This window comes from Saimiri boliviensis, chromosome 10 (assembly GCF_048565385.1).
Source record: "Saimiri boliviensis isolate mSaiBol1 chromosome 10, mSaiBol1.pri, whole genome shotgun sequence".
In the NCBI taxonomy this organism is placed as follows: domain Eukaryota; kingdom Metazoa; phylum Chordata; class Mammalia; order Primates; family Cebidae; genus Saimiri; species Saimiri boliviensis.
Genome location: NC_133458.1, coordinates 15,372,972 through 15,879,668, shown reverse-complemented (window position 1 = coordinate 15,879,668; position 506,697 = coordinate 15,372,972). Strand labels below are relative to the sequence as shown.

At 39.9% G+C, this 506,697-nt stretch overlaps 15 protein-coding genes, 2 pseudogenes and 2 gene segments (V, D, J or C); 15 read left to right on the top strand and 4 right to left on the bottom strand.

Moving 5' to 3' along the window:
* Positions 1-10,144: 10,144 nt before the first annotated feature.
* On the bottom strand, positions 10,145-11,305 carry LOC101053745 (heterogeneous nuclear ribonucleoprotein A1-like; annotated as a pseudogene).
* A 593-nt stretch (positions 11,306-11,898) lies between these two features.
* TAS2R3 (taste 2 receptor member 3) lies at positions 11,899-16,735 on the top strand. Its single transcript, XM_074378990.1, has one exon. The coding sequence runs from the start codon at positions 11,910-11,912 to the stop codon at positions 12,858-12,860; it is 951 nt and encodes a 316-aa protein (XP_074235091.1). The 5' UTR covers positions 11,899-11,909; the 3' UTR covers positions 12,861-16,735.
* A 1,312-nt stretch (positions 16,736-18,047) lies between these two features.
* TAS2R4 (taste 2 receptor member 4) lies at positions 18,048-24,161 on the top strand. Its single transcript, XM_074378989.1, has one exon. It carries the CDS (start codon positions 18,543-18,545, stop codon positions 19,440-19,442), a length of 900 nt encoding a protein of 299 aa, XP_074235090.1. The 5' UTR covers positions 18,048-18,542; the 3' UTR covers positions 19,443-24,161.
* A 7,349-nt stretch (positions 24,162-31,510) lies between these two features.
* On the top strand, positions 31,511-134,471 carry TAS2R5 (taste 2 receptor member 5). Its single transcript, XM_074378987.1, has 2 exons — positions 31,511-41,839; positions 134,400-134,471. The coding sequence occupies exon 1, from the start codon at positions 32,385-32,387 to the stop codon at positions 33,282-33,284; it is 900 nt and encodes a 299-aa protein (XP_074235088.1). The 5' UTR covers positions 31,511-32,384; the 3' UTR covers positions 33,285-41,839; positions 134,400-134,471.
* Positions 44,295-50,839, bottom strand: PRSS37 (serine protease 37). Its single transcript, XM_074378820.1, has 5 exons — positions 50,821-50,839; positions 47,638-47,779; positions 46,190-46,443; positions 45,448-45,584; positions 44,295-44,552 (listed from the first exon to the last, which is right to left on the bottom strand). Exons 1-5 carry the CDS (start codon positions 50,837-50,839, stop codon positions 44,412-44,414), a joined length of 693 nt encoding a protein of 230 aa, XP_074234921.1. The 3' UTR covers positions 44,295-44,411.
* On the top strand, positions 56,161-61,983 carry LOC101030950 (olfactory receptor 9A1). The gene has a single exon (XM_074378985.1). The coding sequence runs from the start codon at positions 58,951-58,953 to the stop codon at positions 59,893-59,895; it is 945 nt and encodes a 314-aa protein (XP_074235086.1). The 5' UTR covers positions 56,161-58,950; the 3' UTR covers positions 59,896-61,983.
* Positions 71,957-75,443, top strand: LOC101031260 (glycerol kinase pseudogene; annotated as a pseudogene).
* On the bottom strand, positions 75,640-103,850 carry CLEC5A (C-type lectin domain containing 5A). Of its 2 annotated transcripts, XM_003929782.3 has the most exons (7): positions 103,630-103,850; positions 102,814-102,912; positions 101,932-101,994; positions 100,532-100,600; positions 92,725-92,861; positions 88,503-88,609; positions 75,640-86,689 (listed from the first exon to the last, which is right to left on the bottom strand). In XM_003929782.3, the coding sequence occupies exons 2-7, from the start codon at positions 102,890-102,892 to the stop codon at positions 86,575-86,577; spliced, it is 570 nt and encodes a 189-aa protein (XP_003929831.1). In that variant the 5' UTR covers positions 102,893-102,912; positions 103,630-103,850; the 3' UTR covers positions 75,640-86,574. The 2 variants fall into 2 exon arrangements, with proteins under 2 accessions (XP_003929831.1, XP_074235089.1); XM_074378988.1 differs by lacking the exon at positions 101,932-101,994 and having other exon boundaries at positions 103,630-103,848.
* OR9A4 (olfactory receptor family 9 subfamily A member 4) lies at positions 80,720-82,716 on the top strand. Its single transcript, XM_010340402.2, has one exon. The coding sequence runs from the start codon at positions 81,752-81,754 to the stop codon at positions 82,652-82,654; it is 903 nt and encodes a 300-aa protein (XP_010338704.1). The 5' UTR covers positions 80,720-81,751; the 3' UTR covers positions 82,655-82,716.
* TAS2R38 (taste 2 receptor member 38) lies at positions 122,351-123,500 on the bottom strand. Its single transcript, XM_003929784.3, has one exon. The coding sequence runs from the start codon at positions 123,407-123,409 to the stop codon at positions 122,408-122,410; it is 1,002 nt and encodes a 333-aa protein (XP_003929833.1). The 5' UTR covers positions 123,410-123,500; the 3' UTR covers positions 122,351-122,407.
* Positions 134,472-140,089: 5,618 nt separating the features above from the next.
* Positions 140,090-361,881, top strand: MGAM (maltase-glucoamylase). 2 transcript variants are annotated; one of them, XM_074378986.1, is made up of 114 exons: positions 140,090-140,180; positions 149,407-149,535; positions 152,372-152,547; positions 170,161-170,281; positions 172,336-172,445; positions 172,981-173,132; positions 173,670-173,841; positions 176,199-176,298; positions 178,169-178,281; positions 178,661-178,786; positions 181,477-181,608; positions 181,759-181,875; positions 184,786-184,899; positions 186,231-186,315; positions 187,562-187,679; positions 188,022-188,193; positions 190,176-190,292; positions 190,829-190,983; positions 192,561-192,645; positions 194,074-194,130; positions 194,991-195,115; positions 197,497-197,585; positions 199,690-199,739; positions 200,146-200,313; positions 201,791-201,943; positions 202,281-202,481; positions 204,264-204,418; positions 205,526-205,694; positions 205,959-206,055; positions 206,773-206,885; positions 208,189-208,314; positions 209,279-209,407; positions 209,651-209,761; positions 210,085-210,147; positions 215,547-215,681; positions 216,457-216,544; positions 217,352-217,490; positions 218,295-218,428; positions 218,548-218,582; positions 218,675-218,791; positions 219,501-219,649; positions 220,258-220,342; positions 221,200-221,256; positions 223,226-223,350; positions 226,680-226,768; positions 228,820-228,869; positions 229,269-229,436; positions 230,640-230,792; positions 231,427-231,627; positions 233,381-233,535; positions 234,638-234,806; positions 235,070-235,166; positions 235,879-235,991; positions 237,731-237,856; positions 239,052-239,180; positions 239,424-239,534; positions 239,859-239,921; positions 245,177-245,311; positions 246,096-246,183; positions 247,303-247,441; positions 248,249-248,382; positions 248,502-248,536; positions 248,629-248,745; positions 249,459-249,607; positions 252,270-252,354; positions 253,213-253,269; positions 255,532-255,656; positions 256,696-256,784; positions 258,166-258,215; positions 258,802-258,972; positions 272,181-272,286; positions 275,551-275,630; positions 286,486-286,609; positions 287,044-287,153; positions 287,457-287,611; positions 288,832-289,003; positions 291,386-291,485; positions 292,618-292,730; positions 293,915-294,040; positions 296,193-296,324; positions 296,411-296,509; positions 299,645-299,758; positions 301,057-301,138; positions 304,233-304,350; positions 311,022-311,193; positions 311,731-311,847; positions 315,301-315,455; positions 315,611-315,695; positions 316,638-316,694; positions 317,474-317,598; positions 318,430-318,518; positions 319,258-319,307; positions 322,329-322,496; positions 323,569-323,724; positions 324,792-325,094; positions 327,911-328,065; positions 329,100-329,268; positions 330,231-330,327; positions 330,788-330,900; positions 331,376-331,501; positions 334,129-334,257; positions 343,978-344,085; positions 345,810-345,872; positions 346,700-346,834; positions 348,456-348,540; positions 350,022-350,160; positions 357,013-357,146; positions 357,428-357,462; positions 357,551-357,667; positions 358,246-358,394; positions 358,489-358,573; positions 358,999-359,055; positions 359,482-359,606; positions 361,096-361,881. In XM_074378986.1, exons 2-114 carry the CDS (start codon positions 149,409-149,411, stop codon positions 361,238-361,240), a joined length of 13,434 nt encoding a protein of 4,477 aa, XP_074235087.1. In that variant the 5' UTR covers positions 140,090-140,180; positions 149,407-149,408; the 3' UTR covers positions 361,241-361,881. The 2 variants fall into 2 exon arrangements, with proteins under 2 accessions (XP_074235087.1, XP_039328976.1); XM_039473042.2 differs by lacking the exons at positions 272,181-272,286; positions 275,551-275,630; positions 286,486-286,609; ... (39 more) ...; positions 359,482-359,606; positions 361,096-361,881 and adding an exon at positions 261,005-261,937.
* Positions 361,882-367,453: 5,572 nt separating this feature from the next.
* LOC141579984 (uncharacterized) lies at positions 367,454-388,480 on the top strand. Its single transcript, XM_074378819.1, has 3 exons — positions 367,454-368,272; positions 378,992-379,168; positions 380,492-388,480. Exons 1-3 carry the CDS (start codon positions 368,192-368,194, stop codon positions 386,795-386,797), a joined length of 6,564 nt encoding a protein of 2,187 aa, XP_074234920.1. The 5' UTR covers positions 367,454-368,191; the 3' UTR covers positions 386,798-388,480.
* An 8,847-nt stretch (positions 388,481-397,327) lies between these two features.
* Positions 397,328-403,610, top strand: LOC101034010 (trypsin). The gene is made up of 5 exons (XM_003929788.1): positions 397,328-397,367; positions 400,044-400,209; positions 400,997-401,250; positions 401,817-401,953; positions 403,461-403,610. The coding sequence occupies exons 1-5, from the start codon at positions 397,328-397,330 to the stop codon at positions 403,608-403,610; spliced, it is 747 nt and encodes a 248-aa protein (XP_003929837.1).
* A 12,784-nt stretch (positions 403,611-416,394) lies between these two features.
* On the top strand, positions 416,395-420,332 carry LOC101027561 (serine protease 58-like). The gene is made up of 3 exons (XM_010340403.2): positions 416,395-416,701; positions 417,282-417,435; positions 418,719-420,332. The coding sequence occupies exons 1-3, from the start codon at positions 416,662-416,664 to the stop codon at positions 418,999-419,001; spliced, it is 477 nt and encodes a 158-aa protein (XP_010338705.2). The 5' UTR covers positions 416,395-416,661; the 3' UTR covers positions 419,002-420,332.
* Positions 420,333-433,321: 12,989 nt separating this feature from the next.
* LOC101034324 (serine protease 58) lies at positions 433,322-438,826 on the top strand. Its single transcript, XM_003929789.3, has 5 exons — positions 433,322-433,361; positions 435,331-435,469; positions 435,691-435,947; positions 438,427-438,566; positions 438,677-438,826. Exons 1-5 carry the CDS (start codon positions 433,322-433,324, stop codon positions 438,824-438,826), a joined length of 726 nt encoding a protein of 241 aa, XP_003929838.1.
* A 20,416-nt stretch (positions 438,827-459,242) lies between these two features.
* On the top strand, positions 459,243-467,139 carry LOC101033162 (putative DBH-like monooxygenase protein 2). Its single transcript, XM_074379894.1, has 14 exons — positions 459,243-459,530; positions 460,247-460,393; positions 460,935-461,096; positions 461,342-461,425; positions 462,253-462,420; positions 462,612-462,714; positions 462,908-463,074; positions 463,418-463,509; positions 463,794-463,890; positions 464,025-464,084; positions 465,561-465,691; positions 465,883-465,885; positions 466,480-466,594; positions 466,897-467,139. Exons 1-14 carry the CDS (start codon positions 459,243-459,245, stop codon positions 467,137-467,139), a joined length of 1,860 nt encoding a protein of 619 aa, XP_074235995.1.
* A 17,286-nt stretch (positions 467,140-484,425) lies between these two features.
* LOC101028189 (T cell receptor beta variable 3-1-like) lies at positions 484,426-487,172 on the top strand. The segment is given in 2 exon segments: positions 484,426-484,634; positions 484,747-487,172. Coding segments are annotated over 2 exon segments (594 nt in total).
* A 134-nt stretch (positions 487,173-487,306) lies between these two features.
* LOC101028516 (uncharacterized) lies at positions 487,307-489,234 on the top strand. The gene is made up of 2 exons (XM_074378984.1): positions 487,307-488,283; positions 488,394-489,234. The coding sequence occupies exons 1-2, from the start codon at positions 487,935-487,937 to the stop codon at positions 488,867-488,869; spliced, it is 825 nt and encodes a 274-aa protein (XP_074235085.1). The 5' UTR covers positions 487,307-487,934; the 3' UTR covers positions 488,870-489,234.
* A 5,686-nt stretch (positions 489,235-494,920) lies between these two features.
* LOC141580019 (T cell receptor beta variable 5-1-like) lies at positions 494,921-499,871 on the top strand. The segment is given in 2 exon segments: positions 494,921-497,619; positions 497,752-499,871. Coding segments are annotated over 2 exon segments (459 nt in total).
* The last annotated feature ends 6,826 nt before the right edge of the window (positions 499,872-506,697 follow it).

The following is a 506,697-nucleotide window of genomic DNA, read 5'->3' as shown; positions in this document are numbered from 1 at the left end:
AGGCCACTCTGTCTCCAGTTTGACCTCTGGCTCAGCCTATATATTTGCTCCCCAGCCTACATGTTCTGTCCTCTCTGCCTGAGGGTACGAGTACAGTGCTAACTGCAGCTTAGGTCATATTGGACTTCATCAGGTTCAGAATTCACAAGCTTATATGCCTGTGACTTTTTTGTTTTTTGTTTTAAGGTATTTTCTGCACATTTGAGTAACTTTTTTTATACTTACAGTGCATTTTGGTTAAGGAAAGATGAAATTCTTTAGCTTTATCCTTTCCTTGCCCACAGCAGTAGAAAATTCATTGCTGTTTTTCCCTGTCAGTCATCTTTTTTTTTTTTTTTTTTTTTTTTTTTCCCTGCAGCTGGGACAATTAATCAGCATATTAACTCTGCTCTCTAAGTTCACACATTAAAACTGCCTGGTGGTATAGTCTTTATTCCTTTATGCCACATTTCTTAAGCAAAACTGTGTAGTGGATATAATTTTTCTTTTGAGGAACTCTTGTTTCCATCAGCACAGCAGCTTTTATACGCCTTAAATATTGTGAAAAATTATGCAGATTAATAGTCTGTTTAAGCAGGGTGATGAATCTCTGCTTTGGGAAAATGACGTGGTGAACAGAAGAGCTAAATTACCAACCCAGAGCAGTTTCTGAGTCCGGAATACAGGGGCAGAAGAGGATGACTGTGAGCCAAGGGGCTCTGCTTTAAACTCTCCCCTGGAGGTTGCCTCTTCTCTCCATGCCTCTGAAAGGCAGTGGTGCTTTATCAGACTTAGGTATATGGCGTGCAGTCTTTAGCATGCGTATGATTCTGGCAGACTCATTCTTGCCTCAAGTCAGTTAGGCTTGCTAGGTAAACTTTGCCTACCACCCGGGAAGCCCCATCTGCTGAGAATCTCTCCTGCTCCCTATCTGGTCTAGGCAGAGCAGTTTCATGAGATATGATAGCAGTAAAAGTCTAGGGATCTTCTAACTCAAGTGTTGGGTCTTGAATTTCCCTTTTTGATGTTGTGATAGTGTTAGGTAATAAACCTGCAGAAAACTGCACTATGACTTCGATTTGGAGGTTTCATGTTAAATGGTAAGATGAATATTATATATACAAGAGTGGGAGAAAAATATCAAACAGTATGTCTGGGGTATCCCGTTTTTTAAAAAGAAGTAATATAAGATATGCTTAAAGTCTGAAAGGAGAAACATGAGAATTTATTATCTCTAGAGAGGGTGATTATGTGTGATTTTCCTTGTTTACAGTTTTTTATGTTCTCCCACCCCCACTCCGCCCCCGCTTTTTTTTTTTTTTTAGCATTGAACATACAGTACTTTTGTTTGTTTGTTTGTTTGTTTGTTTGTTTGTTTTTGAGGTGGAGTTTCGCTCTTGTTACCCAGGCTGGAGTGCAATGGCGGGATCTCGGCTCACCGCAACCTCTGCCTCCTGGGTTCAGGCAATTCTGCCTCAGCCTCCTGAGTAGCTGGGATTACAGGCACGCACCACCATGCCCAGCTAATTTTTTGAATTTTTAGTAGAGACGGGGTTTCACCATGTTGACCAGGATGGTCTCGATCTCTTGACCTCGTGATCCACCTGCCTCGGCCTCCCAAAGTGCTGGGATTATAGGCGTGAGCCACTGCTCCCGGCCTCATATAGTACTTTTGTAATGAGAAAAAATAAAACTTTTATTTTGGGAAAAAAAATCTTTCCACTATTTCTGAGACAGACAGACTTTACTCATTCACTTTTAGTGAGTACCACTTCACTAGATACGAACAAGAAAATCTTTTACTATTTTCCCCCACCATCTGCATTTTAACATCTCATGCTTTTATCATTCATTCATCTGTTAATACGTGTACACAACCCAAAATGATTTACTTTAAACTTCAACCTATGTGAGATCCACATTTTGCTGCCTTTACAGTTCTCAGTCACTCATTTCTTAAAAAGCACTGGACATTTAGCCGGGTGTGGTGGCTGAAACCTGTAATCCCAGCACTTTGGGAGGCCGAGGTGGTTGGATCGTAAGGTCAAGAGATCGAGACCATACTGGTCAACATGGTGAAATCCGGTCTCTACTAAAAATACAAAAAATTAGCTGGGCATGGTGGTGCATGCCTGTAATCCCAGCTACTCAGGAGGCTGAGGCAGGAGAATTGCCTGAACCCAGGAGACAGAGGTTGCGGTGAGCTGAGATCGCGCCATTGCACTCCAGCCTGGGTAACGAGCGAAACTCCATCTCAAAAAAAAAAAAAAAAGCACTGGACATTTAATTCAAAGACATCTAAAAACACCAAAGATATGTTTCCGTGGCAGTTTTGGCAATGGAGTATACATTTCTTTGGGAATTACTTGTCATTGCAATGTGGATTACAGCCTAACTTTTGCAGCTCAGTTAGGAGAAATTAGTGCTGTTTTCTCTTTGTTCCCAAACGAGATGATGCAGTTCTTGAAGGCAGGGTTTTCTTTTACTCATAATACCCTTTGCTCCCATCTAACTCTTACCTGGAACAGTGACATGGAGATTTATAAATGCTTGTCATTCCATTAGGTGGGACTTGAAAATGAGGGCAGGATCATTTTGCTATTTTTCTGTCAGAGTTTGCATAATATTCTGTGAAGGTTGGTGGGAGTAACAGAAAGAAAATCGTCAGGAAAATGAGAGACAATTCCATGGTTAATGAATTACAGGGAAATCTGTTAAGATGTAACAATCATATTAATGACTGACATTTCTCTTCTGGTTACTGTGTACTGAGCACTAAGCTAAGTACTTTTTGTCATTGTGTAATTTAATTGTTATCCTAAGAGGAAGGCACAATAACCCCATTTTACAGGTGAGAAAACCCCAAACAGAGAGGTTAAATAACTTGTCAAGTCACGCATCTTCTAAAATGCACACCTGGAATTCAAACTTAGGTATGTGAAGTTTGCATTTTGCCTTCTGCCCACTGCCTGCTTCCACTTGCATTCATTCTCCACTAGTCCTCCATATCCACAAATTCACAAAGACAACTGAGACTGGGTAATTTATTTTATTTTTTTATTATTTTTGAGGCGGAGTTTTGCTCTTGTTTCTCAGGCTGGATTACAATGGCATTATCTCAGCTCACCACAACCTCTGCCTCCCGAGTTCAAGTGATTCTCCTGCCTCAGCCTCCTCAGTAGCTGGGATTGCAGGCATGTGCCACCATGCCCCAGCTAATTTTGTCTTTTTAGTACAGACAGGGTTTCTCCATGTTGGTCAGGCTGGTCTCGAACTCCTGACCTCCTGATCCGCCCGCCTCAGCCTCCCAAAGTGCTGGGATTACAGGTATGAGCCACCACGCCTGGCTGAGACTGGCGTGACTGGCTGAATTGCTTCCATATTTTCAAGGTATTGTTATAGCAGTGCCCTACTCCCAGTACCAGTTCTTTGTATTAGTCCATTTTCACACTGCTGTAAAGATACTACCTGAGACTGCGTAATTTATAAACAAAAGAGGTTTAATTGACTCACAGTTCCACCTGGCTGGGAGGCCTCAGGAAACTTACAATCATGGTGGAAGGCAAAGAGCGAGCAAGGCTCGTCTTACATGGCAGCAGGAGAGAGAGAGCAAGCAGGGGAAACTACCTCTTTTAAACCCATCAGATCTTGTGAGAACTCCCTAACTATCCCAAGAATAGCAGGGGAAACCACTTCCATTATCTAATCACCTCCCATTAGGTCGGTCCCTCCTTTGATATGTGGGGATTACAATTTGAGATGAGCTTTAGGTGCAGATACAGAGCCAAACTGTATCACCAACCTTTTTTCCCTTCAAATGTTGACACATTTATGGTATAATATTAATCACATTTATTGATATTACCACTGAAATCAAAACATATAGAAATTTGTCAAGTTCATTATGGACAATGTAGATTTTCTAAACTTTTATGTTCAGGGGTACATGTGCAGGTTTGTTATATAGATAAACTCCTGTCATGGGGGTTTGTTGTACAGATTATTTTGTCACTCAGGTTTTAAGCCTAGTGCTCAATAGTTATTTTTCCTGATCCTCACACTCACACCCTCCACCCTCTAGTAGGCCCCAGTGCCTGTTTTTTCCCTCTGTGTGTCCATATGTTCTCATTATTTACATCACACTTACATATGAGAACATTTAAGTATTTGGCTTTCTGTTCCTGCATTAGTTTGCTAAGGATAGTGGTCTCCAGCTCCATCCATGTTCCTGCAAAGACATGATCTCATTCTTTTTTATGACTGCATAGTATTATATGGTATATATGTACCATATTTTCTCCAACCAGTCTACCATTGATGGATTTAGGTTGATTCCATGTCTTTGCTGTTGTGAATAGTGCTGCATTGAACAAACCACAGCCAACCTTTCAAGAGTGACCCATTTCAAGAGTGACCCAACCTTTCAAGAGTGACCCATGCAGCGTGCATCTAAATCACACTGGGAGTTTAATAGGTTTTGGTTGGAGGGAGAGTTATGAGTGAAGAATACCTCTACCTCTATTCTCTCTGATTTTCAGTTTAATGATCTTATAAGAAATGAGGTTCTCTACCATGCTATCTTAACATATTCCTTTTTATCATGCACTGTCTCTTTACTGGTTAGAATTAAGTTCAGAGTGTCTGTTCCTCTCATTGTTTCTTTTTGACAGTTGAAATAGTCAAGGTTAAGAACTGGTCAGGTCCACTTTTTAGAGAATGAGACTTTTGGCAGGCATTGGCAGCGTTGAAGTCTTCCCTCACTATTATTAACTTGCCTCTGTGCCAGTCCCACAGTCTCTTACTAGGATAGTGTAGCTTTTTAGGTTGTCAGTATCATGCAACCACAATAATTAAATTATTTATTTATTTTTGAGATGGAGTCTTGCTCTGTTGCCCAGGCTGGAGTGCAGTGGTGGGATCACAGCTCACTGCAACCTCTGCCTCCCAGGTTCAAGCTATTCTTCTGTCTCAACCTCCAAAGTAGCTGAGATTACAGGGGTATGCCACACCAACTGCTAATTTTTGTATTTTTGGTATCGGGTGTCACCAAGTTGGCCAGGCTGGTCTTGAACTCCTGACCTCAAGTGGATCCACTTACCTCAGTCTCCCAAAGTGCTGGAATTATAGGCGTGATGAAATTCTTTTTTTGTCTCTTTTATTCTTCATCATTTTCTCTTTGCCATGTGAGGGACTTGTTTTGCTATACATGTGCACACCTTGACATTTAGTTACTCTGCCTTACCTGTCATTTGAAAAAAATGGTAGTCTATAATAATAGTTCAGAATTAAGGCTGTGCAGTCAGCCTGGATTTGAATTCCTGCTTCTCCACTCACCAGTTTAATTATCTCTTGTGAGTTACTTAACTTTATTTGCCTCAGATCTTTGTTGTTTTGTTTTCCTGTAAGTAAAACAAGGGTAATAATAGTACCTCTTCTATAGGCATGCTGTGAAAAGCACAATAAATAACACAGTGCATATAACCTGTATAATGCATAGTAATTGAAACAAGTGTTCAACACTTCTTGACTATTACTATTATTTTAAACAAGGCATATCATTCTTTTTTCTTTGAGATGGAGTAGTCTTCTGTCATCAGGCTGTAGTGGTGCAGTGGCACGATCTTGGCTCACTGCAACCTCTACCTCCTGGGTTCAAGTGATTCTCCTGCCTCAGCTTCCCGAGTAGCTGGCACTACAGGTATGCACTACCATGTCCAACTAATTTTTGTATTTTTAGTAGAGACAAGGTTTCACTGTGTTGGCCAGGATGGTCTCGATCTCCTGATCTCATGATCTGCCAGCCTCGGCCTCCCAAAGTGCTGGGATTACAGGCGTGAGCCAAAGCACCCGGCCATATCATTCTTTTAAGTCACTATGTCCATCTTGCCAAGCCTCATGTGATATTTACAAGAGCATATTAACCTTAATTTATTATACTTGACTCTTTGTTATTAACTTTAATGGGTCACTAAACAGCTTATTCCATGTTAGTGATTTTTTTAATGCTTTTAATCTTGCATGGCTATTTACGATCTATCTGTGTATCTTTTTAAACTCTGAAGTCAGTTGGGCATCTGCTATATGTCATGCACCCATATAGGACCTGGATGTAGGGATGAATACAACAGGACTCCTGCACTGAAGGAATTCACAATTAAGCTTATGGGGTTTAGGGAGGGTAAACAGAAGTCTTTGTAGCTAAGTGTGGTAGGGTGTGAGGGGTAGCATAGAAGATAATAGATAGGTTAGCTTTCAGCAGAGGAGACGACATGAATGAAGATACAGAAACAAAAATTTATGAAACAAAGGTGAGGCATGGAAAGTGGGTTGGGGCTAGATAGTAAAGGGCCTTGAAAGCTTTCAGAGAACTTTGGCAATTGGGAACAATAGAAGGTTTAAAAACAGGGCCATTTCTTTCTTTTTTTTAAAATATATTTTATTGCATTTTAGGTTTTGGGGTACATGTGAAGAACATGCAAGATTGTTGCATAAGGTACATACATGGCAATGTGGTTTGCTGCCTTCTTCCCCATCACCTATATCTGGCATTTCTCCCCATGTTATCCCTCTCCAACTCCCCGCCCCCCCGTTGTTCCTCCCCTAGTTCCCCCCAGCAGACCCCAGTGTGTGATGCTCCCCTCCTTGTGTCCATGTGTTCTCATTGTTCAATACCCACCTATGAGTGAGAACATGCAGTGTTTGATTTTCTGTTCTGGTGTCAGTTTGCTGAGAATGATGGTTTCCAGGTTCATCCATGTCCCTACAAAGGACATGAACTCATTGTTTTTTATGGCTACATAGTATTCCATGGTGTCTATGTGCCACATTTTCCCTGTTTAGTCTATCATCGATGGGCATTTGGGTTGGTTCCAAGTCTCTGCTATTGTAAACAGTGCTGCAATGAACATTCGTATGCAAGTGTCCTTATAATAGAACGATTTTTAATCCTTTGGATATACCCAGTAATGGGATATATATATCTCCAGCAATTCTTGAGAAATTTCTATTTCTAGGTCCTTGAGGAATTGCCACACTATCTTCCACATTGGTTGAACTAATTTACACTCCCAACAGTGTAAAAGTGTTCCTATTTCTCCACATCCTCTCTAGCATCTGTTGTCTCCAGATTTTTAAATGATCGCCATTCTAACTGGCATGAGATGGTATCTCAATATAGTTTTGATTTGCATTTCTCTAATGACCAGTGATGATGAGCATTTTTTCATATGTTTGTTGGCCTCATATATATATTTTATAAAGTGTCTGTTCACATCATTTGCCCACTTTTGAATGGGCTTGTTTGTTTTTTTTCTTGTAAATCTGCTTTAGTTCTTTGTAGATTCTGGATATTAGCCCCTTGTCAGATGGATAGATTGCAAAAATTTTTTCCCATTCTGTTGGTTGCTGATTCACTCTATTGACTGTTTCTTTTGCTGTGCAGAAGTTGTGGAGTTTGATTAGGTCCCATTTGTCTATTTTGGCTTTTGTTGCCAATGCTCTTGGTGTTTTGGTCATGAAGTCCTTGCCTATGCCTATGTTCTGAATGGTTTTGCCTAGGTTTTCTTCTAGGGGAAAACAGGGACATTTCTTATCAGAGTTGTGCTTTAGAAGGAGAACAGCAACGGCAGAGTGAAGGGCTAGAAGGAGAAAGCCTAGAGGCAGTTAAGAAGCTCTGTAATAAGCCTAGAAAGGTTAGTAAGTGGGGATGAGAGGTGACTGGAAGGGCGTTTGGGATTCAAGTTGATTTGACAGATATTAATTGTGTACCAATGTTGTGCCAGATCCTGTGCTAGGCTGTGTGTTAGAGATGCTGAGGAGGATCGTGTATAGCTTCTGCCCAAGATCTAGTGGGGACACAACCACTATTGCCAAGAGGAATTGCCATTCAGAGGTGGTTCTGAGGTTCCTGCATGGAGATGTGTGGATGGTAGCACTTCATTTCTGAGTTTATGGAACATGGATATGGGAGGAGAGTTGAGAGGGGGAGAGATAATGAGCTTAGTTTTGAATATGGTTTATCTGTAGACTTTCTGACTCATACTTGGCAGGGTATTGATTATATTAGTCTGGGGCTCAGAAGAGAAGTTGACACAAGAGTGATTATTATTTTTCTTCTGCCAAACACATTATAAACGGGTTTATGAGATAGCTTATTTTCTTTATTTTTAATTTTTAAATTTATTTATCCTTTATTTATAACATATGTATGTATGATGGAGTCTCACTCTGTTGCCCAGGCTGGGGTGCAGTAGTGCGATCATAGCTCACTGCAGCCTCAAACTCATGGTTGGAAGTGATCCTATCACCTTGGCCTCCTGTGTCAGTGAGATGATAAACATGAGCCACCATGCCTGGCTGTGAGACAACTTTAAAATGTTCTAGATTTCTCTTGTAGATTCCAGCTTTCTGTTTTAGAAAACCACATTTTAGAAAAGATTTCCAGTTGCCCACCTGTTTTAAGATGTAGCTGGGACTTGCTTTAATCATGTATGGTAAGATGATAGACACAGAGACAACAGCTTTGAAAGAAGAGTCTTTTATTTCACAGTTCCCAATAGGAGGTGACATGCTGTGCCCTGCGGGCTGCTCAGGGAAACACTGGAGTGGTCAGGAGGAAGAAGGAGGGGGAAAGCATGAGACAGAGCCTTCGTTGTATTTTTCATAGAGAAGCACTGAGTAAGGCACTGGTGAGCAAGTTTAGGATTTGGTAGTTTGAATAATTTCAGCAGGCTCCAGGCTCTTGAGATGGTCCCTAGATAACCTGGTTATCAGGTGCCTGGCCCTGGAGTGATTGAAGGCGAGTCATAGTTTCCTGGACTCCTTTTCTGTTTCCTAAGCAAAGCAGGTAGATGGGGAGGGGCAGTATGGATTCAGGATTGGCTGGTTTGCTTGTCAAAGGTGTTTTCTCAGGCAAGTTGTTTGTTAACTCTAGGAATTAGCTAACCTTGGAGGGCAAGTCTTCTCTGAATCTGCAAGGCCTGAAAGTGTCAGAGCATAAAATACAGAATATAAACATGATCAGTGCACTACCCAGTATCCATTGTCCTTTCCGTATGTATAGAACTCATATGTGACAGGATAAACAGCTCATGTACTGCATTCCTGTTCCTTTCAGCTAGGGGTTGCCAAGGGGCTATAGGCAGAAGTCATTTGGCGATGCTCTCAGGGAAGTTTTTCTATGAGCTGACTCTTGGGAGGCATATCCTGTGTACTTCCTCAGATTCTCATCTCACAACTTTTTCTTTTTTGTCTGAAATGTGGACATTTTATGGCTGGATCTCCAGTTGCCATGTTGGACCATAAGGTAATCTTCAGAATGGAAGATAGAAGAAGCTGGGATCGGTGATCACCATGGAACCACCATACCAGCCTGGACAGTTTGCCTCTGGACTGCTTTGGGAGACACAAATATACCTCTACTCTAAGCCACTTATTTGTGTTTTGTACTTAAACCTAATTCTTCCTTATTCACACATTGTTGACTTTATCGCCATCTATATGATCAGCTCTTTACTCTCACCTTTCCTCTTACATGACCTTCCACGGCAATTAGAAGTAAAATCTTATCTTTGCTCCCACAGTCTTTCAGGTTTTAAACTGATGTCTCATTAAATTTAGGGAAGGGAGTAGGGCATAAAAAATACACAAACATTAGCAATTAGTTTTAAAAAGAGTGAACATAAGCATGGTTTAACATAAAATAAGTACTGTTTAACTCTGCATATAGTCCTGAATGAAGATCCTTAATAGCTCCGTGTTAAATAGAGGAGTGCTTAGGTTAAGAACAGAAGTGTTGTTCTTTTTGTTTTTTTTTTTTTGTTTTTTAAAAAAGACACTCATTCAGCATCACGATCAGACTATTACATTTAGCAATCAACAGCATGGGTGCCAAAAAAAGAAAAAAAAAAAAATCTACATGAAAACCCTTTATTGGAATGCTTTACACTTTCCACAGAACAGAAACTAAAATAACCTGTTATACAATTAGTCACAAATACAGTCCTCGAGTTTTTTGCCCATACACATGAGTATTTGTCTAAATCATGTCTTTGTAGCAGCTAGGCCCTGCCACCACTGTGCTTGGCTGAGTTCACAAATCTGTTGTGACCTATAGCTTCCCTGTCACTTCTCTGGCCCTCCTCTTCTGCCAAGCTTTGTTTCCTAATTAAAATCTTCTGCCACTGCCATAGCCACCTTGGTTTCGTGGTTTGGCAAAGTATTGGCCGCCACCACCACAGGGGCCAGAGCTTCTGCCTCCAAAGTTTCCTCCCTTCATGGGTCCAAAATTTGAAGACTGATTGTTTTAACTGCCAAAATCATTGTAACTTCCACCACCTCCAAAACTGCCTCCAACATTACCAAATCCATTATCGCCATCCCCACTGCCACCATATCCACCACCATGATGGCTGCCACCAAAGCCACCATGACCACTGAAGTTTCCTCCATGACCAAAGTCGTCATTCCCACCGAAACCACCTCCACGACCACCACCAAAGTTTCCAGAAGCACTCTGACCTCTTTGGCTGGATGAAGCACTAACCATTTCTTGCTTTGACAGGGCTTTCCTGACTTCACAGCTGTTGCCATTCACAGTATGGTATTTCTGAATGACAATCTTATCCACGGAGTCATGGTCGTCAAAGGTCACAAAGGCAAAGCCCCTTTTCTTGCCACTGCCTTGGTCAGTCATGATGTCAGTCACTTCAATTTCTCCATACTGTTCGAAGTAATCTCTTAGGTGATGTTCTTTGGTGTCTAATGCCACCAACAAATATTTTTTTTCACAGTTAAGTGGGCACCTGGTCTTTGAGAATCTTCTCTTGAGACAGGTCTCTCTGGTTCCACAACTCTTCCATCCACTTTGTGTGGCCTTGCATTCATGGCTGCATCCACCTCCTCGACAGCTGCATACGTGACGAACCCAAAGCCCCTGGAGCTTGGTGTTTGGATCTCTCATTACCACACAGTCTGTCAGCGTTCCCTGTTGCTCAAAATGGCTCCTGAGGCTCTCATCGGTTGTTTCAAAGCTTAGCCCTCCAATGAAGAGCTTCCTCAGCTGTTCCAGCTCTTTAGGAGACTCTGACTTAGATGCGATCTCAGGGAGAAATGAGATTTTAACGATGCTTCTTCGGCGGCGTCCACGAGCAGAAAGGAGCAAAGTGACGAACGTATCTCAGAAGTGTTGTTCTTACGCTTGCTTGGCAGTATTATAGCAGACTAGAAATACAGAGTGGGAGACTTTCCACTGTAAGTCCAAGATCAGGGTGTAAGCTTGGCCACTTTCTGGTGAGGCTTCTCTTTCTGGCTTGTAGCTTACTGCCATCTCTCTGGATGTAAGCCAGGCTCCAAGGAGCATGCCTTTCCATTCTAATCCAGGATCAATGGCACTGAACTTTCAAAATTTTATGCACTTAAACCTCACTCCAGGTGGATAGTGGCTCCTAGTGGAATTCCTTTTCTGTATCTCTGAGCTTTCCGTCCTGAGGAGTGAGACTTTTCACTCTTCTGGGTAATTCTGAGCCTCCTCCATTTGGTGCCGCTCATTTTTCTGTTTTGGGTGGCTCAGAGCCCTACACTCTTTGAAATTGAGTCCAAGTCCTCCATCATCTTTGTGATCTAGATCTCTTCCTTCTCTACGTGACACTGGATACTACTCATTTGCATTTTAACAAAGAGCTGCTAAGTTTAGGATCATAGATGGAACGTGACAATTCATATATCATCTGTGAAGAGGACAGGCTAACCTGAAAGAGCCAGAGAGGATTCCCTAAATTGTGCTCTACGACAGACTAAATTGGGCAGAGATAAGAGACAGGTACAGTGAAGCAACAGGTAGGGGGGCAGATTTATGAGAAAAATATCAAATCAGTGAGGAGAATCTACGTATCAACAGAAAGAACAAAGGTCAGGACTGCCTAATTGCTGACATGATGCGACTCACCGAGGGGGTGTTTCTGTTTCTGTGTGGCATTCAGTTTACCCTGGGAATTCTAGTTAATGGTTTCATTGGGTTAGTCAATGGTAGGAGCTGGTTCAAGACCAAGAAAATGTCTTTGTCTGACTTCATCATCACCAACCTGGCACTCTCGAGGATCATTCTGCTATGGATTCTCTTGACTGATGGTTTTTTAATGGTATTCTTTCCCAACGCACATGATTCAGGGATACCAATGCAAATTATTGATGTTTTCTGGACGTTTATGAACCATCTGAACATTTGGCTTGCCACCTGTCTTGGTGTCTTCTACTGCCTGAAAATCGCCAGTTTCTCTCACCCCACATTCCTCTGGCTCAAGTGGAGAGTTTCTAGGGTGATTGTATGGATGCTGTTGGGTGCACTGCTCTTATCCTGTGGTAGTACTGTATCTCTGACCAATGAGTTTAAGTTCTATTCTGTCCTTAGGGGAATTGAGGGCACCAGGAATATGACTGAACATTTCAGAAAGAAGATGAGTGAGTACTATCTGATCCATGTTCTTGGGACTTTGTGGAACCTGCCTCCCTTAATTGTGTCCTTGGCCACCTACTCTCTGCTCGTCTTCTCCCTGGGGAGGCACAGACGGCAGATGCTGCAAAATGGTACGAGCTCCAGAGATCCAAGCACAGAAGCCCACAAGAGGGCCATGAGAATCATCCTTTCCTTCTTTTTTCTCATCTTACTTTACTTTCTTGCCTTTTTAGTTGCATCGTCTAGTCGTTTCCTACCAAAACCCAAGGTGGCTGTGATGATTGGCGAAGTAATTACGATGTTTTGTCCTGCTGTCCATTCATGTATTCTCATTCTGGGGAACAACAAGCTGAAGCAGACATTTGTAGAGATGCTCCGGTGTGAGTCTGGTCATCTGAAGCCCAGAGCCAAGGGACTCATTTTCTCTTAGAGTAACAAAAGGCATGCAGTGGAGCCTGTGAGCCTTGTGGCCTGGCTCAAGACTACAGGACTTTTCCAGACCCTCCTATGGTACCAGTTCCATAACATCACTAGGAGAGAAACACTGATTGCTTTGCCTCTGGTCCCTGGGGACCTGTTTCAAGGCAAAAGCCATGCTTCTCACGGCCTCTCTCTGTATGGTGGTTGTGGAGTGGGGAGGGTGCAGGAGTATAGTAGTGTTTTGGAAATGACAATGTTGTGAGAGCACTCTCACTAAACACATGGTGCAGTGTTTTAAAAATCATCAGCTCAACGTAGTGACTCTGATTACTAGTTTCAACTTAAATTAGATACTAACAGTGATAAACATAAAATTACATAGCAGACTTGAAGGAAAGAGCAAAAGTTTTGCAGTCCTTTAGATGTGGGTTTGAATTCTGCTTCTGGTCAAGATTTTTGGCCTCAGATGAGTTACTTTAATTATCTGTCTGATCCCCTGTTCTGATCTCTACTGGCCATTTTAGCATAGTGTGTTGTGTAAAGTACTCAGTAAGTGAAGGCTATTATTGTAGCTAATATTGGATTGTGCAACAACAGCAATTTCTAAATGATTCCAGTTTCTAAAAACTCATCGTGTGATGATGAAAACGTTGGAAAGAAGATCAAGACCTTTGGATTCTAGATTCCAATTCAGTCTTGCATTTCATGATCATTCTGCTAAAGTACGTTTTCAAGTAATTATTTTGTAGATTGGGCAAAAGACCAAGTAGTTTTATTTTTATTTTTTGTTTTTGACCAAGATACCTACCCAGTTTTAAAATTCCAGTTTTATCAAATGTAATAGAAGCACATTTTATAAGTTTAATCAATTATATTTAGGCCTTGATTTACTTCCTGTTAACAATTTTGACATGTCAATGAAAAGATATTGCTTAATATCCTGAAGACTTCTCAAATACGTAAACATCTTCATTTAGGATACATGGCATTATTCAGAAATGTGGATTTCTAGCACTAATGGGGCTCTCAGAAGTGGAGTGTTTGTGGCTAAGAATGTGGACCCTGAAACCACACAACTTGTGTTTAAATCTGGCTTTGGCCCTTTTGAACTGGCTGACCTTGGGGAAACTTCTTAACCAGTCTCTAACTTTCTTCACTTGTGAAATAGAAATAGTAATTGTGTCTGTGTGTGAGTGTGTGTGTTGGGATAAGGTTGCTGGAAGGAATGAGTGAATTAACACATGGAAAGTGCTTAGAGTGCTACACGGAGTAAATATACAATAAAACTGCTATCGTTGTTGCTGTTGTTATTTGGTGAAAAGGAGCATATTTTGACATAATAAGGAGGAGTATTACATTACGTGATTGGACATTTGGTCAGACGTAACCAGAAGTTAATTTTAGGGTTGTTCTGGGATTTACATCTTCATTTCTAAAATGACAGGAATAAAACACCCTTTGGTCTGCACAGTGTGCATTATCCCATTGGCAAACACCTCCCCGGGCAGCAGGTGGGGGCTCAGGAGAAAAATCACATTACTGCTAGATAAAATAAAGAACTGACTTGTTCACAATACATTTGAGCTTGCAGAGTGAGTACATTTTGTTGGCCCCACTATAAATTGTCATTGTGACTTGGTGGAGCTGGGCCAGTGGTCTAGGCAACATTTCCAGGTTAACTCTGAAATACATAATTTCAGGAGTTCTTGAGTGGAGTTTCCTGGCCGTGTTCTGTCTAGCCTCAGTTTCCATTTGTGGCCAGACGGTGTTCATAGCCAGAGAGGAAAGATTTCTGAATTGTCCTTGGCTTTTCAGGCTTCTCCTCTTATTGCCCAGTTTGCAGATCCCCTTGAGAAACGGATGAGTTCTGGCAAGTGTCTGGATGTTGCTGTAATATTCCAGGAATGAATACATTTATTGCTTCATTTTGATTCTGGCTAACCTTGATTCCAGTTCATTCCTTCCTCTCACAAACATTTATTTCATACTTACTGTGCACGAAGCATTGTGTGAGACACTGTCTGAGACCAAGCACTGTATGAGATGCTTGTTCCTTGAACATTGTTCCTGTTCTCAAAAACATTACATTTAGTGGGTAATAAAGACATAGAAGCAAGTGTTTAATTTCTGCATCACTGGAACAGATGCTTCAGGTAAAACAAAGGAATCATCCTGTCTTGAGGGTCCTGATGATGCAGGTGATCTTTCTCTTTAGATCCCTTTTGTGGCAGCCATGAAAATGTGTGCTCAGAACTCTGCTGTGGAGGCACAATTGGCTGACGGTGCTAGCTTTGGAGATCCACTACCATGAGGCCACATTTCCTCCCAGCCAGTGGTGGAGCACTGTGGAGCACTAAGGCAGTTCTATTTTGCTGATATACATGGGAATCCTCCACCAGGTAATTTTGGCCTTATCGGGTTGATTAAAAAAAAAAACAGCTAGAAAGTTTACTTGTAGGTCAAATTCTCATTCAGAGGAAGAAAGGGTTCTGTTAATACTTTTTCTATATCGATGCTTGTGGAAATAATTTCTAACGGAATGAGTTCATTCATTGATCGTGCTAGCTAACCTTACACATCTTAATTATAGCACTTCCTCCTACAAAGAACCCAACAGTTTGGTATATCACATTCTGGATAGAGACTGTTACTATCAATTCTAGGATTCCTGCTCTTTCAGCCACATTTATTTCTTGTGGCTTACTCTATATTATTTATTCTATTCAAATGTGATGTTAGTAATATTTCACCATCATTACTTTAATGCAGCCATCTATTTTATGGATAATTAATTGGAACTCTGTGCTATAATTTTCCTTTTAGTCATAGTCTCAGTGCTTATTAGTTCTGAATAGAAAGCTTCTGTAAGCACCTGGGCACCAGGTCAGAAAATTTTTCCAGGCTTGCCTTCCTGTCATCTGTCTTAAAGGGCCTCAAGAATTTATTCCCCTCTTCTGGACCTGATTATCATTTTATCTTAGCTCCTTTTTCTTGCCTATTTCTGTTTGGACTTGGCAGTAGGACTTTGTGCTGTACTTTGATGCTAGTTTGGTAACATATGTGGCTGCATCCAGGATTATACCTTGGTTTCATTCAACTGCTAGAGTAGGTAAGAGATGCCATATTCTTGCATTCACCTATGGCCCTCCATAATATCCTTTGCCAGGGATATTGTGCCATATCCCATCTGAGCAAGTACAGAGAAATCCAGCAATGAGATGCCTAGCTATTTGACTCATAAAATTACAATTAATGCATTACTGTGTATCTCATTTCAGGGTACCTGGATTGACAGTTAAGTGCCTAAGAGAAAACAGCTGCATGTGATCTAAATATAAATCCAGATTTATAAAGGGAACACCCACAAGGGCTGACTTGATTTTTTCTAAGAAAAACTAGAACACAGCAAATGGTTATGGCACAAATCTATATATGTAGCTAGAGAATGCAAAACAAAGGAACCATCATGAAAGGATGGGATTAATTGAGAAAGATTTCCTCAAGAAGGTATTGGGTCTTTGATCTTGATCTATGAGATCACTGTAAATCACTAGAGGTGCCAAAGTGAAAGAGTGGCATAGGCATGGCCAGAATTACAGTTGGAGAAACTGGTTGTGGCAGCAGCAGATTAGATGGGAGAGAGAAATTAGGTTCTGGTCATCCATGAATATGTGGATAGGAGGTGGGTGGTTAGGAGTGAGGAATGAGGATTTCCACCATATTCTGGCATATTTAGGAAGAAACACTTTACTGTGAAGCAGTGACAGAAACATGGTTGGACTAGAGGTCTCTGATTTGGATTCTCAGTTTTTGGAGCCTGCTGTGACTCCTCCCTCTTGCCCTCCTGCTCTTGGAGTGACGCCTGGGATCACCTAGGCTTGTTGTAATTAGACATTTCTTTTTTTTTTTTTTTTTTTTTTTTTTTTTTTTTTTTCTTTTTCTTTTTTTTTTTTTATTGCATTTTAGGTTTTGGGGTACATGTGATGAACATGCAAGATTGTTGCATAGGTACACACATGGCAGTGTGCTTTGCTGCCTTCCGTCCCCTCACCTGTATCTGTCATTTCTCCCCATGCTATCTCTTCCCACCTCCCCACCCCCCACCCCTCCCCCATTTCCCCCCAACAGACCCCAGTGTGTAGTGCTCCCCTCCCTGTGTCCATGTGTTCTCATTGTTCAACACCCGCCTATGAGCGAGAATATACGGTGTTTGATTTTCTGCTCTTGTGTCAGTTTGCTGAGAATGATGGTTTCCAGGTTCATCCATGTCCCTATAAAGGACGTGAACTCATCGTTTTTGATGGCTGCATAATATTCCATGGTGTATATGTACCACATTTTCCCTATCCAGTCTATCATCGTTGGGCATTTGGGTTGGTTCCCGGTCTTTGCTATTGTAAACAGTGCTGCAATGAACATTCGTGTGCACGTGTCCTTGTAGTAGAATGATTTATAATCCTTTGGATATATACCCAGTAATGGGATTGCTGGGTCAAATGGGATTTCTATTTTTAGGTCCTTGAGGAATCGCCACACTGTCTTCCACAATGGTTGAATTAATTTACATTCCCACCAACAGTGTAAAAGTGTTCCTATTTCTCCACATCCTCTCCAGCATCTGTTGTTTCCCGATTTTTTAATGATCGCCATTCTAACTGGAAAAAAACACCTTAAACTTCATATGGAACCAAAAGAGAGCCCGCATAGCCAAGTCAATTCTAAGCAAAAAGAACAAAGCGGGAGGCATCACACTACCGGACTTCAAACTATACTACAAGGCTACAGTAATCAAAACAGCATGGTACTGGTACCAAAACAGAGATATAGACCAATGGAACAGAACAGAGGCCTCACAGGAAATACAACATACCCACAACCATCTGATCTTCGACAAACCTGACAAAAACAAGCAATGGGGAAAGGACTCCCTGTTTAATAAATGGTGTTGGGAAAACTGGCTAGCCATGTGCAGAAAGCAGAAACAGGACCCCTTCCTGACACCTTACACCAAAATTAACTCCAGATGGATTAAAGACTTAAACATCAGACCTAATACCATAAAAACCTTAGAAGAAAATCTAGGCAAAACCATTCAGGACATAGGTGTAGGCAAGGACTTCATGACCAAAACGCCAAAAGCAATGGCAACAAAAGCCAAAATAGACAAATGGGACCTAATCAAACTCCACAGCTTCTGCACGGCAAAAGAAACAGTCAGTAGAGTGAATCGGCAACCAACAGAATGGGAAAAAATTTTTGCAGTCTACCCATCTGACAAGGGGCTGATATCCAGAATTTACAAAGAACTAAAGCAGATCTACAAGAAAAAAACAAACATGCCCATTCAAAAATGGGCAAAGGATATGAACAGATACTTTACAAAAGAAGACATACAGGAGGCCAACAAACATATGAAAAAATGCTCATCATCACTGGTCATCAGAGAAATGTAATTAGACATTTCTAAGGAGAATAGGATACAAAGGAAGAAATAGTAATGCAATCCTCGGAAGATTTGCATCTCAGTAAAAGCAGCTGGCCCTTAGATCATGGATGGCTCATTTGCCACTCTGGGGAAAAATTAAAAAAGAGATGTCTTTTCTGGCTGGATATCGGCGTCTGCTTATACATTTCGGTATTTCTCCTGCCTCCACTATCAGCACCGTAACTGCTGACTCCTCAATGCGTAAAGATGCAGGAGTTACTTTATTTATCTGCTACTATTGCCTCACTTATTTTAAATTTTGTAGGAATCATTATGAGTCTGTTTATTACAGTGGTCAGTTGCAAAACTTGGGTCAAAAGCCACAGAATCTCCTCTTCTGATAGGATCCTGTTCAGCTTGGGCATCACCAGGTTTCTTCTGCTGGGACTACTTCTGCTGAACACCATCTACGTCATGTCTTCAAATACTGGAAGGTCAGTCTACCTGTCTGCTTTTTTTATGTTGTGTTGGATGTTTTTGGACTCGACCAGTGTCTGGTTTGTGACCTTGCTCAACAGCTTGTACTGTGTGAAGATTACTAACTTCCAACACTCAGTGTTTTTCCTGCTGAAGCGGACTATCTCCCCAAAGACTCCCAGGCTGCTGCTGGCCTCTGTGCTGATTTCTGCTTTCACCACTTTCCTGTACATCATACTTAGCCAGACATCACCTGTTCCTCAACTTGTGACTAAGAGAAATGACACATCATTTAATGTCAATGATGACATCTTGTCTTTAGTGGTCTCTTTATTCTTGAGCTCATTTCCCCAGTTCATCATTAATGTGACTTCGGCTTCCTTGCTAATATACTCCTTGAGGAGGCATACACAGAAGATGCAGAGAAATGCCACTGGTTTCTGGAATCCCCAGATGGAAGCTCATGTAGGTGCTATGAAGCTGATGATCTATTTCCTCATCCTCTACATACCGTATTCAGTTGCCACAGTGCTCCATTATCTCCCCTTTTATGTAGGGATGAGTATGGGGGCCAAATTCATTTGTATGGTTTTTGCAACCCTTTACTCTCCAGGACATTCTGTTCTCATTATTATCACACATCCTAAACTGAAAACAACAGCTAAGAAGATTTTTTGTTTCAAAAAATAGTGCAATTTCAGTAAACAATGCCTAGATTCACCTGATGGTTTACGGGCAAGATTTTCTGTTGGCAGTTTTCCCAGTAGTCTGAGGAATTCAGTTTTGTGATTGCTCATCTGATAGCCTAGGCTTTTCAGTGCCTGTATTTCAGTTCATTCTGTAATTTTTTTTTGATATGTAGATATTTTAAAATAAGACACATTCTCTAATAAACTTTTTTGAGGCATTATTTATCATGCATTTTGCATGGCCATTGCATCCGCAGATAATGGAAATCACCACATTGTTTTATTGTCTATTAAAGTATAATGGGAAATTCTTCTGAATTAGAGAATATATTGGGGTGCACATGAGTTAATGCTTGTGGTTTAGTTGAGGAGCCCCGAGTAAGGGCTCAGCAGTGGATAGGTGGCCACTGGGAGCCACTAGACTGACTGAAAGCAAAGGAAGGGGGTGCAGTGCAAAGAGAAAAAGAAAAAAGGAAGGTTTCAGAGAGAAAAGAAGAAAGAGAAAGGTGAGAAGAAATAGGTGTACACTGTGGGACAAGACAGAAAAAGTGTCCTCGCACTTGCTGGATAACAGTAACTGAGCTATTCCTACCAAGAAACTCTAAGTTTCTAGACTTGTTCTGGAAAGGAGGATAGTGCCAGAGTTGGCAAGTAGAGGGAAATGATTAGTATTCAAGAAACTGAATCCAGAATAGTTCCAAAGATCTTAAAATCCAGGGGAGGCAGCCTAAGGTCAAAGGCAAGTACCAAATAGTGAAATTAACACCATATGAGTAGAAATTTACAAAATACTGTACCTCACCATAGGATATGGAATTCAGTGGAAAGCCAGAGAAGCACTGGACAGGTAATGGGAGTGCTTGACTTGGGGTGAATTTATTTCATCTGCTTCTACATTTGTGCACAGCACAGTTCTTCTCCAGAATGTTGTTTCTCGAGTTGGGACAAGAGTGTGGTTCCAGAAGAAAGAGGGTCTGAAGATGGGATGTTGACAGGTTTTGGAATGTGAATTGGGGAATCATGATTTGTATCTATTTAGGATTTTTTTGTGTCCATAAAATGCTTATGTAATATTTATACATGTCTAAATAAATCTTAAAGTTTTATAAATTACCAGACTTTTCTTATTCTAGCCACCAGAATTTTGACTGCAATATTCAGTAAAAACTACCAAAGCCAGTATTTTGTGCTATGACACCCAGAGGTATTCATCCTGTTAAATCTTAAGAGTAAGAGATTAAAGGATTACTGAGAGTGATTAAAAGCACACTGTGTCTTAAGAACTCTAAATGGGTGGCAGAAACCCTCGTTGGTCCCTCAGTATCTGCTCTCTGTCCTCTCTTCCATAGTAATCAAATTGTTGGCTATTCAGAATTTTGGCAGCAAATTACATTATTGCCATGTCTGTGAGCAGAAAAGATGTATATAGTTTCTAGGTAATGCTTCAGAACAGTCCTGGCTTCCCTTCTTTTCTCTTTTCTTCTTTACCCTCTCCATGAACTGGAATCTGATGTCAGGATTTTCTATCTTGGACAGTGCAGATGAGGTGAATGCTTAGGATAGTGGAGTAATTCTCCATCCCAGAGCTGGCTCCATGGTTCTAGACACTGTGGACTTGTCACACCAGCTCTGGACTGCTCCAGCCTGAACTCCAGGACTGTTTATGAGAAATCAGTGTCTCCATTCTTTCGGGTGCTGGGTTTTTGGTCTCTGTTACCTTAGTCAAACAACCTATGCTATACTCTAAATATACACAATAATATGTATATAAAGAATATATAATAATTATTATATATTATGTGTATAAATATAATATATATTTTGTGGTGAAATAGTATGTATTTACCATCTTACAGTCAAAGAACATTTTTTTTTTTTTTGAGATGGAGTCTTGCTCTCTCCCTCAGGCTAGAGTGCAGTGGCATGATCTTGGCTCACTGCAACCTCTGCCTCCCAGGTTCAAGCAATTCTCCAGCCTCAGCCTCCTGAGTAGCTGGGACTACAGGTGCCTGCCACTGTGCCTGGCTAATTGTTTTATTTTTAGTAGAGACAGGGTTTCACCATGTCAGTCAGGCTGTTCTCAAACTCCTGACCTCGTGATCCACCCACCTCAGCCTCCCAAATTCTAGGATTAGAGGCCTGAGCCACAGCACCTGGCCCAAAGAATGTTTTTATATGACCTACTAAGTGAAATTGAAATAAAATCTGTGCATGTGGTATAGTATCATTTTTTGGGTAAAAATGACTATATACGAAGAAAAATCTAAAAGGAAACGCATCAAAATGTAAACAATAATTATTTTAGGTGGTAGGAATTGAATAAGTTTTTTGTATATTTTAAGCTTTCTGTGATGAGCATTTTTATATAATCAAAAAACATTTTAAAATATATGAAGTATAGACAGTCTATCTATCTGTCTGTCTGTCTGTCTGTCTGTCTGTCTGTCTATCTACCTACCTACCTACCTACTTACCTACCTAACTACCTATCTATCTCATACCTAAAAGACAGAGAAGGAGTCCTGAGGTCCAAATCTAGTTTGTCCTCACTAAGAAAGGTAAGTGAATTGTCTTCTTGCTTTGTCTGGATTCTTTTCCTTGTATTGGCAAAGTTCTGCCAGTTTGCTGGTTTGTCCTATACTGTCTTCAGTTTTCCCCTCTCTGGTTTGCATGTGTTGTCTTTGTGTTAGGACTATTTTTGCTGTTTGAAGAAAGTTTTCAGTCTTTGCTTAGGCACTTGCCCAAAGTCCCCCCTGGGCACAGTTTTTAAGACTGCTGTGTGTTTAGAGTTTTCCTTGTTCTAATATGCTCTGTTAAATACCCACCACTAACTACTTATTAGCCAGGGACTTAAAAAATTTGGCTTTTGGTTTGATTTTTTTCAAGACACAGTAACGTACAGGCTCTCTAATAAAAATAACATCCTGTCTACCCTTCCCTTTCCTGCAGTAGGTAGAGAATAGAGGGAGACTAAACACGCTTTGTTAAGAAGTCACTTTCTGAAGTGAAGGGCAGGTGTCATAACAGTGTAGAACCTCATGAAACACTCATTGTGGTAACTATAACTCATAGTCATTGCCATTTAACTTTTTTTTTTGAGACAGAGTTTCACTCTTGTTACCCAGGCTGGAGTGCAATGGCGTGATCTCGGCTCACTGCAACCTCCACCTCCTGGGTTCAGGCAATTCTCCTGCCTCAGCCTCCTGAGTAGCTGGGATTACAGGCACACGCAACCATGCCCAGCTAATTTTTTGTATTTTTAGAGAGATGGGGTTTCACCATGTTGCCCAGGATGGTCTCAATCTCTTGACCTCGTGATCCACCCGCCTTGGCCTCCCAAAGTGCCGGGATTACAGGCTTGAGCCACCGCGCCTGGTCTGCCATTTAACTTTTAACTGCTACACGCCCAATACTGTATGAGCTACATTTCCACATGTGACTTTTTAAAGCTGGTCCTAACCTCTTTAGTATGGTAGTTATTGTTTCCATTGAGAAAATTAAGGCACAAATAAGCCATATGAATGGTTCATAATAGCAGAACTAGGAAGGAATAGATTCAGAGCTTCAAGTATAGTCTCTGAAAGCATGAAATTATTGTGCGTGCTTGGTTTCCTTAGCTGAAATGAATGTTATGGTGTCACAAGACTCTGGACTTTTAGGCCTTGAGATTTATATGAGATGTGTTTTTAAGTGAAAAAGTAGTAACATTAAGAAAAAATTATTAGATTTATTTTGAATGTTGCTACTTGGGAAGGAATAGGCCAATAGAAATATGATGAGAAGGTAGATACAATTTCTGTAAGAACTAAATGAAATTCTTAAAAATTTCAAAGACTTTTAAGATTTCTTTATATCACTTAAATTTCACTTAAACAATTCTAAAGATGTCTGGCTTTGGGTTTCTCTGATCATTGTTACTAGCATTCTGTTGATAAACCATTTTCAATTGTTAAAAAAAGAGAAAAGATAATTAGAAAGGAGTCTTTTAAAGCATGAACAGAATGTAACTTTCAAGGTAGTCTCAAAAAGCCACAGTCTTTAGGTGAAATTGAAGCTTACTGAAGGCATTTTAAATAAATTTTTCAATAATTTAATTTTTTTTACAAGTTAAAGCTGGAGATGGATCATCTAGTCTAGTTCACTGGTTCTCAAAGAGGGCTGGGAGGGTGAGAAGTACGTCAGAGTCCACTGGGAATCCTTATTTTTCAAATGTTATATACTCTGCCTTCATTCCTTCTGGGTATGGAGTGGAAGGGGGAAGCGGAACTTGACAAAACTCCCTAGGGAATTGGATATTTGGTCTAAGAAAAGGCACAGATACACATTTATTTCCCCCTCTAAGAGAAGAGCACAAGGCCAGTTTTGCTCCACAAGGAAAAAATTGTGAAAAAAAAATTCCATGTTGGTATAAGAATTTGCCTGGCATACAAGTCAATTCTAAGCAAAAAGAACAAAGCAGGAGGCATCACATTACCGGACTTCAAACTATACTACAAGGCTACAGTAATCAAAGCAGCATGGTACTGGTACCAAAACAGAGATATAGACCAATGGAACAGAACAGAGGCCTCAGAGGAAACACAACATATCTACAACCATCCGATCTTTGACAAACCTAAAAAAAAACAAGCAATGGTGAAAGGATTCCCTGTTTAATAAATGGTGTTGGGAAAACTGGCTAGCCATGTGCAGAAAGCAGAAACTGGACCCCTTCCTGACACCTTACACTACAATTAACTCCAGATGGATTAAAGACTTAAACATCAGACCTAACACCATAAAAACCCTAGAAGAAAATCTAGGCAAAACCATTCAGGACATAGGCGTAGGCAAGGACTTCATGACCAAAACACCAAAAGCATTGGCAACAAAAGCCAAAATAGACAAATGGGACCTAATCAAACTCCACAGCTTCTGCACAGCAAAAGAAACGTCATTAGAGTGAATCAGCAACCAACAGAATGGGAAAAATTTTTGCAGTCTACCCATCTGACAAGGGGCTGATATCCAGAATTTACAAATAACTAAAACAGATCTACAAGAAAAAAACAAGCCCATTCAAAAGTGGGTGAAGGATATGAACAGATACCTTACAAAAGAAGACATACAGGAGGCCAACAAACGTGAAAAAATGCTCATCATCACTGGTCATTAGAGAAATGCAAATCAAAACTACATTGAGATACCATCTCACACCAGTTAGAATGGTGATCATCAAAAAATCTGGAGACAACAGATGCTGGAGAGGGTGTGGAGAAATAGGAACACTTTTACACTGTTGGTGGGAGTGTAAATTAGTTCAACCATTGTGGAAGACAGTGTGGCGATTCCTCAGTGACCTAAAAATAGAAATCCTATTTGACCCAGCAATTCCATTACTGGGTATATATCCAAAGGATTATAGATCATTCTACTATAAGGACATGTGCACACGAATGTTCATTGCAGCACTGTTTACAATAGCAAAGACCTGGAACCAACCCAAATGCCAATCGATGATAGACTGGACAGGGAAAATGTGGTACATATACACAATGGGATATTACACAGCCATCAAAAAAGGTGAGTTCGTGTCCTTTGTAGGGACATGGATGAACCTGGAAACCGTCATTCTCAGCAAACTGACACAAAAGCAGAAAATGAAACACCACATGTTCTCACTCATAGGCGGGTGTTGAACAATGAGAACACATGGACACAGGGAGGGGAGCACTACACACTGGGGTCCGTTGGGGGGAAATGGGGGAGGGACGGGGGGGTGGGGAGGTGGGTAGAGATAGCATGGGGAGAAATGATAGATATAGGTGAGGGGAAGGAAGGCAGCAAATCACACTGCCATGTGTATACCTATGCAACAATCTTGCATGTTCTTCGCATGTACCCCAAAACCTAAAATGCAATTTAAAAATAAATAAATAAAAGACTTTCCATGGGGGAAAAAAAAGAATTTGCCTGGCATAGAAATTAACAAGAGAGTGATATGTGTTAATGGGGGTGGGAGAAGAGGAGAGGAAAGGGAAGACGTGAGGATAAGGGCAACGGCAGGAGGAGGTGTGCAGTCTGTACACCCTCCTCCCCATGCCTGGCAGAGGTGTGAGGTCAACATCACTTCACTACGGTGTGATTGTTATCTGGATTATGTCTATGTGGATATATGGGGTCTGAGAAATGGGGTGACTGTAACTCTACCTTGGGTTAGCAGGAAGGAGCCAGGAGCCCTGGAAAAATGACTGGGTGTGTGCACAGCTAGCTTGCAAATGAGATATCTAAATACAGATACGTACTTGATTGGTCTGATAACATTTCTGACCTATTTTAAATATGGAAAAATCATTTCTTTCAATTTTGCTGCTTTCACAGATGGGACAATGGCTGTGGTTATAATGATCTGAAATCCAGGTATCTCAAGAGAAGAAATAGCTAGACATTGATATTACTCAGAAAAGATATCTCCTAACTCCCACCTGCCCCTTTACATCTTTGGCTTCTATGTGTCTTAAAGGCCTGGGTTAATTAGTCTCTCATCTTTATTCATGCTTTCCAGAGATCCTGGAATTGTGCAGAACTGGACACCCGTGTCTAGAATTAGTAGCTCAGTTCATCTTGGATTTGCATACTGTGAACAACAGACTTCAGGTGCTATCTGACTTTATTGAAATTAGTACTTAGGGAGAGAAATCGCCAAGGAAGGAGAGAAAAATAACACTAATTAGACTATTTGGGGAGCATCAGGCTAGGTAATTTTTTTATCATCACAATAGCCCTGTGAGGTAAACATTATCATCATCATTTTTACAGAGGGGGAACTGAAGCTCAGAGGAGTTAATTAACTTCTTTAAGGACCTAGCTGCTAACTGGTTGAGTTGAGAGCACCCTCAAATCTGTTTGACTTCAAAACACATTGCTTTTCTCCTGAAGGCCACGAGTGCCCCATTGATTAATACATCTAACAGAAATCTAGTCGTGAGGCCTGTGTCCCATTGAGTGCTGGTACTAGCATGAACCTGAGAACTCTTTGCTTTGGATGGGCAGACACCCAGAAAGCCCTGTCTGTAGTCTGTGCTGCTTGACCCTTTCCTTAGCGTGATCTTGCAATGTTATGGGAACACCTCAGTGTTCTCTGTATACGCACAATTCTCATTGCTAATGGTAAAAATGTAATTCTCAATGCTAAAAAATGTAATTATTAGATCTGAGTTTCATTTAAATTTTTAAAATAATGTTTTTATTTCATTTTAATAATATTTTATAGAAGAGTTGCAGAGTGAGTACAGAGTTCAAATATCATCCTCACCCAGTTTCTGCTAATATTTATATCTTACCATAACCATGGTACAGTTGGACTTAGTATCTCTAGTCTGTGTCGGTTTCTCAGCTCTTTTTAAAATTACCTTGACAGTCTTAAAGATTACTATTCAGGCATTTTGTAGAACGTCCCTCAGTTTGGGCTTGTCTGATGTTTTTCTCAGTTAGACTAACGTAAAGTGCCCTAGTCATCACGTTAGGAGTTACGTGATATCAACATGACTGGTCACTGGTGACGTTAACCTTGATCACTTGGTGAAGGTGGTTTCTGCCAGGAACATTGCAGTTACTATTTTTTCCCCCATTTCCATGCTCGGTTCTTTGGGAGCAAGTCATTAAGTCCAGTCCAAACTCAGTGGGAGGGAAATTAAGCTGCACCTCCTGGAGAGTTCCCCACATTTTGCCTGCTGTAGTTAAAAATTCTCAGCCCTCCAAACTTCATATTCATAAAAGCATACAACGAACTCCCCCTCCCTTCATCTGCAGTCCCCTCACTAGCCCGCTTTTACTCTATTCACTTCCCTTCCCTGAGCAACGCTGCCGATGCAGCTCATCTTCTTCCTTGGGGTTGTGATCTTTGCTGCAAACAGCACCTTCCATGGTGTAGTTTGTGCTTCCTCCTCTCTCCCAGCACCTAAATTGCAGCTCCAAAGAGGCGGCAATGACTAGTGAGCAAAACTCGTCTTCTTCATACCGTTGTGAGGCAGGAAGCGGGCAAGACTATGAATTTGTGTACATTCGTAAGTTGTGTTCCTGGTACACGTGCTTATGAAAAACATGCTTGATCTGTTCAGTTTCTGAATATCTGAACTATTTCAGCTCATTAAGGGAATTTATTTGCTTAGGGCAACCGCTTTTACAGGGGAGTTGTCTTGACGCCATCTAGTGGCAAAATAGGCACAATTCTGAGAAGCATTTAAAAAAGTCCTAGTACATGAAGAAGGTTTGCAAGTGAGATGTACAAGAGGAGATAGAAGATGAAACTGTACTGGGTCTGGTAGCAGGAGCGGCAGTTTTTTTTTTGTTTTTGTTTTTTCTTTGGGTGAAAGTGCCAAGTTTTCAAAACCAATGCTTGTTCTTTGTTTCATTCTTTTTAATATTCTTATTATAGACTGCTCTGTTGATGCTGAGTGTGAAGACATAACTTGCCCCTAGGAGGGTCTCTTCTGATGCTAGCTTCCCACTTGCTCTTTCATCAGCTTTCTTTTCTTGGTTTAGGCACTGCAGAAGTAGCTGAGGGCTCAGAGCAGTGGGGAATAGGAGCTTGAATAGAAGGGACTTTGGTAGAAAGAGGTATGGTAGTATCATGGCAGACACATTTTGGTCATGTCAAAAGTAAAAACCAATACTGTTGCTCTGTTAAACTGAATGGCACTGAGGCCATTATTCTCCACATACACCCCTGCAATGCTCTTGGCGTGGGTGCCAATAAGCTGGACAGTTCTGTGTGGAGATTTAAGTAGCAGCCATGGGTCACAGATTTCTCTCCTGCCTGACCTCTCCTAGAATGTATTATTCAGCACTTGATGTTTATCCCGTATTCTTGTTTTTGCTTGTTTGCTCACCCTATCCTTCCCTGTGTTTTCATTGTCATTGCAGTAAGCCTTTGCACAGGTGTAAATATAGCTCTCATGTTTATGTATTCAAATTGCAAACATATTAAAACCATCAGTTACTTGCCTGGCACACCAGAACATAAGCTCCATGAGAGCAGCAACTTTGTTTCTTTACACTGTGTCCCAAGACCTTGGAACAGAGGCCTGGCACATAGTAGTCATTCATAAATGTTTGCTAAATAATTGATAAATTTCATGCTTTCCTTTTTATAACATGAGGTGCCTTGCATTTGCCACTGTTTAAATTCTCACAGTGTCTTATTTAGGTTTTGTGGAGTTAGTTTGGGTGAAAGAAGGATTTCAGGAAACTGTGCTCTAGGCTGTTTGGATTTTAGCTCTTTTCTTCAGAAGGCCATTCCATAACTGTGGCTCTGTACTTAATCTCAGATCCCAGGCCAGCGTCATGTAGATGTGAATGAAGGTGGGACTGCTACCTTCAAGAATGGTTCTTCTGTTCACAGCTGTAATATCTTTGCCAGAGAATGGATTTCAGACTAGCAAAATCTGAGTTGTGAGAGATGAAATGTTCTATCGTAATACTGACAGCATCTTCAGGGATTCTGACAGAGCCAGGAGCAGGACATACTCACCAGCACTGAAGCAGGGCACCTTCTGATTCAGCAGTGAGACATTCCCCTTCTCAGCCACGTTGACTGCTGCCCAAGGACTGCTGATGCTGGTTGCAGTGGCTGAATTTCTTATTGGCCTGGTTGGAAATGGAGTCCCTGTAGTCTGGAGTTTTAGAGAATGGGTCAAAAAATGTAAGGAGTTTCTATAAATCTGCATTAAGCCACTTTCCCCTACTCAGGCTGATCCTGTTGGACTTAATCTGTTTCCACTTTCCCAGAGCAGTAGTTGGCTTTACTGTCTTAATGTCTTCTGAGTCCTGGTAAGCCAGGCCACCATGTGGTTTGCTACTTTCTTCAGTGGCTTCTGCTGCATGAAGATCATGAACTCTGCCTCCCTGACTTCTTATAGCTGAAGAAGAGGGCCTGGAGGCTGGGTTTTTGGTTTTTGCTAGTGTCTTTCAAGATCACTTTTTATTTCTCAGCTCTTGTTGGCTGGACGCTTTAAAAACCATTAACAGGAAACAGCAGCATCCTCCATCCCATTTTAAACCTGTTATTTTTATAGATTGCAGTCTAGTGCAGAAAACTGATTGCTATTTGTGGTGTTCCTGTTCTACTTGTCTTTTTGTATAGACATCACAGGAAGATGGAGGACTGCATCTCCATCTTGGAGATGGTTCAAGCTGTAAGGAGGAGGATTCAACCACGGTGCATGTTGCTCTGGCTCTGAATTTCCCCCTTTACATGGTTTCTGCGTTGGCCAGCCACTTTTCCATAACCTTCTAATCTTCCTCTGATCTCACCATTCTTGCCATCTCTGCAGCACTCATGGCTGCCTCTGCTTCACTTCCCTCTATTGTAATGGTTATGAGGAATCAGACTTGTCAGAGAGTTCCGTGGGAGATAATATGTGCTTGGAAATCCCAGAGGCCACAATGTGGGAGAAGGATCTAATCAGGCCCTTAATTGTATCATTGACAATAGTAAAAATAACTGTAGGTTTTTAGTAAAATAAAATTTTTATTCTCAATTCTCCTTCTCATTTCTTCTTTGATTTTGAAACAAAATGAAAAACACGATAGAAATTGGAGCTTATTGCACTCTAAGCGATGCAAATCACATTATTTTAATAAACTACAGAAGTCAAAACTGAGTTTTCATATTTTGCATGGAAAGTATCACATTTAAAAAAAATTACTGCAGATAATCCAATTTCCTTTGCCAATACACTATGTTTTTGATAAAAGGAAGTATAAAATAGCTATAGTTTGAAAATAGTGTATTTTAAAAAGAAGTGAACCTGTATGTTAATTGCTGGATATTTTTTAGGCAAGCACTTTTCTTAGTGGAATTAGCTACAATAGTATCTCAATTTTCTGTGTGGTTTAGCCCCTCAACACTGGTAGTAAAGTAGGCTGCCAAAAATCCTATCTTTATCCTTTTTTAAAAAAATTATATATATATATATTTTTCAAGTTTTTTTAAATTGCATTTTAGGTTTGGGGTACATGTGAAGAACATGCAAGATTGTTGCATAGGTACACACATGGCAGTGGGATTTGCTGCCTTCCTCCCCATCACCTATATCTGGCATTTCTCCCCATGCTGTCTCTCCCCGACTCCCTACCCCCCACTGTCCCTCCCCTATTTCCCCCCGACAGACCCCAGTGTATAATTTTCCCATCCCTGCATCCACGTGTTCTCATTGTTCAAAACCCGCCTATGAGTGAGAACATGCAGTGTTTGATTTTCTGTTCTTGTGTCAGTTTGCTGAGAATGATGGTTTCCAGGTTCATCCATGTCCCTACAAAGGACACGAACTCATCGTTTTTGATGGCTGCATAATATTCCATGGAATATTTCTAGATATTTTGTTTTTTTGATGCCAGGCTAGGTTTCTGGTAATATGTCAGTTGGCTACCAGGATCTGTGGCAGATTCCTCTGCAAGGTTAGATTGAGGCAGGTGGGGAGAGAGAGTCACTATAACTCTATTAGAAAGTTGCCAAAGAAACACTGCTTTTGGATAGTTTCAAGCCTCCCCTAGATTTTCTGGCCAGTAGAAGATCATGACCTTCTCTGCCCCTCCATAGCCTACAGCCAGAGTTTTAGAATGCTAGCTCTTGCAGCTGGGTGGAGATGATATACAACGAATACTATCTGGAGGCAGGGACTGTGTATTATAATGGTGTCATCCCCTGCGCCTAGTACACTGTAGCTTGACACAAAATAAGCACTCTGTAAATCTACTCAAGAAATGAACTGGACAGGGAAAATGTGGCACATATGCACCATGGAATATTATGCAGCCACCAAAAATGATGAGTTCATGTCCTTTGTAGGGACATGGATGAACCTGAAAACCATCATTCTCAGCAAACTGACACCAGAACAGAAAATCAAACACTGCACGTTCTCACTCATAGGTGGGTGTTGAACAATGAGAACACATGGACACAGGGAGGGGAGCATCACACACTGGGGTCTGTTGGGGGGAAATAGGGGAGGAACAGCAGGGGGTGGGGAGTTGGGGAGAGAGATAGCATGGGGAGAAATGCCAGATATAGGTGATGGGAAGGAAGGCAGCAAATCCCACTGCCATGTGTGTACCTATGCAACAATCTTGCATGTTCTTCACATGTACCCCAAAACCTAAAATGCAATAAAAAAAAAAGAAATGGAAATCTAGCCCTACATCCATTCAGTTATTAGTAGAGCAACTGAGGCCTAGAGAGGGGCAGTGGCCTACCTGCCTAACAGCTTCATAGATAGTTCTCATCATGCTTACATTTTTTTTTTTTTTTTTTGGTGGGGGGATGGAGTCTTGCCCTGTCGCCCAGGCTGGAGTGCGGTGGTGCAATTTCGGCTCACTGCAGCCTGGGTTCAAGTGATTCTCCTGCCTCAGCCTCCTGAGTAGTTGGGACTACAGATACCTGCCACCACACCTGGATAATTTTTGTATTTTTTGTAGATATAGGGTTTCACCATGTTGGCCAGTGTTGGGATTATAGGCATTAGCCACTGTGCCAAGCCCAATGTTCTTTTTATGAAAATAAAATTTTAAAAAAATATATAGCATATGCTCTTATAACTGGCAATGTATAGAGCATGAGCATGCTTTGATTTGGTCTTTCTTGTTGAGGGGTCTTGTTACATTGTATCCTGGTGTCTAGACTTTGGCCACAACCTTTGAGATGGAGATCCAGTGTCTGTAGTACTGTTTGCCATCTCTGGGTCTATGCACAAGGTTCCTTCATGTAGATGCAAATACAGAGGGTATCATAATTTCCAACCTCTCTGTTCCTCGTCACAGCTATTCCGTCTTGCTTGAAGATAGATTACAGAAGGACAAAGTCAAATCCAGATTTTGTGGTGTGAAAATTTACCCTGGTGTGTTATCACTACCAGGGAATCTGACTTCAGCCAGGAGCAGTGAGAGCCTCCCCTCCCCAGCCATGCTGACTACTGCCCTAGGACTGCTGATGCTGGTAGCAGTGGTTGAATTTCTCATCAGTTTAATTGGAAATGGAGTCCTCGTGGTCTGGAGTTTTAGGGAATGGATCAGAAAATTCAGCTGGTCCTCATATAACCTCATTATCCTGGGCCTGGCTGGCTGCCGATTTCTCCTGCAGTGGCTGATCATTTTGGACTTAAGCTTGTTTCCACTTTTCCAGAGCAGCCTCTGGCTTCGCTATCTTAATATCTTCTGGGTCCTGGTAAGCCAAGCCAGCTTGTGGTTTGCCGCCTTCCTCGGTGTCTTCTATTGCAAGAAGATCACAACCTGTGATCATCCTGCCTACTTGTGGTTGAAGCGGAGGGCCTATAACATGAGTCTTTTGTGCCTTCTGTGGTGCTTTATAATCAATTTGTTACTGACAGTCCGAATTGGCTTAATGCTCTATCGTCCTCCCGAAGGAAACAGCACCATCCTGTATCCCTTTGCAAGTTGGCAGTACTTGTATGTACTTCAGCTCAATTCAGGAAGTTGGTTGCCTTTCATAGTGTTCCTTGTTTCCTCTGGGATGCTGATTGTCTCTTTGTATACACACCACAGGAAGATGAAGGTCCATTCAGCTGGTAGGAGGGATGCCCGAGCCAAGGCTCACATCACTGCCCTGAAGTCCTTGGGCTGCTTCCTCTTACTTCACCTGGTTTATTTCATAGCCAGCCCCTACTCCATCACCTCCAAGACTTATCCTCCTAATCTCACCAATGTCTTCATCTCTGAGACACTCATGGCTGCCTATCCTTCTCTTCATTCCCTCATACTGATTATGGGGATTCCTAGGGTGAAGCAGACTTGTCAGAAGATCCTGCAGAAGACAGTGTGTGCTCGGAGATGCTGGGGCCCATGATCTGGGGAGAAGCTTGTGGTCAGGGCACTCTTGGGATGCTCTGTTGATAGCTCTCTATAAGGGAGCTGCCTTTCATGTCTTTTAAGATTTTCCTTCTTTTACTCCAATTTAATGAATGGGCAACAGAAAATATGGATCAAAACCCAAGACTATTTCTCCTTTGACAATACAAAATACATTTTTTTAATGTACTACAGAAATCAAGGTTAGGGCTTCATGTTTGGTGAAAGAGGTATTATATTCTGTCTACATATAGCAAATAATTAATATATAAATTGTGTTTTCTTATAGAAAACAGATTAGGAACAATTATAGTGATTGTTAAATTTTATGAAATTACATTAATGTTAGTCATTTTAGATAGGCTTTTTAGAAAAGCATCAAATAATTTCCCCATTTCTCTGCTGTAATGACTCTAATTATCTAACTAAAAAACAAAACAAAACATTTTATATTTCTGAAATTTTCTTGGAGCCCCAGTCATGGCTTTCAGGGTAAAAGTCAGTTGAATGCCACCATCTGTTTTAAGCTCCAAGGCTCAGGACCTGAAATCGGGCAACATGAGAGTGAGGGGCACTTGCTTCTGCTTAAAAAAAAAAAAAAAAAAAAAAAAAAGACTGCTTTTGAAGAGGTCATGCTGTCTCCTCTTCAATCATTTAGCCATTTTGTCTGTCCACTGTGGCCGCACCACAGCCTACAGTCAGAGATCTAGTGTCAGGCCTTTGATTTGGAGGGAGATCATTGAGAATGCCAGATCCATGGCAGCAGGAGCTGTGTCTGCTTTTATTTTCTCCTATGTCTCTGGAGACTAGAACAACTGCCTATCCCATAATAAGCAATAAATAGTTTGTGAAAGATTGATTAGCTGTATTAACTACTCTTACAACACCTCCTTTGTATTATAGGTAAAGAAACTGAGGCCTGAGAGGGGCAGTGTCCTGCCCAGGGTTTCATAGAGAGCTTGTGGCAGTGCTGGGACTAGAGCTGTTTCTTGACTCCTGGTCCAGGGCCCTTTGCTTTACAACATGCTACTTTCTTTTTTTTTTTTTTTTTTTTTGAGACGGAGTTTCGCTCTTGTTACCCAGGCTGGAGTGCAATGACGCGATCTCGGCTCACCGCAACCTCCGCCTCCTGGGTTCAGGCAATTCTCCTGCCTCAGCCTCCTGAGTAGCTGGGATTACAGGCACATGCCACCATGCCCAGCTAATTTTTTGTATTTTTAGTAGAGACGGGGTTTCACCTTGTTGACCAGGATGGTCTCGATCTCTCGACCTCGTGATCCACCCGTCTCGGCCTCCCAAAGTGCTGGGATTACAGGCTTGAGACACCGCGCCCGGCCTAACATGCTACTTTCCTAATGAGCTAACTTTGCCCTTCCCTCCTTTGAATCCCATCCCTCTTGATACAGACTTTTCTATGCACCTCTTTCTCTGCCTTCTTTGTTTCAGTTCTGGGGGATCTGAAATTTAAATGGTAACACTTGATGTTCTTAAACATTCTTTTCTGCTTCCTATTGACCATACGAATCTACTTTCATTAATCTCTTCTCTCAAACATATCTTTTTCTTACCTGAAGCTGAGAATTGAGGTACATGCTAGGCACATGTGGGTATCAGTCATCACAGAGGGGAAGACTAGTTCCCATTGCCACTGTGAGTTGTGTGAGGTCAAGTACCATATTTTGTGTCCTGGGATGGATCATATTCATTCTTTTTAAATAGAAAGGTGCTGCTTCTTGGTTATATATTTGTTAGTAGGATTAATTTTCATTATGCCATTTCTATTTTTTTTTACAGATGTCCTTTGTGATCAGTTGCTGTAATAATGATAATAGTATTTAATATTTATATTTGGCTTTACATTTTACCAATCTCACATATAGTCCATTATCTCATTTTATTTTAATAGCAACTCTATGCAGTCAGCAGTTTTATCCCCAATTTACAGGTGACAAGGCTGGAGTGATGATTTGCCCAAGATCATCAACTTGTAAATAATGTAGATGGTGTAGTCCCAGATTTTTTGACTCCAAGTCTTGTGCTCTTTCCAGTAAATTCTAAGTAGCTCATTGTTCATACTTGTAAGAATTCAAAATGGGATTAGCCTGTTGGTTTCCTTCTTTTTCTGTACACAATTTAGCTTATGATGAGTATGAGACTGCTTTGTGTTTTAGCAAAGAAAACAAATCCAAAGGCAAATATATACTCTTGAATTAATTCCTATGTAATTGAATCTTTTATAATTTGCATTTTTAGAGTTGCAGCTGGATCCATGTGCGTGTGTGTGTGTGCATGTGTGTGTGTGTGTGTGTGTGTGTGTGTGTGTGTATTAATGGCCTTACATTTAATTATGTGATATGCTCTGTGGTGGTGTAGCCTAGAGGAGGTGTGAAATGTTAAAAATGTGATATATGAGCATGGCTAAAAATGAATTGAACAGCACAGAAAGGTAGAAAATAAACAGCAACATTTTCCCATTCTGCCTTCCATTATCAGTCCTACCACCTGGATAGAATTTTGTCTTATCACTTGTGTTAGTTCTTTTAGTGGTTATTTTTTACAATTCTAAATAGTAAGATTTTGGCTCTCTTGTCTTATCAGCTTTAAACTGTAGCTTTTGAGTTCCATTCATCAAGGTTTGGGAATTATCTCATTTTACCCCTAATCAGATTTCCTCTCCTAAATTTGATAAGTTTTATTTTGTCATTCGGACAGTCATTACTTTTACAATTATAGGTAATATATTTTCAACCCTGCTTTTTGAACCATGCCTTATGACAATATCCATAGAGTCCTAATTATGTAGGAGGAAGAAATTAGTGCTTTACCTGTTCTGCACTTCTCCCATATCTCAACTTCTGTCACCTGTGCTATCAGTTATGAATGACATAGTCCAGCTTCGTATGACTTAAGGAGAAAATACACTTATTGAAAGGAAATTGACTACATTTTAGAACCAAGGAGAAGGCTGGAGAATCAACCTCAGAATGGGAACCAAGACGGGCTAAATAGACAAGAACACAATCAAGTCATGCTCCAGGGACTGATGCTGGCACCACCTCTCCCATTTCAGCTGTCAGCACTGTGTTGTTGACACTGCCACTGCATCTGAGAATGTGTCTCTTTGAGCCATCCTGGGTGGGATTCTTGGCTGGCTGGTTCTCGATCACATGCCTGCTCTAGCTGACAGGCCCTAGGGTGAGAAAAAGTCAGATTTCCCTTTGACTTCTGAAATACACATTTTTAAATTAGGTGAAATGAATTATTTCACCATTGATTTAAGCAGCAGAATGGGTACAGCTGCTAATGTGGAATTAATGCACTGGAAGGCCAGCTCTAGAAACTCGCAGGAGATGTGATGAAGTAATAAAGAGATGAAAAATTTAAAAGCAAAGCAATATGGCAAATAGAAATAAAAGGACAATCATAGGAATGGTTGGAGCCCCAGAAGGAAATGAAGAAAATGAGCACAAGGAATGAAATATTTGAAGAATTAATGATCAAGAATTGCATTACGTTAATGATGAAAAAAGACAGACTAAAAGGGCTCAAGGGGTGTTGAAGACAGATAAAGTGGAAGGAATTCTTCTCACTTAAACACATTGTAGAGATTTAAGAATATCAAAGACAAAGGAAATTTTGCAAAACTTAGAAAGAACAGATCAAGAATCAGATTGACATTTCTCAGGAGAATATAGCAAAAGATTTCTAAATGACATTTTATTCTCATAAATATTTTGTTCTTATTTTCAAGTAACACTAAGAAGAAAAGTTTAGAAATATTTTTTTTCTGACTAGGAACATATTTTATATGAATTATAAATGGGGAGTTAACTCTAAAAATGTCAGTGAAGGCTCAGTGGGTTGATTGTCATAAGGTTAGTGAGAAAATTCTGAAATATTTGAACAATCAAAGAAAATCTTAAAACTAAAGGATTTGGAGAGATTGTGATGTCACATTTACAAATGAATTAAAGAAGTCAATGTGGCATAGAATTGGAGATGATTCTGGAGGGAAAAAAATAGCACAGATAATTGCCTGTGCATCAGAATTTGTTAGGTGCAGCAAAAGAAACAGTAAAAATTAAACATTTCAACTGAAGACAAAGAAACAAGCGGGTCAACTTTCTTCCGATTAAAGGGAAAGCCTTAGCAATATATGAGCATCTTAAGAAAGAAGCTGAAAACTTTGCTGCAGTGATCTCCTTTAGTGGAAGCTGTGGAGTGGCTTCAAGGACTTCCACATTCTTTAATTCCCTCAAAGATCTATCTATACTTTGAAAGAAACGTAAGCCCCAGTATAAAGGCTGAGAATAAATGACTGACAGATGTTGAGTGCAAAGGCTATAGAGATAGATCATTCTAGGATTTTTATTAGGGTTGCTTTTATTTCAGTTGGTATTCTCTGGGTACACAGTAACATGGGTTTTCAATAGTCTTCTCCAACCTTATTCTGTCCCACCCCCAAATAAACTCATATTTTGTGCTTGATTTTGCAGAATTTAAAGTTTTATAAGAATATATATATCACTTTATGAAGGAAGGCCTGTATATACCTCATAGGTTGTCATGAAGATTAAATGAATTAATAGATGTAAAGGGCTTAAAAGAGTACCTGGTATATAATAATGGATATAATTTTTTATCTTTAATATTATTGTCATACTGCTATTTAGGAAAAATAATTTATTTACACTTTGACAAGTAATAATGTAAATTATGGGGTACACAGTGATAGTGATGTTATATATATACAGTATGGAATGATTAAATCAAGTTAATTAATATATTTATCACCTTAAAAACTTGTTTATTCCACTTGTGTAACTTAACTGTAACATTTTACTCTTTGACTAACATTTCCTGATTCCCTCCACCACCCAGCCTCTGGTAACTATCATCCTACACCCTGCTTCTATGAGTTTGATTGTTTTAGATTCCACATATAAGTGAGATCATGAGGTGTTTGTCTTTCTGTGCCTGGCTTATTTCATTTAGCATAAGGTCCTTGGATTTATTCATATTGTCAGAAATGACAGGATTTAGAAGAAATAATTTTAAATATTTGTACTTGCAAAGAATAATAAAGAGATAAAGAAAATAGAATAGAAACACCAGGTAAATATGTAAATTTAACAGATGATAAATGTGGTCTTCTTTTCAAAAAGGATTATTCAGCCACCTGCTGAAACAAGTGGCTAAGCATTTAGGATATAGTAATTTTAGATTTTTATTTCACATTATCTTTACTAAATTTGAGTTAAAGAATAAAGTGTAAGAAATGAAACCATAAAAAGCTCAAAGAAAATACAGATGAATGAATTATTGGAATATGGAAGAAGAAATTTCTAATTATGCTATCAAGGACAAAAATCATCAAAAAATTATTAACATATGTGATCACATAAAAAATTAAAACTTCTTCATGTCATAAACAGGATGCATTTAACTGTAAATAGCAATGGATAAACAGAGGACAAAATCACAGCTAAGCATATATAGCTAGAAGAATGAGTTATTATTATTGTTACAAAACCATTAAAAAAGAACCATAACAGGCTAGGCACAGTGGCTCATGCCTGTAATGTCAGCACTTTGGGAGGCTGAGCTGGGAGGATCACAAGGTCAGGAGTTTGAGATCAGCCTGGCCAGCGTAGTGAAACCCCATATCTACTAAAAGTACAAAAAATTAGCTGGGCATGGTGGCAGGTGCCCGTAATCCTAGCTACTTGGGAGGCGTAGGCGAGAGAATCACTTGAGCTCAGGAGGCAGAGGTTGCAGTGAGCTGAGATCGCGCCACTGCACTCCAGCCCAGGCAACAGAGCACTCCGTCTCAAAGAAAGAAAGAAAAAAAGAACCATGTCATTCCAAACATTCCAATAGAAAAATGAAAAAGGCTTTGGAGGCAATTAAAAAAATAAATCAATATACATGGTTTATAAACATTGTTATTTCTCACTAGTCATAAAAAAGTGACATTTTGTAATACCATTTTGTGTTTATCCAGTTAGCAAAGATTAAAAAAAGAAAGATAATGGTTTTGTTGAGAATACAGGGAAAGGATGTTCTCATACACTGAGAAAAGATGCACTAATTGGTATAATATTCTGAGGGACAATTTGACAGTATATTTTAACACATAGGTATATATCCTCATATAGCAATTATACTTTGTAAATATATCTCTATTAAAGATCTATGTAAAGTTGCTTTTACGAAGATGTTCATCACAGTTATTTATAAAACTGAAAAATTGGAAGCATTCTAAATGCTAAACTGAATAGGATTGATAAATTGTGGGTTCAGGGCAGAACATGGGTGATATGCAAAAATTGGAAGCATTCTAAATGCTAAACTGAATAGGATTGATAAATTGTGGGTTCAGGGCAGAACATGGGTGATATGCAAAATTTCTAACTAACTGAAAAGTTAGTTTTCAATGACCTTGGACTAAGGACTACAGGGAAAGAGATAATAAAGATATGGAAGAAATCAACGGAAAATATAAATAAAATTTCAAATGATCACGATTCCTTTAATCTTTCCCAAGCACTCACAAATTATTAAATTTTCTTCATTTATTTCTTCAAATGTGTTGTTTTTCTGACTGATATATGTGAAAAAAAAACCCAAAAGTTCATTCTTTGAAAAGAGTAACAAGGTAGAAAAGTCATTTGGTATAGACTGAATGTTTGTGTCCCTCCAAAATTTGTATATTGAAAACTAATCCTCAGTGTGATGGTATTTGGAGGTGGGATTTTGAGGGTGCTGTCAGGTACTGAGTGTAGAACCTTAATGAATGGGATTAGTGCCTGATATGGTTTAGCTGAGTTCCTACCCAAATCTCATCTTGAATTCCCACGTGTTATGAGAGGGAACCAGTGGGAGGTAATTGAATCATGGGGGCAGGTTTTTCCCATGCTGTTCTTGTGATAGTGAATAAGTCTGATGAGATCTGATGGCTATAAAAGGGAGTTCCACTACACAAGCGCTTCTCTCTTTCCCTGCTGTCATCAAGGCAAGATGTCACTTGCTCCTCCTTTCCTTCCATGTTGATTGTGAGGCTTCCCCAGCCACGTTTAACTGTAAGTTCAATTAAACCTCTTTCTTTTGTAAATTGTCCAGTAGGTATATCTTTATCAGCAGCGTAAAAACAGACTAATACTGTACCCTTATAAAAGAGGTCCTAGAGCGCTCATTTGCCCTTATACCATGTAAGGATCCAGGGAAAAGATGGCTGTATATCCACAAGGAAGTGGGCCCTCATCAGACACTGAATCTGCCAGTGCCTAGATCTTGGATTTTGCAGCTTCTAAAACTGTGAGAAATGTATTTATATACCATAAGCTACCCAGTTTATGGTATTTTGTTATGGCGTCCTGAGCAGACTAAGAAACCACCAATGAGATAAATTAGGAACAAAAGAGAGAAGCTAAATAGTATGAATGCAGAATGGTCCTTAGCTACAGATACAGAAAATATTAAAAAAGAATAAAGATACTATAAATAAATTTGCTTCAGGAAATTTGAAAACTTAGATGAAATTGTAAATTTCTAGAAAAATACAATTTACCAAAACTGATTTAGGAATAAGAATCTGGCTACTTATTTAATACATTGAAACAGTAATAGTTAAAATATTTTCACGTAGAAAACAAGCTAAACAAGAGTTCAAGACCAGCCTGGCCAACATAGTGAAACCCCATCTCTACTAAAAATACAAAAACAACAACAACAAAAACTGGATGTGGTGGTGGGTGCCTGTAATCCCAGCTACTTGGGAGGCTGAGGCAGGAGAATAGCTTGAACCTGGGAGGCGAAGGTTAAAGAGGCAACTTGCCTTTCTGTCAAAGGTGGAATAAAATCTCAAAGCCTTTTGAGAGGTTAGGCATTGAGATGAGTAAAATAACATCAGTGAAGGTCAGCTGACACCTCCCTGAAGGAAAGAGCACAGTACAACCTCAGATGAAGGAGCCAGGAGTGAAAGGAGTAGAGGGCAAGAGATCTTAGGGGAGTATCCCCCACAGTCAGGCAAAGTATCCTCTTGATAATTCAGCCTCGAAGCCCATGTTGCTGGTCACTATGCCTGGAGAATAGCACTCTCACTGGGGAGAGAAAACAAACTAGAGGAGTTAATTGAATAGTAATTGGTATGATTTGCTTTTCCCTAAATTACAGGCAATTGGGAAAAGAGGAAATAGTTCCCATTGCCTGGGACATGGTTTCAACACTTGAAGATTTAATTTCAGCTGAAAAATGGTGGTGGTCGTTGTTGTTTTTGAGGCAGGGTCTCACTCTGTCACCGAGCCTGGAGTACAGTGGTGTGATCACGGCTCACTGCAGCCTTGACCTACTGGGTTCAGGTGATCCTCCCACCTCAGCCTCCCGAGTAGCTGGGACCACAGACAGACACCACCACATCTGGCTAATTAAATTTTTTTTTTTTTTTTTTTTTTTTTGTAGAGACAGGGTTTCATCACGTTGTCCTGGCTGGTCTCAAACTCCCGAGCTCAAGCAATCCACCTGCCTCCACATCCCAAATTGCTGGGATTACAGGTGTGTGCCATTGTGTCTAGCCTGTTGTTTTTTAAATGGATCTGGCTGTGTTATGTTTGGGTCTTGACCAGGTTACCAACTTAAAGAGAGGGTATTGGGCTCTTATATTTTTCTCTGACATTCTTTTGTACCCAAATTTGCATTTCATGGGGTCAGAAAACAATTCCAAGTGGCAGACTATTTATTGAAAAATACTTTTTTTGGAGGGGGGAGTAATGGGAAGGGGTGTATGGGAAGTCTCGAGAAAGTCTAGATACCATTATAAGTTTAGAGTTCTAAGTTTACCATTCTAAGCCTAGAATTTCGAATTTATTCTCAGGAAAACTGGGAGCCATTGAAGGTTTTAACATTTCATTATAAAAAGTACTAATAGCTATTTTTGGATATGTGTATTTAAAAGTGTGTTTTCTATGGCTGCTGTAACAAATTACTACAGGTAGCCTAAAGCAACACAGATGTATTATCTTAGAGTACTGTAGGTCAGAAGTTTGATAAAGATTTTACTGAACTAAAATCAAGGTGTCAACAGAGTTATGCACCTTTCTGGAGAGTCTATTTCCAACCTGCTCATGCAGATTGGTTGTAGAATTCTGTACAGCTGTGATCCACCATTTCCTTGCCAGTTGTCAGGTGAGGGCCCTTCCCAGCTTCTGGGGTCTGCTCACATTCTTTGCCTTGTAGGTTCCCTTTCTGTTTGTTTCAAAGCCTGCAATAGCTGGTCAGTGTCTTCTCATGATTTGAATCTCTCCTGCCTCTTGTTCTGTTGTTACATCTCCCCAACAACATCTTCTGCTTTCCTTTTTCACTTTTTTTTTTTTTTTTTTTTTGAGACAGAGTTTCACTCTGTTGCCCAGGCTGGAGTGCAATGGTGCGATCTTGGCTTGCTGCAACCTCTGCCTCCCGGATTCAAACGATTCTCTTACCTCAGCCTCCTGAGTAGCTGGGATTACAGGCATGTGCCAACACCTGGCTAATTTTTTTTTTTTTTTTGTATTTTTAGTAGAGATGGGTTTTACCATATTGGCCAGGCTGGTCTCGAACTCCTGACCTTGTGATCTGCCTGCCTCTATTTGGTGACATTGGATTCACCAGAAAATCTGGGTTAATCTGCTAATTTTGACGTTCAGAACCATAGTTAAATCCGATTATATTATATTCATGAGCTTAGAATGTGGACCCTTTGCAGGGCCATTATTCTACCTACTACAAAATTCATTAAAGTATAGATTATATTTTAAACCGTAAGAGTAGAAAATATGACTCCAAGGATAATGTGCAATTTTTTCTCGAATCTTCACCTGCGGGGAGGCTGCTTTACCCATTCTTGTCCTACATGTCTCTGTCTTTTGGATATCTGGAATTACTCTATCACCTATAACAATAGTGTTGACTGTGTGAAGCTTATAAACAACAAAAATTTATTTCTCATGGTTCTAGAGCCTGTGAATTCAGGATCAAGGCACCAGCAGATTTGGTGTATGATGAAGTTCACTTCCTGGTTCATAGACTACTGTCTTGCTGTAACCTCACATGGCAAAAGGGGGACGTGAGACCTCTGGCTCTCTTTTATGAGGGCATTAATCCCATTTGTGAGGGTTCTGCCTTCATGAACTCATCACCTCTCAAAGGCCCCACCTCCAAATACCGTTACTTTGGGGATTAGGTTTCAACTTACAAATTTAGTGGGGACATGAACATTCAGACTATAGCAGAGCTTTGCGAGTTTCTCAAGCATAGGACTGGCGCCTGCTTTCCTGGCTATTTCAGGACCATGGTCTGGGGCTAAGCCCAGTTTCTGTCCTTTACCTCACCTCAGTTGTCTCTGCCTTTCAAGCTCCACTACTGCCTGGGACTATATCTTCTTTGGATCTAGATGACATCTTCACCTTTTACCAAGCTGCCAAACTCCCTTTTGGACTTGATTTATGATTGTGGACCTTGTTCTGAAGTTGACCTTGTTCTGAAGTTTTGTTTTACTTTCTACTCTTCCACTAACTCTCTCTCTAAACGTACTGCAATTTATGTAGCACTGAGATAAGGCATGACTTTTCTTAGGGAAGCTTATCCCAGTATCCAAGATCTTAGCCACAAGTGAGAGCTTCAAGCCCTTTGAGTGGAAAGAGAGGGAGGCAAATACATAGCCAACATCTACTGTGATGCCGTAGACTCCCCCATAACACTGAGACTAATAGCAAGGGATTTAGAATATGGCAATTTTGGGTTCCATTTCAGGCTCTGATGTCTAAAGCTATAGGCAATGTTAAGTAACCTCTTTCAGCCTTCATTTTCTCATGTGTAAAGTTGGAACAAAAGATAACCTCAAAGGTTTATTATGAGCATTAAATGAGATAATGAATGCAATCCAGGACAGTGTAGTAAATGCTCATTTCATGATTTGATCTTGGTTCTTCTCATCATTGTAGGATACAGAGACACAAACAAGAAAACATGGGCTACTTGTATGCTACATTCCCAAATTTTTATTTGGATATTTTATTTTGAATTGAGGGAAAATTATCTGCTTGTACAGTCCATGGCAGAGCCAGTGGAATGCAGAGGAAGAAGTAGGGTCTCACTTGTCCTTAGCAGTGTTCTCAATCCAGGATACATATTTGTAAACATTGGTGTAGATGCCGACGTCCCCGCCCATGAAGTTCCCGACCTCGATCCCCTGGAGCTTGTCTTTGCAGATGACAGTAGCAACGGCCACCTCCTACCAGAGATCATGCAGAGATGAAGAGTGTGAGAGAGTGAGTGTGTCAGATTGTCTCACAGGAACCTTGATGTCCCACCTGGCTGAGCCCTGTCTGCAGGCATATGCTGGACTCACAACAAGAGCACTGAATCAAGGGACAGAAAGCTTGAGACCTTTTTTTTTTTCCACTTTGCTATAATTAGCTTTGTGTGACCTTGAGAAAGTCAGAGAACAGCCTCTCTAGAAGTCACATGTAAAACGGATCAAACTCCATTTTTTTGAAGTGGTGAAGGCATTTTCTATTTGTGAAAAATCTGATTTTTTTTTTAATTGCTGTTTTCACAATTTTACTTGTAGTTATGAGAATACCTAGCAAATGGTGTGTTTAACTGGATGTACTTTACTATACCCTTTAATGAATAAAGACACTTTCAGTGAAGTCCATTACTGAAGAAACAGTACTGACTTTGCAGCAGCTTTATAAAATTCTCAAAAAATTATTTAGAAATCAAAAAAAATTGTTACATCAAGAGTAAATAGTTGGCTGGGCACAGTAGCTCACGCCTGTAATCCCAGCAATTTGGGAGGCTGAAGCAGATGGATCATGAGGTCAAGAGATGGAGACCATCCTGGCCAACATGGTGAAACCCTGTCTCTACTAAACATATAAAACTTAGCTGGGCGTCATGGCACATGCCTGTAGTCCCAGCTACTCAGGAGGCTGGGGCAGGAGAATCACTTGAACCCAGGAGGCAGAGGTTGCAGTGAGCCAAGATCATGCCATTGCACTCCAGCCTGGGCAACAGAGTGAGACTCCATCTCAAAAAAAAAAAAAAAAAAAAAAAAAGTAAATAGTTAACTGAGCATATGCAAATAAATGAAAGCTGAAAGCTGAATATAGAGAGGAGATTACCCCAAAAATTCGGCTGAATACTTTCACAAATTTCACACACAAGGAGTTCCTGTGGCTTTTTCCTTGTTCTGTTTTCTGGCATTCTTTATCAGACAACACAGGGGCCTCCAGGTTCTGCCGCAGGTCAGGGTGTCGGCCTGAGAGAGATGGGGATAAAATAAAACATCCTGCTGACAGTTGTGATTTAGTCCTAACCATCAGCCTCTATTTCAACTTGTGTCTTTTTGTGCGTGTGTTTAAAGAAAATAAGCAATGAGGAAAAGGGGAGACCTCATCAAGACCGTGGTTATGAGCTAATCTCGAGGATTTTGAAATAGGCTTTACGTCTCTTCGACGTAGTTTATTTTTTATCGGTGGCCTATCTTGGAGGACTAAATGACCTGAGTCAATTCTCAGAGGGGTCCTTCACATGTGAAATGAGCAAGTATGAGAAGTAGGACCACGCCTTTGTCATGTGAATTGTGCCTCTGACAATCAGGAATGGCTGGGCCTCTGTGCAGAGCCAGATGGCCTGGTGGATTCAGCTGCCAAAGCCCTGCAGAGGCCGTGCGGTGTTAGACACCTGGGAAAGGAGGAGCTTTGCTCCTCTGGGCAGGTCTCTGATTGCCAGGCCACTTGTGTAGCATCTCCATTAGGTCTCCTCTCATTCTCCTTTCCTCCTGTCTTCTCATAGCTATGAGGACATGGATCTTCCTCTTAAAGGACAACTGATGACCTGACTTGCTGTGGAAGGCACACTTACCGCTGTTGTCTTGGCTCCAGTCCAAACCTGAGAGTAGACAGACAGTGCCTGGCCGGACATTGGTGGTGGCGAGGGGAAGGGGCTGGACTTTGGGGTTGAGCGTTGCAGGCTTAGCCAGCTTGATGAGCATGAGGTCATCCTGTGGGGCGCTATGACTGTAGTTCCAGTAGCGGATGATCTGGATGGGGTTAATTGTCTGCTCAGTACCGTCTCTGACTCTGCTCTTGAAATTTCCCAGCATCGCTTTCAGATTTCTGGAGGGAGAAGGGGTTGGAAGTAATCACTATCATCGTCATCATGGCTAAGATACTGAATGTTACAAAGTGCCAGGAACTGTGTCCAGTGCTTTTTCTGGATTATCTCAACTCACAAGTCTATGCAGTGGATTCTATTTTTATCCTCATTTAGCCCATGAATTAATGGAGCACATAGGAGTAATCCACTCACGGTGATATAGTAAGTGGTGGAGCCCTTCACCACTAATGTATTCTTTAATGTACAGGAGAGGAGGATGATGCAATTCAAGGAAATGTAATTTTCTCACCTATCTAACTGGACAACTTCCATGTCGGTGAAGACCAGAGAATGAGATGACCTAGTTCTGGGTGTCTCCTCTTTGGTTCACTAGCTGATGCACTAACAATCCTATTCTATTCTGCTCTGCACCTTTGGAAGGGGACATATATGGATTTAATCAATGGGCTTTCTTGTCCTCTGGCTTCCTTGTATTGACCACTAGGAAGCACCAGAAAGTAATTGGAGGGAGAGGAGTGAGATTGGAGTACTTACCCTCCCAGGTCCCTCCCTGTGGTTTTGTCACAGAGTGGCTGTGTTCCTTGACTAGGGGTTACAATTCCAATCAGGTTGTCTCTTTACACAGGTCTCGCCTTGTCTCTATCTGTCCCTGCCTCCTTTGAAATTGTTTTCTTCTCTTGCCTTTTTAGGCCTAGGAGTGGTAACTGCATTTTCTCAATACAAACCCTGGTGGTATGGAACTATTCTTAGTATCACCCCTTTAATGTCTCCATACCTTTGCGATTAGTTTCTTTTTAAAACACACCCCAGTTGACCCAATTTGAGTGCATCATCAGTTACCTGCTAGACCTTTAATTGATAAAATGCATTCAAATTGCCAGTAAAAAAAAAACTTGAAAAAAACTTATGAGAGACTGAAGAGGCATATCATGAAGCACAGGGTTCCTATGCTATTCTGGGCTGGACAAGTCTTTATTATGAGGATTGTGCTGTGCATTGTAGGATGTGGAACAGAATCTTTGCTCTAGCCTCTCCCCATTAGATGCCAGTAGCACTGTCCCCTGGTTGTGACAACCAAACATATCTTCAGACATTGCCAAATGTACCCTGGGGAGAAGTTACCCTTATCTGAGAGCCACTCATCTAGAATGACCAGTAGCTGTTTTGGGGATGGAGATGCCCAAATACTCAACGGTAAGTAGCAGTGAGCTGGGGCCAGTACCCAGCTGGGTTTGATGAGAACGCCCACACAGGGGTTGAAGTGAGACTTGAGGTATACCAAATAGGGAGCAGGGTCTTCTTTCTGAACAGATGCATCAGCAAAGAAAAAGGTTCCTGAGAAAATAATGAACATTCTTAATACATAAATATTAAAAAAATAAGATAATAGTCTCCTAGTCGAAAAGGAATATGGATGATTCTTAAACAGTTATCAATTGGCCAGGAAATGTTAATGTATTTGACATGTCTTTCTAATAAAAAATGTGAATTAAAATGATAGGCCATTTTATCACATATTTGTAATAATTTTAATATTGATAATATTCAGTCTAAGAGAGTATAATGAGAGACTCTCATCACTGCTAGTAAATTGATTCCATCTTCTTGAAAAGCAATTTAGAAATAGGCATCAAGAATAATAAATTGTTTATAACCTGTGACTTAATCATTCCAACCCCAAGAATCCATTCTAAAGAAAAAAATCAGATATAGACAAGGATTACAAGTAAGTGTGCTCATATTAGCACTATTTATAATAGCTGAACATTGGAAACATATATATGTGATATGGTAATGTTGGGCATTGAAATGAAGCACATGAAAAAGTGGAACATATATATTAAAAATTAAATTATAATATTAAACAAAAAATATTAATGCTTATTAAATTAAAAAGGAAAAGAACAATGTATATATAATCCATTTGTCTAAAAACAAATAAAAAACCATTTAAACACAAAAAATAGAGAGTCTGGGAGTAAACGCAAAGTGTTAACGTGTTGATGAAGAGGTGGGATTATGAATGATGCTTATTTTTCTACTTTGACAATATCTAAATTTTGTAATATGAACATGTATTGTTTTTATGAATGAATTATTTACAACATACCCTAGAGAATAAAGGGGAGGAAGACTGATTCTAGTATCAGAAATAAAGCCCTGTTCTTGTCTTGGCTGCTTTTGGTACTCCTGTTAATCTTCCCCAAGCCTGGGCCTGTACCTCACCACACCCTGCTGTGTGATCACACAGTGAGAAGCCCCAAAGAGAAAAGGGTAGACTATCAACAAGGGCAAGAGACATTGAGCTCTCTATAGCAGGCACTGTGCTAAGTGCTTTACACAGATTTGTTTAATCTTCACAATAACTCTATAATATAGGTAGTCATACCCCCATTTTGAAGACACTGAAGCACAGAAGGATTAATTAACCTGCCTAATCTCAGACAGCTAATGTGTGATACAACCTCGGCAGTCAGAGTGGTGGGAAATGCCTCACCTGCAAATTCTGCCATCAGAAGAACTCCGTATGGGGCAGGGACTATAGAAGGTAGGGCCCTAGTATTTGATCTTTTGTTTCTACCTTCTCTGTCTCCTGCATTCTGAGTCTTTAAAGTTTTGGAAATAGATGAATATCAGAGGTGAAAATGAGTTCTCTGTCCGTGTGACCACATTGGGGCTTAGCCAGATGGTGATAAGGCTCACCTTTTTGAATAATCAGGGTCGTTGGGAGTCCCTCTTCAAGGCATGTGTGTGCCTTAACCCACCCTATAGCTTAACACCAGAAAAGTAGGCTCAGCCTATTCAGAGAGCCTTTTGATGGTGTCTAAAAGGCAGGCCCCCTAATTCTGCTGTCGACACTATTTTTGACTTTTTCTGTACCCTTTACACATCCTGCCTCTGTCTCACCACATCCATTTACTTGTAGAACAGAGTACAAGGGCTGAATACATACCAGCAAGGACACCCAAATAGAAGACAAATTTCATGGTGATCCAGCTGTTCTCCCCTGTGAGGCAGAGAAAATCAGAAGAGTGTGGAGCGATTGGCTTTGTTGTCTCCTCAGGAACACCTGGTAGACTCAGTGTCTATAGTTAGGTACAGGGGCACTCCATGGGGTTGGAAAGCAGTTCTGGGCATAAACAGGAGAGGAGATGGCTCCAGATAGACAGATGAAAGCCCTTCTGTTCCAGGGAAGGTGGAGGACTGTGCCTCTATTGGGGCATTTCAGGGAAGGAAACTCCTGGATTCAGCTCCTTCTGTCTGCTGTCCGTAAAAGCACATCTGTATGAGGTAGTTCAGTTGTCTCTGGAAAAGGCAGCTCTAGGCTCAGGACTTAACTTTCCTGCAACGTTTTGGAGACCAGGGTTATGAGGGACAATATTGTTTACCTTAGCTCAGGAAGAAAAGGTCCTGAGGTTTGCTGTTAACCTCCTGACAGTTACTTATACTCTCCCCAGCCCCTCCCATCTTTATTACACTAGCTTCACATGTCCCTTTGGTCACTATTTCATCACTCAGTCATCGTCACCAACTTGGTCTTTGTAGTCCTGACCAACAGCATTGAGCCAAGAAAATATGGAAATGAAAAGCATTCATAGAACAGTTATCTTAATAGTTAGGGGATTGTTTACAGTCTAGATGACATTAGGCCTGGTGACAATTCAGAAGGTAGTACCTCTAATGTTTAAAGATTTAGGCTAATAATAGACTACCAATGGAAATGAAAAGCATTCATAGAACAGTTATCTTAATAGTTAGGGGATTGTTTACAGTCTCGATGACATTAGGCCCGGTGACAATTCAGAAGGTAGTACCTCTAATGTTTAAAGATTTAGGCTAATAATAGACTACCAGATTAATCGTTGGATGATTAGGAACACAGTGTAACAAGAAAAAGAGTGGTAACACTAATAGCTAATACCCGCTAAGCATTTACTGAATCCTAGGCACTGTGCTAAGGTCTTCACAGACTTGTCAGTAGAGATTTTATATCAGGTTAGTCTGAGGTGTATTCCTTACATTTTGTATCACTCTAACCCTTTAAAGTTTCTTAAACCCATAATCTCATTCTAAATGTCACAACAACCCCAGAAAGAAGAGATAGGGCTGGGCCTGGTATCATTATTTCTGGTTTGTGGGTGACAGAACCGAACCAGAAAGAATATAAGTAATTTTCCCAAAGTCACATGTGATGGGCGAGGAGAAGTAGGCCTTGTTACTGGAGTAGGGTTGCAGGTCCCCCACCAGTCTACTTAAGGGTATATACCCACTGCTTGAAACTTAATGGCCAAATAGTAAGCCAATGCCATGGTGCCCAGCCAAGGAGCAGGTGTCCTTGAGAACCCAAACATCCCAGAGAATATCTGAGAACTTACCAAGGAAAGTTCCCATCATGCACGCACAGTAGGCAAAGGGCCAGAAAATTAGCTTAAAAGCAGCTTAGAGATGGAGAGCAGGACAGGTCTCTGAATTTGTCCTCTGCTATCTAGAAGTGTCTCATATATAAGACCTAGTAAACTTACTCACTGGCCAAGCTGGACTTGTCTGAGTCATTCTTTGGTCTCTTGGCTCCCTCCCAGTTTGGGGGAAGGTTTTTTTTAAAGACACGATTCTGGATTTTTGTAGTTACAATTGGCATCACAAACGGGGTCAGAGAGACCAAGCAAAGCATCAGGAATGGGTGTCTATGGTGGGGAATCCCTGGGTGGTTGGCTCCATGTGGAGTGGAGCTGCCCAACTCCAGAACCTTTGCTGGCCACTATATGAGTAGAGGGATGCTTGGAAAACACTGGCAAGAACTGAAGACCTATTGCAAGAAGCTAAGATATTAAAGTATGATAATGGTAGTAAATGTGATGTTATTTTAATAAGGCTGGCTAATGACAAATCATTAGAGTGGGAAAGGGAAAAAGGGTAGAAACTCTTGCAGAAGTTCAAAGGCATGGTTTTCTAATCCTCTGGCTGGTAACGTATTATGACCCTTGTGCACATTTTAAAACTGATGGGCAAATTACAAGAAAAAGTCAGAGCTCAAATGGTTAATCTACAGCTATAGAGTTAAGTAGAGTCTTCTAAAGCTCTTTATTTTTCTTTCCTTGTCTGCCTGCTTTGAATCTACTGTTATTAAGCTACTGGTATTGAGATAAAATTCGTTAATTCAAGGCCACTTGGAGATTTTGTTTTCCTTATACAGTTCAGCCAGTTTTAGCTAAAATGTAAAGAATTAAACTCATTTGGAACTGAAAAAAATGGATAAAGGAGATTTTAAAAAATCAAACTGCTGTTAGAAATTGTTTTACCAAATTATTGATCCACTGCTTTCCTTGGATTACCTGTTGGGGCAAATAAAGTTTAGCCATGTGAACAGTTCTCAATTTTATCAAAAATAATTTGGATCCATCTGTCTTTTACATAATTATGAGTTTGTGAAGCCACAAGGATGCCATGGGGGTGATTTGGGATTTGTGATAAAAAGCAACCAATGTGAATGGTACCTGTAGGATTTTGGTCTCAATTATGAAAGAGTGCAGAACCCATTATACAGTTCTAGAGCAACAGTTATTGGCCATGTATAGGGCATTGCAAGAAGTGGAGGCCATCACCAGAAAGAAGACCATCACACTAAACACTGCCTATCCCATAAAAAGATGAATGGAAGGCCCTGGCATCATTCCCTGTGAAGTTGGGAAGCCCTGTGAAATAGGTCCCACAAACTCTCAGGGATGCCTCTGCAACTCTGAGAAATGCTCCTGAAGAAAATGGACATACTGTGCTTCTGAGAACACCAGTGGATCTGCCAAGAGGTGACAGCTATGTGGACCCGAAGTTGAGCTGGATTGGTTTTATGGGACTGGAGGGTACCATGAAGACTGCTGGAGGGGAGGTCATCTCAGCTGTGTTCCTTGATGGAAGTCTGAGAGCCTTACAATATCAACACAGGGCAGCATCAATACCTCTGGAGCAGGCACAGTGCAGATAGAATGGGCAAAACCAGAAGCTTAGCAATTAATTGGATGCTTACCCACTCCTAGGGAGAGAAGCTATGTGTGGTACTGTTTTCTAGGCCTGAAGCCCGTAGTAGCCTCCCTGATAAAACCAATGGGAGAATATACAGTGCTAATAATGTTGTAAGGAGAGGATCCACCCATGAAGGATCCTACTAAACATCTGTGTCTATGTCCATAGGCTCTTGTTACTGCTACCCACAGCATCTGGACTGGGCTGTGACTAGAGCAGCAATCAGCAACCAGTCTGTTGGGATTATGGATACCTTTCCCTATCAAATGATAATAATATGCCTTGGCTTGGATTAGTCTGCCTTTAACCCTGCAGAATTGGAGTGACTGGTTCAGCAGCACTAATAATGCAACTCGGGTTCACTGGGGATTGCCTTCACTTGGAAGCTCAATCACCAACCTGATGGTCATCCAACTACATGTTCCATTGTAGGCACCATCTGTTATGCCTATATCCCTGATAAAGAGAATATTGTTACAGATACTTTTAAGTCATTTGTCAACTCAGATATATGACATAAGACAATCAGGTTTCTTTGACCCATTTTCCGATTGGTTACACATCTTACCTAGTCACTGGAGTTACCTTTTGCTAAAAGGCATTATAATTGTAGTTAGTATCTGCTTTGTATGCTCTTGTGTGCACTGTGGATGAGGCCTGTATGCACAAGCCATGGCTATACATTATTGGCCCATATAGTTCTTCCCCTTGTGCTCAGCTCATGGACACTCATGCAAGATTGGCAGAAAGAATGTATGAGCTTATGGACAGGGTGGATTTTAGCGTGATGGGTCCCCTACCATGTTACTTAAAGGGTGAATGTCCACTGCTTGAACCATAAAGGTTGGATAGTGAGCCAATACCATAGTGCCCCGCTGAGGTGTAGGTGTCCCTAAGAATCCAAACATCCCAGAGAATATCTGAGAACCTACCAAGGAAAACAGTCCCATCACACATACACACAGTAGGCAAAGAGCCAAAAAATTAACTTAAAAGTAGCTTAGAGATTGGAAGCAGGGAAGATCTCCAAAGCTGTCCTCTGCATCCAGGAATGCCTCTTATGTGAGTCCTAATAAACTCATTTATTCACCAAACTGGGCTTGTCTGAGTCATATTTTGATCTCTCAGTTCCTGCCCAGATTAGGAGAAGGTTATTTATTTAATATTGAGTTCTCCAACTTTGTTCTTTTTCAGTATCTTGTTGGCTATTCTGGGTATTTAGCCTTTCTATTCTAAACTTTACAATCAATTTTTAGTATTCATAAAATAACTTGATGGAATTTAATTGGGATTGCATTGAATCTATAAATCAAGTGAAGAACTAACATCTTAACAGTATTGAATCTTGCTACCTATCTTTACATTTATTTTGATTTCCTCACATGAATTTTCTATGTTAGATTTTTATCTAAGTATTTCTTTTTTGGTGCTAATGTAAATGGTATTGTGTTTTTAATTTCAAATTCAAATTGTTCATTTTGGTATATAGGAAAGTAAGTGACTTTTACACATTAACTTTATATCCTGCTACATTTCTATAATTGCCTATTCATTCCAGGAGAATTTTTCCACCAATTTTTTGAGATTATTTATGTGAACAATCATGTCATCTGTGAACAAAGACAGTTTATGACTTCCTTTCCAACCTAAGTACCTTTTCTTGTCTTATGACATTAGCTGAGATTTCCAGTACAGTGTTGAATGGGAGTGTTCAGTGGGGCACTAGTTATTTCCCATTAAATATGACGTTAGCTGTAGGCTTTTTGTGGATATGCTTTATTAAGGTTGAGGAAGTTCCTCTCCATTCCTAGTTTGCTGAGAGTTTTTAAAAGCATCAATGAATGTTGGATTTTGTCAAATGCTTCTCCTACAACTATTAATATGAGTATATGATCTTTCCTTTTTGTTGTTGATGTGATGAATTATATTAATTGGTTTTCTAATGTGAAACCAGCCTTGCATATCAGAGATAAATCCTACTTGGTTTTGGTATATAATTCTTCTTATACTTGTTAGATTTGATTTTCTAATAATTATTTCAGTTTTATTTGAGAATTTTTGCGTCTATTTTCAGGAGAAACTTGGTCTGTAATTTTTCTTTCTTGTGCTATCCTCGTTTGCTTTTGGTATTAGTGTGATGCTGGCCATATAGAATAAATAGGAAGTGTTTCCTCTGCTTATATTTTCTGGAAGAGATTGCAGAGAATAAGTAATCATTTCTTCTTTAAGTCTTTAGTAATATTCACCAGTGAAAATATCTGGGCTGGGTGCTTTTTCTTTTGGAAGGTTATTAATTGCTTACTCAATTTCTTTAATAGATATAGGCCTATTTAGTTCATCCTTGTCTGAGTTTTGGTAGATTGTGCTTAGAAACAAAAAATTGTTTGTTTATACAAATTATCAAATTTGTTGGTGTAGAGTTTTTCACAGTATTCTTTTACCATCCTTTTAATGTCCATGGTACCAATGATAATGGCCTTTCTTTTGTCTCTTACACTAGTAATTTTTGTCTTCTTTCTTTTTTCTTGGTTAGCCTGGTGAGAGAGGTTTATCAATGTTATTAGTCTTTTCAAAGAGCCTGCTTTTGGCTTTCTTGATTTCTCTCTTTCCTATTTTCAACTGCTTTGATTTCAGCACTAATTTTATTATTTATTTTCTTCTGCTTTCTTTGGATTTAATTTTCCGCTATTTTTCAAGTTTTCTGAGGTTGAAGCTTACATGGTCTGCTTTATGTTTCAATAGTAATCTTTTACCGTAGGAGACTGCAGAATTTTTGTTAGTCTTAACAATATTCTTACTCAATGGCTGGAACTTTTTACCATGAGTAGAATCTGTGTTAAGTGAAACAAAGATTAGTACCTTGGGCCAGTCCTTCAGGTAGTCCAGACAGATTAGAACAGACATACATAGTACTTTGTGAATGAGGTTTGCTCTGCACTGTCTGGAACCAGAGACTGGATCTCACATTGAGGATACAGGCTGTCATTTTCAAGACTGCTGGCGAGGTGGGGAGAGGGTAGGCAAAGGTAATTAAAAACACCACAGAGCTTTCCTAATATTTTTAAGTTTTTTTTTCTTGTATCAGTGTTTGCTTGGTTGCTGAAACACTGAGTATTTTCTAAAGCTCTAATAAAGTTGATTTTGGCAGTTTCAGGCTGTTTTTGTCTTTTCAGTGGAGAGTCAGGAGCCTATACCACTATTTTCTCATGTTACTCACTCATCCCTGGCCTCTGGGTTTTTGATGTATATTAGTCATGTTTCTCTAGAGGGAGAGAGCCAATAGTATATGTGTATACACACGTGTTCATGTACAGACACACACACACACACACACACACATACACACACACACACTCTTTCATATATATATATATGAAAGGAAATTTATTAGGGAGAATTGGTTCACATGATTACAAAGGTGAAGCCTCCAAGTAGGTTTTCTCCAAGGTGGGAAATGAGAAAAGCTGATAGTGTAGCTCAGTCCCAGCTCAAAAGCCTCAAGACCAAGGAAGCTGACAGTGTAGCTTCCAGTCTGAGGCAGGATGCCGGTGCAAGTCCTAGAGTCCAAAGTCCAAAGGCTGGGATTTGATGTCCCAGAGCAGGAGAAGAAAAGACACTCACTTTAGGAGGGAGGGAGGGAGGGAGGGAGGGAGGGAGAGAGAGAGAGAGAGAGAGAGAGAGAGAGAGAGAGAGAGGAATCTAAGCCAGAGAGAGAGAGAGAGAGAGGAATCTAAGCCAGAGAGAGAGAGAGAGAGAGAGAGAGAGAGAGAGAGAGGAATCTAAGCCAGAGAGAGAGAGAGAGGAATCTAAGCGAGAGAGAGAGAGAGAGAGAGAGAGAGAGAGGAATCTAAGCGAGAGAGAGAGGAATCTAAGCAAGCTGAATGTCCCCCTTCTGAAAACTTTGTTCTAGCCTCACCCACAGCCCATTGGATGGGCCTCCTCTCCCAGTCCACTGACCCACATGTCAATTTCCCCTGGAAACACCCTCATAGACAGCCCTAGGACCAATGATTCACTGTCCATCTAGGCATCTCTCAAGCCAGTGAAGTTGACACCTGTGTTAACCAACACAGGCAGTGTAGTCTCTATAGGGTTAAATAGAATTAGACAGATGCACATGAGAGAATGCAGGACTGACTTGAGCTGTTTATAACCAGGACTGAGAGCCTAGAGTAAAACAGCCTGGGTTTCGAGAAACTCTTGATGAGGGAGATTTCAAGTTTTCCCATTACACAAACTTTTAAGAGTTCTCAAACCTGATTAGTCACAGGAGAGAAAAGCTGAACGTTTCTTTGGTGTTTCTTTCACTGCATCCCTAGGGCTTCTCTGAACTAACTTAACTTAGTGAGTAATATTCCTTAGGGATGCATTGCAGAGTGAAAGAAGGAGGGAAAGAGAAAGAGAGAAACAGTGGGACATCCCATGGCGTTATGATTTCTAGACTTCACTGAGAGTAAAGAAGCAGTAGCTTCCTCTGGGCTACAAAGCAATCTCGGCACTAATCAGTCAGGAGGCACCCTGGGTCCAGTCCTAAGGAACCATTCAACTTTTCACTCCAGGATATTTCTCTGGAGGTGAGTATTTTCCAGGAGTTGTGCTCTGTGAAGGAGAAACTAGGAGAGGCTCAGGATGGGAAGTTCTGGGCTTGCTTGTCCTCTAGGATGAGGACATCCATATTCTAAAGAGTAATAGGCTCATCTTCAAATCCTTCTTGCATAGCAGAAATCACTTTCAACCATTCTGACTCAGTGCTTGAGGTAGGCTTAGTTCCTTGCTATTGCCAGAACTATCATCTCTCCTTTCTTTTCATCTGGTCCCATGTAAGCAGAGATTGTGAAGACCAGACTGACTTCTTTCATCAAGTTGGTCCTTCCCAAATATCATTTCACAAGAGGTCTCAGACAGAGGCCTGAATGAACTCGGACTGGGCACTGCCTCGGTGAGGACAGAAGGGAGAGAAGGCAGCTGCCTTCAGCATTGGTATTCATTGGCTCTGATCATAGATTCAGCCTTTAATTGACAAATTCATTTAATTCATTCAAAAATAGTACTAGATCCTGAGACATAATGAATAAGAATGACAATCTTCTTGCTTTAACGGTGCTTACAGTGTAACATGAGTGACATAATTTCAAGTGATGAAGGCCAAAAAGATAAGTAGATTATCTTACAGCGAGGAGATAGAGAGTGAATGGTAGTATGTGCTTTTTCTTAGACAGAATAATGAGGACAATTTCCCTGAACTTGGACACTTAAGCAAAGACCTGAAGGAAACAAAAGATAAAGCTCAGAAATTCTAAGGTACTCAGGAAATTCGGTCTATTTTGTGTTAGTGACAGCTAGCTCTTTAATTTCTGGTATGATTTTGGGAGAAAAAATGTGATGTATAAGGAACATTGACTTTAAGGAGATATCCCAAACTTTATAATAGAATGAGAGCATACCCTCTGTATTTAGAACCTGGGCTGGACCTGGAGGTCACACGTGGTGGCTTTGGGCTCTCCTAGAGGCAAGGCATGTAGACCTAAAGACTTGGTTTGTCAGTCTCAGTATGAGACTGACAGACAGAGGCTGTCTGCGGAACAGACAGAGGCTGAGGATAAAAGTTCCTCCTATGCTTCATTCTGAATCTGACTTCTGTCACACTCTGGTGACCAGAGTTGTCCGAGTCTTAGAAAGAGATGGCCAGGCTCAACTCAGCCCAGGTGCTGGTGTGTCAGCCTTCTGTGAGAAGACACATTCACTGAGGACAAATGTAAGGGAGGGTCTCATTCCCAAGATAGGGAGGAAGAAAGGAGTCATCCATGCAGGGAACCAGCTGACCAGCAGATTGAGAGATACTCAATCCTTGCCCTTGAGAATTTATAGGAACTCCTCAGGAGACTTCCCTCACTCTCACCAACACACAACAATGATGATGAAGGTAAAGCAGGAGTTTTAAAATAAACATTCTATAAATGGAACCTACATTCAGATGAAACAAAGAAACCAAGTAACCAGCTCGGGGGTGTTGGCAGGAAAATTTTTGTATAGAACATGATACTGGAGCAGGAATTTACAGGATAGGAAATACTTGGCAGAAGGAGTAGCTTAGGACCTTCCAGATGGAAGGGAGTTAGTGGTGGAAAGGAACCCATTGTGGTCATGGAGGCTGACTGATGACTGTTTAGAGCAGAGTGGGAGGCAGGTGAACTGAGCATTGAGGGTGCCTGCTGGGTGGGAGACAGGCTCTAATGTTTGTGATGTAGCCCTGGGGACGGATCATCTTCTTGGCCAACTCAACTTTTCTCACACATTGTGCATATTTAGAAAAATTACCACTGACCATATACAGGAATAGTAGAAGATGAATGCTTACTATTCCGGTGATGTGAAGTCTGTGGACAGGAGGGGAATTTCAGAACGGTTTCTACTTCTGTTGGGATGGGAAACCATATTAGCTTTCTTTTGTTTTCTAGATTTCAGAAGGGAAAATCACTCAGAAGTAAATGTTGGGAAATTCCTCCAGTGCCACCGAATTTTTTCTCTTAGGATTCCCTGGCTCCCAAGAAGTACGTCGTATCTTTTTTGTGACTTTCTTCTTTTTGTACTCAGTGACAGTGATGGGAAACACAGTCATCATTATCACTGTCTGTGTCAGTAAACATCTGCAATCCCCCATGTATTTCTTCCTTGGCCACCTCTCTGTCCTGGAGGTCCTGATCACATCCACCGCTGTTCCTTTTATGCTCTGGGGGTTGCTGCTTCCAAACACTCAGATCATATCTTTGGCTGCATGTGCTGCACAGCTGTATTTATACCTTTCTTTGAGTACCTCGGAGTTGGCATTACTTGGAGCAATGGCTGTAGACCATTACATGGCTGTGTGTAACCCTTTGAGGTACAACATCATTATGAACAGCAGCACCTGCATTTGGGTGGTAATTGTGTCATGGGTTTTTGGGTTTCTTTCTGAAATCTGGCCGGTCTATGCCACTTTTCAGCTTACTTTCTGCAAATCAAATGTGTTAGATCATTTTTACTGTGATAGAGGGCAATTGCTCAAGGTGTCCTGTGAGGATACTCTTTTCACAGAGTTTATTCTTTTTCTAATGGCCGTTTTCATTATCATTGGTCCTTTGATCCCTACAATTGTCTCCTACACCTACATCATCTCCACCATCCTCAAGATCCCATCAGCCTCTGGCCGGAGGAAATCCTTCTCCACCTGTGCCTCCCACTTCACTTATGTTGTGATCGGCTTTGGCAGCTGCTTTTTTCTCTATGTGAAACCCAAGCAAACACAGGCAGCTGAGTATAATAAGGTAGCATCACTGCTGGTTTTAGTGGTGACCCCTTTTCTGAACCCTTTTATCTTCACCCTGTGGAATGACAAATTCATACAGGCCTTTGGAGATGTCTTGAAACGCTGCTATCAACTCGTCAAAAGTTAAGTCCGTCCTGAGTTAAATCCATCCTCATGATGGATTTGAGGAATCTGATAGTACTAATTGAATCCAAAACGATCATTCTCAAAATCAAACAGCTCATGGTCTACAATGGGTATTTAAGCTATGACACAGCTTCAATTTATATTGAATTGTTTTTCCATGGAAGATCACTTCATTATTTTTAAATAGATGTATAAATTTATTAGCCCTCTGTAGTTGTAATGCATGTTGCAAAATGAATGTGAGAAGTGTAAATACCTGAAAGATGTTAAATGTTTTAAACCCTTGGACCTGATAATGAGAAAAACAAAAGAAGCATGATATATTTTCTTACATCTGACATACATGTTTGATCTTATGTACCGAGATTATCTTCCTCTATATTGCCATGTGGTTTCAAGGTTTCTGCTCATTGTATAAACTCACTAGTACTTCTCTGAGTAATCTTAGGGCCAGCACAAGCTTCAAACTTTCCTTGTTGATTCCTGCTTGCAGTGTCCAATAGCAATAGTGCCTTTCTGTGGGTTTTCTGACTGGCATTTGTGACAGTGAACTCACTCCCTGACCCTAACTGCTTAGCAATCTTAAGGCTGAATGTGTGCTCATTCAGGTCCATCTCAAACTGGTGGACCTTCTCAGGTGTGGATGGAAGATCTTAGAAAGAGGCATTTTATCTAATGTCACTTACGTCATTATGCCAGCCTCAAATGAGGGAGAGAAATGGAGCTGTGTTTTGGGAGGTGATGTGATAAGGGATAGCTGGGCTTTCTGTGTCTTTGGGCTGAGGGTGGAGTGGAGAGAGGGCAGAGGGAGTGGGAGCCTACAGCCCCCTTTCCTGTATCTCATGTATTCTTCAATCCTGAAATGGCACATTCATCCTCAGGGCTCCCTTTGCTTTCCCACTTCTTGCTCAGTTTCTTTCTTAATTCCTTTTTGTGTCTCTCTTTCTGTGACTAGCAAACTCATTTCTTTGTTTCTTTTCCCCCTTATTTTCTCATAAAATCCAAGTTTATCAAGCTGCCTTCTAGCTCTACACTGAACTCCCTTAATTATTGTATCTCAGTTCCTGTATTGCCCCATCCTCTCCCTAGTTCCTGTCATACCCACTAGTTGCAATTAATATTTCTGTATTGCTTAACACACATTTTTCTCTGCATCATTACACAAGTGATTACACAAGTCTGGTGGCAACCCAAATGGACATCAAAAGATGACTACTTATATATTTTATGGGACTTTCATTCAGTTGCTATTATATGAGGGTTGGAAACACGAGGATGTTTTCTGTATCAGTAAAAATAAGGTGTATCTCCAAGATACACTGTTGGATAAGAAAAAGAACAGGCCGGGCACGGTGGCTCATGCCTGTAATCCCAGAACTTTGGGAGGCCGAGGCGGGTGCATCATGAGATCGAGAGATCGAGACCATCCTGGTCAACATGGTGAAACCCCGTCTCTGCTAAAAATACAAAAAATTAGCTGGGCATGGTGGCACGTGCCTGTAGTCCCAGCTACTCAGGAGGTTGAGGCAGGAGAATTGCTTGAACCCAGGAGGCAGAGGTTGCGGTGAACTGAGATTGCACCATTGCACTCCAGCCTGGGTAACAAGAGTGAAACTCCGTCTCAAAAAAAAAAAAAAAAAAAAAAAAAAGAAAAGAAAAGAAAAACGAAGAACAGAAAATGTTTATTTGTTACCTTTTTCTTAATAAGAACAGGGTACAACTTAGTTTATATGCATATTTATATGTAGTTGCATAAAGAAACATCTGGGAGGGAAACCAGGAAATGGGTTACCTTGGGGATGTGTTTTTGGAAACGGCATTTACGGGAATGGTCTGTGAAGGACACTGTTTATGGTACAGCTGTGCATGTTGCTTTCTCTTCTACATCATAATAATGTTGTACCATCTCAAAAATAAAAGATTTCATTCTGTTTCTAATTGCCAAGGAAAGTTCGCTTGTTTATTCACATAATTGATTGTAACAAAGGAGATATTTTGGCAGAAGAGTCTTTATGAACTCAGAATCTTTTGTAAAGTTTCTCTGGAGCTAAGTAGGGAAAGTGGAAGAATAATAAGGGAGCATAGATGGAGCTTCATATTTTTCTTATCCTGAGGCCTTCATTACTTTTATAATAACATAGAGATATTCTTTAGACATTTTGAGTATTGCTTTATCTTATCTATGTTGAAAATACCTTTTTTCAATCTGTTTTTTGACTTTTTAGTTTTTAATGAAATCTTGTCATGTGAAAGTATTAACTTTCCTTTTGTCAACTTAATAATTTCTTTTGTGATTTGTATATGCATACATTGTAAACAATTTTTTTTATTCAAAAAATTCAAAAATTGTCTTTTGAAATATCTAGGCCCAGCCGCAGTGGCTCACACCTGTAACCCCAGCACTTTCGGAGGCCGAGATAGGCAGATCACTTGAGGTCAGGAGTTTGAGACCAGTGTGGCCAACATGGTGAAATCCTGTCTCTATTAAAAATTTTAAAAACTTAGCTGGGCCTGGTGGCATGTGGCTATAATCCCAGCTGCTCAGGTGGCTGAGGCATGAGAATCATTTGAGCCAAGATCACACCACTGCACTCCAGCCTGAGTGACAGAGTTAGACTCTGTCTTTTAAAAAAATCTCTATAGTTTGACAAAGTAGATATAGTAGAACATTTTTTTTTTAAAGAGAAGAATGAGGAGAGTATATGCAAATATTTTAAAGACATTTTTGGTAATTATATTCATGGATATAGTATTTAGTGTTTTATAATTGTTACATGTGTAATGTGAGATAAAGCAAATGATTACTTATTGAATATCCCAATTTCAAATGTAATATAGAGGAGGTTAGGGAAAGTCATTAGAGTCTTCTATTTAAATTATATATATATATGATGGGCTCATGATCTATCTATCTATCTCCTATTTATCTATTTACCTGCTGACTATGTCCACTCAAAATTCTAATGACATTGAACATTCAAATAAATATGATCATTCCTAGGTTCAGATTGTGTTATTGCAATAATTTTTATTGATGTGAGAATCTAGGGCTTCTTGGAGAAATGACTGATTCAAGGTTTAGTACAGGAAACCTATAAGGTGAACTTGAAACAGATGAATATGTTTAATTGCACCATGTGGATGAAATTAGCAAAACCCACATTATGGACAACTCTACAGTCAAAATACCTGAATTCTTCAACAAGTATACTGGAAGTAAGTGAATGGGCTATACGGAGAGTCTACAGGTTAAAATAGACTTAAAACATACAGAATTACAAAATGCACAAGATTGGCTATAATGTGTAACAATTCAAACTGGGATGATTAAACCATTCAGAAAGCAAGGCAGTGATTATTTAAAGTTTGAGATTGTAGTTTTTGCTGATAATGTGAGCATTGCAATTGTAATGGAACACACAAATGGTTTTATGTGGCTGCTGTAAAAATTCTTTTTCCTGATCTTGGTAGTGGTTGCAATTATTATGATGTGGTTTGCCTTGTGATAGTTATACATATTTTTATGTGGTGTTTCTATCTTGACATTTGATATTAAAATCAAATAATTAAAATTTATTTTGAGGTAGGTAAGAGGTTGCTGACAGTCTGCACTCTCTAGAAATCAGAGCCTTAGGCAAAGATTAAGTGGTAAAGGTTTATTTGGGGAAGGATGAAATTCTAGTATAGCAAAAGTAAATGAAGTGAGACAGGAAGCATGGTAAACAAGGCATTGTGATCAATTACCATGCTGACCATTGTCTATATAAAAAGTCCCTAAAATTCTACAAAAAAGAAAAACACACACAAAAAAAACTTTCCTGGAAATAATAAGAGATTTAGCAAGGCTGAAAGATATAAGGTCAATATACAAAAGTCAATTGCTTTTTTATATACCTTCAATGAACAATTATAATCGAAATGCATAAACTAATATAATTTTTTACAGCACCCAAATAAGTGAAGTACTTTGGTATTAATCTAACAAAATAAGTTCAGGATATTATTAGAAATGTACAAATTACTGGTGAAATAAATCAAAGAAGCTCCAAATAGTTGGAGAGATGTACCGTACTCATGGATTGAAAGATTCAAAATTGTTAAGATGTTAATTCTTTACAGTTTTGTTCTATAGATTTAGTGCAATTTGAACTAAATTCTAGCAAGCTTTTATATAGATACTGACAAAATAATTCTAAGATTTATAGAGAGGCAAAGGTAATAGAAAAGCCAAGATAATTTTGAAAACAAACAAACAAACAAGAAAAAACAAAGTCAGAAGACACATAATGTTACAATGATCAAGTCAGTGTGGTATTAGAGAAATGATAGATACATAAATTAAAACAAGAGAATAGAGAGCCCAGAAATAGACCTAAGCAACTGTCATTATTTTTGACAACATTGGAAAGGAAATTCAATTAAAAAAGTTAACCTTTCTAAAAGAGCAGTGCTGAAAGAGTTCAATGTTTTTATGCAATCAAATGATTGCCAATATTTCACTTGTATCTTACATAAAAATTAAATAAAATGACTTAAACATGAATGCAAAATTATGAAATGTCTAGGAGAAAATCTATGTGACCTTGAGTTTGGTGGTTAGTTTTTACATAAAACACCAAAAGCACAATGAATGAAAGAAAAAAAAGAAAAATTGATCTCTATCAAAACTGAAAACTTTTGCTCTACACAAGTCACTGTGAAGGCAAATAATCTGTACAACAAACCCTCATTTCACAAGTTTATGTAACAAACCTGAACTTCTACCCCAAACTAAAAATAAAAGTTTTGTTTGTTTATTTATTTATTTATTTTTTAAATTGCATTTTAGGTTTGGGGGTACATGTGAAGAACATGCAAGATTGTTGCATAGGTACACACATGGCAGTGTGGTTTGCTGCCTTCCTTCCCCTCACCTGTATCCGTCATTTCTCCGCATGCTATCTCAAAGATAAGGTACTGATTGAAAGAAAATATTTGAATATTTCATGTCTGATGAAAAACTTGTATACAGAATAAACTGAATAAAAATGTCTCTAGAAACTCAGTAATAAGAAAAGAAACAGCTCAATAAAAAACCGTGGAAAAGATCTGAATGGATACATCCTAAGGAAAATACAAGGATGGCAAATTGACTTTTAAAAAGATGCTCAACATAAATTGTCATTAGGAAACTACAACAAAATGTCACTATAATCCTATTTTAACAGCTAAAAAAAAAAAAAAATTCTGAAGCTCCAAATGCTGAAAAAAATGTGGTGCATGAAGTAGTCTCATTTTGTCCTAGAAAAACGTTAGGACAACTTGGGAAGGCACTTCAGATGTTTCTTATAAAGTTAGACACAGACTTCCCATACAGCCTAGCCATTGTACTTGTTAGGTATTTACCCAAGTGAAGTAAAAAGTTAAATCCACACAAAAACCCACGTATGAATATTTATAGAAGATATATTTATAATTATCAGCAATTAGAAGCAATCAAAATGTACTTCAGTAGGTAAATTGATAACAAATTGTGATCCATTGAGCTAATAATTCACATAACAAAATGCATGAATCACAAATGTGTTTTGCTAAGTGAAAGAAGCTATAGCAAAAGACTCTGATATATGATTCAATTCTAATGACATTCTGTAACAAAGAAGAAACAAATAGAGATAGAAAAAAGATAAGTGGATACTTATATCTTTGTGATAAGCAAGAAGGCAGCATTTTCCTAGGAAAGTACAGGGCGATTTTTGGGTGATGGAACTAATTTGTATGATATTGTCAGATCCATTATGCTTTTGTCAAACTCATAGCACTTTACAGCATAGAAAGTGAACTTTAACATACGCAAATTAAAAAATACCCAGAAAGAGCTTGGTGACTCCTAAGGTGGAATGCAGACTGTGACAAAAAATCTGTGTATGGTATAAGTTCACTGAAGAGGGTGGGGAATATGAACTGCCTCATACAACTTTGGAAAACAATGTTTTGACAGACAACGATAATACTAAAAGAAAAATAGGCCAGGTGCAGTGGCTCAAGCCTGTAATCCCAGCACTTTGGGAGGCCGAGGCGGGTGGATCACGAGGTCAAGAGATCTAGACCATCCTGGTCAACATGGTGAAACCCCGTCTCTACTAAAAATACAAAAAATTAGCTGGGCATGGTGGTGCTTGCCTGTAATCCCAGCTACTCAGGAGGCTGAGGCAGGAGAATTGCCTGAACCCGGGAGGTGGAGGTTGCGGTGAGCCGAGATCGCGCCATTGCACTCCAGCCTGGGTAACAAGAGCGAAACTCCGTCTCAAAAAAAAAAAAAAAAAAAAAAAAAAAAAAAAGAAAAAGAAAAAAGAAAAATAACTACATAATCTCTGCACTGTAATTGTTCAAATTGTTTCTTGTGGAAGAAAGGGTTACAAACAACCCTGAAGTTGCTGTACATGTATACTGGAGTTCAATAAGTAAAAAAAGGATAGTGGATGGTGAGAGCCTGGTTTCTTAGAAGAGCTACAGAGATACAGGGGAAGAAGAATAGAATGTATCATGTCGTATTGGATTAGAATCAAAGACATCAGCTTGAGCTCATGTTTAGCTTAATATAGATTCAGACAATATGGAAATTATTATGGGTATCTGTATATATGTGCTAATGTATAAACATGTATTCCCTATCTCTGTCTGTAATTACCTCTATACCCCTGTTGGGATCTTATTCTGTAGTAACATTGTTGAAAAAAATCAACCAGTGCTCCTTGAAGACATGGGTGATTCAGAGTCTGAGCAAGAAAGACTAAGATAAGGCTGAAGCATCTTGTAATGTTAAAAAGTATAGAAATGCTCTTAAAAGCAAAAGGATGGGGCATATCAAAGGGATACAGGACCCAACCTGAAGGAGTTCCTGTCTTAATCCCTGTGGGATGCTGTAAAAGAATGCCATAGACTGCGTGGCTGATAAACAACATAAATTTACTTTTCACAGCTCTTAAGGATGGGAAGTTTAAAATCAAGGCACTAACAAATTTGGTATCTGGTGATGGCAGAAGATGCAAGCGAGGTCTCTGGGGTCTTTTGGTCTTTTAAACAGGGGCACTAATCATATTTATGAGGGCTCCCTGCCATTACCTAATCACCTTGCATAAGTCCCGCCTCCAAATATCGTTGTGTTGGGCATTATGTTTCAACATCTGAATTTTTGGAGGAATATAAGCATTCAGTTTACAGCAGCTGTTAACAGCCAAATCTAGAATTATTTGAGTAATAAATTTAATAATATAGTTTGGATTATAACCTATAGTATAAAATACTGATATTTTATAAATATGATATAAAGGATTGAATAGATAAATGATAAACATTATTTTGTTTTTCTTTTTCAGAACTGTTTTGGCTATTTTCTTACCACTACCTTTCCATATAAATATTATAATTAATTTGTAAATCATTACAAAACATCTTGCTGGGATTTTAATTGAGACCATTTTTGAAACATCAAAATGTCTTACAACCTGAAAGAACAGGGCTCTTTAAATTCATGTATCATTTTAAATGTTTAGCTTGACCACATGGTTGAGCGGCAATCCTTTGGTAGTAAGCGGTCAATACCTCATCCTTCATGTCTCACTGACACATACTCAATGTCTTATTTTTAGTTTAGGCACATTTGTCTCTCCTGTGTATCAGGCTTGCTTGTGAGCCTTCCATCAGTGTGCACCAGTGACCTAACTTTTATACTTTGTGTATTTGTATTGTCATGAAACCATTGTACAAAACTGCCCAACAGACTTTACAACTCCTCAGAAGCCACATACATCGATCAGACCATTATTTAAGAGTCTTCATTCACCTTTAGGCCTCCTACATACAATCCAAAGAGCCAACATTGCTTTTGAATATTACATCTGTATCACTCAGCTGCACCACTAGCTGCTAGCAACTGTGACCAGCTTATTATAGGCTCTATATCAGAGACATCACTCTGGCCTTGGGGTCTCCACATGCACAAGTAACTGCCAGGATATTTTTATACTCAAATACTATATAATTTTTAATTTCAACCCTTGTAATTCAAAGTAAAAGTAAACAGCTTAAATAAAAGACACTAGAAGGCATGTATATAGCTTATGTATAGTGAATCTGCCTTCTACATGGTTCACCATTAAATATTTTTAGACATTTCCTTCTTCATTTTCTGTTTAGGTCATAATCCTCTATGCCCTATGTCAAATGCTTTTATGTAAGCTAACAAGCAGGCAAAAGTTCTCAACTTCTGTGATCCACAATGCGGACCCACATGGACAGAAAATAGTCCATGTAGGCCTAACATATATGAATCTTTTAAGTGCATGCTAATGCTATGACAAAAATTCATGGAAAAATGACAATGAATTTGTCGTAGTTTTTGCCAAAAACTATATATTTTTTTCAAGAGTACTTCTATCATTGCCTGGGATATTTTTGCTATATTTGCATTTTTAATTTAAATATTTTAAAAATCAAAGTCATACATGCATATTTTTTAAATTGTCAAATAATTGTAAGCAACTTATATAGAAAGGTGACAGACTGTTGCCCTTTTTACTCATACGGTGTTACTCTTCAGAGTATTCAGCTATTTCTTTTGGTACATATTTAGTAGTAATCTGCTTGTGTAAACATTTCTTAATTCTCAAATGTACTTTTCCTATAGTTAATAGGTGTCTGTAAAAATTTTTGTTTAAAAAATCTCATTTATATTTGCAAACTTTTCACCTAAGATGATTCTACATAAATCTGAAACCTCGTGGTATTTTTTTCCAAATGCTCTAGCTGTGTCCTCTGTTGGCCTGGGACAGAATCCTTGTCCAGGGATATCCCTTCACAGTTCTGCTGTGCTGGATTTCTTCTTTCCAAATTATCTGTCCTCTTCTTTTTTTGTTTACTTCCAAGTTTTGATGGAGAAGATCTTCCAGCATCTTTCTAAGGGAAAACTCATATGAGTTGTGTTTTTGAATACTTGGATGCTTTCTTTCAGCATTATACTTGCCAGGTTGTAAAGGCTAGAATGAACCCTTTCCCCCCATAATTTTAAGAGCAGGCTATTTATTTCTTATTTTCCTACAAAGTTAACTTGCATCATGGAGAAGAGTCAGCTATCTGTTTTTTAGGACTCTTGAGTCTCTCTGATGCTTGATGCACTGTCTTCTGGTTCTGGACTTATTAGGTTATCTGGGAGTTACTAGGCCACTTAGAGTGAATGTGGTTTAATTTTGACCAGTGGGAGAGAATGAATTAGACCTGCATGTTGGTGGGAAGAGATAGGTAACGGAGGAAGAAAGGGCAGATTTTGAAATGCCTCCTCTGAGATTCTGGTACATAGGGAGTCATAGGCAGAGGATGCATGTATGAATAGCTCAGATCACATAGCTCTGGGAAATTCACTGTTTTCTTGGACTACATTGAGCCTGGCAAAAGGGTCAGGATTAGGAAAGTAGAAAAAGAATAGATACAAATAGGCCCTAAATAGCACAAGGAACCAGGTAAGTCACTCCAGAAGTGGGACAGAGTCCTTGGCCAGGGACATCCCTTCACAGGTTTCCTGTGTTAGATTCCTTCTTTCCAAATTATCTGTTCTCTTCCTTCTTTGTGTACCTCCAAGTTTTGATGGAGCAGATCTTCCAGCATCTTTGGCCTTGATGTCAGTGCCATTGACACTATTACCAGAGGAGCAGCATCCTTATCATTGCAGCATGAATATCTGCAGTGCAGGGCACCCACTGATCCAAGGCTGCTGGTGCTGGGATGGAAAATGGAGAGGTCGGGCAGATGCAGGTATTTGTGGACATGCTTTGCATGCATGTACACACTTAGTGTATCAGAGGAATACAAGCTGTAGATATTAAACTCTAGTTAATAGAAAGCTGTTAAATCCTTAATTAAAGATCAACTCCAAATGCCACCAGAATGTAAGTGGAAATCTCTCCATCTTTGAGTATCTGTAAATGTTGGGAAGCATCTCTAAATCAGGAAGTCATTTTTTTTTTCAACCTGAAAGTTTCTCTGCATTGACTCACTCACAAGGGACTAATTATTTCACCACCTTGAAAACTTTGTAAGGAATTAAAGCAATTTTCTCCTTTTCAGAGGGCCCACACCTTCACTAGGTTTCTGCTTACACATTGGGGCACAAAATCATTCAGATTTTTCTCGACAGACTCTTCTGCAACTCTTCCAACCTCTTAATCATACCCCTCTGTCAGAAATCAAGCAACAACAAAAAAAAATCTTTTCTTTTTTGCTCTCCCTTTCTGAAGTAATAAAGTATTAACTTCTGGGTTTTGGGAACTTGGTTTAGGATAAACATTTGGTCCGTTATCACCTGCATTACATAGGAAAAACTCTATCTCATAGATAAAATAAAATATATTAGGGAACTAACAGGCAGACATTTTTCTATTCTTAGGGCATAAAGGAATATTTTATGAATTTTCCATTAATTTTCTAAAGACCTTTTTCTTGGTCACTCTTTTTAGAAGTCTTATTTCTGGAGATAAGGGCTAAGAATTACCCCCTAAGATTCTTAACCTGAGCTTTATTTTAACTAGCTAGGTAAGCCAGACCAAGAGGTTCAGCTTTCAGTAAGCAGTTCAATCCCTGAACAGATCAATACGTTCTGAAATTGAGTCAGTAATAAAAAGCCTGCCAACCAAGAAAAAATCCCAGGGCCAGATGGATTCACAGTCAAATTCTACCAAACGTATAAAGAAGGGCTGGTGCCACTCCTACTGAAACTATTGTAAAAAATTGAGGAGGAGGGACTTTTTCCAAACTCATTCTGTGAGGCCAGCATCATCCTGATACAAATGGTTCAGCTTCTATAATCTCATTAGACCTGTAAAGGAGGATATGTTGGAGGCTGGGAGAACATCTGTTCTGGTGAGACTGATTCTTAGATTCTTCGAGCCCCTTAAATTTCTCTTCATTGGTCACAGACCATGAGTGTATTTAGTCATTTGAGAAACTCTGGGGTGGTGTTTGCATAATAGCTCAAATGTGAAATCTGGCTTGCTAGATGGATTCCTTGGATTATATGGCACAATAGCATCTAAGAATCACAATCCCAAATAAGAGAGTGATGCAACTGAGTCTGAGATCCACAGATTAGAAAGCACTGAGGAGGGCATTCAAATCCATCTGCCACTAGGTGCAGGAATCCTTCTTTATAACATTATAACTTGGTGGACATTGAAACACGACCATCTCTAGGAACGGTGAAAAAACAACTTTAGGAATTCAACTGTTTAAATTTAATCAACTAATCCACCTAAATGTAACTTCCTCCCGTTGTCCAATTCTGCCCTTTTGAGTTACATGGACTGGCTTTTAAGTGTCTTCCCGCTTAGATCTTAAAATTTCTGTACAAAATATTTCAATCTCAATAATTAATATGGAACCTTGACCTTTTAACATCAGACTGCCCATCTCTAGATGCACATTAATTTTATAGTGTCTCTTTTAAAATCCAAAGATCAGAGTTGACTTAAATTTCTTATATGACTCATTGATAGTGAACACAGCTGGAGACTGCTTATGTAGGCTACTCCTCTGCCTACATAGTCTAAGATGGCATGTAGAGATGTAGTCTGGTGAATCACTGTCCTTCCCATGTTCTTAATTCATTTGCATCATGATTTGCAAAGGAATGTCATGTATTAAGTATCTATTATATTTCTGACACTGAGAAGACACTAAATTCTCCAAATGATAATATTATTGTCATCCCACATGAGAAAATTAACAAATTCAATAATAAGGTATACTTTATATTTCAATTTCCAAATATTTTCCCAAATACATTTATAGTTTTTTTAAAAATCAAGGATCCTATCAAAGTTCATGTATTATATTTGATTATTTTGTGTTTTAAGTTTGTTTTAATTGATCAAGTTCCCTCTACACACTTCCTATCTTTTAATTTAATTTAATTTTTTGGCTTTGCTCATTCCTCTTCTCAATGCCATTTACTATATTTCACTCAAATATAGTCCTCTTTGGGCACCTTGTAATTTAATATTTACTTCTGAAATATTTTTGACAGATTTTAAAATTTCTTCTTCAAATTTACTTGACTTTTTTTCATCTGTTGCTATTTTTGTGTACTTCTAAGTTTTTAAAAAATTCTGATTTCCAGTGTTGTTTCCTATTCGTAAATGCCTTTCAGTTGTGGCTAATTCATGTTGGGGACTTATTTTATAGTCTTCCTCAATTTTGTAAATATTTGGATAATATTTTTTTCAGCTGAAAATTTTATTTCACCCTTTCATTTTGTTGTTTTAGAAGTGTTATATGTATGTTCATTATTTTCTGTTGCTTCAACGTTTTTGGAGGTTTCCTGATACAGCAAGAAAACTTGTTTGTATGAAGGGAGTCATCTTGTGTGACTGGTTTACTATGTTTCATCCTATAGTTGTTAATGCTTTCTGTTACTAGACATGTTGTACATTTTCTTTAGTGAGTGGTGTTATTTTGGGATTGGATGAGTTGGTACTTGTTTTTGATACTCATGTTTTTGTTAAGACTCTAATTTTTGCCTCTTGCTTCCCCTTCATCCTCAAGGCTCTAAGATTTGGCTCCCACTTCAAATTGTCTCCCACCTCCAAAGAGTATGCTTTTAATAGATGGATAACTGTGAAAAGATTTTTAATTCTAAATGCCCAATTTCAGTAGGGTCATACATGTATGAATGTCTGTGCATCGTGTAACAATTACCTTCATAAAATAGAAACTACATGAGGTGAAAGGAGAAATAAATACATAAAAAACATTGAGAGACTTTAATACTATTCTCAGTCCTTAGGACAAGTGGGCAAAAAGTAAGAATAAAAAGATTGAACATAATAAAGCAGACCTTACTTATATATAGTAAGTATATATATATTGATATATAGTAGATTCTTACACACCAGTAGTAAAAAATATTTTTTCTTATAATTCTTTTAAGACACATGAATCTTTAAAGAAAAGGTTATAATCCTATATTCTTGGGGCTACAGCATCTATAGATTTAATATGTATGATAATGGTCTAATGGACAGGAGCACAAATATAAGTGTACTTTTTCAAGGCTCTTACATTTTATATAGAGTGTTGCAGTATCAACTCTAATAGACTATGATAATTTAATGGTGCATATTATAATCCCAATAACAAACACTATAATAAAAAAGATACAGCTAATGTGTCAATGAAGAGATTAAAATAAAAGTAATCTAGAAGGTGATAGGAAAGGAAAAATAGAAGAAAAAATATAGATAGGACAAATTTAAAGAGATATGAAATGTGGTGTACCTAAATAAAAATATCAAGAGCTAATATTCTGTGTAAATTGACTTAATACTACAATTAAAAATCAGACACTGTCAGTCCAATTCTATGATGTCTACATGTGATACACTTTAAAGATAGACTGAAATTACAATGATGAAAAAAGTTATTCAAACAGTAAGCTTAAGAAACCTGGAGGTGTTATGCAATATTAGAAAGAGAAGACTTTAAGGCAAGAAGTACTACCAGATGTAGAGAGGCCATCAGTGTATTCCAAGATAATCTTCCCATATCAAAAGCCTTAATGTAATCATATTTTCAAATCTTTTTTTGACATACAAGGTATAAATGCCTTTTGAGTGCCGTATATTCAGTTTCTGAAGATGAGGATCTGGATATCATTTGGTGAGAAGCATTATTCAGCCTACCACAGCCTGTAACTGAAAGCTTCTCTATACTTCCAAGCACTTGGGAGTTGACTTAAAAATTTAAAAAAAGGCATTCAGCGGACACGCAGGCCTCCCTCTCAGAACTCGCCCCTCCCCCGCCCGCCGCCGTCACCCGGGAGACCCGGCCGCAATCACCCGCAGACCTGAAGCTGGTTTCATGGCAGCCTCAAATAAGGCAGTTGTGGGGCCATTGGTGGGGGCAGTGGACCAGGGCACCAGTTCGACACGCTTTTTGGTTTTCAATTCAAAAACAGCTGAACTGCTCAGTCATCATCAAGTGGAAATAAAACAAGAGTTTCCCAGAGAAGGATGGGTGGAACAAGACCCTAAGGAAATCCTGCTTTCTGTCTATGAGTGTATAGAGAAAACATGTGAGAAACTCGGACAGCTCAATATTGATATTTCCAACATCAAAGCTATTGGCGTCAGCAACCAGAGAGAAACCACTGTAGTCTGGGACAAGTTAACTGGAGAGCCCCTCTACAATGCTGTAGTGTGGCTTGATCTAAGAACACAGTCTACTGTTGAGAGTCTTGGTAAAAGGATTCCAAGAAGTAATAACTTTGTCAAGTCCAAGACAGGCCTTCCCCTTAGCACTTACTTCAGCGCCGTGAAACTTCGTTGGCTCCTTGACAATGTGAGAAAAGTTCAAAAGGCTGTTAAAGAAAAACGAGCGCTTTTTGGGACTATTGATTCATGGCTTATCTGGAGTTTGACGGGAGGAGTCAATGGAGGCGTCCACCATACGGATGTAACAAACGCAAGTAGGACTATGCTTTTCAATATTCATTCTTTGGAATGGGATAAACAGCTCTGTGAATTTTTTGGAATTCCAATGGAAATTCTTCCAAATGTCCGGAGTTCTTCTGAGATCTATGGTCTAATGAAAGCTGGGGCCCTGGAAGGTGTGCCAATATCTGGGTGTTTAGGGGACCAGTCTGCTGCCTTGGTGGGACAAATGTGCTTCCAGAATGGACAAGCCAAAAATACGTATGGAACAGGATGTTTCTTACTATGTAATACAGGCCATACGTGTGTATTTTCTGATCATGGCCTTCTCACCACAGTGGCTTACAAACTTGGCAGAGACAAACCAGTATACTATGCATTGGAAGGTTCTGTAGCTATAGCTGGTGCTGTTATTCGCTGGCTAAGAGACAATCTTGGAATCATAAAGACCTCAGAAGAAATTGAAAAACTTGCTAAAGAAGTAGGCACTTCTTATGGGTGCTACTTCGTCCCAGCATTTTCGGGGTTATATGCACCTTATTGGGAGCCCAGTGCAAGAGGGATAATCTGCGGACTCACTCAGTTCACCAATAAATGCCATATTGCTTTTGCTGCCTTAGAAGCTGTTTGTTTCCAAACTCGAGAGATTTTGGATGCCATGAATCGAGACTGTGGAGTTCCACTCAGCCATTTGCAGGTAGATGGAGGAATGACCAGCAACAAAATTCTTATGCAGTTACAAGCAGACATTCTCTACATTCCGGTAGTGAAGTCCCTGATGCCTGAAACCACTGCACTGGGTGCCGCCATGGCAGCAGGGGCTGCGGAAGGAGTCGGCGTGTGGAGTCTTGAACCTGAGGATTTGGCCACCGTCACGATGGAACGGTTTGAACCTCAGATTAATGCTGAGGAAAGTGAAATTCGTTATTCTACATGGAAGAAAGCGGTGACGAAGTCAATGGGTTGGGTTACAACTCAAACTCCAGAAAGTGGTGACCCTTGTATCTTCTGCAGTCTGCCCTTGGGCTTTTTTATAGTGAGTAGCATGGTAATGTTAATTGGAGCAAGGTACATCTCAGGTATCCCATAAATATTACCAACTCACGGATCCCCAAGATGTGAGCTTCTTACATAATGAAAGGATCCAGCATTTCTGTCTCTTAATGTGATGACACTGTTCATAGACTTTGAGTTTATTTATAAGCCGCTTGCTGCATGACCCTCCAAGTAGACCTGTGGCTTAAAATAAAGAAAAAACAGCAAAAACAATACCATGGAAACATCTGTGGTTTCTTTCTTTTTTTTTTTCTTTTTTCTTTTTTGACATCTACAGTGAAGGTTAGGCCAGATATCTTTGGGACTGACCCCCTCCATTGCCACAATATCTTACTCCATTCCCTCTAAGATCTAGGAATAATTCGGATCCTCACTATTGAAATCTTACATCAAACATACTCAAACACTATTGGACGAGGCTCTGAGTCTCTGCATGACATATACTTGATTAAAATATTATTACTAACCTATCAAAAATGAGCAGCTCTTTGCTTTCACTTTTCTATATAGTAGAAGACTGCAGCATCTTCACTGAATGTTTGAATAGAAACATTTACTAAATTATTAAAATAGACATTTAGTGTTCTCACAGCTTGGATATTTTCCTGAAAAGTATTTGTCAAAACTGAAATCCTTCAGATATTTTCCATGGTCCCACTAATTATAATGACTTTCTGTCTGGATCGTATAGGGAAGTACACTTTCTTTTTTCTTACATCTTTCCTTTTTATATTTTTTACTTTGTCTGTATAACATACATGCCTATATATTTTATATGCTGAGGGTAGCCCATTTATAAATTAAGAGCACATTATATACAGAAGGTTCTAACAGAACTGGTCTTAAGTGAACCACTATGTATATAAGTATGTTAGAAAACAGCTGTATACATTTTCAGGCAATCGTTACGCATAATATTTACGGGGAGAATTTTTTTCTTAAAGAGCCAACATTTAAAATTGATGTTTTAAGTCAATAAAAGAAAATATACTTAAAACAATGAAAAATAAAGGCTTTTCTATAAAGGCAATTACTGGCCTAAATTTTCTCACTGATTAACACTTCTTAGCAATGTAGGAAGAAATAATATTTTTCCATAAAATAAAAGACATACTTCCCAGTTTGTTTGATGATAACCAAAATTACCTTGATACCAAAACCTGACAAAGACCTTACAAGAAAGCAAAACTCCAGGCCAGTATCTCTCATAACCATAAACATCCTGAATAAAAAGTTAGCAAATAGAATATGGCAATATATACAAGGGAGAATATATTCCACCATTTCCTCATAATCTTTCTAAGTTGATTCTCTCAGGAACAAAGCAATCACTGTTGAGATTTCTTTAAACATGGATAATAATGATTTTTGCCTAATCTAGAGCATTATGTGATGGAGTCATAGTATGCGTTCTTTGGTGTCTGGCTTCTCTCATTCAGTGTTATGTATCTGCGATTCTTCCATCTTGTGTGTATCAGTAGTTTGTTATTTTTCATTGCTAAATATCATTTTCTCATGAATATATAGTTGGTTCTCATTATTTGTGGTAGTTACAAGTCCTAGTCTCCAGGAATACTGGAGGACAGACCCCAGCAGGTGGTAATCCCAATGTGACCAATGTCACAGATGGTGCCTCACATGGGGCACAAACCTATGACTTTGGGATTAAGAGTCTTATGCTCTACTGACTGAGCTAGCTGGGCCACTTACAATATTTATGGGCTGAGTAGAAATATTTTCCAGTGCCAGAATCAGGGCTCCAATCTCAGTTCTCTGAATACTGGTAAATCTAGATTGAGCAATTGAATTATGTGGACTCCACCAGAAAATGGGAAATTGCTGTTCAATAGGTATAAAGTTTTAATGATACAAGATGAGAAGGTTCTAGAGATCTGATGTATAACATTGTGTGTATAGTTAACAATACTACTACATAAATATTTACAGCAGCTCTATTCGTAATTATCCCAAGTTAGTGGCAATCAAGATGTCTATTATGGTTGGATTTTGTGCCTCCAAATTCATGCCTTGTAGACTTAACCCCCAGTACCTTAGAATGTGAACTTATTTGGAGATAAGGTTGTTGCAGGTGTTATTAGGTAATATGAGGTCATAATAGAGTAGGGTGGACTCCTGAGTATGTGACTGATGTTCTTATGAAAAGCCACTTGAAACCATACACAGGAAAAACTGCCTTGTGAACTTAAAATATAAATCAGAAAAGAAATAGAAAAAAATCAATAAAGCCCAGGTAATGTCTCTGAAAAAAATAATGAATAAATTCCTAGCAAGAATAATCAAGGAAACAAACGCACACAAAGTACCAATATCAGAAATAAAAACAAGGGGTATCATGATGGAGACAGTGAACCTTGAAAGCGTGAAAGTGAATATGAGCAACTTTATGCCAATAAATCCAACGGTTTAGATGAACTAAGCAATTCACTTGAACACAATTTTTCAAAATGGACACAAACTGAAGTAGAAATTCTGAATAGTCACATAGCTATTAAATACATTCAACCTGTAATTAAAAACTTTCTCACAAATAAAACTCCTTGCCTAAGTGTACTCGATGACTTTTGCCAAACAATTTAGGGGAAAATAATACAAATATTTTTTTCCTATAAAATAGAAAAAGAGGGCTTATTTTTTCATTAATTTATGATAACTTAAACCTGACAAGGACCTTACAGGAAAGGCAAACCATAGACCAATATCTCTCATTAACATAGAGACCTAATATATTTATTAGGCCAAATATATTTCAGCAATTTAAAAAGGATAATATAGCCAAGAATCGTCTCATAATCTTTCACAGTCAGTTTCCTCCCAGAACAAAGGCAATCCGTGTGGGGTTTCTTTTACAGATTTTGTTCATTCTAGAGCATGTTACATTAGGATCATACAGTAAGCATATTTTGATCTCAGATCATTTTATGTAGTGTAATATATTTGAAATTTGTTTATGTTGTATACGTCAGTATTCTGTTACTTTTTTCCCTGACCATTATTCCCTTATATAAACATGTAGTTGACTCTTATTATTTGGATTAGTTATGTCTTATAAAGTCTCTGGGATCACTGAATTAGCAAGTAGTGAATCATTGCTGAATAGTATTTCCTCATATGAACATAGAATTATCTTGTTGATGGGTATTTATTTTTGTTATTATTAGCTATAATAAATATATAATGAATATCATAACAAATATTTGTGAGAACATGTTTTCATTTGTATTATGTAACTACCTAGAAATAGAATTGCTGGGTCACAGAGTAGGTGTATATTTAAGTTAAGAAGCGAACATTTTCCCATGGGGTTTTATTATTTTACATTCCTTCCTACTGTTCCATTTTCTACTCTGCCAATATGTAGTTAATAACCCTGGAAATATGTCTGAAGAAACTGAACCATTTCTTGACTTAGGGAATTTGGTTCTGTAATTTGCTGTCTCAGACAGAAGTTCCATCCTCCTTGGACTTCCTCATTTCTCAGCACCCTTCCTTCACATTTCTCTACCTGTCATAACGTGACTCAGTACAGCCACCTAGGCAGTTTTCAGCACAGTTCCCATGACCAAGAAGCCACAGTTGGAATGCCTGCATGTTGCACACATTGGAATGGGCTGTAGCATTAACAGTCCATGAGGTTGGAGGAGGTGGCAGATCCTGTCTATTACTTACCATGGTTCCCATAGACAGATGGTTTCTGATAGAAGGAATGCAGAGATCATCTGGAAAGATGTGCTTCATAATACTTGGAAATCAAGAGAAAATGTTTGATAAAATTCCATTTGGTGGCCTCTAGGATTTTGCTATGTGCTTTGGAGTCACTAGTGGGGCCATCACGGCAAGTAGGGAGCTTAGGCTCCATAGGGCCACGTGGAATCAGGGAGAGGCACAGAGCAGCTCAGGGGCCTAACCATTCACAGCCTGGGTTGTATGGTGATAACTTAGAGCCTGAAGAGTGTTGAGAGGTTCCTGATGAGGGAGATTTCAAGTTTGCCCATTAGACAACTTTTCGGTGTTCTAAAACTTGATTAACCTCAGGAGGGAAGGGTGAATGTTTTTGGCAGCTTTTCCTTGACAGCATCCCTGGTGTGTCTCTGAACTTACATAAATTGTTCCTCAGTGAATAATTATCCTTGGAGACAGACAAGGGAGTGAGAGAAGGAATCAAAGAGAAGGAGAGAGATAGAGACTGCTGGACTCTTTCCTCAGCACTCGTATTTCTGGACTTTTGCCTAAGCTTCTGTGCAAGGACAGACTCTGAACAGAGACAGAAGCGGCTGTCCCTGTCTCCTGAGCATAGCTCAGCACTAGCTGGGAGGGAGGTAGCCTGGGCTTGTCCCTGGGGAGCAGTAGAACTTTCCAGTCCGGGCTGCTTCTCCATAGGTGAGTGTCTTCCAGAGGAGGCTCCTCTCTGTGAAGTAGAGAGTAGGAGAGCATCATGATGGGAGGACCAGGGCTTCGCTGCCTCCTAGAACAAGGATACCTAGAGCCTGAAGCCTGGACAGGGGGTTGCACAGAGGATGAGCGCTACAGCAAAGCCTCTCTCCAGAGCAGAGCGCAGAATCATTTCTTCTCTGCCCTGTACTGGTGAGAGGCACAATGCTTTGCCACTGCCCAAGTCCCTGCTCTCTCATTTCTTCCCATTCCTTCCATGTATCTACCTGCCACATTGGTGGGGAGCTCCAGGGAGAGGGATTGCAGGTTGACTTTATGTTGCTTCAGAGAAGAATGAATGGAGAGAAGGAGAGTCAGGCTTATAGTCCTTGTTCATTCACTGATTTTTTTTTAAATCTGTTCACTGATATATTCATTTAAAATATAGAGTACATATTCTGTACTAGTGTCAGACTCTGTTCTTGGCACTGGTAATATAAGAGAGATAAAATGAACAAGAAAGAGAAATGATCCACCTATGAAGTATTAAATATAGGATTTTGATGATAAATTCATATAAAGAAGTAATAGTATAATGTGATTGGAAATATTGGTGAGGACAATTAGTAAGAAAAATATAGCCTAACAACAGGTTTGAGAGGAAAGCTATTCTTATATTGTTTTAGAGAAGCTGAGTGGGAAGGGGCCCATGAAGAGGAAGCATTTGAGCAAATAACTGAATGTAACAAGAGAAGGAGTCCAGACATTCTAAGGAGTTCAGAGTGATCCATTTTGGTGTCTTCTGACACTTTTCATTACCCCAGGACTCTGGAGAAAATAGGCAGTCACAGAGGAGCAGATCTTCGTGGAACTTCCAAGCTGCTCTAACAGACTGAGACCATGGTAAGTTGGATGCAGGCACAGACTTCCCATTGGGAGGTCTTGTCTCCCTGTTGAAACAGCTGCTGAGAACTGCAACACAGGATATGTTACCTCTACCCCATAGCTGTTTTCTTGTGTCCCGGCCCTAGGAGGAGGCTGTGTTGGGAGTTGGGGATTAAAGTTCCAGCCTCTTCACTCCTGGACTTTTCCTCCATCTCTTTGCCATCTGGTGGCAAGAGGAATCAAAATCTGAGAGCTAGAAATTGTTAACTGGGAATTGGCCAGACTCTTCCTGTGTGTGGGAGACACATTCACTTAGATAAGAGGTGGGGATGGTTTTCATTATAAAAAGAAGGAAGAAGAAGTAGGTAATCCACTTAAGGGAGCCAATACCCCAGAAGTCAGGGAAAGATTCAATACTTTGTCTTAAAATGGCTCTTGCCTTGTGACAATGTCCTGGATGGACCTTGCTTTCCAACATCACCCCCCTAAATGGTAAATGTAACTCAGGTGAAAACTTTTAAATGAACATAATGAAAATAGAGCCTATGTTTAGAGGATACAGAAGACAAAAGTAACCATGCCTGTGTGAGATTGGCTATAAATGCTTTCTTATAATTGTTTAGATGCATTAGGATTTGCAAGATGGAGACATAATAGGCAGAAAAGACAATTTAGCTCCATCCAAGATGATAGAAGCATTGGTGTAAGTGAACAGGTTGTGATTGTGGCAGTAGACAAGTGGCCGATGAGAGCAGAGTTGGAGGCAGGATGTCCAGTGTACTGAGAAAGAGTGCATGCCAGGGTGGGCGGGTTTTCATGTTTATCACTTGGTGTTCATGACTGGATTTCATCTTCTTGAACACATACAATTTATCTTCAGAAGATATATATTCATAAAGCATTTGATATCGACCTTGTGTAGAAAATAGTAAAGTCAGGTTATGGAGTTGAGGAGCAGGAGAGGAATGTCTTTTCAACCTGAAATGTCTTTAATCATTTTAGGATGAGAAGCAGACTTCCCTCTCTTTTGCTCTCTGGATTTCACAAGGAGCAAGGGCTTAGAACTAAATGTTGATGAATTACTCTAGTGCCAATGAATTTTATCTCCTTGGCTTCTCTGGCTCTGAAGAATCACATCATATCCTTTTTGCTATATTCTTTTTCTACTTGGTGACATTAATGGGAAACATGGTCATCATCGTGATTGTCTGTATGGATCAACGTCTGCAGTCCCCCATGTATTTCTTCCTTGGCCACCTCTCTGTCCTGGAGATTCTGGTCACAACCATAATCATTCCTGTGATGCTTTGGGGATTGCTGCTGCCTGGAATGCAGCCAATATCTTTGTCTGCCTGTGTTGTCCAGCTCTTCCTGTACCTTGCTGTGGGGACAACGGAGTTTGCATTACTTGGAGCAATGGCCGTGGACCGCTATGTGGCTGTGTGTAACCCTTTGAGGTACAACATCATTGTGAACAGACACACCTGCAACATTGTGGTTCTTGTGTCATGGGTTTTTGGGTTCCTTTTTCAAATCTGGCCAGTCTATGCCACGTTTCAGCTTACTTACTGCAAATCAAATGTGGTGAACAACTTTTTCTGTGACCGAGGGCAGTTGCTTAAACTATCCTGCAATAATACTCTTTTCACAGAGTTTATCCTCTTCTTAATGGCTGTTTTTGTTCTCTTTGGTTCTTTGATCCCTACAATTGTCTCCTACACCTACATCATCTCCACCATCCTCAAGATCCCATCAGCCTCTGGCCAGAGGAAAGCCTTCTCCACCTGTGCCTCCCACTTCACCTGTGTTGTGATCGGCTACAGCAGCTGCTTGTTTCTCTGTGTGAAACCCAAGCAAACGCAGGCAGCTGATTACAATTGGGTCGTTTCCTTGATGGTTTCAGTAGAAACTCCTTTCCTCAATCCTTTTATCTTCACCCTCCGGAATGATAAAGTCAGAGGTCCTTCGTGATAGGGTGAAACACTGCTGTCAACTATTCAGGAATTAGCCCTGCTCTGAGGCATTTTACATGGTAAAGCATTTAGTATGGATTCTAGAATAATCTGAAAAAAAAAAAAACTTGCTATTCTTTGAACTGCATCATAATTATTAGCATTATCAAATAATTTGGGTGCAATGAAAGACTTAAATTACAGCTTCAGTTTTTAAATATAGTTAGTTGTTACTTGAAGTTCACTTTATTATTTTTAAGACATGTCTGGCTATCTATCTGTCATCTGCCTTTCTTCAGATATGATGATTTCACAATTAAACTTTGAAAAAAAATGAATGTCAGAGATAGAGTATCTACCTAGGCTAGAAAGGAGACTAGTGGTTGCTTAGGGCTGAGGGGAATGCAGACATGGGATGGTGATAGCTAAGGGGTGCAGGCTTTCTTTGAGATGATGGTTGTAAATACGAATATACCAAAAACCACTGAACTGTACATTTTCAATGAATTAATTTTATGGGATGTGAATTATGTTTCAATAAAGCTATTGAAAATAGTATATTAGATGTTGAAGAAGTGTTATGAAGAAAAGTGAAGTAGGAATGAAAGGGAATAGATCTTGGGGGAGTGCTGAAATTTCAAATAAGGTTTTCAGGGAGGGACTGAGAGAGGTAAGGTGGTGATACATTTGGAAACCTGTTAAAGAACATTCCAGGCATAGTGAGTAATAAGTGAGAGATCCTAGGGAAGGCATAGCGAAGATGCTGAGATGGAGCGTGCAAGGGAGAAAGTGCCGGCAAGCGCACTCAGAGCGGCCATTGGCAAGTAGACCATGTAGAGCCTGTGAGCCTTTGAAAGATGTTTGCTCTTTCCAGAAGCACACTGGAAAACCATCACAGGGGGGCTGAAGAAGAGTGACAGAGATCATCCTGGTTGCTGGATGGACAATACGCTAAAGGACAATAAAGGGAGTTGGAGGGAGGCCGGATGGCGATTGCATCAGTTAGATTTTGCTATACAGGAGATAACCAGAAAACTCCAGTGGTGCATAGCTATAAGCTCTTATTTTCATGTTTTTCTTTCTTTTTTTTTTTCTTTCTTTTTTTGAGACGGAGTTTCGCTCTTGTTACCCAGGCTGGAGTGCAATGGTGCGATCTCGGCTCACCACAACCTCCGCCTCCTGGGTTCAAGCAATTCTCCTGCCTTAGCCTCCCGAGTGTATTTTCATGCTTCAAGTTTTAGCTGATAGAGGGTGGATCCGCTGATCTCAGGTGGATTTGTTCATGAGTCTAAGGGTTGGATGGGGGTTGGCTGACCTAGGCTGGGCCACATTTGAAGTCATGAAAAATGTGCCTTTCATCTCCATGTGGCTTGGCCACAACATTTTTAAAGCACCCTTCTCTGACTTGAACATATTTTTATTCCCATATTATAAATAAGTAAACAAGTTCTGAAAAATTAAGTGGCTTGCCTACATTAAGCTTAGCAAATTGAAAAGCTACTTCTTGGATGAAGATCTCAACTTCAAATCCTCCACAAAATGTTTCTCCTGTCTAATGTCATTGAGATACATAGAGGAATGTTATTTAATATGCACAAGAATTTTTTGAGACAGGCATTACTACTATATCAGTAAGGAAACTAAGACAAAGAAAGGGTAAGAACACTGTAAGGATTCACACAGCATATTAGAAGCAAAGTCAAAACTCAAATTCAATGGTTTGCTAAATTTTCATTGCTTTTTTTTTTTTTTTTAAAGCAGGCCACTGCTAGCTAATAAAAATCACATTTAACTAAGCTTCCAAGGATCCAGCAACTCCCCCAGTGATGAACTTAAACCGAAGCCCACATATTTCCTATCTACTCCCCACTCCCACCCCAGGGCGCTGGGCTCCTTTTAGAACCTTCAAAGAAATATCTCCTTATCTTGGGGGAAATTTAAGCTGTCCACTAAAGACATCACTAGATGTCCACATTTCCTGATCTTAAAAGTTTGCAGTTATTCTGTCATGAAATAGGAAGTGAAGCAACTATAGTTCTCTCTTCTCAAAACAGAAGGATTAGGATTTCCTTTCTGTTGTCTGAGTTCTAGGGCTTGCCTTTGGCTAGAGTGCTATTGGTTCTTTTCTCCACCTGGACTCAGCCTTTCTTCCCTTCTCATTGTAGCATTTCTTCTTCTTCTTCTTTTTTTATTAATGTACTTTAGGTTCTGGGGGACAGGTGCAGATCATGCAGGATTTTTGCATAGGTACAAACATGGCAATGTGGTTTGCTGCCTCCATCCCCCCATCACCTGTATTGGCATTTCTCCTCATTTCTCCTCTCCAACTGCAGCACTTATTCTTTACCAACACAGTCAGAGAACTTGTATCTCCACCAGCTACTAATATAATTACAATATCCACCCCATTTCAAACACAAATTATTCCTGGTAACTCCCTTCAAGCAAGTTCTGACACCTGGTGCGTTATTTAAAAAAAAAATTGTAAGTGGCCATGCTAAGGAGCCAAAAATGATGAAACCTAGGAATGCAGAAACAGAACTTAGTGTTGTAATAAAAAACATAATTTACAACAATTTAGTTTGGTATGCATATAATGATATGTACAATAATTCCTGTGGTTCATTGTTATTAGACACAAAATGGTAAGCAGTATATTTAGGTGACTATTATTTCCTTCAGTTTTATACATGGTCTTCCTTATGGTTTAATTATTGTTACTCAGAACACACAAGGCATCTCTTTTCTCTTTCTCATGCACCGAGCAGGGTATGTAGCTCATGTCTTGTGAATGTAGAGGACAGCCAGGGTACTACATACAATACTTTTCTTCCTCTTGCTTGCCTTTCTCCCTGTGTTGCCAAATGAATGCCCGTTTCTTGTCTCCGGTGATTTCTATTTGACCCTGATGTTCCCTTTCTACTAAGTGCTTACTCCTTGCCCCCAGCCAATGTTTCTTGAGCCTCTTTTTCTGCTGCTTTGTCAGTTGGACCATTTCTAGATCAATATGATGCCAACAAGTGCCAGGCTTCTTGGGTCAGTTAGGCTGTGCCTGGTATCAGGCTCTCTCTAGAACTGAAGGCACAAATACATTGAGATTATTATGCCCAAGAGTCTATCCAAAATTCTTAAAACATACTCAACAATTATAGCCAGGTACTCAAATACTTCAGAGCAAATGATGTCTGCTTACCTAAATTTTGGCTGCAAAGGAATTACATATGTTATGATGGGATTTCAGAAATACAACAAGGAAATTTTTAGCTTGAGTGTCTCTTTAGGGCTTTGCTGAAGAACAGAAATCTAGTGTGTTTGGTTTCCTTGGCTGTCTGGATTTCTTCAAAGGGGTCCCCAAGAAGGTTCCTATCCTGCCCAGACCTCTCTCCATTCCCATAAACAGTGCTGCTGTCCATGCTCCAAGCTCAGCACTAGGAGCCCTCCCCAAGGCATAGTCTTAGTTCAGACTGAGGAGAGCTACTACTCCAGCTTGTGGAGTTGAAAGGGGCATGTGAATGGGATTCCCTTGAGAACAGAGATGAGGTAGCAGGAGCTACGTTTATCCCTCTTCCACCATGCTACTCACTAAATAATGTTTACAATTCCCCAGTCTACAGTTGCTCCCTGGTAGTGTGGTATGTACTCTGAGACCAGAATAAAACAAACTCTGCCAATAGACTAGGCCCTTTTGATCAGTCAGAAATGCTCAGTGCTACAGAAGCAGATCTCATCTTTATACCAACTGAGTTGCCTCCATAAAACTGATCCTGTCTCCTGGAGATGGCTAGCATCCAGTCCCCTGGTGCAGAAGAAAGAAGCTTGGTTTCCCAAACAGTCAAGGACCACTATTGGTAGACAGATAGGTAAAAGAATCATTGGCCAGATGACCTGCATGGATTCAGAAAGAGTTGCAAGTATGATTCTTGTCACAGGGAACTGTGATCATTTGGCATTCTTCTCACAGATCCTGCGGTAGCTGATGTCACATGATGCAGCATCAAGTGTCTTGGTGAGCCCAATGGTCACACAGTTGAAATTCTGATTCTGATTGGTAACACTAAATGAGAAAAAAAATTAAAGGATGATGATGGCCCATCTTTTTAGCCCAGCCTCTTCCTGATTCCAGAGTGAGAGTCTTGCAGTTTTGCCTGGAAGGGCAGCAGACTATGGGGCCCACGCACGCCTCTACTTGGGCGGCCTCCTTTATAGCTCAAATCCCTCTCCTAATCCAGTTCCCCAGATGCAGCTCTAAACTGACCCTTTCCTGTCAGCTCTCCCGTGAGCTTGTATGGCTTGACAACGTCTTGGATCAACTCACTCTGGTGTTTGGTTAGAAGCATCTGATGGGCAGTCTCTTCTTCCAAAAATATTGTTGAGGGCAGTATGTGTGTTCACAGTGGGAGGACAGAAAGAAAAAGGAGAGACGTTGTGCATCGCTTTCCAGACCATAGTGGCTTCAGAAAAACTTGGTGGAGTATGTGTTGATTCTCCCACCTCTTTTTCTGTCATTCAGTTTGTTTCGGTCTGACTGAAAAGACTCTGGTTTCACAGAAAGGTCATGAGTTTTGGACTAGCTTTGTGTTTTTTATATATATATATATATATATATATATATAATTTATTTATTTTTTATACCAAGTCTCTCTCTGTCACCCAGGCTGGAGTGCCGTGGCGCAATCTCGGCTCGTTGCAACCTCCAACTCCAGGGTTCAAGCAATTCTTCTGCCTCAGCCTCCCAAGTAGCTGGGACTACAGGCATGTGCCACTGTGCCCAGCTAATTTTTTTGTATTTTTAGTAGAGATGAAGTTTCACCATATTGGTTGGGCTGGTCTCGAACTCCTGACCTCATGATCCACCTGGCTTGGCCTCCGAAAGTGCTGGGATTACAGGCGTGAGCCACCACGTCTGGCCCCTGCTTTGTGATATTTAACAGATTTCTAAGCTTTTCTTGTCCTCAATTCAACTGTCTGTGAAATGGGGAGTGATAAAAACTTTTCATGTAGCATCATGGGGAATATTTCAGGAAACAACATATGCAAAGTGTTTAGCATACTGCCGGCATTAGCGGACACTGAATAAATATTAATTTCCTCCTTTCTGTCGGGAAGATCAGTTACAAGCTAGGGGACTGACCTGACTCTGTCTGAATCACTCCTTTCATATAAACACTGGGAAAATTATTGGTGTTCTCACCAATGCTTATCTCCATGGAACAAGTCACAGGAGATAGATAGCCCTTGAGAATCAGAAGTTCATAGCTTTAAGTTGCTTATAATAACCTTTCTTTAGATAAAGAAGGCACATCTGGGGAAACTTGTAGGTACTTTGCAATAAAATCTAGAATATAATTTCCATGGGTTAAAAGACTAAGCTCTTTTGATCAATGAGAAATGCTAGGTATTATAGAAAGAGATCTCATCTCTATACCAACTGAGTTGCCTCCATAAACCTGACCCTGTCTCTTGGAGATAGCTAGCATCCAGTCTAGACTAATATCTAGTCTGTTTAAAGTCAACACATTAAGCCCCTTTGATCAGTCAGAAATGCTCAGTGCTATAGAAACTAGCATCTATAGAGAGCTACAGATAAATAAAACAAATGCTACGTATGTAGATTTGTTTGGATCTTGATTTGAACAAAATAATTTGCTATATGAATACTTTTCTCTCTCCTTATGAAAATTTGATCTCTCTCATAATAAAAAGTTTATAAAAATGTGTCTCAGGGAATAAATGGGTTGGGAGAAAGGAGAGGAGCAGAACAGAGTCAAGTGTCAGCATTTGAGCTATTCCAGCGTGAACCCATCAATCTCAGGTTTGGTCTTTTGAGGCAAACTAAGATTCCCCAGGAAACTGGGATGTTCACGTACTTGCCATTGAACACAGAGTTGTTGATCCAACGCCACTTTTTCTCTTCACGATGGTACATTAAGCCAATAAAATACTTCTCAGCCTCAGTTAGGTCCTGAAGAAACCTCTAGAAATTAAAAAGAAATTTCAACAGTGAGTGTTTTAATGATGCCTCTCTTGAGCCTATGTGCCCATGATTATATCTGATCCTGGAAATAAAGAAGGCTGGTAGGGAACTCTGAGACCGGCTGTAGCTGGGACTCACCATTAACCCTAAAGAGGTTGTTGTCAAGCTTCACAGGGAATCTGGAAAACCTGAGGTCTTGTTGAAACACAGACTGCTGGGCTCCTGGTTAAGTAAGTCCAGTCAAGGGAACCAGTAATTTACTTTTCTATCAAATGCCCAAGTGATACTGATGTTGCTGTCCAGGGACCACACTGTGAGAATGAAGGGGAAAGGGTACTGTGCAATCTAAAGCAGGGTCATTTAAGAAAATGTGTCATGCTTCTATCCACAGGATTGTTTTTGTTGCCAGAAATTTTGTATGCTAAATAAGGCTAAATCGAGTGCTAACAAAATGGGTTTCTATTTCTTGAGTACTTAGCAGAGGAAAACAGCAAGATTTAAAAGTGTATTGCTAAAACAGATAATCCAAGAAGAAATAAGCAAGTGCTTGTTGAATATCTGCTAATTTGACACTAGTCCTAGACATCTTTGTTCTGTAATTAATTGATAAATTATAAATCATTTCAGCCAGAAGTGTTTCCTATACTCGTCACATACCTCCCATAGTCAGTGGGTATCCGAGTCTCATTCTTTCCATCCCCATGGCAATTGCCTTAGTTTCTCCTTTTTTGAAACATCTTATTTCATCACTTTTTAATGGATTATTGAATTTTCAGTGTTCTCTTTTTCTGAAACATTTCAATGTTCTCCTTTTCTGAAACATCTTATTTCATTACTTTTTAATGAATTACTGAATTTTCTCATTTACCAAACATCTTTTGAGTGTCCATTATGTGCCATGCATTGTACTAGGCTGAGGATATGGAAACAAGTATATTTCTCCTCAAAGAAATTATGATCAAGAGGGTTGGCAAACTACAGCCAGTGGGTCAAATCCAGCCTGCATCCTGATTCGGTAAATGTTTTATTGAAATGCACCCATGCCCATTGTTCACATACTGTCTATGGCTGCTTTCAAGCTACAACAGCAGAGTTGAATAGTTGTAATAGAGATCAATGCCCTGAAAAGCTTCAAATGTATATATCTGGCCCTTTTTAAAGAAAGTTCTCTGACCCATGGTCTAAAACAAGAGTCCTTAATTCTGAATTCTCATGCTGGAAGGCATTGATAGTTTCCCAGGAAAACTGTGAAGTCACTGGAATTTTATGAAAAAATATTTTGCTTATGTAATGTTTCTGGGAAGAGGTACATAGATTTTATCACCATTATTAAAAAGTCAGCGGTCCGCACAAGTTTAATGAGGGAAGACAACCAACTTAACTAGCATAATGAGGTATCTCAGGTGTAGTACTAGGAAATTGTATACTAGATCTGGAAGGGGCAGAAAGGAGGAAGTGATTATTCTACATAGATCTGAAGCTTTTCTAGAATGATTGATGAGGTGATACCTGAGATGAATTTTAGGCTAAGTTTGCCAGGCAAACTGTAAGGGAGGGTATGGACTTCCTGGAAGAGAGAGCATGGACTACAGGCAGGCGAGGAAGCAGCCTGGAGCATTTGAGGAACACAGGATGCTCAGCGTCACTAATGCAGAGGTGGCAGGGAGGTGGTTTGAGAGATGAGGCTGGAGGGAAGGCACAAAGGTTGCACTGTGCAAGGCCTGCATGCTGTAAGGTACGTGGATGTGCTTTGGTCAAGGAATAGGTCAAGGCGGACATCCAGGCCAAAGTGACTCAGCGAGTTTAGGGCATAGGCCTATATAGCAAGTGCATATACAATTGTTCTATAACCTGTTTGTGTAAACTCATGCTTGGCTTGGAGCCATTATTGCTTGAAAAAGGTATAACTGACCTGCCGATGGCTGTGCATGCAGCTCGGCTTGGCTAAACACGTCTTGACATGGTACAGGCACTTGTGCAGGCACTGGTGGTGCCCAGAGGGAGAGAGAACTGAACCTGTCCATCTGCAAGATCTTGCAGAGGGCCAGAGGGGAGCCAGGACAGGGCTCAGCATGCACTCATGCCCAGAGAGAGAAAGAATTAAGCTGCTGACCCTGAAGGCAAGGGACAGCTGGCTGCGCGGCTGTGTGTGGGAGTGGCAGGAGCAAGCAGCTGAGACAGACACAGTGTGAGAAGGCTGCTTATGAGAGAGCTGCTGAAAACGACAAACTACATGCCACCTGCTTATGGCCCCCTAAGTGTTCTTTCAGCTATCTGCCACCCACCCACTCTCCTCGGACCTCAGCTTGGAGCCTGACCCTGAGTGTGACATTTGGTGTAGTCATCAACCTGACATATGCCATGCTAGGAGAACTGGGGTTTAAGCCACTTTAATTTGGAAAATGGCACAGACAGTTTAGAGCCTTAAAGGTATCATGATGTCAGTTCTGCGGAGGTTACCTAGAAAGAGGGCAAAACTGGAGGCAAGGAGAATAATTAGAAGAATGCTGAAGAATCCAGGTGAGAGCTGAACTATTTGTTGTGGGCATAGAGAGAACAGGACTTGGTTAACAAATAATTGAGGAGGAAAAGAGAAGGTAAAGTTCGAGAAAACTCTTAGCCTTCAATCTTGGGTAAGATGACTACTCGCCAGTATTTGGAATGCAGAAGGAGGAGTGGTGGGGTCAAATGTAATTCATTCAGTTTTGAATATAGTTTGTGAGGCTCTTGAAACAAAGTGGAATTTGGTATACTTGTTTGGAGGAGAAGGATGAGCTGGAGATACAGACTTGAGAATCACCAGCAAACCATTGGCATGATGACCTCTGTCTTTTTCTTTTCCTTTTTTTTTTTTTTTTTCTTTTGAGACAGTCTTGCTCTGTCACTTAGGCTGGAGTGTAGTGGCACAATCATGGCTCACTGAAGCCTCTGCCTCCTGGATTCAAGCAATTCTTGTGCCTCAGCTACTTAAATAGCTGGGATTTCAGGTGTGCACCATCTCACCTGGCTAATTTTTAGCAGAGACGTAGTTTCACCATGTTGGTCAGGCTGGTCATGATGACCTTGTTCATCACCCAGGATGCAAATTGAAATCCACAAAACGTAATGGGTGTGGCAGACTTGCCACATTTGTCTCTTCCTTTTGCTTTCCCTCCTTTCCTCTTTTAATTCCCGTCTTGCTCCTGGTTTTCTATCTGAGGACGTTTTCCATTGCTACGTGGGTACCTATCCCTAGAAGGTCTGTAGCATCAAGATCCCTTGGTCATCTATTGCCAAGATTCAGAGAAAAGGATCCTCTTACAAATTCTTCTGAATCACAGGAGAACTTTTTAGAGGAGGAATAAAGGGATAGAAGCAAGATAAGCAGGCGTACAGTGTATGTAGCACAGTGTCAAAGCATTTAGACATAATTTATTTTAGTCTATAGTTGCCTCTCCTTTGCTATATGCTTAGCAGTCAAAGGAGAGGCAACTATAGACTAAAATAAATTATAGTCAATAATTGATTAGAGTATGGGTTTTGGAGTCAGTGAGATCTAAATTCAACTCCATATTCTGTTGTTCGACTTTGGGCAAATTACTTTTCTGTGCCCTAGTTTCCATTTATAAAATGTGAATAATAATACATCCTTATGATTATTATGATCAACTGCAAATTCAGTCCTATGACCTGATTATTTGTTTTTCATATTACGAATGTTGTCAGTCCACATCTTCCTTGTTTACTATGCAGACCGGGATGGTACATTGACATTTCACATCTGTGAAGTATTCTTTTAGTTGTTAAACAACTTTACACACATCAGCTCATTTGGTCATTTGCTGCACTTTAAATGTCTTGGCCCATCCCCAGGATACCAGCTCATTGCTGTGCCCTGTAGAAAAGACCACAGGTGTGGATTTCTGTGGTTAAATAAAACTGAAAAACATGCTGCTTCACTGCTACTGAAAACAGTCTCCTAACCCCTAGTCCAGAACAAACAGCTTCAGTTTTTCAGCCACCTCTCCATTCCTTACTCCATTCCATCCCCACTCCCTAAATTTCCACCCCATACCACCTGTTCACTGAGGCTGTGTGGAGTATATGGCTTTACTGTACCATTCCAGTGTCCTCACCAGTTTCTCTAGCGTGTTGACAATTGCCAGTGTGGATCCTTTTCTTTCGCAAAACTCTCTGCTTTCATTCCAAGGTGATTCAGAAGTGGATAAGAAAAAACATCTTCCTTGATGAAATTCCCACTCTTTCGGGCAGCCTGAAGAGGTTTAAGAAAGGAGAGTATGAGATTACTGGTTTGGGGTATAAATCCTGAAACTAAGTCATGAAATAGCGATACATGTTTTTTGTTTTTTGTTTTTTTTTTTTTTTTAACAAACATATTGGTACAAATTATTCTCCATCCAGGAACAAATTCCACCCAGTCTAGTCCGGTTCCCTAACAGTAATATAAAAGGACAATAAGGAGGAGCAGAGCACAATGGCCAAATAGAAGGTTCCATGAGTCATCCCCTACAGGAACACCAAATTTGAACACTATCTGCACACAAAAAAGCACAAACATGTACATGAGAAAAAAAAATTAGATGAACACTCAGTACCTGGGTTTAATTTCCCATAACCAAAGAGATATTGCAGAGGGTAGGAAAGACAGTCTTGAATTGCTGACACCACCCTTCCTCTATCCTTGCTGCAGTGACAGCTGGCACGGTAAAATCTATGTGCATGGGAGAGGGAGTGTGCAGGGATTTTGAGACTTTACATTGGACTCAGTGCTTCCCTGTCATTGTGGAGGGCAAAACGGGCTGAACTCAGCTGATGCCCAACCACGAAGGGAGCATGTAGATGACTGCATGCCAGTGGTTGAAACTTGAGTTCTGGCAAGCCTTGCCACTGTGAGCTGAATTGCTTTTGGGCCCTAAATAAACTTGAAAGGTAGTCTAGGCCACAAGGACTGCAACTCCTAGGCAAGTCCTTGTGCTAAGCTGGGCTTTGAGCTGGTAGAATTAGGGGTTACCTACTGAGATACCAGCCAGGGTGGCCAATGGAATGCTTGTGCCATTGCACTCAAAACCCCAAGAAGCACGACTTGCAGCATTGAAAGAGGCCCTTTCTTTCTACTTGAGGAGAGGAGAGGGAAGAATAAAGAGTGCTTTGTCTTGGATACCAGCTCAGCCACAGTAGAGTAGGGCACTAGGCAGAGTTGTGAGGTCCCCATTTCAAAGCCTAGTTTCTGAAAGATATTTCTAGACACACCTAGACATACCCTGGGCCAAAAGGGAATCCTCTGTCTTGAAGATAAGGACACTGTCCTGACAGGATCCCTCACCTGCTGATGAAAGAGTTCTTAGGCCCTGAATAACCAGCAGCAATACCTAGGTAGTATGTTATTGGCCTTGGGTGATACTGAGATGTCTCAGAGGTGAGACCCAGCACATTCTTCTGCTTGAGAAAAGAAGAGAGAAAAGTAAAGGAGGCTTTGTCTTGCATGTTATATAGCAGCCTGGTCAAAGAGAGGTAAAGGAAAGCTTTTGAGGTCCAAGATTCCAGGCCTTGACTTTTGGATCGCATTTCTGGACCTGCCCTGGATCAGATAGGAGCCCAGAGATATAAAGGGTGTGTTCTAGGCATTCATGACAAGCTGACCAAAGGGCCATTGAGCCTTCAACAAAAATCGGTGGTAGTCTGGCACTGACCCTGTAGGCCTTGGGTGGTGGTGGTCACAGGGTGAGCTCCTCTGTCTGTGGGAAGTGGAGGGAGAGTGGAAAGGACTGTGTCTCATGATTTGAGTTTCAGCTCAGCCACAGGAGGATAGAAGACCAGGTAGATTTATAAGGTTTCGACTCCAGTTCCTGGTTCTAAGATAGCATCTCTGGACCTATTTGAGGCCTGGGGGAACTCACTTCCCTAAGGGAAGGTCACAGGCATGGCTGGCTTCACCATGTGCTGATTACAGAGCCTTAGGACCTTGATAAAACATAAGTAGTAGCCAAGTAGTGGTTACAGTGGGCTTTGGGTGAGACTCAGTGCTGTGCTGGCTTCAGGTCTGACCCAATGCAGTCCCAGTGGTGGTGGCCACAGGAATGCTTGTGTCATCACATTCTCAGCTCTAGGCAGCTCAGCAGAGAGAAACAGACTCTGTTTGGGAGAAAGTAAGGAAAAAGAATAAGCGTCTCTGTCTGGTAATCCCGATAATTCTTTCAGATCTTATTCAAGAACAGCAAGGTGGGTACCTCTAGGAGTCTGCAAGACCCACAGTGTTACTGAAGTTGGGATGTCCCCCATGCAGATAGAGCTTAGATCACAACACCCAAGTCCTTTTGAATACCTGGAAAGCCTTCCCAAGAAGGACAGGTATAAACAAACCCGGACTGTGAAGACTACGATAAATACCTAACTCTTTAATGCACAGACACTGATGAACATCCACAAATATTAAGACCATTCAGGAAAACATGACCTCACTAATTGAGGTAAGTGAGACACCAGGGATCAATCCTGGAGAAACAGAAATATGTGAATTTTTGTACAGAAAATTCAAAATAGCTGGGTTGAGGAAACTCAAAGAAATTCAAGATAACACAGAGAAGAAATTCAGAATTCTATCAGTTAAACAAGAGATTAAATAATTAAAAAGGATAAATCAGAAATTCTGGAGTTAAAAAATGAAATTCGCATACTGAGGAATGCATCAGAATATCTTAATAACAGAATCAGAGGGATCACAAAAGTCAGAAGAGACAAAAGAAAAAAGAATAAGAAACAATGAAACACACCTGTGAGATCTAAAAAACAGCCTCAAAAGGGCAAGTGTAAGAGTTACTGGCCTTAAAGAGGAGGTAGAGAAAGAGATGGAGGTAGAAAGTTTATTCAAAGGGATAATAACGAGAACTTCCCAAACCTAGAGAAGGATATCAATATCCAAGTACAAGAAGCTTAGAGAACACCAAGCAGATTTAACCCAAAGACCACCACCTTAAGGCACTTAATAATCAAACTCCCAAAGGGCAAGGATAATGAAAGGATCCTAAAAACAGCAAGAGAAAAGAAACAAATAATGTATAATGGAGCTCCAATATGTCTGGCAGCAGACTCTTCAGTGGAAATCTTACAGTCCAGGAGAGAATGGCATGTCATATTTAAGTTGCACAAGGAAAAAACCCTTTACCCTAGAATAGCACATCTGATGAAAATATCTTTCAAACATGAAGGAGAAATAAAGACTTTTCCAGAAAAATAAAAACTGAGGGATTTAATCAACAACAGAACAGTCCTATAAGAAATGCTAAAAGTAGCTCTTTAATCTGAAAGCAAAGGACGTTAATGAGCAATAAGAAATCATCTGAATATATGAAACTCGATTATAGTAGGTACATAGAAAAACACAATGTCGTAACAGTGTAACTGTGGTATGTAAAGTAGTCTTAAGTAGAAAGACTAAAAGATGAACCAATAAAAATGATAACTACAACTTTTCAAGACATAGTAAAAACAAAGTTATAAATGGAAACAACAAAAAGTTAAAAACTGGGAAACAAAGTGTAGAGTTTTATTTTCTTTTTTTTTTGCTAGCTTTGTTTGTTTATGCAAGAAGAGGTAAGTTGTTAACACTTTACAATAATGGGTTATAAGATAGTATTTGCAAGCCTCATAGTAACCTTGAATCAAAAAACATGCAATAGATACACAAAAAGCAGGAAATTAAATCATACCACCAGAGAAAATCACCTTCATTAAAAGGGAGACAGGAAGTAAAGAAGGGAAAAGAAGACCGAAAAACGACAAGAAAACAACGAAATGGCAGAAGTGCGTGCTTACTTATTAATAATAATATTGAATGTAAATGGATTAAACTTTCCAATCAAACTATGTAGAGTGGCCAAATGGATGAAAAAACAAGACCCTAATGATCTATTTTCCGCAAGAAACACACTCCAACTATAAAGACACAAACTGACTGAAAATAAAGGGATAAAAGGGATATTCCATGCCAGTGAAAACCAAAAGGGAGCAACAGCAGCCATACTTATATTAGGCAGAATAGACAAAACTATAAGAAGACACAAAGGTCACTATATAATGATAAAAGGGCCATTTCAGCAAGAGGAGAATTTAACATTCTGCTTTCAGCATTTGACCAGTCTTTCAGATGGAAAAATCAACAAAGTAACATTGGACTTCATCTATACTATAGATCAAATGGACATAATAGATATTTATAGCACATTCTATTCATCAGCTACAGAATACACATTCTTTTCCTCAGCATATGGATTATTCCCAAGGACAGACCATATGTTAGGTAACAAAACAAGTCTTAAAACATTCAAAAAATTGAAATAATATTAAGCATCTTCTCTGACCACAATGGAATTAAACTAGAAGTCAGTAACAAGAGAAAATTTGGAAACTGTATAAATACATGGAAATTAAACAATATGCTCCTGGATGACCAGTCAGTTAACAAAGACATTAAGAAGGGAATTGAAAAATTTCCTGAAACAAATGATAATGAAAACACAACATATCAAAACCTATTGGATATTAAGATAGAAGTTTATACCCATAAATGTCTACATTAAAAAAAAAAAAGGAAAACTTCAAACAAAAACCTGATGATAAATCTTAAAGACCTAAAAAGCAAGCACAAATCAAAGCCAAAATTAGTAGAACAAAAGAAATAATAAAATCAAAGCTGAAATAAATGGAAATGAAGAAAACAACACAAAACATCAATGCAACAAAAGTTGGCTTTTTGAAAAGATAAGCAAAATCAATAAACCTTTAGCCAGACCAAGAAAAAAAATGAGAGAAGGCTGAAATTAATAAAAACAGAGATGAAAAATGAGACATTACAATGGATGGCACAAAAATTCAGAGGATCATTAGTGACTATTCTGAGCAACTATATGCCAATATATTGGAAAATCTTGAAGAAATGAACAAATTCCTAGACACATACAATCTACTAATATTGAACCACAAAGAAATCCAAAACCTGAACAGATCAATAACAAGTAATGAGATCAAAGCCATGATAAAAACTCTCCCAATAAAGAAAAGCCCAGGACCCAATGGCTTTACTGCTGAAGTATTAAAGAAGAATTATTACCAATTCTAGTCAAACTGTTCTGAAAAATAGAGGAGGAGGGAAGAGTTCCAAACTTATTCTATAAAGCCTACATTACCCTGATACCAAAACCAGATTGAGACACACCAAAAACAGAAAACTACAGGCAAATGTAGTGATCAGTATTGATGCAAAATACCTCAACAAAATATTAGCAAGCTGAATTCAACAACATATTAAAAAGATCATTCATCATGACCAAGTGGGATTTAACCCAGGAATGCAAGAATGGTTCAACATATGCAAATTAATCAATGTAATACATTATATCAATGGAATGAAGGACAAAAACCATATGATCATTTTAATGCTGAAAAATTATTTGATAAAAGTCAACATCCCTTCATGATAAAAACTCTCAAAAAACAGAGTATTGAAGAAACATCCCTCAACAAAATAAAAGCCATATGTGACAGACCCACAGCTAGCATCATATTGAATGGGGAAAAAATGAAAGCCTATCCTGTAAGATCTGGAACATGGCAAGGCTGCACCCACTTTTATCACTGGTTTTCAGTATAGTACTTGAAGGCTTAGCTAGAGCAGTCAGACGAGAAAGAAATAAAAGACATCCAAGTTGGAAAGGAAGAAGTCAAATTATCCTTCTTTGCAGATAATATGATCTTATGTTTGTAAAAACCTAAAGATTCCACCAAAATGCTATTAAAACTGATAAACAAATTCAGTAAAGTTTCAGGATACAAAATCAACAGACAAAAATTAGTAGCATTTCTATATGCCAACAGTGAACACTCTGAAAAGAAATTAAAAGACTAATCCCATTTATAATAGCTACAAATATAATAAAATATCTATGAATTAACTAATGAAATGAAAGATCTGACCAATGAAAACTATAAAACTCTGGTGAAAGAAATTGACAAGGGCACCAAAAAATTGAAAAATATTCCATGTTCATGGATTGGAAGAATCAATATTGTTAAAATGTTCACACTACCCAAAGCAATCTGCAGATTTAATGCAATCTTTGTCAAAAACCCAGTGACATTCTTCACATAATTTTTAAGAAAAAAGTATCCTAAAATGTACATGAAGCCATAGAAGACTCAGACTGCCCAAAGCTATCCCAAGCAAAAAAGTAACAAAACTGGAGGAGTCACGTCACTTGACTTCTAATTATACTACAGAGTTTTAGTAACCAAAATGCCATGGTACTGGCATAACAACAGACGTGTAACTGGAACAGAAGAGAGAACCCAGAAATAATCCCATATATCTACAGTGAACTCATTTTTGACAAAGGTACCAAGAACATGCATTGAGGAAGGGACAGTGTCTTCAATAAATGGTGTTGGGAAATTGGATATTCATATGCAGAAGAATAAAACGAGACCCCCTATCTCTTGACATATACAAAACCCAAATCAAAGTGGATAAAAGACATAAGTCGAAAATCTCAAGTTATGAAAATGCAAGAAAACTTTGGGGAAACTCTATAGGACATTGAAGTGAGCAAAGATTTCTTGACTAGTATACCACAAGCACAGGCAACCAAAGGAGAAATAGATAAATGAGATCATATCAAGTTAAAAAGCTTCTGCTTAGCAAAGGAAACAATCAACAACGTGAATAGACAACCCACAGAATGGAAGAAAATGTTTGAAAACTACCCATTTGTCAAGAGATTAATAACCAGAATATGTAAGGAACCTAAAAAACTGTATAGGAAAAAAAGAATCTAATGATCAGTTAAAAATTGGGCAAAATATCTAAATAGACATTTCTCTAAAGAAGTCATACAAATGGCAGATATAAACATGGAAAGGTGCTCAACACCATTCCTCAGTATAGAATTTCAAATCAAAACTACAATGAGATATCATCTCAACCCAGTTAAAATGGCTTTTATCCAAAAGCCTGGCAATAACCAATGCAGGAGAGGATCCGGAGAAAAGGGAACCCTCATACACTGTTGCTGGGAATGTAAACTAGTACAGCAACGGTGGAGAAGAGTTTGGAGGCTCCTCAAACAACTATAAATAGAGCTAACACATGACCCAGTGATCCTACTTCTAAGTACAGTTTCAAAAGAAAGGAAATCAGTATATTGAAGAGATATCTGCACTCCTGTTTTTATTGCAACATGGTTCACAATAGCCAAGATTTGGAAATAACCTAAGTGTCTATCAACAGATGAATGGATGAAGAAATGTGGTACATATACACAATGGAGTACTGTTCATCCATAAAAAAATCAGATCCTGTCATTTGCAACAACATGAATCGAACTGGAGGTTATTATGTTACATGAAATAAGCCAGGCAGAGAAAGACAAACTTTGCATGTTTTCACTTATTTACAGGAGCTAAAATTTAAAACAATTAAACTCATGGAGATAGAGCATAGATGGATGGTGACCGGAGGCTGGGAAGGGTAGTTGGTGGGGAGGTATGGGGGAGAAGTGGGGCTTGTTAATGGGTACTGAAAAATAGAAAGAATAAATAAGACCTAGTATTTGCTGGCACAACAAGTGACTATAGCAAAACATAGTGTAATTGCAGATTTAAACATAACTAAGAGTTTGTAATTCTTTAGTTTGTTTGTAACACAAAAGATAAATGCTTGAGGCAATACTCAGAAACTTAGAAAATACGATATACTCAGAAAATTAAAAAATAAAAGCCAAAATAATAGATGTAAAGAGAATGAACTGGAAGATCTTTATGGTCCCTTTGAGCAAAAAAGTTCCATAAGAAAAAGACAATGGGCGAAGTCGCTAAGAATGCAGTGCGTAAGAGCCTAGGGGATAGAGAGTAGGTTGTAACCATGCACTTTACCTGTTCCAGAGCTCCTTGTCGCGGGGAAGCTGTTGGGACTTGGAGAACTGCTCCCAAAAATCTGTGAGACTGAAGTGAAAAGAAAACCTGAACGTTACTGTATGATGAATACAACACAGAAACAGAAACATCAGAGTATGGGCTGTGTGACTATCTCTGAATCATGGAGATGACAAGAAGCTCTTGGCCACTCTGATCTAGAACATTTCAGAAAATTTCTTTGAGCCTTCCATCTAACTACTACCATTACTTGTCATGCTTGACACCCAAATCCTATTTCCTGTCTCCCTTTTTTTTTTTTTTTTTTTGATGTAGCAGTAGGCATCAAATCCTGAGAAAAAGAACAAGAGAAAGGAAAATAATGGAGGAATTTAGTATCAGAGGGAAACTCTCATATTCTTATCTTACAGAAACCTTTGACAGTGTTTTCTCCAAACAACTGTTTGGAGTACTTCTCCCCAAGTCTCCACATAGCATCTTTGCTGTTCTTTCTATTTCTGGTGTCCCAAACTCAATATGAAAACTCATAATCCCAGGCAGCTCTGGGACTGTTTTCTCATCGGCACTGTATTAGCTCTAAGGACTGAGGCTAATTTTAACAAAATTTCAGGGCCAAAGGGGTTTTGGCAGACAAGGAAGCAGGTGAACCTTATGGAGATTTTCTAAAAGCAGAGAAGGGTCCATTCATTTCTAGAAACCCATATGGGGGCCTCATTTTCCTGGGAACACTGGCTGTCTGAGCAGGCAGCTGCAATGGCTTCAGAGGCTGGTCAAACATCACATCAGGGGTGCCAGTTATTTGTCCATTGTGGTTGAAGACAACTGTACTCTGACATCAAATTACTTACATTTATCTCAAATGAAACAAATTGGCATTCACTTTTTATTTCAGTACCCAGTTCATAGACTCTAAGATGTATTAGCCTGGTTTTCATCAGAAACGACTTTGAGATTATAACTGAGAGGATTCAATAAATATTTTCGAAATGGTCTTTCTCCTAACGATCTCAGTAGTAATAGGTGTCTTAAGAGGAAGTGAGAGGGAGGGAGGATGTTCTTGGGTAAGACTACAAGAGGAAGCTGGTTTAATAGGGAGAGGAAAACCATGCCCCACTCATCTCTCAATCTCCCATAGTTACTAGCTATTAAGCACTTTTGCATTCTATTACAATGATTAGATATAAATTACCCTCGTATCCATGAGGAAAACTGATGATCAGGAATTTGCCTCAATCTGCTCTTGGTTTTCACATATATAAAAGAAAGGGAATTCATTAGAAGATCTTTATGGAACATTTGTCCAAAAGAATTTCTTGGGAAAGGAGGCTGTGTGGAAGGTCTCTAATAATTCAGCATGGAAGTAGCAGGAGGATGGGGAGATGTACCACCGTGCAGATTACCTGTTCCATAGCTCCCGGTGGTGGTGGTGAAACCATCGTCACTTTTGTTAAAAATCTGTGGGACTGCAAAGAAAGTCAGCTGTTGGCTCAGCCCCAAATGTGACTGCAGGATGAATATAGCAAACAAACCTCAGCACAGGGGCTGCCAGAGTACTGTGACTGTTAGTGGGAAATACTGAACTCTCTGACTCAGTGAAGATGCGTAAATGTGGTTTGTGACTACATTCACTTATTCGTATTTCTTTCCTGCTGTCTGACTTGATAGGAATTTCACCTTCAGATTGCATCATGAGGAAGACACTTCTTTGTTAACTACTGCCTCTTACTCACATTTCCTTCCTCATTTGTTTTCCCTCCTGGCTTCTGGGGCTGGAGAAGTTTCAAGTTTCTGATTGCAGTGAAATCCTTTGATAGGATAGCGAAGTCCTTCTTTTACTAGGCATTTGGATGAATTAATTTATATGTACACAGACAGAAATTTCTTTCTCAGTTAAATCCTGTTACATTATAATTCATCTCTTATCATGGCCTTATCATCACGTTGAACTGGAGCTGTATTTTTAGATTTTGGCAACAATAACAAGCACTGCTAAGTACTTCAGCTGAGATCACCCAACTAATACTCCACAAGCAAAAGCTTTGCATGGGGTTCTAACCAGCAGAAACTTGTGAGTTCTATATCTCCAAGGTAGACCAAGGAGCCCGGCCCAGTGTGTGCTTGGGAGTGAGAAAGGCATTGCTAATTGACCTCAGTTTGGGTCAGTTGCTCTCAGGTGTAAAGACTTGGGTACCTGACCTTTACACTCAACCTTGCATTCTGACAGAGGAGTCAATGAGCAAGACAACACAGAGGTTAGGGCAAGAGGTTGCCCAAATACTCACAATAAAGCAGAAAGAAGGTTGTTCCAACAACTTTAATCACCACCACAATCAGCCCAGAGATGATCATGTGCCAGTTCATGATGAAGGAGCTGCAGGGGCCTGTGAAGATTAGATTATAACAGGATCAGAATTCAGGAACAAGGCTGCTTTTCACCAGGACATATCCCAGCCTTTCGCTCAGCAGGCGTCCCCAAACTTTTTACACAGGGGGCCAGTTCACTGTCCCTCAGACTGTTGGAGGGCCGCCACATACTGTGCTCCTCTCACTGACCACCAATGAAAGAGGTGCCCCTTCCTGAAGTGCAGTGGGGGGCCGGATAAATGGCCTCAGGGGGCTGCATGCGGCCCGCGGGCCATAGTTTGGGGACGCCTGGCTCAGAGAACCCAGAGCAAGGGAGGCTTGGAAGACAGGCAAGGCATTAACAGGTACCAGGAGGCGAGCCATCATGGGCCCAGAACACAGAAAGAACCATGTATTGATTGGAGCCTTTGAACTTGGAACGCTGCCTCTCCTTCACTCATTCACTGGTCTAGGCCTCAGTCTGGCCCCATTTGTGACCTCCTAAATTCTGTCCAACAAGTAAACCCTCTCCTGTATTTTGAGAACCCTTATCCTTGAAATGACCCCTGTTTCCAAGGACCTTAGTTTGTAGTCTTCACCATAGTTTGTAGTCTTCACCATACTGACTTAAGTTGTCAGAAGCCTTACCCTCCCAAACACCAGGGGTAGGTGACTATAGACAGGGCAGGCATCCCTGAAGATCTTGGCATTGGGGAAGAGTCAATAGTCTGTGCAGCCAGGACAGACAGACTCACCTCTTTCTCTCTGGAAGGCTGGGCTGGCTTGCAAATGGGGGTCTTCCTGGTGGTCTAATACTTGGTGTGGCTGTCAGGGGCCCCGTCTCCTGAGAATATGTTCCTTCTGCTCAGGCAAAGTTCTTCCTTCTTCACAGTCTCTGCCTTGGCAGCAATCCCAAGAAATACTTCTTCCTGTTCAGTGTTCTTGGCAAAGGGAGCAGGCGGGGCAAAGAAGGGAAGAGAGTCTCTAGCCCTAGTGGTGACAAGGAGTTCCTGCCAGGGGAGTTCTAACAGAGGAACAGTTTAAGGAGAATTTGGAAAGCAAAATACCTCAACACACACTTGTGCTTCCTCCGTGTCTAAATCTCCTTGATATACGGGGGGAAGAGAAATGTAGTAAAGTTTTAGCAAGTGTTGAATCTGAATAAAAGGTAGCTGGAAGTTATTTGTAATTTCCTTACAATATTTCCACAAGTCTGAAATTATGTCAAGTTAAAAATGTTAAGAAAAGATGAGCAGGTCCTTGCTATTCTATTTGTTCCATTTGCTGGAGCTCTGCTCATTCCCCTTGATATGGACGACTCTCTGGCACCACCTGCTCACCTTTCAGACCTCATGGTGACTCTTCATTGATTCTTGAGCATGGCACTCTGCTGGATACAGCAGTGGACTGTGGTGAACAATACGCAAGTCCTATTATCAAAGAGTTTTTAATTGCATATTAAATTTGAAAATTTGCTTTTATTTTCCCTACTATAAAAGCTACATGTGCTCATGACAAAAGATGGCTGGAAAATATTAACAAGGAAAATTGAGAAAACAAAAGACATTTATAACCTTGTACATTTAGCTATAGTCATTGTTAGCACCTCAGGATGTATTCTTTCAAGATGAGTAGGTAGGTAGATAGATGGATAGATGGGTGGATAGATGATAGACAAACACTGGTTCACATAGAACAATAGGAACATATTATACATGTTATTTTGTAGCCTATATGCTCAAGATTAAGGTAACACTATGTTATATATATGTTTTCATGTCAAAATGTAGATTTTGATAATATATTATTTAATATGTACATAGCATTCAGGTGAAAGAGTGAGTGTATGATTTATTTATTCAGCTATAAAAGTATATGATTTCTTTAACAATTGCATAACCACAAATCTTCTCGTGAAGTGTGGTGGACAAGAATAAAGTTTTTCAAATCAGTCCTGGTTTTGATTCCTGGATCTGGCCTTTACTAGCTGAACATCCTTGATTAAGTTACCAAGTCTCTTTAACTTCCATTTCTTAATCTATAAATTATAGTTATAGAGTAATTATAGTAAATATCACATAGAATTATTCTGAGAAATGAGCAAGATAATGTTTATAATTAAATAGCATGATACCCAGCATCTTTTTATTTTTTCAGAAGAACGTAGTTTGATATTTATTTAGTATAAAATGTGCACAGTGTTAACAAATACAACTTTTACAAATCTGTTTTGAAAATGTGGTAACTATTTATTTGGGTTTCATACTTTTAACTGCTTCATCCATCAGTTTTTTTTAAACTTCTTTGTGTCTTGTAACTGCTCAGCTCATATAGTCGTGGAGTTTAGCTCCAGTTAGCCCACTTCCACGTGGTTTGAGACAGCAGAGCCTGCCTTCCTCATGATTACTATTGTTAAGGTTCCTGTTGTCAGCTGTTCCTCCTCTCCAGTAGGGTCAACTATAAGCAGTGTCATCAAACACAGCAGATGAAGTTACAACTGGATGAGTTCTAATATTCAAATAACATTTCTTCTTTAAATTAACTTTGGTTAGTATTCTATTTCCTAAAACACCCAATGCACAGTGAACAGCTGAGTGCATGCATCCTTAGTGTAAAAGGATGGGCAATCACTTGAACCCAGTGAAACCAGGTGGAAGTGGGCTAACTGGAGCTAAACTTCATGACTATATGAGCTGAGCAGTTACAAGACACAAAGAAGTTAAAAAAAATTGATGGATGAAGTAATTAAAAGTATGAAACCCAAATAAATAGCCACCACATTTTCAAAACAGATTTGTAAAAGTTGTATTTGTTATAATTTTCTTAGGCTAAGATATCAGAAATGTAACTGCTGAATCAAAAGACGTGTACCTTTGGAGGGCTTTGAATTATTATAGTTGTGTTTTGTTTTACTTGGATAATCCTCCTCAGTTCATGCCAATCTGAGTTCCACTATGACCATATCACTAAGTGATGACTCCTACTTGAATTAAATGGGCTCCTTTCAGTCTTTATGCCACTTGATCTTGTGGCAGGGGCCCACATCAGCTTACATTATATAATCTTTTTCTTTATCTCCGTAATTTTATGTTCTTCCAGATTTTCTCCCTTCTCCCTGGCCTCTGAAAGTATTATTTTCTCCTCTGCCTATTCCTCAAATTATGTACTTATTACTCCTTTCTTCATATCAAGGTTTTAATCACCATGTTCATGAAGCTGATTCCTATGCCAGAGAGCTAGTCCTATATCAGATTACTTTATCAGAGAGCTTCAGATCTATATATCTTTGACTAGTTATATTTTTCACTGAGATGCTTCACAGACACCCCAAAGTCACCATGCCCTAAAATGTATTAATTGCTGTACCATGGCTAAAACATGTTTATTCTCTTATGTTCCATGTCTCTGAATGCAAAGACCATTTTTTCAGTTGCCTGAATCATGAAGTGTGGCTATTATCCTTGGCTTCTCTCTTTCCATCCTTTGTTAATATTGAGTATCAACTTGATTGGATTGAAGGATGCAAAGTATTGTTCCTGCATGTGTCTGTGAGGGTGTTGCCAAAGGAGATTAACATTTGAGTTGGGGAACTGGGAGAGGCAGACCCACCCTCAATTTGGGTGTGCACCATCTAATCAGCTGCCATCTAGGATAAAAGCAGGCAGAGGAACATGGAAGGACTGGCTGAGTCTTCTGGCCTCCATCTTTCTCCTGAGACTTATTCATTACCATGAGAACAGTATGGGGAAACTGCTCCACGATTCAGTTATTTTCACCTGGCCCCAACCTTGAGACACAGGGATTATTACAATTCAAGGTGAGATTTGGGTGGGGACACAGCCAAACCATATCACTGGTATAAATGGTGAATTGACTTTTATGAAGGTACACCAAGCTAAAGGTTCATCATTGTGTTTGGTGATGGATATTGCATATAATTTTGCCACAGCAACATCTCTTTACATGTTTTTATAGTGTTGTGGCCTATAAACTAGTGATTTTTAAACTCAAATACCTGTAAGGACCTGAAAATTAGTATAATATGTAAAGACAACCAGGAATAAGAAAAACGTCTGTCAGAACTATACAACTTTATTTTATTGAATGAAGCACATAACACAAATATGCATAATATTGGAGACAATATATTAAATGCATTGAAAAAATACAGTTGGAGCAGGTGTGGCAGCTCATGCCTGTAATCCCAGCACTTTGGGAGGCTGAGGCAGGTGGACCACTTAAGGTCAGGAGTTGGAGACTAGCCTGGCCAATATGGTGAAACCCTGTCTCTACTAAAAATGCAAAAATTAGCCAGGAATGGTGGCATATGCCTGTAATCCCAGTTACTCAGGAGCCTAGGGCAGGAGAATCACTTGAACCCAGTAGGTGGAGGTTGCGTGAGCCCAGATTGTGCCACAGCACTCCAGCATGGGCAACAGAGTTAGTCTCCATCTCAGAAAACAAACAAACAAAGCAAAACAAAGAGAGAAAAGAAAAAAATACAAATTGATAATTGGAAAGTTTTCATTATTAAATTATATTTTCATAATCCGATATACCTTTTATTTGGAAGTAGAAACCTAGTACTTTTTCTTTTGTAGATTATAATTTCAGGTTAATTCATTCATAATAATGTGATTTACAAAATATTGTCTTTAATCTCCTAACTAGGAACTATATTTAATTGCATTCTAACTCAGAATGGAAAATGGTTGTTTCCAGTATATATTTTTCTAAACATAGATAGAATATTTGTCCAATAATTTTAAAGGTAGAGAACATATGCTAGAAATTAATCTTTCATTTTATAATCTTAGAATTTTTGTGTCATGTTCTGTTTCTAAAGATTATTTTTGCCCTAGGAAGTCGACTAGATTGTTTATTGTTAATATACCTTCCAAAAAAATACTTTCTAAGAATGAGAGAAACTCATTATACTATTGTGTATCTACGTGTAAATGTCCTGACGGAGAAATATTTAAAGTGTTTATGTAATGTCAACAAAAACAGCTGAATCTATGATGTAATCATGAAAAATATATTACATAATATTTCAGGTATACAAAAAATAAATGATACTATAATAATAATAAACACCTATCTCCTAACCTAACAACTGAACCATTACAAAATAATGGAATCTCTTTTTTCTTTGAGGTGGAGTTTTGCTCATGTTGCCCAGGCTGTAGTGCCGTGGCACTATCTTGGCTCACCACACCTTCACCTTCCAGGTTCAAGCGATTCTCCTGCCTCAGCCTCTTGAGTAGCTGAGATTACACATATGTGCCACCATTCCTGGCTAATTTTGTATTTTTAGCAGAGACGGGGTTTCATCGTGTTGGTTAAGCTGGTCTTGAACTCCTGACCTCAGGTGATCCTCCCATCTCGACCACCCAAAGTGCTGGGATTACAGGTATAAGTCACCATGCCCATCCCAGAATCTCTTTTTATACTACTCTTCCATCAGCAGTAACCACACTCCTGAATGAGGTGTTTATAATTCTCACGTGTTTCTTTCTGCTTTCTCACCCACTTATGGAACCCTGTATAGTATGTGGTGGTGTTTTGTAGATATTTAAGAACTGAAGTAATGATATCATAGTATACAAATTGCCCTAAAACTTGCTTTGTTCATTCAACAATTTATTTGTGAGGCAATCCATGTTCATTTCATGGCTGTGTAGCACACCATTGCATGAATATATCACAATGTGTTTATCCATTTATTAATAGATATTTTCATGTTTCTAATTTGGTCAATGATGGAGCTGAGATTTGCAATTATTGGCCATTATGACTCCAGAACCTCCAGGCTTAACAATTGACTATACTACTTTCAATTGGATTGTCCCTGAAAGTTCATATCCTAAAAGCAAAAATTAGTGGAAAAACCTCTGTACATGATGTTCACAGGTATTGCTTAAAGATCTAAATGGAAAATAAAAGATACAAAGTAGTGCAGTAGGAACCCCCAGGTTTATACTAAACTAAACCATATGTAAAAACAATTGCTTAATCCCACCAGCTGTTTAAACAAATCAGAAGGCACTCAAGTATCACCTTCTCCAGGCTCTTACTAATTATTTCCATAATTAATCTGATGCTGGAATGTCTGGGACTAACTCTGGAAATCCTTAAAGTTCATAGATGGGTGATTAGGTCTGTCATGTTTCCCTCAGGCTATGTGTATCTGTGTTCACACTTCCACATGTCAAGGGTCCCACTGCCTTTCTGCTCCAACTAGAAGATGCCTGAGGACCTGAACTGTGTCTGCAACTTGGGAGTTGCTAGCCCTCAGCAAAACAGTGAAGTCAATATATTTTGTCTTCACCAGTTCTTTTTCCAGTTTCCCCTACTTCCACTTTGGTGATGAATGCCCCTCAAATGCACACAGTATGTTTGCTGAATGATTAGGAGAAGAGATGATATGGATTGAGAGGGACTTGGAGCATTCCTCCAATAAAATCACAAACTATTAAATAACTGTATATTTAGGGCCTCTTTTGCACAGAAAATCTCAGGGTTGATGCCTGTGTCATCATTTCATCTCCCAACCTTATTTACAAGCACAACATCTGCTCAGGCAGTATTTAAATGAATAGCACTTTTAAATAAATAAACCTTTACTTAAATTTAATCATAACCTGTCAAATGAAATATACCTTGCAAACAAAGTGGATCAAGTAGACTAAAACAAACCATATAAGATGCGCTACCAATAACCCATTTCTTAGATTTTCTTTGACAGTTCATCTTTTTTTCTGTACTGAAATTTAATCTTCCCATTGAGTCTGAGCCAGGCCATTCTAAGAATAATGCTTTTTATTTTCCCGATCCATAACAAACTTATGTGTTTGTCCCTTCTCTATGTGTCTGCTCGTGGACTTAATTGTTCCATTTATGTGATTTTGTACCACTCAGGGCAGCATACATCTTTTGGTTGAAAGGCTCAGAAATTTAATTCAAACAGATTTAGGCAAAAGTGGTATGTATTGGTTCATGGAATATGATAAAGGGTTGTACAATGAAACCCAAACAGGGCAAGGATATAGCTGGACCTCTGGAACACTGGGAACTGCATAAAACCAGGTTTTAGCCATATTCACCTCTTTGTCTCTGTTCATTTTTGCATGTAGTAGGCTATCGGGTAGAGAACATAGCTATGAGAAGCTGCTGGATTTCATGTTTTACAAAAGTTTTCTTTGATCAATTTAGAAAATTACCAAAAATAGACTTTGATGGGCTTACAGTGAATCCATCAAATATGGTAAAGGGCAGGATCATGGAGAGTACTTAGCGGCAGCACAGAGAAGCAATTGCCTCTAGGTGGAGGTGATTGTTCTCAGAAGAAAGGAGGGTCTGAGAAGACAAAAAAAAAAAAAAAAAAAAAAAAAAAAAAAAAGGGCCTTTTCCAACCATCCTCACTACCTCTTGCCCACCTGTTCCTCCCAGAATTTCACAGCCTCTAACCTTGCTAACATTTTCCCTCTACCTTTATAACCCAAATCAAGTCTTATATTTTTCATGTGTGCTCTCTTTTGATGACTACAAGTCTATTTCTAGTTTCAACCTCTAATCTTAATTTCAGTTCTTCATTTTTAAAAGACTGCTGGTGTTTTCGAAGTAGAAAACATGATGTCTACCCAGTTGTGATACAATCCAAATTCTACAATTTATTCCAAATTCAAACCAACTTCCTCTCTCAACTTCTTTAATTTTTCTTAAGTGATTACATCATGTTGCAACCCCACAATGAAATCCTCCCTGATTCTTCCTTCCCTATCAACTACTATATTAAGACACGAGTTGATGATGTTTTTCCAAAGGTTTCTCAATCTATTCCTTATTCATTATTTCTACTACCTCCACCCCAGACCAAATTTCCTTTTATTGTGACTGAAGTATACATGGTTCAAATCCTTTGTCTCCTCCCCTTCAAATCAATCCTGCACATAAAATAAATGCTGTCATTATGTCACTTCCTTATTTAAGATTCTGTTATAGCTACTAACATGAAAAAGCCACAACTCTTGATCTTGGCTCCATAATCTGACCTCTACCTACTGTAGAGAACTTGCTCTGCTCACTCCCACTTCTAAACCTCCGTCTATAACATTCACTTGAATTCCGATCCAAAGCCTGGTTACACAGTTTGTTTATGCCAATAATGTTGACACCTAATTAGATGCAAACTCTTATTACTCTTTAAATATTTCCTATATGTTTGTATGTAGCCATCAACTAAATTGAGGGTTCTATGCTAAACAGATCATATCTTATTACTCTGCATCACCCTTTGAGCCTACCTGCAAGGTACTAGAAATGGCTAGTATGTGGGCAAATATAAACATCTTTTCTCTTCTCTTAGTTTCTTGAAAATGTGACTGACAATTTCAAGAAAAAAATCATATGTGGAATCTAAAAAAGTTGAACTAAGAGAAGTACTGTACAACGTAGTGACTGTAGTTAATAAACATGTATTGTATTCTGGAAAATTGCTAAGAGAGCAGGTTTTAAGTGTTTTCACCACAAAAATATGGTATGTATGTGAGGTAATGCCTATGTTAATCAGCTTGATTGAGCTGTTCCACAACATGTGGATATTTCAAAACAACGTGTTGTGTATGATAAATATACAATTTTTATCTTTCAGTTAAAAAATAAAGCAAAAATCATAACGTTTTATTGTGGGATTTACAATAGATGTGTATGTAAAATATATGACAACAAGGGTACAAAGGATGAGGATTGGTGACAATGAAACTATACTTTTGCAAGATCATTGTGTATAATGTTAACTCTAAGTAGACTGTGATAAGAATTGATTCTGTAATCCTTAGAGCAACCACCAAAAATTTCATAAAAATAGTTATATCTAAGGTGCAATAGAGAATGTTTAAAAAGATTTTTCTTTTTTTTTCCTTTAATAAAACATTTTTTATTATAGCTATTGAATAACACATCTGCTACAAGGGTGTTATAAAAGCAGGAAAGAAGGAACAGAAAACAAAAGCAGATAGGACACATAAATGACAAATACCAACACTGTACACCAAAATCCAACCAAGTCGAAATTGCCTTGATTATAAATGACCTATAATCACAGGGCAGCAATTTAAAGACTGGATAAAAATAATATCCAACAATGTTCTTCTCTAACAAACATAGTTTTAATTTCTGAGATAGCGGACATTTTTATTTTCAAGGGGAGTTGTCTCTTTGTAGTCCAGAGGTCTGTGGGCCTGTCTGGAGTGACATGGTGCCTAAGGTCAGAATGCAAAGTCAACACACGTCACTAGGAGCTGTGCTTTCTCCAATGTGCTGGTCTACTTGTTTTACTTTTGTTTTTTAAAAATATTTTTTCTTCATTTTTTTCTGTTGTAGTAAAATATGGAAAACAAAATTTACCAACTTAACCTTTTTTAAGTGTACAACTTAAAAAGGTATTATGTACATTCATAACATGGTATTAAATACATTCATAATATTTAACCATCACCACTGTGTAACTCTATAATTCTTTTCATCTTATAAAATCAAAACTCTATACCTATTAAACAATAACTCCTAATTCCCCCTTGCTCAGGCCCCTTGCAGCCACCATTCTACTTTCTGCCTCCATGATTTTAATTACTTTGGTATCTCATATAAGTGGAATCATATAATATCTCTTTTTGTGAATGGCTTGTTACACTTAGCATAATTTTTTTTTTTTTTGCTCTGTCACCAGGCTGGGTGCAGTGGCAATCTCGGCTTGCTGCAACCTCTGCCTCCCAGGTTCAAACAATTCTCCTGCCTCAGCCTCCTGGGTAGCTGGGACTACAGGTGCATGCCACCACGCCCAGCTAATTTTTTTTTTTTTAAATTTTTAGTAGAGATGGGGTTTCACCATGTTGGCCAGGATGGTCTCAATCTCTTGACCTCGTGATCTGCCCGCCGTGGCCTCCCAAAGTGCTGGGATTACAGGCTTGAATCACTGCACCCGGCCAGCATAGTGTTCTTAAGTTTCAACCATGTTTTAGCATAATGCAGACTCTTTCCTTTTTAAGGCTGAATACTATTCCATTATATAAATAAGACCACATTTTTCTTATCCATTCATTGTTGATTGATACTTTGGTTGCTTCCACATTTTGGTTATTGTTGATAATGCTACTATAAATACAGGTGTACAAATAATCTTTTTGAGATTCTCCTTTTAATTCTTTTGTATTGTACACAGAAGTGGAATCACAGGGTTATATAGTAATTTTATTTTTAACTCTTTGGGGAACTACCATACTGTTTTCCACCGCGTGGTAAGTCTTTGCTTAAGCCAATATTTAGAAGGATTTTTTCCTATGTTATTATTATCTTCTAGAGTCTTTATGGTTTCAGGTCTTAGACTTAAGTCTTTGATCCATCTTGAGTTGATTTTTGTATAAGATGAGAGACGAGGATCCAGTTTCATTCTCCTACACGTGGTTTGCCAATTATCCCAGTGCCATTTGTTGAATAGGGTGTCATTTCCCCACTTCATGTTTTTGTTTGCTTTGTCAAAGATCACTTAGCTGTAAGTACTTGGCTTTATTTCTGGGTTCTCTATTCTGTTCCATTGACCTAGCCTATTTTTATACCAGTACCATGCTGTTTTTTTTTTTATACCAGTACCATTTTTCATATCAATATCATGAAGTTGGGTAATGTGATGCCTCCAGATTTATTCTTTTTGCTTAATCTTGCTTTGGCTATTAGGAGTCTATTGTTTTTTCTAATTCTTTGAAGAATGGTGGTGTCATTTTGATGGGAATTGCATTGAATCTGTAGATTGCTCTGGCAGTATGGTCATTTTCACAATATTGATTCTACCCATCCATGAGCATGGGATGTGTTACCATTGGTTTATGTTGTCTACGATTTATTTCAGCAGTATTTTGTAGTTTTCCTTGTTGAGGTCTTTCACATCCTTGGTTAGGTATATTTCTAATTTTTTTTTTTTTTGCAGCCATTGTGAAAAGGGTTGAGTTCGTGATTTGATTCTCAGCTTGGTCACTGTTGGTATATAGCAGAGCTACTGATTTGTATACATTAATTTTGCATCCTGAAACTTTTCTGAATTCATTTGCTAGTTCTAGGAGCTTTTTAGATGAGTCTTTAGGGTTTTGTAGGTATATGGTCATATCATCAGCAAACAGTGACAGTTTGACTTCCTCTTTGCCAATCTGGATGCCCCTATTTCTTTCTCTTTGCTGATTTCCCTGGCTAGAACTTCCAGTACCATGTTGAATAGAAGTGGTGAAAGTGGGCATCCTTGTCTTGTTCCAGTTCTCAGGGAAAATCCTTTCAATGTTTCCCCATTTAGTACGATGTTGACTGTGGGTTTGTCATAGATGGCTTTTATTACCTTAAGGTATGTCCCTTCTATGCTGATTTTGCTGAGGGGTTTACTCATTATAATTTTGATTTGCCTTTTCCCAGTGATTAATGATGTCGAACATCTTTTCATGTGTTTATTGGCCATTTGTGTGTCTTCTTTGGGGAAATGTCCATGCAAGTCCTTTGCTCCCCACTTTTTTTGAATGAAGCAACAAAAGCAAACATTTAATGAAAGTGAAAGTACACTCCACAATGTGGGAGCAGGCCCAGCAGTGGGCTCAAGGACCTGATACAGAATCTTCTCAGGTCCAAATACCCCCTAGAGGCTGGTGTTGCCCCCTTCAGAGTCGCAAGTTACCTCAGGCCCTGGGTAGGTCCACAGATGATATCTGGGAGCCAGGGATTGAAGTAAAAACCTTAGAAATTGGGCTGATGAGCCCAAAAGGAAATCTCATCAGCCCAAAAGGAAATCTTTTAGCCATTACTTAATTGCTTCCTATTCTCTCCTGCCCTCAGCCTCTGGCAACCACCAATCTTCATTCTCTTTGGATTTTCCTACTGTGAATATTTCATATCAATGGAACCCTGCAATAGATGACCTTTTGTGTCTGGCTCCTTTCATTTAGCTTAATGTTTTCAAGGGTCATCCGCATAGGTACTTCATTTCTCTTCATGGCTGAATAACGTTCCATTGTATGGATATGCCACAATTTGTTTATCCATTCATCCATTGATGGATATTTGGGCTGTTTCTGCCTTTCAGCCATTGTAAAAAGCCTGGGAGGTCAAGGCTACCAAGATTATGCCACTGCATTCCAGCCTGAGCAACAGAGTGAGACCCTGTCTAAAAAGAAAAAAAAAAAAAGCAGCCAGACCTGGTCCAGCTGGTCTTTCCCATATTCCTGACTAACACAATACTACTTTCCGGTGTATGTTCTTATTCTTTATTACTGCATTTCCAGTACTTTTTATTTTTGTAAGTAGTGAGGCTCCAAAAAAAAAAAAAAAAAGAAATTTACCTGGTGTCCCATCTGCAGCTGAGCTGGCACTCAAACCACAAGACAAAGTTCTTCCCATTCTTCTCTGCCCTTGCCACAGGCAGAGGAACCACTCTCTGTGGTCACCACCACCACGGTTCTATGGGGAGTTCTGCCAGGATTCCGCTGATGTTCACTTAAAGATCAAGGGTTCTTCAGTCAGTTTGTGATGAATGCTGCCAGGCCTAGAATTCATTCTTTAGGGCAGTGGATTTCCCTCTGGCCCAGGACAGGCTCAGAAATACTGACCAAGCGCCTAGGCCTGGATTCAGGGATCTCAAGGTCCTGCTTGGTGGTCTAACCTACTGTGGCTAAATTGGGACATAAGGTGCAAGACAAATCCCATTTACTTTTCCTTTTGCTTTTCTCAAAACAAAAGGAGTCTTTCACCATAACCACCAGAGCTGGAGATGTGCTGGATCACACCTGAAGCCAGCATGTCTCAGAGCCCAAACTGCAGCATAGTACCTGGATATCACTGTTGGGTATTCAGGGACCAGGGTCTCTTTAGTCAGTAGGTGATGCATCCTGCCAGGTCTCCACTTGGACAGGGCAGCACTGAGTTCAATGTAAAGTCCCTCAATCCCTGCACTCTCCCTCTTTCAAGGGAATGGATTTCTCCACATTGTGTGGCCACTTCTGGGGTGTGTGGGCAGGGTGGCACAAACACTCTCTTAGCCACTCTGATGTAGGTCATGTGCCTCCCAAGTCCACTGGCTCTGAGGCTAGTCTAGCACTAAACTTTGCCTGGGAATTGCAGTTCTTCTGGCCCAATCTGCCCCTCGGGTTTACTAGAGCCCCAGAGCACTCCATCTTGCAGTGGCAAGGCTGGCCAGAACTTAAGTTCTGGCGTCTGGGATAGGCAATTGCCTTCTGGCTAGGGCCAATTCAAATGCTTCTTCCATGGACAGACATCAGCCGAGTTTCACCTGGTTCTGCTTTCCGCTGTGACAGGGCAGCACTGAGTTCAATGCAAAGCCTCACACTTGCTGTGCCCTCCCTCAAGTACACAGATTCTCTATGCCATGTGGCTGTTGCCAAGGGATGAGGAAGGCTACAGGCTTTTATTCAGCCACCCTGCTCCATCCCTTCCTCTCTCCTTTTCTAAGCTAATTCTCTACATAAATTAGTCTTTTTTTTTTTTTTTTTTCTGACTCCGAGCAAGACAGTCTTGCTCTGTCACCCAGGCTGGAGTTCAGTGATGTCATCTTGGCTTACTGCAACCTCCACCTCCCAGGTTCAAGCGATTCTCCTGCCTCAGCCTCCTGAGTAGCTGGGATTACAGGCGCATGCCATGACGCCCAGCTAATTTTGGTAATTTTAGTAGACACGGGGTTTCACCATGTTGGCCAAGCTGGTCTCAAACTCCTGACCTCAAGTGATCCACCCGCCTCTGCCTCCCAAAGTGCTGGGATTATAGGCTCTTGAGTCACCATGCCTGGCCTAAATTAGTCTTTTAAATTTGTACAAAACAAAATGTGGAGCTACAAACTAAATTTACAATGATACTAGATTTTTAGACTCATATTTTTTAAAGTGTATTAGTCCCTTTAATCATGTAGAGAACAAAAAGCGGAGTTATAATCTTGTTACAAACTTACACTAGTTTTTATCACTGCCCATGTAGCTTTATTAAGGTCTTTTATTTTTTTCATACAGCTTTGAATTACTATCTAGTGTTCTTTTGTTTCACCTTGCAGGGCTCCCTTAAGCATTTCTTGCAGAGCAGATATGGTCTCAAACTCCTGACCATACGGTGGTAACAAATTCTATCAGCTTTTCTTTGTCTGAAAATGTCTTAATTTTTCCCTCACATTTGAAGGACAGTTTACTGAATATAGGATGATTGACAGTATTGTTTTTAGCACTTTGAATATATTGGTCCAGTGCCTTTCTCTTAACAGACATATTTGAAAAATAAAGAGATATTTGAAAGTAATAGGATAGAAATATTAACCAAGTGATACAGTTTTTATATCACTTGGTGGTGTTCTCTCTCAATTTCATGTTGAAACATAATCCTTAATGTTGGAGGTGGGGCCTGCTGGACTGTGTTTAAACTGTGAGAGCAGATCTCTCATGGCTTTGTGCTTTCCTTACGATAGTGAGTGAGTTCCCATGAGACCTGGATGTTTAAAAGTATAGCACACCTCCCCTCCCCTCTCTCTCTTGCTCCTGCTTTTGCCATGGGAGATGTCTGCTCCCCCTTCACCTTCCGTCATGATTGTAAACTTCCTGAGGTCTCACCAGAAGCAGATGCTCTCTCTGTGCTTCCTGTACAGCTTGCAGAACCATGAGCCAATTAAACCTCTTTTCTTATAAATTATCCAGCCTCAGGTATTTATTTATAGCAATACAAGGATGATATATCAAGAAAACTAAAAGCGTATGAAAGCTAGAGTGATTATTTTAATATCAATCCAGGTGGACTTCAAAGCAAGTATTATGAGAAATAAAAGTAATTTTAAATTATTTTATAATTCTAAAATTATAAAAGGGTAAATAAATCAGATAGGCATAGCAATTATAAACATGTAAGAATTTAATATTAGAGCTTCAAAAAGGATAGTTCTGTCTCTGACAGGTCTACAGAGAGAAATAGACAAATCCCCAATTGTGTTGAAAGATGTTTAAACTTCTCTCTCATTATTTGAGATTAAAGTGACACAAAAAGTTAGAAAAATGTAGAAGATCTAACTAACGGTATCAAACAGCTTGACCTAATTGATAGTTATGGAGCACTACATTCAACAATAGCATATCTTTTTCAAATACACATGAATTATTCACAAAGACAATATGCTGAGCCATAAAGTAAGTCTCAATAAATTTAAAAATATTAAAATGTTATAGAATATGTGTTCTGATGGCAATGGCATTAAATTAGAAATTAGTATCAATAAGACATCTAGTGAAGTCCCAAATTCTTGGAAATTAAACAATGCAATTCTAAGTAAAACATGGGTCAAACAACAAATATAAAGTGTAATTAGATAAAAGTTGAAATTGAATAAAAATGAAAATGCAGCATATTAAAATTTGTGTGATACAGTCAAGATGTGTTGAGCAGGAAACTTAAAGCTTAAATGTTTACATTAGAACAAAAAAAAATTTTAATTGTTGATCAAATTCTCTGCCTTAAGCTAAAGCAGGAAGAGAAATTAAAACAAAGAAAGAAGAAATAAAATAATAAATAATAGAACATAAATAGGAGGAAATAAAAGAAGTAGAGAAAATCAACTGAAAACAAATATTGATTGCTTGTAAACATTCAACAAGTTGATGAATCACTAGCTAAAACAATAAAAAAGAGACAACAAAGTAATCAAAATTGAGAATAAGGGAATAGGGAAATATACTACGACATTAAAATGTCAATAAAGGCACATTCTGATCAAACTTATGGCAAAAAGTTAAAAACTTAGATAAAATGGACAAACTTCTTGAAAAATGAAACCAAAATAGACACAAGAAGAAATAAAAAATCTTAATAGTACTATAGCTATTAACTAGGTTGTAATTATTAAAGAAATACAAACATTTATGAATAAAAAACTTCAGGTCCAAATCGTTTCTCTGGTGAATCATATCAAATATTTAGAGAAGAAATAATACTAATCTTAACACAAAGTTTAAAGAAAATAAAGATAGAGAAAATGTTTTCTAACTTGTTTTGTTAGGCCAGAATAACCTTGTCACCACATCTTGACAGATATGCAATTAACAAAAAAAAGAAAAGAAAAATAGAGGTTAGTATTCCACATAAATATATATGCAAAGATCCTTAACAACATATTAGCAAATAAAGTAGAGCAACGTATAAAGAGAATAATACACTATAACTAAGTGAGGCTTATACCAGAAATGTGAGGTTTATTTAACATTCAAAGATTAGTCACTGTAATTCACCATGTTAACAAAATAGAGGAAAGAGACTGTATCTCAACAAATACAAAAAATTTTTAAATAAAATTCAATACTCGTTAATGGTAAAAATTTTTAGCAAAGTAGAAATAAAAATGGGTCTTTTAAATCTGATAAAGGGAATCTACAAATGACCTACAGTTAACGTTATATCCAATGATGAAATAGTGAATATTTTTTTCCTACAAACAGGAACAAGGCCAGAATGTATGTTCATATTAAATCTAATCAGTACTACACTGGAGATCCTAGCCAGTGAAATAAATTTTTTTTAAAAAAGGGCATACATATGAAGAAAGAAGAAATAAAATTGTCTTTATTTGCTGATCACGTTATTAAGTATAAAATTTCAAAGAATCTTTAAACAGCTACTAGAATCAATATATTAATTTAGAATAGTTTTTTTGTAAGATAACAGTTAACATACAAAAATAAATTGTATTTTTATATACTGGAAGCAAATAAATAAAAATTTAAACCACTCTATATACAATAACATTATAAAATATTAAATAAATATAATTTAATCAAAAGACCTCTACACTAAAAATTACAAAACATTGGTGAGATAAACTGAAGACAAAAAATAAAGAGATATGTTTGTAGGTTTTCAGACTGAATATTTTTGAATATTTTAAAACTTACCAGTAATCTACCATAATCAAAAAGTGAAGTATTGGTTAAAGGCTGAACAAATAGATCAATGGAACACAATATAGAAACCAGAAAAAGATGCATGCATATATAGTCATATGATTTTCGACAAGAGTTCAAGTCAATTAAATTAGAAAATAAAAGTCTTCAATAAATGATATTGGGATACTTAGATAGACATATGAAAACAGCAAAGTTCAGCCCTACTTAATACTACACATAAAAATTTAAGATGAATTATATTCCCAAACATAAAAGTAAAAACTATGAAAATTCTAGAGAAAATCATAGAGACTATTTTTTGCATGTCAGAGGCAGGCAGATATTCTTTAGAGCAGACAGAAAAAGCACAAGCATTGTAGAAAAAAAAGACACTAGCTTTTATTAAAAGTCATAATTTCTGCTTATGAGCATACTATTTAAAAAGGAAAACCACAGTCTAGGTCAAAATATTCACAATACATATATCAGACAAAGGGCTTGTATACAGAGTGTATATGTTATATGTATATATATTTTCACATACATATGTACATATATGTGCATGTATATATACACACACGAAACAAATTATTACAAATCAATAAAAAGACAACAATATGAAACAGTTAGTTGTGTATATATGAGTTGTATAAGAATACATATATATATGATCACACATACACAAATGTTACAAATCAATAAACTCTTACAAATAAATAATAAAAAGATAACTCAGTATAAAATGGGCAAACAGTTACTTTATAATAAAAGAAATACAAATAGCTAAGAAGCACTTAGTTAGAAGACAAATGCAAATGGAAACCACAATGAGATACCATTTCATTCTCACTAGAATGGCCAAAATTAAAAAGACTGACAACACCAGACATTGATGAGAATGTGGAACAGCTCTCCTACTTATTGAGGGGAGAATAACATGTTAGAATCACTTTGGAAAACTCTTGAACAGTTTTTATAAAGTTAAATAAATATAAACTTTATGACACAGTAATTTCACTCCTAGGTATTTACCTGGGAAATGAAACTGCCTACAGAGAAATGGATTCTTCAAGAATGTGTATAGAAACTTTATTCACAGTATCCCCACACTGTAGGCAATGCAAATGTTCAGCAGTAGTGAGTAGATGAGCAAGCAGTGACTCATAATATTATGGGCAAACCTCAAAAATGTAATGTTAAAAATAAAGCCATACAAATAAGCATATGAAAAGATGCTCCACCTCTACACCAACAGGGCATCTAGAACAGTGGATCTCAACATTGGCTGCACCCTGAAATCACCTGAGGACCATTAAAGAAAAAGAAACCTCATTTCGTCTCGAGAGACTTGATTTTATTGGCTATATTTGGCCTGGACATTGAGATTTTTAAAAAGCCTCTTAATTTCAATGTGCAAGCCAAGAGCGAGGACCTATGTCCTTGAGAGAAGCCTAAGACAATTTCAGTGTCCACAAAGGAAAGGAAGCCAAATGAATTTGCACATTTTGTAGCCACTGGAGGTGAAGAAATGGCTAAATTTTGGAGGAAAACTGAGGTGAAGTATTAGATTTATTAAGACCAAGTGCCTGAGAGGAGAAAGCAGTTCTCTGGCCTCACAGCTGACAGAACTAAGAGTCTTGGTGGTGAGCTCTTGCAGCTGTGAAGCCTATCAAGATTTAAATGTCTGGCATATCTTGTTTTCTCCTGAGTCTTTTAGTACCTGATTTGAGGAAAGGCTTCCTGGCTGAGTTTCTGTGCAAAGAAACAGAGAAGGCTCAATCTCTACAAACGTATCTTTCAGCTAGGCGATTTTAGTAGGGTACCCAACTGGAGAGATCAATATTTGGTATTAGGCAAAGCATCATCTTCAAAGGCAAAGTGGGCATAGTCAGAAAGCCCACACAGGCACCTACTGGCATCCAGGTCACCTACTGAGCAGGTCTGCTTCTCTTCCATCATTATAAAGTAGGTCAAAGTGCATTTTCTGAATCAGTGTATTTTTAGACAAAATGACTCCTATCTTCTTGTAGCTGAAGGTATGTGGTACCTCTTGAATCTGAAATTATGACATAATTATTTTTCCAAGTTTGTCTTTGTTTCCATGAAAATTGTGGGGTTTCAAGAGGATTATATACTTCTTGTAGTAGTGAATATTTCCAGATATGATGCTAGCATCAGTCCTGAGAAAAAGGTTTAGCAGTCATGTTAAAAGCCAAATATTATCTTGGGATTTAGATATTATTTCAGAAGAGGTGATTTCTCATGGTTTGGTTCACACCAATAATAAGCTATAGTATATAAAGGATTTACACTGAATATCTCACCTAAATATTTTGTTCATTTTAACAAAATAAACCTAGGATACCAACAACATTATTCTTGCCTAGGTCATGTATAGTGCATAATTATTTTATTCATCTATCAGTGAGTTCATTGATACAAACTAGAGAAACTTTCAGTTATGTTTTACGGAAAAATCGGGAGGCTTAGTGAGGAATCAGAGTTGTATTTCTGAGGAATCAGAGGCATGTTCATGAAGACTCACAGGCGTATGAATGAAGAGCTCATTTCATGTCTGTTCTCAGCACAGTGTCCTGGGATCTGCCTTGTGGTCAGCCCTTACCTTCAGGTTGCTCTGAGCCCAGAGCAGAACGGTTGTCACAGCTCTCCTCAACTTGGCATTGCTTGAGATCAGGATGGCTGCATGGCCAGAGGGACAAGCTGCCATTATCCCAACACAAACCATCACACCTATTTTGTTGCGCCTTAGAAAAAGTAGGGGCACTGAGATGAGGGCAGCACAGAATGACATTACAAAAAAGCAGAAAAAGGAGGCCAGAGATTTGAGGGCTTTAATGTGGGCCTCCAGGCTGGGGTCACGAGAGTCTCTGATATGGACCTTCATTGTCCTCATGTGCCTTCCCAGGGAGACAGTCAGCATCCAAGAAGTAACCAGAAATAATAGGAAAGGAGGGATAGACCACATATAGCAGACAAGAAAGGAATAAAATAAGTTGAGATCTGTAATCTGCCAGTTGAGTCTTGTATTGTTATTCATGAATAGCACAGTTGTGACTGTGAAGTGAAGTCTGCTAAAGAAGTCCCAAACACAGATGATGGTGCAGATGCAGGAGCAAAGGATAATACCCAGGAGCATGTGGGAGATCTTCCTGGAGACCCATCTTGCCAAGCAGATCAGGAAGGTGTGAGAGAAACGGATGAGCTTAGAGCAGTAAAGGAGGCTGAGGCAGGTGGCGAACCAGAGGTTGGCTTGGTTTGCAATCATCCACAGCATGATGATGGCTTGGTAGCTGTGGTTCAGTGGTTCTTTCATCTTCTGGAAGTGGGTAAGCTGGAGGGCATTCAGGAACAGCAGTCCATGCAGGAAAAGCCGGCTGATGCTGAGACACAGCAGCACACGATCACAGTTGTTCAGTGGCTGCCTCTTCACTATGTCCCAAAAATTCACCAAGAAAATGAAGGCATTGGTCAGAAACCCTACTGCAAACTCCAGGACTGAAATGAACAGAAATGTACTCCTGACTTCATAGGACACAGTGGAGATAGAAGTTTGAGTCAACATGATGTCTCTTCTCTATCTGGCTAATCTCTACTTGGCTAATGTTCTCTAGTTGGCTAATCTAAAGGCCTAGATGCCACCCAGTGCAGAAAGGTAAATGTACATTCCAAGCCAGAACCCTTTCCTTCACAAAGCATCCAGCTCTTTCCCTAGATCTATCCTGAAGTGAGTGCATAAAAGTTCTGGCAGGAATATTAGAGGGAAGTTGTTTCTCTAGAACATCTCTTGGATACATATAAGAGCTCATCATAGGGTGGAAGATTAATGGTTCTATCTTTTGCGTGATGCAGGATTAATCCAGGTGTTCCTGTTCAATGGCCTTCCCAGAGAGTCACAGCACAGCACCAGGGGTGCAAACAAAACATAGCTTCAGTTTCCCAAATCCAGTTTTGCATGCCCATCTGGACCTGTGTGGGTGGAGAAGAGAACAGGATTTACTTACGGGTTTTACGGAAACCTGCAGCAGGCAAAGCAGATATTCTGGTGATCTCAGGTTTGAAATAGAGTCTCTTTCCATTTGCATTCCTTCTTTCACCTGTGAAGCAATGACTTATCACAGACTGTGTTTTTAATATAGACAAACGCATGGTTCCTTTCAAAGTGTCAGTGAATGACTGTAGTTTATTTGCTATTGCCACAGGTTTCATGCAACCATCATTATTATGCCAGGCACTCTGCTCGATAGGGAGAATATTAACACAAACAAGACTAGCACTCTGCCATGAAGGGAGAGGAAAGGGGGCATAGTTGGCTTGGATTATTACAGAAGGCTTTTTATTTGCTCTCTGTGCTTCCCAACTCCCTTACTCAATTTTTCACAAAGCAACAGTAGCAATCTTGATAAGATATAATATAGAGCCTGTCATTCTCCTATTTAAACCTTTCAGGGCCTCTGAACTCGCTCACTATTGTTAAAAGAAAAACCTTATCCAAATTAAGTTTAACAGAGTTTAATTGAGCAAAGAACAATTCATGAATTGGACAGCCTCCAGAGCCAGAGTAGGCTCAGAGACTCCAGTGCAGCCATGTGGTGGAAGATTTGGGGACAGAAAAGGAAAGTGATATACAGAAAACGGATGTAAGGTACAGAAACAGCAGGACTGATTACAGCTTGGCATTTGCCATAGTGGAACACAGTTTGAACAGTTGGCCACCATTGATTGGCCAAAATTTGATGACTGGCACAAGAGTAGGCTATGGTCTGTCTACAACTCCATTTAGGTTATAGTTCATAATGTACAGAGAAACCTTCAGGCCGAACTTAAAATATGTAATGAGGTAGCTTCAGGCTAAGCTTGATTTAACACTAAAAAAAGCTAAGTTCCTGCAGTGGCCTACAGGTCCCACATAATCAGAGCCTCTGTTCTGCTCAGATGCCATCTTCCTCTCTGTCTCCACGCCAGCCACATGGACCTCATTCCTGTTCTGTGAATTCACCAAGCACCCTCCTACCACAGAACCAATGAACTTGCACTTTCCACTCCGTGAATTATTTTTCCTCTATGTCCTCCCATGTCCCACTCTTTCTAAAAGATCTCCTCTCAAAAGTCATCTTGTTAGAGAGACTTTCCCTACGAATTGTATCCCTTGCCCTATGAATTGTATCCCATCTAATATTGTTAAATATTAGATGCATACTGTAATATTTAACCTGTTTTACACTTCTGCATATATTCAATTATTTATTACCTATACCCGCCATCCCCCACTAAAAAATTTAAGTTTCATGGGGGTGTTACTTAACACATATTTTTGAATGAATAAAATTTTCATAAATGAAACATTTAGTAGTCTATAGCACCCCCACAGGTTATATTTATAACAATGTTGTATTATATTTTTAACATTCCCAGAATTTTTTATATATATATATATATATATATGCACTTTTTTTTTTTTTTTTGAGACAGAGTTTCGCTCCTGTTACCCAGGCTGGAGTGCAATGGTGTGATCTCGGCTCACCATTAACCTTCGCCTCCTGGATTCAGGCAATTCTCCTGCCTCAGCCTCCTGAGTAGCTGGGATTACAGGCGCGTGCCACCATGTCCAGCTAATTTTTTGTATCTTTAGTAGAGACAGGGTTTCACCATGTTGACCAGGATGGTCTCAATCTCTTGACCTTGTGATCCACCCGCCTCGGCCTCCCAAAGTGCTGGGATTACAGGCTTGAGCCACCGCACCCAGCCCCCAGAATTATATTCTAACATACATGTTTATAATTTCTGAAGTCTAACTTTCTCCCCTTTTAAACATTTTCAAATATTTGTTGAGCTCTGGCCTTCCAATATTTCCAATTCTCCTTTATTTCTAAAGGAATTGGATGGATTTCATGATCCCATCTATAAGCTTTGGAAAAATTCAGGCTAGTTAATCAGTAGAGATTGGAGAACTGATTATTTAGAGACTTGGTGTTATTTTCCAACACTTCCTCCCACTCTGGTGCTTCCTTCCCACTCTTACAAATGCGGTGACTTTATCAGTCCTTTTCCAGTTGTTTTATGATTGCTCTTTATGTGTCACTCACTCATGTTGGGGAATGAGTGTAGATGGAAGGAGAGGAGCAGTTGAGTGGCTCTGCTTTTGGCTTGCTATCTGTTGTGTGATAACATCTTCTTAAGAAGTGGAGCTTGCTCTGCCTAGTGCTTTGCCAGACCTCTCAACTAACTCTTCACAGCCACACTTTGGGCATTTCTCTAAGTGTGCTCTCAGCTTAGAGGCAAAGGCTTGTGTTGAGAGTGTGGGCTCTGAATCCAGGCTACCTTAAGTTAAGATCTGGCTCTCCTGTTTACACTGTGTGATCCTGACAAGTGATTCAACTCTTTCCATTCATCTCAGATGAAATGGAGATGATGTTCAAAATAGTACCTACCTAAGAGGGTGGCAAGGATTACCTAACTTAACACGCAAGATGTGCTTGGAATTGTGACTGGTACATGATGGCCCAGTCGATAAATGTTAGTTAGTATTACCACTGTTCTTATGTGTTGTCCTTGATGTCCCTCACCCAGTTCTCTTTTTTTGCGTATTCATTAAAAATACTCCTTCAATCCTTTAAGAGTTATTGGTGCTGCCCCATTGGTGTTTTTACTTTATCTTTGTATTTTTTATGTTTTCTTTTGACTAAAGCTCCTTATTATTAGTAATGACATAAGTCAGTGATTACTAAAGATGTTTGCTCTTGTTTTATTCTGAACTGTTCATATGCAGATATTTACATAGTCTTTATTTGTGCATCATGATGTAGCAGTTGTATTTAATTCATTGTGTTTGTGATCACTTCATTTGGGTCATTCATGCTTACAGAATGTCAAACACAGGCAGTTCTGCACTTTCAACTGAAGCTAATTTCCTCCTTGCCTTCACCACACCAGGTGGCGGTATTGCACTAAAGGTGTTTAGAAAAGATGTTTGCTTCCCTAAAAAGTCTATGTAGAAACTTGCTCCACTGCACAAGCAGAGATATATAACTGTACAGTTAGAGCCATTTATATCAAGATTATAACCTTTTATATAAAAACAAAGTTCTTTATGTTATTTTTTGGAACACCAAATCCCAACTTAATCTTTCAATAATAAGGGCTCTTTTAGAGAAAGGTAACACAAACTTTCATCAATACTCCCCCTCTGTTTGACTTAGGTACACACAGTGTTTGGGGTTCTCTAAACAATCTTCTTTGTAGATAGTCCTTAGCAATTGGCTATTTTTTGAAAAATGGTTTACTCAGGAAACTAAAAACAATAAAGTCCACTGCAATGCTAATAAGAGCAGTGGTAGGAATACAAAATTAATCAGATGTAATAAAAAGACTTAGTCTCTGGATTTTGCAACTAAACATGTTAAAAATTCTTAACCTACGTAAACTGTGGTTAGACTTTTGCGGCCACTTATTTTTGGAGACTGGAATTACATTCTTTGGATTGATTTTTAAAAATTGCTCTTCATCAGCTTGACCGAAGAACACTATTACTAGTAATATCAAACCTCATTCCCTTAAAATACCTTGCTTAGATGTTTCCAATGACTAGAGAAATGGACATACCAATATATGTTTATTAAGAAGAAAATATATTCCAGCTGTTGTAATGGGCACTGAGGACACACTGGTAAACAAAGGGGTATTAGAGGAACTGAAAGAGCAGGGCCTTAAAGTAAAACCATAAGCTTAAAGTAAGCCATACCTTACTTTAGGGGAAAAACACCACTAGATGACTTCAGATTGCAGAGTTAACTGAAAGAAACAATGTTGGGGGAGAAACAATGGACAGGAAACAGACGATTGGGGTAGTGTCATTCGGAAATACAGGCAGTGACCATAATCAACAGAACTCAAAACATGAAATGGCACCCAGAAAGGTGATGAGGCAGGAAGGAGCTCGGTGCTTTCACGGGGAGAGGGGAGGCCCTCGTGGCTGGCTTGTAGCCACAGGTGAGACTGCAGGTGAGATTGCAGGTGAGGCTGGGCTCAGGGCCAGGGCAACTGCTTCCACTATTGCGTGATTACAATATAAAGTGACCCGTGATTGGCTAGCTACCATTTCCCCGCCCCTGTGATTGGCTATCTCCCGTTCTTCCCCCTCCTCCCCGCCCGTGATTGGCTATCTCCCGTCGTCCCCCGTGATTGGCTATCTCCCGTTCCCTATGATTGGCGCTCTCCCGTTCTCCCGCTGCCGGAATTCCGAGGACAGCGAGACAGGTGAGAAAGAACGGACAGCTTGCCCCCAGGACCCAGCGGAGACCTAGAAGGAGTCTCTGCACCTCCAGTCTCCCCAAATAATCAGGCCAAGCAATGGACGTCAGTTTTTTACAGGACGTTCCAGCTTCCCCAGGACCTAGTCTTCCGATCGCTATTTAACAGCTCCCACCAGGTGGCGCCAGACCACTGAGAGGCCCGGAATTCCGGTCAGGCTCGCGGTTCACCCTCCCCTCGGCCACTTAAACAGTAACGTGGTCTCATACCTTACACAATTGAAATTTTAGACTCCATTTACTGCGTTATGATAGGTTGAATTTCCTTGATTCTCACAGTTGCCCTGCGAAGAATGTAATGATATTTCCACTGTGATGAGAAAGTGGTTTCGGGAAGGTTAAGTAGTTAAATATCTTGGCCAAGGGAAATTAGTGAGGAGCTGGGATTCCGACCACAGGTATTTTGATTTCACCTTTGACGCTCCTTTCTCTTAAGCCTAACTCCTAATCTAGGTTTCAGGCTGGAGCAGATACCCTTCCTTTGATAAGATGCCTTGTAACATTTTTTTCCATTCTCAGCCCTATTTGAGCTTTCTTCTTTTCTTTTCTTTCTTCTTCTTCTTTTTTTTTTTTCCCCTCGTGGGCAAGGGGAGTGCATTTGCTCTTGTGAAGCGGTTAATAGCTCATTCCATTCCCAGGAGAGAGAAAAATTCAGTTTGGATAGGTTTCCACCTCAGGAGGCCACTGTTCTGGTGAGGGAAAGGAGTGGGGCAAAATCTCGCTAGGTTCGTTGAAAGAACATGTAGATCTTCGCAACAGGTTAACATAGCTGTTAGTAAAGTTAGAGCCCTGGAGCGTAAAAGGAAATTCCTCAGAATTTTTTCAGGTGGATCTGGGATGACGTCTTCCATTACTCCCTTCCTACAGGCTTCCTGTATCCCGTTTGCTTCCATTATACTTCGTCCTAGCACTATTGCAGCACTTACTATACGTGTTAAAATATGTGTTTGTTTACATGTGTATCCTCAGTTATACTGAGCAGAGATTATGTGTTGTTCTTTTTTCACTCTGCATTGTATATGACAAATAATTAGATTTTTGTTCATTCATTTGGCCATTCACTTTAAATGCAAAGTAATGGTTTGACCAACCTTGCTTTCTTATGAATGTAGGTATGTTGGCCCTGCTTAAATCTAGGTGAATTCACTCCTGGGATTCTTTTTATATTCATTTATTTATTTATTTTTATGAGACAGGGTCTCACTCTACTGCTCAGGCTAGAGTGCAGTGGTGTGATCTCAGCTCACTACAACTTTTGTCTCGAGCTATCTTCCCACCTCAGCCTCCAAAGTACCTGGGACTACAGGCACATGCCTCTATATCCAGCTAATTTTTGTATTTTTTGTAGAGACAGGGTTTCATCATGTTGCCCAGGGTGATCTCAAACTCCTGAGCTCAAGCTATCTGCCCGCCTCAGCCTTCCAAAGTGCTGGGATAACAGATGTGAGCCACCACGTCTGGCCTCCTGGGAGTGTAACATGTTTTCTGCACTGAAGATCAAAGTCTGCATTGTGTAACCATTCTGGAGAGCACCCATCCTAAGAGAAGAAAAAATTAGGTAGTGAAATGATCCAGTAACAAAACTGTAGGCACCAAAGTGTAGGCAGTCTCTTGTTCTAGGGAACATGGTGTTTGCCATGAGGCCTTGACCTCTGTTCCAGTCCTGGGACTTCTGTCGGAATCCAAAGAACAGTTTATGAAGTAGGCCCTTTTGGCTGCAAGCAGTCAAGATTCATTCAGGTGAGCTCCAGTAATAATGGATTTTTATAAGCTGCATCAATAGTTCTCGAGGTTTAAGGTACCCCACACTAGGGAGATCAGGATCACCGGGGAACTTGTTAGAAATGCAAGGCCTCTGACCTATTGAATAAACACCTCTGAAGGTGTTCATGACTCTGTGTTCTAACAAGCCATTCAGGTGATTCTGATGAACACTCATGTTTGACAACTACTGGGATATACAGAGAAAGAGGTTTTCCAGGACTTCAGCAATGATCCACACTTCACAGAGATTAAGCATCACTTGGGTGGTGAAACTTTATTCAGGATCCATGTTTTTTTTTTTTTTTTTTTTTTTTTTTAAGCAGTAGGAGGTAATTGCCATTCACTTGAATGTTCCACTGTAAGTGAGATTCAGACTCTTGTTAGAAATTGAAGAAGGGCTTTGATGCTTTTAGCCGATATAGTGCCAAGAGTCCCAGGAATTCCCAAATCTGGCTCTGCCTGTTATTCCTGTGACATCAGAAGAACAGCAATGAAAGGGCATGTAACATGGGTATTTCTCTTTTAAATGTGACGGCAGCATCCAACAGCGCTCGCTGCAAAGCCCTGGTACCAGTTGGGTTGAAGCAAGCAGTAGGTCTAGGTAGAATCCAGATATCCAACTTGCCGTTCTTTCCAGGGTAGATAGTACCAATTAATTGCCCATGCAGTAGTCTCTCCATTATCAATGGAACTTCTGTGTTTCTTAGGCAGGTCAGTATTTCTAACTTAAAAAACTACACATCTCATCCTTCTTTCAAATAGGAATGTCCAAATGACACAAGAAAAAGTAATTGGATGGAATTTCTTAGAAAGCCCTTGTTGCCTTTCCCTTTTTCTGTGTCTGAACTTGAATGTATTGTTGGACTCTAACCATAAGGGAAAAGCCAAGATAATCTCAAAGATTTCACTCTGAAATCCTTGATGGCTGAAACTATACCAGCAACTACTCTCTTCCAGCCTTATCATTACTTGATAATGGAAAACTCTTATGTCCTTAAGCCACAATGCTTGGAACATTATTATTGGAAGCTGAATGCAATTACTAACTTATCCAATGTGAAACCTATACCTTGGGACCAGAATGTGCAAGAGTAGAGAGAGGGAGAGGAGAAGTAAGGGGGGGGAGAGAGAGAGAGAGAGAGAGAGAGAGAGAGAGAGAGAGAGATTGATTACTTACTTATTTGGAGAAAGAGAGAAAGAAGAGAAAGAAGAGCAAACTTGCCTGAAAGAAGGCTCTTGGATCTAATTGCCCATCTAAGCATGTGAAGCCAAGAGTGGAATGGAGAGAAGGGCAGCCTGCTTCTTGTCTATGTTTGCTTGTCAAGAAGAGGTAGGAAACAAGAAGTGCAATAGAGGAAACCAAAGAAAAGCTGTCTTTACTTCCTACCTTTGAAGGCATATTGTTTTTGTCCACACGTATTTGTTACAGGGTGGTTGGCAGAGTGGTAATGGTATGAGGACATGTGGTTAAAGATTCTCTCACACAATTTTTGTTCCTGTTTTTCTATTTTTTCATTTTGTTCTTGCTACTAATTGATCCTGCTAGTAATTCTCTCTGTGTCTTACACTGAAAAAGAGAATCTGAGTGGCTGATTGGGTCACCCAGTAGGGTACTTCCTGAGCTGTAGGCCAATTTCAGGGTTGGCCATCTTTGGGTTAGGTGTCCATCCCTGGTCCCTATATATATATATATGTGTGTGTGTGTGTGTGTGTATATATATATATATATATATATTTTTTTTTTTTTTTTTTTGGGAGGGAGTCTCGCTCTGTCACCCAGGCTGGAGTGCCGTGGTGCAATCTCAGCTCACTGCAACTGCCATCTCCTTAGTTCAAGTGATTCTTCTGCCTCAGCCTCCCAAGTAGCTGGGATTACAGGCATGTAACACCATGCCTGGCTAATTTTTTGTATTTTTAGTGGAGATGGGGTTTCACCGTGTTAGCCAGGATGGTCTTAATCTTCTGACCTTGTGATCCACCTTCCTTGGCCTCCCACAGTGCTGAGATTCCAGGCAGGAGCCACTGTGCGCGGCCTGTCCCGGCATCTTTAATGCCAGCATGGAACCTTGTGATTAGGGACATAAGATCAGTTTTCTCAGCAGGGATCTGTGGGTGGGGACTCCTTTTGAGGGACCTTTGGACCCCTCTTTAAGTTTTGTTTGGTTCACAAACATGAGCTAAGGGTAAGGAGGTTTTAGGTGAAAGCTGACAGAGTTGTAAGCCATTGGATGACAGCCTTTTTGTGCTTCTTCCTGGCAGATTTCCTATAACAGAACATGTATAGCACTGGCACTTAGACGCTTCTTCCTCTTTCTGCAGACATGGGTGCTCAGGCCATACCCAGAGACAGTGGGGACATGGTGATTCCCAGAGAGCAGGGTAGGAGAGGGGAGGTACCTGGAGGAAGGATGCTGAACCAGAGAAGACAGCAAACATGACAGAGACTATACCTGGCCATAAGACATTGTTTGTGAATTTAAGACATTTCCTATGGCATTCTTTTCACATTTTTCCCTTGGGGTAGGGGACTGAAGGGAAACATACCTACCAGTAGCTCATTATAGGGGAAAATTTCTATAGAATTTAGTGTTTGATGTTGTGAAACAATTGTGTATGCATTTTCATACTATTACATTATACTGCCACAATTTTAGCAATTCAAAATATTGATTGAAGTGACTTACTACTTTCCAATGATCTTGAACTAAAATGGAACTTCCAAGAAAATGCATTACGAACCTCTCAGTATGCCACCACATACCTCCTAGGGTACGTGCACCCTCATCTAAAGAACAAAATTCAGTGGGGATGCCAATCAATTGGGAGGGACTTTGTGGAGATTTGGAGGTTCCACACTTGCAGGTGGTTGTAAAAGCTGGAAAAATGCAGATAACAGGAGGATAACTTTTTGCTTGTTGGTTAGACTATGATTAGACATTTTTGGTGGAGATATTTATTTATACTGGTCAATGGAAGACAACCTGAGCCTGTCATAGCAGGGCTAGCAGGGACCATTTTGTGACCCTCCCAAAAATGTGTCTCAAATCCACATTTTTGGAAGGGTGAATCCGTCTGGACGAGGTTGAGTCATCTGTTCAGTACTGGTTCACTTGGCTATGATCAGAGGATTGGGGTGATGTTAAGCTTCCTTCACAAAAGTGAACCATGCAGGTGTCTGTGAGGCACAGGGAAGGTGGCCAGGGAGGAAATGATGGGGGTTTCTAGAACAAGATTTGAGTTTAAAGAGAAATAGCCATTGCTGAGGTAAGGATGGTAGAATTTGACAACTGATAGGATTTGAGGGATTCCCATGTGGGAGACTTGGTGGGAAATGCTCTTTGAATTTGTTGAATGAATGAACAAACATTAACTCTGGAAAAACCATTTTCCGTATTTACTGATTTTAAACCCTATGAACATTGAATTCCTGAATTGAAATTAAATTAGTGTGAGTTCAACTTCATCACTATATGAGTGACCTTTAGCAACTCATTCCTCTTAGTATCTGTTTCCTCATTTATACATGGGCATTAAAAATGCCTGCCCTATCTTAAAAGATTGTTGTAATCAATGAGATAGTACAGATTAAAGTACTCTGGGGCTGGGCGCAGTGGCTCACACCTTTCTTTAGTTTCTGTACTTTGGAAGGTCAAGGTGGGTGGATGACCTGAGGAGGAGTTCGAAACCAGCCTGTCTCTACTAAAAATACAAAAATTAGCTGGGTGTGGTGGTGCATGCCTGTAATCCCAGCTACTCAGGAGGCTGAGGTGGGAGAATTGCTCAAACCCAGGAGGTGGAGGGTGCGGTGAGCTGAGATCACACCACTGCACTTTAGCTTGGGCAGCAGAGCAGGATTGTCTAAAAACATAAAATAAATTAAAAAAAGGTATTCTGAAAACTGTAAAGTATCACACAATGTAAAGTTTTATTTATTTATTTTTAGACAAAGGCTTGCTCTGTTGCCCAGGCTAGAGTGCAGTGGCGCGATCTCGGCTCACTGCAATCTCTGCCTCCCGAGTTCAAGGGATTCTCCTGCCTCAGCCTCCTGAGTAGCAGGGATTACAGGTACCAGCCACCATGCCCAGCTAATTTTTGTATATTTAGTAGAGATGGGGTTTCACCGTGTTGGCCAGGCTGGTCTTGAATTCCTGACCTCGCGATCCACCACCTCACCCTCCCAAAGTGCTGGGATTACAGGCATGAGCCACCTCGCCGACCAAGTGTAAAGTTTTATGTGAATACTAGGTATTGTGCTATTCCTAAAATTCTCTCTGTACTCCTACCTGTGTGTGCATCTGTTCTGTGGTGGTGGAGAGGAAAGGAATAGAAGACAGTGTAAAGCTGCTAAGTAATAGACATTTCACAAGACAAGGAAATGCTGTAATGTCCTTTGTAAGATGTTTCTGCTCTCACCTTCCTCTGAACATTTCTGGGCAGATACATTACTCCTGCTCCAACCAATTCATTTTCTTCCCTTTGCAGGTGGCATGTGATGTTAAGGGCTTTTATATAGGACAAAAGAAGGAAAACAACTTGGCTGCAATAAAAACAGAGGTAAAATTTAAAGTTTGTAGGCTATGGAGACTGTCAGAAATCATTTTGATAGGGACGGGGTGTAAATGCCATGTGCTTGTGAGTGTGTGTGTATGTGTGTGAGTATATGAGAGAGAGAGAGAGAGAGAGAGAGCGAGAGAGAGAGAGACAGAGAGAGAGAGACAGAGACAGAGACAGAGACAGAGAATGAGTGTGTGTGTGTCTTGTAGTAGTGGTTTTTCTCCACTGGCCTGTGGAATCAGTTCAGTGTATGATGTGTTAACGGTTTACTGTGGCTATTCCTAAGGGTTGAGGCATTGGAGGAATAGTTCTTAATAGAATTTAAGCTAATGATACTGCTTGCTGGATATTATTTCATTTTCAGAAAAGACTGGTTGAGGAGGAGTTGGGAAACTGACATTGGATGTCAGGTGTACTTATGTCAGTGTAGGCTCAAAATAACACCATGAAGTATACATGATCATTCCCAATTTCCAGATAAGGCAATTGAGCTTCAGAATATTTAAATGACTGTCCAAGTTCTGCAGAAAGTAAGTAGAGGACTTCATATTTAAGCCCAGGCTAGTTTGATTTGAAACTCCATGTTCTTCCTTCCTTTTTCTTTTCTTTTTTTTTTAAATTTTTTTTTATATTATTATTATTAGAGACAGGGTCTTGCTGTGTTGCCCAACTGGAGTGCAGTGGTGCTATTAGAGCTCCCTGCAGCCTCAAACTCTTGGGCTCAAGTGACCCTCCTGCCGCTGGATTGGGGCTGTGAATCCCTAAAGTGCATTCTCCAAATTTTCCAAAATTCCTCAGTTTTTATGAAAAATTCCCCCAATTTTTATATTAAATCATCTGAAGATTTAAAATGAAAATACTCTCCAAAAAATGATTTATCTTGAATGAAATCTTATATTTGACAATTTCAAACTAAAGGGATACTTTTTAAGGACTTTTAAGGACTTTTAAGGACACCTAAGCCTGGGTGTGTGATGTTCCACTCCCTGTGTCCATGTGTTCTCATTGTTCAACACCCATTTATGAGTGAGAGCATGCAGTGTTTGGTTTTCTGTTCTTGTGTCAGTTTGCTGAGAATGATGGTTTCCAGCTTCATCCATGTCCCTGCAAAGGACATGAATGCATCCTTTTTTTATGGTTGCATAGTATTCTGTAGTACATACGTACCACATTTTCTTTATCCAGTCTGTTATTGATGGGCATTTGGGTTGCTTCCAAGTCTTTGCTATTGTGAATAGTGCTGCAATAAACATACATGTGTATGTGTCTTTATAATAGAATGATTTATAATACTTTGGGTATATACCCAGTAATGGGATTGCTGGGTCAAATGGTTTTTCTATTTCTAGATCCTGGAGGAATCACCACGCTGTTTTCCACAATGGTTGAACTAATTTACACTCACACCAACAGTGTAAAAGCATTCCTGTTTCTCCACAGCCTCTCCAGCATTCAGATAAACTCCCACATTCCCTAGTTATTTGCTTTTCTTTATCAACTAAAGGTAAAGGGGATTAGGCTGCCTTCAGCCAAAACTTCTACTGAAACTATGCAAACTTCTTGGCCTTCTAAGAAGGTTTGTGATTATATTCTATGCTTTTACAATCTTTCCATCCATCCTGACTGAAGCCTCACAAATGACTACCTGCTGTGTTCAGAATTCTGATTGAGGGTGGAGAGACTGGCATGTTTGAATGGGCCTTGGATTGAGGATTCAGGGTTTGAGCTCTTGTCACAACTGTGGCAAATGCATAATAATCATAATAATTGTAACTGACACTAATTGAGTATTTACTAAGTAACATCAAGTTTTTAAACTCACATTATTTTGTCTAGTTTATAAATTTATTGGATAGGTAACTTAATCTTCATTTAAGTTAAAGGATCAGAAACTTAGTTGTTTAAGCTCCCCCAGCTAACAAGCAGACCTGGGCTTCGCATTCAGTCTGGCCCGTTCGGATCTGAAACTCTGAGTCACCACTCACACAAACCTCATATTCCTGGGTCTCAGCTTCCTCTTCCGTAAACAAGGAGGCTGTGCTTAGTGATTTTTAAAGTTCTTTAAGGGCAATACCAAACAATTCAACTCACATGTCCTAGGAGCTTGGTGGATGTACATTTGGATTAGACACTGGCTGCCTTGGGACCATTGTGAACATCAGTGAGCTCATTTAGTGAGCTCATTTAGGCAAAGGTCTTGTTTTATTTGTTTTATTGAGGTAGGCTCTCCCTCTGTTACCCTGCAGTGGCATGATCATAACTCACTGTAGCCTTGTCCTCCAAGCTCAGGTGATCCTTCCCCTTCAGCCTCTCAAGTAGCTGGGACTACAGGTGTGGGCCACCACACCCAGCTGATTTTTTATTTTTTGTAGAGATAGGTTCTCCTTGTGTTGCCCAGGCTGGCCTTGAACTCCTGGGCTCAAGTAATCTTCTTGTCTTGGCTTCCCAAAGTGTTAGGATTATAGGTATGAGCCCCTGCTCCAGACCCAAGGTCTTGGCACTCAGCCAACCTTCATGCATGTCAGTCTTCCTTTCTTTCCTCTTTTAGCTCTAAATTATTTGATTCCATGATGCCAAAGAAACACAGTAAGTCAATGTTTCCATGGTGGTCAGTGTTCACTGATGGTTGGTGAAGTAAGAAAAGTAAGGATAAGGAAGTAAACTTTTCAAAAGAGATACATTGATTCAATTTTGATTGTCTATAGCTACTGTGAAATGACTGTGATAAGAGATAGTAACTTTTGTTCATATTTTTCAGGTGACATATATGGTTTATAAGTTTAGGTCTCTTGGACCAGTTTCATTTTTTCCAAATTTTTGCTAGTCCATAAAGACAAACGTCTAGAAAGAGCAGTAGTTGAGCAGGACTTTTTAAATTACGTGTGGTAAAACAGCAATTGTTTAAAAAATTTCTGATATATCACAGACTGAGGCTTTTGTAAAATTAAAACTAAGTTACTAAAAAAAAAACATAAAGCATATACAGATATAAGTTCCATTTTTAAATTATCAGGATCAATGACATGAAATAATTCTGTCAAATTGTAATGCAAGCCTCTCAACACGTATTCTCAATTTCTGTGCTTATTTTTTTGGAAGCTGGCAACCACAGGCTCACAGGTAACACTTTGAATATCACAGAGCAGAGAACTCTGCCCTACTTGGAGGAAGGTCCTCTTAGTAATATCTGGGGTTTGTAGCGATAATTCTGAGAGCCTGTGAACTTGGAAGGGGAAAATATTTACATATCTTCGATTTGAATTGAAATTTAAAGTTAGGTTGCAAACTACAGTGGTGTTAGTAGTACCTATGACTTTTTGGTTTCAAGAGAGGTCACAGTTACTTTCACATCATGTATTTAAAACAATCTAAAAATATTTTTATGCTTATCTTGTTTTTGAAATTGCAATCGCTGTTAGACATGTTGCTTTATTGTTAGTATATCATTAAAGAAGCACAAACTGTAATTTAAAAAATATTATAGTAACTGTATTTCAGTGCAATTGATTTTCTTTGTATCTTGGCTTACTGCAACCTCTGCCTCCCAGGTTCAAGCAATTCTCCTGCCTCAGCTTCCTGAGTAGCTGGGCTTACAGGCACGTACCACCACAACCAACTGATTTTTGCATTTTTAGTAGAGATGCAGTTTCACCATGTTGGCCAGGCTGGTCTTGAACTCCTGGCCTCAAGTGATCTACCCACCTCAGCCTCCCAAAGTGTTGGGATTACAGGCATGAGCACTGTGCCTGGCCTAAAAATTAATTCTAAGAGAGAATAATTATATTTAATTATATTTAATAATTATTTAATTATTAAATAATTTAATATAATTATTTAATAATTAAATATTTAATTAAATTAAATATTTAAATATTTAATTAAATTAATTAAATTAAATATTTAAATAATTAAATTAAATAATTTAATATAATTATTAAATATAATTATTTAATAATTACATTTGATTATATTATATAATTATTATAATTATAATAATTCTAATTATAAGCGTGTCTCAGCTCAATGGGTTCTTCTTGCCCACTTCCCCCCAAAAAGATCAGTGGAACAGCGGGCAGTACAGCAAATGAAGAGTTTAATAATCACAGGGCTGGCCAAACAAGACAGGGAGAAATTTCTCAAACCCATCTCCCCCAGGATTCAAAGACTAAGGTTTTTAAAGGGTACTTTGTTGGGCACGGGGTTGGGGAACTGGTACAATCGATTGGTGGGGGATGAAGTGACAGGAGCACCTAAAACTGTCTTTGTGCAGTTGAGTCAGTTCCCAGGCAGGGTGTATGTGTGGAGAGGGTCTCAAGACCAGGTGGTAACCCTTGGTCTACTGAAATGCTGACAAATATCTAAAAGACCAGCTATTTAAGTTTCACTATAGTGATTGATATGGTTAGGCTTTGTGTCCAAACCCAAATCTCATCTTGAATTGTAATCCCCATAATCCCCACGTGTCGAGGGAAGGACCAGGTGGGAGGTGATTGGATCGTGGGGGCAGTTGTTCTCATGATAGTGAGTGAGTTCTCATGAGATCTCATGGTTTCATAAAGCAGTTTTCCCTGCACTTTGCTTGCTCTCTCTCACCTGCCGCCATATAGGACATGCCTGCTTCCCCTTCCACCATGATTGTTTCCAGAGGCCTCTCTGGCCTTGTGGGAACTGTGAGCCAACTAATCCTCTCTCCGGTATACCTTTATAGCAGTGTGAAAACAGACCAAGGCAGTGACGCTATCTTTGGTTGCTGGGGAAGTTAAAAATTTTGTGACACTGGTTATGTGACTCTGGAGCAGTAAGCAACTTATAGAAAAACAAACTAAGCCATGGCAGAGCATTGTTTAACTATGCTTATTCTTTAGCAAAGTCCAAGCCCCTACTGTAATTCCAACCTTGCCTCACGAATGTGGCTTTAAGCTCCAGGCAAAAGGGAGATCATTTTCCCTTGATTCCAAGTTTAACTATAAACTAAATCCCTCTCATAGTTATCTTTGCCTTTGTACTAGAATAAGCAAAAAGCCAACCACAAAACCCCCCCACCCCCCAGAAAACCCAATTTAGTCTTGGAGGCTAGAAGCAAGATGGAGTCAGTCATGTTAGATTTATCTTATTTATAATTCTGCAGAGGCAGCTGAAGAGTCACCAGACTGTTGAAGGATTTCCATACTGCAAACAAGCTTAAGGACACTTTTTTTAGTGGCGAGAAAGAAGAAAACTATTTTAAAAACAATTTCCTTTCATCACAATCATCAGATTGTGCTACTAAATGTCAGTGGGTTTCTGAGAAATTAGGAGTCACTGCAAGAGACCCGGGCACTTTTACTGGTCTTTTTTTACTTTTTGCTTTTATCATCTACAAGTATACAAATTGTGTCTGTGTTCTCTTACCAGGCATACTGAGTATCCCCACCACATAATAAACATTCAGTACCTGGAGGGGATGGAGTGGGTCCTGAGGGGTGGCTTTTCCTTCCAAAGTCTTAGGGATGTCCTTCTTAGAGCAAGACCATGATTACTAATTAACTAAAAATTCTAATCCTGTAAATAAATCTGGACATTCATTTGCATTTGAAAGATATTAACATTTTCTCGATAGGTCAGTAGGCAGTTACCAGGACTTTGGTTGCTTTGGTGGACTGTGCTCCTCTGCTTTTATTGCTGAGCCATCCTTCAGACAGAGAGGGAGCGGCTGCAGGAGGTAATGAGGTATGTTTGTGAACCTTGGGTTCATTTATGTGTGTCTACAAGTGTGTGTAAATTTGTGTGGATCTCTTTTAGTCAAAATACCCTTGTTAATTTGTTAAACACAGACAAAGATAAACAATACCAACAATAAATCAAAAATTATGCACATGCACACATATGGAACAAAATTCTTCTCATTTATCTTTTTTTCTTAGTGTGTGTATATTCCTCTGAACTAAGGCTGGATCTATAAGCCTGATTGTAGAAAAACTTGTGTGTTTCTGTGTGAGGTGTGATGAATTATTTAACAGGTTGAGGTAGCAGGCAGAAATCCAGATTCTGGAAATGAGGTAAGGGAAATGAATAAAAGGAGTTTGAATTTGGGAGTGAGATTAGAGCATTTTGAGAGATTCCTTCTGAAAGGATATGGAGTTGTGATTGAGAAAAAGCCATTGGAGAACCAATTATAGTCAGAAAACTGAGAACTCTATCACTATGCTTATGAGTTTGGTGCCTCTGTTGATCAATTGCCGAATAATTTTAGGGAATGGTCTGAGGGCGTGTGTGTGTAAAATATTGGGATGCATTTATGAGGTGGTGTGCATTGAGGGTAGGGGAGACTTCCTGCAGAATCTGGAAGGAGGTCATAAAGAGAAAGGTAGGGCATTTGTCCTGGCAGTCATGTGTGGAGTAGAATGGAAGTGCCCATGGGAAGAGGAGGTGGTGATGGATTATTGTTGGCCCTCACTGATAAAACTTAAAATTAAAAAAAACCCAAACAGTTGGATCCTTACTAGTTCCTAGAGTCTGGCTAGACACATGTCGTCATTTCTCTTCTGACTGGTTACAGAGGTGGGAAGGGAGAGTTACTCTTGGGGAAAGAGAGAGAAGTTGAGACTAATTCCCATGGGTCTCTCTGACAAAGGATATCAGTAGGTTCTTGACGCAGGATCTGATCAGTGGCTTTGCTGGGCGAGGAGGACCTCCCAATGTCCAAACTGTCTCCAGTCTGTGGGCTGGTGTGGGACAGTAAGTGTATGTCTGTAGGTGTGCAAAGAGGGGCTGAGATGGAGGAAGTCTTTGGTTTGTTGTACCGGGTAGGTCCTTGTGCTACCAGGGACCAAATGAAGTGGTGTACTAAATTTAAGACAGTTAATTGCTATTTCACTCACACTTTCACAAGATGTCAATGATTATTTTTTTATTATCAGGCATTCTCTGATAATAAAACAAATAAGTTTTAATGAGCTAATAAAATTACTATAAAAATTGTTCTATAAGCATGGAATAGAAGTAGAAGAAGAAGTTTTCCGTTTAAAATTGGTTCAGGTGGGAGCTGTGGAATGTCATGAGAAATAGAAGCCTTTGTACACCTTGGTGCTGGGCTAAAGGAGAAGTTAGCTGTCTCCTGGAGATGATCCCTTTGCAGATCAGATGGGGAAACTAGTCCCAAAGGGCTTAAGCGGTTTTTCCAAGGTTACACAGCTGGTTAGGGTCAGAGCTGACTCTTAGATCTCTCACTTTGGATGTGATCAGACTTGCAAGAAAAAAGACATTTATTAGCTACCTTTTTTCTTTACAAGCAGCTAGGACATGATAGACCAACCCACTAAATATTGCCCAGCAATTTTTTTTTTTTTTGAGACGCAGTCTCACTCTGTTGTCAGGCTGAAGTGCAGTGGCACGATCTCGGCTCACTGAAACTTCTGCCTCCTGGGTTCAAGCGATTCTTCTGCATCAGCCTCCTGAGTAGCTGGGACTATAGGCACGCTCTACCACATCCAGCTAATTTTTGTATTTTTAGTAGAGATGAGGTTTCACCATGTTGGCCAGGATTGTCTCGATCTCTGGACCTTGTGATCCACCTGCCTTGGCTTCTGAAAGTGCTAGGAATACAGGTGTGAGCCACTGTGCACAGCCTGCCCAGCATTTTTGGTGAATGGCCATGGCTTGCTGGGGTCTTCTTTGCAAGTTGTTCTTGGTCTATCTACAATGAATCTTCTTTTCCACTAGATCTCATGCTTTGTGTTAGCAAAGGATTTTAAAAGAATGGCTTAGACCTCCATATACAAATCAAACAATGGCTATAATACCGCAAAGAGGACAAATAACCAGTTTTTCCAAATTAATTTAGATAGCCATTTAAATAATTTGGGCCCCTATGTGGTTTATCTGTCTACTTTGCCTAAAGAACTATAACAGTACCAGGACAATGGGCTTTGACAATTATTCATATATGAAATAATTCAAGAAGAAAAAAATTTCTATTGATTTTGCATGATATATATATAGCAATAATTCTTTCTTGTTTTTTGTTTTTGTTTTTGTTTGCGATGGAGTTTTGCTCTTGTTGCCCAGGCTGGAGTGCAATGGTGTGATCTTGGCTCACTGCAACCTCTGCCTCCTGGGTTCAAGCGATTCTCCTGCCTCAGCCTCTGGAGTAGCTGGGATTACAGGTGCCTGCCACCATGCCCAGCTAATTTTTTTGTATTTTTAGTAGAGACAGGGTTTCACTATGTAGTAGAGACTGCCTACTATGTTGGGCAGGCTGGTCTTGAACTCCTTACCTCAGGTGATCCACCCACCTTGGCTTCCCAAAGTGCTGGGATTATAGGTGTGAGCCACTGTGCCCAACCTCTTTTTTAAAATTTTACTTTAAGTTCTGGGATACATGTGCAGAATAGGCAGGTTTCTTACATGCCTGGTATACATGTGCCATGGTGGTTTACTGGACCTATCAACCCATCATCTAGGTTTTAAGTCCTATATGCATTAGGTCTTTGTCCTAATCCTCTCCCTCCTTTTGCCTTTCATCCCCTGACAGGCCCTGGTGTGTGACGTTCCCCTCTCTGTGTCCGTATGTTGTCACTGTTCAACTCCCACTTATGAGTAATAACATGTGGTGTTTGGTTTTCTGTTCCTGTGTTAGTTTGCTGAGAAGGATGGCTTCCAGCTTCATCCATGTCCCTGAAAAGGACATGAACTCAATCTTTTTTATGGCTACATAGTATGCCATGGTGTATATGTGTCACGTTTTCTTTATTCAGTCTATCATTGATGGACATTTGCATTGGTTCCAAGTCTTTGCTATTGTAAATAGTGCTAAAATAAACATATATGTGCCTGTGTCTTTATAATAGAATGATTTATAATTTTGGGGTTATATACCCAATAAGGAGATTGTTGGGTCAAATTGTATTTCTGGTTCTAGATCCTTGAGGAATCACCACACTGTCTTCCACAATGGTTGAACTAATTTACACTACCACCAACAGTGTAAAAGCATTCCTATATATATAGTAATAATTCTTACATTTCAGGAAGATTTTTTTTCTGACCAACCTAATTAAAATTGCAACCCTTACCCCAACATTCCTCATTCCCCCCTGCCCAACTTTTTCTCCATAGTTCTTATACAGTATAACCTTGTGTGTGTGTGTGTGTGTTTGTGTGTGTGTGTGTGTGTGTGTGTGTGTGTGTGTATTATTGTCTCTTTTTTCTACCCACAATAACGTAAGTTTCACGAAGGTGGGGATTTTTATCTGTTTTGTTCATGGTTGTATAGACAGTTTTTGAAAGGATGCTTGGCACTGTAGGGACTTAATAAATAATTCATGAATGAATAAATAAACTGCAAGCAGATTTCTTTCTTCCAGAGATATAGCTTGGGTAACTTGATGAATAAATGTGACAAATAAGACACATCAGTAGCTTTTCCTGGGTCTCCCAGATAATTTATAACAGTGGAGTGGGTCATAAACTTAATGTGATTTTATTTGATAAAACTACAATCTCACAGAAAGGCCAAGCTCATGTATACTGTGGGGCATTATAACATAGAATATAGAGTAATGAATGGTTAAAAGCCCTGGCTGTGGAGTCCAAAGTGCAGCGTTCAAATTATGGCTTTGTTCCTTATCAGCTGTATGACATCAGGCAAGTTATTTGACATTCCTGAAGCTTAATTTTTTCATCTGAAAGTGAGGATAGTAGCCATAATTAACTTGCAGTTGTTTTAAAAATTGTATTTGACAAATTATGGAAACCTCTTAGGAAATCAGCTCAATTACTGTTAACCATTATTATCATTAACATTAAAATTGCACAATTAGATATTTGTCCTATACAAAAATAATAGTCAAAGATGAAGGACAGATTGCCAAGTAGCAGCTTTTTAAAAAACATTTTTAAGAGCACTTAACTCTTTTAAAAGCACTTAACCCTGTTTAAATTATTTCCTTTTTTATTTGCCTCTTGCCATTTTTCTTGATCTTAGTTTTCCTTCAATTGCATTCCTGAGATAGGAGGCTTCACCATCAAGGGTTCTATAATGTGGGAAGTAAGGTCAATCTGATGATTCTGGAGATTTTTTTTAAGGTTTAAGGAAATCTTTCTCTTGTATATCTAGAAAACAGATATTGTTCCATAGAGGAAATAACCATATTTGAATATATGGAGCAAAAGGACTATTGATAAACAGCAAGGAAGTTTTTTAAAAAATGCTAATGGTATTTTATTTAAAAGTCATATTTATCTATGCATATTAGTTACCTATTTCAGGGTAACAAATTACCTTACAATTTTATAGTTTGAAACAACAAACATCTATTATCTCTTAATTTATATAGGTCAGAAATATGGGAGTGAGTTAGCTGAGTGGTCCTGATTCAGGGTCTCTCATGAATCGGGACAAGATGTCAGCCAGGACTGCCGTTAAGTGAAGGCTTGAATGGGGATGGAGGGTTGCTTTCAAGGGAACTCACTCAGATGGCTCTTAGCAGAAGACTTCAGTTCTTTGCTAGAAATTTCCAAAGTCCTGCTTGAGTGTTATGATGGCATGGTAACTGGTTTCTTCAGGAAATGATCTAAGAGAAAGAGCAAGGAGGAAGCTGTAATGTGGAGTCTTGGAAGTTAGATGCCATCCCTTCTCCATATTCTATCTGTTGAAAGTGAATCACAAAATCTGGCTCGTCCTCAAAGGGTGGGGTGGTGAAAACTACAATCTCACAGAAAGGCCAAGCTCATGTATACTGTGGGGCATTATAGCATAGAATATAGAGTAATGAATGGTTAAAAGCCCTGGTTGTGGAGTCCAAAGGGCAGTGTTCAAATTATGGCTTTGTTCCTTATCAGTTGTATGACATCAGGCAAGCTTACCCCTTGAAGAGAGGAGTATTAAATAATTTGTGAAATTAAAAACACCTGCCATCTCATGATTTTAAATAACATAGAATTATATTTTACTTCACATATTTACTGAGTGCTGTCTCTATGAATATTTACACTGTCCTCAATCTTTTGCTATTACATGTAATGCTGTGATGAAAAACCTTTATTGTGTGTGTGTGTGTGTGTGTGTGTGTGTGTATATATATATATATATATATATATATATATATATATTCCCAAATGTGTAAATGTATTTATGGGATGAATTCTGTAAATTCAATTGCTGGGTAATGGGTATAAATAATTTTTATAGTTGTTGCCAAGTCTTCATTGAGCATCGGGTGTTTATAGTTTGACCAGCAATTTGTTGTTACATTCTTTATAGTGTCTAACATAGTGTGTTAATAAACACTTGGAAAAAAATTAAATATTACTATAGAGAGCAATCTGACATCTCACAACTATTTGCATCCACCAAAGAGGAGATATCATAACTTGGATAGGCATTCTAACTCCTTATCAGCGACCATAACATAACCCTTTGGTTTATTAGTTAATTTAATTATATCAGGCGTGAGAGGTTATTAATCTTTATGGAATTTAACAAGCAATTTTAATTTTATAGGATTTCTTATGATGCTCTTTGGAATGTGAGATAGTGGAGACAGTCTTGGCAAGAAAGCCTAGAATTGGAGTAATTTATTCTAGAAAACACAAGGCAGTCCTCCAAGTATTTGATAAAATTCAGCATTGCTTCATGAAAAAACTCTTAACAAACTTGGCATAGGAGGACTAAACCTCAAAATAATGAAAGCCATATATGACAAACTCATAGCCAAAATCATACTGAACAGGGAAAAGTTCAGTACAATTGAAAGCATTCCCCCTAATAACAGGAACAAGACAAGGATGCCCATTGTTGCCACTCGTAGTCAACATAGTACTGGAAGTCCTAGCTACAGCAATCAGGCAATAGAAGAAAATAGCAGGCATCCAAATTAGAAAAGAGGAAGTCAAATTATCTCTGTTCACTGATGATATAATCTTATGCCTAGAAAACTCTAAACCCTCCAAAAGACTCCTAGATTTAATAAATGACTTAAGTATTAAGTTTCAGGATACAAAAATCAATGTACAAAAATTAGTAGCATTTCCATACACCAGTAACAAGCTGAGAACCAAATCAAGAACTCAATCCCATTTACAATAAAAATAAAATAAAATATCTAATAACACATTTGACCAAGGAGGTGAAAGATCTCTATAGACAACTATAAAACACGATGAAATAAGTTGCAGATGACACAAATTGGAAAACATACCATGCTCAAGGATTGGAGGAATCAGTATCATCAAAATGACCATACTGCCCAAAGTAATCTACAGATTCAGTGCAATTATTATCAAATTACCAATAATATTCTTCACAGGTTTAGAAAAAAAATTCTAAAATTCATATGGAACCCCAAAAGAGCCTATGTAGCCCAAGTAATCCTAAGGAAAGGGAATAAAGCTTGAGGTATCACATTACCTGACTTCAAATTGCACTAAAAGACTATAGTGACCCAACAGCACAGTACTGGTATAGAAACAGACATATAGAGCAGTAGAAAAAAGTAGAGAACTCAGAAATAAAGCCACATACTGATAATCAACTAATTGTTCACAAAAATATACACTGGGGAAAGGACTCCCTATTCAATAAATGGTACTGGGAAAATTGGAATGTCATATGCAGAAGAATGAGATTGGACCCCTATCTCTCACCATGTACAAAAATTAAGATGAATTAAAGCCTTAAATGTAACAGCTGAAACTATAAAATTCCTAGAAGAAAATCTAGGGAAATCTCTTCTGGACATTGGCCTAGGCAAAGAACTTATGACTAAGTCCTCAAATGAAACCATAACAGAAACAAAATTAGACAAATGGGACTTAATGAAACTAAAAAGCTTCTGTACAGTAAAAAATAAACAGACAACTTACAGAATTGGATAAAATATTTGCAAACAATGCATCTGACAAAGGGCTAATACCCAGAATCTGTAAGGAACTCAAACAACTCAACAGGAAAAAAACACATAACCCCGTTAAAAAGGGGGCAAAGGACAGGAACAGGTATTTTTTTTTTTTGATTTTTTTTTTAAATTGTACTCTAGGTTCTGGGGTACAGGTGAAGATCATGCAGGATTGTTGTGTAGGTACATACATGGCAATGTGGTTAGCTGCCTCTATCCTCCCGTCACCTGTATCTGGCATTTCTCCCCATTTTATCTCTCCCCAACCTCCCTGCACCCCACTGCCCCTCCCCTGGCCCCCTCCAGCAGATCCCAGTGCAGGTATTTTTTTTTTAAGGCATAAAAGTGGCCAAAAAACCCATGAAAAAGTGCTCAACATTACTAATCATCAGAGAAATGCAAATTAAAACCACAAATGAGATGTCATCTTACAGTGGTCAGAATGGCTATATGCAACAATCTTGCATGTTCTTCACATGTACCCTAAAACCTAAAACTCAATTAAAAAACACACACACATATATATATCTATATATATCTATATATATATCTATATATATATATCTATATATATATAGATATATGGCAAAAACAAAAACAACAACAAAAACCCAACACATACTGGGAGGATGCAGAAAAACAGGAATGCTTATACAATTTTAGTGGGGATGTAAAATAGTACAACCTCTATAGAAAATGGTATGGCGATTTCTCAAAGAACTAAGATTAGAACTGCCCTTCAATCCAGCAATTCCACTGCTATCTACATGCACAAAAAAGTAAATTATTTTATCAAGAAGACTTCTGCATTGTGTATTTATTACAACACTATTCACAGTAGCAAAGTTATAAAATCATCTCAAGTGTTCATCAGATGATTGGATTAACAGTATAGCATACATATATACCACTGACTACTACTCATTCATAAGAATGAAATCATATCTTTATAGCAACATGGATGGACCTGAGGCTATTTTTCTGAATGAAATGACCCAGAAACAGAAAGTAAAAAATTGCGTGTTCTCACGTATATATGAGAACTAAACAGTGAGTATATGTGGACATACAGACACTGGAAACTCCAAAAGGTGGAAGGGTGGGAGGGGGGTGAAATACTACCTATTGGGTACAATGTATACTATTTGGGTGATGGGCACACTAAAAGCCCAGTCTTCACCACTATGCAGTATAAATCCATGCAACACAATTGCACTTGTTTTCCTAAGTCTATAAAAATTAAAATCAGTACAAAATATTTTTAAAAAGTGAAAAAAATGCTAATAGGGATATCACAGATCTTCTAGTTCAATTTCTTTCCTTTGTAAATGAGGAAACTGAGAATGAGAAAGCTTCAGTAATTTTTCCAAGGTAATCTAGCTATTTTCAGAATGAAGATTGCAATAAAGATAATTTAAGGTCTCCTGAAGATGCTGTATGATTTATGTACCATTCTTACTACTTAAATCTGATAAAAACTCTAAAGCTAATAATTAATTTACAGGAACTTTAAGAAGAGAAGAAACATGTTAGCATGCATAGAGATATAATCAACAAAATTCAGATTGCAGGAAAAATCTACAGAACAAATTGTTAATTAAAAATTCATAAAAGATATAGGCCAATTATAATATATAACTCTTATATCCTCAGGAGAGTAGAACAAATTATAAAAGTTTATCAGATAATGAGAGGAATTCCAAAATTGACTAGATATTTGACAATAGTAAAGAATTATTGTAAACATATTTTAAGTGTGACAGTATTTTTGTCTTTTGCAAAATTTCTTATCTTTTAAAGAAATATACTGAGCATTTTCAGATTAAAGGATATGAGACCTGAGATTTGCTTCAAAATAATTCAGGGGTAGGGAGAAAAGTGGGCAAGAATAAAGACAAAATGAATCAGCCATGAGTTGATAATTTTTAAATTTAGATAATAGGTGCTTGGGAAGTTTGTTATAGTATTGATTCTATACATTTCAGCTTTTCCATTGAAGATCTTGGTAGTCATATAGTAAATAAAATTCAAATCTAAAATTTTTTTCTCTTATTTTTTAGAGATGGCAAGAAAAAAGCTGAAAAAATTTACTACTTTGGAGCTTGTACTCAGTGTTCTTCTGCTTGTGTTGTTTATCATCAGTGTTGTTCTAATCGTGCTTTTAGCCAAAGAGTCACTGAAATCAACAGGTAAGGAGTAACTCTGGGGCTCTTGCCATATATTATTCTTTTTAGAGCAAACCTTCATCAATGGCAGGAAAGTAATGCTTTCATGCTCATGTGTGTGTGTGTTTGTTGGGGGGCTGTTATATGTGTATGTTCTATGTGTTTTGGGCAGCTCTGTAGGTATTCCTTGTAGGTTTAAGTTCTGATACTTTGATTTCTCAATTAATGCATTGCAGGATTTCATAATTAACATTTTAAATATATTTTTCAAATTTCATTAAATGACTCTAATTCCTCTTAGAATAGTAATTAACAACACCTTCCTGTGAAAGGCAAGCAAGTGAGTATATAAGAGACTTCAAAAAATTTGTGGAAAAATATAAAGATAGATAAAAATAAAAAAATAAACTTTATTTCTCAATGTGAGCTCCATCAAGTTCAGGACACTTTGTAAAAGATGATACCATCCATTTAGTTTATTCATAAAGAACTGAGGGTCCTAGGAATTTAACCTTCTTACTGAAGTACTTTTTACATTATTAACTGAAAAAAAATGAGTATCTTTTATAGATTTTTTTAAGATTAGGAAACTAAAATAAGTCAAAAGAAGCCAAATAGGAATCATAAGATGGATGCCTAAAGATTTCCCACTCAAACTCTTGGAAAATTGCCCTTGTTTGATGATGAAATGAACAGGATCTTTGTGGTGGTGGTGAAGGACTCTCTGTGAAACTTTCCTGGGCATTTTTCTGCTTAAGCTTTGACTAACTTTCTCAAAACAGTCCCATAATAAGCATATGTTACTGCTCTTTGGCCCTCCAGAAAGTCAACAAGTAAAATGCCTTGAGCATCCCAAAAAACTGTTGTATGACCTTTGTTCTTGACTGGTCTGCTTTTGCTGTGACTGGGCCACTTTCCCCTCTTGGGAACCATTGCTTTGTCTTCAGGCTCATACTGGTAAAGCCATGTTCCATCTCCTGTTACAACTCTTAGAAGAAATACCTCAGGATCTTGATCCTCACTTGTTTAAAATTTCCATTTAAAGTTCTGCTCTTGTTTGCAGTTGATTTGGGTGCAACAATTTTGGCACCCATAGAGTAGAAAGTGTGCTCAACTTTAATTTTTCAGTCAGAATTGTGTAAACTGAACCAATTGAGACGTCTATGGTTTTGACTATTGTTTCTGCTGTTATTTGTCAGTCATCTACATTAGGGCACGACAAAATTAATTTTTTTCTTCACAAATGGATGTGGATGGTCTGCTTCTGTGGGCTTCATCTTCAATATTATATTGGCCCTTCTTAAAATGAGTTATTCCTTTGTAAACTGCTGATTTCTTTGGGGGCATTGTCCCCATAAACTTTTTGTAAGTATCAGTGATTTCACCATTTTTCCACCCAAGCTTCTCCATGAGTTTGATGTTTGTTCTTGCTTCAATTTTAGCAGAATTTATGTTGCTCTGATAGGTGCTCTTTTCAAATTGATGTCTTACCTTTTCTAATGCCTCAAGCTAGGTCCTCTTCAGACATGTTGTAACAATTTACTGTGAGTTTATTTTAGTACCAAATATATTTGAGATTTATACATAGTTTTTTCATAATACATTTTTTTCATGGACTTATGAAGACCCTCATATAACCAAAGGTTTTTGGTTTATTGAATTTTTATATCCCCAAAAGGAACTGGATTATGCTGAGTTATCCATGATTTCTTATCTGATTCATCTAGGTGCAACTTCCTAGGAGAACCAGGCAATCAAGGGTCAACCTGTGGCTTCTGTGCCCCTCCCGCCCCATCCCTGGTCACAACAATTTCTACTTCTTGTAGAAAAAATCCCAAAGATTGCTCAACTCTTAAAATTATGTGATTCTGAGGATGTAACCGAAACCATTATGCAGACATTGGCACAATTTGAATTTGAACCCCCCAATGAAAAGAAACCCAATCAAAAGCCTAACTGTTTTGTCTTAATGTCATTATTAATTTATTGCAGAGTACCTTTAAGAATGCTCACCTCTTATTTTATGATACAATTAAAATACCTTTTCTAATTTAGTGGTTTTTAAATCTGAAATCAAAGTTCTCCAGCCCTTAGGTAAGTCCTAGCTGTCAGTTTTTAGACTGGTGGGCTCCCTTTATATCTTTTGTTGTATAGGACTTTGTATTTACAGAAAAATGGCATTGCTCAGAAGCATTCTTTGTTTCGGGGATTGGCTGTTGACTTGGCAAGCAGAGTTGAAGTTACTGTGACTAGGCTGGCACTTAGACTGCACAGGTTCTGTGTGCCCTTGCTGCTAAGGTTGGAAGTAAAGGATCAGATCAGAGGTCTGCAGACTTTACTGTAAAGGACCAGATAGTAAATATTTTTGATTTTGTGGGCCATACAAACTCTGCCATAATGACTTAATTTCGCCATTGCAGCACAAAGCAGCTAAAAACAAATGAGTATGTAATGTGTATAATCTGTAATGTGCATATTTGTAATGTTCCAGTAATACTTTGTTTATAAAACAGGATTCAACTTAATTTGGCCTGAAGGCCATAGTTTACTGACTTCTAGAGTTAAGGAAGGGTGGTTCCCACCTTCATGAGCTTCTAGTCTAAAAGTGGAGTCCTTGCTCTTGTACATACTATCTTGTACGGGAGGGAGTTGGGAGTAGAAGGACATGATATAGAGATATACCAGAGGTAAATACAGTCTGTAGGAACAAAGTGACGTTTTATAAAGTGAATGTACAAATTTAGAGGTCATCAGAGTGACACCCACTCAGTAGTGGAGTTAATTGGAGGTGTTGAGAACTATTGAATATATGTGAAATTAAATTTGTCTGATGGTCATTTTATGTTTGCTTTTGGTATAGCCCCAGATCCTGGGACAACTGGTACTCCAGTTGGGAGTACAATTGGTTCCACACATCCTGAAACAACTGGCACCCCAGATCGTGGAACATCTGGTACCACTCCTGTTTCTGCTGAATGTCCAGTGGTAAATGAATTGGAACGAATTAATTGCATCCCTGACCAGCCACCAACAAAGGTTTGAGTTATGAATTTTGTTTTCATTTAAGAATTTATGCAACTTGATAGTTTATTTTTTGGCTTTTGTTTTGTTTTGTTTTGGTTTTCTTCATTAGTAACTCTTAAGAGAGTTGTTTATGTTGCAGCCAATAGTGGCTTGGGCAAACTAACGGGTATCCATGTTTGTATGACAGTGCAGCTTCAGGAAACGAAGACCTGGAAAATTCCGTTGGGTTGCCAGATTCAGCAAATAAAAGTGCAGTTTCCCATCTAAATTCAAATTTCAGAAAAACAATGAATAAACTTTTAGTATAAGTGTGTCCCATGAAAGATTTTGGGCTTACTTGCTAAAAATGTTATTTGTCTTTTATATGGCAACACTGCATGATTACTAGTTCCATCTCTGTTCTTGCCCTGTACGTCTTTCCTTCTCCTTTCAGAATTTCCAAAGCTCATCTAAGAGTTACAGTAAAAATGCATACACATTCACAAAACATTATGTTAAATAAGGGCAAAGTTTCAAGAGCTATGTTTTTGAAGGAAGAAGGTAATTAATCTCAGGTTAAAGATAGTGCAGATATCTGGGCTTTTACTTTAGGCCAGTGTTTCTAGATTATCGGCTCTAAGTCCAGCTGATTATGATGATATAAAGTGTTTTGCACTTCCCTATGTTTGATATGCCAAATTTACAGAAAGTTGATGCACACGCATTTACTTTCCCTGTCGTATGTGCTAGTTACTTAATAGCTCAGTTGAGCTGTACTCAATAGCTCACTAATTACTTGGAAGCTCACTTAGATTGTCACACCTTCTGTACTTGTCACGTTCCTGCAGCACTCCATCTTGTGATTGGATATTGGTGAACTTCAGATACTGCCACAGTAATGTTTCTTTGGTGCTTTATTAAGACCTTTCAATAAAAACTGTGGTATCAAAATTGCAGTTCAATAAATGATCTTTGGCTTTTTTACATGTCATACCCAACTGAATTACTCTATAATCTTGGCATTTGCTAATTGGCATGCTCTTTTGCTCAGCCAAAGAGAAATAATGGCACTTTCAATGATCCATTTTCTTGTAGAAGGTATAACTTAGGCATTTTGTTGCATGTTTTATGAATCCTGAGAGCTGTATGCTGATCCAGATTGTTGTTGAGAGCTGAGATGATGCATAATGATATGTTTGTATGATGCCATACTAAAAAGAATATAGCTGGAAGAGAATGGTGGGAATAAGTTATAAGCACAGCAGACAGGCTAGGCAGAATGTTCTTTTGTTGAAGCCATTGCCATGTAATTTTATCATTCTTATCATCTGTCCTCGAAGATTACATGTAAAAGAACTAAAAGAATAAATTTCTCTGCAGATGATTCTTGGTTGTAAATAACATTGTTTAATTCTCCCAATTATGGGAGGGAGTCCTTTTCTAGTACAGAAGGAAGTAATGTATAAAACCACTCTGACACTCTGAGTACCCTTGGAAGACTTTTTTGGAGAGAATGGACTCTAGGAGTCCCCTTCATGGATCACTCAATTACCTAACTCTAGTTCTGATCTTTAGTTCTGGGCTTGCAGCGGTTAGAGGGCATCTTCACTGAATGCCTTCCTATCACATCAGCTGAACTCATTACCTCCTCACCAAGTCTGCTTTTCCTTCCCAGCTACCAGATTTCTGTTAGCAGTTCTATTAAGCTTCTTTTTCTTGAGGCAGAAACACCAGAACTTTTGGTTGGCTCATCCCTTCAATCTCTTTGGCCAGTATTTAATGTATTTTTCTTTAACAATATTGTCCAGAAGAGGCATTTCATTTCCCTTCTCATTGCCACCCCTAGATCATCACTTCCTCATGTTGGGTTGCTCTATGTGCCTCCTGGCATCCCTTCTGAATTCCACTTCTCCCATTCATTTCATTCCACGCAGGATTGGAATTGCCTTTCTTTCTTTCTTTCTTTCTTTTTTTTTTTTTGCTACAGAGTCTTACTCTGTCGCCCAGGCTGGAGTGATGCAATGGCACAATCTCAGCTCACTGCAACCTCTGCCTCCCAGGTTCAAGTAATTCTCCTGCCTCAGTTTCCTGAGTAGCTGGGATTATAGGTGCACATCACCATGCCCAGCTAATTTTTTGTATTTTTAGTGGAGATGGGGTTTTGCCATGTTGGTGAGGCTGGTCTTGAACTGCTGACCTCAAGTACTCCACCTGCTTCGGCCTCCCAAAGTGCTGGGATTACAGACCCGAGCCACCGTGCCCAGCCAGAAATGCTTTTTTGCATCTAACTTTTGTTATTATTTCTACCCAACTCCAGTACATGTAGTGGGTTATTACTGCATGTTGAGTCAAGTTCAAACACTGTCTTGTATCAGACCCTAGTTAACCTCCGTGCCTCTATAGTTTCATTTAGGCTATACTTCTATGCAGATTTTAAAGACAACTCTCTACATTTATTACTAATCTTTGAATTCTAAAATCCTTTCCACTTCTTTGATGAAGTCTTTTATCCTCAATTTCAGAACTCAGAGTTGATAGATCCCACTGATGGCAGGAAGCAGGAATATTTAATCAAATTCCAGATATCCAGCTTAGGAAAGAAATGATAGTTAATACTTTAAATGCTTTGATTTTTCAGGGCTTTAAAGTACTTTGTAAACATGGGAGAGCAGTTTACATGCTTAAAGATAAACCCACATGCCTTAGGTAAACATTGCAGAGTGGTTAAGCTGAGAGAAATTCACAATGAAGTGTTTTCCAAAGATAACAATAACATTAATGGTAATCTGAATAATTTGAGAGGCTACCATATTTCTTATTCAGAAGTTTTGTCATCTTTTACAGCAAACACATTTGATAATTATCTATGTATTACTTATTTATTTTGCTTATAATATCCTTTTCCAAATTCCAGTTTGTTATTAATGTGTTTAATGGATCATGTTTTATGATATAGCAGGAAAGATACTGCATTTTGCCAAGATCATTGTGAGTCTTCACCCTTAAAATTACTCTGTTTACACAACATCAGTTAAGAGCCATGTATCCCAGAACTTAAAGTAAAATAAAAACATATTTAAAAAAATAGATTATACTCCTTCACTATTGAAGCTTAAAAGAAAAAAAAAAAGCCATTAAATGGTGCTAGGAAGAGCGGTGAGCTCAGATAAAAGCTTAAAAGTCTTAGAAGCCTTAAGTTTATGTTTGGCACCTTGAAATGATGGTGTAGCCATTGGACAAGTAGGGGGATGTAACGGGAGCCAGGTTGTTGGGTTACTCAGTCCAGGCTTTGCTTCTGGAAAGGTCTTTGACTTGATCATTAAATCACATTTTCTGATAAACTGTTAAATCCTTCTAAATAAAATGAGACAGTGTGTGCTCAGCTAAACGTACTCATTAAACAAATGGCTATTGAAAACTATACTAGTCTCAAAATATTTTAGAATAGTGATCTCAAAGATTCTGGCAAATGTTTCTCTGAAAATTCACCACAGTCTGATTTGAGGGACTAGAAAGACTGGATCAAAGGAATGGCAAAGGTAGCAGATTTGTTTTAAAAAGTCTTTGCTGTTAGACCTACCTTGAGGTTAAATGAAGTGGCCAACCTAACAAACTAAATTTGAAAACCTAACTCAAGATGCACATATTATAAAATAGCCTACAATTAAGATTTTTCACTGAGTTAAGACTAATTTTATTCATTCATTTGTTCAAACTTAATGCATATAAAAGGAGCTAGGGAACATTTTGATGAATAGAGGGTGATCTGAAATTCCTTTGTCATCAAATGCTTTCAACTTCTAAAATTCCTGCTCTATTTGAAGATGGGATACTTCGTCTCCTCCTGCTCATTTTCTTCATGTGGAGACTTTCTGGTTCCACCTTGGTTGTTCACGACATCAGGTTCTTTTGAGCTGGTATAACATAATGCCCGAGACTGGGTAATTTATCTATCTATCTATCTATCAATTTTTTGAGACAGAGTCTCACTCTGTCCCCAGGCTTGAGTGCAGTGGTGTGATCCTGGCTCACTACAACCTCCAACTCCCTGGTTCAAGTGATTCTCCTGCCTCAGCCTCCCAAGTAGCTGGGATGCACCACTGCACCCAGCTTATTTTTTATTTATTTATTTATTTATTTATTTATTTTTTAGTAGTGATGAGGTTTCCTGTTGGCCAGGATGGTCTTAATCTCCTGACCTTGTGATCCAACCATCTCAGCTTCCCAAAATGCTGGGATTACCAGGCGTAAGCCACCGTGCCTGGCCTTGCACTAGATAATTTATCAAACACAGAAATTTACTTCTCACAGTTATGAATGGAGACTGGAAAGAACAAGGTACTAGCATCTTGTGAGACCCTTCTTGCTGCATTCTCACATGGTGGCAGGCAGATGGCAAGAAACAGCCCACTCTCTCCATCTTTCTAGCCCCTTTAGAAGGGCGCCTAATTCCCTTTGTCTGGGAGGAGCCCTCAGGGCCTAATCACTTCTCAAAGGCCCTACTTGTCAATACTGTCATATTGGCAACACCTGAATTGAGGGGCCACTGCAACCATAGCACCAGCCTAACTAAAATTACTTGAAGTCTTCTATTTTCTTAGACTTCTGTTTTCTTAGAGCACAACTTCTCCATTTGTCTACTGAATTACAAACTACCCAAACTTGGTGGTTTGCAACAATTGTTTTATTTTATCTAGTGATTTTATAAGTTAGAGAGTCTGGCAGGGTTTGGATGAATGGTTTTTCTTTCCACATAGCAATTACTGGGATTAAATAGTGTGGTGGTATTTAGTTGGTGGCCGATCTGGTCTGTAGATTTCAAAGTGACTCTACTTACATGCATGGTACCTTGGTGAAAATGGCTGTAAGGCTGATGGCACCTTCTTCTCCTCCATATAGTCTCAGAGTCTCTCTTGCTACTCTCTCTAGTAGGGTAGCTGAATTTCTTACATGGTGGGTCAGTGCTGCAAGAGAGAGAGGTGAAAGCTTCCAGTTCTCTTAAATACCACACCTAAACTGGCATAGCATCACTTTTGCTTCATTTTGTTGATCAAGTCAGTTTCAGGCTGGCCCAGATTCAAAGGGAACAGCAGCAGACTCCACCTGTTGATGCAAAGTGTGTTCGTGACGGCCATTTTAAACAACTGCAGGGAAATGCTTATTTTTTTTCTAGAGTAGCATAAAGGTTGCTATTAATGGTGAAGGCTGTGGTGAGCTGGACAGAACAGAACAGGATAGGGTGGCACAGGTTAGAGGAGTCAGCACTGGGAATAGGGTAGGTAGCAGAGCTAAGTTATAAGGTCTAATGCGAATTGGAAGGAGCTCCTTCTGTTCCCCCCCAGTGACAAGAAAATGGTTGATGCCACTGACTCACTCAGGCTGACTCTCCCTCAGTCTGGGATCGTGTCCTTTTAAGCGATTTGCATTTGTCCTTGTAACTTTGCTTTGCTTTTTTTTTTTTTTTCTTTCTGAGTGCTGCAGTTGCTGAGGTTTTGATTTTCTTTTTTTAAAATCTTGGATCTGTTTCTTCCTAATGACCTAATGGTTTATGCATTTCAAGGCACCTGTACTCTTATCAGTCAATTATTTTCACCCCCCATTGTGGAAAGGCATAGGGAATTACTTCTGAGAAAGTTTCTGGTTGATAACTGATTTCACCTTTAGAATAGGGTAGCAATTTCTCTTTTTTATATAAAAATATGTGAGAAAATATTTTTAAAACTAAAAGGCCCACATGCTTACGGAAAATGTGTTAGGAGAGAAAGTCTGTGGCAGATCCCTTTAGGTTTCTTCTGGTTCTTTGCTCTACCCATTACGCTGATCAGCACAGCAAGGAACTAGGCCTTTTCTGTTTTTCTGTAACAGTAGGAATCATGGATTATCATTTAGTGGTTTTCATTTTACTACATTTTGTTTGCTTCTCTTTTTATTTATTTCCCAGACTCTGTCCCAGAAATTCTGATTTAATTTGTAAGGAGTGGATCCCAGGCCTGCTTATTTTTGTAACTTGCCAGGTGATCCAAATGTGCAGCTAATATTAATAACCAATGGTCGAGGGCAGTGGTTTTCAAACATGGTTCTGTATTAGCATCACCTAGAGAGCTAATAAAAACCTCAGCCCTCCAGGTTCAATGATGGAGGATAGAGCCTGGGCTTTTATACTTTTACTGAATTTTCAAGGTGATTCTGATAGGGACATAGTTTGAGAATACAGTAAAATGTGTTTGACACAATGTGCAGAGTTGTACATTTTCCAGCAGTTCTGTAGATTGTCATGTTGGAAGGGATTTTGGCAAAATATGGAATGTTTTTAGTCTGTTTGTTTATGTTGTTAGACATGATGATTATAGTCTTCTTGGTAATCCAGTGTATGAAAGCTTGAAATTAATGACACATTTGGGATTTGATGAAAAATAGGGAGTAGAGAAAACAGGCAGTTCTATATTATTTTCTATTATTTATTTTCAACTTGGTTTGGCTTTTTTTCTATATAAGATTAACTTCTTTGAGATAATAAATCTTTAAGATGTACAAAAATATATATAACCTTTATCTAGCTTAAGAAGTAAATTATCAGCAGAGATGAAGTCCCCTGCATACTCGTGTTGTATCATTACCTTTTCCTTCATCCTCTTTAGAGGTAACCACACTCGTGAAATTGATATTTACCATGCATTCCTTTCAACCTTTACTACTTCCATGTATACTTGTAAATAATAGATATGTGTGGCCTATAAGCAAAACGCATTTTTGTTTATGCACTTAACATTGTGAGATTTAACTATGTTGATAGATATCTCTAGATCATTTATTTTTGCTGTAAAATTGGTACACAACTGTATAAAATTGTATATCAATTTTACAGCAAAAATAAATCAAAATCGCTCTTTCCACAGTTAGAAAAATTAGTTTTCCTCCAGTATCTTGAGGGTCCCATTGTGAATATCTTAGTAAGTTTTTTTTTACTGGCATCTGTGTGATTTTAGATATATCTTCAAGTTTACTAGATTTATCAAATTGATCTCCAAGGTGGATGCGCTAATTTACCATCTCACTATCATTCTCTGCATCTTCAGTAACATTTGGAATTAACAGTCTTTTAAAGTTTTGCCATTTGGGGATTATAAAATAGTATTTTGTTGCGATTTCAGTGCTAACTTTTCTAAATACTAATGCTGGTGAAAATCTCTCATTTAGTTCTTTTCTATGAATTTCTTTTCTGTCTTGCCTAATTTTATATGGAGATGTTTATTTTCTTGATGTGTATAAGTTTCTTGGTTGTTCATTCATGTGATTCTAGATTCTAATTCTTATATATATTGCAAATATTTACTGTTACGAGGCTTTGCTCATCTTTTTTATATTGCCTTCATGAAGAAAAGCTTTACATTTTAAGAGTCAAGCCTATCAACATTTGTGTCTTGTGTTTTGGTAACTATATATTCCCATATTACATTGTATCTCAAAAACCATTCCAGGAAGACCAAAGGCCTGAAGGCAAAAAACAAAAAGTTACAGATTTCATAAGAAAAAAGAATCTAATATAATAATAATTGAGTTATTTATTCTATAAATTTTCTTGAATTTCTATGTAGACAATATTTTGTCTGAAAGTAATGATTATTTGGCCCTATTGTTTTCAGTCTTGTACATTTTCCATCTTTTCTTGTCCTCTTGAATTGTTAGGACCTCCAATATATATTTAAATTATAAGCAGTCATAGTCATTCGTTACTTAGGGCTTTTTTTTTTTTCCTTCTGATTTTAAAGAGAATCCTTTTAATATGTTATTTAGTAAGATACTCGTTGTACGGTTTTGGTGGATATCCATTATCAAACTAAGGAATTTGTTTTTCATTCTATGTTGACTAAGAATTTTATTATAATAGCTGATTAATTCAAATCATTATATGGTATACTTTCTTTAATAAGTTTTTATTATGAATTACACAAATAGATTTGCTATTAAAGGATCTCCTTATTTCCGGAGAAAACACCACTTGTTCATTATTCGTTTAATGTGTTAATTATTTCTGTTGTTAATGCTTTCTGTGCTTTTTCTTATAGGCATTTGCATTTATGTTCGTGAATAAGACTGGGCTCTGGTTATCCTTTTTGTTTCATGTTTGCTTTTGACATAAAGTACTTTCTTTATTTCTCCTCTTCGCTCTCTTTTAAGTGTTAAGAAACATTGGGAATTGGAGGAGGAAAGGATTAGGGTAGAGCAGAGGTTGATTGACTCTTAAGCAGTGTCTTGAGGATCTGGCTTCTCTCTATCTCAGAATTTTATTCACTCTTCCTCTTCGTGTTGGTGAAAGAACCTGTATAGCCATTACATAAAAAGTGACATATCTCTCCATTTCTATGTAAATTATCCATCAATTACTGAGGGTGCTCTTAAAATATTCTGTTATGTACTATCTCCTTTAATTTTACCTTGTGATTCTTTAAACGTTTTTGGTATGTATTTTGAGTCTTTATTATTAGGTATACATCGTGTTCGAGCTGTAATATCTTGAAACTCTGATCATCATGTACTGACTCCATGTCTTTCTAATAATGAATTTTTACTTCAAGTCTATTTGCCTGATATATATATATATATATATATATATATATATATATATATATATATTTTTTTTTTTTTTTTGAGATGGAGTCTTACTCTCTTATTCTATCACCCAGCCTAGGGTGCAGTGGTTCACTACAACCTCCACCTCCCGGTTCAAGGGATTCTCCTGCCTCAGCCTGCCGAGTATCTGGGGCTATAGCCACAAGCCACCATGCCCGGTTAATTTTTGTATATTTAGTAGAGATGGGGTTTCACTATGTTAGCCAGGCTGGTCTCAAACTCTTGACCTCTAGTGATCCACCCACCTCCCAAAGTGCTGGGACTATAGGCATGAGCCATCGTGCCTGGCTGGCATTCTTTTTACATATTTGCTTTCCCCCTTTACTTTTAGTGCTTTTGTGAGCTTAAGTTGAGGATGTGGAAACTGTAAGCAACATTTAGTTGAATTTATTTCTTTAAATGTAATCTGACTATCTATGTCATTTAAATATTTAAGCCATGTGATAGTTGATGTGACACATTCTTTCTATGGTCTCATTTTGTGCCTGTTTATTCTGTTTATGTGCTAGTCCCCACCCCCACTCTTCCATAAACATGTCTTTTTTCTTAATTTTTTTGGGTTGAGGATTTCCACACTCCCCCCAACTCCCAACAATTTTCCTTCAGTACTGTTTTGGTAGTTACATGTTCTCTATTATTTTGACAGTTTATCTTAAATTTTTAGTTGTCATAGCCAACTTAAAGGGTCATTTTGTGTCCTGGGTCTAATTATTTTTGTGTGCCCTAATTCTATTCATACCATCATTTTCCATAGTATCTTTCTAAATCGGTTTTCCTAGGTTTTACATACTTTGTGTTCTCTTATTATATGGGTCGTGTTCCATGTCTCCTCTCACTTCTTGCAGTGGCTCGGCTCTACTGTAGCAGCTGGCATCTTTGACTTGGCCAACAATGACTGCTGTGTACATTCCTTGCTCTTTTGGCCACTCTGATCTTTGTCCTTTCCAGTTTAATGGAAAAATTATTAAACTCTTGTCTGTGTACAAAACCATTACACTTAACACCCTTTTCAACACTTTTTTCTTTTTATGCTGAGGTTTCATCTGAGTGCGTTTTGCAAAAACAAAGACAAAACTGTGGATTGAAGTTGCGTTCGCAGTGAAACCTGATCTACAACAGTATAAACCACATATGGACATCATTTTTTTATTCCTCATATTGGCTATTAGTGTAAAAAACAGCATTTGATTAAATTTCATTGTTCATATAAATAAGTAGTTTTTTTTCTTATCATTTGCAAGGCTGTATACCCCTGAAAATGTGCTTGGAGATGCTCAAACCAGAGTGTATATAAAAAAAAAACGATAATGAGAGAACTAAGTTTTGGTCTTATCTTCTCAATAGCTGAGTAACCTTTGGCAGGTCACTTTACCTTGGTGAAGCTTTACCACTCTGGGCCTCAGGTAATTAATCTGTAAAATAATCTGGCAGGAAGTATTAGTTATCTATTACTGTGTAATAAATTATTCAAAAATTTAATGACTTAACATGACAAGTATTTTTTAATACTTTAATACTTGACAGCTTCTTGACCTTGGCTTAGCTAGGTGTCTCTGATTTAGTGTCTCTTGGAAGGATGTAATCAAGGTGCCTGCCAGGACTGTGGGATGATCGTTTTCAAGCTCACTCATGCAATTGTTGTCAGGGTTCAGCTCTTCAAGTGTTGTTGGACTGAGAACCCCAGTTTCTTGCTGGCTACTAGCTGGAGACCTCCCTCTGTTCCTTGCCACATGAGCCCCTCCGCAGTATGACAACTCACCTCTCCTAGAGCGAGGACTCAAATAGAGAAAGTGAAAGAGAGCAAGCAAGACAGAAACCTCAATCTTTCTGTAATCTGATCTTGAAAGCAGCATTCCATTATTTTCTCTGGTTTCTATTACTTGCATGTCACTTGATTCAGCCCACACTCAAGAGGAGAGAGTTCTTTGTCCTTTTCTGTATTTAACCTGGTTGCTTCTCCCAAATTAGTTGGTGTGAGAAAGAAGTTATCTTCCTTTTGGTCTCCACTTGATTCAGTCATTAATTATGTTAGAAGGCACACACCTTTCTTAGGTAAGAGTTAGAATCTATTTGGGTGTCAAGGAAGACTACTTTCTGCCTCTGGAGGAGTTGAGAGACTGTATACATGTCATATATCTCACATATCTATAATCCACATACATGTAATGCATATATTTAAAAGTCAAAACAGCATTAGAAAGTTTCAGAATAAAGTTGATTGCAAAGTATTATTATTATTATTTTTTTAATTGCATTTTAGGTTTTGGGGTACATGTGATGAACATGCAAGATTGTTGCATAGGTACACATTTGGCAGTGTGGTTTGCTGCCTTCCGTCCCCTCACCTGTATCTGTCATTTCTCCCCATGCTATCTCTTCCCACCTCCCCACCCCCCCACCCCTCCCCCATTTCCCCCCAACGGACCCCAGTGTGTAGTGCTCCCCTCCCTGTGTCCATGTGTTCTCATTGTTCAACACCCACCTATGAGTGAGAATATACAGTGTTTGATTTTCTGTTCTTGTGTCAGTTTGCTGAGAATTATGGTTTCCAGGTTCATCCATGTCCCTACAAAGGACGTGAACTCATCCTTTTTGATGGCTGCGTAATATTCCATGGTGTATATGTACCACATTTTCCCTATCCAGTCTATCATCGTTGGGCATTTGGGTTGGTTCCAGGTCTTTGCTATTGTAAACAGTGCTGCAATGAACATTCGTGTGCACGTGTCCTTGTAGTAGAATGATTTATAATCCTTTGGATATATACCCAGTAATGGGATTGCTGGGTCAAATGGGATTTCTATTTTTAGGTCCTTGAGGAATCGCCACACTATCTTCCACAATGGTTGAATTAATTTACATTCCCATCAACAGTGTAAAAGTGTTCCTATTTCTCCACATCCTCTCCAGCATCTGTTGTTTCCCGATTTTTTAATGATCGCCATTCTAATTAGTGTGAGATGGTATCTCAATGTGGTTTTGATTTGCATTTCTCTGATGACCAGTGATGATGAGCATTTTTTCATATGTTTGTTGGCCTCCTGTATGTCTTCTTTTGTAAAGTATCTGTTCATATCCTTTGCCCATTTTTGAATAGGCTTGTTTGTTTTTTTCTTGTCGATCTGCTTTAGTTCTTTGTAAATTCTGGATATCAGCCCCTTGTCAGATGGGTAGGCTGCAAAAATTTTTTCCCATTCTGTTGGTTGCCGATTCACTCTACTGACTGTTTCTTTTGCCGTGCAGAAGCTGTGGAGTTTGATTAGGTCCCATTTGTCTATTTTGGCTTTTGTTGCCATTGCTTTTGGCGTTTTGGTCATGAAGTCCTTGCCTACACCTATGTCCTGAATGGTTTTGCCTAGATTTTCTTCTAAGGTTTTTATGGTATTAGGTCTGATGTTTAAGTCTTTAATCCATCTGGAGTTAATTTTGGTGTAAGGTGTCAGGAAGGGGTCCTGTTTCTGCTTTCTGCACATGGCTAGCCAGTTTTCCCAACACCATTTATTAAACAGGGAGTCCTTTCCCCATTGCTTGTTTTTGTCAGGTTTGTCGAAGATCAGATGGTTGTGGGTATGTTGTATTTCCTCTGGGGCCTCTGTTCTGTTCCATTGGTCTATATCTCTGTTTTGGTACCAGTACCATGCTGTTTTGATTACTGTAGCCTTGTAGTATAGTTTGAAGTCCGGTAGTGTGATGCCTCCTGCTTTGTTCTTTTTGCTTAGAATTGACTTGGCTATGTGGGCTCTCTTTTGGTTCCATATGAAGTTTAAGGTGTTTTTTTCCAGTTCTGTGAAGAAGGTCATTGGTAGCTTGATGGGAATAGCGTTGAATCTGTAAATTACTTTGGGCAGTATGGCCATTTTCACGATGTTGATTCTTCCTAACCATGAACATGGAATGTTTCTCCATCTGTTTGTGTCCTGTCTTATTTCGTTGAGCAATGGCTTGTAGTTCTCCTTGAAGAGGTCCTTTACGTTCCTCGTTAGTTGTATTCCTAGGTATTTTATTCTCTTCGTAGCAATTGTGAATGGCAGTTCGTTCTTGATTTGGCTCTCTTGAAGTCTATTACTGGTGTATAGGAATGCTTGTGATTTTTGCACGTTGATTTTGTATCTTGAGACTTTGCTGAAGTTGTTTATCAGTTTCAGGAGATTTTGGGCTGAGATGATGGGGTCTTCCAGATACACAATCATGTCATCTACAAATAGAGACAATTTGATTTCCTCCTTTCCAATTTGGATACCCTTTATTTCTTTTTCTTGCCTGATTGCTCTGGCTAGAACTTCCAGTACTATATTGAATAGGAGTGGTGAGAGAGGGCACCCTTGTCTAGTGCCAGATTTCAAAGGGAATGCTTCCAGTTTTTGCCCATTCAGTATGATATTGGCTGTTGGTTTGTCGTAAATAGCTTTTATTGTTTTGAGATACGTTCCATCAATACCTAGTTTATTGAGGGTTTTTAGCATAAAGGGTTGTTGAATTTTGTCAAAAGCCTTCTCTGCATCAATTGAGATAATCATGTGGTTTTTGTCTTTGGTTCTGTTTATGTGGTGAATTACGTTTATGGACTTGCGTATGTTGAACCAGCCTTGCATCCCCGGGATGAATCCTACTTGATCATGGTGGATGAGCTTTTTGATATGCTGTTGCAATCGGTTTGCCAGTATTTTATTGAAGATTTTTGCATCTATGTTCATCATGGATATTGGCCTGAAATTTTCTTTTCTTGTTGGGTCTCTGCCGGGTTTTGGTATCAGGATGATATTTGTCTCGTAAAATGATTTGGGAAGAATTCCCTCTTTTTGGATTGTCTGGAATAGTTTCAGAAGGAATGGTATCAGCTCTTGTTTGTATGTCTGGTAGAATTCAGCTGTGAACCCATCTGGACCTGGTCTTTTTTTGGGTGGTAGGCTCTTTATTGCTGCCTCGACTTCAGACCATGTTATTGGTCTATTCAGGGTTTTGGCTTCTTCCAGGTTTAGGCTTGGGAGGATGCAGGTGTCCAGGAATTTATCCATTTCTTCCAGGTTTACTAGTTTATGTGCATAGAGTTGTTTGTAATAATCTCTGATGATGGTTTGGATTTCTGTGGAATCTGTGGTGATATCCCCTTTATCGTTTTTTATTGCCTCAATTTGGTTATTCTCTCTTTTCTTTTTTATTAATCTGGCTAGTGGTCTGTCTATTTTGTTGATCTTTTCAAAAAACCAGCTCCTGGATTTATTGATTTTTTGAAGAGTTTTTTGTGTCTCTATTTCCTTCAGTTCTGCTCTGATCTTAGTTATTTCCTGTCTTCTGCTAGGTTTTGAGTTTTTTTGATCTTGCTCCTCTAGCTCTTTCAATTTTGATGATAGGGTGTCAATTTTAGATCTCTCCTTTCTTCTCATGTGGGCACTCATTGCTATATATTTTCCTCTAGAGACTGCTTTAAATGTGTCCCAGAGATTCTGGTATGTTGTGTCTTCGTTCTCATTGGTTTCGAAGAACATCTTTATTTCTGCCTTCATTTCATTGTTTATCCAGTCAACATTCAAGAGCAAGTTGTTCAGTTTCCATGAAGCTGTGCGGTTCTGAGTTAGTTTCTGCATTCTGAGTTCTAACTCGATTTCACTGTGGTCTGAGAGACTGTTTGTTATGATTTCTGTTCTTTTGCATTTGCTGAGGAGTGATTTATTGCCAATTATGTGGTCAATTTTAGAGTAGGTGTGATGTGGTGCTGAGAAGAATGTATATTCTGTGGATTTGGGGTGGAGAGTTCTGTAAATGTCTATTAGGTTTGCTTGTTCCAGGTCTGTATTCAGGTCCTGGATATCCTTGTTGATTTTCTGTCTGGATGATCTGTCTAATATTGACAGTGGGGTGTTAAAGTCTCCCACTATTATTGTGTGGGAGTCTAAGTCTCTTTGTAAGTCATTAAGAACTTGCCTTATGTATCTGGGTGCTCCTGTATTGGGTGCGTATATATTTAGGATCGTTAGCTCTTCTTGTTGCAGTGATACTTTTACCATTATGTAATGTCCTTCTTTGTCTCTTTTGATCTTTGTTGCTTTAAAGTCTATTTTAGCAGAGATGAGAATTGCAACTCCTGCCTTTTTTTGCTCTCCATTTGCTTGGTAGATCTTCCTCCATCCCTTTATTTTGAGCCTTTGTGTATCCTTGCATGTAAGATGGGTTTCCTGGATAAAGCACACTGATGGGTTTTGGCTTTTTATCCAATTTGCCAGTCTGTGTCTTTTGATTGGGGCATTTAGTCCATTGACCTTTAGGGATAGTATTGTTATGTGTGAATTTGATATTGTCATTTTGATGCTACCTGGCGTTTTGTTGGTTAGTTGATGCAGATTCTTGATTGTGTTGATGCTCTTTTACCATTTGGTGTGTTTTTGCAGTGGCTGGTACTGGTTGTTCCTTTATATGTGTAGAGCCTCTTTCAGGAGTTCTTGTAGAGCAGGTTTGGTGGTGATGAAATCTCTGAGTGCTTGCTTGTTCACAAAGGATTTTATTTTTCCTTCACTTATGAAGCTTAGTTTGGCTGGATAGGAGATTCTGGGTTGAAAGTTCTTTTCTTTAAGGATGTTGAATATTGGCCCCCAATCTCTTCTGGCTTGTAGGGTTTCTGCTGAGAGATCTGCTGTGAGTCTAATGGGCTTCCCTTTGTGGGTAACCCGACCTTTCTCTCTGGCTGCCCTTAACATTTTCTCTTTCATTTCAACCCTGGTGAATCTGACGATTATGTGCCTTGGGGTTGCTCTTCTTGAGGAATATCTTTGTGGTGTTCTCTGTATTTCCTGGATTTGAATATTGGTCTGCCTTGCTAGGTTGGGGAAGTTTTCCTGGATAATATCCTGAAGAGTATTTTCCAGCTTGGATTCATTCTCTTCATCATATTCAGGTACACCTATCAGACGTAGATTAGGTCTTTTCACATAGTCCCACATTTCTTGAAGATTTTGTTCATTCCTTTTTGTGCTTTTTTCTCTGTTCTTGCCTTCTCTTTTTATTTCATTGAGTTGATCTTCGACCTCTGATATCCTTTCTTCTGCTTGGTCAATTCGGCTGTTGAAGCTTGTGCATGCTTCACGAAGTTCTCGTGTTGCGTTTTTCAGCTCCATCAATTCACTTATACTCCTCTCTATGCTGTCCATTCTCGTCAGCAGTTCGTCCAATCTTTTTTCAAGGTTCCTATTTTCTCTGCGTTGGGTTAGAACATGTTCTTTTAGCTCATTGTAGTTTCTTACTACCCACCTTCTGAAGTCTGATTCTGTCATTTCATCACCCTCCTTCTCCATCCGGTCTGGTTCCCTTGCTGGTGAGGAGTTGTGATCCCTTTTAGGAGGAGAGGTGTTCTGGTTTCGGGAGTTTTCATCCTTTTTGCGCTGGTTTCTTCCCATTTTTGTGGGTTTATCCACCTGTCGTCTGTCTCTATCCCAGGGAGTTGGAGCTTTATGAGTTTCCGTTGCACTACTGCCTTTTTTGATTTTTCTTTCAGGTCTGACCTGCCCAGCTAGCAGCACGCCTAGCCACTGCCTGCCCGCAGGGGCTTTGCTGAGCTGCTGTGGGCTCCGCCCAGCTGCCCTGAGCTCTTCCCTGTAGTCCTTTTTATATTTGCGTAGTTAGAACTGTCTTGGCAACGGTGGCCCCACCTCTGTTATGGCGGATTCTCTCTGTTGTGGCAGGTTGCCTCGGCAACAGCGGCCTGCCTCCGTAGCGGTGGAGAGTCTCAGTAATGGCGGAAGCCCCTCCCCCACGGAGCCGGACCGTCCCGCTTCAGCTGTGCTTGGTTTGAAGGGCTCAACCCAGAGGGTTTCCAATTACTGTTTTTGTTTTCGTTGTTGTTGGGGGTGGAGGGGTGGGACCAACTGAGCCTGATCACCTGGCTCCCTGACTCAGAGTCTTTTCTTTTAAGTTGAACGACCCCGCGTTCCAGTCGCTTGTTGAAAAGGCGCCGGGATCTCCCGTGCTGCGACTCACGGAGTCGGCTCCAACTGCGGCGCTGGCTCCTGGCGGATTTTTTGCCTAGGAATCTCTGGCCTGACTCGCTATTTCAGATGAATGGGCAACTCTGCTGTCTCAGGGCTCTGCTCGCCAGCTGAGAGGGCTCCCAGACCAGTGGCTTTTGTACAGAGAACCGCAGCAACAGGGCATTGTCACAGCAGCCGCGCCGGCGGAATCAGCCCCGCTGGGGCCAAAACAGCCGCACCGGCTGGGACTGCGACGCTGGCGACCCCTCTGCCTGGGTATCTCCTGGTCTGTGGGCAATAAGAGTTCGTCTGGAAATGCGGAGTCCACTCACCCTCTGCACTTTCACTGGGAGCTGAAGTCCTGAGCTGTTCTTAGGCGGCCATCTTCCCCTATTTTTATTTTATTTATTTATTTTTTGAATTGTACTTTAGGTTCTGGGGTACATGTGCAGATCATGCAGGATTGTTGCATAGGTACATACGTGGCAAGGTGGCTTGCTGCCTTCCTCCCCCCATCACCTATATCTGGTTTTTCTCCCCATGTTATCCCTTCCCACCCTCCCCACCTGCCGCTGTTCCTCCCCTAGTCCTCCCCAACTGACTGCAGTGTGCAATGCTCCCCTCCGTGTCCACATGTTCTAATTGTTCAACACCTACCTATGAGTGATCCCATGTGGTTTTTGATTTTCTGTTCCTGTGTCAGTTTACTGAGAATGATGGTCAAAGCCAGTATGAATAAAGTTCCATTTGTAATTGTGGATTACTGGTGATATAACTATATTATTGTTTAGACTATTTAAATATAAGGTTTTTTGTGATAAAAGATATAGAATGCATTTTGCTTCCCATACTGTTACATAGGAAGGACACTGGCCAGAAAATTGGTTGTGGGGAGAAGCTCTGCCATGGGTTGGTACATGGCACAACTTCTCTAAATACCAGTTTCCTTACTTGTAAAATGAGGTTATTGATACCACAGTCTCAAATTAGATGTTTTGTGCTTTATAAATGATAGTGTTCTACAACTAAATGGACTTTCTTTAACCTCTTGTTTCAGGCCACATGTGATCAACGTGGCTGCTGCTGGAGTCTCCAGGGAGCAGGAAGTATTCCCTCGTGTTACTATTCCGAGAATCATGGCTACCACATGGAGGGTGACCTTGTAAACACAAATGCAGGTAAGCCAGAGTCTGCCGTGATGCAGGAGGTCCAGACCCTCTGGAGACTGGCTTTGTATCCCCCAGAGGAGAGCTGGGGCAGCCTGCAGAGTTCTGCTCTGTGGGGCCACATAACCACGTATGACAGAAGGTGGGCTCTGCTCTTAATCAAGGACTAGAACCTATGTGGGCACCAAGGAAAAATTACTTTCTGTCTTGGGAGTTGAGAGACCATGTTTTCTTTCCAGCTTCCCCTTTATGAATCTTCATGATTGTGCAATAATCATTAATCACTTTGATTTTCAAATTTGTCCCTTTTAAAGTGGGGAATTTGAAATCAGTAACCTCTCAGACTACTTCCAACTCTAATTTTATGTTATTTTTATGAAATGGAAATATTTCAATTTTATAAACATGTTATGAAAGTTATTATTCAATATAAGCGTTCATGGAATAAATGGCCCCTCTTCTTCCTCCTACTCTAAAACGCAGAGCATAGGCTGGGCATGGTGGCTCATGCCTATAATCCCAGCACTTTGGGAGGCCGGGGAGGGCAAGGTGAGTGGATCACCTGAGGTTAAGAGTTTGAGACCAGCCTGGCCAACATGGTGAAACCTGGTCTCTACTAAAATTACAAAAATTAGCCGGGTGTGGTGACATGCGCCTGTAGTTGCAACTACTTGGGAGGCTAATGAAGGAGAATAGCTTGAACCCGGGAGGCAGAGGTTGCAGTGGACTGAGATTGCACCACTGCACTCCAGCCTGGGTGACAGGGTAAGACTCTGTCTCAAAAAAAAAAAAAAAAAAAAAAGCAAAGCATAATGATGACCATTCTGGAGGATTGCAGAAGGTGACACTTTAGGGAGGCTCTCAGTATAAAGGAAGAGTCATGTTCCCCTTTCAGATGCTCTTGGCCTGTTCAGATGCAGATGGACTGTTGTAATAAGGTCTCAACTCTCACTTCGTTTACCATTTAATTAGGGAGATGGCATCAATGGATATAATCACCTGTAATGTGATATGAAAATAACTGGGAAGGAATTATGTGTATGTATGTCAGGTCTGAGAATGTAAAGGATGTTTGATTAACACTGAATGACTGATGGGCTGGTGGAATGAGTGTTAGGCTTATTAGAGGAGGTTTTCAATCAGATTTCGTAGAAGAGAGACAGATTTTTATATAATGTAATGATGACATCTAGCTCCAGAATCTGCCATAAATAGTATGTGCATATCATAGGATATGTATCTGTCTCTTCCTTTCTTTTGAGAAATAAAGGTGTTTTTTTTTTTTTCATCAATCACTTTGACATGTATCCTATTTTTTTTTATTGCATTTTAGGTTTTGGGGTACATGTGAAAAACATGCATGATTGTTGCATAGGTACACACATGGCAGTGTGGTTTGCTGCCTTCCGTCCCCTCACCTGTATCTGTCATTTCTCCCCATGCTATCTCTTCCCACCTCCCCACCTCCCCACCCCTCCCCCATTTCCCCCCAACGGACCCCAGTGTGTAGTGCTCCCCTCCCTGTGTCCATGTGTTCTCATTGTTCAACACCCGCCTATGAGTGAGAATATGCAGTGTTTGATTTTCTGCTCTTGTGTCAGTTTGCTGAGAATGATGGTTTCCAGGTTCATCCATGTCCCTACAAAGGATGTGAACTCATCGTTTTTGATGGCTGCGTATTATTCCATGGTGTATATGTACCACGTTTTCCCTATCCAGTCTATCATCGTTGGGCATTTGGGTTGGTTCCAGGTCTTTGCTATTGTAAACAGTGCTGCAATGAACATTCGTGTGCATGTGTCCTTATAGTAGAATGATTTATAATCCTTTGGATATATACCCAGTAATGGGATTGCTGGGTTAAATGGGATTTCTATTTTTAGGTCCTTGAGGAATCACCACACTGTCTTCCACAATGGTTGAATTAATTTACATTCCCACCAACAGTGTAAAAGTGTTCCTGGCAGGGGAGATACCATGATCATGTATCCTGTTTTTTATGTAGCTATTATTTGAGAATTTGCAGAGTCAACTATGAAAACCCTTTTCTTTTCCTCCTGTATTAGGATTCACAGCCCGGTTGAAAAATCTGCCTTCTTCACCCCTGTTCGGAAGCAGTGTTGACAATGTTCTTCTCACAGCAGAATATCAGACATCGAACCGTTTCCACTTTAAGGTTGTAATTTGTTTACATTTCTTTGAAAATTTTTTTTTATCATTATACTTTAAGTTCTGGGGTACATGTGCTGAGAGGCTTTTGTTCCCTACCCGATGACTGCAGTTACTACAAAATAGAAAATATTGCTACTGAAGGTATTTTTCTCTACTGTCATTATTAATTAGCACCTGCACGTTAAAGACATACACAGAATAGCCTTCTTTTAGTGTGATGACTTCCCCAATACGTACTACAGCTTACTAGTGAATTTGGCTTTCATTTATTTACTCTAGATAACATGTGGAATGTGGTAGGAAGATAAAATAGGGAAGTATCACAGCTGTCAATCCATCTCTGCAGATGTGCTGTGCATATTTCTACCTAAAGACTAATTTATGCCCAAAGGTGAACCATTTGCATTTGGTAACTTATTAAGTACCTCTACCTTAGACATGAAGTCAGTTTGATCAGTGCCTGATTTCAGTACTGTAAGTATGGATATTGGGAAGCTCCGACAAATTTTTATCTTGGCTTTCCTTCTATCTCTGTACAGTTGACTGACCAAACTAAAAGCAGGTATGAAGTGCCCCATGAACACGTGCAGCCCTTCAGTGGAAATGCTGCTGCTGCTTTGACCTACCAAGTTGAAATCTCCAGAGAGCCGTTTAGCATCAAAGTGACCAGAAGAAGCAACAATCGTGTTTTGTAAGTTTTGGAAACCTATCTAAGCATCAGAGTAGGAAGGTTACAGAAAAGGGAGGTCTGTAAGCCTGAGGAAGGGGGTGTTTCAACAATATTCCTGAAGGTTGTGAGTCCACTATTAGTGACCAGACCCTTTACCTCCTGAAGTGTATATATATATATTTCTGGCTTTCTTCCTCTTTCTTCTGTTGGCGTAATCATTGCTTCTCTTTAGTTTTTCCTTTCCTCCCCTCCATCTGTAATACATAACCACCTGTCCACCAGTAAATATTTACTGAACATCTCCCATTATAAGTATAGTGTTTTGGTCATGTGGTAGAGTGTCTGGTTAGGTAGATGAATGTAAGAAATTTGCACATGGTCCCTTTCTTCAAGGAGTCCTGATCTCTTGTTGTCCACAGAAAAATGTCACAGGAAGGCAAATGGGACTGAATAAATGGGGGCTGTTGAGGCATTGAGATACAAAGAATGCTTTTCTAAGCAGTTATGCTCTCTCCACCCTGCTTGCTCACCCATTCTTGTGTTCTCCACCTGGTCTAGGTTTGACTCGAGCATTGGGCCCCTCCTGTTTGCCGACCAGTTCTTGCAGCTCTCGTCCCGACTGCCTAGTGCTAACGTGTATGGCCTGGGAGAGCATGTGCACCAGCAGTACCGGCATGATTTGAATTGGAAGACCTGGCCCATATTTAACAGGGACACAACTCCCAACGGTGTAAGCTTTCAGATGGGTCCCTTTCCACTGAATATCATAGTCTCATTCTTGAAGGTCACCTCTAGTATTACAGTGTGGTGTTTAAGAGTAAGAGTTTAGAGTGAGACTACCTGGCTTTGAATTCTAGTCTTGCTACTTACCAGTTACATGGTTCTGGGTGTTACTTATCTCTCTGTCTTCAGTTTCTTATCTATAAAATGGAAGTAATATCTCACTAGGGTTCTGGTGAGGATTAAATAAACTGATACATGTAAAGTATCTAGAAGAATGTCTGCTGCAAAGAAAGTGCTCAATAAATGCCAACTAATTCATATTTTCCTAACTAGATATGGAGAAGGTATTATTAATATGTGTACTCTGAACAACAGTTGATTGTGATCTCCATACTTTTAGGTTCACCTTTAATCACTGACTCAGCAGGTTTATTATCAAAATAGGATAAAGTCCCAGCCCAAACAGTCATTCTGTTTGTAAAGAATGATTGTGGTAGTGAAAGAATAGACAGAGTTTTGTTGGCATTATTGTTTTATTGTATTTCCGCTGTTGTTTATTTTGACTGCTAAACCTTGAAGCAACATTGTTTTTTAGACTTAGCAATACTCCATGTTCAGGGCCTTTCTCTTTCATTTCTTCTTCTTCTTCATTTTTTTTTTTTTTGAAATGGGGTCTCACTGTCACTCAGGCTGAAGTACAGTGGTGCAATCACCACTCATTTTAGCCTCAACCTTCCTGGGCTCAGGTGATCCTCCCACCTCAGTGTCTGGAATAGCTGAGACTAAAGGTATGTACCACCATGCCTGGATAATTTTTGTGTGTGTGTGTGTGTGTGTGTTTTTTTTTTTTTTTTTTTTTTTTTTTTTTTTTTTTGGTAGAGACTGGGTTTCACCATGTTGTTCAGGCTGGTCTTGAACTCCTGGGCTCAAGTGATCCTCCTGCCTTGGTCTCCCATAAATGCTGGGATTACAAGTGTGAGCCACTGTACCAGCTTGGCTTTCTTGACTAAGCAGAATTAATGGCTGGATGAAAGGAAATTACAGCAATAATTTATTAGTCAACTATTTATATATATACATACATATATGTATATATCTATATTTCTATTTCACTATAGAGTCCAGAAAATATAATAATTTCTTGTTAGAGAAAACCAAGGCCCAGAGAAGTCAAATTAATAGCTCATGGTAAAATAGTTTGTAAGAACAGAGGAAGAATCGAATCCCTACTCTGTCTAATTTAAAGCCCAGGCTTTCTATACATACACCTATCTATCAGACAAGCAGAAAAGCTGTTGAGTCAGAGCAGCTTACCTAGGAACACTTGGTGATGATTGTTTCATTAGGGAGCCTCAGATCCTTGCTACTCAAAGAGTGTATGTAGCAGGGCAACCACCATGTGAGAGGTGGCCCTTCAGTCCCTTCTTTTATCTATTGAATTAAAATCTGAATTTAGAGCTGGATGCAGTGGCTCACGCCTGTAATCCCAGCACTTTGGGAGGCTGAGGTGGGTGGGTGGATCATTTGAGGTCAGGAGTTCAAGACCAGCTTGGCCAACATGGGGAAACCCCATCTCTACTAAAAATACAAAAATTAGCTGGGCTGTAGTGGCATGTGCCGGTAATCCCAGCTAATCGGGAGGCTGCACTAGGAGAATCACTTGAGCCTGGTAGGTGGAGGTTTTGATGAGCCAAGGTTGCATCACTGCATTCCAGTCTGGGCGACCAAAAAAAAAAAAAAACAACACATTTAACTAAAATGCCCATGTAATTTGTGTATATACCAAATTTTGAGAAATACTTTTTCAGAACAATGGTTTTCAAAAGTGACTTCTTGTTGGAATTATCTGTAGAAATTAAAAAATGATAGCGATGTCTGCTTCTGTCTCCAAGGATGCTGTTTTAATTGGTTTGGGTTGCAGTCTAGGTTGAGAACTCCTGTTCTGGAGTCTCAAAGACAAGCCTGGACTAGAGCTCCATCTAGTTGCCTGATTGATGTTAAGGCATATTGATGGAGCTTTTGCTGATGAGGTTAAGTCAGATTAAGACAGGCCTCTTTGAGAGGGGAGCTCTTTTAAATTACAATATTAAAATTTCTATCCTCCTACCTTCTGAAAAAATTACAGTCTTCAGATTCCTTCTAGATGAATGATCATAACAGGCTCATTCTTTAAGAAAACACGAGTTCACTTGGTTAACATCAACTAGATATAGATCCCACCTTTTAAAAATGTATTGTGCCTTTATGTCCATGAATTTCCTGTCAGTTACTTGCATAATTAAGACTGATTTCCTAAACCAACCCTGCAGTGTGGTTCTGAGACCTCTTGGTTGTAAATTTTGGTTTTTAATTATCTTTCTACAGAATGGAACTAATTTGTATGGTGCGCAGACATTCTTCCTGTGCCTTGAAGACGCTAGTGGATTGTCCTTTGGGGTGTTTCTGATGAACAGCAATGCCATGGGTAAAGGAATATTCATGAAAAAAAAAAAAACAAGCACAAGAGTGATTTTCAGTCCCTTTCTTATGGCACTATGATAAAAGGAATGGATCCCTTTAAGAGTGACTGAGCCATAGTGTAGGGAGGGCCTTATATGTTCTTTAATTGTGCCATCCCTACTTCATTACCTGTTGATCCATGGTGGTAGCCATGAGTAGGGGATTTTTCTCCTAGCTTATGATTTTCCTGAATCTGGTGGCTTCTGTTGGAATATTTTCTATTATAAAGTTGAGGGAGCTAATCCTTCTCTATAATCTACTCTGAAATAGTTTCCACCAATGTGTTCTTCTCCAGCTTTAGCCTTTTACTCAGTAGATCCCAGTAGCAATGAGTTGCCACAGGGAAAGAGAAGATGGATCAGAATCTCCTAGGACTGATGGTGGGAGCAGGGTATTGATCCATACCTCTTCTCAATTGAGAGTCATCTATTCAATCAGTACGCCTCAAAGTGTGGTCCATGAATGGGTCACAGACTATTTCAGGTCTATAGTAAGATAAGTATTGAAATGGTGAGTAAGCAGTGCTGTAGCCTCCACATGCACACATGAACCTTTTTCTAGTAATTCATTTTCGTGTTATTTTATGAAAATATCAGCTTACAGTGAAATGGGAATTAAAAAAACGAAAAAAAAGATCTGATTCTCCACCACAGAGATTTGAGAAGCACACCAAATGATCTAAGATGATTCTAGGACATCTAAGAGATGAATCTAAGATGATTTTAATAGAATCTTAGACGGTCCTAAAGTACTTAAAATACCAAATAACCTAAGAATAGAGTGAGATAATATAATACACGGACTGTATAGTTTTAGGTAGGTGAAAGTAAGATGAGTCACACTTAAAGGGAAAGACCACAAGATCCTAGATACTGTGTGGAGTTTTGAATTTATGATAGAATCTCTGACTTTTTTTTAGTTTGGCTCTTGTTTGATGTGACATTCAGTGAGGATAGTTACCTCCATGTCTAGTTGAATTATATTCTCACAATAATGATGGGGTATGTGGTGGGACATGTTCTGTGGTTGGGAAAGTCAGAGAGGAAAAACTTTTCTTCTAACCTCTTAGAGTTAATTCTAGGGAGCCTGCAAATTAAACTGGCAAGAAGATAGATTAGCAATAGAAAAGGCAGAATTTATTCACACATGCAGTGCACATACACACAGGAGTTCTCTTTTATGTTATATGTGATGAGTAACTCAAAGTGGAGATTAGAACTTAGGGCTTCTACACCATCTTAATTAATAGGTAAAAGGGAAGGAGAGAAAGACACTTACTAGAGAACAAGTGACTTTTTGGAAAGATAAATGGGCCCTTAGGAGAATAGGTGGGAGAACATTATTGTCTTATGACACCGTCTGTCTGGAAATGGTGCTTGTTGTCTCAGAGAAGATTAGAGGTACTCCTTGGAGTGGATTTGTGACAATTGCATTTTATTGAGTTCTTTTAGGAGGCTCTGCTTTTAAGCACATCAGGGATTTCAGTAACTTAAATGCCTTCAGCCCGAAATAATTTTTTAATGTCACAGTGGCTTATTCTGGACCCTCTCATAAACCTGGCTGCTTTTTCCCCAGAGCCTGGAGCCTGGCACAAGGCACTAAGACACTCCAGTCACCTTATTAAAAACTGTCACAGAAAAAATGCCTTGGCTGCCAGGCGCCGTGAGGGTGAACTTGGATGGTCAGGATTTGTCCCTCAGTATTCAAAATGTGAGGCAGTAGCATCACTTTGTTAATGTTCACATGGCTAGTGATCCTGTGTTATTTTAAAACTTGGTAGTTACTATTCAAGAATCAATTCTGATTTTTATTTTCTTCATTTTTAATTTTTCAAGAGGTTGTCCTTCAGCCCGCGCCAGCCATCACTTACCGCACCACTGGGGGCATTCTCGACTTCTATGTGTTCCTGGGAAACACTCCAGAGCAAGTTGTTCAAGAATATCTAGAGGTAAACTTAGAATGTCATGAAAATGACTGAGGAAATCCTAAACAGCAAATATTTTTAAAAAGTAAATTTCATATGCAAGTGTGACTCCCAAAAATCTGCTTTTACAAATTTGAGATATTAAAAAACAGATTTCATATATGCAATGGAAACTTGCTGTATAGCATTTTTATGTTATAAAAAGGCGAGAGAATATAAAGATTCCCCAAATGGCCCTACCCTCACAGATTTATGAAGGGGCTGGAAAAACAGACTAACATTCTAACATTAATGAATCAGCGCACTGGGAAATGGAGTATGTTTGGTGCATTGAAACCAATGCTTCGAAAAATTTTTATTAAAAACAGAATTTGCTAATTTTTATGTCACATATTTCTTTCAGCTCATTGGGCGGCCAGCCCTTCCCTCCTACTGGGCACTTGGATTTCACCTCAGTCGTTACGAATATGGAACCTTAGACCACATGAGAGAAGTCGTGGAGAGAAATCGCGCAGCACAACTCCCTTATGTAAGAAAGGCTTCCAACAATTCTCCAAAAGTAAAGAAATTCCCTTGAAGAAAAAGAACAACTGTGTGTATTTTCTCTCCCTGAGTTTAATGATCTATTTGGTAATGAAAGGATTTTTAGATACTCAGAATACTAGACATTTGTTTTGTTGGACCAATCATTTTTTTCAAGGTACCAGTTCTTTATAGTATGAAATAGACTGGGAGACCACAGTTATGTGTGGGAAGGCAATCTGTTTTTGTCTCTATTTTTCTTATTGTGTATTTATCAGTAAACATTTTTGTGCTTACTGTATTGACTACATTTAACAGGTGTTTTTATTTGAGTTTTCAAGGCATTTGTCTCTTTAGCTTGAATTGTATCATTTTAATCCTCCTCGGTAGGGATTTTCTTGCCTTACACATGTTTTTGGTTTGTTTTGACTCAAAAATGTCATGGCAGGGATTGACCATAAAAGTCGTATCATATTTTTAGGAATTCCTTTAAGATTCTGGCATAAGATTTTGTGTCTAATTCTTAAGTCTTAGGTTTAGTGTCAGGTAATGAACGAAGCAAATCTCCAGTCTCCCTACCCATGTATTAACAGATGTTTTGAAGAGAAATTGAGGAAGTGGAATAGTTCTAGACCCTATGAATTTAGTTCGGAATAATCATATTACTGGAACAACCATGAGCCATCCAGGTTAGCATCATTTTTTTTGCACAGATAGTAAACTGAGGCTGTCAGGGGAAATAACATGACCAAGACCATATAGATAGTTGATGACAGAACTAATACTGCATGACTACATGGATGTGAAAAATAATACAACAAGTTTTAGGTCCATGTGTTCTGACATTTGTATTTCATTACTACTGAATTGGCAATAAGCAGAATTTGCCTTTCTCTGTAGAGTTGTCATTTTGCAAGTGAAGCAGAGCTTCAGTAGACATTTTGTAATTTGGTGGAAACATAGTACATAAATATGAAGTGTAAAAGAAAGTACTTAATGGAATTGAGATTCAAAAGGCCTAGGAACACTGAGGAGATGGGGAAAACAGAAAGTCAGAGTACATGAAGGCGTTTGGGTGGATGAATTCAATCTCAGGTTGGCTGCAGAAAGTCAGGGTAGATAAAGACGTTTGGGTGCATGAATCCACTCTCAGGTTGACTGTAGATCCCACTACTCATTCTCCAGCACGACATGGCTTTGCACATGTAGGGGTTGGTTGGTAGAGGGATAACAGAAAAAGTGGTAAAAGCAAGATGGAGTGAAAGGATAATCAACACAGCTACCATAATAATGAGCACCACAATGTGGTGAACCCTCGTGGCAGGCAGTGTGCTAGATGCCTTGTTTAGTTATCTCAGTGACTCCGTTTTACTCTTAGAACTCCATTTAAGATTAGAAATCCTAGCCGGGCGTGGTAGTTCAAGCCTGTAATCTGTGCACTTTGGGAGGCTGAGGTGGGCAGATCACAAACTTAGGAGTTCAAGACCAGCCTGGCCAGAATGGGAAAACCCTGTCTTTACAAAAAATACAAAAAATTAGCTGGGCATAGTGACACATGCCTGCAGTCCCAGCTATGTGGGAGGCTGAGGCAGGAGAATTGCTTGAACCAGGCAGATGGAGGTTGCAGTGAACTGAGATCGCACCACTGCACTCCAACCTGGGTGACAGAATGAGACTCTGTCCAGGAAAAAAAAAAAAAAAAAAGATTAGAAATCCCATTTAATTTTAGAAAACCAGAGGGACTAGTTTTCAAGCCCAAATCTCTAGCAACATAGTGGCCATCTCTTTTTTTAATGTCATTTTCCCTTTCATATAGCTAGACATTTCCTTTTTAAGTGATCCAGATAATGAAAGAATTGAACGATTAATGGTGCTTAGTGGCATGAGATGTGAAAGGGAGTATTATGACAGGGAATTGAACACTATTAACAGAGTTCAGTATACATGTCAAAATCTGCTTCATTTAAGTGAATAAAAGGATATAGTATGGATATATAATAAAATATTTTTGTACTTTGAATGGCTAAATTTCATTTTATCTATTATATTGGGTATTACTGAGAATGAAGTTTAACACGAGATGCAAAAGGAAAAGCTCAGTAGTCTCTAGAATAATCCTTTTCTCTCTAATACCGTATTCCCTTTGAGAAGACACCTAGGTTGTAGAGAAGGTACATTTTATCCTGGGCTTCACTATGTTTGTGCAGGTAACATTAGGATGGCATTAACAACAAAGATGTGAGGTAGAAGCGAAGTAACCAAATAAAACATGGGGTAGTAAAATGTGGGAGATGTGGGAGACAGACAGTCTCTTCCCTTCTTTATCTTGTGAATAGGGTGAAATTTAGGTAATTTCTTAGGTGGATATGTCTGATTGTCTTAGGGATCTGTCATAATTAGTGTTGTTTTTTAGATTGGTAGATTGGTTTTTAATGCCAGAGTGTCAGGCAAGGACTGGATGATTGATGCAGTTAACCTGCTGGCAGGGATGCAGCCAAGCCTTAGGGAACCAACCGGTCATGTGTTTTTGAAATCACCATTGGAAAAGAAGTGCTCAGATGCCAGGAACTGACTCAGGACTCTGTTTAGAGCTCAGCACAGACTTGCTGTGTATCCTGAATAATAACAATGAAAATTTGATTCATTTTACCATGGAAATTCCTAGGTGCTGATTGTGGACTTTCTGTATTCTTTCAGGATGTTCAGCATGCTGATATTGATTATATGGATGAGAGAAGGGACTTCACTTATGATCCAGTGGATTTTAAAGGTTTCCCTGAGTTTGTCAAGGAGTTACACAATAATGGACAGAAGCTGGTCATCATTGTGGTATGTACTGCGCTCTTTCCCCGAAATTAGGTATTTGCTCCTCTGTATCACACACCCGTCACCTCTGCTTTCTTCCCCAGTTCCCAGTCTCCTTTCAGTGCCTCCAGCTTCTAGCTAATTTCTCCATCATATTTTTTTTTCTCTTTTTAGGATCCAGCCATCTCTAACAACTCTTCCTCAAGTAAACCCTATGGCCCATATGACAGGGGTTCAGATATGAAGATATGGGTGAATGGTTCAGATGGAGTCACTCCACTTATTGGGGAGGTAACTTAATGTGGAGGCTAGGGGCTGGTAGAGGGGCTGCGTAGGGGTGTGTGAATGTGTGTGTGTGTGTGTGTGTGTGTGTGTGTGTGCATGTCATTGTTTTGTTGTACATTTTCAGTGTATTTATATATGTTGGGGATAAATTCTCCTCTGCCTTTTCATGCCCAAGTGCATACTAGCCATCGGGCTTTTTGATTCTCTTCATAGCCAAGTCCCTTTAAACAACAGCTCACACACTGAGTGTCCACTTCCTCACCTCCCACACACTCTGCAGCCGACTGTGGTCTCCTTTCTTTCCCCATCACTTCTCTGACACTGCTCTGGCAAAAGGCACCTGTTACTTTCTCACTGGTAAGTGCAGCGGAACTGTTTCATGCCTCTTCTTACTCAATTTTCCTGCAGTATTTGACAAATGTGCCCACTTCTTTCTCAAATGTTTGTTTATCTTTTTTTTTTTTTTTATTTCAGGAAGGGATTATCTGCTTGTTCACTTCTAAGACCTCTGATGACCTTTCAAAGTATAGTGTCTGAGGGAAATTGGATAGGAAAGAGAGAAAAGTAAATGATGTTAGGATCTACAGCTTATAATGGACTCGCTGAAATTTACACAGTTCTCTTCCCTCATTTCCTATTCCCAGAATTAAGAACAAAGAAAGTGATAGAGAGTTGAAGATGAGTAAGTTAGACAATTCCTTTGAAGAGGAAAAATTAATAAAAATAAAACTAATGCAGGAAAGAGAAGCATGTGCTTAAAAAAGAAAAAATAAATTTTGTTTATAAAAGAAAAAATAGCAAAATTCCCTGAGTCCTTCCCCTACCCATGGGATTGTATCCTGCATTGCAAGTTTTATAAGTTTAAAAATTCTTGTATTCTTGTTCTCTGTTGCTGATACCATAAGTTTCTGTAGCACAGTGAAGGTCATAAGAAATGCTCAAGGAGGCAGGACTGCAGCCTTCTGGGCACTGTAGCAGAAGGCAATAGATAAAGCCAGTGCTAGAATTCTTGACCTCTACAGATAGTGAACATCTGGATTGCATAGAAACAGTCATATGTCAGCCTATGTTAGGTGCTTATCATTGCTTAATCAATTGCCTTTGCTCTACACCTGCAAACTTGTTCTGTGCCACTGTGTACTTCATGTATAAAAATTCAAGCTTTTGCTTTTGACGTTTTGGTCATGAAGTCCTTGCCTACGCCTATGTCCTGAATGGTTTTGCCTAGATTTTCTTCTAGGGTTTTTATGGTGTTAGGTCTGATGTTTAAGTCTTTAATCCATCTGGAGTTAATTTTGGTGTAAGGTGTCAGAAAGGGGTCCAGTTTCTGCTTTCTGCACGTGGCTAGCCAGTTTTCCCAACACCATTTACTAAACAGGGAATCCTTTCCCCATTGCTTGTTTTTGTCAGGTTTGTTGAAGATCGGATGGTTGTAGATATGTTGTATTTCCTCTGAGGCTTCTGTTCTGTTCCATTGGTCTATTATCTCTGTTTTGGTACCAGTACCATGCTGTTTTGATTACTGTAGCCTTGTAGTATAGTTTGAAGTCCGGTAGTGTGATACCTCCTGCTTTGTTCTTTTTGCTTAGAATTGACTTAGCTATGTGGGCTCTCTTTTGGTTCCATATGAAGTTTAAGGTGTTTTTTTCCAGTTCTGTGAAGAAGGTCATTGGTAGCTTGATGGGAATAGCGTTGAATTTGTAAATTACTTTGGGTAGTATGGCCATTTTCAAGATGTTGATTCTTCCTAACCATGAACATGGAATGTTTCTCCATCTGTTTGTGTCCTGTCTTATTTCGTTGAGCAGTGGCTTGTAGTTCTCCTTGAAGAGGTCCTTTACGTTCCTCGTTAGTTGTATTCCTAGGTATTTTATTGTCTTTGTAGCAATTGTGAATGGCAGTTCGTTCTGGATTTGGCTCTCTTTAAGTCTGTTACTGGTGTATAGGAATGCTTGTGATTTTTGCACATTGATTTTGTATGCTGAGACTTTGCTGAAGTTGTTTATCAGTTTCAGGAGATTTTGGGCTGAGACGATGGGGTCTTCTAGATATACAATCATGTCATCTGCAAATAGAGACAGTTTGATTTCCTCCTTTCCAATTTGGATACCCTTTATTTCTTTTTCTTGCCTGATTGCTCTGGCTAGAACTTCCAGTACTATATTGAATAGGAGTGGTGAGAGAGGGCACCCTTGTCTAGTGCCAGAGTTCGTGTCCTTTGTAGGGACATGGATGAACCTGGAAACCATCATTCTCAGCAAACTGACACAAGAACAGAAAATCAAAACACTGCATATTCTCACTCATAGGCGGGTGTTGAACAATGAGAACACATGGACACAGGGAAGGGAGCACTACACACTGGGGTCCGTTTGGGGGAATTGGGGGAGGGATGGGGGGGTGGGGAGATGGGAAGAGATAGCATGGGGAGAAATGACAGATACAGGTGAGGGGAAGGAAGGCAGCAAACCACACTGCCATGTGTGTACCTATGCAACAATCTTGCATGTCCTTCACATGTACCCCAAAACCTAAAATGCAATTAAAAAAAAAAGTCAAGACCTGCTTTTGTTAAGGGCTCAACCATTTTGTTCCCAGTCAGGGAACCAGCTGGGCCAGTGCACACCTAAAATAAACTCCTTCTGTAACCTCAATGGTCTCTCCAGTCTCTGAAATCCTGCAACACCTTTAACCACGAATTTATTCATTAAGGACTTAAACGTCTTTTAAAGTGCATTTTTCTTCAAGTGACCCTGACATTTAAGTATTCTGAGCACTACACCTTCCTAACTAAATAGGATGTAAACACAACACCTTGGTTGCTGTGATCATATTGGGAATGTTTTGCAAAGTACTTTACTTTATTCTATATTTGTTTAATTTACTCTTAATCATGTTTTTCTTTTTCTCCTGAAGGTCTGGCCTGGACACACTGTGTTTCCTGATTATACCAATCCCAACTGTGCTGTTTGGTGGGCAAAGGAATTTGAGCTTTTTCACAATCAAGTAGAGTTTGATGGAATCTGGATTGTGAGTTGTTTACACTTGGATTATTAGGTGACAAATATTCAGATTGTGTACATCTCTATCTGTATCTTTGAGTCACGGAGAGGAGGAGGACAAGAAAGGAAGTATGGCGATAACATTTTCAATATTCACTGTCTTATTATTCCAATAATCTTACTAAAACACATAGCTTAGAATAAAAATCAGAATGTTAGAGCTGAAAGGACACTCAGAAGTGTTTTCCCAAATCTAGTTCTTTTCTTCTTCTTCTTCTTCTTTTGTTCTTTTACAAATGAATGAGCTGAAGTGAAGATAGGTCATATATTCCTTACATTGTTGCAAAGTATACAAATTATTCAATTGCTAGTTCAGGACTCTTCTATTTGGACATGTTAAACAAATTGATCAGAGCCAAAGTACTCAGATGCATGAACAAACTGTGTCTGTGATAAAGAAAAATGTCTCATATGATGTCAGATGAAAGCAAATGTAACCTAGCCGAGGGTTAGCAAAATTTAGAGAGCCTGAGTTGAACCTTTTTCTTTTTCTAAGAGAACTATAAGGCTAGGCACAGTGGCTCACACTTGTAATCCCAGTACTTTAGGAGGCTGAGGTGGGCAGATCACAAGTTCGAGACCAGCCTGGCCAATATAGTGAAACCCCGTCTCTACTAAAAATACAAAAATTAGCTGGACGTGGTGGTGCATGCCTATAGTCCCAGCTACTCAGGGCTGAGGTAGGAAAATTGCTTGAATTTGGGAGGCAGAGGTTATGGTGAGCTGAGATCACACCACTGCACTCCAGCCTGGACAACAGAGTGAGACTCCATCACCAAAAAAAAAAAAAAAAGAAAAAAAAAAGAAAACTAAAAAATTCAAACAATACAGACAGCTAAAAAGATAAAAGCAAAAATCCTCTGAAATTATAGCAACCAAAGCCATTAATTATCAGTATATTAGAATGTATCTTTCTAGATCTTTCACGTGTGCTCTCTTTCTCCTTCTTTCTCCATATGTATGTTTATATGTATATATATTTACAGTTATATTTACATATACGGAAAATGTATAAGTTGAAACATGGCAACATATAAACTGATTTTTTTTCACTTGATATGTTTGGGAATTGTTCATTTTTAGTGATTATGCACATATTATTTGAAGAGGTGTTAAAAGCCTTCTTCATGAAGCCTTCAGTGGGTAGACAAGACACAAACACCCACTCTATTCCATATACATAAATACCCCCTTAAAATATCTGGAATAATTTATCTGATTCATTAAAAAAGACCATATTAATACCTCATAAGAGACCATGTTACCTTTTCTTAATAGTTTTTGGTCTTTGTCTTGTAGGATATGAATGAAGTCTCCAACTTTGTCGATGGCTCGGTCTCAGGATGTTCTGCAAACAACCTAAATTATCCAGCATTCATTCCCAGTAAGTCTTGGTGGTCAGCAGATTAAAGGAGAAATATGTATTTCATATTTTAAATTCATAAGGACAGATCTGAAAAATCTGGCAAGGAAGTTTGTTAATATGTGTGCACAAAAAAAGAAGAATGTGGGGGAATATAAGGAAAGCTAGGAAGGAAAATAAAAACACTCTATGCTTCCCTAAAAGAGGCACAAATTCAAAAGGGCTGTCTAGTACTTCTACTTAAAGTCAAAGCGATTTCTACATAAAGAGCTAGAGAAGATATGGCGTAGAGGCCAGAGGCTAGTGGTAAGTTTATGTTATTCTCAGGTATGCACCCACAGACCAGGGTTTACCAGAGAGACACCAGATAACGAACCTCCATCTTCAGGTGAGGGTTATGTCTGACGTGTCCACAGAGTGAAGAACTGAGCCACAGGATGAGAAGAAGACAGAACTCATGACCTTGGAGGTCGAAGTGAACGTGGTGATACCCAGCTTTGACTGAACGTTGGACAACACTACCTCTCAGGGTGTGGCCTTGGAATTATAGCATTGGCCATAGTTTGAAGGATGCTAGAGGTTCACGGTCAGATTATATCTTGACTGAGAAAGGAAAAAACTGCAAGTTTGATAATTTATGAAGGCTTCAGTCTGGTGGAAAGAGAGGAAATTGGGGCAGGTAGATTAGAATCAAATGCTGAGGGACTTGGATGAGAGGCTAAACAGTTCATATTTTATTCTTTTGGTAATAGAAACTACTTATCTTTTAATAAGAGAGAAGCATAGTTGTCAGATGGTAATGTGGATCTCAACCAGAGTGGTGCAATAGGAGGAGCAGAGAGGAATGGATGAATACAAGAGAGATTGGAAATCGTTCTCTACAATATGTTAACCGGCCAGACAAGGAGTCAGAAGTTAATTTACACTTTCATTCAATATCTCTGTTTTTGGACCACTTAACTTAGCTTTGTTTGAAGAATTCAGAGTGATCCTCAGGTCTGACTGAATCTTCTTGCTTCGATGTGTCTGCCTCTAATCACATGAGAGCTCGGGTGGGAGGATGTATGGGGGTCAGAAGAATTCATTTATCTATCAGAGAAACTACTCCAAATGGATAGTGTTCTAAGAGTAAGGGAACAGTGTGACTGTTCACAGGATGTCTGCAAAAGTGCCTCCCCAGGGGGCTGTCATTTCGGTTTGTGTGATAGTTAAGGAGCAGGAAACGTGCAACTTAGGCTCTCACTGATAGATCCCTCTTTTGTTTTAGGAATCCTAGATGGGTGCCTGTTCTGCAAGACTCTCTGTATGGATGCAGTGCAGCACTGGGGCAAGCAGTATGATGTTCACAATCTGTATGGCTACTCCATGGCAGTCGCCACAGCAGAGTAAGACCACTATGGCAAGGACCTGCTAATTATTGAATATAAAGAATATGTGTGTGTGTGTGTGTGTGTGTGTGTGTGTGTGTGTGTGTGTGTGAGATATGTGTTTTTAACTTTTGTAGATTATGGGGTTAATGAATAAAATTTCTTAATACAAAACAAAGCAAAACAAAACATATTTAATGGTGCAGAATGCTCCTAGCAGGGACTCTAATTCTACCGAAAGAGAGCTGGAAGAGAAGAATGGGTTATTCATTTTTAATGTCTTTGGCATTGTTGCTGTATTCCTGGGCTGAGATAAGCAAAGATCCCGCACTGACTCCTTAAATCTCTCTCCCTTTCTAGAGCTGCCAAGACTGTGTTCCCCAATAAAAGAAGCTTCATTCTGACCCGTTCTACCTTTGCGGGGTCTGGCAAGTTTGCAGCACATTGGTTAGGAGACAACACAGCCACCTGGGACGACCTTCGATGGTCCATTCCTGGCATGCTTGAGTTCAACCTTTTTGGTATCCCAATGGTGAGTTGCTACCTCAAGCTCGCCTATGAACCTGAATTCCCAGAAAGCTTCATTTTAGAAAGTTTTCAAGCCACAGAACTCCCCTCTCCTGCCTGCCATGGCTGGGGATTTAATGTCTTGAGAACGTGTACTTCATCTCTATCAACAGGGCTTTGATACCATGACATTCTTTCCTGTACTACTGTAGGAAGACAGAAGGTGCACCTTTGATATTTGCTGGAATATATCTTTTCATTAAAGTATAACATACTTTATACAGAAAAGTGTATGTATCCTTAAGAATACAGCTGATGGCCGGGCATGGTGGCTCAAGCCTGTAATCCCAGCACTTTGGGAGGCCGAGGCGGGTGGATCACAAGGTCGAGAGATCGAGACCATCCTGGTCAACATGGTGAAACCCCGTCTCTACTAAAAATACAAAAAATTAGCTGGGCATGGTGGCACATGCCTGTAATCCCAGCTACTCAGGAGGCTGAGGCAGGAGAATTGCTTGAACCCAGGAGGCGGAGGTTGCGGTGAGCCGAGATCGCGCCATTGCACTCCAGCCTGGGTAACAAGAGTGAAACTCCGTCTCAAAAAAAAAAAAAAAAAAAAAAAAAAAAGAATACAGCTGATGAATTTCACCAACTGAACACATCTGTGTATCTAGTACCAAGGTAGTACCAAGAATTGTAACATTGCCAGCACCCTAGGGGCTTTGGCATTTTTAAGTTAAATCCAACATATTTATGAATTGAGATCCTAGAATGTCCAAGGTCTTGAGCAGAGTAGGCGTGGTGAGAGGGAAGGAAAGTGTAAATATAGTAAAGATGCACCTTCTCTTTGCCCAGAGGGTTTACAGTTTAGTAAGAGGAGACATATGTGTAAATAAATAATTATGACAAACTAGGGTAAAAAGACCAACAGGGACATATGAGTTGAATGTTATGGGAGATCCCAGGAAAGGGATTCATCTGACAAAATTATGAAGGACAAAAGGAATCAAGGCAGGGAGTTAAGAGACACTTCATGGAAAGGATAACATTTGAAATTAAACTCAAAAAGTGAGTATTTTTCATCTGGCTAATGAGAGGAGAAGTTCATTTTAATACTGAGAAATAAAGGTGAGCAAAAGCAGTATAAGGGGGATTATTTGATGTATCTATAAGGATTGGTGTGTGGGACTGGAATGAGAAATGACGCTAAAAATGTGGGTTCAAACCAGGTTTTAAAGAGTGAAAAGGATGAACACCAAGGAAGTACTGGAGATTTTTTAATAGGTGAATGACATGATCAGAGTTAGGCTTTAGAAAAATAATGCTGAGCCGGGCGCGGTGGCTCAAGCCTGTAATCCCAGCACTTTGGGAGGCCGAGGCGGGTGGATCACGAGGTCAAGAGATCGAGACCATCCTGGTCAACATGGTGAGACCCCGTCTCTGCTAAAAATACAAAAAATTAGCTGGGCATGGTGGCGCGTGCCTGTAATCCCAGCTACTCGGGAGGCTGAGGCAGGAGAATTGCCTGAACCCAGGAGGCGGAGGTTGCGGTGAGCCGAGATCGCGCCATTGCACTCCAGCCTGGGTAACAAGAGCGAAACTCCGTCTCAAAACAAAACAAAACAAAACAAAACAAAACAAAACAAAAATGCTGATAGTGGTGAGGTCAAAATAATAATATCAACAGTATTACTAGGTACTATGCATCCAAAAGCGCTTGTACGTAAAGTGTACGACTTTAATTATCTCACTCATTTACTAAATACCTGTGTAGTTATTTAGTACTAACTAACAACATGAGCAAAGTGGGGCACAGAAGGGTTGAGTAACGTACTCAAAGTCTTCCAGCATTCAAGAGTGAACACAGGCTGTGACTCAATTCTGACCACCCTCCTAGCCTTCTAGGTCAGAGGTTTAAGCAAGGTTCAGCTGGGAGGTCCCTGGTGGAAAGCAAAGAAGAGTGGCAGAAGGAAGTGAGGTATACCTGTTGTCTGTGTGTCCTTCCAGGTGGGTGCTGACATATGTGGCTTTGCCTTGGATGCCCCTGAGGAGCTCTGTAGGCGGTGGATGCAGCTGGGCGCATTTTATCCATTTTCTAGGAATCACAATGGCCAAGGCTACAAGGTAAGGGTCCTAGGAAACAGCGTCAGAATACATTTGGCGTACTTTAGGACTAGATCTGTTTACATCCTCGCCAAGAATCCCCTGAGCCAACCTGTTACCTGGTCTTCACTTACACTAATTTGCACCGTCATGTGCAATTAACCAGAACATGAGCTGTATCGTCAAAATGCCCAACTGCCTCAGCCTGTTATTTGCTGCTGCATTCAAGGAAATGGTGAGTCTGTGAAGGTCTTTAGTCAAATTTCTGTCTACTTTATCTACATTGCTTACTTTTAAATAAGAAGCAAACAAGGAAATACTTCAAAATTAAATTGCAGTCTCCCAAGAGAGGAGTCTTAAAGAGTGAGGGAGGCAGGATGAATAGAAACCCCAAGGAGAGACATTTACTTGGTACTACTCAGAAGTGAGGTTTGCAGCCTAGGCCCCTGTCATTCAGGAGGGAAATTCCTGGTTGTAATGAATGAGGTCTGGAATTCTGCAGATGCTTCTGCCATCCTGCAGCCAAACCACAACTGCAAACTCCTATTTCCTTGCAGGACCAGGATCCTGCCTCCTTTGGAGCTGACTCCCTGCTGTTGAATTCCTCCAGGCACTATCTTAACATCCGCTATACTCTATTGCCCTACCTGTATACCCTCTTCTTCCGTGCTCACAGCCGAGGGGATACGGTGGCCAGGCCCCTTTTGCATGAGTAAGTTCATCTAACCTCCTCAAATTTTATTAATGTATCTGGAATGACACTGACTATATCATCAAATATCAGAGTGAAAATTGAAACAATTCAAGCAGTTATTCAGATATATCTATATATCTATCATCTATCTCAATTTATCTATCACTCTATCTAACTGGAATACCTAATTGGTATTTGTAAGCCTCACGTGTTCCCTTTTGGTGAGAGAATTAGACTAAAAGTCATGGGACTTCGGGTCTTTTCTTTGTTATGCCACTCACTAACTCTGTATCGTGGAAAAATCATATTTTTCTTAGTTTCTTTAGTCTTAATTTAAAGGATTTGAAATCTTGTCTGTGATGGTCTCTTCTGTAATGCACTAGAATGCCAGAAGTATGTTCAAGCTGAAGCTGTAGGAATGAGCCTATAATATAAATACAAATGAGGATATTTTAAAGGATTTGTAGAATTTCAGAATTCTTATTTCTCAGGCAATGAACATCTCTAACTTAATTCTAAAACAGGGCACCTAAAGGCATTTTCTTGTCAAAGTACAGTCAATTCCCTTATATGGGTGACATATGAGGCCCTCAGGCACATATCAAACTATTACATATTCATTATTTTGGGAAGCTTTTGCCTGCTCCTGAAATTTCTTGTCAAAATGCAGATATCCTGAAAGAGAAAAAAGTAAAATATTAAATTACCTGGTATTTTGGATAACCAGATCTACTTTCTTGATACTCAGCTGAAGTTCTGAAATGTATTGATTATTTAACTTATTTTTTTATTTTAAATTTTTGTGGGTCCATAGTAGCTGCATGTATTTATGGGGTATATGAGATGTTTTGATACAGGTATGCAATGTGAAATATTTACATTATGGGAATGGGGTATCCATCCCCTCGAGCATTTATCCTTTGAGTTATAAACAATCCAATTACATTATTTAAGTTACTTTTAAATGTACAATTAACTTATTATTTACTATAGTCACCCTATTGTGCTATCAAATAGTAGATTTTATTCATTCCTTCTATTTTTTTGTACCTGTTAACCATCTTCACTTCCCTCTCAGGCCCCTACTACCCTTCCCTCCCAGCCCCCCACTACCCTTCTCAGCCTCTGGTAACCATCCTTCCAGTCTCTATGTCATGAGTTTTGGTTTTTAGATCCCACAAATAGGTGAGAGCATGTGATGTATGTCTTTATATGCCTGGCTTATTTCATATAACATAATGATCTCCAGTTCCATTCATGTGGATGCAAATGTCTGGATCTCAGATAACTTACTTTTTTTTTTTTTTTTTTTTTTTAAAGAGGGATATGGAAAATAGAATTACAGCCTGGGACCTGCCTAGTGTAGATACTGGAATGGAAACATCTGTTCATCCTGAGGGAAGGATAGGAGACGTGGGCAAGGGGAAAGGGGAACCTGTCTAGGAGTGCATAGGGGATTGAGTAGGTGTCAAGAATAATTTTGGAGGTTTGCCCAGGCTGCCAGCCTGCATGCTTTCAACAGGTTGTGAGTAGAGCTACAATAAATCTCATTGGCAGTGACCCAGATCTCAGTGAACTGTCTCTCTTGCCACTAGGTTCTATGGGGACAGCAACACTTGGGATGTGCACCAACAGTTCTTATGGGGGCCTGGCCTCCTCATCACTCCAGTTCTGGATGAAGTAAGTGTTCCCACAGAGATACACTAGGGATCTCTGCTTCTGTTCCTGCTGCCCTGCAAACTCCTCTCTCCTTATTCGAAACTCACGACATCTCTGACTGAGTCAGCCTCAAAGAAAGTATGCTAGGTTTTGAGAAGGTAGACATCTGGTAATTACACATTTTCTGTTCTAGAATTTTTTTTCTTGATCAAGTTTCCAACCAGTTTAGAAGCATTTACTGGAAACTCTATATTACAAGTTAGGTTAGATTGTTCTTGCATTGCTATAAATTCCCGACACAGTAATTTACAAAGAAAAAAGATTTAATTGGCTCATGGTTCTGCAAGCTTTATAAGAAGCATGATCTGCGCAGCTTCTAGGGAGGACTCAGGAAGCTTATAGTGATGGGGGAAAGGGGAGCAGGGATGTCACATAGCAAAAGCAGGAACAAGACAGAGTCAGGAGAGGTGACACACTCTTTTTTTTTTTTTTGAGAGTCTCACATTGTTACCCAGGCTGGAGTGCAGTGGCACAATCCTGGCTCACTGCAACCTCCACCTCCCAGGTTCTTGCAATTCTTCTGCCTCAGCCTCCCGAGTAGCTGGGATTATAGGCGCCCCCACCATGCCAGCTAATTTTGTATCTTTTGTAGTGGTGGGGTTTCACCATGTTAGCTAGGCTGGTCTCAAACTCCGGACCTCAGGTGATCCACCTGCCTTGGCCTCCAAAGTGCTGGGATTACACATGAACCACCATGCCTGGCCACCACACACTTTTAAACAACCAAATCTTATGAGAATTCACTCACTCTCATGAGGACAGAACCAAGGGAATGGTGCAAACTGTTCATAAGAAATTCTCCCTTGTGATCCAGTCACCTGCCTCCAGGCCCCACCTCCAACACTGGGGATTACGTTTCAGCATGAGATTTGGACATAGACAAACAGCAGGAGTGGTCCTATTTGTTGTCAGATTCTTGTAGCAGATCCTGACTTGCCGCATGACCTAGAAGCAGGATGGAGCAGTGACCCAGCACTCACTCTGAAGTCAGGCTGACCAGGATGTGATTGTTTTCTCTGCCACTTTGAGCCTGTGTGATCTGGGGTGATTATTGTGCTGGCTTCTCATCTGTAGAGGTGTAACAATAATAATAATAATAGTACCCATCATTTGGGAATGTTGGGAAAATTAAATGAGGTAATCATGTAAAGCTGGAACGTTTGTCACCACACATGTTTTATTATTATTATTATTTCTAATGTGGTTACATTTGGGATTTCTCTCTGAGTTGCTAAGTTATAGCTTCTATTATTTGTATTAGAGGAGAGGCAGAAGAAAGGATTAATAACAGAGAAAGGAAAAGGCATTCCCACCCTCTTTGTATATGATTAAGAAGTTCCCTAGAGAATAAAATGAAATCTATTTGACACTATATTGTTTTAATTTCAGGGTGTGGAAAAAGTGATGGCATATGTGCCTGATGCTGTCTGGTATGACTATGAAACTGTAAGTAGCTTTGACTTTTCTTCTACTGTTTAAGACTGCAGCATAGACAAGCGACCTATCTGGAGAGAGAGAAATCCATCCACGGGCTGAGGAGTATTTTTGTAGTGTTTTCTGTAATTTCATAGCAGAACCTGGATGTAAAGTTAACCTAAACCCCTAACATCCGTCATGATGAAATGTGAAAAAAATACCTTCATATACTTTATTCTACAATAAGTTAGAGACTGACATAGTATCTCTTTTTATGTTGTCTGTTTGAGATAAAGTTTCGCTCTTTTTGCCCAGGCTGGAGTGCAATGGTGCAATCTCGACTCACCGCAACCTCTGCCTTCCTGGTTCAAGCAATTCTCCTGCCTTAGCCTCCCGAGTAGCTAGGACTACAGGCATGCACCACCAAGCCAGGCTAATTTTGTATTTTTAGTAGAGACAGGGTTTCTCCATGTTGGTCAGGCTGGTCTTGAATTCTTGACCTCAGGTGATCTGTCCGCCTTGGCCTCCCAAGGTGCTGGGATTACAGGTGTGAGCCACTGCACCTAGCCCATAGTATCTCTTAAATGAATATTGGAGGAACTGATGGACAATGTGAGCTTCATCAGGAATCACATTACTTGTTTAGAACTATCGGTTTATGTCACATATGGCAAATAGCATCAGCACGGCATAAATGTTCTCTCAAACCCCCAACTGATGGCAGAACATGTCATTCCTGATTTTTTTACTTCTCTTATTTGATCAACTGGCTAGACAGTAATTCAGCTAATTGGAAAGAGGAGAGAGCTGTGGATCACTTGGCATGTAGATAATCAGTGAAGGACTATGTGCTGTCATGCCAATGTGTTTGATTTGTCTGCATGCATCAGGGGGGCCAAGTGGGATGGAGGAAGCAAAAAGTCGAGATGGAACTTGCTGGAGACAAAATTGGACTTCACCTTCGAGGAGGCTACATCTTCCCCACACAGCAGCCAAATACAACCACTCTGGCCAGGTACAGCATAGCTGGAGTGTCCTTTAAGGAGGATGCTGACAAAACCAGTCATTTCTGTGCCCATGTGTTGACCAGGCACCATGATGCTGAAACACCATGTGGAGTTTGGGGAGGAAGGGTATTGGGGTATGTGTGAAGGAAGAGGAGTGGGGTGTCCTCAAAATCTATTCTTGAATTTCCCTCAACCTCTGTTCAAGAAGCTGTTGATTTAGAGCTGTATCCAGATGGGTTTTGAAAGACTGTAGTTTATTTACTTCCTTAAACCCTTTGAATTTCTTTTTGAAACACGCTAACAGCCAGGTGACCAGCCTCCTTGGTTTACCCAGGACTGTTGCAGTTTTAGCACCAAAAGTCTCCCCTCTTGGGATACTTCTCAAATCTGGGCAAACCACGTCAGTTGATCCCTTTATCTGCATTGGCCACATAGCCTATCCATGTTTCTCTGCCCTTGACTCGTTCTTTCTGATTTCTAGAGGGTCAGGATTCATTTTCCACCCTCCCAGAAATCTCAGCTTTCTATTTCTTTTCTCCCACTAAGATTTCTTTCTTGTGATTCAAAATTTGATTCAAAAATTACCTCCTGCAAACCTCAAATCTCCATGTCACTGAATTTTCCTTTATACTCAGTTGATTCCAACATTCTAGATTCCATCTGTACTGAAGAGGTGCGCATTTATATCTTCATGCCTTTAAGAGTATTAGCCTATTTGTCTTTAATAGACTAGGAGTTCTTTGGAAGCCAGACGCCTGTCTTTTCTTTTGAACCTCTCTTACTGCTTTAATTTTCCAAATTGTAGACTTTTTACAATACTAATGGAAAATATTCCTAAATCCAATACTATTTGGCTTCCTTTTTCTAATTGTTCCCCTCAAGCTGTTCTCCACACTAATACCAAATTTATTTTTTCCAAAATGAAAATCCCAACTGGTTGCTCCCAGGTTTGAAGTCCAAACTCTTTCAGTAATAGGGTATTCAAAACCAATCACAACCTGGTTCCACATTACCTTGACAACTCTATTTCCTGCCATACCTTCATGTACGTACATATCAGCCATGCCAAAAAACTTGCTATTTCCCAAACATACCTATGTATTTTACTGCATTTGAGCTTTTGCACTTTTTCTTTCCGACATTCTTTGCCTGGTGCAGTATTAATGATCCAAATCAAACATACATTTTATCAGCAGGAAATCTTTCTTTAATCTTCCAGCAGAGGAAGCACCACCACTTCCAAGTTTCTAGTCATTTTTTATATATATGTATTTATTTTTCAGGCAGATAATATATGTATATGTGTGTGTGTGTGTATATGTGTGTGTATATATGTGTATATATTTGTGTATATGTGTGTGTGTGTGTATATATATATATATATATATATATATATATATATATATTTGCTCCTTAGGTGATTTTCTCTTTCTTCTTTAATACTATTAGCATTTCAATCATAGTTATATATTCTGTGCTTTAAAATTGTATTATCTGAAGTGTTTAGGTAAATCTAAGTCTATTGTTAGTCGTCTTTGCTGACTTACTTTTATGTTGACTTATTACCTTGTGTGCTTGGTGATATTTTGTTTTTAAACTGTGATACCTTATAAACGTGGGTCTCATTCCTCCAGAGATGATTTACCTTCTTCTCTGTTTGCAAGCAAGGAATTACTTCCAACTGGCATCATGTTAGTTTCCTTCAAGGGTCCAGGAAACTGGGAGGCTGCCTAGAGGATTGACGGAGTGAGAAGAGATTCCAAATGAAAATTGCTGTCTCCCTCCCCTTCTTCCTCTCTGTCCATCTATTTTACCATGACTTTGAGGAATGTTTTGTGTTTCCTATTCTAAATTATAAAGTAGATAATTAGAATGATTTTTCTTTTAAAACAAACTAATAACCAATAATCAGATAAGTTACCATTAAATAGATGGATCTTATTGTATATTGTTGTTTTCTGAATATGAAAACATCATACTCCTTAGGCAGGTGAAGACGTATCTTCCTCACAGCACTGGACACTTCTCCTGAGGGCATCATTGCTAAAGTGATCTGACTGAACCAGTTATTGCCTAAGATTTCTTTCTTTTCTCATCTAAATAGTAGTTGCAGAAGCAGCTTTCATTTGCACTATTTGAGTGACTCTGGTACTTGAATTCTTGCCTCCAACATAGATGTTATTGGTATTGTTTGGGATATTTCTATCTCCTGCGACACTGTTGATATTAAAGATAGATGCGCTTGTCAATTTTGTGTTTGTAACTGAAGAAAACAGAACCATCTGCTGCTAGTAACTTTTCCAATTTGAAATTTGATGGAGACATTCTTAGCTCAGTTGGCAAAATTATCTGACTCCTGTCTTTGTCTCTTGAATCTTCTTTCCCACAGTCGAAAGAACCCCCTTGGTCTTATCATTGCCCTAGATGAGAACAAAGAAGCAAAAGGAGAACTTTTCTGGGATGATGGGGAAATGAAGGGTGAGCACAGTTATGATAATGTTGCATTTTTAAAGCCTGCACCTGTGACTTAATGGTCCTTCACTCCTGTTGGTCATTCAGCTTTGGGAGAAATCTCACCAGACCCAGTAGCAGGAGTCACTTAAGTATTTCGTTTCTGGTTGCATGGTTCAGAGGTAGCGGTAGATGAACTCCAAAAGAAAGAAAAATACATTTCTATTTGTGTTAATTCTCCCATTGGCCAGTGATATCTATAATAGGTTCTTACTTTATTGTCAGTGGGTACTCAGAAGAGATGGTTTCAAGACTGTTCCTGTAAGTCAATGTTAATGTCTTCCTCTCCAAATTCTTACGAACAAATGCTGATGTTGTAAAAATCATAGACCTGCCATAGAGGCAGTGAGAATATGCTGTTCTAGTGTGTGCTCATCTAGCTATACTTTTCAGCCTATTCATGGCTCCAGTATACTAACAATACCTGTACTTCAAGTTTAGACTCCCTTGAGACATATGCCTGGAAAGCTCTTGGAAGGGAAACTTTGCAATGCTCCAGTAGGAAAGAGAAGGAAAAACAATGACTTGGCCTTGGAGACTCTTGTCCATCTAATACAATCTGTAGATCTAAAAATTTATTTATTTATTTAATTGGAAAATAAAGATGAAATTTATTCAAAGTGAACAAAGTGAAGATTTAATATATATAGTCATAGTATAATGATTACCACAGCTATTTTAATGAACACATCCATCACCACCCATACTGTAGACTGGATCCCCAGAACTTATTCATCTAATAGCTAAAGGTTTGTACCCTTGACCATCATTTCCCGATTTTCCCCACCCTCAGGCTCTAAGAACCACTGTTATACTGCCTGCTTCTATGAACTCAACTTTTTTAGATTCCACATATAAGTGAGACCATGCAGTATTTGACTTTCTGTCTCTGGCTTATTTCACTTAGTATAGTATCCTCCAGATTCATCCATGCTGTTGCAAATGGCCAAATTTTCTTTCTTTTTTTTTCATGGCTGAATAATACTTCATTGTATATATGTATTATAATTTCTTTTTTCATCCATTGATGTAAAGTTAGGTTGTTTTCATATCTTGGCTACTGTGAAAAATAAAATTAAAAACTTAAATGTAAGGGCTGAAATTGTAAAGCTTCTAAAAGAAATCAGGAAAAAACCTCCTTGACATTTTAGTCTTGGCAGTGACACTTTTTGGATATGATACCAAAAGCAAAGAGAAAATACCAAAAAATAAACAAGCATGACTACATCAAACCAAAAGACTTCTGCATAGCAAAATAAACAATCAACAAAGTGAAAAGGCAAACTACAGAATGAATAATAAAGTTTGCAAACCACCTATCTGAGAAGAGATTAATATAAAAAATATATAAGGAACTCATGTAACTCAGTAGCAAAAGATCAAGTGACCCAATTAAAAACAGGGAGAAGGAATTGAACAGATATTTTCTCAAGGAAAACATTCAATTGGCTAAATGGTATGTGAAAAGATGCTCAGCGTCAGTGAATGACAGAGAATTGCAAACCAAAAATCACAGTGAGATATCACCTCACACCTTTTAGCATGAAAATTATTTAAAAAAGACAAGAGATAAGTGCTGGTGAGGATGTGGAGATAATGGAATTTTTGTAGATTGTTGGTGGGAATGTAAATTGGTACAACCATTATGGAAAGTAGTATAGAGGTTCCTCAAAAAATGAAAAATAGAACTTTCTTACAGTCCACGAAATCCCACTTCTGTGTTTGTATCCAGAGGACACGGAATCAGTATCTTTAAAAAATATACTAACTTCCATGTTTATTACAGCATTATTCACAACATTATTACAGCATTTTTTATTACAGCATTATTCACAACATTATTACAGCATTATTCACAACATTATTACAGCATTATTCACAACAGTCTAAGTGTACATTGATGAATGAATAAAGAATTGTGATACACATATATAATGTGATATTATTAATCCATAAGGAAAAGGAAGTACTGCCATTTGCGACATCAAGATGTAGCTGAAAGGAGTGGCAGGGTGAAATTTTTTCTGTGGTGGGCAGACCAGAATCTGACTTGTCTTTCTCTCACTTTCAGATACTGTGGCCAATAAAGTGTATCTTTTTTGTGAGTTTTCTGTCACTCAGGTGAGTAGCATGTTTTTATGAATCTTAGGTGTGTGCTTTTGTCTGACCATTAGCTCATCTGTGCTTGTGTATATGCGTGATTATATTTGTAACTTTTTATGCATTATTGGCTATAGGTGACCATATTTGTATGTATGAATTCATGGATGTTTTTAAAAGGAGGCATTAATATAACAACTAGTAATTCTAAATACAGTTTTTAAATGTCTATGTGTTTTCGTGATTTTTTTTTTAAAATTAGAGGATTATTAATATGTTTTACTTATGAGAACACACTAGTAGAGAAAGCAAAGAGAAATGCAGGGTGATGGGGTGTATCAGGTCTGGAATGAAATGTTGGAGTGACTTGAGAATCTGTGTATTACACGCATATCTTTGTACATACTTAGACTTATTTGTTTTGCAGAATCGCTTGGAGGTGACTATTTCACAATCAACCTACAAGGACCCCAACAATTTAGCATTTAATGAGATTAAAATTCTTGGGACACAGGAACCTAGCAATGTTACAGTGAAACACAATGGTGTCCCAAGTCAGACTTCTCCTACAGTCACTTATGATTCCAACCTGAAGGTAAAAACCATTTTGTTGAGATGGTATATTGAGAATTCTCCATAGCATCATGGTGTTCCTTCTTGCCAAGGTTGCACGAGTTCCTGAAGGACCAGAGCACCTTTGAGGCTTGTTTTGGGAAGTTAGAGGGCTGGGAAAAAAAATAAGGTACCCAGAGCTAGAATGAGTTGGGTGTTTTCCTTCTTATTCCCTTCTCTGCCTCTCAGTGTTCTGCTGTCTCTAACTGGTTTCACTTCCTTTTCCCAAAAATAGAATAATAATTATGATAAGACACAAGAAGAGCAAAGTTAGGAAAGTGTGAAACAGCCTTACATTATTAAACTGTTTATTTTGTATGACTAGAATAGATAAGATTCAGTTTTCAGAAAACAACTAGTTTGGATAGGAAACTTATGGTCAGATTTTGGAGGGTCTTAGGTACCAACTTGATTTAATTCTTAAAAGGTATCATATTGATCCTTGAATGAAGGCTGTGCTGCTGTTTGTGAGCATTGTTGGGAGTGGGAGTGGGGGTTAGAGACTGGTAGAACAGGGAAGAACAAGATGGTTTAGACTGGTAGGAGACTGGGAGAAGGATGATAATCTTTAGATTGTGATTTTAGAGTGTGATTTTATTACTCCAGACAAGTGATAACTTTAAATTGAGAAGTACTGTTTAAAGATGCAGCAATGATAATAGAAAAATATTAAATATTTGAATTATTGGGATTCAAAGATGTTTTCAAATTTGGAGCCTTTGGGCTCAGAGAAATCAGGAGCCTGGGATGTTAGAAATAGAAAAAAAATAATGATTTTTTTTAACTTACCAATTTTGTTGTTGTTAAAATTGAAACCCAAAGAAATGAAATAGAATACCCAATTTACCCTGATATGATTATTATGCATTGTATACCTGAATCAAAATATTTCATATACCCTATAAATATATATACCTACTATATACCCATTAATATTAAAAATAAAAAAGAAATTATTTGTTCACCATTTTACAGAAATGTGGGCCTGATAACCAGGTCATGTGATTCTTCTTGCTGTGTTCGTTCTACCACTCCAGGCTAATGGGGGATACTGGTTTGGGGGTTGAAGATCAAGAGAATCAACTCACTTTGGGATGACACCATATGTCATGCTAAAGAGGAAGTGCAAAAGAGAGCCTTCCTGACAGGATACAGAGGGCTAAGAGGAGTCAGGGTAGAAAAGAACAAGGAACGATCATGACAGTTTCCATTTGACTTAATTGTTTTCATTATGCTGTGTATAAGATTCTGCTAGAGTGGAGACGTTTGCCCTTTTGCTGCTAAATAGATCCCCACACTGTAAAGTTCCCTTCTTGTAAGCTAAAGTCATGTGTTGCTTGGATGTTTGAAAGTCTGATCTAATTTCTATTTTTTTTTTGTTTGCTTAAAATAAAAGTCTCAGATCTTGCAAGGCCTTTCTCCTAAAGATGAATTTCCTTGTGATTCCCACATTCCTACAGGTTGCCATTATCACAGACATCAATCTTGTCCTGGGAGAAGCATACACAGTGGAGTGGGACATAAAAATAAGGGACGAAGAAAAAATAGACTGTTACCCTGATGAAAATGGTGCTTCTGCAGAAAACTGTGCTGCCCGTGGCTGCATCTGGGAGGTAACCTTGCTGATGGGGTTCATGCATATGAAAATCTCCACACCTAATCTGTAGTTTCATAAGCATAGCACTGTTACTTACATAATTACTTAAAATTCACAGAAAGAAAGGACTTCCAAAGGGACCTGCTCTGAATGTGACAAGTAGGTGGAGATATGTTTAAGACTTAAAAAAAAAATTTGCTTAGAGACCAGGAATTTAAATTTATGCTATTGCCAAATTGCAAGTGGCAGGGTGTCTTTATTGCCCTATAAAATGACTTTTGTAATGCTTTTTAGGTTAGAGAACTTTCAGACCACATGCTGTGCTGATCTATGACTATGTCCTTACTTTTCAGGCATCCAATTCTTCTGGAGTCCCTTTTTGCTATTTTGTCAATGATCTATATTCTGTCAGTGATGTTCAATATACTTCACATGGGGCCACAGCTGACATCTCCTTAAAGTCTTCTGTTTATGCCACTGCCTTCCCTTCCACACCCGTGAACCCCCTTCGCTTGGATGTAACTTACCATAAGAATGATATGCTGCAGTTCAAGGTAAACACAGTACACGAATCAGGGACTCATTAGACCTTTTTCAGTTCCATTACCTTTTGCTAGCCAAGGTCACAGAACCCTAAAATAAATTAATCATGCTGCAGTACACTAGAGTATTATCCAAAAAGCATTGAGCAATCATTGAGGGAACAATGAGATCTGCCCTAATTTTTGTTTGGAAAAGATTACTGTGGCTACTGTTAGGAAAATGGTTGGGAGAGCAAGAGTGGGTAGGGAGAGACAAGTTGGGAGGCTCCCAGTTGAGTAGGTCAGATAAGGGATTCGGTTTGGGTTAGACACTGGAATGAAGGTGGAGAACAGTGGACCTGTGTGAGGTTGAGAAAGTTGGGTTACAGTGTCTGGTGCTTGACTGCAAGCAGGTGACAAGGGAGAGGGAAGCATCAAGATTGATGACTGTGTTGTAGCTTGCATCTTAATATGGATGGTGCTGACATCAACCAGAATGGGAATACTGAAAAGGGTTGTGCTTGATCAACATAAGATGATGTGTTCGATTTGGGATACTGAATTTGAGATATCTGTAAAGTAGCAACAATGTGCATGGATTTAATTCCTTTCCAGGATTTAATTACATTTAAGGACTAGGGATGGAGTGGCTGTTATGTCTATTTCTTTGTTAAACTAAGCTTCTCAAGGACAGAAACGTGCCCTTTCCTCTTTGTGTTTCTGGAGTGTGAGACAGAGCCTGACAGACAGTTAGCACTGTCATGTGATTGACAGAGTCAGTGAAAGTGATCAGGACATTGTCGCATGGCCTGAAAGGTTCTTTACAATCTGACATCAGCCCGAAGTCTGAGTACTTGTACGTCCTCTAACGCAGGGATGACGCTATTGTATATTTATATCCTCATCATAGCACTAGTATGTTGTAGGCACCTAATGGGTTTGAAGCAAATGAACGTCCTTGGGGTTCTAGCCTTAACCATTGCCTGCTCTACCTCTTGAGCATAGAGTAGCTCTTTCCAAAACATTTTCCTATTTCTGACCCACTTTAATACTCTCTGTTTGTGGTTGTTATTCTTTACCAGAATGACTTGATCTACTTTCTTTGCTTGGTTCATGACTGCCATGCTTCTAAGACTCAGCCTGTGTTTCTCCTGTGACACCATCGATGTCTCCCAGAAAAAATAGGCATTTCCTTCCCTAGAATCTCATAGCACTTCTACAAATCCCTTCCTTAGCACACATCACCCAAGTGTTGTGTGCTGATCTCTTTCACTTCTCATTAGCATGTGAATTTTGTAAAACCATAATATTGCAGTATTCACCTCATATCCCTCTTGTCTAGTAGTGTCAGGCAGGGATGTAGCAGGTACTCATGAATCAGTTTAGATACCACTTTCAGGAAGAACATTATGATTACTTTAATCAAATAGATTTTATTTTGGGGAGACAGGTTTTTTTTTTTAAATTCAGAAAAGTTTTCAGGTATTTATATGTACTTATATACCCACACAGAGTAACAAGTAACATATTCTTAAATACTACACTGATTCCAGAATGATTTTCCACGTTAGGACCAGTGTCCCATTGAGTACATTATGGTAATAGAGGCCTTACTAATGAGATATGACAGACTCAGAGAAAAATGTTAAGTCTGAAATTATTTCTTGACATATTAGTTACATCTCAGGTATCATGAGCTTAAAGAAGACAGAAACATAGCATCTGAACTTTTTGTCCAAAAATAAAAAATGTTCTGCTAAGGGTATAGGTTTCAAGAGTACTGTATTTCCCTAACATCTATTTCATGTGACCTAGATTTATGATCCCAATAACAATCGGTATGAAGTCCCAGTCCCTCTGAACATACCCAGAGTTCCATCCAGCAGCCCTGATGGTCAACTCTATGATGTCCTCATCAAGAAGAATCCATTTGGGATTGAAATTCGCCGGAAGAGTACGGGCACTCTAATGTGAGTGGCTTCTAGTGTGACTCAGGGTTGATGGCTACCTGTACATTCACTGCCAGGTCCATTGTCTTTGAAGGTGTCCTGTTTCAAAGCATCACATTGTCCACTTCCAGATCCATGAATGAGTTGTTTCCTTGAGAGCTGTTCTTATGGGAAATCTTTAGCATTCTGGAAATAATTACTAAGGCAGTTGAGTGTGCCTGAGGATTCATCCCAACAGATGTTTATGGGGTGCCTTCTCTAGGTTAGGGGCTGTTCCTTATAGACAGCTGAGGTTTATTTTCTCATGATATAAACATAAGAAGTAAATAACAAAGGTAATTTAAGTTACAGTGTAGAAAGCAGGTTGGGAGAATGATAACTGCTGTGTAGGCGAAAGACCAGGGTAATTGAGAATTATGATGTGGTTACTGCTTCTGATATTGTAATCAGAGTAGATCTTGCTGAGAGGGTGATGTTGTAATAGGACCTGGATGAGAAGGAGCCACCCATGTAAGTCAGGGAGAAGGGAAAGAGTACCTTTAGACAGAGGGACTAAGAAGTGGATAGGCCATGAGATGAGCATGCTGGCATTCTAAGGAATAGAAGAAGTCTTGTGTGGATGGAGAAGTGAACAAGTAAGCAGGTGAGTGCTGGGAGATGAAGCTGTGATGCAAGGTAGTTTTCAGATCAGGGGAAGCCTGGAAGACTTCATAAGATGTTTTCAAGTGAAAACATGGAAGAAGTGAAAACAGGGGAGACATGAGGTGAGATCCTTGTAGGAATATCACTTTGAGTGCTATGAACAAAATGCAGTAAGGGGTGCAAGAGTGGAAGGCGGTGTTGGTGTGGAGTGGTCGCGGCTGAGATTTTGAGGAGTGCCTGGATTTGTATCATGGAGAACCACTGAAAGGAGGCAGTAACAGAGGGAAACAGAAGAATGAAGAATAACTTCCGGGCTTTTAGTGAGGATAGATATGATATTTTAATCAAATTGAGTTTATATTTTGTTTTGGAGATGAAACAGGTTTTGGGTAGGAATCAAGCATTCTGCTGTCCTTGAAAAGTCAGCTGCTGGAAGCAGAGAGAAAAGCCCATTTTCTTTTTCAAATCTGCCTTTTTGTGTTGCAGTTGGGACTCTCAGCTCCTTGGCTTCACCTTCAATGACATGTTTATCCGCATCTCCACCCGCCTTCCCTCCAAGTACCTCTATGGCTTTGGGGAAAATGAGCACAGGTCCTACAGGAGAGACTTGAATTGGCACACGTGGGGGATGTTCTCCCGAGACCAGCCCCCAGGGGTAAGGACAGAGCGTTTGGGTTCTGTGTCTCTGCTTCTCCCCACCTCCACTGCGCATGCTTTGGGCTTCATCTTCCCAAACTCCACTTGGTCGTCACATTCCGCCTTTAGACGAGTGGGCCAATTCTCAGGCTCCTTTGTTTCCCATGTTTAAGTTATTTTCTGGAGAAAACTAGACCCATCTTAGCAAGCACATTTTTGTTGAGTTTCATTCTCAGGCATAATGTCTTTTAAACTCCTACTGCTTCTCCCCATGACTCCCCAGTACAAGAAGAATTCCTATGGTGTCCACCCCTACTACATGGGGCTGGAGGAGGACGGCAGTGCCCATGGAGTGCTCCTGCTGAACAGCAATGCCATGGGTAAGGCCATCTAGCACTTTTCTTATTTTGAGAGGTAAAAGTCATTCTTGAGTCAATTTAGAAGGTGTTTGGCCTAACAGATTTTTGAAGTGAAAATTTTCATTTTATGGGCATTGTTTTTTATTTTTTGTGTGTTTAACCTTTCTGTTTATTTCAGTCTAATGTCATGTGATAAGAAGATTTAACACAGCTTTCATTTTGGCAAACATTACATAAGAAGGGACAGTAGCACCAAGTGGGTCCCAAAATATCTTGGAGTGGGAGCCAGTTACATAATTTGAATGAGGGTACAACTGTGGGTCAGAGAAGTTAGTCTGGGGGTATAAGAGTGTACGGTTTGTTGAAAAATTACCTATCAGATAATATGGTCACTGTCTGTGTGATGGGATCCCTACCTCAAACTTTAGCATCATGCAGTATTCCCATGTAACAAACCTGCACTTGTATCTCCTTATCTAAAATAAAAGTTGAAATGTAAGAATAATAAATTTAGAAGTAGAAAGACAAATATAAAGTACACCAAAGGGAAACAAACCCAAGAATGGGACCTGTAGACTTCCACTTAACTTCTTCAGTTCTGTGTGTGTATGATGAAAAATACCTGCTCTTACCACTCTATGATAGGCAGGTACAGGAAAATGGAGAAGGTGTAGATTTCAGGTATAATTCCTAACCTGGAAGGTTTCCAGCTGTGTTAGCATTTTTCTTCATTTTCAGATGTGACATTCCAGCCCCTGCCTGCCTTGACATATCGTACCACAGGGGGAGTTCTGGACTTTTATGTGTTCTTGGGGCCAACTCCAGAGCTTGTCACCCAGCAGTACACTGAGGTAGGGGGAAATCCAATTGTTTATCAAGTACTTATATAGCACAGTCTGTGTACCAGAGCCCACATTCATTCCTATAACTCTCAGACGATAACTGGTCTTTCTTGGAGAGAGATTATAGAATAAGGAAAAATAGATACATTCTAATGACCATTAAATTGATAGCCTCTGTAAGCATTGCAGAATAGCAGAAGTAATAGTGGTACTAGTAGTGGTGATGGTAGCTATAGTACTGTGGCGGTAGTATTTGTGGTTATGGTGGTGGTAATGGCAATGGCAGTAGGGGGTGACGGTGGTGATGGTGATAGTGATGGTGGCAGTAGTGGTAGTGGTGGTGATGGTGGTGGTGGTTGTGGTGGTAGTCGAGGGGATGAGTGTGTTGTGATGGAGATAGTGGTGATGATGGTGGGAGTGGTGATGGTTGGTGTTAGTGGTGATGGTGGTGGTTATAGTGGTGGTAGTGTTGGTGACTGGGTTGGTGTGAGGGGTGTGGTGTTGGTGGTAGTGTTTGTGATGATAGTGGTGATGGTTAGGGTGGATATGGTTGGTGTTTATGGTTGTGATGGTGATGATGGTGGTAGTGGTTATGGTGGTGGTAGTGGTGGTTACTGTGGGTTGGTGTGAGGAGTGTGGTGTTGGTTGTAGTATTTGTGATGATAGTGGTGATGGGGGGGATGGTGGTGGGGGTGGTGGTGATGATAGTGAAGGGTGATGATAATGGTAATGCCGGTGGGGGTGTATGATGGTAGTACTCGTGGTGCTGGTGAAAATTGTGATGATGGTGGTGGTGACTGAGGTGGTAGCAGCAGCAGCAAATGCTATGTACTACCTATTGTACATCACTGATTGATTACTTGCTGCATGTTAGAACAGTTTACCCATGATAACTCATTCAGTCCCCATAAAAAAACTACGAGGCAGATACTATTACTTTCCCTTATTTAGAGATGAAGAAACTGAAGCACTAAAATGTTACTGAACCTTTGCCTAAGGTCACACAACTAGCAGGACTGGAGCCTATACGCTAAGCCACGGATTTTTCCTCAGATTTTGACCTTCTTAACCAGTTACCTACAGTGACTTTAGGAATGGAGTAAAATCAGCTCTTCTTTTAAAGAAGGAGCTCAAGTCTAGCAGAAAGCTTTCTCCAAGAATCCCAGCAGCTATGTGTCCTGTCAGATTTGGTCTAGATTTGAGTTTGTTAGTTGTCCAGCTTGGGACATGGAAAAATATTCTTATTACTTCATGAAAAACTACAATCTGGTGTCTCTGTTCTGAGGACTAATGTTTCCTGTCTATTTTCTAGCTGATTGGCCGGCCTGTGATGGTTCCTTACTGGTCTTTGGGCTTCCAGCTGTGTCGCTATGGATACCAGAACGACTCTGAGATCGCCAGCTTGTATGATGAGATGGTGGCCGCCCAGATCCCTTATGTACGTTCTCAGTCATGGCTCTGGAGTTTCAAAACTAAGCCAGTGCCTCTGTGTCTGGGTTCGCTTGACTAATGTTTGTGGGATTCTATAAAGACATAACATTCTTTTTCAGACAATATCACAGTTATCCTCACCCCAGCATGATAATACAGGTAAGGGCCCGTGTTTCCATCTTCTAGAGATCATAGCTCAAGACTCACTGTGATTTGCCAAAGGAAGGGGACATAGGCTGGCCCCAGGCTCTTTCTGCCACCTCATGCTTCCTTCCATTTCTTTCCTATGACTTCCAAACATTTAGTCAAAACGTAAAGGAAATGAACCTTATCCTTCACTGGAAGATGGGAGGGGACCCAGTCATCAAAGAATTAATCCCATGAACCATCTCATATCTAATTGTATTCTACTTTTCTATTGTTTACAATAGTTCCATTAGTGGTACATAGTGTTTCCATTAGTGGATAGTGAAATGCAATGTTTCATTCTCCAGAATAACATCTGATTACCCTCAAGATTGGGTATTCCAAAGCTACTATACATTGTTACTTTGTTTTGCAATAGATTTACCATCCACGTTGTATTAGCCCTGGATAGTTAACAGAATTTTTTGTAAACATGAACCACTGATACCAGGGGCAGCCTTTTGAAGGAGGTCATCACAATCATGCCGGATAGTGGCCGTTTACAAAGCACTTTCCAATCCTTGTTATTTTATTTATCCACAGACTAGCCATGTTAGAGAGGCATTCTCATTTGGTGCAGATTTAGATTTTTTTCCATTTTATCACTGAACGTTTAAAAAATAAGTCAATTTCCCAGCAGCTATACCTAACACATAGCAGAGCTGGGATTTGAAAACATAAACAAGAAGCTGTCTGAAATTCCACCATGGACAATGGAGGGTTGCTCCTCTAGAAAGCTTGGGCTTGTGCGACACAAGCCACTCACTTCCCGTGTCTTCCCGCAGGACGTGCAGTACTCAGACATCGACTACATGGAGCGGCAGCTGGACTTCACCCTCAACCCCAAGTTTGCTGGGTTTCCAGCTCTGATCAATCGCATGAAGGCTGACGGGATGCGGGTCATCCTCATTCTGGTTAGTCCTAATGTGAATGTGTGCAGTCTGTTTGGGAGCAGGTATGGTCTTTGGTGGAGAAAGCATTGTTTCCATGTTACAAGTAGATAAATTGAAGTTCAAGAAGAAATCTGTATTTCCCAGGACTCACAGAAACTCTACAGTTCAGGTAGAAGCTAGGGAGTTCCCTGGAGGAGTTCTTTATTCCGTTTCTCCTCATTCTCTGGCTTTGGTTTTCCCAGCTGACTTATGCTTTGATTTCAGGATCCAGCCATTTCTGGCAATGAGACACAGCCCTATCCTGCCTTCACTCGGGGCGTGGAGGATGACGTCTTCATCAAATACCCAAATGATGGAGACATTGTCTGGGGAAAGGTATGCTCTGAGCGATAATCCACTGATCCCTAGCCTGAGGGTGGATCGCTGCTAGTGGGTCATACACCTGTGTATGTCATTTTTGCCTTTTTCTATTTGGGCGCTGAGGTCAGAAGCTCTCATTTTCTCAATCAATATTTGTTGATACAGTTAATGACTTTTAAAGCAATGTGATGCATTGTGGAATTCACTTTTATGTCAATCTTCTGTGATAATCAAAGTATTATTGCTGCTAGGAACATGGTTTATATAATAATTTCTTAGGAAATACTCTGTAAGGGAACTGCCTAGTGCGTTGCTGCTGAACGTGTTTCTCTCCACAGGTCTGGCCTGATTTTCCTGATGTTGTTGTGAATGGGTCTCTAGACTGGGACAGTCAAGTGGAGGTAAAAGGGTCTTTGCAGATTTGGGTGGAGTCCGGGTTTCTAGGAAGGGGCAGCCGTACCCGTGATTCCGGACATGCCTGTAGCATGGACATTAGCTTGGCAAGGGGGAAACGCTTAGGGGATGTTTCTCGGGTGTTAGTCTGTGTGCCCATTACTTTATATGTAGTAATATTTTACCGCCCACTGGGATGTAGATATGTATTATTATCCTTGGTATTTAAGACCAGAGAGCTCAAAATACTTGTCCACAGTTTTAGGTGACAGAGTGATGATTTCAGTTCCAAGGCTGTCAGATTCCAAAGGTCCAAGAAATTTCCACTGGGCTATACCTCTGAGAAGTGCCATCTTTTCTCTGAACTAGTGTACTTATTGTTGTGCTTGGGGATCGCTTCTAAGCAGCCTTCAGCCCTTGAAGACTGATGAAGTCTTTTCCTTTGTACATCTTTTATTCCCCCATGAACAGGTTTCTCCATCTTCACACTTACAAGTCCTCCCCTGAGCCCAGTCCTTCCTTGGGTTTCTCAACTTTGCTTTTACCTCACAGTTTCCAGCCTCATTGTAAAACTTGCTCTTTCCTGGGAACAGTTTTTTGCTTGCAAAGGATCCAGGCAGTCCATGCTTCTGGACCTGATTTTTTTCCAGATTAAGCGTTTCTTGCCTGAAAGAATACATGGCTCCTTACTGGTCTAGGAAGCCTACAGTTCCATCCTCTGGCCAAGATGTGTGTCTCCTGATCTGATGCAGCCTGTGTGCTCTACTCTCAATTGTTGTGACAGTACCCACAGGCAGGGTTCTCAGGGTGGGGCTGAGGAGCTCCTGGAGAGCAAGTATCTGCCTGACCTCTTGAGCTGTTCTTCAATAATGGTTACTCTTTCTGGGTGGGAATTGTTGCAGGGCGTGTGTAGCCTACATGACCTCCACAGGATAGCTGAGGAGACAAGGAAAAGGCTTATTTCCAGGACATCTTCCAGGAATTGAAGGGATGAAGAAACTGGCCTGTGCAGTCAGCAATGCGGTTTATGTTGTAGTGTCTAGATACTCTGTCAAGATCAAGTATTGATAAGACAAATATTCGTATTATGGAAACAAATCCCCGCAGTTGTAAATTCAGGTAGCAGCCACTCAGAAGCCCAGGGTGAAGCCTTCTTTTGGGAGTTCTTTCTGTGTAATGTAAGATCGTAGTCAGTGGACAGAGGTGCAGGAGAAACATTCCAGTCACCAGGAATGTGACTGGCAGGAGTCAGGCCAAATATTCCTACCTTATCCGGATAAGTTGGTTTTCAGGTCAAGTGGTGAGTCCTAAAGGGAAAGCCTGATATTGGACAGAAGCTCCCAATCTGGAGTCTGAGGCTGAGGCCTGGTACAGCTCCAGTGGGGTAGTGAGAACAGACGGCACGGCAAGCCAGTGATGTGTAGTTCTCTGGTGTCAGCCTCTGACCTCCTGGATCCCAGGGGGAGTTGGCAGCAGTAGCACTCTCTATTTAAAATACGACACACTTGGAAACAGGCTGCTTGGCTATTGGACTGTATGCTTTTATTCACTATCAGTAGATTCAGTAAGATGAAACAAATAGAAGCTGGGGCAGATTTTGAAGACTTGTAAGAATGATTCAAACTCAGTTTAAGGCTGTTTTCCATTTGCGTATTATGGAACAGGTATCCTCTATCTATCTGTCTGTCTCTCTCTCGGTATCCATCTCTCTATGTATCTCTCCTCTATCTACCTATTATCTATCTGTATCTATCTATCTATCTATCTATCTGTCTGTCTATCTATCTATCTATCTATCTATCTATCTGGTTAATTAGCTAGCTAAGGTAGCTAGCTAATCTTACCATCTATCTACATTTGTATCTATCTATCTATCTATCTATCTATCTATCTATCTATCTATCTACCTACCTACCTACCTACCTACATACCTGTCTGTCTGTCTATCTATCTATCTATCTATCTAATTTATATTCATCTTCCCACCCTATCTATCCAATCCATCCTATCTATCTATCTGGCTAGCTAGATTAGCTAGCTAGCAAATATTACTATCTATCTACATTTCTCTCTACTCACCCACTCATCTATCCATCCATCCATCAACTCTATCTATCTATCTATCTATCTATCTATCTATCTATCTATCTCCATCCATCCATCCATGTATCTACGTATCTATCTACCTATCTACCCACCCACCCTACCTATCTATGCACCCTATCTTTTTATCTAGTGACACACTCTACACTCTAACACTCTACCTACCTATATATATTATTTATATTCATCTGTCCACCCTATCTATCTAATTTATCCTATTTATCATTTATCCATCCAGCCACCCTGTATATTTATATCTATCTATCATTAACTATCATATCATCTATATCTATCTATCTATTTACCTCTATCTATGCACTCTGTTTATCTATCTATCTGTCTGTCTGTCCACCCACCCACCCATCCATCCATCCATCCATCCACTGTGTATATTTGTCTCTTTATCCATCCAGATACCTCCCCCATCCATCCATCTATTGTATCTATCATTTATCCATCCACTCTATCTGTCTGTCAATCTGTCTATCCATCCATCCTGTCCATCTGTCTGTCTCTCTCTAATATATATTTATAATATATATATTATATATATATTATATATTCATCCACCCACCCTATCTATCCAATTCCATCCTCCATCCATCTGTCTCTATCTATATCCATCCTATGTGTCTATCTATCTATCTCCATCCATCCTATCATCTATCTCTAATCATCTACCCACCCTATCTAAATCTATCTACCCAAAATCTATCTTTATCTTTCCATCCATCCACCCACCCTATCTATCTATCTACATACCCACTCTGTATCTATCTATCTATCTATCTATCTACCTACTCTGTTTATCTTCTGTCTATCCATCCATCCATCCATCCACCCACTCTATGTTCTAACACTGTCTATCCATCCATCCATCCATTTACTCCTCCTATCCATCCACCCCATCTACCTATCCACCCTATCTATCTCTCTACCCACCCACTCTACACTCTAACACTTATCTACCTTATTTATGTTCATCTACCCACCATATCAATCTAATCCATCCAATCCATTCTATCTATCTACCTACCTACCTACCTACCTACCTACCTATAGTGCCCAAGGGAGAAGACCTAGCTTCCTGTCCTCTAGTCATTTCTAACAGAAAATCACTCGAAGCTTAGTGGTAAAGCACCCCACATGGACACAGGAACCTGCCCAGCTCGAGAAGTTCAGGGTCATGGGCTTCCTGACTTTTATCAACCCCACAGTTCATCAGCCAGTAGGGCCAACACTGCCATCCTGAGGCCATTTGGAAATCGGAGGGCAGTGTTGTTTATCACAGTGATAACAAGTGGCATTCAGTGGGCAATGGGGAGGGATGCCCATAACCCTGATTCCAGGGAATTCTCCACAAAAAAATCTCACGTCATATGCCAGTTGTACCCTTAATGAGAAACACTTCATTAAGAGGGTCATAGAATCTGTGAGTTAGCTCATAAGAGATTCTTGGTAGATAGAAAAGTTATAAGTTTTTTGTTGGTGCAAAGGCAATTGCAGTGTTTGCCATTGAAAGTTATTAAAAGTGATGACAAAAACTGCAGTTACCTTTGCACCAACCTAATATTTATATTCTTAATAGTGAGACCTACACAATGAAGCTGGTGAGGATGGAGCAACTCATGTCCAGGTCTGCTTCACTGAATATAAAACAAACAGCCAAGAAGCCTATGAAAAGCAGATTTCTGAGTCCAAAGCTCCAGCGATTTGATTCAATAAGCCTGTGGGGGGAATCTAGGAATTGCATTTTGTAGCATGCAGTGTGCTACAAAAAGAGTGCTAAGTGGTCCCAAGGCCAGTGGGTGGGTGGATACATCACTGTGTGAAGACTGGAGAAAGTGAAGGCAGAAGCCACAAAGGCAAGACTTGAATATGGACAGGTGTAAGGCGAGCCAGCACCTTGGAGAATGGCAGAACATTTTTATTGATTGGTAGGGGTCATCTGAGCAGTGCTTAGGGAAGTTCATACATCACTGCTGGCCAGGCTCCCCATGTGCATCCCATATGGGATACAATTCTGACTCAGATGTGGCTGGTACTCTGTTTACTCTAACTCTCCATCTACCACCCATCTTGTTATTTCTAACCCTGTGTGATCTGGAGCTCTCTGTTTCTGGTGAAAGGTTCTCTTTGTCAGGTTTCATGGTTTCTATCTCCATTTCCTAACAAAGGGCACCCGTGGCATGGCCCCTTAAGATTTTCCATGATGTAACCCACTATCTTCTCATATCCCTGACAGCCAGACCCATGTAGGCTGATCCGTTTCTGTTTTCTAATGTTCCCTTTTGGCCTCTTATCTAGACATATGGATTCCTAATTGCCTTTTGTCTGTTGTGTGTACGAACTGGAGTTCCCCTAGACCTCCCCTACCCTTCTCAAATAATTACTTAGCTGTTTAACTCTTACAATGCTATGATTAGCATAGAGGAGGCTATTTACTGAGACATACAAAGGACCATAATGTTCCATAACAAGCAACATGAATATATAAAAATGTATGGATATTTATTTACTGCTGCTAAGTGGTGTGAACCTATTGTTAAACACTGGTTATATATTTTGTGTCAGGTTCTAAGCTAAATATAAATGACACTCAGAAGAATATCAGACTAACTTCTTACTCTCAAAAATCTGCAATATAGTTAAGAAGTTGTATCTTGAATCCGACTTCCATGTTAAAATGAAAACACTGCTTTTATTATCTGAGGGAAGATGAAAATGAGAGGAAGTTGAAAGCCCTCTTTAAGTCCTTTCAATTTATGTTACACACAGCTGTAGTTTTCATGTGATTCTGAAACCGTAGAGAACACAGATGCATACTGGGTAGTCCAATATCCTGAAATGTAATCTTATGCCTTTCTCCCCTCTCTCAATGGGAGTGACATAGGAAGGACTCCTTGGTGTTTCTTCCCAGCCTATTACCATGCATCTGATGTCTGCAGTCTCTCCCTGGCTTTGTTTCTTTGAGGAGTGCTTAGGAAATGTCAGGACTGACATTGAGGGTTGGGCATCTAATGCACTAGGTCATGAGTTCCGGGCATTGATTGTTATCATCTAGGTCAATATGAAGAGAAGAGTTTTTGGATGTCTTCCAAATGCTGGGAAGGTGTGCAAATAGCACTAATTTCTCTTTTCATTCTACATTTCTCTAATAAGCCAGTAACATTATTTAGGCCCTGTTCAGGCCATCCATCACCATGTAATTCAAGTCTTTGTGTAGAGTTGCATTCTCAGTAAGTGCCTGTTTGCTGTCGAATATATTTGTGTGGGACAAACTAATTATATTTACTTTTCATAGCTATATCGAGCTTATGTGGCTTTCCCAGACTTTTTCCGTAATTCAACTGCCAAGTGGTGGAAGAGGGAAATAGAAGAACTATACAACAATCCACAGAATCCAGAGAGGAGCTTGAAGTTTGATGGCATGTGGATTGTAAGTGTGTGTGTGTGTCTGTGTACCTGTGGCACTTGTGTATCTTTGTGTGCCTAAGTCTATGTACCACTGACCTTCATTCAAGAGGATCATCATCATCCAAGGAAGACTTTGGACATGTCAGACACTTCCTCCTCTCAGAGTGGACCAGCCCTGATAGCCTACACACCTTGTACAGGCCCTGAAGTTCCTATCAAACCTCTGAGACAATTTACTAGGAATTTCTTGGAACTTTGATTGCCTCACACCCACCCTGAGAGAGGTTTTTGTTGTTGTTTTTTCAGATAGAGTCTTGTTCTGTCACCCAGGCTAGAGTGTGGTGGCAGGATCTTGGCTTACTGCAACCTCTGCCTCCTGGGTTAGAGCAGTTCTCCTGCTTTGGCTGCCTGAGTAGCTTGAATTACAGGTACCCACCACCGTGCCCAGCTAATTTTTGTATTTTTAATAGAGACAGGGTTTCACTATCTTGGCCAGGTTGCTCTCAAACTCTTGAACTTGTGATCTACCCTCCTCGACCTCCTAAAGTGCTGGGATTACTGGCGTGAGCCGCTGCACCTGGCAGAGAGATTTTTCTTTTTAATCCTCTAGCCAGTTGTTCTGTAGGGGTGAATTAATCTCCCTAGCCAGTTCTTACCAGGATTTGATGAACATCCCAGGGCTAGCATCTACAGGGATTACTGGATGTTGAACAATTAATTCACTGCTTCCCTGTTTCAGAATTGGCAGGATGTAATTTTCTTAAAAAGTGAGGTATATCTGTCTTTGGCATTTCTAGGATATGAATGAACCATCAAGCTTTGTGAATGGGGCAGTTCATCCAGGCTGCAGGGATGCCTCTCTGAACCACCCTCCCTACATGCCACGTAAGAACCCTTGGCCTCCTTGATTGGCTGAGCCACAACTGAAAGGATGACCCCTGCAGGAGCCCAGAGGCCACAAGTGTGCCCTGACAGGGCACAACCTCATGGCTTCTGTGGTTTACCAGGAACCAGAGACAAAAGTTCTGCACGTGCTTTAGCCAGCTGGGAATGTGCAAGTGACTAGACTCATTGAGCAAATTTCTCGAATCTGTCCAGAAAGTACCAACCAGTGCTCATGCCACCAAAGGGTTCTCACAGCTGGGTTTCTCAGTTTTTTAGGCTTATGTGAATCTATCACAGGAATTTCTTGTGTCATCAATGGGTGGAAATTATTGGCGTGGTCTTATTGTGGAGCTGGTGGACTTTGAAATTATACTTGGGTTCATATCTTGGCTCCAGAAGTGGGTTTTTTTCAGTTTTTCAGTGAAGTGTATGACTGTTCACAGATTATGAGATATTTCCAGATCTCAGTTTGATGAACTGTAAATTACAGATATCATAGAATTATGATAAGAATTACATGAAATAATTGATACGTCGAAACCCTAAATCAGAGCCTGTCATGTGGTGTTTGACCACTGTACGCTCTTCCTGACACCTCTGTTTTCTTCAATGAAATTGATGTTGAAAACACCGCAGGTGCCATTGGGGCTCAGAGCTGGGGTCCCTGTGCTGGTGTCTCTGAGAAGATGGAGAGTGACACATGCAGGGCTCAAGTTAGTCTTAAGATCCAGGGCCCAGTCACTTGAAGAGAGGTCAGGGATAAACAGAATCAGGGCTGATTTCACCTCACCAGGTCTTCCTCCTCAGATTTGGAGTCCAGGGACAGGGGCCTGAGCAGCAAGACCCTGTGCATGGAGAGTCAGCAGATCCTCCCAGACGGCTCCCCAGTGCAGCACTACAACGTGCACAGCCTGTACGGGTGGTCCCAGACCAGACCCACATATGAGTGAGTGTCTGTCTCCCTTCTCCAGCTTCACAACCTGTAGGCATGGCTAGGACTGACATAGCTACCCTACTTTTCCTTTCCTTTCCACTGTAAGGGTTAAGAAGATTCTCATGACAACTGTGTCATCATTCTTATTGATTAAACAAATGCTCCTTGACACAGAGCCAGGCCTTGTGATTAACAGTAGTAGGACAGGTTTAAATAAAGCATGGTCCCAGCAGTGAGAAATGAATGATCCTAGTGGGAAAGACACGGAACACCGTAATGCTCACACAGGGCAGCAGGTGCTGAAATACCTTTAGCTGCAGGAGGCAAAGGGAACACGGAGGACTGGGCATCTCCCTTTTATTTCAAAAGTGAATCATCTTTTGAGATATTTGTTCTTTGGCCATTCTTGGTGGAGGGTAACTGGTATTGTACTGAATTAGTACAGTCCTGCTTTACAAGCGTAATAAATATTATGAATTCTTCTTAGAACAAATTTATAATCTTCACTGTGTTCCTCCTCAAATACAGAAAACTAAGTACTGAGCAAACCAACAGCAAGATTTAGTAACTACTTATTATTTTTGGGAATGCCAGTGAGTACACTACTGTGAAGTTCTTTAGAAAGCACTGTGAGAACACATAAATCGTTATCTCCACCATCTGGGGTCACTGGATCCCCATGACAGCTCAGATTCCCATGTTCCCTCCAATCATGCAGCAAACACTCACTAGGCTCAAGGGCTCTGGGAGGAGAAGCTCTATGGCCTGTGCTCCCTGGCTGTACCCTCAATTTGCCTCCTTTTCCCCTCCAACCAGAGCTGTGCAGGAGGTGACGGGACAGCGAGGGATTGTCATCACCCGCTCCACATTTCCGTCTTCTGGCCGCTGGGCAGGACATTGGCTGGGAGACAACACAGCTGCATGGGATCAGCTGAAGAAATCTATCATTGGTGCGTGGGTTCCTACCTAGGGCCTGTGCTGGCAGGTCAGGGAATTGGGATCCTTGGTCAAGAAGGGAGGCGGCAGGTGGTGAGAGCCTGGTCTGACACAGCTGTGGTTCTCATTGCAGGCATGATGGAGTTCAGCCTCTTTGGCATATCCTACGTGAGTGTCCTTGGGAGCCTCCTAAGCACCAAGAAGATGGGGACATCCTTCATAAGTCATCAGCAGGCTCATTTAATTTCCTCTTGTTACAGACAGGAGCAGATATCTGTGGGTTCTTTCAAGACGCCGAATATGAGATGTGTGTTCGCTGGATGCAGCTGGGGGCCTTTTACCCCTTCTCAAGAAACCACAACACCATTGGGACCAGGGTAGGACAGTGGCTCCTAGCTCCAGAGTTTCTGTTGAAACACAACCTCCTTTTCTCAGTTAAATTCATGTAGTCTGTATTTACTGAGTATCTTTGAAAACTTTTTTCTTTTGAGAACAGGGGTCACTCTCTGTGCCAGGCTGGAATACAGTGGCACAATTATGGCTCACTGCAGCTTTGACCTCTAGGATTGAGCGATTCTCCCACATCAGCCACCCAAATAGCTGGGACTACAGGCACATACCAACCTGCCCAGCTTATTTTTGGACTTTTTGTAAACAAAGGATCTTGGCATGTTGCCCCAGTTGGTCTCGAAGTCCTGGACTCAAGTGATCCGCTCACCTCAGCCTCCCAAAGTGCTGAGATTACAGGTGTGAGCCACTGCACCCCCTTTAAAAATTGTTAAGCCTGGTGTCTCAATGAAACATATTTCTCAGCGTTCTTTAGATGATGATGATTATTTTTCTTTTTTTAGGCAGAATTGTACCAAATATACCAAAAAGAATGACTTACAATGACATTTTATCAGCTGTTATAGCAGAGCTTCAGTGACCTTTTCTAGTCTATTAAGAATATTCTCTGGGCCTCATCAATAGTTATCTTTTGTTTAGCTCTGAGTGATCTTGATTTGGAATATGCTTTCAGTGACCTTCTTAAGTTCTCTAGGTCTTCCTTGGTGAGCTCCAAACCCTGTTCTTTTTCTCCTTTAGAGACAAGACCCTGTATCCTGGGATGCTGCTTTCGTGAATATTTCCAGAAATGTCCTGCAGACCAGATACACCCTGTTGCCATATCTCTATACCTTGATGCATAAGGCCCACACGGAGGGTGTCACTGTTGTTCGGCCTCTGCTCCATGAGTGAGTGTCTAGCAGGGATCCTGATGACAAATGGATAACTTGCTGTTTTTTATATGGTAGCAGCTGATAGACAGAATTCTTCCAAATTAAACACATGATTGCCTTTGACATGAGCCCTTCAGGCACAGACCATACTTTGTAACTCTTTAGTGTGATACATGTCATAGGTCATTAATAAAAGGCTATTTACTGAATGAAGAAATTGAAATGATGCAGTACAGCATAGAATAATCTCTGTCTAATTTGGCCGTGCTAAGGCCTATCTATGTTTTGTAGCAGTTTGGTTATATGGATGTGGGTCACAAAAGAAGGATTTCAGGAAGAGATTTGAGAGACAAGGACCATTCTTGCATTTAAAATATCCCATGGTTAAGAAATGTGTAAGTACTTGACAGAACAGAATACACCTATATCTGAGCATTTTATAAGTTTGAGGCATATCACGTGGGAAAAGCAGAGGCTGGATCAACTGAGGCTTAGGATAAAGGCAAGGATGGCTCAGGGGCAGCTTGATTTCCAACGTGGATCTGAAGTTGAGGAGCCTCTTCAGGGTCTTGGGCTGGGTCTCTGTTGAGCTCTGATTGTGGCACCTTTATTTCCCTTTCCAGGTTTGTGTCAGACCAGGTGACATGGGACATAGACAGTCAGTTCCTTCTGGGCCCAGCCTTCCTGGTCAGCCCTGTCCTGGAGCTTGTGAGTATGGAGGCCTCGACTAGGGGAGGATCCCAGCTGTGAGGCTTGGGGAAATGAATGAGGAGAAGAGGCCTGAGCTGTGGGGTCCTACACATGGTTTTTTATTCCACCTCTGTCTCTTCTTCTCTTTCTGAGCTGAAGTCCATCACTTAGGTGTTCTGGGCCTCAGCTCCTTCATCTTTAAAATCAGCCTAACAGTTCTGGTTCATAGGATAATGAGGAAGAAAACACCTCATGGTATATTCAATGATACAGTCATTTCTTTGTTAACTAAGGAATAGAAGGACAGATGGGGGCAGTAGTGTAAAGAATAATAAAATCCACTGGCACTATTAAAACTTCTCAGAAGGATTACTTGGCAGTGTGTGTACTCGTATTGCTGCTGGCTAACCCCTCCCTTCCTCCTGCAGTAGGTCCTCCCAGCCGTAGGAGCCATTTCTTGACTTCTGTTGTTGATTAGGCTTCTGAATACCAGTGGATTAGTCTTAAAATATCAGTTCATTGCACCTTCACAAAACCTTATTGTACCCACAAAATTTTTTTTCTGCTCCACACACAAACCTCAGTTGTTTGTCTCTTTAAGGCTGTATTGGGTAAGTCAGTGTCTATAAGCAAACAGTAATTATTTTTCCCGAAGTCACGGATACCAAAGTCCTTTATGGTAGTTTTGGGTAGATGAATATCCCCTGTTTGAAACAAAAAGGGAAGGAAGGTTTCCCCAACATTGTTAGCCTCCCGAGAGATGAGGCAAGTGGGCCCAAGGCCATCACTATGACTTTAACCTCTTTCCTCAGCCGTTTGGTTCCTCTGTCCTGGATAATGGTGCCCACTGCCACCTTGTTTGTGTTCAATTTTAGAATGCCAGAAATGTCACCGCATATTTCCCTAGAGCCCGCTGGTACGATTACTACACGGTAAGTTTTTCTGAATGTCTGTACAACCTGGGAAAATGATCGAGAGTCCAAAGGCTTTAGATATGATAGACCTTAGGTCAAATGCTGGCTCTGTAACCACCTGCTGTGTGGTCTTAGAGATGTCACTTTAACCCGTGTAATGTCAGTTTTCTCACCTCCAAGTGGGGTAAGACCACTTCCCTCATAGAACCGTTGTGAAATAACGCATAAAGCATCTTACTCAGGATCTTTTTTATTTTTTGTGGGTGTTCTCTTTATGTTAGTTTTTAATATTTCCTTATATCACTGCTTTTTACTATGTTGTGTAAAGGCAGATACTAGCAAACCTTTGAGATTGTGTTGCAAGCTATAGTTTTTGTTTTTATTGTTTGTATCTTTGCCTGTTTGTAAGTATAGAGGCCTTTTTGTCTCTGGCTTTTATTAACTATCTCCCTCCATAGCATAGATGCTCAAAGAAGGGTACTGCACAGAATTACCTAAGGGAGGCAGGTGGTTAGGCAATGTGCAACACACACACAGAGGTATGGGGCCCAACCCTTGTGAGTCTAAGCAGTGCAAATACATTTAGAAATGAGGAAGCAAGAAAGAGCTCCTTGCTGCATGGTTTCTGTGTTAGTATGATCCCCGCAGACTTAGCCAGGAAGTCAGGGTCTTCCAGGGCAGCTCTGGGGTGGTGGTCTCTTGCCAGGACCCTGAGAAGACAGACCTTGATTCTTGGGGAAGAATCAAAGGAGGTATTTCCTTGGTTTCTACCTGGGCCTCTTTTTCTGACTTTCTGAGGGGAGCAAAGTTGAGGGCTAGAAATACAGCAAAGGAGTACAAGCAGGGAAACAAGACGCAGAGCATGTGCTGGCCGTTTTCATCCCTGGAGTCTGCAGTGCGATTAGGTGAAAACTGGGGAAGGATGTGCAATTTCGTTCCTTCTCTTCTCAGTCAGTGGAGACCAAGTCCACCCCGCGGCCCCAGCCTCCACTTCCTGCTGCTAGTCTGGATCTGCCCTTCGGGTGGTAACATGTTAAGGTTCTGCTGTGTGCTTCCTAGCCAGGCCTTTCCTAGGAATGCGTGACCAGCTCTCCTTCAGTGAGACTGGCCTTTGGCCTGAGGGTGCATGTTGACTCCCATTCATAGACGGAAGATATCTTTGATTGAAGAGGGAAAGACAAAATAAATCATGGAGCAGGCTATTTAGAAAAAGATGAAATTTTGATGTTGAATTAAAATGAAGATGAATTTTATAGTTAGGATTAATGAAGAAATGTCACCTTAATTAACCTTACCATGTTTGTGTACGTATTACTTATTCTAGAACACAGGCTGGCAAACTATGGCCCACAGCCAAATCTGGATGTTGCCTGATTTGCAAATAAAGTTTTATTGGAACATAGCCATGCCTATTTGCTTGTTGTCAACAATAACTGCTTCTTACCTCTAAAGTAGCAGCCCTCAAATGAGAGGATTTTGCCTACCAGGGGACACTTGGCGATGCCTGGAGATATTTTGAGTTGTCACATGAGGGTGGGGGTGAGGAGGGTATGCTGCTGACATCTGAGGATTCTGCTAAATATCAAAAGGCACAGGATAGCCCCACAACCAACGAATTGTCTGGACCAAAATCTCAATGGTGCTGAGACTGAAAAGCCCTGCTCTAGAGAACATGTAGGCTGGAAGGATGGTTTCTTAACGTTAGGTTTCTGAATCAGGTGAGAGTTGCACCTCTTCCTGTCACACATCAGGCAAATGTAGTTTGTACTGTGAAAGCAAAGGCAAAAGACCCTAACAAGGTATTGTAGCAGCCTTGTGAGAGTTCATGTAGTGCTGTGTGAATGCAGAATGTGTAATAGCAGGTATGTGGCGAGGGTAATGAACAGGCATCATTTCAGAGGGTAGGATGAGATGTCTGGCAGAATGCATCATTCAGGGAGGGGCATGTCTTCTACTTCATCATCTCTGACCTTCTTCTGGCCCACAGGGTGTGGATATTAATGCAAGAGGCGAGTGGAAGACCTTGCCTGCCCCTCTTGACCACATTAATCTTCATGTCCGTGGGGGCTATATCCTGCCCTGGCAAGAGCCTGCACTGAACACCCACTTAAGGTAAATGATGGAACTCAGGTTTTCCTTTACATGCCAGTTATCTCACTAATTTGTGTTGAAGTCCACCAAAACGTAAGCATCACTCTCAAGTGACATTTTGATGTTTAATTAAAATAAAGATGAATTTTATAGTTAGCATTAATGAAGAAGTGTCACCTTAATAAATCTTCCCTAGCCCTAATCCTAACCCCTAACCCTTAATGCTTAACCCTTAACCCTAACCTCCACCCCCTAATTTTAGTAAACACTTGTGTTTTCTTTGTTTGCTTGTTTGTATTTTAACATTTTTCAAACTCTATACTTACTGAAGTATTATTAGCAACTCTTTTAACTCTAAGGGAGTGAAATGATAGGTCTAAGAATTTCACTTTGTAATCTCACATCTGAGATGGAAGTCAAAATAGGAGCAACCATAGGCACAACAACAGCTTTTAGAAGCTGTTGTTACAGAACTATATCCAGAAGAGTTTTGAAAGACCATCATGCATTTACTTCCTTAAACCCTTTGAATTTCTTTTCAAAACATGCTAACACGTCAGGTGGTCAAACTTTCTGGTTTTCTCAGGAGTGTTGCAGTTTTAGCACCAAATGTCTCCCTTCTTGGGTTGCTTCTTAATTTTGGGCAAACCTGATCAGTAGATCCCTCTGTCTGTCATGGTCACTCTGTCCATTCGTGTTTCTCTACTCTTGACTCATTCATTCTCATTTCTAAAGAGTCAGGATCCACTTTCCACCCTCCTAGAATCTCAACTTCCTACTTCTTTTCTCCTGCTAAAAGATTTTTTTCTTTTTCTTTTCTATTCTTTTTCTTTTCTTTCTTTTTTTGAGTTGGAGTCTTGCTCTATCGCCCAGGCTAGAGTACAGTGGCAAAATATTGGCTCACTGCCTCCTGAGCTATTCTTGGCCAGGCTGGTCTTGAACTTCTGACCTCATGATCCACCCACCTCGGCCTCCCAAAGTGTTGATATTGTAGCTGTTAGCCACTATGCCCAGCCAGACTTTTTTTTCTTGTGATTCAAAATTTGATTGAAAAATTACCTCCTGCAAACCTCAAAATTCACTGAATTTTCCTTTATGCTTAATTGATTCCAGAATTCTAGATTGCATCTGTACTAAACAGACACACATTTATGTGTGCATGCCTTTGAAAGTATTAGCTTACTTGCCCTTAACAGACTAGAAGTTCTTCGAAAGCCAGACAACTTTCTTTTCTTTTGAACCTCTCTTACTACTTTAATTTTTGAAATTGCAGACTTCTTATGATACTAATGGAAAATACTCCTAAATCCAATACCAACTAGCTTCTTTTTTTCTAATTGTCCACCTTCAGGCAGTTCTGCACACCGATACCAAATTTATTTTTCCAAAGTCAAAATCTCAACTGGTTGCTCCCAGACTTGAAGTCCAAACTCTTTCGTTAATGTGATGTGCAAAACCAGTCACAACCTGGTTCCATGTTACCTTAACAATTCTATCTCCTGCCATACCTTCATGTATGTACAGACTAGCTATACCAAAAAACTTGCTATTTCCCAAACATACCTATGTATTTTACTGCCTTTGGGCTTTGGGATTTATCGTTTCCAACATCTTTGCCTGGTGTTTTCTTAACGATCCAAATTAAACTTACATTTTATCAGCAGGAAATCTTTCCCTGAATCTTCCAGCAAAGGTAGCACTGCCACTTCCAAGTTTCTGGTATATATCTACATATCTTTGCTCCTTAGATGATTTTGTCTTTCCTCTTTAATAGTGTTAGCATTTCAATAGAAGTGGTATACTCTGTGCCTGAAAATCGTATTATCTAAACTGTTTATGGGAGTCTAAATCTACTGTTAATTATTTCTTTGCAGACTTTCTTTTATGTTGACTTATGTTGACTTGTATGCCTGGTGATTTTTTGTTTTTAAACTGTGATCACCTTAAGCATCTAAATGTAGGTCTCATTCCACCAGAGGTGATTGACCTTCTCCTCTGTTTGCAAGCCAGGAATTGCTTCCAACTGGCATCATGTTAGCTTCCTTCAAGGATTCTGGCCTCATGTGGGAAATCAGAGGTTCATCTTCTCTACCTTGGATTATGGGGCTTAGTAGCCCAATTTTAGCCTTGCTGTGGGAATTGGCCCTACAGAGATTCTAGGTTTTGCCTACTAAGCACCCTTTTGGTTTCAGCTTAGTGTTTTGTTTTCCTGTTATTGTTTTGGTCTCTTGGATATATTTCTTACTTTCTTGCAAATCCAACAATATTTTAATAAGGATATGTGTTGTAATTTACCTAGGGTCAGGTAATATTTTACTGTGTAAGTCTCCAGAAGAATATTGAGTCCATCATATTTCTGGAACTGTCATTCTGGACTCCTAGAATATCTTAACTTTAGTGTTGTTTGCACTTTCCACCTTTATTTTTTAATGAATGTACCTAATTTTCCTATAATATTTAAGGTATTCCGGTTAGGAGTTGGGATTTATTAATTTTTCTATCTCATTGACTTCCTAGAAATGACTGCTACTCAACACATGAGTATTTAATGAAAGAAGATGATTTTGTTGATAATGGAAACTAACTTTCTTGCGTAGTGAGAGGCTGAATTGTGGAGAATGCAATGGAGAATGTGAGGCCACTAACAGACAGAGGAGGAACAGGAAGAGCAGGACTCTGGGGGGTTGCCTAGAGGAGTGACAGTGTGAGGAATGATTCCAAATGAAATTGCTCTCTTTCTCCCTGACTTCTTCTATTTCCATCTATTTTACCATGTCTTTGAGTAATGTTTTGTGTTTCCTATTCTAAATTATGAAGTAGATAATTAGAATGATTTTTTTTTCTTTCAAAACAAACTAGTAACCCATAATCAGATAAGTTACCATTAAATAGATGGATCTTACTGTATGTTGTTGTTTTCTGAGTATGAATGGTCCTTAGGCAGGGGAAAATGTATCTTTCTCACAGCACTGGACACTTCTCCCGAGGGCATCATTGCTAAAGTGATCTGACTGAACCAATTGCCTAAGATTTCTTTCTCTTCTTGTACTCTGTGTTCTAAATAGTAGTAGAATAAACATCTTTCATTTGAGCTATTGCAGTGACTCTGGTGCTTGAATTCTTGCCTCCAACATAGATGTTATTGCTACTGTTTGGGGTATTTCAATCTCCTGTGACACCATTGATATTAAAGATAGATGCACCGGTTAATTTTGTGTTTGCACCTGAAGAAAACAGAACCATCTGCTGCTAGTAACTTTTCCAATTTGAAATTTGATGGAAGCGTCCTCAGCTTAGTTGGCAAAATTCTCTGACTCCTGTCTTTGTCTCATAAATCTTGTTTCCCACAGTCGAAAGAACGCTCTTGGTCTTATCATTGCCCTAGATGAGAACAAAGAAGCAAAAGGAGAACTTTTCTGGGATGATGGGCAAACGAAGGGTAAGCGGTGTTATGATAATGTTGCTGTTTCCAAACCTGCACCTATGTATTATGGTCCTTCACTCCTGCTGGTCATTCAGCTTTGGGAGAAATCTCACCAGACACAGTGGCAAGAATCACTTAAGTATGTTGTTTCTGGTTGCACCATTCAGAGATAGTGGTAGATGAACTACCAAGGAAAGAAAAGTACATTTCTATTTGTGACAATTCTCCCATTGGCCAGTGATATCTGTAATACACTCTCGTTTTATTGTCAATGGGTTATTAGAAAATATGGTTTCAAGACTGATCTGTAACTCAATGTTAATATCTTCCTCCCAACATTCTTATGAGGAAATGTTGACGATGTAGAAATAATGCCCTGCCATTCAGGCAGTGAGAATATACTATTCTAGTGTGTACTCATCTCACCATATTTTTAAGCATATTTGTGTTTCTAGTATGCCAACAATTCCTGTGCTTTATGCTTAGGAAATAGATTCCTTTGAGGCATATGCCTTGGGAGCCTTTGGAAGGGAAGCTTTGCAATGTTCCAGTAGGAAAGAGAAGGAAAAACAATGGCTTGGCCTTGGAGATTCTTGTTAATCTAATCCAATACATAGATTTAAAGTTTTATTTATTTATTTAATTGTAAAATATTTAGTTGGCAAATAAAGATGAAATGTATTTAAAGTGGACAATATGAAGTTTAATATACATGGGCATAGTATAATGGTTACCACAGCTATTTTAATGAATACATCCATAACCACCCATAGTATAGACTGGATCCCCAGAACGTATTCGTCTAATAGCTAAAGGTTTGTACCCTTGACCATCAGTTCTCCATTCTCCCCACTCTCAGGCTCTAAGAACCACTGTTATACTGTCTGCATCTATGAGCTCAACTTTTTTAGATTCCACATATAAGTGAGACCATGCAGTATCTGACTTTCTGTCTCTGGCTTATTTCGCTTAGTATAATGTCCTCCAGATTCATCCATGCTGTTGCAAATGGCCGAATTTTCTTTCTTTTTTTTTCATGGCTGAATAATGCTTTGTTGTATATGTGTATCATAATTTCTTTATTCATTCATTGATGGAAAGATAGGTTGTTTTCATATCTTGGCTACTGTGAAAAATAAAATTAAACACTTAAATGTAAGGGCTGAAATTGTAAAGCTTCTAAAATAAAACAGGAAAAAACCTCCTTAACATTTTAGTCTTGGCGATGACTTTTTGAATATGATACCAAAAGCAAAGGCAAAATACCAAAAAATAAACAAGCATGACTACATCAAACCAAAGTACTTCTGCATAGCAAAATAAACAATCAACAAAGTGAAAAGGCAAACTACAGAGTGAATAATAATGTTTGCAAACAACCTATCTGAGAAGAGATTAACATAAAAAATGTATAAGGAACTCATGCAACTCAGTAGCAAAAGATCAAGTGACCCAATTAAAAACAGGGAGAAGGAATTGAACAGATATTTTTCCAAGGAAGACATTCAAGTGGCTAAATGGTGTGTGAAAAGATGCTCAACATCAGTAAATGACAGAGAATTGCAAATCAAAAATCACAGTGAGATATCACCTCATACCTGTTAGCATGGAAATTATAAAAACAAGATAAGTCCTGGTGAGGAAGTGGAGATAATGGAATTTTTTGTAGATTGTTGGTGGGAATGTAAATTGGTACAACCATTATGGAAAGTAGTATAGAGGTTCCTCAAAAAATTAAAAATAGAACTTCTTTATAGTCCATGAAATCCCACTTCTGTGTTTATATCCAGAGGACACGGAATCAGTATCTTTAAGAGATATACTAACTTCCATGTTTATTACAGCGTTATTCACAACATCTGAGATACAGAAACAGTCTAAGTGTACATTGATGAATGAATGAATAAAGAATTGTGATACACATATATAATGTGATATTATTAATCCATAAGGAAAAGGAAGTACTGCCATTTGCAACATCAAGATGTAGCTGAAAGGAGTGGCAGGGTGAAATTTTTTCTGTGGTGGGCAGACCAGAATCTGACTTGTCTTTCTCTCACTTTCAGATACTGTGGCCAATAAAGTGTATCTTTTTTGTGAGTTTTCTGTCACTCAGGTGAGTAGCATGTTTTTATGAATCTTAGGTGTGTGCTTTTGTCTGACCATTAGCTCATCTGTGCTTGTGTATATGCGTGATTATATTTGTAACTTTTTATGCATTATTGGCTATAGGTGACCATATTTGTATGTATGAATTCATGGATGTTTTCAAAAGGAGGCATTAATATAGCAGCTAGTAATTCTAAATACAGTTTTTAAATGTCTGTTTTCATGATTTTTTTTAAATTAGAGGATTATTAATATGTTTTACTTATGAGAACACACTAGTAGAGAAAGCAAAGAGGAATGCAGGGCGATGGGGTGTATCAGGTCTGGAATGAAATGTTGGAGTGACTTGAGAATCTGTGTATTACACGCATATCTTTGTACATACTTAGACTTACTTGTTTTGCAGAATCGCTTGGAGGTGACTATTTCACAATCAACCTACAAGGACCCCAACAATTTAGCATTTAATGAGATTAAAATTCTTGGGACACAGGAACCTAGCAATGTTACAGTGAAACACAATGGTGTCCCAAGTCAGACTTCTCCTACAGTCACTTATGATTCCAACCTGAAGGTAAAAACCATTTTGTTGAGATGGTATATTGAGAATTCTCCATAGCATCATGGTGTTTCTTCTTGCCAGGGTTGCATGGGTTCCTGAAGAACCAGAGCACCTTTGAGGCTCGTTTTGGGGAAGTTAGAGGGCTGGGAAAAAAATAAGGTACCTAGAGCTAGAATGAGTTGGGTGTTTTCCTTCTTATTCCCTTCTCTGCCTCTCAGTGTTCTGCTGTCTCTAACTGGTTTCACTTCCTTTTCCCAAAAGTAGAATAGTAATTATGATAAGACACAAGAAGAGCAAAGTTAGGAAAGTGTGGAACAGCCTTACATTATTGAACTGTTTATTTTGTATGACTAGCATAAATAAGATTCAGTTTTCAAAAACGACTAGTTTGAATAGGAAACTTGTGGTTAGATTTTGGAGGGTCTTAGGTACCAACTTGATTTAATTCTTAAAAGATATCATATTGATCCTTGAATGAAGGCTGTGCTGCTGTTTGTGAGCACTGTTGGGAGTGGGAGTGGGGGTTGGGGACTAGTAGAACAGGGAAGAACAAGATGGATTATACTGGGAGGAGATTGGGAGGAGAATGATAATCTTTAGGATGTGATTTCATTACTCCAGACAAATATGACCTTTAGTTTGGGAAGTGCAAAATATTTCATTTGGCCCATAAATAGGCATTAACTACTATATACCAATTAAAATAAAAAATAAATAATTTGTCAGACATTAATATGGGCATGATAAGCAAGTCATATGATTTTTATTGGTGTGTTCTTTCTACCCCTCCACACCAATGGGGGATACTTGTGTGGGGACTGGAGAGCTAGAGGATCAGCTCACTTTGGGAAGACATCATATATCATGCTAAAAAGGAGCTGCAGAAGAGAGCCTTCAGACAAAACACAGAGGGCTAAGAGGAGTCAGGGCAGAAAAGAATAAGGAATGATCATGACAGGTTTTATTTGACCAAATTGTTTTCATTATGCTGTGTACAAGATTCTGCTAAGGAGGAGACGTTTGCCCTCTTTCTGCTAAATAGATTCCCCCACTGTACAGCTCTATTCTTATAAGCTAAAGTCATATATTGGTTGGATAGTTGAAAGTCTGATCTAATTTCTGTTTTTTTTTTTGTTTACTCAAAATAAAAGTCTCAGATCTTGCAAGGCCTTTCTCCTAAAGATGAATTTCCTTGTGATTCCCGCATTCCTACAGGTTGCCATTATCACAGACGTCAATCTTGTCCTGGGAGAAGCATACACAGTGGAGTGGGACATAAAAGTAAGGGACGAAGAAAAAGTAGACTGTTACCCTGATGAGAATGGTGCTTCTGCAGAAAACTGCGCTGCCCGTGGCTGCATCTGGGAGGTAACCTTGCCGATGGGGTTCATGCACATGAAAATCTCCACACCTAATCTGTCCTTTCTTGAGCATAGCCCTGGTACTTACCTAACTACTTAAAATTCACAGAAAGAAAGGACTTCCAAAGGGATCTGATCTGGATGTGAAGGCTAGGTGGGGACATGTGTGAAACTTTTTTTTTGGAGGGAGTCTCCCTCTGTCACAGAGGCTGGAGCACAGTGGTGCAATCTCAGCTCACTGCAACCTCTGCCTCCCGGGTTCAAGGGATTCACCTGACTCAGCCTCCAGAGTAGCTAGGACTACAAGTGTGTGGCACCACTCCCAGCTAATTTGTTGTGTTTTTAGTAGAGATGGAGTTTCTCCATGTTAGCCACGATGGTCTTGGTCTCCTGACCTTGCAATCTGCCCGCCTGGGTGCCCAAAGTGCTGGGATTACAGATGTGAGCCACCACAGCTGGCTGAAACTTTTTAAAATATATATTTTGCTTGGAGTCCAGGAATTTAAATGTATGTTATTGCCAAATAGTAAGTGTTGGGCTGGTTTTATCGCCCTATAAAATGACTTTTGTAACACTGTTTAGATTAGAGAACTTTAAGACCACATGCTGTGCTGATCTATGACTTTGGCCTTACTTTTCAGGCATCCAATTCTTCTGGAGTCCCTTTTTGCTATTTTGTCAACGATCTATACTCTGTTAGTGATGTTCAGTATAATTCACATGGGGCCACAGCTGACATCTCCCTAAAGTCTTCTGTTTATGCCACTGCCTTCCCTTCCACACCTGTGAACCCCCTTCGCCTGGATGTAACTTACCATAAGAATGACATGCTGCAGTTCAAGGTAAACACAGTACACGAATCAGGGACTGATTAGACCCTTTTCAGTTCCATTACCTTTTGCTAGCCAAGGTCACAGAACCCTAAAAAAAATTAATCATGCTGCAATACACTAGACTATTATCCAAAAAGCATTGAGAAATCATTGAGGGAACAATGAGACCTGCCCTAATTTTTGTTTGGAAAAGATTACTGTGGCTACTGTTAGGAAAATGGTTGGGAGAGCAAGAGTGGGTAGGGAGAGACAAGTTGGGAGGCTCCCAGTTGAGTAGGTCAGATAAGGGATTCGGTTTGGGTTAGACACTGGAATGAAGGTGGAGAACAGTGGACCTGTGTGAGGTTGAGAAAGTTGGGTTACAGTGTCTGGTGCTTGACTGCAAGCAGGTGACAAGGGAGAGGGAAGCATCAAGATTGATGACTGTGTTGTAGCTTGCATCTTAATATGGATGGTGCTGACATCAACCAGAATGGGAATACTGAAAAGGGTTGTGCTTGATCAATGTAAGATGATGTGTTCAATTTGGGATACTGAATGTGAGATATCTGTAAAATAGCCACCAATGTGCAGAGATTTCATTCCTTTCCAGGATATAGTTACATTTAAGGACTAGGGATGGACTGGCTGTTTTGTCTGTTTCTCTGTTAAATTAAGCTTCTCAAGGACAGGAATGTGCCCTTTCCTCTTTGTGTTTCTGGAGTGTGAGACAGAGCCTGGTAGACAGTTAGCACTGTAATGTTATTGGCAGAGTCAGTGAAAGTGATCAGGACATTGTCGCATGGCCTGAAAGGTTCTTTACAATCTGACATCAGCCCGAATTCTGAGTACTTGTACGTCCTCTAATGCAGGGATGATGCTATTATATATTTATATCCTCATCATAGCACTAGTATGTTGTAGGCACCTAATGGGTTTGAAGTGAATGAATTTCTTTGGGGTTCTAGCCTTAAATGTTACATTCTCTAGCTCTTTCTAAAATATTTGCCTCTTTCTGGCCCACCTTAATACTCTCTGCCTGTGCGGTTGTTATTCTTCAGCAGAATGACTTGATCTCCTTTATTTGTTTGGTTAATGACTGCCATGCTTTTAAGTCTCAGCCTGTATTTCTCCAGTGACACCATCTCAGTCTCCCAGAAACAATGTTGGGCATTTCCTTTCCTAGAATCTCAGAGCAGTTCTACATAGCCCTCCCTTAGCACACATCACCCAGGGGTTGTGAGCTGCTCTTCCACTTCTCATTAGCATGTAAGTTTTGTAAAATCATAACACTGCCTTACTCAGCTCACAACCCTGGTGTCTTGTACAGTGCTAGGCAAGGATGTGGCCGGTACTCATGAATCAGTTTAGATACCACTTTCAGCAAGGACATTATGATCACTTTCATCAAATACATTTCATTTTTGGAGACAGGTTTTTTTTTTTTTCAATTCATGAAAGTTTTCAGGGGTACACTTACACTCATCTAGCCACACAGCGTAACAAGTAACATATTCATAAATACCACACTGATTCCAGAATGATTTTCCAAGTTAGCACCAGTGTCCGTTTGAGTATATTAGTGTAATCGAGATCTTAATAATGAGATATGACAGAATCAGAGAAAAATGTGAAGTCTGAAATTGTTGTTTGATATAGTAATTAAATCTCAGATGTCATGAACTTAAAGAAAAAAGCATGGCATTTGAACTTATATTCTAAAAAAAAGGGTATAGATTTCAAGAGTACTATATTTGCCTAACATCTATTTCATCTGGCCCAGATTTATGATCCCAACAACAATCGGTATGAAGTCCCAGTCCCTCTGAACATATCCAGGGTTCCATCCAGCAGCCCTGATGGCCAACTCTATGATGTCCTCATTAAGAAGAATCCATTTGGGATTGAAATTCGCCGGAAGAGTACGGGCACTATAATGTGAGTGGCTTCTAGTGTGACTCAGCGTTGATGGCTACCTGTACATTCACTGCCAGGTTCATTGTCTTTGGAGATGTCCTGATTCAAAGTGTCACATTGTCCTCTTCCAGATTCATGAATGAGTTGTTTGCTTGAGAGCTGTTCTTATGGGAAATCTTTAGCATTCTGGAAATAATTACTAAGGCAGTCGAGTGTGCCTGAGGATTCATCCAACAAATGTTTATGGGGTGCCTTCTCTAGGTTAGGGGCTGCTCCTTATAGATAGCTGAGGGTCTCATCTCATGACAAAAATGAGTAAATAACAAAGGTAATTTAAATTACAGTATAAAAAGGAGGTTGAGAGAGTGATTGCTGTGTAGGCAAAAGAGCAGGGTAATTGAGAGTTATGGGGAAGTTACTGCTTGTGATACTGTGGTCAGAGTAGATCTCGCTGAGAAGGTGACATTGTAATAGGACCTACATGAGAAGGGACCACCCATGTGAAGACAGGAAGGAAAAGAGCATTTCAGACAGAGGGAATAGGAAGTGGATAGGCCATGAGATGAGCAAGCTGGCATGCTAAAGAATAGAAGTCTAGTGTGGATGGAGCAGTGGAGGAAGTAGGCAGGTAAGTGCTGGGAGATGAAGCTGGGAAGCAGGTTGGGCTGCAGAGCCCTTTCAATCAGGGGCAGGCTTGAAGACTTTATAAGATGTTTCCATGTGAAGCCATGGAAAAAGAGCAAACAGGGAGGGACATCAGGTGAGATCCTTGTAGGAATATCGCATTGAATGTTATGTAGAAAATGCGCTGAGTGGTGCAAGAGTGGAAGGAGGTGCTGGTGTGGCATGGTTCCAGCTGAGATGGTGAGGAGTGCCTGGATTTGTATTGTGGGGAACCACTGAAAGGAGACAGTGACAGACGGAAACAGAATAATGAAGAAGGACTCCTGGGCTTTTTGCGAGGATATATGTGATGTTTTAATCAAATTGAGTTCATGTTTTGCTTTGGAGATGAACAGGTTCTGGGTAGCAATCAAGTGTTCTAGTGTCCTTGAAAAGTCAGCTGCTGGAAGCAGAGAGAAAAGCCCATTTTCTTTTTCAAATCTGCCTTTTTGTGTTGCAGTTGGGACTCTCAGCTCCTTGGCTTCACCTTCAATGACATGTTTATCCGCATCTCCACCCGCCTTCCCTCCAAGTACCTCTATGGCTTTGGGGAAAATGAGCACAGGTCCTACAGGAGAGACTTGAATTGGCACACGTGGGGGATGTTCTCCCGAGACCAGCCCCCAGGGGTAAGGACAGAGCGTTTGGGTTCTGTGTCTCTGCTTCTCCCCACCTCCACTGCGCATGTTTGGGCTTCATCTTCCCAAACTCCACTTGGTCATCACATTCTGCTTTTAGACGAGTGGGCCAATTCTCAGGCTCCTTTGTTTCCCATGTTTAATTTATTTCCTGGAGAAAACTAGACCCATCTTAGCAAGCACATTTTTGTTGAGTTTTATTCTCAGGCATAATGTCTTTTAAACTCCTACTGCTTCTCCCCATGACTCCCCAGTACAAGAAGAATTCCTATGGTGTCCACCCCTACTACATGGGGCTGGAGGAGGACGGCAGTGCCCATGGAGTGCTCCTGCTGAACAGCAATGCCATGGGTAAGGCCATCTAGCAATTTTCTTATTTTTTGGGGTAAAAGTCATTCTTGAGTCAATTTAGAAGGTGTTTGGCCTAACAGATTTTTGAAGTGAAAATTTTCACTTTACGGGCATTGTTTTTTATTTTTTTTGTGTTTAACTTTTCCGTTTATTTCAGTCTAATGTCATGTGATAAGAAGATTTATCATTCATTTTGGGAAACATTACATAAGAAGGGATAGTAACACCAAGTGGGTCCCAAATATCTTGGAGGTGGGAGCCAGTTACATAATTTGAATGAGGGTACAACTGTGGGTCAGAGAAGTTAGTCTGGGGGTATAAGAGTGTATGGTTTGTTGAAAAATTACCTATCAGATACTGTGCTCATTATCTGGGTAATGGGATCCCTACCCTAATTTTAGCCTTGTGCAATATTCCCATGTAACAAACCTGCACTTGTATCTCCTTATCTAAAATAAAAGTTGAAATGTAAGAATAATAAATTTAGAAGTAGAAAGACAAATATAAAGGACACCGAAGGGAAACAGACCCAGGAATGAGACCTGTAGACTTCCACTTAACTTCTTCAGTTCTGTGTGCATATGATGAAAAATGCCTGCTCTTACTACTCTGTGATAGGGAGGGTGCAGGAAGATGGAGAAGGTGTAGCTTTCAGGTAGAACTCCTAACCTGGAAGGTTTCCAGCTGTGTTAGCATTTTTCTTCATTTTCAGATGTGACGTTCCAGCCCCTGCCTGCCTTGACATATCGTACCACAGGGGGAGTTCTGGACTTTTATGTGTTCTTGGGGCCAACTCCAGAGCTTGTCACCCAGCAGTACACTGAGGTAGGGGGGAAGTCCAATTGTTCATCAAGTATTTGTACAGCACATTCTGTGTGCAAGAGCCCACATTCATTCATATAAATCTTAGATGATAACTGGAATTATTGGTCTTTTTTGGAGAGAGATTATAGAGTAAGGAAAAATAGATACATTCTAATGACCATCAAATTGATAGCCTCTGTAAGCACTGCAGAATAGCAGAAGTAATAGTGGTACTAGTAGTGGTGATGGTAGCCATAGTAGTGTGGTGGTAGTAATTGTGGTTATGGTGGTGATGGCAGTAGGGGGTGACAGTGGTGACAGTGATGTGAGAATGGTGATAGTGACGGTGGTCATAGTGGTAGTGGTGGTGATGGTGATGATAGTGGTGAGTGTGGTGATGATGGTGGTGGTTATGGTGGTGGTAGTGGTGGTGGTGGAGATGGGTGTGTTGGTGATGATGATGATGGTGGGGTTGGTGATGGTTGGTATTTGATGGTGATGATGATGGTGGTGATGGATATGATGGTGGTAGTGGTGGTGACAGTGGGGTGGTATGAGGAGTGTGGTGTTGGTCATAGTGGTTGTGATAGCAGTGATGGTGGGGGTGGTGATGATTGGCATTTGTTGTAGTGATGATGATGGTGGTGGTGGAAATGGTGGTGGTAGTGGTGTCAGTAGGGTGGTGCAAGAAGTATGGTGTTAGTGGTAGTGGTTGTGGTGATGGTGGGGGTGGTGATGGTTGCTGTTTGTGGTAGTGGTGGTGATCATGGTGTTGGTGGAGATAGTGATGGTAGTGGTGGTGACTGTGGGGTGGTATGAGAAATGTGGTGTTGGTGGTAGTGGTTGGGATGATAGTGGTGATGGTTGGGGTGGTTATGGTTGGTGTTTGTGGTAGTGATGATGATAATGTTGGTGGTGGTTATGGTGGTGGTAGTGATGTGACTGCGTTGGTATGAGGAGTGTGGTGTTGGTGGTAGTGGTATGGTAATGGTGGGAGTGGTGATGGCTGGTATTTGTGGTATCAATGGTGATGATGGTGGTGGTTATGGCGGTGGTAGTGATGTGACTGTGGGTTGATATGAGGAGTATGGTGTTGGTTGTAGTATTTGTGATGATAGCGGTAATGGTGGGGATGCTGGTGGAGTGGTAGTGGGGTGGTGGTGATGATAGTGAAGGATGATGATAATGGTAATGATGATAGGGGTGTATGATGGTGGTACTGGTGGTGATGGTGAATATCATGATGATGGTGGTGGTGACTGAGGTTGTGGTGGCAGCAGCAGCAAACACTATGTACTACCTACTGTACATCACTGATTGATTACTTGCTGCATATTAGAGCACTTCATACATAATAACTCATTCAGTCCTCACAAAAGCACTCTGAGGCTGATACTATTATTTTCCCTTACAGTTGAAGAAACTGAAGCACTAAAAAGTTACTTAATTTTTACCTAAGGTCACACAGCTAGCAGGACTGGAGCCAGGCATTTTGCCTCTGATTCTGGACTTCTTAACAAGTTACCTACAGTACTTCTATGAATAAATTTGGCTTTTCCAGAGTTTTTAAGAAGGCACTCAAGTCTAGCAGAAAGCTTTCTCCAAGAATCCCAGTGGCCCTATATCCTGTCAGATTTGGTCTAGATTTGAGTTTGTTAGTTGTCTAGCTTGGGGCATGGAAAAATATTCTTATTACTTCATGAAAAACTTCAATCTGGTGTCTCTGTTCTGAGGACTAATGTTTCCTGTCTATTTTCTAGTTGATTGGCCGGCCTGTGATGGTTCCTTACTGGTCTTTGGGCTTCCAGCTGTGTCGCTATGGATACCAGAACGACTCTGAGATCGCCAGCTTGTATGATGAGATGGTGGCCGCCCAGATCCCTTATGTACGTTCTCAGTCATGGCTCTGGAGTTTCAAAACTAAGCCAGTGCCTCTGTGTCTGGGTTCACTTGTCTAATGTTTGTGGGATTCTGTAAAGACATAGCATTCTTTTTCAGACAATATCACAGTTATCCTCACCCCAGCATGATAATACAGGTAAGGGCCTTTGTTTCCATCTTCTAGAGGTGGTAGCTTAAGACTCCCCATGATTTGCCAAAGGAAGGGGACATAGGCTGGCCCCAGGCTCTTTCTGCCACCTCATGCTTCCTTCTATTTCTTTGACATGACTTCCAAATCTTAGTCAAAACGTCCTTGGTTCCATAAGAATAAATGATATGCCTCAGTTCTTTTACTTAACTCTTGAAAAAAAAAAAAAAAAACTAACTGCTAACAGTCAGACCATTGTATATGTGGATATGACCACAGTTCCTGCAGCCCTGGTGCTGTAACTCTGTCCCATCAGCTCTGAGCTAATCACTGATGGATTACACGGATCCTGGGATGGGTTTTCAGAGGAAGGACATATAGAAATAAACCTTATTCTTCACTGGCGGTTGGGAGGGGAACCAGCTATCAAAGAATTGATCCCATGAACCATAGCATATTTAATTTCATTCTACTTTTCTACTGTTTACAATAGTTCCATTAGTGGAACATAGTGTTTCCATTAGTGGATAGTGAAATGCAGTATTTCATTCTCCAGAATAAAGTATGTCTGATTACTCTCTGAAGATTGGGAATCCCAAAGCTACTATACACTGTTGCTTTGTTTGGTTTTGCAGTGGATTTGCCATCCATGTTGTATTAGCCCTGGGTAGTTAACAGGATTTTTTCTAAAGATGAACCACTGATACCAGGGGCAGCCTTTTGAAGGAGGTCATCACAATCATGCCGGATAGTCGCAGTTTACAAAGCACTTTCCAATCCTTGTTATTTTATTTATCCACAGACTAGCCATGCTAGAGAGGCATTCTCATCCTATTTGGTGCAGAATTAGAATTTTTTTTCTATTTTATCACTGAAAATTTGAAAAATTGAGTGACTTTCCCAAAAGCTCTACCTAACACATGGCAGAGCTGGGATTTGAAAGCATCAACAAGAAGCTGTCTGAAATTCCACCATGGACAATGGAGGGTTGCTCCTCTAGAAAGCTTGGGCTTGTGCGACACAAGCCACTCACTTCCCGTGTCTTCCCTCAGGACGTGCAGTACTCAGACATCGACTACATGGAGCGGCAGCTGGACTTCACCCTCAACCCCAAGTTTGCTGGGTTTCCAGCTCTGATCAATCGCATGAAGGCTGACGGGATGCGGGTCATCCTCATTCTGGTTAGTCCTGATGTGAATGTGTACAGTCTGTTTGGGAGCAGGTATGGTCTTTGGTGGAGAAAGCTTTGTTTCCATGTTACAAGTAGATACATTGAAGTTCAAGAAGAAATGTGTATTTCCCAGGACTCACAGAAACTCTACAGTTCAGGTAGAAGCTAGGGAGTTCCCTGGAGGAGTTCTTTATTCTGTTTCTCCTCATTCTCTGGCTTTGGTTTTCCCAACTGACTTATGCTTTGATTTCAGGATCCAGCCATTTCTGGCAATGAGACACAGCCCTATCCTGCCTTCACTCGGGGTGTGGAGGATGACGTCTTCATCAAATACCCAAATGATGGAGACATTGTCTGGGGAAAGGTATGCTCTGAGCGATAATCCACTGATCCCTAGCCTGAGGGTGGATCGCTGCTAGTGGGTCATACACCTGTGTATGTCATTTTTGGCTTTTTCTATTTGGGCGCTGAGGTCAGAAGCTCTCATTTTCTCAATCAATATTTGTTGATACAGTTAATGACTTTTAAAGCAATGTGATGCATTGTGGAATTCACTTTTCTTTTATGTCAGTCTTCCATGATAAAGTATTATTGCTGCTAGGAACATGGTTTATATAATAATTTCTTAGGAAATACTCTGTAAGGGAACTGTCTAGTGCGTTGCTGCTGAACGTGTTTCTCTCCACAGGTCTGGCCTGATTTTCCTGATGTTGTTGTGAATGGGTCTCTAGACTGGGACAGTCAAGTGGAGGTAAAAGGGTCTTTGCAGATTTGGGTGGAGTCCGGGTTTCTAGGAAGGGGCAGCCGTACCCGTGATTCCGGACATGCCTGTAGCATGGACATTAGCTTGGCAAGGGGGAAACGCTTAGGGGATGTTTCTTGGGTGTCAGTCTGTGTGACCATTACTTTATATGTAGTAATATTTTACTGCCCACTGGGATGAAGATATGTAGATATGTATTATTATCCTTGGTATTTAAGACCAGAGAGCTCAAATTACTTGTCCACAGTTTTAGGTGACAGAGTGGTGATTTCAGTTCCAAGGCCGTCAAATTCCAAATACCCAAGAAATTTCGACTGGGCTATACGTCCGAGAAGTGCCTCTCTTTTCTCTGAACTAGTATACTTATTGTTGCTGCACTGGGTATCCCTTCTAAGCAGCCTTCAACCCTTGAAGACTGAATAGGTCTTTTTCCTTGTACATCTTCCCCCCCACCCTCCTTGAACAGGTTTCTCCATCTTCACACTTACAATCCTCCCCTGAACCCTGTCCTTCCTTAGGTTTCTCAACTTTGCTTTTACCTGTCAGTTTCTAGCCTTACTATAAAACTTGCTCTTTCCTGTGAACAGTTTGTAGCTTTTAATGGTTTCAGGTAGCTCATGCTTCTGGACCTGAATTATTTTCCAGATTCATTAAGCATTTCTTGCTTGAATAAATACAGGGCTCCTTACTGGTCTAGGAAGCCTATAGCCCCATCCTCTGGCCAAGATGTGTGTCTCCTGATCTGATGCAGCCTGTATGGTTTACCATACATGGTTGTGACAGTACCCACAGGCAGGGTTCTCAGGGTGGGACCGAGGAGCTCCTGGAGAGCAAGTATCTGCCTGACCTCTTGAGCTGTTCTTCAATAATGGTTACTCTTTCTGGGTGGGAATTGTTGCAGGGCGTGTGTAGCCTACATGACCTCCACAGGATAGCTGAGGAGACAAGGAAAAGGCCTATTTCCAGGACATCTTCCAGGAATTGAAGGGACAAAGAAGCTGGCCTGTGCAGTCAGCAATGTGGTATATGTTGTAGTGTCTAGATCTACTCTGTCAAGATCAAGTATTGATCAGACAAATATCCGTATTGTATAAAGAAATTCCAGCAGTTGTAAATTCAGGTAGCAGCCACTCAGAAGCCCAGGGTGAAGCCCTCTTTTGGGAGTTCTTTCTATGTAATATAAGATCGTAGTCAGTGGACAGAGGTGCAGGAGAAACATTCCAGTCACCAGGAATGTGACTGGCAGGAGTCAGGCCAAATATTCCTACCTTACCCGGATAAGTTGGTTTTCAGGTCAAGTGGTGAGTCCTAAAGGGAAAGCCTGATATTGGACAGAAGCTCCCAATCTGGAGTCTGAGGCTGAGGCCTGGTACAGCTCCAGTGGGGTAGTGAGAACAGACGGCACGGCAAGCCAGTGATGCGTAGTTCTCTGGTGTCAGCCTCTGACCTCCGGGATCCCAGAGGGAGTTGGCAGCAGTAGCACTCGATTTAAAATGCAACACACTTGGGACCAGGCTGCTTGGCTGTTGAACTGTATGTCTTTATTTTCTGTCAGTAGATGCAGTAAAACAAAAGGAACAAAGCAGAAGCTGGGGCACGTTTTGAAGATTGGGAAGAATTATTCAAACTCAGTTCAAGGCTGTTTTCCATTTGTCTACTACTGAACAAGTATCTGTCTATCTATCTATCTATCTATCTATCTATCTATCTATCTGTCTGTCTGTCTGTCTGTCTGTCTGTCTGTCTATATATGTATCTAGGTATCAGTCAGTCAGTCTGTCTCTCTGCCTATCTGCCTATCTTTTCTTTCTTTCCTTCCTTTCTTTTTCTTTTCTTTTTTCGTTCTTTCTTCTTTCTTTTCTTTCTTGCTCTCTTTGTTTTTCTTTTTCTTGCTTGCTTTCTTTCTATTTACCTTTTTTCTTTTTATATATCTGCCGATCTATCTTCTATTAATCTATCTATCTATATCTGTGTATCTATATATCTATGTATGTATGTATCTCTCTATCTGTTATGTATCATCTTTCAGTATCTCTATCAATCATCTGTCTATCTAATCTATCATCTAAATATCCATCCACTCACCCACTCTGTCTATCCATCTATCGTCTATGTATTAACTCTATCTATCTATCTATCTATCTATCTATCTATCTATTATCTATTATCTATCTGTGTATCTATTATCTGTTTTTATATCATCTTTCTGCATCTCTATTTCTCTGTCATCTCTCTAGCTAATCTATCATCTGTCTATACATTCATCTACTCTATTCCTCTATCCCTCTATCTATGCATTCATTCTATCTATCGTCTATTTATCTATTATCTGTCTACTTTCTGTATCTCTATTATATATCTATCCATTCATCATTCATCTATATCTATCAATTCATCATCTCACCCTGTCTATCCATATATCCATTCTATCTATCTATCTATCTATCTATCTATCTATCTATCATCTATCTATCTATCTCTATCAATCATCTGTCTTATCTATTTGTCTCTCCATCTACCTCTTCTGTCTATCTATCTATCTATCTATATATCTATCTATTGTATTCTATCTATCCATCTGTCCAGTCTATCTATCTATCTGTCATCTATCAGATAAGTATTCAAAGGAGAAGACTTAGCTTCCTGTCCTCTCGTCACTTCTCACAGAAAATCACTTTTAAGCTTAGTCATCAAGCCGCCCACATGGACACAGGAACCTGCCCAGCTAGAGAAGTTCTGGGCCATGGGCTTCCTGAGTTTTATCAAGTAGTTAGTTACTACATTATGAACCCCATAGCTCATCAGCCATTAGGGGCAACACTGCCATCCTGAGGCCATGTGGAAATCTGAAGGCAGTGTTGGTTATCACAGGGATGCCAAGTGGCATTTAATGGGCAGGGATGCCCATAGCTCTAATTGCAGAGAATTCACCACAAAAAATCTCTTGCCTCAAATGCCAGTTGGGCCTCTGATAAGAAACACTTCATTAGGGGATGTCACAGAATCTTTTAGGTAGCTCATAAGAGACTCTTGGTAGATAGAATAATTATAACTATTAGGTTGGTGTGCCCAGGTAGTTTTTGCCATTACTTTTAATGGTAAAACTGCAATTACCTTTGTACCAACCTAAGATTTATATTATTAATAGTAAGACCCACTTGACAAGACTGGTGAGGATGAAGCCACTGTTGTCCAGGTCTGGCCTCACTGAGCATAAAACAGCCAAGAAGCCTATGAAAAGCAGATTTCTGAGTCCAAAGCTCCAGCGATTCGATTCAATAAGCCTGTGGGGGGATCTAGGAATTGCATTTTGTAGCATGCAGTGTGCTACAAAAAGAGTGCTAAGTGGTCCCGGGGCCAGTGTGTGGGTGGATACATCACTGTGTGAAGACTGGAGAAAGTGAAGGCAGAAGCCACAAAGGCAAGACTTGAATATGGACAGGTGTAAGGCGAGCCAGCACCTTGGAGAATGGCAGAACATTTTTATTGATTGGTAGGGATCATCTGAGCAGTGCTTAGGGAAGTTCATACATCACTGCTGGCCAGGCTCCCCATGTGTATCCCATATGGGATACAATTCTGACTCAGATGTGGCTGGTACTCTGTTTACTCTAACTCTCCATCTACCACCCATCCCATTGTTTCTAACCCTACATGATCTGGAGCTCTCTGTTTCTGGTGAAAGGTTCTCTTTGTCAGGTTTCATGGTTTCTACCTCAATTTCCTAACAAAGGGCATCCCTGGCACGGCCCCTTCTCTCAAGATTCTCTGTGATGTGACCCACTATCTTCTCGTATCCTTGACAGCCAGACCCATGTAGGCTGATCTGCTTCTGTTTTCTTATGTTCCTTTTTTTTTTTTTTGCTCTTTATCTACACATATGGGTTCCTAATTGCCTTTTGTCTGTTGTGTGTAAGAACTGGAGTTCCCCTAGACCAAGTTCGCTTTGTGTTGATTCCCCCACCTTCCTCACCAGCATTATTTAGCTCTTTAACTCTTACAATGCCATGATTAGCATAGAGGAGGCTATTTACTGAGACATACAAAGGACCATAATGTTCCATAACAAGCAACATGAGTATATAAAAATGTATGGTTATTTATTTACTGCTTCTAAGTGGTGTAAACCCATTGTTAAACACTGTTTATATATTTTATGTTAGGTTCTAAGCTAAGCATTGTGAAAAATGTAAATATCTTTCAGAAGAATATAAAACAATGTTCTTGTTCTCAAAAATCTACAATGTAGTTGAGAAGTTGTACCTGACTGGGCACGGTGGCTCATGCCTGTAATCCCATTGCTTTGGTAGGCCAAGATGGGTGGATCACTTGAGGTCAGGAGTTTGAATCAGCCTAGTCAACATGGTGAAATCACGTCTCTAATAGAAATACAAAAATTAGTTGGGCATGGTGGTGCACGTGTGTAATCCCAGCTACTCAGGAGGCTGAGGCAAAAGAATCGCTTGAACCTAGAAGGCAGAGGTTTCAGTGAGCTGAGGAAGCACACTACCGTACTCCAGCCTAGGTGACAGAGTGAGACTCTGTCTCAAAAAGTATATATATATATATATATATATATATATATATATATATATATATCTTGCATCCATCTTTCAGGTTAACATAAAAACACTGCTTTTATTATTCAAAGAAAGATGAAAGTAAGGGGAAGTTTAAACCCCCTCATTAAGTCCTCTCAATTTATGTTACACACAGCTGTAGTTTTCATGTGATTCTGAAACCACAGAGAACACAAATGCGTACTGGGTAGTCCAATATCCTGAAATATAATCTTAGGCCTTCCTCTCCTCTCTCAGTGAGAATGACATAGGAAGGACTCCTTGGGTGTTTCTTCCCAGCCTATTACCATGCATCTGATGTCTGCAGTCTCTCCCTGGCTTTGTTTCTTTGAGGAGTGCTTAGGAAATGTCAGGACTGACGTTGAGGGTTGGGCGTCTAATGCACTAGGTCATGAGTTCCGGGCATTGATTGTTATCATCTAGGTCAATATGAAGAGAAGAGTTTTTGGATGTCTTCCAAATGCTGGGAAGGTGTACAAATAGCACTAATTTCTCTTTTCATTCTACATTTCTCTAATAAGCCAGTAACATTATTTAGGCCCTGTTCAGGCCATCCATCACCATGTAATTCAAGTCTTTGTGTAGAGTTGCATTCTCAGTAAGTGCCTGTTTGCTGTCGAATATATTTGTGTGGGACAAACTAATTATATTTACTTTTCATAGCTATATCGAGCTTATGTGGCTTTCCCAGACTTTTTCCGTAATTCAACTGCCAAGTGGTGGAAGAGGGAAATAGAAGAACTATACAACAATCCACAGAATCCAGAGAGGAGCTTGAAGTTTGATGGCATGTGGATTGTAAGTGTGTGTGTGTGTCTGTGTACCTGTGGCACTTGTGTATCTTTGTGTGCCTAAGTCTATGTACCACTGACCTTCATTCAAGAGGATCATCATCATCCAAGGAAGACTTTGGACATGTCAGACACTTCCTCCTCTCAGAGTGGACCAGCCCTGATAGCCTACACACCTTGTACAGGCCCTGAAGTTCCTATCAAACCTCTGAGACAATTTACTAGGAATTTCTTGGAACTTTGATTGCCTCACACCCACCCTGAGAAAGGTGGTTTGTTGTTGTTGTTGTTGTTTTGTTATGGTGTCTTGTTCTGTCACCCTGGCTACAGTGCAGTGGTATGATCTCGGCTCACTGCAACCTCTGCCTCCTGGGTTCATGCAATTTGCCTGCCTCAGCCTCGTGAGTAGTTGGGATTACAACCTCCCGCCACTGTGCCTGGCTAATTTTTGTATATTTAATAAAGATGGAGTATCACCAACTTGGCCAGGCTGGTCTCAAACTCTTGAGCTTGTAATCCACCTGCCTCAGCCTCCTAAAGTGCTGGGATTACAGGTGTGAGCCACTGCACCTGGAGGAGAGATTTTTTTTTTTAATCTTCTAGCCAGTTGTTCTGTAGGCATGAATTAATCTTTCTAGCCAGTTCTCACCAGAATTTGATGAAACCTCCCAAGGCTGGCATCTACAGGGATTACTGGATGTTGAACAATTAGTTCATTGCTTCCCTGTCTCAGAATTGGCAGGTTGTAATTTTCATAAAAAGTAAGGTATGTCTGTCTTTGGCATTTCTAGGATATGAATGAACCATCAAGCTTCGTGAATGGGGCAGTTCATCCAGGCTGCAGGGATGCCTCTCTGAACCACCCTCCCTACATGCCTTGTAAGAACCCTTGGCCTCCTTGATTGGCAGAGCCATGACTGGAAGGATGACCCCTGCAGGAGCCCAGAGGCCATGGGTGTGCCCTGACAGCTCAGGGCACATCCTCATGGCTGCCATGTTTTACCGGGAACCAGACAAAAGCTCTGCACGTGCTTTAGCGAGCTGGGCATGTGCAAGTGACTAGACTCATTGAGCAAATTTTCTGAATTTGTCCAGAAAGCACTAACCAGTGCTCATGCCACCAAAGGGTTCTCACAACTGGGTTTCTTAGTTTTTTAGGCTTATGTGAATCCATCACAGGAATTTCTTGTGTCATCAGTATGTGAAAATTATTGACTAGCCTTTATTCTGGAGCTGATGGGCTTTGAATTTATACTTGGTTCATATCTTGGCTCCAGAAATTGTTTTTTTCAGTGAATTGTGTGACTTTTCACAGATTATGTGATATTTTCAAATCTTGGTTTGCTAAACTATAAAAGACAGATCATGATGTCTTCTTCATACCAGTATGATAAGAATTACATGAAATAATTGACATGTCAAAACCCTAAATCAGAGCCTGTCATGTGGTGTTTGACCACTGTACACTCTTTCTGACACCTCTGCTTTCTTCAGTGAAACTGATGTTGAAAACACCGTAGATGCTATTGGGGCTTAGGGCTGGGGTCCCTGTGCTGGTGTCTCTGGGAAGATGGAGAGTGACACATGCAGGGCTCAAGTTAGTCTTTTTTTTTTTTTTGAGAAGGAGTTTCGCTCTTGTTACCCAGGCTGGAGTGCAATGGCACGATCTCGGCTCACCGCAACCTCCGCCTCCTGGGTTCAGGCAATTCTCCTGCCTCAGCCTCCTGAGTAGCTGGGAATACAGGCACGCGCCACCATGCCCAGCTGATTTTTTCTATTTTTAGTAGAGACGGGGTTTCACCATGTTGACCAGGATGGTTTCGATCTCTTGACCTCGTGATCCACCCGCCTCGGCCTCCCAAAGTGCTGGGATTACAGGCTTGAACCACCGCGCCCAGCTTCAAGTTAGTCTTAAGATCCAGGGCCCAATCCCTTGCAGAGAGGTCAGGGATAAACAGAATCAGGGCTGATTTCACCTCACCAGATCTTCCTCCTCAGATTTGGAGTCCAGGGACAGGGGCCTGAGCAGCAAGACCCTGTGCATGGAGAGTCAGCAGATCCTCCCAGACGGTTCCCCAGTGCAGCACTACAACGTGCACAGCCTGTACGGGTGGTCCCAGACGAGACCCACATATGAGTGAGTGTCTGTCTCCCTTCTCCAGCTTCACAACCTGTAGGCATGGCCAGGACTGACGTAGCTACCCTGCTTTTCCTTTCCTTCCCATTCTAAGAGTTAAGAAGATTCTCATGACAACTGTGTCATCATTCTTACTGATTAAACAAATGCTCCTTGACACAGAGCCAGGCCTTGTGATTAAAAATAGTAGGACAGGTTTAAATAAAGCATGGTCCCAGCAGTAAGAAATGAATGATCCTAGTGGGAAAGACACATGGGAACACCGTAATGCTCACACAGGGCAGCAGGTGCTGAAATACCTTTAGTTGCAGGAGGCAAAGGGAACACGGAGGACTGGGCATCTCCCTTTTATTTCAAAAGTGAATCAACTTTTGAGATATTTGTTCTTTGGCCATTCTTGGTGGAGGGTAACTGGTATTGTACTGAATTAGTACAGTCCTGCTTTACAAGCGTAATAAATATTATGAATTCTTCTTAGAACAATCTTATAATCTTCACTGTGTTCCTCCTCAAATACAGAAAACTAACTATTGAGCAAACCAACAGCAAGAGTTAGTAATTACTTACTATTTTTGGGAATGCCAGTGAGTACACTACTGTGAAGTTCTTTAGAAAGCACTGTGAGAACACATAAATCGTTATCTCCACCATCTGGGGTCACTGGATCCCCATGACAGCTCAGATTCCCATGTTCCCTCCAGTCATGCAGCACTCACTCACTAGGCTCAAGGGCTCTGGGAGGAGAAGCTCTATGGCCTGTGCTCCCTGGCTGTACCCTCAATTCACCTCCTTTTCCCCTCCAACCAGAGCCGTGCAGGAGGTGACGGGACAGCGAGGGATTGTCATCACCCGCTCCACATTTCCGTCTTCTGGCCGCTGGGCAGGACATTGGCTGGGAGACAACACGGCTGCATGGGATCAGCTGAAGAAATCTATCATTGGTGCGTGGGTTCCTACCTAGGGCCTGTGCTGGCAGGTCAGGGAATTGGGATCCTTGGTCAAGAAGGGAGGAGGCAGGTGGTGAGAGCCTGGTCTGACACAGCTGTGGTTCTCATTGCAGGCATGATGGAGTTCAGCCTCTTTGGCATATCCTACGTGAGTGTCCCTGGGATCCTCCTAAGCACCAAGAAGATGGGGACATCCTTCATAAATCATCAGCAGGCTCATTTAATTTCCTCTTGTTACAGACAGGAGCAGATATCTGTGGGTTCTTTCAAGACGCCGAATATGAGATGTGTGTTCGCTGGATGCAGCTGGGGGCCTTTTACCCCTTCTCAAGAAACCACAACACCATTGGGACCAGGGTAGGACAGTGGCTCCTAGCTCCAGAGTTTCACTTGAAGCAAAACCTCCATTTCTGAGCTAAAATTAATGCATTCTGTATTTACTGGGATATCTTCGAAAAAAATTTTTCTTATGAGACAGGAGTCACTCTTTGAGCCAGGCTGGAGTGCAGTTGCACAATTATGGCTCACTGTAGCCTTGACCTACAGGACTCAAGTGATTCTCCCACATCAGCCACCCAAATAGCTGGGGCTACAGGCACATACCAACAAGCCCAGCTAATTTTTGAACTTTTTGTAAACACAGAGTCTTGGCATGTTGCCCAGGTTGGTCTCAAAGTTCTTGGCTCAAGTGATCCGCTCACCTCAGCCTCCGAAACTGCTGAGATTACAGGCATGAGTCACTGCACCCAGCCCTTAAAAATTGTTAAGCCCTGGTGTCTCAGTGAATATTTCTCAGTGTTCTTTAGATTATTATTATTATTTTTTCTTTGTTTAGGCAGAATGGTAGCATATGTACCAAAAAGAATGTCTTACAGTGACATTTTATCAGCTGTTTTAGCAGAGCTTCAGTGACCTTTTCTAGTCTATTAAGAATATTCTCTGGGCCTCATCAATAGTTATCTTTTGTTTAGCTCTGAGTGATCTTGATTTGGAATATGCTTTCAGTGACCTTCTTAAGTTCTCTAGGTCTTCCTTGGTGAGCTCCAAACCCTGTTCTTTTTCTCCTTTAGAGACAAGACCCTGTATCCTGGGATGCTGCTTTCGTGAATATTTCCAGAAATGTCCTGCAGACCAGATACACCCTGTTGCCATATCTCTATACCTTGATGCATAAGGCCCACACGGAGGGTGTCACTGTTGTTCGGCCTCTGCTCCATGAGTGAGTGTCTAGCAGGGGTCCTGATGACAAATGGATAACTTGCTGTATTCTATATGGTGGCAGCTGATAGACACCATTCTTCCAAATTAAACACGTGATTGCCTTTGACATGACCTCTTCTGGCATAGACCATACTTTGACTCTCTTTAGCACGGTGTGATACATGCTATAGGTCATTAATAAAAGGCTATTTATTTAATGAGGAAATTGAAATGATGCAGTACAGCATAGAACAATCTCTGTCTAATTTGGCCGTGCTAAGGCCTATCTATGTTTTGTAGCAGTTTGGTTATATGGACCTGGGTCACAAAAGAAGGATTTCAGGAAGAGATTTGAGAGACAAGGGCCATTTAAAATGTTTCATCGTTTCTAGATTCATTCATATCTCTACAAAGGACATGAGTTCGTTGTTTTTTATGGCTGTATAGTATTCCATGGTATATATGTGCCACATTTTCTTTGTCCAGTCTAACATTAATGGGCATTTGGGTTGGTTCCCAGTCTTTGTTATTGTAAACAGCACTGCAACAAACATATATGTGCATGTGTCTTTATAGTAGAATGATTTTTAATCCTTTGGGTATATACCCAGTAATGGGATTGCTGGGTCTAATGAAATTTCTATTTCTAGGTTCTTGAGGAATCGCCACACTGTCTTCCACAATAGTTGAACTAATTTACACTCCCACCAACAGTGTAAAAGTGTTCCTATTTCTCCACATTCTCTCAAGCATCTGTTGTCTCCAGATTTTTAAATCAATGCCATTCTAACTGGCGGGAGATGATATCTCAATGTGGTTTTGATTTGCATGTCCCTAATGACCAGTGATGATAAGCATTTTTTCATAAGTTTGTTGCCTGCATAAATGTCTTCTTTTGAAAAGTGTCTGTTCATATCCTTCACCCACTTCTGAATGGGTTTTTTTTTTTTTTTCTTGTAAATCTGTTTTAGTTCTTTGTAGATTCTGGATATTAGCCCTTTGTTAGATGGGTAGATTGCAAAACTTTTTTCCCATTCTGTTGGGAATAACAGTCTAATGATTGTTTCTTTTGCTGTGCAGAAGCTCTTAAGTTTAATTAGATTCCATTTGTCTACTTTGGCTTTTGTTGCCATTGCTTTTGATGTTTTGGTCATGAAGTCCTTGCCTATGCCAATGACCTGAATGGTGTTGCCTAAGATTTCTTCTAAGATTTTTATGGTGTTAGTTCTCAGGATTAAATCTTTAATCTATCTGGAGTTAATTTTTATATAAAGTGTAAGGAAGGGGTCCAGTTTTAGCTTCCTGCTAAAACTATGGCTAGCTAGTTTTCCCAACATTTTTTATTAAACAGGGAATCCTTTCCCCATTGCTTGTTTTTGTCCATTTTGCCAATGACCAGATGGTTCTAGATGTGTGGCATTGCTTTGGAGGCCTCTGTTCCATTCCATTGGTCTATATCTCTGTTTTGGTACCAGTGCCATGCTGTTTTTCATACTGTAGCCTTGTAATATAGTTTGAAGTCAGGTAGCATGATGTCTCCAGCTTTGTTCTTTTTGCTTAGGATTGTCTTGCCTATGTGGGCTCTCTTTTGGTTTCATATGAAGTTTAAAGTGATTTTTTCCAGTTCTGTAAAGAAGGTCAGTGGTAGCTTGATGGGGATAGCATTGAATCTATAAATTACTTTGGGCAGTATGGTCATTTTCACAATATTGATTCTTCCTAACCGTGAACATAGAATGTTTTTCCATCTGTTTGTGTCCTCTCTTATTTCATTGAGCAGTGGTTTATAGTTCTCCTTTATTTTACATCCTTTGTTAGTTGTATTCCTAGGTATTTAATTCTCTTAGTAGCAGCTGCAAATGGGAGTTCACTCATGATTTGGCTTTCTGTCTGTGGTTGATGACTAGGAATGCTTGTGATTTCTGCACATTGATTTTGTATTCTGAGACTTTGCTGAAGTTCCTTGTCAGCTTAAGGAGGTTTTGGTCTGAGACAACAGGGTATTCTAAATATATGATCATGTTGTCTGCAAATAGGAACAATTTGACTTCTTATTTTCCTAATTGAATGCCCTTTATTTCATTTTCTTGCCTAATTGCTCTGGCTCTGACACAAGAACAGAAAACCAAACACTGCATACTTTCACTCATAGGCAGGTGATGAACAATGAGTACACTTGGGCACAGGGAAGGGAACAACACTCACTGGGGTAGGTGAGGGGTTGGAGGAGGGGAGGGGAAGGACAGAGGAAGGCGGGGAGGTTGGGGAGGAATAACACAAGGAGAAATGCCTGAGGTAGGCGACAGTGGGGATGGAGACAGCAAACCACCATGGCATGTATGTGCCTCTGCAACAATCCTGCAGGACACAGCATGTGCACATGTACCCCAGAGCCCAAAGTAAAAAAAAAAAAAAAAAAAAAAAAGTGCCATGGTTAAGAAATGTAATAAGTACTTGACAGGACAGAATACACCTATATCCGTGCATTTCATAAGTTTGAGGCACATCATATGGGGAAAGCAGAGGCTGGATGCTCTGGATCAAGCCAGGCTTAGGAAAAAGGCAAGGATGGCTCAGGGGCAGCTGGATTTCCAACGTGGGACCAGAAGTAGAGCTTCTTCAGGGTCTTGGGCTGGGTCTCCGTTGAGCTCTGATTGTGACACCTTCATTTCCCTTTCCAGGTTTGTGTCAGATCAGGTGACATGGGATATAGACAATCAGTTCCTTCTGGGCCCAGCCTTCCTGGTCAGCCCTGTCCTGGAGCTCGTGAGTATGGAGGCCTCAGATCGGGGGAGGATCCCAGCTGTAAGGCTCAGGGAAAAGAATGAGAAGAGGCCTGAGCTGTGGGGTCCTGCACATGGTTTCCTATTCTACCTGTCTTTTCTTCTCTTTCTGAGCTGAAGTTCATCACTTAGGCGTTCTGGGCCTCAGCTCCTTCATCTTTAAAATCGGCCTAACAGTTCTGGTTCTTAGGATGATGAGGAAGAAAACACCTCATGGTATATTCACTGATATAGTCATTTCTTTGTTAACTAAGGAATAGAAGATCAGATGAGGGCAGTAGTGTAAAGAATAATAAAATCCACTGGCACTATTTAAACTTCTCAGAAGGATTACTTGGCAGTGTGTGTACTCGTATTGCTGCTGGCTAACCCCTCCCTTCCTCCTGCAGTAGGTCCTCCCAGCCGTAGAAGCCATTTCTTGACTTCTGTTGTTGATTAGGCTTCTGAATAATACCAGTGGATTAGTCTTAAAATATCAGTTCATTGCACCTTCACAAAATCTTATTGTACCCACAAATTTTTTTTCTGCTCCACACACAAACCTCAGTTGTTTGTCTCTTTAAGGGTGTATTGGGTAAGTCAGTGTCTATAAACAAACAGTAAATTTTTTCCCAAAGTCCTGGATACCAAAGTGCTTTATGGTAGTTTTGGGTAGACAAATATCCCCTGTTTGAGAAACAAAAAGCAAAGGAAGTTTTCCTCAACATTGTTAGCCTCCCGAGAGATGAGGCAACAGGGCCCAAGGCCATTACTATGACTTTAACCTCTTTCCTAAGCCGTTTGGTTCCTCTGTCCTGGATAATGGTGCCCACTGCCACTCCTTGTTTGTGTTCAATTTTAGAATGCCAGAAATGTCACCGCATATTTCCCTAGAGCCCGCTGGTACGATTACTACACGGTAAGTTTTTCTGAATGTCTGTACAACCTGGGAAAATGATAGAGAGTCCAAAGGCTTTAGATGTGATAGACCTTAGGTCAAATGCTGGCCCTGTAACCACCTGCTGTGTGGTCTTAGAGATGTCACTTTAACCCTTGTAATGTCAGTTTTCTCACCTCCTAGTGGGATAAGACCACTTCTCTCATAGAACCGTTATGAAATAACACATAAAGTATGTCATTCAGTATCTGTTTTGTTTGTTTGATTTTGAGACGGAGTTTCATCCTTGTTACCAAGGCTGGAGTGCAGTGGCACGATCTCAGCTCACTGCAACCTCTGCCTCCTGGGTTCAAGCAATTCTCCTGCCTCAGTCTCCTGAGTAGCTGGGACTACAGGTGTGCACCACTATGCCCAGCTAATTTTTGTATTTTTAGTAGAGATGGGTTGCAGTATGTTGACCAAGATGGTCTTGATCTCTTGACCTCGTGATCCACCCACCTCAGCCTCCCAAAGTGCTGGGATTATAGGCGTGAGCCACCGCGCCCGACCAGGATCTGTTTTTTTGTGGGTGTTCTCTTTGTGTTAGATTTTAATATTTCCTTATATCACTGCTATTTACAATGTTGTGTAAAGGCAGATGCTAGCAAACATTTGAGATTGTGTTGCAAACTGTAGTTTTTGTTTTTATTGTTTCTATCTTTGCCTGCTATAAGTTTGTAAGCTTAGAGGCCTTTTTGTCTCTGCCTTTTATTATCTCCCTCCATAGCATAGATGCTCAAAGAAGGGTACTGCACATAATTACCTAAGGGAGGCAGGTGGTTAGGCAATGTGCAACACACACACACAGGTATGGGGCCCAACCCTTGTGAGTCCAAGCAGTGCAAGTACATTTAGAAATGAGGAAGCAAGAAAGAGCTCCTTGCCACGCCATTTCTGTGCTATTATGATCCCCAGAGACTTAGCCGGGAAGTCAGGGTCTTCTGGGGCAGCTCTGGGATGGTGGGGACCCTGAGAAGACAGACCCTGATTTTTGGGGAAGAATCAAAGGAGGTATTTCCTTGGTCTCTAACCAGGCCTCTTTTTCTGACTTTCTGAGGAGAACAAAGTTGAGGGCTGGAAATAGAGCAAAGGGGTACAAGCAGGGAAACAAGATGCAAGGAACGTACTGGCCCCTTACATCCCAGAGGATTGCAGTGCAATTAGGTGAAAACTGGAGAAGGATGTGCAATTTCGTTCCCTCTCTTCTAAGTCAGTGGAGACCAAGTCCACCCCGTGGCCCCAGCCTCCCACTCCTGCTGCTAGTCTGGATCTGCCCTTCGGGTGGTAACATGTTAGGGTTCTGCTGTGTGCTTCCCAGCCAGGCCTTTTCTAGGAACGGGTGACCAGCTCTCCTTCAGTGAGACTGGCCTTTGGCCTGAGGGTGCATGTTGACTCCCATTCATAGACAGAAGATATCTTTGATTGAAGAGGGAAAGATGAAATAAATCACGGAGCAGGCTATTTAGAAAAAGATGAAATTTTGATGTTGAATTAAAATGAAGATGAATTTTATAGTTAGGATTAATGAAGAAATGTCACCTTAATTAACCTTACCATGTTTGTGTACGTATTACTTATTCTAGAACACAGGCTGGCAAACTATGGCCCACAGCCAAATCTGGATGTTGCCTGATTTGCAAATAAAGTTTTATTGGAACATAGCCATGCCTATTTGCTTGTTGTCAGCAATAACTGCTTACCTCTAAAGTAGCAGCCCTCAAATGAGAGGATTTTGCCTACCAGGGGACACTTGGCAATGCCTGGAGATATTTTGGGTTGTCACATGAGGGTGGGGGTGAGGAGGAGTTGCTGCTGACATCTGAAGATTCTGCTAAATAAGAAAAGGCACAGGATAGCCCCACAACCAACGAATTGTCTGGACCAAAATCTCAATGGTGCTGAGACTGAAAAGCCCTGCTCTAGAGAACATGTAGGCTGGAAGGATGGTTTCTTACGTTAGGTTTCTGAATCAGGTGAGAGAGTAGCACCTCTTCCTGTCACACATCAGGAAATTGTAGTTTGTACTGTGGAAGCAAAAGCAAGAGACCCTAACAAGATATTATAGCAGCCTTGTGAGATTTCATGTAGCACTGTGTGAATGCAGAATGTGTAGTAGCTGGTATGTGGTGAGGGTAATGAACAGGCATCATTTCAGAGGGTAGGATGAGATGTCTGGCAGAATGCATCATTCAGGGAGGGGCATGTCTTCTACTTCATCATCTCTAACCTTCTTCTGGCCCACAGGGTGTGGATATTAATGCAAGAGGCGAGTGGAAGACCTTGCCTGCCCCTCTTGACCACATTAATCTTCATGTCCGTGGGGGCTACATCCTGCCCTGGCAAGAGCCTGCACTGAACACCCACTTAAGGTGAATGACAGGACTGAGGTTTTCCTTTATATTTCAGTTAGCTCACCAATTTGTAGTGAAGCCCTCCAGATTGTAAGCATCACTCTCAAGCCCACATGCAATTTTACTAAACACTTGTTTTTTTCTATATTTGCGTGTTTGTATTTTAACCTTTATTCAGACGCTACACTCTGACTGATTATTAATAGCTGTTTTATGTTTAAATGGGTGAGATGATAGGTCTAAGAGTGTTATCTTTCAATCTCATGATTGAAATTGAAGTCAAAATAGGAGGAACCATGATTTATAGTAGTTTTAGGATACTTTTGGGTCTAATTGAATCTTTTCTAATAAAACTATTGCTGAAAAATTATTTATTCCTCTGCAAGATTTTAAACTTTTAGTTCAAAGTCTATATAAATTAATAATAACTATTATCCAGAACTATGTTAATATGTGTATTTCTACTTGGAAATTGTCTATTTTTGCTTAATGAAAGGAATACGTAAATTCTGTGAAGTTAGTACTGTTATCACCATTTCACAGATGAGTAAAAAGACTAAGCAATTTACTCAGAGTCACACAGTAAGTAGATGAGCAGGGACTAAAAATCACACCTCTCTGGTATCAATACTAAAATTCTTAGACCCCTTATTCATTTGATTCCAAACATTCAAATAAAAATGAAGAACTTAGGACATTTGAAAGTAGACCTCACTCTACATGTTTAGGATATTAGGTCCCTAAAGCAGAAAGATTTCAGCGTTGAGATTTTCCTTTCAAAAGGAAAAGAAAGAACCCAGTTAGTTTGGTTGTCATTACTTTAAGAGCCTTAAAGGAGAATCCTTTTGATCTACTCACTCATTCATTTGTTCATGATATGAAGTCATATGGCCAGATGGAGACAGAATTAGAACTAAGTCACAAGTCTCTTGAACTCTAGTATGCAGTCTTTATCCCACAAAGCACTTCCCTTTGCTCCTTTATGTTTGTATGTAAACTCGTGGTTTGTGGCTGTGGATTTGCTTTTAGCTAATGCCTCTCTTCCACTTCACTGCAGCCGCCAGAAATTCATGGGCTTCAAAATTGCCTTGGATGATGAGGGAACTGCTGAGGGTTGGCTCTTCTGGGATGATGGGCAAAGCATTGGTGAGTAGGAGTTGCCTGGGATTCATGCTCATGGCATTAACTGTATTCCTGGGTATCGTACAGGCCTGCTTTTACCTTTTCCCTGTTAAAACAATTTTGCATTTTAAAATACAACCATTTATTAATTCAAGGGTATAATCCATATTGCACATGATCTTTATGCCTCATATAAATGAAGCTTAGTTCCAAATCCCTCGCATTACTCAACCATTCTAATCCACTATAGAAGGAAGCTATATGGGAGCCACAGGGAAAGTTTATTTGTAGCCAGCTGAGATAAACTTTCATAGGATTAATGGTCAAGGACATATTCCCTGACTACATGGTTCTTAATGTCCCAGTAAGAGGGGCAATACCTCTATCAGTTGTATTATTTATGGGATATTTTCTATTAGGAGTCTGTAGGAACTGGCAAACTCTTAGGAGGATTTCTCAAGAAATCATTAACTATTTCTAGACAAGTGCTGTCCAATAGAACTTTCTGCAGTGATGGAAATGTTCTATATCTTCTGCTGTTCAATATTGTATCTACTTGACATATGTGGCTATCAAGCACTTGAAATGTGACACGTGCATCTGAATAATTGAATTTTTGATAGTATTCAATCTTAATAAGCTTAAATTTAAACAGTTAAATTTTACTAGTGACTACTGTCTTAGCACAGTTCTAAGGATAGCCAGTGGCTACTGAGTGGTGAGTCATTTAGAAAGGGCCTAGCACACAGGGAAGAGTGTGACAGCCATGAGGGCAGGGTGCAGGATGGGAATTCTTGAAACAAAGCTGTTGACTAGTTCACCTTCACTGGCTGTGCTAAAATTCATCTTCTTCCTGGGCCTGTGGCACACATTTAGGATAAAGGACAAAGAAGCCTTTTCTTTGATCATCTTTGTTATCTGAAGATCACATTTTAAAAATTGTGTGATACCCTAAGATAAACCCACCAAGAGAGCAGTCTTGCTGTTTGTGTATGTATGTGCATATGAATGTATGTGCGGAGATGTGTACATATAGCAAAAGGAACACGGAAATTCTGAGCCGATTAGGAAGATGTTGGGAATGATAAATCACAAGGAAGAGAAGTGACTTAAAAATCGTGTCAGGAAACTGTGCTATATGACATGTCTCTGTCAGACAGATGCGTCTATACGCATTCATTTCAAACATTTTGTATAAACTGAGTGTGGGTGCCCAGTTTGAGTAGTCTCCGTAAAGAGGACTTACATTTAAAAATGGAACACTCAAAAGACAAAATAAAAACAAAGATAAGCCTTACTCTCTCAACCAAGACAAGTAGGCAATTCAAAGAGTATTTATATATTCCGTAGCATAGACTTCTCTAGCACAGGTCCAGGCCATGTTTATCTTGTTGTTTGTTTGCAGATACCTATGGGAAAGGACTCTATTACTTGGCCAAGTTTTCTGCCAGCCAGGTGAGTGTGACTGATATGAAGAGAGAATAGGGTTCCACTGGCTTAGGAGGATGCTGAATGTTGTAAGGGCATAAAATACCACCTAGAATTTCTTCTCATCTTGCTAATTCACATTCTTCTACTTCTCTAGACTTCCACTGGAAATTTACTATGCTCCCAGGAGGGCTTTCTGTAATTCAGCCTATCAACGTCTCATCAGTAATGATCATTATTCCAGTTTACCATGTTACAGATGGACGGGCTGTTTCTGCTACCTAGCCCTTTGTTCCTAAGTTGCCTTGGAATGGCCTGCACATTTTGTGATTTTTCCACCTATAGAATATAAGTATCTTGACAGTTGAGACTTTTGTCTCCTATAGAGTTCAGGGCAATGTGAAAAACCCTGCAGCTGCTTGTCAATGCAAAGTGGATGGCAGTTGGCCATAGGAGATAGAGTGATGAGATCATGGTTTCCATAATCTAAAGACACAAGATAGTGACTCTGAAGTCGTCTTACTTTATGATCTACATTTGTGCCTAAAAAGAGGTTGGAAAACATTTGAACTAATTCTACTATTATCTTTTCCTGTTATCTCCAATTCAACAGAATACAGTACAGAGTCATATAATTTTCAACAATTACATCACTGGTACAAACCCTTTGAAACTGGGCTACATTGAAATCTGGGGAGTGGGCAGTGTCCCCATTACCAGTGTCAGCATGTCTGTGAGCGGCATGGTCATAACACCCTCCTTCAACAGTGACGGCACGGCACAGGTTTGTGACTAGCGAAACTGCAAATGCCATTTCCCAACCTTAATATGCCTAGTGCAGTGCCTTACTGCTTCCCTTCCAAATGATGCCCTCTCCTGCCAGGCCCTCCAGGAATTTCTGTTTTCAGTGTGTTAGGAATGGACAGCATGGAGATGAATGAAAAGTCGTGGTTTATCGTCATTTGGAATCCATGGCCTGGATTCTTACTTTCCATGTTTGTCTTCTTGTCTATATATCTATGTAAAACTTTGTCTTGACTCTCCTACCTCTGCCTCAGAGATCAACTTCCAAAACAGCTTGAACTATTATGTTTTATCAAATATGATGCCATCAGTGAAAAGTTGCTCTATTATTTCATGTACCACAAAGAAAAAAGGATGACAAAATTATGATAGAATTTCCTTATCACTCAAATTTTTTTTACAATAAACTTACAGAAAGTTTTCAAAAATTCTTTAGATATAAATTTTTATCTATATATTTCAATATTGTAAGTGATAATATGGAGGAAAATGTTGAGTGGAGACACAGTGATGATTCTGCCTCAAAGTAATTTAGAAGAGGTAGACCCTGAATGTGAAGAAGCACTAGAAATATCTTAACTTATATAATTCCTTGTATTATTTCAATTTGTATTCGTCTTTTATTATTTAAATTTTTTTATTATTTAAATAGTTTTTTTATTACTATTTAAAAGAAAAATACGTGTCACAAATTGGTTATTTCCTCTGTACTGCAGAAGGTGTTGGTGATTCAGCATTTCATAAAAATTCTTCGACTCCTGTCTATGAATTTTTTTTCTGAGCCACTAACATACTTTATATACATTTTCATCCTAGTACTTTCTTGATCTTACAAATTATTCCTTCCTGTAATAATCCTTAAATGGTTTTCAGTCCATCTATTCCTAACACAGTATTAGCAATAAAGTTTACACAGGCACAGACAACAATTATGTCATGAGCACTGTCTGGCTCACAGTGATTCTATGGTTGTTGATTACAAGATACACTCTGGTCTCATGAATGTTAAATATGTGAAAAATCTATACCTTGGGATTAATGCAGTGTAGTGGTGCTGACATGTATCATCCTGATGGTAAATGAAACTTTCTTCCTTAGGTGCTTACTTACCGTTTTTGTCTGAACTTTTTTTCTTTCATAATCCTTCCTTATGACTAGGCCTGAAACAAAAGTTTTCTTTCACTTTCGCATTTTTTAGATTTATTTCCTCATACTTGTGATTTTCATGTCAACAACTTCCCCAACTTTACCGTAAAGTACTTTGCCCAATCCTTATGGACAGACATACAAGCTGATGAGGGCACGTGAGGTGAAACCTTTTTGACAGCATCTGCCTAGGAAGAAACGAATAAGGGACTCTTGCTGGGCAATCTTTGGGGTGCTATGGGGGAACAGGAGGAGGAGGAAACAGAAGGATGGCGCCAAGGAAAATCACCTCAGTAGAATGAAAAAGAGGGTGTTCTCTCCAGTTTGTGCAGTTGTTTCTCTTCGGTGGTTGCATATTAATTTTTTTTTTCTTTTGAGACTGAGTCTCACTGTATTGCCTCAGCTGGAGTGCCGTGGCATAATCTTGGCTCACTGCAATCTCTGCCTCCTGAGTTCACCCAATTGTCCTGCCTCAGCCTCCCAAGAAGCTGGGATTACAGGCACCCACCACCATGCCTAGCTAATTTTTGTACTTTCAGAGGTGACGGGGTTTCACTGTGTTGGCCAGGTTGATCTTGAACTCCTGACCTCAAATGATCCACCTATCTCGGCCTCCCAAAGTACTATTACAGGCTTTAGCCATCACACGTGGCCCATGTTGAATTATTTCAAGGCTCATCTCTACCGTTGAATAATCTTTGTACTCTAAAACATTAGAAAATACCCTTCTCATCTGAAAAGCTTAGGGCAGTCTTTTAAGTAGACAATACAATGCAGAAGTCTTAGGAGGTTCTTTGGATTGTATTTATTTGCATGCAGGAAATTTCAACACAGGATGCCCAATTCTTTCCTTTGGTTCTTAACAGGTGTTAAGCATCGATGTGACCGACAGAAACATCAGCCTACATAATTTCACTTCATTGACATGGAGAAGCACTCTGTGAATTTTTAGAGCAAGATCCTAACTATGAATGACTTTGAAACTAATACTTATACTTCATACTCATAAAATTATTGTGTGTTGCTAATTAGTTCATTCCCACTACTGGTGAAATATTTTTGTTAATTTTGTTATGTTTTGTGTGTGAACCCTAAAGGTTAAATCTTACCCCTGTGGGATAAGCAGTAGGGTGGTGTGGAAAATCTGTGTATTACCTTAATGTCTCTATGTGGTTAGAATGGTAGCGATTGTTCATCACATGACATTTACTGAAGATGAACTGGGTCCATGATGAAGTGTGTGTCCATATGTGTAATCATGGAATGGACCCCATTCTCTTGCTAAATACACAAGAAAAAGCTTTCTGTGGCAGTTCCAGGTCTTGAAGCTAATCATCACCTCAAGGAAGTATCTAGAAAGAACATTTGCTAGTTGATTATAGGCCCGGTAGGAGTGGGGAACAATACACCTAATTGATTATAGGTGGGGAGGGGGTGGGGGATCATGATATGGGAAGAAAAGGCAAACACAAAGATCAGAGGAAACAGAAGATGATAGTAAAAGTGATCACAAGTAAGAACATAATGTAAAATTATCAGCAGCCTCATGGGGAGGAAAAAGGAAGAGTCAACTCACCTGAGAGAAGAGGGTGTTGAGAAATCCTTAGCATATGGGGATAGTGGCGAGAATGAGATCTGAGCAGGCAAAACTGAAGAGAAAGTTTAGAGGTTAAAAACAATTTGTCTTCACAGCAATTTGCTTTGAAATGCGTAAATCCTATTTCTAATGTATATAACCACATTTCACACAAAATACACAATTTCTATGCCAGATAAAAATAAAACAAGTGAATTTACAAGAGATTTTGAATTTTGTGACATTTTCACCGTAAGTAATCTGTTTGGGGTTAACGTTCTTGTTTAGCAAACTTTTATGAGTTTGTCTTTCTGGCTGTCTTCAGCATCACAGAACCTGCAGCCAAATCCACCAATGGGTTGATAAAATTTATAATTATCCATCCTTTTTCTTTTTTTCTTTTTCAATTTTTCAGCTTTTATTTAACTTGAACTTTAATACATTATCTATTACAATGATTATTTATCTATTAGAATGAGGCCAGCGGGGTTTTGGAGCATGTGAAGTGTCAGGGACCGCACTGGCAGCCCAATGAAACCTACGAAATTCCTCCTCACAACATTGTTTGCAAATGCATCAAGCAAAATCCATGCTATTTCAAAGAAAACTTATATTAAAATACATTTATCCCAATATTAAAGAAAAATAGATATAATAACCCATGAGGTGTGTTTTTTATAAGATGTAGGTTTGTGGAAGGGTCTATTGATTATTATTTTAATCATCATAGCAGTTGCTGTATTTAGTAAAATATCAACTCTGGTAAAAAAGGAGTTGCAACCCTCTTGCTTAAAATTCTAGAGGGTTAAAATTTGAGATGAAGAAATTATATATTAATGTTTAACAGGAATATTAACTTTTGACCTTATCTGAAAATGAGTTGAAAGTGAAAGTGTTTGGAATGAATGAGTCTACTTCCCTGTGTTTTCTTCTTTTCTTATAACCAGGAAGTCATTAATTCTCCTGCACTCTCATGAGTCAGCACCTTCATAAGGCTAGAGACAAACATATTGTTAAATTAACTTAATCATCTAATTATCACAATAAGGGGCATTTGGATGAGGGCCTGAGCTAACGAGGAAACTAGTGAAACATGGAAAACCAGCCATAGGAATCCTTTGATCAAAAAGATGGGAAATTTGTCAACTCTCCTCTAACAAACTTAGGAAGGCTGCAATGATGGAAACATTATTTACTTGATACTTAAAAAATATGTAATGTTGCCGTCAAGGATATATTGGTAGAATTTGGCTCCAGTTGCCACAGAGTGCTTAAGGGGAAGCATTCTGATTATATAATTCTGATTGCCAAGGCCCTAGTGAAGCCAGCGGGGTTTTGGAGCATGTGAAGTGTCAGGGACCCCACTGGCAGCCCAGTGAAACCTACAAAATTCCTCCTCACAACATTGTTTGCAAATACATCAAGCAAAATCCATGCTATTTTAAAGAACACATATTAAAATACATTTATCCAAATATTAAAGAAAAATGGATATAGTAACCCATGAGGTGTGTTTTTCTCGTCATATTAAAAGATCCAACAGTGGAAGTAACAATGCCACAATTTCAAGGTAATGATCAACATGAACAATATTTTGATCAACATGAACAATATTTTGAGATATCCGCTGCAATTTCATAATGTAATGTGGAAAGATCTGTGATTCCATTTTTGACAAACTCATGTGCTGGGAAAAACTGTGCTCTGTTGTCGACATTCATAACCTAACAAAATGCTAAATTTCAGCCACAGATGTATGAGAAATAGACATTTTTTTCTATTTATGTTTACAGAGTAAGTTATGCCCATGTCCTCTTTGGAGGTCTAGGGACTCAGGAACCCCTAGATGTAGGTGTACAAGCATCCCAGACTCCAGCAGCTCCAAGCCTGTGTTGCTGTCACTGTTCTGAGAGCTACCAAGCGTCAGTCTGTTTCCTGTCTCCTGAATTCACTTTGGCTTATTTTTAAAAATTAACTTAATAATTAAATGTTTAATTAACAATTAAAACTGTTAATTTTATAAAATCATATAACTATAGTTAATATATGTAAAATATATTTTACATTATAATTTAGAATTTTATAAAATTACATTAACAAATTTTATGTTAATATGTAGTAGGCATATAGTATAAATACATATTTTTATATGTAGTTACGGTAAATAACAGGTATATATAGTAGATATATAGTATAAATATATATTTGTGTATATTGTTATGGTATATAACAGGTATTTATATGTAAATAATAGAATGGCTAAATCAAGCTAATTAACATACCTATTACCTCACATACTTATCATTTTTTTGTGGTGACAACACTTTACATCAACTTTCTTAGCAATTTTCGAGTGTATAATACACATTTGGCTTCAAAGAAGCTGGATCCACAAGGCCATGCAGACCTTCAGTCTAGAATGATGAAGAGTCTTAGCAGCAGCTCTGGGAAGGGTCATGGGGGAGCCTGGACTGTGGCTCCCTTAGCTTCTCTCCCTGCAGCAGCGCTGTCCACCTCTAAGGATAATGCAGTATCCTTCCCCTCCCATCACAGGGGTTAGGTCCACTGGTGGGAACATTTTATGTTGCTTTCATTTGAAGGAGAAAAACTCAGAAGCAATCTCTAACATTCAGGAGATTTGGTCAAGTCATTTTGTCTCTCTCAGCTCAGATTTCCTCATCTGCAATATTCTGGTGTCAAACTAAAACTATGATTTCCAAATTGTGGAGCTGTGCAGAGCCCCAGGGCCTTTCATTCCTCCCCAGGGGGAGGAAAAAGGCAGACCGGCAGGGTTCTGGCTTCAGTCCATCACTTATATGTACTGGAATCCTATTTGAAGAAGGAATTAAAATATACATATATGTGTGTATATGTGTGTGTGTGTGTGTGTGTGTCTGTGTGTATATATGTATATAACATATATAGTATTTATATAATATATATATTTATAGGAATATAAATAATATCTGCAGTACCTTGCTACCAGTAGACAACTGGAGGATGTAGGGTCACGTCCTTGGCTTTACCCTTCAAAATGACTCTGTTATTTTCTCATTGGTCAACACCAGCATGATCCAATATCTTCCAGTTGCTAGTTAGCAAGAAGGCATGGTGAAGGTAACTGTTTTCTGCACTTTAGGAAACAGGTTGTAGATTCCCTGGGACTGATCGTTTACCACTATAACATAAACAAAGTCACAAATGTGCACAGCATGTGGGGAGTTAACGGTAAAGTATCACACAAAGAATAGAAAGTTCTTGTGTAACAATAAATCTCCCTTCTTGATCTTTTGCCAGGATATCTTCCCAATTTGAAAGGAGATCTAGGAACATTTCCTGTCTAACAAAGGCCACCTTGTGCCAGGGCAAGTGAAAAGCTGAATATGTCTTTCCAGGAGTTCATAAATGCAGAAATCTAGTCTCTCTCTCTGTCTCTCTCTCTCTGTCTTTCTCTGTGTGTGTGTGTTTTTCCATAGACTGAGCATTTGAAGCAAACACAGAGGATTGACTACTATGAACACTGTTATTTACAGTTCTTAGGTGCCACCAAAAGAGCCCTCTCCTCATATGTTACTAGTGGGAATGCAGATGTGAAATTGTGCTGCCGCTTTAGAAAGCAGTTTTGCGGTTCTTCAAAAAGTGAAACAAAGACTTATCACATGACGCACGATTCCACTCCTAGGTATATTCCAAGCAGAATTTTTTTAAAAAAAGCATCAGGTCGTAGCAGCATTGTTCGTAGGAGGCAAAAGTATAAACAACCTAGATGTATATCAACAGATACATGGATAAATAAAATGTGATCTATCCATGCAGTGGATACTATTCAGACATGGAAAGGAGCAAACACTGATACCTGAAAATGCATTGGATGGACTTTGAAAATATGACGAGGACAAGAAGCCAGACGCAGATGGCCACATATTGTGTGAATGCATTTATACGAAATGCTTATAATAGACAAATCCATAAAGACAAAGTAGATTAGTGGCTACAGAAACAGGGGAAGATGGAAATGGGGAGTGACCACTAATTTTTTTTAGGGAGGGTGATAAAAATGTTCTGGAATTAAATAGTGGTGATAGTTTCACAATTTTATAAATAATAAATAAAAGCCACTAAATGGTACACATTAAAAAGTGAATCTTGGCCAGGCTCAGTGGCTCATACCTGTAATCCCAGAATTTTGGGAGACTGAGGCAGGTGGATCACCTGAGGTTGGGAGTTCAAGACCAGTTTGATCAACATGGAGAAACCCTGTCTCTACTAAAAATACAAAATTAGCCGGGCGTGGTGGCACATGCCTGTAATCCTAGCTCCTTAGAGGGCTGAGGTAAGAGAACTTGAACCCAGGAGACAGAGGTTGCAGTGAATCGAGATTGTGCCACTGTACTCCAGCCTGGGCAACAAGAGTGAAACTCCATCTCAAAAAAATAATAATAATAGTGAATCTTATGGTTTGGAAATTATATATCAATTAAAAAATCCACTTTAGCTAGCTTAAGAAAAATTTTAAAAAAATATTGGTGACTTATTGAAACTCCAATAGGAATAGAGAGAGAGCCAGGTTTACAGGCCATGTGGCTAGGCACAAGCCCCAGGTTACCCCATAGGGGTTTCTCCTGCCACTGCCCTGAACACATATCTGGCAGCTTGCAACACTAAATACTGAGCATAGGATGCTGCTAGTTCTCTTGTCCCTGGTGCCTCTGAAACAAGCTATCTTCCCAACAGCCTGGATTTTACCTGTTACCTCCTTATCTATACCTTCTTCTGGATCTAAGTCACAGGAATCTCTCCTTCACAAAGCTCCAGCCACTTACCTCTCTACCTTGGCTGAAAGGGAGGCTGTGAAAGAGAATTTCTAGCTGTTTCTTTGGGGAGGCAGAATTTGGAAAGAAATTCCTTAATTTAAGTAGGAGTATTTTTTTTTCTTTTTAAAGATCCTCTGTTTTTAATTTTTTTTTTCAACTGATATTTTAGATTCAGGGTCGAAGATTCAGGGTACATATACAGGTTTGTTTCAAGGTTATATTGTGTGATGCTGAGGTTTGGGGTGTGATTGAACCAGTCACCTAGTAGTGAGTATAGTACCCAATAGGTAGGTTTTTGACCCTTCTCTCCCTCCCCACCTCTCCCTTCTTAGCAAGAGGTTTTGAAAGATGCTGAGCCATTAAAGAACGTGACAAATATCCACTAGAGGTGTCTTCACATTTAAGGTTTGTGTAATTTCTATTTTAATGGTACTTCACTTATTTAAAATAATTGGTGGAAAGGATCATTTGAATTAATAAAAAGCCGAGTTGTGCCAAGAGATCTCTGGACAATGAAAATGGAGAAAAGAACAAAATGATAAACCGAGAGCTAATCCTTCTATTGCTTACTTATTAAACAAGTTACTATATATTGAAAAAGAACTACGGATATTAGGCAGAGTGCTAAGTACAGGAGATACAGCAATGAAGAAGATAGACAAGACCCTAGCTCTTGATCCCTTTAGGCTACATGGACAGACAAGGAAGCATAATGTGACAAGCAAAGTAATCAGATATGAATAGGGACACAGAGGAGGGACAACAATTGAAAAAAAAAAAACACCTTCCCTTTTTATTAACAAGTGGAGCTTTCATTCTGTGTCACATGGAGAGCCAGGATGCCTTTATGATCCCTTGAAATATGCACTCCCCTCCACCATTTGCTGTCAACTTTATAGGGCAATAAATTAATTGTGGCAGAAGCTGGCTACCTCGGCCCAGTTACCTTTGCTCAGTGCTCCCTATGAATCACTGAGGGAGAAACACGAAGGAAACGAGGTGATGAGGTGAGTACGCTTTTTCATGCAAGCAGTGCTTCCAGCGGGGGCGAGGGGTCCCTTTCTGTTTATGCGATTTTCTGTCTGCTGCTCCGTTAAGTGATCTGGATGCCCATACTTTTCTTCTGGACCTAATACTTTCTTCCTTTTCCATACAAGATGAGGAGTGAAGATGAGAGAGTTAATGGAGAGGAGAGAACTGTGTGTGTGTGTGTGTGGTGTCAGGGTTTGGGGGACAGGTAGGGGGAGGTCTAGTGTGAGATGCTCCTCTCTCATTGGGAGAAATTAAAGACAGGAAACAGATGGGATCCTTCTGGAAATGATCTCAAGATGGCATGGATTTGGAGGAAGGTGAATGCTTCCCAGATTTGTGCAGGAAGGGTTTCTAAGTAGGGAAGAATTTCTACCTTCAGAAATTCCCATCCTGCCCTCTGACTGAATGACAATAGCTTCTATGCTGGGAAAATGCCTGGGGTTATTCCTAGAATGTTCTTGAACTTCCTGAGCTAAGGTGCTGAACCTGCTCCCTCAGGAGGATTGAGGACTGTGGGAGTAGGTGCTCGCTGCTGATTTTTAGAGGCTGGAAGGGAAAGTCTCCATGTGGAGGGAAGCAATACTTGGAGAAAGAGACTAATTGATGAATAATATGTTTGCTGTGGTATTGAGTTGCGGGCTGTATGTATAAGAAATGAAGTTTGAAACTATACCACACCAGGGTGGATCCTTCATACTTCTTTCACTACGGAAATTCCACCACTGGAGACAGGTCCTATAGGTCTTTAAACTCTGAAGCCTAGGATACATTGTGGAGGGAGTATTTTATTTTTAAATGTAGTGGCTGTTTGCGTTTGTCTCAGTTCCACCACTAAGCGTGACCAGACAAAATGCCTTAATATTCATTATAAAATGGAAATAATATCTATCTGATCAACTTCAATGCAGGGATTTTATGAGAATACAGTAATATGATATATATTTTATGTGGATTAGAGTATATCATTTAAATAATTTAGACTAAAAGACACCTGATTAATTTAGGTAACTAGTAAAGAATAGTTAAAAAAAAAAAAACCAAACAATTTTAATCCCAAACCCCAGTGTCTCCAAGGGCTAAGGTTCTTCCTAAATGCCTATTGGCAAATTACATGTAGGTCCTGGTTCCTTACCTCTATTTCAATATTAAAGTGCTTCTTTTATTGAATGATAACACATGAACCTAAAGGCTACTGTAATTAAAAATTGAAGCTATATACATATATAAAAATATTTATACAAGCAGTCGTGGCATTGGGGAGGAGTCGGGAAGAGCAGGGATGCAGGGAAATGTGAAGTAAGAGGAGATGCAAAATAAAAACAACAGAGAGAAGATTATTTGTCCACGTTGCCTTATATTTAATAGTTTGTTGCTGCATAAGTGCTGGTTTAGTATGGTGGGAATAAGGAGAGAGGAGAGGCTGAGCAGCTGGGCTTAGGAGGTGTCACAAAGACCTTTGATCACAAAACTAAAGGGGTTTTGGTTTATTCAGAGATCCATGAAAGGCTTGAATGTAGGAGATCCAAATGACCTTGTTTGTGCCGGTCACTTGGTAAATGACCCAAAGATATGGGGAAAGTAGTCCGATTGAACTGGTAACTGACTGTGAGAACTAACGGAAAGAGAGGAATTTTTAAAGGATTCCTAGGTGGTGGTGGTGGTTTTTAATGTGATTCTTTTCCTCAAGTTATTAATTATTTGAGGAACAGACAATTTGGCCAAATTGGCAGGAATTCGAACTGAGGTTTGGGGAGAGATGATTTCATGTTTATACATGTTACATTTGGTTGAATCTGTGGGACATCCAATAGGCAGTTGAGTATACAAATCTAAATATCTGGGCTAGAAATACAGGTTGTATTGCTATCACATGTTACATAAAGTCACAGGAGTGGTGGAGATTACTCAAGGGGTGTATGTTATTTAAAAAAGAAACATATGAGAATTTGGGAAATATCAACATTTAATCAAAAAGGAATGGGCATGGTGGCTCACACCTGTAATCCCAGCACTTTGGGAGGGCTAGGTGGGTGCATCACCCGAGGTTAGGAGTTCAACACCAGCCTGGTCAACATGGTGAAATCCTGTGTCTACAGAAATACAAAAATTAGTCGGGCATGATGGCGGGTGTCTGTAATTCCAGCTACTCAAGGGACTCAAGCGAGTCCCTTCATTGAGTAGCCTGTAATTCCAGCTACTCAGGCAAGTTGCAAGAATCGCTCAAACCTGGAAAGGGGAGATTGTAGTGAGCTGAGATGGTGCCATTGCACTCCAGCCTAGGGGACCGAGCAAGACTCCGTCTCAAAAAAAAAAAAAAAAAAAAGAAAAGAAAAGAAAAAGCCAGAAATGCAGGGGAAAACCAAGATTCCTATCAAGGAATCCATAGGTGGAAAGTTTGATAGAGGAGGAAGTGTTTGATAGCGCTAGAAGATTAAGACAGCACCCATTGTATTCAGCCACTTATGTCATTGGTAACGGTGGGAGCATTTCCAGTGGAAAGCGGAAAATACAGCCAAGCCAGTAATACCATGAGGAAGGGAATTATCATTTTGGAAGATTAGCTATGAAAGGAAAAATAAAGTTATTATGCTACCTGGAGAAGCCCACAGTCATTAACAGAGTTTGGGGTGATTTGGGATACTTTTATGAGGGAAAAATATTCAGAGAGTGAAGCTGATAATGCAAGAAAAGAAGAGATAATTGGTGGAATAAGATTTTTGAGAAATTCAACAGCTGTGAGATCTAGATAATAGATGCAAGGATTATACTTAAGCAAGAAGAGGAAAAACTGTTTCATTGAGAATAGAGGGGGAAAAATAAGAATTTACCCAGATGTGTATAACCTTTGTGGAAAAGCTTGTGTTGAGAAGCAGAGAGAGGGACTAGTTTCTGCAAAATAGTTACTTTCTATGTGATATTGGAGATGGTATTGCATTAGAATAAGAATGTAGGTAACAGAGGTCAGGCCTGAAAAGAAGGATACGAGGACCAATTTTTAAAAGTACTGCTGTGAGGCCAGGCACAGTGGCTCATGCCTGTAACCCCAGCACTGTGGGAGGCTGAGGCAGGTGGATCACTTGAGGTCAGGAGTCCGAGCCCACCATGGTCAACATGGTGAAACCCTATCTCTAATAAAAATACAAAAATATTAGCCAGAGATAGTGGCATGCAACTGTAATCCCAGCTACAAAGGAAGCTGAGGCAGGAGAATCCCTTGAACCTGGGAGGTGGCCAAGATCTCACCACTGCACTCCAGGGTGAGACTCCATCTCAAAAAAAGAAATAGAATAAAAATAAAAATAAAAATACTGCTATGAAAAGTGAGAGACACTATCAAGACCATCAGTCGGCTTGCAGGCCCAGTTTATTTAGGAGATTATGAGCCTCAGTGGTATCTCCCTTGAGCTAGGTATGTCAGCACAGAAGGTGGATGTTTGGATGGATAGTTTCATCCTGCAGATTCTGTTAGCAGATAGGGAGCAAGGAAGATGAGAGCAATGACACGTTAAACATTCAATACTGGGGCTAGGTCAAACGGTTAACAGCTGGGAAGGGCTAAGAGATTTAAAGGAAATGGAAAGAAAGCAGCAGCCTTGATATGACAAATTACTTTTTAAAAATAAAGTAAGGCAATGAGATAGTAAAAGGACATATCCTCATTTACATATGGATTTATAATTTCAAAAGTGGAACAGTTCTGAGGATAAATTCCAGGAGCTAGCTAACATATGGGATGACGGAGATGGAATGGTGATGAAGTCATTGCAGCTGAGGGCTGTCGTGGATCTGTGAGACATACAATAATGTTAGATTTACTATAATTAGATCAGAAAAATGGGAACACATCAAGTGTCTGATCAAATTTTTGTAGATGTAGAAATACAGATCCAAATAAGTAAATAGCCCATCTATTAGTAAGAAAATCAGGTTAAGCATTCAAGCTCTTTGATTCCCAGTTCAGTACATCCTCCAATATAGAAAATATTTTAAATCTTGGATCGATGAATGATCTTTAGAATACTGGGAGCCACCAAGTTTATGTGAGTTGTGTGCTATGACCATATCAGCAAACTTTATGTTGGGCATCAGGATCATTTTTGCTACCAGATTCTTGAGAGTGTCAGTGACTTTTAAACAGTCTAAACAGTGACCTCAGCATCATGCCCAGAGTAGTTGAAAGAAGAAGACTTGGATTTAAGTTTTCCTACTTTCTCTCTCCCTAAGCATACCTTCCTGTCTACTACATTAGGTGGATGTGAAGATCCAAGCGACATCTAAAGGGTTTTGTAACCTACCTGATCCCCTCATCTCTCTTCTGTGTGTCATTCCACAACCTTTTCCCCTTCAGATCTTCATGTCTGATATACTTTTCCTTGGACAATCCTCAATTCCTCTGCATGCAAAAAAGGCAAGAGCTCTACAGGTGTTGGATGTAAAGCTAGAGTGACTTAGGGACACTGTGATAAGTGGAAAGAAATATTCGTTAGATTATATAAAAGGGATGCTGATAATCAAGGTCATCATGCAAACAAATCCACATTTGGCTATAATGATTACGTATCCTCTTAGACTGGTGGGGCCTTGCGATTTGTTTTAATCCAATTATCTGTGTCTATCTAGATGGCGAGGAAGCTCAGTGTATTGGAAGTCCTTCTGATCGTCTTCTGCCTAATTGTGGTGGCCGTAGATATCCTCTTGTTGCTTCTTGTATTGGAGGAACCTTCAGGTAAAGGAGATGCTGATGGCTTCTGGGTTAGAAGGTTGGGTAAAGGAAGTCCCCTCTGGATGCCAAAGAGATTATTTTATTTTGCTTTTTCAGTATGCCACTACATTGCAGTATTCAAAATTCATGTCCCCAGTTAGTTTAAGTGAATCTCCAAAAGATAAGTGCTCTTTGCACTGAAACCCTGGATGTTAGTGATATTTAGGGTCTCCCAAGCCCCGTTTGGTGCAGTTTTAAAATTAGGCTTACCAGATGCCTGCCCTTGAACCCAGAGTCATGAAGTCAGATGGCCTTCAATGAGAAATGACTGTTAAGGTAACAGTGGAAAAGGAAGCTAAGGGAGATGGAGGGCTGACTGGCCTAATTATACCAAAAACATGGCTGACAGAGCTATGGTTTCTTCATAGTGCCTTTGAAACTGTTCTCTCTCTCTCTCTCTCTCTCTTTCTTTCTCTCTCTTTCTCTTTCTCTCTCTCAGACATGCAGAAGCATCAAACAGAATGCCTTCTCTTTCATGCACATATTATTCTCTAAATAATAAAATGTATGTAATTCAAAAATGTATTTTCATTTAAAGCTGAATTTGGGGTTTGTTCTGCTTGACAAGCTCACTTTATAGATGTGAATTAAGCCTTTAGTGAAAAGAAGCTGTCCTAATAGTAGAACCCTACCTGCTCCATCTCTTTCGCTTCTCTCCACAGCAAACGTTAAGACACTTTCTAGGAACTATTATAACTTTGAAAGATGATCTGAAAACCACTGATGTAAGCCATTTTGAGCCTATTCCTACTTCTTCCCTCGAAAACATTTTTTTTGGATAAGATATCTCATGAGATTCGGATCCAGTGTATATAAATAATTGGTTTCTTTAATTTGACATAAAGCTAGATCTTCACACCTGGATTCACCCTAAACCACATTCTGATTCATGCAGAGTAGTTCTACTTTTAACTGTCTTATATACTGAACTTATCTCTGTTTTTTTTTTTTTGTAAGATATGTTTCCAGGGGTTGAAAAGGGGGCTTTAATATCAATTTGTTTTCATTGTGGTGAGAACAGGTAATATGACATCTACCCTCTTACTGATTTTTAAGTGTACAGTACAGTATTGTTATCTATTGAAACAATGTTGTACATCAGATTTCTGAAGTTTATTCACCTTGCATAACTGAAATATTGTATATATGGATTAGCAACTCTGCATTCCCAGTTCCGCTAACTCTTAACCACTCTTCTCTTCTTTGCTTCTGTGAGTTTGACTATTTTACACAATTTATATAAATGGAATCCCAGAGGATTTATCTTTTTGTGACTGGCTTAATTCACTTTGCATAATGTCCTCAAGGTTCATCCATATGGTTGTCTATTTCAGGAATCCAGTTTTAAGACAAATTTTTATTGACATATATACATATATACACAAACAAATGTAGAGTCATAAAGATAGGGAAGATATTTGGCGGCTTTGTTTTGAATCAAAACAAAAGCATTAAAGGGTACCTGTTAATGCCCACAGTAACTATTTCCTCTAAATGAAGATGAAATTCTGGATTTCAGATGGCTCATGGGGTCCATGAACCCATCCTGCTTCAGCTGTTGTTATGAGGGGCGATGCCACAAAGTTGCTAAAGGCAAAAGTAATAATAGCCAATGTTGAGTGAAGGTGTATATTTCCAGTGGGACCAATAATATCTTCCAGTTATGTAGCCAGAGCCATGTGGTGTCTTTAAGCAGCTGTGCCTCTAAATAAAAGACTAAAGAAAAACAGTAAGAAAAAGAACTTTCCAAGCTATTTTAACAGGGCTTCCCTGGTAACAAAATAAATAATGTTGGATCCCTACCTGACAACGTATATAAACATTAACTAAGAATTGATTAAAGACCTAAATGTAAGAGCCGAAACTCTCATACTCTGAATACTCAAAGCACAACAGCAAAAAAATAAAAAATAAAAAAATAAAAAAATAAAGAAATGGCAAATTGGACTTCATAAAATTGAAAACAACTTTGTGCTTTGAAGAAAACTATCAAGAATGTGAAAAACAATCCACAGATTCAGGGAACATAGTTGCAGACGAAGTATCTGATGTTAGACCCTTATCAGATACATCATTTGCAAATATATTTCTTTATATATCCTAAGATAATACATTAGGATATAAGAGAACATATTCTCTTAGGACGTACAAAGAAATATAACAAATCCAAATTTTTTTTTTAAAAGATTTTTAAATAAGTAAAACATTTAAATAGACATTTCTCCCAAGGAAATCTATAAATGGCCACTAAACTCTTAAAAGTATATTCAACATCATCGGTTATTTGGAAAGTGCAAGTCAAAATGATATCGCTTCACACCCACTAGGATGACTATAATTAAAAACAGATAAAAACAAGTGTTGTTGAGGTCACAGAGAAATTAGAATTCTTATACATGGCTAATGGGAATGTAAAATGGTGCAGTCACTTTGGAAAATTTTGTCAGTTCCTCACAAAACTAAAGATAGAGTTAACCACATGCCCTAACAATTCCACTTCTAGGTATATAACCAAGATAACTGAAAACATAGGTCACAGAAAAACTTGTCTGTGAATGCTCATAGCGGAATTACCTATAACAGTAAAAAAGCAGAAACAACCTGAATGTACGTCCACCGATGAACAGATAAACAAAATGTGTATATCCACACAAAGGAATGTGATTCAGCCATTAAAAGCAAGAAGTATTAATACATACTACAATGGATAAACCTGGAAAATGTTACGCCAACTTGGCATAAGTAAAAGAAGCCAGGCACAAAGGGCCACATATTTTATGATTCTTTTTATAGACAATGTTCAGAATGGGGAAATCCATAGTGATAGAAAATAGATTCATGTTTACGAGGGACTGAGAGAACAGGGAAATAGTAAATAACTGCTAATGGGTATGTTATTTCTTTTTGGGGTGATGGAATTGTTCTGGAATTAGATAGTGGTCATAGGTTATGTAACTTCACAACTAAAAACCATTGACATGTACACTTGAAGAGGGTGAATTTTATGCTATATAAACTGTGTCTGTTTAAAAAGCAGACAAACTAGAAATAACTGTGTTTAATTAACCTTGGAGAAGTGTTAAACATTGTATGCAAATGTAGTTACCAGCTACTGCTGATCTGTTGTGTGGAGAATTGGCTGAAAGTCTGTAACTTTGCTAGCTTCCTTCCTGGAACTGTGATGATTACACTACACATTTTCAATGTTATCCTTTGATTCCTATGCAGATACTTCATTTACTCCAGAGTGTCCAGAGATTGACCAATCGGACAGGATAGACTGCACACCTGGCCAGGCGGTGACAGAGGTCAGAGAAACAAGGTCCTTTTGGTGGCCTACTGGATGTTATTGAAAAGCAATGAATATGTGAAGTGGGGGAAAGGGTGGGGTGGCATGGCTTCTGGGCCTCTGATTTGTTTGGAATTATCTGTTTCTTACCTTACTGAAATAACAATATTAAGAATGTGAGGGAAGCAGGGTTGAGAAAAAGGAAGAGTAGGAAAAGCTCACAAGAATGTTAATCTGTGGACTGTAAAGTCTAAAGTCGAGGGTGATTACAGGTGTTAGAAATGTACCTTAGGTGTGATTTCAAGGATTGTGGTAGAAAGGTTAAATGTTTGTGGGCTAGACTGTGTGTTCTTTGAGAATAGAAGTCATTAAGCACATGCAAATAGGCAAATCAGTAGTGGTAGAAAATAGATTCACATTTACCTGAGTCACTGGCTGAGTCACTTGCAGAACTCAGGCAACTTGTTACAACAAGAACCTTCTGGAATTATGTTATTGGCAATAGAGGTCCCAATAAATATGTGGTGAAGAACACACGTTTTCTCCCTGAGCAGCTTCTGTAGAATATCGGCTACCTGAACCTTGCTTCGTTGTGACTTACGACTTTATCATAAAAATTGTATATATTTATATATTTAAACTTTATTTCTTTACCCTATATTCTACATTCTATATCTTCTTATTTTTTATTTTTTATTTATTTATTTATTTTTATTGCATTTTAGGTTTTGGGGAGATATTAATTAGGTTAATTGAATTTTAGGTTAAATTTTAAACAATATTGACATTTTGATAATTTTGAATCTTCTCATTATAAAAACATAGAAATTATCTATTTCAGCTTTTTTCATATATATATACATATATATATATATATATATTTTTTTTTTCCTCTCTTTCTTTCTTTTCTTTTTCTTTCTTATTTCTTTTTTTGAGACAGAATTTTGCTCTTGTTGCCCAGGCTGGAGTGCAATGGTGCAATCTCAGCTCACTGTAACCTGCGCCTTCTGGGTTCAAGCAATTCTCCTGCCTTGGCCTCCCGGGTTGCTGGGATTACAGGCATATGCCACCACGCCCAGCTCATTTTGTATCTTTAGTAGAGACGGGGTTTCTCCACATTGGTAAGGCTGGTCTTGAATTCCCAACCTCAGGTGATCTGCCCATCTTGGCCTCCCAAAGGGCTGGAATTATTATTATTATTATTATTTGAGACAGAGTTTCACTGTGTTGCCCAGGCTGGAGTGCAATGGCAAAATCTCAGTTCACTGCAACCTCTGCCTCCTGGGTTCAAGAGATTCTTGTGCCTCAGCCTCCCGAGTAGCTGGGATTACAGGTGCACACCACCATGCCCTGCTAATTTTTGTATATTTAGTAGAGACAGGGCTTCACTGTGTTGGCCAGGCTGGTCTCGAACTCCTGATCCCAAGTGAGGCCTCAGCCTCCCAAAGTGCTGGGATTACAGGTATAATCGTGCTGCTCTAAACAGCAGGATTCAAAAAAAATTTGCATCAAATTTACGTGTCTTTGGGTGAACACTCGGAAGAATTTTTATTGGCTCTCTACCTAAGGATGGAACTTCTGGTCCATAGGATATGTACATGTTTAACTTTGGCCGACACTACAAAATCGTTTTTCAAAGTATTCGTATCAATTTGCATTTCTTTTAGTGGTATGTAAGCGTTCATTTGCTCTACATCTTAACGCTTGGTGTTCACTCCTTTTTCAATTTAACCATTCTATGGTTTTAATTTTTGTGTCTCTCATGACTAATGAGGTTAAACATCTTTAGAAATGCTTATTGGCTAGTTGGATAATCATATTTATAAAATGTCTTTTTAATTTTTTGCCTTTTTTTCTACTGAACTGTTGCATCTTTTTTATTGCTTTGTGGTAGTTATTTATGTATTCTGGGTACAAATAATTTGTTTGATATATATCTTAGTCTATGGTTTGTCCATTAACTCTCTTAATGGTGACTGTTGATGACAAATAGTTCATAATTTTAAAACAGTTCACTTTATCACTTTTTCAATGGTTAGTTCATTTCATATTCTGTTTAGGATTCTTGCCTACTCCAAGATCGTAAAAATATATTACTATTTTTCCCTTAAAAGCATTATTGTTCTATCTTTCAAATTTAGACCTTTAACAAGTATAGTACTGATTTTTATATATGGTAACAAGTAGGAGTCCAGAAACATTTTTTCTTTCTTTTTTGAGACGGAGTCTTGCTCTGTCACCCAGGCTGGAGTGCAGTTGCGTGATGTCACCTCACTGCAACCTCTGCCTCCCAGGTTCAAGCAATTCTCTTGCCTCAGCCTCTTGAGTAGCTGGTATTACAGGTGTGTGCCACCATGCCTGGCTAACTTTTTATATTTTTAGTAGAGGTGGGGTTTCACTATGTTGGTCAGGCTGGTCTTGAACTCTGACCTCTTGATCTGGCCGCCTCCACCTCCCAGAGTGCTGGGATTACAGGTGTAAGCCACCACACCCAGCCCAGAAACATTTACTTTTCTTGAATTTTTAATAGATCTATCACCACTTATTGAGTTGACCATCTTTTTCTCTCTGCATTTTAGTGACACCTCTACTGCAAATCATGTCTTTATAGGTATGGATCTGCTTCTGGAATCTATTTGTTCAATTATTAGTTTGTTCTTTTGCCAATACCATATTGCCTTAATTACTATTGCTTTATGATAGGTCTTAATGTGTGGTTGTAGAAGTCCTCCAAATCATTCTTGCTTTTCTACAAGATTGCCTAACTTACTCTTTGCCCTTTAGGTCTCTGAATACATTTTAATTTTCATGTCTGTCATAACAGCCTGACAGTTTTGTCACAAAACCTGCTAGAAATTTTATTGTGATTGCATAAAATCTACAGGTTAAATTTGGGAAAATTACCATCTTTATAAGGGTGAATACTTCAATCCCTAAACATAATCTATCCTTCTATGTACTGAGATTTTAGTAAATTTTTGATATAGAGCTGTTGCATATGTCTTTGCTACATTTTATTCTATTTGATTCTCTTCAAGTTTTATTCTTAAATTTTAATTTTCTGTTTCTCTGTTGTTGATATGTAGATTTAAAATTGATTTTTGAATACTGATACTGTAACCAGAAATCTTAAATTTACTTATATTAATTATCCTAGTTTGTAGATGCTTGTTGTTTTCTGATATGATAATGTTATTTGCAATTAATAACAATTGGAAGTTTTTTCCAATGTGCATTCCATTTTCTTCCATGTCTTTTAATTCATAGGTTACAAGATTCTCTTTTCTTTCAAAATTGTCAATATAGTTTGAGACAGTTTATCTCAAAGTCTATATGCAGCTATAGTAGGTTTTAGAAAATAAAACTTTTTGGAGACTGATTTGAACTAATCCTAATAAATAACATTGCAATAAAATACTAATTATAGAAGTGGAATTTCCTGGTTTTGGAAGAAGTTGGTTACATATAATTTACGGATTTTTTTTTTTTTTTTTTTTTTTTTGAGACAGAGTTTCACTCTTGTTGCCCAGGCTGGAGTGCAATGGCTCGATATCGGCTCACTGCAGCCTTCACCGGGTTCAAGTGATTCTTCTGCCTCAGCCTCTCAATTAGCTGGGATTATAGGCTTGCACCACCATGCCAGGCTAATTTTTTGTATTTTTAGTAGAGATGGGATTTCTCCATGTTGGTCTGTCCGGTCTTGAACTCCCGACCTCAGATGATCCTTCTGCTTGGCCTCCCAAAGTGCTGAGATTACAGGCATGAGCCACTGCGCTGGCCTCATTTACAGATTTTAAGCATCTATCAGAGACTGTATTGAAGAAATCCCTGCATCAAATGGAAGTTGTACTAAACAATCTCCAAGTTAATTTTTAATTTTTAAATTATATTAATAATTTCTGATTAAAAATGACATAAAATCTATTTGGCAGATAACTGGAGAATGCTCAAGTTTGGTGTGATGGAAAGAATAGAGAGCGGGAGACTTGCTGTGAGTCAACTGCTATATCCCAGGCATGAGTTCATGAGAGTCTGTGTTACCGTAACTCATGCCTGGACTATAGTAGTGTCTCATAGATCTCCCTTCTCCATTCTAAATCCACAAGGAAGAGATGTGGGGACTGAAATGTTGGATAGTAATTGCCTCTGGGGTTTGACCTTCGGTATCTGGGATATTGGTAATGGTTGAAAACTGAAGTAGGAATGTTAGGGAAGACTGCTTACCTAAATGTTTATTGCTTTTTATAGAGGTCTCTGAACTTTGAAACAATTTATGACAATGAAACTGATCTTTTGAATTATGCTGACCCCAGTTTCAGAGGGAGCAGAGGTACTTAATGTCTGACTTAGGAAAAGAAGTTATCCGCAGGCCATCCAGACCTTCAAATTCTTTCTTCACTGATCCCTTCCAGCCTTTTTTGTTACCGGAAGAGAATGAGACAGGAATGTTAATTAGATCTATGGAGAATTAAAAAGTACTTTTAAAAAGATTGTATGGTTATAATGTGATTGTTTATTTTATTTTATTTTGAGATGGAGTCTCACACTATTGCTCAGGCTGGAGTGCAATGGCGTGATCATGGCTCACTGCAACTTCCACCTCCGAGGTTCACACAATTCTCTTGCCTCAGCCTCCACAGTAGCTGGGATTACAGGAGCACACTGCCACATCTGGCTCATTTTTTGTAGTTTTAGTAGAAACGGTATTTCAGTATGTTAGCCAGACTGGTCTGGAACTCCTGACCTAGTGATCTGCCTGCCTCACTCTCTCCCAAAGTGCTGGGATTACAGCCATGAGCCACTATGCCTGGCCTGTTTTGTTTATCATAGGTATGCAGAACTGACGTAGTTACAATCACTTCGTGGCTTTTCAGGAAAATGACATCAGATGTTAGCATCTAAAATACTTGTCAGTACTATGTCTTTTTCAAATGAGTAATGTTGTGATATATTCTTGTTTTTGGTGTCAAAATCTACACTGAACACAGTTCTTTAGCAGGAAAGATTGAGATATTATAGTTGTGTACAGAATAAAATGAGAAAGTATTAATGTTTCCTGTCTATCTCAAAATCCCCTCCCCCAGAATCATCAGAATCAAATAAATAGCTTAGTGTATATCCTTCTTCTAATCTTTCTAAACTTTTGCATCTATATATTTGTTTATTTTGTCTTTAAAAAATTGTATCATAGGATATATTTTTTCCAACTTGCTTTTTAAATTTAAGGCATTTAAATTTACTACATTATTATATTTTAAATAGGTTGCTTCTGTTGAAGTTATCATATGATTTTCTTTTGTCAGCATTGTGAATTACATTAAAATATTTCTTAATTTAGAACCATTCTAACTTTTGCTTGATGAGACCTATTCATATATTATGTAATAATTATTTTAATACATGAATGAATTCAAATTGAACATATTTTATTGAAATTTTGCACATCTATGTTTTTCTTTATTTTAATTGCATTTTAGGTTTTGGGGTACATGTAAAGAACATGCAAGATTGTTGCATAGGTACACACATGGCAGTGTGATTTGCTGCCTTCCTCCCCTTCACCTGTATCTGGCATTCTCCCCATGCTATTTCTCCCCACCTCCCACCTCCCTGTCCCTCTCCCATTTTTCCCCAATGGACCCCAGTGTGTAGTGCTCCCCTACCTGTGTCTATGTGTTCTCATTGTTCAACACCCGCCTATGAGTGAGAACATGCGGTGTTTGATTTTCTGCTCTTGTGTCAGTTTGCTGAGAATGATAGCTTCCAGGTTCATCCATGTCCCTACAAAGGACATGAACTCATCATTTTTGATGGCTGCATAGTATTCCATGATGTATATGTGCTACATTTTCCCTATCCAGTCTATCATTGATGGGCATTTGGGTTGATTCCAGGTCTTTGCTGTTGTAAACAATGCTGCAGTGAACATTCTTGTGCATGTGTCCTTATAGTAGAATGATTTATAATCCTTTGGATATATACCCAGTAATGAGATTGCTGGGTCAAATGGAATTTCTATTTCTAGTCCTTGAGGAATCGCCCCACTGTCTTCCACAATGGTTGAACTAATTTACATTCCCACCAACAGTGTAAAAGTGTTCCTATTTCTCCACATCCTCTCCAGCATCTGTCGTCTCCAGATTTTGTAATGATCGCCATTTGAATTGGCATGAAAGTGGGCGAAGGATATGACCAGACACTTTACGAAAGAAGACATACAGGAAGCCAACAAACATATGAAAAAATGCTCATCATCACTGGTCATTAGAGAAATGCAAATCAAAACTACACATCTATGTTTTTCTAAGTGAAATGGGCCTATATATTGTTGTTTGCTTGTTTATCTGGACTGTCCTTATTAGTTTGCTACCAGAATTATTCTAGTTTCATAACATAAATTAGTAAATTTTCCACCTTTTTCTATATTCTAAAAAGGTAATGTATATAATATGAGGACATTTTATTCTTCAATTCATTTGGGAAAGATTTTTTTTTTTTTTTTTTTTTAGGGAAAGGTTCTTAACTATCACAGTTTTTCATGATTACTTGTCATTTCAGGTTTTCCATATCTTCTTATACAATTTTGATTATTTAAACTTTTACTATGTAAAGATTTATTTAATTTAGAGTTTCACATTCATTGGCTAACATTTGTCACAAATCAGTTTTCTCATGATTCTTATTCTTCATATCTGTTGTCATTTTTCATTTTTGTTTTAAATCTTGTTTTTTTTCCCTTTTTTAATCAAAATAAGACTTGATAAGGAATTTCTATTTCCTCAATGTTTCCAAAGAAACTCTTAGATTGATAACAAAACATATCCTCACACTATAGTAATATCAGTGTGGAATTACAACAGGAATGACATCTAAGCCATTAGTATATAATAGGCAGTCCTAAAATGCATATTCACATGCTCATATGTGTTCACTTAAATTTAGTTTGCAATAAAAATGATGCTGCAAATCAGTGGTAGAAACAAGCTTGATTTGATTAATGGTGGTATCTGTCCCCCTGTCCTTGCTGACAACCCTGTGCCCCTGAAATCTGGATGAATTCCTTAACAGAACAGGCACTCAATGGATGTTTTGAATTGATGAATGTAGTTACTTGCTTCTTTATAGTTACTGCTTTTGTTTTTATTCTATCACATACTTTTTGTGGGTTTGTTTTCTACTCTTCTACTGTCTTGGGTTGTAGACTGAGTTTTTCGTGATCCGTGACGTTTTCCTTGTTTTTCTCTCCCTCATCTGTCTTCTTTTCCTTCTGGAGTCTTCTTAGTTGAGTGCTGCTATCTGAGTCTGTCACTTCACCTACTCTTTCTTTTATATTTTCCATTGCTTTATCTTTTTGTATTATTTTCTGGGATAATCTGGAACTTGATTTTTAAAGTTTTTTTTTCATAACACTTCTCTTTCATTGTTTTCTTTTGTAATTCAGTTGAAATATTAAAGAGTTTTAAATCTTGTTCAAAATCTTAAAATTACACATTCCTCATTTTTTTTTTAATGCAAGTGATATGGTTTGACTCTGTCCCCACCCAAATCTCACCTTGAATTGTAATACTTCCAGTGTGTCAAGGGTGGGCCAGGTGGAGATAATTCAATCATGGAGTCAGTTTCCCCCATACTGTTCTTATGATGGTGAATATGTCTCATGAGATCTGATGGTTTTGTAAAGGGGAGTTCCCCTGCACAAGCTCTCTTGCCTGCTGCCATGTAAGATGTCCCTTTGCACTTCCTTCATCTTCCACAATAATTGTGAGGCCTCCCCAGCCATGTGGAACTGTGAGTCCATTAAATGTCTTTCCTTTATAAATTACACAGTCTTGGGTATGTTTTTATTAGCAGCATGAGAACTGACGAATACAGAAAATTGGTACCGTGTAGTGGGGTGTTGCTGTAAAGATACCTGAAAATGTGGAAGTAACTTTGGAACTGGGTAACAGGCTGAGATAGAAGCAGTTTGAAGGGCTCAGAAGAGGACAGGAAGATGTGGGAAAGTTGGAACTTCCTAGAGACTTGTTGAGTGGCTTTGACCAACTGCTGCTTGTCTCAGATGTAGATGAGAAACTTATTGGGAACTGGAATAAAGGTGACTCTTGCTATGTTATAGTAAAGAGACTGGTGGCATTTTGCCCCTGCCATAGAGATCTGTGAAACTTTGAACTTGAGAGAGATGATTTAGGTTACTGGCAGAAGAAATTTCTAAGCAGCAAAATGTTCAAGAGGTGAATTGCATGCTGTTAAAGGAATTCAGCTTATATATTCACAAATATATGGTTTGGAATTGGAACTTAGGTTTAAAAGGGAAGCAGAGAATAAAAGTTCAGAAGATTTGCAGCCAGATCATGTAATAGACAAGAAAAACCAATTTTCTGATGAGAAATTCAAGCCAGCTACAGAAATTTGCATAAATAATAAGGAGCCAAATGTTAATTACAAGACAATGGGGAAAATGTCTCCACAGCATGTCAGGGATCTTCACAGCGGTCCCTTCCATTACAGGCCAGAAGGTCTAGGAGGAAAAAACGGTTTCATGGGCCTGACCCAGGGTTCCTCTGCTTTGTGCAGCCTAGGGGCTTGGTATCCTGTGTCACAGCAGCTCCAACCATGGCTAAAAGGGGCCAAGGTATGGTGGCTTCAGAGTGTGTAAGCCCCAAGTCTTTGCTGCTTCTACATAGTGTTGAGCCTGTGGGTACACAGAAGTCAAGAATCAAGGTATAGGAACCTCTACCTAGATTTCAAAGGACACATGGAAATGCCTGGATCTCTAGGCAGAAGTTTTCTGCATGGGTGGAGTACTTATAGAGATCTTCTGCTACGGCAGTGCGGAAGAGAAATGTGGGGTCAGAGCCCCCATACAGAGTCACCACTGGGCACAGCCTAGTGAAGTCATGAGAAGAGGGCCACTGTCCTCCAGCCCACAGAAAGGTAGATCCACTGGCAGCTTGCACTGTATGCGACAGACACTCAATGCCAGCCCATGAAGGCAGCCAGGAGGGTGGCTGTACCTGCAGATCCACAGGGGCAGAGCTGCCCAAGGCTGTGGGAGCCTACTTTCAGCATCAGTATGACCTGGATGTGAGACATGGAGTCAAAGGAGATTATTTCAGGGTGTTAGGATTTTACTGCCTTGTTGGATTTCAGACTTGCATGGGGCCTGTAGCCCCTTCATTTGGAAACAATTTCTCCCATTTGGAATGGGTATATTTACCCAGTACCTGTACCCTCATTGTATCTAGGAAGTAACTAACTTGCTTTTGATTTTACAGGCTCATAGGCGGAGGGGCCTTGCCTTGTTTTAGATAAGACTTTGGTCTTGTACTTTTGGATTAATGCTGGAATGAGTTAAGATTTTAAAGGACTGTTGGAAGGGCATGATTGTGTTTTAAAATGTGAGGACATGAGATTTGAGAGGGGCCAGGTGCAGAAGGACATGGTTTGGCTCTGTGTTCCCACCTAAATCTCACCTTGAATTGTAATTGAATTTCATTTGTAGGTGTAACTGTAATTGAAATTCAATTGTAGGCTGGGCACAGTGTAATTCCACCACTTTGGGAGGTTGAGGTGGGCAGATCACCTGAGGTCAGGAGTTCGAGGCCAGCCTGACTAACATGGTGAAACCCTGTCTCTTCTAAAATACAAAAATTAGCTAGGAGTGGTGGTGGGAGTTTGTAATCCAAGGTATTTGGGAGGCTGAGGCAGCAGAATCACTTGAACCTGGGAGGCAGAGGTTGCAGTGAGCCAAGACGGTACCATTGCACTCCAGACGGCAACAAGAATGAAACTCTATCTCAAAAAAAAAAAAAAAAATTCAATTGTAATTGAATTTCTGCCCTGCCATATTGCATTTTATTTTGCTATTTTATAAAAAGATTTGTAACTTTTTTCTTAAAATATTTCTGTCATTTCATGTAAATTTAGTTAGATGAGGAAGGTGAATGCTTGTGTTTATTCTAACACATTGGTCCCAGTTTCTATTTGTTTTATTTATCATAACAAAATAATTTTATGTAAATTAATCTGAAAATTATAAGATCTTTACAAAATAAATCTTGCTAAATAACAACAAAAGAATATTCATAATCAAACCACTCTGAGAAAAATCCACGTGATTTGTTTTTGCCTTGGACATAGTATAGACGTTGCGAATTTTTGTGTTACACTCTGTCCTAGTTTTAATTGTCTCTAGTTTTCTTAGCTTCACTTTGCTTACTTTTTGGAAATGCTTTTCTTTTTCGCTGTATTGTTAGCCACTTGCATGACTCTTCCTCATGGGAAAGTCCAAACTGCTTGGACTGGCTTCCAGCCCACTCATGGTTAAAAACACTATGTGATTTCCAGCTTCATTCTCATACTCAGTGTTCTTGGCACAAGAAATGTGTGGTTTTCCTGAGTTTGTCATGCATTGCTGCTTTCTCTGCTGGGAATACTGTTCTTCTGTCTAACTTCCCTTGGTGCTTTATGACGGGACTTACCTTTCATTTACCTGGAAGTGATCCCCACCCCACTCCAAGCCTACTAGGCTGGGTCCAGTGACTGTGTGTTCCCTCAGCTCCCGGGCACACTTTGTGGAGCCCTCATATCTTCATACTGTAATTGCTTTCCTAGTTGTATAGATTTGCCACTAGATAGTATGTTTGCAGAAGGCACAAGCTATGTCTTATTTATCTGTATTATAATTCCATGTCTGGTAGATAATACATATTGCACAGTTGGATAGATGCATGAGTAAAGAAAGAATAAATTAATGAATGTAATTATAACCTATCTTAAATTCTCCTTGAAATAAAATGGGTTATAAATAAGTAGACAGATAATACTTTCCTTCCCTCATTTTGTATGCTGCTAACTCTGTGTCATTGTTACAGGATACCTGCAGATGGAAATATAAGTGCTGCTGGTCGCCTGTGGCAGATGCCAATGTCCCTGCCTGCTTCTTCCCCAGGAACTGGGGCTATGAAGCCAGCAATGGCCACACAAATACAAGCACAGGTCAGCACTGCCCTGATGTAGCTCCCTGGGTACAGCTCCTAGTGTATATTAGAACTGTCTTTCTGACTGTCTTTGTTAACTGCAAAATAAAATAAAAGCTAAAAGTTGGCTGGGTGCGGTGGCTCACACCTGTAATCCCAGCATTTTGGGAGGCCGAGGCGGGCAGATTAAGAGGTCAGGAGTTTGCGACCAGCCTGGCCAATGTGGTGAAACCCTCTCTCTACTAAAAATACAAAAATTAGCTGGGTGTGACGGTGGGTACCTGTAATCCCAACCACTTGGTAAGGTGAAGTAGGAGAATCGTTTGAACCCGGGAGGCAGAGGTTGCAGTGAGCCTTGCACTCCTGGGTGACAGGGCGAGACTCCATCTCAAAGAAAAAAAAATGCTAAAAGTCAGTCTCTTTCTCTTTCTCCCCATACTTTGTCACCCCTAGGATTTACTGCTCAGTTGAAAAGGTTGCCAACCCCATCTCTGTTTGGAAATGATGTCGCCACCACCCTTTTCACAGCTGAATATCAGACATCCAATCGGTTTCATTTTAAGGTTAGTTTGGGAGTGACTGCTAAATATATTTCTGAAGAAATCAGTGTGCCCCAATTGGGCTTGAAGTGTGGAGGCAGAAAGTACCTCTCTCCCACTCTGCAGAAATCTCTGGATGGGATGGGCAGGCTAATTTTTATTTGATGAGGCACACATAATTGGGTGATTTCAAAAATCAGAAACTACAGTGTCAAGAACTCGAAGCTATTCTCAGGGGACACTATTTGAGATGGAAGATCTTGTATAGCTCTATCTACAAGGAACTGATCTTATCTTCAGTTGTTCCTTCTGTTTTTCTTTTGACAGATCACTGACTTTAATAACATGCGCTATGAAGTTTCCCATGAAAATATTGAGACAATTAATAGCACTCCTAATGTCACCAATTTGAGCTATTACATGGAGGCTACTGATAAACCTTTCAGCATCAAAATAATGAGGACAAGCAACGGAAGAGTCTTGTGAGCACCTCGACCCTCTTTGTGCATCTTTGAAAACACAGTTCCAATATTACTCATTCTGATTTACCGTGGGTGGGCAGTGAAATAAGTACAACTAGAGAAAATGTTTGAATATCAGGAAAATGTCAAAGCTTTTGCTGTAAAATAACAGTGTTAGTCTATCATGCTCATAAAACAAAGAATACTAAACTGTAATACTAAAATGTTTGCTAAGTTATATAAGTATATATAATATACTTAAATATAGTATTAAATATATTAATATAGATCATATTAAATATGTCTTAATTTATAAATATGTCATATTAACTATATTTACATATAATATATAGATTATATAGCTATATAATATATTCATATGCATTTATATTAAATATACATTTTAATATATATTTAATATACATTAATATATCAAATATAGAAAATATATTTTACATAATATTTTAATTTATATAACATTTATTTAAAATTTAATAATATATTTATATATTACATGTATAATATATGTAGTATATTTATATATTACATGTATAATATATGTAATATATTTATTTGTATAAGATATAGTTATATATACACATAAATATACTTGTGGTTTACATATGTTGTAAAATAGAGGGTTTTATTGTTTTAAATTATTATTCATACTGGAACCCAAACTTCTTTGTCTATCATTTTAAATTATTTACTGTGAATCTTACTATCAAGCAATGATCAACAGTTTAAGCTTAATTCACATACTGGGGAAAATAGAAGTATTAGTGTTAGTAAAACCAGTGTTCACATCCTGGCACCAGCAGATAACAATCAGCTCAGCTGTGTTATGTATCAGGCAAAATATCTCTCCTCAACAGCATCAGTTTCCTTTTCCAAAAAAGGAGAATCAAAATATCCACTTTTGCTAGGGGCAATGTGATGTTGTTTATAAAGCACCCAGAGTGGTGCCTGGAATGTAGTAGATGCACATTAAATGTGAAGTCAACTCTGCTGTCTTTCCCCAATTGTCCAGTCTGAGCTTCTGGCCTTCTGCCTCTAAGGCTATCTTCCTCTAGAATCAAAGAACCAGAGGTGCCCTAGAAAGGCCTTCTAAGGTAGCATGAAAATTGATGATAATGCCTGAAACAACAGATGTCTAAGTGTATGTGGAAAGGAGAAGGTAGCTTTCTGGCAGAGGAAAGAGTGTTTTCAGTGATTCTTGCTCTACCTACCCCATGGCCCAGGTTGGACACGAGCATTGGGCCCCTCCAGTTTGCCCAGCAGTACCTGCAACTGTCTTTCCGACTGCCCAGTGACAATGTGTATGGGCTGGGAGAGCATGTGCACCAGCAGTACCTTCACAACATGACCTGGAAGACCTGGCCCATCTTCACCCGGGATGCCACCCCCACTGAGGTGAGGTGCCTTTCCTCCTGAGTATTGCCCACAGGAAGGGATACCCTCCTTCCTTTCCTAAAAGTAGCCTGCAGGAATACATCTGTATCTTACTTTGCTCATTTTAGATATGTTAGTGTTGAGGAATATTTGTTGTTGAGGCCCATAAAGTCAGGAATATATCAATATTAGAAATAAAAAAATTTAAGTCAGAAAATTTCTAGCAATTAGAAATGTAGCATTTAAACAACTCTCACTTTTAATGGGATATATAATTTCATGATTATATTAGAATCTAGCGTATATTAGAAAATACTTCTGCCAAATTACTATGTCTTGGTTTAATAACTGAAGGGAGGAGGGCTTCAGCAGGAGCCATGCTCAGCAGAACTTGGTGGACTAAACATGTCTCTTTTGACAGCTCTCATGCTGTTCTAGGTGTCTGCTTGTGAAAGTATGTTTCAGAGATGTCAGCGTTGGCATCACTTGGGAGATTGTTACAAATGCAGAATCCCAGGCCATAGCCCAGGCCTACTGGATCCAAATATGCATTTTAACAAGATCCCCAGGTGACTCACATTCATATTGAAGTATGAGGACTGCTTTAGATTAGTGCCTCTCAGCTTATCTGGAGTGAAGGACAAGTTTCTTTCTCTTAAAAAGAAAAAAAAATCCATCATGGGCAATAATTTTGTAAAACACAATTAAAATATATTACTGGGAAAATGAAATAAAATAAAGCGCAAAGACATACCAAAAAGGCCTGCATTTTCAGTTGAATAGACTAAAATTGCCCTTTTCAATTCCTATAGAAGAATTTCTAAACTGACTTTTGGTTTTCATACTTGTCTTGTGGGCTGACTGATAGCAAAGGGTTTGGGGCGGTATCATGGACAACGCTTTGAGTCACATAGGTTTGTAGAGGATGTCTTGAAACCTCCATCGTGCTGATCATATTTCTTGGATTTGTGCAAGAGCTGCGGGTTGAAGTATGGTACAAGGGAGAGAGCGAGCTGACATTTTGCAGTTCATATTCGGCAGGAGACGAACAAAGCGAGTAGCACATTAACCTGTAGCCCAGCTACCAGCATCTGGTGCAATGGAGGGGGTGAACTTGCTGAGCAGAGCAAAGACAGAAAAGCAATGACCAACACATTCAATAAATTTTTGGTCAAGGGCCCTGGCAAATATTGAATACTAAGAATCGTACTACATTTGACTTTCTATAGCTGACATTTCTAAATTGTATAGTCACAAATTAGATGTAATGCCTTCCATCCTTCCTGTTTTTCTTTTTTCTTTCCTTTCTCTCCTGCTTTTTTCTTTCTTAATTTTTTTAAAAAATTGTCTGTATGCTACCGTGTGATGCTGTAAGTTTTCCTGGCTATAATTTTACATCTAGCCAAGGCTTATTGGTCTTCTCAATTTTGCAAATTATGTTGATTCTCTTTTTCCCCTTCCTGGTAATTATCATTATCAGAGTTACTGCCTTATGCTGCGGCTAAGGTCATGACATTGTCACACAGGGAATTTGTAAAATGTTCTCCATATTCTAATCTCAACATCTTTTGTTCTTAGAGCACTTAGAGTTATACACACACGTTATCTCTTTTTATGTCAGTGTTCATCACAGCTTTGTCACAGATTCAATATTTTTTTTTCTTTTTTAAATTGGTTTTAATTTAATAGTTTAAGGCTTTTTTCACTACTTAAGTATTATATGCTAACTATAGAAACATTAGAAAATAAAGTTAGGCATAAAAAATTCAAAATTACATATTACCATAACTTTCTGCTAATATTTTGGCATATATCATAGCAAATATGTTTCAATGTTTACAAAATAAGTTGATTGAGTTATAATTTATTGGCCATACATTTTTTTTAAGTGTGCAATGCAATGACTTTGAGCACATTTGCTGAGTTGTGCCAGCATCATCATAATCCAGTTCTATAACTTTGGCGTCACCCCAATAGGATCCCTTCTGAGCTTTGAGACTTAAACTCCAGAACTCACTTCAGCCCTAGCCAATTACTAATCTACTTTCTGTCCCTATAGATTTGACTTTTCTAGATATTTCATATAAATGAAATCATACAATATATGGTTGTTAGTGTCTGTTTCTTTCCTTTAGCATAACACTTTTAAAGGTTTATTCATGTTGTAGTGTGTATAATTATTTTATTTATTATTGTTGAATGGAATTCTATTGTATAGCTTTATCATATTTCGTTTATTTATTTTCCACTTGATAATATCATTTCAATGCCTTTTTGATACAATGTTAAACTGCATGAAGTGTTGACTAAGTATATGTTATAGATGGCTTTGAATTTATTTTAGGGTGAATGGAAACTTTCTTAACACATAACACTATTACTTTTCTTCTGTTTTGCTGATAGGGCATGATTAATCTGTACGGAGCTCATACATTCTTCTTATGCCTTGAAGACACCAGTGGCTCCTCTTTCGGAGTGTTTCTGATGAACAGTAATGCCATGGGTAGGAAGCATCTTTTTGTCTTCTGTAGATAGGGATATGTTTTAGGATTCTGCTTTTATAAAAAATTACTTTTATGGTGAGATCACCGTTGAACAGAAGGCATATTGAGCCTACAATACTTTTGTTGAAACTGGAACCTGAAAGTAGGCTAACTGTCTACAAATCCAGGTTATTATTTTTACTGAAAACCATTTCGGGGATCTTCTTTGATATAATCTTTTCCCTCATGGTCTGTAGAAAATAGGATCCACTGATAGACACATTCCAAAATTTCCTGTAGATTTCAACATGTAAAGTGTGCTTTCTGTCTGTAGGCAACAAGGCTGTGTTTTGTAGCCTACTTCTCATAGCCCATAGCCCACCAGAGGCTATGAGAAGATTCTTTCCCCCTCCAGAATCTTCATCCTCCAGCTTCTGGATTAATAGCACTCTAAAAAACATTTTTATTTATTTTTAAATATTTAATTATAGTCAAACTCATCTAATAAAGTTTTTAAAACTTTTTTTGGGGGGCGAAGCCACTCATGAAACCCAGAAGTTTGTATTTTTATGTGGCCAGGTTAAAATGATATTTGTTCTTCTTCTGGTTTTTTTTTTTTTTTTTTTTTTGAGATGGAGTCTTGCTCTGTCACCCAGGCTAGAGTGCAGTGATGCAATCTCATCTCCCTGCAACCTCCACCATGCAGGTTCAAGCAATTCTCCTGCCTTAGCCTCCTGAGTAGCTGGGATTACAGACACGTGCCACCACACTGGCCAAATTTTTGTGTTTTTTTTTTTAGTAGAAATGGGGTTTCACCATGTTGGTCAGAGTGGTCTCAAACTTCTGACCTTGTGATCTGCCCACCTTGGCCTCCCAAAGTGCTGGGATTCCAGGCATGAGCCACTGTACCCAGCCTCTTCTTTCTCTTAAAAAACAAACAAACAAAAAAATCCCTCAATTCTTCATTGGTTTCTTACACATTCAGTATTTGTATAATCTCCAACAACAACCCTCTGATAAAAAGAACAGTGTGATTTTCATCCCTTTCAAAATGAGACTGAGATTCTTTTAGATGGCTCAGCTATTCATACTCTAGAGAAGACTCTATTTCCAACCACAAAATTCTAATAAATCTCATTTTAATCTTTTCAGAGGTTACCCTTCAGCCAGCTCCTGCGATCACTTACCGCACAATTGGGGGCGTTCTTGATTTTTATGTATTCCTAGGAAACACTCCAGAACAAGTGGTTCAGGAATACTTGGAGGTTTGTCTTTGCATTTAGATAGTCATTATTTACTGCTATTATCTCATATGCTCATTATAAATTAATAAGAGAAAAATAAAAGTTATTAGTAAACTGTATGGATTATAAATGCTGGGATAGTGAGTCTTTCATCCATTGTTTATTTATTTTGATGACCTTTATTGGGGGCTTTCTGCATGCCAAAGAGACTCTGTGTAAAGCCTGAGAAATGCAAAAAGAAGTCAGACACCATCCTATTTTCAAGTAACTGGTAGTCCATTCATGTATTCCACAAATCAGCAAAGCTTATTCATTCGATAAATTAAAATTCAGTGAAAAGGAACTACCTGAATAAACTTTGCTATTTATATTTGACTCAAATTATAGAAAAGGAAGAAACTTGAGGTTGGGATCGGTGACTCACATCTGTAATCCCAGCACTTTGGGAGGCTGAGGTGGGCAGATCACAAGGTCAGGAGTTCAAGACCAGCCTGGCTAACGTGGTGAAACCCCATCTCTACTAAAAATACAAAAATTAGCCAGGCATGGTGGCATGTACCTGTAGTACCAGCTACTCGGAAGACTGAGGCAGAAGAATCACTTGAACCCAGGAGGTGGAGGTTGAGGTGAACCAAGATCACACCACTGCCCTCCAGCATGGGCAACAGCGAGACTCCATCTCAAAAAAAAAAAAAAAAAAAAAAAAATAGCTGGGTGTGATGTGCACCTGTAATCCTAATGCTAATCTCATCAGTTCTTATTCCTTTACCCTTTGCACACACCACTATCCGAAGTTATATTAGACATTTATTTATTTCCTCTGAGTTCTCCGATGGCTGGAGCTGTGTTTGCTCCATGCCACTTTATTCCAAATGCCCTTGTTAGCCCTTGCCACACTGTGAACAAATACTCAGAAAAACACTTACAGAATAATGAATGTTACCAGGTTTCCTGTAAGATGACACCATTATTGAAACATTTTCTGCAAATTTTATTAGTGTCTGATGTTGGGAATACATTTATGTACTTAGTAAAGAAGGATGTGATTGTGGGATTTCACAAATTATTCTAGAAGATTACTCTTAACTCTGGCATTTTCAGCACTGGAAACCTCACAGAAAATGAAAGGGAGCTAATGTTTTCAGTGTTAGGCCTGGGCAGTGTTTATGCTAAAAGCCTGGACACTTACTTACTTATCTTTTCAGCTTGTTGGACGGCCATTCTTGCCTTCCTATTGGAGTCTGGGGTTCCAGCTTAGTCGCAGGGATTATGGTGGCATCAATAACTTGAAAGAAGTTGTAAGCCGAAATCGTTTAGCTGAGATACCATATGTAAGTCGGAACTTCTTTTACCATGCATTTGACACCGTTTCCCAGTTTAATTTTTTTCACTGAATTCAACTTATTAGGAGAAATGTAGGTAAATCTATTGATTGATAGACAGGCACACTTGCTGTCAGAAATTTGCATGTTAAGTTATATATCTGATGATGAAAAGTATACGGCTAATAAAGTCAGATAGATATAGCTTTGAATTTTAGCTTTACCTCTTCATAGCAATGTTGGCTAATTAATTAACATTCTGAGTCTTAGTTTCCACTTTTATAGAATAAGAATGTAAGGCTAACTTTGGTGCTCTTGTAGTAAGAAATGCCTTATACCGTGCATGTAAAGCATCTAGCACAGAAGGTGAACATCTTCTAATAGCTGTTGTGTTATTAGAGAAAGCAACACTGGAGGTGACATGAGTAGCAAGAGCTGATGATTATAATGACTTACAGTAAATGACTTTCTCATGGTGACCTCATATACTCCTCCCAGATCTAACAAACTCTAATTTTAAAACTTCATGGTTATATCAGTATTTATGATGTTCACTGTCCACCAGTAAGTCAAGATAATTATTAAATGTGTAATACTTGATCATTTTCTCCAGGTGGTGCAAAACATGTGGCTAATGAATTTATCAAAACAACTTACTTGTGGTAGCTTTTGGGATTTTGAAACTTTGATGCAAGAATATAGTGTTGACTGGGCATGGTGGCTCATACCTGTAATCCCAGCATTTTGGGAGGCTGAGGTGGGCAAATCACTTGAGATCAGGAGTTCAACACCAGCGTGACTAACATGGTGAAACCCCGTCTCCATTAAAAATGCAAAAAAATTAGCCATCTGTGGTGGCACATGCCAGTAATCCCAGCTACTCATTAGGCTGAGGCACGAGAATCACTTGAACCAGAGGCAGAGGTTATAGTGACCTGAGATTGCACCACTGCACTCCAGCCTGGGTTACAGAGTCTCAAAATATAAATATGTGTGTGTGTGTGTGTGTGTGTGTGTGTGTGTGTGTGTGTGTGTGTGTATATATATATATATATATATATATATATGTATGTATAATGTTAACATCTGAAGGAAGATTGTACAGGTGGAAATGAAATGATTTGGACCTTCTTTCAGGGTTCTTCAATCCCCTCTCTGAATAGTGATGAGGGCAGGCAGGGGGATCAATTTTTCCTGTAAGAAAACAGATGGTCAGCATGTTTTGGTGTTAAAGGGGCATTGATTGTGTTTAATTTTACTTCTCCCATATCTGCTATCTGCAAACACCCAATTCCAGGAAGAAATGTCTTCCACAAATAAAATCTTTCCCCGTATGTGTTTGTGGAGGACACCTGGGTCCCACATGACTGTCCAGTATTAGAACAGTGGATGCTACGTTGGGCAACAGGCCCCAAGCCACATATTCCTCCAGGCCTGTAAGGTGGAGACTCCTACTGTATGATACATGAGGAATACTTAGAAGAACACTTCTTTTGTCTTTGAGGAAGGTGGTAGATTGGGGAAAAAAGCATGTGAAGCCAAAGGGCCTGTCCCCAAAGCCCTCATCAGCCCCTTGCACCTCTCAGTGCACATACTCCTTCACATTTCGATTTACTCACTAATAATAACACCTGCTCCTCATAGGCTGGCATGCAAACACAAGGAAAAATGTGTACATGAGAATTTAGCTGAGTAAGGCTTCATCTTTTTGTCGTTGATCATTCTTAATCATTACTCTAGCACTTTCATAGGGTAAAAGATCATTTTCTCCTGGTATGATATATTCTGGCTTGATGCTTGGGTTAAGTTGGTACACGGTTGTAACATTAATAATATAATTCATTCAAACAATCATTTAAAGAACACTTGCTGTATGTCAAGCATTCAAGCTCTCAAGTTACAGAAATGAACAAGATGCAATTCCTGCCCTCAAATCCTCCCAATACTTTATGACATAGGACAAGGAGGTAAAACTGCAACCAAAAAACAATCATGTCTTTCAAAGACAGCTTATTTACTTCTAAGACGTAGCCAACCCCTGGTAGTTCCCGGATATTAGGAAATATGGCTTCATTTTTAATGGTCAGGATCCACAGCTGTAATACTTTCCATCAGTAGAGTGCTTTTTCCTAGGTCCTAATTGGCCAGAGCTCTCTTTCAGGATGTCCAGTACTCTGACATAGACTACATGGATGGAAAGAAGGATTTCACTGTTGATGAAGATGCTTACTCTGGTCTCTCAGATTTTGTCAAGGAGTTACATGACAATGGTCAGAAATATCTAATTATTATGGTATGTTCAAACACTTGTTACCTTATTTTTTCTTTCACAGTGCAAAAAAATATAAAAATAATATTTATATCATATTTATTTATTAGAATCCTGGCATCGCCAAAGACTCTAGCTACGAGCCTTATAATAACGGAAGCATAAAAAGAGTGTGGATCATGGGGAACAATGGCGCTGCTGTTGGGGAGGTAATCTGTTAAGAAAATCAAAGGAAATTATTATTGTTTTGTGAAGTTTGTACTTTTGGTATGAAGATGGGTGAAAGGAAGGTTGCAATATTGTTTCTGTTTTTTCATGGCTTTAGAGGTTTCCTTTATTACTATTTTAAGCCAGTTGATATAATAATAGAATGATTACAATTCTGAAGGATTTAAAAAGCTAGCCCTTGATCCTCTAATACCATAGATAATTGAGAAGCAATATGTAATTAGAAGAAAAATTAGTTACCTAAAGCCCTCCCACCTTGAAATTTCTCTTTCCTAAGACAATAAATTCAACCAAAAAAAATATAACAAGATACTCATAGATTAATGTGGAACTGATCTCAACGAATGTATTTTATTTTTTTATTTTTATTTTTTTGAGATGGAGTTTCACTCTTGTCATCTAGGCTGGAGTGCAATGATGTGATTTTGGCTCACTTCAATCTATGCCTCCCAGGTTCAAGCAATTCTCCTGCCTCAGCCTCCTGAGTAACTGGGATTATAGGCACATGCCACCATACCCCACTAATTTTTGTATTTTTAGTAGAGACTGGGTTTCACCATGTTGGCCAGGTTCATCTTGAACTCCTGACCTGGGGTGAGCTGCCTGCCTTGGCTTCCCAAAGTGCTGGGATTACGGGTGTAAGCCACTGTGCCCCACCTATATTTTAAATTTACACAAGACTTACAGATAGAGCACAGTTTTAATTCTAAGGTAGCAGTCTCAGGCATTGGAATAGACTGAGCAGTAACCTATATTCAGGATAACTAAACTTCTGAGAGTACTTTAAATAGGCGATTTCAATTATATGTACGGTCAGCACTAGATGATCGGATTCTGTAAGATTTACTCAAATTAGTGCTTCATCTAATGAGTTCATGAGGCAGGGCAGGGTGACTCATGCCTGTAATCCTAGCACTCAGGGAGGTCGAGGCAGGAGAATCATCTGAGGTCGGGAGTTCAAGGCAGCCTGGCCAACATGGAGAAAAACCATCTCTACTAAAAATACAAAATTAGCCGGGCATGGTGGCACATGCCTGTAGTCACAGTTACTAGGGAGGCTGAGGCAGTAGAATCACTTGAACTCAGGAGGTGGAGGTTGCAGTGAGCTGAGATTGTGCCATTGCATTGCACTCTAGCCTGGGCAATAGGAGTGAAACTCCGTCTCAAGAAAAAAGGAAAGAGTTCACGTGACTGCAGATCTTGTTGCTCCTGAGTAGTTTATTTTGTAAAGCTGTCTTTTCTTCTTTTTTTAGAGTTCCATAGAAAATTTTATTTATTTATTTATTCTGTTAGCAAGAGTAAATTTATGAATTAACTAAGAATCTACTTATAGTTTTTTATATTGATAGCTAAAATCATATTATTTATAATTATCAAAGCAAACATCACTGAATTATCATCTACCGTAACATTTTGATATTTTATTTTTCCTTTTCCTTTTATTTATTTATTTTGAAAATTATTGTTAGTATACTTTAAATTCTGGGGTACATGTGCAGAACATGCAGTTTTGTTACACAGGTATACATGTGCCATGGTGGTTTGCTGCATCCATCCCCCCTGCACCCCATCATCTACATTAGGTATTTCTTCTAGTGCTCTTCCTCCTCTATCCCCCCACCGCCTACTATCCCTTGCCTAGTCCCCCACCCACCGACAGGACCTGGTGTGTCATGTCCACCTCCCTGTGTCCATGTGTTCTCACTGTTCAACACCCAGTTGTAAGTGAGAACATTTGATGGCAAAACTGTCTTTTCAGGGTTGTGGATGATCTTTTACCAAACTCTGCTCACTTAATTCCTTTCGTTGACTTTTTTGATGCTTAATTCTATTTACTTTTTTTTTCATTGATTCTAACTTTTCTTGAAGCAGTAGGAAAGTTTTCTTCCTTCTGCACAAGAAGTCTTTGCTTTTACTGTTTCGTTAGAAGCTAATTTCTAAAATATTAGATAAGCCTATATGTATATACTGTATTTAGAGTCCATAGTCAAATAAAAATTATCTTGCTCACCTAAAATTTTATCCACACTTGAGTCATTTCAATAGTACTCGTATTTGAGTGATATGTAGTCAAGAACTTGCAAATAATTACAAGGATCTAATTAGATGGTTGACTTCATTGGCCAATGAATGGCATGATCATTTAATAAGATAGTGGCAGAGATAGCAGTAGTGGAGGTGCAAGTGGTTTGCTTTAAATGCACTTGGTTGAATAAAGTTTGCTGGCCTGCTCTAGGTTGAATGTTGCTGTAGGTGACTGTTTTATGATACCACCTGTTTCCTGGGGTGCAAAGTTACATCTAATTTTTAATTGGTGCTCATCACCTAAAACAAAGAGCCAGGAGCTCAATCCATTACCATGGGTATTTCAAGCTCTCATCTTGAGTTTTGAAAATTATTCACATTTTTAAATACATATTCATTATATTCAAGAGTGTAAAGTTGTCCCTAAATTACAACCTATAAATTTACCGGGAAAATGAGCAAAAATGTTTAACAAAAACTAGTATCCTTTTATTTCAGAATTTTTAAAAATTTGGCTGTCGTTATATCTTGGTTGTGGAAAATAGTTACATCTACTCTTTGATAGGCATAGACAGAAAAGGGAAATAGAATAAAAACAATTGACGTGAGTGAAAAGCACGAACTTCATTTAATCATTTACAAAATGTAGTTTGTATGCCAAAAATATCAACACATTATTTATATCATAATTATTCAAAGTAGACTTTATGTAAACCTTAATTAACAACGCTTGAAAAAAGCTCATTCTTTTTAAAAATGTTATATAGACTTTCTAATAATTTAAACAATTTGTCTCCCAACTGTCCTGAAATAATGAAATTGTGCTTTTTTACTTTTCTTTTGCATAGAAAAGGGCATATGGTGGCTTTTCATTGATTTACTCAGTTGTTTTTATTGTTTCTTCCTCTTGTTCCTTGTAGGTATTTTATTACTTAGTTTAGTTTTTTTATTGTTTAGTTTTGAGGGAGTCACAAATTTTATTTCTGAAATGGCAAGTAAAATGGGGCACCTAGTGGAAGAAATCACCACTGGTAAAAGTAAAAAAACCTTCAGCCAAACTGATCGTCACTGCCTTCCGCTTTGTGTCCTAGGGATATCCGGGACCCACAGTCTTTCCCGATTACAGCAATCCAGAGTGCACCGAGTGGTGGACAGATCAGGTCCTTAACTTTCATAATCGTCTGGAGTTTGATGGAGTGTGGATTGTAAGTTATTATTGCAGAATCAAATTTCCTTTGGAAACAGATATGCCAAATTTTCAGATTAATTTTGATCTTGATGTGTAATAAAAATAGTTTGCTTTACATATTGGTACTAAAAATTATCTTACTGAATTTTATATTGATAGCTGAGTCTATATCCAGTGAATTAGGCTCCTAAGAGCCTTAGGTTCTTATCCTGTATCTTTCATCAACAGTTATTTCATTCTGATAAAGTCTTTTGCTTCTCATGGTCATGGTTTTCTTTTTCTCCATTAACTGTCTGTCAGCTTAAAAATGCTGTTTTATTAAAAGTTATAATTGTCATTTTTTGTAGCATGGATTAATAAAAATTTAAATTAACATTAGAGAATAATTTAATAAGGATCTTGTATTTTTCATGGAAGAACAATAGTTCTTCCATATTCTCTAAGTGCCAATGTTCAAGGCATTGAACCAGTCATTTTCGGAAGGACTCTGATGAATAAGACGTGCAATGATAAAAAAAATTGTTACCAAGATTAGACATCACTTATTTTTAATTCATTTTTTAAAAATAGATTTGATCTTAATTATATTCCCTTATTGTTCCTCACTCAGAGAAATAAAGGATAGGGACAGTTATAAATGAACTATAGAAATTTTAGTATATCTTATATCCTTTTTTAAATTTTTGAGACAAAGTCTCACTCTTGTCCCCCAGGCTGGAGTGCAATGGTGTAATCTTGGCTCACTGCACCCTCCACCTCCTGGGTTCAATCGATTCTTCTGCCACAGCCTCCTGATTAGTTGGGATTACAGGCACCTGCCACCACACCCAGCTAATTTTTGTATTTTCAGTAGAGATGGTGTTTCACCATGTTGACCAGGCTGGTCTGGAACTCCTGACCTCAGGTGATCTGCCCACCTCGGACTCCCAAAGTGCTGGGATTATAGGTGTGAGCCATGGCGCCCGGTCTAACATTCTTAACAACAACAATAAAATCTTCACAATTTGTAAGGCAAGGATCAACCTTTGAAATGGTATTTCTGAAGTAACTGATTGAATTAAATTTATAAAAGGTAAAAATGTGCCCACTGTCATTTAGAAGTGGAACATACCTTACAAATATATAACCTAATACAGTGACTTAATTTTGTAAAAGATAAAACAGAGGGCAGGAAAAGTTAGAGTTATTATTTAAAATCCAGAAAGCGATTAATAAGAGACCCAGATATCCTGGCTCATAGTTCAGTAAGCATTTCTCAACAGCTAAATGTAAATCAATAGCATTTTATACTTTGTGTGTTTTCTGTCTTTGAAGGAAATGAATGAAGTATCTAGCCTGCGTCAAGCTTCTGATCAGTGTGAATCAAACACCTTGAACTTTCCTCCTTTTACTCCTAGTAAGTTTTCACCTGTTTGCTAATGAGGTAGGCATAAACCATGCTTCTAACCCCCTCAATAATCCTCAGTGTGGTCAGGAGCAATTTCACTTCCCAGTCTAAGGGGTCTCCTAAACATCCTGAACACTCCTCTACTGAAGTCTCTGCAGCAGTGTTGGGTCTGAGATTACCCTTCTGCTGTCATAACTTGAGGGCCACGTGACAGAGTCCGAGCCTGGCTACCTCCCCTGGCTGCCCATCCTCTTCTTTTTCCCCAAGTCCTGCAGGTGTCAGTATTAAAATCTATGAGAATTTCAGGACACTTTAAGATACATATTACCTTAAACTAAAATAAATCTGTAATTTTCTTGTTTTCTTTATTCTTTCATTCCTTCCTTCCTTTCTCCTTATTCTCCCTTCCTTCCTTCTTCCCTTATTCTTTCTTCTCCTCCCCTCCTCCCTCTCTCTGATCATTAGCAACAGTTTAAAGCATCAGTGGTTCCTTCAGTGTCCTATTTATAGGTCCCATTTCTAGTCAAGGTTAATTTTCCAGTCTCTGCTTTTGAAAGAATATGTGTGGAGTGGGGGCACAGTGTAGAATAGACTATGCTGTGGCAACAAATAAACCTCAGTATCTCAGTGGATTAACACAATAACCATGTACTTTTTGCTCACGTCATACTCTGTTGATGGATGGGTGACTAGAAACCAAGTGGTGATTCAGATCTATTTCTGGTTCTCCCATCTCCTCAGAGACCTTTGTTTCCGGCTCCCTGGGTGAGGGAGAGAGAGGGTGGAGAAGGTTTTATGGGCAGGCCTGGAAGGGAGGTTTTCTCAATTTGCCCACATTCCTTTGAGAGTCTGGTCACCTAGGTTGAGCTTAACCTCAAAGAAAGGTATAGTTTCTTTTTTGTTTTTTTTTTGAGACAGAGTCTTGCGCTGTTGTCTGAGCAATGGCATGATCTCGGCTCACTGCAACCTCTGCCTCTGGGATTCAAGCTATTCTCTTGCCTCAGCCTCCCGAGTAACTGGGACTACAGTGCACACCGCTATGCCCAGCTAATTGTTGTATTTTTTTTTTTTTTTTTTGAGACGGAGTTTCGCTCTTGTTACCCAGGCTGGAGTGCAATGGCGCGATCTCGGCTCACCGCAACCTCCGCCTCCTGGGTTCAGGCAATTCTCCTGCCTCAGCCTCCTGAGTAGCTGGGATTACAGGCACGTGCCACCATGCCCAGCTAATTTTTGGTATTTTTAGTAGAGACGGGGTTTCACCATGTTGACCAGGATGGTCTCGATCTCTCGACCTCGTGATCCACCCGCCTCAGCCTCCCAAAGTGCTGGGATTACAGGCTTGAGCCACCGCGCCCGGCCTTAATTGTTGTATTTTTTAGTAGAGATGGAGTGTCACCATGTTGGACAGGATGGTCTCAAACTCCTGACCTCAGGTGATCCACCTGCTTTGGCTTCCCAAAGTGCTGGGATTATATGTGTGAGCCACCACACCAGGCCAAAATCTCCTTAAACTTCCAGGAAGAGAATGTGGCTTGTTGGGCATCTGAACAGCCTCTGCCAGTGTATTCTGGTTTGCCCACTTTACTTATACCCCTGAGACCAAGGTATAGCTGTTTCTCTAACTCCTTTAGGTCACTTAAGGAGTAAATAATTTTTTGGAGGAAGTGTTGACCTCTTGCAAAATCTGTTTGCTTTTTCAACTTATCCTTTGTTCTTCTCTTCTCTGTCTGTATTCTCCCACTTTTTTCCACTCTGGATTTGTTTATCATGTTTTTTTTCCTCTTAATCTCTAAATTCTATTTTTGGCCAAAAGTACATTTTGTTTTTGATTTTTTTTTCCTATAGAAAACCTCAGTCCTATCAGTTTCTACTTCTTGTGGTGGGCACCCCACTCCCTGCCCCCAGCATTTTGTCTACTCACATATGACCGGCTACTTTTGCCCATAGCCAGGCAGCCCCATCCTTTTCCAGGATTGTATAGTGCACGATAATTAGCATGAGAAAGAGCATTGAAGTGGTTGTGAATCTCATGCCACACATTTAGCTGTGCGAGAAATGTAATTTTCTTCCCATCTTCCATTTCAACTTCATTTCTGACTCCAAACCTTGATTCTGTTGTACTGGGTAAGAAAAAACCTCAGTTTTTCCTGGTTCCACCACTTTCTGGAATTGTGCCTCACACTCAGGTCCTAGGTATGGGCAAGACTTTGTGAAGGAAGGCAGATATGGCCCCAGTGAAGAGTTCACAAGGAGACGAAGTGGCAGAGAAGACTTGCCATTTTAGGCTTGAGGAAGAGAAAATGCAAACAATGAGAATTCTCAGATGCAGAATTTGAGTATTTACACATCAAGTTTCCCAAATGCCACATCTTCTTTTTCTTTTTCCTTTTTTTTTTTTGAGATGGACTGTGCCAGGCTGGAGCGCAGGGTCATGATCTCGGCTCACTGCAATCTCTGCTTCCTGGGTTCAAGTTATTCTCCTGCCTCAGCCTCCTGAGTAGCTGGGACTACAGGTGCATGCCACCAAGCCCAGTTAATTTCTTTGTTTTTAGTAGAGATGAGGTTTCACCATATTGGTCAGGCTGGTCTCAAACACTTGACCTCAGGTGATCCACCCACCTTGACCTCCCAAAGTGCTGGGATTACAGGTGTAAACCACCATGCCCAGCCCCTATTTTTCTTTTAAGTGTGACTGAGGTTTGTATTACAAAAAAGAAAAAATTCCCTTTCTCTACCTTCATACCTATACATTGTACACTCAATTTCTGTTGATGAAATATCTGTAGATAAACATTATGCCTTATACTTAGACTCAAATCCACTGCCTTTGCTCGGAGCAAGTTTCTCAGTTGCCTCCACTCACCACGATTCTTTGTGAGCTTGAGGGAATGCAGATTAATTTTAATGATCCATCTCCTTGGAGGGCTCAATGTGAATCCCAGGCAGGAAATAGCATTTAGGATAGAATTTAAAATCTGGAACAGATTTGGTCAGGTGGAGATTGGTGAGGAAAGAACAGTAATCAGGAAGAAAATAATTGGGTGGCTCTTTTGTTAAAGATGGTTGATGAGGAAGTGCCTCACTGATGAGTATTTCCCTCCAGGAGTTCTGGACCACTTACTATTTGCAAGAACCCTCTGCATGGACACGGAATTTAACGGGGGCCTTCACTATGACTTCCACAGCTTGTATGGCTACTCCATGGCCAGAGCCACAGACTCGTAAGGACTTGGTTTTCCCCTAATTTCAGATATGGGGAGATGGGAGGTGGAGGGTTTTTCTTCTGTTCTACAAGTAGCATTGTTCAAATATTTTTTTGCATTTATAGAAATGTCAAAACTCTGTTCTTCAGAGTATTTAAGAGGTCCTCTCGTATAAACCAAAGTCCTCTCCTATAAACTCTTGGTTTATAGGAGAGGACCTCTTAAATACTCTGTAAGAGTATTTGTATGGTTTCTGTACAGGATTATTTTTGACTGGCTTATGGCTAAGGAGCTTATTTCAAGGATACTAGCAGGCAATATTATATAAGGCATTTAGAGTCCTCAGCTAGGAGTCAGCTGTCTCAGATCCTTTTACCAAATGCACTTGGATTGCTTGGTTTTAGCAAGTAAAAATATTGGACACCAAATTAAATTTGTATGGGACATTCTCATACTGAAAATTACTTGTATTTTTTTGAAATTCAAATTTACCTGTATTTCCTTTTGTTACATGTAAATTTTTGGTGCCACAAAAGAAATAGCACTCAAATATAAATTTTCTCAGCAAAGCACTTTTTACTTCTATATAAGGGTGCATCTCATGGATGGAGCAATGGCGAGTGCACACCCAAACAGGGGAGAGGAAGGGGTTCTTATCCCTGACACAGGTAGCCCCTACTGCTGTGTTGTTCCCCTATTGGCTACAGTTGGACCACACAGTCTACTCTAATTTCGATTGGCTATTTTAAAGGGAGCAGGGGTATGAGCCAGAGTGGTGGGGTGAGCAGTTTGACAGGAAGGATGGTTACAGAACAGGTAACTAGAGGAGACTCAGGTCAAAACAGGAGATGAGGGGAACAGATGTGAACTACTGATTAGGACTGACAGGAAAGTTGTTTACTGAGACTAGGGTAAGGGGCAAAGAAAACCAGGAAGTTATATTTTAAAATGGAGAACAAAGAACAGGGGAGCTGAACATACCGATACATTGGTTCTTTGTAGAGGATCTCAGAACTCATTGTACTTAACAATTTACAGGCTAAACCCTTTGAAGAGGAATTTATTATATCCTACACCTTTATTTATCTGGAAATGCACACCATACTCTTCTAATTTCCTTCCCAATGTCCTGCTTATCTACCTCATAATTCTCCCTTCTGCCCCAAGACACACACAGACACATGCATGCACACACAACTACCATCACCACCACCACTGCCACCACCACCACCACCATCATCAATACTCAACACCATCACCATCATCTAACCATTGCCACCACTACCACCATTATTGTGATCACCACCACTATCACTACCACTACTATCACCATCACCACCACCACAGTTATCACCACCATCTCAACCACCACCACCCATTATGAAAGTCTTCCAAGGAGACAGATGTGTTCTGCAAACCATTACATCCTTTATATCTTGTCATGTGGATTGTTTACTTGTGACTTTGTAAATTGAGAAATAGCTCCCCTTCTCACAGTTTCTTCTGTGGAAAATGGTAAAATACAATCATTATACCTAAGAGAGCAAGAAAATTTGGAGCCAGGTTTAAGAAGATTTTAAGTTGAATTTGCAGCACAGATTGGAAAACTAAAGTTTTGGAAGAGCTGCACAGTCTAAGCTGATTCCAGTTGGTGGATCCTCCAGTGGTTTAGGAAAGAGCATCTTTGGGTTTCTCAGCTTCTCTTTTCTTGTTTTGGTGTTCTAGAGCACTGTTGTGGGGATGGGGGCAGGGAGACTTTGATGGACTTATGGGACCTGTCTCAGTCATTTTTTTACTTGACTTCTCTTTCTCTCTGGTACTTGAGGTCATGAACACTCCTTTAAACTCGGCTCCTTCAGTTCTTAAGATATTGCTCTGCTGGCTGGGTGCCGTGGCTAACATCTGTAATCCTAGCACTTTGGGAGGCTGAGGTGGGCAGATCACCTGAGGTCAGGAGTTCGAGACCAGCCAGGCCAACATGGTGAAACCTCATCTCTACCAAAAATACAAAAATTAGCCAGGTGTGGTGGCAGATATCTGTAATCCCAGCTACTTGGGAGGCTGAGGTAGGAGGATCGCTAGGCACCTGGGAGGTGGAGGTTGCAATGAGCCGAGATCATGCCATTATACTCTAGCCTGGGTAACAAGAGTGAAATTTTGTCTTAAAAAAAAAATACTGTTCTGCCTGGTACCTCTGCTCTCTTTCTAGCTGTCCCCTCTCATCTATGTGGCTGGATCTTTTCATTAGCTCTTTCACTGTTGATGATTCTTAGAAATCCATCGTCTGGCCTCTTCTCTTTATAGTCTATGTCAATACATAGGTAATTTGTAGGTAATTTATTTCTTTTCATGGTTTTTACTGGAATTAATTCTAATGATTTTAAAATCTGTAATTCTACCTGGGGTCTTTCCCCAATTTTTAGATACAAATATCCAAAACCAACCTCTGACATTGTCTACTTGGATATTTTGTAGTACCTTGAACACCATTTACCTGGCTCTGTTACCTGTTTTCACCTCATCTTTCCACTATAGCTGATCTTGTTTGAAACTCTTAAATTCTGTATCTTGGTCGGTAGCAACAGCATCCCTATATCCCAGACTCCCAAGTGAGAAGCTTGGCACCATTCTTTAATAAGGCTTTTGTGCCCTCACATCCAATCAGTCCTTGATCATTTTGATGTTACTTTTAAACATTTCTGTAACCACCTCCCTGTTTCCTCATTGATACTTCTTAATTAGGTTATCATCTTCCCTCACATAAATCATTACACTAGCCCCAGAACTAATCTCCCTGACTTTAGCCTTATCTCCCAATAACATGTCCTCTACCCTTTCTACTTGAAGCAGAGTCCAAGGAACAGCTGCATCAGCATCACCAGAAAATATTAGCATCTTGGACCTCAACCCCGAACTTAGGAATCAAAATCTGCATTTTATCAAGATACCTGGGTGTACTGAGCATATGTTAAAATTTAGAAAGTGCTACTACCCATTCCTGACAAAGTGATCTTTCTAAAGCACAGTTTGCTCATTTCTCTTTTTAGTGTAAAGTTATCTGTGGCTTGCTATTTTTTATACAGTAAAATGCTTAGCATAATCTATAAGATACTTTATAATCTAACCCTTTCTTACGATTTTTCTCTCATCTCTGCTGCTTCTTGCTGTTCCCAAATCCAAGCGCTATTCATTATTTCATGCCTTTCATATGCTACTTGCCCTGCACGAGATGTCCTTCCTTACCCTGTCCATTTTGCAAAATATACTTTTCTAAAAAACCTCACCTCAGATATAAATTCTGGAAACTTTACTGGCAGTTCTAGAAAATGGAAGTATCATTCTAGGAAAAGATTGTTTTCCATTTTTTTTGGTGCTACGTTTGTTCATATTCCTATATGCTTAGTATGCAAAAAAACATGGTTTCAATTTTTAGATGCTCATTTTCTTTCTGCTGGACTGTAAGTTTTTTGAGGGCAAAGTCACCCCTTATCCTTAGCCTGTTCAATAGTGAGTGTGCTGAAGACACTTTGTTGGATAAATGCCTGGCCTGAGAGAAAGAGGAAGGGCAGGACCCAGCACCCATGGGACCTGATAACTTAGAGGCAGAGACTGAGTCTGTGTTATTTTCCAGCACTATTTTGTCCTCATGACTTTGTATTATGTTAGATGGTCCAGATGAGAGTTCTTGTCCAGAAAATGTATAAGTTTGTATTTTGTTTAAAAAAAAAAAAGCTCTAGAAAGAAGGACATATGTTTCTGATATCATCATCTTCTCTTTCTTTGGCTTTTCTCTCTCATTCTGTTTTTCCTGAGAAATCAACTAGAGAAATAAGACTCAGTTTCCTCATCTCCGAAATGAGAGACTTGGATTGCTGTTCCCATAGTCTCCTGTTTTGATATGTTTTTATTCTTAGGTGCGTCTATCTAAGAATGAGAAGTGGGAAACAGAGTGAAGAAATAGTGAGGTTAAGAAAGAAAATGAAAGGGTTGGAGGAGGGGAAGAAAATTTCAAATTGCTTTGTTGCCAGTGACTCCTTGTGGTAAAAGTGCTATAAAATCAAGAATGGTCTGGTTAATATATTCTAATAGTTATGGTTAATAGTTAAAAGGTAATTATGATTGAGTAAGTAATAGGTGTCTTTCCGAGTTCTCTGGCCTGGCATAATGGCCTATGCTTCCAGAGGATAGTGGAGTTAAGTAGAACTTGGTCTTTGGCATGAGGCAGAATTGGATCAAAAAACGGATAAGATTTTCATTCAATGGAATCTGGACATCAGGATAACTGAAGTCATAGGTCTGATAAATATGTGGGTCAACCTTAAATGGAAGTATAGTTTGGGGACAGTGGGCCAACCAGTAATAAAATTACCCTCACCTCTAAGCTGAAAGCCAAAAGACACTAGATTCTTGTTTTTTTTTTGAGAAGAGTTTCACTCTTGTCACCTAGGCTGTAGTACAATGGTGGGATCTCAGCTCACTGCAACCTCTGCCTCCCAGGTTCAAGTGATTCTCCTGCCTCAGCCTCTTGAGTAGCTGGAATTCTAGGCATGCGCCACCATGCCCAGATAATTTTTTGTATTTTTAGTAGAGATGAGGTTTCTCCATGTTGGTCTGGCTAGTCTCGAAATCCTGACCTCAAGTGATCTGCCTGCTTAGGCCTCCCAAAGTGTTGGGATTACAGGCGTGAGCCGTCTTGCCTGGCTGAGACTAGATTCTTTCAGTGATCACAACCTGGTTATAAATTGGCTAGACTTGGGGAATAGAAGAAGAAAACTAAAAGTTAGAAAAGAGAATGCCTCTGAATAACACTGTTCCTTTAAGCTGTAAAAAAATCAACCAAAAAAAAAAAAAAAAAAAAACCCCAACAGTTATCTAATCTGTTTTACCGTAGTAACAGCTTGCCTCTAAATAAACTGTATCCACAGATATCTTCAACCCTGTTTCAGTTTCACTCTGTGTAAGCTGAATGTGTTTCTTTCATGACTGATGATTGCAGAGTACAATAAACCTGCAGCCAGTGGTAATAAAAGCCAAGTGTCTGCTAGTTTCTATTAAAGTAGGAGTGGGGATAGGAGTTGAGTGAGTCCTCTCTCCTCCAACCTACCTCTATTTTTGACAGTAAATTGTCAGAATGAAGCACTTCACTTTCTTAAAGCAATTTTTCATTTCAGAACATTCTCCCTTTTGCCATAAGCCATTAAGTATTTATAGATTCTCCAAACATCCCTAGGAAAATGAAGTGTGGAGGCTTTGGTGACTGTGATAGCATCTTGAGGAATTGCCTATTGCCTAGTGATAAAAATTTGCAGAGAGAGGTTTTAGGAAAGCTACACTTATCTCAGACCATGTATTAGAAAAAAAAAAAAAGAAGAAGAGCTTGCCTGGGAAGAGCTAGCAGCAATTGTGGCTCAGGTCTTACTATCCTCTAATTGTATTACTGTTCAATTTTAGAACTCTAATGGAAGATGTGGGCTTTATACCATAGAAAAACAAAAGAGGAAGAATCATTTTAGTAAAATACCTATTTGAAAGGTGTCCAGAATAAAAGCTAGGCAAACAGCCTGCATCTAACCATGGGTCATCCCACTGTATGTTCATCCCCTCTCCTGAAATAATTACCATTCTGATACTGTGCTTTTAACTTCTTTGCTTTCATTTCTTTTCTTTCTTTCTTTCTTTTTTTTTTTTTTTTTTTGAGATGGAGTCTCACTCCATCACCCAGGCTGGAGTACAGTGGTGCGATCTAGGCTCACTGCAACCTCTGCCTCCGGGTTCAAGTGATTCTCCTGCCTCAGCCTCCTGAGTAGCTGGGATTACAGGTGCATGCCACCACACCCGGCTAATTTTTGAATTTTTAGTAGAGACAGGTTTCACCATGTTGGCCAGGATGGGCTCAATCTCCTGACCTGTGTTCCATCCGCCTTGGCCTCCCAAAGTGCTGGAATTACAGGTGTGAGCCACTGCATCCAGCCTTCTTTCATTTCTGTATTGTTCTACTTAATATCTAATATTTTATATATAATAAAATGAAAATAATATTTTCTATGTTAGCTGTTTTAACTCTACAGAAAATATCAGATACCATATTTTGAGACTTACTCATTTCAATGACTTTTATTTTGCATAGATTAAAATTTGGTAACATTGAGAATTGCTAAGAATAAGTCTGAGGTTTCAGAGGAACATAGAGATAAGTTCTGAAGCTTCAGGTGTACCAGCTGGTGCGTGAACTCTTCTCGTAGTCCAGCAGAGGGCGCAGTGCTCCCACCTGAGCAGGTGCTGTGCTGTACAGGATTATGCATGGCATAAATTCATGGAGCCAAGGGACATTAGAAAGAAGATGGGGCAAAGAACCCAAATCATGGTTCCAATATACTGTCGACCAAAAAGACCAGACCACAGCCAGATCCAACCAGATAGAGAAAACAAAATCGGAGACAGAAGCACAGAGAAATTGCTATGGGGCCTAGAATATAGAGGCTTGTACTGTCTTATATGAGATCTGAATCCTTACCTAAGAGTGGGAAAAAAGCTTTTAAATAGTGCTAAACCTGCTTATACACCTGTTTTTTGACACCCTGATGTGATTTTCTCAGTTTGGTTGGAAGGTCCATTGCTGCCTTTGTTGTAAGCTGAGTCCTAGACATTGACAGCCCCCCTCACACTCCACTGGCTGTATTCCTTTCCAGAGCCCTGAAAAAAATCTTCAAGGATAAAAGGAGCTTCATCTTATCCCGTTCTACTTTTGCTGGATCTGGCAAATTTGCTGCTCACTGGCTGGGGGACAATGCAGCCACATGGGATGACCTCCGATGGTCTATACCCAGTATCCTTGAGTTCAACCTGTTTGGCATCCCCATGGTGAGCCTTATTTCCAACCAGGGAATTTTAACCCTTTGTCTTTTGACATTCTTTTAATTAGCAGTCTTAGAGATTATCTGAAAAACCAAGAAGCATGTTCCAAGGTGGTATGTATTGGAAAAATCAATTTTTATGTGTTACGTGAGGTGGCTTCTAAAGATAGAATGGTAGTACTTTATCATTGAGTTGTCATCTGTGGAATCTCTGAAGATAGGAAGGAGACACTATGAATAAAATGCGTTAGTATGACAGGAAAATTCCATCAAGAGAACATTAGTAAATAAGAAAGTATGAAACTGGGAACTGAATATTAAGGAACAGCCTCAACACAAAGACCATTGTTTGTTTTCAATGAGTCCATGATGCGTTCTATCTTGTTCTTCTCATTTGGCTGGGAGCGTGCCCCGTGACTCTGGGATCTCCTTAAGCATGGAACGATGTGACTGAGAGGTTCTCCTTTTCCTTATCATATAAGTACTCAGTACATGCTTTCACCTCTCCTTGACCAGTGTGCTGGTATGTGTGTTCATTCTCCAGGTAGGTGCCAACATCTGTGGTTATTACAACAGTGTCACAGAGGAGCTCTGCAGAAGGTGGATGCAGCTTGGAGCGTTTTATCCACTATCAAGGAATCACAATGGACCTGGGTTCAGGGTAAGGTCACCAAGAGGAGTGATGGAAACTTTTTGGATTAGCTAATCTACTTGCTCTTAAAGAGGATTTGAGGAAAATATTACTACAGGTTTGCCCTAACTGCAGAATAAGGATAAAAAAGTCTTGTGTGATAGCCGTAAAAAGAAGGCTATCAATCAAGTTGAGCGTGCATTGAAGGGGATATGTATATGCTGAATGATTTTATTCTTGGAAACTCATCAACAAAGTGAGATTTATTAAAATTTCTATGTTGCTGCCATCACTTCTGTTACTACTTTATATATGATAGGACAATTGGAATTAGTTGGTATTCTATTTCAATTAATACAAGGGAAATCCCTCATAGGTAGGGAGGAGGAAAGAGAAAGAATTTAAAGAGGCTTAGGCCAGTAATCTCACAATTGCTTTCACCTTTTACATCATTTTACCTTTCTGTGAATAGTTTGGAAGACTTCCCAACTATTTCTCATGACTCATCCCAACTTTATCTTCATCCACCCAAAACAGTATTTTTGATGGGGCAAAATAGTATTTTAAAAAAAAATATATATATATATATATATATATATATATATATATATATATATATTTAATTGCATTTTAGGTTTTGGGGTACATGTGAAGAACATGCAAGATTGTTGCATAGGTACACACATGGCAGTGTGGTTCTCTGCCTTCCGTCCCCTTGCCTGTATCCAAGGACCTAAAAATAGAAATCACATTTGACCCAGCAAAATAGTATTTTTGATGGGCATATGGAAGTGGGTTCAAAGTCCCCCATTAGGAGGTATTTATGATGATGGCAGAAGCAAGTAGGGTGAGATGTCCTTTATTTTAATAAAATAATCTTATGTTGAAATATTTCCAATTGAGTGGTTTAGCTCCTAATAAGTTCATTAGAATAACTTCCTAATGATCATTTTAGCTCAAGCTCTTGACTTTGTCTTTAACTCAGGAATGATTAACAGTCAAACCTTCCAAGTATTTTATCCCTGGGCTTTTCTGGCCACTTGTGATCTAGAGAGAGATGAACTATTTCTAAATGTCTAAGCAGGTAGTTGGGAGCAGTTGGGTGGGTGCTCTTCATGAAGCTGTGTCCTGGAAGACTTACATAGAGAAGAGCACTCAGATTACCCAGGAAGCTAGGTTTAAGCACATGTTTTCTTTTGACTAAACTAGTTCTATTCAATAAAATTATAAGGAGAGCCAAAAAGAAACTTTTTATTTATTTATTTGTTTGTTTGTTTGTTTATTTATTTATTTTTTGATGGAGTCTAGCTCTGTCACCCAGGCTGGAGTGCAGTGGCACAATCTTGGCTCACTGCAACCTCTGCCTCCTGGGTTAAGCGATTCTCCTCCTGAAGTAGCTGGGATTACATGCACTCGCCACCATGCCCCATTAATTTTTGTATTTTAAGTAGAGGTGGGGTTTCACTGTGTTGGCCAGGCTGGTTTCGAACTCCTGACCTTGTGATCCACCCACCTCGGCCTCCCAAAGTGCTGGGACTACAAGTGTGAGCCACCATGCCTGGCCACAGGGACATTATTTTAAAAATACTTTATATAGCTCAATGTATATATATGTGTGTGTATATTACATAGCATTATCATTTCAACCTGTGTTTAACACAAGATATTATTAATGAGCTATATTAAGTCCTTTTCGTTCTACCAAGTCTTCACTATTTGGTATGCATTTTACACTTGTAGCATATTTCAATGTTAAGATTTTCTGTAAGCAGTTGAAGTAAAATGCAATTCTACCAAAGCAATAAAGTTGGTTTCATTTACACTGATTCAGTTTTAAGATTTATATTTAAATTAACTATCATCAAATAAAATGGAAAGTTTACTCCCTCAGTCTCAGTAAACACAGTTCAAGCATTTAACAGCTTCCTGTGGTTCGTGGCCACCATAGCAGACAGCACAGCTCTGGACTTTCTCAGTTGATAACCAGGGTGATGGAGGCTGTGCAGTGTTATTCTCTTTAATGTCTGGCTTCAGAGTTTTTATGAGCCTTACACTGGGAGCATAGAGTGGTCTCATGGGATCATTTTGTTTAGAAGGTGAGAAATGGGTCTCTTAGGGAATAAAAGAAAAAAAAGTTTAGGTGACTTTATCCAAAACTCAATATAGGATGACACGTTAAAAGATGACGTGTATGTCTTTCACATCTTCCAAATTACATGGAAAATGAACAAAATAAATGCTGACCATTGATGGAAATTTTCCATTTCTGGATCCTAGGAAAATTAGATTTCTCTTCTAAAGGGTTATTTTTTTTTACTCTTGAATAAAATCTGCTAAAAACCATCTTTATAATTTATTTGCACAATGTATGTGAAAGAACAAATAGAGGTCACTAATCTTTGGGTTAGGGAAAATAAAACAAATGCTGATGGTAGAAATGTTACAGATAAAACTGGACATAAAAATTTAAAATTAACATTCATATAAGCATATGGAAAGAAAATAATGGATTACAGACCATGGTGGCAGGTAATGTGGCTTATAAGGCAATGGATTTATTTTTTTTTTTTAGTAGTTGTACAACTTGTATTATTTTCCAAATAAAATATTATGAGAAACTTCAATAGGGAAGAGAACAACACTCACTGGGCTACGTGGGAGGGGTGGAGGGGGAGGAGGGGAGGGACAGTGGGGCAGGGGGCAGGGAGGATCGGGAGGGATAACACCGAGAGAAATGCCTGATGTAGGCATTAATAAAATAAAATAATAATAATAGTAATAATTGGGCTGAGCACGATGGCTCATGCCTGTAATCCCAGTACTTTGGGAGGCCAAGGTGAGTGGATCACCTGAGGTTGGGAGTTTAAGACCAGCCTGACCAACATGGAGAAACACCACCTCTACTAAAAATACAAAATTAGCCAGCTATGGTGGTGCATGCCTGTAATCCCAGCTACTCGGGAGGCTGAGGCAGGAGAATTGCTTGAACCTGGAGGGTAGAGGCTGCAGTGAGCCAAGATTGCACCATTGCACTCCAGCCTGGACAACAGGAGCGAAACTTTGCCTCAAAAAATAAAATAAATAAATAAATAAATAAATAAATAAATAAATAAATAAATAAAATAGGAGATAAATAAATTGGAGCAGCCCTGGAGGAAGCAGTTCCCACTTTATATCCGTGGCAACCCGTGTGGGACTTCCATTTCCCTCTGGGGCTGCTACAAGCTGCCCTCAGAAGACAGAAACCAAATTTAAACTCTGCCACCTGCTTGCAATTCTACGTTGGGAAACTCATATAATTCTTGGTATTCTCATGTATAAAATGAACGAGTAGGACCAATATCTTTTCAGTTTTAGAAATGCTTTGGTGTTTCATAAGTTGGAGAAAGTGGTTACTTTCAAATGGGAAAGGTTCTTATTGTAAGAGAACTTCTAAACCAGGATGGAAAGGAATATTCAGCCATTGCTTCCGTTTCCTCCTAGGACCAGGATCCTGCTGCCTTTGGTGCTGACTCCCTGCTGCTGAATTCCTCCAGACATTATCTGAACATCCGCTACACCTTACTGCCCTATCTCTACACCCTTTTCTACCGTGCACACACCCGGGGAGACACGGTAGCGAGGCCCCTTGTACATGAGTGAGTTTCCTGATTTTCAAAGACACCCTTTCCGATTGTAGTGTCACTTGACTTTGTTTGTGGTAGCAAGGTTAGTTAGGATCTTGTTGTTACATAACGTGCTGTTGTCCTGTATTAGAGACTTTACCTGACTTCACTGTGTTACTCTTTACTAGGTTCTACCAGGACTCAGCCACGTGGGAGTTGCATGAGCAGTTCTTATGGGGACCTGGACTCCTCATCACACCTGTTTTATATGAGGTATGTTCATAATCTAAATGATGAGATGGGGGTATTGTACTTGTCCTCACGGTTCTATAGCTCTATAAGCTGGTTCCTGAGTGTCTATGAATCTGCATTTATATCAAAATATGCATATAAATGAGAGAGATCATGGAAGTTTGGAAATTAAAAAAAGAAAAGTAAATCTTGGTCCCACTTTCGCACCAAACAAAACAATTTTCATGTTGTAAAATTGCCTTAAAATTGAAGCCTGCATCCTTAGGCATATGGCTTTAGGACTGACAGTGGCTTTAAATACTTTAGGGGGTGTGTGCTGAACATCTGTCTATATTTCCCTTTGTCCAAAGTAGGAGTGCTCTTGGATTGGGTTAGGCTGGGCTGGGAAGAGAGAATACCTATGGAGAAGTGAAGGGAGGGAGAAAGGAGTGCTGGGCAAAGGGAAGGCTATACTCTGAAGGCCAAGTATGAAGGACCATGTGTATCCTATTAAGTGTGATGGGAAGCAGGGGTGAGTGGCAAAGTACAGGGCAAGGATCAGGAAGGATTATGCTGATCTGCTTGTAAACATGAAATATTTCCAATGTACCCACATCAAAAGCCCTTTGAGCTGGTGTTTTAGCCACATCATCTGATGACAGGTCTTGCTAATTAACCAGTGGCCCTGCTGGGAGGCTTTCCTGGGGCCTGGTGGTTTATCTCTCAACTGTCAAATTATGTGACCCAGTGAATTGACTTTCTCTGCTTCTCTTAGAAAGTACAACAGCATTGAAGGAAAACAAATCATTTTTATTTGGGTAAATTGCTCAACCTTTGTGTTTCTGTGTTTTCCTTTGTAGAATGGGATGATCTCAGACCATCTCTCAGGATTGTTCAGATAAACACATGCAATGATGCCTGGAGGTGTTTTGTAAACTTTAGAGAGGGGTATGCTAATGCTACTCATTGTTGTTGTTTACCTAGGGTATGGACGAAGTGAAAGCATATATACCTGATGCCACCTGGTATGACTATGAGACAGTAAGTAAGGCAGCCCCAGTTGGCTCAGAAACCTGCCTCTAGCAGAGGACAATTCTAAAGCAGCAGTCTTGGAAGCTTGCCGTAGAATAGTAGTACAAGATTTATAGTTAGTTGATTGTGGTCCTTTTCTGTGAGAAGTGCATCTTAGCTGATTCAGGACGGTACAACGGAACACCTCACACTGGGTAATTTATAAACAACATGCATTTATTGCTCATAGTTCTGGAGGTTGGCAAGTCCAAGATCAAGGTGCTGACAGATTCTGTGTCTGGAGAAGGCTCGTTCTCTTTCATTGATGGCACCTCCTTGCTCTTCCCTCATGACTTAATCACCACATAAAAGGCCTCACCCCTTAATACTATCACTCTGGGTATTAAGTTTCCACATATAAATTTTGGAGGTACACCAGCATTCAGACCATAGCAGAAGACCTTTCCAAGTGTACAATGAAATAATCTGAATAACTGGAATAGGTTTATGGAAATCCATTATATCAACCTGGCTGTTGTGTTCCTATCAGGACTAGGTTTTGCCACTTGGCTGTAACCTAAAACTGAAGCCCACGTGTGGAATAACAGCATGATGTAATATAAAGAAATAGAAGGGGTTAGAGTGTCTGCTCTGCTCTCTGCTACCCATATGCTTTCAGCAAGCCACTTCACTTTGGGGGTCTCTGTCACTTCTTTAAAATATGTCAACTGAACGGGAGGGTATCTAAGGTCCTTCTTAGCTGAAACAGCTTATTACCTGATCTATCTTTTATTGTCGTTGCTGATTAGCGAGTGGCCATCCCATGGAGGAAACAGTTTGTGAATATGCTCCTCCCAGGTGATAAGATAGGACTTCATCTTCGAGGGGGCTACATATTTCCCACCCAGAAGCCAAACACAACCACAGAAGCCAGGTAAGCTCCTCGCTTTTCTAAGGTATGACTCTTCTAGTGCTCTAATGGAGCAGGGCATTATGAGAAAGACAAATAGGGACAAAGAATGGATGAGCCAAGGGCTAAGTCACCCATCAGTAATCTTCCCCCACTCCTTTCAAATTGATCCAAAATTAGCATCTTAGTCCTGATTTAGTAGATGGTAGTCTACCGAGGACATCTGCATAGTCCTTTTTCACTTTGGGATTGAATCAGATTATAGGACCAGTCAAAATAATCACTGAGGAGGATTTTCCTATGGCCAGAAATTGTCCTTAGGTATATTCCCTACCACGAGAGAGAATTTGAGTTAAATAGGAGATAAAGGTTATCATGTGGAAGTCAACATAGTTTGGAGGTCAAGAGCTAAGATTCTGCAGAATCTGGATTCAAGCCTTGGTATGGACTACATACTACATATGTTTACCTTGAGCAACTTACTTCTCTGTGCTTCTGATTACTATTGGTAAACTGGAGATGATGATTGACGTTTTAGAGTTATGAGGAGAGTTAAATGAATTAATATAAATGATAATGTGTGTGAGACACTTAGAAGAGTGCCTGGCACATGGTAAGCATCGAATAAGGCTAATTGTTGGTATTATATATTGCAACCCAAACAATTTTCAGTAGGAACTGCCTCTGTCTACCTGATCTGTCTTTTGTTGATCAGGTGTGTCCTCCCAATATCAACATCTACTCAGTTTCTGGTATAGACTCTTGGATTATCTGTCCCTGGGGTGTGATGGGGGCTGGTTTCACATAGTTCCGTGTCATCTACATTCTCTGAAACAAGGAATTACTCTTTTACAGCAGGAGGAATTCCCTGGGACTCATCATTGCCTTGGACTATAAGAGAGAAGCCAATGGGGAGCTGTACTGGGATAATGGGGTATCTAAAGGTAGACTTTCTCAAGGCATCATCACTATGGGTCACTGTGGTTCTCCCTGAAAATTACTCCTCACAGGCTGCCTGGTATGACACTAAGCCTATTAGCACTGTCATTTACATCCATAGCTTAGAATCGATGGGTTAAAATCCATTCTGAAAATTCTGTTAGTCAGGCACAATCCATTAAAATAGACTTCAGATGCACAAATTATGTGTTATTGACTCTACCAAAGCAACTGACATTATTGAATGAGCTTAATTATTCTCTTCCTTGTATATTATTATTAATAACACATAATCCACTTTGTTAATAGCTTTGGAAAATACTGCTTTTGTTTGAGGAAGAAATATCTAATTTGTATAGTGTATCTTTTCACTGTAAGATTTCCATATAAACACCTCACATGAACTTACGTGATTATATAAAATGCCTGCCCTACATGGAATTAGTATGTATTGTGTTGAGCTTGAGGAACTCATGATCCAGCAGGATAGATACAATGTACGTGTACATAATCATAATGCAAATCAAAATGTTTTACATGCCAGCAAAATGGTACCACAGACTGACATGTGAATTTAGAGAAAATGATACAGGAAACATTTGCAGAAGTTTAAAAAAAATGCACAAAACTCAGATGAGCAGAACTAGATGGTTGGTAAAGGAATTCCGGATGAAATGAAGAGCCTGACTCCCCAGCTGCTCGGTTTTGCATAGTAATGGGTACTCCCCTGTCTTTCTTTTTTAGATTCTGTAACTGGAAAGCAGTATATTCTATACGATTTCTCTGTTACCTCTGTAAGTACTTTTTTTGAGGAACGTACAGCATATGTTTCTTGCTGTGATGGCTCCTTGAGTTTTTGGTTTAATATGGACATGTGGTTATGTTTAACAGGGATAGTGTTTTACTGTCATGATTCCAAAAGGATTTGAATTAATGTGAAAATGTTTAATGTGTGTCAGGTTTATAAGCTGCTACAAAACTGGTATGACTTCTGTGCAGAACTTTTTTTCCTGGAAAAAAGACCCATTGCCTTTGAGTTTTATGTCATGGGTGCTGGCTTCCAAGATGTGTGTGTGTGTGTGTGTGTGTGTGTGTGTGTGTGTGTGTGTGTTTGAGGTTTGCAAGCGTATATGGGGTGTGGGTGGGTTAGTGAGTGGTGTAGAGCCTTTTTAAGATTCTTCCATAACAGCTATCCTTTGTAGCACATAAAACTTGGCCTTTGGCACAGGTATCAAGCAGTGGCTTTTAAAGGCTGGAAGATACAGAACGTCATTTGCCTCGTATCTATTTCCCAAGGGGACTGAGAAAAGAAAAAGCAGTAATGCTAGCAGAGAATGAGGGAATTCTGACTTGGTTTTCTTTGAAGTCTGATCATGTATGGGCAGAACTTTCTTTTGAGATAGTCTTTCTTATTTCTCCTTTCCTTTAAATAAATAAATAAATAAATATATATATATGAGAGACTATATGTGTGTATATATATATATATGCACTATATGTATATGTAATATATATATATAATGGATCTACTTGAAGATATATATCTTCAAGATATATATATGATATATATATCTTCAAATAGAAGATATATATGCATTATATATGATATATATATCTTCAAGTATTATATCAATACATTGTGTGTGTGTGTGTGTGTGTGTGTGTGTGTGTGTGTGTCTTAAAGTAACCTTTTTATTTTGAGATAAAGATCCCCATGGAGTTGTAAGAACTGGTACAGAGTTCCCATGTACCTCTTTGCCCAGTTTCTCCTATGGTAACATCTTATAAACCTCAGTTTCATATTGTGCTGTAGGTTTATAAGAATGCTGGCATTGATGCTGTCAGGTTATAGAACATTTCATTAGCGCAAAGATCTCTCCTGCTGCCCTTTAATAGCATGTCCACTTGCTTCCTCCCTCATCCCTTCTCAGCCCCTGGCAATGAATCATCTGTTTGTCATTTCTATAATTTTGTTCTCTCAAGAGTGTTCTGTAAAGAGAACTAAACAGCTTGCAACCTTTGGGATTGGCTTTTTCATTCAGCAGAGCTCCCTGAAAACCCACCCAAGTTGTGCAGCTTGCTTCTTTTTATTGCTGAATAATGTTCCAACTATGGCTATATCACCTTTTAAAAATCCCTCACTGGATAAAGAGTATCTGGGTTGGTTCCAGTCATGAGCTGTTACAAATAAATTAAAACTGTTACTAACACTCATGTATGGATTTTGGTGTGATTGTAAGTTTTTATTTCTCTGTGATAAGTGCCTAAGAGTGCAGTTTCTGGGTCTTATGGTAGTGCATGTTTCATTTTATAATAATCTTCCAAACTGTTTTCTAGAATGGCTGTACCATTTTACATTTCCACCAGCAACATATGAGTGATCTAGTTTCTTTACTAGATCAGCCAGCATCTGACGTTGTCACTGTCTTTTTTAAGCTTTTCTTTTCTTTTCTTTTTTTTTTTTGAGAAGGAGTTTCGCTCTTGTTACCCAGGCTGGAGTGCAATGGCGCGATCTTGGCTCACCGCAACCTCCGCCTCCTGGGTTCAGGCAATTCTCCTGCCTCAGCCTCCTGAGTAGCTGGGATTACAGGCACGCGCCAACATGCCCAGCTAATTTTTTGTATTTTTAGTAGAGACGGGGTTTCACCATGTTGACCAGGATGCTCTCGATCTCTTGACCTCGTGATCCACCCGCCTCAGCCTCCCAAAGTGCTGGGATTACAGGCTTGAGCCACCGTGCCCGGCCATTTTAAGCTTTTCTGATTGGGGTAGTTATAGCTCAGTATGTTTTTAATTTGTATTTCTCTAATAGCTAATGAGGTTGAACATCTTTTAGTATGTCTATTTACCATCTATATATTTACATTTTTAATTTTGATGAATCTAATTTATCCTTATTTAATTACAAATTTTGCTTTTTGATGTCAAGTTTAAGATCTCTTCGCCAAGTTCTAGATTCTGAATATTACCTCCCATGTTAAAAGAATTATAGTCTGATCTTTTACATTTAAGTCTCTAATCTACTTTGAGTTAATTTTTATATACTATGTAAGATTTAGTTTGGGGTTTAACTTTTTGCCAGTTGCCCCAGCACCTTTGTTGGAAAATCTGTCTTTGAAAAAAATCATTTGGGCATATACATATGGGACTTCTAATTTTTTAAATCATCAAACCGCCACTTTTTATTCAGTCTTAATTTCTACCTCCTTTTTTTTTGTCAGAGTTCAACTTTGTCACTTTCGTTGCTTAAATAAGTTATTTAATTTTCTGTGCTTCAGTCTCCTCAACTGAAAAATGAGGGTAATTATAGCTTCAACCTCATAGTCTGCCATGAAAATTGAATGAAGTCATACATGTAAAATGCTTAGCACGGGGCCTGGCACATAAAACACACTCAAATATTCTTAGCTCTTATCATCACTGTTAGTAAAGTAAAAAGAAAAAGTTACTTGGGCCCTTTTTGTGTATTTATGTATGTCTTTATCTTTGTGTGCCAATGAGTCTCTTATCATTTTGTTTACTTTGTAAGTACCTATCTTGCCTGGTTGAAAATTCCAGTGTTAGGGACATATTTCCTGAGTAATAGAATCAGTAAAGAACCAGTGAACCATAGCAAACACAAAATATTACTTAAAAATTTAAGGTTGCTAAGAGTCTAAGTGAATGAGTTCCCTAGGTATGTTCATCTAGCAACATTTGGAACTGCAGAGAAAAGGAAACTGCTTGAATCTCAAAAAATGAGACATTGAGTTCTATTTGGGGATAATAAGAATCTAAAGTCCGTGGTTCTAATCTGACTTTTTTTCCCCTTCCAGAACCATCTACAAGCAAAGATTCTTTTTAATAATTATACGGACACTTACAACCTAATGTTTACAGATATCACAATCTTGGGAATGGACAAACAGCCAGCTAATTTTACTGTCTTGTTGAATAGTGTCACCATCTCCAGTCCAAGCGTTGTCTATAATTCTTCCACAAAGGTAAGAGACGTTTCCATTCTGCAGGGCCCTTTGCAAAGGCCCTGGTTCTGACAGCTGGCCCTACTTTGCTCTTTGAACTTTGGGCCATCTGACACAACTGACTTGCTGGGAGGTCCAACACATCACAGGGAGGATACAGGAGGAATATGTGCATGCTAAAGAAAGACATCTCTGTTTTGTCTGTATCAGGGCTCTGAAGAAGATAGTGGGAGTCGGAACCCTGAGAGAAGGAAGTTCTTCTCTGGGCAAAATTAAAATGAGACACTCTGATCCCAGCTGTGACACAGTGAATAGATTGTGCAATGGGTATTTACACATTTGTCCTCTCATTGAAGGTAGACTCTCTTTGAGAAACAGTTAATACTTGTTGTTACTGTTTTAGGCTATTTTCATACCATTAATGAAATGTGAGTGGAGTAATACAAGGGGTAATCCAGTTTTTCTCTTGCTCAATGATCCTCTTACGTTGTTAGTTGAATAGTTCAAGTTCTGGGAAATTCATTATTTCTTAGGTCAGCCCCTTTCCATGTTGACAATACATAGAGTATAGGATAAGAGTTGATTTCTAGAGTTAGACAGAATGGGGCCCCAATCCCAGCTCTTAGGGTATTAAATCTCTCTGTATCTCAGTTTTCTGTTCTGTAAAATGGAGATAGTCATAACATTCACAGCATGGAACTACTCTTGGGATTAATGGAGATCCTGCTTATAAAGTGGTGATCACAGGGCTTGGCTTGTATAAATGCTCCATAATGTTTAGCTATTGTTGTTATTACCATTGTTATTAAATTGATAAGTATCACACCCAGTGGACAGTGAATCTAACAATGATAGTCCTGCCTGTGATCCGTACTCGTTAACATGGTGAAGACTCTTCCCATCCAACATTTCCACAGTGACTCCTTGAACAGAGAAAGCCCAGGAATCAGCCAAGTTCCAAATATCTCATGGCAAACTGGTTTTGGAGGAAAGAATAGATCCCCTTGTTCTAACTTCCAGACCTCCAGGCAAGAACTCTATCCAGATGACCTTCCCTCCCTTCCTTTGTCACCGTGAAGGTCTCTTTTCCCAGGTGGTAACCATCACTGATCTCCAAGGACTGGTACTGGGACAAGAATTCTCTATTAAGTGGAATCTTCCTGTTGATGACCTGGAGAAGTTCAAGTGCTACCCTGATGATCCAACAGCCTCTGAGGAGAGTTGTAGGCAGCAGGGGTGTCTTTGGGAGGTAAATGACCAGAAATAGATTACCACATTGATCAGGAAGTTGTAAAAACTGCCCCACAAGTAATTAGGCACCTAGAAAACACTTTGCAAATGTCTGCGGCTTGAAGAAAACAAGGATATTGTGCAACATGTCTTTTGCCAACTCTACATGATAGGTCATCACTCTTTTCCTCAGATATCCTGAATCAGAAGGAACTTACTGCCATTCTCATTGCCACTCTAACCGTATCATTAAAAACTCAATTTTAAATATAATAATGTATGTTGAGTAAGCATTATGCATTGCATATTTTTTTTGTCTATTGGAGAACACAAGCAGGAAGGGTAAGGTCAGGCTGTTCCTCTCTATTTAAACAATAGAGAAAATAAAAACTAGAAAGAACAAGTGATTTCCTCTAGATTACACAGGAGACAATAAGGACCCTGGGAATAGAATCGTGCCTGGAGGCTCCTGTCTCCAGATCAAAATTCCTGCAGCTCTGTCACTGTTCACTCATTATAGAAGGCTAATATGTGTGTTTTAAAAATGGATGTGTTCATTTGCTAGGGCTACCATGACAGAGTACCACAAACTGAGTGGCATAGAACAACAGGAACTTATTCCCTCAAAGTTCTGGAGTCTAGAAGTGAGACCATGGTGTCAGTGGAGTTGGTCTCTTTCGAGGACTTTGAGGGAGCATTTGGTCCATGGTCCTCCCTTAACTGCTGGTGGCTTTCTGACAATGTTTGGTATTTCTTAGCTTGTAGATGCATCACCCCACTCTCTGTATTCATGGTCACATGTGTACATGTCTGTCTCTGTGTCCAAATTTTCCTTATTCATAAGGATACCAGTAATATTGGATCAGGGCCTATCCCAAAGACCTGATTTTAACTTGTTCATTGCAGAACCCTATTTCCAAATAGTCACATTTAGAGGTATCAGGGGTTAGGACTTAACATCTTTTTGGGGGACACAATTCAACCAATAACCATGGACATGGTGTCAGAGACTTAGTTTGTGTTAACCAACTTCTTCAGTACGGTGTTGTATCAGAGGCTGAGCAAGACTTTCTTCCGTTGTTCCAGCACACATCTACTCCTGGCGTGCCCACCTGTTACTATGACACCATCCCTAATTATGTTGCCAGTGACATTCAGTACCAGTCCACTGGCATCACTGCAAACCTTTCCTTCCTGATGGCTTCTGAGTTAGCACAAGCAGAGGAGTCTGGACAGACAGCACCAATACCACCACTGCTATCAAGGGATGTGCCACCTCCCACTGCAGCAGCAGCAGCTGCTGTCACCGCCTCTGATTCTCTCTCTGCAAAGATCAGCTTCCTCCGCCTGAGTGTGATCTGTCACACAGCAAACATGCTGCAGGTCAAGGTAAGGACCATAGCGCAGATTCTGGTTCTCAGTATGGAGTTTTTAACTCACAGTTCTGTATGGATAGAAGTCACTGAAACAATTAAAACATTTTTTTTTTTTCTTTTTGAGACAGGGTCTCCCATTGTCATCCGGGTTGGAGTACAGGGGCACAATCTCAGCTCACTTTAACCTCTGCCTCCTGGCTCAAGCTAGCTTCCTGCCTCAGCATCCCAAGTAGCTGAAACTATAGGTGTGCACCATCACATCTGGTTAACTTTTGTGTTTTTTGTAGAGATGGAGTTTCACCGTATTTCCCAGGCTGGTCTCAAATGTCTGACCTCAAGCTATCCACCTGCCTTGGCCTCCCAAAGTGCTGGCATTACAGGCATGAGCCACTATGCCCAGCTGAAACAGCTTTTCATCCAAATCCCTCATTTTACAGATGAGGGAGCTAAGGCCTGTAGAGAGAGAAAAATCAGAAAGTAGACGGTAGAGCCAGGATGTGACCTTAGATCTACGAGGACTGTGAATTCCCTGTAATGATGAGTATTCTTGGTCATAAACATCATCAAAGAATCATCCTTTAGCTCTGAGAAAAATGTGTCTGCTTTGTGGCAAACTCATATGAGAGGCATTAACTTAATTCCAATATTATAGTTATTTCTCTAGCAATAGTTCTCAAACTTTAGTATGCATCAGAATCACCTTCAGATCATTTTAAAACCCAGATTTCTGGTCCTCACCCCTGGGGTTTCCGATTCAGTAGACCTGGGCTGGGGCCTAGCCTGATAATTCGCCTGCCTTCCTTCCTGCCTGCCTGCCTGCCTGCCTGCCTGCCTGCCTTCCTTCCTTCCTTCCTTCCTTCCTTCCTTCCTTCCTTCCTTCTTTCCTTCCTTCCTTCCTCCCTTCCTCCTTCCTCCCTTCCTCCTTCCCTCCCTCCCTCCCTCCCTCCTTCTTTCCTTCTTTCTTGCTTTTTTTTTTTTTTTTTTGAGACGGAATTTTGCTCGTGTTGCCCAAGCCAGAGTATAGTGATGTGATCTCGGCTCACTGCAACCTCCGCCTCCCTGGTTCAAGCAATTCTCCTGCCTCAGCCTCTCAAGTAGCTGGGATTATAGGTGCCCACCATCATACCTGACTACTTTTTTGTATTTTTAGTAGAGATGGGGTTTCACCATGTTGACCAGGCTTGTTTTGAACTCCTGACCTCAGGTGACCCACCCGCCTCAGCCTCCCAAAATACTAGGGTTACAAGCCTGAGCCGCTGTGTCCAGCCTTGAGAATTTGCATTTCTAACAAGCTCTCAGGTGAGGCTGATGCTGCAGGTCAAGAGGCCACACTTTGAGACCCACTGCTATGAACATTTAAAAAGAACATTTACTAGAAATACAATGTGAGCCATGAATATTTTCCAGTAGATGCATTTTTAAATGTATATTTTAAGAGTGAAATTAATTTTAATAATATTTTATTTAATCAATGTCCTAAAATATTATCATTTCACCTTGAAATCAAAATTTAATGGAGATGCTTTGCAATTTTCTAGTTAAAAAAATTTTTTTTCCCACCCAAATCTCATCTTGAAGCAATCTTCTAATTATACTAAGTTTTCAAAATTTGCATTTACAGTGAATCTCAATTCAGACTAGCACATGTCAGGCACTCAAAGGCCACGTGTGGCTTGTGGACAGCACCTTGGACAGCTCAGCTTTAGCCATTGCTTTCCACATTTTAAGGTATCGTGAATCACCAGAGCAGCTTGTGAAAATGAGAGTTCTAATTCAGAAAATCTGGGGTGGTAGGGACTGAGGTTCTGCATTCCTAACAAGCTCCCAGGCAATGCTGCTGCTTTGGGTGTAAGAAACATAATTTTGACAAGCAGGACTTTAGAAAACTCATGTGGCTGGGCACTGTGGTTCACACCTGTAATCCCAGCACTTTGGGAGGCCGAGGTGGGCGGATCACGAGGTCAGGAGAGTGAGACCATCCTGGCCAACATGATGAAACCCTGTCTCTACTAAAATACAAAAAATAGCTGGGCGTTGTGGTGCATGCCTGTAGTTCTAGCTGCTCAGGAGGCGGAGGCAGGGGAATTGCTTGAACCTGGGAGGTGGAGACTGCAGTGAGCTGAGATCCCGTCACTGTACTCCAGCCTGGCAACAGAATGAGACTCTGTCTCAAAAAAAAAAAAAAAAAGGAAAAGAAAAAAAAAAAAAAAAAGAAAACCCTTTACCTAAGCATAAATTTGGGGCTATAACATGAGGAAGAGGATGGTTACTCATGATGGTGATACTCCTTGTACTTGAATAACACTTTTCACTCCTTTTATTCTTCCCACACATCAGCCCCATTAGGTAGGTAGGCACAAGGGGTGGATACAGAAGATAAATATTAGGAATAGGAAAGCTGTGTAGCATCTGGAAGCTCAAACAGTAAGGAGTTCTCAGAGTCCATAGGAAAACCCAATTCTTTAATTCCTAACATGCACGTAGACACAGTTTTGCACGATGCACATACATGTCTACATGTCACACTTACAAACAGGTACACACACATTCTATTTATGACATTCTATATCCTTCTATCACAAGTTCTTTAGAGGAAGAGCTCCCCCTGCCCCAGTTTTGAATGGATTTTACTGAGGCATTTTTGAACTTCAGCATCTGTATGGGACACAGTAGACAGGCAGGCCTCACATCTATTTGCTTGGGGATGTTCAGTGTCTACTGATAAGGCGCAAACTGGCCAAAAAACATGGATTCTGAATTATATGGGCTAGCTTGATGGATTTTAGGTCTGAGATCCTACCAGAAAGCTTTCTTCTCTCTTCTTGCCAGATCTATGACCCCACTAATAAAAGATATGAGGTCCCAGTGCCACTGAACACCCCTCCCCAACCAGATGATGACCCTGAAAACCGTCTGTATGATGTCAGGATTCAGAACAATCCTTTTGGAATCCAGATTCAACGCAAAACCTCCAGCACTGTGATGTAAGCACTACTTACTGGTTCTAATTAGAGTAGTTATAGATTTAAGTATAGTGGTTACAATTAATTCAAGTGAAATATTAATCTCAGAGACTCTATGTAAATATGTGTGCATTTGTTAAGAGTGTATCTAATTTCCGTGCTTTAATGAGTAATTTGTTTTTGGTTAGTCATTAACAAAAATACCTAATCCATCTTTAAAGAAATGAAGTATTGTTTGATTTCAGAGAAAGAAAAATACCTGTTCTACTTATTGTTCTTAAGTAGAACAGAAAACTCAATTTAATAAGTACAGCAGATAACCTAAGATACAAATGAGTTCCATACTATGTCTCATTAAGAAATAATAAGAGGCAGGAGAGAGGAGCAAAGTTAAAAAGGAGAAAGAAATAGCTTCTTGTAATATTTGATTCTGTGGACACAAAAGCCTTAAAGACTTTTGACAATGTTAAGCATAAAGGAATTGTCATCTCCCATCTCTTGTCCTGCTGCTGAGTAGAATGAAGTGAAGGTCTGGGTTTTGCTTGGGGTGAGGTTCCCCATCCCGGTAGAAGCTGTTACCTGCATGTGCACCTTTGCATTCTCATGTATGTCTTCTCTCTTTGGCTATGCAAGTGATTTCCTTGCTGTTGTTCTCTTTGGTAAGATGGCCTTTGGCCAATTCAGAGAACTTGTTCTAAGAGTTTCACAATTTCCCATTGGAAAATTTGCTTAGACCCTATTTGTTTATTTATATATTTATTCAAGCTGATATGCCAGGCACTGAAAACTTGAAATAAATAGAAGTCATGGCTTTTGCCCTCAAGGTCCCGGAAGGAGCTCTCAGTCTGACAAACCACAGAACAGACATGTGAACATGGAACTTTGGTACTGAGTTGGGGCCATTGTTATGACCTGGGCCATGTCACAGTATTTGAACCTGTATCTAAATGTGCAATAATTCAGGAGGCTTTGGAATCAATTGGACATTTCAAACACATTCCAAGGAGCTCTGGCCAGTGGTCTCCAACTCAGTGTGATCTGTTTTTGTGTTGCAGTTGGGATTCTCAACTCCCCGGCTTCACCTTCAATAATACGTTTCTCTCCATTTCTACACGTCTGCCCTCTCAGTACATCTATGGCTTTGGGGAAACTGAGCACACAGCTTTCAGAAGAGACATGAACTGGAACACCTGGGGGATGTTTGCTCGTGATGAGCCACCTGCGGTAGGGCTAATGGAATAAGTTTAGCACTCAGTTTCTCTCAATGTAAACCTATTTTAATCCGTATGCTTCTATATGACACCTTGCTCATCAACTTCATCTTATACTGATAAATTCTGCTGTCAGTTGTAATAGGCCACATGTCACATTCTTTTGTCCCTAAAAGGCACACACACACACACACACACGCACGCACACACACACACACATGCACACACACACACATTTCCCTCTATCAATTATGGATTTTATTTATTTCACAAACTTTTACTTAATATATTCTATGTGTCAGACACATTGCTAAGTGCTTAGCTACAGATTTTCTTTTCTTTTCTTTCTTTTCTTTTCTTTTTTTTTTTAGAAGACCAAGTTTTGCTCTGTCTCCCAGGCTGGAGTGCAGTGGCATGATCTTGGCTCACTGCAACCTTTGCCTCCTGGGTTCAAGCGATTCTTGTGCCTCAGCCTTCTGAGTAGCTGGGATTACAGGTGCGTGCTGACCTGTCTGGTTAATATTTACATTTTTTGTAGAGACGAGGTTTCACCATATTGGCCAGGCTGCCCTCAAACTCCTGATCTCAGGTGATTTGCCCGCCTCAGCCTCCCAAAGTGCTGAGATTACAGGCATCAGCCACCATGCCCGGCCAGCTACAGACTTAATAAGGTACTGTCTTTGCTCTCCAGAGGCTTATAGGCTAGTGAGAGAAATAGAGGCAGAAATAGCACAGTGGAACCACTTAATTATATAATAATAAATAATTGAATTATGTAACAATAAACGAGGAAGGCACAAAGTGGAGAAGAAACAGCTTTTTACTTAGGGTAGAAGGGAGGGTCAAGGAAGGCCCGAGAAAGGATCATGACATTGAACTGAATCTTTAATGATGAGTAAGAGTTTGCTGTTTGGGTTATAGTATGAAAACAATATCTTGAATTTTCTTTTTATTTATTACTCTCATGACTCCCAGTACAACAAGAATTCCTATGGGGTCCACCCTTACTACATGGCACTGGAGGAGGATGGCAGTGCCCATGGAGTGCTCCTGCTCAATAGCAATGCTATGGGTAAGACATAGGAACAGCTCCCATGTGCCACCAGAAACAGCTGTGACCATTCTATTTCGACCTGGATTATAAGTAGAAATGGAGACCTTCAGGAGGCAAGGGAAATGGAACAAATAAATTGACTTTCCATTTACTCATCTATTTATTCAAGATTTATTAAGAACTCTGGATCGGGTGTTGGGTGTGGAATTTTGACCAATTGTGGTTCCTACTCTGGCATAGCCTATTTTACTGTGACACTTTGGCTTTCATTCACAGCATATTTAAAAGTTGTTGAGGTTGCATATTACATTTGGGGTACCTGCAAATACACCTCTGATTCCAATGGATAAGAGAAGACTTTCTAGAGGAGGCAGGCATCAGAGAGAGAGTGTGAAGAAAGCAAATTTTAGAGCAGGTTTCCTATCTGGGTGATTTACAACTCCAAGGATGTGCCTCATGTATATTGTTTTTCTTACAGATGTGACATTACAGCCCACTCCTGCCTTGACATACCGCACCACAGGAGGGATTTTGGACTTTTACATTGTTTTGGGGCCAACCCCTGAACTTGTAACTCAGCAATACACAGAGGTTAGAAGCCATTCTGTCCGTCAATATATTATTGTCAAATATTTTTTGACTATTACCACATTATTACCACTGAGATAGGCCAATTTTTTCTTTCGACTCTTCAGTGTCACTGCTAGATTATTACTGCCTTTTCTGAAAATCATATTTTAGTATTATGGGTCTATAAAGGCATATTAATATCTCACATGTCTCGCGATTGTTGAACAGTCTATCTAAGAATTGCTAATCAGCAATAACCAGCAAATTATCAGATTTCCTAGAATGAAAACTCTGGAATATATGAAAACTCCAAATAATGTTTCTATCATTCTGCATGTCCGTAATTGCTCCACATTTATTGGACTTTCTTACCTTTCTTGGGTGAGGCCTCTTAGACAGTAAACTTAGCAGAAACACTCAACTTGATTCAAGTATAAGTCAACCGCCTTTTCTTTCCTAGGAAGTCTATCTGGATGCATTTTTCTTTTTATTCTAGTTGATCGGTCGACCAGCAATGATTCCATACTGGGCCTTGGGATTCCAGCTGAGTCGCTATGGATACCAGAATGATGCTGAAATCTCCAGTTTATATGATGCAATGGTGGCAGCCCAGATTCCCTATGTATGAAACCCTCACCCAGCCTGAAGTTTAATTAGTTACAGGAATTTCTGGCTAATTTTATATTAGAAGTGCTATGATGTTCTTATCAAAGATAACTTGATAATCCAGGCTGAATTCTTTTTCTTTGTATATGCAATGATACTATATACTTACTAAGCAGAAATTAGAAAATAGGAAAATTACAAGATGAAAAAAATCCATAGACATACCTTAACAAAGTAATCAATATTAATAATATGCTGGTTTATTCATTTCCAAAGTTTGGCTTATGCACAAGTCTCTGTTTTTCCAAACAAGTTTCACCTAGAGTCTTAAGACAATGGAGGGAACTATCACTTTTGGGCTAAAGAGAAGCAACTTCCTTTTTTCAACTAAATATTAACTATTTTAGTTATTATTCAACAATCACGGTTTGAGTAAGTTTCATATGCAAAAACGTGGGTTGGTACTGGGTAGAGAGAGGTAGACATTCAGGAAAACTATAAAATAATGTAGTTCTTATATGTTGGTGTAAGGAAGGGGTCCAGTTTCCATTCTGAATATGGCTAGCCAGTTATCACAGCACTATTTATTGAATAGAGAGTCCTTTCCCCATTGCTTGTTTTTGTCAGGTTTGTCAAAGATCAGATAGTTGTAGATGTACTGTCTTGTTTCTGTGTTCTCTATTCTTTCACATTGGTCTATATGTCTGTTCTTGTACCAGTACCATGCTGTTTTGATTACTATAGCCCTGTAGTATAGTTTGAAGTGGGGTAGGCCTGATGCCTCCAGCTTTTTTCTTTTTGCTTAGCATTGCCTTGGTTATTCGGGCTCTTTTTTGGTTCCATATGAATTTTAAAATAGTTTTCTCTAGTTCTGTGAAGAATGTCAATGGTAGCTTAATGGGAATAGTATGGAATTTATAAATTGCTTTGGGCAGTATAGTCATTTTAAGGATACTGATTCTTCCTATCTCTGAGCATGTGTTTCCATTTGTTTATGTCATCTCTGATTTCTCTGAACAGTGGTTTGAAGTTCTCTTTGCTGAGATCTTTCACCTCCCTGGTTAGCTGTATTCCTAGGATTTTTATCTGTGGCAATTATGAATGGGAGTTCATTTGTGGTTTGGCTCTAGGCTTGACTGTTGGTGGTGTATAGAAATGCTAGAGAGTTTTGTACATTGATTTTATATACAGAGACTTCGCTGAAGTTGCTTATCAGCTTAACTAACTTTTGGGCTGAGATGATGGAGTTTTCTAGACATAGGATCTTGTCTAGGTGACAAGATCTACTCTCTAGATATAGGATCATGTCACCTGCAAATATGAATAGTTTGACTTCCTCTGAATGCCCTTTGTTTCTTCCTTCTTTCCTCCCTTCCTTCCTTCCTTTCTGCCTTCCTCCCTTCCTTCCCTTCCTTCCTGTCCTTCCCTTTCCTCCTTCACTTCTTTCCTTTTCTTCCTTGCTTTCTCTTTTTCTTTCCCTTCCTTTCTTCCTTCTTTCCTTCCTTCCTTCCTTCCTTCCTTCCCTCCTTCCCTTCCTTATTTCCTTCCTTTCTCCCTTCCTTCCTTCCTTCCTTCCTTTCTTCCTTCCTTCCTTCCTTCTTTCTGTCTGTCTGTCTGTCTGTCTGTCTGTCTGTCTTTCTCTCTCTCTCTCTCTTTCTTTCTTTCTTTCTTTCTTTCTTTCTTTCTTTCTTTCTTTCTTTCTTTCTTTCTTTCTTTCTTTCTTTCTTTTTCTCCCCCTGCTGCCCAGGCCGGGGGGTCATGGTGTGATCTCGGCTCAGTGCACACTCTGCCTCTTGGGTTCAAGTCATTCTCCTGCTTCAGCCTCATGAGTAGCTGGGACCACAGGTTCATACCACCACACTCGGCTAATTTTTTCATATTTTTAGTAGAGATAGGGTTTTGCCATGTTGGCCAGGCTGGTCTCAAACTCCCGACCTCAGGTGGCCCACCTGCCTCGGCCTCCCAAAGTGCTGGGATTACAGTGTGAGCCACCATGCCTGGCCTTTTTATTTCTTTCTCTTACCTGATTGCCCTGGCCAGAACTTCCAATTCTATGTTGAATAAGAGTGGTGAGAGGACATCTTTGTCTTGTGCTGGTTTTCAAGGGGAATGCTTTCGGCTTTTGCTCAGTCAGTATGATATTGGCTGTGAGTTTGTCATCCATGGCTCTTATTATTGTGAGATATGTTCCTTTAGTACTTAGTTTATTGAGAGCTTTTAACAATCAGCCAGATTTACTGTAGAAAAAAACCCATGTATGCAATCCTGTTTGTTTCCTAAGAAAGTCCCAGTTTCTACCCTTGAACTTTGTTTAATAGACTAAGTTTGAGATTTGAAAAGTGAGAAAGACATGAATTGAGGAAAGGAAAAGGGATAGAGGTCCAACTGGGGAAACAGAGAAGGGGTGGGCACAGGGGAACTGCATGCAGGCATCAGAAAGCAATTTCAATCTGCAGAATTGAAAAGTCAGCAAAGGGGAGTAATGAGATGAGGAATGAGTGGGTGCCTGGGCTGGGGCAGGCATAGAACCCAGGTCCCTACTCATTCTCATCTCATCAAGACTAGGGGCCTGAAAGAGCAGTCAGTGTGCCCTGCAAGGCATCTGCTACAGGGTTCCAAGCACCTTGCTATTTCTTCCTACAGGACGTCCAGCATGTAGACATCGATTACATGGACCGGAAGCTGGATTTTACCCTCAGTGCCAGCTTTCAAAACCTCAGTCTCGTGATTGAGCAAATGAAGAAAAATGGCATGAGATTTATTCTCATTTTGGTAGGTATTGAGACAGATTAGATTCTACTTTCTGTTTCCATATTCATGGTTCCAAAATAATGCCATTGTGAGAAACTGAATGAAGGGTACAAGAAATGTTCTTATACTCTGTACTTTCTTGTTTGTTCTACAACTTCTTGTGGTGAATCTATAATTATTATTTTTAAATTAAAAGCAAATAAAGAAAAATGAAAATGGGCTTTTAAAAGATGATACTTTATACTATTTATTTTCAATAACTGTCACTGGAATATAATTATTTTCTCTTGGTAGAGTTAGGACAACTGTGGGCTGAAGAACTGAAGATAGAAAAAAAAAGGAAAAAAAAAGGTGTCTCACTATTTCTATTTCAGGCTATGCCTCAGGAGAAAGAGCTGTGTCTTAGTCTCATCTTTACCTCAGGGGGTTCAAAAATCTTATGTTGTAGCATCACTAGGAAATATTAAAGCTCAGGTGACATTTCTTCTTAAACTTACAAACAATTGAGTTAAGATCCAGAATACCAATTTATTATTTTACTAGAAAGCCACATCTTGATAAATGCAGAGATAATTACCTGCAAATGATTTTCCCTGCTAGCTTCCAAAAATTACAGCATTATTCGGTGACTTTTGTTCACTTGCTAATTCATGTATTTATTGAACACAATATTTGAAAATCACTCTTCTACAAGTTGTGTATGTGTGTGTGAGACGGTATATGCATAGTCTAAATTAGTAAGACAGTGCTCTTATAAGGTTTTTATTCTAGTGGAGGGAGATAGCCAATAAACATCTGAAGAGATAATTTCAGACAGTAGTGATTTATATGACAATTGTGAAACAGCATAATATTATAGAGAGTAATTGGGGCAGGTATGGGAAGGTGTGAGCAAGGGAAGCTACTTTAGTTAGACACATTGGGACACAAGGCAATAAAAACAATTCATGTTTTTGAGGAATATTGCTATTATACTCTGGAAACACAATGAATTGGCTCTCTCTGCTCGAGGATTAAGTCTTATTAACCTGGTTTATCTCCAGGAGTTGTTTTCAAACATTAGCAAAAGTTTTTCTCACGAATTTTATGAAGAAACACCAATACATTATTTTACTCCTCAACTCTCTTTGTAAAAATAGATTTCTATGTCACTGGAAAAAAATCATGTATATTATGTCATATTTAAATTCCTACAGAATTTTTAGCATCTTATTTATTTACTTAAATAATTCAGGGTTAAACTTTATATTTTTAACTTTTATTTTAGATTCAGTGTGTACATATGTAGGTTTGTTACAAATGTGTATTGTGTAATGCTGAAGTTTGGTGTCTGTATTAGTCTGCTTTCATGTTGCTGATAAAGACATACCTGAGACTGGGCAATTTATAGAAGAAAGAGGTTTAATGGACTCACAGTTCCACATGGCTGGAGAAGCCTCACAATCAAGGTGGAAGATGAAAGGCATGTCTTTCATGGTGGCAGAAGAGCATTTGTGCAGGAAAACTCCCTTTTTTAATATCATCAGATCTCATGAGACTTATTCGCTATCATGAGAACAGCAGGGAAAGACCTGCCCCCATGATTTACCTCCTACCAGGTCCCTCCCACAACACATGGCAATTCAAGATGAGATTTGGGTGGGGACAAAGTCAAACCATATCAGGGTATAATGGACCTAGCACCCAAGTAGTGAACATAGTACCAAACAGGTAGTTTTTCAACCCTTGCCCCTCTTGCTCCCTCTCCTCTCTTGTAGTCTCCACTGTCTATTATTCCTACCTTTATGTCTATGTGTACCCAGTACTTAGCTCTCACTTATAAGAGAGAACATGTGGCATTTGCATTTCTGTTCCTGCATTAATTATCTTAGGATAATGGCCTCCAGCTACATCCATGTTGCTGCAAAGAACATAATTTCATTCTTTTCATGGCTGCGTAGTATTCCATGATATATACGTACCACATTTTCTTTATCCAGTCCACCATAGGTGGGCTCCTGGGTTGACTTTATGTCTCTGCTGCTGTGACTAGTGCTGTGATAAACATACAAGTATGTGTGTCTTTTTGAGGGAATGATTTATTTTCCTTAGGGTATATACCCAGTAATGAGGTTGCTAGGTGGTATGGTAGATCAATTCTTAGTTCTTTGAGAAAATCTCCAAATTGCTTCCCACTGTGGCTAAACTAATTTACATTCCCACCAAAAGTGTATAAGTGTTCTCTTTTCTCCACAGCCCCACCAACATCTATTTTTTTACTTTTCAACAAAAGCCATTCTGATTGATGTGAGATGGTATCTCACTGTGGTTTGATTTACTTCTATTCAGTGTTTTTTTTTTTTTATATAGGTTTGTTAGCCACTTGTATGTCTTCTTTTTAGAAGTGTCTGTTCATGCCCTTCGCTCACTTTTTAATGAAATTGTTTTTGGCTTGTTGATTTCCTTCTTTTTTTTTTTTTTTTTTTTTTTTTTGAGACGGAGTTTCGCTCTTGTTACCCAGGCTGGAGTGCAGTGGCGCGATCTCGGCTCACCGCAGCCTCTGCCTCCCGGGTTCAGTCAGTTCTTCTGCCTCAGCCTCCTGAGTAGCTGGGACTACAGGCACACGCCACCATGCCCAGCTAATTTTTTTTTTTATTGCATTTTAGGTTTTGGGGTACATGTGATGAACATGCAAGATTGTTGCATAGGTACACACATGGCAGTGTGCTTTGCTGCCTTCCGTCCCCTCACCTGTATCTGTCATTTCTCCCCATGCTATCCCTTCCCACCTCCCCACGATGAACCTGGAAACCATCATTCTCAGCAAACTGACACAAGAGCAGAAAATCAAACACCATATATTCTTGCTCATAGGCGGGTGTTGAACAATGAGAACACATGGACACAGGGAGGGGAGCACTACACAATTTTTTGTATTTTTAGTGGAGACGGGTTTCACCATGTTGACCAGGATGGTCTCGATCTCTTGACCTCGTGATCCACCTGCCTTGGCCTCCCAAAGTGCTGGGATTACAGGCTTGAGCCACCGCGCCCGGCCTGGCTTGTTGATTTCTTTAAGTTCCTTACATATTCTGGATTTTAGGCCTTTTGCCAGGTTCATAACTTGCTAATATTTCTTCCCATTTGGTAGGTTGCCTCATTACTCTGTTGACAGTTTCTCTTGCTGTAGAAAAGCTCTTTATTTTAATTAGATCCATTGTCAATTTTTGTTTTCATTGCAATTGCTTTTGAGAACTTAGCCATAAATTATTTGCTAAGGCCAGTGTCAAGAATAGCATTCCCTAGATTGTCTTCTAGGATTTTTATAGTTTGTGGTCTTATATTTAAGTCTTTAATCCATCTTGAGTTAATTTTCCTATATAGTGAAAGGTAGGAGTTCAGTACCATTCTTTTCTATATGGTTAGCCAGTTATCTCAGCACCATTTCTTGATAAAGAATTCTTTTCCTCTTGCTCATTTTTGTCAATTTTTCTGAAGATCAGATAATAATTGTAGGTGTGTGATAATATATTTTGAAGTTGGGTCATGCGAAACCTCTGGCTTTGTTCTTCTTGCTTAGAATTTATTTGGCTATTCAGGCTCTTTTTGGGTTCCATATGAATTTTAGAATAGTTTTTCTGATTATGTGAAAAATGATATTGGAGTTTAATAGAAATACTGTTGAACCTATGAATTGCATCAGGAAGTGTGGCCATTTTAATGATATTAATTCTTCCAGTCCATGAGCATGAAATGTTTTTTCGTTTGCTCTGTCATCTCTGATTTCCTTCAACAGTGTTTTGTACTTCTTGTAAAGATCTTTCATCTCCTTGGTTAGATGTTTTCCTAGGTATTTTATCCTTTCTGTTGTTATAAATGGGATTGCATTCCTGATGAACTATAAAAACATTCTTTTTGTTATGGTTCTTCTAGGTGTGAAATTGGATTGATAATTTGAGATCTAACTTGAGATTTCTAATTTGAGATCTCTCAGTTTGAACATTATTGATGTGTAGAAATGCTACTAATTTTGGTACATTCATTTTGTATCCTGAAACTTCTAATGAAGTTGTTTATCAGTTCTAGGAGCCTGTTGGCAAAGTATTCAGGGTTTTCTAGGTATGGAATCATGTCATCTATGAAGAGAGACAGTTTGGTTCTTCTTTTCCTATGTGGATGTGTTTTATTTTTTTCTCTTGCCTGATTGCTCCGGCTAGGACTTTCAGTACTATATTAAATAGGAGTGATGAGACAGGATATCCTTGTTGTGTTCCAGTTCTCAAGAAGAATAATACCCAAAGGATTATAAATCATTCTATTATAAAGACACATGCACACCTATGTTCATTGTGGCACTGTTTACAATAGCAAAGACCCGGAACCAACCCAAACGCCCATCAATGATAGACTGGATAAAGAAAATGTGGCACATATATGCCATGGAATACTATACAGCCATAAAAAAGATGACTTCGTGTCCTTTGTAGGGACATGGATGAATCCAGAAACCACTACTCTCAGAAAACTGACACAAGAACAGAAAATCAAACACTGCATGTTGTCACTCATAGATGGGTGTTGAAAAATGAGAGCAGGGAGGGGAGCATCACACACTGAGGTCTGTTGGGAGTCGTTAGGGGAGGGACAGTGAGGGGTGGGGAGGAATAACATGGGGAGAAATGCCAGATATGGGTGATGGGGGAATGGAGGCAGCAAACCACCTTGCCATGTATGTACCTATGCCACAATCCTGCATGATCTGCACATGTGCCCCAGAACCTAAAGTACAATTTAAAAAAAAAAAAAAGAAGAAGAATGCTTCTTTTTCCCATTCAGTATGATGTTGGCTGTGGGTTTGTCAGAGATAGCTCTTATTATTTTGATGTACTTCCCTTTCAATCCTAATTTCTTGAGGGTTTTTATCATGCAGGGATATTGGATTTTATCAAAAACTCTTTCTGGATTGAGATTTTTGTATGGCTTTTGTTTTTAATTATGTTTATATGGTGAATCACATTTATTGATTTGACTTTGTTGACCCAACCTGGCATCCCAGAGGTTAAAGCCTACTTGAACATGGTCAGTAAACTTTCTGATATGCTCCTGAGTTTGGTTTGTTAGTCTTTTGTTGAGGATTTTTGCACCTATGTTCATCAGGGACATCAGCTTGAAGTTTCCTTTTTTCATTGTCTCTGCCAGATATTGGTATTGGGATGATGCTGGCTTTGTAGAATCAGTTAGGGAGGCAATATCCTTCCCAAGTTTTTTGGAATAATTTCAGTAGGATTGGTATAAGCTTTTTGTACATCTGGTAGGATTTTACCATGAATCCATTTGATTAGGGACCCTTTTTGGTTGATGGGCTTTTTATTGCTAATACAATTATAGAATTTATTATTGGTCTGTTTATGGTTTCAGTTCCTTTCTGGTTAAATCTTGGGAGGTTGTGTGTTTCTAGGAGTTTATTCATTTCCTCTAGATTTTCTAGTTTGTGTACTTAGAGATGTTCATAAAAATCTCTAACGATACTCTGTATTTCTGTGGGATTGGTTGTAACGTCATCTTTGTCATTTACGATTACACAACACTTACTTGTATCTTCTTTCTTTTTTTCTTAATCTAGCTGGTGACCTATCAATCTTGTTTAACCTTTCAAAAAAGCAACTTTGCTTTTGTTGATATGTTGTATAGATTTTTGAACCTCAATTTTGTTCAGCTCTGCTCTGATTTTAATTATTTATTTTCCTCTGCTAGCTTTGGGGCAAGTTTGTTCTTGTTTTTATAGTTCTTCTAGTTGTGAAGTTGGATGTTAATTTGAGATCTTTCTAACTTCTCGATGTAGCCATTTATGGCTATAAACTTTCTTCCTAACACTGCTTTTGGTCATCTCATAGATTCTGTTATGTCTCTGTTTTTATTAATTTCAAAGAAGTTTTTGATAATAATTTTGTTATTTAACCAATTTTGTTATTTATGTCATGTCTCTGTTTTTACTAATTTCAAGGAAGTTTTTAATAATTAATTTTGTTATTTAACCAAAAGTCATTCAGGGGTAAGTTGCTTAATTTACATTCAGGGGTAAGTTGCTTAATGTAGTTTTGTGGTTTTGAGAGAGTTGATATTGATTTCCATTTTTATTGCACTGTGGTTTGAGAGTATCCTTGGTATAATTTTGATATTTTTGAATTTACTGAGACTTGCCTTATGGCCAAGCATGTGGTCAATCTTGGATTATGTGCTGCATGCTTATGAGAAGAATCCATATTATGTGGTTGTTGGATGGGGTATTCTCTAGATGTCCATTATGTCCAATTAGTCAGTGTTGGGTTTAAGTTCCAAATTTCACTGTTAGTTTTCTGCCTTGATGATCTGTCTAATGCTGTCAGTTGGGTATTGAAGTCCTCCACTATTATTGTGTGGCTGTCTTTTGTAGGCATTTGTTAATGAATCTGGGTACTCCAATGTTGGGTGCATATTTATTTGGGATAGTTAACTATCCTTATTGACTTGAACGCTTTATCATTATGTAATGCTCTTTGTCCGTTTTGACTTTGTGGTTTAAAGTCTGTTTTATCTGACAGAAGAATAATGACCCCTGCTTTTTTCTGTTTGAATGCTAAATCTTTCTCTATCCTTTTACTTTGAGCGCAGGTATCGTTACATGTGAGATGAGCCTCTTGAAGGTATCATACAGTTCATGTGGTTGTGTCTTTATTTTTTTATTCAAATTGCCCCTCTGTGTTTTAAGTACAGCGTTTATAGCATTTACCTTGATTAATATGTAAGGTTTTGATCCTGTTATTATGTTGTTAGCTGGTTGTTTTCCAGACTCAATTGTGTAGTTGCTTCATAGGGCCTCTGGGTTATTTACTTAAGAGTATTATTGTGGCAGCAGATACCATTTTTTTGTTTCCATGTTTAGATCTCCTTTCAGGATCTCTTGTAAGGCTGGTCTAGGGATAAGAAATTCTCTTAGTTTGTCCCCAAAACACACTAAGAAAATTTCCTAGTGTGTCTTAGGGATGATCATCTTGCATAGCATTTCATAGGGGTTCTCTGAATTTCTTAAATTCATATGTTGACCTCTCTAGCAAGATTGGGGAAATTTTCATGGACTATATCTTCAAAAATGTTTTCCAAATCATTTATTCTTTCCCCTTCTCTCTCAGGAATGCCAATGAGTCATAGATTTGGCCTCTTTACATAATTATATACTTCCCAGAGGTTTTGTTCATTTTTAAAAATTATTAAAAAAATTTTTTTTTCTGACTGGGTTATTTAGAAGGACTAGTCTTTGAGTTCTAAGATTATTTCCTCAGCTTGGTCTGTTCTATTGTTAATACTTGCAATTGTATTATCATTTGTTGTTTTAATTCCAGAAGTTCAGTTTAGTTCTTTGTTAAAATGGCTATGTTATCTTTCATCTCTTGGATCATTTTACTGACTTCTTCAGATTGAGTTTCAACATTCTCCTGAAACTTGTTGAGCTTTCTTGTCATCCAGGTTCTGAATTCTGTATCTGTCACTTTGGCCACTTCAATCTGGTTAGAAACCATTGCTGGGGAACTAGTGAGATTGTTTGGAGTTAAGAAGATACTCTGACTTTTTGAATTCTCAGGGTTTTTGTGCTGATTCTTTCTCATCTGAGAGGGTGGATGTTCTTTATCTTTTTGAAGTTGCTGTCTTTTGGGTATGGCTTTTTGTTCATATAGGCTTCATTTTCCTTGAGGGTTTGGCTGTGGTGTATATTGAGTATAGTTGATTGGCTTCATTTCTGGGTAATTTCAGAGGCCCAAGGTTCTTTAAGAGATCTTCATCTGTGGCTGAATTTCTGCATTGGGTTTCAAAGACAATGTGTACTAAAAGAGTTTTTGTTTGGTGGTGTAATTTAGGCTGCGATATAGTAGATGGTGCTTAAGAGTAAGGGCCAGAAGATAGCCTCTTACTCAGCTACAGGCCTCTTTTGTATTTCAGCATATTTGCAGCAGTGCTATGGGGCGGAGGATATGGGAGATCCAGAGATGGCCTCCTTGCCAAGTCCATTTTTGGCACTTGAGCAAGCCCCCTCTAATCACTGATGTCACGCCTGTTTCCTTAGCCACAAGGGGGTCCCTCACAGGCTGTGCTCTTCCCTCTTAGGGGCAGCCTGAGCCAAAGATCAGGTCACCATGAGACCTGAAGCTTCCTGTTGGTCCTCTACTTGGCAGACTCAGAGTAGGTTGTGGGGTATGTCTGGGGGTGATCTGTTGATGCAGTGGGTCAAGGGCAGAGGATGCCCAGGTACTGCAGTGTTGCCATAGGGGTGCAACTGATATGACCCAGTATTTTCTGCATAGCAGATGGCTTTGGGGACCTCTCAGCTTCCTCTCCCACAACTGAGTCTCCTTCCAATGTCTGCCTCAGTAGCTGCCCTGACAAGCTAGTTTTGTCTCAAGACTTTTGCATCCAGATTGTTAGTCTGTTAGATATTCTGGGCTGTGGCACTCCCTTGGGCAGAGGCTGTGGCTGGTAAACAGGCTACACCCTTCCCAGACCAGTCTTGCAGAGGAAGGCATACCCGACTCCCACACCAGCACACAAACCCATACCTCACTCTTCTCAGTATTCTGTGATCTATGGTCCTGCTCAAGCCTGGGCCACAGATCTCAGCTAGATAATCCTGATCTGTGTGTTTAAACCCTGGTGGGTTTGGACTGGACCTGCAGCTTTGTTTTCTGGCCCGTTAGGGTCGAATACTGGCTCTGCTGGGGGGCAGAGTAGCTCCAGGCCACCAGCAAAGCACTCAGGTGGGGCAGTGGAGGCTGTGCTGTGTGCATGCTCTTTTGGGAGCAGCCAAGCAGTGGCCTTGTGAGGGCCTGGCAGACAGGGTGGCATGCCGATCAGATGCACCCTGGTTCTGTGGGAAAGACAACCCTGCTGTCTCCCAGCTAAGCTGTCAGCAGGGGCTAGACCTGCTCAGAGCAAGATTGAGAGCCTTTACAGATAGGTGCCCATGGTCGTATTTTGCTGCAGATGCCCTGTATGCAAAACCTTCTGGTGTCTGCACAGGCTTGAGCTCTGCCTCTGTTTACTCTCCAGGCAGTTCCTCTTGCCAGTTCAAGTGTCTATGGTGTTTTTGTGGGGTCTGTTGTAGCTAGGATTCCAGAGGTCTGCAATGAGAGTGTCCTTTCACTCCTACTGGGGACCTCTTTCTTAGGACCTGTTCAGTGACAGGAGCTCGTCCTAGCACTTAGCAACTCTGTATGGGGTTTCCAGCTTTTTCCCTCTTACACCTCAGTGTCTACATTGCCTCTCTATAGACTGTCAGTGTTTTCTCTCAAAAGCTCTGTTTGAAGTGTGATGGTTTACTCAATGTTTTTATTTTTCTCAGTGGGAGAGGTACTTCCCAGCTGCGTCTAGCTAGCCATATTGTCCCCCTTCCTCTCATTTTATTAGTCATAACTTTGGGTAGTTACTTTTTATAATATAGAAAGACTCATTCATTTATTGACACAGATTCTTGTACACCTTGAAAGAGGTTGCCCCTCAAAAGGGTTTTATATCTTACTTTGAGTACTCATGGCACCATCCCATTTCAATTGGCTATGGTAATATACCGAGTAAGATGAAAGGCAAATTATCCCTGATTTTTATTTTATTTCATTTTATGTTTGGTATTGAGGTTCACTGTTTCTTTCTGCACTATGAACTACTAAATTTTTGGAGAGAAATTTTCTTAAGATGTTTTCCTCATATTTGCTGTTTGAAATTCTTTTACTGTAGGACCCAGCCATTTCTGGCAATGAGACCCAATATCTCCCATTCATTAGAGGACAGGAAAATGATGTGTTCATCAAATGGCCTGAGACCAATGACATTGTCTGGGGAAAGGTAAGCCTTGGGGAAAGTACTTACAGTTAATTAACATCACAATGTCTTGAAATAAAACAGCTCAGTGTTGGAAAATATATTGGACAGTTAAGAAATTATGAATGAGTAGAAATCTGTCTGGTGCTGATTAGCTCAATAAACATTAGTAAGGTCAAGGTTACAGGTCTCGTTCTCTATTATTACTGAACACTGTCTATTGCCTAGAAATATTCTGATGTCCCCACTCTTTATTTATTCCACCTGGTCATTTAACAAACAGTAAGAATCCCTTTGAGAATGATTGAAATCTGTCCTTCCCAGCTACCTACATGCAAAACACGCATTTGTCTTTGACCTATCATGCTTAATCTGCCTTCAAATCTAAATGAATCATTAAGTCCTATAAATTCTCCTCTTTATCTGGTTTCCTTTAATTTGTCTTTATAGCTTCAATCTTTACCTTCTTATGTCTGATTTATAGCAATACCATTCTAGGTGGACTTCAGGTGATAGTAGCTTTTAGCCCAGATTCAAATTCTGTTCCTTAATTATACTGTACTACTTTCTACTGCTCTGGGTATATTCCATGCTCTTTTTTTTTTTTTTTTTTTTTTTGAGACAGAGTCTCACTCTATCACCCAGGCTGGAGTGCAGTGGTGTGATATCAGCTCACTGCAACCTCTGCTTCCCAGGTTGAAGCAATTCTCCTGCCTCAGCCTCCTGAGTAGCTGGGATTACAGGTGTGCACCACGATGCCTGACTAATTTTTGTATTTTTAGTAGAGATGGGGTTTCGCCATGTTGCCCAGGCTGGTCATGAACTCCTGACCTCAGGCGATCTGCCTGCCTTGACCTCCCAAATTTCTGGGATTACAGGCATGAGCCACCGTGCCCGGCCCTATGCTCCCTTTGAATATTACCTTCCCAACTTACCCAGATAATAATCTTCATTTTAAAATCAATTCAAATCTTACGTCGTTTGAGACATTTAATAAATATTTTAGTTCTTCCTGTTTTCCCTTTTCTGTAGTATCGCCTTCAGTATAGCATACAGTGTAGCATTTATGTACTAACTGTGAACTCTTGAGAAACAAGTACTGTTTCTTACTTAAATCTCAGTAAATACAGATCTTAGAATAGTGCTTGTCATATAGGAAGTACTCAGTAAGTGTCTGTTGATTGAATCCTTTAATCAGTGTGTATATACTGAGATTAGAGCAGAGACTAATCTGGGTAGGCACAATGTTAATGTCCTGGTAGTTACAGGTAAAATTGGTTGACACTATGGATTTTTTTAATGCTATGTATACTTTAATGCTATGTATCCCCTATAAGTCATGATAATGCTTAAAAGTATTGAGGTCAGATTTATGGGGTGTGAATGGAAATCAATCTTATTTCTTTAGAGTCACACTTCACACTTACTATGAATTTTGTAATAGGTCTATGGCAAGGAGATCAGAGATCTGAGAAATCACTTGAAAGTTAGTTGTTCAGAGGATATGTTTAAAAGAAATTCAGTTCATTATTAAGTTCAAAAATAAAACTTTGAAAACATATGGAATGCATCAAGAGACCCAGCCTACTTTCACCTAATGTAATTTTGTAGATTCAGCCTTTACAGTTTAATTCATGGCAAAGATTCCCAAGCAAATGGATGCATGTCATCAGAGTCTACACATGAAATGCCTCATAATCTGTATGCAATGATCTTTAAAGCTTTAAATGTTCCATCTTTTTCTCTAGGTTTGGCCAGATCTGCCTAATGTAAATGTAGATGGATCCCTTGACCATGAAACTCAGGTTAAGGTACAGAATATAGATTTTTGTCAACATTGCCCTAAATATCTGGATATTTATGTTTTTTTTTTTTTTTTTTTTTTTTTTTTTTATCTTGATGAATAAGCAGCTTACCCTTTAGTTAAGTAGCCCTAACTTGAGAGTGTTTATCCATTGTTAGTTTCTTGGAAGAAAGAGATCCTCAAGTTGAAAGCACAACAGACAGCGAAAATGGAAATGTGCAGAAGGAAATCATTAATGAAATCCTCTAATAAGTGTACTTTTAATGGGCTGTGATTTGTTTGAACTTTATAATACTTGAAAAATAATGAACCAAAGTCGATTATTTTATCACTAGAGGGGAATCCATTATGAACAGACTGGGTTTTGATAAATTATCCACATACAAAAGAAAATACAAGTCAATTGAATGAAGGAAAGCCATGAATCTCAGCCTGGTCATCTAGCACCCCCTCTACTCTGGAGTTCACTTGTCCCTGGATGACAATATTCCTTCATCTCATAAAAAAATAAAAGAAGGAAAAAGAAAAAGTATTTGCATCTCTAAAGTTTAACTGTTTAGACACTGCTACTTTTCCAGTCTTGTGATTACATGTCCAGTTATAAAACAAATCCTGTATTTGAAGGGGATTTTAAAGCTATCTAACCTTCTAAGAAAACAAGGAATGAAATCAGCCTTCCCCAATCTCTGCTTCTATTGTAAACTCTGTAACAGCAGCAGATCTGAGATTAGAGCAGAGACTAATCTGGGTAGGCAGAAATTCCTGTTCATCTCCCATTTGTGGTCCCCTGGATAGGCTGAGACCCCGCCATGAGACTGTTTCTTATTCTTACAGCTATACAGGGCCTACGTTGCTTTTCCTGACTTCTTTCGTAATAACACAGCTGCATGGTGGAAGAAAGAGATAGAAGAGCTCTATACAAACCCTCGAGAGCCAGAGAAGAGCTTGAAGTTTGATGGATTGTGGATTGTAAGTGCACCCTTGCTTGTCTTTTTTTTTTTTTTTTTTTTTTTTTAATATTAGCAAGTCAAAACATGGGGAGGAGAGACTAGTAAAACGGAGACCTAGGACTGCAGAGATGAAAGGGAGAAATGCTGTTACAAAATCTAAGTGCTGGGACCAAGAGAAGCAGAGAACATTGCTCATCTGCCCAGAGGCATATTGTTTGGTGGAAGGTAGAGCCCACAGAGGGGATTGCTACTGCTGGAGATGCCAGAGCAAAAGAGAGAGGGAGAAATCACCTCCTATCTGCAATCTCTTGCCAGTGTCCCTCATTGGCCAAATCTACCTGGAAGCTGATGGTAAGGGAGCCTTACAGGGCAGAGCTGGGAGTGGGTGAGGTATGGACCTGAGAGCAAGTAGACATTCGCCATAGTACTGGGACAGCACCTCTGAGGGAATGGCTTAAAGTCCTGTTCAGATGTTTGTTGTAAATGCCAGCTGGCCTTAAAAGCAGGACTTCCTGAGATATCTCTGAGATAGATGTCCAAGGGTAACTCTATCTATGGTTTTCTGGGAATGGGAAGCATATCAGTGTTCTGATTTCCTTTCCCACTGTCCAGTGCTCTGAAATCTTAAGCAAGCTCTAGGCTAGCTCTGAAGGGCTGGCTATTCAGCTGTGGGTCAGGCTAGAAGTTTGTGATTTATCCTAGAAACAAAAGTCCACTGAAAGCCCTGGGGCTTCCCTGGCCACCTGCACCTTCAAGATAGTTAGGCACAGAATAGACATGTGAAAGGACACAAATTAACTTAAACAGGCGAATCAGCCAGTGAATAGGTATGGGCAGTCTTGAGAATAAGGGATACTGATAGCTCTGGGGTAGTATTTGCTTTTTCTTTTTCCAAAGAAGGGAAAGCTGTAGCTGGGTAATTCAAAGTAATGAATAGTTCCTCAAGTACTTTCATTTGCCTTTAATATGTCCTATTTAAAATAGTCTGGGATTCAAAAATGTAACTTTTCCATTGTTGAAATGAGCAATGAACATTCTCTTAGGAGCCCCAACTCCTTTCATTTACGTAATAAATTCCCCAAAGCACATTTTTATTTCCAAACCTGTTTCTGAGTTATGTACCACTTTTTAGAAATATATTTATGGCAGAAAGTAAGAAAGCCCTCATTGTGTTTGGCTGTGCCAGTATCAGAGTTAGTCCAAGCGACTAGACTGAGAAAAAATAGAGGAAGATAATAGTAACCTCTGGCCACAGATTAAAAAGTGAATAATCCAAACAGAGAAAAATAAAGATGGGCTACCTCTGCTGGGGAGATGGATCAAAAGGTTTCCTTAGATCCTGAGTCCAGCATTACCTCACTATTTTTCCCACTATAAAGCAATCCTAAGTTTTAAAATGCTAGGTAAGCAAGAAGGAGTTTAGCACTCCGCTTTGGCTGATGAGTCCATTTAGGTCAACGCTAGAAATTAAACTACAATCTTTTAGAGTCCATTTGGGTCAATGCCAGGGATTAAACACAGTGAACTAAGCCACCAGCTGAGGAGAGGGCTTCAAAATTCATCTCCCTGAGGTAGTGTCCTCTATAGCCAATCCATTCTGCTCCTGACATGACAGGATCCTTTTTGTTAACTCATTTCAGGATATGAATGAGCCATCAAACTTTGTGGATGGATCCGTCTGGGGCTGCAGAAATGAAACACTAAATAACCTACCCTATGTGCCATGTATGTAAAATAATTATTTCATTAACTTACTTTGTCACTCAAAGACTCTGAAAGTTTTTCTCTTACTGTCAAAGTGAAGCCTAATGTTGAAGACAGAAAGCATTCTCAAACATGACATGAAATCCCAAGTAAGATAATCTTGAATAAGTGTAGATAAACAGCTTACTAATCAAGCAAGAAATAATGACATGATTTTGTGTGAAAGAAATCAAACAATGCATGGTACATTTGATTCTATTGATTACACACACACGCATGCACGCACACACGCAAGTGGAGAGATGTTCTTTTGGTTAGAGAATTAAAATCTAGTTTCTGAACTCTCTCTACTCATGTAAACAGACATCTGATGAAGGATACTTCTTGGTTATCCTGTGGTACAAACAGAAATAGAATGTTGGGATCAAAAGGATCCCAGAAGGTTGAATCTTCTCATCTTAGAAAGGTACAAGGAAGGAAATGACTCACTTCCTAAAAGTACTGTACCATGGCTAAAGTGGGAGGATTGTTTAAGACTGGGAGTTTGAGTCTTGAGACCAGCCTGGGCAAGATATTAAGACTCGTACAACAAAACAAAACAAATAAACAGAAAAACAAAACAAAGCAAAAGGCACTGTACCAGTAATCTGTGAGACAGAATCTCAAATCCAAGTTTCTTGATGTCTACATCACTGTTACGCTGTCTCGTTCACTCACTCACTCATTTGTTCATTTTCTCCTTCATTAATTTAATGCAGAGAGTATTTGACTTACCATGGTCTGACTTACGATTCTCAACCTTACAATGATGAGAAAATGACATGCATTCAGTAGAAATTGAAATTTGAGAACCCAATAACCATTCTATTTTTCACTTTCAGTATAGCATTCAGTAAGTTACAATTGATATTCAACACTTTGTTTTAAAATGGACCGTGTGTTAGATAATTTTGCCTAACTGTAGACTAATGTAAGTGTCTGAGTACATGTAAGGTAAGTTAGGTCCATTCTATGCATTTTCAAGTTACAATATTTTCAGCTTGTGATGGATTCATTGGGATGTAATCACATTGTAAGTTGAGGATCGTCTGTAATTATGTATCAAGCCAATGCTGTCAAATGGGAAAGATTTAGAGACATAAATTTTAAAAAATGACTGAAACAAAATTATTCCCTGGAGAACATTACCATCTAGTGGAAGAAACAGTCCTAACAATGAAGGAGATTATTATGTTGACAAATGGGCTGTGACAACACTCTATAAATTAAATCAGAGTTGGAGCAAAAAGAAGGGGAGCTGCTTTTCTCAGCTCCATATTTTATCCTTACCCTTCATTAGTTATAAAGGCAGAGAACATTGTTTATTATAGACTAAAAACTCATAAAATTGGGCCTGTTACTGGTAACAAAATTGTTGATTGAAATAAACGCCAAAATGATGGGCATTTCTAGTGAATGTGCAAATCATGTTGTTTAGGAAATAACTCAACATTTCCCCTCAGATTTGGAATCTAGGGACAGGGGCCTGAGCAACAAGACCCTGTGCATGGAGAGTCAGCAGATCCTCCCAGACGGCTCCCCCGTGCAGCACTACAACGTGCACAGCCTATACGGGTGGTCCCAGACCAGACCCACATATGAGTGAGTGTCTTTTTGTCACTACAACAAAGACAATTTTCCACATTGTTCCTTCTGTCATTTGATATTTGCATTGTGTATCTATCTATGTGATGCCAGGTAAATGAGTTAATTCAAAATATCCACAACACCTATGAGCACATTTATCTAGTATGTTACTAAATTCACCTATTTGAAGTGAGCAGTTAGGTGGTGTCAAGTATATTCACAGAGTCATGCAACTATCACAAAAATTGAATTTTAGAACATTTTCAGAACTCCAAAAGGAAAACCTTTGCCCACTAGGAATCATTTGTACCTCGTTCCTACCTCTTGAGCCCTAGACATTACTCATCTATTTTCTGTCTATTGCCTTTTCTGGACATTTCATATAAATGGAATCATGCAAAATGTGCTTTTTTGTATCTGGCTTCTTTCACTTGGCGTAATGTTTTCAAGGCTCATCTATTTTGTAGCATGTATCAGTACTTGATTTCTTTTTACTGATTCATAATATTTCATTGTATAGATATATTTTGCGTGTCTATCTACCAATGAGTGAACAACTAAGTTGTTTCTATTTTTTTTTTCGGCTATTTCAAGTAGTGATTCTATGAATATTTATGTGCGAAATTTGGAGTAGGCATGTTTTCTTAGTTTTGAATATATATCTAAGTGGAACTTTTGTGTCATATAGAAACCATATGTTTAATATTTTGAAGATATGTCAAACTGTTTTCTAAAAAGGTTGTACCATTTTACATCTTTTATTTTTTATTTTTTATTTTTTTGAGACAGAGTCTCCCTTTGTCACCCAGGCTGAGGTACAGTGCTGTGATATTGGCTCACTGCAACTTCTGCCTCCTGGGTTCGAGTGATTCTCCAGCCTCAGCCTCCCGAGTAGCTGGGATTACAGGCATGTGCCACCATGCCTGGCTGATTTTTGTATTTTGTATTTTTTAGTAGAGATGGACTTTTGCCCTGTTGGCCAGGCTGATCTCAAACTCCTGACCCCAGGTGATATACTCACCTTAACTTCCCAAAGTGCTGGGATTACAGGCATGAGCCACTGTGCCTGCCATTTTACATTCTTATCTACGTGTAAAAAGCCTACCATTTTACAGTCTTATCTGCATGTATGTGGTAAAATGTGTAAGAATTACAATTCATTTACATCCTTGTCAACACTTGGTGTTGTTCATCTTTTAAAATTATAGACATTTAATGAGGGTAAAGTAATATCTAATTGTTGTTTTGACTTTATTTCATTAATATTAATGTTACTGAGCATCTTTTCATATGTTAATGGCCACTTATATGTATTCTTTGCAGAAATATCTATTCAAATTCTTTGCTCATTTTTATAGAATCATTTTTTAAAAAATTATTGAATTGTGGCCAGGCATGGTGGCTCACACCTGTAATCCCAGTACTCTGGGAGGTGTAAGTGGGAGAATTGCTTGAGTCTAGGAGTTTGAGGCCAGTTTGGACAACATAGTGAGACCCTATCTCTACAACAAACAAACAAACAAATAAGCCAGGCAAAATGATGCATGCCTGTAGTCCCAGCTACTTGAGAGGCTGAGGTAGGAGGATCTCTTGAGCCTAGGAGTTTGAGGCTGCACTTCAGCCTGGGGAAGAAAGTAAGACTCTATCTCTACAAAAAAAAATTATTGGATTGTAAGAATTCTTTAAATATTTTAAATTCAATTTTCTCATGAGAGATACAGTTTGAAGATATTTTCTCTCATTCTATAGACTTTTCACTTCCATAATCATATGTTTTGAAGCACATTTTAAAAAGTTTTTAGGAAGTCCTATTTATTCATTTACTTATTTATTTGTCACTTATGCTTTTGGTGTCATATTCAAGAAACTGTTGCCTAACCCAAGGTCATGAATATTTACTCCTATGTCTTCTTCTAAGAGCTTTATAGTGTATGGTGTGAGGCAGGGGTTCGATTTTATTCTTTCTTTTATTTTATTGTCTTGGCACCTTGTCAAAAATCAATTGACAATAAATGAGAAGGCTTGTTTCTGCATTCTCAATTCTATTTCACTGATATCTCTATATCTCTATCCTAAGACCACACTGTCTTAATTGATGAAGTGTGAACCTTCCAGTTTTGTTTTTTTTCAAGATTGTTTTGGCTACTATGGGTCCCTTGCATTTGATGTGAATTTTATAATCACTTTGTCTGTTTTGACAAAATAGCAACAGGGATTTTGATAGGTTTTACATAGAGTCTGTAGTTCAGTTTGGGGAGTATTACCTTAACAATACTAAGTCTCTTTTGATTCATTAGCATGAGATATCTTTCCAATAATTTAATTTTTTCAACAATTATTTGTAGTTTTTAATGTATATGTATTTGGCCATTATTTCTATAAATATTTATCTGCCCCTTTGTCTTTTCTTTTATCCTTCTGAGATTCTGCCATTTTCTAATGTCATGGGGAAATTTCAGACTGGTTCTTTATTTCTTCCCAGGACAGAGTGTGATTTTTTCTGTTCAGCTGCCCCTCTTTGCTCAAGTATCTAAGCTCCCTGCCTTCTGTCCCCGGGGCTTACAAGAACCTCATACTATTGGATTTTGGGCTATCCACAGGTGATAGATCATGTTGCCCCTGGGGTTCCACACTCAGGGGCAACACGTTCTCCTGAACAGAAATTCTTCTTCCCTTTTGCCACTTTCTTTACATCTTCATCTTTCAGTTGCTCTTTCACAGTCTTGCTTTCTACATCTAACTTGAGGCTTTTCCAACCAGGGAAAAACTAGTTCTTCAGGAAAACATCCATGTCTATATATGAAATACACAGAAAACAGATGTTTTGCACCCTCAGAAATAACCTTACCTCAGAAGACTAAAAGGATGAATAATTCACAATCTCTGCTCTCAATGACCTCATCGTCTGATTGAAGGAGTCAAACATGAAAGGGAAAAGCAATTAACTCTACTGGGATAATCCAGAAAGTCATCATAGAAGAAGTGGTAATTGAATGTTGGTTATGAGAAGAACAGAAATTTTCTTTTGGCAAAGAAAGGGCTTGCAGGGCAAAGAAATCAGCAATAAGAAGATGTGAAAACTTGATAGTTTCTGTCTAAAGCTCATCTTTCCCATGCACTATCCCTTCCTCTCTCTTCAGGGAAATTTGCTTTTCACATATCCATTGCCGTCTTTCTCTTCAGAGAAACTCGCTCCACAAATGATTTTTTTTTCCATGGGTACTCATTTCTTTATGAATTATTTTTATCTTCTTCCTCTCTGCTGGTATATTGCTTTAGGATTTAGGCTGTAAAATTAGATGGATGCTTCATAACTCATTAATACCATCTTCTACCTAAACTTTTTCATTTTTTAAATTGGAAAAATCATAGTGTCTGTTGTTACCATAAAATTAAATGATATAATGAATCCACAAGTGCTTGGCATATTGTAAGCACTCAATAAATAATAGCAATTTATTTTTTTTTTCAATTTACAAAAGAAAGAGGTTCCATGTAACTGGTGGGGCTTCACAATCATGGTGGAAGGCAAGGAGCAGCAAGTCACATCTTAAACAGATGGTGGCAGACAAAAAAAAGAGCTTGTGCAGGAAAACTCCTCCTTATAAGTATCAGATCTCATGAGACCTACTCACTAGCATGAGAACAGCACAGGAAAGACCTGCCCCTGTGATTCAATTACCTTCCACCAGGTCCCTCCTACAATATGTGGGAATTCCAGATTAGATTTAGGTGGGGATACAGCCAAACCATAGCAATCAGTGTCTGGACATTCTTTTTCATCAAAATTTGAAAATGTCCCAGTTTTTCTGGCTTTGGCCTATATCCTCCTCCAATCATCATCTAATCTCTTAACTTCCTCTCCTATTCAAGCTGTTTGAGGAAACTCTTTCTGTACATGATACTTTTTTTTTTTTTTTTTTTTTTTTTTACTTCCCATATGCCTTGATATTTTCTCCTTTACCAATCATACATGCTGGCCATTCTGATCTTGATCAGGCTAATCCCTTAGCACATACAACCTAAAGACCAACTCACATCTATTTCCTTCATGAAACCTCAGATTACTCTATCCCTCCCAATTCCCTCCTTCTCTTAACTACTAACTTGACAGTAGTTCTACATTTTACATTATTCCCTCTACACACTTTGTTGAGGGGAGAGGACCATGTCTTCTTTGCTCTTTCTGTCTAAGCACTGAGCCATTTTTATTTCTTCTTGTAAAATGCCTTTCTTTGTCAGCCCTGAGTGCCCACATTGATGGGAGAGCTCAGTGTATGTGGCCTCAGTGGTCAGTTTTATTCTCTAACTCTTACTTACTGACCTTCATGATACACCCTCTGCTGATCTTGAGGTTCACAATATGCCCTGCTGTATATGCTCCCTATGCCTTGCTAATTTCTCAGGGTCTTGACTATGCGTTCCAACCAAGATTCTGGATATTTATGCATTTACCTCTCTGGCCACAGTTCCGCAAACTCTTTTGCAGGTTCCCTTTCTCAGTCTTTCCAAGCCTGTGGTCCTCCTAGGCCTGGGTTCAGTTGTCTTTCTTTCACACCATGCAGCCTTTCCCTTGGATAAGCAAAACACACATTACTGGCTTTAAATACATTCTGGATTCAGATGACCCCCCCACATCTATGTTCCCAACGCAGACCTCTCTTGAGCTTCAAACCTAGAATTGCCCATAGATGTCTCATTTATGTCCCATAGGCACTTCAAACCTAGTACTTAAAATGTTGAACTATTTGTTTCTCCCTGAAACCTGTCCTCCTGCATTCTTTCTTTTTCTTTTCTTTTTTTTTTTTGAGACAGAGTTTCACTCTGTTGCCCAGGCTGGAGTGCAGTGGCATGATCTTGACTCACTGCAACCTCCACCTCCCACATTCAAGCAATTCTCTTGCCTCAGCCTCCCTAGTAGCCGGGATTACAGGTGTGTGTCACCATGTCTGGCTATTTTTGTATTTTTATAGAGCTAGGGTTTTGCCATGTTGGCCAGGCTGGTCTTTTGACTTCAGGGGATCTGCCTATCTCGGCCTCCCAAATTGCTGGGATTATAGGCATGAGCCACCACTCCTGGCCCCTCCAAAATTCTTTATTTTGTGAAAGGAACTAAGTCTAACTAGTCATTTAGGTCATCCTAGATTCTCCTTGTTTTCCTTCTTTCAGTCAGTGACTAAGTTCTTTGCATTACTACTCTATCTTCCTGCCTTGTTCCAGGCCTTCATTATCTCTTATCTAGACTATTATAAAAAAACTAAGCTATCTCTACCTCCATTTCTTTATCACACATATGCATTTTTCCAATTTGCATATGGTTAAATATGTATCTTTTATTACCTCATTGTTTTGTCTATTGTTTTTATTTGAAATTCCTTTCTCTTGTAGAAATCAGGTGGTTTATATATTTTTTTCAGTTTTTTTTTTTTGTTTTTTTTTTTGTTTTTTTTTTTTTTAAGACAGAGTTTCACTCTTGTTATCCAGGCTGGAGTGCAATGGCGCAATCTCGGCTCACCGCAACCTCCGTCTCCTGGGTTCAAGCAATTCTCCTGCCTCAGCCTCCTGAGTAGCTGGGACTACAGGCGTGCACCACCATGCCCAGCTAATTTTTGTATTTTTAGTAGAGACGGGGTTTCACCATGTTGACCAGGATGGTCTCGATCTCTTGACCTCGTGATCCACCCGCCCTAGGCCTCCCAAAGTGCTGGGATTACAGGCTTGAGCCACCGCTCCCGGCCCTATTTTTTTCAGTTTTAATAGAACATTTGATTTATGTGTGTGTATTTCCATTCATTTTTGGATTTGTTTTGGTGTGAAAGTTTGGAAGTGACCCACATGGATTTGTTTTCACGACAGTAGTCAGCTACTTTTCCTGACATCATTTATTGACTAATTCACCTATGTCTATTGATTTGTGATGTCTTTTTAAGTAAATACTTTGATTGTATACATATTAGGATCTGTTATCAGATTTTCTCTTTTTTTGGTTGATTTTTTTCCTCATACAGTTGTTTTTATTTTCTAAAATGCATGCAGATAATCTATTTTCTACTGAAATATAAACATCTTTTATGTATATTTGCCTCTGTGTGCACAACATATCTTACTTTTTGAGGCATAGTGAAGCAGAGTGAATATTTCCAAAATGTCATCGCTTTTATTTGGATCCCAATCTGTCTCCTTATTCTTTTTTTTCTTCTTTTCCCCGCTGTAAAACTACAGACACACCCTTTCCAGCTAATTTAATTTTTTTGTAGAGACAGGGATTCACTGTGTTGCCTAGGCTGGTCTTGAACTTCTGGCCTCAAGCAATCCTCTGTCTCTTGGCCTCCCAAGGTGCTAGGATTACATGAGTGAGTTACTATGCTTGGCCTCCTCTTGACTCTTTAAATAACCTTCGATAAGCATTGAAAGATCATCTTCTTTTATCCAGCTCACTATTTTCAGGCAAATGCCTTTCTAACTTCTCTGCACCTTAGTTTTCTAACAGTAAAAGGAGTGCAAGGAAACTTTTTTATGAGGTTGTAAGACAGTATATAGGAAAGTGACCAATATAATACTTGGATAGAGTAATTGTTTCATAAATAGCTATATTACCTCTCACTCCAACCTCTTTCTCTTAGTCCAGGGAGATAGTTAATTAGATTTTTAAAAAACGAAAGCCACATTCTAGGTGCAGATATACCTCTAGTCTTGCTGTAAACTTCATTGGAATCTTTAGCATGGCTTTTAGACAGCAGATTCTTTCTGGGAAGACTTTACCTGACTCGGACCGAAGCACCCTTACCACCTCATGCTCCAAGCTGCAGTTACTCTTTGTAAAGAAGTTTGTTTCTTCAATTCACCTCCTTGTTCTGCCTCCACCAGAGCTGTGCAGAAGGTGACAGGACAGCAAGGGGTTGTCATCACCCGCTCCACATTTCCCTCTTCCGGACGCTGGGGAGGACACTGGCTGGGAGACAACAGAGCTGCGTGGGACCAACTGGCGAACTCTATCATTGGTGTGTGGCCTCATTCCTAGGGTCCTGTGCTGGCAGGAAGGGCACTGGAGTTCTCGCTGTTCAGCAGCACTGGTTATGTCTCTAGCACCATCTAGGTGGGTGGTAAAATTAACAAGAGCTGAGTTCTCTGTGGGAATGGATTTTAATTTAGACCCATCTTTTAATATTTTCCTCATGAATGGTCCAGGGCTTTCTCATTGGGTAAGGAAAAACCAGGCCTAGGCTTCCCTCTCCTTCCAAAGTCCTCCTCCATCCAACACAGCTGTGTCTTCTCCTTGCAGGCATGATGGAGTTCAGTCTCTTTGGAATACCTTATGTAAGTCACATTCAGACCATTGTCAGATTTTTGTGAGTCAGTGCCTCCTGAAATTCCCACCTCATGGTCTCATTGTGCATCTTCTCAGACAGGAGCAGATATCTGTGGGTTCTTTGGAGATGCTGAATATGAGATGTGTGTTCGCTGGATGCAACTGGGGGCCTTTTATCCATTTTCCAGAAACCACAACAACATCGGGTCAAGGGTGAGGCAGCAGTAATGCTGCAGGTGTTGTGTACCCTCAAATCATAACTTATTTTTAACCCTCAAAAGTATTATACTCCTTCCCTGAGAAAAATCATAAAAAATTACCAGAATCTTAATTTTTAAAAAAATTCACAGAGTTCAGACCCGTGGAGTTATCATTAATTTTTAGAAATTTACCCTTTCTCATCTCCTGGAGAATTAGTACCCATGAGGAAACGTTTCTAAACTTCCCCATGGGGCTTAAATAAAAAGAATCTCCCTTTGCTTTTAAGAATATTGAATTTGTATTTTACTCAAATTCATCAAAGATATGTTGGTGCTGCACAAAAATCTCTCTACACATGTTGAGGGCCAGAGCTGGACCTATTCCAGGGACTTAGGAATCAGTGATAAAGAGGAAAAAGCAAGAAATTCTAATTTTGTAGGGTGCCAGACATGGGAAAAGGGTAGGCTAGGAATGAAGGGATAAGTGGCTTGTAACCTACATATTGAATAAATTCCCATTGATTCTTTTCTGATACCACTGGGATGGAATGAAAATGAGGTAATCTATTGCATGGTCCTTTATCCCTACAGAGACAAGATCCTGTGGCCTGGAATTCAACCTTTGAGATGTTGTCCAGAAAAGTCCTGGAGACTAGATACATTCTGCTTCCTTATCTCTATACTCTGATGCATAAAGCTCACACTGAGGGCAGTACTGTTGTCCGGCCCCTTCTCCATGAGTGAGTACAGCCTCTTTCCCCACGCAGCAGGTCTAAATAATTCTCTGTAGCAGTCATAAGAGGATAGGTGAATTTTTTCTGTTTATTTTTTAAGGTTTACGGATGATAAGACAACATGGGATATAGACCGTCAGTTCATGTTGGGCCCTGCCATCTTAATCAGCCCTGTGTTGGAACGTGTGAGTTCTTCATTGTAGATCAGAAACTTTTCAATCACATTATCTAAAATCATGGGAAAAACATTTTAAAGATTATCTTGTTTTTTTCCAGCTCACTGTTTCTAGGTGAATGTCTTTCTAGAACATCTACAGATCTTTTTCTTTTTTTAAAGATCTGTGTTAATGAAATCTTTACAACACTGACTGATTTCTCGTTTTAAAATTTTGTCATTGTGTGTACCCTTTTACAATTTACTTTTTAAAAATACATTTTTTCTGTAGTTTTGAGGACGAAATTTTCAGGATTTTTCTTTATAAAATCTCTCAAATTATTGCAATCACTAATAACATTTTCATTTTTATCTAATTCTACATAGTGTTTTGAAAACGAAAATGCAAAACTTTTATTGAAATATTCATAATCACATATCAATTTTATGTTTCAGAGCACATTTGAGATCTCTGCTTATTTTCCCAAAGCGCTTTGGTATGACTATAGCATGGTAAGAACTAATATATTTGTGAAGAACCAGGTTGGGCTATACAGGGTGGAGAGGTGGTGGAGCCTCCTCCTATTTCCAAGCACATATTTCCTAAGGCAATAATTTATGACATTTTTAGCCTTGGCAAGGTTTGTTTAAATGAAAGCATGCATTATAAGAGCATAGATAAAATCTGAGTACCTACATCACGTTGAAGCTCCCCACTCACTCCTGCCCTTGCCTCTCAACTTTTCTGGAGATACAAAGACAAGACTAGACTTTCAGAGTCTTAAGCAAAAATGAAAGATCGGAGATTTTCTCTTTAGGTTTGCAGTCTTTTGCTGACTTTCTGACATGCTTCCCAGGAAAGGAAGGACTTGTAATAAAACATGCTCTAATTTAATATATTTATCTCTCATCATTGTTTGCCTATATTCTCCTTTCTAGGAAACTAGCAGCAAATCGATAGGTGAGTGGAAAATTCTGGAGGCTCCTCTTGACCACATCAACCTTCACATCAGAGGAGGCTACATTCTGCCCTGGCAAGAGCCTGCAATGAACACTCACTCCAGGTGAGGAGAAGAGGCGATGTCTAACAGCCTCTTGGTATACTGCACTGAGGCAGCCTTACAAGAGGCTGTCCCACCTTTACCAGGGATATGCGGATTATAAATTAAATAGCCAACAGGTTTTATTGGTCAGATCCTGTGAGTGCTTTCTGGGTGGGAACTGGAGGAAGATGAATTCATGAAGTGACTCTTAGAGAGATTTTTGTTTTTTGTCTGTAGTGCTGTATCAAAAACAAAAATGTTCTTGAGGGCAGAAAAATGTTTCTCTTTCTATGCTATTAAAAAGGAATAGGGAATATTAATGAACTCTTTGACTTGTGATCAAACGAGGACTAGGTAGGATTGAGTTCTTTTCCTACCCAAGGACTTAGTGCTCACTCCTAGGTCCACTCTGGTCAACCAAGGAAAGATTGTGTGTGTGTGTGTGTGTGTGTGTGTGTGTGTGTGTGTGTGAATTTATATATGGATGCACACATAAATATACACATATAATATGTAAAAATTTATAAAATCATTGATTAGACAGAACACATCAAGAGAGGCACATAAAAACAATAACAACCCAAAAGGAGAGAAGTTAACTTTCAGTCTTGTAGTGTAACACATGGTTTTATATAAAAGAGGGCTTTGAGCTGGATCTTGCATAATGAATGAGATTTGAATGTACAAAGACAGGGAACAGAGAGATCCTGGTCAGTTTAAAGAACTGAAGATGAAAAATGGGTTGGGTTTGGGAACTGTAAGCCATCCAGTTAAACCGGAGTACAGACAAAGGTAGAGATAAAATAAGTGAAACTCCAGCAGATTAGGATCAAATTCTGGAGGGTGGTGAATGACAAGCCAACTACTTTGGATTTTATTCTGTGGCAACCTGAAAGCTACTGAGGATTGTCTTTTGAGGGATTTTCTTCCTATGAAATTAATATTTCATTATATTACTTGGATGTATATTTGATTTTTAGAAATTAAAGTGAAACCAAATGTTTTATTACATTTTAAATGTTTTTCTATTAACTTTTTTTTTTTTTTTTGAGACAGACTCTCACTCTGTCACCCAGGCTGGAGTGCAGTGGTGTGATCTCAGCTCATTGCAACTTCTGCCTCCTGGGTTCAAGCAATTCTTCCTCAGCCTCCTGAGTAGCTGGAGTTATAGGTGCATGCCACCATGACTGGCTAATTTTTGTATTTTTAGTAAAGAAGGGGTTTCACCATGTTGATCAAGCTGGTCTCGAACTCCTGACCTCGTGATCAGCCCACCGTGGCCTTTCAAAGTGCTGGGATTACAGGCATGAGTCATCACACCTGGCCGTTTTCTATTAACTTTTAAGTGTCTGATATTTTATCTATTTTACCTATTTTTAGAACTTTATATAAATATTTAATACATTTCTTTTATTTCTGGATAAGCAATAATTTTAACACAGTTTGTCGTTTATTCTTACCATCTGCAATCTAGAGAAAAATAACTCTTTTTTTTCTTTTTTTTTGGTAGTCGACAAAATTTTATGGGATTGATTGTTGCTTTGGATGACAATGGGAAAGCTGAAGGCCAGATGTTCTGGGATGATGGACAAAGCATTGGTGAGTGTAAACTTTCCAGGGTCCCTATATGTCATTCAGAAAAATCATACCATTGAGGCTCAGCATATAGTTAGCATGAACTGAAAACCTATCTTTGCCTATTGTCTATAAGTCAATAACATCTGGAGAATTTTGCCTGCTAATTTATATTATACCATAGTTAGTATAGACTAGGTACAGTCCCCAGCTTTGTAGGTTCAGGAACTTGCTGTTATGGATTCAACCAGGGATGATCTTCTCTGTATAACTGTCTCACCCTTTATTTAAAAAGAAGTGTGGATGCAAATATCAGGCTGTTGGTTCATTCATTATCAATGGGACAGAAATATGACTCTGTTATTTGGGTCAGCCATCTATACCAGGCATCCCGTTTCTCATAAATAGGCCTGCTCAGGAGGCAATTTAGAGGTTAGAAAATTTCTTGGTGACTCATAAATTGGGAATAAAACATTGCCAAAAGGATACTTGCATCAGTGAAATATTACTTTGTATGTTTCCTTTCCCTAATTGAGGTAGAACATGTTAGTTCTACTTTGGATAAGTGGGATTTGTCATTATAATCAGAACACCCTCTAACTCAGACCTTTCTGCAGAAATACAGACACACTGTTACCGACTGACTCTCACTTTACACTACTTATTACTGTGGACCAGAACATTCTAATCTTGCAACATACCACATTTTCTGAAATTATAGCTTATTTTTCACTACTAATATTTCTAGAGAATCCTTCTCTTTTAGGTTCCTTAAAGGATAATAAATTCTCATTAAAGGAAAGATATTCTTTATTATACACATTAAAGATAGAAAATTAGAAAAAAAACAAGCACTTTTAATATTTTTGCTGTACTAACTGGCTTTTATATTAAGAAAATGCTTAATTTGTAATATGGCTGAAAATATTCTGCATAATTTAATTTGTGAATCCTGTTTATTTTCCTCTAACATAATGACAGAAGCAAGTGTGAATGTTATTATTCAGTCCTTATAAATACCACTATGATGGTCATACTCTATTGAGAGGATATGTACAGGATGGTTATCTATTTTATTGTTATAAATAACATCCTTTTTTTTTTTTGAGTCTCACTCTCTCATACAGGTGGCCGTGGTGTGATCTCAGCTCACTTTAACTCCTTCTACCAGGTTCAAGTGTTTCTCATGCCTAAGCCTCCCAGAGTAGCTCAGGTGCCCGCCACCACACCCAGCTAATTTTTGTATTTTTAGTAGAGATGGGGTTTTACCATGTTGGCCAGGCTGGTCTCAAACTCTTGGCCTCAAGTGATCCACCCGCCTTGGCCTCCCAAAGTGCTGGGATTACAGGCATGAGCAACTGTTCCCAGCCCATAAATAACATCCTTGAGTATTAACCTTTGTTTATCTTTTAGATTATGTCCATAGAGTAGATTCCTGGAAGTGATATTACTGTCTTTTAATACACTTTAAAAGACTTATGATTTATAGAAATAAAATGTATCCATTTTAAGAATACAGTTAAGTTTTGACAAATGTATACAGTTGTATAGCCACTACTACAATGAAGATGTGGAATATTTTTATAACCCCAAAAGTTCCCCATTTATAGTCTGCTTGTGGATTCATCCAACTCTGGCTTGAAAATGTAGCCTACAATAGTTGCATCTGTACTAACCATGTACAAATATGTTTTTTTGTTATTATTTTATAAACAATATAGGATAACAATGATTTACATAGTGTTTACATTGGATCAGTTATTATTAGTACTCTGGAGATGATTTAAGGTACACAGGAGGACGTATGTACATTATCTGCAAATATCACACCATTTTATATAAGGAACTTGAGCATCCATGGAATTTGATATCTGAGGGGTCCTAGAACCAACCCCCTATGGATACCCAGGGACAGCTGTACTTCTTTCTAGTCAGCTTCTTCCCACTTTTGATCTTTCCTTCCAGCATCTGGCAACTACTGTTCTGCTTTCTGTCATTATAGATTAGATTTATATTTTCTAGATTTTGTATGCATAGAATTATCCAATATGTACTATTTTTGTATTTTTAGCATTTTTCATTTAGCAAAGTGCTTTTTATATTCATCCATGCTGTGGCATGTAAAAGGAATTAATTATTTTTTATTTCTAACTAATAATAATCCATGGTGTCTTCCATGGTAATAGCCTATATGACTATTGACCAATGTACTTATTGATGAATATTTCAGTGGTTTAATCTTTTGACCACTAAAATAAATCTTGCATTATTATTTAAATGTATGTTATTTTGTGATCATACGTTTTCATCTCTCTTAGGTAAAAAAGTGGGAGTGGAATTTCTGAGCCAGGTCATACAATAAACACACATTTAGTTTCTTAAGAAATTGCCAAATGATTTTCTAAAGTGGCTGTACTATTATCCATTAATTGAAAGTTCTAGTTTTTCACATCCTCACCAATACTTAGTATTGTCGATTTTAAAAACTGTAATTATTCTAGTAGATATATAGTGCATTGTATTATAGATTTAATTTGCATTTAATTATGATTGAGCTTGATGTTGAGCATCTTATTATGTGTTTTTTGGCCAGTTGAATGTCTTTTTCTCTGAGATATTGCTTCAAGTCCTTGGCCCATTTATTGCTGCATTTTTTTTTGTTATTATTGAGCTGTAACTTATGCATACCAGTCCTTTGTCAGGCATACAATTTGCATCTCCCTATCTATGGTTTGCCTTTTCAGTCCCATTATGGTGTCTTGCAAAAAGCAAAGCTTAATCTTGATAAAAATCAATTTGTTTATGCTCTTCTTTTATGATTTCCGTATTTGATGTCTTGGCCTATCCCAGTGTTACTATATATATATATATATATAATATTTTCAAAATTTGTTTAATCTCCATAGGTTTTGGAGGAACAGGTAACAGTTGGTTATATCAGTAAGTTCTTCAGTAGCAATTTGTGAGATTTTGGTATATACTAAACCCAATTTGTAGTCTTTGATCCCTCACCCCCTCCCACCCTTTCTCCCAAGTCCCCAGAGTCTATTGTATCATTCTTATGCCTTTGCATCTTGATAGCTTAGCTCCCACTTATGAGTGAGAACATATGATGTTTGGTTTTCCATTCCAGAGTTATTTCACTTAGAATAATAGTCTCCAGTTCTAATCAGGTTGCTGCGAATGTCATCAACTCATCCCTTCTTATGGCTGAGTACTTTCCCATCATATATATATATATATATATATTATATATATATATATATATGATATATATATATGGTATACATATATACATATATATATATATGTATACCACCATTTCTTTATCCATTCATTGATTGATGGGCACTTGGACTGCTATAAACATGTGTGTCAAGTGTTGTATCTTTTTTTCTTTTGAGACTGAGTCTCATTCTGTCACCTGACTGGAGTGCAATGGTGCAATCTCAGCTCACTGCAACCTCCGCCTCCGAGGTTCAAGTGAATCCTCTGCCCCAGCCTCCTGAGTACCTGGGATTACAGGCACCCACCATCACACCTGGCTAATTTTTGTAATTTTAGTAGAGTTGGGGTTTCACCATGTTGGTCAGGCTGGTCTTAAACTCCTGATCTTGTGATCTGCCTGTCTTGGCCTCCCAAAGTGCTGGGATTACAGTTGTGAGCCACTGTGCCTGGTTGCAAATGTCTTTTTTGTGTAATGACTTCTTTTCCTCTCAGTAGATACCCAGTAGTGGGATTGCTGGATTAAATAGTAGTTCTACTTTTAGTTAGTTAAGGAATCTCCACACTGTTTCCCACAGTCATTGTACTAGTTTACATTCCCACCAGCAGTGTAAAAGTGTTTCCTTTTCATGCATCGATGTCAACATCTATTATTTTATGATTTTTTTGATTATGGCCATTCTTGTAGGAGTAAGGTGGTATTGCATTGAGGTTTTGATTTGTTTTTCCCTGATCATTATTAATGTTGAACATTTTTTTCATATGTTTGTTGGCCATTTGTAAATCTTCTTCTGAAAATTGTCTATTCATGTCTTTAACCCACGTTTTGATGAAATTGTTTGTTTTTTTTTTTTTCTCATTTATTTGAGTTCCTTGTAGGTTCTGGATATTAGTCCTTTGTCTGATGTTTGATTGTGGATTTTCTCTCACTTCATGGGTTGTCTGTTTACTCTGCTGACTGTTCCTTTTGCTGTGCAGAAGCTCTTTAGTTTAAGTCCCACCAATTTTCTTTGTTTTTGTTGCATTTGCTTTTGGGTTCTTGGTCATGAAGTCTTTGCTTAAGCCAATGTCTAGAAGGGTTTTCTGAAGTTATCTTCTAGATTTGTGATAGTTTCAGGTCTTAGATTTAAGTCCTTGATCCATCTTGAGTTTATTTTTGTATTAGGTTAGAGATGAGGATCCAGTTTCATTTTTCTACATGTGGCTTGTCAATTAGCACCATTTGTTCTATAGGGTGACCTTTCCCTGTTTTGTTTTTGTTTGCTTTGTCAAACATCAGTTGGTTGTAAGTATTTGGGTTTATTTTTGGGTTCTCTATTTTGTTCTATTGGTCTATGTGCCTGTGTTATGTTAGTACCATGCTATTTTGGTGACTATGGCCTTATAGAATGGTTTGAAGTAAGGTAATGTGATGCTTCCAGATTTGTTCTTTTTGCTCAGTCTTGCTTTGGGTATATAGGCTCTTTATTTTTGAAAGTTTTAAAGTTTTAGCTTTCACACTGAAGACCATCATCTATTTTTCATGAAATTTTTATGTATGTATGTATATGTGTATGTCAACATTCCATTTTTTCTCATATATTTATCCAGTTGTTCCAGCACCACATTTTTGAAAGTACAGTCTTTTCCCATTTTTATTATCTTGTCACTTTTGTCAAATAACAGTAGGTTATGTTTGAGAGAGTTTTTTTTTTTGATTATTTATTCTGTTTCATTGATTTATATGATCTATTTTCCTTAAGCCAATACCATACTGTCTTGACTAACATAGCTTTATAGTTGGTGATAGAATTAGGTTGGATAACTTATCCTACTTTGTTCTTCTTTTTATTTTTCTTTTTAATTTATTTTTATAATTTCAACTTTTATTTTAGATCCAGGGTAAATATGAAGGTTTGTTACATGGATATATTGCATGATGCTGAGGTTTGGGGTATGGATCCCATCACCCAGGTAGTGAACATAGTAACTAATGGGTAGTTTCTCAACTCACATCCCCCATTCCTTGTTACCCCCTCTAGTAGCCTGCAGTATCTATTGTTCCCATCTTTATGTCCATAGGTACTCAGTGTTTAGCTTCCACTTATAAGTAAGAAAATACATTATTTGGCTTTCTTTTCTGTGTTAAGATTGTGGCCTCCAGCTGTATCCATCCTGCTGCATAGGACATGATTTCAATATTTTTTATGGGCTGTGTAGTATTTCATTGTATATATGTACCACTTTTTCTTTATCCAATTCTTTGTTGATAGACACCTGGGTTGATTCCATGTCTTTGCAATTGCAAATAGGACTGCAAGGAACATACAAGTGCATGGGTCCTTTCAGTAGAATGATTTATTTTCCTCTGGGTATATATCAAGTAATGAGATTGCTGGGTTGAATGGTAGTCCTGTTTTAACTTCTTTGATATATCTCCAGACTACTTTCCACAGCTGCTGAACTAACTTACATGTTAACCAACAGTGTTTAAGTGTTGTTTAAGTGTTTCCTTTTCTTTGCAGCCTTGCAAGCATACATTATTATTTGACTTCTTAGTAATAGTGGTTTTGATTTGCATTTCTCTAATGATTGGTGATGATAAAATTTTCACATTTATTGGTCACTTACTTGTCTTCTTTTGAGGAGTGTCTGTTCATGTCCTTTGCCTATTTTTTAAAATTATTTTTATTACATTTATTTATTTAATTTTTATTGTACTTTAAGTTCTGGGGTACCTGTGCAGATCTTCCAGGATTGTTGCATACGTACACACATGCCATGATGGTTTGCTGTCTCCATGCCCCCATCACCTATATCAGGCATTTCTCCCAGTGTTATCCCTCCCCAACCTCCTGGTCCCCTGCTGTCCCACCCCTAGCTTCCTGCCCCCAACAGACCCCAGTGTGTGATGTTTATTTACTTATTTATTTTCATTTTGTTTTCATAAGCTAAACATGCTAATTTTAATGTAAAGTGTCTCATATTAAAAGTTTAGAATAGGGTTTTATTTATTTTACATATTAATGGCACATTTTATTTAGAACCTTTCACTGTATACACAAATTAACTTGAGATGGATTAAAGATTTAAATGTAAGACCTCAAACTATAAAAATCCTAGAAGGAAATAGTCTTCATATTCTTCTTTTTTTAAAATTGCATTGGTTATTTTAGCTGTTTTGTATTTCACACAGGTTTTAAAATCAGCTTGTCAATTTTTAACAACAACAAGACCACCTTCTGGAATTTTGACTGGAATTGCTTTTATTCTTAAGACCATTTTTTGGCAGTGAGCAACCAATTTTAAGCCCTTATTCTGCACAAGCATAATGTTATGTACCTTACTGCCATTAACTAGGTACTACTATCTCCATTCTATAGATGATAAAATGTTAAGTAAATTGTCTGAGGTTGCAGAACTGTGAAAGAGTTGGGATTTCAATCCATGTCTAAATTGTGAGTCTAAATTCCTAACCACTCATCTCTGCTTTATCATCATAGCCTTTAACATCATAGCTATGTCAACTCCCATGACTATGTGCTTGGTGGTAGTCACAGAGAATAACCCAACAGTAGTCTCTACACTTCAGCTATGAAATCTGTCCTTAATTCAATCCAGATTCTCTCACATTTGTAACCTTCTGACCTCCATGGCAAGGTACCCATTTCCATTTGCACATCCCAACACTAACATGCAGTGAAATAGTCCCTTAGCCACTATGTTCAGTACTCCCCAGAGAGGTGACAATCATCACTAATTGTGACCCTATTGAGATATTTTCTGACTGTGCACAAGATTATTTGCTGGATTGAAGCAATTAGTAGATGTTTATTCTTTTCTTTTCCTTGTTTGCAGATACCTATGAAAATGGAAATTATTTTTTGGCGAACTTTACAGCAGCTCAGGTAAGACTAATTTACTACAATTTATAAATCTTTTCCCAGTTGTCTACAGATTAAACATTACAGTTAACTGTGTAAATGTAATATCCTACATCTTAATAGGAGGTTCTTCTTGTCTTTACTTTTATAATCCAGGTCCTTTGTCATTAAAATAAGGAAGAAAAATAATAAAATCTTTTTTTTTTTTTGCCAGTTTTATACCATCTCTATAAAACGAAACTTGGAATTCACATAATGCTGGAGAAAAAAATGGGGACTTAAATGTATAACGTGTTTTCCAAAGATGATAAATTTTTTGGCTGATAAATTTTGAAAGAAAAATGCTATATAAACTATTTATTATGCAACAATGCATAAAAGACGACCTTAAAACCTCAGTGGTATCTAACAATAAGTGTTTACTTAGCTTGTGAGCTTGCAGGGTTCAGAGGATATGGGCTTGGTCTTTGCTGATCTTTGCCAAGTCAGTCTTGGATCTGTTGGGCTGTTTAGATAATCTTGGCTGTATTCACATATCTGGGGGTGTCAGCTGATTCTCATATGATCTAAGATGGCCCTGTGGGAAGGTCTAGGTATGGCTTCTTCATAATTATGGAAGAGGGCTAAAATAAAAGTGGAAATCCCTTAGTTCATTTTAAAATCTTTTTTTGTGTGTGTGTGTGTGTAGAGTTGACTAATTTTTCATTAGCAATGCAAAGTCACATGGTCAAGCCCAGAGACAGAAAAGGGACAGAATGCCTCAACTGGAGTGGGAGGGCATTGCAAAATTGCATGGAAAGGGGTATGGATTTGTAAGGGCTGATTCATTCGTGACAGTGATGTAATCAATGCACCTTGCATGTTAAATGATTCCATGGATAATTTGTATAATTTTAATTAGAGTATGAGAGGGATCATTCTAGGTCAAACCTGGATTCTCCTTGTCTCTTTTTATGTAGTCACTTTAAGGAGTAGTATAGCACAAGTCTATTTTTCTTCTATAACAGCAATTCACATATTTGAAGATGTCTCTCAGTTATTCCTTTTGTCTTCTTAGAAATACGTATTGCAAGGCTAACTTCATGTTTCCTCTATTTCCTGCTTATACTGGTTTCCAGATCTGATTATTCTGTTTAGAATCCAGTTAACCTAGATTTCTTTTAAAACATCAGAATTGAGAGCATATTTTAGAACTGTCCTATCCAGTATGATAGCCACTAGCCATATGTGGCTATTGACTTGAAATGTGACCAGCCTAATGTGAAATATTCAAAAGTTAGCTTTAAAAACTTCAAAAACAAGGCAGGCGGATCATGAAGTCAAGAGATTGAGACCATCTTGGCCAACACCGTGAAACCCTGTCTCTACTAAAAATACAAAAAAATTAGCAGGGTGTGGTGGCACATGCCTGTGGTCCCAGCTACTCGGGAGGTTGAGGCAGAAGAATTGCTTGAACCCAGGAGGCAGAGGTTGCAGTGAGCCAAGACTGCGCCACTGCACTCCAGCCTGGTGACAGAGCAAGACTCCATCTCAATAATAATAATAATAATAATAATAATAATAATAATAAATAATTTATGGGCTTCCTGGGCAAGATGGCTGAATAGGAACAGCTCTGGTGTACAGCTCCCAGTGAGAACAATGCAGACAGCAGTGATTTCTGCATTTCCAACTGAGGTACCCAGTTCATCTCATTGGGACTGATTAGACAGTGGGTGCAGTTCATGGAGGGCAAGCCAAAGCAGTGTGGGGCACTGCTTCACCTGGGAAATTCAGGGATCAGGGAACTCCCTGCCCTGGTCAAGGGAAGCTGTCAGGGACCGTGCAGTGTGGCATGGTGCTATATGGTTCAGATACTACGCTTCTCCCATGGTCTTCACAACCCACAGACAAGGAGATTCCCTTGGGTGCCTAAACCACAAGGGCCCTAGGTTTCAAGCACAAAATTGTGCAGCCTTTTGGACAGACACCCAGCTACTTGCAGGAGTTGTTTTTCATACCCCAGTGGTGCCTGGAATGCCAGTGAGACAGAACTGTTCACTCCCATGGAAAGGGGGCTGAAGCCAGGGAGGCAAGTGATCTAGCTCAGCAGATCCTACCCTTACAGAGCCCAGCAAGCTAAGATCCACTGGCTTAAAATTCTCGCTGCCAGCACAGCAGTCTGAAATTGACCTGGGATGCTTGATCTTGGTGGAGGAAGGGGCGTCTACCATTACTGAGGCTTGAGTAGGCAGTTTTTCCATCACAGGTAAACTAAGCTACTGGGAAATTCAGACTGGGCAGAGCCCACCACGATATCACAAAGCCAGTGTAGCCAAACTGCCTCTCTAGCTTCCTCCTTTCTGGGTAGGGCATCTATGAAAGAAAAGCAGCAGCCCCAGTCAGGGGTTTACAGGTAAAACTCTCATCTCCCTGGGACAGAGAATCTGGGGGAAGGGGTAACTGTGGGCACAGCTTCAGCAGACCTAAACATTCCTGCCTGCTGGCTCTGAAGAGAGCTCCCAGAACAGTGCTCAAGCTCTGCTAAGGAACAGACTGCTTCCTCAAGTGGGTCCCTGACCCCCGTGCCTCCTGATGGGGAGACATCTCCCAGCAGGGATTGATAGACACCTCATACAGGAGAGCTCTGGCTGGCATCTGGTGGGTGCTCCCTTGGGACAAAGCTTCCAGAGGAAGGGCCAGGCAGAATTCTTTTCTGTTCTGCAGTCTCTGCTGGTGATACTCAGGCAAACAAGCTCTGAAGTGGACTCCCAGCAAACTCTAGCAGACCTGCAGAAGAGGGGCCTATTAGAAGGAAAACTAACAAAGAGAAAACTATAGCATCAACATCAACAAAAAGGATGACCACATGCAAAAACTCCATCTGAAGGTTACCAACAGCAAAGACAAAAGGTAGATAAATCCATGAAGATAAGAAAAACTGGCACAAAAAAGCTGAAAATTCCAAAGACCAGAATGCCTCTTCTCCTCCAAAGGCTCACAGCTCCTCTCCAGCAAGAGAACAAAACAGAATAGATAATGAGTTTAACAAATTGACAGAAGTAGGCTTCAGAAAGTGGGTAATAACAAACTCCACTGAGTTAAAGGAGCACGTTCTAACCCAATACAAGGAAGCTAAGAAACTTGATAATCAAGGTTAGAGGAATTGCCAACTGGAATAACCAGTTTAGAGAAGAACATAATGACCTGACAAAGCCGAAAAGCACAGCACGAGAACTTTGTGAAGCATACACAAGTATCAATAGCCAAACTGATCAAGCAGAAGAAAGGATATCAGATACTAAGATCAACTTAATGAAATAAAGTGTGAAGGCAAGACTAGAGAAAAAGGAATGAACAAAGCCTGTAAGAAATATGGGACTGTGTGAAAAGACAAACCTACACTAGATTGGTGTACCTGAAAGTGACAGAGATAATGGAACCAAGTTGGAAAACACACTTCAGGATATTATCCAGGAGAACTTTGCCAACCTAGCAAGACAGGCCAACATTCAAATTCAGGAAATACAGAGAACACCACAAAAATACTCCTCAAGAAGACCAACCCCAAGACACATAATCATCAGATTCACCAAGATTGAAATGAAGGAAAAAATGTTAAGGGCAGCCAGAAAGAAAGGTCGGGTTACCCACAAAGGGAAGCTCATCAGACTAACAGTAGATTTCTTTGCAGAAACTCTACAAGCCAGAATAGAGTAGGGGTCAATATTCAACATTCTTAAAGAAAATAATTTTCAACTCAGAATTTCATATCCAACCAAACTAAGCTTCATATGTGAAGGAGAAATAAAATCTTTTACAGACAAGCAAATGCTGAGTGATTTTGTCACTACCAGGCCTGCCTTACAAGAGATCCTGAAGGAAGCACCAAATATGGAAAAGGAAAAATTGTTACCAGCCAGCCACTGTGAAAACAAACCAAAGTGTAAAGACCATCAACACTGTGAAGAAACTACATCAACTCATGGGCAAAATAATAGCTAGTATCATAATGACAGAATCAGATTCACACATAATACTATTAACCTTAAATGTAAATGGGCTAAATGACCCAATTAAAAGGTACAGACTGGCAAATTGGATAAAGAGTCAAGGCCCATCAGTGTGCTGTATTCAGGAGACCCATCTCACATGCAAAGGCACACATTAGCTCAATTTAAAGGGATGGAGGAAGATTTACCAAGCAAATGGAAAGCAAGAAAAAAAAAAGCAGGAGTTGCATTCCTAGTCTCTGCTAAAACAGACTTTCAACCAACAAAGATCAAAAAAGACAAAGAAGGGCATGACATAATGGTAAAGGGATCAAAGCAAGAAGAAAAGCTAACTATCCTAAATATATATGCATCCAATACAGAAGCACCCAGATTCATAAAGCAAGTTCTTAGAGACCTACAAAGAGACTTAGGCTCTCACACAATAATAGTGGAAGACTTTAACACCCCAGTGCTAATATTAAACAGATCAATGAGACAGAAAATTAACAAAGATATTCAGGACTTGAACTCAGCTCTGAATCAAGCAGGCCTAATAGACATATACAGAACTCTCCACCCTAAATCAACAGAATATACATCCTTCTCAGCACCACATAGCACTTATTCTAAAATTGACTACATAATTGGAAGTAAAACACTCCTCAGCAAATGCAAAAGAATGGAAATCATAACAAACAGTCTCTCAGACAACAGTGCAATGAAATTAGAACTCAGGATTAAGAAACTCACTCGAAAACACTACATGGAAACTGAGCAACCTGCTTCTGGATGAATACTGGGTAAATAACGAAGTTAAGGCAGAAATAAAGAAATTCTTTGAAGCCAATGAGAACGAAGACACAACCTACCAGAAGCTCTGGGACATAGCTAAAGCAATGTTTAGAAGGAAATTTATAGCACTAAATGCCCACAGGAGAAAGCAAAAAGATCTAAAATCAGCCATTAAAAGAACCAGAGAAGCAAGAGCAAACAAATTCAAAAGCTAGCAGAAGACAAGATATAACTAAAATCAAAATAGAATTGAAGGAGAAAGAGACATGATAAACCCTTCAAAAATATCAATAAATCCAGAAGCAGGTTTTTTGAAAAGATTTAACAAAATAGACAGACTGTTGGCCAGATTAATAAAGAAGAAAACAGAGAAGAATCAAATAGACACAATAAAAATGATAAAGGGGAGATCACCACTGATCCCATAGAAATACAAACTACCATCAGAGAATACTATGGACACCTCTATGCAAATAAATTAGAAAATCTAGAATAAATGGATAAATTCCTGGGCACATACACACTCCCAAGACTAAATCAAGAAGAAGTCAAATCCCTAAATAGATCAAAACAAGTTCTAAAATTGAGGCAGTAATTAGCAGCCTACCAACCAAAAAAAGCCCAGGACCAGACAGATTCACAGCTGAATTCTACCAGAGGTACAAAGAGGAGCTGGTGCCATTCCTTCTGAAACTGTTCCAAACAACAGAAAAAGAGGGACTCCTCCCTAACTCATTTTATGAGGCCAGCAACATCCTGATACCAAAACCTGGCAAAGACATAGGAAGAAAAAAAAAAAGAAAGACATTTTCAGGCCAGTATCCCTGATGAATATCAATGTGAAAATCTTCAATAAAATACTGGAAAACTGAATTCAGCAGCACATTAAAAAGCTTATCCAGGCCGGGCGCGGTGGCTCAAGTCTGTAATCCCAGCACTTTGGGAGGCCGAGGTGGGTGGATCACGAGGTCAAGAGATCGAGACCATCCTGGTCAACATGGTGAAACCCTGTCTCTACTAAAAATACAAAAAATTAGCTGGGCATGGTGGCACGTGCCTGTAATCCCAGCTACTCAGGAGGCTTAGGCAGGAGAACTGCCTGAACCCAGGAGATGGAGGTTGCGGTGAGCCGAGATCGTGCCATTGCACTCCAGCCTGGGTAACAAGAGCAAAACTCTGCCTCAAAAAAAACAAAAACAAAAACAAAAACAAAAAAAAAACGTATCCACCACAATCAAGTTAGCTTCATTCCTGGGATGCAAGGCTGGTTCAACATATGCAAATTTATAAATGTAAACCATCACATAAGCAGAACCAATGACAAAAACCACATGATTATCTCAATAGATGCAGAAAAGGCCTTTGATAAAATCCAACATCTCTTTATGCTAAAACACTCAATAAACTACATATTGATGGAACAAATATCAAAATAATAAGAGCTATTTATGACAAACCTACAGCCAATATGATACTGAATGGACAAAAGCTGAAAGTATTCCCTTAGAAAACTGGCACAAGACAAGGATGCCCTTTCTCACAACTCCTATTCAATATAGTATTGGAAGTTCTGGCTAGGGCAATCAGACAAGAGAAAGAAATAGAGTATTCAGATAGGAAGAGAGAAAGTCAAATTGCAGTTGCCGATCACATAATTTTATATTTAGAAAACTCCATTGTCTCAGCCCAAAAACTCCTTCAATGTACAAAAATCACAAGCATTCCTATACACCAATAATAGAGAGCCAAATCATGAGCAAACTCCCATTCATAATTGCTACAAAGAGAATAAAATACCTAGGAATACATCTTACAAGGGATGTCAAGGATCTCTTCAAGGAGAACTACAAAACACTGCTCAAGGAAATAAAAGAGGACACAAACAAATGAAAAGCATTCCATGCTCATGGATAGGAAGAATCAGTATCGTTAAAATGGCCATACGTCAAAAGTAATTTATAGATTCAATGTTATCCCCATCAAGCTACCATTGATTTTCTTCACAGAATTAGAACAATCTACTACAGATATATACTACAAATATATATACTACAATCTACTGCAGATATATAGACCAATGGAACAGAACAGAGACCTCAGAAATAACACCACACATTTACAATCATCTGATCTTTGACAAAATTGACAAAAACAAGCAATGGGGAAAGGATTCCCTATTTAATAAATTGTGTTGGGAAAACTGGCTAGTCATGTGCAGAAAGCTGAAACTGGACCCCTTCCTTACACCTTATACAAAAATTAACCCAAGATTGATCAAAGATTTAAATGTAAGACCTAAAACCATAAAAACCTAAAAGAAACCTAGGCAAAGCCATTTAAGACACAGGCATGAGCAAAGACTTCATGACTAAAACACAAAAAGCAATGGCAACAAAAGTCAAAATAGACAAATGGGATCTAATTAAAATAAAGAGCTTCTGCACAGCAAAACAAACTATCATCAGAGTAAACAGGCAACCTAGAGAATGGGAGAACAGTTTTGCAATCTATCCATCTGACAAAGGGCTAATATCCAGAATCTACAAGGAACTTAAACAATTTTACAGGAAAAAAAAACATTGAAAAGTGGGTGAAGGATATGAATAGGTGAAGGATATGAACACTTTTCAAAAGAAGATATTTATGCAGCCAACAAACATATGAAAAAAGGCTGAGCATCATTGGTCATTAGAGAAATGCAAATCAAAACCACAATGAGATACCGTTTTATGACAGAACAGTGATCATTAAAAGGACAGGAAACAACAGATGATGGAAAAGGTGTGGAGAAATAGGAATGCTTTTACACTGTTGGTGGGAGTGTAAATTAGTTTAATCATTGTGGTAGACAGTGTGGCAATTCCCCAGGGATCTAGAACTAGAAATACTACTTGACCCAGCAATCCCATTATTGTGTATATACCCAAAGAATTACAAATCATTTTACTATAAAGACACATGCACACGTTTCACAATAGCAAAGACTTGGAACCAACCCAAATGCCCACCAGTGTTAGACTGGATAAAAGAAAATGTGGCTCATATACACCATGGAATACTATGCAGTCATAAAAAAAACGAGTTCATGTCCTTTGTAGGGACATGGATGAAGCTGGAAACCATCATTCTCAGCAAACTAACAGAGGAACAAAAAATCAAACACTGCATGTTCTCAATTGTAAGTGGGAATTGAACAATGAGAATATATGGGCACAGGGTGGGGAATATCGCACACTGGGGCCTGTCAGGAGGGTGGGGGGCAAGAGGAAGGATAGTATTAAGATAAATAGCTAAAGTAGCTGATGGGTTGATAGGTGCAGCAAACCACCATGACACATGTATGCCTACGTAACAAGCCTGCACATTCTGCACATGTATCCCAGAACTTAAGGCATAATGAAAAAAAAATTCAAAAATATCTTATGAGTATTTTTATACTGAAAAAGTGTAATAAAAACATTTTGGCTATATTATGTAAATAAAATAAGTTTTGAAGTTTATTTACCCTTTTTCTTTCTACTTTTTTTTTTAAAAAATATGACTACTAGAAAATATTAAATTACGTATATAATTTCCGTTATATTTCTACAAGACAGCATGGAATTCTATATTGCCTACTACCTCTTTTTACTAGATTCTATATTTTTCTGCTGTTATTACATTGTGTTATTTTTTAACACATGTATCAGATGTTTGGCACATATAAATCTCTTGGTCAGCTTATACATTCAAATTATTCTCATAGACATGATTATCAGGTCATGTTACTCCATCCTGCATTTGTCCCTTTGAAACTAACTGCAAGACGTATACTAATAAATGTGTATATTCTCTGCTCTTAAATTGAGCAGTTGAGTTGAAGACTCTACATATTTTTCCTCTCAAATATTATTTTAATGAAGCTATTGATATGGAAGTCCTGAATTTCAGTGCTATTTCTACTGCTATTATTCCAATTAGAAAAGACACCCTGTTTAATCTGTTTTTTTTTTAAATTTTAAGACATTACATTGCCCTTTATTAACTTCTGATTCCAAAATTTCATTTTTCTGATAAATTAATTCTTATTTCTGTGATGTTTGATAGATTTTTTTCCTTAAGAATAAGGGGCCTGAAATGAAATAAAGCTCCCAACTTTTCCTGGGGATAACTATTATCAATGGTTCCTGGCTGGTAAACCAGCTTGAGGGGGTGGGAGACGATTTGTACCATTTGCTAATTTCTGTAATGTAGCTACTCTCACCATCTTAACCAATTTCAAGCATCAACTGGCTTGTAAAATTCCAGGAAATTTAAAAATTAACTCTCTCAAAGCAATAAGAACTAGCTTTAGAACCCATTTATTTTGAGCTGTATCTTTTTTCTTGATTTTTCCCTTGTTTCTGCCTGCCCAGTAGCAAAAGTCTTGCTCATCCTTAATGCCAATTAAATAGGGTTCTTTTTTCTCTTCTTACTGCAGCCATCATAATTGAGAAATGCATAGCTTCACTCTACTACAACTACCTCCTTGATTTGTTGCATAGAATCTTCAGAATCTTACCTTCCATACCTACCTGGCCGCATGTCCCTGTTTACTCAGCACAAGCAATGGTTGTCCTTGCACTCCTCAATGAATGCGCCTTTGTTCAGTGTGTCCCTGTGCCGCTATTTCCTGTATCATAATAAATCCTTCCCATCCTTCCAGGAGTTCTGAAGTTACATGTCCTTCCTAAGTTGTCCCTTGATCCTCTTCCTCCCATTTAATTTTTCCTCTCTTCACACCTGTGAAAATAACCACTGTGATTTTCACTTGGGCATTCATCATTTGCTACCTCATTATTTATATCACATTGTTATAACCCCTGTATTACTACTTACACAATCCATGATTTGGTTAACTTCCTGTGTTTCTTGCACACTGTCCTTAGTCTAGGGACTGTTTGCCACACTTCTGTGCTCACTCTAAATATAATTCGTTCGGTACTATGTACGGGGGCACCTTGCATTTCCAACTTTGCCTATGATATAGCCTTGTTGCCTTGGACTACTCACTTCATTTTCCGGAGCTTCAGTTTCCTTGTCTCTAAGATAGCAATACTGATATTTTCTGTTCGAAATGATTATTAGAATACTTACAATGTAGGGAAAATAACTTTCATAATGCTGTACAATAAACTTATTTTCAGCATTACCAAATTTATTATAGCAGGTAGTCAGGAAGTATGTCTTCATGAAGTGTGTAGAGAGTAGAATTATAGTTACCAGAGTCTGGGAAGGGGTGGGGGCCATAAAGAGAGGTTGGTTAGTGGGAACAAAGAGACAGTTAAATAGCAGGAGTGAGTTCTTGTGTTTGACAACACAGTAGGGTGATGATAGTTAACAGCAATTTATGGTATATTTCCAAATAGCTAGAAGAGAAGATTTGAAATGTTTCAATGCAAAGAAATGATGAATGTGTACGGGTGCAGTGGTTCACACCTGCAATCCCAGCATTTTGTGAGGCTGAGGTGTGCAGATCACAAGGTCAGGAGTTCGAGACCAGCCTGGCCAACATAGTGAAACCCCATCTCTACTAGAAATACAAAAATTAACTGGGTGTGGCGGCACACATCTGTAGTTCCAGCTACTTGGGAGGCTGAGGGGGAAGAATTACTTAAACCCATGAGGCAGAGGTTGCAGTGAGCCGAGACCATACCATTGTACTCCAGCCTGGGTGAAAGAGTGAGACTCCATCTAAAAAAAAATAATGGTGAATGTTTGAAGGGATGGATATCCTAAATACCCTGATTTGATCCCTACCCATGGTATATATGTATCAAAATATCATATGTATCTCATAAATGTGTATAACTATTATGTATCAATAAAAATGTAAATACATAAATAAAAAGAGCAAACATATAACAAAAGTAAATTTAGATTTGTTAATATTTTAATATGGATCATAGTCTATCAACAATGTATTATGTATATTTTTCTCTTTATAAATTCTTTATAGAACATCTTGCAAATCCAGACCATACACAATAAGTATTTGAGTGACTCAAATCCACTAAAAGTTGGATATATTAGAATCTGGGGTATGAACTCTACTACCTATGTGACACAAGTCAGTTTCACCTATGACGACCAGCAATTTATGGAGAGAAATTTCCAGAGTGACCCTTATAAACAGGTAGGTCTGAAAGGAATATTAGCATATCACAAGTAAATTTTGTCATTCTGCAAAATTATCACCAATACTTTTGCTAGCAATTAAAATTATCATTGTTATATTCTCATATATTAGCAGGTTATAAATATGTGCAATAGATATGTTCCTGAAAAGTTGCAAATGTTGAATCACATTGTAAAATGTGCAACATTAGTGGTCTTTTCAATATAGCCTAGGGGTCAGTGATCACTGGCCTGATGAGATCCACTCCATGTATTTATCAAAGAGACTGCTATGTTTTGATAGGTTGGTCTTCCACGTTAGCAAAATAAAACTTCTTTCTGCTGTAGAGGCTAAAACAGAGGAAAGGGTGATTCCCTAAAGCTGTTGAAGGTTTCCGCATCCTTCCTGCAGTTATTCATGTCCCTGGTCAAACTGATGGATCTTACGGGTGGATGAAAATTGGCAGTAAACTGTGGTGATCATCAGGTGAATATATTCACCTGTGGCATAAGATAAAAGGTTGACAAAACAGTAGGACAGAAATAGCAGGCCCTACCTGAGGATTCTAGAACCAACTAAAGTAGAATTTTAGAAGATGAAATACCAATCATTACCAAAGGCAACTACAAAAAGAAGTATCTCACTTTTAGAACATAAGACTTCATAAACACAGAATCAGCAACCCGTAATGGATAGTTTAGAAAAGTGAAAATGGACAACCATAGATCTTTTTTTTCTATAAGGTGAAGTGGGCACCCTGATGGTATTTGGACTCTGAAAAATGGCCCCTCTGAGTGCTCAAATAGATACTCTCCCTTTAAGCTCTTCTGGGCATTTATCTTAAAGCATTTTACCTAGACCATTGAGTTCAAAACTACTCTTTGTAAGTAATTACTTCCAGTTAAGATTGTGTAGAAGATCCTTGAAGACCTCTTTTTTAAAACTCTATGGCGTATCTGATGCCTATTATGTGCCAGACACTATACTGTTTGGAATAAGGAAAACATGAAACTACCTTGCTGTGAAGAAGACTAAAACCCAATGGCAAAACAAAGAGATTTTAATAAATGTTGTTTTTATCACAGCTGCAAATATTTGTAAACAATAAGGTTCTGACTAAATGAAGTGAAAAGAAATAGCATAGGGATTATGCACACAGAGCCTCTCTCTGTATTTATCTGACTGGAATCAATATGACCTAACCTAAAAAGGAACGTTTATATCTTATTACTGGAAATGAATGAATACATCGTTTTTTATTAAATTGTAATTTAAGAGGTGACCTACGTGTAGGTTTAAGAAGTTCTAAAATACTCATTTATGTCTTTTCTTTTCTGACAGACACTAACTATTCAATTGACTGACAAGATTATCAACCTGGAAAAGTTAACTAATGTTACTTGGATTTATGGTAGTCCTGTCCTTCCTACTCCAACTAAGACAAGTACCATCCCAACGAGTTCTCATCCTCCTCCATCTACTACTAATGCTACCAGTTCTGAGACTATCACTGGTTTTGCCAGTGCAAATACTACCACTGGCACTACTTCTACTGCTCCTATCACAACCACAACTTTTGCAAGAAGTACTGTTGGTGTTACAACTAGTACTACTGTTCCTGATACAACTGCTCCTTTCCCTACAAGTACTACTAGTGCTAGCACTACTGTTACTGTTCCTATCACAACCACCCTTTTTACAACAAGTACTGTTGGTGCTACAACTAGTACTACTGTTCCTGATACAACTACTCCTTTACCTACAAGTACTACTAGTGCTAGCACTAGTGTTACTGTTCCTATCACAACCACACCTTTTGCAACGAGTACTGTTGGTGTTACAACAGGTACTACTGTTCCTGATACAACTGCTCCTTTCCCTACAAGTACTACTAGTGCTAGCACTAGTGTTACTGTTCCTGTCACAACCACACCTTTTGCAACAAGTACTGTTGGTGTTACAACTAGTACTACTGTTCCTGATACAACTGCTCCTTTGACTACAAGTACTACTAGTGCTAGCACTACTGTTACTGTTCCTATCACAACCACACTTTTTACAACAAGTACTGTTGGTGCTACAACTAGTACTACTGTTCCTGATACAACTGCTCCTTTCCCTACAAGTACTACTAGTGCTAGCACTAGTGTTACTGTTCCTATGACAACCACACCTTTTGCAACAAGTACTGTTGGTGTTACAACAGGTACTACTGTTCCTGATACAACTGCTCCTTTCCCTACAAGTACTACTAGTGCTAGCACTAGTGTTACTGTTCCTATCACAACCACACCTTTTGCAACAAGTACTGTTGGTGCTACAACTGGTACTACTGTTCCTGATACAACTGCTCCTTTCCCTACAAGTACTACTAGTGCTAGCACTAGTGTTACTGTTCCTATGACAACCACACCTTTTGCAACAAGTACTGTTGGTGCTACAACTGGTACTACTGTTCCTGATACAACTGCTCCTTTCCCTACAAGTACTACTAGTGCTAGCACTAGTGTTACTGTTCCTATCACAACCACACCTTTTGCAACAAGTACTGTTGGTGTTACAACTGGTACTACTGTTCCCGATACAACTGGTCCTTTCCCTACAAGTACTACTAGTGCTAGCACTAGTGTTACTGTTCCTATCACAACCACACCTTTTGCAACAAGTACTGTTGGTGTTACAACAGGCACTACTGTTCCTGTTACAACTGCTCCTTTCGATACAAGTACTACTAGTGCTAGCACTAGTGTTACTGTTCCTATCACAACCACACCTTTTGCAACAAGTACTGTTGGTGCTACAACTAGTACTACTGTTCCTGATACAACTGCTCCTTTCCCTACAAGTACTACTAGTGCTAGCCCTAGTGTTACTGTTCCTATCACAACCACACCTTTTGCAACAACTACTGTTGGTGTTACAACCAGTACTACTGTTCCTGATACAACTGCTCCTTTCCCTACAAGTACTACTATTGCTAGCACTAGTGTTACTGTTCGTATCACAACCACCCTTTTTACAACAAGTACTGTTGGTGCTACAACTAGTACTACTGTTCCTGATACAACTGCTCCTTTCGATACAAGTACTACTAGTGCTAGCACTAGTGTTACTGTTCCTATCACAACCACACCTTTTGCAACAAGTACTGTTGGTGTTACAACTAGTACTACTGTTCCTGATACAACTGCTCCTTTCCCTACAAGTACTACTAGTGCTAGCCCTAGTGTTACTGTTCCTATCACAACCACACCTTTTGCAACAAGTACTGTTGCTGTTACAACCAGTACTACTGTTCCTGATACAACTGCTCCTTTCCCTACAAGTACTACTAGTGCTAGCACTAGTGTTACTCTTCCTATGACAACCACACTTTTTACAACAAGTACTGTTGGTGCTACAACTGGTACTACTGTTCCTGATACAACTGCTCCTTTCCCTACAAGTACTACTAGTGCTAGCACTAGTGTTACTGTTCCTATCACAACCACACCTTTTGCAACAAGTACTGTTGGTGTTACAACTAGTACTACTGTTCCTGATACAACTGCTCCTTTCGCTACAAGTACTACTAGTGCTAGCACTAGTGTTACTGTTCCTGTCACAACCACACCTTTTGCAACAAGTACTGTTGGTGTTACAACTAGTACTACTGTTCCTGATACAACTGCTCCTTTCCCAACAAGTACTACCAGTGCTAGGACTAATGTTACTGTTCCTATGACAACCACACCTTTTGCAACAAGTACTGTTGGTGTTACAACTAGTACTACTGTTCCTGACACTACTGCTCCTTTCCCTACAAGTACTACCAGTGCTAGCACTAATGTTACTGTTCCTATCACAACCACACCTTTTGCAACAAGTACTGTTGGTGTTACAACTAGTACTACTGTTCCTGATACAACTGCTCCTTTCCCTACAAGTACTACCAGTGCTAGGACTAATGTTACTGTTCCTATGACAACCACACCTTTCGCAACAAGTACTGTTAGTGTTACAACTAGTACTACTGTTCCTGACACTACTGCTCCTTTCCCTACAAGTACTACCAGTGCTAGCACTAGTGTTACTGTTCCTATCACAACCACACCTCTTGCAACAAGTACTGTTGGTGCTACAACAAATACTACTGTTCCTGATACAACTGCTCCTTTCCCTACAAGTACTACTAGTGCTAGCACTAGTGTTACTGTTCCTATCACAACCACACCTTTTGCAACAAGTACTGTTGGTGCTACAACTAGTACTACTGTTCCTGATACAACTGCTCCTTTCCCTACAAGTACTACTAGTGCTAGCACTAGTGTTACTGTTCCTATCACAACCACACCTTTTGCAACAAGTACTGTTGGTGCTACAACTAGTACTACTGTTCCTGATACAACTGCTCCTTTCCCTACAAGTACTACTAGTGCTAGCACTAGTGTTACTGTTCCTATCACAACCACACATTTTGCAACAACTACTGTTGGTGCTACAACTAGTACTACTGTTCCTGATACAACTGCTCCTTTCCCTACAAGTACTACTAGTGCTAGCACTAGTGTTACTGTTCCTATCACAACCACACCTTTTGCAACAAGTACTGTTGGTGTTACAACTAGTACTACTGTTCCTGATACAACTGCTCCTTTTGCTACAAGTACTACTAGTGCTAGCACTAGTGTTACTGTTCCTGTCACAACCACACCTTTTGCAACAAGTGCTGTTGGTGTTACAACTAGTACTACTGTTCCTGATACAACTGCTCCTTTCCCTACAAGTACTACCAGTGCTAGGACTAATGTTACTGTTCCTATGACAACCACACCTTTTGCAACAAGTACTGTTGGTGTTACAACTAGTACTACTGTTCCTGACACTACTGCTCCTTTCCCTACAAGTACTACCAGTGCTAGCACTAGTGTTACTGTTCCTATCACAACCACACCTTTTGCAACAAGTACTGTTGATGTTACAACTAGTACTACTGTTCCTGATACAACTGCTCCTTTCCCTACAAGTACTACCAGTGCTAGGACTAATGTTACTGTTCCTATGACAACCACACCTTTCGCAACAAGTACTGTTGGTGTTACAACTAGTACTACTGTTCCTGACACTACTGCTCCTTTCCCTACAAGTACTACCAGTGCTAGCACTAGTGTTACTGTTCCTATCACAACCACATCTCTTGCAACAAGTACTGTTGGTGCTACAACAAATACTACTGTTCCTGATACAACTGCTCCTTTCCCTACAAGTACTACTAGTGCTAGCACTATTGTTACTGTTCCTATCACAACCACACCTTTTGCAACAAGTACTGTTGGTGCTACAACTAGTACTACTGTTCCTGATACAACTGCTCCTTTCCCTACAAGTACTACTAGTGCTAGCACTAGTGTTACTGTTCCTATAATAACCACACCTTTTGCAACAATTACTGTTGGTGCTACAACTAGTACTACTGTTCCTGATACAACTGCTCCTTTCCCTACAAGTACTGCTAGTGCTAGCACTAGTGTTAGTGTTCCTATCACAACCACACCTTTTGCAACAAGTACTGTTGGTGCTACTACTGTTACTACTGTTCCTGATACAACTGCTCCTTTCCCTACAAGTACTACTATTGCTAGCACTAGTGTTACTGTTCCTATCACAACCACACGTTTTGCAACAAGTACTGTTGGTGTTACAACTAGTACTACTGTTCCTGATACAACTGCTCCTTTCCCTACAAGTACTACTAGTGCTAGCAGTGTTGCTAATGTTCCTATTACAACCATGCCTTCCCCTACAAATACTGCTGATGCTAACACTAGTAATACTTTTTCTAATACCACTATGCCTTCTCCTACAAGTAGTACTACTATGAGTACCAGAGCTACTGTTTCCATTTCAATGACTTCTCTTCTGACAAGTACTGCTGATGCCACCATTAGTACTACTGTACTTATTGCCACTACTCCTTCTCTAGCAAGTACTACTGATGTTAGCACAAATACTACTATTTATAATATAAGTACTCCTCTTCAAACAAGTACTACTAATGCTAGCACTACTAATGTTGCTAATATAACCACTACCTCTTATACAAGTACTGATGATACTGTTCTAATTACTACTATTCTTTCTCTTGCAAATACTGGTGTTGATACTAGTAGTAATAGTTTTTCTATTATGACCACTTCTTCCTCTGAAAGTATTAATGCTACAAACACTACTCTTATGGTAACTACTTCTCCTGCAAGCACTGATGTTGCTAGTACAAATAATGAAGCTTCTGTGACAAATTCTCTTTTACCTACAATGTCTGCTGGTGATAGAACTAGTAATAGTATTTCCATATCAACTACTTCTTCTGGTAATATTGTTCCTATTGTGACTACTCCTTCTCCAAGTACTGATCCTAATAGTACAGGTAAAAATACTATTCCTGGCATAACTACTTATTACCAAACTTCTCTCACCACTCCTACCCACACTCTTACTTCTATTCCTAGCTCTACTACTCCTATTTTGAGCATGTTTCCAACAAGTAATACATTTACTACTGATAAAATTACTAATTTTACTACCCCTAGAAATGCAAACACCATTATTTTCAACACTCTTGATACAAAAAGTGCCATGATAATGGATGCTACAGTTGCTACTACCAGCACCAAAGATAATACCATGAGTCCAGATACAACAGTTACTTCCACAGACAAATTCACTACACACATCACACAGTTCACTGCTCCCCATTCTGCTACTACTACAACTCTAGGCTTAAGCCACACATCATTAGCTCCTACAAATCTTCCTAGTCTAGGCATCATTGATACTACTACTGCCAGCACTACAGCCCCTATAATGGATTTAGTTACTACAAATATTATAAATATCACCACTGAGGGAAACACAAATACAAGTACAGGAGTTGCTGCAGCTACTATGATGACAAATACTACTATAGAAACTACCACTGAGGTAATTTCAACTCTACCTCATATAAGCACACCTGGTGCCATCACCACAGATGACGTGTCTCCAACTGCACTTACCACAAATACCACCACTACCTATCCTCCAAATACCCATAGTTATGCTTTAAACATCATCTCCACAGACACTGGAGATACTACACCAAATATCACCAATGCAAACATTACCAGTATAATGCCAGGTGTTACAGATGTTATAGGTACTCCCACGAGTGTTAATGTTAGTATCACAACTATTCCTATTTTGAATACTTTTTCTACTACTTCAGACACCATAATTACTAGTACTGAAGACTCTGCCACTTCCTCACATATAAACACTGCAGATGTTACATCTACTACTAAAACTACTGCAAGCACCATTACAGTACATAGTGACACTATAGCTACACATGTTTTCAATACAAAAACTACAAATTTAATTACTACTTCTGATACAGTCTTTACAAACACTTACATTTCAAGTACCACAGTTATTCCCATCACCAATACTATAAATAGTACAGGCCATGCAGTAAATATTACTGATGCAGATAACTCTAACACTGTAACAGGTAACACCACACACATTTCTGTTTCAAATATCACAATACCCTCAGACACAATAACAACTACTGGTCTACATTTAGAAACTTCCCATATGGTAACAACAAATTCTACTACTGAGGAGTAGTGGCTAGTTATTTACCTATTACTGCAAACTAGTGCTACCACAGGTACTGCAAATATTACCAAATATGCTTTAAATACTACCACGCCTAATAGCACAATACGTACCTCTAGTACTGCACCTACTTATATTGCAAATGCCATAAGTGCTACTCTAGTTCCATGATTACTACTCAAGGCAGGATAGTTACCTCAGATAACTCCTTCAAACAACTATTACAGATATAGAAAATCAGTTATGAGATACTCTATTTTATGCTACTTAAGTTTTCACAAATATTACTCACAGCTACTCCAAACACTGTCATCATTGCAGACATGTTTAGGAAGGCTTACAATCCTTGTAGCTTTCACCAAAGAAGCTGTGGGTACTTATTTTGCAGCCATAATATGTACACTTTTTCTTTGAAATTATAGTTATTATTTTTATAACCCCATCAATTAAACTACAGATGTTTTGTATATCCTATATATCCTTGCTGCAGACTTCACAGGTAATTTTGGTATCTGAGATAACACTGCATTAGGCTCTATAAATAGTATTGTCTTAGATGTAGTTATTAAAATAGTCCAACTTGTTTCTTGAGTCACACGTCATAATACCATAACTGAGAGCACTAGTGATACCCCTGGCACTCAAATGGCTTCTATACCAACAGTTATTAATATTACAGTAGAGTATGTAATTAGTCATGCTAAAAAATGCACTTTATTTTCCTATGAACTTTTCCAAATGGCATAGCTACCAATAGAGTTATTTGCATTACACATACTAATAGTATTATTGCTTCTGAAGAGTTCCTAACTGTAGCTACAGATATGGAAAATGCTACCGTTGAAGGTCTTGTATAACCTTACTTCAGGCATTGAAATAATCTTAAGTTATAAATATTACCTATTGGTTTTACTATCATAGAAAATTATTATAGATCCTAAAAACATAAATTCCTGAACTTTGCAACCATTATTTTATAGGTACTACTAATACTCTTACTACAGATTTTATAAGTACTTTCACTTATAGATAGTATTCTCAGAAAATTGTAATCAATCTAAATTAGGAGATAGTCTTAAAGCCTCTCTGTTACCACCAATGACTGGCTCTGACTCTAGTATAAATCAGAAATTATCCAGACAGAGTTAAGTATGTAAATATACAGCATAAGGAAGACAGCTTCTGCACTGGAATCACAGTTCATAATCTTATTTGTGTTTTCTTCTATTCATACAAACTTTTCCCTTATAATTTCACTGTCCAGACTCTTCTTCATTATGTTACGGTTATCAGTCTATGCCTGGTCTTTCATATCCAAATTCATCATTTACCCTTGATCTTTTCTTAGATCACTCAGACCCCCATGAGTAGACCCATGGTTATTACCAAATCTGGTCAGTTGGGTACTATTGAAGGTTTAATGCTGGGACAGTATTCTTAAAGTTTAGTTCATGGATCCATGGAGTGCCACAGGTCTTAAAATCTACTTTCACAATGCTTCTAAGTTACCTGTTTTTTCAGTCTCATTGTCTCATTAGTATATAGTGGCATTGTCCAGAGACTCTATGCTGTACTGTGTCCCAATAGATGAATATAGAAACAGAAAAAAGAATCTAGCTGTCTTCTATTAAGCTAGACATTAAACAGATTTACAAAATATAAAATAATGCCATTCTTCTTACTAATTTTTCTTTTGCTTTGGAAAATATAGTTATTTTTCATTAAAACATATTTATGTTATCACAAAGTGAATGTTATATTTTATGAATGAAAAATAAATATTAAAAATATTTTACAAATGATTCAATTTTGATTTCTAATGCAGCAAGTATTAGCAGATATAACCCACATAAATAAGGCACAGTGCCCTCACTAATTTTGAATGTAAAAGGGTTCTGAGACCAAAGAGTTTGAGAACAACGTTCTTTAAGTGAGCATAAAACATCCTATTTCCACTCTCATATCCTAGTCAAGTATATTATCAACTTCCCCAGCATGCAGGCACTCCAGCATCTATAACTTACTCCACATGAATATCTTCCACTGTCTACAAACACATCTGCCCAGCTTTTTGACCTGCCAGCCCAGCTATACTGTTGTCCAGACAATTTGATGGTGCTCCAGACAAGGGGCACACATTCATCAGTTGGGAGCATTTGCCTTTTGGAATCTGCCCACAAGCTACAGTCCTCTAAACAAAGTTGATAGACCTTATGCTTGTATATACATGACTCCTAACTTGACCTTGCAACTCAAAGCAAACTCAAAATTCGATGGACTTGGTCACAGACTTCCTCGCTTGTATCTTCACTGGGGGAGATGAAGGGCATTTGTGTTGTTGGCACCACAAACTCTGATACAGGATAAAGTGCCCTGTATGCTAAGGCACGGCACCTAATATCCTGCTGCCAACCCACCATGCCAGCACTGATTCACTGACCAAAGACTTCACTTAAAGCAGCTGGGATTTGGAAAATGAAGATGAATCTGCTTGAACAAGCGTAGTTCTGAAAGCACCAAAGTCCAACCTCTTAAACACGTAAATGGAAAATAATTGAAAGCATGAAATTTTGAAAAGGTAACAAATACTTTGAATATACAAAAGTCTGGACTTTGGTCAGATGTTTGAAAAGACTTGAGAATTGAAACTCAGGAGTCAATGTACAAGTAGTGATCACAGAACGAGATACAGAATAAAGTCTAGAACTCTGGACACCAAATTTAAATGTTTTTCTCCGTATTTTATTATTTCTCATACTTTGATGTACATTTTCTGTCTCTGTCAAGTTTTCCTTTTTTTTTCCCTGCATTATTCTTTGTCACTCTGATACCCCAGCCCTAAATATTCATTCCTCCACATCTTTCTTTCTCCCAAAATCATTTGGAGTAAGTAAAAAGTGAGATACTTTAATAAAATTACTAATTTATTTTAAGCCTTTCTTGATCATTGAAAATCTAGATACAGGATATTAAATGGTTTCTTCCCTATCCTCTAGAGCAGGGTTGATCTTATGGCCTGAGGAAAAAAAATCTGGCCTACAGCTGATTTTAGTAAATAAGCTTTTACTGAAACACACCCACACTCATTCATTTATATGCTTTCATTGTAGGACAGTAGTTATGACAGACTACATTGCCAGCAAAGTGTGTAAAACATTTTCTGTTAGGACTTCTATTGAAAAGGTTTACTGAACCATGCAAACAATTTTATGGAGAGATTCACGTGTCACCAGAGTAAAAATGCCCCAAATGAATTCCATCCTTGAGCAGGGTCCTCAAGGAAACTTAGATCTGGTCCTAGGGTCCACTTTCTCAAGAAAGATAATTATATTCACTAATAATTATTTTCTTTTTTTCTTTTTTCTTTTTTTTGAGACGGAGTTTCACTCCTGTTACCCAGGCTGGAGTGCAATGGCGCGATCCCGGCTCACCGGTAACCTCTGCCTCCTGGGTTCAGGCGATTCTCCTGCCTCAGCCTCCTGAGTAGCTGGGATTACAGGCACGCGCCACCATGCCCAGCTAATTTTTTTGTATTTTTAGTAGAGACGGGGTTTCACCATGTTGACCAGGATGGTCTCGATCTCTTGACCTCGTGATCCACCCGTCTTGGCCTCCCAAAGTGCTGGGATTATAGGTGTGAGCCACCGCGCCCGGCCCCACTAATAATTATTTTCTGTAGGTTACAAAGATTAGCAAGTGACCAATTATGGCCTGAGCAAATCAGCTAAATGTAGACTTCCAAGGTCACAGGCATATACTTCACACCAGGCGTCCCCAAACTTTTGACACAGGGGCCCAGTTCACTGTCCCTCCAACCGTTGGAGGGCCGCCACATACTGTGCTCCTCTCACCACCAACGAAAGAGGTTCCCCTTCCTGAAGTGTGGCGGGGGGCCAGATAAATGGTTTCAGGGGGCTGCATGCGGCCCGAGGGCCATAGTTTGAGGATGCCTGCTTCACACCTTGTTCTCTTTTGCACTTTTTCTGCCCTTACTGCTTATGTTGTGTGTGTGTGCTGAGACCAGCTTGGTTGTAGAGACCCCAACCCAGGTGGTGCTGAAGGAATTAAGAAACAGAAACAAAGATAGAATGCAAAAAATGGGATCACAGTGGGACCATCAGGGATCTGCCAGCATTTCCCAGCTGACAGCCCAGAGCAGACTCTGACCCATGTATTTACTCTTTATAAACAAGAGATTATTTTTAATAAGCAGGTGCTCAGTGTTTCTTCATAGACTAAAGATAGGCTAAACAGGCAGATAGTGCCTGTTCACTACTAAGATAGAAATAAACTAAAAAACAGTCTTTGTGAGTCAACAATGGGGGCAAGGTCAAATATCCTGTGATTTGGGAGCTGGTTTAACTAGTGCATGACCAGTACATACTGCTTGCTTATTCTAGCAGTTTCCTTCCTGAAGATGGCTCAGTGTTCCTTGCCATCATGTCTCAGCAAACAACATATACTCCATCACACACACATCAAGACCTCCTCCCAACAGTGTGTGTGTATGTGAGTGTGTGTGCATGTGTTAGTATTCATTCTTTTTCAGGGAAAGAAGTTTTACTTAAAATTGTCTCCACACATTGGAGTGGTTAAAAGCCAGCATGATCTAGTGATGTATTAGCTACAGAAGCAGCTGGAGAAGCTAAGAACAACAACAAAAAAGGCCATGGAGATAAAGAGCATGCAATTGCCTTTAGAGTCTGGAGCCTTTTCTTCTTGCCAATACAAATGTCAATGTATTTGCTGGAACCTAATCAGCCCCTAATTTAGGCACATGTTTAAATAGTCTTCCAAGGCCACTAAGCAATGTTCATGGGAAAAAGAGGTGACAAACACAGGCTAGTTAAATAGTGGCATAGGCCTATGGGTCACCATGTGTTTGAAGTTTGAATAAGAAGTATAGTACTGACCCATTCTGCTGAGCAAAAGAAAAAAATATGGGCATTCACCACAGCTGATGAATCTTATAAGATGAGGCTGAGAAAGGAGGTCCCCACACATTGTAACATGTTCAATATTGATTATAAGTTAGAATTTATTGATGTCATTGAGAAGTTTTGCACACATAAAGTGCAGACAAAAATACTTTATTGAGTCTGAGAACTTTCAACCCAACTCTCCAGTGTCACGCTTTACAAAATGACTCACAGTATCTCAGAAACACAGGGTATCTTACAGATCCAAGCTCCCACACAATAATATAAGGATGTTTTACTCAGATGTGTTCACACAAATGACAAATACACGTGTATATATACAAAGGCACCAGAGTTCTAAGGGAGAAAGAAGGGAAATGGGGCTTTCCTTCTAAGGCTATCGCCTTTAAAAAGTGTCTTGAGCTGTGGGGCAATATTGACAATCAATAACTATGGAATGAATGGCACCCAAAGTGGGAAGCTGCCTTTAATTGATTCCTAAAAACTAGGTAATATGAAGGAGTAAGGGAAGGAGCAGTGCCCAGAATGAGGAAAGGGGAGTCTTCTTAGTCTTTCAATATTTCCCATTGCTGATAGTTTAACCTGTGAGTTTAAATACTAATCCTGTATTCACCGGCCTCTTCCACAGGGAGCATCCTCCTAATCACTTTCACTTAACATCCTGATCCACTCTGCTCCACACCCCTTCTGTTCACAGGCAACACTGCAGCCACCACTGCCAATGATTCTAGGTTTGTCCCACCCTCATTTTCCCCATCATCTACCTAACACCATGTTTCCCGAAGTCTGGTAGGTTCATCACTAGCAGTCCTCAACATGATTTTAGATAGTTCTCAGATGAGAATTTTTATTTGAAAAGCATGTGTTCATTTTAGTATGCATTAGATAAAAAAGCCATCAACACAAGAAATGTTGATCTCACGGCTTAAAAAGAGACTTAAAAAAAAGTCTATTTAAAAATCAAAATGTAAGTAGTTTACATGCAAAAAAGAAAGTATAAGAATGAATAACTGAAGTCCGGAAACTGAAGGCTAGAAACCATCACTTAGCATTTTCCTTGCACGCCTTTATTACTTTAGATGGCTAGAGAACCATCCCAGTAGCGAGATGGGACTACTTTTGTCATCTCAGGATTTTTGTGTGTGGGAAATTGCAAATGATCCTAGATGACAACCCACACCACCTAACCCCAATCTGGCAACTCTCACTCTTTTGCTTCTGGAAGGAGTCCAAATGATCAAGCCCAGGGCACATGAGAGGCAGTTTTCTGGGCCATAACAGCACACGAGCCAATTATTCTAAAATGTTATGCTCTACAATGCTGTACTTTTTATGTGGGCCAAGATCTCTGAAGAATCTCTGGGGAAGTTCCAAGAATGATGCAGAATTAAACAGATTCTATCACCTCGCAGTTTAAAGCATCAGCAATGGAAAATATTGAACAGGCTAAGAAGACTCCCCTTTTCTCATTTTGGGCACTGCTCTTTCCCTTACTCCTTAATATTTCCTAATTTTTAGGAATCAATTAAAGGCAGCTTCCCACTTTGGGTGCCATTCATTTAGTAGTTAGTGAGTGTCTGTACAGTAGTTATTGAGTGTCCCACAGCCCAAGGCTCTTTTTAAAGGCTTAGAAGCAAAGTCCCATTTCCCTTCTTTCTCTCTTAGAGCTCTGGTTCTCAACTGGGGATGATTTTGCCTCCCAGGTGACATTTGACAATGTCTGGAGACATTCTTGGTCATTATGACTGGGGGACAAAAGCATTGCTGTTTTCATCCAGAGACCAGACATATGCTGATAAACACCCTGCAATGCACAGGACAGTTATCCACAGCCAAGAAGTATCTGGCCCAGCATGTCCATAGTGCTAAGGTTGAGAAACTCTGCTGTTAAGTAAGTCATCTTGATAGCAGTAATATTTCACATGTAAAAGAAACAGAAACTACTTTAGGAGTGATAATTTGCTCAAGCAGAAATAGAACCTGATAGGATGTTTCAAATGTATTGCATAGATGTTAAATCTGGCTACATCTGGCTAGGAGTTACTTCTCACTGAGATTCACTCAACTGCATGCTTCTGTCATGTTGCATTAATTCTGGAAATTCCTACTTCAGCAACCTATTTCTTGGATTTTCCAGAATTCCAAATAGTTCCAGCAATTCTTCTGCCTCAGCCTCCTGAGTAGCTAGAACTACAGGCTCACACCACCAAGCCTGGCTAATTTTTTTTTTTTTTTGTATTTTAGTAAACACAGGATTTCACTATGTTGGCCAGGATGGTCTAGATCTCTTGACCTCGGGATCTGCCTGCCTCAGCCTCTCAAAGTGCTGAGATTACAGGTGTGAGTTACTGTGCCCAGCCCTGTTCTCCCTTATTATATTCATGGCATCACTGTTGAGTGCATGAACCCTGAAGTGAGGGTTAAATTTTAACCATAGATTGGCCACTTAACAGCTATGAAACTTTAATATATGCCCTTGACTTCTTTTAGCCTCTTTCTCCACATCTCTTAAATGATGAAATTTATAGCATAACACTTACAGTGCTGTTTGTGAGGATCAAATAAGTTGATGCATGTAATCCACTTCCACAGTGCTGGACACATGCTAAATGCTCTATAAGTTTCAGCTGTGTTATGTGATAAGAATTTCGTGGCCGGGCATGGTGGCTCACGCCTGTAACCTCAGCACTTTGGGAGGACGAGGTGGGCGGATCACAAGGTCAAGAGATGATGACTATCCTGGCTAATGTGGTGAAACCCCGTATCTACTAAAAATACAAAAATTAGCTGGGAATGGTGGCGCACGCCTGTAATGCCAAGTACTTGGGAGGCTGAGGCAGGAGAATTGCTTGAACCCAGGAGGTGGAGGTTGCAATGAGCTAAGATTGTGCCACTGCACTCCAGCCTAGCACCTGGCGATGGAGCAAGACTCTATCTCAAAAAAAAAAAAAAAAAAAGAACTTTGCATTATCTTGGCATCCAGATTTTGGTGAATTTACTGAGAGAACTATTTCATAGTGGTTAGGATCACAGACTCTGAAGGAAGATTTCTTGGGTTGGAATGCTGATGTTTCCATGTACTTGGTAGGTGATTTTGGTCAAATCCCTTAGCTTTGTGGGCCTTAGTTTTCTCATCTGTAAAGTGGGAATTATAATAGGTATGTTACATGGTTGTTGTGAAGATTACTAAATTAGTGAAGACAAATATTTAAAATACCCCTGACATACACAGCTTACTGTGTATGTCAGTATTCTGCATACTTACTGACTGACTCAATTAAGCTCAAGATAATTATAAGCTATTAGCATTTTTAACTTTCCTCTTTTTCTCTATTATAATTTCAATTAACAGCAATCTTCTTTTTCTTAGGGAAACAAATTGTTCCTTTAAGAATGAAAAGTTGAAGTACCACCTGTTGGGGACTATGCTTACTGCCTGGGTGATGAGATTGTTGGGACCCCAAGCCTCAGTGTCATATAATTTACTTATGTAAAAAATCTGCACATGTACCCTTTAGTCTGTAATAAAAGTTGAAATTTGTAAATTACTTTCCTTCTTCACAGAACTGGAAAAAAATACCTTAAACTTCATATGGAACCAAAATAGAGCCCACATAGCCAAGTCAATTCTAAGCAAAAAGAACAAAGCAGGAGGCATCACACTACCGGACTTCAAACTATACTACAAGGCTAAGTAATCAAAACAGCATGGTACTGGTACCAAAACAGATATATAGACCAATGGAACAGAACAGAGGCCTCAGAGGAAACACAACATATCTACAACCATCCAATCTTTGACAAATATGACAAAAACAAGCAATGGGGAAAGGATTCCCTGTTTAATAAATGGTGCTGGGAAAACTGGCTAGCCATGTGCAGAAAGCAGAAACTGGACCCCTTCCTGACACTTTACACTAAAATTAACTCCAGATGGATTAAAGACTGAAACATCAGACCTAACACCATAAAAACCCTAGAAGAAAATCTAGGCAAAACCATTCAGGACATAGGCATAGACAAGGACTTCATGACCAAAACACGAAAAGCATTGGCAACAAAAGCCAAAATAGACAAATGGGACCTAATCAAACTCCACAGCTTCTGCACAGCAAGAGAAACAGTCATTAGAGTGAATCAGCAACCAACAGAATGGGAAAAAATTTTTGCAGTCTACCCATCTGACAAGGGGCTGATATCCAGAATTTACAAAGAACTAAAACAGATCTACAAGAAAAAAACAAACAAGCCCATTCAAAAGTGGGTGAAGAATATGAACAGACACTTTACAAAAGAAGATATATATAAGGCCAACAAACATATGAAAAAATGCTCATCATCACTGGTCATTAGAGAAATGCAAATCAAAACTACATTGAGATACCATCTCACGCCAGTTAGAATGGCGATCATTAAAAAATCTGGAGACAACAGATGCTGGAGAGGGTGTGGAGAAATAGGAACAGTTTTACACTGTTGGTGGGAGTGTAAATTAGTTCAACCATTGTGGAAGACAGTGTGGCGATGCCTAAATGACCTAAAAATAGAAATCCCATTTGACCCAGTGGTTCCATTACTGGGTATATATCCAAAGGATTATAAATCATTCTACTATAAGGACACATGCACACAAATGTTCATTGCAGCACTGTTTACAATAGCAAAGACCTGGAACCAACCCAAATGCCCATCGATGATAGACTGGACAGGGAAAATGTGGTACATATACACCATGGAATATTATGCAGCCATCAAAACGATGAGTTCGTGTCCTTTGTAGGGACATGGATGAACCTGGAAACCACCATTCTCAGTAAACTGACACAAGAACAGAAAACCAAACACCGCATGTTCTCACTCATAGGCGGGTGTTGAACAATGAGAACATATGGACACGGGGAGGGGAGCACTACACACTGGGGTCCATTGGGGGGAAATGGGGGAGGGATGGGGGGTGGGGAGGTGGGGAGAGATAGCATGGGGAGAAATGACAGATATAGCTGAGGGGAAGGAAGGCAGAAAATCACACTGCTATGTGTGTACCTATGCAACAATCTTGCATGTTCTTCACATGTACCCCAAAACCTAAAATGCAATAAAAAATAAAAATAAAAAAAAAGTTGACATTTAAAAAAGAGAAACGTTTACATGGATATGTAAGACCAGAGCAGTCATAATACAAAGCATATAACTATAAAAGAGTTTGTGTTATCAAAAGTACAGTAGTCCTTAGAATAAACATTTATAGTTGAGATGCCCAACTACTTAAGATTTTTTATCTGGGAATCCAGACACCTGTAGCTCTGTCCTGTGACCTTACTCCAGTCTCACTTACCTATTAGGGAGCACAGTTCCCACCAGATGGATTTGCTACTTTCAGTCCCATGACTTTCTGGAAAAGTAGGCAAATGTTAATGTTTAAAATTGATGTTGAATTATCTTTCATTTGTCATGGAATTTAGATTTAGATTTGTGAGCTTATAGTGAAATCACTTTTCTGGCACCTGTGGTCATGAATGTCAAGACAAGTCTGGAGGTATAAATAGCTGTGGATGAAAAGCTATTATCCTATTTCCCAGTCCAGGCGAAGTGAGCAACCATGAAGACCTTCATCTTTCTTGCTCTCCTGGGAGCTGCTGGTGAGTCTCTTTTAATGAATGAATCAGTAGGTGTCTACCATAAACTTAAGTTTGCGCTTTGTTCTCTGGAAGATGACAATGAATGTTGAATCTGGTCTCTATTCAAAAAGCTTAAAATACTGAAATGACAGTGTAAAATACTTATGTTTTTGGATAATTAATCACTTGTTGGAAGAAGATCACAGTGAGCAAAAGTAATCAGGGCAGAAGATATAAAGATGCAGGACTTGAGGTTGGGAGCGGTGGCTCACACCTGTAATTCCAGCACTTTGGGAGGCTGAGGTGGGTGGATCACGAAGTCAGGAGTTTGAAACCAGCCTGGCCAACATGGTTGTAGGGAGCCAGCCCTACATCACCCATGAGTACCCCGAGTTTGGTGGCAACAAAAAAATGAGAAAAAGATTAAGAGAGACAGTGAGACCAGGGGGCCATCACTTATTACTTTGGTGGATGCAGTGAAGGCCCCGAGCTCTGATCATCCACACTATTTATTGATTACAATCATTTTGATCTATAGGGTGGGGTGGAATGATGGTGGAGTGAATAAGTGAGCCAGAAGTGAATTGGTGAGCCAGAATTGATGTGTCATTTTAAGGACTGATAACAGTGGCAGTTTGGGAGTTTCACAAAACAAGAACATGTGGTTATCTTTAGCTTACTATCTACATACAGCTGGTGAAATGCAGGCCTTACAAGGAGCCTACAAGTCTGGCTACATCTTAGTGCTATGAAAGGGTTTTACCTCCTTGAGCACAATGTTTATGGTAACATGGTAACAGAGTCCCTGCATTGGAACATGAAGCATAGAGAGGCCTTCCTCTTCAGAGGCCTCTTGCATCTTCTGTAGTTTGTTGTTCCTTGTTTATATGTTACTCATAAGCAATCTATGCAGGGACTCTGTAAGTCCGTTCTCCTTTGCTGCTTTTCCCAACACATGGTGAAACTCTGTCTCTACTAAAAATACAAAAATCAGTTGGGCATGGTGGCAGATGCTTATAATCCCAGCGACTTAGGAGGCTGAGGCAGGAGAATTGCTTGAACCCAGGAGGCAGAGGTTGCAGTGAGCCAAGACCACTCCACTGCACTCCAGCCTGGGTGACAGAGCAAGAATCCATCTCAAAAAAAAAAAAAAAGATGCATGACTTGCTCTCAACTTCTGGATAAAATTAATGAAGAAGGAGAGAAAAGGGAAAGATAGCCCAGATTAAGGAGGCACCTATCCTGACCTTTCCAGGAATTTGTAATTAATAATTGAAACTAATTGTGTGCTTTTAAAATGGGTGCAGGTGTCAGAGCCTGCATCTTCTCCACACTAAAGGACCAGAGATATAGAACCAAGGAGTCTAATGGGAAAAGCTATTTTCTTTCTCACGAATAAAAGCTATGGGCTGTATGTTATAATAGTTTTGCCACAGAAATCTCTCTGGTGTAAAGTAACATGTCATACCATATATAATAGAAAAGTTATGAATTCTCCTTTTATACTACTAAATTTTATATGACTAGTAATCCTAAATTTTCTTGAGTTTGGCAGGTATACATTCAATATATCTGTCTACACACCTGGAAACTTCTTTCCTAAAACTATTTAAAATATCTGAACAATGGGGCTCATAAAATATAATCACAAACTTTTGGAGTTATAAGATATCTTAATAGATCAGTGGGCTAGACTTTAAAAGCTGAATAAACTCATAAGTTGGAAAGATAATTGAGATAAGAGGAAAGGCTGAAGAAGGTCATCCTATAATGTTCTGTAAAATGATTTTTTTTTTTTTTTTGAGACGGAGTTTCGCTCTTGTTACCCAGGCTGGAGTGCAATGGCGCAATCTCGGCTCACCGCAACCTCCGCCTCCTGGGTTCAAGCAATTCTCCTGCCTCAGCCTCCTGAGTAGCAGGGATTACAGGCAAGCGCCACCATGCCCAGCTAATTTTTTGTATTTTTAGTAGAGACGGGGTTTCACCATGTTGACCAGGATGGTCTCGATCTCTCGACCTCGTGATCCACCCGCCTCAGCCTCCCAAAGTGCTGGGATTACAGGCTTGAGCCACCACGCCCGGCTTTGTAAAATGATTTTAATAGAAATTATAGGCTGGAACCAAAAAGAGAAATTTGGAGAGCAAAAGTACAAATCTCTCATTTCCTTCTAGACCAGAACATTCTCAGGTGTCTTTGAAAAGCCTTCTTTCTGCTACGGTAGGGGGCTGTCTCTCCCATAACATCTCACCAACCACCACAAACCAACATCAGCATGATTACTGAAAAGGCTTACACCTAACTGTGTGGCTGGTGAGCAGAGTTCTATATAAAAAGTATTCCTTGAGCCTCAGGAAGTGATATTCGGGACATTTACTGTGTCAAGAGTTTCTGATCTTTGAATGTGTTTGTATGTGTGTGTGTGTGTGTGTGTTTCTGAATAGTACATGTATTAAAGAATGTGTTTGTCAAAGTTAAAGCATAAATTTAAAATTAAATATAATGTTACAAGTGGATATAATTTAAAGGTATGGAATAATAAATTTTCCCTTCAGATGACCTTAAAACCACCATTTTCTGATTATGTGAGACAAGAGAATACTCTGCTTTCTTTTGGCAAATCTGAAAAAACTTCATGGTAGTGTGGAAACTCCAGGGTGAACCTGTATAACTGATAGTTCCCAACTTTTCTCTGTTAGTTGCTTTCCCCACTAGTGATGATGATGATGACAAGATCGTCGGGGGCTACACCTGTCAGAAGAATTCTGTCCCCTATCAGGTGTCCCTGAATGCTGGCTATCACTTCTGTGGTGGCTCCCTCATCAGTAACCAATGGGTGGTGTCTGCGGCTCACTGCTACAAGTCGTAAGTCATTGACACTCACTTTCCTATATGCTAAGATCAATTTATCCTCTATCCCTGACTAAACACAATCCAGAGTAAACTGTAGAGTTGTGCTTGAGGGTGAGGCATTCAGACCTCCAGAGATTTTTTTATTCTCTCAGGCATTGTCTGATGTATCAAGGGGCTTTTGCATGGAAAGGTAGCCTTTAGGCCTCTCTGATGCCTTCCCAAATGATGGTACTAAAGATACAGAAGGGAAATGGTGAATAGTGAAGTTTCCCTAGAAGTACCTTATGACATGAATCACTACATAGTGCTAATCACTATAGCTCAACAGGTATAAATTGTATATGGAGGCAATAACATGCAGAGAATTTACAGCACAACATTAATAATGTGCATGGTTCATTCTGCTTCCTTAAAATTCTGCCATTTCTCACTCCTGCTTCATTTCCTACAATAATTGGTGGTCCCAACCAGAGAGAAATGGCAAGTGCTGATCAATCTCCACCAAATTCCTTTTTTCTCCAACTGTTTTATTCAAGTCTTTGGGCTCTCATTCCCACTCCTTACTATTCTAACAAGATGCTGGGCTGTGAGTCTGCACTTGCAGTGACACCTCCCTAAGGAAAACTCTAGCCTGTACCATGTGGCAGTGTACAATGCTACCCTAAGTACACAATTACTATGTGACTGAATGCTTCAAAACGATGGTGTCTGCGTTTATGCTCGTAAATGGGTGGGGGTCAGGAGAAGTGCAAATAGGTCAAGTTAGATACTTAGGAACCTCTTATATCTTTTAATCCAGCCGAATCCAAGTGCGTCTGGGAGAACACAACATTGAGGTTACTGAAGGCAATGAGCAATTCATAAATGCGGCCAAGATTATTCGCCACCCCAATTACAATTCAGCCACCATGGATAATGACATCATGCTGATTAAACTGAGCTCATCTGCCACCATCAACTCTCGAGTGTCCACCATCTCTCTGCCAAGATCCTGTGCAGCGACTGGTACTCAGTGCCTCATCTCTGGCTGGGGCAACACCCTGAGCAGTGGCAGTAAGTGTTACCTGACACAGAACTACCAAGTATGACAATTTTAGAGCTGAAAGACATGTAAAAGTTCAGCCAGTCCAAATTCTCTCTTAAGGTTAAGTTCTCAGAGCACAGTTTTTGGATATATGTAATCTCAGAAACATACCATTAATAACTGAAATAAAGAGGATTCCCTTGCTGGAACTATGTAGAAGATACAATAATGAAGTACTATGAAGATATCAGGGTATTTAACTGAAGTGTAATTAGTGATGTGCAGAGATCTGTAAACTGAGGAGGTAAACAAAACAAAGACTCAGGGATATGGTCTTGCCTGGAGCACATACCTGCTTGAGAAATACAGTTGCTAGATGTGAGATGTGCGGTCACTAATGCTAGTGTCAGAGAAAGAACAATTCATTGATTAGAAGTACTTGGAAAAGCTGTTAGAAAAAAATTCTTCTCTCAAATGAGAAGTCATCAACTAATTGAAAGAGTGAGAGTATTGGTGAAGAGGGGAGATGTATTGAGAAAGAAATTTTTGGAAGCCTCATGAGTAACCTTGCATTTTTTATTCTTCCACTACATAGCCAACTACCCTGATCTCCTGCAGTGTCTGAAGGCTCCCGTTCTCTCTGACACTGCTTGCCGCACAGCCTACCCAGGCAAGATTACTACAAACATGATATGTCTGGGATTCCTGGAGGGTGGAAAGGACTCTTGCCAGGTTAGTTTTTTTGCACTGCTTCTCAATTTCAGTTTATTTTTTTATTTTTTATTTTTTAGATTTTTAAAATTGCATTTTATGTTTGGGGGTACATGCGAAGAACATGCAAGATTGTTGCATAGGTACACACATGGCAGTGTGATTTGCTGCCTTCCTCCCCATCACCTATATCTGCTATTTCTCCCCATGCTATCTCTCCCCCATTCCCCACCCTCCACTGTCCCTCCCCTATTTCCCCCAGACAGACCCCAGTGTGTGGTGCTATTCTTCCTGTGTCCATGTGTTCTCATTGTTCAACACCCGCCTATGAGTGAGAACATGGTGTTAGATTTTCTGTTCTAGTGTCAGTTTGCTGAGAATGATGGTTTCCAGGTTCATCCATGTCCCTACAAAGGACACCAACTCATCATTTTTATGGCTGCATAGTATTCCATGGTGTATATGTGCCACATTTTCCCTGTCCAGTCTATCATTGATGGGCATTTGGGTTGGTTCCAAGTCTTTGCGATTGTAAACAGTGCTGCAATGAACATTCATGTTCATGTGTCCTGATAATAGAATGATTTATAATCCTTTGGATATATAACCAGTAATGGGATTGCTGGGTCAAATGGAATTTCTATTTCTAGGTTCTTGAGGAATCGCCACACTGTCTTCCATAATTGTTGAACTAATTTACCCTCCCACCAACAGTGTAAAAGTGTTCCTGTTTCTCCACATCCTCTCCAGCATTTGTTGTCTCCAGATTTTTTAATGATCGCCATTCTAACTGGCGTGAGATGGTATCTCAACTGATATGCATTTCTCTAATGACCAGTGATGATGAGCATTTCTATGGCTCACACCTGTAATCCCAACTATTAGAGAGGCAGAGGTGGGAGGATAGCTTGAGCCCAGGAGTTCCAGACCTGCCTGGGCAATCCCTGTTCTCCACAAAAAGGAAAAAAACAAAAACACACACACACAAAATAAGCGTAACTTCCAGCTCATTCTCAATCTTATCTACCATATTCCCCTTTTCTGAAACACAGAGGATTGTAAAACTGCCCCTACGACTGATTGTGAGAAGTGAGGGATAGACTTAGGACAAATTAAATATTTCATTTTTATTGTATTAAGATCTAGGTTTAAGAGTTCAAAGATGCAAAGAAGTTGGTGTGCAAATAGTACTTCCAAGTTCCCTTCTGAGGAGGTAAACTGTTGAAGGGAACTCTAGTGGAAGGAGCAGAGCTAGTTGAGCACCATGAAACCTCCATAGTACTCACCTCCTCTTGGCCCATTTGGGCTACTAAGGAAGGAGAAGGGGCTCAAAGACAAGATGAAGAAGACCAACTAGTGATATAGTAAGTAGATTGAGGATTGGGAGGTTTCAAGAGGAAGAGAAAGTGCTTCATGGAGGATCAGCAGTGTGAGACAATGGCCCCAGCACAATGGAAGAATATTTTGCAGCCTATTCTCTCTTCTGGGCATAAATAAGAGCTCTGAATATCACTTCCTTTTTGCTTAGGGTGACTCTGGTGGCCCTGTGGTCTGCAACGGAGAACTGCAGGGTGTTGTCTCCTGGGGCTATGGTTGTGCTCAGAAGAACAGACCCGGAGTCTACACCAAGGTTTGCAACTATGTGAAATGGATTCAGCAGACCATTGCTGCCAACTAAACACCTTTATCTCTTCGTGTTCCATTTCCTTCATCAACTTCCCCTTTTTTCTCTGCCTAAAAACAGTATCTAAATAAAAACATACTCTCTTGTACGACATATTTCCAAGAATGGTCCTTGTTGCTATTAATGAACTTTCTCTTGAAACTAGCTGCTAAGAAGGTGGACATAGGGTCAAACTATTATACTGAGAAAATGTGAAAGGTTATTGATATGGTTTGGCTCTGTGTCCCCACACAAATCTCACGTCAAATTGTAATTTCCAGTGTTGGAGATGGGGCATGGTGGGAGGTGATTGAATTGTGGAGGAAGACATTCCTCTTGCCGTTTTTGTGATAGAGTTCTCCTGAAACCTGCTTGTTTAAAGTGAATAGCACCCCCTCTCCTGCCATCCTTGTGAAGATGTGCTTGCTTTCCCTTCTACCATGATTGTAAGTTTCCTGAGGGCTCCCAAGAAGCAGAAGCCTGTACAACTTGTAGAAACATGAGCTGCTTAAACCTCTTTTCTTTGTAAATTACCCAGTTGTGGATATGTCTTTTTAGCAGTGTGAGAATTGACTAATACAGTTATTTAGTCATTAATTCAACCTAGTCAATATAAGTTTACTGATCACCACTATATGCCAAACTCTGTGTGATACACTGAAAATAAAAAGGTGAACAAGTTTAGAGGTCACTGTTACCACTTGTTTTAAGATTTGGCTCCAGTATATATTTTAACATGCATTTTTGGCCCAGGTGTGGTGGCTCATGCCTGTAATCCAAACCCTTTGAGAAGCCAAGTTGAGAGGATCACTTGAGGCCAGGAGTTTGAGACAAGCCTGGATAATACTGCCTCTACAAAAAATTAACAAATTATCTGGGCATAGTGGTGCATGCCTGTAGTTCCAGCTGTTTGAAAGGATAAGGTGAGAAGTTTGCTTGGACCCAGGAGTTTGAGGCTGTAGTGAGCTTTGGTTGTGCCACTGTGCTTCAACCTGGGAGACAGAACAAGACCCTGTCTCTAAAAATAAAAATAAGCTAATTGAAAACATGCACTTTTGTGCTAGATCATGCATTCATACCTTACAACACATAATGACACTAACATGCAGAAAGTTAAAATTAATTGCCCCAAATCATTTAACTAATTCACAGTAAAGCTAAGATAAAGCCCAAGTGGGCATTCCCAGTGCATCGCTGCTGATATAACAGAATGATGTCTTTCCTTTTTCTTCAATCTATCTGAAACTCTCTGAGGCTAGGTGAGAGAAACTTCTAGATACAGAAATATTTAAAATTCACAGATTTCCTGTGTTTTCCAAGATTTCACCTACCTGTATATTCTTTTCCTCCAAGATCTTTCTTGTTTTCCAACTAGAAATTTGCTGTAGCAGGCCTGGTCTCTGGAGACAATCTGTGCCCCTTTTCACCACAAGTTCCTCCAAATCCCAGCTCAGATGATACACTACTTTAAACTACAAACAAAAACAAAAAAAGCACAAATACAGATAAGTTTGCAGAAAATAGATGTTGCACCTTGAGGTCATAAACAGCTATAGATGTATTACCTGTTCTCGCCAGTCCTGTCTGGAGAATTCATCACAGACTCTGGCTTCAGTTCTCCTGCAGGTCGCCCCTCAGATCTTCATTGCTCTGTGTATCATTGGAAGGAGGGCTTGGAGCAGAAGACCCTGTACATGATTCTCATGTTTATCTGGAATGAGACAAGGGAAAAGACACACTGGAATCAGAGAACAGAATGGTGCAGTGCAGGAAATCCTTGGAAAAGAGAGAGTACTTGCAGTTCAGTGATTAGGGGAAGGAAGGGTACTGTCTTAGGCAGCTCGGTCTACTATCAAAAAATTATCACAGACTGGGTAGCTTGCACAACAAACATTTATTTCTCACAGTGGAGGCTGTGAAGTCCAAGATCAAGACATCAGATAGTCTGGTGTCTGGTGAGGACAGCTTCCAGGTTTCCTAATGATCGTCTTCTAGTTGCACCCACACGTGGCCAAGAGAGCCAGTTCTAGTCCTATTCTCTTCTTACAAATAAGTACATTAATCCCACCATGGGGACACCACCCTTTAGACTTTATCTAAACCTATTAATTCCCAAAGACTCCACCTCCTGTTGGAGGTTAAATTTTTAATATATGAATTTGGGAGGAGGGGGACACAAACATGCAGATCATGAATATTTCAGAGGAGGAGAATATTGAAAGAAATATGTGCCTATCAGCAATTTCCTATCCTTTTGTAACTATGGATGGCACATTTTGGGGAAAAAGCTGAGCTCTTAATACTGCCTTATCACTGCCCCTAAAATACAGCCAAAATTCCTTAGACTTACATTCAACATTCTCCAAATATTTGATCACAACTAACGATTCCTGTCTTATTTCCTTTGTTCTCATTGCATTGATTCTATGTTTGTGTATAGTCTAACTTAATTTCATATATAAATCTCTTTGTAAACATAAGTAGCCTTAGATCTATGCCAACTAAACATCTTGGCCTTCTCCTTTGAACGAAATGAGATTAAGTTTTCCCTGTTCCCTCTGAAATACTTTTCTGCTCCACTTAATTACTACCATCGATACCTATCTACTCATCTCAGATAGTGGGAAGTTTCCAAGACTTGACCGGAAGTGTGAGATACACAAAAGATGAGAGATCAGGGCAGGTCCAGAGAAAAGAAATTATTAATATTGTTAGTCCTTTATGTTATCCCACAGTGTTTGTTTAGTACTTATTCTTGCCATTTTCAGTCTTTTATTTTGTTTAATGCTACCCAATTAGTGAATTATTATTAAATTGTACATTCCATATGCCATTTTAACCAACAACTCAGCTTTTATAAATTCACCCTAATAAAATAAGCATTTAAGCAAAAAGAGAAAGGTATAAATGTGAACATATCTCTTAGGAAGTTGCAAGGAAGAGAATATCTGACAAATAAAGTCTTTTAAAAATGCACAAATCAAAGCTTAGGAGTAGGGAGAGCTCCAAGAATAATTATGCAGGAACATTTGTTTCAGTAAGATAAATTGCTAAATTTATCTCTACAAATAAATTATCTCTTTTTCTCTATAAATCTTATTAATTCACTATTTTATTGTAACACCACTATTTATCTTTTATGGAAAGTGAAAACTTTATTGAGTTTTGAAATCCAATTTTAAAAGGTATTTAAAAATTAAATATTTGCTATCCACATATTATCTAGTCTTACTTTTCAAAGTCAATTTAAAAGGTCAATTTGTTGAAGGGGCACAAACACAAATGTCTTAGTCTCAGAGATACTCATTTACTCTGAATAGCTCAGTCTAATCACTTTCTCTTTCTATTCCATCTAAACAGTAGAATTTCCAGACCTCTTGTAGAAATAATAGTTTTCAATAATTTCTTCATTTCTCCATTTGTTTTACAAGTTCCCACCTTCTCCAGAATAAATCACTTCACTTTCTCCTCCACGAACTGATCTCATCTTCTCACTGTGAGGCACAAATTCCTTCACCAAAACCTACCTGAGATTTATATAAGCCCTCTAACATGACCTCAATAGTCTACCGTGACTGTGTGTACACAATCCCCATACAAAGCCTTCATTACTTAACAGAGCATATTATTAAGGACACATCCATGTGCATAACCCAAGTTCATTTTTTAAATGACTTTCCTATTTATGTGGTCCGTTTCTATTTGCAGTGTTCTTAGATCTTGCCAGCTCTGCCTCTGAGACTCTTATTAGACTTGGAGGGACCCATGGTAGAGACCAGTGAAAGACCACAGGTTTCCTCCAAGGCCAGCTTCTGGCTCAAAGATCTGATAGCAGTAGATTACACTGTTTTCCAAATAGAAGATAAGGTCATAGGATCTGAAGAATTGATGGAAGGTTTGTTTTGTCTTCATTTGCAAGAGGAACTTTCACAGTTCACACAATTTTGCATTGTGGTAATTTCTCATGCAACTCATGTACTATATCTGCAGGTTAAAAAAAAATAAAAACATTATAAGAGAAAAGATTACGCTTCCCTGGGAGTCACTGGATTGTCGTCCTGGCATGGTAGAAGCTTCCCTCATCACCCCACTGCATTTGTCTCTATTACACGTAGAATGGAAAAGCTGGGCAGATTTCTGGGAAATGAATCTCTAAGTCCCTAAACTTCCTTTACATGTAACTGCCTCCTCAACAGGACCTCTTCCTCCATTTTCCTTTCCAAGAAGTGCTCACACAGAATTATAGACACTGTTCTGATGTGACTCTCACCACTGAATGATCATAGAACTTTATTTGGGGTTTCCTCACTTCAAAATCACATTTTCCATTTTTGATAATCAACACTTTGAACTCAGAAACTGCCGTTTAAAATCAGTAACTCCCTCATTCAACCCCTGAAGTCCTTTTTATTTTCCTCTTCCTGTTTAACTACTAGTATTATTTTTCCCTCAAAAAAGAAATTTCCATTTACTGCCATGTCCGGGAAAAATAAATTTTCTTCACTGTAGCTTAGTATGGTCTCCACATTATTACATTGTTTTACATGTGTTTAGCACAAAAAAAGACAAAATCTCTCATTTTATTTGAGAAAAAGGCACAACAAAATATTTTGTACTTTTTTCCCCTATGTAATTTTACTTCCTTCCTTCAACCCAAATCAGCTACATCTTTGTTCAATCAACACCTTCATAAGCCACATGGGATGAGAGAGTTACACTCTCCCACAGGACAGCTACCTGCTGTGTTTTACTGAGTGAGATATGTCAACTGAAGGCTGGATCTAACGGTGAAGACAATAATCTTAAAAAGAGAGAAAGAAAGAGAAACATTAGAGAAGTAGAAAAGAAAAAAGGTAAGATAGGATAAGACTAAGTAAGAAATTTTGAAAAGAATAAAAATAACTAAAATAGATCTTTAGAAAATTCTGCTGTGTGGTATACAATACAAATTCTCTTCTTTAGTTTTCTGTGTAGTATTCAGAACAATTTTTATTTTAACTACTGTATTTTAGTGTTAAATCTGATTTGGAGAATAAGATAAAATAAGAGCTAAATGAGCTTTAACACTGGCATGGGGAGAAAGATGACCCATATCTGGGTAACAAGAATGAGGCAGGATGGGGAAGGTATTTTTTTTGGTCAATCATGGCAGTTACCAAATATTAGAAATAAAAGGTCTTCACACCATAGAAAACTTATCTTCCATAGCTCTGGGTTCCATCAAAGATTTTCCCCCAGACATTATATTACTCCAGATTCATTCAGGAAAAACAAACAACTTTAGCAACATAAAGAGGAGAAATTTTAGTATAAAGAACTATTAACTTTTTGCCAGGTGCAGTGGCTCATTCTTATAAGCCCAGCACTTTGGGAGGCTGAGGCAGAAGGATTTCTTGAGTCCAGGAGTTTGAGACTAGCCTGGGCAACACAGCAAGGCTTTGTCTCTCTCTAAAATAATAATAATAATAATAATAATAATAATAATAATTAGCAGAGTGTGGTGGTGTATGCCTGTAGGCCCAACTACTCAGGAGGCTGAGGCAGGAGAATCACTTGAGAAAAAAAGAATTATTAACTTTTTTGGTGAGGGGAAAAATATGGAGAATGGGGCAAAGCAAAAAGATCATTTTGCAGTGCCTGACAGGTTAATGTGGACAACTCTAAATGGAGTTGCAGATTTTTATTGCTGTTGTTTCATATTAATGTTGTCCCTTTCTGCATTTTTCTTGATAAACAAGTGTTAGGTTTTATAAAACAAAGATAACATTTATCTCTAATGAAATTTCCAGGATGTCTGGTTTATAAAATTTAGTATTAATCTTTCTCATCTTACAAAAATCCCTTAATCCACCCTAATCTGCAGGAAGAAAGCCAGCTGCGAATGAGTGCAACACAGTCAGATTGGGAGGCTTTCCAGCACTGATCTGTTCCATCCTCTCATTCCCCCACATCTTTTCTGAGCCTCATGTTAGTCACGAGATGTCCCTAGTGAAATGTGAGTAGAATTGGAGGGAGTAATACATTTTCTCTGTTGAGAGAGCTGCATTGAGCTAGGGAGAGCTGAAATCTACAAGAGCCCAGTAATTCTGAATCCCTAACTTCAGGAGGAACCCAGTTCCAGGACATTGCTGGAGCCAAATCACACAATCCTGTGAACCAGGAGCATCCAGAAGGTTTGCTCTTTTCTAGTACTCAGAAGTTTTGCAGAGGTGAAAAAGGTGATAGTGATGATAACTCACACTTACTATCTTCTGTGTGTCATATACTATGCTTAAGTGCTTTTTAGATAATATTTAATCCTTGTGGCTATCTTATGAGGTAAGTACTGATCTGCTTTCCATTTTATAGTTTAGAATACTGAGACTTAAGGTAGTTAAATGTCCTTTTCGGGATAAGGCAGCTGGTAAATCATAAGAATTGAATCCTATCAGGTCAACTCCAAAGCCCATGCTCTTCACCATTATATATATATATATATATATATATATATATATATATATATATATATATCAAAAAACAAAACAAAACGAAACAAAACAAAACAAAAAAAACAAGAAAATGTCATAAAGATTTAAGGACTTCACAACAATACTTTGACATTAAGATAAAATACTGTCCCTGAGAGCCTGGAAAATATGGGAATCCTAAGGTTACACTTATTTTATTTTATTTAACCAACATTTATATAGCATTTACTGTTAGTTAGGAAATGTCGAAAGCCACTTTATAAATATTAATTATTTGCATTTTTCTAAAAATAATCGATGTGATGGGTCCTGCATTTTACAGGAAAGGAAACTGACAAAGACTGAAATAAGAAACTTGTGCAAGGACATCTGGCTACAAAGTGTGTCACAATCAGCTCATTATGATCAAGCTTCAGAGGCTACCATGAGAATTACAGACAGTATATTATGAGCGACTCATACTCTTGTCTTTTCTACCAAAGATTCCAACATCTTCTCTCATAAGAGTGTTGCCTAATCCTTTTTCTATTTTACTCCTAAAGATGGAAAGAGTCGTACCTCATGCTCACTTTATACCACCAAGGGATCTTGATCCCTCCCTCCATCAAGCCGCGACTTCCCAGAATTGATGCTTAAACATGCAATTAGAGCAAACTCATGGACCCAGATAAATTGCTTTCGAGTCCTTCAGGATTGAGAGGCCAAAATTGTGGACCCTGGAACCACTCAGGCACAATTACCCTCTTGGAACACTTGCTTCATCTACCACCATTAGAAAATGGAGTAGAGTTGGAAATGATTCATCACCTGTACTGGTTATTCGTTACTGCATAGAAAACTACCTCAAATTTACCAGACTATAGCAACATTAATCACTTGTTACCACTATTTCTCATGGCTTTAGCGTTTGCCTGGGCTCTTCTAGGCAATCATTGCTAGGAGTCTCTCATGCTTTGCAGGCAGCTGGTGGCTGGGATTGGAGCCATCTATAAGACTTCCTCACTCATAAGTCTGGTGACTGATACTGACTGTCAGCTGGGACTTCAGCTTGATTTTTGGCCAGAGCACCTGTGCATGGCTTCTGCACGTGCCTCCATATGGGATGGCTTGGGCTTACTTATAGCAAAGCAGATGTATTCTAAGAACATTTGAAGAGAGCTAGATGGAAATTTGTTGACTTTTGTAACCTGTTCTCCAAAATTCTGCCGGTTCATATTTAAGAGGAACCAAATTGGAATTTATATTTTGTAGGGAAGAGACCCAAACAATAAAGGAGTACTTTTTATTTATTTTTTTGAGACAGAGTCTCACTTTGTTGCCCAGGCTAGAATGCAGTGGTGCCATCTCAGTTCACTACAACCTCTGCCTCCTGTATTACAGTGATTCTCCTGCCTCAGCCTCCCAAGTAGCTGGGATTATAGGCGCCCATTATTATGCCTGGCTACTTTGTGTGTATGTGTGTATTTTTAGTAGAGATGGAGTTTCACTATGGTGACTAGGCTGGTCTTGAACTTAAAGGAGTACTTTCTAAGCCACCACATAATCTCACATCCAGGAAAAATCTCTTGGAAACTGAATTACACTTTAAAATTTTTTTTACTTTATATCTGTGGTACATGTGAAGATTTGCAAAATAGATAAACACAAGTCATAGGGGTTTGTTGTACATATTATTATATCACCCAGGTAGTAAGCTCAGTACCCAATAGGTATCTTTTCTGCTCCTCTCCCTACTCCCACCATCCTCCCTCAAGCAGACCCCAGTGTCTGTTGTTTTCTTCTAGTGTTCATAAGTTCTTATCATTCAGCTCTCACCTACATGTGAAATCATGTGGTATTTGGTTTTCCTTTCCTGTGTTAGTTTGCTAACTAATTTGATGATAGCCTCTGGCTCCATCCGTGTTCCTGCAAAAGACATGATCTCATTCTTTTTTATGGATGCATAATATTCCATGGGGTATATGTACCACATTTATTTTATCCAGTCTTTCACTGATGGGCATTTAAGTTGATTCCATGTCTTTGCTACTGTGAGCAGTGCTGCAATGAACATTTGCATGCATGTCTCTTTATGGTAGAATCCTTTCTATTCCTCTGGGTATATACCCAGTAATGGGATTGCTGCATCAAATGGTAGTTCTGCTTTCAGCTCTTTGAGGAATCATTGTGCTGCTTTCAACAATGGTTGAACTGATTTACACTCCCACCAAAGTATATTAGTACTCCCTTTTCTCTTGCTAGTCTAGCAGACAACCTTGCTAGTCTGCTACTTTTTGACTTTTGATAATAGCCATTCTGAGTGGTGTGAGATTGTATCTCCCTGTGTTATTGATTTGCATTTATCTTATGATCAGTGATTCTGAGCTTTTTCCCATATGCTTGTTTTGGCCACGTGTATGTCTTCTTTTGAGAAATGCCTGTTCATGTCCTTTGTCCACTTGTTAATGGTGTTGTTTGATATCCTCTTCTAAGTTTACTTATAGATGCTGGATATTAGACCTTTATCAGTTTGCAAAAATTTTCTCCCATTCTGAAGGTTGTTTGTTTACTCTGTTGATGGTTTCTTTTGCTGAACAGAAACTCTTAAGCTTAATTAGAACCCATTTGTCAATTTTTGCTTTTGTTGTGATTGCTTTTGGTGTCTTTGTCATTAATATGATTTGGCTGGGTCCCCACTCAAATCTCATCTTGAATTCCCATGTGTTGTGGGAGGAGGCACCCAGTGGGAGGTAACTGAATCATGGGGCAAGTATTTCCCATGCTGTTCTTGTGATAGTAAGTCTCACAAGATCTGACGGCTTTAAAAAGAGGAGTTCTGCTGCACAAGCTCTCTCTCTTTGCCTGCTGCCATCACGTAAGATGTGACTTGCTCTTCCTTGCTTTCTGCCATGATCGTGAGGCTTCCCCAGCCACATGGAACTGTAATTCCAATTAAACCTCTTTCTTTTGCAAATTGCCCAGTCCTGGGTATGTCTTTATCAGTAACATGAAAACTGACTAATACAGTCATGAAATCTTTGCCCATTTCTAGGCACAGGATGGTTATTGCCTAAGTTGTGTTCCAGGGTTTTTATAGTTTGGGGTTTTAAATTTAAGTCTTTAATCCATATTGAGTTGATTTTTGTACATAGTGTAAGGAAGGGGTTCAGTTTCAATCTTCATTGACTAGCCAGTTATCCCAGCAACATTTATTGAAAAAGGAGGCATTGTCCCATTGCTTGTTTTGGCCAGCTTTGTCAAAGATCAGGTGTCATAGATGTGCAGACTTATTTCTAGGTTGTCTATTCTGTTCCATTGTTGTTTTAGTCACTGTAGCTCTTTAGTATAGTTTGAAGTCAAGTAACAATTCCTTCAGCTTTGTTCTTTTTGCTTAGGATTGCCTTGGCTATTCAGGCTTATTTTTTTGGTTCCATATGAATTAAAAGAATTTTTTTTTCTAGTTCTGTGAATACTCTCATTGGTAGTTTGATAGGAATAGCATTGAATCTATAAATTGTTTTGGGCAATATAGCCATTTAAATGATATTGATTCTTTCTATCTGTGAGCATGGAATGTTTTTCAGTTGTATGTGTCTTCACTGATTTGAGTATTGTTTTGTAATTCTCAGTATAGAGACCTTTCACCCCTCTGATTAGCTGTATTCCTAGGTCTTGCAGGTTTTTACTGTTTGTGTGTGGCAATTGTGAATGGGATTGCCTTTCTAATTTGGCTCTCAGTTTGTTGTTGGTATATAGGAATGCTAGTGATTTTTGTACATTGATTTTGTATCCTGCAATTTTTATGAAGTTGTTTATCAGCCAAGAGAGCTTTGGGGCCAACACTATGGGGTTTTCTTGATATAGAATCATGTCATCTGCAAGCAGAGATAATTTGAACTCCTCTTTTCCTATTTGGATGCCTTTTATTTCTATCTCTTGCTTGATTGCTCTGGCTAGGACTTCTAATACTACATTGAATAGAAGTGGTGAGAGAAGGCATCTTTGTCTCATGCCGGTTTTCAAGAAAAATGCTTCCAGCTTTTGCCCATTCAGTATAATGTAGCTGTGGGTTTGTCATAGTTGACTCTTATTATTTTGAGGTATGTTCCTTCAATACTTAATGAGAGTTTGTAACATGAAGGGATATTGAATCTTATCAAAAGCCTTTCTGCATCTATTGAGATAATCATGTGATTTCTGTCATTAGTTCTGTTTATGTGATGAGTCAGATTTATTGATTTTTGTATGTTGAACCAACCTTACATCCGAGAATGAAGCCTATTTGATCATGGTGGATTATCTTTATGATGCACTGCTGGATTCAGTTTGTAAGTATTTTGTTGAGGACTTTTACATCTACATTCATCAAGGATAGTGGCCTGAAGTTTTCTTTTTTGTTGTCTCTTTACCAGGATTTGGTATCAAGATGATGCTGGCCTCATAGAATGAGTTGTGGAGAAGTGCTTCCTCCTTAATTTTTTGGAATTGTTTCCATAGGAATGGTACCAGTTTTTCTTTGTATATCTAGTGGAATTTGGCTGTGAATCCTTCAGGTCCTGTGCTTTTTTGGTTGGTAGGCTATTTATTACTGAGTAAATTTTGGAGCTGATTGTTCTGCCACATTGCTGGAACAGAAATGTAAGCTGATTAAAGACATGAAGAAAACAAGACAAAAGAAAAGGAATTCAGGGTAGGTTCCAGCAATGTGGCAGAAACAAGGCTGTAGGTAGGAGAGACTCTGTGTACTGCAGTTGATTCAGAAACGTTTACGAAGTGATTTCTGTTATACTACTTAAGTGTGTTTTCAGACTGGTGCAAGAATTTCCCGTAATATCTCCAAAGCTTCAGCTCAAGCTTGAAACCAAGCCTAGGATTAGGTTAGTGGTAAATTAAGAAATAAAAGGAAGACAGCTGTTTCCAGGTGCTGGAACAAAGAAAACTAAAGATAAACAAATAACTTAGTAGAAATAAGGCCCAGTCCTACCAGATAAATCATTGGAACCAGTAGAGGGATGCTGGATTTCCTAGAATGTTGGGAGTTATGGGCTTAAACGGCATGGTTGTGACACGGTTTTTAAACATACAGAGCTTCAGCTTGAAAATGTATAGGCCCGTGATAAAGGATAAATTCGGTCTCACATACAGGGCATATAACACAGTGTTTGTCACATGGTACAAAATAAATACTGACTTATTATTATAGTTATTATTTTAAAAGCTTTGGGTACATGGGAACATTCTGATGACATGTTTTAAGTTAATTAAATTTTAGGAGAACTAAGTCTGCCTATAATTTTTACAGATATAGGAACGTTATGTGTATGGACTTTTATAACTGATCAGCTCTTTAGTTACTCTGATAAAGATCAGTTTGATCCTATATGGTTTGCATTTGTCCAATCTACTTTATATAAAATGTGGGATTGAACCCTCCTGTTATTATTACCTGTCTCTGTGGGACAGCCTGGAAGTTATCATATAAGATTAGCTAATAAAAAGAAAAATTGGGGTACATTTTGAAAGATAATAGGCATAGAAGACAAAAAGTGAACTAGTAAGGAAATTAGTTGTATTCAGACCATCAAATAGGAGAGTATCTCAGATCTGAAGATTATGAAGTGTCTTAGCAGGATGGTTTTGCCCTGGACTTTTTATAGGAAGAGAAAGGCAAGTTCGAGGTGGGGAGATTTACAGTTGGGGTTGTTTTGCAATCAGGGGGAAGTCCCAGTCAGTTGGCTGAACAGGAAATGTTTATTTTTGAATGTAGCTAGTTTTGAGGACACAAACCATTCTAATATCAGCTAATAATTTTTGAAACAAAAAATGGGGAGTTGGATGGTCTGTATCTGGCCATGTCAGCAAGCACAGGCAAAAGAGGAGAGGTCTGTGTTTGATGCATCACAAGTAAACAAGAGACTCACGAGAAATTTTCCAGGTGTTAGGAGAAAGAATGGGTAGAGAGTCTTATCTACATCATACAGGAAAGGTAGTTCTTTACGGTAATTCATTTCCCAGAGCACAAAAGGATGCGGAGATTTCTTAACCATCACTCTTTTCTAAGGTAGCGTTCAACCTTGACGCAGGGAATATGGAGACTGCATACTGAGTCTTGACTTTGCCACTAACTTCCAAGAGAACCATAACTTCCTCATCACTAAAATTAGAGGGAATGAAAAAAACAATGATGTATTAAGTGCATTTCATACCCCAGTTTTCGGGAAGTCTCTTGAAGAGGTGAGATGGCAGGGTGGTGGGTGGGGAGGGAGGTTTAGGTCATAGAGGGAGGAGGGGACAACAAAGGTTGTGTCACAGAGAGGGGAGGGAAAATCGGCAGGTACGTAATGACTCTGAGCAAGATTGGTAGGATAGGAGAGGAGGCACCAGGACCTTGGCTTAGTCTGTGCCACTCCCTTTCACCCACATCAGAGACGGCTCCCAGCAATGCCATATATATTTGGGTCTTGATAAGGACTCATTTGAAGACTGCTCTCCTGTCATCTATCTTCTGCCTGTAATTCGTGTTTATCCACAGCTGTTCCTGGCAAAGACACTTGGACTAAAGATTGGGACAGTTTATAGCTTGATCAACTTGTCTGCTTCTGGCAAGATCACAGTCTGCCATGAAGGGTTTTCTCATCATCGCTTTCTTGAGTGCAGCTGGTGAGAGTTTGGGACTTTGTTTCTGCCTAGGGTGAGAGCCAGGATAGTCTATGAAAGATTGGAAAGAAGAGTAGCTGGGCGCAATTTAAGAGCTAGGAAGTGGAGGACATTTAAATAAAACAACTGTTGAAGAAAACAGAAGGAACCACATTAGAGGACATGGGCCTGGAAAAGCGGGGTGAGCTGGGTCAGGGGCTCTGGAAGCCCTAAGATTTTCTATTCCTTATATCACCAAAGTCAGGCAGTAATTTTCTACCTCCATTTTTGGCAAAAGTGAATTAAAAAAAATTAGTCATTTTTTTTCATCTTTGTAACACACAGCACTGCCAGAGTTTGTGATCAACATATGAGTTAGTTTCACAGATTTCTGATATAATTTCATCTCAGCAAGGCCATGTGTCAATTTTCTTGTTGTGTATAACCTGGGGGACATAGATAATTTTATTTGATAAAAGTACAGAAGGTAAATTGAAGACCTTTACGTTACATTTGAAAACCTTAGGTTAGGGAAAACTACCCTCACCAGTTCTGGCCTTTTAACTTCCTTTTCTCTTTCCACTTATACCCCTTTCTTCTCCAGGAGCTGTTCTGGCTAAAGATTCTAAAGATAATCAGGAGTTGTTACATAATTTTACTATTCCTTACATGGTCTATCTGCAGTCCAGCCCAGAACCCTGCGTGGGGTCTCTCATTCACCCTCAGTGGGTATTGACGGCTGCCCATTGCCCTTTACCGTAAGTTTCCCTTTCTCTTGCAAGCTGGGAGTAATCTGTTCAAAGAAATGTAGATCTGGTGAAGCATCCCAGAAAATGTTTAGTAAAATCAGAAGACACAGGAAAAAAGAGACTCTTGTTCCAATGGGAAATAGAATACAAATTTGGGCAGTTTAAGAGGAGATAAGTAGGAAGGTGTCAGGGGACTCCCTCTCATGGGTAGTAAATAATAGTCATTCATCAACAATACTTGTTAAATACTTATTATATAGCAAGGGCTGTTTAATCACTGATTAAACAGTGAAGGAACAATATGAAAATAAGTGTTCCCTCATGGAGCTTCATTTGGTAGAGGGAGTAGCCAACACAAACAAGTGGCCAAAAACAAAGCATTACAAAAAAAAAAAAAAAAAAAAAAAAAGGCAAGCTGTAATATATGGCCATGAAACAAGAGATCTGCTTTAGTTAATGTGGGCATGTCCATCTTCTCTGAAGAGGTGAGATCAATAGGAAGAGAAGGAGACAGCCAAATGCATAAATCCTGGGGGATATTCCAGGCCAAGGGAACAATATTCATATACTCCCTGAAACAGCAAAGATATTAGGGTATTTGGCAAGCTGAGAAATCAGCAGGAGCTAAGCGGGTATGCTGAGTAGGGTGAATGCTCACAGGATGAGGTCAAAGAATTAGGCAGAAGCCATATCGTGCAGTGACAGTAGAAGGGCAATGGAGCACAATACAAAATAAAGCAATTCCTTGCAAATCTCAGTGTTTCTGTTGTGTGTGAGAACGTATTGTGTGATCAAGACCCACTCAGTTTCATGAGTATAGAAGAGGGCTTTCAAATACAGAAATCTAAGCCATCTGGCTGTTCAATGCAGTTTAGTTTAACACAGACTGAACTTCTGCTCTGTGATATATGGGAAATACAAAGGAAATAGACAGCTCACATCCTCCTGGAATAAGAATTGGAAAATCAGATGTTCTTTCTTAAATCCATACTTAACACATGAACTGGATGTGTGGTGCCTCTCTATTAGCTGCTAATTCAGATGATCAGAATCTTAATAACAAGACTCTACTGACTGTGTTTTAGGTGCCAGAACCATGTCAGACATTTTACAAATTTATGTCTCTAATACAACAATTCTTTAAACTGTTACTATTGTTTTATAGGCAAAGGCAGGCCATGTCAGTTCTTAGGTTAAGACAGAAAGTTAAAACAAAGAGGGTGGGCTGTATCATTTCTTGTAATCTGCCATCCTATGACTCCCTTTCTTCTCATCTCTCTGCCCTCTGAAAGTGTTGAAATCCGACTGGGAGTTTCTCAACCTAGCATTACAAATAAGAAACAACAAATACGAAACTATTCATCGATTGTGACCTACCCTGACTTTGATGCAAAATCCTTGAACAATGACCTAATGATGATCAAACTGTCCAAGCCTGCTTCACTCAACTCCTATGTGGGGACTATAGCCATAGCCTTAGAACCGATTCCATTTAATGAGTCCTGCTTTATTCCAACCTGGACCTGGAATGAATATAAAAACCGTAAGTGTTTGATGCTGCGTTTTTTATACTGAGGAGGTTGGAGCTGGGAGAAAATGTGGTGGGATGTCCCTGATGGAAATCGCTGCCATGCGACAATGTTGTCCACCATAGCAGGATTCCTGCCAGGGCTCTATACCACCATAACTGGAGGTCATAGATAAAATAAGAAGAGACTGATAAAGGACAGCCACTCTGACACCAACAAATGGAGCAGACAGTAATTTTTATTATATCTATAGAATATTGAAAACAGAGTCCAGAGAACTGGATTGAAATAAAGATGGGAAAAATAGGAGTTTTCATGCACAAAGACAGTCATCAAGTCAGCCTGTTGGAGGATGACTTACTCATTGATAGTTGCTGAAAGCCCATCATACAGTGGAAGAACAGTGGGGAAAATGAACACAAAATATATGTGATGTAGTGAGGCAGCAGAGGATGATTCCTATATCCTCTACAGAGAACCCAATTTATGTGCAGAGAACACTAGGAGACAAAAGAATGTTCGAGAGAGCACCTGCCCTGTCATCAGAGCCTTTCCCTGAAGAGAGTGCCATTCATACCTACTGTTCCATCCCGGAGTTCCCTCTTAGAGGTGGAGACTTGGGTGGTTCATAGGGAAATTGATTATTATGACATAATCAGTTGGTATCTCCCTGGCCTTACATGACTCATGGAAAAAATAGTGGCAGCCCATGTTGTAAGCACACACCCTTCTCCCCTGTGAGCTGAAATTGGGATGAGCAGAGAGATCTGGTCTCTGCAGGAGTCTGTCTAATAAAGAACACTTACGAAGAAAATTACTTTCTAATGCATTTGTTGGTCTTTGTTGGCTGTTACTCCATTATGGTTTCTCTAGGTATTGTGAGAGGATGAGGATATCATCACCTGATATCTGAAATGAAATGACAAATCTAAATCTATTGCTTATTATAGCAAGGTAGAGCAATGTTGACAGGCACCACCCCACTAAGCAGAGTGAAGTGCTGATTAGCATATGGGGTTTGTGGGAAGCTTGGAGTTGAGGGATTGGAGAACTTTCAGAGGTATGAATGGGTTACATCAACTGCTGAGGCCTGGCTACCTCAGGGGGATTGCTGTTGATTGATTGGCATGCTGAGATGTGTTTTTCAGAGGATCTCTGATCCTGATCAGCTGATTTTAAGAGGTGAAGGCTGAAACTGATTATCTTGCAAAAGCTACATTCACTCAAGCAAGTTGTCCTGGATCTATTACGCCAATTTAAATCTTTCTCTGGTGGCTACAGAACAATGCACCTGTTCTGTAAAACCAAATTGAAGTAGAATTTAAAAAATCAGTCTTTGGTTAAAAAAAAAAAACAAATAAAAAGTAGAAACTATTATATTTTCAGTATTTTGCAGCTTCATTTTTCAATTTAGATGCAAAGTACTTGGAAATCTAAGTGAACATGTTTTCTGAACAATTGCAGCTTGTATGATTTTTGTCCTTGGCTTTATAAGTCTTATCCAAAGTAATTGAATCACAACTTATAGAAGTAACTTATTATGTACCATCTGAAAACAAAACAAAACTATTCAGAGGTATACAGGCTCTACATGTCAATATCACAGTGACAAACTAGCTCTACGAGCTTTCTGGTGCAGAGCTTTCAATATTTATTAGAAATTCATTATTTCAAGTAACTTAAGTTACTTGCACTTAGCTTTTTATGCATATTTTAATTTGGTTACCATAAAAACTTAAAACTGAGTATAATTTCTTTTTCTTCTCTGACCTGACACCTTCTGGCCTAATCTGCTTTAGGACATTCAACTGGGAGTGCTCTATTAGAAAACAATACTGCTCCTTAAACAACACTGGACTCAGTTTGAGCAATCTCTGGTCAAACTTTTGTTTCCTTTCTGTTTTCTATTATCTACCAGAAATTAAAGTTACATAATATCTTGGTTAAAATCCCTCTATCTTGAAGTTGATAGTATAATAGCAATTGCTGTTATGGAGATATACAACGTGACGACTTCTTAAGGGGAAATACATATGTATATTTATAGCAATACACATATTATATATACTTATAAATAAATACTAAAAAGCAGTTTTATATGCATTAAAAATAGTTTCTCCCTTTATAATTAAATATGAAAAAGATCAAGTATATGCCCAATAAGCGTGTGTATGTGTGTGCATGCGTGTGTGCGTGTGTGTGTGTGTAGGGGGAAAATCTCAGAGACAATGGCTTTGTTGCTGTCTCTTTCTCCTTGTGGTTACTAATAACTCACAGTTTTTCAAAATTTTGTAAATGATGCATAGTACAGAAAGAACTATGGATCTGATACCTGACAAAGGGGCCTCATAAATCTACTTCTCCAACATGGAGATTACTGAACAAGGAATCCTAAGGAGAATGGCATGTCTGCTGCTACCTGCACTGAATATTCTTAGGACTAAATTTATTTACAAAATAAGACCTGGTTGCAACAGCCCTTGTGATAAGGAGAGTTACTCTGGAGTTTGTTTTCTCTTTTCCACAGTCAGTAATCCTGACATCCTGACATGGATCAACCAATATTCTCTTCCCTTCCATGACTGTCAGGATAGACTCAAAGAAGAACAGGCAGGAAACATCATTTGTGTGGGACAACCTCTAAGGATCCTATCCAAATACAAGGTATTTCTCCCTTCTCTATACAGGGAGATAGCAAGGGTCCCATTGGAGGAGGTGGTGATAATGCAGAATCAAAGAGCACTGATCCAAAAGTCCTCCCAAGAGTGAGGAGCAGACAGCTGAAGTCTCTCTCCCCTCCCCACTCATCTCTGGGATTCTAACCATTCCCTTTCTCATCTTTCAGAGTGGGAGAGATTTGGGGTAGAACTATCTGTCTTTTGTTTCACTTGTACTCGAATTGGGTCAAGCTTGAACCTTAGAGGTGAGACTTATATGTGGATGTAAAGAGAGGGCTGCCCCATCTCAAGAAAAATAAGCCCATTCTCTTGGATGATTTTGCTAATTTCATGTGCCACTTCATGTGCCACTTCTTGGCATTTACTCTTTTTTTTTTTTTTTTGAGATGGCATCTCGCTCTATTACCCAGGCTGGAGTGCAGTGGTGCGATCTTGGCTCACTGCAACCTCTGTCTTCCGGGTTCAAGTGATTCTCCTGCCTCAGCCTCTTGAGTACCTGGTACTATGGGCATGTGCCACCACACCTGGCTAATTTTTGTATGTTTAGTGGAGATAGGGTTTTACCATGTTGGCCAGGATGGTCTTGATTTCCTGACCTTGTGACCCATCTGCCTCGGCCTCCCAAAGTGCTGAGATTACAGGCGTGAGCCACCATGCCCAGCTGGCACTTACTCTTGTTCCATAAGGACAAAGTTGCATTGACTTTCTGTTCCTTCTCTCTATAAGGAAGTTTCAGCTGCTCCAGCCATCTGCAATGGGAGATTGCATGGAATCTTGTCCTGGGCAAAAGGAAGTATCACCCTGGGAAGTGAAGGATTCTTCACAGATGTTCATCCCTATGCAAGATGGATCTTGAAAATTATGGATACCTACTGAGGTGCCTCTGTTCCTATATCCCCTCAGTACCACCTCTTCAAAATTTCTACACTGGATCTACAGTTCTCTTCATCTTTGTTACTTTGGAACAAAATCCAAAGAAGAAACATCTGATTAAAAAAAATGGGTAACCAAGAACCTATGTCATGACCTCTGCTGTCTTTGTCATGTAAACTTTGAGGATAATGAGAAACTTAGCAACATCTTCACTTGTGTTCATTTATTCATTCAAAAATTAACCTCTAGCTGCTTAGTCAGCACTGCCTTTGCTAAGGATGCCTGAGTGACTATGACATAGTTGGATAATTATAATAACTTGTGATAACTGCTATAACAGAGATAGGCAGTAAGCTCCACAAAAACATAAAATAAAACATTCTGAGTGGCAGTGTCAGAAGTAACACCAGACAGGCAGACAAATTAGGGAAGGATATTGTAAAACTGAGCACATAGTTTATTAAAAGGCAAAAAAGCATTTGAAAGTGTGGTATGGTCTGGAATATATACGTAAATAAGTAATCCTTGAGGGTAGAAAATAAACTATAGAGGATGGATAAAATATCATTCTATATAGGCAGGCAAAGGTTGGGTGATAAAGGACCTGACCTACTCTATAAAGGAACTTAGATTTTTATCTTGTAGGCATTAGAGGGGGTGTCATTGAAGCTTTTACAGTAAACAGAATACCATCCAATTTCTTATTTGAGAGATACTAAGGGAGTAACATCTATGAGATTTGGACATACTTACTGTAAGAAGAAAAGCCAAGGGAGGTATCAGGGATAACTCCCAAGTTTTTGACTTGGACAACAGGTTAGATGGTTATTCTCAAAGATCATATGAGGATAACAAGGGCATTTATGTGCAAGGTATCAAGAGCATGGTACTGCAAGAGGAGACAGGTGGCCTGGTATATTGAGATCCTTTAAGGATGTAGAGGTGGTTATTTCTACCAGGTAGTTGGAGACAGTGATCTGGAACCCAGATGCTGTCTGAGGAGTTACTAACAAATTGGAGTCCTATGTTGGTGGGTGGTAGCTGCAGGGTTTGGGAGGGCTCTCTGCTATGGAGAAGAGCTGTGATGGGTGCTCAGCCCTTCTCTGGCATATGGTGGGGAGACATGCAGCATCCCACAGCCACTGACCAAGGCATCTTGGTCAGAGACAGGGTTAAAGGGATTCTGAGTGTTATGTTGACACTTGAGAGACCAAAGAACAACAGGGAGAAAAGGGTTAGTATGACCTAGGGATCTTATGTTAAAAAAGAAAAGATGGGCAGAGGAGGCCAGTGAAGATAAGAATAGAGAACCACACCATAGGAGAAATCTCCTGTGGGAGGTGTAAAGAGGTTTGGTGTTTCTTTCCTTGAGGGAATGCAGTGAATCTAGGGCATCTATAGAGACTGTAGAGGTGACTTGGTTTTTGAACCCTGAGCCTGGATCCCTGGATGTGTTTTCTCATCTGCTAAAGCCAAAACAAAACAAAACAAAACAAAACAAAACAAAACAAAACAAAACAAAACAAAACTCATGCCTATAATCCCAGCACTTTGGGAAGCTAAGGTGGGAGGACTGTTTGAGACCTGGAGTCTAGGATCAGCCTGGGCAACACAGAGACGTTTGTCTCTACATAAAATAGTGATAATTAAAAAAAAACAAACAAACTCCTAACTGCATGGGAGGTTGACAGGGGAGGAGGTTGAGGCTGCAATTAGCTATTATTGTGCTGCTGACTTCCAGCCTGGGTGACAGAGCAAGAACCTGTCTCTAAAACAACAACAAAAACCCAAACTAGAGAGCTTAGGTGTGTCTAAGACCAATAGCTTGTTCTGGCCCATTCACAGAAATTTTCCTTGTTCTCAAATCTAGATATTAAGGCCGTTTCATTCACTGTATGATTTTCTTTTCCTGTAATCTTTTGTCCCATCCAAATGGCAAGTCCTCAGTTTGCCAGTCTTCTCTCACATTTTCCCCTGCTTTCTGTCTCTGGCTCAATGCCCAAGGCTCCCTTCACCTTTAATGAATCACATCTATATTTGTGCCAGAGTTTTTTTTTTTTTTTTTTAATTTCAACTTTTAGATGCCAGGGCACATGTGCAGGTTTGTTACACGAATATATTGTGTTATGCTGAGGGTTGGTGTATGGATCCCATCACCCAGGTAGTAAGCATAGTACCTGATAGGTAGATTTTCAACCCATGCCCCCCTCCCTCCCTCTCACTTCTCGTAATCTGCAGTATCTAGTGTTCTCATGTTTATGTCCATGTGTGCTCAGGGTTTAGCTCCCACTTACAAATGAGAACATGCAATATTTGGTTTTCCTTTCCTGTGTTAATTCACTTAGGAGTATAGTCTTTAACTAAACACTTCTTGTAATTCTTGAATTACATCTTTAGCACTCATTAGCAATCCTGTCTTCTCCAAGTAAATTGTTTGGATAATTCTCCACAGCAGCCATTTCAAACCCTCTCTCTCCTCTTTCAATGCTAACTTTTAGCAGATGACCTCTAGTTTGGGAGTAGAGAAAATTTGAAACCATCAGAAAATGTCTCCCTCAACTTGCCACCACCAAAATTGCAAACATACCTGTTTCCCCCCACACACATGTTTTTCTTTTTCATTCTTCCTGCTGTAGTAGAAGCAAGACCTTATTATTTACAGCCTCTATCTCCACCTGTGAAATGGACCCTATCTAGTCTGACTTCCTCATGGACTTGCTTTATGGATTATCTCCAGATTTCCCTGTCATTGCTTCTTCTTGTAATTATTTAAGCAAAATAAAGCCTCAGTCATCTAAAATACAGAGAAGAAGGACATGTTTCTTTGACTTACTCTCTGGTTGCCTTCTCTATCTCCTTTGCAGGCAGTTCTTACTCGACAACTCCTGCAGTGTGTTCCGTAGGATTCTCCTATCTGTGTCTCCTTACCTATCTCTCTCTTCATTCTCTTTTTTACATTCCGCATTCTCTTTGGAGCTCTGGTTCATTCACCTGGAGATTTCTTCCTTATCTCTTTATTTGGCTAACTTCTACCCATCCTTCAATCTCAAACTTCACTTCTCTAAGGAGGTCTTCTTCTGACCTTATATTAGGTTCCCACAACATGCTTCTCTAACCATCCCCCCACTTTTTTTTTTTTTACATTCACGGTGGTGATTCTTATTATCACCTGTCTCCCTTAATTAGGCATTATGACGTATGAGAACAAGCTTCTCATCTCCCTTGCCACAGAATCATCAGTATTGAATGCAGTGCTAGGATCCAGTAGGCATTTGTGTTAGTTTTCTATTGCTGTGTAAAAACATCACAGATTTAATGGCTCAATAAAAATTCACATTTAGGAGGAGTTCAAGAAAAAAATGGTGGATAGGAGGCAGGACTAATTTGCAGTTCCCACTCAGGGGAACAGAGCGTCATGTGGAGACCCACATATGAACTTTTTCTCCAAGAACTACTGTAGGAACATATCAGGAAAGCCAAGAGAATCCACGGACCCTTTGAAGGAGGTAGATTGCCACTGCAGGCTCTGTGGGATAGCCAAGGGACTCTGAAGACAAAGGACATAACCTCTCAGGAGCTCTACAGCCTGAGAAACCTCAATATTTATCCAAAGGTGACTCTAGAGAAAGCTTGTATTCTCCCTATACAATCACAGCTGATGTGTTCTGGAAAGCACCACCTCCTGGCTGGAAGCCATCCATCACAAATCCAGTGCACTTAACAAAAATACAACAAAGGACCCCCTACAGAGTCCACTTCACTCCCCCTGCTACCTCCACCAGAGCAGGTGCTGGTATCCACAGCTCAGAGACATGAATGCAGATCACAGATCACATCATATAACTCTTTGCAGACACTCCCCTGTACTACCCCAGAGCCTGGCAGCTCCACTGGATGGCTAGATCCAGAAGAGAAATAATAGTCACTGCAGTTCAGGTCGCAGAAAGCCCCATCCCTAAAGGAAAGGAGAGAGCACCACATCATAGGAGAATTACAGTGGGCCAAAAGAATCTGAACAGTAGCCCGTGAGTCCCAGATATTCTCAGTGACAAAGTCTACATAAACGAGAAGGAACCAGAAAAATTCTGGTAATATGATAAAAGAAGGTTCTTTAATATCCCCAAAAGACCACACTAGATCACCAGCAATGGATCCAAACCAATACAAAAATCTCTGAGTTGCCAGGAAAAGAATTCAGAAGGTTGATTATTAAGCCGATCAAGGAGGTACCATAGAAAGGTAAAGTCCAACTTAAAGAAATCAAAAGTTATACAGGATATGAATGGAAAAATCTCTAGTAAAATAGCATAAATAAAAAACAATCACAACTTCTGGAAATAAAGGACACATTTAGAGAAATTAAAAATACACTGGAAAGTCTCAGCAATAGAATCAAACAAATAGAAGAAAGAACTTCAGAGCTGGAAAACAAGGCTTTCAAATTAACCCAATCTGACAAAGACAAAAAAAAAAAAAAGAATTAAAAAAAAAATGAACAAAGCCTCCAAAAAGTTTTGGATTATGTTAGATAACCAAACCTAAGAATAATTGGTGTTCTCAAGGAGGAAGAGAAATTTAAAAGTTTGGAAACAACATTTGAGGGAATAATTGAGGAAAACTTTCCCAGCCTTGCCAGAGATCTAGACATTCAAAAACAAGAAACTCAAAGAACACCTGGGAAATTCATGACAAAAAGATTATTGCCTAGGCACATAGTCATCAGGTTATCTAAAGACAAGACGAAGGAAAGAATGTTTTTTTTTTATTTATTTTTATTTTTATTTTTATTGCATTTTAGGTTTGGGGGTACATGTGAAGAACATGCAAGATTGTTGCATAGGTACACACATGGCAGTGTGGTTTGCTGCCTTCCGTCCCCTCACCTGTATCTGTCATTTCTCCCCATGCTATCTATTCCCACCTCCCCACCCCCATCCCTCCCTCATTTCCCCCCAACGGACCCCAGTGTGTAGTGCTCCCCTCCCTGTGTCCATGTGTTCTCATTGTTCAACACCCACCTATGAGTGAGAACATGCAGTGTTTGATTTTCTGCTCTTGTGTCAGTTTGCTGAGAATGATGGTTTCCAGGTTCATCCATGTCCCTACAAAGGACGTGAACTCATCATTTTTGATGGCTGCGTAATATTCCATGGTGTATGTGTACCACATTTTCCCTATCCAGTCTATCATCGTTGGGCATTTGGGTTGGTTCCAGGTCTTTGCTATTGTAAACAGTGCTGCAATGAACATTCATGTGCACGTGTCCTTATAGTAGAATGATTTATAATCCTTTGGATATATACCCAGTAATGGGATTGCTGAGTCAAATGGGATTTCTATTTTTAGGTCATTGAAGAATCTTAAGAGCTGTGAGGCAAAAGCATCAGGTAACCTATAAAGAAAAATTTATCAAATTAACAGCAATTTTCTCAGCAGAAACCCAAAAGCTAGAAAGGATTGGGGTCCTATATTTAGCCTCCTAAACAAACAATTACCAGCCAAGAATTTTGTGTTCAGTAAAATTAAGCTTCATAAATGAAGGAAAGACAGTCTTTCTTAGACAAACAAATGCTAAGAGAATTCATCACTACTAAGCCAGCACTAGCAGAAAACTGATAAAAAAAGCTCTAAACCTTGAAACAAATCCTTGAAATACACCAAAATATAATCTCCTTAAAGCATAAATCTCACAGGACCCATAAAACAATAACACAATAAAAAAATGAACTTAGGCAATGAGTAGAATGGTGAATAGAATAGTACCTCACATCACAATATAACATTGAATGTAAATACAGAATGACAGAATGGATAAGAAGAACTCACCAAAGTTATCTGCTGTCTTCAAGAGACTCACCAAACACATAAGGACTCACATAAACTTAAAGTAAAGGGGTAGAAAAAGGTATTCCATGCAAATGGACACAAAACTTGAGCAGGAGTAGCTATTCTTATATCAGACAAAACAAATTTTAAAGCAACAGCAGTTTAAAAAGGCAAAGTGTGACATTATATAACAATGAAAGGACTAGTCAAACAGGAAAATATCACAATCCTAAATATATGCAACTAACAATGGAGCTTCCAAATTTGTAAAACGATTACTACTAGACCTGAGAAATGAGATAGACAGCAGCACAATAATAGTGGAGGACTTCAATATTCCACTGACAGCACTAAGACAGGTCATCAAGAGAGAAAGTCAACAACAACCAAAAAACGGACTTAAAACTATAACCAAGAACAAATTGACTTAACAGATATTTACAGAACGTTCTATCAAACAACTGCAGAATATGTATTCTTTTTATCAGCACATGGAACTATCTCCAAGATAGAATATATGATAGGCCACATAACAAATCTCAACAAATTTAAGGATATTGAAATTATATCAAGTATTCTTTCAGACCACAGTGGAATAAAATTGGAAATCAACTCCAAAAGGAACCCTCAAAACCATGCAAATACATGGAAATTAAATAACCTGCTCCTGAATAATCACTATGTCAACAATAAAATCAAGAGGAAAATTTAAAAATTCTTTGAACTGAACAATAATAGTGATACAACCTATCAAAACCTCTGGGATACAGCAAAAGAGATACTAAGAGGAAAGTTCATAGAATTAAATGCCTACATCAAAAAGTCTGAAATTGCACACATAGACAATCTAAGGTTACATCTCAAGAGACTAGAGAAACAAGAACAACCCAAACCCAAACCCAGAAGAAGAAAAGAAATAACCAAAATTAGAGAAAAATCAAATGAAATTGAAACAAGAAAATGCAAAAGATAAATGAAACAAAAATCTGTTTCTTTAAAAAAGATAAATAGAATTGATAGACCATTAGCAAGATTAACCAAGAAAAGAAAAGAGAAGATCCAGATAATCTCAATTAGAAATGGGAGACATTACAACTGATACCACAGAAATACAAAATATCACTCAAGGAGACTATGAACGCCCTCACATGCACAAACTAGAAAACCTAGAGGAGAGGGATAAATTCCTGGAAATATACACTCCTCCTAGATTAAACAAGGAAGAAATAGAAACTCTGAACAGACCAATAACAAGCAGCAAGACTGAAATGGTAATTTAAAAATTGCCAACAACAACAAAAAATAGTCCAGGAACAAACAGATTCACAGATGAATGCTATCAGACATTCAAAGAAAAATTGGTACAAATTCTGACACTATTCCAAAAGATAGTGACACTATTCCAAAAAGAGAATCCTTCCTAAATCATTCTATGAAGGTGGCATCACCCTAATATCAAAACCAGGAAAGGATATAACAAAAAAGAAAACTACAGACTAATATCCCTGAGGAATATAGATGCAAAAATCCTCAGCAAAATACTAGCTAACAGAATCTAACAACATATCAAAAAGACAATCCACCATCAACAAATGGGTTTCATACCAAGGATGCAGGGATGGTTTGACATATGCAAGTCAACAAATGTGGTACAGTATATAAAAAGAATCAAAACAGAAATCACGTGATCATCTCCATAGATGCAGAAAAAAGCATTTGACAAAATCTAGCATCTCTTTATGATTAAAACCCTCAGCAGAATCAGCAAAATATGGCACAGAAGTGACATACCTTAAGGTAAAATAAGCCATCCATAACAAGCCCACAACCAACATTATACTGAGTGGGGAAACAAGGATGCCTGCTTTCACCACTTCTTTTCAAAACAGTACTGGAAGTCCTAGCCAGAGCAATCAGACGAGAGAAAGAAATAAAGGGCACCCAAATTGGTAATAAGAAAGTCAAACACTCATAGTTTGCTGGTGACATGATCATATACTTAGAAAACCCTAAAGACTCATCCAAAAAGCTCCTAGAACGGGTAAATGAATTCAACAAAGTTTGAGGTTACAAAATTAATGTACACAAATCAGTAGCTCTGCTACACACCAACAGCAACCAAGCTGAGACCCTTTTACAATAGCTGCCAAAAAAGAAAGAAAGAAAGAAAGAAATATACTTAACCAAGGAGGTGAAGTATCTCTACTAAGAAAACTACAAACACTGCTAAAATAAATCATAGAAGATACAAATGAAAACACGTTCCATGCCCATGGATGGGTAGAATCAATATCGTGAAAATGACCATACTGCCAAAAGCGATCTACAAATTCAATGTGATTCCCACAAAAATACCACCATCATTCTTCACCGAACTGGAAAAAATAATCCTAAAATTCATATGGAACAAAAAATGAGCCTGCATAGCCAAAGCAAGACTAAGAAAAAAAAAAAAATCCTGAGGTATCATATTTCCTGACTTCAAACTATACTATAGGGCCATAGTCACCAAACAGAATGGTCCTGGCATAAAAATGGTCATATAGCCCAATGGAACAGAATAGAGAACCCAGAAATAAAGTCAAATACTTATAATTAACTGATCTTCGACAAAGTAAACAAAAGCATAAAGTGGGGAAAGGACACTCAATTCAACAAATGGTGCTGGGATAATTGGCAAGCCACATGCAGAAGAATGACACTGGACTCATCTCTCACTCTATACAAAAATCAACTCAAGATAGATCCAAGACTTAAATCTAAGACCTAAAACCATACCATTTCTAGAAGATAACGTAGGGAAAACCCTTCTAGACTTTGGCTTAGGCAAAGACTTTATGACCAAGAACCCAATAGCAAATGCAACAAAAAACAAAGGTAAATAGACAGTACTTAATTAAACTAACAAGCTTCTGCACAGCAAAAGAAATAATCAGCAGAGTAAACGGACAACCCTGAGAAAATCTTTGCAATTTATATATCTGAAAAAAGACTAATATAGGTACTCAAACAAATCAGCAAGAAAAAAATAAACAATCCCATCAAAAAGTGGGCTAAGAACATGAATAGACAATTCTTTAAAAAAGATATACAACTGCCCAAAAAACATATGAACAAAATGCTTAACATCACTAATGATCAGGAAAATGCAAATCAAAACCACAATGTGATACCACTTCACTCCTGCAAGAATGGCTGTAATCAAAGAAATTAACAAATAATAGATGTTGGCATGGATGTGGTAAAATAACCCCCCTTTTTTTTTTTTTTGAGACGGAGTTTCGCTCTTGTTACCCAGGCTGGGGTGCAATGGCGCGATCTCGGCTCACCGCAACCTCCGCCTCCTGGGTTCAGGCAATTCTCCTGCCTCAGCCTCCTGAGTAGCTGGGATTACAGGCATGTGCCACCATGCCCAGCTAATTTTTTGTATTTTTAGTAGAGACGGGGTTTCACCATGTTGACCAGGATGGTCTCAATCTCTCGACCTCGTGATCCACCCGCCTCGGCCTCCCAAAGTGCTGGGATTACAAGCTTGAGCCACCGCGCCCGGCCGAAAAGAACACTTTTACACTGTTGGTGGGATTGTTTGGATTTTAGCCCTTCTACAGGGTACATAGTGGTATCCCATTGTTGCTGTAATTCTCTAATGACATATTATGTTGAGAATTTTTTCATATGTCATTTGCCATCTGTATATATTCTCTGATGTTATCTTCCCCAATCACTGTAAAATATATCTGTTTGAAGCCCTAAACCTCAATGTGACTGTATTGAAGATAGGGCCTAAAAAGAAGTAATTAAGGCTAAATTAGGTTAGAAGGGTGGGGCTCTGACCCAATAAGATTTGTGTCTTTATAAAAAGAGTCACCAGAGAGCTGTCTTTCCCTCTTTCTCTCTGTGTGCACAGAGGGAAGGCCATGTGAAGACACAGTAAGAAGATGATCATCTACAAGCCGGGGAGAGAGACCTCACCAGAAACTGAACTTCACAACACCTCAACACCTTGGTTATGGACTTCTCACCTCTAGAACTACAAGTAACTAAATATCTGTCATGTAAGACACCTAGACTGTAGTTTTTATTTATTTTTATTTTTTTATAATAGTCCAAGCAGACTAAAACATTTGGTAAGGATCTTTGGTCCACTTTTAGGTTGTGTTATTTGTTTTCTTAATGTTGAATTTTCCTATTCTCTTATACATGAATTATTTAGCAGATATGTGTTTTGCAAATATTTTTACCTAGTCTGTGGCATACCTCAATTTTTAGCTCTGAATACTTTGTTTCATAACCATCTGCTTAAGTATCATTCCCATTAGTCTCTAAGCTCTTGGAAGGTAGGGAAGAAGTCTTTAAATTGAGTCAAGCCCAACAGCAAGCACAGATCCTGGCACAAGTTAGATACATAAGATAAATAATTTGCAGGTTGGTTCACAGAACAAATGGATAAATAGTGACATGAAGGAAAAGGTTAATGTATTTCAAAGCGGAGTTTAATGTCAGACAGAGGAAGCAATGTCAGCTCCAGAGAGCTACATTATGTCTACCAAAGAAAAATAGCATCACACAGTGGGGTTTAGCATCACACAGACAGGAGGGGCAGCAGCCCACACATAGCTTAGAGGGGCACCTGTCTGCTGAGGCTGACAAAAAGGAGACCACACAGGAGTCAGCTGTAGAGACATCGTGAACTTCAACTTGTCTTAGCTTTGGTACTTTCTTCCCTGAAGACAGAGGGCAGAACTCTGAATTCCAGAACTATTTTCTACTGGGTACCAATCACTTAACCTCTACTCTTATCTCTCTGAAAGATGACACTACACCCTCCTCTGAGTGATGGACACTGTTTCTAAAACTGAATCCTGCTACTGAAAGAATTCAGATGATATATTTTTCCAATTCTAGAATCTTGCTTTATTTTATTTAGTCTTTTTCTGTCTCTTCCATGTTTTCTAGAAGCTGGAGCTGAACTGGGTGTTCAACATCATCATGAAGTTTATCCTCCTCTGGGCTCTCTTGAATCTGACTGGTGAGTGTGTACATATTTGTCTCTTTACTCACCAAAGAGAAATCCTGAGTAAAGCATGAAAGATGGATAATGGAGAGAGGTGTCATTCCAGAATTCAAGTGTAGGATGCTTCTCTGTCCCTTCCTACTGCCCTGTTTCCACTAAGTTTCCTCTCGTGATAGTGCCTGCCTACCTGCCTGCTGCAGGAGGATTGCTTGTGTGCTTTTGGGTGAGGTGTGGATATTGTCACTCAAATACCAGACCCACTCCTAATACCTGACTCTGGACCTGCCTGCAACAGTACTGATGTTCCGCACTGCAGAGGGCACAGCAGAACATTGAAGAATCAGATATTTCCTGGCACAGTTCCGGTTACTCAGGCATAAATCCAGAGTTATTCATAAATTCTCTCCCTCTCCTACCCCACATTTGATCTCTTAGAAAAACCTTGTTGGCTTTATCTTCTAAACATATCCTAAATCCAATGACATCTCACCATCTCCACTGCTCATAATGTTCTAAGCCACCACCTCCTGCCTGGATTAGCAAATTATTCTCCTAGCAGACCCCTCTACCTCTATGCTTTCACACTCTACAAGTTCTCCATGAGAAGACTGTCATCACTCCTTTGCACAAATCCTTGAGTGGTTCCATTTGTACTCAGAAAACAGTCCAAGTTCTTATACTGCTCTATAAAACCCTCCACCCACCTTTGATCCCCTTTCTTGCTCTGTTCCCCTTCACTCACTCTGGGTCAGCAGCCATGGCCTCTGTGATGTAACTGACACAAGCCTCAGGACCCTCCTTGCAGCTGTTTTCTCTGCCTGGAGTCCCTTCACCCAGATATTTTCTTATGCAACTTCCCCTGTCTTCATGTTATTGTTCAACATTACCCATGAAGTTCTACTCTGATGACTGGTTTAATACTCCCTGAGGCTGGGTGTGGTGGTTCATGCCTATATTCCCAGCACTTTGGGACTCTGAGGTAGGAGGATCACTTGAGCCCAAGAGTTTGAGATCAGCCTGGGCAACATAGCAAGGCTCCATCTCTACAATAAACATTCAAATATTTTAAAATTAGCTAGATGTGGTGGCACACACCTGCAAACCAGGCTGTTCAGGAGGATTGCTTGAGCCTAAGAGGTTGAAGCTGCAGTGAGCCATGATCTTGCCACTGCACTGCAAACTGGGCAACAGAGTGAGATCCTATCTGAGACAAACAAATACTACCTGATACCCCTTCTTCTCCGCCAGCACACACTTGGTAATACCTTTCTCTCTTTCCTACTCCTACTTTTATTTCCATAGAACTAATCACCATTTAACATCCTACATAGTTTACCTGTGTGTTGTGCTTATTGTTACTGAATACCTCCATTCATTGTAATATATGAGAGCAGGAATATCTATTCTGTTCACTATATAGCCCAAGTCTCTAAAACAGAGCTTGACACATACTAGGTGCTCAATGTATATTTTTTAAAACAATAAATTATTTTTCCCCTCCTCAGACTCTTAGCATTCGGTCTGCTCTTGTCATGGCACTCGTATTATTCTGTCTTGACTTATTGTTGGGGAAAAAAGATAAGACTTATTAAAGCATTCTAAACAAGAATTCTTTAAGACTTATTAAAGCATTCTAAAATTGGTAAAAATAGTAAAAAAAAAAAAAAGAGTTGATTTAGCATAGAAGCCACTAAATTGTGGAAGATGTTTATGAAAGTTTAACATTTAATTTAAAAGATTTCAATGACAATGAAAAAGCCAAACACCTTCTTCTTTTTATTTTTTTTTAAAGAGATAGGTTTCTACCATGTATCATTTTCTTCATGTTTTAGAACAATGTAAGTCATTTTACAGATTTAGTTTACAAATAAAGTTGCTGGAGAAGAGGGTACGGGACCTTGGAGCCTATTAAGTGACTTTCCTGAAGTTTTTCTAGTGATGACTGAGAAATCTCGGAATTTCTTGTCTATGCCTCTCTTGCCAGTTGCTTCAGCCTTTAATCCGGATTACACAGTCAGCTCTACTCCCCCCTACTTGGTCTACTTGAAATCTGACTACTTGCCCTGCACTGGAGTCCTGATCCACCCTCTTTGGGTGATCACAGCTGCACACTGCAATTTACCGTGAGCAATAAGCCCTCAAAGGCACTCCATTCTTCAGGTTCTCAGGTTGGGCACAGACCCTCACCCCTGCCTGAGACGAGCTCCAATTAAGTGGATTAGGAAAGCCTTTGGGAGACATACAAGGGTACAGAAAAAGGTCTGTGGGGAGGGATAATAGAGGCTCATAAGGATGGGGAAGCTATCTCTGTTAAGTCCTCTCATAAGCATCTATATTGTTCCAGGAAGCTTCGGGTGATATTGGGGGTTACAATCCCAGCAGACTCCAATGAAAAGCATCTGCAAGTGATTGGCTATGAGAAGATGATTCATCATCCTCGCTTCTCAATCACTTCTATTGATCATGATATCATGTTAATCAAGCTGAAAAGAGAGGCTGAACTCAATGACTATGTGAAACTAGCCAACCTGCCCTACCAAACTGTCTCAGCAGATACCATGTGTTCTGTCTCCACCTGGAGCTACAATGTGTGTGATATCTGTGAGTTGAAGATGACATTCTTCTCTCAGAATTAGACATGCTTTTACACCTTTGCTAGTCTTGGCTTCCTCAATTCTGCCCAGTGAAGCTTTCTTCTAACCTCTTTATTCACCCTCTTCCTCCCCTTTCCTTTTCCCTGTACCTCACTGAAGGAGTGTTTCAAGTTTTTTCTTTTTTTTCTCCCACTGTATCTTTTTATCATTTTTACTTTCATATATGATTGAAGTGCTTTTAGTAGAAAGAAAACATTTGTATTCTAATCCTAATTTTCTATGTGAAAGCAGGTCATTTTACCTTGGAGCCTCAATTTCCTTAACTCTGAAGTAAAGCAGACTACTATGCTGTATATTTTCAAACCATTTCAGTCAATAAAGCAACTTGAAACCTTGAAAAATCATGAAATAAATATCGATATATTAAATGTAAGATAAATACATAATATTGTACTAAATGAGATAGAACTTCCTATGAAAGATTGTAATAAAGATACACAGTTGAAGTTTTAAAAAGAATTTCTGAAATAACCATTTTTAACTGGTGACATTCTAAGCATTCATTCATTTCTTCAGAAAACTGTCAAAGGGCTACCATTAATTTTATCAGTGAAAGTCTTCTATACATAATTTCAAACTCCTAAACTAGATATTCTTACATACTACATAAGCTTTTTTCTGTGCCTCATATTTCACATTCCATAAAAAACTCCCACAACTTAAGGCAGCTTTCTGTTTTCTAAGTTGCATCCCCATTGCCCATTACCCCAACTCCAAATTTTTAGGCAAACCCTAATTATCTATAGTTGTTAATTACAAGAGTAGAGAGTAGTGGCAAAGGGGAGTTGATTACCTATTAGCAAAGTAGGACAATGATATAGTCCCTTATGAAGAATTATTAATGCAACCTTACTTATAAGTTCAAGTATGTATAATACACATCATATATTAGATACCACAGTAAGTATAGGAGATTTATTTTAAATAAGCCTGTCAGATTGCATTTATCTATCCAGCACTACTTCCTCTTTATAGAAGCCAAAGGACAGATATTCACTTATTCTATAATTGTTGCCATGATTCAAGCCTTTTAAAACTACTCCTTAGTAAATACCTTCAGATTTAGAGCACATTTTCTTGAATATATCAAGAAGTAGAAATTATTTGTCCTTTGAGAGTCAAGTTGATTTTTGAAAACAGCCAAATGTCCTTCTGATAAGCAGTATATTGACTCATCTGGGTAATGGAACATAGGTCAAAAAGAGATATGACTTGAAAAAAAAAATGTACCTCATTTTGATACGGCTCATGAAATACTTAAGTAAGCATTTCCTAAAGAAGTATTCTCAAAAGAAATGTTTAGCCATAAAATTGTTGCTTGGAAAATAAAGTGAAGGATCTCAAATATTTTCTTTTCAATAACTTTTACATTATTTTCAAATAAAGACATCAAACACACTCCTCCATTATAAAAAAAGACTGAATCTGAAATTACAATACTTCGTCCCAAAGAAACTTTTGTGAAAAGAACTTGTGCTGCATGTGTTCATACTACTTTGCTGTTTTTCTCATTTTGTTTCTGATTGGGCAAATGTTGTTATAAGTATACACAATTCAAAGTATTTATGGACCATTGTGATATAGATAAAAGAATATTAATTAGGAACTAGGAAACCCAGTTTTAAATCCTAGCTTTACCACTTACTAGCTTTATATTTTTAAGAAAACTGCTTTTTGAGTGACTTTTTTGGTGCAGATACTTGGTTTTGTTTTGACCTGACAAATGAGAAAGTAGGCTAAACACCTCTAAATTCCTTCAAACTCTACAAATTACATCTCAAAGGAAACCCTTTGAATGTTTAAATTTCCTTTTTGTTTTGTTTCGTTTTGTTTTGAGATGGAGTCTCACTCTTGTCACCCAGGCTGGAGTGCAGTGGTGCGGACTTGGCTCACTGTAACCTCTGCCTCCTGGGTTCAAGTGATTCTACCTCCCAAGTAGGTGGCATTACAGGTGCATGCCGCCATGCCCAGCTGATTTTTGTATTTTTAGTAGAGATGGGGTTTTGTTTTTTAGTAGAGATGGGGTTGGCCAAGCTGGTCTTGAACTCCTGACCTCAGGTGATTCCCTGTCTTGGATGCCCAAAGTGCTGGGATTATAGGCCTGAGCTACCACGCTGGGCCAAATTTCCAGAAAAGTTTAAAACGAAGTGTTTCATTTCATTGCAGGAATGTCTCATATTTACATATAACTTTCAAGAATTTGATCACTTTTATAAAGTCACAGACATTTGCATCATGAGAATTTGTTAATCTGACCATCTCCTATACTCTCATTGTCCTAACTGCAACGAGAAATCAGAAACCGTTCTGATTTCTCTAAACGTTTTATCTCTTTTCATTTCTTATGGTAGAAGAAGAAATGTGTTTTAAAAGAATTAATGTCTAAAAGAACTCTTAAGGAAGTCTGACTTTTCTCTTTCCTTTAGACAAGGAGCCCGATTCACTGCAAACTGTAAACATCTCCATAATCTCCCCACCTCAGTGCCGCAATGCCTATAAAACCTACAACATCAAGGAAAGTATGCTGTGTGTGGGCATCGTGCCAGGAAGGAGGCAGCCCTGCAAGGTAACATGCTCTCAATGCCTTACTTTTCCCATTTTCTTCCGTCTTGCCAGAAAGATAACCTGTTTTTGTTGTTGTTGTTGTTGTTGCTTTTGTTATTGTTTTCCTGGCAGGAAGTTTCTGCTGCCCCAGCAATCTGCAATGGGATGCTTCAAGGAATCCTGTCTTTTGCGGATGGATGTGTTTTGAGAGCCGATGTTGGCATCTATGCCAGCATTTTTTACTATATACCTTGGATTGAAAATGTAATCCAAAATAACTGAGCTCCTGTGGCAGTTGTGGACCATGTGATACAGCTTGTCCCCATCGTTCAGCTTCAGAATTAAACATAAATTAACTCACTAGACTGCACCATGCATACCTAACTCACTTCTGCTAAACAGAATGGGTGCTTGAGCAGTTGTACTTGTAGATATCTTCACTGTGATTATTCATAACAACCCTTCTTGCCTTCTACATAAAGATGGAAAACTCAAAATTCCTTAGACAATTGAAGTGGGAATTATGTTCTCTCTGAAGAACTGATAACTGACATTTTTTTTAAAAAAGGGCACTCCACAGCCATTTGGGGTACAAAATCCTCTACTACATGTACTAAATTAGACAATGTGTGATTTTGGCACATTACTATAATGATTGAAAAAAGGAAGTCTAATAAAGAGTGATTTAAATAGAAGTATAGAAGAGGGCAAAGTAAGAGGGAGGTATTACACTTAGCTTCTCCTTGTCCATATGACTGAATGCTTTATGCATTCCACACGAAAAAAGGATGCATTCTTTAACCAAGGAGGTCACCTCACAGTGCTCGTGGAGTCTTATGGGTAGCACTGATGCTCATTGAATCCAGTAAACCTGCCATGTCCCACTAACTAGGATCACTTGGCCTTATACAATATTACTATTGTATTGAAATCTTAGCACCAGCTCAAGTTGGGAGACATCTTTAGAGGCTAAGGTGCTCCTCTGAAAAATGACCTCCAAACCATTTTTCTCCCCAAACTAAAATTTCAGTTAATAAAATACGTGAAGATGAAGCTTTCACAGTTGCTTTAGTCTGGGGACTAATAAAGCTTTCAGTAATCAGTAGGACATAATCCTCTGTCTCAGGAGATCAGCCTCAGAGAGCTCTGGCTAGGTTAAGACTTCAGATAATAACTAAAAACACAGAGTAATCTTTCCCAAAGTATACAAACCATTTTTTGTATACAAACTATTGTATTATATGTAGTTGTATAAAGATAAAAAGCATATATATTTTTTTTTGAGACGGAGTTTCGCTCTTGTTACCCAGGCTGGAGTGCAATGGCGCGATCTCGGCTCACCGCAACCTCCGCCTCCTGGGTTCAGGCAATTCTCCTGCCTCAGCCTCCCGAGTAGCTGGGATTACAGGCACGTGCCACCATGCCCAGCTAATTTTTTGTATTTTTAGTAGAGACGGGGTTTCACTATGTTGACCGGGATGGTCTCAATCTCTCGACCTCGTGATCCACCTGCCTCGGCCTCCCAAAGTGCTGGGATTACAGGCTTGAGCCACCACGCCCGGCCGATAAAAAGCATATTAACTGAGAACAAGCCCCAAAGGAGATCAGGAGAGTAGGGTCCTAAAAAATGGGATTCCCAATATACACCCTTCTCCTTCAGTAGACACTAGGCAAGAGTGGAGGGGACACTAAAGGACACTAAGTGTTGCATTAGGGAAGCTCCTTCTGGTGGCCAGGTTTGTTCTGCATCCCAACTTGCAGCTGCTCATCTATGAACAGAAACATCACACCTATTAAACAGTCCAGCTTCGTGCCCCTCAATAGGCACGTAATTCCCATGAGACTGCCCCCTAACCGTACCCACGAGGGATAGGGATGGGGTGACACTTTGAATGAGAACTATGAGTTTGGCTGGTAGATGTTTGGTAAAGGAGTGAGTGGAGTGTAGGAAGGAGAATCAGTCCATGCTAATGAATGTATACGGAGCAGAATGCTACACAGAGGAGAAAACCAGTTCTATAGGCTTGAAATACTCTCACTCTTCTGGGAAAAATTATTTCCATTCCTCAATTAACTATGTTCCCTCATATGATGGAGGTGCAGGACATCATGGCCTCCAATCTGAGGACAAGGCAGGATCACAAGTCGACCACCTTAGAATCACAAGAGAACCTCAGTCTATCTGTCATTGAGAACCTACAATCTGATGTGAGAGACAAAACAGAGAGGGATAATAAATTAACGGAGTAGACCAAGGAGTATCCAGTGAACTGAGTTATGCACAAGAATAAGAGGCTGTGGACCAAGTAAGCAGGTAAGAGGGATGCAGGTTGGAGCAAGCCAGTGAGAGGTCATGGGAAAGATACCTCTGTCTCTTATGGTAGTTTAGGTAGTTGTCAGGAGAGAGGCTGGAAGGGTTGTTTTCTCAGCTTGTAGTGAGGAGTGTGTGCATATATATGTGTGTGTATATATATAATATAATTTTTATCAGCCTGAAGACAGAAGATTTACATCACATAGATCAATACTTCCTGTCCGAATAACAGGGAAATAATATAATTCATTCAATCAAAAAGCACTCTTTCGAATGCTGGGAAGATGGCCCCCTAAGAACAGCTCAGGACTTCAGCTCCCAGTGAAAGTGCAGAGGGTGAGTGGACGCCACATTGCCAGTTGAACTCTTATTGCCCACAGACCAGGAGATACCCAGGCAGAGGGGTCGCCAGCATCGCAGTCCCAGCCGGTGCGGCTGTTTTGGCCCCCGCGGGGCTGATTCTGCCTGTGCGGCTGCTGTGACCACACCCTGTTGTGGCGGTTCTCCGTACAAAAGCCACTGGTCTGGGAGCCCTCTTAGCTGGCGATCAGAGCCCTGAGACAGCAGAGTTGCCCATTCATCTGAAATAGCGAGCCAGGCCAGGAGATTCCTAGGCAAAAAATCTGCCAGGAGCCTGCGCCGCAGTTCCAGCCGACTCAGTGAGTCGCAGCACGGGGGATCCCGGCGCCTTTTCAACAAGCGACTGGAACGCGGGGTCTTTCAACTTAAAAGAAAAGACTCTGAGTCAGGGAGCCAGGTGATCAGGCTCGGTTGGTCCCACCCCTCCACCCCCAACAACAACGAAAACAAAAACAGTAATTGGAAACCCTCTGGGTTGAGCCCTTCAAACCAAGCACAGCTGAACCCGGACGGTCCGGCTCCGTGGGGGAGGGGCTTCCGCCATTACTGAGACTCTCCACCGCTACGGAGGCAGGCTGCCGTTGCCGAGGCAACCCGCCGTTGCCGAGGCAACCTGCCGCAACAGAGAGAGTCCGCCATAACAGAGGCGGGGCCACCTTTGCCGAGACAGTTCTAACTATGCCCATATAAACAGGGCTGCAGGGAAGAGCTCAGGGCAGCTGGGCGGAGCCCACAGCAGCTCAGCAAAGCCCCTGCGGGCAGGCAGTGGCTAGGCGTGCTGCTAGCTGGGCGGGTCAGACCTGAAAGAAAAATCAAAAAAGGCAGTAGTGCAACAGAAACTCATAAAGCTCCAACTCCCTGGGACAGAGCACCTGGGAACAAAAAGTGCTTTATGAGTTCAGCTGCAGCAGACCTAAACATACCTGCCCAGCAGCTCTGAACGAACAACGGAGCTCACAACTCAGGACTTAAGCCCCAATAAAAGATAGACTGTCTCCTCAAGTAGCTCCCTGACCCCCATAGATCCAAAGACTCACCTCATAAAGGAGAGAACAGACTGACAGTAGGCGAGCATCCTTCTGGGACAAAGATAGCAGAAGAGGAAACTGGCAGCAACCCTTACTGTTCTGCAGCTGCTTCAGGTGATCCCCAGGCAAGCAGGGCCTGGAGAGGACCTCAGCAGTCCTACAGCAGAGGGGCCAGACTGTTAGAAGGAAAGCTTAAAAAAAAAAAAAAAAAAAAAAAAAAAAAAAAAAAAAAAAAAAAAGAAGTAACTTCAGCATCCACGAACTAGAAGCTCACTCAGAGACCCAATCTGAAAGACAGTAATTACAAAGACAACAGGTGGATAAACCCACAAAAATGGGAAGAAACCAGCGCAAAAAGGATGAAAACTCCCGAAACCAGAACACCTCTCCTCCTAAAAGGGATCACAACTCCTCACCAGCAAGGGAACCAGACCGGACGGAGAAGGAGGGTGATGAAATGACAGAATCAGACTTCAGAAGGTGGGTAGTAAGAAACTACAGTGAGCTAAAAGAACATATTCTAACCCAACGCAAAGAAAATAGGAATCTTGAAAAAAGATTGGACAAAATGCTAACGAGAATGGACAGCATAGAGAGGAATATAAGTGAATTGATGGAGCTGAAAAACACAACACAAGAACTTCGTGAAGCATGCACAAGCTTCAACAGCCGAACTGACCAAGCAGAAGAAAGGATATCAGAGGTCGAAGATCAACTCAATGAAATAAAAAGAGAAGGCAAGAACAGAGAAAAAAGCGCAAAAAGGAATGAACAAAATCTTCAAGAAATTTGGGACTATGTGAAAAGACCTAATCTACGTCTGATAGGTGTACCTGAATGTGATGAAGAGAATGAATCCAAGCTGGAAAATACTCTTCAGGATATTATCCAGGAAAACTTCCCCAACCTAGCAAGGCAGACCAATATTCAAATACAGGAAATACAGAGAACACCACAAAGATATTCCTCAAGAAGAGCAACCCCAAGGCACATAATCGTCAGATTCACCAGGGTTGAAATGAAAGAGAAAATGCTAAGGGCAGCCAGAGAGAAAGGTCGGGTTACCCACAAAGGGAAGCCCATTAGACTCACAGCAGATCTCTCAGCAGAAACCCTACAAGCCAGAAGAGATTGGGGACCAATATTCAACATCCTTAAAGAAAAGAACTTTCAACCCAGAATCTCCTATCCAGCCAAACTAAGCTTCATAAGTGAAGGAAAAATAAAATCCTTTGTGAACAAGCAAGCACTCAGAGATTTCATCACCACCAAACCTGCTCTACAAGAACTCTTGAAAGAGGCTCTACACATATAAAGGAACAACCAGTACCAGCCACTCCAAAAACGCACCAAATGGTAAAAGAGCATCAACACAATCAAGAAGCTGCATCAACTAACCAACAAAACAGCCAGGTAGCATCAAAATGACAGTATCAAATTCACACATAACAATACTATCCCTAAATGTCAATGGACTAAATGCCCCAATCAAAAGACACAGACTGGCAAATTGGATAAAAAGCCAAAACCCATCAGTGTGCTGTATCCAGGAAACCCATCTTACATGCAAGGATACACAAAGGCTCAAAATAAAGGGATGGAGGAAGATCTACCAAGCAAATGGAGAGCAAAAAAAAGCAGGAGTTGCAATTCTCGTCTCTGATAAAATAGTCTTTAAAGCAACAAAGATCAAAAGAGACAAAGAAGGATATTACATAATGATAAAAGGATCACTGCAACAAGAAGAGCTAACGATCCTAAATATATATGCACCCAATACAGGAGCACCCAGATACATAAGGCAAGTTCTTAATGACTTACAAAGAGACTTAGACTCCCACACAATAATAGTGGGAGACTTTAACACCCCATTGTCAATATTAGACAGATCAACCAGACAGAAAATCAACAAGGAAATCCAGGACCTGAACTCAGACCTGGAACAAGCAAACCTAATAGACATTTACAGAACTCTCCACCCCAAATCCACAGAATATACATTCTTCTCAGCACCACATCAGACCTACTCTAAAATTGACCATATAATTGGCAATAAATCACTCCTCAGCAAATGCAAAAGAACAGAAATCATAACAAACAGTCTCTCAGACCACAGTGAAATTGAGTTAGAACTCAGAATGCAGAAACTAACTCAGAACTGCACAGCTTCATGGAAACTGAACAACTTGCTCTTGAATGTTGACTGGATAAACAATGAAATGAAGGCAGAAATAAAGATGTTCTTCGAAACCAATGAGAACGAAGACACAACATACCAGAATCTCTGGGACACATTTAAAGCAGTCTCTAGAGGAAAATATATAGCAATGAGTGCCCACATGAGAAGAAAGGAGAGATCTAAAATTGACACCCTATCATCAAAATTGAAAGAGCTAGAGGAGCAAGATCAAAAAAACTCAAAACCTAGCAGAAGACAGGAAATAACTAAGATCAAAGCAGAACTGAAGGAAATAGAGGCACAAAAAACTCTTCAAAAAATCAATAAATCCAGGAGCTGGTTCTTTGAAAAGATCAACAAAATAGACAGACCACTAGCCAGATTAATAAAAAAGAAAAGAGAGAATAACCAAATTGAGGCAATAAAAAACGATAAAGGGGATATCACCACAGATTCCACAGAAATCCAAACCATCATCAGAGATTATTACAAACAACTCTATGCACATAAACTAGTAAACCTGGAAGAAATGGATAAATTCCTGGACACCTGCATCCTCCCAAGCCTAAACCTGGAAGAAGCCGAAACCCTGAATAGACCAATAACACGGTCTGAAGTCGAGGCAGCAATAAAGAGCCTACCACCCAAAAAAAGCCCAGGTCCAGATGGGTTCACAGCTGAATTCTACCAGACATACAAAGAGGAGCTGATACCATTCCTTCTGAAACTATTCCAGACAATCCAAAAAGAGGGAATCCTTCCCAAATCATTTTACGAGACAAACATCATCCTGATACCAAAACCCGGCAGAGACTCAACAAGAAAAGAAAATTTCAGGCCAATATCCATGATGAACATAGATGCAAAAATCTTCAATAAAATACTGGCAAACCGATTGCAACAGCATATCAAAAAGCTCATCCACCATGATCAAGTAGGATTCATCCCGGGGATGCAAGGCTGGTTCAACATATGCAAGTCCGTAAATGTAATTCACCACATAAACAGAACGAAAGACAAAAACCACATGATTATCTCAATTGATGCAGAGAAGGCTTTTAACAAAATTCAACAACGCTTTATGCTAAAAACCCTCAATAAACTAGGTATTGATGGAACGTATCTCAAAACAATAAAAGCTATTTATGACAAACCAACAGCCAATATCATACTGAATGGGCAAAAACTGGAAGCATTCCCTTTGAAATCTGGCACTAGACAAGGGTACCCTCTCTCACCACTCCTATTCAATATAGTACTGGAAGTTCTAGCCAGAGCAATCAGGCAAGAAAAAGAAATAAAGGGTATCCAAATTGGAAAGGAGGAAATCAAATTGTCTCTATTTGCAGATGACATGATTGTATATCTGGAAGACCCCATCATCTCAGTCCAAAGTCTCCTGAAACTGATAAACAACTTCAGCAAAGTCTCAGCATACAAAATCAACGTGCAAAAATCACAAGCATTCCTATACACCAGTAATAGACTTAAAGAGAGCCAAATCAAGAACGAACTGCCATTCACAATTGCTACAAAGAGAATAAAATACCTAGGAATACAACTAACAAGGAACGTAAAGGAACTCTTTAAGAAGAACTACAAGCCATTGCTCAACGAAATAAGAGAGGATACAAACAGATGGAGAAACATTCCATGTTCATGGTTAGGAAGAATCAACATCGTGAAAATGGCCATACTGGCCAAAGTAATTTACAGATTCAACGCTCTTCCCATCAAGCTACCAATGACCTTCTTCACAGAACTGGAAAAAAACACCTTAAACTTCATATGGAACCAAAAGAGAGCCCGCATAGCCAAGTCAATTCTAAGCAAAAAGAACAAAGCAGGAGGCATCACACTACCGGACTTCAAACTATACTACAAGGCTACAGTAATCAAAACAGCATGGTACTGGTATCAAAACAGAGATATAGACCAATGGAACAGAACAGAGGCCCCAGAGGAAATACAACATACCCACAACCATCTGATCTTCGACAAACCTGACAAAAACAAGCAATGGGGAAAGGACTCCCTGTTTAATAAATGGTGTTGGGAAAACTGGCTAGCCATGTGCAGAAAGCAGAAACAGGACCCCTTCCTGACACCTTACACCAAAATTAACTCCAGATGGATTAAAGACTTAAACATCAGACCTAACACCATAAAAACCCTAGAAGAAAATCTAGGCAAAACCATTCAGGACATAGGTGTAGGCAAGGACTTCATGACCAAAACGCCAAAAGCAATGGCAACAAAAGCCAAAATAGACAAATGGGACCTAATCAAACTCCACAGCTTCTGCACAGCAAAAGAAATAGTCAGTAGAGTGAATCGGCAACCAACAGAATGGGAAAACAATTTTTGCAGTCTACCCATCTGACAAGGGGCTGATATCCAGAATTTACAAAGAACTAAAGCAGATCTACAAGAAAAAAACAAACAAGCCCATTCAAAAATGGGCAAAGGATATGAACAGATACTTTACAAAAGAAGACATACAGGAGGCCAACAAACATATGAAAAAATGCTCATCATCACTGGTCATCAGAGAAATGCAAATCAAAACCACATTGAGATACCATCTCACACCAGTTAGAATGGCAATCATTAAAAAATCTGGAAACAACAGATGCTGGAGAGGATGTGGAGAAATAGGAACACTTTTACACTGTTGGTGGGAATGTAAATTAATTCAACCATTGTGGAAGACAGTGTGGCGATTCCTCAAGGACCTAAAAATAGAAATCCCATTTAACCCAGCAATCCCATTACTGGGTATATGTCCAAAGGATTATAAATCATTCTACTACAAGGACACGTGCACACGAATGTTCATTGCAGCACTGTTTACAATAGCAAAGACCGGGAACCAACCCAAATGCCCAACGATGATAGACTGGATAGGGAAAATGTGGTACATATACACTATGGAATATTACGCAGCCATCAAAAACGATGAGTTCACGTCCTTTGTAGGGACATGGATGAACCTGGAAACCATCATTCTCAGCAAACTGACACAAGAGCAGAAAATCAAACACCGTATATTCTCACTCATAGGTGGGTGTTGAACAATGAGAACACATGGACACAGGGAGGGGAGCACTACACACTGGGGTCCGTTGGGGGGAAATGGGGGAGGGACGGGGGGTGGGGAGGTGGGAAGAGATCGCATGGGGAGAAATGACAGATACAGGTGAGGGGACGGAAGGCAGCAAACCACACTGCCATGTGTGTACCTATGCAACAATCTTGCATGTTCTTCACATGTACCCCAAAACCTAAAATGCAATAAAAAAAAAAGAGAGAGAGAGAAAAAAAAAAGAAAGTACACATGTGATAAATCTGCATAGATTAAAAAAAAAAAAAAAGCACTCTTTCAGCCCCTACAGTGTGCTAGTCTAGGAGGGCTAGTTTAATCACCGTAGAACCAAGGGTCTAGATGATGGTATCAAAGCATAGTTCTTGGTCTAACTGAGCAGAATTGCATCTGCAAAATTTCCAGGGAGCTGTCTGGGACTAAGGTGAAGGGAACACATCAGAGTTTTCAACACTGTGCCTTTCAACACTCCAGCCGCAGAGCTGCTATCGTTGTTTTAAGATCTGCTAGCAGAGGGCTTCTACTTTCCTTTAGGAGCGGTGGCTCAGGGCCTCTTTATCCTGCCATCTCCTCCATGTTTAACAGCATCTTGGTGGCCCTGACCAAGGGTCTCTCAGTGATGGTGTTCTCTAACAGAGGTGTGCTTCCTGAAGGAAGAGGGAACACAGAAGTATTCAAATGTCCCCAGGGCTCCTGAGTCCCCAGGAAACTCAGACCTACTCTCCAACATCTACCTGGCTCCATGTCCTCTGGACATGGAGTAGGTGTCAGGAGAGAGGCTGGGAGGGTTGTTTTCTCAGCTTGCAGTGAGGAGTGTGTATATATATATATGTGTGTGTGTGTGTGTGTATATACTTTTTTTTGTCCTCTGGAGCCAGGTAGATGTCACCCGCAACACGTGAGAGAGCAAAGAGGAGACCAGCACCTGTGACTGATGTCATACCCTCCATCTGGGAGGACTCTATCCTCTAAGAGGAACAGAGTTAACCATCTGCATTTTACAGACACAGAAACTGAGGTTCAGGGAAATTAAGAGACTTCCCCAGAGCTTGCAAGTAGCAGACCCTGCATTCCAGATCTGCACCCACCCCAGTGGTTAAATTGCCATGCTAGTCCAGCAGAGAGCATCTACTGAAAGGCGTGTGGGAGATCAGCAGTGTGGAAAGGGGAAAAGTAAGCTAGAGAAACAGAAGAATGTTTGTGGCGTTTGTCAGAAAAGGCTCCTCTGATAGTAACTGCCAGACCATTGCATTCCTCTCTAGAACCTAGGAGTTCTGATCCTCTGGGCTTCCTTGTTGGAAAAAAACTAGTAGCTAAAGCCACCAGGTCCAGGGACATGACAGCATGATTTGATTTCTGATCTCTGCTCACCTTTTGGTCAGATGATTCTGGTGGCCCTGTAGTCTGCAATGGGAATCTGCAAGGTTATTATTCAGAATCCATGGTTATACTGAAAAAAAAAATAAACTACAAACAGACCTGTACCAATATCTACAATGATCTAAACCTAATACAATATGTCTCCAGGCTACAGCTGAACTACCTGGACCACGTTTGCCTCCAGGCATCTTCATCTGCCTCACCTGGATTACAGGTTTCTTTATTCCAAGTCTCTTGTCTGTGATTTATTTTTGCCTCCCTTTTGGCCTCTTGGTCCCACCAGGCTGTATACACTCCCTCTCCTGCCTGAATGAACTCTCAAAATAAGTAAGCCTCTCTCAAGAGCCCTACACCTGAGACTTCATCAAGCTTCAATTCAAGTTAGTCTATCTGCCCTAAATTTTCATTCTACTCTTGAAGACAGGGTATGAGGTATGGGCCTCAAGTCCTGGCAAGATCAAGAGGTAGAGGATCCATGTAGATACTGAGGATGTGTGTGTGCATATGTGCATATGTGTGTGTATGTGTGTGTTTTTGAGAGAGAAAATAATTGGGAGTCAGACAGGTTACCAGAAGCAGAGAAGTAATATTAAGTCAAACAGAGGCCAATAAGGGATCTCCAAATGCAGCCAAAACCATGTATTCAAGTGAACTCAATCTGTTTTCAGACATCTAGGGAGGCCCTTCATCAAGGCCTGAGTTTCTGGTCCCTCTGTTCTGTAGCCTCAACTCAGGCCCCTAGAATCCCTCTGTTTATTTAGAGCAAAAAAAAAAAAAAATTCTAGAAAGAAGCTCTGAGTTTCACATGGAAAGGCCATTTTACTCAACAGTACACAATGTTTTAGGAAAGATCAGGAACATCAAGTGATGGAAAAGGGAGGTAACACCCAGTCTAGAGTGCCCTCCAGGCTGAGCCAAACCAAAGTCTTAGTTGGATGATCCTCATGTCTGGATACCCTTATGTGAAAAGGGGGTGATAGGGGTGACAGATGCAAGGCCAAGGAGATGAAGGGAAGAATAATTAAAACCAGAATCCTGCTGGACGCGGTGGCTCACGCCTGTAATCCAAGCACTTTGGGAGGCCAAGGCAGGTGAATCACAAGGTCAAGAGATAGAGACCATCCTGGCCAACATGGTGAAACACTGTCTCTACTAAAAATACAAAAATTAGCTGGGTGTGGTAGTGGGCACCTGTAGTCCTAGCTACTTAGGAGGCTGAGGCAGGAGAAATGCTTGAACCCAGGAGGTGGAGATTGCAGCAAGCCAAGATCACACTACAGCACTCCAGCCTGGTGTCTGGCAACGGAATGAGACTCTGTCTCAAAAAAAACAAAAACAAAAACAAAAACAAAACAGAATCTTGTCTAGTGTGCTGTGAGTTTCCCAGACTAATACCCTGCAGATCATGGAGAGCCATAGGCAGATGATATCCCCTGATGGAAAAATTCCTCACTCACTGCAAGCTGATAAAAAAACCCTCCCAGTCTCTCTCCTGACAACTACCCAAACTACGAGAAGAGACAGAGGTATCTTTCCTACGACCTCTTGTTGGTTCACTCCCACCTGCAACCCACTTACCTGCTCACTTGGTCCACAGCCTCTGGGCTAGAGAAGCTCCGAGCCAAAAGCAGGTTGGCTCAGCTACAGTAGCCTCCCTCATTCCCACCTCTACAAGGGTCTTGGGATCCTGGGTCTTATTCGTTCTCTCTCATACCCCACCCACCATTTCTTGCTCACTATGAACCTGTCCCAGCTTCCTGCCTGGGGTCTGAGCCTCCTTGTCTTGCCCCTCACTCTGTGGATGACTCTACTCAGGGTACAGACCCAGCTCTGGCTCATGGCTTATTCATCATTTGGTGAGCTCTACATGACAGATCTAGACCCTTCTCCTTTCTGAGAGTCTTATTGTTTAAAAGATCAGTTTGAGATTGGGCTTTGAGAACTTTAGGTAGAGGTGGGTATGGTATTAAAAACAGGAGTTTAATTGGAAACATGGCTGTGTAGTCCAAGTGTGTATGCTTATCAAGGGAGGCATTTACTGGATGAGAGATTCGGCTCACCCCTCTTCTGAGTGCCTAGAATTTCTCCAGGTTTCTCCCAAGCATCTCTGGACTGGGGTGGGGTGCTGTTGATACTGGCATTAAAATGCAACATGCTTTTTATATGTGCATACTGTGCACCTATATGTGCATTTTTTTTTTGAGATGGAGTTTTGTCCATGGTGCTCAGGTTGGAATGCAATGGCATGATCTCAGCTAACTGCAACCTTCACCTCCCGGGTTCAAACCAGTCTCCTGTCTTAGCCTTCCGAGTAGCTAATAATGCAGGTATGCACCGCCATACCTGGCTACTTTTGTATTTTTAATAGAGACAGGGTTTCGCCATGTTGGTCAGATTGGTCTTGAACTCCTGATCTCAGGTGATTCACCCGCCTCGGCATCCCAAAGTGCTGGAATTACAGGCATGAACCACTGCACCAGCCTATGTGCATGCTTTTTATATGTGCATATTTTGGAAAGAACAGCTAAGGCCCCCTGATTGTTTTCTATGTCTTTTTGCATTATACTAAAGACTTCACCTGAATTGTGTTGTTTTGTCCTCACAGCAGTCCCCTGAGATGGATAGTTACTGTCTGCATTTCACAGACACGGAAACTGAGGTTCAGGAAGATTAAAAAACTTCCCCAGAGCCCACAAATGGTAGAACCAAGTCTGCATCTAACCTTCCAGAGCCTATGGCTAAATCATGGTGCTATTCAGACAGAGAGCAGTCTCTGAAAGGTACTTGGGAAATTAGCAGAGAGAGTCTACTTGTGGTTACAAGACAAGGAGCAGGGGATCTGGATGGAAAGAAAGCTGGCTTGGGAAGGCTGTCAAGGAAAGAAGGAGGGCTAGGGTTAATGGATGGGAACCAGGAGAATCTGTGTATGTGACTTTTATTCATAAACCTATTTCTCACTGTGTCTTGCTGCAGGTGCAGTACAGGGTTCTGCCCTTGGTCACACTGGCCATGAGCAGCCTGTAATCCACTCCAGGAAAGGTTCTGACCTATTTATCCCCAGGACTCTGCAGGGTAGCCAACATCTGGAGTTGCTCATGGAGATCCTGCTGGTATCAGCTGACCTAGGGATACTGGAATTCCTTAGGATGCAGCTGAGGGCCTCAGTCTGTCCACATGGTACTGATACCCACCTGTCCTTTGCTCTGCCAAGTTTGCAGTACTGTCTGAAACACACAGGCAGGCCAGGCTGAGGAGAGATAGATGATCATCCCCAGGAGTAACTAACTAGGCCAAATCCTGGAGAAGGGGACTAAAGCATAAAGTCAATAGAGGAGTCTGCTGGGAACAGAAAGGACCATTCCTCAGAGTGGGACGCTATGCCTAGAATGACTGTGGCAAGGCTGGGGTTACGGAGCAGTTTCCGTGCCCATAGTGCTCCAGTGACTAGGTCCCTCTTTCTCCCCCTTAGCCCCACTGAGTGGCTTCCCCTGCTTTGCCATCTGTCCTCCACTAACATCAGCCAAGAGCACCCAGTGGCTCGTGGCAGCACGGGAAATGGGGCCATACCTTGGCCCCACAGGCTCTCTCCAGCAGGACCATGGGATAGTGTAGCCAGGCAAGCAAGCAGGTTCCTAGCCTGTAAGGTGGCAATCAGTAGCTAACAGTCTCTGGGCCTGAAGCTCCAAAGGGCATGATTTTACTAGCACACTGAATTATCTTGTGCCATCTTCTCCCTGAAGCTCAAATCTCAAACTGAAGGTTTGAATGCTTCCTGCTTCCTTGAATGCCCACGTCACTCACATGTGCATCCCCACACTCCCCATATTCACTAAGTGCCCCAGTAGAGGGACTTCATCTGCACCCTCTCAGCTACGTCCTAGAACACGGGTCTGAATCTGTGCCTCTAGTCTTCGCAACAAATTAAAATATCTCAGTGCAATTAGGCAATGCTTGTAGAAGTAAATGAAGACCACTCTCACCCCCATGCTTCATGTGTGCATAGAGATCGCTACAAGGCAACATCAGGCAGTCCAACAGCGACCTCTTATCTCCAGTTACCTGTGCTGGACTCCGTGAAGGTAAATACAGATAAGGAAGGAGAGGCTAAACTCCCCCTGTTGAAAATAAAAGAAGAGACTTCTCTCCCTTCTCTCCATTTTCTTAGAGCACTTAACTAGCAGACCTGCAATGAGAAGTTCTTTTGTCTCTTTGAATGTGTATAAATTTTTTTAAAAAATTAAATAAACCTCTTAGCAGCTATGAGATGCAGAAATGCCTTCCTCAAGAACCCAACAATTCTTATTTGAAAGGCAGTCATCAAGGAAGATAGAGCTTCAATCTCCCAGTTTCTATGGGAGAGTAAGAGCCAGTTTAGAAGCCTAACAACCTAAGGAAAAACTCAGTTTAGGAACCTTACGTGACTTTAAGGGGACACCTTGCACCAAGTTGCAAAACTGTCTACTTTTAGGAAGATATGAGAAATTTATTTTTAATTTGTGTTCAGCCAATTAGTGAACACAAACACAATTACCAGGTGAATCTAGGATGAACTATATGTGGACAAAGGGTGCTCTCAGGTCCTCTAACTTGAGGGCTAGATGCTAGTTAACTTGAGAACATGTATGTAGTAGGTTGTATCTGCTTGGCTATATAGCAGAGGAGATTTCTTTCTGTTTTCACAGTCTCAGCAGATTGACTTTAACTTGCATCACACTCTGGCTTAATGTTTATCCAATAGTAACCAGGCTTAATACCTGGGTGACAAAATAATCTGTACAACTAATCCCCATGAAAAAAGTTTACCTAAATAACAAGGCTGCACATATATATACCCCTGAACTTAAAATAAGTTAAATTAAAAAAAGAAGATTTTTGACTGGGCACAGTGGCTCATGCCTGCAATCCTAGCACTTTGGGAGGCTGAGGCAGGTGGATCACCTAAGGTCAGGAGTTCGAGACCAGCCTGACCAATATGGTGAAACCTTGTCTCTACTAAAAGTATACAAATTATGGGGAAACACTTCATGCTCATGGTTAGGAAGAATCAATATCATGAAAATGGCCATACTCCCCAAAGTAATTTACAGATTCAATGCTATTCCCATCAAGCTACAAATGACCTTCTTCACAGAACTGGAAAAAAACACCTTAAACTTCAAATGGAACCAAAAGAGAGCCTGCATAGCCAAGTCAATTCTAATCAAAAAGAACAAAGCTAGAGGCATCACACTACTGGACGTCAAACAATACTACAAGGCTACAGTAATCAAAACAGCATGATACTGGTACCAAAACAGAGATATAGACCAATGGAACAGAACAGAGGCCTTGGAGGCAACACCACACGTCTACAACCATCTGATTTTTGACAAACCTGACAAAAACAAGCAATGGGGAAAGGATTCCCTGTTTAACAAATAGTGTTGGGAAAACTGGCTAGCCATGTGCAGAAAGCAGAAACTGGACCCCTTCCTGACACCTTACACTAAAATTAACTCCAGATGGATTAAAGACTTAAACATAAGACATAACACCATAAAAACCCGAGAAGAAAATCTAGGCAAAACCATTCAGGACATAGGCATAGGGAAAGACTTCACTACTAAAACACTAAAAGCATTGGCAACAAAAGCCAAAATAGGCAAATGGGACCTAATTACACTCCAGAGCTTCTGCACAGCTAAAGAAACAATCATTAGAGTGAATCGGCAACCAACAGAATGGAAAAAATTTTTTCCAATCTACCCATCTGACAAAGGGCTAATATGTAGAATCTACAAAGAACTAAAACAGTTTACAAGAAAAAAACAAACAAGCCCATTCAAAAGTGGGCGAAGGATATGAACAGACACTTTACAAAAGAAGACATACATGAGGCCAACAAACATGAAAAAATGCTCATCATTACTGGTTATTAGAGAAATGCAAATCAAAACTACATTGAGATACCATCTCATGCTAGTTAGGATGGAGATCATTAAAAAATCTGGAGACAACAGATGCTGGAGAGGATATGGAGAAATATGAACACTTTTACACTGTTGGTGGGAGTGCAAATTAGTTCAACCATTGTAGAAGACAGCATGACGATTCCTCATGAACCTAGAAATAGAATTTCCATTTGACCTAGCAATCACATTACTGGGTATATATCCAAAGGATTATCAATCATTCTATTATAAGGACACATCCACACGAATGTTCATTGCAGCACTGTTTACAATAGCAAAGACTTGGAACCAACCCAAATACCCATCCATGATAGACTGGACAGGGAAAATGTGGCACATATACACCATGGAATACTATGCAGCCATAAAAAACAATGAGTTTGTGTCCTTTGTAGGGACATGGATGAACCTGGAAACCATCATTCTCAGCAAACTGACACAAGAGCAGAAAATCAAACACTGCATATTCTCACTCATAGGTGGGTGTTCAACAATGAGAACACATGGACAGGGAGGGGAGCATCACACAGTGGGGTCTGTTGGGGGGAACTAGAGGAGGGACAGTGGGGGGTGGGGAGTTGGGGAGGGATATGGGGAGAAATGCCAGATATAGGTGATGGGGAGGAACAGAGCAAACCACATTGCCTTGTATGTACCTATGCAACAATCTTGCATGTTATTCACATATATGTCAAAACCTAAAATGCAATAAAATATATATTTTAAAAAAATTAGCCATACATAGTTGCAAGCACCTGTAATCCCAGCTACTTGGGAGGCTGAGACAGGAGAATCTCTTGACCCCAGGAGGTAGACGTTGCAGTGAGTTGAGATCATGCCACCACACTCCAGCCTGGGCAACAGAGTGAGACTCCATCTCAAAAAAAAAATTTTTCAAACTAGTTTCATTTTCATCTACCTTTGTAGAGTGTTTTTCTGGGTTGGCAGACTTTTTTCTCCTTGAATTATTTCTAATAGTATTTATTTGTGAAATATATTTAATTATATTTGATTAATTCATATAATTATGTAATATTCAATTATTTTACTTAAACTTAATAGATTTAGTTATATTTTCCCAACAACTCCTAGTGCTGCCACCACCCAGCAGTGTGACCTTGGGCCTCAGCAGTTTCATCCATAAGATAGAAATAATAGCAATGGCAGGGCGCGGTGGCTCATGCCTGTAATCTCAACACTTTGGGAGGCTGAGGTCAGGAGTTTGAGACCAGTCTAACTGACATAGTGAAACCCCATCTCTACTAAAAATACAAAAAACCAGCCGGGCGTGGTGGTGGGTACCTGTAATCCCAGTTACTCAGGAGGTAATTCTAGGAGAATTGCTTGAACCCGGGGGCAGAGGTGGGGGCACAGGGCAGAGGTTGCAGTGAGATGAGATGGCGCCATTGCACCCCAGCCTGGGCGACAATGTGAGACTGTCACAAAAACAAACAAAAAAAAGAACTATAAAGGGAATGTCAATACATTGTAGAATAGAGCTTGGCACAGACTAAGCTTTCAATAAGAGTTGACTTCTATGATTGCAATGGTAAATTTTAAATTCAATTAAAATATGACAACTGGTAGTAACTTTAGTCTTTAATCACCATTCACTTAGTACTCAACTGAGATTAAACGTTTAAATTCTCATAATTTTTCTTTAATTTTTAAAAGTATTTGTAAAAATTGTTATGGGTACATACTAAGTAGATATATACATGTATGGGGTACATGAGATGTTTTGATACTGGCATGCAACATGAAATAAGCACACCAAGCATTTAGCCTAGGCTGGGCATGGTAGCTCATGCCTGTAATCCCAGTATTTGGAAGGCCAAGGCAGGTGGATCACTTGAGCCCAGGAATTCAAGACCAGATTGGGCAACAGGAAAAAGCTTGTCTCTACAAAAATTAGCTGAGAATACTGGTGTATGCCTGTAATACTCAGGAGGCTGAGGCAGGAGTGTCATGTTAGCCTAAGAGGTCAAGCCTGCAGTGAGCCATGATTACGCAACTGCAGTCTAGCCTAGGTGACAGAGTGAGACCTTGTCTCAAAAAAAGAAAAGGATATTTGTTCTTTGAGTTACAAACAATCTAATTACATTCTTGAAGTTCAGCCACAGAAAAGAATGAGATCCATCTATTTCTCAACATTGATAAGGGGCCTCATTTTTTAGAAAGCTTGGAAACCAATAATCTGGGAAATTCTCTTTAAAAGGCCCTGTATCCACCATCTCTCCAACCTCAGAATTTTACAGACAGCAAGAAGGAGGCACAGAGGAGTTAGAAGCTGAACTTCACTATTTCAAGACCTGGGACTGCACTGCCCTCAGGTCAGTGTCCCTCCTGTGGTGTCTTCTCCGTCACAGGCAGTTGATAAATGCAGAAGGGAAGCGGGCCAGCCCCAGCCCCATCTCCCTAGAAAGCCCCATGTAGGTATAGCAACGGGTTTGGCTTCCTGGGGCGGAAGCCAGATGAGGGTCCAAAAGAAGAGACCCCCTGAGTCTGCAGTCACTGCTCCCAGCATTTTCGTGAGGACCCTGCCTCTTTGCTGAGGACAATGCTGTGGCCAGTAGGAAAGACTGCAGGATAAGGGATCCTGAGCCCGTCTCAATTTACAGGACTGGCTGTTCTGTCTCCCTGCCGCCCCCTCCCTTAATCCTCAGGTGAGATTGGGATCAGAGTGTCTCCGCGTACCTGTTATCTCTCTCCCTGGTGTTTCTGCTCTTCAAGGTCAGTGCCTCCCAGGCTCCAACCTCTCCTCTTCTCTTGGCTCAGCTCTGGTCCTGGGCCAAGATAAGCCTCTTGCTTCCAGACGGCTACCTAGCTCCCTACCTTCTCTGCCAGGCATAGAGTTAGGGGCTGTGGCTGCCCCGTGGAAGCATTTGTTTTCTCCCTCACCACACCCCAATTACTACTCAAGTGCTCACAGCAGCAGCAAACAACCTTAGCTGGGTCCTCACTAGCTTTAATGAGCTCAGTAGTGAAGATGACCATGCCTGCACCGAGAAGCCGTAAGCAGATCACACCTGTGTCTCTCCACCCACACCTGAGCTGAATTCCTCTGATCCAGTCTATGTAGGAGAGGACCCCAGGGCCTCTGTACTCTCCATTGTCAAATGGAGAGTCAGCAACTGGGGGTCAGATGAGGTGACTTCTAGCTCTAGGTCAGATGTGTCAGTCACCAGGAGGAAATTACGGTGGAGTTAGAGTCAGACTTTGGTTTATTCCCCAAAATGCAGCCAACAAATGATACTAAGTCCCTCCGCCAGAACAAGCCACGATGGAAATGTATGGCTGGGGTCTGGTTTCTGTGGGGTGTCCATGACCTAAGGAAATTATGGTCAGGGATGGTGACCCACCATTGACTCAACATCAAGCACCACTCTTGTTACCCCTTGGAGCTCCCGTTTCATCATCTAGAAATTAAGTGGATTGAAGTTTTTTGAAAACGAAGTGCCTCTAAAGTTCCTTTCTATTCTGGTGTTCTGATATTCTAACCTTCCTTCTGTGCAGCTTCCACTGTTTACATAACACTAATGTGCTCAGTCAGGGAAGCTTCGCTCAACCTGCAATGGAGGCATTAAACTAATTTCTCTGAAAGGTAATTGATGGGCAGAAGGGAAAGCACAAAGCATCCCAAAGGCAAATTCATGTTTATTTCTCATCTTCTCCCTCTTCCCTCCCTCATCTCCTTCCACTTCCTGCTTCTCTCCAGGAGTGTGCAGAAAATCAAAGCTGCCCCAGACTCGACCTCTGAGAAGCTGATTATGCCTCCTCTTGGTGTCCTTCTAGGGATTAGTAGCAAAGGCTCCTCCAGGAGATGGAAATCACAGCCTTCCCCCAAGTTCCTGCCAGCAAGTTCCCTCCTTCCTGTACTGCACTGGGAAGCTGAAAGGCTAGGTTTACAAGCAGTCCCACATCCCTGCCAGTACCGCCATTCTATACATAAACAAAATGCAAAATGCCCATAAAAAGTGGAATGGGGCATATTCCAGAGGCAAAATGTCCTGTAAGGACATCCTAGGATAGAAGATGGAAGAAGGGGGCAGGAAGGGAGGGGTAGAAAAAGAAACTAAACTTTCTTGATTCTGCAGGACACTGGCATGGGGTCAAAGTGGAAAGTCTAAACAATTCAAATCCTGAGGATTTTCTGCCAGGCCCCTGCTCCAGAGTGAAAGCAGCCTGCCCTGTATCCTCTCCGGGCACCTCTCACCTCCAGAGTTACGTAAGGGGCCCTGCTCTGAACCTGGAGGATAATCAGATCAGAAGTGCCCCAGCCTGGCCCTCCCCCATGGCATGGTGCCTGGCCCAGATAGGACATAAAACTCCGAAGCTCTTGAATGTTCATTTGCAAGGGAGATGCTCCAGGTCTCAGGAGCCATGGCCTGTGACCTTCTCTTCAGGCTTTTTCTGCTTTTGGCCCTGGCAGCCCCCTTACAGAGCAACCGCCTTGGCCCCACATCTCGCCTGCGCTATTCCAGGTTCCTAGATCCTTCCAATGTCATGTTCCTGCTTTGGGACTTTGACTTTGAGGCTGAAATCATCAGTTTTGAGCTCCAGGTCCAGACAGCTGGCTGGGTGGGCTTGGGTGTCACAAATCGCTACACCAACGTGGGAAGTGATCTGGTTGTTGGAGGAGTCTTGCCTAATGGCAATGTCTATTTCTCGGTAAGTCTGGGCATGACTTGCTTCCAAGGATGAGGGTCTTTGTTGGGTTGAGGATGGTTTCCTGTCCAGAAAGGATCCACATTCCCCAAGGATATCCAAACACACACCCAGATCACCAGCTGCATGCTAGTGTCTCCCTCCAGATGGTCTGTTGTAGAGTTTGAAATCTAGGTCTTCCAGACTGCATGTCTTCAAGGCTGCTGAGAGAATGAAACCATTAGATTGTGAGATAGTCTTGTACCTCTTACTTGCTAATAGCCCACTAAATGCAGGTCATTGGGGAAAATTCAAAGCTGTTTGAGAAATAGTTACATTAAGAGCCACGTGAAAGCAGATGAATGTCTGGCTGAAATGAACTCAAACCTGGTAATCCAATTTTATATTTGAGTGATTTCAATTTTGATATGATATGTGAAACTTCGAGTGTTAGGGTTGCAGGAATATTAGACTTTATGGAGATGAGATTTGACATGGGAGAAGTAAAGCAAGGTCAGGTGGGGAAACTCCATTACAGACTGCCCATCTGATGAACCCCATAAAAGGGTGCTCTGCCATGTTCTTCATGCCATGCTCTGCCCAAGGAGCAAACTATGTAATAGAGAACACCTGAGTTCTGCTACTTGAGTATCCTAGGGGAGCTAAAGGGGTAAGTACTGCTCCAAAGAGTGTCGGCTGAGGCTCCTGGTTCTTACTTCTTGACCTTCACTGGACCGAAGGATCAGCACTTGGTAGACGAAGACACTCTGCAGGAGGATGGGAGCCAGGATGCTGAGCTCCTGGGGCTGACGGAAGATGCTGTCTACACCACCATGCGCTTTTCCAGGCCCTTCCGCTCCTGCGACCCTCATGACCTGGATATTACGGTAAAATAGCGAGCAGAGAAAAGCGTTTAGTCACAAGAAGGTTTTCCTTCTGGGGAGGTAGTTGCCCCCAGTCAGGCAGCCAGTCATCATTCCGAAGACTTCTATTCCTCTCAGCCTTCCCAGGTAATGCTGCAAGTGTGTCACCTGCTGAAACCCACAAGCCTTCCGCAGGGTGACCACCCACTGATCCACCTTCTCACCCACCTGCCCCAGTGTTCTCCTCTTAAAGAATTCTTAAAGGCCCAGTTTCACTGACCTTCAGAGTGCTAGGATTTAAGAGTTTAACTCAGACCTTTCATTTTACAGATGTGGAAACCAGCTTAGAGAGGGTATGCGAGAGGGAATGTGACTTGCTCAAGATCACCAGCAAGTGAGCCTCAGAGGCAGAAATAGAACCTGACTAGTTCTCACTCCTAGTGTGAAGCTCCTTTCATTCTGCCATGCAGACATGAGCAAGTGCCTTGTGTAGGTCCTTGGGTGCAGGGATATGCAGAGTGCTGCTTGAGGGTGGCAGTGCCTCAATGCTCATGGCACCCTGCAGAGTGACACTGTGAGGGTGCTGGCTGCCTATGGTCTGGATGACACTCTGAAGCTGGATCGGGAGCGTACTTTTGTCAAGTCCATCTTTCTGCTACAAGTTGTCCACCCTGATGATCTGGATGTCCCCGAGGATGCCATCATTCATGACTTGGAGATCACTGATGTAAGACACCTTCATCCCACCCAGCAGCCTCCAGCTCCTTTCTCCCCATCCCACTCAACCCAGATCCCTCCTCTTGCTCCCAATATTCAGTACATCCCTTGGATGGAGATTACTCTGACTCCCCTCTGACCCCTGAGGACTGCCAATCTGACCCTAATGTGAACCACCTTCCCGGCCCTGGCTCCTCCCCTATTTCTTTAGAGCCTCACTGTCATCTGGCTCAGCTTCTGTGCATCCTTCCCCAGTTCCTTATTCCAGAGGATGACACCACGTATGCCTGCACCTTTCTTCCTCTCCCCATTGTTAGTGAGAAGCATCACATTTACAAGGTATGGAGACCAGACGGGAGACATTGTCAAGGCGGGGAAGGGTGGTGGAGCAGAGCAGGGGGCATGGTCAACCCTGGAGGATGAGATCTGAAAAATTTCTGGGAGGAAGCAAGGGGGAAGCAACTGCAACAACAGAAGAACAGGGGGCGCTTGGTGGAGGTCATGGTTACATCATTTCCTGAATCCAGAACTATAACTCCCAGCGCTATTTTATTTAAGCTCCACAGTGCAATTGACATGTTGATGAAGGTTACGAATTAGTAAGTGTTTGCAAAGAACAAAGTATGAACCTCAGCCTGGCCCCAGAGTTGTGCCCACTGGCCCAAAAGAATGTAAAGTCAGAGAGAGGATATGGCCACAGGCTGTCAGGAGGCTGGTGAAATCTGGCTAGAATGAATTCAAATTTGGTAACACAATTTCATATGTGAGTGATTTCTATTTTGATCAGATAAATAAATGTATAATCTTACAGTAAGTGGCAAAGGTGGAGACTTTTTTTCATTAGACAGATGATTTGAAAAGGCATGGCTACGTGCTCAGATACGGTGAACTGAGGTGGTTACCAAGGGAAGGCAGAAGTCTTTGAATGTCCCCGGCTAGATTTCAAATGCTCTGCTCTCCAGGAGGCGCTTAAAGGAGGGGGCAGTTGAGAGAGGAGTCAAACTGAGTGGGTGGAAAAGTGACAGCTTGGGGAACAAACAGAGAAAAACGGAGAGAGAGAAACAGAGAGAAGAGGGAAATGGGTATGGTTTTGTTTGACGAAAAGGAAGATAACTGCTTTGATGTAGAAGGTCTTGCTCATGTTCTGCTCTTCTTTTGCTGTCCAGTTTGAGCCCAAGTTGGTCTACCACAATGAGACAATGGTGCATCACATCCTGGTGTATGCCTGCGGCAATGCTAGCGTTCTTCCCACAGGCATCAGTGACTGCTATGGGGCCGACCCTGCCTTCTCCCTCTGCTCACAGGTCATCGTGGGCTGGGCTGTTGGGGGCACTGTGAGTCCTGTGATGGGGGAAACACATGGTTAAGCAGGTGCATGTGGTTGGGTAATGAGATCACTGGGCTGGTGGAAGACCAAGGGACAGGGGAAGTCTGGGATGAGAGTTAGAAAACAAGGGTAGGAACCCTGAATCCCTATACCTGGTTCCTAGCCCTTCTTGCTGCCAAATCTCCCTCCTTCCAACAGAGCTACCAGTTTCCAGATGATGTGGGCATCTCTATTGGGACCCCCTTGGACCCTCAGTGGATTCGACTGGAGATTCATTACAGCAATTTTAACAACCTTCCTGGTGAGCGTCCAGAGGATTTAAGGAAGGGAGGCTGGTGGGGTTGGCTGGTTCTTTCAGTACTGGGAATGTGTTGTGGGATGCATGCTAACTCCCTGTGGTCACAGCCCCATGGAGCTTTCCTGGGCCTCTCTCTGTCTCCACATTGTGACCTGCTCTCCTGCCTCCCGTGATTGATTGTTCCTCTCTGCACCAGGTGTGTATGACTCCTCGGGGATTCGTGTGTACTACACTGCTCAGCTCCGCAAATATGACATGGGTGTCCTCCAGCTGGGCTTCTTCACGTTCCCCATCCACTTCATCCCCCCGGGCGCTGAGTCCTTCATGTCCTATGGGCTGTGTAGGACGGAGAAGTTTGAGGAGGTGGAGCTGGGAGGCGCAACCTTCCTGAGGAGAAAGCACGCTCTCCTTGCCCACATCCCATATCTGGGCTGATGCACAAGCCCACACAGCCTGACCCCCAGACTTGGAGAATTATTACAACCTGGTGCTCAGGAAATTCACTGACATGACTTTTGCAAAGAAGGGAAGGAGTCAGGGCTTTGAGAACAAGGGGAGTGGGGAAGGAAGAAGGGTCAGAAGGGTTCAATAATGGGGGCAAATGTCAGTCATCAGAGGAAGGTGTCAAATACCAAGGGAGGAAAATCAAGGAACAAGTCAAGAACAGAGTCCTTAACAAATCATGTGCACCTCATCCCTGTTACAGATCAATGGAGCCCCCGTGCCTGACATACAGGTTTATGGCTACCTGCTGCACACTCACTTGGCTGGAAGGGCTTTGCAAGCTGTGCAGTACAGGTGAGGGAAGACCTTGAAGCTTTCCCTTCTGTAGGTGGCATTGAATTTTAAGAATAGTGATTTATTCTGAAGCATATGTTTATGCTTGGTTGAGAATAAGGAAGAGCTAGAATTATCTTTAGACTAGAGATAACTGGAATAAGACTGTAGAAGAATTTTTTTGTTTATTTTTATGGACAATCCACTCACAGAATGACCCCACCCACATGCTACATCTTTATTGGAAGACCCCTCTCTATTTCATCTTCTCTTCGTTTCTGAATTCTCACCTTCTCTTCCTCTAGGAATGGAACACAACTTCGAACAATCTGTAAAGACGATTCCTATGACTTCAATCTGCAGGAGACTCGAGATTTGCCTTCTCGAGTGGAGATCAAGCCGGTGAGAGTCTGAGGGAGGCATGGCAGAGTTGGGGGTGACAGCATCATAGCTCATTACTGCCAGCCAAGAAAGTTCTCAAGCTGTACCAGTCCCTCTGTGTCTTACTCTCAGCCTTCATGTTTCACTCGGAACAGGGAGATGAATTGCTGGTAGAATGTCACTACCAGACACTGGACCGTGACGCCATGACATTTGTAAGTGACCTCTCTCCCCACCACGGTCAGTCACCATGACCATAGCCCCAGTGGGGAGCCCCCTCATGGCTTTGGCTATCCGGTGACCCCTGTGATTTCACTGAAGCCTCTTCCTTCCTCCAGTGCCATTGCACATCCTCATGGAACTTTTCATGTTCTCACACCCCATGCATCTAAGATGGGAACAGGGATTTCCCACATTGTCTGCCAATAACCCACTAAGACCATGGAAATGTACTACACTGTAGTGACTAACAGCAGAGATTCTGAGGCTTCACTGCCTGGGTTTGAATGTCAGCACAATCATTTAGTTCCTTTTTAACTTTAGGCAAGTTATTCAACTTCTTTATATCTCAGTTTCCCAGTTCACATAAGATTAATACTATGTCCTACCCCATAAGATTTTTGTGAGAGTTAGTTAACACATGCAAAACACCTAGATCATTGCCTGACTTGTAGTAGATGCTCAATTAAAGTTGGCTATTGTTTCTATGGTCACAAGGACCAACCCCCCACCCCGTTTTGTACATTAGTAGTAGTTTAGTGATTGTGGGATTCAAAAGGTGTTACAGGCAACTGAGGAAAAAAATGCTGTCCTACAAATGATTATAATAGAAGATAGTAAGTGATAGATAGCATACAAGAATCATGAGAATAATCCACTAGGGAAATTCACAGGAAAGAATCATGAGATCCTACTACAGTGAACTGAACATGTGACGCAGGTGAATGAGTTCTGCTTTAGACACATAGAGATGAGGAATTCTGGAGAAGGAAAAAACTGAGAAAGCCATATGTAAGGATAGCATGGAGTGTGCATGAAGAAGTTTGGTTGGAAGCTAAAAAAATGAGAAAAGATATCTGAAGGAATGGAATGAGGATAAGGACGATAAAGTTGGAAAGAGTCCTTGAAGCAGGGGTGATCCTGACCTACCTATATCTCCAGGACAGCAAGGCTAACTCTAAATATTTGCCAGGTAAGTAAATGGAATGAATGAATGAATGAATGGGTTGAAATTTATTAGATAGAATCAAATAATTGGTTTAGTGATGATTGACTCTTGTTTAATGAACTACTGGAAGCCATTGGAGGTTTCTGAAAAGGCAAATGGCAGGATGCAAGGTGAACCGTGAACAACTTGGCTGGCAGCTCTACGGAGGTCAGATCACAATCAGAACAGATGAGTGACTGATACTAGTTGAGAGGCAGATAACCTAGCCCAAACCAGAATAGTGGAAGTGAAGCTGAGGACAGGGCAGATAGATATATGGAATTTTTTGGGGGAAATAATATCAATAATTATCCACCAATGAAAATAGAGCCACAAATAGGGCAGTGAGCTGGCTCTATATTAAGGGAAAAGGAAATGGCATCACTGGTGACATAGATGACACCTTCAACTATTTTCTGTCTGCCTTGTCCTTCTCTCTCTGCTTGCCTTTGTATTGTCGTCTCTCGATCTCTGTCTCCTCCAGGGAGGCCCCAGCACCATTAATGAGATGTGCCTCATCTTCCTCTTCTACTATCCCCGAAATAACATCTCCAGCTGCATGGGGTACCCTGACATTATCTACGTGGCCCATGAGCTGGGGGAGGAGGCATCAGAGTGAGTCATCCTAAAAGATAAGACCTTATGTACCTGTGTGGGTGGGGCCTTGGGGAGGAAGAAAAGGAGCCCTACCTACCACCTCCTAGGCTGGTGAGCCAGGATTCCTTCCGGGGCTGCCTGACCAGCTCCTGGCCCCCTCACTCCTGTTTCCATCAGGATCTAACTCTAAAAGCTCTGGCACAAAACAGGAAGTTTGCGGGATTTTTCTCCCATATCAGCAAGGCCATTCAGAGGAACAGATAAAACTGAACCCTAGAAGTGAGATCCTTTATTTATAAATTCTTTGTCTGTCTTTTTCCACATGCACTACTTGACTCAGCCAAAGACTATGTTTACTTTCACATCATGACCCTCCATTATTTGGGGGTAAGGATCCCCTCTGAGATTCTCATGAAAACTAAGAAATGTTTTTCCATGAAAAAAATGCACATGTATGCAGATACACCCTATTTCACGTAAAATTTCAGGGCAATGAAATTGCCTCCAAGAAGGTTGATAAAGTGACTTCAGGGAGCTCATCTCACTCTATGCCCTCCACATGAAGAACCCTTTCCTTAAAGAGTCAGAAGATCCTCTTTTTCATGTTTTAAAATTCTCATCTCCAAGTTCTGAGATTTCTCTTGTCAAACTCACTGTAATTGTCTCTTATTGTAAGACATTACTTATGGCTTTTGCTGACATGGAATTGATTCTAATAAAAATGAGAGTACATGTTTTGTTGAAGGTTTAAGTCAACCGTAAACTATGGTCTGTTTCCCCTGCCCTGATCCTGCCACCCACGGCAGCTCCATGGAGGGAATTATGGCCATGAACAATGTTGAGTGGACCCCAGAGAGCATTAAGAAGGCTGAGAAAGCCTGCAAGGAGGCCCAGCAGACAGTGATAATAAAGACCATTGACGTAAGTGTCCCAGGAGAGACCTCCCTCTAGAGTTAGAGATGCAGAGATGTGGGGTGGTGCTGGGTCTAAACAGGAAAAGAGAAGAATGAGGGACATGAAAGGCAGTGGTAGGAACACTGGGTCAGGGAACAGGGCGCTGAAGAAGTGGAAAGGTGGTTTGTTGCTGTACTGGACTGCGGATGCGGTCAGAGCCTCGTGGTTAGCCTGTGAGCTCTGTGAGGACTGGGGATGACCAAGAAAGATCTCAAGAAAGAAAAGGGAGCTGCTTCTACCTTTACCTTGTTTTTCCCCCTCTCTCGCAGGAGGTGGTGGAAAACACAACAGGATGGATTCCAGACATCAGCCCTGCTCCCCAGGGGCCCTGCTTGGAGTCCTCTGGAGGCAAAGTGGAGGCCCAGGACAAGACCCCTGCGGGCTTCAGGGCTTCACCCGTGGCGCTCTCGAGCTCCAGCAAGGCCACCCTGAGGCACCTCCTGCTGGCAGCTGTCCTACTGGTGCAGAGCACACTGTCCTGGCTCCTGGCCACGCTGCAGACTGGAGTCTGATGCTGTTTCCTCATGTACATACCCAGGCCGCTCTCTCCTCAGCCCTCCCTTATCATCCAACACAGAAACTCATCCCTGCTTTGGCCCCCAAAATCCCCCATCTGTGTCCCTTCTCATGACCCAGGCCTTGACACTGTCAGCTTGGGCACTGCACATATTCCATGAAGATTATTCTGTGACAAGCTATGCAAATCATCCTTTAAAGCATTAGAATCACTGGTGGGGCCACATAGTTTCTGACAGAGACTTGCTCCATGGCTGGGTGTGAGGGAATAGATCCACTCTCTGAGAAGGCTGGTGCCCCAGCTTCCTTAAGAAGATGCGTGAGGAGGAAGGGACTCGAATCTGAGAGAGGGCCCTGTAAACTTCTCTTGGCCCATACCTGGCCCTGGAGATGGTTTCTGTTTCTCTTGCTTCTGGCATTTGTGTCTGGCCCTCCCTGTAAGCTGCAGGGTGCCCCATGCAGCTGGAGATGTTTAGGGGAGAGTAAAGGGTAATTTGCGGTAAAGGGAGGACTCTGTTTATAAAGGACAAAGCTCGATACATCATATTAATAAAAACTCGGCATGCTTCCTGTTGCCATCTCTTTCCTTTGAGATTTTGTTCCAGGAGAGGCAGCTGGACAGTCTCAAATTGCTCAGTATTAGGCACTCGGGACACTTGAGGATCTGGTTGTCCAAATGCAACATTTAATGCATAGCCTTGCCTTCCTCACCTGTATCCCTGCTGTCCAGTGATCTCTGTTTATCCCATTGAGTGTCACGTTGTTAACACTCAGACCACTAGGTTTCAAGAGCCTACCTGGGCAGGCAGGCTAGATTGAATGCTAAGAACAGGACAAGGGCAAGACAGAGAGAGGCAGGCCTTAGCACTAGAGCCCAGGGCATGCCAAGGAGGTCCACAGGAACAGAGAGGCAACTAGGTACAAATGGTTTACAGAGTCAGGCTGCAGTTCGCAACCACGGTTTTCAGAAAAGGACAATTTTCCTGGTGACTACCTTGAGAGTTTCTGGAGGCATTGATGTGTTTTTTTCTAAGCTTGATAAGCTCAGCACCACCCTCTTCTTCAACTTTTAAAGTCATCATCCTCATCTATGAATCGCTTTGTTGTTCTCATCTAAGAGGGACCCCTACTCTAGATATTTAAAGGTATTTAGAGGGATCTCAATCCCCTGGAAACCAGGACTATGGCATCAGCAAACTCTGTGTCACTGCTCCAGAAGCATAGTGTTGAACTAATATCATAGCCCTGCTTCATGGCCAAGCAATATGCCCCTCTGGGTTTGGCGACATGAGAGGAGACGGGCTAATTTGAGAAAACCTCAAACTTCCTTTGGGGCCTAGATGTAACTTTTGTACGCCGTGCGATTCTCCATTTGTCCTTGGACTAAGTGACTTATAAAGCATCACAATGTTAAGGATGAATGTCCACCCATCATTCTGACAGGTAAGAGCAATGTAAAGTGAGGTCGTGTATGTCTTTTTAGCATTCTCAGGCTTTTCATTTTTTTCTTAATCTTAGCCCCTCTTCCTCAATGCTAAGTTGAAATTCTTTTCTTATCCAGTGACTCAACAGACCCCATCACTTTCTGGTCATTTGAAAGTGTTCAAGAATTTGTGTCATCTACGTCAATATGTCATTTTCACATCCATGCCAAGATTTCTCCTTCCCCAAGAAGCCACCTCCGGCAGTGCGGAAGGGGATTACGGTCTATGCTTTTACACTGCTATGGTCTCCTCCTCTTCCTTGACTGTTTCTAGGTATCCTTCACGGCCAGATAGAAATTAAAGGAAAAGACAAAGGTTCCCATGTGGTTGGTGCTATGGCAAGGCATCCATGGGTACCCTCAAAGTCATCTTCTTGGTGTATTAGTGGTAAGGAAGAGAGTGGCCAGCTCTTTTTTTCCAGCTTTATTGAGGTATAACTGGCAAATGAAAATTGTATATATTCAAGGTTACACGATGTTTTGATATGTGGAAAGGGGACCAGAATTACGGGTTCTTACTATGCTAGGTGTTTTCCTAGGCCCTCCCTCAATCCTTCCATTTTACCAATGAAGCATTCCTAGGTCCTTTCCCCAAAATTCTTCCCTTTTTGATAATTTTTAAATGGACAATAAATAGGTAAGTTGTGTTGAGGTTGCCAATGTGTTAGAAACATCGCATGGAACTTAGGAAAACTTATGAAAAAGACGCCACCACTGCAGGGTTTCCAACCCCTGCCACCTTTGCAATTCTCCAGGCAAGACTCTAGTGACAGGACCCCTGTGCTACTTTCTTCTCATGGGCACATTAGCGAGTTTTTCAGAGGCCCCTTGTGCAGCATCTAACACTAGGTGAGATGCGATCTGCATGACCTATTTTGACCTCTCCCCACTACAAACTCAGTTTCTACTCTTGGCCGTCCATCTACAACCTCTCATCACTAGAGTCCCTCCTCCACTGCACAGATTGCTTCATGACAGCCCTTGCCCAGCTGCCTCCCCACACCCACCCGAGGAGCTTCAGCTTCCTTGTCCATTAAACACTGTTGAGTCCAGGTTGCGCCACTACTTCCCCGGCTCCACACCCACCACTGCAGGGTCTTCAATCCCTGCCACCTTTGGAATTCTCCAGGCAAGACTCCAGCACCATTCTTTGTGATTTCATTGGTTTCCATGCTCTGGGTGATGCATGATGAGGTTTTTGAAAACCTTGCCCATGCTCCATGCTCCACTGTATCACCTGGTGGGGGTGAGGGGCAAGAGTTTCTGAAGTTCAGAGAATGCCCAGCTGGGAGTGAGATGCCAGTCCCAGTTTCTCACAGGTACTCTTAATCTCCATAAGCAGACACACACACACACACACACACACACACACACACACACACACATATATATATATATATATATATATATGTATGTCTCACCCAGGTATTGAGCTCAGTACCCAATAGGTATCAGTTTTTCTGCTCCTCTCCCTACTCCCACCATCCTCTCTCAAGCAGACCCCAATGTCTGTTGTTTTCTTCTTGTGTTCATAAGTTCTTACCATTCAGCTCTCACCTACATGTGAGAGCATGTGGTATTTGGCTGGTCTTGAACCCCTGAGGGCATAAATAATGTCTGATTTGCTCACTATTATGCCTCAAAGCCAATATTTACATGGCACATAGTAATTGCTCAGTGAATAATTGCTGAATGAATGAATGAGGTTATTTTCCTTCTTTGCTGGTGAACTTCTAGTCATCCATTAAATTTACCTAAAGTATCATCTCTATCTATAATTAATCTCTGGCATTAACCTATGCCCCCCTCCCCAACTCTACCCCTATAATGCCTCAATTTGTTAGATGCTAACCCATTCCGTTCCTCTTCATTGTCCTTTTAAAACCCTGTGTATGTTGCTATTATAACTTCTGAATTTTGTTGCAGACTTTGATTTCCTTGTCTGTTTCTTTAACTGGAATATGAGCTTCTGAAAAAAAAAATATTTTACATGAAAATCCTCAGTTTGTGACACTGTCTCTGGCCTAGAGTAAATGCTTAAGTTCTTCTTTGCCCCACTGGGCACTGAAGCCTTATCCAAAACATCCCCACCCATGGTCATCCAGCCTCTATTCTGGACAGGAGAACACAGTATCTTCTTCCGGGAAATTCTTCCTTCTGCTGAGCCAGAAAATCATCACCTTAGAGCTTTGACTCTTTTGCTCTAGTTCCTATGCCTTGGGGATATAGGATCAGTAGAAGCATAGTAAGAAGGTAAGTAGTCAACAAAGCCAAAAGAAGATTGTGGGTTCTAAAATAGTTAGAGATGAGTCAGATAAGTGAAAACTCTAGCCCAGCAAATGTACATTTTTCTCTTTAGGTAGCAGTTACAAACCATGAAAGGCAATCTCAAAAGCGTCTCCCCATTCCTGGAAACAGCATGCTAGATAGTAGTAGTCAAAGCTAATGCTGGCTTCTTTGTAGACAATCCAGCAGAAATAGTTTCTTACATAAACAAAATAGTTGGTATAGGACTATGTAGATTGCTCTAAGATCTGGCTTAAAGTCCTCTCCTTCAAAAAACCTTCTCTAAGTGCATCAATCCCCAACTGATGATTGGTTTTCTACATAATCTTTGAATGCTGATAAGAATAGTTTGTGCCCCATTATTTGATGATCAAATATCATAGTGATTTTAAAAAGTTGTTTCATCTCAGTCTCACCATCTAGAATATTCACACACACTAAAAGATGTATATCCTATGCCTTTTTTTATTTGTGTTGATTTATTTCCCCCTTTCACATGGTATCCATTACAGTCAGGGTCTTCTATATATTTGTGGTCAATGGGTGTTGGTAACTAGAACAGAACATAGGATCAGTCCTTGAGGAACTTAGGCTTCAGTTAGGCCTTCAAATGCTGAGAAGAAAGCATCTGGTTGTGGTTATTAGGCCTTTGGCCCTGGTGAGATGAGTAAGAGGTGATTAAAATCTGTGCACCTGGAAGTGTTGCACTGTGATTCTCCAGCTCCCACTTTCAAGGGAGAGAATGGTAAGAGGCACGTGGTGGGCTATCAGGAGCAGCTTCTGTTGCACCTGCAGGGTGCTCTGCAAACGCTGGCAGGTGAGGAGAGGGGTTGCATTAGGAAGGAGAAAAAAGAAAGTGATTAAGATACAGCCAGTGACCTTAGGAAGATCCAATCCAGTACAGGAGACAAGTACTCACATAAACATTTGTTAGTATAGAAGGAAAATCCTAGGGATTTTAGAACCACACAATTGGCATTGCTCCCTGGAGAATAAGGTGAAAAATAATAGAATTATGGAGGGCTCAGAGAAGCCCAGATAAATCAAACACAAACAAGCTCATTAGCTGCAACCATCTCCCTGTCCACTGAGAAGATCTTCGTGAAAGGTCCTGAGGCCTTCCCTGCCCATCACTCAGGTCAGCTGCCTCAAGATATGCAATAAACGCACTGTGACATGAAATACAGAGGACTAAAGTGGTGCATTTGTTCGTATATATGTAGAAGGGAGGCCTGCTGGAAGGTGATAGAGACCATGCAGCATGTGTAAGGTGTCTCCCCAAAAATAGGGTGGAGTCCACATGGGGTGATGAAAGCAGCCTTTTGCAGATTGCGGAAGCCCCAGCAGATTGCAAAGCTCACCGCATGGGACAAGCATGCTTTGTGTGGTGTGTCAGACATTGGACTGAGGTGAGGAGTGTTTCAACATGGGTGTTCTTTCTGTCACAGGAAGTCAGAATTTGAATGGAGAGAGGAGGCCGTTTACAAGGGAGAGATGGTGGCAGCCACAGCATATGTGGAGTTACATGCAAAGGGACTGATCAAATATGTAATTCAATAAGGATAACAGAACCAAGCTTCTCAGTGTTGGGTAAGGGAGTTGCAAATATGGAAAGAGAGAACACTAGATCACAAGAATAAACCTTATAATATTGGATTGAAACTAGTGTGAACTCACCGCTTCTCAATATGTGTAGATAGGAATTAAAGATGCCTGTAAATATATGTGTACTTCGAATATGCATGTGTATGTATAACTCTGTGCACTGTGATGCCTAAGACTAGTTCACCCCAAAAGCACCCCAAAAGACTTGGTGTCCATGTACTGTTTTCTAAATACCTTGTCCACTAGAAGGAACCAGGACTCTTTGGACAAATAGTAGATACCAAGACAGGCAGGAAAAGCCTAGAACGCCTTGTGCCATAAAGCATGAAAAAGCTCAAAGAATGATGGGGACTCTGTCAGGAAGGAGAATTTAAGAATGAACAATCCCTCTATTTCCATATCTTCTTTGGACAATACTTCATCAACACTGAAAAATTGTTATTTATAAATAAAGCCTTTGAAATAAAAATTTTTTATCAGTTACATTCCAGCCTTTGACCTGATTTCTGTAGATTCACAGATACAAATATACCAATGCCAACCATAGCACATTAGAAACACAATTTTTAAGTGCTTAGATCTACCTTTTACATGTGGTTTTTACTCTTTTCCATTCCATCCATTCATTGACCAATTAAGCAAATGTGTATTAAGCACCTGCACCCTATAAAGTGTTTTGACAGGGGCCGTGAACCATGTAAGGTTCTGGAACAGCAGCCTAGTGAAGTCTACCCTCCTTGGCTTCCATTGTTTCCGAGTTGGGTAGAGAGTTGGAGAAAATCATTTCAGCCTCTGCCCACATACAGATTTCAAGGATGAGGAAATGAGAAAGTCAGTACATGAAATGATTTAGGCACCTAAAAACCAATTACTTTAACCTTCCTAAAGCATATCCTATAAAACATTCCAAATTAGATGTTATCTGTAAACACGTCAAACATGTCTTACAGCTCCTGTAAGCCCTGAAGCATTTTGAGAGTGAGAACATTATTCACAAAAGCTTGTTGAACAAATTAAAGTGGCCCATGCATCCATGAGAGTTGGTTTTATTCACTGCTCTATTCCTGGTCCTCAAACAGTGCCTGACATATAGTTATGTGTTCCACAAATACCTACTGGATATTTTTTTGATATCTTAAGTGTGTATATGGAGGTCGTTGGAGGCGTTTCACCGGTAGGTAGGAGAGTTGCTAAGCCTTTACTTCGGTGTTTCAAAAGCCTGCTTGCCTTGTGTATTCCCCTGTGGAATCCCTTTGTGTATCTATGCTCCCAGTGTTGTATTGGTAGGACTGGGCGCAGATGGCTGAGATAAGGGCAATGTGCCTCCTTCATCTCGAGGAGGAGCTGTGACTTTACTGAAATTCCTGAGTCAAGCAGAGGGAGGAGAAGAGAGGCAGGAGAGAGGAAAGGACTAAAGAAGGAATCAAGTGCTCTGGTATCAGGGTTTGCTCCTTGTTCTAGCTGAGAGACCATGTATGGACAACTCAAAGACACTAAAGTTCATACCAGTTGGACCTGCGTAGCATCATCTCTGCAGTCCCTCTGGCCCATGCCCTTAGGGCCTTCTGTTATTCTAGTCTGTGTTCAGGTCCAGCATCCTAAGTAGCTGAGATGCTCCCTGGGATAGGGATTGCAGAGTATGCCTCACTGAGGGGTGCTCCCTCCCTAGGTGGCATTACATTACTGGGTCTTAAAAATACACACAACTGGCTCCAGGGAAGGGTTCCGCTGAGCCAGGGAGGTGGCATCCTTGGGTTCACTGAGAAGAGGGAGTAGAGCCGAAGTGCACCTGTCCTGGAGCCAAGACAGGCAGCTGGAAGGCATCCGCCCAAAGGGAAGGGGTTGGTGTTAGAGAGGAGGGAAGCCACAAGTGGGAGGAGGAAGGGGAGAGCCAGTCATTCATTGTGGGGAGGGTGGGCAGCTGCTAAGAAAAAAGCAACTGCCTGAGGAACCCACCTGCAAACAAGGCCCTGACAAGCTAGTCTAAATTCACCTCTTGGGGTGCCGGTGCAAAGTTTGAAAGGGAAAGAGGAAGTGTGAGCTGTAGACACTAACAGTGACACCAACAGGAGCAGAGGCCTCCTGAGCAGCCCCTATCTCAGGGCCTGGGAAGCTCAACTAGAGGACCAGGATGCCAAGCAGGGTGACATGGGGTCCCCCGCACCCCCATGTGACCCTGCCATGGGCTGCAGGCTCCTCTGCCATGTGGTCCTTTGTCTCCTGGGAGCAGGTGAGTCCTGGGCACAGGTGGGACATTTCTGTCCTTGAATTTTTGGCTTTTATCAAGGAACTACCTCGGAAGACTCTATCTTGGGCTTAGTGTGAATTTGGCTTCTTATTTTCACAGGCCCCATGGACACTGGGATCACCCAGACACCAAAATACCTGGTCACAGCAAAGGGGAGTAAAAGGACACTGAAACGTGAGCAACATCTGCGACATGACTCTATGTATTGGTACAGACAGAAAGCTGAGAAATCCCTGGAGGTCATGTTTTACTACAACTATAAGGCACTCATTGAAATCCAGACTGTGCCAAATCACTTCACACCTGAATGGCCTGACAGCTCTTGCTTGTACCTTCATGTGGTCACGGTGCAGCTAGAAGACTCAGCCGTGTATCTCTGCACCAGCAGCCAAGACACAGCCCTGCACAATCATCGCCTCCCTGTGGACAAACCTCCTGGGTCTAGTCAGGAAGCTGTGGGGGCAGCGCATCCAGCTGAGCCTCAGCACTTGAGTCAGCATTCTGCAGGACCTCGACAGAAATCACAGGCCATCGTACTGTCATTTATCGGATGTGGCAATGCTACATTGCCCAGACTCCAGCAGCCTGTGGCCTGACTTTGTCTTGAACAAGACTGTGCCTGAACTTGAATGTAGGGCAGGTGCTGCCAAGTTCAAGTCGTTCCAAGTATCTTCCAGTTGGCTTGTGCCTCTGGGAAATCTTGTGTGAAGCATTTAACACTTTGGCCACACCAATCTGCCTTCCAATATGGACGTTTTTTGTCTTCTTTTTCCACCCAAGTTAGACCCTGGATCTCTGCTCGCATCCCAGATCCAAACATGCTCAGACTTCTTCTTTTGTTTAAAAAAAAAATACCCAATCCCCTCCTCAGGTGGCTCTATCAGTGCCTGAGCCTGAGGATAGTAGCTGTCCATGGGGGTTGGATCATAGTTCACTCTCCCTGGGGCATGTGCAGAGTTTCAACTTCTTGGTGGCTTCTGCCTTCCACTCAGGACTTTCACACTTGTTCCTTTACCTTCTGTCTCTTTAATCCTAATACCAAGTTTTCTTGGCATCCATTATCAGCTACAGAGTCTGTTTTACCTGCATTGTTGCTCACTGCAGGTAATAAGAGAAGAAGACCTCCTGGAATTTCTGAGCCAGACTTTGTGCTCAGGGTTACCTTTGCTGAGCCCCGTATTTTCCAGCATTGCTCCTAGTAATGGCTCTTAGTCCTGCACACACCATCAGACCCCAGGGGCTGAGCAGGGCCCTGCATTGTCAGGTTTCTGCACCAATGCAAACGCTCCCTCCTCCCTCCTATAGAGGGTACTCCAGGGATGGTGGGTGTTGCCAGAGACACCAGTAACTCTGCCAGACCTTGCCTGTGGGGTCATGGGAGCTCAAAATGCCCCTCCTTTCTTCCACATGACCAGATATCTGAGCTAGGAGGGGCCTCATTCCTGCTGTGATCCTGCCATGGATACCTGGCTCCTATGCTGGGCAATTTTTAGTCTCTTGAAAGCAGGTTGATCTTTAGGATGCTAGGAAATTCTTACTTTGAACTTACCTAAGAGAGCTCTAAACCTTTATCTTAATCTTCTTTCTTTTCCTACAGGACACACAGAACCTGAAGTCACCCAGATTCCCAGCCATCAGGTCATACGGATGGGACAGGAAGTGATCTTGTGGTGTGTCCCCATCCCTAATCACATAAACTTCTTTTGGTACAGACAAATTTTGGGGAAGAAAGTCGAGTTTCTGGTTTACTTCTATAATGATAAAATCTTAGAGAAGTCTGAAATATTCGATAATCGATTCTCAGTTAAAAGGCCTGATGGAACAAATTTTACTCTGAAGATTCAGTCCACAAAGCCAGAGGACTCAGCCACATACTTCTGTGCCAGCAGCTGAGCCACAGCCTTGCAAAGACACCTCCAGCCTGTGCACAAACCCTCCCAGACCTGCCTCCCTCCCAGCCGCCAGTACTCACTTCCTGCCTAATAAAAGAAAGTCTCTGGTTGGGTTCGTTCTTGCAGCCATCTCCAAATAGACAGATATCTGAAATTAAATTACCAAAGATATCTTGGGCAGGAATGGCCAGATACTGTAGGATTTGCAGAACTTTTACAGATACTGCAGGGTGTGACTGTGGGCTCTGAATATGGGCGAATTGTACACCACCAAGTAACCCACGTCTTCTCCTTATTCCCTTTGTCATTTTTATTAGAATTTTTTTTTTTAGTTGTTTAGGAAAACATTTTAACTCATAGGATGGCGAGATGATTACTGAGCAGGAGTTCATATATTTCCATCAGAACATACAGTGTCCCCGCAGAAATTTACAGAAGGGGCTAGGTACGATGGCCTCAATATCAATGAGTCTTGCTTAGCATGTGGTCAGTGGCAGAACTATCTGATGACCCTGTCAACCTGGTGTGATGCATTTGGGCTAATGATGCTAGCTCACAAAATAGCAAGTTAAGAGAGTAGCAAACATGGAGTTTAATATTGGGACACCATTTCACACCATTTCAAGGTCAACAGAGGTCTAGACCAGCATGAGAGTCTCCCGAATTAAACCCAGCAGTGCAGGAGCAGAATTCAGCTGCAAAAGTCAAGAGGCATCTAGAGGCAGAGACAGGAATGAATTTGTCGCTTTCAACTTAACATGAGGCAGCCAGATTAACTTCTTGAGTTTCATTTACCATCCCAGCGTTACTGAAGAGTTGGAGCAGGGAAGGTGGAGGGAAGACTTTAAAAGAAAAACAGTGGATTCCTCATAACATGCCAGGATAAGCTCAAGCAATGCATGGCAGAAAAAAGATGTGAGCAGATCGTATTGTTTATAAACACCTGAATTCATTTATTCACTTATTTTCATGCCAGCGCCACTACCATGAAGTCTTAAAGAACGACTGATTGACCAACATGTGTTCCCACACAACTTTGCCTTGGCCAAAAAGGACTCTAGCTTACTGCTCAAAACATCCTGTATTTGTACAGATTGCAGCTGACCACCACCTTGAAGACCTGACTACTTGGATTTAATGGAAGTAATGTGAGAGTGGGCTGCATCAGATGCCTCTATTACTGCCTCATACTCTCTGGTGGAAATGATTCCACTTTTGATTCCAGCCACAGCTATGATGAATAGTTCCATGCAGACATTGACCTACTCCATAGTTACTGCAGCTCACCTTCAATGTGGTCATGTGTTCCCAAAGTACCCTGTTGCTGAAGCGTGAGACACATTGGTGCCCTGCATGGCCCATGTGCAGGCACAACCCAGAAGTGTGAGGAAATTAATGTCCTCTGGGGCAATCCTCCACCACTGGAGAATGAGAAGTAGTGGATAAGAGCCTTGGCATTAGTCTTGGGCCTCCTAGAAGGGCCTAGTTTGATAGCCAGCCACCTATGTATAGGGACAGCCGAATTAATATATTTTCTTTTGTATTTTATCTGCTTTTTGTTTCTCTGATTTAATATGAATATTTTTATCTGATCTATCTTCCAGTTTATCTAGTCTTTTCAGCTTTATTCCTTTTTTTTTCTTTTTTGAGATGGAGTCTCGCACTGTTGCCTGAACTGTAGTACAGTGGTGAGATTTCGGCTCACTGCAACCTCTGCCTCCCAGGTTCACGTGATTCTCCTGCCTCAGTTGTCCAAGTAGCTGAGATTACAGGCACACATCACCACAGCCAGCTAACTTTTTGTATTTTTAGTAGAGATGGGATTTCACTATGTTGGCCTTGAACTATGTTGATCTTGAACTCATGATCCACCAGCCTCGGCCTGTCAAGTGCTGGGATTACAGGCATGAGCCACTGCGCCCGGCCCCATTCCTCTTTTAATCATCTATTGAATTCTAAATTTTTGGCATTTTGTATGTTTCAGTTCTAGACTTTCCAGTTAAATCTTACAACAATTTCTAGTTGTCTGCTAAAATTCTACGTTTTGGAATTTACTTTGTTGACTATATTAACCTTGTCATTTTAAAGCTAGCGTTTGATAACTTTAACATCTGAATCTGCTTGGGTCTATTTCTTTTGCCTGTTTTCTCTTTTTGGTTTCTGGGCATATGATTTTGTTTTCTCACACAACTAGTAATTTATTTGAATGCTGGATGCTGCATATAAAAACTATAGAGATAATTTGAGGCTCTGAATGATTTCACCTTCCCCAAATGATTCACATTTGCTTTTGCTGGGAATTGCAGCAGGGGCAGGTTACCTTGACTGAGATGATGACTGAGATGGATCAATCTCAGCCATTTAAGTTCCAACTAGATGTCCAAAGTTTAACAGCTTAATCAAAGTGTAAGTTACATAACATAATATTGGCCCTTTGCAGGTATGTAATTCAATGAATTTTGATAGATTTGTGAAGTCGAACAACAATCACTGTGATCCAGCTCTAAAACATTTCATCCTCCTCACCCAGAAAGTTCCTACATGCTTATTTTCCGTCAATTCCTGCTCCTATCTCCAGCACCAGGGCCTGGGCTCTTTTCTAGGGTCCTCTGCTATTCAGTAGTCACTGAACATAAATGTTCTCCAGACCACAGAGGTGGTGGATGCTCCTCCAAGCCTGCTACACTCTCAGTGCTCCCTTTTTTAGTCTCAGCTCCTTAGCCAACGATACAAAATTGGCAAGTGACTTTGAGGGAAAAGCGGTCCACTAGATCTCTCCTTTCTCGTTGAGATCCCAGTCCCTTCAGTTCTTACGGCCTCAATAGCTCCAACTGCCTCCAAACATTTATCTTTTTATTTTGTTAAGTTTTTCTAGTTGTTTTAGTGGGAATATTGTTCTGGAGAAACCAATCTACTAACTCTGAAAGCCAGTTTTATATTTATTAAAGGTGAGGTGCAATTTTGTATGTTTGTATTTTAGGTAAAAGCCTCTTTTTTTCTTGTTTTAAATTATACTTTAAGTTCTGTGGTACATGTGCAGATCGTGCAGGATTGTTACATAGGTACACACGTGCCATGGTGGTGTGCCATCATCTATGTTAGATATTTCTCTTGATGCCATCCCTCCCCAATCCCCCCACACTGTGCTATCCCTCCGCTAGCCCTCCACCCATCCCCTGACAGGCCCCAATATGTGATGTTCCCCTCCCTGTGTCCATGTGTTCTCATTGTTCAACACCACTTTATGAGTGAGAACATGTGCTGTTTGTTTTTCTGTTCTTGTGTCAGTTTGCTGAGAATGATGGTTTCTAGCTATATCCATGTCCCTGCAAAGGACATGAAGCCTCTTGAAGAGAGGAAGGAGTGAATCCCTCTGTGTTCCCATGCATGTCTCTCTTTCTAAGACCTCTACCACCCTGCTGCCCTTGTTCCTCCATGGGACTGAGTCTTCACACGTTTGACCTTTTGGCCACAAGGAGGAGCTGTGACTCTAGTGAGGTGAAGAGAACTCAGAGGAAGGACAGAATTCTCTGGATGGGAGACGGTTACAAGAAATACTGGGTTTATTTATCATAGGAGAAAATGCGGTTTGTAGATGCTGCGTTAATGCTGAAATGCGAGGGGTTAAATACAGACTCTTCATTTGGCCTTGCTATGCAGGTGTTTCTGTCCTAGCAAAGAGCCTAGACTGCCAGATCTGTTGCATGTGATGCTGCATAGGATGAGAGAGGGGGAGAGTTTGAGCTGGGAAGGAGGAGAGCTCACAAGCAGATGCAGGTGGAAGACCCCTTCCTGAGAGGAATAAGAGAGGCTCTGGATGCTGGGCCTCTACTCCAACTCAGTCCTGCCATGCAGTGACTTCCTGGGACCATGGTAGTGAGCCTAACAAATCAGGGCCTCCTCGAGGGATCTTGCCAAGAGAGTAATTACCAAGGGAAATCTACTTATCAGACCAAAGAATGCCTGGCTCTAAATGATGAAGGAATTGAGCCAGAAATGCTTTTTGTTCTTTTTTCCTCTTCTGGATGGTCCTCTGAGTTCTTGGAGCAAGAGCTTCCAAGGATAGAAAACCCCTCTCCTGTGTCTGAGCAAATGGTTCTATCAAATAGCATCATGAGACTCCCTTCCAGCTTCCATCTTCAACATCTATCCCTGCCTACCAAGACCCATGGGAGCTAGACTTGTCCAGATGTCAAAAGATGATGCCAAAACACCTGGGGACAGGAAAGAAGGTGGCGTGGACTGACCTCGAGGATGCACATCGGATACAAGCTCTTCATTTTGTTTTCACTATGGGCTCCTGTTCTGTCTTTTAAAAAATAATTTGGAATTTCCCTTACTTCTTGGAATTCCAAAAATACAGCAAAGTTACATTTTATGTAGGCTCTATTATTCAGCAGGAGGGAGCTTCAGAATATCTACACACTCTACTCTGCATATTCTAGCATGCCACCTGGAAGTGAAAGTTTAGCCAAACAGTTTAACAGGAAAACCGTTAGCCATGCTGTGAAGGTTAATTTTGCAGTTTATCTTAGAATGGAACAAAATAATGTACTGAGTATTTCTGTACCCTGGAATCTAAATTTCTTAACTTTCTGTAGTATGAACCATTTTCAAATCTACTAAAAGTCATAAAACCAGACTATGTGAAACACACATTTCTAAGCTTGGTATTAAATATTTAAGTGACTAGCTAAAGTAAGAGTTGGAGAGTCAGGGTGCTTCTGGACTTTTCAAACTCTCATCCTCACAAAAAAGTCTACAACTTCTTCTCAGTAACAAAAATAAGATGACATATAATCATTTTTATTGTTAATAAATAATATCTGTACATCACGGCATCATGGCATTTCATTTAATTTGTGTTAATTGTTGCTAACAAATGACTGTAGATTAAGCATTGTGATCTACATAATAATAGAAATAATAAATGTAAATATTTTAAGTGTACAAGTGAGATTTTAATAGCTAAACAGGCAAATAAAACGAACTGATGCTTTGCAAAGGTGAAGGACTCATGTCCTATAACAGGATGTCTTATCTGGCTTTGGTTTGAATTTCATTTGGAAAACTGACAGCTGCTGGTCAACCTGCAGGTTATGATGCCATGAGCTGATATGCATGTTGACTTTTGTATTTTTGTCAGCATGAAAGAATTTTTTAAAAATCAGGGTCAGAGTCTCCAGAAACTAGCAGCCAGCTGGGTCGAATGGAAGTGAAGCCATGGCCTTTGTCCCCCTGCAGACCTGGAAACCCAGTTTTGAGCATCAGAGAAGAGATAGAATCAGATGAAATGAAATCTTCATTAGACTCTGCTCAGGAAACTAAATTTGACATAATTGGGCACAAGAGATTGTTCACCCATTCTATTCCACCAGAGGACACGGCACAGCTTTCCCATGAGTTCTTGGGGAGCTGGGGAAGGAGACAGCTCTCCCAGGTTTAGTTGTATTCTCACGAGAAGTGTAAAAGGAAGAGGCAGACATGGAGATTTTGATTCTAGAACGGGGTGGAAGATTTTGCTTATAAACATATCACCACACTTGCCTTTCCTGCTAAGATCCAAACTTTGGGGAATTTCTCAAATGGAAGATGGGATTTAAATATTGGACAGCCAGAAATGTGACCCATGTTCAAATATGCATCCTGATATCACTCAGTTCTATGTGCTCTGCAGCCTTCTGCCTCGTTCCCTTTGCCCCTACAACTCTCCACCTTTCTGTGGATTAAGCTGTCTCCCTGATAAAGTTATTATGTTTTCTTCCCTCATTGGCCTTCCTGTTGGAACCTGGGTCTTCCCGGGGAGCCCAGCCTCTATACTCTCTCCTTTCCATAGCTGTTTCTCCTGGTCCAGCACAGTGGACCTTGTCAGAAAAGAAGACATGAATCATCCATTTATTTGTTCCTTTCTATCCTTTGGGCAGTTCTCGATGGACAATAAAACACTTTTGCTTTCCAAGTCTCCTGTAAAAAATGAAACAACAACTGGAACTAACATTGCCTCACGTGATGCAAGTTTCTTTCTATCAGTTTCATTCCAGTGCCTCTCCCAGAGCCTGTCCACCTGATTTGTTAAAAACTCTTGCATAAGATAGTGAGATACATATTTATTTAAAGCCTACTCTTTAAGAATGCTGACATCTTTATATAGTTATCATCATCACCATTGTATGCAGCCTCTTGTAATTTCACTATCTTCCCTCCCTCCCTTTCTTTCCTTCTTGGAAAAGCTTCCCATATCAGCTGTGTAGGGCAATGAGGTACTTACTGAATAAGACGCACATCTAGGGGGGTACCTGGTTGTGTTCACAGAATTTTAGAGCTAGACAGAGTTGAAAATTATTTATTTCTGCCCATTGTTTCATAGGTGAGGAAATGGGATGCTTTATGAAAAGTATTTAAATGTAAATACTAACTTTTTCTGGCCTCCGTGTAACATGTATTTCATATTCTGAGTCTACAGGTGTGAATGTCTTTTGGCTCCTATTGAATTATAAGCATCACGAGACTTAGAATATTGTTTACTCATGCTTTGCACTAAGTAGCCGTTCAATGACTGCAAACAAATAAAGCATGCTTGAGGTTCCAAGAAGGATGGTGGTCATGTTTCTTTTGTTTAGTGCTGCATCCATCCCTACTACAAGTTCTGTGTTTAGTAAATCACAAATGAACCATCAGGGATTTCACCAGTAGATGACAGTATTACCACAGTTGCATGTGCATGCGTCTGCGTGTGTGTGTGTGTGTGTGTGTGTGAAATGCCTTTCTGGCAGTGCTGGTCCCTGGTTTTCCTCCCGGCAGTTACTGACCTGGGGCCACTGACAGAGGCACGGAGGTTTGAGTGCTGGGCCTTGCTGATCAGAGCAGGAGGAGCTGTGGCCCTGCTACACCCCTGAGGCTGGAGTGGATGACAGCTGGTAGAGGAGGGGAGCACCATTGGCAAGAATAAAGGGGACAGTGGTCCTCAACAGGGGACAGTTCAGCAATACAAAGGCATTTTGTGTTGTCACTCTGGCATCAGGTAGGTAGGACCCGAGGATGCGGCTAAGCGTACTACCTGCACAGGAAAGCCCCCCACAACAAACGATCACCTGATCCAGCATGGCGGCAGTGCCCAAGTTGAGACACCCTGGAATAAGCGTGGTTTTCAACTTTGGGAGGAGGATTATCTGCGAACAGCTCAAGGGCAGTACCATCACCTACTTTGGTTTTCCCGACTGCCATGTTGTTTAGCTTCATTGCCATTTTTTCCCAGCACACGGCGACTTCATATTCTCTAGTAGCCTCCTGGTTCCTCATAGATCTGTCCCTTGACAGGTAAGAACATCACAGGGAGCAGGGCTGCAGACCACTCCCAACAATGACCCTTCAACAGCGTTTGCTGTCAACTAGCATCACAATCATGTGGGTTAAGCGGCAGTGGCTGGTATTCAGGTGAAATCCCAAGCCAATTTCTTCTGCAACACGGGGACCACTGACCACTGATCAGACTTCAAGTGAGCAAAGATTCAAGAGAGCAAAACAGTGTCCTGCACTATTGGGAAGGGGAAGCAAAAGATCCAGAGAAGAAAACCAGCCTGGCTCTGGTTGATAAAGGGAGATGAATGGGGGAGGTGGCCAGACCCCAGGTAAGGAGTGGGGAGGGAGGGAGCTGCTGGGACAGGAATGACTGTCAGAGACACATCCTGGAGGCCACAATCCACCTTCTCAACTATTCCCAAAATTCCAAACAGTCCTATAAGGAGCAAGTGCAGGGCATGGAAAGGAGGAGCCACGCTGGAGGAGACCCTGAGAATGGGGGAAGGATTACAGGCTGTGACCTCACTGACGCAGCTCCTCTCAGTGGCAGTGGAAACCACAGCCTAGACTTCTCACCACTGCAGACCAGAATCCTGCCCTGGGCCGTGCCTTGTCTGCCTGACTCTGCCATGGGCTGCAGGCTCCTCTGCTGTGTGGCCGTCTGCCTCCTGAGAGCAGGTGAGTCCTGGGCCCAGGTGACATGATCCTGTTGGAGTCCCTAAGCCTTTCACCATGATGACAGCAGCCTCCCTCCTGGGGCTTGTCTGAATTCTGCTTCTTGCCTTTGCAGGTCCCTTGGACTCAGCCGTTTCCCAGACTCCGAAATACCTGGTCACACAGCTGGGAAAGAAGGGGTCCCTTAAATGTGAACAAAATCTGGGCCATAATACTATGTATTGGTATAAGCAGGACTCTAAAAAACTTCTGAAGATAATGTTTATCTACAATAATAAGGAGCCCATTTTAAATGAAACAGTTCCAAATCGCTTCTCACCTGAGTCTCCAGACAAAGCTCATTTAAATCTTCACATTGAGTCCCTGGAGCTTGGTGACTCTGCTGTGTATTTCTGTGCCAGCAGCCAAGACACAGCCCTGCAGAGTCACTGCATCCCTGTGCACAAACCTCCCGGCTCAGCCAGGAAGCTGTGGGGCAGTGTGCGCACCTGCACCCAGGACTCCCGTGTCCATTCCCTGATGGCCTCTGATGGAGTTTCAGTCTGTAGTGCAGCCTACCAGGGCACCCAGTGGAGAAGTCCTCCGTTTTATGCACAGCGAAGTCTTAGAATTGTTTATCAGCTAGAGCAGTGCTTCACAACAAAGCCACTAAAGTATTAGGGCACCACAAACAAAACAGGAGCCTGCCCCATGCACTGAAGATCTTAATTGATGGAGGAAGCCATTTCTTGACTTTCTGTACTGCACACATTGGTACATATTTTATATAACGTTATAATGAAAAACACAGTGTTGCTAAAAATGATTGATGAGCACAAGCATAAAGGAGAAGGAAAGGCAAATATTCCTAAGATCAAGAGGCAGTTCTGTTGCTCAGGAAGTACTCTGTTTAATGGAAAAATATTTTGAGAAGCATGAAATTTCATGGCAATAGGTAAACTGGAAAGTGCTGGGGAGAAGCCAATGGAGACAGGCGTGTGCACTCCTTCTCTTCAAGGAGGGTGACTGGCAAGAATCCCTCCCAATCGTGATGAATGTCATCTTGAATTCTCCTCAAGAGCAGGCAGCAGCGAGATGACAGGGATATTGGAAGACATGGAAAGAACTTTGAACACAAATCTCTAAGCAGTGATGAGACACTGGTCCTATTCCAAGTGAAACATCATGATGAAACTGATATTTTGGTACAGTAACACTGGTCATAGTATGCAGCAGAAAGGAGATAGATTTTTGGGTGGCATGAATGATTAGGATACTTCTAAATATCCTACATGAAATATTAGAAAGAGTTTATGTGGATCATTGTGGATGACATAGACTTGAGGCTCTGGATTATGTTATCTCCCAAAAATAGTGTTGGTTTTTTTTTTTTCCTGGGAGGATTGAATATAGGACTTGCTAGGGTTTATTTCAGCTTTGCCCTCCCTCTTAGGGAGCCCCAGAATGTGGTCCTCATTGCTAGTGCATGGTCTTTCCAGGGTCTTAGTGGGAATCACAGCATACCCACCATGACTCTCCACTGTCACTGGGTCTGAATGCCAATGCCTTCTGGCCTTGGGTATCTTCAGCCTTCCCTGCCCATGTCTTTGGCCTTCTAGAATTTGTTCTCTGCTGGGCCTTCTGGAGTCCCACCATCTGCATACACAACTTAAGACCTGGCCCAGAAAAACAAAAAGGATTTTCTTATACGATTACAATTATCATCACAAAATGGAAATACTGATGTAATACAAAAATAAGTAGATGGTAAAAAATCACTTAGAAAGTATGAATCATTTAATTTTTGTGTTTATTTGTGTTCATTTGTGTCTTCAAATGTTCTAGAATAGAAAGTCAATATTGGCATAACAGTAGATTTTAAGAAAATTGATGTCATGCCAATAACTAAATGGTCACAAAGCATAAACAGCTTATGCAGTGAAGTAGAAATGACCCATAGGAAGTCATTCAGCTGGTTCCTAGTTGGAAAATTCTCCACAGAACTGACCTGATGTAGTTTCTTACATTTTAGAAATGGCAGGGCTTTGGAGACCATTTCGTTTCAGTTCCCTTGATTTAATATATGAGGAAATATGGCATCACATGTATGAAGTGATTGAACCTGACATACTGATTACATTTCTTAAACTTCCTGTGAGATACATTTTTATTCTCTAGTTGTTGTCTGAATATGTTTAATTGCCCTACTCAGATAGAATTCTGGGGATGGAAGTGTTGGTGATTTTTGCTTGCTCCTAGCTATTGCTCAGGGAGTATTGTTGAACAAGTCAGACCGGTCCATAAGCTCCAGAGGGCTGGGATACCGTCTGTTATGCTTATTACTAGGCGTTCAGACATAGACAATGTCTTTTCTTTTCCTTTAATTGTTCTTCACGGAGCGGGGTGGGAGGGCAGTTTCTTGCTCTGTCCAGAGTGCCGCGATGCCATCACGGCTCACTGCAGCCTTGATTTCCCTGGCTCAAGCGATCCTCCCACCTTAGTCTCCTGAGTAACTGGGACTACAGGCATGCACCACCACATCTGGCTAAGTTTTGGTAATTTTTGTAGAGATAAAGTGTTGCCATAGTATACAGACTCAGACATAGACAATTTCTGTTGAATAGAAAATTAGAACGTCCTAGGTGTGTGCATGCCTGGTGTTCTGGCTGCTGACTCTCTGTGTTGTTGCCATCACCTCCTTCCTCTTCATTCCCCCCTGGCCTTTCAAATCCATCCCTGCTGCTCAGTTTTGAGGGATGTGGAACCGGCCTGGATGCTGACACTGGGTTGGTGAGTGGCCAAGTGCTGCTTTGGCCACAGGGAGGAGCTGTGCTCTGGTGAGACCTCTGAGACTGGGACCTGGGGAAGGGATGGAGAATAAGAGGAGAGATGGGCTAGAAGGGATGTTGCCCACGGGGAGCCATCTGGACCTCAACCCAGAGCATGGCTGTACTCACCTCTAGCACACAACATCAGCTTCAAGCTGACTTCCTGTCTTTCTGCATTCACCAATTCAATCATTCATTATTATAGACACAAAAGATTCCCTACCCCAAGATATATGGTCTTCTGCGCTTTACCAAAAAATATTTTGAATGGTGGGCGCTGGTCCGCACTGCCTCTGTGGTCATGCAGTCATCCTCCCTCCACAGAGCCGGGCGAAAAGGGCTCCACCACGCTTAGACGTTGAGGGAAGGGACATTTTGAAAGGCGCTGTCTCCTGTGATCCCACAGGGGAGAAGGAGATTCCTTGAATGGGAGTGGTCTGTTGCTGAGAGGGGTCCTGAAAGACAGGGGGACAGAGATAGAGGGAGGATCTATATAATGAGGAAGCAGCTGAGAGCAAAGGAACCCCTGTCAGAGGAATATCCTTGGGAAATAAAAAGCTGGCTCTGCCCTTTCTGCCCAGGCCATTCATCCCAACCCAGCCAATTCATACCTACCTTCTGTCAGAACTTAGAAAGATTGCAAAGCCATCAGGAAGAACCAGCCCCTGGGTCTGGGGAAACTGTCAGGAGCAGTGACATCACAGGAAAAACCACCAACCAGGGCCAAAGAGACCAGAGCCCAGCCCCTCCCCCAGAGGATCTCAGTCAGAGACCCCATTTCAGATCCCAGGCTAGCATGGGCTGCAGGCTGCTCTGCTGTGTGCTCCTCTGCCTCCTGGGAGCAGGTGAGTTGGGTTCAAATTGCCTGTCCTTGAACTCCAAGCCTTTTCCTTGTGGCTGCAGAAACAACCCTCCTCCTGGGCTCTGTCTGAGTTTTGTTTCTTTCCCCCCACAGTCCCCATGGACACCGGAGTTACCCAGACCCCAAAACACCTGGTCATGGGAATGGCACATAATAAGTCTTTGAAATGTGAACAACACCTGGGGCACAATGCTATGTACTGGTACAAGCAGAAAACTAAGAAGCCACCAGAGCTCATGTTTATCTACAACTATAAGGAAATCTATGTAAATGAAAGTGTGCCCAGTCGCTTCTCTCCTGAATGCCCCAACAGCTCTCACTTATACCTTCACCTACATGCCCTGCAGCCAGAAGACTCAGCCCTGTATCTCTGTGCCAGCAGCCAAGACACAGCCTTGCAGAGTCACCGTTTTCCTGTGCAGAAACCTTCGGGGCCTGGCAGGAAGCTGCGGGGAGCACAGAGGGCTTGGGTGAACACTTCCTGCAAGAGCCCCAACAGAAGCTTCAGAACATCACAGCATCTGCTAATTCATCTATATGGCAACTTTACATGCTGTGCATATATTTAGAGTGTGGGTGTTCTTTTGCCTGAGTGTGACTCTGCCCTGTCAACCGATTTTTAAAAAATATAAACATATTTAGATCTAGTTTTCTTTAAATGCTTTTTAAATCATGAAATTGGCTAAGCAGGGTGGCTCATGCCTGTAATCACAGCACTGTGGGAGACCAAGACGAGTGGATCACGTGGTCAGGGGTTTGAGACCAGCCTGGTTAATAACCCTGTTTCTGCTACAAATACAAAAATTAGCTAGGTGTGGTGGTGCACACCTTTAGCCCCAGCCACCTGGGAGGCTGAGGCAGGAGAATCACTTGAACCCAGGAGGCAGAGGTTGCAGTGAGCCGAGATCGTGCCACTGCACTCCAGTCTGGGCGACAGAGCAAGATTCAGTCTAAAAATAAATAAATAAAATAAAATAAAAATAAAAATAAAATAAAATCATGAAATAAAGCAAGCATGCTGTAAGAATGATTGTTTAGCTTAAGATTTTTTTTTTATTATTACTATTATTATTATTTTTTTTATTGCATTTTAGGTTTTGGGGTACATGTGAAGAACATGCAAGATTGTTGCATAGGTACACACTTGGCAGTGTAGTTTGCTGCCTTCCGTCCCCTCACCTGTATCTGTCATTTCTCCCTATGCTATCTCCTCCCACCTCCCCACCCCCCCCCTCCCCCATTTCCCCCCAACGGACCCCAGTGTGTAGTGCTCCCCTCCCTGTGTCCATGTGTTCTCATTGTTCAACACCCGCCTATGAGTGAGAATATACGGTGTTTGATTTTCTGCTCTTGTGTCAGTTTGCTTAAGATTTTTATAAGAATCCACTCAACAATCACCTGTGTCACCACAGAGTCACCCCTTGCACTGGGCCAGACACTGTTCTGTGAAAAGCTGTGTTCTCCTGACACTTCATGTCCCGTGGTTTCCACGACTCTTCTTTGGGTCCTCTGTGAATAAAGGCTGTTTAACATCATCGCCTACCCACTGTGTGCTTTGCTAGGATCTCCATGGCCATGTTGGATAGAAAGGATGAGAATGGGCATCCTGGTCTTCTTAATCTTAGGGAAAAAGCATCCAGTGATTTTTCAGTTTTTGATCATTAAGTGTGATATTAACTGTAAATTTTCCATGAATGCCTTTTATCAGGTAGAGCACATTTTTTTTTTGTTCCTAGTTTGCTAAGAGTTTTTAATCAAAACATTGAATTTTTTAAAAATATTTTTTCTGTATCTGTTAAGATGATTATAAAAAATTTAATCTTTCCAACTTTTATTTTAGTTTTAAGGGCTGCATGTCCAGGTTTGTTACATGGGTAAATTGCATGTCATGGGGCTTTGGTATACAGATAATTTTGTCACCTAAGTCACCAGCTTAATACCCAATTGGTAGTTTTTCAATCCTCACACTCCTCTCACCCCCAGCCTTCAAGCCTCAGTGTTTACTGTTCCTTTGTTTGTGTCTATGTGTGCTCAATGTTTAGCTCCCACTTATAAGTGAGAACATGTGTGGTGTCTGGATTTCTGTTCCTGGATTAATTCACTTAGGATAACATCCTCCAACTCTATCCATGTTGCTGAAATGAACGTAATTTTGTTCTTTTTATGAATGCATAGTATCTCCAGTCCACATTGATGGGTATTTAGGTTGATTCTATATCTTTGCTATTGTGAATAGTGCTGCATCGAACATACGTGTGCATGTATGCTTATGAAAGAATGATCTCTATTTCTTTGGGTATATAACCAGTAATTGGATTGCTGGGTCATATGGTAGGGTTTTTTTTAGTTCCTTGAAAAATCTCCATACTACTTTTTACAGTGGTTGAACTAATTTACATTCCCACCAACAGTGCATAAGTTTTCCATTTCCTTTGCAATCTTGCCAGCATCTGTTATATTTTGACCTTTTATTAATAGTTATTCTAACTAGTGTGAGATGGTATCTGTGGTTTTCATTTGCATTTTTCGTAATGATTAGTTGTAGTGAACATTTGTTATATGCTTGTGAGCTGCATGTATGTCTGCTTTTGAAAAGTATCTATTCATGTCCTTTGCCCATTTTTTTAAATAGAGATGTTTGTTTTTTGCTTGTTAATTTGTTCAAGCTTCTTATAGATTCTGGATATCAGACCTTTGTTGGATACATCGATTGCAAATATTTTCTCCAATTCTGTAGGTTATGTGTTTACTCTGCTTGTAGTTTCTTCAGCTGTGCAGAAACTCTTTAGTTTAATTAGGTCCCATTAGTCAAATTTTGTTTTTGTTGCAATTGCTTTTGGAGTCTTTATCATGAAATATTTGCCAGGTCCTATGTCCAGAATGGTATTTCTTAGAGTTTCTTCTTAGGTTTTTTTCTTTCATAGTTTTAGGTTTTACATTCATGTCTTTAATCAGTCATGAGTTGGTTTTTGTATATAGTGAAAGATAGGGGTCTAGTTTCAATCTCCTGCGTGTGCTAGCCAGTTTTCCCAGCATCATTTGGGGAGCAGTGAGTCCCTTCTGCATTGCCTGTTATTGTTGACTTTGTTATTGCTGGTTTCAGGTGGGTGGATTTATTTCTGGTTCTCTAACTTGTTCCATTGGTCTGTGTGTCTATTTTTGTACTAGTTTTATGCTGCTTCAGTTACTGTAGCCTTGTAGCATGTTTTGAATTTGGGTAATGTGACGCCTCCAGCTTTGTTCTGCTTGCCCAGGATTGCTTTGGGCACTCAAGCTTCTTCCTCTTCTTCCTCTTCCTCCTCCTCCTCCTCCTCCTCCACCTCCTCCTCTTCCTCCTCTTCCTCTTCCTCTTCCTCTTCCTCTTCTTCTTCTTCTTCTTCTTATTCTTCTTTTCTTTTCTTTTCTTTTTTTTTGTTCCAAATGAATTTTAGATTTTTTTTCCCTAATTCTGTGAAAACTGACATTGGTAGCTTGAAAAAAAAAAAAAAAGCATTGACTTTAACAATATTAATTCTTCCTATCAATGAGCATGAAATGTTTTTTCAATTTTTTGTGTTGCCTCTGATAGTTTTCATTAGTGTTTTATAATTTTCTTTGTAAATATCTTTTACCTCTCTGGTTAGCTGATTTTTTTTAGGTGTATTTTGTTGTTGTTGCTATTATGAATGGAATTGCATTCTTGATTTGGCTTTTAACTTGAATGTTCTGATGTATAGAAATAGTGCTGATTTCTGTGCATTGATTTTATATTCTTGAACTCTGCTAAAGTTATTATTCAGACCTAGGAGCCTTCGGGTAGAGACTATAGGGTTTTTTAGGTATAGATAGTTATAGACAGTTTGACTTCCTCTCTTCCTTTTCTGGATGTCTTTTATTTCTCTTGTGTGATTGCTCTTGCTATTTCTGCCACTACTGCTTTGAATGGAAATGTTGAGAATGAGCATCCTTGCCTTGTTCACATTCTCAACAGGAATGCTTCCAGCTTTTGCCACTTCAGTGTGATGTTGGCTCTTAACATCACAGTGCTAGACAGCTCCTAATATTTTGAAGTATGTACTTTCAATGCCTAGTTTGTTGAAGGGGTTTTAACAAGAAGACATGTTTAATTTTATCAAAAGCCTTTTCTGTGTTTATTGAGATGATCATCTAGGTTTGTTTTCAGTTCGGTCTATGTGGTTAATCACATTTGTTGATTTGTGTATGTTGAACCAACCTTGCATCCCAGGAATGAAGCCTACTTGATTGTGATAGATTAACTTTTTGATGTTCTGCTGGATACAGTTTGCTAATATTTTGTTGAAAATTTTTCAAACAATTAAATAATTTTAAAATATGGTAACTTACATTAATTGCTTTTCAAATATAAAACCAATTATGCATTTCTGGGGCAAATTTCACCTAAGGATTAGATATTAATCTCTTTATACATTGTGAATTAAACTTAATTTATTTTTGTTAAGGATCTTTGCATCTATGTTATTATTAGTATTATTTATTCTTCACAATTTGTAAATTGATAAACTTGGTCAATTTTATCAATAAAGTAAGCTGGGCCTGGAGTTTTCTTTCTGGAAAAGTTTTTAATTATTATGAATTCAATTTTTAAAACCACATCTATATGTATTTTTTCATATCCCCATGTACATTCAAGTTATCTACTTCTTTTCGATTAATTCTGTTTTGGGGGGATGTTTATTTTGTCTTCTGTTGAATTTTTTGGCATAATATTAATCTTTCATTGGAGTTCTAATTTGTGTTTCTCCAAGTATTAATAATGTTGAGAACATTTTAATATTTTATTAACATTTGCAGATACGTCTTTTTCATATACCTATTATAAAAATAAGTATATGAAAATAGGTTTTAAAAGTTAAATTATATTTCTTTTATATAGTTTATAGAAATTCTTTATATAATCTGTATACAATATCCTAGTCCTGTATACATATTGTGAAACTTTTTCCTCAGCCTGAAAATTTTCCTTTCCACTTTCTTGATGGTACCTGGACATAACCCCTGTGAAATCAGAATATCCTCCTTTCTCCTTTTTTTTTTTTGTCTCTCTACCTTCACCCTTATCAGTAGTTGGTAGGTAATTAACTCAGTAAGAGTGAGATAGTTCAAAGGCATCTAGCTGGCCCTAGGTGTATTTTTAGGTGTATTTTGTTGTTGTTGCTATTATGAATGGAATTGCATTCTTGGGTATGCCTCTAATCTCCAGTCACACGAGGCCACTTTGCCAGCCCAGAAGTTACTCCTGCTATGTAGTCTACTATAAGCAGACCTTAAAAGTGCACCTCCTACTCTCTCCATAATATATATGGCAGAAGAGTGATGGATCCTTCTTTTGGCAGTCTTTCTACAATGCATGGAGCTATGCCTGTCCAAGCACATCTCTGTATGGACTAAGGAAGGGGTGGATAATTGAATTTGTGTTCCTGATTCTTGCTTGTGAGTTTTTCCCCAGTAAATCTTGTTTCATGTGTTTATTGCACAGGGTTAGTGCTGTCTACATGTCCCTTTATATGACTGTGCTCTCACAGAATTCTGAGGCTGGAAGGAACAAACAAGAGTTCTCACAAAGAGAAATTTAATCACCTCTAGAAAGAAGTACATGCTAATGGCTTTGGAGTTTCTGTGAAGGAAGGGTTTCCTTCTGCTTTAGATGGTAGGCAAAGTGAGCAATGTCTTTACCAAGTCAGCACGACCTGATTTCAGACAAAGGCAGAAGTGGGATTTCTATGATAATGCCCAATTGTGGTTATAGAGGGGCTACATGAGCAAGGCCATAGAAGTGAAAATGGATTCACTGGGGCCCAAATCCTACAAATTGAAGTAAGAGGGAAAACCCAGCACACATTCCAATGGAAGATGCAGCTTCCTAATATTGCGCTTTCAACTTAGATTCTCTGGTCTGTAATTACTCCACACACTTCCTCAGATCATTAGCATAACTGTGTGCCAGGTAATCATTTAGCCCCTTTGCTTGGTACAAGGTAGCCATACTCTCTACTTAGCTCCCTGTTATTTTTTTTTTCTGGGAAGCCTTTCCTGAGACCTGTGGTGACCGTGCTTTTCAGACTTCTCTCTTTCTTACTGTCTTTTCCATTTCTGCCGTTGTATTTGAACTTTAATTATACAGTTTATTTTCTTAACATCTGACACTTTTATGTTTCTCTTTTACTTATTTGACCTCACTTATTGATAACCCAGGTAACTGGTCAGCTGCTACTAATCATGTTATATTTTCTGGGGTTGTGTTCTTTATGTTTTCCTCTAAACTTTCTATCTCTGTAAGAATTAAGAAAGCAGAACCTTCCCTGTTTTTTTGAAACAGGGTCTCACTCTGTCACCCAGGCTGGAGCACAGTGGTGCCACTTCTTTATATCCATAAATTTTAACTGGTTTATATCCATGAATACTCCCTCAGTAGGGTATTTTTGTCCTCTGGATGGCATCTTGGAAAGGTACTGGTGATTGATTATAGCTAATTGGCACGTTGGCTAGTGACTGCCGATGTCACATGTAGCTAGACTGGAATCTCTTTTCATTGATTTCTCATGGGGTCGTTTGCCTCTGGACTTAAAAATTAAGAAAATACTTCATATGACAATGTCTAGATTTGCTCTATATATGTAACTATTCTTAAAATGTGATAAAAGATATGTCAAATGTAGATATTTAAAGAAATTTGGATTGGAAATAAACTAAATCAGAAGTAGCAATTGAAGGATAGTGGTTCTGCAATGGAATCTTTCTCAGATTCTGTTTTCCCAAGTCTCAGGTTTCTATTTAAACCCAGTCTGGCCTCTCCTTCTTAGCTTACTATAGAACCACAAATAAAACCTTATAAATTTAATCATTATCTGCACCTATCTTTACTCATATATGGAAAAATGGGCAACAGGATATTGGCAGTGAACACAGGCAAAAAGAGAATTTCTAAAAGAAAGAGGATAGATGGGAAAGAAACAAATTCCCCAGCAGTATGAGAACAGTGGGTATTGTTTTTTTTACTTCTGGATGAGCTGATTAGTGGGCATGTAGCACAGAGTGGTCTGAGAGGTCTGCTTCGAGCAAGCTGGCTGGAGTCATCACAGAAAAAAGAACTTTAATAATAAATCATCCACAAATCTCTGAGCGCGTGCCTGCAGTGAGGGAGGCAGGATGATCTAGTGTGATTTCTGGCACAGTTCTTCTTGCAACACATCTGCCTGAGCTAGGCCAGATTTGCATCATTTCCGTCTTCAGAATTTTCTCAAGGGCAAAATTTCTTTTCTATCACCTTTTTTTTCTTACAATGCAAAAAAAAAAAGTGATCTTGAAGAAGATAAATTTCAAAATGTGAGAGCTTCTTTTAGTTCCCCTTGAAAAACAGTAGAATAGGCAAGACGGTGAAATAGTTCCTAATTTAAACATGTCCCATGTCCCTTCTACCATGTCAGAAAGGCTGTATCCATCAGCTCAGACAGCCAGAGCACATAGAATAGACTGCGTGGGTTAAACACATTTTTTTTCATAACTCCAGAGTATAAAATGGGGGTGCCAGCATGTGGGGCTCTGATGAGGGCCCTCCTTCTGGCTTGCAGAGCACATTTTTCGGGTTGAATCCTCATATGGTGGAGACGAAACAAGCCAGCCATCAGCATCTCATCTCAGAGGGCATTAAACATACTGGATCAGGACTCCACTTATATAAGCTCATGTAAACATAACTTCCTCTATAAAAACCCTATCATCAAATATGGCCTCCCTGGGGGTTGTATTTTGGGGGGACATAAGTATTTAGTCCATTAACAATAGCAAAATCTTGGTTACTGTGCAGTGGGCCACACAGGGGTGCTGGAATCACTGAGCTCCAAATGTCTCTGGGGTGTGCACAGAGCCAGCAGCCTGGGACACAGAGGGTTAAGGTGCAGCCTTGCCTGATAGTCACTAGCAGGTGCGATGACATATATATAAAATTGCAGCTGTGCTTCCCATCAGGGAGCCATGCACTTCAGCTATGCAGGGGTTGGGAAGTCTCTGTGAGCTTGCAAAGGAGAATAAAGTTGGGATGTCCCTGCTAGGATGGGACAACCTGCATGCCCTGGGTAGGGACAGACAGAGAAACAACTGCCTGTGAAAATAAAGGCAAAGGACCTGTGGGAGGGACTTGCAACCTAACCCCATCCCAGCTTAGAGCAGCCCAGTTCTGCCCTATGTGGTATGTGAGGGTATTTACAGCAAAAAGCAGGGGTCCTGGATCAGGTAAGCCAGGGACCTAACAAAGGAAGCATGGTGCATGGGAACCTGCAGGGACTATGACATCAGAGCAGTGACATCACAGCCTAACATCCTATCAGAGATGCGATGCCCAAAACCCCAGCTCTCAGAGAACCCCTAGCAGGGTGACACCTGCCCAGCTGTTTCCCACCCAGCATGGGCTCCAGGTGCCTCTGATGGGAAGGACTTTGTCTCCTGGGAGCCAGCAAGTCCTTGGTACCAAGAACAGGTCTGCCGTAGAGACCCCACCCAGGCGGCACTGAAGGCATTAAGACGAAGACACCCAGATAGATCAGCAAAATGGGACTGTCCCGGGGCCAACCTCCTTCTGAGCTGAGAGCCTCGGGGGGCTGACAGCATTACAGACTGAGGGCCTTCAGCAGACTCTGACCCATGTAGTTACGCTCTCTGAACAGGTGATTATTATTAACAAACAGGTGTTCTGTGTTTTCTCATAGAACCTAGGTAGGCAACTGGTGCCTCCTTACCACTGATCAAGCACAGACTAAAAAGTATTCTCCATGAGGGAGTCACGGGAGCAGGGTCACATATCCCTTGCTTAAAGAATTGTTTTAACGGGCGTATTTTATGTATACGTAGTCTTGCTACTTTAGATGCCCCAACTAGTTTTCCATTTGGTTGGGAGGCAGATAGGTTTTTCTTCCCATTATTCTTCTTAGCAAACAATATATTTTATTATACACCCAGCATTTCTCAGCATCTAGGCACAGGTGGGATGCCTCTGGAGCATGCTTCATCCAAGGCACCCTCAGGCTCCCTCCTGTGCTTTTCCCCGAGCCTCTCTCTCCCTCCCTCACAGGCACAGTGGATTCTGCTGTACAGAACAGGGAGCACTGGATCTCAGGAAGCCTGAAAGGGGAGGTCACAGAATAGTGACATCACGGGATACCCCTCCCACCAGGAAAAGCGTGGCTGAGAACTCACCTCCTCCCTAGGAGGACCGAGCTCTGAGCACAGACACAGTGTTGCTTGCCCCTTCGTGCCATGGGCTCCAGGCTGCTCTGTTGGGTGCTGCTTTGTCTCCCGGGAGCAGGTGAGTCCCTGCAGACAGGACAGCACCCCCATTCTGAGCTTGCCCCCCACCACTGTGTCCTCCACTTTACCTTGGGAAGGAGGTACCACCAGGCTGTCTCCTGTGCTCATTTTCCATCTGCTTTTCCCACAGGCCTGGGAGAGGCTGGAGTCACCCAAACTCCAAGATACCTGATCAAGATGAGAGGACAGCAAGTAACACTGAGGTGCTCCCCTATCTCTGGGCATAACAGTGTGTTCTGGTACCAACAGGCCCCAGGACAGGGCCCTCAGTTCCTCTTCAACTACTACAATGAGATGCAGAGACAAAAAGGAAACTTCCCTAACAGATTCTCAGGGCACCAGTTCTCTAACCACAGCTCTGAGATGAATGTGAGCGCCTTGGAGCTGGGGGACTCGGCCCTTTATCTTTGTGCCAGCAGCTTGGCACAGCCCTACAAAGCCAACCACACTCTGTGCACAAATCCCCCGGCCCAATGTGGAGCAACCTCAGCCCTGACGTATCTGCGAGAACCTGGGGACTGCAGGGGGAAAGAAAGGTAATTTAGGATGCTGGGACCCACAGCCCGGGGCTTTCTGCTATTCAGGGCTGGAAGAAACAAGGCCAAGAGGGGCTGCTCAGAGGATGATGCGGCTTCTGTAGGTTGACTGAAGAATTACCTTCTCTGCCGACACAGTAAACTGCAGGGTAGAGGACATGTTTGTAATTTAACAACTGGCACACTCTTTTTCGGGACAAGGGATCTCATTTTGTGGTCAAGATTGTTGATAACAGCATAAGGTAGGAGGGAGAATCACAGGGTTTGCTTTATACAACTGAGGGAAAAGAAATTGAGATTTGGGGAAAGTCAAGGAGAGAGAAAACGAAAGATGACTGAAAATAGAGCTAGAGCAGACGATGATGAAAAGTGGTGTTCTTTGTACCATGAACTCTCTGTCCCCTCCTCCCAAAGTTTTCAATACCTATGAAATATAAGGTAAAGTTTTCTAGCAACTGGAATCACCTGGTAGCCAGTCCCAGTAGGGGACATCACCAAAGAGCCACCTGCCTGGTGTGAGAGCCCTGGCTCTGCTTCTGATGTCTTCCTTCTTCTGGCCCTAATCTTGACTTCTCAGGGCACAGTCGGGTACTTTCCAAAACACAGAGGAAGGTAAAATCACCCTTGTTCCTAAAGGAGCACATACTCTCCAGTTTCCCCCCAAATAAATTCTGCTTCTCTGTATCCCTTTCTGACACTCACCTCCCGAATCCAATGACCTTCTATGATCATACGCTCTTTGAACATTTTCTAAAACTCGGCAGCTTTTGCATCCTCAGCGTTTTTCCTGTTTCCATGACTTAGGAGAACCTTTGTTTTCTTAAGACAGCACCAGAAACTGATCATGTGTCAAGGACTGGCTCACACCTGCCTTCCTCTTCACCTCTTACAGTGACATTCCTGGGATTCTACTATATCACTTCCTTTTCTTTATTTTCATAGGAAAAGCCAGGCATATGATTGATACCCTTTAATGTTTGTAAAATTAATAAGTTACTGCGCACTTACAGAGAATCCTGAAGTGTGATTAATTACTGTCTTCTCTTTACAAGGGCCTCCACTTGAAATATCATGCAAAATGATTATGACAAGTCTTAGTATTTCATATAACTTCTGTAATATTCTAGCAACTGTGTCTTCACAGTCAGGATTGATGTCCAGTCCTGTCAAGTTCTCAAAGGATATCTAATGCTATAATTTGCAAATGTTCTTTTGGAGTGAAGAAAATTATGTTATTTGTGCTGACTGAAGAATCACTGAAGAAAGGAAATTATGGTACAATAATATTTATAAAAACTCATAATCCTATAGAAAAAAAACTTCCTCACCATAACCACACCTTCCACAACCACATTTTTAGTGATTTGGTGGAGATGGAATATCATCAAAGGTGCTTCTTAATCGCCCTTGATGAAATCAACCTAAAGCATTGAAAACAAACAACTAGCTTTGCTCAGTAATGAGATGTTATCATCCTTGACCATGAAAAGGCATTATGTGTTTGTAAGTGTGTGTGTGTTTGTGAGTGTGAATGTGTGTTTTATAGAGATTTGGTGAAGGTGGAATATAATCAAAAGTGTTTCTTAATCACCCCTGATGAAATCAACCTAGAACATTGGGAAAAAACAAAACAATAAAACAAAACAAAAACAACAAAAAGAAAAACTAGCTTTGCTCAGCAATGGAATCTTATCATCCTTGCCAATGGAAAGATATTATGTGTTTGTGAGTGTGTGTGTTTGTGAATGTGAATGTATGTGTGTGTCTTCTTGTGGATACTACTCACATAGAAATAGTTTCTCCACTGGTAATATTTTATGAGGTGCTGGTTCACTGACAGAGCTTCTAGGCACTTCTAGGTAAGGGTGGGAAAGAGCAGACCTAACAATCTGCTTAGTTATACCTGATAGGATAGTTTATTTCAAGATTTTATACATTCAGAAATAAATTTGTAAAATTGAAAAATCCCCTTTATAGAATGTGCTAAAATTTTTGAATAAACTAAACACAATGTATGAAAATATGTGGGTCTGATGAATCAAAGCGAGCTCTGCAATACAGTGTTTTCAGCCCAGATTGGCTTCATATCCTCACACTGTTTCATTCTGTGACCTCTATAATTCTGGCTCCTCTCTTCCATCTTAGGATGTTTACTGCAATGATGTAACAGTAATTTCTCGTGCAATCAAGATGTGTCTTTTGTCTCCACTGGCCAAGGGTGAATTTGAAGTTCCACCCTAAATCAACCCTTTTGGGAAAGCAATAAAAAAGGTGTGTGAGACGGTGGGGGTTGCAGGGATTGGAGTGGGGGCATCTTTGTTCTTGACTTGGACAATCTTCAGCTCCTCAGGTCAGGTGTGAATCCATGGGACTGTGGAACGTTGGCCACTGGGAGGCGCTGTGGCTCCACAATGCTGCAGGGAACCCTGGGGAGGGCTGGTTTAGTTTAGTTTGGTGTTTGTTTTTTTAATTATCTTATCTAAAATGAGACTAATACTCTCCATCTGCAGAGTTGTGTCCAAAATTTAATGCTATAAAGTATTTAGCATATAGTGGAAATCTAGCTATTTTGATTTCCTTTGCTAATCTCAGACAGCCTGTTCACTGCACCAATGCCCAAAGGCAGATAAAGACACATTTTGCCTGGAAATCTTAGGTTGAGGACTCAGGAAGTCACAGTATGGAAACATATATGCATGATGATTACTTTGACAGTATTAACTGGAGAATGTAGCCTATACCTCTCCTCAGTCATTTAAAACTCAATATTACAGATATATAAATTATATAAATACTACACATTTTAAATAAGCAGATCAGAGATTTTTGAGTGATGTACCTACGCATGCAACCCCATCTCTACTGAGATGTACAGCATCTTCACCAACCAGAAAATTCCCTCATGCCCTGTTGCAATGTTTCACTGCATCTCCAACAAGCACTGATGTGATTGTCATCACCATAGAGTAGTTTTTTTAAGGAACGTTTCTAGTGGAACTGTAAAACCTCTACTGCCTAATCCTCTTTAATACATAACTAAATAGTTAACAGGACGAGAAGCTCCTGAAAAGTTGTATGGTTTTAAAAGGGCTTGGAGCCAAGAGCTACCAGATCCACGTTATAGACAGTTCTGTCTGGAGATGGAGGTTGTGATAAAACAACCTTAAAAGGTCTTCCAAGCCGGTACCGGCAGATTCTACAAAGTTTATGTGTTCATTTACATGCATTTCTTATCTTCCCATTCACTCCAATTATTTTATGATGATATTGTGACAAAAATTAATCATCTTTAAGGGAAATAGCTTGAGTTTTATCAGACACACATGCAGCCGAGCTTTGTGATCACACACTGAGTGTCCTGGGACCAAACAAAACACGGTAATAGTGACCTTGTTGAGAGATGATGTCACATTGGAAGAAAGGTCCTCTTTGTGTTGACCCTAAGTGTCCATTTCATAAAATCTAAGCCTCGAGCTACAAAATTCCCTTTTCTGCCTGGGAACCAGGCTCCTGTCCTGTGTGTTTGCCTCCTGGTCCAGCATGGACACAGACGTGGCGCCCACTCATGAACTTGTTGGATCCTGGCTGTGGCTTTCAGCACCAGGTGGCCCTTTGCTCTGACTTTAATTTCTGTGTCCTTCTCTCCTAAACCCCATAGATGGTGAGTGACTGGGACTCTAGTCATGTGCTTGTGTGAAAAGGAAACCAGCATAAGCGGAGGTAAGCAGAATATGAAACAAACCACGTACCCAGGATCAGCAACGTGACTTACTGGCAGATCCCTTGTTCAAATATCACAAGGAGCTTGAAGATCATGACAATGTGACAGCCAACACGGGGTCCTTTTAAGTGTGGGGCTCTGTGCACTAAGATAAAGGTTTTGACCTTTTTTTTTTTAAAAAAAGTATTACTGAATTAGTGTTGAGAATCCTGACCAAGGGAATATTCCCTATGAAATATGACATTTCAAATAAAATGAGAGCACTTTTTCTTATCCCGGAGCCTGCTCCCTCCCTCCTCTCCCTATAGCCCTCACATATCAGGACCTCTTTGTGCCCACAGGTCATGGACAGCGCTGGGCGGCCACCATAGTCCACAGAGGGCAGTCACCAGCATGAGGTGGTCCTGCCTGATGTGGTTTACCCCAGGCACAGAAAGCAAGAGCCCTGGGTGGAGCTGAAGGTGCTCAGCTGGGCTTGTCAGGAATCCCATCTGTCAGTGAATTGACAAGAAACAGAGCAAAACGACTCCCCCAATGTTGATGAGCCTGCCCCTGGGATTTGGAGACCTGATAACGGAGAAAACCAACATAGGCACAGGACTTTAACAGGATTATGGTCAATTAAGCAAATTAGAAAAGGATACTTGAAGGAGTATTTGGGACACAGGAGTCAAAAACACCAGGAAGACATGAGGATTTTCCCTAGGAGTCTAAATTACAGAAATGTTTAGATAACTGACACTAGTGTATGAATGAGGAATTATATTATCACAAGGATAAAATTTACATTGAGTTATAAACTGTTTACAAAAAGGTTAAGAAAAACTTGTAAGGCTGTGTCAATTCAGACAAAGGCATTCTTCCCATCCAAACTGTTCACTTTATCTTGAATTTGACCATCTGGAGAAGAGGCGTGGCCTCTCCTGACCACGCCAGGAAGGTGCTGGGGCCCAGGCAGGGAGAATGAGGTCTCAGAATGACTCCCTTGAGAGCCCTGTTACCCGTTCATCAACATACAGACCCAGAAGACTCCATCCTGCAGCACCTGCCATGAACATCAGCCTCCTATGCTGGGCGGCCTTTTGTCTCCTGTGGGCAGGTGGGTCCTGGGCAGGGCCCCTTGTGTGGATTTCAAGGCCCAGCGCCTTACCGTTGGGGCTGCAGCATTGGATTTGTTCTTCTCTGCAGGTCCAGTGACTGCTGGTGTCACTCAGACCCCAAAATTCCAGGTCCTGAAGTCAGGACAGAGCATGACGCTGCAGTGTGCCCAGGATATGAACCATGACGGCATGTACTGGTATCGACAAGACCCAGGCATGGGGCTGAGGCTGATTCATTACTCAGTTGGTGAAGGTACCACTGCCAAAGGAGAAGTCCCCGATGGCTACAATGTCTCCAGATCAAACACAAAGGATTTCCCACTCAGGCTGGAGGTAGCAGCTCCCTCCCACACATCTGTGTACTTCTGTGCCAGCAGTGACTCCACAGTGCTGCACAGCCGTCTCTTCTCTGCACATAAAGGCAGGGAAGCTCTGCTCTGCTCCCCACCCAAGACTCAGTGATGCCTTGGGCAGAATTCCCTGCACCAGGAAAGTTGGAACCCTATCATCCTGGGTCTGAGGCCCCGGGATGAAACAGGATTTGTATTTCAGACCCATCTAGACTAATCTCTCCCTGGGGACCATGCTGCTTCCTCTCTCTAGGGTTCCCCCAGCCCCCACCCTCACGTGGTCTCTCCAGTGGCTCACCTTTCCCATGTGAGCAGTCACCAGTCAAAGCCTTGTTGGGTTTCTCCACCTTTCACTTCCCTACCCCTCTCTACTGCAGCCATGAGGGGAGTCCCTCTTCTGTGCCTCCTTCCTCCCCGTCACAGAGACTTCAAAGTCCATTTCCTCTGCCCTGGGCTGGAGCCTTCTTTTCTCTAGTGGCCAGCTCCTGCCTGTGCTTCAGATCTCAGCATGATCGGCCTCTCCTGTGGGGAGCACTTCCTCGCCTTCCAGCTGAGATCAATTTTTCTTTTATAAGCACTGATAGTAACATGTGCTTGTTAGTCAACAGTTTAGTACAGTTGGAGTTTTCCAGTTTACTTGTCTGAATATTTTTCTGCTCAATTCAATTTTAAACTCCATAAAGGCGAAGGCTGTGCCCGTTACAGTTAACAACAGCTGTGCCTGGCATGAAGGGAGACTCATTTCACAGATAATGGATGAGTGAACGCATGACAGGCCGATGGAGTGAGGAGTGGGTGGATGGACCAACAACAGGAACACTCTAGATCAGCTGTACCCTGGCAGAGATCTAGAGTTAACTGTACCTGAGATGCTCTGCTGTGAGCTTATCAAAGGGCACACTTGTTGAACGAGCATTGGACCATTCATTGTGCAAACCAGTTTGTCAGTTTGTCTAGGAATTTCCAGTTTAAATTATCACATGTTCTTCAGACTCAATGAGTATAAAGTCTACATTACGTAATTCTAGTATCTAAATTATTTTTTTTTAACGTTTTGGATTAGGAATCAAAAGGGAAAGAAGAGGGATTATCTATCGACTTGGGAGCTTTCTTTGCTGAAAATGTATTTATATAATTTTTTTCTTGGAGAAGCAGATGGGGAAGTCATGCCTACACAGCCTTACAGGTGCTAATTTATGGAGAAGAGATCATGAAAAATAACAAAAATGAGAATTGTGTTCTGCAGGGAACATTGTGGCTGTCCTGAGAGCATGTTCTGACCCCAGGAACCAAAGCCAGGAGTGTGTTTGGCAACCCGGAGTGCAGAAGCCAATTCTTGGCCCCATGCATCTGGGATGAGACTGGAGGCAGTGGGAAGGTTATGGACGCGGCATTCTGCACTCTCAATGCCTGCCTCTCTGAAATTCCACAGATTAATGTCAGATACGTATACTCCCACTATTAAGACAATTAAAACAAGAATCAATGAAGAAGACTGAGTAGAAGCAATAAGTAATTGAAACCTGAAGACAAGGAATTTTGCCATTAAATGATATAAAAGTTAAAGTACTATATTTAAAGGCATACAAGAGCGAATTGATATGTGAACAAGAAAAAGGGACTGTCAGAAACCATCAAGGAAACAAAATAATCAGAGAACACAGACATGATGAAGATTACCACTGAAAACAAAATGGAAATGAAGAAAAGATGACATGCTTTTTCAAAAGACATTCTTACTGAGGTCAAAGACAGATCTGGAGGAGTTACCTCGAAGGCAACACAGAAAATTAAATAGGAAACATGAAAAGTTAACAGAAAAGGAATAAAAAAACTTGTAGGCTCTAGTATATTAGGATATATACATATATAATATTTTGTTGGGACTTCCCATTTTTCTTACACATGATTGAAGTGTCAGAAAGAGAAAGTAGAGCAAATGATAGGCGATAATTATGAGACATTAGCTGAGAATCTTCAAGACATGTTTCAGGATCTAAATCCTCCGTTTCAACAAGTCAAATGAATATGAAGTAAGATGAATACACATGTTATGGTGAAATTGTGTAACAAAAATGACAAAGAGAAGGTTTAAAAGTAGCCCCAAAAGTGTAAATTTATTCAACCATTGTGGAAGACAGTGTGGCAATTCCTCAATGACCCAAAAATAGAAATCCCATTTGACCCAGCAATCCCATTACTGGGTATATATCCAAAGGATTATAAATCATTCTACAATAAGGACAGGTGCACATGAATGTTCATTGCAGCACTGTTTACAATAGTAAAGACCTGGAACCAACCCAAATGCCCATTGATGATAGACTGGATAGAGAAAATGTGGTACATATACACTATGGAATATTACACAGCCATCAAAAATGATGAGTTCACGTCCTTTGTAGGGACATGGATGAAACTGGAAACCATCATTCTCAGCAAACGGACACAAGAGCAGAAAATCAAACACCACATGTTCTCACTCATAGGCGGGTGTTGAACAATGAGAACACACGGAGGGGAGGGGAGCACTACACACTGGGGTCCATTGGGGGGAAATGGGAACGGGATGGGGGGGTGGGGAGGTGGGAAGAGATAGCGTGGGGAGGTGGGAAGAGATAGCATGGGGAGAAATGACAGATACAGGTGAGGAGAAGGAAGGCAGCAAACCACACTGCCATGTGTGTACCTATGCAACAATCTTGCATGTTCTTCACATGTACCCCAAAACCTAAAATGCAATTAAAAAAAAGCAGCCCAAAAGATCAATATCTCCCAGCAGAATAGACTGAAAGGAACAGTGAAAGTCAAAGAAGGAGATTAAAAATAAGCATCAAGGCAGAATTATAATTCTCATTTATTAAATATTGAGATTGAGGAAAACAGATTTATAGGGAGAGAAAGAAAAAACACTGAGTTTGCCACCAAGGTATCTTTTCTGAATTATAGTTAACAAAGGTGGAAAATGATCCCTGGACAGAGGCATGAGGTGCAGCTTGTGAGAGGACCCATGTGATGGGACAGTCCCACTGGGCATGAGTGACTGGGGGACTGGGGGAGGCTGGGCATGAATGGGGATGGCACAGGGGATTCTGACTTGCAGGAAAGACAGTGAGCTCACCTTTTGGTGCCTTGTGTTGGCACAGCTGTTGGCACATCCTAGAGAGCATGCCCAGCAGACAGAGGAGTGGCTGTGGGATAAGAAGATCAACTCAGAGACGCAGAGTGAGGCCTCTGGGTCCAGACAGCGTGGGAGCCCAAAGCAATGATACATGGACTGATGTTGTTAAAAAGGAATTTATAGGCTGGGCGCCATGGCTCATGCCTGTAATCCCAGTACTTTTGGAGGCCAAGCTGGGTGAATCACTT

What these genes read in the sequence shown, in the direction of transcription:
- TAS2R3 (XM_074378990.1), top strand. Translation starts at nt 11,910, where the DNA reads ATGATGCGACTCACCGAGGGGGTGTTTCTGTTTCTGTGTGGCATTCAG.
- TAS2R4 (XM_074378989.1), top strand. Translation starts at nt 18,543, where the DNA reads ATGCAGGAGTTACTTTATTTATCTGCTACTATTGCCTCACTTATTTTA.
- TAS2R5 (XM_074378987.1), top strand. Translation starts at nt 32,385, where the DNA reads ATGCTGACTACTGCCCTAGGACTGCTGATGCTGGTAGCAGTGGTTGAA.
- PRSS37 (XM_074378820.1), bottom strand. An exon ending in CTGGAGCCAAGACAACAGCG is followed by an intron (nt 45,585 to 46,189) that starts GTAAGTGTGCCT and finishes CATCTCTCTCAG; the next exon opens with GCCGACACCCTGACCTGCGG. An exon ending in TATTCAGCCGAATTTTTGGG is followed by an intron (nt 44,553 to 45,447) that starts GTAATCTCCTCT and finishes GATCTCTGGTAG; the next exon opens with GAGGTGGCCGTTGCTACTGT.
- LOC101030950 (XM_074378985.1), top strand. Translation starts at nt 58,951, where the DNA reads ATGTTGGGAAATTCCTCCAGTGCCACCGAATTTTTTCTCTTAGGATTC.
- OR9A4 (XM_010340402.2), top strand. Translation starts at nt 81,752, where the DNA reads ATGTTGATGAATTACTCTAGTGCCAATGAATTTTATCTCCTTGGCTTC.
- CLEC5A (XM_003929782.3), bottom strand. Translation starts at nt 102,892, where the DNA reads ATGAACTGGCACATGATCATCTCTGGGCTGATTGTGGTGGTGATTAAA. An exon ending in CACCGGGAGCTATGGAACAG is followed by an intron (nt 100,601 to 101,931) that starts GTAATCTGCACG and finishes TTTTCACTTCAG; the next exon opens with TCTCACAGATTTTTGGGAGC. An exon ending in GACAAGGAGCTCTGGAACAG is followed by an intron (nt 92,862 to 100,531) that starts GTAAAGTGCATG and finishes AAACCTCTTCAG; the next exon opens with GCTGCCCGAAAGAGTGGGAA.
- TAS2R38 (XM_003929784.3), bottom strand. Translation starts at nt 123,409, where the DNA reads ATGTTGACTCAAACTTCTATCTCCACTGTGTCCTATGAAGTCAGGAGT.
- MGAM (XM_074378986.1), top strand. Translation starts at nt 149,409, where the DNA reads ATGGCAAGAAAAAAGCTGAAAAAATTTACTACTTTGGAGCTTGTACTC. An exon ending in TTGTTCAAGAATATCTAGAG is followed by an intron (nt 178,282 to 178,660) that starts GTAAACTTAGAA and finishes TATTTCTTTCAG; the next exon opens with CTCATTGGGCGGCCAGCCCT. An exon ending in AGTTTGATGGAGTGTGGATT is followed by an intron (nt 299,759 to 301,056) that starts GTAAGTTATTAT and finishes CTGTCTTTGAAG; the next exon opens with GAAATGAATGAAGTATCTAG.
- LOC141579984 (XM_074378819.1), top strand. Translation starts at nt 368,192, where the DNA reads ATGTTTATTCTTTTCTTTTCCTTGTTTGCAGATACCTATGAAAATGGA. An exon ending in CGAACTTTACAGCAGCTCAG is followed by an intron (nt 368,273 to 378,991) that starts GTAAGACTAATT and finishes AATTCTTTATAG; the next exon opens with AACATCTTGCAAATCCAGAC. An exon ending in AGAGTGACCCTTATAAACAG is followed by an intron (nt 379,169 to 380,491) that starts GTAGGTCTGAAA and finishes CTTTTCTGACAG; the next exon opens with ACACTAACTATTCAATTGAC.
- LOC101034010 (XM_003929788.1), top strand. Translation starts at nt 397,328, where the DNA reads ATGAAGACCTTCATCTTTCTTGCTCTCCTGGGAGCTGCTG. An exon ending in GCGGCTCACTGCTACAAGTC is followed by an intron (nt 400,210 to 400,996) that starts GTAAGTCATTGA and finishes CTTTTAATCCAG; the next exon opens with CCGAATCCAAGTGCGTCTGG. An exon ending in GTGGAAAGGACTCTTGCCAG is followed by an intron (nt 401,954 to 403,460) that starts GTTAGTTTTTTT and finishes CTTTTTGCTTAG; the next exon opens with GGTGACTCTGGTGGCCCTGT.
- LOC101027561 (XM_010340403.2), top strand. Translation starts at nt 416,662, where the DNA reads ATGAAGGGTTTTCTCATCATCGCTTTCTTGAGTGCAGCTG. An exon ending in CGCTTTCTTGAGTGCAGCTG is followed by an intron (nt 416,702 to 417,281) that starts GTGAGAGTTTGG and finishes TTTCTTCTCCAG; the next exon opens with GAGCTGTTCTGGCTAAAGAT. An exon ending in GCTGCCCATTGCCCTTTACC is followed by an intron (nt 417,436 to 418,718) that starts GTAAGTTTCCCT and finishes GCCCTCTGAAAG; the next exon opens with TGTTGAAATCCGACTGGGAG.
- LOC101034324 (XM_003929789.3), top strand. Translation starts at nt 433,322, where the DNA reads ATGAAGTTTATCCTCCTCTGGGCTCTCTTGAATCTGACTG. An exon ending in GGCTCTCTTGAATCTGACTG is followed by an intron (nt 433,362 to 435,330) that starts GTGAGTGTGTAC and finishes CTCTCTTGCCAG; the next exon opens with TTGCTTCAGCCTTTAATCCG. An exon ending in GCTGCACACTGCAATTTACC is followed by an intron (nt 435,470 to 435,690) that starts GTGAGCAATAAG and finishes ATATTGTTCCAG; the next exon opens with GAAGCTTCGGGTGATATTGG.
- LOC101033162 (XM_074379894.1), top strand. Translation starts at nt 459,243, where the DNA reads ATGGCCTGTGACCTTCTCTTCAGGCTTTTTCTGCTTTTGGCCCTGGCA. An exon ending in ACCGTGACGCCATGACATTT is followed by an intron (nt 464,085 to 465,560) that starts GTAAGTGACCTC and finishes TGTCTCCTCCAG; the next exon opens with GGAGGCCCCAGCACCATTAA. An exon ending in TGATAATAAAGACCATTGAC is followed by an intron (nt 466,595 to 466,896) that starts GTAAGTGTCCCA and finishes CCTCTCTCGCAG; the next exon opens with GAGGTGGTGGAAAACACAAC.
- LOC101028516 (XM_074378984.1), top strand. Translation starts at nt 487,935, where the DNA reads ATGAGGAAGCAGCTGAGAGCAAAGGAACCCCTGTCAGAGGAATATCCT. An exon ending in CCTCTGCCTCCTGGGAGCAG is followed by an intron (nt 488,284 to 488,393) that starts GTGAGTTGGGTT and finishes TTCCCCCCACAG; the next exon opens with TCCCCATGGACACCGGAGTT.